The sequence below is a fragment of the Megascapheus bottae genome, chromosome 21 (assembly GCF_031878675.1).
Source record: "Megascapheus bottae isolate mThoBot1 chromosome 21, mThoBot2.hap1, whole genome shotgun sequence".
NCBI lineage: Eukaryota > Metazoa > Chordata > Mammalia > Rodentia > Geomyidae > Megascapheus > Megascapheus bottae.
Genome location: NC_143529.1, coordinates 32,561,298 through 33,138,013, shown reverse-complemented (window position 1 = coordinate 33,138,013; position 576,716 = coordinate 32,561,298). Strand labels below are relative to the sequence as shown.

Genomic DNA, 576,716 nt, shown 5'->3' with positions numbered 1-576,716 from the left:
CCATCTGCATAAAATCAAATACCTAATCAATAATGATTTGTGTTTCCTATCAGGCGCTGGGCACACTTATACATGCCAAAAACAAAAAACAAAAAAACACTACCACTTCTCAAGCTGGACCCGGATGGTTCACAATGATAATCCCAGCTATTGGGAGCAGAAAAGTTCATGGGACTCCCTCACAACCAATAGCTGGGCACAGGGGGTACACCTGTCACCCTACATCTATGAGAGGCTGAATGTAGGAGGACTGCAGTTTCAGACCAGCTGGACAGAAACGCCTGCCATCTTAGTGGAGAGAAAACACATGTGGTACCAGGTACCAGGGTCTCATGCTTTTAATTCTAGCTACTCAGGAGGCTGAGATTTGATGACCCTGGTTTGAAGCCAGCTGTGGTGGGAAAGTCTGTGAGAGTCTCAAATCCAAATAACTACCCAAAAGTCGGAAGTGAAGCTGTGGTTCAAATGGTAGAGTGCTAGCCTGGAGCACAAAAGCTCAGGGACAGTGCCCAGGCCCTGAGTTCAAGCCCTATGAATGGCAACTACAATAACAAGAAGAACAATTGACACAGCTATTTTAAAGCTTGAGGCAGGTGATGCTGTTTTCACAAATGCTTATATTTTCAGGGGGAAGATACAAGATTTATTTCATTTTTATTGGTGGTTAATTGAAGATCAGAGTCTCATGGACTTTCCTACCCTAGCTTCAAATTCTGAGCCTCAGATCTCAGTCTCCCCAGTAGCTAGGATTACAGGCATGAGCTAATACCAGCAGGTGAAAAATTCTTTTGAAGCTGCAGAAAATGTCCTGTGTGGCTGGGTGAGCCCAGAGCAGAAAGAGAGGCCAGAATTCCCATCACAGAGCCCTGAGCGCTGAGTACCACTTCAAAGGAAAGAGCAGCAACGAGTCTGCACCAAATGTAGTCATCTGGGATTTGCCAGACACATGGTATTCTGTCCAATTTGCAAGTCAGTGTGAAGTAGCGTTAATAGTCAAGCTACTTTAACGTTTGTGGCTCGAAGGATCCTCTTGACTCTCACTGGCTCAGTCCTACAAAAAGCAAGGACCTTAACTGTTGAATGATGGAGTCACCTTTTTTTTTTTTTTTTTTTTTTTTGCCAGTCCTAGGCTTGAGCTCAGGGCCTGAGCACTGTCCTTGGACTTTCTCAAGGCTAGAGCTCTACCACTTGAGCCTCAGCACCACTTCTGGCTTTTTTCTATGTATGTGGTACCGAGGAATCGAACCCGGGTCTTCATGCATGCTAGGCAAGCACTTTAACCACTAGGCCAAACTCCCGGCCCCTGGAGTCACCTTTTATCAGGGATCAAAGGACTGATGAGAAACTAATGTGTGCATGTGTGTGTGCCAGTACTGGGTCTTTGAACTCAGGACCTTATACTCTTGTTTGTTTATTTTGTATTTTGTATTTTGAATCTAAAGCTGGTACAGAAACAAACCTGGATCCCTTTACCTCTCCTTTTGAGTAGCTGGGATTACAGGCATGAGCCATTACACCTAGTTTGGTTTTTTTTGTTGTTGTTGTTTGTTTTCTGTCAGTCCTGGGCTTGAACTCCAGGTCTGGGCACTGTCCTTGAACACTTTTTGCTCAAGGCTTAGTGCTCTGTCACTTGAGCCACAGTACCTTTCCAGTTTTTTCTGAGTATGTGGTACTGAAGAATCAAACCCAGGGCTTTATGCGTTCTAGGTGAGCACTCTACCACTAGGCTATACTCCCAGCCCCTACACCTAGTCTTTAGCAGGTATATCTTGCCCTAATTGAGATTCTTGCATGTAGCTTAGTCCTATGAGTTTTCTTATGTGGCCCTCTGGGAACTGTAATAAGAGATTGACTCAGAATTAGTCACTCAAGTAAAAGAAAAGTGTGTCATATTTCCTGAGACACATTTTTTCCCGCATTTTAATACCTCTGGAATTGAAGTGCATTTTATAAAGTCCCAAGAAAACATGGAATTGACAAGGGTCTTTCTTATTGGCATATAAAACTGATGCGTATGAATATGTTGGATTCCAATGTTGAAGTTTTATTTGAGAAGAAGCAATAACTTGGTATATAGTTCCATATCTGGTCATTTAGAATGCATTTTATTTTGCAGGGGAGGGTAGTGAAGGGATTTGCACTTATAATCCAAGTACTGTACCGCTTAAACGGTTTGCTTTTAGTTTATTGTTCAGAAATGTCTCTTGCTTCTGCCTGAATTGGCCTTGAACCTGAGTAGGTGGGGTTATAACTGTGAGCTATGATATCCAGCAAAAGATTTCAAACATTAAACAGGAATAGGCTGATCAGTAGGTTCTAGGTTGGACCAGTAAATTCTGGTATGTAACTTCAGGGTGGGAAGACCATAGGAGTGAGATGCTGTATGTGGGAAAGGGCCAAGAAAGGATCCTGAAAGATTTTACCAGAAAGGACAAAAATATATCTGATTTAAACATTATACAATGTACAAATGTATGGACTATTACAGGGGACTCATGAATACAGTTTTATAACTGTGAATGTAACTATCAAATTTGGAAATTTCAGCTCTTTCTAAAACAGATATTTATGCTCAAATACTTCAAAATGAATAAAATTCAAATGTATTTTTCCAGCCTCTTTGATATATACAGGAAATGTCTTTTAAAAAGTTCTAAGGAGCCAGGTATATTGGCTCACACCTGTAATCCTAGCTACTCAGGAGGCTGAGATCTGAGGATTGAGGTTCAAAGCCAGACCAGGCACTAAAGTCCCTAAGATCTTATCTCCAATTAACTATCAGAAAACCAGAAGTGGCGCTGTGGCTCAAGGGGTAAGGTGGTAGCCTTGAGCTGAAGAGCTGAGGGACAAGGCCCAAGCCCAGAGTTTAAGCCCCACAACTGACAAAAAAAAAAAAAGTTCTAAGGTCCATGTGCTGGTGTCTCATTCCTACATCCTAGCAACAAAGAAGGAAAGAAAGCTGAGATTTGAGGATCAGGGTTCCAAACTAGCCTGGGAAGGAAAGTCTGTGAGACTCTTATCCTAATTAATCACCATAAAGTTCAGAAGTGGTAAAGCACTAGACTTGAGCCCAAAAGCTCAGGGACAGCATCCTGGCCCTCAGTTCAAGCCTCAGGACTCACACACTCACACACTCACTCTCTCTCTCACACACACACACACACACACACACACACACACACACACACACACACACACACATATGTGTGTGTGTGTGTGTGTGTGTGTGTGTGTATGTGAGTTGAGTTGTAAAGGTTTTCCTGTTTATGCCTGTTTAGAAAAAAAAACATGAAGTATTGCCAGGTGCTAGCGGCTCACACCTATGATCCTAACTACTCAGGAGGCTGAGATCTGCCAGCCTGGGCAGCAAAGTCTAAGAGACTCATCGCCAATTAACCAGCAAAAAGCCAAAAGAGCTGTAGCTCCAATAGTAGAGCACCAGTCTTAAGTGGAAAAAGCCAAACAAGAGCATAAAGCACAGAGATCCAGCCTCAGCATCATAAAGAATTAAAGAATAAATCAACAAAGAAAAAAAATAAAAGAAATCTTTGCAAAAACCTATGGAGTAGCAATAAATGACTACTTCATGTTATGGAGTTTGGGCAACTATTTACACTGATTATATTTTCATTTGTTTTGTAGGGTGGATCTACGACATCACTCAAAAATACGATTTTTCCTTCTATATATGTGGTTTGCTTTACATGGTAGGAATACTCTTTTTACTCATCCAACCATGTATTGGAATTATAGAACAATCCAGAAGAAAACACATAGACGACGCACGTGTGTGAGAGTCCATTTGCATTTCCTCTCTGATTTTATTAGCCGCATGCCTGCCTACCTCATCAAGAGCCTGACCATGCAGGGTTGGTTTGTAGGATCGAGCAGGGTCACTTGTAAGGTCACTGTTCGGGCTGCCATTGTAAGTGGCAGTGCCAGGCCACCTATCAGGGACCATGTAAGTTTTAGAGATGATCATGTTTATACCCTGTTACATAACCGATACCGATACCCTCCTGTGAACATTCTCTCTCGTCCTCTACAGGGACTAGGCTAGGAGCTACAAAGACATGGAGAATGGAAGCTTTCTGACCCAACAGGTGAAAGGAACTAAATTGTATGTTTCCACAAAATACAGGAAGAACTGGGTTTCTGAAGTCAATTATTACAGGGAGTTACTGATATTCCATAAAACAAAGGCAGGCCTTAATTTTAAAGACAATCCATTTCACTTCAAGAAACATGGTTTATATTTTTATTTCCAGTTCTGGGGCTTGAACTCAGGGCCTGGGCACTGTCCTGGGGTTTTTTCAAGGTTAGAGCTCTACCACTTGAGCCACAGCACCACTTATGGCTTTTTTTTGTGTTTTTGGTACCAAGGAATCGAACCCAGGGCTTCATGCATGCTAGCCAAGCACTCTACAATTAAACCACACTCCCAGCCTCATGGTTTAAATTTTTTATGAAAGCATTCTGCAACTAGGGGGTATAAATCTTCCTCTTAAGAGACAGCATTGGCTATCGTGTATTTCAATTATCCAGTCGTAAAAGATGACTTCAGCTGGGCGCGGTGGCTCATGCCTGAAATCCTAGCTACTCAGGAGGCTGAGATCTGAGAATCATGATTCAAAGTCAACCCTGGCAAAAATGTCTGTGATACTCTTGCTGTGGCTCGAAGTGCTCAGGGACACCCAAGTTCTGAGTTCAACCCCACAATCAAAATAATAATAATAATAATAATAATAATAATAATAAAAAGATAAATTCTCTGATAAATTCAGTCTTAAGCAGAATTTTCATGAGCTGGGCTTTGGTGGCTCACATCTATAATCCTGGCCATTTATGAGGCTGAGACCTGAGGGTTTTGATTTGAAGCCAGTCCTGACAGATGATTAACCATCAAAATACTGGAAATGGAGGCACGGCTCAAATGGTAGAATGCCAGTCTTGCACACAGAAATCTCAGCGAGAGCATGAGGCCCTGAGTTCAATCCCCAATACTGTCACACATGCACACACACACACACACAACTTCATAAAAGTTAACATGAATCAAGCTGGGCACGGTGGCTCATGCCTGTATTCCTGGCTACTCCGGAGGCTGAGATCTGAGGATCAAGGTTTAAAACTAACCCTGGAACAAAAGGACCTGAGACTCGAATCTGCAGTTAAACTCTAGAAAACGGGAAGTGGGGTGGTAGCCTTGAGTTGGAGAGTTCAGGGACAGCGTCCAGGCCGAGTTCAAGACCGAAGACCCACACACACAAAAAAAAGGTAACATAGGTCATAGCCTTCCCACCTGTATTTTACCCACAACCATTGAATCAAGGGCTATAATTCAAGTACTTCTAGTCATGTCATTGGCCTGTGTCTTTAAATTAGTTCTCCTGCCCCATGAGTATAATAGAAAACTCACTGCTGGCTACATATGACATGTGAAGCTGGTGGCTGTTTTTTTTTTTAAAGGGTGTTGCTAATCCAGTTGTCAGACAACCTGTGAGGGCAGTGAGTGGGAGGCCTTCAGACTGGGTGTCTGCAATTGACACTTGGGTGCTGGTGGCACATGGCCCATCTCGAGTATCTCCTGCTGTATAGATCAGTCAGTTGCCTGAGCTCAGCAAGACTTTAAAATAGTTCTCTTCATTGATTTCCTATGTCTGTGACCTATATATACGTGTCTTTGTCTGAGAAGTCTATTTTTCTAAGCCAAACACTTTTCAGACTGCAGAATATTCTTCCCAGAAGCATTTTGAAATTTCTGGCTGCCTTACTTGTTTATACACATCTTAAAGCTAGGCAAGTTTCTATTTATGGGGTCGGGGCAGAGCTGAGTGGTAAATCTAAGCATGTGCCAAGGCCCTGGGCTCTATCCCCAGCACCAGCAAACAAGAAATCAATATTCCAAATGTGCTTATCACACAAAACAAATCTCTTAGTATCCTGGCAGTGTTAATGGGCCAAATGTATCTAAAATGACTATAGCATATTCTCAGTTATCCTGGTAGTCAGAAGCAGGAATACTCCTAGCAATCAGAATCACAAACCTAGACTGACTACAAGTGTTATTTCAGCCAGCAGTTTAGTTCAACTGTACTAAGTCTGACCTGGATGTTGAAAAAAGGATTCAATGAACAAATTTTCTTTGGCAGCTTCTCTAATACTCTCTAAAGTCTAATGGGGGTGGGAATAATAGAACCCAAATAACAATAAGCAGCAGCTATGAGAACAGAGATGAAAGCACTTCTCATAAATATACTAGAGCTGGATACTAGTGGCTCTCACCTGTAACCATAGCTGCTCAAGAGGCTGAAATCTAAGGAACATTATTCAAAACCATCCCAGGTAGACAAATCTGTGAGCCTCTTAGCTCCAGTTAATCACTGAAAGCCAGAGGTGCACTTGTGGCTCAAGTGGTAAAGCACCAAGCCTTCAGCAGAAAAGCTACTGGACAGTGAACATCTAGGCCCTGAGTTCAAGCTCTAGTACTGGCACACACACACACACACACACACACACACACACACACACACTACACTTGATATTAGCTCCAAAAATGTTGAGAATTGCCTGTGCATTATTACAGAAGAAAAACTACATGCCATACTCCCATCTGGTTTAACCCATGACAAATCTTAAACCCTAAAGCAATGCTGTGTATACATATGATGATGATGGTTGGATGATGCCCTGATGTTTTGTCAACAGTCTGTTTCATTACACTTATTCATCTGACTATACCACATTCATTGTTAAATGTTTTGAGGTGCTCGAGCCAGTTTGCTTGGCTGTTCCCCTCTCATTATGCATCAGACATTCTAAACTTTTGATCTAGTGACCTACCTTTAATTACATCCTTGTTACAGGTGTCCCATTTGTACAACTTTTCTGGCTTCCTGTGTTCGTGGCAGTAATGGCTTTGGACTTGAGGTCCCCATGGGATAAAGATAGACTGTTTGTAGTATTTGTATCACCGTTAGGATAATAATATAAAGGACCACAGGAAAGGTTTCCTGTTTGTGTTCTTGTCCACAGGGCTCTGGACACACTTCCAAAGGGTTAGTTGTGTATTTATATCATGTGCTTTAGAGTTGGTTCTTCCTAGACTCAAGTGATTTTTATTTAAATATAACTAAATAAAATTTGTCCTCTTTAAAGGTGGTCAGTGAGTTTTTATATAGGAAAAATATTTGGAGAAGGACTGTAAAGGGAAAGCTACTAAATGTAGTGATTATAAATTATTTTATCTGCAATCAGATAACTTTTCTTCTTGGTGGTACTGGGTTTGAACTCAGAACCTTCTGATCACTAGGCAAGCACTCTACCACTTAAGTCATACCTCCAACTTCCATACTGTGGGATTTATGAAATTACTTTGAAAAAAGAAAAAGATTAATTCTATATGGCATTAGAACATAGTTTAGATTTTTGCTGGTTTTTTTTTGTTGTTGTTTTTTATTTTGTTTTATCAGTCATGGGGCTTGAACTCTGGGCCTGAAGCAATGTTTCTGAGCACTTCAGCTCAAGGCTACTGCCCTACCCCTTGAGCCACAGCGCCACTTCTGTTTTTCTAGTGGTTAATTGGAGATAACAGTCTCAGGGGCTTTAGTGCCCAGGATGGCTTTGAACCTCAATCCTCAGATCTCAGCCTCCTGAGAAGTTAGGATTACAGATGTGAGCCACTGTGCCCAGCAGAACATAGTTTTTAATATATTATTCTAAAAACGAAAGCATAAGGCCAGGTACCAATGGCTCATGTCTGTAATCCTAGCTGCTCAGGAGGCTGAAATCTGAGATTATGGTTTTAAGCCAATCCAGGCAGAAAAGTCGGTAAGACTCTTATCTCCAGTTACCAAAACACCAGAAGTGACGTGGTGGTCAAGTGGTAGAGTTCTAGCCTGAGCACAAAAGCTCAGGGTGTTTAAGACCCAGGACCAAGATACACACACACACACACACACACACACACACACACACACACACTCACAAATAAGAGCAAAAAGCTGGACTGAAGGCATGGTTTATATGTGAGATCTGTAGCTATGAGTACTGGCAACAGGTAAAATACATTTAATACACATCTGATAGTTTCTGTTATTAATAATACAAGTTTGTACATGATAGAAGATTCCTGAGAAATAACAAGAAAATGAATGATGGTTGGCTCTATAGAAAAATTGATGGATGAGGTGGCTCTTGTTTATATCTTTATGCATACAATTTTACTTAAAATTAATTAAATCAGAATTAATTTATAGAAATAAAAATGTCAATTTAAAAACTGCATTGAAAATTATTTTAATTGTAGCTACCTAGGCCTGTTTAAAGAAATGGAATCTTATAGAATGTAGGACAAATCTGCCTTCTAAATAAGTTTAGCAATTGATTTTTTTTTTTTTTCTGGTTGTAGGGCTTGAACTCAAGGCCTGGGCACTGTCCCTGAGCTCTTTCATTCAAGGCTATCACTTTGAGCTGGTTTTTGAGTGGTTAACTTTGAGTCTCACAAAGACTTTTCTGCCCTGGCTGGCTTTGAATTGTGATCCTCAAATCTCAGCTTCCTGAGCAGCTAGGATATTTTAAATGTGAGCCACTGGCACCTGGCAAGTTTTTTTTTTTTTGTTTATTTTGAGAAACAGTTACACTCTAAACCAGGTTACCCTCAAATTTGATCTTTCTGAGCTGGGATTACAGACATGCATATTCATGCTGGCTCAAGTGATTTGTATATGTACTAACTGGAGATTCCCTCAACATATTCAAGAGCAAAACATTCCAAGCAATTTCAACTGTTCATCCTGCCTCACATTATTTCCTTTCATATAGGACTGTGGTCTGTGATTTACCTATAGAGTGTTCACAGTGTTTCAGATTTAATTCATCTAAATCATTCACCTTGCCTACACTTTTCCAATCAAAGTATGTGAACTGGAGCCTAGGGCAGGCAGGTGGTGCCAGGGTCCCTGACTTCTCCTGTCATGTGTACAGAAGTAAACTAGTGTTATATCAACCAAAGAGTGGCTGTAATAACAAAGCTAAATTTTAGTTGGAAACTATGAAATAAGTGAAACTGTAGCGGATAACACTAAAGACTCAAAAACATTTTTCAACATGACCACCAGAGGTTCATGCCTGTAAGGCTCAGATCTGAGGATCGTGGTTCAAAGCCAACCTGGAAGAAAAGTCTGCAAGACTCCATCTCCAGTTAACTAGCAAAAAGCCATTAAGTGACTATGAGGTATTGAGTTCCTACTGCTTTACAGAATGCAGTATGTTAAAATGCTTACTATGTGTGGCTTTCTAGGCACAGGCAGACAACAGATGGAAGCTGCTCTTAGTATTTCTAAGGTTACTCCAACTCAGAGTATGAACATAAATCTGTGGCTCTAAGAATTTTTGAGTAGGCAGAGCAAATTTTCCAACTAAAAATAACTTTCCCTGGTGGGAAAACCATGTTTTCAAGAACATGATCAGCAGGAAATGAAGTCTCTGTGGCTCCCAACCCCAAAAGCTCCTAGTTGCACCCCAGTATGTGGACACTTGCTTTTCAAGAGAAAATACAGCTGGGTGCTGGTGGCTCACTCCTATAATCTTAGCTACTTAAGAAGCCGGGATTTAAGGATGAAGGTTCAAAGCAAGACTGGGTAGGAAATTCCATGAGAATTTTATTTCCAAGTAACCACCAAAAATCCAGAAGTGCAGTTGTGACTCAAGTAGTAGAGTAGCAGGCCTTGAGTGAAAAAGCTAAAGGACAATGCCTTGGCCCTGAGTTTAAGACTAAGTACTGGAAGAAGAGGGGGGAAGGAGGAAGAGGAGGAGGGGGAGAAGGGAAAGAGATGTGAAGCTGAGGTGCTTCACTTTGTAGAATGACTTCATCACGTTGATAAGCCTGTGACTGAAGGTGAGTGTTGCTGCAGTGTGGTAGCACTTAGTTCCCACTTGACTTGTTTATTGCTAGTCCTGGGGCTTGGACTCAGGATCTGGACACTGTCCCCGAGCCTCTTTGTGCTCAAGGCGAGAGCTCTACCACTGGAGCCAAGCAACACCACTTCCAGCCTTTTCTGTGATTGTGGTACAAGGGAATCAAACCCAGAGCTCCATGCATGCTAGGCAAGCACTCTACCACTAGGTATATCCCGGACCCTGCCCGATATATTTTTTACACCCAACTATTGAAACCAACTCTTCAGAGTTGAAAGGCTGGAGTCATCTAAAGTGGCATACATCTGTAGTCCCAGCTATTTGGAAGATTTTTTTTTTTTTTTTTTTTTGCCAGTCCTGGGTTTGAGCTCAGGGCCTGAGCACTGTCCTTGGACTTTCTCAAGGCTAGGGCTCTACCACTTGAGCCTCAGCACCACTTCTGGCTTTTTTCTATGTATGTGGTACCGAGGAATCGAACCCGGGTCTTCATGCATGCTAGGCAAGCACTTTAACCACTAGGTCAAACTCCCGGCCCCTATTTGGAAGATTTCTTAAGCTACCAGGAAAAACCTTTTAAGTTCAGCAGTTTGAAACCAGCCTGAGTAAATGGTAAGCCCTATCTTTTTTTTTTGCCAGTCCTGGGCCTTTGAACTCAGGGCCTGAGCACTGCCCTTGGGCTTTCTCAAAGCTAGCACTCTATCACTTGAGCCACAGCACCACTTCCAGCTTTTTTCTATGTATATGGTACTGAGGAATTGAACCTGGGTCTTCATGCATGCTAGGCAAGCACTCTACCACTAGGCCAAACTCCCAGCCCCCAAGCTCTATCTTTTGAAAAGAAAAATAGCCAGAATGGAAAAGCTTGGCTTTTTACTTACACTGTATTTTGTTAGTACAAACTGAAGATGAACAACATTAAAACTCAGAATAAAAACTAGTGTGCTTGTTTCATGTTTGTAGATTGTTTTTAGAGGACCAGTGAGCACTGTCTCAAGAAGCTCACCAAACACGTAAAATCTAGGGTACTGTCGGTCCCTGCCCCTTCCAAAAATAATAATTTCAGCCTAACTTCTTGGGCCAACTCAGAAAAATAAGCATTTTGGATTCTATGTTAGGGGGTTAATGCATGTCAGATGTCAACCTTGTCAGGAAAAAAAAAGTAGTGAAAGTTGACACTATGCAAAATAATATTTTTCAGTCTACAAATTATTCACATTTGCTGTTGTCAATATTTTTGGGCTAGGGGCATAGCCCCTGGAGCTATGTAGAGTACTTGCCTAGCATTCATACATGATTTTGATTCCCCCAAAATAAAAATAGTGTAATAAGTCAATTGACCTTACAATATTTGAACCATCAGAAAACTTTGATATTTTATTTTTGACCATTTCAATGGTAAATGGTAACAGGAGAAACACAGCAGACCAAAAGATGAGAAAGGACAAGGTCGTAAAATGCTGTGACATTTCAGAATGAAATGTTACATCCATCATAAACAAGCAGATTTATCCATCCATATGAAAGCTCTCAAGCGGCGGCGTGAGGTCCATGCAGCCTGTGCTGCTGCAGGGATGAGAGGCTAGGAGCACATGGCAAACAAGGTGGCAGAGGTGGCAAAGCCTTTCCACCCCTGCTGCTGCTGCTGACAGACGCAATGTTAGGTCCATGACACTGTTTGAAATTCTGACAAAATAGTAAAGTAGTATAGTACAACAATACACATTACACTGTAGTATCATAGTGTTTTAAAATGCCCTTATTTGTGCTCATACCTACTGAATAACAACTAGTGGTCAGATTAGCATACTCCTGGTATTAACCTATAAAACCACAGCCAACCAGGCCTTGAGTGAAGAGGACACCCAGGGAGGAGAAAAAGGAGGCCTTGCTCAGCACAGGGTGGGCCTGGCCACCCTGCACCAGCTTATCATTCTTCAGGGTACAGGACAAGACCTAGATCTGTCAGCGACTAAGGCTTTGCTCTAGCTGGATGGAAAGCCTCATCTATGAGGAAGCACACGGCACCCCACAGCACCCCTCCACACAGGAGTCACTGGAAACCCGGGCCTGAATTGGACCTCCAATGAGAAGCAGTGAAGGCTAACGGCAGGAACTCAGGTTGGTATATTTTAGAAGGTGATTAAAATTAAAGATTAAAATCTGGTGTGAGCCGCGGCACTGTGCATGCATAACATGTGTGAGGACCTGGGGTTAGCCTCTGCCCACATAAAAATAAAATCTGGTACCATGTCATGAGAAAGGGTATCAATGTTTGTGAAGTTATGCACCTTCTATCTGGTGAAGATAATGTAACCCTTCCATTAATCACAATAAAAATTATAAAATAAATAATAAAATAAAATCTGGTTTGATATTTACTCCTGTAAATATCTAGAAGTTTTAGATCTAGAAGTTTTAGAAAACACCCATTTTCTAAGAGAGTCTAAAGCAGGCACAGCTACTTGAAAGATCAGAAGATCACCTGAGCCAAGTTGGACAAGGTAATGACCCATGGTGTCAGATGTTTCAGAAGGTCTCGAGTGGGAGAAAGACCAAAGCTGCTGGGCAAGCACAAAGGGGCTTTGCTCTTGTGACCTCAAGGAATCATTACTTTATTTGCTGCTTCAGATTCAGTATCTGGGGATGATTAATCATCATGGAAGGGCAGGGAGAAAGAATTTGTACACAGTCTTCCTAGTGAGGTAGAATTTTTGTCCTCATACTGTCTAGTGGTTCATGCCTGTAATCCTTGTTAGTCAGCAGGCTGAGAACAGAGGATCATGTTTCAAAACTAGTGTGGGTAGAAAAATCCATGAGACTTATCTCCAAGAAACCAAGTGGAGCTGTAGTTAAAGTGGCATAGGGCTAGCCTTTAGCACAAAAGCTCAAGAACAGCAGCCACGCCCTGATTTCAAGTCTCAGGACCAGAACAAAACAGCAACAACAACAAATATATTGTTGTGCTGGGCATTGGGGGGCTCACGACTGTAATCCTAGCTACTCAGGAGGATAAGATCTAAGGATCATGGTTCAAAGCCATCCTAGGCTGGAAAGTCCATGAGAGTCTTTTTATTTATTTATTTTTTTGGTGGTCCTGGGTCTTGAATTCTGGGCCTGGGCCTGAGCTCAAGGATACCACCCTAACCCCTGAGCCACAGCGCCACTTCCGGTTTTTTAGTGGTTAATTGGAGATAAGTCTTAGCTGGCTTTGAACCACAATCCTCAGATCTTCAGCCTCCTGAGTAGCTAGGATCACAGGCATGAGCCACTGTGCCCAGCTCACAATAATCTTTTCTCCAGTTAGCCACATACATACACACACAATGGTAGTGCACCATCCTTGAAGGAAAATGCTAAGGGACAGATCCCCTGAACCGAAGCCCCCAAATATCTTTTTATCCTAGCTACTCAGAAAAAGTGAGACTTGGACAATCTCACTTTAAAGCCAATGAAGGCAGAAAAGTCCTTGAGATTCCAACTCCAAATTAACCAGCAAAAAGCTGGATTGGAGATGTATGTAGCTCAAATGGTAGAGTACCAGTTGAGCAAACCAAACAAACAGGCACAAGCAAGCTCTGAGTTTAAACCCTAGTACTGCCAAAAAAAAAAAAAAAAAAATCCCTATTACAAAAGTAATAGCTGTCTCCATTGGGGAAGATATATTAAGCATGAATGCCAGAAGTTACAGCGCCTCCTACCGGCAGGACCCCAGCAATTTCCCAGTGCCCCCTCCCAATGCTTAGATAAAACATGTAATAAAAATCTGCTAAGAATCCTTTATTGCTTGTTTACACATAGTAGAACACTCTTGTGGTTCAAGCATGGCCCTGAGTGGCCAGGTTCTGCTGCGTTCATGTGCAAATCTTCTGTGCTGTCTGAGTGACTCTGGAATCAGCAAACTCCCCGCCTGTAGGAAAACGTGTCCCTAATGGTGTTTCTCCCTTTGGCCTCCCCGTCTCTGTTTCCTTGTACCGAGCTGCGGGTGGAGCTGGAGTTTGTTGGTGAGGAATATGTGTCTCCAGCCCTGGTCCTTGGCCAGGGCTCTCATGTCAGGCGTGATGGAGTCACAGGCTGAGCGGACAATCTTCTCCCACAGCTTGTCCGACATGCACAGCTGCGGGTGGAAAGGGCCAGACCTGGTTAGAGCATGCGTGCTTCAGGAAACGTCACTCAACAGAGTGGCCAGCAAGCTCCCGCCGCCTGCAGGATGGACACTGGGAAAGATCCTGAGTGAAAGACAGGAGTGCCAGCCACAGGAGTTTTTTTTCCCAACACAAATACATACACACATCTCTAGGCAATTTCATTCAGGACATGAGATGAGACAGATGCAGGGAGTATGGTCACCCAGCATGCATTTATCACCCACACAACAGAAGCTGACAACAATCCCCTGGCCCCACAGTGCTGGGGAGGTGACACTGCTAAATTGAGCCACTGTATATCAATTGTGAATTTTGTTTGATTGATATCTGCAGTGCTGTGGATCAAAGCTAGCATCCTACATGTGCAAGGTGAATGCTCCAACACTGAGTTCTTTCTGAATCCTGGGCTTGCGCAGTTGACAGCTTCACACACTAGGAGCTACTAGGGTAAACTACAGCGAAGATTCTACACCCTGGGTCTAGAATATTCCATCTGCAAGTTTTGCTCCAAGTTCTCTACGTGTGGGACATGGCACCAAGCACTAGAGAAGAACAAAGGATTCTTCTGTCTTGTCCAGGAACAGGGAAAAGCATGGTCATGCAGGAATGATGCTCAGTGAAGTGCTTTCTGGGACCAGGGGTGGGGGGGTGGGGGGGCGTTTTCTGCAAGGACCATGAAGATAAGGCTTTTCGAGACCTCTCTAGCCCTAGGTGATTTTGCAAGACAAGATTTGGGCCTCCTTCCATGTTCTAAGCTGCTAAAATTCAGCTTCCATTTATCCACATTACTTTTTAGTTGACAACAGTAATCACATTAGCGATTCTTGTTCATCCTTTGCTATCAAATGGAGACCGCTGGGGGTGGGGCTGCAGCTCAGGGGTAAAGCTCTTATTTAAAGTACTGATTCTGTTTGTTACCTCCAACCTTCATAAGGTAAATGTATGCAAGAATGGGGATATCCGTAGGTGCTAGGGTATTTGGTGTCACTTGCAGCAGCTCCAGGTAATAAAGACAGGTGCTGTTAGAAGGATTCCACGGGGGCCTCAGAGTCGGACAGGGTCCTGGACCCGGCGTCCTGGTGTATTGGAGGAAGTGAATCACCAGCCTCATTTCCCTTACACCTCTTCTATTATATGGTTGTCACATGTAAGAATCCAGAAGTGGAGGGAGAGCCAGGCCAAGTTGGGGACATTAGGTAGCTCACAGTTCCATTGTATTCCTAGTGCAAAGATAGTTCCTCTGTAAGGATGTGCCAGTCACCCAGGGAGCTGTCTTCCCTTACATGCAGGCATGAATAGGTAAATAAGCAAGAAGAGGCTACTCAGAGATTAATAATAGAGGGAAGAAAGATCAGCTAATTAAGGATTAGGGCTTCTATCACTGTTTATGAGGAACAGAGAGAGCCTACTGTATAGACAGAATGAAAATCAGGTTGATCTTGTTTTTATTACTTAAAATTCCTTTTTAGGGGTAATGCTACTACTTAAATATTAGGAGAAGTGAATAGGTCTGATAAAAAAGAAAAACCTTAGATCCCACAATACTGAATCCAATTGTACTCTAGTCAGAGGGGGTGGAGGGAGGGAAGGATGAAGGTTAGGGATTTTAGACCCAAACCTTTAAAGAAACACAAATTGTGACAAAAAGAGAAAAAGGCTAATGTAGGGGGCCGGGAGTTTGGCCTAGTGGTTAAAGTGCTTGCCTAGCATGCATGAAGACCCGGGTTCGATTCCTCGGTACCACATACATAGAAAAAAGCTGGAAGTGGTGCTGAGGCTCAAGTGGTAGAACTTTAGCCTTGAGAAAGTCCAAGGACAGTGCTCAGGCCCTGAGCTCAAGCCCAGGACTGGCAAAAAAAAAAAAAAGAAAAAGAACCAATGTAGACTGGGTGTTGGGAGAATCATGAATTCAAAGCCAGTTCAAGAAACACAGGAAGACCTTGTCTCAAAATAGTGGGCAAAGGGGAGCTGGTGGTGTGGCTTGAGTGGCATGAGAATGCAAGGCCCATCACTCAAAATGCAGTATTGCTATAACAAAAAGGACCACTACAAGTAGAAGGATTGTGTGCAGCATGTGAGGATGGGGAAAGTGGTCAGGCTGTAGACTTTGAAAGATCGCCTGGTTAGTGATTGCATTAGGAGAATCAGGAAAGGAGAGCTAAGGATGAGCTTTGTGGCCTGAACAGCATTACTTATGCTGGTGATGGGAATAATGAGACTTGGAGAAAAAGGCAGGTGAACAGCCCATATATGGGGAAAAAAATCAAGATCTAGTTTTGACATATTAGAAGCTGAGATAGCTTTAACACAGCTGAGTGGACCTACTGACCACACATGGAGATAAAAAGGAAGGAGTGAAAGCAAGCAATCTCTGTCTGGAAACATTATAAAAAAAAATTCAGGGGCTGGAGTTTGGCCTAGTGGTTAAAGTGCTTGCCTAGCATGCATGAAGACCCAGGTTCGATTCCTTGGTACCACATATATAGAAAAAGCCGGAAGTGGTGCTGAGGCTCAAGTGGTAGAGCTCTAGCCTTGAGAAAGTCCAAGGACAGTGCTCAGGCCCTGAGCTCAAGCCCAGGACTGGCAAAAAAAAAAAAAAAAAAATTCAGCGGCGCTTGTAATCCTAGCTACTCAGGAGGCTGACATCTGAGGATCAAGGTTCAAAGCCAGCCATCACAAAAGGACCTGAGACTCTTATCTCCAATTAACCTCTAGAAAATGGGAAGTGGGGCTTGTCTCAAGGGTAGGATGGTAGCCTTGAGCTGAATAGCTCAGGGACAGCACCTAGGCTGAGTTCAAGCTCCAGACCTACAAAACAAACAAACAAAAAACTTCAGCATGGAGCCAAGAGTGTGGCCTAGTGGTAGAGTGCTTGCCTAGCATGCATGAAGCCCTAGGTTTGATTTCTTGGTACCACATATACAGAGAAGGCTGGAAGTGGTGCAGTGGCACAAGTGGTAGAGCAGTAGTAGCCTTGAGTGAGCTCAGGGATAAGCATCCAAGGACAGTGCCAAGGACCTGAGGTCACACCCAGGACTGGCATGCATGCATGGCAAAAGAAAAAAAAAATGGCTCAGGAAAAGGCTCAGGCCCTGAGTTCAAGCCCCAAGATTGGCATGCATGTGCATATGTGCGTACACATACACACACATATACATACAGTCTCTGGAATATATACACTTAATAAACAGGAAATGAGGCTGGGTGCAGAGGCTCAAGCCTATAATCCTAGCTACTCAAAAGGCTGAGATCTGAGGATCACAGTTCAAAGCCAGCCTGGGCCCTAAAATGTCTGTGAGACTCTTATTTCCAATCACCAGAAAACCAGAAGTGGTGCTGTGGCTCAAGGGGTAGAATGGTAGCCTTGAGCTGAAGAGCTCAGGGACAATGCCCAGGCCCAGAGTTCAAGTCCCATGACTGACAATAATAATAAGAACAGGAAATAAGACACTGAACAGCCTGCTCCTCTACATGTTCTATTTACAGGACTAGAAAACAAGACCCTGTAGGCAGTTGGCTACCACATGGACATTCCACTGCTACAATCAGGAGTCTGGGGAGGCTGGAAATGCCAACAGTTCACAGGATGGAAAATTAGAAGTTCATTACACATAAGATTACATCACTGAGCCACATATTTGTGGACAGAGACTAATGTGACTGATTAATGCATGTTCACTGAATTTAACACCAGAGAAAATACTTCCCTTCTATTTATTTAGATGAGTTTAAGAGGGTACAGAACCCACTTGTCTCTCCTTAATCTATCCAAGCAGACATTTCTTTAGAACCTAAATTTTGCCAAGCAAGATAATACTGAAAGAGGGAGATTTGGGGCTGGGGATGTGGCTTAGGGGTAGAGTGCTTGCCTAGCATGCATGAAGCCCTGGGTTCCATTCCTCATAAACAGAAAAAGCCAGAGGTGGTGCTATGGCTCAAGTGGTAGAGTGCTAGCCTTGGGCAAAAGACGCTCAGGGACAGTGCCAGGTCCTGAGTTCAAGCCCCAGGATTGGCAGAGAGAGGGGGGAGGGTAGAGGAAGAGAGAGAGGGGGAAGGGAGAGGAAGAGGGGGAGGTAAAAGGCAGATTCAGAGAGCCAAGTGGCTCATGCTTGTAATCCTAACTGAGGATTACAGTTTGAAGCCAGTCTGGCAGGAAAGCACATGAGATTCTCATCTCCAAAGTGGGGAAAAGAAAGAGCCACAAGTGACACCATGGCTCAGGTGGTAGAACACTAGCCTTAATCACAAAAGCTAAAGGACAGTGCCCAGATCCTAAATTAAAGCCCAAGACTGACAGGGCGGGGAGGGGTGGGGAGGCAGATTCAGTTAAAGAATTACAAATTCTGCTGTGCTAAGGATGGAATGAAACATGATTGAAACAGCTCACATGTCAGCTGAATTCAAAGTCTTGCAGCAATTCTAACTCTGACATCCCTTTCAGAGAAAGGGATCCCTATGATCCCTCCAGATCATAGGCAGCGATGAAAGACAACTGAACTCACCAGTCCATTCCAGATGTTCTAGTGAGACCAGCTCTGGCCAGTGAGTGACCTTGGGAGAGAAGGCCCAGCATTTCAGAGACCATGCTGGCTGGCTGCCCTGGTGCCCATGGAAGCCTCACTGATCTATCCTTAGGGACCCTGCTGTCCTTCCATGCTGTGACCCTCCTTTAGTAACTGTCTGAGGGAGCGCTGAGTATGTCTGCAGCGAGTATGACAGACATCTCATAACTTCTGGCCAGCCTCTCATAACCTAAGTGGCCCCCTATCCCACTCACCAGACATCCCACCCACCAACCCCTGCCACGCCTTCGCTCCATCACAGATGCTGGGAGCTGACTGTGCCAGACACTCTGTTAAACTGTCAGTCTTGAGAGAAAGCTAAGTGAAACCTTGAGTCCCTGAGTCCTTGAGTCTCAGCACCGGTGGGCATGTATGCATGTGTATACATACAAGAAAAATGCTTTGTGGGAGTTTGGCCTAGTGTAGAGAGCATGCCCAGCATGCATGAAGCCCCGGGTTCGATTCCTTGATACCACATACATAGAAAAGCCAGAAGTGGTGCTGTGGCTCAAGTCATAGAGTTCTTAGCCTTGAGAAAGCCCAAGGACAGTGCTCAGACCCTGAGCTGAAAGCCCAGGACTGGCAAAAGAAGAAGAAAAAGAAGAAGGAGGAGGAGGAGGAGAAGGAGAAGGAGGAGGAGGAGGAGGGGGAGGAGGAGGAGGGGGAGGAGGAGGAGGAGGAAGAGGAAGGAGGAGGAGGAGGAGGAAGGAGGAGGAGGAAGAGGAGGAGGAGGAGGAGGAGGAGGAGGAGGAGGAGGAAGAGGAGGAGGAGGAGAAAAAAAAGAAAGAAAAAGAAAAATGCTTTATGTCATCCTTACTTATTTTACCTGGGATTATAAATCAAAGATAACACACTGTGTATAAAACATTGTGCAAACCATTTTCATTTATTTTTATTTATTTATTTATTTGCCAGTCCTGGGCCTTGAACTCAGGGCCTGAGCACTGTCCTTGGACTTTCTCAAGGCTAGAGCTCTACCACTTGAGCCTCAGCACCACTTCCAGCTTTTTCTATGTATGTGGTACCGAGGAATCGAACCCGAGTCTTTGGGCATGCAAGGCAAGCACTCTACCACTAGGCCAAACTCCCAGTGCCTGTGCAAACCATTTTTAGAAGAGAAATTGGGTAAGTGCAAAGTTTTTGTTCAGAGCTGGAGATAGGGTTTCTGGTAAATGTATTTTCCAGGCTCTGCTACAAACTCCTGGCCCCTTCAGAACTTGTTTTGTTTTTTCAAGTTTTTTCCTGGGTTGTTTCCTAGCTATTCTGGAGGCTCAGATCTGAGGATTGCAGTTTGAAGCCAGTTCATCCAGGGAAGTCCATGATACTTCTCTCTCTAATTCTCTACCAAAAAGCCAGAAATGGAGTTGGGGTAGAGTGCTAGCCTTGAGCACAAAAGTGTAGGGACGGTATTGGGTCTTGAGTTCAGTCTCCAGGACTGGTGCTCGTGAGCGCATTCAAACACACACATGGAAGTATGAAGGGGGCCAAGAATGTGGCCTAGTAGTAGAGTGCTTGCCTAGCAGGCACAAAGACCCTGGCTTGATTCCTCGGGACCACATATATAGAAAAAGCCAGAAATGGTGCTGTGGCTCAAGTGGTAGAGCTCTAGCCGTGAGAAAGTCCAAGGACAGTGCTTAGGCTCTGAGCTCATGCCCAGGACTGGCAAAAAAAAAAAAGTATGAAGGATGGATTTGATTTGCAAAAACTAATATATAGAAAGTAGGGCATTGGGGGCTGGGAGTTTGGCCTAGTGGTTAAAGTGCTTGCCTAGCATGCACTAGGACCCGGGTTCGATTCCTTGGTACCACATATATAGAAAAAAGCCAGAAGTGGTGCTAAGGCTCAAGTGGAAGAGCTCTAGCCTTGAGAAAGTCCCAGGACAGTGCTCAGGCCCTGAGCTCAAGCCCAACACTGGCAAAAAAAAAAAAAAAAAAAAAGAAAGTAGGGCAGGTCCAGCACAGTTGCTCACGCCTATAATCCTAGCTACTCAGGAGGCTGAGATCTGAGAAACAAGGTTCAAAGCCAGCCCAGGCACTGAAGTCCATGAGACTCTTATCTGCAATTAACCACCAGAAAACCAGAAGTGGCACTGTGGCTCAAGGAGTAAGGAAGTAGCCTTGAGCTGAAGAGCCAGATCCAGAGTTCAAGTCCCATGACTGACAAAAAAAAAGTGGGGCAGGAGGAATGAAAGAGTGAAAATTTGAACTAAATGCTTCTTAAGCTAGGAGCCTAGCTCAAGGAACTCTGAAGCTGAGCTGTAAGACCAGGAAAAGGTTAAGAGTTTAGAAGGCTGCCTCATCACTACTCAGAAGGCTGACAACTGAACCTTGGGATGGCTGAAACAGATAAAGCAGAATGGATGTCTAAGTTATGTCTAAGTTGTAGGTTTTGCCCCTAAAACAATAAGGGAGTCAATTATTCATTATATACACAAACTTTGTTTCATGTCAATGATTGTAATAATAAAATAGATTGATGTCCTGTTTTCCGCATGTACCCACAGTAACTTCCCTGTACTAAACTAAATAAATAGGCTTGCTTATGGGAATCCAGTGTTCAAGAGCCTGTGAGCCTTGTCCCTGCTGGTCCCCACATGCTCCTCCCCTCTCCCCCACAGACATTCTCATCTCTTTTTCTTTCTTTTTGGGGGGTGGATCATGGGGCCTGGGCATTGTCCCTGAGCTCTTCAGCTCAAGGCTACTGCCCTACCCTTGAGCCAACCCCCATTTCCTGTTTTCTAGAGGTTAATCAGAGATAAGTGTCTCAGGTCCTTTTGTGCCTAGGCTGGCTTTGAATCTTGATCCTCAGATTTCAGCCTCCTGAGTAGCTAGGATAACAGGTGTGAGCCACTATGCCTGGCCACACATTCTCATTTCTTTGGCTCTGGTATACCACTGTACTGTCCTGGGTTGGGGGAAAGCCTCAGCCCCAAGTTCAAACCCCAATATTGTAATTGGCCTAGAATTCTTTGGTCTATAATATGCTTTCAGTTGTATTTTTGTCTGGTTTGGGTATCAATGGAACACTGGGAGAAGTCTGACTTTAGGAGGAAGTTGTGGAATAGTTTCACATCTACTCTAAATTCAAGACAGGATGCTATGAGCAGACATGGGTAAAACATGGAAGACAGGCAACTACTCAGTGTAAGAAGTGAATATCTAGCCAGGAGTTTGGCCTAGCGGTAGAGTGCTTGCCTAGCATTCACGAAGACCTGGGTTTGATTCCTCTGTACCACATACATAGAAATTCTGGAAATGGTGCTGTGGCTTAATTGGTACAGCTCTAGTCTTGAGGAAAGCCCAAGGACAGTGCTCAGGCCCTGAGAGAGGAAGGCGGGGGGATGGGGTTGTAGTTCAAAGTTAACCCAGGTAGGAAAATCCATGAGACTCTTACTTCCAATTAACTACCAAAAAGAGGGAGGAGGAGGGGGAGGAGGAGGGGGGGGAGGAGGAGGGGGGGAGGAGGAGGAGGAGGAGGAGGACAGGGAGAATACATTGCTACTTTGCAGTAACTGAAGGTTCTCTCTTGCTGAAACCTCCCAGCTTCTTTTCAGTAGCAAAACCAGGCCCATCCAGCAACACTTTTTTTTTTTTCTCTTATGGAGCTTGAATCTGGCCCTGAGTGCTGTCCTTAAGATCTTTTTCTCAAGGGTAGTGCTCTACCACTAAGAGCCACAGTACACTTCTGGTGTTTGAGTGGTTCACTGGAGATAAGAGTCTCACAGGCTTTCCTGCCCAGTCTGGCTTTGAACTTTGATCTTCAGATCTCAGCCTCCTGAGAAAATAGGATTACATGTATGAGCCACCCAGACCTGGCTATATCTTTTTTTTTTTTTTTTAAATATCCTGAGAACACACAGGGCAGATTTTATAGACTTAAAAGAATAGACTGTTACCTTTGCAAACCTGTGTGATGTCTGAGAGAGCCTGCCGACATCTTCCAGGTCCAGGTAGGAAATGATACTCAGAAGCAATTTGTCTGAAAGCCGCTCAAGGAAGTCGAATTTACCTCCACACAAATTGGAGACATAGTCCAATATTTTTCCACCAAATATTAAGGCGATTTGGACTGTAAGTCAAAGAAATTAACAAACCAATGGGTTGTTTATCATGCACAGTAACATCAATACTGTAATAACCAGTGCTAGTTCCCTGAGAGTGATGTGAGCTTGCAGTCACTCTTACTGTCACCTAGCTGCTTCTGGAACCAAGGACAGGACCAGTGTTGTTGCTGCTTTTGTGACAGTAGTGGCACCGGAACTTAGGACCTCCAGCTATCCCCTGCTCGTGGCAGGTGCTCTACTATGAGACACACCTCCACTTCTGGCTTTTTACTGATTATTGGGAGATCAGTCCTTCAGATTTGTCTGCTATGGCTGTCTTTGAACTAAGACCCTTAGATCTTAGCCTCCTAAGTAGCTAGGAACATAGATGTGCTTACTGGAACCTGGCAGGTATGACGTTTTAGAGACATTTGTCTCCAATTGATGTTGGATCCAATTTTGGTGACTTGCTATTTATTTGATTGTCAATGACTTGAGAGACCCCTGACTTTACTGGAAATCTGAAGGACCAAGAGATGGGGGAGTCTCCGGACAAAAACTGTCTGCTCGCTGGGCATGGTGGCTCACGCCTGTAATCCTAGCTACTCAGGAGGCTGAGACTTGAGGATTGCAGTTCAAAGGCAGCCTGGGCACTAAAGAACATGAAACTCTTATCTCCAATTAATGACCAGGAAACCAGAAGTGGCACTGTGGCTCAAAGGGCAGGGAGATAGTTTTGAGCTGAAGAGCTTAGGAACAACACTCAGGCTCAGAGTTCAAGTCCCACTACCAACACACACACACACACACACACACACACACACGTCTACTCCACCTCACGCTGGGGGAGGGAAAAGCCATTTTTTGGAAAGCTGAAGATAGTGATCATATCTGTAGATGGGTCTGTCCCGGCACAGGCGGCCAGAAGGCCCATACTTTCCCATGTTCAAGAAATGGAGGTTAGGACCTTTGGGTGGAGAATGACATTCAAATGAGCAGAGTTGCTGGGCACTGCCTGCTCACACCTGTAATCTTAGCTACTCAGGAGGCTGAGATCTGAGAATCTCAGTTCAAAGCCAGCCTGGGTAGGAAAGACCACGAGGCTCTTATCTCTAATTAACCACCAAAAAGCCAGAAGTAGAGCTGTGTCTCAAGTGGTAGAGCACTAGCCTTGAACACAAAAGCTCAGGGACAACACCAAGGTCCTGAGTTCAAACCCCAAGACCAATATCAAGAAAAAAAGGGGAGGGGGCGCATAGTTACTCTGGATCAGAAAAACAGTGCTAAAAGGCCTTGCTCACATAGCAAGATTCTTGAATTCGTACACCTCTAACAACAAAGGTTTACATCTACCTTAATAGATGGCTAGTATGTGCAGGGCAGAGTAAAGGCAAGCCAGGCACTGGTGGTTCATGCTAGTTAATCCTAGCTACTCAGAAGGCTGAGATCTGAGCATCATGGCTCAAAGCCAGACCAGGCAGGAAAGTCCATGAGATGGTTATCTCCAATTAATCTCAGAAAAAGCCATAAATGGTACTGTATGTAGCTCAAGTAATAGAGTACTAGCTTTGAGGAAAAAAAAAAAAAAAAAGGAGCTCAAGGGGTCGGGAGTTTGGCCCAGTGGTAGAGTGCTTGCCTAGCATGCATGAAGACCCAGGTTCAACTCCTTGGTACCACATATACATAGAAAAAGCCAGAAATGGTGCTGTGGCTCAAGTGGTAGAGCTCTACCCTTGAGAAAGCCCAGGACCGCCAAAAAAAAAAAAGGAGCTCAGGAACACTGCCCAAGCCCAGAGTTCAGGGTCTAGAACCAGTAAAAAGGAAAAAACAAAAACCTTATGCTGAGAGAAATGGGGCACTGAAACACAACTAACACAGATACACAGAATTTTTCCATTACAAATCCCTCACTGCTAATTTTTTCTATCCTATAATCCTAGGTGGTAAGAGTAAACAAAGGTATCTGGCTACTTCCTGCTGGTGGCAGGAAGGGAAGGGGAATAGTAGGTGACAACAAGTTCTCTATCTAGTTTGCCTCCCTGGGCTCTGATTACATGGACTTTTCCTTTTTTGTTCCATATCCTTTTCTGTGTTCTCTAATATCCTAGCATTGGCTTTCTGCCTGGCTCTCTCCATGGGTCCTATGCAAATGGTTCCTGCTAAGGACATTAGGAGTTTTGGCAGTTGGGGATTAGCAACTGGATGGGAGTCAGTGTGACTGAGGAGGAAAAGCACCCCAAGTCCCTGCTGATACATAGTCCCCTTTATGGATCATGGCAGCAGCAGTATGAGAGCCACTGTTCAGCAACAGTGCATTTTCCTGCATTGTCTTGTACCAACAACTTGTACTTTCCTACTTTCCTTGGCGCCATGAGCATAAATCACCCCCTTTCTTTCTTATGAAGCCACACACATTCTTGTATATAGGAGCATTTTGCCTGATTTAACAGCCTTCTGACATAGTTTCAGAGGTGGATGGTTTAATAAATTTAAAGACCCATCCAGTGGCCACCTTTCCTCAGCCCCAAATGGATACAATGGCTAAACATGTTACAGTATTTAAGCATTCTCTTCTTGGCCATTGGGAAGAGCACTACTCAGACTACCTTTCCAAAACTTGGTTTCAGCGGTCGTCAGTAGACATTATATGATGTTGCTCTTTCTTTCCCTCCTTCCCTCCCTTTTCTCTCTTTCTTTCCTTTCTCCTTTCTTCCTCTTTCTTTCTTTCCCTCCTTCCCTCCCTTTTCTCTCTTTCTTTCCTTTCTTCTTTCTTTCTTTCTTTCTTTTTTTCTCTCCTTCCTTCCTTCTTTCCTTCTGTTGTATGGGTCCTGGGGCTTGAACTCTGGGCCTGGGCACTATTGCTGGGTTTTCATGCTCAAAGCTAACATTCTACCACTTGAGCTACAGTTCTACTTCCAACTTTTAGGTGATTAATTGGAGATAAGGGTCTTCTGCAGGGACAAAAACATGAGAAGGGTATATCAATGTGTGAGAAGTAATGCACCTACTACCTGACAAATGTAACTGTAACCCCTCTACACATTACCCCAACAATAAAAAAATAAAATTAATTTTAAAAAAGAGTTGCATGGACTTATCTACCCAGGCTGGCTTTGAACTAAAATCCTCAACTCTTAGACTCCTGAGTAGTTAGGATTATAGGTGTGAATCATTGGTGCCTAGCTTGCCTATACATTTTCTAAAAATTTTTATTATTATTATAAAGGTGAAGTATAGAGAAGTTACAGTTACATAAAGGTAAAAAGTACACTTCTTTTTGGACAATATTGCCCTTCCCTTGATCTCTCCCAGTTTTTCCCTCTGATCTCCCCCCACAGGTTATAGAGTTCATTTTCCACGTAGTGTCTAGTGAGTACTACAACTGCATTTATTCATACTCTCTCCTTCCATTTCTATGCCTTCTTTCCCCTCCAAAAGACAGATAAATGAACAAACAGGACAAAGAGAAAAGAAAACAAAAACAGCAATAAAGAAAAACCTTTTGTTTTCATTTCCTGGAGTTCATTTTGATAGGCGTTATTTGATATGATCTGATGTACCCAGGCCTTGTGCCTTTGTGTTCCTCTCCTAACAGTATTCTCCTTTGGTCTTACTGTGGGTGAATGCCTAGAGTCCTGTATAACTGATCACATCCCACCGTATTTTAGCTCTGGCTTCCACATACGAGAGAAAACATGTACTGTTTGTCTCTCTGAGTTTGGCTTACCTCATTTAACATGATATGTTCTAGGTCCATCCATTTCCCTGCAATGACAGAATATTATTCTTTCTAATGGCTGTGTAAAATTCCATTGTGTATAAGTACCACATTGCTTGGATCCACTCATCTATTGTAGGACCACTGGGCTGTTTCTACAACTTGACTATTGTGAACAGTGCAGCAATGAACATGAAAATGCAAGTATCTTTACAGTACCATGGATTGTGATGTTCTTGGTAGATGCCCAGGAGTGGTAGAGCTGGGTTAAAGGGTAGATCTATGTTTTCTGAAGAAACTCCAGACTGCTCTCCAGACTGGTTGTACCAGTTTACATTCCCACCAATCGTGTAGTAGGGTTTCTTCCCCCCACTCACCCCCACATCCCCACCAGCATTTGTTGTTCAAGTTTATGATGTTGGCCAATCTTACTAGGTTGAGATAGAATCTCATAGCTGTTTTTATTTGCATTTTATTTGCCTATACATTCTTAAGGAGAGAGGACAAGAGAATGGAAAGATAGACGCTGGTGAGAAAAACAGGAGAATTAGCATACTCCAGGACTTAGCAACAAATGGGACACACAGCTAACACCAATGTGTCACCAGCCTAGAAGTACCAGACTTAAGGACAGCCAGTTTTCCTGGCCCCACTATGTGTTCCAATGGCAGAAAAGCCTAAATCCAGCTAGGTATGCCTGCGCCATGTGGGCCCAGATACACCAAAGCTATAATAGAAAGTTTGTGTGGGTTTACAAGTTCCAGACTCAGCCTGGACAACTTAGTGAGACCTTGTTTGATAAAGGAAAGAAAGAAGAACCCAACATTCCCTGCCCCCAAGGTTTCACCTACTAGAGGGTACAGATTCAAGGGGTGAGAATTAAGCCCCCCAGCAGTGTTCAGTGCTTTAGTTAACAATAGTGGTAGTAGCAGGTACTTTCACATAAATGTATCCATTTGCTTCAGTATCTTTGTGAAATACATATTGTTGTCTTAATTTCACAAATAAGATTCAGAAGCAATGTGACCTTCTAGTGATCTGTCAGAGCTAAGTCATAAAGTTCAACAACTGGGCCACAATGGCTTACACCTGTAATCCTAACTACTCTGGAGGCTGAGATCTGAGGATTGGTGTTTAAAGCCAGCCAGGGCAGGAAAGTCTGTAAAACTCTTTTTTTTTTTTTTTTTTTTGCCAGTCCTGGGCTTGAGCTCAGGGCCTGAGCACTGTCCTTGGACTTTCTCAAGGCTAGAGCTCTACCACTTGAGCCTCAGCACCACTTCCAGCTTTTTTCTACATATGTGGTACCAAGGAATCGAACCCGGGTCTTCGTGCATGCAAGGCAAGCACTTTAACCACTAGGCCAAACTCCCAGCCCCAGTCTGTAAAACTCTTTTTTTTTTTTTTTTTTTGCCAGTCCTGGGCTTGAGCTCAGGGCCTGAGCAATGTCCTTGGACTTTCTCAAGGCTAGAGCTCTACCACTTGAGCCTCAGCACCACTTCTGGCTTTTTTCTATGTATGTGGTACCAAGGAATCGAACCTGGGTCTTCATGCATGCAAGCACTTTAACCATTAGGCCAAATTCCCAGCCTCTGTAAAACTCTTATCTCCAATTAACCACCAAAAAGCCAGAAGTACAGCAGTGGCTCAAGTGGAGCATTAGTGTTGATAATAAAAGTTCAGGCACAGCACCAGTTCCTGACTACAAACCCAGGACCTCATGTACACACACACACACACACACACACACACACACACACACACACACACACACACACTATTCTATTATATAATATTATTATAGGCAATAGCTTTGCTTGATTGTTTGGTTTTATAGCCCTGTAGATTGATCCCAGAGCCTCACATTCTAGGTAAGTGCTGTATCACTGAGCTACATTCCTCTTTCACATATTAAAAGAGATGAAGCAGGCAAGGTGACACCCCTGTCTCAGTCTCCCGAGTGCACCAATATGTTCACCACCACACTCAGCTCAAGGAAACTCATTTCAAAAATTACATTTACATGCTGGGCACTGGTGGCTTACTCCTATAATCCTCACTACTCAGAAGGCTGAGATCTGAGGATCCTGATTCCAGGGCAGCCCAGGGAGGAAAATACAGAAGTAGACTTGTGGCTCAAGTGATGGGCACCAGCCTTGAGCAAACATACTCAGGGGCAGTGCACAGGCCCTGGCACACACATGCACATGTATACACATACGTACACACACACACACACATATACAATTTATATTTATATGATGTAACTTCATTATAGAATTCACACGTTGCCAAGCTTAGGACTATAATCCTCGCTACTCTGAGACTGGGGATCTCTGAGTTTGTGAGACTCTTATCTCCAGTTAATCAAAGAAAAAGCCAGAAGTGATGCTGTGTCTCAAGTAGTAGAGAGCTAGCTTGAGCAAAAGAGCTCAGGGATAATGCCCAGGCCCAAAGTTCAAGTCCCCTAAAAATTCACATTCCTGTTAACCTGGAATCTTAAAATAAGATTTTTTTTCCAAAAGAAATTTCAGAATATATTAACAATGTTCTGTTTTGTTTTTTGTTTTTTGCCAGTCCTGAACTTGAGCTCAGGGCCTGAGCACTGTCCTTGGACTTTCTCAGGGCTAGAACTCTACCACTTGAGCCACAGCACCACTTCCAGCTTTTGTCTATGTATGTGGTACTGAGAAATCGAACCCGGGTCTTTGTGCATGCTAGGCAAGCACTCTACCACTAGGTCAAACTCCCGGCCCAATATTCTGTTTTTTTTAAGACTCCAACAATCTGTTATATCTAAGATCGAACTATATATCAGTGCCTCCAATGATTACTTTTTTGATACTTTTTGACAAAGAAATATGTCAATGGAGCTGGGGATAGAGTAGTTGGCTAGCATGTATCAAAAATCCTGAGTTTCATACCTAGCACCACAAATAAACCAACCTAAACTATCTTACTTATGAAGACTTTAACATATGTATATGTTCCTATCTCACCTTGAAGATGGGAATTCTCTAGAAAATCTTCATGGGTTTCTTTTGTTTCTCCAGGCTTTGCTGACCGAAACTCACTCCTTAAAGAGATCTTCCACCATCTAAAGATTAACTGGAATTGAAGAGAAGGTGCTAAATGTTAAAACTGATTCCAATCCTGATGGCTGTGTTGTGTTTATGGTTGTTTTTATTTGTGCTTTTGGTTTGTTTTTGTTTTTTAATTGATAGAAGTGTTTTTTTTTGTTTTTTTTTTTTTTTGATTTTGTTTTTTGCCAGTCCTGGGCTTGAGCTCAGGGCCTGAGCACTGTCCTTGGACTTTCTCAAGGCTAGAGCTCTACCACCTGAGCCTCAACACCACTTCTGGCTTTTTTTCTATGTATGTCGTACCAAGGAATTGAACCCGGGTCTTTGTGCATGCTAGGCAAGCACTCTACCACTAGGCCAAACTCCCGGCCAGTTATTTTTATTTATGTAATATACCTTGCTTTATTTTACTTTATCTAAAAACCACCTCCAAACAAGTATGATAAAGTAATTTTTAAATAAATACCATAAGGGAAGTCACCTCTGGAGGCCCCTCGTGGGCTCAACCTGGCAGATCCTGGGGCTACCGCAGCACAGTGCACTGAGGCACGTGGAAATCAAGGAGAGCTTGCCCACCAGAAAAACATGGAAAAAAAAAAAAAACCAAACTAAGGAAATAAGCAAGGGAAAAAAAAGAGGATAGCTTGACTACTTCTCAGAGAAAGCAAAGGAACTCTGAGATCATGCAGCTAAAGCAGAGGCAGCTAATGAGAAGTCAATAAAGACAAGAGAAAAATGATGACTGGCTCGTTGGATGACCTGGGTGTGACTGCCACTGGGGTGCATCATAAGCTCTAAGATCAAGATTTTTAAGTAAACACTCATTATCTGTGTTACAACACTATAAACTTTGCTTCTCAATTTGACTGTGTTATTCATTAAAACCATAAAAAATACACGCTTATTACATCAGTATGAATAAGCACGTTAGGATCCTCTAAAGAACTGGTGAAGTAAATAATGATGCATCGAATAAGGGTTTTCTTTTTATTTATGTATTTATTTATTTATATTGTTGGGATAATGTAGAGGGATTACAGTTATATTCATCAGGTAGTAGGTGTATTACTTCTCTCATGTTTTTGTCCCTGTTTCCCTTCCTTCCCTTCCTTATTTGAAATAACAAATAAATGTATATACAATATATCAGGTAACAGGCTGGGAATTTGGCCTAGTGGTTAAAGTGCTTGCCTCGCATGCACGAAGCCGAAAGTGGTGCTGAGGCTCAAGTGGTAGAGTTCTAGCCTTGAGAAAGTCCAAGGACAGTGCTCAGGCCCTGAGCTCAAGCCCAGGCCTGGCAAAAAAAACAAAAAACAAAAAAAAAAAAAACAACAATATACCAGGTAACAAAGTCAGATACTGTAACAATATGAGATTAATCATAAGGGCAAAAAACAAGAGAAGAGAAATAACATAGCACATTAAGAGCTCTACCACCTGAGCCTCAGCACCACTTCTGGCTTTTTTCTATGTACGTGGTACTGAGGAATTGAACCTGGGTCTTCGTGCATGCTAGGCAAGCACTCTGCCACTAGGCCAAACTCCTGGCCCTGTACATACGTTTTGAGCCATTGTAATCCTCAACTAGGAAAGTCCTAGATGTGTACTGATTATTACAAATGAGGGTTTTCTTTTTTTTTTTTTTTTAAAAAAGATTGTTATTATAAAGATGATGTACAGAAGGTTTATAATTATAGAAGTCAGGTAAGAATTTTTTTTTAATTTTATTGTTGGGGTAGTGTATAGAGGGGTTACAGTTACATTCATCAGGTAGTGGGTATATTACTTCTCAAACACTGGTACCTCTTCTCATGTTTTTGTCCCCCTTTACCTCCCCCCACCCCCTTTTGATAGTGTACTGCTTGAACTCAGGGCCTCATGTTTGCTAGGCAAGCACCTTACTACTGAGTAATACATCCAGTCCTTTCTTGAACTGGTTATTTTGAAATAAGGTCTCACTTTTTGCCTTGGGCTGGTGCCTGGACTGTAATCTGCCTATTTTAGGCTTCCTCTCATAGCTGAGATTGCAGGTATACATCACAACACCCAGATGTCTTCCCTTAAAATAAAAGTCAAACTTTTCTGCCCGGTTGCAAATCTCAGCCTCCCAGATAGCTGTGATGCCAGGCATACGTGAACATGCCCCAGCTATTGGTCAAAATAAGTCTTGCCAAGTCAAGACCTAAGGAACAAAAGGCACATGGTATTCCTAATATGTGGCTATTAAATCCAAAGAGTACAAGAGCGAGGACTCAATAACTGCATACCCAAAGCTATGTACATGGTAATGGAAATATAAACATAACTATATAGACATAAAAACCCATCTATAGACATAATGTTTTATTTTTTAAATTAATATGTTTCTATGACATACAAACCCTTAGCCTAATTTTGATTAAGTTCTAAATACTAAGTCCCAGTGATTGTAAATAGAGATTCCCTCCTTGAACACTTGTTTGTTAAACTTGTCATTTAAAATATGATGTAAAAATCAACAATAAATTCTTAAAAAAAAATAAGTCTTGCATATATGCCTAGACTAACCTTAAACCAAGATCCTCCTGATTTTAGTCTCTCAAAAAGTTAGCCCCCAGGACCTGGCTACTTTGGTTTTTGATTTTGCCAGTACTGGGACTTGGACTCAGGGCCTAGGCACTGTCCTTGAGCTTCTTTTGCTCAAAACTAGCACTCTACTATTCGAGCCACAGCAAAACGTCCAGATTTTTCTGTGTATGCAGAACCAGGGCTTCATGCTTGCTATGCAAACACTTTACCACTAAGCCACATTCCTAGTCCCTAATTGGGGGTTTTGAAAGATGACCGTTGTACACAGTTAGGTTTCCAACATCAATGATAACTTTACAATTAGAACTAACATTTGGGCATCAATGAATTCTTTCCTTTGCGATTAGTGTTTTTAAAAAAGTCATAATTTTACCGGGGACCTGTGGCTCTTATCTGTAATCCTAGCTTCTCAGGAGACTTAGATCTAAGGATCATGGTTTGAAGCCAGCCTAGGCAGAAAAGTCCGTGAGATGCTTATCTCCAATAAACTACTCAAAAAAAGTCAGAAGTAGCACTGTGGCTCGAGTGGTAGAGTGCTAGCCTGGAGGACAGTCAGGCTCAGAGACAAAACAAGGTGCAGGACCTTAGTTCATGACTAGTAAAAAAAGGTACATGACTAGTAAAAAAAAAAAATCATAGTTTTAAGCCAAGCACTGGTGGTTCACATTTATAATCTTAGCTACTGAGGAGGCTGAAATCTGAGGATCATGGTTTGAAGCCAGTCCAGGGAGGCATCTCTGAGACTCTTCTCTAACCACCAAAAAGCCAGAAGTGGAGCTCCAGTTCTTGTAGAGTAATAGTTTTGAGCCCCACAACTCAGGGACAGCACCCAGGCCCTGAGGTCAAGCCCCAGTACTGGTACAACAACAACAATAATGATTAATGATAATAATAATAATAAAGAAGCTGAAAAATCTAACAGCTCATACCAAGCGAGGTGGAACATGCCTGTAATAATTGTTTGGAAGGCTGATTCAGGAGGAACTTTTGAGTCTAGGAGTTCAAAGTCAGGCTAGGCAACATAGCAAGACTCCCAGATAGATGGATGGATGGATGGACTGATAGATAGACAGACAGACAGACCAGGTCATTCAATAGCATTATATAGTATCAAATGTTTAACTGTTTTCTTGAAAATCTCTAAGATTAGAGACCCTACCACTTGGGGAGCCAGTTTCAGAGTAACTGGTTAGCTCTCATCCATCCTTTCCTGTCAACAGGCCGCACAAGATGATAGGTAACTCTCCCAGGAAAAGTATGATTATGCTTAATTTGATGTATGAAAATGGATCTGCAGAGAATATGTTTGCCTACTCAGAGAGTTTTCTTTCCTTTAAAATGAGAATTGCTGCATTAATTTATTAACATTAATTTGTTCCTGAGACTAGGGTGTTTGTGATCTAATCTAATTGGTGGCCTCAGCTGCTAGCACTGCTGCACTGAGAACTGTATTTCCACACAGGACCCAGGTGACACACTCACACTGAAGTGCTCCTCTTACCCAAGACAAACAATAACTGAAATCTTGCAAGAACTTTGGGAACCCAAAAGACACATTTAGATATACGACCACTGACCACATTTTACAATGTTCTTCCACTTTTAGAAATGATTACAGTGAGATGTAGATGTGATAAGACTCAGTTATTATACTCTTCATCTGATGAGGGCTCTCTTTTTGGTGGAACTTTTTTGTTTCTTATTCCTAATAGATGAATCCTCATGTCCATCTGATTCTTGATCAGATTTCTTAAGTGCTCAATTTTTTTTGCCAGTCCTGGGGCTTGAGTTCAGGGCCTGAGCATCGTCGTTGGCTTTCTCAAGGCCAGTGCTCTACCACTTGATCCACAGCACCACTTCCAGCTTTTCTATGTATGTGGTACTGAAGGATCGAACCTGGGTCTTTGTGCATGATAGGCAAGCACTCTACCAAACTCCTGGCCCCTCAATTTCTTTTTTTTTTTTTATATCAACCATGAAATATTTTAATTCTCTTTACATGGGCACAAACTTTCTGCAGCAAGGTTATACCACTACCTTGTGGCTACAAGGTGGTGACAATGACTCAGTACAGGTGGTCCTAGAGTACCAAGACAAGTGCCTATTAGGATTCCCTACTAAGAACCCTAAGTGTGTGGAAATAAGAGCCACTGCTGCCTATTTCAAACTCCCTTCCTGCTGCAGCTTGAAATACATTTGTCCACCTTCAAAAGCCATAAAACAATTATGAGTCTCACCCCCAAACCAGATTTTTATCACACACACACACACACACACACACACACACACACACACACAGCACAATCAATAAATATGCTCATTTTACACCCGAACACAGAGCACACTATGGTGTGCACCTCCCTACCATCATTCCCATGAGAGCAAATGTGGGTTAAACAGATGTACTTGATGTGACAGAGGGGGGAAGGTTGGAACACACCACACTCCAGGCTTATGTGTATGTGGGGGGCAAGGGGGTGTCATGGGGTTTGAACATGGTCTAGGCACTGTCCCTGAGCTCTATAGCTCAAGGCTATCGCCCTACCCTTGAGCCAACTCCCACTTCCCATTTTCTAGAAGTTAATTGGAGATTAGAGTCTTGGGTCCTTTTGTGCCCAGGCTGGTTTTGAACCTTAATCCTCCAATCTCAGTATCCTCAGTAGCTAGGATTACAGGCATGAGCCAACGCACCCCGCACCGCAAACCCCATCATACTCTAGGCTTTTGAATAGGATTCATTCAACACTTAGGAACCTCTTTGTCCAGCTGGTGGCAGGAGTTGTCAGAAACAAGGTCATTTCCTAAAGGCACGGACTCCCAATCCGGAACTGAGTGATGTTAAACATCACACACAGTGAAATATCTGACACACAATCATAGGGCTCTTGAGCCATAGGGCTCATGGGAGTTTTGTTTCTTTAAAGCAAGCCTCATCCTCAAGGTGATGACTTCATAGTGATAGCAACAAGCAAGCCTCATGGGCCTCCTATTGAAATGTATCTAGAAGCCAGGTGCCAGTGGCTCACACCTGTAATCCTAGCTACTCAGGAGGCTGAAATCTGAGGACTGCAGTTCAAAGCCAGCCCAGGCAGAAAGTCCATGAGATTCTTATTATTGCCTGCCTACTGCTTGCTTGCACTCTCTCTCCCTTCCCTCCCTTCTCTTCTTTCCTTCCTTCCTCTTGGTCCCTCCCTCCCTCCATTCCCCACCCCCCCTCGGTCATCAGGCTTGAACATTGAGCTTGGGTACTATCCCTAAGCTTCTTTTTTTTTTTTTTTTTTTTTTTTGCCAGTCCTGGGCTTGGGCTCAGGGCTTGAGCACTGTCTTTGGACTTTCTCAAGGCTAGAGCTCTACCACTTGAGCCTCAGCACCATTTCTGGCTTTTTGCTATGTATGTGGGGTACCGAGGATTCGAACCCGGGTCTTTGTGCATGCTAGGCAAGCACTCTACCACTAGGCCAAACTCCCGGCCCCCCTAAGCTTCTTTTTGCTCAAGGTCAGCACTCGATTCCTTGAGCCACAGTGCCACTTCTGGCTTTTTTGGTTTATGTGGTTCTGAGGAATCCAACTCAAGGTTTTAAGCATGCACTCTACCACTAAGCCACATTGCCATTCCTTTCTTATCTCTAACTAACCACTAAATTGCTAGAAGTGGAGCTGTGCCTAAAGTGGTTGAGTTCAAGCCCCAGGATCAGCACTAAATAAACAAGCAAACAAACAAAACCCATTTGTTGGTCATGGTGCTGGAAGTCAGGGCCTGAGCACGGTGTCTGAGCTCTTTTGCTCAATGCTGTGCTCTACCACTTTGAGTCACAGCATCACTATCATCACAGCACCACTATCAGTTTTCTGATGGTTATTTGGAGATAAGAGTGTTATGGACTTTCTTACCTAGGCTAGCTTCGAACCACAATACTCAGATCTCAGCCTCCTGAGTAGCTAGGATTTCATAAATGAGTCATGGACACCTGGTTTATAGCTTAATCTCTGCACCTTTGGAGTTTTTGTTGTTCTTGTTTTTGCTTGTTATTTGAGATCAGGCTGGCCTTGAATGCACAACCTTCCTGCTTCAGGCTCCTCACCCAATCAGTGGCTTTCTGTCATGCTCACTCCACATGTAATGTTTCCTGCTTTCCTATCTTCCTGTCTATTAAAATGAATGGCAACATTGGTAACTCTCTTTTAGTTAAAATAACCATGAAAGGCCTTATTATGTTTATGAAAATTCAATTACAAGGCTCTGGGTTTGAGCCTATTACTGCCCCCATACAGTTTATTTCTCAATGGGATTTACTTTTTGTGTGAAACTGTGTGCCAATAGCAGGGCTTGAAATTCAAGTCTACTTTTCTGCTCATGGTCGGTGTGCTGTCACTTGAACTGTTATACTCCCTGCCTTTTGGTGGTTAACTGGAGATAAAGTCTCTGAATCCTTTTTGTCCATGCTGGTTTTGATCCTCAATCCTCAGATTTCAGCCTCAGAGTAGCTAGGATTACAGTCATGAGCCAATAGCACCTGGCACTCGGTTTCTCTGATACCACATCCTCTAAACAGATTAAAGGTGCCAACTTCATCAAAATGACAAACAGCCTGAACTTTTACTGTTCATGATAGGAGAAGGAATGATGCCAAAGCATCTATATTTGGCATGTTATCACTGGGTTTTATACTGAACCATGATAGACGTGATTCATCTACTTGAAAGGCCACTGTATTTCATTCATCCCCATTCATAACCACATATAGGCAGACAAAAAGCCCCACCCTCCCAAGGGGAGGTTGGAGAGAGACGGACAGTATATAAAACATATATTTTATAGTGTGATAGATGGTGGTAAATGCTGGAAAGAAAAAAGTAGGGAAAAGTAGGTGTGGGAGCACATGCTTCTAGTCCTTGCATTAAGATGATGAAGGCAGAAAGGTTTTTGACTTAGAGGTCAGCCTGTGTTACATAACGAGACCCCCAACTCAAAACAAAGATCAGAATGAAACAAAATGAAGATAAGAAGTGCTATATAGAGGGGTCTGGAGTGTGGCCTAGTGGTAGAGTGCTTGCCTAGCATGCACAAAGACCTGGGTTTGATTCTTCAGTACCATATACACAGAAAAAAGCCAGAAGTGGTGCTATGGCTCAAGTGGTAGAGTGCTAGCCTTGAGAAAACCCAAGGACAGTGCTCAGGCCCTGAGCCCAAGCCCAGGACTGGAAAAAAAAAAAAAGTGCTATGTAGAGATAAGAATTTTTCTTTTATTAATGCTAGTCCTAGGGCTTAACTCAACCTGAGCACTATCCATGAGCTTTTTTTGCTTAAGACTAACACTTTACCACTTGAGCCACAGCTGTACTTGAGGCTTTTTTGGTACATAATTGAAGATAAGAGGCTGGCTTTGAATCTCAATCTTTAGATTTCGGCCTCCTGAGTAGCTAGGATTTACAGCTGTGAGCTACCAGTACACGGCTGAAATGTTAATTTTCAGTTTTAATTTTGGCCAGTCCTGAGGCTTGGTCAGGGGCTGGGTGCTGTCCCTGAGCCTCTTTGTGCTTAAGGTTAGTGCTTTACCACTTAAGTCACAGCACCACGTCCAGCTTTTCTGTTTAAGGGCTACTAAGGAATCGAACCCAGGGCTTCATGTGTGCTAGGCAAGCATTCTACCACTAAGCCACATTTTCAGCCCCTAATTTTTTTTTTTTGTTGTTGTTGTTGTGGGGCTTGAACTCTGGGCACTGTCCCTGAGCTCTTCAGCTCAAGGCTGCCCCTAGAGTCACAGCACCACCTCCGGTTTTCTAGTGGTTAATTGGAGATAAGAGTCTCATGGACTTTAGTGCTGGGCTGGCTTTGAATCTCGATCCTCAGATCTCAGCCTTCTAAAGTAGCGAGAATACAGGCATAAGCCACTGCACCCAGCCCAAATTTTCATTTTTAATAGGGTTGTAAAGCCACCAAGTTAAGCAGTTCTATTTTTCTTGTGGCTCCTCTGTGTAAGTGTACATACATCTAATTTTGCTCATCTTTTTCAGACCCAGTCAGACTTTTCTGAGAAAGCAAAGTACCCAAAGACCTTGTCTTGGACTATACCACACCCTGATCAACAGGCAATGATTCTTTCCTGCTCAAATATTTCTTCAACCCATAATGCCCTGCATGCCCACTCAACCAATAAAGAGTACAAGGCCCAGAGGAAGAGAGAGATGACGATTCCTGTAGTATATAATCTCCCTTGGAGAGAACTCCTTTGGACTCCTTTTTATGACCCTCTCCTGATGAAGAGCTTTGCTGCTTTCATTCATAACTTTCATTTCCTTTTCCAATAAACTTACTCAGTTTACCTTACTTTCCTACCTTTTCATTCTTTAAATGAATCAGTATTCCTAGATGGTATTAGCATCCAACCATCTGCTAACGGGACCAAAGATCATCTGCTCTCCTCAACCACCTCAGTTCCTATAATCCCTTCTCACATAAAACAAAAAATGAAACAGCTCTTAAAACACTTGCTTGGCTGGGAATGTGACTTTGTGGTAGAGTACTTGCCTCGCATGCACGAAGCCCTGGGTTCAATTCCTTCCTACCACCACATAAACAGAAAAAGCCAGAAAGGCTGTGGCTCAAGTAGTAGTGTTAGCCTTGAGCAAAAGAAGCTCAAGGACAGTGCCTGGGCCCTGAGTTCAAGTCCCAGGGCTGGCAAAAAACAAACAAACAAAAAACTTGCTTGTCTTGTTTTGTGAACCTCTACCTCTGACCCATGCCTCCATCCCAACTTTTTGCTGGTTGTTTTACTGATAAAAAGTCTAAATGAGTTTTCTGCCTTGGCTAGCTTGGAATGATTCTCCTTCACATCTCTTAAATATCTAGGATTGCAGGCATGAGCCACTGGCAGCCAGCCTTTTTTGGTGAATTCTTTCACCTGTCTGAGAACTGGCAGAAGCCCCCAAACATAACAAGTGTGGTTGGGGCTCTTTAGAAGCCAAGTGGTGATGAAGTAGGATAGATCAGGGAAAATAAGGCATGGGAAGCAGCAGCCAGGAAGTCAAAGAAAAACACTGTATTATTAGTAGCATTGTTAAAACCACAGAAGTACTATCTTCTTTGCTTTACGCCTTTCAGTCTCTTAAAGGTGCAACAGGTAAAAAGACAGAATTTTAAAAAAGAGAAATATTTCTCTCTGACCTTGCTTGGTTGCCCAAAATAATGTGCTCTTGACACTAAGCAAGGATATCTTAAAGAATGACACTTATCTTGAAAAAGAAAACACACATTTGGGAAAATAACTCCTTTTGGCATAAAAATATGCTTAAAATACTTATCTCAAAGATAGTCACCTGTTTGGAAAGGAGCATGGGACAGATCCAGCCTTCCTTTGAAGGGATGCCCAAATTTCAAAGTTTAGTGAGCAGGCCAACCCCCAAACCTCTGGCCCCGTTGATAAAACACTTTAATAGCAAGAATGACAAAATGTGCCAGGTATCAAATCCAAATCGAGCCTCTTCCCCTAAGGTGAATTTGAGCAAACCCAACCTATTTCTTTCATCATAAATATCCATGATATTAAATCACTTGTCAGCATCTGTTATCAAATGTGCCCGCATTTATGTTTGGGTTGTGTACTATTTCTCTATCTGTGTTTTGTTTTACTAATAAGCTTGTTTGGTCTCTACCTCAATGTATCCTCAAATTATTTTTCATGACAATATCAAGACCTTGTTACTGAAGACCTCCTCCCCAGAGCATAGCCTGTCACCCATCTGATCACCGTGAGACATGTGGTAAAGTTTTTGTCTGTTCACGCAACATGTCCATTGTAGCTCTTGCAAGAATGCAGGTGATACAGCAAAGCCTCTTTTTAGAATCCAAGCCTAAGGCTAGCTTGCTCACTAGGAAAATATGGTGTTTACAGCATTGGTACCATAACCCCCAGGATTAGCTAGGCACCAGTGGCCTATAGTTCTAGTTACTCAGGAGGCTGAGATTTGAAGATTGCTGTACAAAGCCAGCCAGGCTAAAAAAGAAACTCTGATCTCCAGTTAACCAACAAAGCACCACAAGTGGAGGTGTGGCTCAAGTGGTAGAGGGCTACCCTTGGAGATAGGTAAAGCATAAGACCTAGAGTTCAAACCCCAGTTCAAGAACTATCACCGTCACCACCACCAACAAAAACCCTAGGATTGCTTCTGAAAGGTTTTCCTGCTAAGCTGCAGATTATAAAGAAGAGCAAAGAAACAAGTATGAATCCTCTTCAAATGCTCTATATTCACTAATACACTTCTTTCCATAGCTAGCCTTTTGGACTCTCTGATCTGGAGCCTCTTGAGCAAATAGCCAGGGTATCTTCCAGGTAGAAACTGCCCATAAGTTCAATAAAGATCTGAAGGAGATCCACAGCCTTTCTCTCAGTTGAATTTTGTCCTCTGATCTGCTTAGTCTTTCTGAATCACTTTCTCTTCCCCGTTTGTCTCAAATTTCAGAGGCAGAAAGCCTTGCAGGCTTACACCCTAACACAGAAGCTAAATCGCCCAGCAATGCCCAAGGCAGGGGCACTCATCTGACAAGGGTCTAATTGCTCCCTCAAACATTCCCCATCCGCTGGGCCAGAAGAGCCTGGAAGAAGCAGGCTGTGGTAATGATCAACTAGACCAGTTCCATTCCTCACTTGGCAAAATCCTGCTTGAGTGACTTTTAGCATGATAGTCAGTAAAATTCTTACCACTCAAATGTTCTGCTGGATTAAAAAATGTTCCCTATTCTCTCAGTAAAAACACTTATTAACCTTCAAGAAAAGGTCAATGTCCAAAACAACTTGGATCAAATCTTCAACGGGCTTGCAGTGATGGTCACAATCTTCCATTTACTGAACGAGTTAACACACTGATCAAGCAACAAGGATTCATTGGGTTCCTATGACTTACAACGCAATGAACCAAGGAAGAGAATTATTATTATTATTATTATTATTATATTATTATTATTATTATTATTTTTGGCCAGTTGTGGGAACTGAACTCAGGGCCTGAACACTGTCCTTGGGCTTTCTCTAGGCTAGAACTCTACCACCTGAGCTACACCACTACTTCCAGCTTTTTGCTATGTATGTGGTCTTCGTGCATGCTAGGCAAGCACTCTTACCACTAGGCAAACTCCCAGCCCTGGATTATTTCTCTTAGTGAATGGTTGTTAGACAGGTACTGGTGACTCATGACTGTAATCCTTCTTATTCAAGAGGCTGAGCTCTGAGGATCCCTGGCAGGAAAGTCCCATGAAGCGCTTAGTTTTAACTAACCACCAAAGGCCAGAAGTGGAGGTGTGACTTAAATAGCAGTGTGCTAGCCTTGAGCAAAACAGATCAGGAAGAACACTTAAGCCTTGAGTTCAAGCCACAGAACAGGAATAAAAATAAAAAGAATAATTGGAACATGTAGAGGGAGTGAGTGTGACACAGTAGTAAGTACAATCAAGGCATAGTGTATGCATATACAAACATATCAAAATGAGAAGTCCTCATGTACAGTTAATGGATGCTAATAAAAAATGTTGAGAGGGGAAAATTAGTAACTGGGCTGGGGATATGGCTCAAGTGTGACTACCTAGCAAGCATACAGTCTAGTTCAAACTCCAATATCAAAGGAAAAGAATTACCTTATTATCCATGTTCTGCTGAGGTCTACATGAATCTCAGTTCTTTTCTTTCTTTTTATTTGCCAGTCCTGGAGCTTGAACTCAGAGCCTGGGTGCTGTTCCTGAGCTTCTTTTGTACACGGATAGCACTCTACCTATTTGAGCCGCAGCATCACTGTCAGCTTTGCTGTATGTGGTACTGAAGAATTGAACCCAGAGCTTTCTGCATGCTGGACAAGCACTCTAGCAGTAAGCCACATTCCAAGCCTTGTATATCTCAGTTTTTGAACTGTCTTGAGCAGAGGCAAGAACTGGAGTTGAGCTCTTAACCCCTCAACCCCAGCAAGGTTATGTTTTCTTAGGATAAGGAGTGTCAGATAGCTTAATAAGTGGTAAGTATGCCAATATGTGGAAAGATGCCAATATGTCTCTTACAAGTTGTCTCCCCTCTCCTGCCAGGCCCTGTTAGATCATTCCAATACTGGGTTAGTCCTAGAAATTGTAAATTGTTAAGGTATTGATAAGTGGAAGATTTACTGTGAGGTTGTATTATAAATGGGCTGGGAATGTGGCTTAGTGGTAAGAGGGCTTAGTGATAAGAGTACACCCATGTGTGTATTTATGTGTGCGTGTGTGTGTGAGTGTGAAGTCATAGAAAACAAGCCATGAGTGCAAAGGTTAACAGGAAAAAGCATCTCTCTGAATCCCAACCTGTATCTCCAAACCTGAACCTTATTTCTTTCTCACTCCTTTTCTGAGACTGATCCAAGTTTCTGAGGAGGAGAGATGCCAGCAAGATATGCCTTTGTGTTTTTCCATTATCAGCCACAGAGGTCACAGGTACAGCATCTCCTTCCCATCCCTCTGAGCCACATCACCCCACAGGAGGTGTTCTCAGGGGCTGTCCATCTACAGTCTCCTGCAGCACCAGGCTAAGAGCAGGAAGCACCCAGGGTCTCCCAAATATCCTATTTACCTGTGCAATTGGGGAAGGTATGGTAACCACTGGTCAGCTCCTGGAGATATTAGGGGAGTCTGCTGGCTTAATCTCATGCCCAAACCAACCTGGAAGGAAATAGTCCAGTCAGTTACTTCCCATGGGGGCCAGAGGCATCTCAATTCTCTTCCTCTGCTCTCTGAATCTCTGCCCCTTCCAGCAATTTCAAGGTTTGCTAGGTCAGAATTTGGAGGCTGTTAGCATAGTCCACCCAAAACAGGCTGGGCCCAAAAGTCTCAGGCCTACTCAAGTTTGAGCTTGCTTGCTTTATTTATTATTTATTTTGCCAGTCCTGGGCTTGAGCTCAGGACATGAGCACTGTCCTTGGACTTTCTCAAGGCTAGAGCCTCTACCACTTGAGCCTCAGAACCACTTCTGGCATTTTTCTATGTATGTGGTACCGAGGAATTGAAACTGGGTCTTTGTGCATGCTAGGCAAGCACTCTACCACTAGGCAAAACTCCCAGCCCCCGAGCTTTATTTTTCTTTACATGGTAAAAATAAGTTATTATACAAAGGGGTTTAAATTTCAACATGTCAGTTTTTGAGTGCAATGCGTCTTGAAAGTTTGAGCTTTAAAAGTTTTAAATTCCCCAGCCTCTGTATATCAAAGGTTGTTCTTAGAATTTTAAAAATTCAAATTCTTCAGCCTCTGTATATAAAAGATTGTCTGGAAAAAGTCCCCTAAGGCTATGCCAGGAATGGAGTGAAGAAAGTAAGAATATTCAGGAAATTAAGGACAGCTTCTCAAACCAAAGTTTGTCCAGACTGTAGTCTTGCTGTGATAACATGACATAATAAACTTACAATTTAAAACGAAAAAATGACTGACTAGAAATGCACCAGGTCAAGAGTTCAAGACCTACTACTAGTACACACACACGCACACACACACACACACACAAAGTCTAAAGTATTTGTATATTTATATTAGATATAATCATTCAAGTAATTTATGAAATGTTCTCTTACAGAGAAATAAAGCATCTTTCTCAAAGAAAAAAAAAAAGAAAAAAACCCTTTAATGAAGCTTTAATTAAAAACAAGATACAAGGGCTGGGAGTTTGGCAGAGTGGTAAGAGTGCTTGCCTAGCTTGCATTTTTTTTTTTTTTACCTCAACGCACCTCGTCCCTTTGCTCATCAACTCCCCCATGTGGCTCCTGGTAGCACTGAAGCTGCATGGGGACGTAAAATTTCCTCCAGTTAGTTTCTGTCCAGTATGTCTCTAGTTTTTCCAGGTGTTTTTCAGTGAATCCATGAAAGTGTTATCTCAAGTTTCTCATCTCCAGCTAATTTTTTAGCTTTTTGGTAGTGGGGACTGAAGTCATTGGATTCAGATCTCCTGCTTGCTTGGCAAGTGATGTTACCACTTGAGCCACATTGCCTAGCCTCCAGTCACTTCTCAATTCAATATAGCTGGCTCCACACAGCTTCCTGAATATGGCTTGGCTTATGTTTGCAATGATTAAAATTGGAGTTTTAAACCTATGCTCAAACTCCCAAGAATTTCCTTTGTCAAGTCTAGCCACTTTCTATTTTGTGTAACATAAACATCAGGAAGGGCATTGAAAGGAGATTACGTGACACCAGAGAGCCACAGAAGGACACTTCAGATAACCTTCACATGTCTTCAGGGTACAAACATGAGCTTTAGGTTTATAGACAGAGCTGGAGGCAGTGGGAGAAGTGTATGCAGGATTGTTAAACTGTATACCTCATAGTATGGCTTCAGCCTGTTTGGGGAAGGTCTGTTGTTATGTCTTCACAGCTCAAGATAAGTCTAAATTGCCTGCTGGGTGGTCTTGTCCTGAGGAGGTTCTTTTGTTCCTTTGGGGCTATTCTGGTTCATAGCAATAAAAATGTTGTGGATTAATTCTAATGTTCCCAGATTCCAAAGTTACTGAACACGGAATGGCTTAGAACAGAGACAAATACAAGCTTTTCTTCTGTTTTCAGTTATCCTTAGGCCTAAGTAAAAGGTGTTTTCTTTTATGGAAAGCAGCTTTTTGTTTTTTTTTTTGGCCAGCCCTGGGCTTGAGCTCAGGGTCTGAGTGCTGTCCTTGGACTTTCTCAAGGCTAGAGCTCTACCACTTAAGCCTCAGCACCACTTCTGGCTTTTTTCAATGTATGTGGTGCCGAGGAATCGAACCCGGGTCTTCGTGCATGCTAGGCAGGCACTCTACCACTAGGCCAAACTCCCGGCCCTATGGAAAGCAGCTTTTAAGCATCTCTTATATAATCTCTTCAAAAGTGTGTTGAAGGTTGAGAGTGTGTGTGTGTGTGTCCTGATTAGAGCTTAAACTTGGACTTAAGTTCTCACTTCGTTTTTCTGCTCATGGCTGGCACATACTACCACTTGAGCATACCTCTATTTCTGGCTCTTTGCTGGTTAACTTGAGATATGCCTCTCAATCCTCTTTAAATAAGAATTTGTACAGTCTCTGATTTTTCTGCTCATGTTGGCTCTCAATCTGGGTCTGCAGATCTCAGCCTCTTGAGTAGCTGAGATTATAGGAGTGAGCCACCAATGCCAATCATAATCTCTTCAATAGTTTAATGGACAAATAGTTATTCCTCAAAAAGTATTTAGGAGCTGGATATGATAATACATGCCTACAATTCCAGCAACTGGGAGGCTGAGGTAAGAATACTTTGAGTTACAGACCAACCTGGGCCATACAGTGAGATCCCATCTCAACAAACAAATACAACAAGAATAACAATAACAGTTCCTACCAAATGTCAACCACGTGCCATATTCTGTTATAGGTGACAAAATGTGATGCACAAAATGATTAAAAGTCACTGTCCCAATGGAGCTTACCTTCTAGTTAGATGAAAGACTATAGTGGCTTATTCCTCATTTTTTATTTCATTGATATTCCAATCACCCAAGGCAAAACTCAAGAGACACCTTGCACTTTATTCCTCATCTAACCCGTCACAAAGATACATTCCAATTCCTAAATATTTCTCTAGTCAACTCCTTCTTGTTATATTTACTACTTGCCTTAGGCCAGGATAGAAACATTTATATCACAGGAACTGGTAATGGCTATTTATCAGGAACTTTCCCTTGGAAAGCCAGGGCTAAAGCATTTCCCAGAATAATACTAATTAAGGACCTTAAGTGTCTTCCTCTTACACAACTACAAAGATTTTCTATTCTCTTCACTCCTCTTTTTACCTTCCTGGAAGTCTTTATACAGCTGCTAGGAGGCAATTCACAAATCACCACAAAGTGACTACATATACTTGGGTCTGTCTGCCTCTCCTCTGCACCTGCTCAATGTCTGCTTCTCCACAAGGACTACTTGGCTACTTCTCTATCCCTTCTTCAGATTGTTAATCCCTGGCATTTAAGCTCTCCTTTCAAGATGGAGTTGGTAATGTGCCTTTCCCATGTGCTTTTTGGACACAAATCTGTCATAGAGTGAGCTACTGCAGGAAACTCTTTACTTCTAGTCATATTCACAGCTCCCCTGCCTGGGGCTGTGACCTTTACTGCAATCTTGATGAAGGATTAGAGTTCAAGCTGTGGCCATTTCCTCATCTGTGCCTTAAGCCACATTCAGCTATCTTTGGTGATATTATCCATTCTTTATATGCTACCTGTATGCTCATGACTCAACATCTACATCTTAGCACAGAGGTCTTAGCTTAATGAAGACACATCTACAGAATATGCTACCCTAAAACATTTATAACAGAATTTAGTACCTTCAAGCCCGCCTGGTGGCTCACACCTGTAATCCTAGCTACTCAGGAGGCTGAGATCTGAGGATTAATATTCAAAGTCAGCTCCAGCACAAAAAGACCAGAGACTCTTATCTCCAATTAACCTCTAGAAAATGGGAAGTGGGGTTTGGCTCAGGGGTAGGGAGGTAGCCTTGAGCTGAAGAGCTCAGGGACAGCTCCCAGGCTGAGTTCAAGCCCCATCACCCATTAAAAAAAAAAAAAAATCTTGTGATTTTTCAGGGATGTTTTAGAACTGTCTGAAAGGAATGAATGAATTAGAAGATGCAGCCCCAATTGGTAATAGAAACACATTTAATATCTTCTTCAAATTTCCTCTTCAGAAGTTTGGATGTCAGGAGCTGGGAGTGTAGCCTAGTGGTAGAGTGCTTGCCTAGCATGCATGAAATCCTTGGCTCGATTCCTCAGTATCACATAAACAGAAAAGGCTGGAAGCGGTGCTGTGGCTCAAGTGGTAGAGCTCTAGCCTTTAGAAAGCTCAAGGACAGTGCCCAGGCCCTGATTTCAAGCCCTAGGACTGGCAAAAAAAAAAAAAAAAAAAAAAAAAGACAGCAAATTTTCTAAGTATTAAGAGTTATCAATGTATGAATAGTACCTACACTTCAGAAGATGTATACTTTATATATGTATATTATTTATATTTGTAGATTTATAGTCATACACATTTATACTTGGTGTATTTCTTTTTATTTTATTTTTTGCTATTTGTGGGCTTGAAATCAGGACCTAGGCACTGTCCTTAAGCTTTTTCAAGGCTAGTACTCTATCACTTGAGCCTCAGGACCACTTTCAGCTTTTTCTGTGTAGATGGTACTGAGGAATCAAACCCAAGGCTTCATGCATGCTAGGCAAGCACTCTACCACTAAGCCACATTCCCAGCGCATAGACTTGATGTATTTCTATTTAAACATATATTTGGGCTAGAAAAGCAGGTCAGTGAGAGAGAATTTGCAAGGCATGGGTAAAGTCCTAGGTTTCACTCCCATTTTTCAAAAACAAAACAAAACTTCAAAAGTCTCAAATAAACATATGTATACTTACACTCATTATGTATCTATTTACCTTAAATTTCAGAAAAAATAAATTATAGACACTGAGTGATTTCCAAAGTTGAAAAAAAAAAAAAAAAAAGCTGGGTGTTGGTGGCTCAGGCCTGCAATCCTAGCTACCCAGAAGGCTAAAATCTGAGGATTGTGGTTCAAAGCCAACCCTGGCAGGAAAGTCTGTGAGACTCTTATCTTCAACTAAACACCAGAAATCTGGAAGTGTGGTATAGTGACTCAGAGAGATAGATTGCTATCCTTGAACAAAAGAGCTCAGGGACAGTGCCCAGGCCCTTAGATCAAGCCCCATGGATGACAAAAAAAAAAAAAAAAAAAGGTGGTGTTGCATATATGTCTGATTACAGGCATAGTCTATCTCCAAAAAATAAAAAGAAGAAAAGAAAAAGAACTAAGAAATATTTATTGTTATACAATTACCACTATATCCCTTTTCTTTTGGTAAAGACTACTTCTGAAGTGAAATGTTAGTATTTTAATCACATTACAGCGTTGAATACACTTAAAATTAAAATCATAATAACTCAGCCACATCTGTTTTACAGCAGGCCTGGAGCTCAAATGAGGAGCCCAGTAATCGCTGCCTGCTGCTTTTCTTCCTTTCTGAAATGCTAAGTGAGAGCAAGTGCAGGGAAAGCCTGCCGAGATAAGGAATCCTCCTGCAGTGAGGCCTAAATGGTCATCAGAGAAAGAGATTCAATTCTACAAAAGGGCTAAACAACACTGCAAGCAGAGCCTTGGATTGCTGCTGATCAAACTGGCAGGCAATCCTTCAAACGAAAAAAGAATACTATTTATTGTTATAGAAATGTTTTGTTTGTTTGCAACTTTTTTGTTTGTTTGTCAAGAAGTAAATGCATCCTGTTACAGAATTTTAAAACTGGGAAGTTCTTTTTCTTCCCTTTTTTTTTTTTTTTTTTTTTTTGCCAGTCCTGGGCTTGAACTCAAGGCCTGGGCTTCTGAGGTGCTTTTGCTCAATGTTAGCACTCTACCACTTGGAGCCAGAGCTCTGCTTCTGGCTTTTTCTGTTTATGTGGTACTGAGAAATCAAACCTCTGGCTTTTGACATGGGAGGCAAGCACTCTACCACAGAGCCACATTCCCAGCCCCCAAACTGTGAAATTCTTGAGCAAACAAGTACCCTGACCTAGTTAAGATGTCCTACAATTTGATTTCCATTTAATTGATAAGCATTGTATAAACACATCTCATGTTTTCATAATGTTATTTTTAATAAAAAGAAATTCATGCACAAGGTACTGGTGGTCAAGCCAGAAATCCTAGCCATTCAGGAGGCTGAGATCTTGGGGTCTTAGTTTAAGGCTAGTTGGAGTAGGAAAAGTCTGTGAGACTCTTATGGTCAATTAAGCACCAAAACAGTAAATAGAACTGTGGCTCAAATGGTAAAGGGAGTATAAATTTTGAGCAAAAAAGCTTAGGGACAGTGCCTAGTCCCTGATTTCAAGCTGCAGGAATGGCACAGGTGTTTAAGTTTACGTACACATAAAGAAATGAACGAAATAAAACATTTTAAAAAATGAATGGGGAAGTGGTGCTGTGGCTCAATTAGTAAAGCACTAGCCTTAAGCACAAAGAGGCACAGGAACAACAGCTAGGCCTTTTGAGTTGAAGCCTCAAACACTGCCTCCCCCCCCCCCCAAAAAAAAAATGATAAGCTGGGAACCAGTGACTCATGCCTGAAATCCTATCTACTCAGGAGGCTGAGATCTGAATCTGAGGATTGTGATTTGGAGTCAGCCAGGGCAGGAAGGTTCATGAGAGTGCTTTACATTTGAGTCATAGCACCACTTCTGGCTTTTTCTGTGTATGTGGTACTGAGGAATCAAACCCAGGACTTCATGCATGCTAGGCAAGCCCTCTATTACTAGGCCACATTCCTGGCCCTTGCCCACCTTTCTGGACTGGAGGAACTGCAGAAAAGGAATTCTCTGAGCCCAAAGATGTAGCTCAATGACAGCCTTCTGCTTAGCATAAGCAAGGCTTAGATTCCCTGTACCAAAACCAAAAACAACCTCCACAAAACCCTCTGACCTAACTAGTCTGACAGTAAACCCTAGAACCCTGTGAGAAAGGGCCCCTATCCTATACCCCCAAGGAAGGAATGTTATACAGAAACCAAAAATCTGAACTGACAGGACTTACTACTGTCAAAATTACACTCTTTTCATCCAATTATATTTCTACACAGTTGTCCATGTTTCAATCATGCTTATGAAATAGTCTCTAGAAAAATTCAAAGGACAGGAAGTAGAAAGCCTCTGGATAGATTCTTGAAGACAGAGTGCCCAAAAGGGGGCAAGCAAGCACTACACCCCTTCCTCCTAGTTCCACCCCACACATCTCATTACCTGTATAGCCTTATAATAAAATGATAAATCCTATGAGCTACTCTAGCAAATCAGTGGAATCCAAGGAGTGGGCCATGGGACCTCTGATTTATACTGTTGGGGTAAGAAACATAGACATGACAATCCAGAGCTTGCAACTAACATGGGGTAAGGTAAGAGGCAGTCTTAGGAAGCAAGCCCTCAACACACAGGTTACCTATGAGAAAACTTCAACACAGTGAGTGTCAAAAGTACAAAAAAACTGAGTCTGAGCTTGAATTGTTTTTTATCTATAGCTTCAGAGCCCATCTCTAAAACTCCAAAGTTTCAATGATGTGAATTTTAATTCTGTGTGCATAAATAACTAGATTGCAGGTTTACTAATGATACTAATGGACACCAGTGTAATAAAGAAATAAATACTAGGAGTCTCAAATGAATATCATTTTGAAACAGACTGTCTTTGAACCATGATCCTCAGATCTCAGCCTCCTGTATAGTTACATTATAGGCCAATGGTGCCCAACTTCAATTTATAAATATGCTTAAATCTATAAATGTGCTTAAATATGTTTCTTTACCTTAGTCTCCCAGTTTTGTAAAAAAATAAAATGGAGGAACTGAAAATGAAAAAAAAAACCAAAAAACTGAACATGTTACCCATTAAGGTTAACTGAATTTTAACTGCTTTGTCAATGACAATACATAGAATGCTGGCTAAGACATCTCTACCTTGTATGTACAATGCAAACAAGGTAAGTCAGGTTTTCTGAAGTATACTATTTTCATTTACTTGACTTCTAGCAGCAATGGCTACATTCTTCCTGAGTGGTTTGGTAGCAAAACTCCCCAGATTACTATATTTTCTTAATAATGTTAGCTTTTTATAACAATGATAAAGCTGCTTATAAATAGTTCAGATTATTTTTTATTTCAGATAACTTTTTTTTTTTCCAGTCCTGGGCTTGGGCTCAGGGCTTTAGCACTGTCCTTGGACTTTCTCAAGGCTAGCACTCTACCACTTGAGCCTCAGCACCACTTCTGGCTTTTTGCTATGTATGTGGTACTGAGGAATCGAACCCAGGTCTTCGTGCATGCTAGGCAAGCACTCTACCACTAGGCCAAACTCCTGGCCCTATTTCAGATAACTTTTTAAAAACTGGGGAAAAGGCTGGGTGCAGTGGCTCATGCCTGTAATCCTAGCTACTCAGGAGTCTAAGATCTGAGGATCACAGTTCAAAGCCAGCCGGGGCACTAAAATCCGTGATACTCTAATCTAACCACTAGAAAACTGGAAGTGGCGCTGTGGAAGGGGTAGGGTGGTAGCCTTGAGCTGAAGAGCTCAAGGATAGCGCCCAGGCCCAGAGTTCAAGTCCCATGACCACCAAAAAAAAAAGTTTAAGTCTCACGCTAGTGGTTCATAATTATAATCCTAGTTACTCAGGAGGCTGAGATATAAAGATTGCAGATTTGAAGCCAGCCTGGGATGGAAAAGACTTTTCTTTACAATTAACCAGCAAAAAACTAGAAGTAGAGCTAGCTGTGCACAGTTCCCAGGCCCTGAGTTCAAGCCCTAGGGCTGTACCAAAAGAGAAACAAACAAAAAGCAACAACAAAAGCAGCCAAAAGCTTGGGAGAGGAGCTGGGAATGTGGTTTAAGGGTAGAGTGCTTGCCTAGCATGCACAAAGTCCTGTGTTCAATTCCTCAGCCAGAAGTGGTGCTGTGGCTCAAGTAGTAAACTGCTATCGATTAGCAAAACGAAGCTCAGAGACAGTGCTCAGGCCCTGGGTTTAAGCCCCAGGACTGGAAAAAGATGGGGAGAGGGAGAGGGGGGAGGGGAGGGAGAGGGGGAGAGGGGGAGAGGGAGAGAGGGGGAGAGGGAGAGAGGGGGAGAGGGAGAGAGGGGGAGAGGGAGAGGGAGAGGGACAAAAGCTCAGGAGATGACTGACCAGGAAACTTGTTCCTTTTCTGTTCCAATGGTAAAGCAATAACAACTCTGGAATTCCTGCAAGGACAGACTGAGCCAATAGTCACTCAGGCTACACATGTGACTTTGAGCTGTTTTAACTGTGCAGTCCTTTTGAAGCCATTACTCTAGATTCTCCCTATTTAACCTGTGGCCAGTATTTGTCCCCTTAAAATGGCTGAAGATGTGTACCATGTCATGGAATAAATCTCCTTTCTCTGCTCCCTCATGTCTATTTATGAGGATTAGTAGCTTGACCTAACTTGGGACTCTTAGACTTTAATCCTGGGGTCAAAAAGGCAGTTTCACCATCCTTCCACTGACACCCATCTGGTCATAATTTGGTCATGTGGCTAACATTGAGCTGTGGAAGGATGAGAAATGTACTTTTTCTTTTTTCTTCTTCTTTTTTTTTCTTTTAATAAATGAAGCCTGAATGTTCAGATCAGAGTTGGTAATTTTCACTGGGAAAATAGATACTGGAGACAATAAATGGTTTCTGCCATAAGAATGTGTCAGAGACTGGGAAAGTGGCTTAGTGGTAGAGTGCTTACCTAACATGCATAAAGCCCTAGGTTCTATTCCTAATACTGCATAAACAAAGAAAACCAGAGGTGGCACTATGGCTCAAGTGGTAGAGTGCTAGGCTTGGGCAAAGGGAACTCAGGGACAGTGCCTAGTTTAAGCCCCAGGACTAGGGGGAAAAAAAGTGTTAGAGCAGGGTGCCAGGGTGCTAGTGTCGCATGTGAGTAACCCCAGCTACACAGGATACTGAGATCTAACAATCTTTTTTTTTTTTTTTTTGCCAGTCCTGGGCTTGAGCTCAGGTCCTGAGCACTGTCCTTGGGCTTTCTCAAGGCTAGAGCTCTACCACTTGAGCCTCAGCACCACTTCTGGCTTTTTTCTATGTATGTGGTACCGAGGAATCGAACCCGGGTCTTCATGCATGCTAGGCAAGCACTTTAACCACTAGGCCAAACTCCTGGCCCTAGATCTAACGATCTTAGTTCAAAGCCAGCCCAGGCATAAAGGTCTAGGAGACTAAAAGCCTGAAATGTAGCTGTGGCTGAAATGGTAGAGTAACAGTCTTGAGCAAAATGCTCAGAGATAGCACCTAGGCCCTGAGTTCAATCCCCTGGACTGGCACCAGAAAATAAGAATGAATGCAACGGTTAGGGATTTAGCTCAGTAGCAGAGCATTTGCCTGGGAAGTTCAAGGCCTGAGTTCAGTCCTCAGTTCTGGGGAAAAAGAGAAAATGTCAATTTACGTACCTATGTTTTGTTTTGTTTTGGTGCTGGTAATGTTTGTGTTAGTGCTCTACTTTGGATTTTTTGTGGTTAATTGGAGATAAGAGTTTCTCAGACCCGCATGGTGGTTCACTCCTGTAATCCTAGCTACTTAGGAGGCTGAGATCTGGGGATCAAGGTTTAAAGCCAGCCCAGGCACAAAAGGACCTGAGACTCTCCAGTTAATCTCTAGAGAATGGGAAGTAGAGTTCAAGCCCCATGACCCACCAAAAAAAAAAAAAAAAAGTTTCACAGGCTTTCTTGCCAGGATTGTTTTTGAATGGTGATCCTCAGATCTCAGCCTCCTGAGAAGCTGGGATTACAGGTATGAGCCACGAGTGCCTAACATCTAGATGTAAATGTGTGTGTGTGTGTGTGTGTGTGTGTGTGTGTGTGTGTGTGTGATGGGGCTTGGACTTGGGCATGGGTGCTATTCATTAGCTTTTTTATTCAAAGCTAGCACTTTACCACTTGAGCAACAGCTTCACTTCTGATTTTTTTGGTATCTAATTAGAGATATAACTGAAGATAGAATTCTCAAGGTCTAGGTGCTGGTGGCTCACACCTGTAATCTTAGCTACTCGGGAGGCTGAGATCTGAGGATCGAGGTTCAAAGCCAACCTGGGCAAGAAAATCGGTGAGATTCTTATCTCCAATTAACCACCAGAAAACTGGAAGTGGCACTGTGGCTTAAGTGTGAGCTGGAGAGCTCACAGACAGCACCCAGGCCCAGAGTTCAAGCCCCATGACCTCCCCCCACAATTTTTTTTTTCATGGACTTTATTGCCTGGGCTGCCTTCCAACCAGGATCCTAAGATCTCAGCTTCCTGAGTAGCTGGCACCTGGCACTCCTATGGGCTTCTTATAAGAAAAGAACCTGGATTGAGTAGCTCAGTGGCAAAGTGCTTGCCTAGCAAATACAATATCCTGGGTTCAATCCCCAGTACCAAAGAAAAGATAAAACAAACAAAAAACACCTCTGTGAGCTTAATATCTAGAGTATACAAGGGGCTCCAGAAACTAGCTGCCCCTCAGGCCCCAAATCAATAACTCAGTAAATGGGCCAAGAAGCTAAACAGAGACCTCCCAGAAAAACCAATAGGGGCCAATAAATATGAGGAAATGCTCAACATCCCTGGACATAAAGGAAATGCAAATCAAAACAACATTCAGTTCGCATCTCATCACAGTAAGATGGGGTAGCATCAGGAATATGAAGAAGAAATGCAGGCTGGCAAGGATGCTGAGAGTGGGAATGTAAACTAGTGCAATCGTTTTGGAAGGTGATCTGGAAATTCTTCAGAAAACTAAACATACAACTACCCTAGAATCCAGCAATGCCACTCAGGCAGGTACCCAGAATATGACAAGTCAGGGTATAGTGTAGATACATTCACCTTCATGTTAATTGCTACACCATTTGTGATAGCAAGTTTATGGAAAGATCTCAGATACCCTACAATGCCCTACAGTGAATAAGAAAATGTGGTACATATATACAATGGAACTTTACTCATCTATCAGAAAGAATACTATGTCATTTACAGGGTAATGGACAGATATAGAAAAGCTATGTTAAATGAAGTTAACTCAGGCCCAGAAAGATATAGGGTGCACATTTTCTCTCATATGTGGAAGTTATATAAACATTCACGATGACGTAGACTGGGTCACATACATATACGTACAAATGGACTAGCGAATGGCATTCTTAGAGGAGGAGTTCAATAATGTGACAAGTAGCCAACAGTTGTGGGACCAGCTGGTGGTACCAGCTGAGTCATTCTTGACTCTTATTACTCTGTCATCACAAAACACTGACTCTCCATGACCAAATTCTGTCAGTTTCACTTCCTTTATCTTCATCTCCATGGTACCCTAGAGGATCTGGGCAACATTTCCCAAGAGGCTCCCTGCCTCCCTGCTTGCACACAGATAGCTTAGCCTCAACACAACAGCCTAAAGGTTCTTTCTGAGAGATGAATGGTGGAGGGAAGGGGGGCGGAGCGGGGGGGGGGGGGGGGGACGGAGGTGATTTTGTTTTTGCAACCTCTGGATGCAATGTGAAGCTTAGGCAGTGACCCTGGTTTATTCCTTCTTTAGCACAGTGCCGTTCTAAACACTCATTCTGTCCTACATTTCAACACATCGTCTGCTCTGCCACAACCGCAGTATCACAATTCAGTGACCGACAAAATGGATCCTTCCTGTCACAGGTTCTTTCCCTGGAAAATAACAAGCAATTTTACTTTTGAAAGATTTAGACCCTACATTAACATCTTGAATGTTTCCTGACCCATTTCTTGCTTTGTGCCATTTCTTTACAAACATTACAGCAGAGAGAGAGAGAGAGAGAGAGAGAGAGAGAGAGAGAGAGAGAGAGAGAGAGAGAGAGAGAGAGAGAGAAAGAGAGAGACAGACAGACAGAGAGAGACAGAGAGTGAGACAGAGAGCATGAGAGACAGAGAAATACACACACACACACACACACACACACACACACACACACACACACACACACACACAGAATGAAAAACCCAAGTGATGATACTATAGGAAACCAGACTAGTATTTGTTAACTCTACAACTACCTAGTGAATTCACTCTTTGCTCAGTATTGTGCTGTAGCTACAGTGACAACCATATGCCAGTGGAAGAGACTTTAAGTACATTCCTACAGCCCTTAGCCTATACAGCTTAAAAAAATAATGGCTACTTTCCATTCATCATCTCTTTTGCTATAGAAGATTCTATGCTACCAATTGCACTGAGGCGCTAAGAAACAGAGGTTGCCTGCGGCTGATAATGTGAAAGGTATTTTCCTCAGGGTCTCGTCACCTATTCATAGGTTCATTTAGCTTTGCTTTTAGGTCTCCTAGTTACTGGATTGAGACTCACTGGGTATTTAAGAAGGAAGTATTTGGGATAATCTTTACTGGTCTCATTATTTTCTAAGCTTTCTCTTCAAACAAAGGTCAGGGTCAGGGGCTTCCTGGAAGAGATGAAGACAGACGTGGGCAGAGAATGAGTAACTAAGTAAACCTTGGAAAGAGTTTTCCTAGTAGCGGAGATGACATTCATAAGGGAAAGAACCTTATTTCTTTGTCTTTAAAAAATTATTTTAACGACTATTTTTTCCTTTTATTTTTTGCATATGTGGTACTGAGGAATTGAACCCAGGGCACTTATGCACCCTAGGCAAACACTTGATCACTAAGCCACGTTTCCTGTCCCTCTTATTTTATTTTATTTTTTTTTGGCTGACCTTGGGGCTTGAACTCAGGGGCTGGGCACATTCTGTCTTAAGCCTCTTTCTACTCAAGGCTAGAGCTCTATCATTTGAGCCACGGGTCTACTTCTGGCTTTTGCTGCGATTGATTGGAGATAGTCTCACAGATATTTCTGCCCTGGCTGGCTTTGAACAGTGATCTTCAGATCTCAGCCTCAGCTAACATCACAGGGGTGAGCCACGGGAACCCAATGTTCCCAGCTTCTTCTATTGTTTCTTTTATAAGTATACCCAACTGAAAAATTTCAAGGAGAAAAGTATGTAGCAAAAAATCTCTAAGCACACCAAATTCTGAACAACACAGAGAGAAACCCAGGAGTTAGAGGAGTTATAGTGTATTCCAGGCAAGTCATTAAGGTCTGGGTGTATTGTTCAGGACTGCTGACCTCAAGACACAAAGCTCAACTCCAGAGTTTAAGAAAGTGATCTTTGGGGTTTTGCTGCTTGGCAAGTCTTTGGTGTGGCTGGCCTCTGGCAGGACAGGATCCAGAAATATAGAATGACAGTATCAGATTATCAGCCCTTTCCCTTTTCCTCCCCTCTGTTGGCCTCTTTACTATCAACTGCAAGAGTGTGTTTCTTCATTCAGTAGACAGTCTGGCAAGATTGAAGCCTGGAGGATCCCCAGATGAAATTCAACTGATGGGACTGGGGATAGAACTCAGTGGCAGAGTGCTTGCCTAGCATCTGCAAGAACCTGGGTTTCATTTCTAATACCACAAAACAACTAAGTAAACATATAAAAATAACAAATAAGTTAAAATTGAGGTTGAAAAGTTGGAACAAGCTGGTTGCTAGTAGCTCACGCCAGTAATCCTAGCTACTCAGGAGGCTGAGATATGAGGATTGTGGTCCAAAGCCAGCCTGGGCAGAAAAGTCCCCATGAAATTCTTATCTCCAATTAACCACTCAAAACCTGGAAGTAGAGTGGTAGCTCAAAGTGGTAGAGTGCTAGCCTTCAGCAAAATAGCTCAGGGTTAGCACCCAGGCTCTGAGTTCAAGACCCACAACCAACCAAAACAAAATGTTTGTTTTAAAATAGAATCTGTAACTAAGTATTGAGAGTTTCTCAGTGGGGAGTGCAAGCAGTACACACACACACAGATGGCATACCTCATGAGTAAAATACTATGTTGAAAGTCTATATAGACATGTGTTCAGTTGATTCCCATTATTCATAGTACTTAGGCTCTAGGAAATTATAGTAAATACTTGGATTAGCAACCATGCACCACTGTCATAGGGGAAATAGGTTCCTGAAAGCCTCAGGTTACATTTTCTGTTTATATGCAACCCATCCACAAATCAGCTTGTTTTATATGTTTCAATGTAGACATCTTACTGAATATGTATTGTTGTGCCATTTACATCAAACTCAGTGAGCATGTCTATAACTGAGGCCTGAAGGAAGGTTTATCTAACACATGTTTTCTCCTGAGGTATATCACCACCTGGTTTTACTTAGATAATATAGTACTTTGGGACTACCCTGGGGGCCTTGTTAAACAAAATTAGCAGTAATAAACACACTGATGTGGCACCAAAAGGACACTTGTTTTAGAATCGGTATGGCTCCCTGTTGTGCCTCAGCAAGGATACATGGGTCTGTTTTAGTCCAAAAATAACTAGGAAGACCTGGAAATGTAGATTTGAGATACTTTTTTTTTTTTTCTTGTGGGTCATGGGGCTTGAACTTGGCCTGGGTGTTGGTTGTCCCTGAGCTCTTCAGCTCAAGGCTACTACTACCCTACCCTTGAGCCAAGCCCATTTCCTGTTTACTAGAGGTTAATTGGAGAAAAATCTCAGGTCCTTTTGTGCCCAGGCTGGCTTTGAACCTTGATTCTCGGTTCTCAGCCTCCTGAGTAGCTAGGATTACAGGTGTGAACCACCTGGTACCCAGCTAGATTTGGGATACTTTTAGTAAGCAGGGAATGGTCTGTAATTACATTTGATTGGATTTCCCCTTAACACACAATGGGCACAATGGAGTAGGGTATTGGGTGAGGGAACCTGGGTGGGAATAATCCACAGGACATTTAGCTTGGTGGGGGAGGAAGGACAAACACAAGGGAGGGCAAAGGGGAGGAAAGGAGGAAATGGCACAATCTGTTTCCTGTGCCTGGAATAAAGAAGAACAAAATCTGGAGGGGAATCTGATTTGAAGAACAAGATCAATTCCAAAAATGAGACTTTGTCACTTTCAAACTATATATGTTCTCTACACCAAATTTTTCACTTTTTGTCCCTCCTACATATGCTGTTATTAATATAAATAAGTAATGGATACTGTCCACAAAATCCTTCTGTTTTAATCAAAACCTCATTAGGCCTTGGTGCCTCATACCTGTCTGTAATCCTAGGTATTCAGGAGGCTGAGATCTTAGGATCAAAATTCAAAGTTAGCTGGGAAGTAAAGTTTGTAAGACTTCAATTAACCATCAAAAAGTTGTAAGTGGGGGGCTGGGAATTTGTCCTAATGGTAGAGTGCTTGCCTAGTATGCATGAAGACCCAGGTTTGATTCTTTGGTAAAACATATAAATAGAAAAAGCCAGCAATGGTGCTGTGGCTCAAGTGGTAGAACTCTAGGCTTGAGAAATCCCAAAGACAGTGCTCAGGCCTTGAATTCAGAAAAAAAAAAGGTTGGAAGTGAAACTGGTACTTGCTAGATTTGAGTGGAAAATCTCAGGGACCATACCTGGACCCTGAGTTCAAGCTCCTATACCATGAAAAAACAAAAACCTCATTAGCAGTAATAACATGTACATCATATTGCTTGAGAGTCTTCGTATTTATGAGCTCATTTCTTTTTCAAAGCCCATTTTTCAAGATGAACAACTATAAATACCTGTGTTTCACTACTGTGTATATGGGAGGTCTTGGTTAGGGCTGACTTGCAAACTCTCCTTTATGGTATTTCTGTGGCCTTTCCCCTCCCCACACACACTCACTTTGTAGCCTTGCCAACATGTCTTGCTATTTTTCAAAAAAAAAACAAAAAACAAAAACCAAAAATAAACCACATTCAGGGCTGGAGGTATGGCCAAATGGTAGAGTGCCAAGCCCTGAATTCAAACCCCAGTACTGTCAAAAATCCCAAACCAAATAAAAACCAAAAACTTCATATTCACCTTAATTTCTCTCAACTTTTTTCCAAAAAAAGTAAAACAAACAACTATTTTAGCTGTCTAAACATACTTCAAGCTGTAGCTTACAAATCCTAGACCATTAAAGCTATCTGCCTGCGGCCCCCAGACCTAACTAAAGTCTTCATCTCAATTTATTTGTAGTACTTGGGCTTCACAAATGCTAGGCAAGCACTCTGCTACTGAGTTCTACTCCTAACTACATTATTCATTATTTTATACAAAAAAATGCTTTCGTGGTTCAACTATTAGAAATTTATTTTCCAGGCCAGGCACGGTGGCTCATGCCCATAATCCTAGCTACTCAGGAGGCTGAGATCTGAGGATCAAGGTTCAGAGCCAGCCTGGGCACAAAAGGATCCAAGACTCTTATCTCCAATTAACCTCCAGAAAATGGTAAGTGGGGCTTGGTTTAAGGGTAGGGAGGTAGCCTTGAGATGAAGAGCTCAGGGACAGTGCCCAGGCTGAGTTCAAATCCCATGACCCACAAAAATAAATAAATAAATAAATTTATTTATTTTCCTTCATTTAAAATAGTAATGTAGGGTTTTTTTGTTTTGTTTTGTTTTGTTTTTGGTCTTAAGCTGCCTACCTGATCTCCTTATGTTTAAAGTGGTAATATCATTTATTGAGTTGGAATGCCTCAGCAGCATTTATAAAACTATAAACTTACAATGGAACTTAAATAGGTGTTTTAATGAGAAATGCAATCTTGCTTGATTCATCTACACAAATATGTCTTTTGTTTGCTAGCTTTATTTCCAATTCCATTTCACTTCAATTCTCAAACATGCTGGTGCCTCACTAAATGGAGAATACAGGACAGGTGATCTCTGAGCAAAGGGGGAAGAATTTCACTCAGCAAACACATCATACTCAGTAGCAGAACTCTAATGTCACATACATGATCTCATCTAGTTTTTTGCTTATCTATTTCTTTGGTGCCAGTAGGAGGGCTTGTACTCAGGGCTTTAGGCTGGCTCAGTTGCTTGCTTAGCTGGTACTCTACCACTTGTGCCATGCCTCCAGCTCTATTTTTTTTTTTTTTTTTTTTAGTAAATTGGGGATAGAGTTTTGTGGACTTGTCTACCTGGATCAGCTTTGAACCTTGATCCGTCAGGTCTTATCCTCCTAAGTAGTTATAGGATTACAGGAGTCAGCCACCAACTAACCAGTTTTATAAATGGATCTTGGAAGTGGCCACAGCAGCAATTCCTCTAGGTTCAAATGTCAGTGTGAGCACAGCACTTGGAAATGTTGCCAGTGAACAGAGGTTTCAGAATACCACCCACTTTTTTTTGTTTTTTCGGTTCATTGTTATTTTACAGGTGACATACAATAGAATTGCATTTGCATGTGTCAGGTAATAAGTACATTGCCTTTTGCACATGTCATCTGCTCCCCCATACCACCCAACTTCTTTCTTTCTACTTTTTCCAGTTCTGGGGATTGAACTCAGGGCCTGGACACTGTCCCTGAGCACTTTTGCCTAAAGTTAGCATTTCTATCACTTAAGCCACAGCAGTACTTAAGACTTTTAACATCCTGGCCTTGCAGGATGTTATTTACACTGGAAAGGCTGGACTTTGAACAGCTTACCCAAAAGCCTCCATTGTTAGGACTGATTTTCCTAGTGTCCACAAGCATGGGATTAGAATTTCCACTTGGTCTGGTTGCATCTTCAGGCAGATTGTTTCTTTTTGCCAGTCCTAGGGCTTGAACTCAGGGCCAGGACACAGTCCCTGAGCTTCTTTTGCTCAAGGCTAGCACTCTTACCACTTGAACCACAGTGTCACTTCCTGCTTTTTCTGTGTATTTGGTACTGAGGCATCGAACCCAGGGCTTTATTCATGCCAGGCAAGCACTCTACCACTAAGCCACATTCCCATCCAGGCAATGGTGACAGGAAAACTACAAGCAGCTCTTGACTAACCACTATACAAATCCAGGGAAAGAGGAAAGGCACCATTCTCAACAGGTTCATGATAAGCTGGGAGTGGTGATGTATACCTCTAATCACAGTACTTGGGAAGCCAAAACAGGAGAATCACTAGCTTGAGGTTAACGTGGAATACTTAGGGAGTTCAAGGCAAGCCTGTGCTACTTAGCAAGCTCTTATTTCAAACAAAAAAACCAGCACCCCAACTTACATTCTATGCATCTATCTATCTATCTATCTATCTATCTATCTATCTATCTATCTATCTATCTATCTATCTATCTGATAAGGCTGGAGGAGGGCATAGGTCAAGTAGTAAAGCACTTGCCTAACATGTGTGAGGTTCAAGTTACAATACCACAAGAAAAAAAAAGATAAAGGAAATATGATGGGCATGGTGGCACATGCCTATAATGCTTGTATTAGTGAGGCTGAGACCGGAGGACTTAACTTTCAAATCCACCTTGGATTATAAGAAAAAACAAAACAAAAAGCTCCAACAAAACAACAAAAAAGGGATCTTGGAACATAGTTAGCTTGGGTTGGCAGTGGGTTCATCTCTGAATGACTAGGGTATTGAGAATGCTGGGTGTGGCTACTTGGACAACAGGGAATGAGGTTTTGGAACGCCTGATTTCCCTCTGGAAAATCAGGGCACTGTCACCACAGACTGAAGCTGGGGCAGAAATATCAGCTCCTAACATATGAAGCAGACCACAGGCTTGACTATGGCTCAGGAAGTCCGCTGGGGAAAAACTCCTTCTGCAGGACCTTGTGGCTAAATACAAACCTCAGTTCTTCTCTTCAGAAAAAAAAACTCAACTTGAAGTCCAGAACTGAGCTTCTGGGAGGGGCCACAAAAGCAAGTAGACACCAAGTTCTTCAGGAAGAGAAGCAGATGTAATTGGCCATTCTTGAAGAGAAGTGACAAGCAGGGTTCAACAAACTGATGCTCAGGGAGTCTAGATCCTCTAAGCCCTTCCTACTTGCTGGTCCAGGGGCCTCTGGGAGGAGCCACTCCTCCAGGCCTCTATTTTTCATGAAAAATACCCACCATTAAGGCAGCAGGTACCTGCGGAGTAAAAATCAAAGGTCCAGGCCAACATACTTTTGTAGGACATATATTTTGCACAGACAAAACAGAAATGAAAAGAGAACAAAAAGAATGAAAGAGAAAGGCCGGGAAAAAAAGAAAGCGATACATAGTGGTTTGACCATTAACTACCAACAGTGCAGATACATGGAGAGATTGGGGCTGGACCAGAAGTGCTTGGGTGAAGTTGTCTCTCATTGTTCACTCTTCTGATACTCACTCCTGATTCTATTTCTATGCAGCTTGAAGAAGGAACTCTTTTTTGTGTGTGTGCTCAAGCTTGAACTCAGGGCCTGGCACATTGCAAATAGAAGCTTTACCAGAACAATAGTCCCATTCTCCCCCGCCCCCCCCCCCCCCCCCCAGATTTCCCCTCTTGAAATAGGATATTGCTAAGTTGCCCTGGCTGATCTTAAAAACTCAATCAAGGAAAATCAATTCCTGCCTCAGTTTCCTGAGTGCTGGAATTACAGGAATGGATTGCCACACCCTACAAAACTAGGTTGTTTAAAATATATTCAGATCAATAGTATTTACTTATTATGAAGTTAACAATCTATTCTGATAAGAGAGGAAAAAAAACTCTGAGGGATAAATGAATGGCTCCAGTTCTGGAACACTTGTATAGAGGCATGAATTCAACACCCCCCCGCAACTACTGCCCACTATGTATCTAGGGTATTGGTGGTTCATGTTTATAATCCTCCTCAGGATTTCAATCTGTGGCTCACAGTTCAAAGCCCAGATAGGAAAGTGTGTGAGGTCTTATCAATTAATCACTTAAAAATCAGGAGTGTAACTGAGGCTCCAGTGGTAGCCTTGAGCAAAAATCTAAAGGACAGCACCCAGGTTCTGAGTTCAAGCCCCAGTACTTGGACAAACACACGAAAATAACAAAAGATTTGTTGAATAAATGAGTTGAAATCAATTTTTAAAATTTTTTTCTGAATTTCAACAGGCTGTACATGAGGATTACAATTTATCATGTCCATCTAAGTACCTAGTGCTTTATTATCAGAGCGACATCTTCCATCATGAAATCAATCTTTTTTCAAAATGAATTCTTACTGGAGCCGAGTCTATCGCTCCCTAGGAGAGCTTTTGTCTAGTAATTTTGAGGATCTAGGTTGAAGGCCCAGTGCTGGGAAGGGGAAACAGGGAAGGGAGGTTCATACCAATTCCAAACATTCATAAATGTCAGGAATTCAGATTCAATTATTTTTCCATAGCTTATCTCCTTTTACAAGTATTAAATTTATGATAAAGCCTGTAGACTCAGCATTGAGAGAATAAGGCAAGGGAATGGTGAGTTCAAGGACTGCCAGACCTTTCCATCTAAATTATCAACACCACTTCTAAACTGAGATCAGAAGCATGAAAATTCCTTACAAATTAACAGTCTCTCTAACTTGATTTTCTTTTTTGCCAGTCCTAGGGCTTGAACTCAGGGTTTGAGCACTGGCCTTGAGCTTTCTCAAGGCCAGTGCTCTACCACTTGAGCCTCAGCACCACTTCTGGCTTTTTTCTAGGTATGTGGTACCAAGGAATCGAACCCGGGTCTTCATGCATGCTAGGCAAGCACTTTAACCACTAGGCCAAACTCCCGGCCCCCTGGCTTTTTTGAATATATGGTAGGGAGGAATGAAACCCAGGGCTTTGTGCATGCTAGGCAAGCACTCTACCACTAGGCCATGGTTCCAGGCCCTAACTTGATTTTCTTGTCACAAGGTGGTCCTTGTGTTTTTGTGAACTGTGTTTCAAAGATTTTGTGCTTAACTGGTATGTCTGAAACCTGCATGATTTTAAGGCTTACTCTCTGCTCCAATTATCCCTAATGTGTATAGACATGCATCTACCAGGGCTGGTTAGAGCTCAGCTTTCCCAAACAATGAGATACTTGTAAGAAACTGCTGTATCCAATAGTGGTGACAGATGCTTTCTTCTGTTGCCTACTCCTAAAACATGTTCATCTACAACTTGGAAAAACAAGTTAAGGTGTTAAAATGCGGTACTTAGACTGGAGGTTGGTTGTATGTTAGTTAAAAGTATTTCCAAAGAGGCTGGGAGTTTGGCCTAGTGGTAGAGTGCTTGTCTAGCATGCACAAAGACCCAGATTCGATTCTTTAGTACCACATATATAGAAAAAGTCAGACGTGGTGCTGTTGCTCAAGTACTGTTGCTGTTGCTCTAGCCTTGAGAAAGCCAAAAGACAGTGCTCAAGCCGTGGGTTCAAGGCCCAGCACTGGCAAAAAAAATATATATATATATTTCCAAAGAGCAGGTTTGAATAATACAGCATGTGCTGAAGGTATAGCTTAATGGTAGAACCCTTGCCTAGAAAGTACAAGGCCAGACTAAAATCTCCAGTAAAAAGGCTCTGGAAACCTTAAAAGCACATTTAGTTGCAAAATTAAGGAATGATTTGCAATGTGCTAACTTACCTATTCATATCTAAGTTCTTGATTTACAGACAGCTTGATCTGCAACGTGGCTGCTCCTCTGTGGCTTCCATATTCAACTTTATGCGCTGCAATAATACATTACTTATGGATAGTTAGCTTAGTTGTCAGAATTCCCTGTCCAGACAGTTGCTTTCACCTTTGTTTTCTTGGCTCACATTTCTTCCTAGTGAAGTTCTGCCTGCTGCCTGCTCAAGATTCCCTCCAATACTCTCAGCAGACTTGGTTAAATCACTCTGCTTTAGGGTCTTCCAGCTGGACTGTATACAGAGTGTGTGAGTGCATGCGTGTGTGCGTGCGTACGTGCGTGTGTGTGTGTGTGTGTGTCTGTGTCTGTGTATGCCAGTTCTGAGGCTAGAACTCAGGGCCTGGATATTGTCCTTGAGCTTCTTTGCTTTAGGATAACATTCTACCATTGAGCCACAGCTCTACTTCTAGCTTTTTAGTGGTTAACTGAAGAGTCTTACAGATTTTCTTATCCAAGCTATCTTCAAACAGCAACCATCAGATCTCAGCCTCATGAGCAGCTAGGGTTATAGGCATGAGTCACTGGCACTTGGCTCTGAAGCTTTTTGTTTCCTTCTCAGAGGTACTGAGGTTTAAACTCAGGGCCTTGTGTGTGCCTGACAGGTACTCTACTGCTTAAGTCACATTCCAAGCCTTTTTTTTTTTGGTCCGTCATGGGGCTTGAACTCTGGGCCTGGGCGCTGTCCCTGAGCTCTTCTGCTCAAGGCTACCACCCTACCCCTAGAGCCACAGTGCCACTTCCTGTTTTCTAGTGGTTAATTGGAGATAAGTCTCCTGGACTTAACTTCCCCGGGCTGGCTTTGAACTGTGATCCTCAGATCTCAGCCTCCTGAGTAGCTAGGATTATAGGGGTGAGCCATCAGCGTCTGGCTCTCCAAGCCTTTTGTAAAATCTACTTTTAAGTATGTTCTCTTTTACCTGCAATTTTGTTTCTCACATAGCTGGGGTGTCCAGCACTAGCTAATGAGCCCAGCTTTTGATTGGCTGAGATGGTGGAGTAACTTGCAATTCTTTTTTGCCTAGGCTGGCTGAGGACCATGATCTTCCAATCTGTGCCCCTGAGTAAAAGAATTCAGGTGTGGGCTGCTGTGCCTGGCAGGCTGCAAGATTCTTGAAGGAAGCAGCCTCACTTTGTTCTGTGGTTTAGGACTCGGTAAGAAGCAGAAGAGGTTCTCTTTTATAGCCTTGCCACCCAAGTAGTCTCAACTTCAAATCTTATTTTCTTCTTCCCCCCCTTCCCCTCCCCCACCAGTCCTAGGGCTTGAATCTAGGGCCTGAGCACTGTCCTTAGACTTTCTCAAGGTTAGAGTTATACCACTTGAGCCTCAGCACCACTTCCGGCTTTTTCTATGTATGCGGTATGGAGGAATTGAACCCGGGTCTTTGTGCATGCTAGGCAAGCACTCTACCAATAAGCCAAACTCCTGGCCCTTGGCTCTCTTATCTTAATGATGGGTCATAGCCATTCTTAGCAAACTTGGCTGGCAAAAATTTTAAAATAACAAGGCTAGTCTGAGCTATATAGGGACACTCTGCCTTAAACACAAAAAATGACAACCTCTCTTTCCAAATCCCCAAACAAAACACACAGCAAATATATTTTATGATAAAATATCAAGTGTTATTCATAAGCCCACTAATAAAATAGAATGTATAGTATTAGCATTCCTTTTTGATATTTTAACGGATACCCTTGCCATTGTCATATGGCGAGGATTATTAAGACACAAGGGTTATAAAGCAGGAAGTAATTATTCATAGATGACATGAATGTATCATGAAAAATCTAAAGGAATCTACAGACAAAGCATTACAAGTTTTTAAGTAACTTAACAAGCTCCTGAAGGAAATTTACTAAAAATACAAATAAATTGTGAGGGTTTGGTGTATACCTTGGTGGAAGTGCTTGTCAGTCATTTATAAGACCCTGGCTCCGACCCTCCCCCTCCCCCCCAAGTTCTAAGGCTTGAACTCAGGGCTTGGGCATTGTTCTTAGACACTTTTTGCCCAATGTTAGTGCTCTCCCATTGGAGCTACAGTACTACTTCTGGCTTTTTCTGTGTATGTGGTACTGAGGAATCGAACCCAAAGCTTCATACATGTTAAGCAAGCACTCTACCATTAGGCCACACTCTCAGCTCAAGACTCTGGGTTTTATCCCTAGCAGCCTTCCTGATTTGCTCGCCTAAAATGTGCTTTATTTCCTGCTAGCTACAAAGAAATGGAGGACACAATTTTGAGATGCAATATCATTTATAAGTAGAATTAAAAAATCCTAGAAGTCTAACAGTGTGAGGTGTCTATAAGAGAATAATGAACATATTTATAGTTACAACAAAGTATGAAAAAACGGAAAAAGGACTGAAAAATTAAATATCTAAGATTATTTTTTGAGGGATTTTACTGAGGTTTGAACTCAGGGCCTTGTGCTTGCTTAGTGCTCTACCAATTGAGCTATGCCTCTAGTCCTGCTTTTTGCTTGGTTATTTTGCAGACAGAATCTAGTGAACTTTTCTGCCTCGAATGGAGTTGAAGAATGATCCTCCACATCTCAACCTCTTGAGTAGCTAGGATTATAAGTGTGAACTAGTAGTATATGGCAACCTGAAAAGGAAGATTTTCTATTTTAATACTGGAAACTTAGTATTAATTTAAAATTAGTCAGGGACTAGTGGCTCACACTATAATCCTAGCTGCTCAGGAGACTGAGATCCAGAGAGCCATGGTTTGAGGCTAGCTTGGGTAGAAAAGTAAAATTCACCACTAATTCATCTATATATTCATTGTAATCATAATTACAGGTATTTTTTGTGGAAACAAAAATGGATTAACCAAAGTGAAAGTAAAAGGTGATAGTTATAATTGTTTTCTTATATGATGTGAAGTTTGACTGGCTTGACAGTGGTATTTGTTATTCACTGCTTTGTTGCTATATACCAGGCTACTCATTTTCCACAGAAGTGATTCAGATTCTCAGGCTGCTGAAGAGCCTCAGGATAGAGGCTTCCACTCTCACATCTGAAGGAAAAGCTCTCTTTTGTTATCTCTTCTTGGAGATTCATGATGCATAGTATACTTTTATTTTATTAGCGTACATTACCAGTACAATGTATTACATTTCTTGGTGACTTCAGACCTATAGCTGAATTATATTCCCCCATCATTCTTTTATCCTCCTCCCTTTCTATATCCCTAATAGTTTTCCTTCCATAGTAGGATTTAAAGTTTCCACACAATTCCAGAGAAAAGAGAATCAAAAATAGTTTCACCCAAGATTTTTCCAGTTTTACCTGGTTATGTCTTGCTGAGAAACTATTCTAAAGAAGAAAAAAAAAGCCCAGTGCTTTTTTTTTTCTATATCAAGGACCATTTTATGTGAAATTCTATTTTTTTGGAGATGGGATACATATTAGTGATCTCTTAGACTAGTAACCTAATTTGGTTGATGAGGCAACTAGGGCCCCAGACAAATAAAGTGCTTTGCCCCAGGTCAAGAAGCTTGAACAGCAGCAGGATGAAAGAAAGAACCCATGACTCTGTGACTCCCAATTAAGTGCTCTACTGCCCCACATAATTATGCAGCAAATTTGTGGCAATGCAGGGTGAGACCAAATTAACTGCCCAGATTGAGTAGGTGCTCACAGGCCTATACAGAGTGGAGGTGCTCTACGGGTGGGGGTGGGGGGAGGCCCACCCAGGTATCAGGAACTTTGTTTATTGGGTTATTACAATATGGCAAACACCGACTGCTGTTATTTTCAAGAGCTGAACTGCCTTTCTTGGATCATGCCATGACTATCCTCCTAAAGTGCCACATGTTGCTGAAGAGGTAGTTAAAACTCTGATTAAAAGTGATTTCATAACTCTTAATTAGGTACATCCTGGAGTGTCGTAGGGTTGGGAATCATTTTTTTATAATGTGTCAGACATGAGGAATAGAAGAATAAGGCAGTTTGTTATTCTAAGCACCTGGCCTAACCTGTGGAGTAGGGAAGGGCATGTTTACTGCACTTGTTGCTGTCAGGAAGCGTAGGTAAAGATGTGACCTACAGGAAGGAAAACCAAAACACACCTGCTGTGGGATGGAGCAGCACAGGGTCCTAGGTGCAGTGAAGGGGAAAACTGTCTTTTACAAGGGAAGAAGTAGAATAGACAGAAGGGAGGAAAGCAGGGAAAGTCAAGATACAAACAATGGGAGAGGAAAATAAGTGAATATAACTATTCTGACTTTTAGACATACAACCACCAAACAACTGGGCTGTGACCAGTGGGTGGAATGGACATCGTAGCTTAGAAGGCTGCAGACTCCATCAGTGGGCAATGTTCCCTTAGAGTCAAGGAACCAATAGGTAGAAGTAAAACAAGAATTCCTATCTCTTTCCTCTCCTCTCTGTTCCCTATATTTGGTTCTTGGGGCTTTGATTTTTTTTTTCCCCTCCAGTCATGGGGCTTGAACTCAGGGCCTAGACACTGTTTCTGAGCTTCTGTTTTTGCTTAAGACTCGTGCTCTCCCACTTGAGTCACAATGCTGCTTCCAGCCTTTTCTGTGGAACTGGGAATCAAACTTAGGGCTTCATGCATGCTAGGCAAACACTGTACCACTAAGCCACATTCCCAGCTGAGGGCTTTGACTTTCAATGTGAGGTATGAGTAGGGTATGTGTGAGTGGGAGGAAGTAGGGATTCTAGGGATCCGCTTGGGAAATACTATACTACCGTCAAGTGAACTGTACCTCCATAGCTCCATAGCTCCATAACTCCATAGCTCCCTATATGAGCAATCTAGCACATGCTTAATATGACTTCATTTTAAGAATAGAATTTCTTGGGCTGGGAGTTTGGCCTAGTGGTTAAAGTGCTTGCCTACCATGCATGAAGACCTGGGTTCGATTCCTCGGTACCACATACATAGAAAAAAGTCAGAAATGGTGCTGAGGCTCAAGGGCTAGAGCTCTAGCCTTGAGAAAGTCCAAGGACAGTGCTCAGGCCCTGAGCTCAAGCCCAGGACTGGCAAAAAAAAAAAAAAAAAAGAAGAATAGAATTTCTTTGCCAGTCCTGGCTTGAACTTAGGGCCTGAGCACTATCCTTGGGCTTTCTCAAGGCTAGAGCTCTCTCACTTGAGCCACAGAACCACTTCCAGCTTTTTTTCCCCCTATGTATATGGTACTGAGGAATCAAACTCAGGTCTTTGTGCATGCTAGGCAAGTACTTTACCACTAGGCCAAACTCCTGGCCCTAGAATTAACAGAATTTCCTAAGAAATTCTTTAAGCTTTATTTGTGGCTGTGTCTATTAAATGAACCACCTTTATGTTTTTTTTTGCCCGTCCTGGGGCTTGAACTTAGGGGCTAGATGCTGTCTCTGAGCTTTGTGCTCAAGGCTAGTACTCTTCCACTTTAGCCACCGCACCACTTCTGTGTATGTGATACTGAGGAACTGAACCCAGGGCGTCATGCACGCTAGGCAAGCACTCTGTCACTAAGCCATACTAAGCCATACTTTCTTTTTTTTTTTTTTTTCTTTTTGCCAGTTGTGGGACTGGAAGTCAGGGCTTGGGCACTGCCCTTGGACTTTCTTAAGGCTACAGCTGTACCCCTTTGAGCTACAGTGCCACTTCTGGCTCTTTTTCTGTGTATGTGGTACAGAGGAACTGAATCCAGGGCTTCGTGCATGCCAGGTGAACATTCTACCACTAGGCCATGCTCCTGGCCTCCATATTTTCTTTAAATGGTAGGAAAAGTTTATTAGAAACAAACATAGCTTTAGTGGGCTGAAAGCAGGTCATCTCTAGAGTAAGAATGACTCACAATTTTTTTTTTTTTAAAGCTCACTGAAACTATATCACATTCAACCTGGCAAGAAAGAGCAACCTCTTATTTCCTAAATATAATTATTACCTATATTTTAAAAAAATTATAGGCAAGTGTAGTCACTTAGAGTATGAGGCCAGCCTATGCTACATACATACAAATCCTGTCACTTACAACTTTCTCCAAAAGGGTAAAGTCCAGTTTCGAGACATTGAAACTTCCTTAAAAATTTACGAATGAGCCACGTGCAGTGGCTCAGTCCTGTAATCCTAGTTACTTAGGAGCCTGAGATCTGAGGACTGAAGTTCAAAGCCAGTCCAGGTACTCAAGACGGTGAGACTCTTATCTCCAATTAACCACCAGAAAACTGGAAGTGGTGCTGTAGCTCAACGGGGTAGGGCATACTGTTGAGCTGAAGAGGTCAGGGACAAAGCCCAGGCCCAGAGTTCAAGTCCCACAACCAACAAAAAAATAAAGTAAAATTATCAATGGAGCTCAGTGCCACTGGCTAATGGCTGTAATCCTAGCTCCTTAGAAAGCAGAGATCTGAGGATAAGGGTTTGTGTTATTAGTTGCCAGAAGTTGGGCAGAAAATCTGTGAAACTCTTGTCTCCAATTAACTACCAATAAGCTAAAGTATTACTGTGGCTCAAGTGGTAGAGCACTAGTTTTGAGCACATAAATTCATGGACAGTGCACAATCTGCACAAAAAAATACAAATGGGAGTAAGGAAAATGATAGGACTGAGTCTGATCAAGATGCATCACATACATAAATGGGCATGTTAAATTGGAATTACTTAGAATAACTATTGGAAGTTAACAAAAAGAAAAAATACAAGTAATCTGTAATCCATTTCCAGAACTGAATTGTTTTCCCCCCATAAAACTAGCAGCTTTGATGCTCAAGTGGTAGAACTCTAGCCTTGAGAAAGCCCAAGGACAGTGGACAGGCTCTAAGTTCAAGCCCCAAGCCTGGCAAACACTTGAATATTTTCTTTTTTGGGGGGAGAGGGAGTGAGTTGGGTAACTTTCTGACATTTTCTCCCCCAAATGACATAGTTTCACTGATTTTTTTTTTTTTTTTGGAGTTTCTAGTATAATTTGTAACGGAGATGAAAGAAGACTAATTTACTTGTTCCAGTCTTCTTTCTGATGGAGCAACCATTATACATTGCTGCTGTTTTTGTTGTTGTTGTTGTTGTTACTGGGCTTGGATTCTAGGCCTGGGTATTGTCCCTGAGCTCTTCAGCTCAAGGCTAGTGCTATACCACTTTGAGGCATAAAGCCACTTCCAATTTTCTGGTGGTTAAATGCAGATAAAAATCTCCTATTTTTCTTGCCTGGGCTGGCTTTGAACTGTGATCCTCAGATCTCAGCCTCTTGAGCAGCTAGGATTACAGGGGTGAGCCACCATTGCCCTGCTCACATTGCTGTTCTTGTGATGATCATGTGTGTTAATAGCTGGGAGAAGTCTTTATCTGACAATTCTCATTTTCTCAGCAAATGGTAACTGTGTCTAACACTTAGTATTTGCCACATTTGAATCTAAGTTCCCAGTTTTGGTTACATGAAGCAACACTTACATTTGCAGATGACAAAGAACATAATTTCATTTCACTTCTTTTTTCTTCTCTTTCTTTTTTTTTTCTTGATCCTGGGGACCAAATCCACAGGCCCCGGTGGTAAACATACTACCACAGTTACATACTGAGACCCAAAAAACAGAACTGTAAGAGCAAAGGAGTGGTAAGTGCCTATCTATTATATACAGAATATGAAGTGATTTTTGGCTTCTGCCTGAGTTTAAAGTGTTTATATTGTTCATTAACTTGGGAATTGCTTATGAATATCCTTTGAGGTAAGAAGAACATTATACAATCCAGACATTGGTAGTGCACCCCTTCAATCCCAGAACCTCCAGAGATTGAGGCAGGAGGATTGTGAGTTCAAGGCCAGCCTGGGCTACATACATAGCAAATCCCTATCTCAAAAGAAAAAACAAAAGTTAAATCATGAAAATTTTATATAAAACAAATCCTAATGATATTCTCTCCACTAGGTTATATACTTCACAAGAGGGGCTTGGTTTGGTTCATTGATGTTTTCTGTTTCTACAATAGTACCTAAAATGTGGATGTTCATAAATAGTATTTGGAGATCTGGGAATCATCAAGTGGAAATGTGCCAGTCTTGAGAAAAAGAGCTAAGGGATAGGTTCCATGTCCTGAGTTTAAAAAAATAATAATTAAGATATTTATTCAAGAAAATCTGAGAAGTGGCGCTGTGGCTCAAGTGGTAGAGCACTAGCCTTGAGCTGAACAGCTCCAGGACCATGCCCAGAGTTCAAGCGTTCTAGTCCCATAACTAATACCCCCCACCCCCCGCAAAAAAAAAAAAGAAAATCTGAGATTTTGTAAAATGCTTCATTGAAATATCCCTGGTTTATGTAACATTTAAGATTCTTTCTAGCCCTAACATACTATGGAATCTATTAAAAAAAAATTAGGAGCCAGCATGGTGGCTCACACCTGTAATCCTAACTACTCAGGAGGCTGAAATCTGAGGATCAAGGTTCAAAGCCAGCCTGGGTACAAAAAGACCTGAGACTCTTATCTCCAATTAACCTCTAGAAAATGGGAAGCGGGGCTTGGCTCTAGGGTCGGATGGTAGTATGGAGCTGAAGAGCTCAGGGACAGTGCCAGGCTGAGTTCAAGCACCATGATCAATTAAAAAAAAAAAGATCCATTTTATGATCCTAATATATGCTATTAGTGAAACCAGGTGCTGGCAGTTCGTAGAACCTGGTAGTGCCTGGAAGCCTAATTATTTAGGAGGTTGAGATCAGAGAATGGTGGATCAAATCTATGCCAAGCAGAAAAAATTTCAAGGGGTTGGAGGTGCTAGCCAATGAGCAAAAGAGTTAGGTATGACCAAAAATAAAGAACAGAAAAAAAATCTCAAAAGATTCTATCTACAAAATAACCAACTAAAAGGGAGGCTTGGGGCCTGGCTCCAGTTGTAAAGTGTCACAATCTAAGTGAGAGAGAGCCAGATCCTGAGTTCAGGCCCCAGTACTGGCACACAAAAGACAACAATAAAACCCCAAGAATAAGTGGGTGGATCTTTGAATTACAAAGCAGTGCACATATTTTTCTAAGCCCTGGGATCATTATAAAGATTAGATTTGAAAATTTAGTAATATTGGTCCATGCTATATTCTAGAAGGATTTACTTTTATATAAAACAAACAACAAAAAAACCTCCCAAATCAATGTGGTATCATCTTGTTAATGGTAAATATATCTATAAATATAAAAAAAATCTTTATAAAATGTTACTTGCACAAACAAAAAGGCAAAGGAAATATTTGTGTATAATATTTACATTCTAGACTGTGTAAATGGTGGTATGACATGACTTGCTTTCGAATTCATGTCAAATATATACTTATTCGAATTTAAAGCTAAGAACAACAAAAATGCAGTGGAAAACTGAAATTCAGAATCTTTATGCAGAAAGAGGCTAAATTTGGGGTCTATGTTGGACAGTATACAACATTTTCTTTGGGACAAAGACAGAAAAGAGGGGAGAGAAGTTTATAGGCAACAATTTTCCAGAAAAAAAAAATTCTAGTCTTCTAGTACTTATTTATGTCAAGCCATCTCTTACTGGAAGTTTCCTGTACTGAGACTTAACAGAATTATTTTGTGGTTAGAAAATAGTATATTCTCAAGATAGTAGACTGAAAAGTAGTTTTTAGCGTGCCTTTTTTTTTTTTAAAGCAAATTTTACTTTAAAATTAGGAAGAATTAATTAGGTTTGAGATTAACTTGCTGTAAAACTGAGGTGGCTTTATTCAGCATGTCTGAGGAGAACGGTCTAGTTCTTGGAAAGGATTTTACAGAAAGTCAGGATCTGTTAATAAAAACAAATTTTAAAAAAGTAAGTTAAATGTATTGTGATTCCTTAAACAGTAAAGTAAGGAAGGTACGAGGAGAACAGAGGTAAAGCAATGCCAGATTAAGTTACTGAGATAAAAATGTAAGAGAGTCAACTTGTTGAGGCTTACATCAGAGGGAGTATAGCACACTGTTGCTACCAGAACCTCAAGGAAAAGAAAATGTGCAAAAAGACAACTGCAAAGAGTATGGATGGAAAGAGCAAGGAAAAAGGTATAAGGTAAAAAATGAGAACAAATTTCAGCAAATGAAAATAGGAAATGACAGAATTATAAGATGCTTTAGCTTATTCATGTCAGAAACTTAGAAATTACTAGTCTCACTGATCTTCAAGCCAATTGAAAAATTAAGTATTTCTTCTTATAATGTTAAAAAACAAACAGCAACAGCAATAAACGAGCCAGCACACTTGAAAATTTTAAGAAATCCCAAAGGGCTAGGAGTATAGGTCATGATTGAGCTCCTGCTCACCCTGCCCCAGCCCTGGATTCTATTCCCAATATGGCAAAATAAAACAAAACAACTCCCCCAAATCCAAACAACCAATCAGCGAAAACAATCCTCCCAGTCAAAACCTATAAAAGCTCCTAAGAATAGAGTTTTTTTTTTTTAAAAAACAAACTTTAAAAACAAGTGACAGGTTGATACGACGCTAGTTGATATTTCGAAAGTTTAGATGTTAAAAAGTAAAATGTATACAGACGACTCCTGTACGGAGAGATGCTTGTAAACGTGTCGGAATAAAAAAAAATAAAATTATCCCTTTGTTCGAAGGTTCTGGAAAAACTCATGGGATTAAACGATATTCACACCACACACACACACACACACCCGCCCCAGGTGGTAAATGTCGTTTTATACAATAGTGGAAAAGACGCATGAATTAAACAGCCTGCGCTCGGCCAGGAAACCTGTTCCCAAGCGGAGGCCCCGGGCTCGAGGCAGCTCGTCTCCGGGGCACAATAAGTCATCCCAAAGCCCACCCTTCCTCGGGAAAATAATCCTAAAAACAGGCCAGTCGTTACTTTACCCCAGCCGATAACATAATCCCGGGGCTTATTGTGGAGGAGCAGATGTCATCATGGGTGGGGCTGCCACGCCGAGCAGCTGAAACATGTTCGTACCACCCCTTCCCCCCCCGCACACTTTCGATGGGGACGGACAGGCTCCGAGGAGGTAAGGGGGAGAGCTCTCGGGCGTCCGCTCCCGCCGGGGACCGGGGGGCCGGGGGGCCGGGGGACCCGGGAGGGGCTGGGGTGTGACCGCGGAGCCTCCGCCCGGCGGGCCGCCGCCGTCCGGGCGGCTCGGAATCTTCCCCGGGATTCAGTTCTGCCCCGGGGCCCAGCCCGGCCCTCTTTGCCCTCCCCTGCGGGGCTCCTCCTCGGGACGCTCGGCCCGAGTCGTCTTTCTTTCCCTCCCTCCGACGCCGAGGGGAGGCGACGCGCCGGCGGGGACGCCCGTTTTTTTTTTTTTGTTTTCCCCGTACGCGCGGAGGGAACGCAGCGGGTAGGAAGCCGGCGAGGGCGACGGCGTCGTGGGGGAGGAGGAGCAGGTTTGCCGGGGAGTGGCCCCGGGGGAAGGGGGACGGGACACCGGGGGGCCCCGCCGGGGCCGAGGTGACCGGGGAACCGGCGTCCCTCGCTCGGAGCCGGGACCCGGAGCTTCCGGCGGGGCGCCGCGGTCCTCTGGGCCTAGCGCGGCCCGCCGTGCCGGGCCCGCCGGGACGGGGACGAGCGAGCAGACAGGATAAAGCGCGGCTCGTACTTGCCTCAGAGCGGGTGACCAACAACTGGTAATAGTCTTTGCTTGGAGCCTGGCCTTGTCCTACAATTTCGAACAGAGTCTCCGGCAGCCAGGACGCCATCTTGGGACGCCACCGCCGTCGCTAGGACAACCAGGAAGGGGCGGGGCTTGCCTGGGGTCAGCGGGGTGTGGGGGGGCCAAGAAAAACAACACAAAAAACCTTAGTTTTCAAACCGAACCCCGGCCTTGGGAGACGGCAGATGGTTTCACACTCGGGGCGACCGTTCCCCCCTCCAGGGTCCTGAGGAACCCGGCTCCTGGAAATTTGCACATCCAGGCTGTGGGTGACCCGAGGGGGAATTAGTTCCTGCTTCCACGGAGGGGAGGGGTGACCCGGCGGAGGGATACCGAGCGGCGTCCCGCAGCCTCCTTCCTGGTCCCTCCGAGGATCGGGGAGGAGCTTGGAGGCCGCCGGGAGACGCGAGCCGGGCGCTGGGGTGGGACGGTCGATGTTCCGAGTCTCGCGGCGGCGGGGCCGGCCCCGCGGACGAGCCGGGTAGAGCCGGGCGGAGGGCGGGGGGGGGGAGGGGGGGGGAAGTAGTTCCCGGAGGGTGTTGAACCGCGGGAAGGAGGCGGCGCGGCGGAGGCGCACGCCGGCGCGGTGCTTCGGCTCAGCTGATAATTGAAGGGACCTGAGGAGCCGCCGCCGCCGCCGCCGCTGGGGGGGTGGGGGGGAAGCGACTGGAAGTTGCCGCCGCGCCACCGAGTCCGGACCGGAGACTTTGGGGCACAACTAGGTAATTGGGGGGGCGCCATTGTGAACGGCGAGGGCCGTCCGGGGGGGAGGGGAGGGGGCCGTTCTGAGGGGTGGGAGGGGGGAGGAGCTGGAACAGAAAGTCCCAGGAAGCCCGCTTGTGTCATCGCCGCGGTTCGGCTCCCGCTCGGCCTGCTCCCGGCGGCGGCGGCGGCGGCGGCGCTGGCGGCGGCGCGGAAGGAGCGGCCGGGGGTTGACGGGCGAGGCGCTCGAGGGAGACCGCCGCCTGAGGGATCCGGCCGGCGGGAGTGGGGGGTCGCCAGGTGCCCCGTCGGACCCCCGCGATGAGGAAGGCCCTTCACGGAATCCGGGTAGGACGAGCGGGTCGTGGGGGGGGGAGAGGGAGGGAGGCTGGCGGGGAGCCGGAAGTGGGGGCTTTTGAAGCTTGGAGGGCGTCTAGGAAGAGAGAAAGTGGGGGGCCGGAAGTGCAGGTGGGGAGTGGTGAAGACGGCCAGGGTTCCCCGGAAATGCGACTGGGGGGGGCCCCGGAAACCGGCCGAGAGAGGCTGGGCGCCGGGGAACGGCCCGGAAATGGGCCCTAGGGAGCCTGCTCGAGTGAGCCCCCCGTGGAGGGGAGCGAGGGGCTGGGGGAGCCTGCGGCCGCCGCCGTGCGGGGCCCCGGCCCGCGGGGGACGGTTGGCGGAGGCCGGCCCGGGGCCGCGGCGCGGACTGAGCTGGGAAGTTGAGGCTGGGGGGGGGAAGACGGCCCGGGGGGCGGCCGCGGGCGGAGGCCGAGGAAACTTGGCTGAGGGGAAAACGTGAAGTCATAGGGCGGACACTGGGGGGGAGGTTGTCAGCGGTCGCCCGGGTCGTCGCGTGGTAGGCGAGTCAGGCCATGAATGGATCCGCGTGTGGGTTACATAAAAGCTCTGGAGGACGTTGGGTCGTCTGTTCAAAGCCCGGCCTTCCTGCTCCGGCGCAGCGAGCGGGCCTTTCGCGGGAGGAAGCACACCTTGGGGCGGGCGGGGGGCTGTGAGCCCCTCCGCGCCCAGCTGGGCGGACCTGCATCGTCCCGCGAGGGAGCACGCCTCTGAAAATTAAAAAGACCCGCGAGTCGCGCGCGCGCGTGAGTGTGTGTGTGTGTCTGAGTGTGGCGCGCGCACGCACGCGTGTGTGTGTCTGAGTGGCGCGCGCACGCACGCGCGAGTGTGTGTGTGAGTGTGGCGCGCGCGCGTGCGTGCTGGGAAGATAACTTACAGGTTTGAACTCCGATGGGGGTGACGGAACTGTCTCCCGTGGGGGGCGGCTAGCCGATCCCGGAGAGGAGCTTGTTTGGGGCAGTGCGCTTGGACGTTGGGGGAGGGTGGGTGGGCCGGCGGGGGGAGGGCAGGGAATGTTTGCGTGTGGACTCGTGTGCGTGGAGGGGGGTGGGGGTTGGTCGGTTGGTAGCGCAGTGACTCTGTTCCGAGTGGCCTTCTAACTGCTGTCCTGCTGTCTCCCTTCCTAGTCGGCGCTCCAGATCCTGCCCGTGCTGACCAAACCACCACCCGCTCTCCAGGCTTTCCTCCGTCTGTAGGCCCTTGAGTGGTGTGCTTAACTTGCTATTCCCCTCCACAGCCATACTCGTTTTTTTTTTTTTTGTTTGTTTGTTTTTAAGGCCTACCTTGAAGCTCACAATGGCTTGACTAAAAAAAAAAAGCAAGACCAAAAAATATGTGATAGAAAGTTGAAAAGAGATACTGAGTGTAGTAGTAAGAAACCGAGGCAGGGAACAAAGGTCCTACTTGTTTAGAAAAAAAAGCAAGAGGCCTATATTTGAGGCCTGGTGAGTGGGGGGATGGGGTGGGTGGGTTGAGTGAGTTAACCACAGGTATAGGAAGTAAATTGTAGAGGGCTACATTCAGACTTACTTTCATATATTTCGCATTAAAATATGTTTTAACATGGTTAAGTTGAAGAGTAAACAGTTTTTAACTTACTCCTTGCTCTATGTTTAGCTTCTATAAATACTGGACTAGTGTGGGTTTCTTTCACCTTTGTACAATTGAGAAGTTTAATTTTACCTCAGAGCAGATGAACATGGTAGAAATTTGTGAGGTTTGTATTTGCCTGCCTTTTTAAATGTAAAATTATAAGAATTACAGAATTGTAATTAAGATTATCTTAGTTTCCATCTGCTCCTTCCTTTTACTCAGCTTGAATAGTTATTAAGTCTACTCAGCTGACATTTACTACTTTGTTTGGTCAGACATTTTGTCTTTATTTAAAAGAATTCACTCATTGATGTAATAGTTTTAAAACTTTACATTTAGACTTCTAGAAGGTGCTAGAATAAGATTAGCATATTAGAAAACTGGGTGGTAGAGTAAAAATTGTCATCCATTTCCCTTTTTAGCTTTGAAGGCTATTATATTTGTTGATCTAGTTAAGATTTTATGATCCTAACAAAGACAAATCACTGGCTTGAAGATTCATACATTGCCAGTTGGTAGTTGTGTGATCTTGACCCGAGTTCTTAAACCTAGCTGGTCTCCATTTTATCCTTAAAGTGGATGTGAGTAACTTATTTTCACTGTGTTTTTAAAGTCCAGCAGATAGAATGGCTGTGGGGGGAAAAAGTGCTAAATAAGTATAAGATGCTACTAATTTTAGAAGTCATATTAGTTACTTTGAGCTCATTTAAAACACAGCTTCTCACCAGAGGTGGTGGTCTTAGTAAAGGGGGTTAATGATTAGATGCATCATAGCATTTTATAATTAGAAATAGTAGGGAAGCTTAGTTGGGCCTAAATTTCATCTGTTGAATTGAAAAAAAATGCATCAGATACCTTTTTACATATATTCAAATAGCCGTATTTTTTTAACCTTATTTAGAAAAATTTCAAACATGCTTTACATTTCAAACATTTTTAGTGATTGTGGTTTCTGGCTTTCCTGAAATTGACTATTGGCATTGATTACAATTAAGGAAACAGGTTTGATTCTTGATCTCTGCTTCACAGAGTCAAACTTTTTCTTCCCTTTGTAAGTGAATAAATGGGAATGTTTGAGCAAATGTGATGCCAGTTGTTCCTTTGTTCCTTATTGTAGAGATAATTTGATGGACTCAAGTCAAAATAGTAACCTATTTGTTGATTCTTATCGTCACTCAACCACCTGAGTTATATGCTTTACACTTCTTTAAATCACAACCACCTACTATGTACAGAGTAATCTAGTGGGATGTAAAGAAGAGTTCTCTTCACCCTTTCTGCCCACTTCCTCAAACTGCTTTTTACCTTATGATTTTTTCTCCTTGCACTTCTTAATTATCTGCATATGCTTCATTTTTGGATTATAGTGTTATACTTGATATTTTGTTTGTTTTTCCAGCTGGAGCATAGGCTTCCTGAAGGCAAGGATTACATCAAATGGTGGTATATGCGAAGGTGTTAGTTGGTCTTACCAAATATGCAACCAGTTCTCTGCTTGGAAGGGTTCTTGGCTCCAACAGGTGCTTATGAAACTTGTAGTTTGGTTGTTTTTATCCCCTTACTTCGTATGCTATTCGAGTGGCCTGGGTAGATAAAATCATTGCCTGTGCTGCATTATTTAACCTATGAATTATTTTGTACTGTCTATTTGGTCCCAAAGCAGGGTCTCATTATGTAACCCATATTTTGGGATCCCAGTTCTCTGGCTATTTTTCTATAAGTCAAAAGGCAAACTACAGTTTACAACACTGACCAAGACTAAAGGGAGTTGAGGCCAGACTCTTAATACCTATCTGTAGATTGTTGTATGATCTTAGTGCTTCCTATTAGTACTTGAAATGTGATGGAAACTTCACTTTTCTTTAATTAAATAATTTATTATCATTTACAAATGACGTGTTTAACAGACAAGTATTCAAGAAGGGAATCTAAATACAGTCATTGGCACTTAGATTTTAGAACATAATTAAAATTAGGCTGAGGGTTTGTATGTCACAGATACATATTAATCTGTAATAAAACATGTCTATAGAGTCATACATTTTTTTTTTTTTTTTTTGCCAGTCCTGGGCTTGAGCTCAGGGCCTGAGCACTGTCCTTGGACTTTCTCAAGGCTAGAGCTCTACCACTTGAGCCTCAGCACCACTTCTGGCTTTTTTCTATGTATGTGGTACCGAGGAATCGAACCCGGGTCTTCATGCATGCTAGGCAAGCACTTTAACCACTAGGCCAAACTCCCGGCCCCAGAGTCATACATTTTTATGTCTATTTAATTGTGTTTATATTTCCAATACCATGTTCATAGCATTGGGTACGCAAATATTGTCATTGTTCTTGTACTATTTGGATCTAATAGCCACGTATTAAGGATACCATGCATCTTTTTGTTCCTTATCTCACTCCATATGATTTGCTCATTTGCAGTAGGGCATCTGGATTGTTTCTGGACAGTTCTGGGGCTTGAACTCAGGGCCTGAGCACTGTCCTTGGGCTTTCTCAAGGCTGGAGCTCTACCATTTCTGACTTTTTCTATGTATGTGGTACCGAGGAATCAAACCCAGGACTTGCGTGCTAGGAAAGCACTCTACACCAGGCCATGCTCCTGACCAAGCTTCACATTTTCAACTAATTTACTAAGTTACTCTTAGTTTGTGCTTACTGCTATTGGTGGTATGTAGATGAGTAGTGTCTTGATGCTGGACCAGTCTCTTGGATTATGTTTGTTTAATTTTATTTATTTTGTGCTGATTCTGGGGTGTGCACTCAGCCTAGGTGCTACCCATGAGCTTTTTTTTTCCCCCTCAAGGCTAGCTCTCTACCACTTATGCCATATTGCTACGTCCTGCTTTTTCTGAATAGTTTTTTTTTTTTTTTTTTTTTCCAGTCCTGGGCTTGAGCTCAGGGCCTTATCACTGTCCTTGGACTTTCTCAAGGCTAGATAGAGCTCTACCACTTGAGTCTCAGCACCACTTCCGGCTTTTTTTCTATATGTGGTACCGAGGAATCGAACCCGGGTCTTCATGCATGCTAGGCAAGCACTTTAACCACTAGGCCAAACTCCTGGCCCCTCTGAATAGTTTTTATTGGAGATAATTAAGAGGTTCATGGACTTTGCTGCCCAGGTTGGCTTTGTGCTATACATAATCCTTGAATCTCAGCCTCTTGTGTAGCTGGGATTATAGGCATGAACCACTAGCTCCTGTTTTGTTTTTTTCTTTTTTTAGTGGTAGTTTATTAAAGATAAACATCTCATTGGCTTTCCTACTGGGGCTGGCCTTGAACTATGATCCTTAGATCTCAGGATTACATTTGTGAGCTACCATCAGTGGTTGGCTTTCCTGATTTATAATTTAATATTTTTTCCCACCAAACCAGGACTTGAACTCAGGAGTTTCTTGCTCCAACTATCTATGGCTCATCTATTACTCATACCCCATCTCTAGCCCTACTTCCTGTTGGTTATCTTGGAGTCTCATGGACTTGTCTGCCGTAACTGGCTTTCAGCTGCCATTTTTCTCAGGTCTCAGTATCCTTGAGTTGCTAGGATTATAGTCATGTACTGTATACCCATGATGGCTGAGTTTTGAGTAAAATTTAATTTGGCTAATGGTTTGTTTTAGATAATATGTAGCTCCCTCAAATCTGTAATCTCCATATATTCAGAATATTGGCAAAATGTTTGCTTTCCAGACTGAAATAAGTCTTTTCAGTAGTTTCTCTTTGAGACTTTTTAGGTTTAGATTATTTCTGTGTTTTCGTTCAGTTGAATTAGCTAGAAGAAAAAAATTATACATGCTTATCTATTTAGTTTCTTGTTTGTACCTTATTTAAAAAGTAACCTAGAGCAAAGCTTTTCACTAATAAAAATATCTAATTTGAAGGAAAAAGGCTTGGGTTCCAGTCTTAATTATGCCTCCCCCTCTTTTTTTGGGTCATCCATGGGGCTTGAACTTTTCTGATTTCCTCTGAGCTTTTCAGCTCAAGGCTAGCAGCACTCTACCACTTGAGCCACAGCCCCATCTCCAGTTTTCTAGTAGTTAATTGGAGATGAGTCTCATGGACTTTGCCACCTGGGCCGCCTCTGAACCATAATCCTCAGATCTCAAGCTTCCTGAGTAGCTAGGATTACAGGCTTGAGCCACTGGTGCCTGGCTTGCCCTTTCTATTTTTTTACCTTGGGAAAATCATGTGTTTTTACTTGATATTGTTGGTTGTGGAGCTTGAATTCCCTGCTCTAGCACTCTACTACTTGAAGCAACAGTTCCACTCTGGTTTTCTGGCAGTTAATTGGAGATCTGAGTCTCATGGACTTTTCTGCCTGGGCTGGCTTTGAATTGCTATCCTCAGATCTCAGTCTTCTGAGTAGCTAGGATTACAGGGGTAAGCCATACACGCCTGGTTCGTGTGTCTTAAGTGAACAATGTGGACCTAATTTCCATTTATGTAGTGGATACTAGGATATTCCCGTAGACAGGTGAGTTAGAATGCATGTTCCTAATCCATTTTATTGTAGCATTGGCTGACTCAACACCCTCTATTTCATACCAAAATATTCTCCTTGAAAATAATTGAGAGTAGTGTTTGTTCCTTGATTTGGAGAAGGCCACCTCACTCTGTGAGGTGGCTTAAGGTATACGTCACCATGTTTGACTTAATAAAAAGCTACATTGGTAATGCAAATGTGTTGGGTATGATATAAAGAGATTGATGTTTGCAACCGTTTTGTAATATTGCCCATTTTAGGTAATTCTTTTTATTTTTAGACAGGAATGTATTTCTGTAAGTATATTGTTACTACCCATCCATGGATTTTGTATATGTGTTTGCTTGTCCTGGGTCATGTCCCTGAGCTGTTTGCATAATGACTAATGCTCTGTCACTTAGAAGCTAACAGCTCCGATTTTGGCTTTTTTTTTGGGAGGGGGGAGGTGTTAATTGAATATAAGAGTTTCAGAAGACTTTACTGCCTGGGCTGGCTTTTGAATCTCCATCCTCAGTTTTCAGCCTCCTAAGTAGCTTTGATTACAGATGTGAGCTACCAGCACCTACCTGGCTTTGGCTCCATCCATGGATCAGTTTTTTCCTTTTTTTTTTTTTTTGTTTGTCCGTGGGGCTTGAACTTTGGGCCTTAGTGCTGTTCCTGAGCTTTTCAGCTCAAGGCTAGCACTATACCACCTGAGTCACAGTGCCACTTACAGTTTTCTGGTGTTAATTAGAGATGAGAATCTCATGAACTTCAGTGCCCAGGCTGGCTTTGAATTGTGATGTTCAGATCTCAGCCTCCTGAGTAGCTAGGACTATAGGCTGAGCCACTGGTGCTGACACATGGATTAGTTTTTAGAGGCTATTTATAAATTTAAGTGCCTATTAGCCAGTTTCCAAGTTTGACAATTTTAATGTGTATTTTAATCAACTTGTTGGCTGTGATAACTATTCTACCCATTGGCAGCACACTGAATACATAGATGTACTTTGTGCTGCCTTGTAAAGATCATAGAAACATGAGCACTAGTGTCTCACACCTACAGTTTGTACCTATAAAGGAGGCTGAGATCTGAGGATCCTGGTTCAAAGCTAGCCTGGGTGGGAAAGTCTGTGAGACTTTAAAATTACTCAAAAAAAGCCCAAAGTGGTGCTGTGGCTTAAGTTATTAGTGTTCTAAGCTTGAACAAAAGAAGCACAGGGACAGAGTGCCCCAGGTCCTGATTACAAGTCCCAGAACTTGAGGAAAAAAAAAAAAGCCCGATTGTCTCAAGTAAAAAGTACTTAGGTTGGTAAACATTTGATGCCCTGGAAACTGAAGTGAATTTTTACTGAGAGCCTATCTGTAGTTCACTGTTGAGTTGTAATTTAAGCTGCTTTATTGTCCTTAGAGAGCAGGTTCAGGGAGATTAAAAAATGAAGTGCTTATAGTTGGCTTGTAAAGAGCAAGTATATGGAAATGCTCTGTTCTATGGCCTCAATGTTTTGTAACTTTGTTTCGCATCTTTGTTATTGTCAGGTTGAATTGTTGCCTGAAAACATGAAGGAAATTCTTGGCATTCTTGCTCTTTTAATTGTTATGTCTACCAGTCTGCACTTAAGAGTTTTAATCTGTTTTGTATAATTAATGCCTTAATTAAATCTTTTAGTTTATTTTAAAAGTTTTTTTGGGGGGGAGTTGTATCCTCTGTAGCCCAGGCCAGTCCTTAGCACCCCCAGAGATGGCATTACAGTTGTAAACTACCAACTATATCTTTTGTTTACTTTATTTACTTTTTCTTTTGGTACTGCTCTTGGACCTTGGAACTCAGTTTTGCTCAAGGCTGGTGCTCTACCACTTGAGCCACAGAGCATATTCTGACTTCCCCTGTTTTGTCAATTAGAGGTAAGAGCCACACACACTTTGTGGCCCAAGCTAGCTTTGGGCTGTATGATCCTCAAATCGCAGCCTCCTGGTTTTAGCCAGGATTACAGGCATAAGCCTCCCTCTGGAATCAATCTAATTTATTTTTTTTATTTTTATTTTTTCATCCAGGTGGCTCCTACCTGTATCCTAGCTTTTCAGGAGGCTAAGCTCTGGATGATTGTGGTTTGAGGTCAGTGCAGGCAACAGTTTGCTAGACTTCCATCTCCAAAATAACCAGCAAAATAGTAAGTAGAGCTGGAGATTTGGCTCCAGTGGTAGAGTGCTAAACTAGCAAATTCAAGACCCTAAGTAAGCTCAAATTTCAGTTGTCCCCACTCACTCTCACTGGCATTGAATTCGATTTTTGCATTTGGTATTGTATTATTTTAATGAAATAAAGTTTCCAGTATTGGAGAAGGTGTTACCTTTAGGGCAATTAATAAAATTGAGTAAGGTGAATAAATTTTTTTTTTTCCTCTTTTTTTGGTCTCAGAGCCCTCATTATCTCTGCCTCAGTATTTTCACTCATAGCTCTGCATTTGCCTCCAGTTCTGTTTTTTTGCTGGTTAATTGGAGATGAAAGTCACTTGGATTTGTCTGCCTAATTTCAGCCTCCTGAGTTGCTAAGGTTATAGGTATTGAGTCATTTGGTATTCAGCAAAATTGAATATTTGGTAAATTGTTTCATAACTTTTACATATAGAATTATTAAAATTATATAAATACAGATATGTGTGTGTGTATGTATGTTTGTTTATTTATTTATTTATTTTGGCCAGTACTGGGGGTTGAACTCAGGGCCTAGGCACTCCCCTGAGCTTTTTGATCAAGGGTAGCACTGTACCACCTAAGTCACAGGGCCACTTCCAACTTTTCTGTTTATGTGGTACTGAGGAATTGAACCCAGGGCTTCATGCATGCTAGGCAAGCACCCTACTACTAAGCACATTCCCAGCGCTAGAATTTTAAGTTTTTGAATTACTGTATGTATATATAGTAAGTTTAAATGACTTTTATTTGTGCAGTTATAAAAGTTTAAAAATGAAATAACTAATTTTTAATTTTTTTACTGTTGGGATAATGTATAGAGTGGTTACAGTTACATTCATCAGGTAGTAGGTGCATTACTTCTTGAACATTGATACCCCTTCTCATGTTTTTGTACCCATTTCCCTCCCCTTAATTTTTAAATATCTATGCATTGTGCAGCGCTGTTGCTATGGAGAAACATTGAGATGAGAAGCCACATTATTATTACTATTATTGCCGGTCCCGGGGCTTGAACTCAGGGCTTGAGCACTCTTCTTGGACTTGCTCAAGGCTAAAGCTCTACCACTTGAGCCACAGCACCACTTCTGGCTTTTTCTATGGATGTGGTACCAAGGAATCGAACCTGGGTCTTTGTGCTTGCTAAGCAAACACTCCACTAAGCCAAACTCCCAGCCCGAATCCACATTATTGATCATCACTCCCACATTATTGACACTTTTTTGTTGTTTTGGTTTTGGGCCTTGAACCAAGGGCTTGGGTTCTGTCCCTGAGCTTTTGTGCTCAAAGCTAGCACTCTACCACTTGAACCTTAACTTCTGCTTCCATCTTTTTGTGGTTAATTGGATATAAATATCTCATAGACTTCCCCCTTCTCCGCCTAGGCCTGCTTTGAACTGTGATCCTCAGATCTCAAGCTTCCTGGGTAACTAGGATTACAGGTGTGAGCCACCAGGATTGGCAGTATACCTTTTTGTATGTGTGTTCAAGGCTAGCGCTCTTCCACTTGAGCGACAGCTCCTCCACTTAGGGCTAAGATAATCTAAAAAGCGTCTCATGGGTTTTTGTACTGAAAAAAAGAGAATCAAGGACTTTCCAGCATTGGCTGGCTTCGAAGATCCTTAGTTTCAGCCTGGATTATAGGCATGAATCACTGATGCCCAGTGGCAGCATATTTAATACTCCCTGCATAGTTGATATGTGCCCCCATGCCCAGCTGTGTATATGTCTGTTGGTTTCATGGTTTGAACTTAGTATCATAACTTGGTCAACTTTCTTGCTTAGTTGGTGCTCTACTAAAGCCGTGCTCCAGCCTGACTGCCCAAGCTTTTTATTGGTGAAGATAAAGTGGGCAGTCTTGTGAACTCTGCCTGCCTGGCCTCAACCATGATGACCTCACATTTTCATCTTTGTCTCCTGAGTATCTAGATTTGCAAGGCTGAGTCACTGTGCCTTTTTTTTTTTTTTTTTTTCTTTCTTGAAGGCAGTATGATTGTGAATTCCCAGGTTGCTCTTGGAACAACTGGTCCTTCCTCTATTTCCTGAGTGCTGGGCTAACAGTCAAATGAACAACCAGTTCAGCACAGTTTAGCATTTTCGTGTAAACTTGAATTAAATTGATTTCTCTGTGGAAGTAAACAAGGTAGCTATTAGTGTAATGTCATGTCTCAGGATTGTGGTTCAAAGCTAGCTTGGGCAGGAGAGTCCATGAGACTTATCTCCAGTTAACCACCAAAAAGTCAGAAATGGAGCTGTGGCTGTGATGTTAGAGTGCTATCCTTGAGCACAAAAGCTTAGGCATAGTGCTTAGGCTTTGATCTCAATCCCTAGAACTGGGACCTCCCCCCCCCCCCCCAAATAATACACACATACAGACACACACACACATTTGTTAGGAAGTCTGCAGTTGAATGTTTTCAGAATTTTGTTGGACTTAAGGAAAAAAAACATGTGAAGTTTGTTTTAGTCCTGTAGTAAAGAATGTTTTTTGGCAAAGCAGATATAAAGCTTCATGGTTTTCCTTTGTAAAACACTTGCATTTCTTCTGTCCACATGGGAAAGTGATTAGACTTAGGAAATTTTGCCTCAATCCTTTCCTTATCCATCTCAGATTGATACACATTTGTGTTTTTTCTTCAGTAGACAACGATGATGACATTGACTTTTGAGAAAAACCCAACTTTTTTAGTGCTGTGATTTGAGCTTAGTGCATCATACTTGCTGGGTTCCCTGCTGTACTTTCTGAACCATTAAAAAGATATATGCTGGTATTGGGGCTTTGAACTTGGGACCTTTTCTCCATTCCCCCCCTTTTTTTTGGCTTATGACTGACCTCTTCGTTTTTGTTTGTGGCTGGTCATCTACCACTTGTGGGTGTTTTTCTAGTTAATTGTAGGTAAGAGTCTCAGGGATTTGTTGACCCCCTCCCTGCCCACTGATTCTTAAACCATAGCTTCAGTAGTTACGAGTGAGCCATGGTGCCTGGCTTCCTACAGCCTTTCTTGCTCTGCTTATTTTGGTGATATGCTTTTCATATCTTTGCCTGGACCAACTTGATCTGCAACCTTTCCATTCATTTATTGTTGGTTGTAGGAATTGAACTCTGGGCCTGGGTGCTGTCCCTGAGGTCTTCAGCTCAAGGCTGCCGCCCTACCCCGTAAGCCACAGCCCCACTTCCAGTTTTTGGGTGATTAACTGGAGATAAGAGTCACGTCTTTTTAGTGCCCGGGGTGGTTTTGAACCGTGATCCTCAGATCTCAGCCTCCTGAGTAGCCACTGTGCCAGGCTAACCTTTCTATTTATACTTCCTGGTATGTCTATACACTTCTGCCGTAGTGTGGATGAGAGTCTTGTGAACTTTTTGCTCTGTTAACCTTGAAATTCTCCTGATCTCACTCAGTCTGTGTTGTTGGCGGGGATGGACATGCCATTTTTTTTTTTTGCTTAGGCTGATTGTTCTCAAACCTCATTCTTCCCAATCTCTACCTCTGAGTAAGCTTAATAATACAGGTGTGTGATCAGACGTGCTTGATAATAATTCGCCAGTTGTCATTAGGAATTCATTTTGCTTCAAAATGCTTTTAAGAAAAAATTCCTGGTTTAGGTTTATCATGATTCACCCTGAGGGTTATTAGAATAGTTGTCTTTGTATCCTTTTTTTCTTTGTCTTGTTCATTTGTCTTTGGAGGGTAAAGGGGTGGGAAACAGAAATGGAGGGATAAAGAGTGGACAGATGCAGCAGTGGTACTCACTAGACCCTTGAAAATGAATTGCAACTCGTGGGTGGGGATGGGAGGAAAAAAGGGAAGGGATGATTTTAAAGAAATGTGCTCACTAGCTGACTTACGTAATTGTAGTCCCTCTGCACATCACCTTTATAATAACAATAAAAGACACCTTTTTTTAAAAAAAAAAAAAAGGAAAACTGGTTCAGCTCAATCATGACTTACCCTGAGGGTTACAAGAGTAGCCTATTTCTTTACAGGTGAAGGGATATCCTCTCACCTTCAAAAGTAGTACTTTTAGAAGGCAATGTTGGTGGGGTCTCTCCCTGGGTTCATGGTATCTTCATTACTTGGTCTCTGGAGTAGTTTGGAACACAAGACCTGTGCTGTATTCCTTCATTGTTGCTAAATGAGATAGATAGAATTTGGGTAGTGAACATTGTTTTCTCTCCTTAATTTTTTACATTAGTATTATTTGGTATTATTCTTCCCCTTGTGGGTCTAGAGATTTTGTGGCTATGGTTTTGTTTAGCCATCAAATTTTGAGCCCCATGTTATTTCAGTAAAGATGGAGGAGGATACCAACATGTTGTGATGGCTTGATAACAGGTTTTAATATAATCAGTGCTGCTTGATAAAATAGAGAATGCTGCTTGATAAAATATATAGAGGTTTACAGTACTATGTTACTACTTAAAATGCTGATTTTCACATGTGAAAATACATATGTGCTATATGTATTATACAAATGTTCAAATCTGAATTCGATAAATAGGAGCTATCCTTTTTTTTTAAATTTTATTTTGTTGGGGCGATGTACAGAGGATTGATATCATCAGGTATTAGATATATTACTTCTTGAACGTTGTTACCCCTTCACATGTTGAGTTATCCTTTTAGTCAGTGTATAAGAGACCAGAAGCTCTAGTACAGACAAATTTCCTTTGAATTTTTCTCCCATTGTGTGAGTAATGCTGTTTATTTTTTTTCTTTCCTTTTGGTCAGTACTGGGCTTGCTCAGGGCCTGAGCACTGTCCTTGGGTTTTTCTCAAGGTTAGAACCCTACCATTTGAGCCAGAGCACTACTACCAGCCTTTTCTATGTATGTGGTACTGAGGAATCAAACCCGGGTTTTGATGCATGCTAGGCAAGCACTCTACCACTGGGCCAACTCCCGGCCGGCCCTTTCTCTGTTTTTGTTTTTTTTTTTTATTAAATTTTTTTTTATTATAATACAAGGGTTACATTATATTCACCAGATAGAAGGTGGATTACTTCACAAACATTAATACCCCTTCTCATGTTTTTGTCCCCATTTCCCTCCCCTCAACCCCCCCCCCCCTTTTTTTTTTATGTGAGTGTTGAAGCTTGAATTCAGGCCTGGGCATTGCCCTTGAGCTTTTGTGCTCAAGGCTAGTTTTTTATCACTTGAGTCATACCCCAACTTCCAGCATTTTTTGCTGGTAAACTGGAGATTTACTAACTTGCTGACTAACTTGCTGGGCCTGTAATCCTAGATACTCAGGAGACTGAGATCTGAGAATCACAGTTGAAAGCCAAGCCCGGGCAACTAAAGTCCATGAGACTTATTTCCAATTAACCACCAGAAATGCAAAAGTGGCGCTGTGGCTCCTGGGGTAGTAGAGTGGTAGCCTTGAACTAAAGAGCTCAGGGACAACGCCCAGTCCCAGAGTTCAAGTCCCATAGCTGACCCCCAAAAGTAACTGTTATGCCTGGTCTGTTTTAGGATTACAGTCCCCAGATGACAGGTGTGAGCCAACACTGCCTGGCTAATGCTTGTTTTTGCACTAATCTTGCTGTTGTGTAATTGTGGTCTGAAGTTGTTCCCAGGCAGAAGCACAAAACTATCTGACAAAGCAGAAAGGACTGGGAGTGCAGCTTAAGTGGTAAAGCTCCTGCCTGGTAACAGGTTCAGGGCTCTTGATCTCAGACCCCATTCATTACTTACCTAAACATCCTGCAAAAGAAACAATAGTTTTCTAGGGTTTGTACTTGCTTCTATTTATCTTGGTCATCTTTAGTTTTTCTTGTTCCTGTATCCAGAAGATATTCTTGTCACACTATGCAGAGTGACAAAAACTTCATTTGTAAAAGATAATTTCACTGACATTTATTTCACTGATGGGCTGAAGAAAATATTCTATAGTCTTAAGGCTTCCATTTTTGTTCAGCTTAATGATTGTGTCCATTCGAAGAAGGCTAGTAGCTGTAGTCTTGTTGATGTTGATATGAGCATGACTTCTCCTCAGTTCCTCTCACTGGTGCTAGGGATTGAGTCTAGGATTTAATATGGCTTTTAAGCACACTGTTAGTGAATTATTCCCTTACTGTTTTGAGACTTATCTGAGGAATTTTTGTTTAATGGTAGAAAGCTTGAGAACCATTGGTTCTTATCTAGGGTGTCAAAGATTCTTTGTAATGTGTTATTATTGCCATAAATATCAGCATTAGTATCTCTATCTTCACCTAAAGAAAAGATGGCAGTGGTTGGTTTATTTATTTTTTGGGGGGTCATGGGGCTTGAGCTGGGCCTGGGCTCTTCAGCTCAAGGTTACCCCTGATCCTGGACAGTGTCCCTGAGCTCTTCAGCTCAAGGCTACTGCCCCACCCTTGAGCCAGCCTCACTTCCTGTTTTCTGGAGCCTAATTGGAAATAGGAGTCTCAGGTCCTTTTGTGCCTGGGCTGGCTTTGAACCTTGATCCTCAGATCTCAGCCTCCTGAGTAGTTTAGGATTATAGGCATGAGCCAACATGCCGGCTACAGTGCTTGGATTGTATAAACACATTTGTTAATAGTTTATCTATAGGTGCTTTGCTTTCAGTAGGTATTTTAAAACACAGCTAATTAATACTTCAGAAGATTTAGAAAATGACAAGTATATCTTGGGAAGTTTTGTGTTTCACTGGGGTGGAGTAGCATAATATCTCTACTGCAGGTGATGGCGTTAATTCTACATTCTATCAGGTGATTTGCCTGTCACGTTATCAGAAAATTTGTGCCCAGCTTGTTAAAACAATGTGAAGAAGAATTTTTTTCATACTGGGGGTTCTGAGAAGAGAACTGTGGGAAACATACATAGTGTCACTCCTCAAATGGTAGAGGATAGGATTTTTCTTTTGTATTTTTACCTTTGAAGGGTAACACACTGTTAGAATTGAGTGATAAGAAGTTAAATGATGAATTAATAAAGTATAGATTGACAAAGGGATGGTTTACTTTATATTGATAACCTTGTTCTCCTCTGATAAAAATAAAATCTCTGGACATTTAAAAATAAAACCTCTGGACATTTTACAATTCAAAAAAATGACTTGGACATTTTACAATAAAAAAATGACTAAGAGTGACTTTGAGTCAGAAATGCCAGTAATCACAGATACTTTACTTAGGAGGCTGAGACCTGTAGGATCATAGTTCAAAGCCAACCCAGGTGGAAAAGTCTTCAAAACTCCATCTGTAATTCCATGACAATGTTTTTTTTTCTTTTTTTTTTATTGTAATTAGTAAAAGGGTTACATGATATTTGCCAGATGGAAGGTGCATTAATTCACATACATTGATACCCTTTCACATGTCTTGGTACCCATTACCCTCCCCCTACATGACAATGTTGTGTGGAGGAATTATTCAAGTGGTGGAGTGCCAGCCATGAACAGGAAATCAAGTGAGAGTGAAGTCTTTGGGCCCTGCTACTGGGCCATACACACATAAAGAATGATTCTTTCAAAATAAAGCATATTTTTTTTGGTTATAACATGTTCTAATATTGCTGATTCTTTTGTTTGAATCTGTAGGGTCTTGCTGTTGTTTTGTTACAGGTAGGTCTTAAACTCTCAGTTCTCATGGCTTAGTGCTGAGAGACCTGTGCCACTATCTTCCTTCCTTCCTCCTCTTCCTCTCTCTCATGAAAGATTTCAGATGTAAAAAGGTAATTGTATAATGAGTTTCAGCTTATGTTAGGCCGAACTAAGGCACTATCAACTCATACACCCTTCCCCCTCCCCCCCCCCCGCCCCGGTCCTGGGGCTTAAACTCAGGGTGTGGGCACTGTTCTTGGGCCTTCTCTAGGCTAGTATTCTACCACTTGAGCCACACCACCACTTTCTGAATCATGGTTCTTAGCTTCCTGAATAGATGGGATTATATTCCTGAAGCACCAGAGGTGCCACCCAGCCTTTATAAAAAATAAGCATATGTATGTTCACCATCATTTTCCTCTTCACTCACCTACCAGTCTTTCGTAGTTTCCTAGTTCCATTTCACTTCTACACATTTGAGTCTTAACAACTTTTTGCTTGTAAGACTAGGAACAGTGGAACGGTCAGTAGGGATTTTTTATAGTCTGCATCATAGGCATACTTCCCCCACTCCCCCCATACCCCCCAAGCTATATACTCATTGTCATCCCGCACACCAGTTACTTGTTAGCAAATTTCAGTTGTTAGTCCCAGGACCCCAGTATACATGCACCTTCCACAAATTGAGAAGTATCTTAGTATTTCCTTTCTCCCAGTGTCTGTGCTTTCATTATGATGATCTTTCACTCTCTATGCACTTGCTGATCCTGGAACTTGATTTCAAGGCTTGGTATTGTCCCTGGGCTTTTGTGCATTACCACTTGTGTTAAAATTCACACACAGAGAAAATGGTGGAATATTGTTGACCTATGGTGGCTTTCCAGACTAAAAAAACTCATATGCAAACACAAAGAAGAGTAAATATTTAGGTCATAATACTAGAAAATTCTTAGAAGTGGAGAAGTGATAGCTCAAAGCCTGTAAATCCAGCTACTCAGGAGGCTGAAATCACAGCTTGAAGCCATCCTGGGCAGGAAAGCCCATGAGACTCTTGTCTTCAGTTATAGAAAAGGCCCTCAATGGTGCTGTGACTCAAGTGGTAGACAACTAGCCTTGAGCAAAAGGAGCTCAAGAGCTCAACGGCAGTGCCCAACCCCAGAGTTCAAGCCCCACAGGACTGGCAAAAAAAAAAAAAAAAAAAAAAATCTTAAAATGTTGGATTCTAAAGATATGAGTAGCAGTTTTTAAGTATGGGATATGGCTGTCATATAAAAATTGCAAAGGAATTAATATGATAGGCTTACTTTAAAACAATCATGGAAGCCGTGTTATTCCTCACACCTACCTGATAAGTTGATTTGATAAGTTTTAAGATCATGTCAGGGGGCCGGGAGTTTGGCCTAGTGGTTAAAGTGCTTGCCTAGCATGCATGAAGACCGGGGTTCGATTCCTTGGTACCACATACATAGAAAAAAGCCTGAAGTGGTGCTGAGGCTCAAGTGGTAGAGCTCTAGCCTTGAGAAAGTCCAAGGACAGTGCTCAAGCTCTGAGCTCAAGCCCAGGACTGGCAAAAAAAAAAAAACATGTCAGCTATACCACTGAAGCCTGGCTGACATACATGATCTTAAACCAAAATTTGACATTGCATTCTTCCCCTTTTGGTAATAATATAGTTTGTACCTTTTTTCCAACCTTTAAGTTAATTTATTAGCTTTTTTTCTCCTGCTAGCCTACCTGTAAGCCTAATAGTGTATGTTTGAAGTTGTAATACTGTTGATGACAGGTTACTTACTCATTGTTTGGAAAAGATTGTGTTAATCTGTGAATACTTCAGTACCCTTTTTGGTGAATAGGAAGGCAGTGCTAGGGCTTGAATTGAGGCCTTAAACATGCTAAACAAGCACTCTCACTGAGTCACCAGCCCTGCAGGGAGAAAAAAAACTGTTCAAAAGCAGGCATAGGGTTTTCTTAGATAGTAGCATCTCTGATCTTCTTACAGTAATAGTAGTGTCTCTGATCTTATTATAGTAGCAAGAATATGTGTTGAGAATATTCTGAATATATTGTGAATATATTGGCTCATTTTGTTCTGTATGCTCTAAATGTCATTTACAAAACATGAGCTTGTTTTGTGCATAGGGAATATCTTAGTATATAATCTATCTATATTTTTCTGTGAAGGAAGGAGAGGAATTTATGTCATTCTTCTCTCTCTTAGTATATCTTTTTAATAAATAATAGTATCTCCACTAGGAAGATTTTTTTTTCTTTCCCTTTTTTTTTTTTTGGTTGGTCATGAGCCACAGTGCGACTTAGGGTTTTCTAATTGTTAACTGGAGAGTCTCACAGTCTTTAGTACCCAGGCTGGCTTTGAACCACAATCCTCTAATCTCAGTCTGCTGAGTAACTAGGGTTACAGGCATGATCCTATCTTCTGGCTGTTTTTTTTTTTTTTTTTTTTTGAGGGGGTGGGGATTAGATTGGTCATGAGGCTTCAACTCAGGGCCTGGATGCTATCTTTAATCACTCAAGGTTAATGCTTTGAGCCACAGCTCCACTTGTGGTTTTTCTCCTAGGTAATTGGAGATAGGAGTCGTCTCATGGGCTTACTTCCTTGGTCTGGCTTCAGACCGTGATCCTCAGATCTTAGCATCCTGTGTAGTTAGGATTTACAGCGGTAAGCCAATGGTGCCTGATTCTTGTAGTTTTTACATTTTAAAAATTTAGTTTTGCTTTTTCTGGGTGTTGATAGTTTTCATACTTAGAAGGAGCTGAGATCACATATATACTTCCATACCCAGTTCATTGGTTGAGATGATGGTTGCCCTGGCTGGCCTTGTCAAGGTGAATTAGACAACTGCCGTATTCTTTCAGATTGTTATTTAATCATACTTAACTCATTGATGAAAGCAAATATTACAGCTTAGTGGTAGAATACTTGTTTAGCATGCTTGAGACCTTAGCATTTATTTCTAGTACCACAAAGAAGAAAAAAATTTTTAATTAATGTTAGATGTCATATTTAGGCAGATTCTTTTTTGCATTATCTTTAATATTTAAACCTTACAGTGGATCATATATAGTTTAATGGAGAAACTTAGATGAAGATAAACTTCTTTTTTTTTTTTTTTGCCAGTCCTGGGCTTGAGCTCAGGGACTGAGTGAGCACTGTCCTTGGACTTTCTCAAGGCTAGAGCTCTACCACTTGAGCCTCAGCACACTTTTGGCTTTTTTCTGTGTGTGCAGTGCTAGGCAAGCACTGTACCACTAGGCCAAACTCCCAGCCTGAAGATAGTTATTTTTTTTATTTTTACTTTCAATTTTTGCTGGTCCTGGGGCTTGAACCGAGAGCCTGGGGCACTGTCCCTGAGTGTCTTGGTGCTCATGTGCTCCTTACCACTTGAGCCACAATGCTACTTCCAGCTTTTTTGGGGTAGTTTTTTAGAGGCAAGAGTCTCATGGACTTTTCCTGCCCAGGGTGGCTTTGAACTACTACCATCCTTATTTCTTAGCCTCCTGAGTAGTGTGAGCCACAATACCCAGCAAAAAAGTATTTTATTTATGACTAAAATCTTTTGGATGTAAGAAATTTGTAGGTCTTGATAGGGTTAAGTAGCAGATTGTGCATTGAGTACAGTTGAAAGCAGTAAGAGCTTGTGAGGAAGGATTGTTTTTAACCTTTCTAGGTCGGTACCTTTGAGTTTCTCTATTATAGTAGAAACTTAAAGGTTATTCTTTTAGTCCTTGGCAATTTTATTTAGACAAGAGTGATTTAGGTAGTGTTTTCACATCTATAATCCTAGCTACTCAGGAGACTGAAATCTGAGGATCATGGTTCAAAGCCTGTCCTGGAAGACAAATCTGGGAGATTTGTATCTCTTTTTAAAAAGCTGGAAGTTGAGCTGTGGCTTAAGTAAGTAGAACACTACCTCTGAGCACAAAAGTTTAGGGTCAGCGCACATGCTCCACACAAGTCCTACGAGTGATCCCCAAACTCAAACCCACTCTCTTCTCTTCTCCCACAGTCAAAACTAGATGCATGACTCAGATTAGTGAGTGCTAGCTGTGATCACCTAGGTTCAAGTCTCAGTTTCCTGGGGCTAGATTTGAATTCTGTTGAATTTAATTTATGCTGTCCATTGCGTTTAACTTACATATTTTATCTTGGGACCTGAATGTTGTTTTGGATTAGTGTGTAAAGTTGAGATGTGTAGTACCTGGTATCACTTATTGCTAAAATTGGCATGTCTAGATGAGATTAGCAGCATATAGGCTTGTGACTTTATAACACTTGAGTTTGTCATTTTTAAAATAGGAATAAAGCTTTATAGGACTCAACACATTTCAGTTATACTGGTACAATAAACATGAGTAAAAGTGCTGTACAAATTATTTGTTAATTATATAACTCCAAATTCTTAATCAGAAATGAAGTTGTTTCTTTTGGAACATTACATCCAAATAGAACAGGAAATTGGGGGAAGGTCACACTGAACAAATAAAATTCACCTTAACTGTTGGAAACTCAGGAAGTGGGGCTGTGGCTCAGGGGGTAGGGCCTGTAGCTTGAGTTGAAGAGCTCAAGGACAGCACCCAGGCCCAGAATTCAAGCGCCCATGACCCATTAAAAAAAGAATCCAAAGTTGGAAGCTATGTAACAGTACAGGGGTTACATTAGCTTACTTTTATGCAAAATATTCACTGAACACACACACAACACACACTCACAGCCTGGAATGTGGCCTAGTGGTAGAGTGCCTGGCATGCAGGAAGCCTTGGGTTGGGTTTGTTTCTTAATACCACGTATGCAGAAAAAGCTGGAAATGGTCCTGTGACTCAGTGCTTGGTAGCCTTGCGAAAGCTCAAGGACAGTGCTTCAGCCCTGAGGTCAAGCCCCAGGGCTGTCAGAAAAACAGAAGAAACCCCATAGTTTTCACATGTCAATGTGATATGATACACTCTCAGACATTGAAAATTTGAAAAAAAAATTAATATGGTAGATAACTGTAATTTCAGAGCTGTAGATAGGATTGAAAGTTGTAGGCTGGTCTGGGCTACATAGTAAGCCAATATGGACTTTTTGTCATTGAGATTGGCCTTTATTTAAAAAAATTTTTTTTTTTCTTGTTGCCAGTCCTAGGGCTTGAACTCAGTGTGGACTTTTTTTTTTTCTTCTGAGCTCCTTTTGCTCAAGACTTAGAGCTCTACCACTTGAGCCACAGTGCTTACTTCTGCCTTTTTCTGTGAATGTGGTACTGAGGCATCAAATCCAGGGCTTCATGCTAGACAACCATTCTACCACTAAGCCATATTGCTATCCTAAAAAAAAAAAACAAAAATTTCCCAGACTAGTTGTGTTAGTGCACAACCACCTACATGGAAGGTACTAGAGGATCCCTGGTTCACACTTGAGCCAAAAAAAAAAAAAGTTAGACCCTGTCTGAAAAGGAAAGCCAAAAAGTACTTAAGTGGCACATGGCTCAAGTGGTGTAGCCTCTTAGCAAGTGGAAGGCCCTCAAACTCCTATAACAGCAATTAATTGTGAAAAGTATTGTGAAATGTGCCAGGATTGGCACTAAATTTTTTTTTTCACTACTTTTAAGAATGAAAGCCGTTGTGTTCTATACTTTACCTCTACTTTCTGGGGTTCAGATAAAAATGGCACTCAGGTGATAAAGTAGTAGAAGTAGTGAGATGTCTAAGGTAAACTTTGCAAAGAGTGAGCATTTATTATGATACAATTGTTTTGTAGCACAGTATAAACAAGAGAATTCTTTCAAAATATGTCTTCAATTTCTTACATACACAGAACCAAAAGGTTGAGAATTGGTGACATTCACATTTTAACAAAACTTTTTTTTTTTTTTTGGTGGGTCATGGGGCTTTAACTCTGGGCCTGGGTGCTGTCCTGAACTCTTTAGTTCAAGGCTACCACTCTACCGCTAGGCCTGGGCATTGTTCCTGAGCTCTTCAGTTCAAGGCTACCACCCTACCCCTGGGCCTGGGCATTGTCCCTGAGCTCTCCAGCTCAAGACTACCACCCTATTCCTGAGCCACAGCGCCACTTCCATTTTCTAGTGATTAACTGGAGAGAAGAGTCTCACCATCATTAGCGCCGGGATTGGCTCAGATCTCAGCTTCCTTAGTAGGTAGAATTACAGGCATGAGCCACCGCACCCGGCAAAGCTTTTCTTTTCTTTTCTTTTCTTTTCTTTTTTTCCAAGCCCAGTTCCAGGGCTTGAGCTCAGGGCTTGTGCACTGTCCTTGGGTTTTCTCAAGGCTAATGCTTTACTACTTGAGCTACGGTACCACTTCGCGCTCTCGTGTGTGTGTGTGTGTGTGTGTGTGTGTGTGTGTGTGTGTGTGTGTGTGTGTGTGTGTGTGTGTGTGTGTGTGTGTGTGTGTGTGTGTGTGTGTGTGTGTGTGTGTGTGACTGAGGAATCTTACCCAGGGCTTCATGCATGCTAAGCAAGCACTCTTAACCACTAGGCCAAGCCGCAGGTCACACTATTGGATATTTAGTTTGTTTTTGCTAGCCCTGGGTATTGAACTTAGGGTCTGAAGTCTTGCTCAAGGCTGGAACAATACCACTAGAGTGACACAAATCTCACTTGTGACTTTTTTTGTGGTTAATCAAGAGATAAGAGACTCATGGATTCTTTCATTTGGGTAGCTTTGAACCACCTACCATCCTCAGATTTCAGCCTTCTTAGTAGCTAGGATTACAGGTGTGCGCTATCCCACACCCACTGAAATTTAATCATTCACTTGAAATTATTTTGGTAGTTTTATGAGGTTTTTTTTTGGGGGGGGGGTCAATATGTTGTTTTACCTCAAGTATTGCTCTTTCAAATAAATTTATATAGTAACAGCAATAATAATTTTTATTTTCTTTGGCACCAGTTTCTATAATGTCATAACAAGCATCCTTTTTTTTCTCCTTTAAAAAAGAGAATTTGAAGCCAGGCATGGTGCCTCATGTCTGTAATCCTAGCTACTAAGGAGGTTGAGGTCTAAGGATCGCAGTTCAAAGCCAGCCAGTGCACTAAAGTTGATGAGACTCTTACCTCCAATTAACCACCAGAAAATTGGAAGTGGTTCTGTGGCTCAAGGGGTAGGATGGTAACCTTGAGCTGAAGAGTTCAGGGACAATACCCAGGCACATAGTTGAAGTCTCAAAAACCGACAAAGAATTCTACCTGGAGTTTAGTTTACATGGAGGATTAAAAAAAAAGTTAGGCCTAGTATTGAGATTACAGACATGGAATACAACAGTTTTAAGAGTCCAGGGTCAGGGTGATAGTTACATTGGATCCTAGCCTGGGCTATATAAGTGAGACCTTGTGTCAAAAAAAAATGAATCAACAAAAAGAATAATTATGAAACATTGACTTTATACATACAGTTCATTCTTCATTCTTTCTTCAATAGTGTTCTGATTGACTTTATATAATTCATTCTTTCTCCATTAACTGAAGTAATACCTTGTTCTATTAAACTGATAAAACAATATTTAGAAACTATTTAAAATATTTACATATTTAATTTAATATTTAAAAATATTTATAAGTGGATAGAATTGATACTTAAAGGTGAAAGGAAAGTAGCTAGTGCTGACGGCTCATGACAGATTTTAGGATCATGGTTCAAAGCAGGAAAAGTTCACGAGATTCTTCATCTCCAAGTAAGCACAAAACAGCAAACAGAATTGGAGCTGTGCTTTAAGTGGTAGAGTGCTAATGTTGAGCAAAGAGCTCAGGGACAGCACCCATTCCTCAGGATTAGCACCCAGGCCTGAATTCAAGCCCTGAAACCATTGTCACTAAAAAAATACCTTCAAGAGTCTCTCAATCCCTCCCTCCCTCCCTCCCTCCCTTCCTCCCTTCCTCCCTTCCTTCCTTCCTTCCCTCCTTCCCTCCTTCCCTCCTCCCTTCCTTCCTCCCTCCCTCCCTCCCTCCCTCCCTCCCTCCCTCCCTCCCCCTTACCCCTCTCCCTTCTTCCTCTCTTCCTTTCTCTTCTCCTTCTCCCTCCCATTCCCTCCCCTTCCTCCTTCCCACCCCTCCCTCCCTTCCTCTCTCTGTCCCTCTGTGTGTCGTAGTCTCCTCTCCTCCTCCCCCCCCCCCCCCCCCCCCCCCCCCGGTTTTCCTGAAACCAGGCCTGGGCACTGTCCCTGAGCTCTTAATGTTTAAAGGCTAGTACTCTACCATTTGATCCACAGCTTCTGGCTTTTTCTGTGTATGTGGTACTGAGGAATCGAATTCAGGGCTCCATGCATGCTAGGAAACACTCTACCACTAAGCCACATTCCCAGTGCCTCAATTTCTTATAGAAGGATCATTCATATTAAGAGAATTATTTTGAGGTAAATTGTTACACAATACTTAATTTGATGTTTCTGATAACTTGGTGAGATAGCTAATAGGCTGATTATTTTATAGAAGTAAATGAAATCTAGAAATTCAGTTGTTCAGGTTAAAGCCAGCGGGGCTGGGACAAGTGCTCAGTTTCTTCTGCCTGAGCCCTTTTCTCTCCATTTCCCTAGTAAGATACAGCAATACAATGAAGCAAGCATGGATGTTTTTAACTTTGGTTAAGAATTATGAGACTGACGCTATGGTTTTTACAAAGACGAACTCTAATACTTGGGCTATTCCAAAAGTTGGGCTTAAGTATTTTGACTTCAGGTACAATGTCTACTTTAAAAGAAAATTTCTTACAGTGTTAGAAACGTGGAAAATAAAAACATCTACCTGTACATCGATTTTCTTTAAATTGAAGCTTTCTTGATTATTTGCACAAACCTTAATTTTGCTAGATTTTTGACTACATGACATGAATGTTACACGGATATTATAACACATTACTAAGTCAGTTGCAATGTTAAAAGACAGGGAAGTCTGTCAGATTTAAGTTGTATGCATATATTTCCCTCATTTTGGCACCTCTTATTTTTTTCCTGTATTATATTACATAATCAGTTTGTTTTTTGTCTCTTTTTTTTCTTCAGTGAATGGTAGTGTCTAGAAAGGGTATGTCCCTTCAAGAGAGAGGTGCCAATGTCCAACCGGCCTAATAACAATCCAGGGGGGTCACTGCGACGTTCACAGAGGAACACTGCCGGGGCCCAACCACAAGACGACTCAATAGGAGGAAGGTATGTATTTCATACTATTTTTGAAAAGGAGTTGGAAAAAGAACTTAAACAATAATAAACCTCATTAAGGATGAAAACTTGGTGATTGCAATTGGCTGAATTTTCCTAAAAATGCTAAATTTTCCTAAAACGCTTAAATTTACTAAGAGCCCTAATATTAGGAAGGCTTTTTGAGCCAAGGAACTGAAAGTAATTTAAAGTGTTTGCTAAATCTTTATTTCTTTACACATACAGTACGTTCAATAAGCAGTTTTTAGTTATTGACTTTGTTACTATTTTTTTGTTGTTGTTGAGTCCTAGCTTGAACTCAGGGCCTAGGCACTGTCCTTGGACACTTTTCTCAGGGCTAGCACTCTGCCTTTTGAGTCACAGTGCTACTTCCAGCCTTTTCTGTGTATATAGTACCGGGGTTGAACGCAGGGCTTTGTACATGCTAGGCGAGCAAGCTACCACTAGGCCATGCTCCCAGCCCCACCTTTATCATTTTTGCTCTAGCATTCTGTTACTTGAGCCACTGTTCCACTTGTGGCCTTTTGCTGGTTAACTAGAGAAGAGTCTCATGGACTTTGCTGCCCTGACTGGCTTCAACCAGATTCTCAGATACCAGCCTCTTGAGTAGCTAGGATTATACACATGAGCCAACAGGTGGCTTTTATCAAGATTTGTTAGCATATGGTGTGTAACAGTTGGTTTGATTTCTCTGTCTTACAGTATAACACATCTTTAAGCCTTTTTCTTAGTGATTTTATTGAAATGAAGCCTCATAGGAATATGATATCTTGCTTTTGTTTTAGACTGTACATGGATAATGTCTGAATTGTGAGGAAACTAGCTAACAGTAAATACTTTCTTTGTGGTCTGTTTTTTTTTTTTTTTTCCTGTTTGTATTGGCTTGAACTGAAGTCATTATACTCTTACTTGGCTCTTTCTTTTAGGTCTGGTGCTCTACTACTTGAGCCATAGATGGACTTCCAGCTTTTTAGTAGTTCACTGGAAATGAGAATGTCATGAACTTTTTCTGCCTGTATTGGCTTGAAACTAGGATATTTAGATCTCAGCCTAAGTAGCTAGGATTATAGACATGAATCATTAGCAGCATCTGGCTGTGTTTTTTTTTGGGGGGGTGGGTGGGGTGGGAGGATCAGTTCTAGTCCTTGAACTCGGCCTAGGTGCTATCACTGAGCTCTTTTGCTCAAGGCTACCACCTTGAGCCACAGCTCCACCATCTATTTTTAAGTGGTTAGTTGGCCTAAGAGTCTCACAGTGACCTTTTTGCCTGGTCTAGCTTCAAATCGTGATCCTGAGATCTCAGCTTCCTATGAGTAGCTAGAATTCCAGGTTGTAAGCAAACCAGTATCTGGCATTTACTTTGAGTAGTGTTACCAAAAAATTAGGAATCCACAATCCCTTAATGTGGTTCATTGACACTACCATACTTATGCTCAGTCTTTTTAACTACATATATATTTCTGTATCTGTGACTGTATGTACTTGAGTAATGAAACTTGTACTTTAGTGTGCAAGTATAATAGGCTATCAGTGTTTTGCGTATAAAATTTAGGAAGGTTTTTTTTGGCATCTTTTTTTCCCCCACTAAGTTGTGTACAATTTAGAGTTTTTTTTTTTTATTATTTATGTTAAAAAATGAGCGGTGGCTGGGCATGGTGGCTCACACTTGTAATCCTAGCCACTCACAAGGCTATAAGATCTGAGGATCATGGTTGAAAGCCAGCCCAGGCACTAAAAAGTCCGCGAGACTTTCCTACAATTAACCACCACAAAACTGGAAGTGGCACTGTGGTTGAGCATTGTCCTTGGGCTTTCTCAAGGCCTAGTGCTCTGCCATGAGCCACAGCACCACTTCTGGCTTTTTTCTACATATGTGATACTAAGGAATCGAACCCTGTTTTTCGTACATGCTAGGCAAGCACTCTACCACTAGGTCAAACTCCCTGTCCATGTATCATTCTCGACATTAAAAATTGTTTGAGGGCCGGGAGTTTGGCCTAGTGGTTAAAGTGCTTGCCTAGCATGCATGAAGACCCGGGTTCGATTCCTCGGTACCACATACATAGAAAAAAGCCGGAAGTGGTGCTGAGGCTCAAGTGGTAGAGCTCTAGCCTTGAGAAAGTCCAAGGACAGTGCTCAGGCCCTGAGCTCAAGCCCAGGACTGGCAAAAAAAAAAAAAAAATTGTTTGAAATGGTGATTTTTAAAGTTTATGTTCACCTTTACCGCCATACTGTGATTTAATAGCAATTGTGAATTTATGAATATATATATTTTCTCCCTTTTTTATGTGGGTAGATATAATTATTATCAGGATAAAAAGAGTTACATATTTAGCTGGGTGCTGGTGGCTCATGCCTGTTTGTAATCTTAGCCATTCAGGAGGCTGCCATCTGAGGATGACAGTTTTAAGCCAATCCCCAGCCGGAAAGTCTGAGATTCTTTAACTCCAATTAATTACAGATAAAGGTAGAAGTAGCACTGTGACTCAAGTGCTAACCTTGAGCAAAAGGAACTCAGAGACAGTGTATAAACCCCAGAGTTAGCCCCAGGATATACAAAAAAAAAAAAAAAAAAGCCAGGTACGGTAGCCAGGCCTGTAATCCTAGCTACTGAGGAGGCTCAGATCTAAAGATTTTGGTTCAAAACCAGCCTGGGCACTAAAGTCTGTGAGACTCTTATTTCCAATTAACCACCAGAAAACCAAAAGTGGCACTGTCTTGTGGCTCAAGGAGCAGGGCAGTAGTCTTGAGCTGGAGAGCTCAGGGACACTGCTCAGGCCCAGAGTTCGTCCCATCACTGACAAAAACATAAATAAATAAAAAATAAAATTCAACTTCAAAAACAAACCCTATTGGTTTAAGAATGTTAGAGGGTTGTCTATGTTGACCTTACTTGACTTTTTTTTTTTCCCTGCCAATAGAATCTCAAGGTGGGTAGGGAAGAAACTTAGGTTTTCTCATCAAATCTTAGACTAACTTCTGAAACTATAGTCATTCTATAGCAGCAATTATCTAATCTTAGTTTTTCTAGTAATTTCCTATTTTGGGATGAGGAGATGGGGATTAATCGTGAGAGAGCAATTCTGACTGTATTTTCATTCTCATGGCGCTTGTTGCTCTGATTTTTTTAAGCAAAAACGTTGCTATGTAGCTTTTGCTAACTGGAACCAGTGGGCTTGAATCTGTAAAGGTGTTCATAGAAGTACAGTGATTGAAAACAGTACTAGATGGATGTTTTACTTTTAAAATAATTACTACTTTTTTTTTTTTTTTTTTGGTTGTGGGGTTTGAACTTGAGCCTGGGCACTGTCCTCTAAGCTCTTCAGCTCAAGGCTAGCACTTTCACTTGAGCCATGGTGGCACTTTGTGATTAATTGGAGAGAAGAGTCTCACAGGGACTTTTGTGCCTGGGCTAGCTTTGAATCTGATCTTCAGATCTCAGCTTCCTGAGTAGCTAGGATTACAGGCGTGAGCCACCACACCGGCCTTCTCAGCTCCGTTTTTATTCAAGGCTAGCTCTCTGTTATTTGAGCTACTTCCGGCTTTTCATGGTGGTTAATTGGGGATGAGTCTCATGGCCTTTCCTGCCCTTGCTGTCATCAAAGCTCCATCCTCAGATCTTGGCCTTCTGAGTAACTAGGATTACAGATATGAGCCACTGGCACACAGCATGTTTTTATTTATTTATTTTTAAAGATAGGTCACCCAGGCTGGTCTTGATTTCTAGATATTCTTCTGTCTCTTCAGTGCTGGAATTACTAGCATGTACCCATTACACCTAACTTGGTTACTTACATTTTAAAAGATATTAATTTATATTCATTCCTAAAATAGTAAAGTAGAATCTTTTAATCAAGAAGATTAAAATACACACCAAAGAACGATTCATCCTCAACTGTTCAAAATTGAACTAAACATCTATTCCTCTTCTGTTTCTCTCTTTCCCTTTCCTTTTCATTTTTGGATGGAAGCTGATCTGTTCCTCTCTTTTCTGTTCTTTTTCTTCTTTAGGAAAGCACACCCACTGCTACTCTGTTGGCTTGCTCTCAGGGATACTTCTAGCCTTTTCTTCTTCTAGCACAGGTATTTGTAGGCTACTCCTCCCCCCATGCAGTAGCATTTTCATTATTCTGTATACTTTTATCTGTTTTTCTCAAATGATGGTGGTGGGACTAAGTTCAATTTTACGGCAACTATATTTTAGGATTGCTTTTGTAATTTTTTCATTGATATTACAAAAGCAGTTCATATGAACCACAGAAAATTTGGAAGCTTCAGAAGAATTAAAGAAAATGAGATAATTTTAATCCTAGGGCTCATATAACCAACTATGTTTCATATTTATTTCTATTTCATTCTCTTAACAGTCTTTCCTGTATTAATGCTTCTAACATAAAAATAGGAGTAAATGTCATTCAGTATAGTGCCAGTTGTTCCTAAAGGTACTGTTTGGAATTCTATAGTTTTTCCTTGAGGAATTTTTTTACCCCCCAGTCCTGGGACTTGAACTCAGTGTCTGGGCACTGTCCCTGAGCTTCTTTTGCTCAAAGTTAGCACTCCACCAGTTGAGCCCCATAGCATTTTGTCCATTTTTTTCTGTTTGGGTGGTACTGAGGAATCAAACCCAGGGGGCTTCATACATGCCAGGTTAGTACTCTTATCACTAAGCCACCTTCCCAGGCCCTCCCTGAGGAAATTTTAAATGTGAGAGCTCATGATTACAATTTGGTCTTCTAGTTTTCCTCATTTTTTTTGCTATAAAAAAATAAGGCCATGCCTACCTATTAGACTTCAGTAAGATTCAGATTTTATCAGGTTAAGATCTTAAAAGTAGATTTGTAGGCTCTAAGGTTAGAAATTTTTTGATGATTAGTCAGGTTAATCCTTCTAATATTTTAAGAGGACCATGCCTATTTATTCAAATTCCATGTTAAAAGAAAAATTTACAGAATAAAGGTCTTTTGGCTAAAATGAACATTCTATGATTATTGAAAATCTTGCCATATTTTTCCTAATAGCTAGCATTGCAAGCCATGGGCACAATTTTTTTGAAACCTGTCTTGGACCTTGAACTCAGGGCCTAAGCATTTTCCTTGGGCTTACTCAAGGCTAGCATTCTACCACACTTGAGCCCCAGCACCACTTGGAGCTTTTTTTTATGTATGTGGTACTGAGGAATTGAATTCAGGTCTTCGTGTATGCTAGGTAAGCACTGTACCACAGGGCAAATTCCCAGGCCTCCATTTTTCTTTTTTCTTTTTTCTTTTTTTTGCTAGCTTTGGTCTTGAACTTGGCGTCTGGACACTTATCTTTGAGCTTTCTCAAGGCTAGCATTCTACCACACTTAAGCCCCAGTACCACTTCTAGTCTGTTTTGTGTATGTAGTACAGAGGAATCAAAACTCAGGGCTTCATGAATACTAATGAGCACTCTACCACTAGGCCACATTTCCGGCCCAGTAATTTTTATTTCTCACTTGCATTAGTTATGTAATTGATTCTTAATTTACATTTTAAATGCATTAGAAAGCTATAAAATGTTGTGAGCTCTCTTGAAGTCCTCCTTTACTGAATATTGGCTTTTATTCTGGTAACCATCCATACTCAGATTGCCTCCCTAGAAAGGTTTAGTGTGATTTTTAAAAAATACATAAAGGCTTCTCAGGTAAACTGAATCCTAATGTTTGTGTCACAAATGGAAGACTGTTTTTTTGTAATTCAGAAAGCAAATCAGAAAGGTTGCTTTTTAGAATATATAAAGAAAAAGTCATACATTTTCTTCTATAACATCTTGGCCCTTAAGGTATTTTGATTTCTATATAATTAGGGATAGATAGTGTGGCTAAGAAAATTGTGGCATTTCACTTTGACCGTTGAGCTTGTAGCTTATACTATGTATTTGCATGCCACCTTGTCTTAATTTCCTAGGTCAGCCTCCTAGGAGTATAACCTGTGGTAGAGTGCTAACCTAGCATGCACGAAGACCCAGGTTTGATTCCTTGATACCACATACACAGAAAAAGCCGGAAGTGGTGCGGTGGTTCAAGTGATAGAGTGCTAGCTTTGAGAAAACTCAAAGGATAGTGCCAGATCCTGAGTTCAAGCCCCAAGATTGGCAAAAAAAAAAAAAAAAAAAAAAAAAAAAATCCATCACTGGTTACCTCATTATTTTTCTTTTGTTTCCTAATACGTGGTCAGTTGTAGAGAGTGATACTAACTTGGACTGTAAGATTACAACTTTTTTATGAATATCATTTTTCATTTGTTCTGATTCTGTTGAATCATTCTTTTTTTCTACAAAGACAATGTTATAGTTTAGTACTTCATACTTAGTAATTAGTTGCTTTGTTGTCCTTATTATTTCTGTCCCTGTTAATCTGTTATTGTTAATCATTATTAAGGACCAACTGCAGTCCTTTCTTTTTTTTTTTTTTCTTTTGCCAGTCCTGGGCTTGAGCTCAGGACCTGAGCACTGTCCTTGGACTTTCTCAAGGCTAGAGCTCTACCAGTTGAGCCTCAGCGCCACTTCCGGCTTTTTTCTATGTATGTGGTACCAAGGAATCAAACCCGGGTCTTCATGCATGCTAGGCAAGCACTTTAACCACTAGGCCAAACTCCCGGCCCCTGCAGTCCTTTCATAAAGCAGGTAGAAGCTGTTCTTATCTGGATGTTTCCTGTCCTCTTATCCTTGTTTTCAAATGCATGTCTATGTTTATAGCAACGCATATAATTATCCAGATGGCCATATAAGTTTCATAGTTCCCTCTGGGGTTTGAACTTAGGATTTGGGTCTGGGTACTATTCCTGGGCTTCTTTTGCTCAAAGCTAGTACTACTGCCACTTGAGCCATGTGCTATTTCAGGCCTTTTTTTGTTTACATGAGGAATCTAACCAAGGGCTTCATGCATGGGTCATGCATCCTAGGCAAGCACTTTACCATTGAGCCACATTCCCATCCCTTCTGCTTATATTTCAAATGCTCTTTTTTTTGCAGTTTAAAAACAGTTCTTTTTGGCCAGGCATGAATACTTTGTATCTGTAAGGCCTGTATTCTGTTGAAAACTTTAGTAGATCTTCTGACAGATATTTTGTAGAATACTGGGTAATTTTGTAAGACTATGGCCTCTTTTTAGGACAGACTATGGTAACATATTTTTCTTTTTTTGCCAGTCTTGGGGCTTGAACTCGGGGCCTGGGCACTGCCCTTGGACACTCCTTGCTCCAGGCTAGCACTCAGCCACTTAGTCACAGCATCACTTCCAGCTTTTTCTGTGTATGTGGTTCCAAGGAATCAAATTCAGGGCTTGCTTCATGCATACTAGGTGAACATACTACCGCTAGGCCAAAATCTATCTGTCTATCTAGAAGGTGTTTGCATTCTGTCATGTACATTACAGACAGGGTCTGAGTATGATGTAAATTTTTTTTTTTGGTGGTGGTGGTTCATGAGGCTTGAACTCTGCCTGGGCACTGTCCCTGGGCTCTTCAGCTCAAGAATACCCCCCTACCTGTTCTACCCTTGAGCCAAGCCCCACTTCCTGTTTTTCTAGAGGTTAATTGGAGATAACAGTCTCAGGTCCTTTTGTGCCCAGGCTAGCTTCAAACCTTGATCCACAGATATCAGCCACCTGTGTAGCTAGGATTACAGGCGTAAGCCACTGCACCCAGCTGTAAATGATTTCATTACATGTTCCATTATCATCTTAAGAGAAATAAGAAAAGGTATAAATCATTTGTCTGCATACTAGTTAGAAATGTCAGTCAGTGTCATATACTAGTATTTAAAAAAGGGAGATACTGATGACCAAATATCATTTCAGCAGGTAAATGCTTGGCTATTGTGATGAAAGAAGTCAGGGTTTGGGGGTATTTGCATCTGTATTTGAGTATACTGACTGTGACAGCTACAGTAGACTTAAAGACTATAAATATTTTGTTTTAGACTTTGTGAATATTGCCTGGCTGATCGACAACTGGGGAAAAAAACCCCCAAATATACAGTGCTTCTATTCACATGCAGTTTTGGAAAATTTAATATGTATCAACTCTAAAACATAAGCTAAGAAATTATAAGAATATTTTTCCATCTGTGTCACTGTTTCATGTACAGATGTTTTCACAAGGTGGTGGCTTACATGTTACTTCCAAACCTATTTAAAATGCTTTGGTCAAGGGACAGTTTTCTTTTCCTGAAAAATGAATCCATAGCATTGCTAGGCAAGTGAAGTGCTCAGTCATCACTTAGCCACATACTGATGGCTCTTACATACTGCCTGAAACTTGCTTATAGTTCACACTTAGAAAAAAACCAATGGCACCCTTGTTCCCAGGCATGTGTTCTTTGGGATAACATTGCTGTTGCGAAACTCTGCTTTATTCTAAAATTATGGACAGGTATTATCACAAATATAAACATAGAAATGTGTTCAGACAAATGAAAGATTCTATTGTGAAAAGAGCAATGGTGTATTTTAAAAGTTTCAAGAATGATTGAAAATGAGGTTTTCACTGTGATTATTGAAAATAAATAACTTAAGCATGTATTCTACCCTGTTTTAAAGAAAAATTGAATTTATAGAAGACAAAACTATAATTACTTTTATAAAACACAAAAATTCATGTTGGATGTGCTTGTACACCAGACATTTCTAGAGACGTAATTAAGCTTATGTGTGCGTGCTTGCTTGTGTGTGTGTGCGCGTGCGCACGTGCACGCAGGTGTGCTATACACAACAGTCTCTTAGGATCTAGACTAGTCTTTTTTTTTTATTGTAATTAGTAAAAGGGTTATATGATATTTGCCAGATAGAAGGTGCATTAATTCACATACATTGATACCCTTTCACATGTCTTGGTACCCATTTCCCTCCCCCCCACACACCCCCCCACCCATCTTGGTTTTCCCCCCTTCCCTATCAAATTAGACTAGTCTTGAACTTGAGATCTTCCTGCCAGTTTCCTGAGTGATAGAATCACATTATGTATGTACAGTTATGTCTAGTACAATTTCAATCATTTTAAAGCCTATAAAGTAAGGAATTGTACAGCTAATTTTAATTTGTACATATATAAAATTTTCCTGACATTATGGCTGGGAGTTTGGCCTAGTGGTAGAGTGTTTGCCTAACATGCACAAAGACCTGGGTTCGATTCCTTGGTACCACATACATAGAAAAAAAAGCCGGAAGTGGCGCTGAGGCTCAAGTGGTAGAGCTCTAGCCTTGAGAAAGTCCAAGGACAGTGCTCAGGCCCTGAGCTCAAGCCCAGGACTGCCCCCCCCCCCCCCCCCCCCCCCGCCAAAAAATAATTTCCTGACATTAAAGAATGAATGTGCTGCCTGACGCAGTGTTTTTAAGTCTCTCTTCAAATTCTTCTACGGTAAGGATTTGAGGGGGTGCTATGGGAGAGGAGTTAGGGTTTGAGCTCCTACTTTTGGTAGGTTGGCATTCTGCCTCTGGAACCTGCCTTGAATTTTTTTTTTTTGTAAAAGTGAAATCACAGGGCTTTTTGTATTCCCTTTACTACAAACATCGCTCTCTTCTAAAGATAGGTCTATCCTTTGAACTACCAAAGTGAAATAGTTATATAAGTATAGTCAAGGTTCCATGAATAAAAGTAAACAGGATATACTAGTTCATGATAATACTTAGATCAAATAATCCATAGTTAATGATAGTCTGATTTATGAAAACTATACCTTAGTAACTACAGAAATGATGTATGTATAAAGTAGTAGTTGTCTTTTTTCAGTTTTCTCAACAGTACACGTAGATGAACTGAAATGAGAAAAAATTTCAACTAAAGTGAATGATTTGGTAATGAGGACCTTAATACAATCCTGTAAATCTTACAGCAATGATTTAAACAGAGTAGTTAGTACAAATCATACCTAGTGTAGGGCTCTCACAGATATTTTATTTTTTATTTACTTTTTTATTAACTTTTTTATTGTAATTAGTAAAAGGGCTACATGATATTTGCCAGATAGAAGGTGCATTAATTCACATACATTGATACCCTTTCACATGTCTTGGTACCCATTTCCCTCCCCTCCCACCCCCCACCCGTCTTGGTTTTCCCCCCTTCCCTATCAAATTTCAAATTAGGTATTTTATTTTGTTGGTTGTGGGGCTTGAACTCTGGGCCTGGTGCTATCCCTGAGCTCTTAAGTTCAAGGCTAGTGCTCTACCACTGAGTCACAGTTCCACTTCCAGTTTCTAGTGGTTATTTGGAGATGAGTCTCACAGACTTTCCTGCCGAGGCTGGCTTTGAATTACGATTCTCAGATCTCACATTCCTGATTAGCTAGGATTATTAGGCATGAGCCACCAGCGCCTGGCAATAATCATTTTGTCAAAAACAAGAATCTAGCTCCAGTTTCTTAAAAAAAGAAAGAAAGAAAATCCAAACCCCACCAGAGACTTGTTTTTCTTTTTCTTGAAGCTTGTGAAATTTTTTTTTATGAAAGATATGTTTATTACTAATGAAAATAAAATGATTGTATACATGATAAAAGGAAGTTTTGCATATACATAAACACAATGATTTAGATCTAATTGCTAACATTGAATAAAAATAGTACAGTTACATAAATTTATTTGATCACACTTTGGATAGAATGCCATTATAAACAAAAGTAAGTTTTTCATTAACCATGCTCCATATTAAACATACTATATTATGTACACTTATTGCTTAGGAGTCATAATAGTATGGATGATATAACTACATACCTGTATTCTATGATATTTTCCCATATATATCCTTAATCTGCAAAGAATTAATTAAACATAACAGGGAGAAAATGAAGATGAAAGATCATTCAGTCTAAACTGAAGTTATAAATTTTGTTGAGGAGAGTGTTTTAATCTGTCTCTTATTATCCTGAGGGGAGTGGCTTAATCTGTCTTATAACTTGTAAGAGTAGTGTAGGGTTTTACAAAACACATGACTCAAGGAAATTTCCAGGAAAGTTCTTTACATCATCAGTTACATCATGGTAGCCACCTATCTTTCCACCTCTAGCTAGAATCCTTTGTGGAGCATAATGCAATGGACTTGAGGATTCTGACCTTCACATCAGATGATTTAGGAGAATAATTTTACCCAGGGAAAATATTGGTCAAGCTCCTCCCCACACAAGATGCTTCTAACAATTCCCAGTAGAAATGGGGTGGGGCCACTGTTGTTCATTTATCATCCAGCTTGTAAAATTTTAAAGATATTTTTAGACAAAGAAGTACAAAAATAGGGGCCAGGAGTTTAACCTACTGCTAGAGTGCTTGCCTAGAGTGCTGGAGGTGGTGCTGTGGCTCTAGTGGTAGAGCACTATCCTTGAGAAAGCCAAAGGACAGTGTTCAACCCGCAGGACTGGCAAAAATTAAAAAAGTACAAAAATAAGACCTTAATCTTATTATTTATTTATTTATTTATTTTTTGTCAGTCCTGGGGCTTGAACTCAGGACCTGGGCACTGTCTCTGAGCTTCTTTTGGTCAAGGCTAGCTCTCTACCCCTTGAACCACACCACCATTTCCAGCCTTTCCTGTTTATGTGGTACTGAGGAATCAAACATAAATGCTAGGCAAGCACTCTACCAGTAGATCACATTCCCATCCTGAATTTTTTTTTTTTTTTTGCCAGTCCTGGGCTTGAGCTCAGAGCTTGAGCACTGTCCTTGGACTTTCTCAAGGCTAGAGCTCTACCACTTGAGCCTCAGCACCACTTCTGGCTTTTTTCTATGTATGTGGGGTACTGAGGAATTGAACCCAGGTCTTCATGCATGCTAGGCAAGCACTCTACCACGAGGCCAAACTCCCGGCCCCTGAATTTTACCTCTTACTGTAATGCTTGGGGTCAGATCCAAGTCCTTAAGCATACAATGTCATGTTGTGTTGCTTACATTTTTTTTTATTAAAGAATTTATTAACATTGATTTTTACATATTTCAAATGACATGTTTAACAAATGTTCAAAAAGGGAATCTCTATATACAATCACTGGCATTTAGTTTAAGCTTGAGTGTGTTCACTCCTGTGTGTGTGTGTCTGTGTGCACATGTGGGTGCGTGTGCATGTGCCTGCCCACCTGAGTGTGCCAACCTCTTGGACCTGGGTGCGGTCTCTGAATTCTTCTGCTCAATGCTGGTGCTCTACCATTTCAGCCACAGCTCTGCTTCTGTTTTCGTTTTTGATTTTTTTTTTTAATGGAGATTAGAGTCTTAAGGACTTCATTGCCAAGGCTGGCTTCAGACTGTGATCTTCACCTTAGCCTTCTTAACTAGCTAGAATTATAGACATGAGCCATTGATGTCCAGCTCTGTCCCGTCTTATTTCCATCACTAGCTTTTTTTTTTTTTTTTTTTGCCAGTCTTGGGCTTGAGCTCAGGGTCTGAGCACTGTCCTTGGACTTTCTCAAGGCTAGAACTGTACCACTTGAGCCACAGCACCATTGTAGGCTTTTTTCTATGTATGTGGTACCAAGGAATCGAACCCAGGTCTTCGTGTATGCTAGGTAAGCACTCTACCACTAGCCAAACTCCTGGCCCCATCACTAGCTTTTATTATTTTGGGCAGGTGTTTTGTGTTTGGTGGTGGTAGTTTTCAGGAACATATGTTACAGAAGCTTCCTTCCTTTCCTTCTTTCTCTTTTCTCCTTTCCCTCCCTCCCTCCGTCCTTCTCCCCCCCTCTCTTTTTCTTTCTTTCCTTTGTTTCTTTGTTTCATCATGGGATTTGAACTCTGAGCCTAGGCACTGTCCCTGAGCTCTTCATCTCAAGGATACCACCCTACCTCTGGGCCTGGGTGGTGTCTGTGAGCTCTTCAGATCCATGCTTCCACTCTACCCTTGAGCCAAGCCCAACTTCCCATTTTCTAGAGGTTAATTGGAGATAAGAGTCTCAGGCCCTTTTGTGCCCAGGCTGGATTTGAACTTTGATCCTCAGATCTCAGCCTCCTGAGTAGGATTACAGGCGAGAGCACTGCTCCTGGCTTAGAAGCGTTTCTTTATTGCACATTCATGCTACTCTCATTCTAGTGTTCATCCATTGTAAATTTTATTGTGAAGATACACAAGTTTCATTTCAAGTACATACAAATTTTACTACTTCTCAGGATTCTTCTTTTTTGCCCGTCCTAGGGCTTAAACTCAAGGCCTGAGCCCTGTCCTTGGGCTTTGTGCAGACTAACACTCTACCACCTGAGCCACAGCATCCCTTCCAGCTTTTTCAGTGTATGTGGTATTGAGGAATCAAACTCAGAGCTATGTGCATACTAGGCAAGCACTCTACCTGTAGGCCACACTCCTGGCCCAAGGAGGCTATTGTTATTATTTATTGTTGTATTGACAGTTTTGTGGGTTGAACTCAGGAGCCTGAGCACTGTTCTTGGACTTTCTCAAGGCTAGATCTCTACCACTTGAACCATAGCACTACTTCTGGCTTTTTTTATGTATGTGGTACCGAGGAATTGAACCTGGGTCTTGATGCATGTGATGCAAGCACTTTACACTAGGCCAAGCTTGTGAGCCCCAAGGAGATTCTTCTTTCTTCTTCTTCTTTCTTCTGTTTTACCTGTCCTGGGCTTGAGTTCAGGGCATGCACACTGTCCATAGGTTTTCTCAAAGCTAGAACTCTACCACTTGAATGAACCACAGCACCACCTCAGGCTTTTTCTGTGTATATGGTACTGAGGAGTCAAACTGAGGGCTTCATGCATGCTAGACAAGCGCTTCACTACTAGACCACGCTCCCGATTCTCACTTCTGGTGTTTTCTATGTATGTGGTGCCAAAGAATCCAACCCAGGTCTTCGTACATCCTAGTCAAGCACTCTACCCCTAATCCATACCCCTGGGTCACACTCCTGGCCCAGGGTACTTGTAATTTTAAAATAAATACATCAAGTACTATTTCTGCATTTTTTTTTTTTTGGTGGGTCATGGGGGACTTGAACTCACGCTGTCCCTGAGCTCTTCCATTCAAGGCTACCAACCCACCCTTGAGCCAAGCCTGTTTTTTAAAGGTTAATTAGAGTCTGAGGTCCTCTTGTGCCTGGGCTGGCTTAGAGCCTTAATCCTCATATCTCAGCCTCCTGACAAGCTAGGATAACAGGCGTGAGCCACGGTGTTGGCTGTTACTGCATTTTTTACCCTTCCTTCATTTCTGAGCCTCTCTTGGTCTACTCCAAATATGTTTTCACTTGCTGGTATTTATTTTAATAAGTGGTACATTAATTGTACAGAGGAGTTACACACCTTTGGATTGCTTTTCTGTAGGGATACCATCTTTTAGTCTGTGTTTACTATTTTATGGAGGTTTGTTTTGCAGTATTCTGAGCATAAATAATTTATAAATGAATGTAATAAAATAGAACTCTGCTTTGAGAAATCTCCATGTATCACTTCACAATACCATCTGGTTGTCTGTTCCTTGATAGAAGTCAGGGTTGGAAAACTATAGCCCATGGGCTGAGTTTGGATCAATGCCAGTTTCTGTAAATAAAAAGGCTGTGCACATTTATTTACATATTGTCTGTGCTTGCTTTTGTAATATAGAATTGCCTCCAAAGCTAAATGTTGAGAGTATCCTTCACGGAAGATACACTTAGATCTCATTGCTAAACAAGCAGTAGGGTCTATATAATAATGCAGTTTAAAAGTATCAATTTTAATGACAATATTAAAATAATTTTAGATAGTATCAATATGGTCATGGTTGGGTTTAAGCCAATTTTCTGAGATGATGAAAATAGTTTACTTTTTGTGACTTACTAGGGAAGCTTATCTACTAAATATGTCCCATTCCCCAAGTGGTGGTCTTAAGGTTTGAACTCTAGGCCTGGGTGCTGTTCTTCAGCCTCCTTGTGTTTAAGGCTTAATACTCTTTATCACTTGAGCCATAGCGTCTCTTCTGGCTTTTTCCGATAGTTTATTATAGTAAGAGTCTCACAGACTTTTTCCTTCCTGTGCTGGCTTTGAACTGCCATACTAATGTCTAAGCTTCTTGAGTAGGATTATAGGAATGAGCTATCTAAATTCTTGAATTCACTCAAGGTGTTAGCAAGGTTATAATAAATGTGTAAGTAGGTTTAGGTAAATACAAATTACTGTTCAGTTCATAGATAACTATCTTTGTTTTTTGTTTTTTTTGATGTTTTTTTGGTTGTTTGAGGGACTTGAACTCTGGGCCTAAGCACTGATTCAGCTCAAGGCTACCTCCCTACCCCTGAGCCACAGCACCACTGGTTTTCTAGTAGTTAATTGGAGATAAGTCTCAAGGACTTCAGTGCTTGAGCTGGATTTGAACTGTGATCCTCAAATCTCAGCCTCCTGGGTAGCTAGGATTACAGGCGTGAGCCACCACGCCTGGCTAACTGGCTAATGGTTGTAGAACCATTAGGCTGATGTGGATCAATTTCTGTTGATAAACTTTATTTTTTATAATTTGGGATAGAAACATCATTTTAAAAAGATTACTCCTGAATTTATTTTGGCAGTACTAGGTTTTGAACTTGGGGCATCTCACTTGCAATGCATGCCCCCATTGGGTGTTACACTGTTTTATGGGTAGAGCCCTGTTTTAAGTATGGGTGCTCCACTTTTTTATGCCTTCATCCTAGCTTTTTACCATGGTCAAACTGTGACTCTCCAGATTGTAGCCTTTCAGAATAGTGTAATAGTCGTGAGCCACACTGGTCTCCCAGCAAAATAGTTGTTTTAAATATTGTTCATAAAATTATCTAGCTTTGGGATAGATAACTTCAGCATAACAGACATAAAGATATAAATACTTCTCAATGGCTCTTGAATGAAAACAATACTATAGACAAACAAGAAATATTAACAAGTTAAGCTTTGATACTAGTTTGAGAAAGCCCTAGGGCAGTTCTCAGGCCCTGAGTTCAAGCCCCAGGACTGCCTACTCTCAAAAAAAAAAAAAAAGAAAAAAAGATTTGATACCTGCTGCATCATACCTGTTATCCCAGCTATCCATGAGGCTGAAGTCTGAGAATTACTATTTGAAGGTAGCTCAAGGAACTTATACAAAAACTTCCAATTAGCCAGCATAAAACAGAAGCAGGGGTGTAGCTCATGTGGTGAAATGCCATTCATGAGCAAGAAAGCTGAGCAAGAGCACAAGACCTTGAATTCAAGTGCCAGTCACAAAATAATTTTTAAAAAAATGATGCTATATTAAAAGCAAAACTTTGTATGCTGACTGTATATAATATTGAATGAATGATTCCCCCAGTTAGTTTTTTTTAATTAAAGAATTTATTTATTTATTTATTTTTTTGCCAGTCCTGGGCTTGAGCTCGGGGCCTGAGCACTGTCCTTGGACTTTCTCAAGGCTAGAGCTCAACCACTTGAGCCTCAGCACCACTTCTGGCTTTTTTCTATGTATGTGGTACCGAGGAATCGAACCCGGGTCTTTGTGCATGCTAGGCAAGCACTCTACCACTAGGCCAAACTCCCAGCCTAATTAAAGAATTTATTAACATTGATTTTTACACCATATTTCAAATGTCATATATAACAAATAAGTATTCAAGAAGAGAATCTTATATACAATCACTGGAACATAAATTTTCAAAAATAATTAAAATTAAGCTGAGGGTTTGTATGTCATAGATACATACTAATATATGCAATAAAACATTATGTCTGTAGAGTTTAGCCTAGTGATAGAGTGCTTGCCTAACAGGCACGAAAACCTGGATTTGATTCCTTGGTACCACATACATAGAAAAAGCCAGAATTGGTGCTGTAGCTCAAGTACCAGAGCTCTAGCCTTGAGCAAAAAGTGTCCAAGGACAGTGCCCAGGCCCTGAGTTCAAGACCCAGGACTGGCAAAATTAATAATAATGGTATAATTATGAAAAATTATAAGCCAGGCGTTTAGCCTAGTGGTAGAGTGCTTGCTTAGCAAATATAAAGTGTTTTTTTGTCTCAGCCATGCAAAATTTATTTCTATAGAAGGGTATGCCATCACCCCCAAATCTGGCAAACAAGCAGAGAGAAAAGGCAGGCTGCCCCACTCCTATTTATTTTTTTATTTTATTTTTTTTAGTTTTGTATTTTTTAATATATTTTTTATTGTAATTAATAGAAGGGTTACATGATATTTGCCAGATAAATGGTGCTTTAATTCCCACACATTGATACCCTTTCACATGTCATGGTCCCCGTTTCCCTTCTCCCCTCCTCCACCCTTCATCTAGTTTTCTCCCGTTCCCTATCCAATTTCAGATAACCAAATACAAATATATCCGATATATCAGGATATTAAAAGCAAAACTTACTTTGTATGCTGACTGTATATAATATTGAATGAATGATTCCCCCAGTTACAGTTTTTTTTAAAGTAAATTTCTTTGGAATTAATAAAGGTTTGTTTGGTATTTTCGTATATATTCTGAAGATAAATATCAGTTGTGAATTCACTGCTTGCTTTTATTGTCTCATAACACCAGCCTTCTCTCATATATATATTAAAACATAGTTTTAGTATATGGCCATTGCTTGAGGTTAAAGTAGATGCTTGGCTTGAAAACATAATTTCTTCATGCCTTTTAAACTAATACCTAGTACTAATAACTAGTATTGGCATAAGAGTTTAATTGTATAAAGTAGCTATAGTGTAGCTGTATTAATGAGGGGGAATCTTTTGAATGTGTGTCTGGGACTTTGTGATAACTTCTAAGTATATTGGACTTTTTTGGTTAGTACTTTTCATCTATTTCATGAAAGTTTATTATTAGTACTTCTGATGTTCTGTGTAAAATCCATTTGAGAATTGGTTCATCTTTTGTGTTTCATGTACTTGGAAACGATTATGATATGGCTCATGAATTACCTTTTCTATAAATTTAATTGCAATTACAATCTGCCTATTCAAAATATTGTAATTGAAAATCTAAGTGATACACCACAAATTTGTACAATTTTTATTTGTCTGATGCTTTGATGAACACACACACATATGTAATGTTTAAATCTGGTTAAACATATCTGACTTCTTTATGGCGAACTCAAACATGGTATCTTCAGTCATTCCACTGTGCAGTAGCATACTTCGTCTATTAAAAGTAGCATTTATCTGTAAGTAAATATTTTTTTTAAGAATATATGGTATTTTTAATGTTGAAGAAATTCACTATTGCTTAAGTAAATATTTCATGTAATTAGGACAATTGGTAAGAAATCTTAACCATTGTAAAAAATTGTTGGATAGAATAATAATTTTATGAGTTCTTGGAGGAAGAGTAGGTCATTAATGACAAATTGAGAGACTTCTTTAAAATGTAAAAATATTTCACTTTCAGTATTTTACTTGCATCTCAGTGTCCTGATAGATTTCTGTTTTGATTTTCTGCTGACAGGTCACATTTAGGGCAGGCAAAACATAAGGGATATAGCCCTCCTGAGAGTAGAAAATCTAATTCTAAGGCACCCAAAGTGCAGTCTAATACTACTTCTGAACTGTCAAGGGGACACCTTTCTAAAAGGTAAATTTTCACATTGCTTATACATTTTCAAGGCAAACTTAGTACATTCCAATCATTTCTTAATACTAAAGCTTTCAAGGTTATCTTAGTGCTATATTTTCATTTTCTTAAGTGTACCTTTTAGAATTAATACTTTTGTCATTTTTTCAGTGCAACATGTCCCAAACAATATATGTTTACTTGCTTAGAGATAGTTCTTTGCTTAACAGACCATGATAGGCATCTGAAAATGCTTTCCTTAGTTTTTATTTTCAGAACCATGGTTCAGGTCAGTGCTTCTATTTTTTCCAGATCCATGGTTCCTAAGCTCTGATTGGCAGGTGTTTCTTTGAAAGGAGTATAGCTGAAGATTTCATAGTGTTAATAAGATAATTTCTAAGATAATCTTTTTGGAAATGTGTATGTTAATATTATTTAGCTTTGACAAGCAATTGGCTGTGTGAATAGAGTAGCAATAATCTATTTTTTTGTTTTGTTTTGTCTTTGGTCAGTTGTGTGGCTTGAACTCAAGGCTTGAGGTCTTTTGTTCAAGGCTCATGCTCTATCACAATGACAGCTTTATTTCCCACTTTTTTTGGTGGTTAGTTGGAGGTGTGTCAGAGTCTTATGGACTTTCCTGCCTGGACTGGCTTTGAACTGCAGATCCTCAGATCTCAGCCTTTTTAAGTAACTAGGATTATAGGTGCAACCTACCAGTGTCTTAATTCTTTTTTTTTTTTTTTTTTTTTTTTGGGTCAGTCCTGGGCTTGAGCTCCTGGCCTGAGCATTATCCTTGAGTTTTTTTTCTCAAGGCTGGAGTTCTACCACTTGAGCCACAGCACCACTTCTGCCTTTTTTTTTTCTATGTATGTGATACCGAGGAATTAAACCCGAGTCTTTGTGCTTGCTAGGCAAGTGCTCTACCACTAGACCAAACTCCCTGCCCGTAGTAATCTTAATTCTTAAAAATTTATGATTAGAAGTGTTAGTGTTAGTAATTTTGGGGCTGAAGAGCACCCTTATGTTCCACCAAATATTTGCTGCTCAAAATGCTTTTCCTTAGAAATTTGATCCATTTGAGAACTTGTGTTTGTTTTTTTTTTTTTGTGGGGGTTGGGGAGGATGTGTGGGTGGGTGGCTGGTGGTGGTGGTGCTGATGATGCTGAAGCTGACACTGACACGCCATCAGGTTTGGACTCAGGCCTCATACTAGCTATATAGGTACTTTATGCCACACCCCAACTTTTAAACTACTAGACTTAACTGGCAATATTCCCCTCTTTCCCTTTTTTAAAGTACTTATTCCCAGACATTTAAGAAATGACTATTACATGAAAATTTTACTGGATGACAGGTTGTTGCTAACTCTTTTCTTATCTAACCTCTTAGAAGCTGCAGTTCATCATCTGCTGTCGTAGTTCCACAACCAGAGGATCCAGACAGAGCCAATACTTCAGGAAGGCAAAAAACGGGGCAGGTGCCTAAGAAAGACACTTCTCGAGGAGTGAAACGCAGTGCTAGTCCAGACTACAACAGGACCAATTCTCCTAGCTCTGCGAAAAAACCCAAAGCACTTCAGAACATTGAGTCTCCCTCAGAAACAAATAAGCCACATAGTAAGTCAAAGAAGAGACATTTAGACCAGGAGCAACAACTGAAATCTGCACAATCACCATCAACAAGCAAGGCTCACACTAGAAGGAGTGGGGCCACTGGTAGTTCACGGAGTCAGAAAAGAAAGAGGACAGAGTGTTCTTCTTTAAAGAGTGGTTCTGGGTTTGAATCAACTGGTGCCGAAGAGAGATCTGCAAAACCTACCAAGCTGGCTTCAAAATCCGCCGCCTCAGCCAAAGCTGGGTGTAGCACCATCACTGATTCTTCCTCTGCTGCCTCGACTTCCTCATCATCTTCTGCTGTAGCCTCAGCCTCTTCAACCATACCTCCAGGTGCCAGGGTGAAGCAAGGCAAAGACCAGAACAAGGCCAGACGTTCCCGTTCAGCATCTAGTCCTAGTCCCAGAAGAAGTAGCAGGGAAAAGGAGCAGAGTAAAACTGGTGGCTCTTCAAAATTTGATTGGGCTGCTCGTTTCAGCCCTAAAGTTAGCCTTCCTAAAACAAAACTGTCTCTTCCAGGGTCTTCTAAGTCAGAGACATCAAAACCTGGACCTTCGGGATTACAGGCCAAGTTAGCAAGTAAGTTTATCAAAAGATCTTTTTCTTTAAAGAAAATCTTTGTTATTCAAATTGATTATGTCTTCTAGTTCTGTTTTTTTAATCTGAGCTAGTCTTGAGATTCCTTTCTAAAAACAGACTCTGTATTTAATGGCTTTTGTCCTTTTTTTTTTTTCTGGTCAGTTATAGGGCTTGAATTGAACCCAGGGCTTGAATGCTATTCCTGAGCTCTTCTGTTCAAGGCTAGCACTTTTCCATTTTGAGCCATAGCTCTGGTTTTTGAGTAATTGAAGTTAAGAGTCTCACAGGGACTTTGTTATCAAAAGTTTGTGCTCTACCACTACTACTATGAGCCACGGTGCCATTTCTGGCTTTTTAATAGTCAATTGGGGGTAAGAGTCTCAAGATTTTTCCTGCCTGGCCTGGCTTTGGACCTCACTCCTCAGATCTCAGTTTCCTACTTAGCTAAGATTACAGATATAAGCCACTGACACTCAGCTTTTTATTTTTTTATATTTAAAAAAATCCAAAAAGGAGAAATATAATTTAAACATTTTTGAGAAAGAATTTTTAAAATTTATTTCATTTATTTTGACCAGCCCTGGGGTTTGAATACAGGGCCTGGGCACTGTCCTTGAGTTTTCTCAAAGCTAGCACTCTACCACTTGAACCACAGCACCACTTCTGGCCTTTACCGTGTATGTATTGAACCCAGGGCTTTGTGCATGCTAGGCAAGCACTCTGCTACTATGCCACATTCCCAGCTCCATGCTTTTAATTTTTAAAAACTTAACAGTACTATTTGATCATGAGGCATTTATTTATTTATTTTGGTTGGTCATGGGGCTTGGACTCTGGGACTGGGTACTGTCCCTGAGCTCTTCAGCTCTAGGCTAGTGCTCTACCACTTGAGCCACAGCACCACTTCCAGTTTTCTGGTGGTTAATTGGAAATAGAGTCTCATGGACTTTCGTGTCTGGGCTGGCTTTGAACAGAGATTCTCAGTTCTCAGCCTCCTGAGTAGCTAGGATTATAGGAGTGAGCCCAGCCTCATGAAGACTGTTTGTTTGTTGGCCAGCCCTTCCTTCCTTTCCCATGCATGGTCCAAAAGCTGGCTTCAAATTCTTGCCTCCTCAGTTGTGAGATTATGGCTTGTGCTACCACGCTGGGCTCAGTAAGTTTTTGATCCTAGGTTCCCTTTTTGAACCCTCTTCCAGGTCATAGTTTCACAGATCTACATTTTGATAAGGACAGAACATTTTCTTTGTTATTGGAAAATTTTACATAGTGTCTACTAGCATTCTATTAATAATGAATCAGCCTGACCTAATAATCAGAATGTCTTCTATGTTTAGTGTACTTAGTATTATAATACTTTTGGTTGGTATAGTATTGTTAACCCCTGACAAGAATAATGAAAAGCAGTGTTAAATACCTGTGGGGTTTGTGTGTGCTTGGGTTTTTCTTTTCTTTTTTTTCCTTCTGGTGATTCTGGAGTTTGAACTCAGAGCCTTGTATCTCCTGGGCAGTAACTCACTAACTGAGCAATATTAAATGTGTTCCATAAAGTGATTGTGAAAATAACATCTTTTCACTTCTAGAAATTTGTTCTATTTGGTATGTTAAACAAGAAGTACTTCTCTAAAGTCTGGTATACATAGGTAATGAAATTTTTTGATTGGTATATTGATGTTGTAAAGGAAATGGGCCATCTTAGAAAAGCACAACAAGCTGTGTGGTAGTGGCTCATACCTATAATATTAACTACTTAGGAGAATGAGATACAGAGGATCGCAGTTTGACTCTAACTAGGGAGAAACGTCAGAGAGATTTCATCTGCAGAATAATAAAAAGCAGGGCTGGCGGTATTAAATTCTAGAATGCCAGCTGAGCAAGTGGAAGACCCTGAGTTTAACAGGTACTGTGGGGTAGAGAAGGAAGCACACCCAATCATATTAGTCTTTTTGCCCTACCAAGGTTTCTTGACAATTGGAATTGTTTGTATCAGGTCTTAAACTTTCTCCCTTTCCATTTTAATTTTTTAGCTATGTAATCTGCATAGTCAATTGGATTGAGTTTACATTAAATTTCTGGAATTCATCCCCTCATTTGATCAGCCTCTGTTTGTCATAGCAAAGTGATATAACAGATACTACCTGATATCATGGTTTTGACTCATCTCAGATTAGCTATTTACATAAATTGGCTTTTAAAAGAAAATATTGTCCTTTCCTATGGCTGATTAGTGGGATTTCCTCCGTTGTGAATAAACTCTCAGGAAACTGGAAGAGTTCTGCTACTGAAACATGAACAAAGCAGTCCAGATTTAGTTCTACATCTGATCACAGAATGCAGTAGGCTACTTTGTAGGATATAGATTGGATATATAGTCCTTGAATATCCCACTTTCAAGTTTGAAATGTGCCAATCATTTGGCTATAAGATTCTTCAGGTGAAGGTTAGTAGAAGAATAATGCTGTAGTAAAAGAAATGGAATTATTCTCTGTAATAGTCAAGGATATACAAGGTGTGAATTAATATACAGAAAGCTCTTGGGAAGTTTACAGTCACTTCTGCTAGTGTACTAGTTTATATGTATTTATTTAGGACACTTAAGCAGAAAGACCTTTTCTAGTGTGCTGCTTCAGCAGCTGCCCAAAGCCAGTGAACAGATTACTCATGAGGAAGTAGTGTGGCAGGAGAGATAGTGAAACTATTTTAGTGGTAGACTTCCTGAAGAATTGCTGTTTATCAACTATAGCGCATCAAAAAGACAGGAACAAAACAGAAGTCTTTGTGTATCATTTGGGCTTGAAAAGAGTGTGTTATGTGATAATTTGCCTAATGTACATTGGGCAGTTATTACAGTATCAATGTACTGTTTAACATAACAGACTTTAAAAATACATATTTGACATGAATTTAAAACCATTAATATAATATTAATGACTAGAAAGGTTCTGGGTGCTCTCCGTCTGTGTCTCATTTTTTTTCTTTCACCAGCCCTGGAGCTTGAACTCAGGCCTGGGCACTGTCTTTTGGACACTTTTTCTCAAGGCTAGTGCTCTGCCACAGCGCCACTTCCAGCCTTTTTCTGTGTAGGTGGTAAAAAGGAATCGAACCTAGGGCTTTGTGCATGCTTCGCAATGCATCCTACCTCTCTAATTTTTTTCCCCTGCTGGTCCTGGGTCTTGAACTCAAGAAACCCTGGATCCTATCTCAGAGCTTTTCTGTGCTCAAGGCACAGTACCACTTGAGCCACAGTGTCACTTCTGTTTATGGAGTACTGAGGAATTGAACCCAGAGTTTCATGTATTCTAGTTAGGCAGTAAGCCACATTCTCAGCACTGGGCACTGTCTCTTGAGCTTCATTTTTTACTGTGCGTGCGTGCGTGCGTGTGTGTTTTCACAGTTCCTGGGGTTTGAACTGTGGGCCTGGGTGCTGTCCTGAGCTTCTTTTGCCCAGTTAGCTCTACTAATTGATCCACAACACTGCTTACAGCTTTTTTTGAGTAGTTTATTGGAGATAAGAATCTCAGACTTTCCTGTCTGGGCTGGCTTCTAACAGTGATCCTTAGGTCTCAGTCTTGTGAGTAGCTAAGATTACAGGCCTGAGCCATTGGCTTCTGGCTTTTTGAACTTCATTTTGCTCAAGGGTAGCAGTCTACAACTTGAGCCACAGTTTGTAGCCAAGCCCCGGCAGAAAATTCCCTACTACTTGGCTTCAATAGACTAGTAACAACCAGAAGTAGCAGGGAAAAGGAACAGAGTAAAACCTAGTGGATCTTCAAAATTTGAGTGGTTGTTTTGGTTATTTCCTGCTTGACTTGGCCTCAAATGGTGGTGTTCTAGATATCAATCTCTAAAGTAGATAGGATTAAAGACATTAGTAGCTACCATTGCCCAACACTCATCTTTAAAAAATTTTAGTCCTGTGTTTGATTAGTGGATACATGTTTTTGTTGACTACATTAGTGGAGGGTATTGAGTGTTTTAAATGAGTAACTCTTCTAAGGTTAAGACTGAAAGTGTAATTTGTCAGCTTAGTGAACTAGCTTGTTTTGTTCTGAAACCTCATCTGTTATTTTAGATCATTTTTCTTCAAACTCTTCCTTAAAAGTAAAGGCCTGTCAAAAGTTCTAGGAACCTAACTGAAAGGTTACTATGGAAGGAGAATGGGGTATTAAGGTAGTTATTCTGTGTGTAACTGACATTTCATGCCCATGGTTACCTGTATATTTTTAGTATAGTATATTTTTATTTGTAGCCATGCTTAATTAGTAATTTCTCTTTACTTTCTAGGGAATAATGGCCCTGTATTTTGCTAGATCAGTTCAGAAACAGTTGTCCATTTGTAGTAGTAGGAAAGGGTCTGGGGAATTAGGATTGTTTCAGCAACAGCCTGCCAATCCTCAGTTTTAACTCCAAAGTTTCCCCAGAAATACTTGACATTAGGTCCTGAGCTTTTTTTGGTCATCAAAGCTTCTATCTAGTTGGTACACCTCTGTTTTCTATTTTCAGTGTTACAGTTTTATTAGGTTTTGTGTTTCTTTCACTTTGTAAAACTGTTGCAGTCTTTCCATACTTCCATCTTTATAGATTCCCATGCATGCCTTTCTCTCTGTGCACGCATGTGCACACACAATACAGTTTTTATTTTTTTTTGGTATGGCTGTATGTGTGTACTGGGGCGTGAACTCGACCTAGGAGGTATCTGTTAACATGTTTGCTCAAAGCTGGCACTCTACCATTTGAGGAACAGCTATACTAATGGCTTTTGGGTGGTTAATTGGAGATGAGACTCTTCATTTTGCTGGCCTGGCTTTGAACTATCACCCTCAGATCTCAGCCTCTGGAAAAGTACCTAGTATTACAGGTGTATTTCACTGCTCCTTGGCTCTGGAGGAGGGGACAAAAGAAAGTGCTCATATGTGTTATATTCCAGGTGGATATTTTTATGTTTATGTATGCCTGTATAAAGTGGACATTATTATTATCATTATTATTATTTTGGTCGGTTGAGGAACTTGAACTCTGGGCCTGGGCATTGTCCCTGAGTGCGTAAGCTCTAGGCTACTGCCCTACCCCTTGAGCCACAGTGGCACTTGTGGTTTTCTGGTGATTAATTGGAGAGGAGAGTCTCACGGACCGGGGCTGGCTTTGAACCAGGGGCTAGTTTTGAACCACCTACTCAACCTCCTGAGTAGCTAGGATTACAGATTGTTTTTCAAATTCTTCTTTTGTGGCTGTGTAAGGATTATAGGCGTGAGCCACTGCACCTGGCTTGGACATTGTTTTTCAAATACTTCTTTTGTGGCTGTGTACGACATACATATAATTTCATCTTCACGGTGATAGCATGATATACATGTAAAGACACATGTAAAGAAATAAAAGTGCTTTATCTCCCACAACTTTTCCTGCCCCAAACTGTCAGTTAACATTTATGTGAGTGTGTTTATGGCACTGGAGCTAGAATCTAGGACCATCCAGCAAACACTAGACAGATGGTCTGGTTGAGTTACCCCTGTACCAGCACCCTGCAAAACTATGGCATTTTTAGTGGCTTATCTTACATGATTGTATTTTAGCCTATTCCCTCCTAATCAACATTAACATGGCTCTTGTATATTTTTTTTGCAGTTACATAGAGCATAATGAATTTTTATTTTTTTTGACCAGTCCTGGGGCTTGAATTCAGGGCCTGAGCACTGTCCTTGCGCTTTCTCACAACTAGAGCTCTACTTCTTGAGCCACAGTGTTACTTCCAGCATTTTTTATGTCAAACTTGGCTCTTCATGCATGGTAGGCAAGCACTCTACCACTAGGCCGAAAAGTTCAATGTCTTTATTTCCCTTCTTTGTTCAGGGCTAGCACTCTACCACTTCTTGAGCCACCCCTCCACTTCTTATTACTGACTGATTTGTCTACCTAGGCTGCATTCAAAACATTATCCTCAGATCTCAGCCTCCTTAGTAGCTTTGATTATCGGCACCAATCACTAGTTGCCAGCTAAGATTCATTTTTTAGAGAGGCATGGTTTTATTACATGACCTATATAGGGCAAATGACAAAACATCAATGAAAGAAAGTGAGAAACTGAAGGAAAAAAGAAAGACTCGTGAATTGGTACATTAATATTTTTATACTGTCTTGCTATTCAAAGTAATTCATACATTTATCTTCTGTGTACTTCCAATATCATTCTAGAGGTCATCTTTCAAAGAATTGAGATAATTGAGACAATTTTAAAATATCAGAAATGGCTTCCTGCCATTTTTTTAAATTAAAATACAGCTCTGTGTGTTCTGTAAAACACCATATGCTAAATATTTTAGGCTTTACTGACCAAAGTCACATTTTCCTATTGAAACTTTATAAAAATGTAAAATCTTCTAGCTCTGGTCTGAGATTCAATATTTCAAGCCAGCCAGGCCAGAAAAATTTCTTGAAGTTTAACTTTATATTGTTTACTTGAGAATCCTTTTCTTTGGTACTGGGGATGGAAATTAGGGATTTATGTACTCTGGCAAGTGTTCAACCCCTATGCTGTATCTCTTTTTTTCATGTAGACTTGTTGCTTTAAAGCTCCTTCTTAGAATTATTTTCACTGCAAACAATAAGTTGGCATTTCCATTTTTATTTGTTTTAAGCTATGTTTTAATTATACTTTTAAGTTATATTTTGACTTAGTACTAGTTCAGGAGCATATTGTTTAATTTACATTGTGTTTTTGGTGTTTTTGATTCCAGATTTTATGCATGTATAAAGATATAATGGATAGGATTTTACTTTTAAAGTTATGGTTGCAACACTTGTTTTATGGCCTAATATATAATAAATTCTGGAGAATTTTCAATGAGAAGACTATAGTCAGCTTGTGTTCAGTGATTTTTTTTTCCCATATCTTTCCTTAAATGTCCACTGGACAAGTATTTTCCAGTATTTTCTTAATGCCTCTGTCTTGATGAAATGTCAGGTTTTGAAATCTGCTACTACTATGTTTCTGTAGTTCTCAGATCTGTTAGTATTTTAGGTTACCCACTGTGTTTAAATTACTCGTACTTTCTTGAAAAATTGAATCTTTTTGAAAAAAATTAAAGTACAGATATGTACAGAGAGGAAATGGAACCTTTTATCACTGTGTAATGACTTGATTTTGTCTAATTTTTGTCTTCTGAAATAAGTATTGCCCAACTTTTGTTTACATTTGTGTTATTTTTAGTCATCACAGGAAATAACTTCATAAAATGATGAAAAGATTCTGTCTTAAGATGCTTGTTCAGTGGACGAATACATTTGTTAGACTTGTTGGATATCATATGTAAATTATCAAAATGACATTTATGTGTTGAAAGTTGAAGGGTATGAATAGTGAAAATGTAAATAGCTGAATTGAAAGTATATCATCACTGACAGGTGTGATATTGTGAAGATGGGGGTTTTCCTTCAAGGGCAGCTCAGAAAAATGTAAGACCTGTGCCGTGGTTTAGACATGTAATTCTAACTACTCAAGATACTGAGATACAAAGAAACACAGCTTGAAGTAATCTGAAGGGTAGAAGTGCCAGAGACCAGCAAAAAACCAAATTAGGGCGTAGTTTATTAGTGGCAGCCGTGAGCATGCAAGCCAGGCAATAGTGTGAGGCACTGAATTCAAGCCCCCAGCATGGTAGCACATGTATGTGATCCCAGATATGTTTACAGGTTTAGGAGTAGAATAATTGTGGAGGCCTACTGTTAGAAACTGTCTGAAAGGTAAAGCAAAAATGGTGGCGACATGGCTCAAATGGACCTGCCTAGCAAACTTCAGGCCCTGAATTTAACCATTGAGTTACAAATACTTCAGAATGCATGATTTTGGGTATTTTAATTATTACTACATAGATGTAAATATGTGTTGTTTCCATTCATTGCTGTTTGTGTGAGGATATTTTAGGATTAATGCACTAAAGTGGCATTTGATAATAATAGTAGGGTGTTTGAAGTGATTTATAATGATTGCACTTTGCGTTTTGATGTGATGTGAACCTGCTTCTCCCCTTTTACCCCTACCCTGTGTGTGTGTGTTTGTGTATATGTGTGTGTGTGTGTTGTGTGTTTTCGGGGGTGGGGGCAGGCCTGGGCTTCTGAGCTGCTTTTTTTTTGCTCAAGGTTAGCACTCTTACCACTTGGAGCCACATCTTCACTTTGGCTTTTTCTGTGTGTGTGATACTGAGGAATCAAACCCAGGGCTTTGTGCATGGTAGGCAAATACTGTACCACTAAGCCACATTCCCAGCCCCTAAACAATACACATATTTAAGAGAAAAGTATTTTAACTTTTTTTTTTTTTTTTTTTAACTCTGGGCCTGGGTGCTGTCCCTGAGCTCTTCAGCTCAAGGTTGCCACGCTGCCCCTTGAGCTATAGCACCACTTTGGTTTTGTGGTGGTTAATCGGAGATAAGAATCTCAGGGTCTTTAGTACCCAGGCTGGCTCTGAACCGGGCTGACTTAGAACCGTGATGCTCACATCTCAGCCTCCTGAGTTGCTAGGATTACAGGTGTGAGCCACCATACCCTGCTGTAGGATTACTTTTAAGTGCTTTTAAGTAAGAAAAGTAGTGATACTCATTTTCTGTCTCTCAGGTGACCAGTGTGTGTGGAGGGGCAAAGATTGGATAGAATAGGATATCGGGTATAAATGTGTAATCACACTGAATAATTGTAGTGAAATAGGTTGAAAATCAACCTGGAAAAAAATTAAGAAACTCCTAGTTTGGTCCAAATGATAATGCTGGTCTGATTGTAGATTTCTGTATTTGGAGACTCTTGAATAACCTGAATTTCCCTCAACACTTTTTTTATTATATTTGTTGGCCAGTCTTGGGGCTTGAACTTGGGAACTAGGCACTATCCTTGAACTTGCTCAAGCCTAGCACTCTATCTACAACTTGAAATCATAGCACCACTTCTGGTTTTCTGGTCATAGACTTTGCTGTCAAGACTGGTTTTGAATGGCTATCCTCACATCTCAGCCTTCTGAGTGTATAGGATTACAGGCAGAATATATGGTAGAAATCTCTTGATGTTGGTAAAATAGTGGAGTAGAGTGGAGTAGGCCAAGCAAAAAACTATGGAAATAAATTTAGCAATGCTGCTGGAAAGGCAAGAAAACTTTTTGTGGACTTTAAAAAACAAATGGATTACTGAAAGAATTTGAGTTTTAAATCATGATAACTTCTCCTTATAAAGTTTGATTTTCATAATTCTCACAAATAGGTTTAAGAAAATCTACTAAGAAGCGCAGTGAGTCCCCACCTGCTGAGCTCCCCAGTTTGAGGAGGAGCACACGCCAAAAGACCACGGGCTCCTGTGCTAGTACCAGGTAATTTTCAGCTATGTTTTCATTATTTTTACTATTCTGTTCTTACACATATTTTTGTAAGTTAGTAGGTTTGTTTTGTGACATTGTCTCATTCTGTGGTTCAAGCTAGTTTTACATTCATTGTCCTTTTGCCTCAGCTTCCTGAGTGCTAGTATTACAAGAGTAATACTATATAATACAATTGTATACAATACTTGGCCTAATAATGATTTTAGTAAATACATGTAAAATCACTAGCTCATTTTTGTGAATTCTTCTCTTCCCCCAATAACTAGTTAGGTTTTTAAAGTTGGAATCATGTATTATTTATTCTCATCCATCCATGGGTAGATACTAAGGCTAGTGCTTACTCGTCCGGTGCTCTACTATTTGAGCCATGCCATTCCTCAGCCCACTCATTTTATTTTTGACAATGCTTTTATTCTCTACTTTTCCCTCTCTTACTGCACCATTTTCTAGAATTCTTTGCTAGAAAGAACTTGGACATTTGGTTGTTGCAAAGTTCTAATTTGCCAAATATATCTCTAATGAGCATCTTTGAGTTGTTTTAAAGGTGGCTAAATTTCCCAATGTTATGACTAATGTATCCAAAGGGATGCCTGTTTAATGGCTTTCATATTGTCTAATTAGTTTCTGAATGTGTTGACATGTTACTAAGTTTAATGACTAAGGGTAATAGTTAAGTTTCATTACAACACTTACACATCCAGAAAAACTTAAGCAATGTGTGTTCTCTTACATTTCCAATTTCTATTTCTCTCAGTTGCTGTGGATCTCATTTTCAGAATGTCCCCTACCTTTGGTATGTGGTACAGGGTATGATTCATATACTTTAATGATTAGAAACCTTAGGTTCAACAAAAGTCTTTCTTCTGCAATTTCCTCTCAGAATTTCAGGCTTGAACAGTTTGTCAAGTGTACTTGTGCTGCTAATTATCCAAAAGCCAGATGTGAGTTTGCCTTCTCTTATATGTAGAGTTTCTTTTTTATTCTTTTGTAAAAATTCGCTTACAGTAGTTATATGGAAGGGAATTTCATTGACATATTTGCACACATTTTTCTACACATTTTTTTTGCAGTATGTTCACATCAGTCTCTGTTACCTCTCTGTCTCTTCCCTCCTTCTCCCCATATGTAGTTCTACTAGATACATCAAGTGATGGGATAATCTATCTTTTTTTTTTCTGTTCTAACTTGAATAAGAAGCCTTTAGTATATTTGGTTCTTCAAGACAAGGGGTGTTCTTATTGTTTTAGCAGTGACACAATAATAACCTAAGGAAAGACTATGCATTAATAAGAAATATATCTTTGCCCAACCATAAATCTCTACTTTTCCTTTTCCATGTTTTTTTGTTTTTGTTTTTTGGTTGCTTTTTTGGAGATAAACCTAAGACTTCATGTATGCTAATATGTGCTCCACCACCGAATACCCTTAGCTCCTGCATTTACTTTTCAGTTTTTCAGATTGTTTATGACATCTAGACTAGTATTCTTTTTGTTTTGAGATTTCTAAGCAACCCTTTGATGAAGGACTTCTGAAAATTATTCAGAGATCTAGGCCTATTTTGTGCTGAATTTTGAATCTTACAAAAGGTTTATGGATTGTGATATAAAAACTTGATTCACTGTGGTTGAACTTAACTTCAAAGTCTGCTAAATGTAGTTACAGTCTTCTTTCTCTGTATCCTTCAACACATGACCACTTTATTAGTACATGTAAAACTACTTCCAGCACACATAGACATGCTGTACATAGCTATCTAGTTCTCAAATGTGTTCTTCATCAAAAACCTTCCAGAGGGTAGAAAAAAACCTTTATGGAATTATTTGAGCATTTACTTAAATTGAGTACCTTTGTACTAACACTTTGATGTCAACATCCTTGTGTATCCCATATTCAACCTTCTGTGCAAGTGAGATGTTGGGTGAATTTGAACCTCCCTAATTTGTAATTTGGCAAAATTGAGATGTGAGTAACCTGTTTACTTGGGAATGATTAAATCAACCCCTGTTGAGGGAACAGTCTTTACTATTTATGAAAACAAGGTAATTCAAAACCTTCATTTGTATGTCCTTTATGACCGCTCACTCTTTTATTCTTCATGAGGCAATAGCTAATTTCACTGTTGTTTTTTAGTCATAAAATATTTGATTAGGCTAGGTACTAGTGGGATCCTAGCTGCTCAGGAGACTGAGATCTCTGGATCGTGGTTCAAAGCTAGCCGGGGAGGAAAGTCCATGAGAGACTATTTCCAATTAACTACTCCAAAGTTGGAAATGGAGTTTATAGCTCAAAGTGGTAGAGTGCTAGTCTTGAGAGAAAGAGCCCCGGGACATCACTCAGGTCCAGGTTCAAGCCCCAACACCTACAAAAAACAAAACAACAAATCCCCTTTTATTAGGTTTCTGTTTTGTTGTTGTTTATTGCCAGTCCTGGGGCCTGAACTCAGAGCCTCAGCACTCTTCTTGGGCCTTCTCAAGGCTATCCTCCACCCTTGAGCCATAGCACCAGTTCTGGAATCAAACTCAGCTCTTCGTCCATGCCAGGCAAGCATTCTACCACTAGGCCATGTTCCTGGCCCATGTGTCTGTAATTCTTAAGGTATTTTGGAAAGCTGTTCAAACAGTATCAAGTTATCAGGATAACTTTTTCTGCCTGATTTGCTTATCACCAATGAATTGTTCTTTGCTTCATGAAAACTGAGTGATTATCATGTCTGTGCTTTTGTCCTGAAAGTTTCCAAATGTCATTTGTTCATGAATATTAAGCCATTCTTTTTTAGTTCCCGTCTGTCTTGGGGCTTGAACTCGTGGCCCAAGTGGTAGATTACACCCTAACTAGTATTTGTTTTGACAATTCTCTTTGATGTTCCTCTAGACAGGGTCTACATTCTGATTAAATAAATATTTCAGTAAAATGTTCTCTTTTTTTCCCCCTGGGGGTGGAGTGGGGTTAGTTGTGGGACTTGAACTCTTGGGCCTGGACGCTGTCCCTGAACTCTTCAGCTCAAGGCTACTGCCCTAACCTCGTGAGCCACGGTGCCACTTGCAATTTTCTGGTGATTAACTGGAGATAAGAGTCTCATGACTTCAGTGCCAGGCTGGCTTTGAACCTCGATCCTCAGATTTCAGCCTCCTGAGTAGCTAAGATTACAGACATGATTACATAGTAGCTCAAAATCATATTCAAAACTATCTCTTTCGCTGTCCCGACTTTTTTATTATTGGACACTTATGATCTTATTTCATTAGGCCTAAAAATCATAGTCAGACTAACGTCTACCACTGACATCCAGCCATTTGTCAGATAATTGCTCCACTTCTGGTGTGCATTCGAATTGGAGATAAGAGTTTCGTGGACTTGCTTGTGTGGGCTAGTGTTGAACCATGATCCTTTGATCTAAGCACCCAGCTGGTCCTTAATCCTTTATTTTATATTAATGTGTTATTGTTTATTGTTAGGATAATTATTTGGGGGATAGTTTAGTTATTTGCTAGTCCTAGAGCTTTGAACTCGGGGCCTAGGCACTGTCCTTGGGCTTTCTCAAGGGTAGAGTTCTGCCACTTGAGCCACAGCACCACTTCCGACTTCTTCTATGTATGTGGTAGCAAGGAATTCAACCCAGGTCTTCATGCTTGCTAGGCAAGTACTCTACCACTAGGCCTCAGTTTAGTTATTCTTGAATATGGAGAATGGGCATGCCTGTTTTTGTTATGCCATTGTCAATGTCTGCATATTGACCTTTTTCTCTTCCTCCTCCTCCCCCTTCTCTTTATTTTGCGGGGGTGGGGGGGTGCCTGTCCTAGGACTTGAACCTAAATCTGGACACTGTCTTTGAGCTTGTTTTGCCCAAGGCTAGCACTCTGCCACTTGAGCCACGGCTCCATTCTGGCTTTTTGGTCATTAATTGGAGTTGAGAGTTTGGTAGACTTTCCTGCCTGGGCTGATTTTGCACCAAGATCCTTAGATCTAAGCTTCCTAACTAGCTAGGATTATAGGCACTAGCCATTGGTGCAAGGCTATCGATGCATTAGACCTCAGAGTCATAGTCATTTTTACCATGCAGATGGGGCTCTGTTTTAATTAGCTCAATTTGTTGTTTTCTAATATCTGTAAGGATGACCACTAATATCTTCTAGAAACACAAAAGTATATATTGTGAATGAACTATAACTTGGAAGAATTTTAAATATACAAAGTCTTAGTTGTTCTGCATAGTGATTTTATACAACAATTTTTATTTTAAAAGGAGAAGAAACTGGCTTTGTGCTCTATGAATTTGAGCTTTGTGTCATCTATACATTGCTCCTAATGCCTTGGTAAGGCTGCCTGTTATGACATTTTTCTGTTGCAGTCGGCGAGGCTCTGGCCTGGGCAAGAGAGGAGCAGCTGAGGCTCGTCGGCAGGAGAAAATGGCAGACCCTGAAAGCAACCAGGAGACAGTGAATTCTTCAGCTGCCAGAACAGATGAAGCTCCCCAAGGAGCTGCAGGTAGATTGATATTTCTTAGCCCTAAAACTCATTTCTATGAGAATTGTTGGGATCAGAAATATTCTAGATATTAACCACCAAACAGTTTTGTGGGTTTTTTGCTTGTTTTGTAAATTCTGATCTAATCCAAATTTATGCTAATTACATTCAATGGGATTATAGAAGGGAGTAAATTTCTTTTCACTTAAAACGTAGTTGCCAGTTGATTCTTTAAAAGAATTGAGTTCATAATGAAAGGTAAGGATATGGGATGAGTTATTTTTAAAACCCTAAAATAGTATTTAGTTCAACTAAGATATTTTAATAATGTTTACTTTTTTATGGGTATCTTACATTACTTCTTGCTATTTTAGAGTAACAAGATTTGAGAGGGATTTCTTCCCTTTGGCTTTTGGTATCCTAAATACCATTACAAAAACAATTACTGTGAAACCGAAATTTACTTAACTGTGGCTAGTGAGGTTGAAAATACACTTTGATTTTTATTGTCTTTAATAGTAGATACAAAAGTTGAGATATAAAAATATTTTAAAATTTATTATATGGACACGAGGCTCTGGAATCAGCATAGTTATACATGAGTTTAGATGGTGACTTTTGAACAGAACGTTTTTATATACTGAGGTTTAGTATTTCAGTATGTGCTAGTTTGTCTTAACATTATGATTGGTCATGTCATAGATTGTCAGAGAGGTCTTAGAACTCACTGTGACCACACTGTGTAGCTGTTTAAGGATCTGTATTCTTTACTAGTTCATACAATAAGTTGTATGTTCAATTTAGAGCATCTCTTATATTGGGAGAGAATTTTTCAATCCTATTATGTTTTTTTTCCTAGAATAACTCCATTGAATATTAATTGATAATTACTTGGAAGAGTATAGTCCATTTTGTGTGAAATTCACGTGTCATGATCCACATCTTATCCTTTCCAGTCTATCAATTTCAAAACTAAATGTAGAAGAAAGAACAGTTCCCAAATAGGTGACAGAAAAGGATTTGCTGAATGTTTTACAATAAACTCTACAATTAATAATATCTAACATACACTTTACTGAAAATACAGTACTTGACACATAATTTTAATTTTAAAATTTAAAACAACTGTTAGGGTATGGATCTTGTTGCTATTTTATAAACAGGGATTAACAGACACAATTGGTTAATCTTTTCCAGATCTCTAAGCTGGAATGAATTTGTGACATTCAAATCTAGATCTTAAAAGTCTACATTTATAATACCTATGTTTTCTTAGGGTTATAAGGGTGTTTACTTCAAATGCATATAGTTGGAGGCTAGAATTAAGGGTGTGGGAGCAAGATTGTGTGTGTGTGTGTGTGTGTGTGTGTGTGTGTGTGTGTGTGTGTGTGTGTGTGTGTGTAGGGTGGTGGTGGGTCTTGAACTCTAGGCCAGGGCGCTCTCCCTGAGCTCTTCAGATCAAGGCTATTTATTCCCCTACCCCTAGGACACAGCACCACTTGCCATTTTCTAGTGATGAATTGGAGATAGGAGTCGCATAGTCATCTGAGCCTGGGCTGGCTTTGAACTGCCATCCTCAGATCTCAGTGTCCTGAGTAGCTAGGATTACAGGTATGAGCCACCGCACCCAGCTAGGACCGAGAATTTTTATCAATAGAATAAAATTAAGGGAATTAGTCCAGTCAGATTGCCTTTCTAAACACAAAATAATATAAGTGTTTTTCTTTCTTTCTTTCTTTTTTTTTTTTTTTTTGGTGCCCTTCTTAGGGCTTGAACTTAGGGCCTGGGTGCTCTCCCTGAGTTTTTTTTTTTTTTTTTTTTTTTTTGCCATTCCTGGGCTTGAGCTCAGGGCCTGAGCACTGTCCTTGGACTTTCTCAAGGCTAGAGCTCTTCCGCTTGAGCCTGAGCACCATTTCTGGCTTTTTTTCTATGTATGTGGTACCAAGGAATCGAACCTGGGTTTTCATGCATGCTAGGCAAGCACTTTAACCACTAGGCCAAACTCCTGGCCCCTCTCCCTGAGTTTTTAATGCTCAAGGCTAGTCCTTTACTACTTGAGCTACAGCTCCACTTTTAGATTTTTTTTTTTTTTTTTTGCCAGTCCTAGGCTTGAGCTCAGAGCCTGAGCACTGTCCTTGGACTTTCTCAAGGCTAGCACTCTACCACTTGAGCCTCAGCACCACTTCTGGCTTTTTGCTTATGTATGTGGGGTACCGAGGAATCGAACCCGGGTCTTCGTGCATGCTAGGCAAGCACTCTACCACTAGGCCAAACTCCCGGCCCCCAATATAGGTGTTTTTCTAGTTCATATGTTGTGACTGGTAATTAAAGACATATGTGACTTGTATTAGATAAATACTGAATGTAGTACATTTGTAGGGTGAATGGCTTGTTAGGTATAGGAATTCAACTCGTTTGCTTAAGTATTTATGGAGTCTTAAGTTCGTCGGCATAATGTGCTTTAGTTTATTTGCAAATTAATAAGCGTGTAAATTAGTGTACTGCATAGAGCTTCGACTTGTGGTAGTGACTTTGACAACTTGTACTGAGTAATCTCATTCTCAGTGCTTCTATAGTTGGTAAAATCTCCCTTCAAAATAGTGAACTAAAAAGCCGGGCTTGGTGGCTCATGCCTGACATCCTAGCTACTCAGGAGGCTGAGATCTGAGAATTGTGGTTCAAAGCCCAGCCTTGGCACTAATGAACTCGAGACTCTTACCTCCATTTATCCACTAGAAAATGAGAAGTGGGGCTACCACCTTACCCTTGAGCTGAAGAGCTCAAGGACAGCACCTAGGCCCAGAGTTCAGTCCTCATTACTGACCAAAAAAAAAAAAAAAAGGAACTAGTGACAAAAATAGGTGTTGATCTGACACATTTTACATTGAAAATCTCCAATTTCCCAAGAAATGATCGAGATTAAATCACAGAAAACAACTGTTTTGCAAACACTTCTCTGCTTACTTTGTTTAGTACCATTGTGAATTATATCATGATTATATTAACTAATGATGAAACCCTATAGTAAGAGTTTAATTCTAGTAACTGGGCGTTGACATGAGTTCAAAGTTTTATGATATGTTGAGGAGATAGGGATGGAGGGAAAGTAATCTTCCTATTGCCCCCTGTGCTTTGTATCTAAAAGCTTTTAATTTTCTTGACAGTTAAAATTTTATTTATTCCATAAACTTCTTAGCATTTTATCTTTTATGTAAAAGGGTGTAATGCTCAAAGTATAAAAACTATAGTAAAACTATCATCTTCTGATTTAAATACTGCTTTATCCATTGTAAACAATTGTTCATAGCAATATGACAATAAGCTAAAGCTAGAGAACAGGAGACATACTAGCTTTTAAAAAAAGTGATACTGCTGAAAATCTGGTTTTCTTTTCCCACATTCATATTTTTTATATTTGACAGCAGACAAAAGAATGGTATATGTGCTCAAGGAAATTTGTAGACTTGACTAAGATTGACTGGGAGCTGACTCCTATTGATTGATAATATTTTCTTACTTACAAGAGTTTACAAACAGCCCTCTTTCTACTCTTAAAACTAAGTCATGCCAGTTTGGGATTTGAACTCAGGGCCTGGGTGCTGTCCTTGAGCTCTTTTGCTCAAGTCTAGCAATTCTACTACTTGGAGCCACAGCTCTATTTCCCATTTTTTGAGCAATGGATTGGAGATAGGAGTCTTATAGGCTGACTTTGAACTACAAGTCTCAGCTGAGCCTCCCAAGTACTGCTAGGATTGTAAGCATGAGCCACCAGCTCTTGTTTAGTGCTTTTTAAAAGCCAGTCATTTCGTGCGTTAAAACTTTGGGTTTGCTTTCCACATATCTTGGAAGAACACTTTAAAACATGCTCAGTCATATCCATATCTAACATTAAGTATTCGTTAGCAGGGTTTCTGTATAATGTGAAGAAATCACACTAATTTTATTAAGAAGGACTTTTGACATGGATGTTTAAGGTGTTGATACAGTATAGTTCTTAAGAGTACAATTAGGAATGTGTTGCTGTGGCTCAAAGTGGTGGAAGTCTCAAGTTTAGGGCCTTGAGTAAAACAGGCCGGGACAGTGCCTGGCCCCAAGTTCAAGCCCCCTGACCAACAACAACAACAACAAAAAGTACAGTTGGGTTGGAAGCATGACTCATTGGGCTTTTGCCAATGAACAAGTGTCCACAGATATTAAGTTCAAGTCCTAGTCCTGAACCTAGGAAGAAGAAAAGGGTACAATCAGTGAAGTCAAGACTATCTTGAATACAAACTTTCAGTCCCTTAATAAATCTAGCTTGGGAAAAAATATTCAATTACAAAGCCATAGTTTTTCATATGTGTGTGAATTAACAAATTTTTTTTTCAGTCGTGAAAGGACATGTAGGTGACGCCTACGCATAGAAAACATTTAATAAATGCTGCCTATAAATACCATCAAATAGTGCAGTTTATTGGTTTATCATTTTCTTCAATAGCAGCAGTGTGAGTCTTGTGGTTGAACCTTGATAACCCTTTAATATCAGTAGTATTTTGGGGTAACCTGTGTCTTTACAACATTGAGTAACATGTTCTGTAGAAGGCCATATAATAAATGTTTAGGCTTCATATAGTCTCTTTTGCAATTAATTCAATTTGTGATGATGGCGTGAAAGCAGCCACAGACAGTTTCTAAATAAGTACAACAATGTTGTAATAAATTTGTATTTAACAAGCCAAGTGTAGACTAGATTTGGCCTTTGGCCCACTCTTGCTAATCTTTGTCCTAATCTGTAACCCCTACCCCCCCCAAAAAAAACCCCACTGAATCTTAAAATACTCTATGGAAAACAAAAGTAATAAAAATTCAGAGTTGGTGGCTGGTGCATTGGCATATTTTACTTAATAAACAAGCAAATTGAGCTTTTCTTAAATTCTTTGAGACAGGGGTCTCTATGTAGCCCAGCCTGGCCTTCAACTCAAGATCCTCGTGTTTCATTTTCCCAAGTTCTGGGATTATAGGTGTGGGCCACCACAGCCAGCTCAGAAAAGCTTTAAATTTACATAGTACTTATGAGACTTAGTTTTTAAAAAGTCTTTCTGACTTGAATTATTCTGTTATTTGTCTAGTAAACCATGCTTTAGGAATTGTGAATCATCTGGTCTCAGGTTCATCAGTCTTGCCTTTCTAAAACAATACTTAAAGACCAAAGTACAGCATACTGCTGGTTTTACAGGAGTAGTTTTTGGTTATTTTTGTTTCTGGTTTGTTTGTTTTTGTTTTGTTTTGTTCCCCCTGCCCCCCACCCTGGCTTGGTTTATTTCTTGATGACCTTAACACTGGTTTCGGTTTTGGTTTGGGTTCAGGTCAGCATTGTGTAGTAATGTCCCTCTGAACCTTGTCTCCCCACCCCCAACCCCTCCCCCTCCACCCGCCCCCTGGATCTTTAATTCTTTATCCAGTGCTAGTTTTGACATTTTAGTTTTCTCTTTCATAGTGATGCTTTGAAGTCATCTGGTTCATTGTAATGTTTATCTTCAGTAATTTGTCCCCCAAAATAAGAATATATAATCTGTCTTTTGAAATGAGAGGAAACAGATAAAATAGTGGTTTTAGCAAGTATTGCTTTCATTGACTTTTGGTTCAGGAGTCCAGGGAAAGACTTAATGCACTCTTTCAAAGGGTTTGAGGAGTTTGTCAAAAGCTATGTATGAATGAAATGCAAAAAGGTTGTATTTTTTTTATACTTGTTTAATACTAAGGTAGTTCAGCATTCCTTTTGTTTTAAATACTTGCAGGATGAAGTTTAGAATAGCAGCCAAGTGTGCAGCATGAAGACAAGTTTAATTGCCTTTATTTTTAATAGTCTGTAAAATGTTGGGTTTTTTTTCTTTTTAAGATAAGCCAGACATAATGAATTTAAATGCTCCTCTCCTAACCCTCACCCTCCCTTCCCCCAAAAGCCTCTAGTTCTGTTGCAGGGGCTGTTGGCATGACTACCTCTGGGGAGAGTGAATCGGATGATTCTGAGATGGGACGATTACAAGGTAAAGACAGTCTGAAATGATTACTACAGGCTGCCAGCTACTCCTGTTCTCTGTTGAAATGAATTGTTTTGTTCATTTGAACAACTCGCAGTGCCTGCACTTCTAAAAGGGCTGTTTAGTGGTGATTTGATGCTTTGAGTTCAGAATATGAGCTATCTGCATCTTCATTTTTATTGTTACTTTGATAAGAAAGCCTTAGATAATTTTATACTACTAAAATTTTCTCAGCTGGGCACCGGTGGCTGACTCCTGTAATCCTAGCTACTCTGGAAACTGAGATCTGAGGGATCAAGGTTTGAAGCCAGCCTGGGCAGAATTGTCCTTGAGGCTCCATCTCCAATTAACTACCAAAAAACTGGGCTGGAGGCATGATTCAGGAAGTAGTACAGTGATAGTTGAGTGAGCATGCCCAGCAAAAGCACAAGGCACTGAGTTCAAGTCCCCAAACCAGCCTCCCAAGAATCTTTTATCAAGGTTACAAGCATGTCTGGTTTTAATAATAAATTACAAAATACCTTGAAAAAGGAGTAGCTTAAGTTATTCTCTGGTACCTAATAACATGAATACATCTAGTAAGGTAGGTTTTTCCCCCCTTCCAATGTCCTTTTGCCTTTTTGGTCACCTATTTTAAAATGAAGGGTATAGTGTATATATGTAAATTTCAGATTTTTTAATTATTGTCAGAGCCTTTACAAAAATCAATCTTAAATTTTGTATAAACTTTTTATTTAATAGGTAGATATGTATTTCTGTCTCAGATGGTGGATTAATAGATTAATAGATCCTCAATGTGAGGCCTGTGAGAAACTTAAGCAAATTTCAAATAAAAGTTCTTAAGAGACATGACAACTATGTTTTTAACTATAACTCTTATGAACTCAGTTTTTCTTCTTTTTGAACATAAAATATGATTTTCATAGTGTTTTTTGGAGAGTCTTAACCAATATGTCACTGGGAAACAATGTCAGAGGGGAAATTGGGCAAGGGTATTTAATTACCTACATTGGGTTTTTCTTGAAAAAGTTACAGTTCCTGCTGGCACTGGATTTTAAGTTTTCCATAAAACTTAAGATGTTTGAAGTATAGGCATTTGTATACTTGAATGTATGCTACATTAATAAATGCAGGTGGTCTTGAAAGTTAAATACAATTTCTTTTGAAATTTAGAGTAAAAAGTAACATCTCAATTATGTGAGATGATTCAGTTCCTTGACATTTTAAGAAATGGTCAGTTGCATTGAATAAACTCAACTACTCCCCTTGCCCTTCTTTTTTCTTTAGCTCTGTTAGAGGCCAGGGGTCTTCCTCCTCACCTGTTTGGTCCTCTTGGTCCTCGGATGTCACAACTTTTCCATAGAACAATTGGAAGCGGAGCTAGTAAGTGAATATTTAAAAAAAATTTTTCTCCCTTGAAACCCCTTAATTGTTATTCTTAGTGTTACTGATATTTATGAACTTTTAACCTGTTTTTAAGTAGAATTTGTGTATGTTTTCACCTTATATTCAACATCTATTTTGTACTTTTTATTTTTGATTAATGAACTACGGTTGTTTTTTTTTAAGCTTAGTATTTGTAGCAATTTTTTGTTCTATTTTGATTGAACTATAGAATGGTAAACTATTTACTGGCAGTTAGCTGGTTATATGGTTTCATAGATTTATACCTCAATTCTAGTAACAATTTCTAGTAAACTGTCATTACCAATTTGTTTTTTTTTATCCTAGGGATTTTATATGATTGATACACCAGTATCAATTTTATCTAAAATTAAACTTGATTTCTAACAGGTAATCATTACATTAGCCTCCTAAAAATTTACATTATTTTATTTTTTTTGTGGTGGCCCTAGGGCTTTGAACTCAGTGTCTGGTGTGCAGCCTTGAGGTCCCCCCCAAGGCTACTTCTAGCTTTTTTTTTTTTTTGGTGGCTCATTGGAGATAAGTTTCACAGGCTTTCCTTCCTAGGTTGGTTTTGAACTCAGAGCTTAGCCTTTCTGAGTAGCCAACACTACAGGCCTGAGCCTGTAATAGTAATATTTGGCAAGGAAATAAAAAGATTTGTTTTGTTGATGCTGTCCTAAATAAATCTTAGATAACATGAAAAATCAACTTTTTTTCTTCTCATTTTTTGGTGGTACAGGACATTGAGCTATGCTTCCAGTTCACCTGTTGTTTTTAATCTAATAGTTATATGAGTTGTACAGTTTATCATACGTATATATACGTATTATATATTCAATGAATCTTTAATCAGATGCATTGAATGATGATCTTTTTCTTTCCCCTCCTCAAATCATACCACTTTTTATTTCATTTCTTTTGAGAAAATATCTTACCATGTAGCCTGAGAGCTTACCTTAAACATTGGATCCTCCTTCTTGTCCTTCCTGTGTGTTGTGATTACAGGTGTGTGCCATTACTCCTTGAATTGATTATTTAGTGCCATATACTAGATGTTGGGATTGTACTGAATCACAAATAGGATAAGTAGCAACATAGAGTATTCTATATTAAAATTTAAATTTTACAAGGAAAGGGAAACAAAGTAGAATAAAGGTTGTAAGTTGATTTAAGGTGGGAGACGGATAGACTGGTTTGAGAAATCCTGAGACCTTTAAGATTTTTATAGAGATAAAAAAGTGGGGTTAGGAAACCAGGCATGCATAGAGGTCCCATTGAAAGAATATGTGCCATACCTGAGATGGAAGAAACTGCATGAGAAAGTAAAAGGAAAATGGTAGATGAAACTGAAGAGATGCAGTATTTATCAGACCATGGAGGCTTTGGCAGTTGCATCACACATGTAGGAAATCAGGAGCTATTCCAACTTAAAAAAGAGGAATGAGACTGGTTGTGAAAATATAAGATAAAATTACTTAACAGTTTGATAACCCACACAAACCCACCAACAGTTAATCCATAACAGTTGGTATCTCATTTATATTGTCAACCATTCTCCATACTCTCTTAAGACTTTTTGAGAAGGGTCTCTGGCTTGCAACTGCTGGTTGGCTGCCCCTCCCGCCCCTTCTTTCTTCCCTTCCTCCCTTCTCAGCCTGGTGCTATGCCAGGGCTCCCTCTGCTCAAGGCTAATCCTCCACCACTTGAGCCAAAGTGCTACTTCTAGCTATTTCTGTAATTAATTGGAGATGAGAATCACACAGAGTTGAGTTTGAACCACAATCCGAGCATCTAAGTCTCCTGAGTAGCTATGATTACAGGCATGAGAGACTGGTGACCCTTTTGCTTTAACCTTTGAGTATAGTGTTTGTTTGTTTGTTTTTGCCAGTCCTGGGCTTGAGCTCAGGGCTTGAGCACTGTCCCTGGACTTTCTCAAGGCTAGAGCTCTACCACTTGAGCCTCAGCACCATTTCCAGCTTTTTTTCTATGTATGTGGTACCAAGGAATCAAACCCCCAGGTCTTCATGCATGCTAGGCAAGCACGCTACCACTAGGCCAAACTCCCAGCCCTGAGTATAGTTTTTACAAGTGTGCACCACCACTATTATCAGCTAAAGATTATTTTTAAGCCAATCTAGATACCATTTCAACTTCATATATTTAACTATAAAAATGAAAAGAATGTTTCCTGGTATTAGTTCAATTTATATAGTCCCATGCTTTTAAATCTTTAAGGCTGAGAGTGTAGCGTAGTGGTAGAGTCCTTGCGTAGCATATTCAAAGCCCTGAGTTTGAATCCTCAGTACCACACAACAGAAAAAGCCAGAAGTGATACAGTGGCTCAAGTGGTAGAGCGCTAGCCTTCAGAAACCTCAAGGACAGTGCCCAAAGCCTGAGTTAAAGCCCCATGACCAACCAAAAAAAAAAGAAAACAAAAAAAAGTGATGTACTTCTTCCTTGTATCTGCAACATCCTAGGTTCAACAAATGTCTATTTTATATCTAATAACTTAGAGATTTTTATCCATATCACACCTTTATTGATTTGAAATAAATCCCAGATAAATGTGAACCTTTCACCACGATACTCAAAATGTTTGTGCTGCTTTCGCACGTGCACACGCACACGCACGCACACACACACACACACACACACACAGGCACACACAGGCACAACACACAGTAGTTCCAGTGGGTTTTTTAAAACTTTAATTTGTTGCTTTTTTCCATGGAGAGAAAAGGGAATTCAAAAGTACTCTGTTTTTGCCAGAGTGGTATGGTGGCTCACACCTGTAATCCTAGCTACTCAGGAGGCTGACATCTGAGAATCTTGGTTCAAAGCCAGCCCTGGCACTAAGGTCTGAGAGACTCTTATCTCCAGTTAACCACCAGAAAACCAGAAGTAGTGCTGTGGCTCAAGGGGCAGAGTAGTTGCCTTGAGCCAAAGAGCTCAGGAACAGCGAATAGGCCCAGAGTTCAAGCCCCACAATTGACACCCCCCCTCCCCCCACTCCGAAAAAGTACTTTGTTTTTGTGTTGAGAATGATAAGCTGGGTTCAAGTTGCTCACAACTGTAATCCTAGCTAGTAAGGAGACCAAGGGTCAAGGTTTGAGGTTTTGAAGACATACTGGTTAGAAAGTTTATGAGACTCTCATTTCCAAAATAACCAGCAAAAATCCAAGCTGGAGGTAGGGCTTTAGTAGAGCAAAAGCCAAGCAAGTCTGAAGTCTTGAGTTCACAAACTGGTAGGAGAGGTAGAGATGATGGGGTCAAGGGTGGGGGAGTGATAGTTTCAGTCAACAAACCTGAAACTCAATGTCAAGGTAACAAGGGTTATATTCTCAGCATCCACTTTTTTTTTCTTTTTCTTTTTTTGTGGGTCACAGGGCTTGAGCACTGTCCCTATACGCTTGAGCTCTAGGCTACCGCCCTATCCATGGGCCTGGGTGTTGTCCCTGAGCTCTTCAGCTCAAGGCAACCACTCTACCCTCGAGCCAAGCCCCACTTCTCGTTTTCTAGAGGTTAATTGGAGATAAGGGTCTCATGTTCTTTTTGTGCCCTGGCTGGCTTTGAACCATGGTCCTCAGATCTCAGCCTCCTGAGTAACAAGGATTATAGGCGTGAACCACCATGCCAGGCCTACTGTAAAGTTTTATAGTTCATTTTTTTTACTCTACATTATATATATAATTGTATTTGCTTACTCTTCTTTCCTGTATTTGTTGTCATGTATTCTATTTTTGGAGAAGCCACTTTTTTTTTTTTTTAAATTGGTTGTGGGACTTTAACTGTGGGCCTAGGCTCTCTGTCCCTGAGCTCTTCAGCCCAAGGCTATTGCCCTAGCCCTTGAGCTACAGCGCCACTTTCAAGTATTGTATTTTCTATTAGCCTCTTGTATATATCTTTAAACATCTTTATATATATGTATGCATGTGTATGTATGATGTATGTGTGCATATGTGTGTTCTTGAAAGATTTTAATACGTGTGGTTGATTTATTATTGTCTACCTTAATTCTTTCTCATACCTCAAACTGCAAAGAAATCTTGAAATTGTTTAACTTCTGCCAACTTTTATGTCATTATCTATTGATTTATATATTTAATAACTTAAGCCATTTATATCATTTCATGTTTGCATTTATTTGCCTATTCCATTAATTGTTTACTGAAGTTCTTTAAAGAATTGTTTTTCTGTAGCCTGAAGAACATTTTAATATATTGTAAATAATGCTTTCAATATCAGTCTTACCACTTCCCTTGTCTGAATGAAAGCATAGAGTTATAAGTATTTAACTTTACATTAATTTCTGGCAAAAGGCAGATTCCCTATATGTACTTAGGAAAATCCTGGATTCCTTATTGAAACTGCTTAAAGCTGGGTGCTGGTGGGCTTTTACCTGTAATCCTAACTACTTAGAAGCCCGAAAGCTAAGGATCACCATTCAAAGCTAGCTCAGGCAGCAAAGTCTGTGATACTCCTATCTCCAATTAACCACTAGAAAACCCAGAAGTTGAGCTATGGCTCAAAGTAGTAGAGTTCTAGCCTTAAACAAAATTGCTTGGGAATAGCACCCACACCCTGAGTTCAAGCCCCATGACCAACCAAAAAGCAAACACTAGAAGACCCATAAAGTACTTAAATGTGCCCTGATTTTTCCCTCCCTCCCTCCTTGGAATGTTCCCTCCTTCCCTCCTTCTTGGAGTATTCCTTTCTTGTTAATTTTTCTGTAACTCCCTTAAATTTTCCCTGGGCTAACTTGAACCTACAAAGTGGAGATGGGGCATAATCTTCACTTGAACTATATCTGTTGGTTGAGCTCATTCCTTTGTGCCATGGTGGTAATTGGAATACTTTCTTTTTTTTTGTCCAGTTCTGCCTGGGCTTGTGCTCAGAGCCTGAGCACTATCCTTGGAATTTCTCAATCGAAAGCTCTGTCACTTGAGCCTCAGCATCACTTTGGGTTTTTTCTATGTATGTGGTACTGAGGAATTGAACCCGGGTCTTTGTGCATGCTAGGCAAGCACTCTACCACTAGACCAAATTCCCGGCCCTGGAATACTAATTTTAAAAGCAATATTCTGAGATAATACTGCATGGGCATTTCTTTATTTGTTGCCCAGGAAATCTGGGATTTCAGTTTAGCCTATCAGTTTATTGGTACAGTATATCTTGATCAGTGTTTTCCCTTCCATTATATGTTCAAATGTTCATTCCATCTATCCTCTCTTTATGATTCTGAGAACTTGTTGCTTACTTTAAAATACCCTGCTGATGAGTTTTTGGTTGTTTTATTTAATTCTAGGTATTTGGACATTTTGTAGATTACAGTTTTATTGATATCCCTTTTTTGTCCTTGAAAAATCTTCCGCTTATACTTTTCTATCTGTAATTGTGCAAATAGTTATACATTTAATGTGCTAATCAGCTATGCAGTGCATATGTTAATTCTATAGGAATTGGTCTGTTTTGGTCATCTGTTACTTTCGTTTTCAAAAGCTAATTTTTAACCTTTGTGTATCATATGATAGCTTCTGCCAGTGTTTTCTTCCTTTTCTCTATTTAAACATAAAGGTTCAGTAACAGCTTGAGCTTACCTGACCAGTTTTGAAATTTTGTTGTGACTCATTTCATCTCTGGCTCAACCCTGTCTGGTTCTGTCAGAATTTAGATTGATACTGACTTTTCAAATCTCTCTATTTATCCTTGAGTGATGATGTAGATTTGAAATGTGACAGACATCTTGTGGTCTGGGTACTACCTGTTGTGTATATATTTGAAGCAGACCTTGCCTTTTAAACTGTGTCTACAGGCTACTTAGGCATGGTGGCTCACATCTGTAATTGTAACTACTTTGGAGGCTGAGATCAAGGGGATCACAGTTTAAAGATTGTTAAAGTTTACAAGCCCCTATCACAACCATTGAACACCTGGGCATGTTAACAGACTACTACCCCCCAACTACATAGAATATGGAAATAGGAGGGTCACCAACCAGGACAAGAAACAAGACCCAATCAATAGAAAAAAAAATTAATAAAGGACTTGGAGGTATGACTCAAATTCCTATAAGTTCAAAGCCCTGAGATCAAACCATAATACTACAAACAAGGGGGCAGAATTGCACAGTTCCAGAACACAGCAAGTATCTGGTGGCCAGTTCAGTTCTATTAGCTTCTGTGACAGAAATCAAAACTCAGGGAACAGATCCGACCATTTCCATAGGCACAGTGTAATTTCACTTAAATAAAAATTATCTGTGAACTGAGAGTGACGGTTGCATTTTGGAGTGGATAAAAAATGTTAAAGGTGATATTTTATAAAATAAACTAAATGAAGGTTTTAGTGTCCATAAAATTTCATTACATTATAGTACATTTATATTGTCTATGGCTGCTTTTGACTTCCAGTATCAGTTGACTAGCTGCAGTTAAGAGGTCATATAACAACATTCCAAATAATTACTAGTTCCATTTTGATAGAAAATACTGCTTTCTAGTTTCTAATTGACAATGGTGTTTCTTAAAGTTCAGTTTGTGGCTCTTAAGATCTTTATACAGAAACTCTTAGGAAAACAATAATAGGAGGCCAGGTGCTGGTGGCTCAGATCTGTAATCCTAGCTACTCATGATGCTGAGATCTGAAGATTATGGCACAAAGCAAGCCCAGGAAAGTCTTTTGAGACTCTTACCTCCAGGTAACCTCCAGAAAACTGGAAGTGGGTCTGTGACTCAAAGTGGTGTAGGGCAATAGTCTTGAGCAAAAGAGCTCAAGGACTGTACCCAGGCCTTGAGATCAAGTCTCACAACTGAAAAAATAGTAGCCATGGGAAGCGATGGGGGAGGGAAATGGGGACAAAAACATGAGAAAGGAGTATCAGTGTGTGTAAAGTAATGTACCTTTTATCTGGCAAATATAACTGTAACCCTTCTATTAATTACAATAAAAATATTTTTTAATGGCAAAAAAAATAAAACCTCAAAGTCCAAGAAACGTTAAAAAAAATAGTAGCTATTATTGAGGTACTGCTGGTGCATTAGCAAGAATCAAAGCAGTGACACCAGACTCTTCTAGCAGTCATTGAATTTATCAGTGCTATATTGCATATATTGGCTTAGCTTTTCTTCTAGTAAAAATAATTCAGTTTTGCTTGATAAGACAAATTTTGTAAACTTTGGTTCTCTTAATAATCTTACTCTCAAAATGGGGTTCTTTTTTTGACACACTTTTTCTCAAGTAACATCATAACACTATGGAGAACAGAAGTGAGTACTCAGCTGCACACTGCCCTTCCCCACCCCCTCTTTGGTGCTGTAATTGATCCCAGGGTTGTTTACATGCTAGACAAGTGATTTTAACTAAATAACAGTTTTTCCAAGATGACTTTAATTACATAAAACAGTAAGATTCTTTGTCACCATATGGTTAAATTACTCTAATTTTTTTCTTTGAAAGTAGTCTTTTTTTCCCAAGAAAAACTTTGTGTGTATTAATATGTAATAAGTAAATTGACTTTATTTTCTATTTTAATTTCAAACATTTAAAAATATCAATAGATATAACCCATGTAATGAAAAATGATCTGGGTTTCCTCATGAATTTTTTTTTTTCCTTTCCAGTGCTGGGGATTGAATCCAGGGTCTCGCACATGCTAGGCAAGTGCTGTACCACTGATCTACACCCTTTCCCTGCCATTAATTTTTACAAGTATAAAAAAGGTTCTAAATGTAACATCTACTGATTAAAGACATGGATTTCTTCACATATCAGGGAATACAGTATATTATGATTTTGGCTTTTTCATGTTTTCAAGTGGCAGAAATTATTTTTACGATGTTCCAGAGTATTGGTCGTGATGATTATTTTGTTAGAGAGGTTCATATACTTAGAATTGCCAAGCCTAATATTTATGAATGGTCCACTGCATAGCATATATATTTTTTCTTTTTAGGTGATTGTTCTTTTAAGACATGGTGTGAGCAGTTTAATCCTTTTAAAAGGAATCTAAAGGGAAAAAAAAATTAAGCTCTTTTCTCACTACTCTTCCTCAATATTTATTTTTAAATTGTTTAAATATAAGAATGATATCCTTGGTTGGAAATGGATAAGCCTTAGTTTTTAATTAAATCTGGTATTGAGTTGAATGTGATTTGCACTGTTTTGGGAAAGGTCTTTTAAGTACTCTAAAGGATAAATAGTAACTCATTTTGTGGCTCAAGTGGTAGAGTGTCTGCCTAGCAAGCAAAAAGCCCTGAGTTGAAATCTTAATGCTGCCAAAAAAAAATGTTCAGTGTTTCAAAAGAAAAGGCAGCAGAAATTTTGGAATTCATCAGTTAAGATCTTCACTAATGGAATAGAAGATTTCATCATGGGGGCTGGGACATGGCCTAGGGGTAGAGTGCTTGCCTAGTATTGATGAAGCCCTGGGTTCAATTCCCTGGCACCACATACGTAGACAAAGCCGGAAGTGGTGCTGTGGTTCTAGTGGTAGAACACTACTATTGAGAAAGCCCGACAGTGTTCAGGCCCCCAAGTTCAAGTCCCAGGGCTCCCCACCCCTCAAAAAAAAAAAAAAAGATTTTGTCATGTGTCCTATGGAAGACTATCCTCTTCAGTAGATGAACAAAACTTAATTACAATGAGAAACATGGGTTTTCATATAAATCCTACACTGGCTGAAACTGTTCCCAAACATATATCCAACTGCTATGTATTTTAATACTTAATAATGTAGAACTGGACCAACCAAATATACGAACAGTAATTTGAAAAGATGTAAGAAGAAAAAAGCACTTGAAAGTGATATCTTGTACAGATTTGAATTTGTACATTAATTGAATTGTTTCAAGTAGGAAAGTGAAAAATGGAAACATTTGTAGACTTCATTTATTTGTTTGGAGTGCTGATGAGTGAATTCTGGGTTTCATACATGCTAGGCAAGTTTTTATCAGTAGCCCTACACTTTTGTTTAGTGCTTTCTTCAGTTAATGAGTTCTTTGTGAAGTGGAGTTATCAGTGTTTTATAGTTGTTTGTATAATGGAATTGAATCTTTAGAGTCCCCTGTCTACATTAAATGAAAGGAGATGTAAAAACTATTTACTGTTTTTACAGAATATTTCATTATTTTTACATGTTTTGTTAGATGCATTGTTCCATTTTTATTTCTGCTTTCTAGTACTTCCATCGCATTTATTTTGATGCATATATTTAGAGAAGAGTAACATTTTCTTTGAAGTCATTTAATAAGATCTGTTCTTAACAGAAAGTTTTTAATTCATTATGTACATTCATTAAAAGCATGTACTTCCCTATTAGGCTTATGATTATTTTATGGTTTTGCTGTGAAAAATCAATAAGGTTCTTACCTGAAAAAGTAGAAATAAATGAGAGGAGGTTAAAACAGAGCTGATCCAGCTACTTTGATTTTCCTTTGAATATGTCACTAGCATGTTTTGACTCTAGCATAAACCTACTCTTTGAGTTCTACCTTGTACCATGCAATATTTTTAAAAAAAAAAAATAACTGATTTCTTTCCTCTGAAGGTTCAAAGGCCCAGCAGCTTCTGCAAGGACTGCAAGCCAGTGATGAGAGTCAACAGCTTCAGGCAGTCATTGAGATGTGTCAGCTATTAGTTATGGGAAATGAGGAGACTCTGGGAGGTTTTCCAGTCAAGAGTGTTGTTCCAGCTTTGGTAAATATACAACTTCCTTGTCTTTTGCTGGTCAAGGGCTTGAACTCAGGAGGTAAACACTATCCCTGAGATTTTTTTGACTTTTTCTTTTTTCATGTCTTAACTTTTTGATACTTAATTGGAGATAAGGATATTTTTCTTGAATTTTCAAGCATGATAGAATTAAAAGATGCATGTATACCCAGTGTTCCAACTTCATTTATATCAAAGCATGCTATAAGAGAATTAGAAGTAACAAGACAAGATGAGTGTTTGGGTTGGTGTGTATTTTATGCTTATCAATATTGTGAGTGTTAGTGATTGTAACTGGTAGTAATCACTTTTCTTGTGGCGCTAGATATTTTTAAATATTTTTCTATTGTGTAATATGGCATATAATTCTATTAAGATGCCTATATAGATGATTTTGCTAATACAGGGGAATGGAACCCAGTGACTCATTTCTACCCCTCCCCCCATAGTTCATAAATTTGATATATTTTTCATGTATATTACTTGAATTTTGATACTTATTAATTTTAAATTTTAAGTTGTTAAGCTTATAGTGTTACTTTGGTTTTTACTGTTAACCACCAACCTTTTTTGGTACTAGTGTCAAGAAATTTACTATGAGTTATGTTTATGCATATACAATAATGCTGACAGAAAATGAAATTTCAGTTCATACATGAGATTGTCTTTCAATCTCATCAGCTAATGGAAAGGTGATTTTTGAGGAGAGAGCCAAGCAAAAAGACAACAAATATGAGAGATAATCATCATTTTGTCTGTTCTTGGATTTACTTGGCTCTGGCAGGGGTTTGGTAAAGATCTGTTTTCTGCCATTTCGATCTCTAGATAATAAAGGCCAGTTCTTAAATCTTATCAGTACTATTCTAGTAAATGCTTGTATGTAGCTTTCTGAATTAGTCTTTGTACTATTGTACTTTGCCTATGCTGGTATGCTCAATAGCTGATGTCTACAATCTGAGTTAAAATTTACTTTCATTGATTTTTATTAAAAAGCAATGTTGAAATGCTATTTTATTAAAAGTAGTTAGAAATGTTGACACATAGCTTACTTACTTTTGCTCATTAAATTGAAGTACAGTAACTTTGGTAAGTCAAATTAAAATTTTGGGATGAGGGATAAGGGGAAATCTAAGGCGATCCTTCCCAGATAGGGCTTTAGAAGGTCCATTAAAGCCAGGCACTAGTGGCTTATACCTGGAAATCCTGAGAAACTTTTGAGAGAACTTGAGATTTGAGAATTTCAATTTGAAACCTTCCTGGGCAGCTAAGGTCCATGAGACTCAAGTTATCTCAAGTTGAACAGCAAAGTAGAACTTTGGCCTTTGGCTAGCTGTGGTAGAGCTCTGTCCTGGAGGGGAAAAAGGTAAAGGACAGCAACTAGTACCAGCACGCACACACGCGCGCACGCACCTCTACCTATATATGCACATTCCCCACCAAAAAAAGGGGTTTCATTCAGTCTTTTTATTAGGGACTTTAACTCCTTTTTTGGTAGTGTAACAACTTTAAAATTTAGACTAAATGTTTTTTTTTGTTTTTTTTTTTTCATTATTTTTTTGTGGGTCATGGGGCTGGGCCCTGTCCCTGAGCCTCAGCTCTAGGCTACCACCTTACCCCTGGACCTGGGCATTGTCCCTGAGTTCTTCAGTTCAAGGCTGCACTCCTACCCTTGAGGCCAGCCTCACTTCCCGTTTTTCTAGAGGTTAATTGAAGATGAAGCTCATTTTGTGCCCGGGCTAGCTTTGAACTACGGTCTTCGGATCTCAGCCTCCTAGAATTACAGGCCTGAGCCACTGTACCTGGCTTTAGACTAAATATCTTAAGAGGATTGTTATAGCTAAATTACACTTATTTCTGAGGTAAAGGATGTGTGCTTTATGTTTAAAAAAACATTGTCTCTGTGGAACTTCAATATATGGCATGCCTCAGACCTAAGAAGCATGCCATATCTGCCTAGAATTTCTGATAAGTTTTTATAGTCTGGCATTTAATTGAAAGCTGTTTAACTGTTGAATTTTTCTGTATTTTAAGTTTTTTGGTGAATAACGGTGTATACCATCTTTCCCTAAGGAGAAAATTCAGTCCCTTCAGTAGGGCATAGTATATGCTGCTAGCAGTTTTGCATTCACTCACTTAAATAGCTCTGATGGGCCAGGAGTTTGGCCTAGTGGTAGAGTGCTTGCCTAGCACACACAAAGACCCCGGGTTTGAATCCTCGGTACCATATACATAGAAAAAAGCCAAAAGTAGTGCTGTGGCTCAAGTGGTGGAGCTGTGGCCTTGAGAAAACCCAAGGACAGTGCTCAGGCCCTGAGTTCAAGCCCAGGACTGGCAAAAAAAAAAAAAATAGCTCTGAACTCTACCTAATGCCTTTTCTACACAAAAAGGTAGTATTAAATCAGTATTTAGATTCATTGATTTCATGTTGAAATTTTATATTCAGGTTGAAATTTTGTATTAAGCTGGCTTTTTAATGAATAATTGGCTCTTGATGTGATTGATGTCATGTTACATTACTACATGCTTTGCAGCTTAATTAAATGGTGTTTATAGATTGGGAGCAGGGTATTGTCTATAGGATTGTCACTTATGTTCCTGTTCTATACTGTCAGTTGTTAACTTAGCAAATAATCATATATTACTGGTCCTATACATTTATATGTTGAATATTTGTTAGCACTGGTCAGTCCTCAGTGATAATGCTAATTGATTCTGAGTTGGAGGTTGGGACTACGAAAATGTCTGCTTGTAAGCACTGTGAAGGGTTTCATTTTTGACCTGTGTTATGAGGTGATGATTAATAATCTAACAGTACATATTTCTAAGTAAGAGCTACTTCATATAATGAGTGCTATTCTAATCATTGCTTTTGTATGTTTGCTAGGTTTTATTTTAATGTTAAATTTTGTGCGGTACAAGTCTTCTCTAATATTTTGTACCTCAGTTTGACTGGAAAAAGATTTATAGAACTTTTTACTCAGAGTATACCTTCTAATACTTTATGTTTTTAACAGATAACATTGCTACAAATGGAACATAATTTTGATATTGTAAGTATACACTATATTTCAAAACACTCTAAATTTTTAGCTTGAGCTTTTATTGAGAAAAGTGTCTTTGTTTTCTAGATGAACCATGCTTGCCGAGCCTTAACATATATGATGGAAGCACTTCCTCGATCATCTGCTGTCGTAGTAGATGCTATTCCAGTCTTTTTAGAAAAGGTTGGCTTGCTTTTGCCCCATTCTTTAGAAATACATATGTTCGGTCAAATTTAGAACTTACTGTTTTCCAGTTGTAATTTACCTAACATTTTTTTCAACTCGGGATTTCTGAATTATTTTGCATTCATCAGACCAGTAGGTTAAAGGTGAAGCTAATCATTTATGAAATCTGTTTTTTTTTTTACTGTAATAATATTTCAGAGAACAACTTCAGTTTTTGGTTTAAAAATCTAATTTCTAAGCCAGAGCGGTTGCTCACACCTATTTTCCTAGCTACTCAGGAGGGTGAGTTCTGAGGATCAAGGTTCAAAGCCAGCCCAGCATAAAAGGACCTGAGACTATTATCTCCAATCTACCGCCAGAAAATGGGAAGTGGGGCGTAGCTCAAGGGTAAGTGGTAGACTTGAGCTGAAGTGCACAGGGACAACACCCAGGCCTAAAAAAAAAGTAAATATCAGTGATTATAGCTTATTACTACTTTCAATTACCAGCAGAAAAAGTTGAGACAAAAGTACCTTGATCATTTTTATGGACTGTTTTCCTTTTTAGTGTACTATTATAAAACTATGAACTATTTGATAAATGTGAAATACTATACAGGAGTTAAAACCAAATTTAACATTTTTTTTTATCGGTGGTTCTATATTAAACTTGGAGCCATTGTTCATTCAGTCAGGCATGTACTGCTTAAACCTAGCCCCCAACCTTTTTTGTGGGGTTGGGTCAGTCTTGGGGCTTGAACTCTAGATCTGGGCACTGTCCCTGAGCTCTTAAAGGCTAGCACTCTACCAGTTGATCCACAGTGCCACTTCCAGTTTTCTAGTGGTTAATTGGAGATGTTTCATGGACTTCAGTGCCTGAACTGGCTTTGAACTGTGATCCTCAGATCTCAGCCTCCTGAGTAACTAGGACTACATTGTGCCCAGCTTGAACTTAAATCTTAACCTTTAGTCACCCATTTATATGTTCCTAGCTGCAAGTTATTCAGTGCATTGACGTGGCAGAGCAGGCGTTGACTGCCTTGGAGATGTTGTCACGGAGACACAGCAAAGCTATTCTACAGGCGGTGAGTATTGTTAGTGCAGAACCATATTTACTATTGGATTTCAGATTCACATAGTTTCTTAATTGTAATCTCTCTAAAATTCACATATTTCCAAAGAGATGTGCTATACATACTAGTTTGTGTTTGTCCATCCTACCAACTTGAACTTGAGCCACAGCTCACTTTCAGCTTTTTTGATAGTTGTTTGGAGCTAAGAGTCTCACAACTTTCCTAGGGGGGGTAGTTTTGAGCTGTGATACTCAGATTGCAGTCTGAGGATTTACAGGCATGAGCCACTGGTACCTGGCTTTGTTTTGCCTTTTTTGTATGTGTGCTGGTACTATGTCTTGAACTTCATGCCTCGTTAGTAGCCAAAATTTTATTCATGAACACTAGCACCCTACTCTTAATTTTGGATTATATTATTCATAAAATATTTTCCATCACCGTAATATAAGGTTTTCTGCATTTCAGGGTGGTTTGGCAGACTGCTTGCTATATCTCGAATTCTTCAGCATAAATGCCCAAAGAAACGCATTAGCAATTGCTGCCAATTGTTGCCAGAGTATCACACCAGATGAATTTCATTTTGTAGCAGATTCCCTTCCATTGCTCACTCAAAGGCTAACTCATCAGGTAAAATATGAATCTTTTTTATGTTGTGCAAAGAAGTTTGGGAGTGAGGGGAGAGAAATGTGGACCACGGCATTTGAAAGGATATCAATGTTTGTGAAGTAATACACCTTCTCTCTGGTGAATATAATGTAACCCTTCTATTAATTACAATTACAGTAAAAAATATATGGAAAAGAAGTTTGAATTTCAGCTAGTGTCCATGAAGGTCGTAAATCTAATTGGATGTATATAACTCGGAGTATTTTCTGATTATAATACCATATTAAGTTATTTAAAAATAGTGGCCTAGGTATTAAAAACTTGGATTTGAGCAATTGAACATTAATTTACACTTTTAGTATCCTTACTTTAACATAAAGGATAAATTTGTTACTGTAGCATGGGTTTTTACTCTGTGATTTAGTCAGAATTCCCTTTTGGAATACTTACTCTTCTTGAATGCCATCGGGAAAGTAGACAAGAACAGAAGGATTGGGGTTATAATCAAAAGAGAGATAAGACTCAAATAGAAATGAAAGATACACTGCATTGTCTGTGGCTGGAGGAGAGCAAGAGCAGTTTTGTTAAAGGTAGAATGAACAGACTGTTACTACACTGAATTTGAAAGAAGACAGATTATAGATGAAACTTGAAGGTTACACAGAAAGTAGATTTTCTTTTAGAATAATATCCTATGGTTTTTTTTTTATTGTTAATGCATAGTTTCAGAAATCCTGTTGTTTTGGTTTTTTTTGTTTTTTTTTTTTTTTTTTTTTTTTTTTTTTTTTTTTTTTTTTTTTTTTTTGCCAGTTTTGGGCTTGAGCTCAGGGCTTGAGCATTGTCCTTGGACTTTCTCAAGTCTAGAGCTCTACCACTTGAGCCTCAGCACCACTTCCGGCTTTTTTCTATGTATGTGGTACCAAGGAATCGAACCTGGGTCTTCATGCATGGTAGGCAAACACTTTAACCACTAGGTCAAACTCCCGGCCCAGAAATCCTGGTTTTTAAGGAAAACTTTATACTTAAATTCTTAGAAAAATTAGATAACATAAAATATTAAATAGGGATTTATATAGCTATATATCATCTGGGAGTATTTGCCTCTAAACTGATAAGAGTAGTACTTTTTTTCTTTGTTCCTTAGAAAGTAATTCAATGACATAATTTCTCTTAGGCTAGAAGTTTATTCTCTATCATGAGTTGATACCTTAACTTAGAAATGAGACATACGAGGCAGGAAAATTAAATAATTGATAACTGCTTTGTTTTCTGTATTACAGAGTAGCAAAGGCTGGGGTGTTTTCAACTGAATTCTCTTTTGAGAACTATTTTAAATTTTATATAAGCAATCACTCCTAATTTAGGGAAAACATAAGGTGAGCTAAAAGACAAGTTGAAGCCACTAAAAAGTTCTTTCCTTTATGAAAATCAGTGCAAATGATTTGTTTCTGTAGTGAATAGCAAATTACTTTTTTGTTTTGGTGCAAGTTCTGAGCTTGAACTTGGAGCCTGGGCGCTGTCATTGAGCTTTTATGCTCAAGGCTGACATTCTGCCACTTGAACCACAACTTCACTTCTTGCCTTTTGGTGGTTAATAAGAGATCAGAGTATCATGGGTTTTCCTGCTTTTGCTGTCTTCAAACCTCTATCCTCATATATTAACCTCCTGAGAAGCTAGGATTACAGGTGTGAACCACTGGTCCCCAGCAACAAATTACTTTTTGTGTGTGTATAAATGTGGGCATGTACACTGCTCTTAGGCTTGAACTTAGTCTGGGTACAGTGTCTGAGTTTTTTGTGCTCAAGGCTAGTATTCTACCACTTGAGGCACAGTGTTGCTTCTGGCTTTTTGGTGGTTAATAGGAAATGAGGTATCTCATGGACTTCCTTCCATCTTGGCTGCCTTTGATCTGTGATCCACAGATTTCAGTGTCCTGAGTACTACGATGATTTAGTACAATTACAGATTTGTGGCAGCAAGTTAATTTTATACCAAATCTTTTCTAATTTCAGATTATTTTTATGACGGCTGTATTTATTATATGTACTTATTTTAACAGTAATGCCTGTATCTCTTAGATCTCACAATTTATGGCTACTCGAGTCCTTGTTCACCTGTCTGGTTCACATGCTTAACTGTTCCTACTTTTTTTTGTGGGTCATGGAGCTTGAACTCTGCCTGGCTGCCCTACTCTCGAGCCAAACCCCATTTCCCATTTTCTAGAGGTTAATTGGAGATAAAAGTCTCAGGTCTTTCTGTGCCCTGGCTGGCATTGAACCTTGATCCTCAGATCTCAGCCTCTTGAACTGTTACTACTTTTTAAATATGTAAATATTTAAGCTACTTTTAAAATATATAAATATAAACATTTCTCTGGAATATTGACTTTATTAGCACACATTAATTTACAAGAGGAACTTTCATTGTGATATTTCCACACATGTACAAATGAAAGGGAAAGTAGGATCTTCATATTTTGTTTAGTATAATTTAAGTGTTCTTAAGTATAACTTGATTAATATTCATTTTTTCTTTATATTTGCTTTTTATTAGGACGGTTTGCTTCCAGTATGATTCTCTTGGTTCTGAAATATGTTACTTGATTGTACCATACCTAGATTCAATTTTATTTTCAGAGCTTGTATCTACTAATTAAGGTTGCCTTAAAGAATTTGGGGTTAAGAAAAAAATAATTGTGGTATTTGCTAGTGAAATTGCTTTATATTTAATACATTTCCTCTTTTTTAATTATAGGACAAGAAGTCAGTTGAAAGCACTTGCCTTTGTTTTGCACGTCTAGTCGACAACTTTCAACATGAGGAGGTAAGCATTTTATCTATGATACTGTATAAAAGCTGTTGAATTGTCAAATCACAATATAATGACTTCTTTTTCTTGTATTCACGAAGAACTTACTGCAGCAGGTTGCCTCCAAAGATTTACTTACAAATGTTCAACAACTGTTAGTAGTGACTCCACCGATCTTAAGTTCTGGGATGTTCATAATGGTTGTTCGGATGTTTTCTCTGATGTGTTCCAACTGTCCAACACTAGCTGTTCAACTAATGAAACAAAGTAAGTGCTATTTTACTATTGTAGTTTAAGCAGGAAAAGTGACTTGGTCTTGAGTAGTAAGTCAACCTTTATAAGTAGACGAGATTATTCAGTAACAAGAACAATGTTAGCTTAGGTATGTAGCAGTGTGATAAAGGCTTAACTAACATACACGAGGTCCTGTTTGTGATCCCAACCACTGTGGAAAAATGAGTGTGCAGTGTTGTGTTTGAACAGTTTAATATTCCTAACATGATTCTGTGGCTCATGATACAAGATAATTGATTTCTATACAATATTACGTAATGATTCTCATTGGAGTCACACTAACAGCTACTTCTCTTTGAAGTCTGTCCAATTTCTAGTATGTTTGCTGCTTTTAAAAAGGTTGAGCTTAAATATACTTGTAAATGTTTCTGATACTTGTTAATTTTCAAGCCTTTCTTCAGGTGATAAAAAATTTATTGCAGGGGCTTGGAGTTGGGCACCTAGTAGTAGAGTGCTTGCCTAGCACACGTGAAGACCTAGGTTCAATTTCTGGGTACCACATACATAGAAAAAAGCTGGAAGTAGGTCACATGGTAAAACGCTAACCTTGAGGAAAGCCCAAGGATAGCATTCAGGCCCTGAAATCAAGCCCCAGCACTCCTCCCCCCCACCCCCAAAATTATTGCATTACAGTTGCATTTGAACATTTCTAAGTGTGAAATCTACTTAGGACTATAAATGTGATAAATTTAAGTCATATGACCTTAGAGCTTCAGAAAAGGTCTGTTTTATTTCTAGTAGAGGTGTTAATCATATTCGAAGCAATTATAATTCTGATTAATTTTATACCTATGGTCCTAAAGTTTAAAGAAGTCATAAAGTTAACCAAAGACTGTGCCTTTTTAGGAGATACAAAATTTTTTAATCACTCTGTGAACATGTGTAATTTTAAAAATACACGTATACCACAGGCAGCAAGATTGAGCTTTAGTCTAAAGGGTTGTACAATAGAATGAGGAATCCCGCGGAGACTAGGAGATCCCCCCATTCAGTATCAGTGCATCAGAATTGTTTGCATGAAGATTACTTTATAAATTGATGCCTTTTGTGAATGAACACTTGTTCCAATTAGGTTGACATGTAAACCTAGAAAACGAGTTGCTGTTCAGTGATGCACTGAACCGTTGTCCCTAATTATATATCTTGAATGGAAGACAAGTACATAAATATATTGGAATGACAGCATGTGGAATGTGCTTTTTGTATACTCAAGGAAAGTATTGTAAGATTCTTGAGATCTAATGAGTGAGATCGAAGTGATTATGATTAGGCTTACTGAACAAAGTTCATACTCAGTTGAAGTTATTAGTGAGAAGTCTTAAAATGGACATTAATTTCTCCTTAAGTTTTTGTTTTGTTTTTGCTCTTATTGAGTTGAGCTCCTCATCCTCTTGCTCACTTGCTTGCTTAGTTTAGTCCCTGCCACTTAAAACATACCTTTAATCCTGCACTTTTGCTGGCAATTTTTGCATGTGTGCTGGTTCTGGTACTTGAACTCAGTATCTGGGTGTTTTCCCTAAGCTTTTTTGCTCAAGGCTAGCATTCTACCAATTGAACCACAGCATTACTTCCATCTTTTTGGGTAGTTTATTGAATATAAGAGCCTCACAAACTTTTGTTGCACCAGCTCCCTTCAAACCCTGATTCTTTGATCTCAGCCTCTTTTAAGTTGCTAGGATTATAGGCGTGAGCCATATGCATCTGGCTCTCCTTAGTGGGGTTTTTTTGGTTTGTTTTTGGTCAATCCTGGAGCTTGATCTCAGAGCCTGGGCATGGTTATTGAATACCTTTGCTCTAGGCTAGTGCTCCACCACTGAACCATAGGGCCACTTCTGGCCTTTCCTAGGTATGTGGTACCCAGCAATTGAACTCAGGGCTTCATGCAAGCTAGGCAGACACTGTCACTAGACCATGTTCCTGGTTAATTACTGTTAGTTTGGATATTTACTTTAACTTCCACTTTCTGTTGTCTTGTAAGAGAATAATTTTAATAACTTAATGCTAGGGAACATTTTTCTCTTGAATTATGCACTACAAACTCATAGGCTTTTGGATTTTTTATTGTTGTTGGCTTTACAGACATTGCAGAAACGCTTCACTTTCTTCTGTGTGGTGCCTCCAATGGAAGTTGTCAGGAACAGATTGATCTTGTTCCACGAAGTCCTCAAGAGCTATATGAATTGACATCTCTGATTTGGTAAGAATAATTAACTGGTTTGAAATCACTTCGTTGATTTAATATTTAATGGTCAGAAATTACTTACTAAAAGAATTACACTTTTATTTTCAGTGAACTTATGCCATGTTTACCCAAAGAAGGCATTTTTGCAGTTGATACCATGTTGAAGAAAGGAAATGCACAAAACACAGATGGCGCAATATGGCAGTGGCGTGATGATCGGGGCCTCTGGCATCCCTACAACAGGATTGACAGCCGGATCATTGAGGTAGTAGTTTCATTGTACCACTTAAATATTTTATTTGGATGGAGAGCTATTATAGACAGGGATGGAATGGGGAGGTGGATGTATTTCAGTGTGCTCAATTTTTAAATTAACACAAGATTTTCTCATTTTGTCTCCTGAGAACAAGGTTCTCATTTCTGTTCAGGTCAGAAAACATGATGTTCTAGTCCTGCTTCTGCTGCTAACTACCTGATTGACTTAGAGCAAGTAATTTAAGTTCTTTGTTCTATGGTTTCCTCATTCCCGAAAGGAAACATTAGAGGAATTTGACCTCTTCTTCTAACACATGCCAATCTTAATTTTAGTTGAAAAGAATCTGCCTCTGTCAAAAAGCAGTTTACATACATGTCAGTAAGAGTAAAAACATGAAATCAAGTAATTGTGGGTGAATGATAAAGTTTGATTCATAAATAGGTTTGCTATAATTTAATATATAATAATTATTATTAAAGTTATTATACAGAGAAATTACTGTTTATAAGTTAGGTAATGACTACAATTCTTTATGACAGTCTTACTCCCCTCTTCCTTCACTCCTCCCCTCACCCATAATTTGTTTTTTTATTTTTAAAATGTGATGTACAGAGGGGTTACTGTCTTATAAGTCAGGTAATGAGCAATGTCTTTGTTTTTGAGCAATGCCATCCCTTTTGTCACTTTCACCCAGTTTTCTCTTCCCATCTGACCTACAATTTGTATAGTTTATTTTCTATATCTACAGAGTACCACAGCAGCATTTGTTCACCTTTTGCCCCTTCATTTCTGTGTTTCTCCCTATTCCCCACCAAAGACATAAATAGGGAAAAAAAATGAGCAAAAACAGACAATGCCATCTTTACCTACCTACAACAAGGATAACTTTTTTTTTTTTTTTTTTTTTGCCATTTCTGGGACTTGATCTCAGAGCCTGGCCACTGTCCTTGGGTTTTCTCCAGGCTAGAGCTATACTACTTGAGCCACAGTGCCATTTCCGGCCTTTTCTGTGTACTGAGGAATTGAATCCAGGGCTTCCTGTGTGCTAGGTGCACACTCTACCACACTTCCAGCCACCAGTAGGTGTAAACCTTAAAGCCAAATAAAGACCATTTTGTACAAAAATAGGTTAATCTTTGGGGAATTTGGCAAAATAAAAGAAAAGGTCAGTTATACAAAATGAACAAAGTATTCTCCCTAACTTACAAAGTGTGGAGTTACTTCAGATCCTGTATATCATTTGCAAACATCACCAATGCATAAAAGACCTATAATCTTTTTTTTGTTTGTTTTTTGTTTTTTTTGCCAGTCCTGGGCTTAAGCTCAGGGCCTGAGGACTGTCCTTGGATTTTTCTCAAGGCTAGAACTCTACCACTTGAGCCTCAGCACCACTTCTGGCTTTTTCTAAGTATGTGGTACCAAGGAATCGAACCCGGGTCTTTGTGCATGCTAGGCAAGCACTCTACCACTAGGCCAAACTCCCGGCCCCAAGACTTATAATCTTAAATATATTTTCTAGTTTCATCCTATGATTTTTTTTGCTTGGTATGATCTTTATGTTGTATATATTATTCATAATGGCTTTTCCGCATTTAGATATACGCTGGATGTTTGAATTTTCTTAGAGCATCATATCTTACATTGCTGTTCTCTCCTCCTTCTTCCTCCTGCCTTTTTATTTTTGCCAATCCTGGAACTTGAACTCAGGGCTCAGGGCCCCATGCACTGTCCCTGAGCTTTTGTATTCAAGGCTAGCAGTCTACTACTTGAACCACAGCTCTATTTGTGCTTAGTTGGAAATAAGGAACTTTCCTGATTGAGCTAGCTCCAAACTGAGATCCTCAGATGTCAGCCTCCTGAATAGCTAGCATTACAAGCATGAGCCACCAGTGCCCTGCCATTGTTTAATAAAGTGGTACTAAACTAGTTTGTAAAAGTACATTTGTGTAAAATATTTTTAAACTGACTTGTTAAAATTGAATTATTATGAAGAACTCTTACTTTCAGGACCACCTTGCTTTTATGAGGATGTTAGCATTTGATGTGTGTAGTGTTCGTTGTTAGCCTTAGTATATTAAGTGTGACTATACCCACTAATGGTCTTAATCTCCAACTTTAATTCTATCTGTACTATTAGGTGTGCTTTTGTATTTCCTGAGAGACTCCATTTAGTCTAGGAGGCTCTCAGTGTAAATTGGCTTTTTAACAAAAGTGAGTATTCTCTAGCAAGCATAATCCCCTGAGTTCTAGCCTCAGTTGCTCCCCTCCCCAAAAGAATTATTTTGTAACTTTATTTAAAAAACAAAACACTATCTTATTATGTAGTTACCTTGGAACTTATAATCCTTCTGCCTGGGCTCCTGAGAGCTGTAATTCTTAGACATGCCCTTCCATACCTGCCATATTCTGTGATTTCTCGGGACTCGATAGGGCAGTGTCAGTATAATGCCTACTTTTACACCTTCATGATTAATCTTAGTGTTAGTTTTATTAACTTTAGAGTAGCTAACTTTTGGTATTTTATCTTTGTTTTACTTAAAGATAATTTTACATCTTATTTTGTTTATAAGGGTACCTTGGTGGATGCTAGGAATCTTGTTATTTAAATACTGTTTCTAAGCATTAAAACATTTAAGACTGGCTAACAATTTTTTTCCCTCTCAGCAATATCTTTAAAAGTGCCTTAAGTAAGATAAATGGTGTCTTCATATGTGACTGGGTATTTCATCAGAATTTTAATTGTATTTTTTTTTGAGGGTGCCTGATAGGGTCTTATGTATATAATCTTGTTGAAAATTGTTTCTTGAATTGAGTTTTTGTTGTTGTTGTTGTTGTTTTTGTTTTTGCCAGTCCTGGGGCTTGAACTCAGGGCCTGAGCACTGTCCTTGGGCTTTCTCAAGGCTAGAGCTCTACCACGTGAGCCACAGCACCACTTCCGGCCTTTTCTGTGTATGTGGTACCAAGGATTTGAACCCCGAACTTCATGCATGCTAGGCAAGCACTCTACCACTAGGCCAAACTCCAGCCCTTGAATTGAGTTTGTATGTGAACTATTTATGATAGAATGTGTAGAGGGTCCCCAGTGTGTCTTAAGGTAATGAATTTCTCCCATGTTTATATTCAAGGTTTCTCTCTCTTTGCTCTCAGGCAGCCCATCAGGTCGGTGAGGATGAGATAAGCTTGTCCACTCTGGGACGAGTTTATACTATTGATTTTAATTCTATGCAGCAAATCAATGAGGACACGGGGACAGCACGTGCCATTCAGAGAAAACCTAACCCCTTAGCCAATACTAACACTAGTAAGTATCTTTTGGGTTAAAAACACTCTTGCTGTTCAAATACTTTCTATTTTATTTTCATTATCATAATTTGTTCTTTAGGTATGCTTGGGAAGTTGAAAATAGTTGCATAACAGTAATTTGTGCTTTTTTTTTTAAAGGATCATTTGCATTAATCGATATATATGGATCTATTTACCTATCTATCTATAACTAGTATCTTTCCCAAGATTTACCACCCAAAGTGATGCCCAGTTATATGCCCCTGCTCTATCTTAGATCCATCCACCCACTAGATTTGATTAGTTCTTTCCAACTGTTTCCAGTTCTGTATTTTTGGTGGTATTAGAGTTTGAATGTAGGGCCTTACGCTTTCTCTATCCTTTGACCATATGTTATCCCTGCTGTGATTGGTAATTTTGGACACAGGCTAATAGATTTTTTTGCTTGGGTTGGCTTCGAACTGCAACCTTTCTAATGGACCAGATAGTAATATAGCTTAGAGCATATGTTTCTTTATGTCCCACTGTCACAGTAACTCAGCAAGTAAGCAAATACATATGACTATATTCTAATAATTTATTTAGAAAATGAAGGTGGCAGCTTGGATTGGGTTTGTATACCTTGAGATTGCTAACTCTGTTATAACTCTCATCAGTTACCATTTAGTGTATGTATGTATGTATACACACACACACACACACTAGAGCAAAGTTTATCTGTTTAGCCTACCTTTTAGTAATACTGTCCTCTTCTTGAAATCTGCCTACTTTCATTCATTTATTCAGTTTTATTTCTCAGGTTTAAACTCAGTCTCCCGTATCAGGCAAGCACTTGCCTTTAAGCATCACACTATCTTTTATGCTTTACTTATTTTTCATGTAGGATCTCATGTCCCCACCTTTCCCATTCTCTCTTGTACAGGCCTCTGTGCATCTGTCATTAAAGACCATGCCACCACTTTATTCTTTGAGAGTAGAGTATTATTTTATCTTTAATTTTATTGTCAGGGTGATACATAGATTATAGTTACATTCATAAAGTAGTGAATACTTTATTTCTTGATAGGATACTCTTATTTTTAAATAGTTTATGAAGTCTGTTTTTTTTTTTTCCAGGTGGATATTCAGAGTTAAAGAAGGATGATGCTCGAGCACAGCTTATGAAAGAGGATCCAGAACTGGCTAAGTCTTTTATTAAGACATTGTTTGGTGTTCTTTATGAAGTCTATAGTTCCTCAGCAGGACCTGCGGTCAGACATAAGTGCCTTAGAGCAATTCTTAGGATAATTTATTTTGCGGATGCCGAACTTCTGAAAGATGTTCTGAAAAATCATGCTGTTTCAAGGTATGTTGATAAAAACACTAAAAGCACTATGTAAATTAAAGTTTCTGAAGTTATTTTAGGAATCTACAAAAATTTTTTGGAGTTTTTGTTTCTGGTCTTATTTTTATGAGCAATACAGAAGTTGAGAATTTAAGGAAAAATTTTTGCAAAAAGTACTATGTGCTTTCATTAAACATAATGACCTAATTTAGTGAAAGTTTTATATACAAATAATTTCTTTTTTAGTCACATTGCATCCATGCTATCAAGCCAAGACCTGAAGATAGTAGTTGGAGCACTTCAGATGGCAGAAATCTTAATGCAGAAGTTACCTGACATTTTTAGTGTATACTTCAGAAGAGAAGGTAATGTCATTCATGAAAATAAATTGTTTACTTAGTCAATATGCTACTACAATCCAAAAATTTTTTAAATAAAACAAAAAACTATTTTTCAGTACATTTACATGCCATAACAGCATGTATAGGGCCAGGAATTTGGCCTAGTGGTGTAGAGTGCTTGCCTAGCATGCATGAAGACCCAGTTTCGACTCCTCTGTACCACATACATAGAAAAAAGAGCCAAGAGTAGTGCTGTGGCTCAAGCAGTGAAGCTCTACCCCTGAGAAAGTCCAAGGAAAGGGCTCAGACCTTGAGCCCAAGCGTAGGACTGGCAAAAAAAAAAACAAACAAAAACCAGCGTGTACAGAATTTTTTGTTACTGTTTTTTTTGGGGGGGTGGGGGGTCAATTCAACTCTGGGCCTGGACACTTTCCCTGAGCTCTTCACCTCAAGGATAGAGCTCTACCACTTGGAGCCACAGCACCACATCTGTCTTCTGGTGTTAATTGGAGATAAAAGTCTGACGGACTTTGGTGCTCACACTGGCTTTGAACTGATACTCAGATCTCAGCCTTGAAGTAGCTAGGATTACAGGTGTAAAGCCACTGGTGCCCAGCTGAGAATGTTTTTAAATATATATGAAAATATGTTATTGTGTGAAATTCACTTGTCCACCAGTGAATCCTAGTTAGTGACATTTCTGTATATACTCAATTGCATAATCAATCATACTTTTAAAATACAGGCAATATATGGTCATCTAGAAAGGCTGCCTCAGAAGATGCTACTTTGTTTCCCTCACATATTTATATAGCATATACATTAATGATTGGTGTGAACTCGGTCCTCCTAAAAGTACAGCAATACTGTACTTTTCCCTTTACAAGCATATGACTGTTCATTATAATTTCTTGAAAAAAATGTATCCTCGTAATCAGTAAGTCTCAAGTGATAAGATAGTACGGCATAAAATTAAAACAGTATTTTTGTAATAAATTTTGACTTAAAGGATAATGGTGGTAACTAGACTATTCGCCACATACATCTGAATGTGTGCTCATTCATTCCCATTAATTCACATTGTTTACACAGGCCTTTGTGGACACCACATACTTGGACAATTTTTTCTTTGCAGTCCCGAGGTTTGAACTCAGTACCTGAATATAGTTCCTGAGCTTCTTTTGCTTAATACAATCCCTCTACCACTTGAACCACAGTATCACTTATGGCTTTTTCAGTGTATGTGATACTGAGTAATAGAATCTAGGGCTTCATCCATGCTAAGCAAGCACCCTACCACTAAGCCACATTCCCAGGCGGAATACATACTTAGATATGTACCCTGGCACTGTTTCAGTCCACATAACTATCTCATAAGGTTTTGCTCTATTTATCATTATCATTAGTGCCCTTTAGTAGCTGAAATTTGAGTAGATTTTTACATGATTTGGTTCTGAAGATTATAGTATATTCAGATTTTCTCATATTTTTCTAGTTTTGTCTTCTTACACCTCTATCCCCATTTGGTAGCTTTTTTCAAGCTGTTCTCTTCTTACCAGTGTTTAACATTCAGATATTTAATAATGGTAGTCGTGTCTTCTGATTAATACTGACTCCTTTCATCCTTATAATTATAAAGGTGTAATGCATCAAGTAAAACATTTAGCAGAGTCAGAGTCTTTATTGACGAGTCCACCAAAGGCATGCACAAATGGGTCAGGATCCTTGGGGTCTTCCACATCAGTTAGCAGTGGGACAACTATGGCCGCCACCAATGCTGCAGCTGATCTGGGATCACCTAGCTTACAGCACAGCAGAGATGATTCTCTGGACCTGAGCCCTCAAGGGTGAGTTACACTTCTACTGTAATACTTAAGTTCGTTATATTTAAGTTATTTGCTTTGGTACCCAAGACTCACATTGACTACTGTTGTAAAGTGCAAGAGATAGTGGACATTTTCTGTTTTGGCTTTTTTTTTTTTAAGAGAGCATGGGGGAAAGTCAGTGTTGTTGATTGAACTCAGGCCCTCAATACATTCTAGGCAAGTGCTTCTACCATTGTACTGCCTCCCAGCCCCTGTGTTTTGTTAGATATTCAGTGGAAAAAATGGAAAAAGTAATTTTGTGGAAACCTGTATTCAGTCTTGTTTTCACACTAAAAATAATCTCTTATTACTTTAGATACCTAAGAGAACTCAGAGACATTATTTACTTAGTGTCACATAGCTATTATTTTACTCCATGTTTCTCCTACAAAATTGTGATTATGTATTCAACTACTGTAAATGGTCTCTTATGTTAAAAATTAGGATCCTGTGGCTCCTCCCTGTAATCCCAGCTTCTCACAAGGCTAGGAGGTCGAGTATAGTGGCCTGAGCAGAATGGTTGGCTTGACTATCTCCAGACTAGCAAGAACAGCTAGAGGTGTGACTCAAGTAATAGAGCTCAACCTGAGCAAGTAAAGAACCTAAATTCAACCCCTCCAATACTAACTCCCAAGTCCCCATTGGAAATTTTAAAAAACACGGAAACCTAATTCCATTTACCTTTCACTGTTAAGTGAACACATAAGACACACCTTTTCCTCCTCCTCCTCTTCCTCCTCTTTTGCCAGTCGTAAGCCTGAACTCAACCTGAGCACTATGCTTGGGCCTTCTTAAGGCCAGAGATCTACCACTAGAGCCACAGCACAACTCGTGGCTTTTTCCCCCTCTATGTGTATGGTATTGAGGAATAGAACCCGGGACTTCATGAATATTAGGCAAGCACTTTACCACTAGGCCAAATTCCAGCCTCCGCTTTTTTTCTTTAAGGAAAAATTTATGCTCCCACCTATTAGCTGTTTATCTCTGTTACACTGAATTATATGCTATAAAACCCTGCTGTGTGCTAGCACCTCATACTCATTTGGGAGACAAAGAATATGAGGATTGTGGTTCAATAGTAGCAGGGGTAGAAAAGCTTGTGAGATTCCCTCTGAACCAATATCTAGTCATAACTGGTATGTACATGTTCTTCCCAAGCTAAATGGGGCGCTGAGATAGGAAGATTGAGTCCCAAGACAGAAAGTAAGAATGTATCTGCAATGAGAGAAACTGAATGTTTTATGGATACCTGTCATTCCAGAAATGGTGGGAAGCCTAAAGTAGAGTAATAGATTACAGGAACTTGAGTGCCTTATCCAAACATAACCAGTGAAAAGCAGACTGGCAAGTGTGAGGCCCTGTTCGGTTACATTACTGTTTGAAAGAAAATTAAAACACTGTTGTTGTAATTTTGTTGTTATGGAAGCATTTCACTCTTAAGTGTTACCAAAGTTAGAAGCTTCAATATTGCTATATGAATGCAATGTGATAAACTAGATTTAGTTCTAAAATTTGAAATGTAAGTATAATATTGCATGCTCCCCTTTAGTTTTTTTTTGTTTTTTTGTTTTTGCCAGTCCTGGGCCTTGAACTTAGGGCCTGAGCACTGTCCTTGGGCTTTCTCAAGGCTAGAGCTCTACCACTTGAGCCACAGCACCATTTCTGGCTTTTTTCTATGTATGTGGTACTTAGGAATCGAACCTGGGTCTTTGTGTATGCTAGGCAGGCACTCTACCACTAGGCCAAACTCCCAGCCCCTCCCCTTTAAGTCTTGATACAAATGCGCTGAATAAGTTGAATCCAGAAAGTAGATACAGTGAACTTTAACCTTGGAAAGGGGCTTGCTTAAGAAGACTGCAACTGCCTTTGGGTGGGGGGAGGGAAATGGTGACAAAGACATTAGAAAGGGTATCAATGTGAAGTAAATGCACCTTTTATCTGGTGAAAATAATGTAACCCTTCTATTAATTACAATAAAAATATATGTAAAAAAAGAATACTGCCTGTTTAGAGTCACCTGATAGCAGTTTACTATCCTAGTTTCAATATGATTTTGGCAGTTCCATGACTTGTGCCAAACAAACTAAGACTTCTGGCACATGATTTTTATTTTAGGAGAACTTTTGTGTTTTGGTATTACCTGTTAATATTTGAGGAATCGGGGCTGGGAGAATACTTGTATTTCTGACCTTCCCAGTTCTGAGTTTGCACTTGTCTGCCATGTTCCTGCTTCCTTCCTTCTCATTCCACTTTTGCATATTGGTTGCTCCAGTAACTTTGATTGATAGAAGGGTTTGCTGTATGATGCCAGTGCAGTGCCCATGGAGTAAATATCAGGGCCTCATGATAAAGCTCAGACAAATGCAACATTTCTCAGCTATTTTAAGGAGTTGGAGTTGGTAAGAGTTTTAATGGTTTATGATAGAGGGAAGTGCCTTTCCTTAATATTTTCAGTTTCAAGTCATTCTACATTCTAAGTAATTTACTTTTAAAATAGTAAATTTAAAAATCTTTAAATACCCATATATCCTGATTATCAAACACAATTGATCAATTAAGTATGTTCCTAGAAATGTCAGATGTTGGAAAAATTTTTGCAAAGTCTTTCTTAATTTCCCAATTTTAAATAACCAAACCAGATGTTTTTTGTCTGCTCATCTTAAGTGCTTTCTTTTTTATTGTATTTTATTGTCAGGGGAATGTATAGAGGGGTTACAGTTAAATTAATCAGGTAATGGGTACATCACTTCTCAAAACCAATACCCCTTCTCATGTTTTTGTCTGCCTTTCCCTCCCCCAATTATATTTTTTCCCTTCCCTTCCCTACTTCAAATAAACATGTATATACAGTATACCAGGTAACAAAGTCAGGTATAGTAACAACATAAATCATAAGTGGAAAAAAAGAGAAAAGAAATAACTTTACATAGTACATTAAGAACAACAATCACAAAAATAAACCTCTTGTTTCCATATCCTAACATTCACTTCACTTAATCTCATCCTGTATAGCCATATGTTAACTACTTTTGTTATTGTAAGAACCTACTGTTTGAAGTTATTCAGAGTGCTGAATAGATGTTATTAGCCAATGGTGGTACAATTGAATGTTAAGAACAAAGGCTATAGTAAGATGGGGAGTCACCACATCACCGCAGGAGCAGTGACAGGACACAAGTATGAAGCTAGACTAGGTAGATAGATGTATAGGCATATGATACATCAATAGGTGCTATAGGGAAGTCAAACATAACTTTAATTTTTTGGCCAGTCCTGGTGCTTGAACTCAAGGCCTGCACACTGTCTTTGTATTTTCTCTTTCCCAAGTCTAGAGCTCTACCACTTGAGCGACAGCACCACTTCCTGCTTCTTTTTTTATGTATGTGGTACCAAAGAATTGAACCTGGGTCTTCGTGCATGCTAGGCAAGCACTCTACCACTCCTGGTCCCGTCATGTATAATTCTAATACATAATAGCTTTACTAGTAAATATGTATATATATATGTATATATAAAAGTCAGCTAAACTCTATACATGCATTTGTGATGGTATTGTGCCATGAAAACCTTTCTGTAAGTTAGGCATTTGGCTTGCTTAACATTAAGTGCCGTGTGTATTTTGTAGATAGAACATACTGTTTCTAGTTGGCAGTAACATAGTTCTTGCTACCTTGACTATACTGTGAATTTTAATATACATAGAGTGTCACTGACACAGACATAGCATTAAGTAAAGGTAGTTTTTGTAACTTTAATCTCATTTTTTTTTTCATGTGGTAGTCGATTAAGTGATGTTCTGAAGAGAAAACGACTGCCAAAACGAGGACCACGAAGGCCTAAGTACTCACCTCCAAGAGATGATGACAAAGTAGACAATCAAGGTATGTATGTCCCTTGGGTATGTGGTGGGGATGATGGTATCGTGAGTTGCCAGAACTTGTTTTGTTAATGCTTGCAGTTAAAGTACTTTAAGTTTTAACTTTTTTGTTATTATGAGGCTTGAACTCAGGCCTGGATGCTGTCCCTGAGTTCTGGAGCCCAAGGCTAGCACTACCACTTTTAGCCACAGCACCACTTGCAGTTTTCTAGGGGTTAATTGGCAATAAGAGTCTCACTTTTCATTCCTGGACTAGCTTTGAACTGTGATTCTCCAATCTTAGCCTTCTGTATAGCTATGACTGTAGGCATGAGCCATCAGCACTTGGCTTATTTTTTTTTTTATTAAAGAATTTATTAACACATTGATTTTTGCATCATATTTCAAGTGACCTATTTAACAAACATGTTCAAGAAAGGAATATCTATATACAATCACTGGCTTTCAGTTTTTAGAACAAAGTTAGGCTAAGGGTTTGTATATCATAGATACATATTAATTTATGAAATAAAACATTATGCCTAGATTCATAGGTTTTTATGTCTATGTAGTTATATTTCCAATACCATGTCTATAGCATTGGGTATGCAAATATTGAGTCCTCTCTCTGGATCTAATAGCCACATACTAAGGATACCATGCTCCTTTTATTCCTTTGGTCTTGACTTGTCTCACTCAACATGATTGGCTCTGGATTCATCCACTTCCCTGCAAATGCTATTATTTTATCTTGTCTGTTGGCTATGTAGAATTCCATTGTGTGTGTGTGTGTGTGTGTGTGTGTGTGTGTGTGTGTGTGTGTGTGTATATATATATCACATTTTCTGCATCCATTCATCTGCAGTAGGGCATCTGGATTGTTTCCATTGCCTGGCTATTATAAATAGTTCAGTGATAAACATAGCTGAACAGGTATCCTTATCATATCTTGGGTTATGATGTTCAGTGTAGATGCCCCGAAGTGGTATGGCGGGATGGTAGGGAAGGTCAATTTTCAGTTCTTTAAGAAACCTCCACACTGCTTTCCAGAGTAGCTGAACTAGGTTACAATCCCACCAGCTGTGTAGTAGGGTTCCTTTTTCTCCACAACCCCGCCAGCAACTGTCATTGTCTGAGTTCAAAATCTTGGCCATTCTTGTTGTGGTAAGGTGGTATCTTAGGGTTGTTTTTATTTGCATTTCCTTTATGACCATAGATGATGAACATTTTCTCATATGCTTTTCTGCCATTTTAATCTCTTCTGATAAGTTTCTCTTTAGTTCCCTGGCCCATTTAGTGAATGGCTTGTTGGGTTTGTGGGGAATTAGTTTCTTGAGTTCCCTGTAGGTACTAGATATTAAGCATTTGTTAGATGTATTATTGGTAAATATCTTTTCCCAGTTGATTGGCTGTCTCTCTACTTTTGCAACTATGCTTTTATCTGTGCAGAAACTTTTTATTGGTAGTCCCATTTATCAAAAGGTTAGGGTCAATTTTTAGTTTTCTGCATATGGCTGCCCAGTATTGCCAGCACCAATAATTAAATAGGCTGTGTTTGTTCCACTGTATATCTTTGGCTCCTTTGTCAAAAACAAGTTGACTATAGGTATGTGGTTCAATTTCTGGGTCTTCTATTCTGTTCCACTGATCTCCTGGTCTGTTTTTGTGCCAATATCATGCGGTTTTTGTTATTATGGCTTTGTAGTATATAGTATATAGTGGTATTATAATACCACCTTCTATATAGCTATGATTGTAGGCATGAGCCATCAGCACTTGGATTATTTTTTTTTCTTTTTTAAAAAAAAAAATTCAGTTAGTAGTAAGTCAATTTATTTGTACTAAGCCAGTTTAACTACAGTTCTATTTTCTTTTAACAGCTAAAAGCCCCACCACCACTCAGTCACCAAAATCTTCCTTCCTGGCCAGCTTGAATCCAAAAACATGGGGAAGGTTAAGCGCACAGTCCAATAGCAACAACATTGAGCCAGCACGAACTGCAGGAGTTAGTGGTCTTGCCAGGGCTGCCTCAAAGGATACCTTATCCAATAACAGGTAAACTGGGGGAGAGAAAGGGAGGTGAGGACTTCTCTGTTGCTTCTATCTTGAATCACAAAATCTTATTTTATTCAGCACATTTATTATATGGAAATGATAGATGGAGAAAGAACTTCACAGAAATGACAAAGCTCAAGGATGAGGTAGATTCTCAATTCAGGAATCCTTTGTCCTAAGGTCCAGAATCATTGGAGCTGTTAAAAACCTCTGTGGAAGCTTTCTCAATTGTATTTGGAAAGAGAGAAGTTACCATTTTCTCTGTTTTAGTGGAGATTTTTTTGTTTAGTGTTCGTTTTGGAACTCTTAGCAGCCATAAACTTCATACCAATTTACCGTTATAATATCATTGAAAAAAATGGGGCTATGTAGAATACAACTATAGGTTATCATCTTTGCAAATTTAAAAGAAATTATGATGCACATGCCATTGGGAAAATAATTGTTTTACAAAGTTGGTTGCTGGATTTCTGAATTCTGGTTAAAGCTATCCATGCTTATAATTTAATCATCCAAGTCTCATTTGTGCACCTAAAGAGGTGTGTTTCTGGTCTATAACTTCCATTATCCAAGGACATTACAAAAGCATTTATACTTGAATAATCAGGTACAACTGAATTTGGATGTGAGCACTAGGATTTTTCATTGTAGGATTCTAAGTAATTAGAACATCTTGTTAACTGTTCATGTAATAGCCTGAATGATTCTCAAAGTACATTGTAGCCCATTTTCAAAAATCTTGAATTTTTGAAATCATGAAGTTGAGATTTATTATTTTACAGATTTTTCTTTTCTCTCTCTCCCTCTCTTTCTCTCCCCCCCCCCCCCCCCCCGTTTTCTGCTAGTCCTAGGCCTTGAACTCGGTGCCTAGGCACTGTTTTTGACCTTTCTCAGGGCTAGCACTCTACCATTTGAGTCACAGCACCACTTCCAGCTTTTTTTGTGTGTATTAGTACCAAGGCTTCATGTCTGCCTAGCATGCACTCTACCACTAGGCCATACTTCCTGGCCCCAAGAATTTCCTTTGGATCAAAAGTTACAGTTGAAATCTTTTCTGTGTACACAAAATAAGACTTTAATACCTCTTTTTCTTAAAGAGAAAAAATTAAAGGTTGGATCAAGGAGCAGGCGCACAAATTTGTAGAGCACTATTTTAGTTCTGAGAATATGGATGGAAGCAATCCTGCACTGAATGTCCTTCAGAGACTTTGTGCTGCGACAGAACAACTCAACCTCCAGGTATGGGTCACCTTTCTTTTCCTTTTCAGTCTGACATCTTTTCCAGCTTTCTATGATTTTAGCTAACATAGATAACTTTTTTCTCCTTCATTTGTAACCAGATACTTATCTTTGCTTCCCCCTTGACTGTCATAGTTCATCATTTTATTAAACATACTAGAAATCTCATCTTGAACTTCCTTCTCATCTCATTTTACTCAATGCACAAATGTCTCTTGAACACATTTCTCTTCAAAGTCTTTGTCATATATAGATGAGAGTTGATGATCCTTTTCCTCCTGTACATGTCTGTGTATGTATGCACACGCACACACAGAGTCCCATGATAGGTAATGGCAGAGGATTGAGGTGTTTGTTGTTTTTGTAGGTTTTGGTTTTTTGTTTTGTTTTTTGTTTTTGTGGGTCATGGGGTTTGAACTTTGGGCCTGGATGCTGTCGGAGCCACAGCTTCACTTCTCCATTTCCTAGTGATTAATTGGAGATAAGTCTCATGTTCTTTAGTGCCCGGGCTGGCTTTGAACCGTGATCCTCAGATCTCAGCTTCCTGGGTAGCTAGGATTACAGGCGAGAACCACTGTGCCTGGCATATTGAGGTTTTCATTTAAACTATTAGGGAATTTTTATTTGTTCTGTTTTTTGTTTTTCATTAACTTAAAGTTGTATCATATATTTCTGTTTGATCTTTTCATTCTGATGTCAATCCACTATTCTTTAACTCATAATTTCTCCTCCTCCTGCGTCCCCCCCAAGAAAAAAATGTTAGTTTGAATATTTTCCATCATGAAATATTCATAATTCTCTCTAAGGTACTTTGTACTAAGAATGCATCCTTCCCTCACCTAGCTTGCCATATATATAAGGATTGAGAATGTATTTAATTCCTTTTGAGGAAATATAAATTGTGCATTTGAGTATTGTTTAAGTGGAAACAAATCCTATTCCCATTTATTTTAGGTGGATGGTGGAGCTGAGTGCCTTGTAGAAATCCGTAGCATAGTCTCAGAATCAGATGTTTCATCATTTGAAATTCAGCATAGTGGATTTGTGAAACAGCTGTTGCTGTATTTGACATCTAAAAGTGAAAAAGATGCTGTAAGCAGAGAGATCAGATTAAAGCGATTTCTTCATGTATTTTTTTCTTCTCCTGTAAGTTACCTAATAATTTGTATCTTGATCTAAGAATCAGTGTATTCTCATGCCAGTAATAATTTCTAATACTTGTTAATTAAGATACTGTGTATTGCTTGTCCATATTTTGTGTATATAGCACTGTCTTAATAGTTTTCAAAAGTATTTCATTGCTATTTATAATAGGTATTATAAGCCAACATCAAAAGATAGACTCCTCCCCTTCCTTCATCCTCAGTAAAAAGAACAAGAGAGTAACTGCTCTTAAATACATTGAATTTAATGCACATTTTCTTTTTTGGACTATTTTGGAACTAGCCAGGAAGTTTCTTTGGGTTATGTGCAATAGGCCTAAGAATGACTTTACTACCAATTAGCAAATCTACTTAACCCTGTTCTTGATTGTATTCAAAGGCATTTTTTGAGCACTGCTTATATTCTATTTATTCACTTATAGTGGTATCTAAAACAGTTGATAATCTATTGGAGATTTTAATATATGTGTTATAGTGTTGGATGCAGTTTTATGCCATGTTTAAGATTGTGGTTAGGTCTATAGTCGCTCCTGGGGTTTGATACAGAGAAGAACGTTTGCCTAGAATGTGCAAAAGCTGTGCGGTTCAGTCTCCAGTATGCCAAAGGAAACAAAAAAGCACATTCCCTTGGTGCCCACCCCCCTCCCCCCCAAAAAAAAAAACCAAACAGTTCTGGTTTTTCCCTTTAGGATAAATGGGTTTCTAGAGCTCTGTAGGTAGTACATTAATACATTAATATTTCCATTGGATTCAGAACACCACTTTACTATCATGTGCACTAAATATTTTGCAACAAAACCTGAGTATGACTAAAATCAGATAAGAGCTCCCACCTCATGTTTTGTATGGATCAGACTGTGACAAATAAATTACTCATTGTAGAACTTTCTGGTTTATCTGCATTGAATGCAACAGTTGTGAGCCATACCAAAAAAAAAAAAAAAAAAAAAACAAAAAACCTCTTAATTCAAATAATTTATTTGGAAACCTCATCCCAACCAAACTGGCCATTAAGGATAAAAATGAAGAGATGAATATTTCCCTTCTGTAAAATTGCTTACTAAATTTTCTTGTCAAAATGTTTCATTTTTTAAAAGGCTTAACCTGTTGGTTTACTTATAACTTAGCTTCCAGGAGAAGAGCCTATTGGACGAGTAGAGCCAATGGGTAATGCACCTTTATTGGCATTGGTTCACAAGATGAACAACTGCCTCAGCCAGATGGAACAGTTTCCAGTCAAAGTGCATGATTTCCCAAGTGGAAATGGGACAGGAGGAAGGTAAGGACCATTGCCTGGGTATACCCTTGCCATTGAAATTTAGTATTTACTTAAAGTAAAAAGTGAAAGGTCTGGAAGTCTTTGTCTGAATAGCATTACTCAGGATCATACCATGTGTCTTAAACATGAGGTTTTAAAGTGTTATGTAAACAAGTGATTGTTGACAACTGTGGTTTAATTTCCCTTAAACTGATATGCTGTACTATGTTTTCCCAAGAATTTTGTGGGTATGGACAATAAAATATTTGTATTCTCTGTTGAATATGTGATACTGGCTTTAACCTTGTATTTAGGAGTCCATTTCAAAGTTTCAGTAAAAACTTGTTTGTTCTGTAATGTGATTTTTAGGACCCATAGGGCACTGTGGAAATAATAAAGCTATTATGGGGTATGGAAGTACTCTTACAGACTTCATGGAATATTTCCATTAGAAGTCTGGAAAATGGTAATTAGTTTTGGTTTAAAATCCAAACCCATATTTATATTTATTTTTAAGAATAAAAATAACAGCATCTATTTCTAAGTACATCAAGTTATCATGGCACAGACTTTGAAATTTAATGTTCATTATATATTTTAGATATGTTTTTATTGTTGGTTTGTTTTGCTTTTGGGTATTAGGGAATGAATTATGGGCTACTACTTAAGCCGTATCTTAGTCCTTTAATTTGTCATGCTTGGGGCCACCTCAGAGCCTTTATCCTCCTACTTCTACCTTCCAAGTAGCTGGAATTTCAGGTGTGTACCATCACACTTGACTGGCTTTGATCATAATGGATGACATAACTGGACTTTTTAAACTAATCTTATGAAAACCATGGAACTTTACAGTTTTATCCTTATGTGTATGAAACATGTTGAGTATAAGCAATTGAATTTTTTCCCTGTACCCTTATTTATGTGCTTTTATGGGCTCTAACTAGATAACCCGTTTCAAGCTCTTACAGAGTTTATAGTAAAAATAGAGCTTATGGAAATAAATCTATTAAATACCATTACCAGGTACCAACTGCTATAGTTACTAAACCATTTTTATTCAAAATGAAGCAAAGAACTGGGCATGATCGCTCAAGCCTGTAAAACCTAGCTACTTGGCAGATGGAGAGCCAGGGATAGGTGCAGAAAGAAGGCAAGAGTGTACCATGTGCCTTTTAAGTATGTGGCAAAGTAGATTTAAAGGTTATAGATGAGATGTGAAAACAGAAATGAGGGTGTGTGCACGTACATGCAAACATGCTGATTTGGGGGTTTGAACTCCATGTAGGTACTGTCCCTGAGCTTCCTTTGTTCAGGGCTTTTTTTGCTTCTAGCTTTCTTGGTAGTTAGTACCTGCTGACTTCAAGTTGTGATCCTCACGTCTGCCTCCTGAGTAGCTAGGATTATAGACTTGAGATGCTACCACCTGGGAGGATTTTGGTTTCTAAATAAAATTTTGTAAGAAAGGATAAAATACTGTAGAAGTTATTTAAGTTGTTCATGAAGAATTCCTATTTCAAAGAATTGCCTAATATAGGACATTGGATTAGAGGTTGAATGTTGATTTCATGTGTGTGATTCCACACTTACATTTTACTCATAACTTGTATTAAATAACTTGTAAATGACAATGCTAGTAATTCATGATATGAATTTGAAGTTTGTATTTTCTTGCCGTTTAATGATTGTGATGTATTTTTTTTGCTGTTTAATGATTGTGACAACAATAGACTAACCTTTTTTCACAAATTATCTTGAGCTTTTCTCTCAACAGAGGATCACAGGCTTTAAAGTTTTTCAACACACATCAGTTAAAATGCCAATTACAAAGACATCCCGATTGTGCAAATGTGAAGCAGTGGAAGGGCGGGCCAGTTAAGATCGACCCCTTGGCTTTGGTACAAGCTATCGAGAGATACCTTGTAGTTAGAGGTACTTTGCATGTATACATTTGGGATGAAATTTATATTGAAAAAACATGTGCTATTACCCTAAATAATGGTTTCTGATAAAACCTACATAGTAGGAACTTGTTTTCCTACCACTAATGTATTGACATTGTTGGACTTTCCTACAGACTAACTGGTTATTTGAGTGTTGGAATACAGTAGAAAGAACACTTTTAATAATTTTCTTTAATCTTCATATTCCATGCATTAACATGTAACTTTAAAAAAATATCAGGCTAACCATGTATCCAGTTGCTGTACATTTAATTATCTTTATGTATATTTAGGGTATGGAAGAGTAAGAGAAGATGATGAGGACAGTGATGATGATGGATCAGATGAGGAAATTGATGAATCTTTGGTAAGAAAAAAACCATCATTTTGTAAAGTATGTTAGTCTCTATCTATGCTTAAGCTTTCTACAATTAGGGTTGCCAATCAAGTATTGTCAGAAAATACATGAAAAATCCTACAAAGGACAAATGTGTATCTTGAGTAACATCTATATAATTTTATTGTAGGTTATTGTCCATTTTATTAATAGTAAGTTCTTACTGTGCCTAATTAATTATACTTTAGCTAAGGTTTTTAATCTTGCATGAAGGATAAAATAGTGTGTATGTACACACACACACACACACACACACACACCCCTAGAATTTTCCAGATTCCAAAACTTAGAAATTTCCACATGATATTAGAAGTTTCACACTTGACCTTTTGAAGACAGGTTGCATTAAAAAGCAAGAGCAGGGGCCAGGAGTTTGGTCTGGTGGTAGAGTGCTGGCCTAGCGTGCACTAAGACCAGGATTCGATTCCTCGGTACCACATACATAGGAAAAAGCCGCCAGAAGTGGTGCTGTGGCTCAAGTGGTAGAGCTCTAGCTTTGAGAAAAACCCAAGGACAGTGCTCAGGCCCTGAGCCCAAGCCCAGGACTGGCCAAAGAAAAAAGGCAAGAGCACTAAAAAATATTACCTAAAGTTAATTCAAAGGCTATATGTATAAAGATGTATATGGAACATAAATTGAATTTTCTGTTTAAACTTGGGTCCTACCCTTAAAAAGTACTTCATCATGATTATACAAATAACTCCTTTTGTTGCCAGTCCTGGAATTTGAACTTAGGCCCCTGGGTACTGTCCTTGAGCTTTTTTCCCTCAAGGGCAGCATTTAACTCTCCTGAGTAACTAGGATTACAGGCATGAGCCACAAGCACTACGCTGTGGCAAATTTTGAGGGAGGTCGGGGCAGGCGGGGCAGTGTTGGATCTGAAATACTGGTCTCAAAGCATACCAGATAAGAATTAGTTGTTGTGCATAGCATTTGTTAACTATCTGTGGTTTCAGACATTAACTGGTATTCTTGTACTGTATCTACAGGTGAAGATGAACTATAATATTAGCACCAATATCAGCAACTAAAATAGATTTTGCTTGCTTTGTTTAGGCTGCTCAGTTTTTAAATTCAGGAAATGTGAGACACAGGCTACAGTTTTACATTGGAGAACATTTGCTACCATACAATATGACTGTATATCAGGCAGTGCGACAGTTCAGTGTACAGGCTGAAGATGAAAGAGAATCCACAGATGATGAGAGTAATCCTCTAGGGAGAGCTGGGATTTGGACAAAGACTCACACAATATGGCAAGTTTGAAAATCCTCCCTCTTGAATTCATTCCCATTCCCATTGCTAAATATGCTTATGGACAGTGGTTATAAGTTATATCTGCATTTTAATGTGTTTTAGTCCTTAATTAAAACAAAATTTTTAAATGTTTCAGTTTTTAACTGTTTCAAAATTTTAAAATGTTTGGTGCTTCGGAGTCTGTACAGGCATTTGGCCATAGATTCCTGTGTTTTGTATTCATTTCTCTATTTATACAAGAGAGCCATTCTTCCCAAGCCACTCTTGGAATTTATAACCTTGTTCCTGTTATGATGGTATAGCTAGGTTGTGTACTGTTTTATATGAAGATATGTCATTGGAATTCAAACAGGATAGAGAGGATAGATTTCTTGGTTCTTCTGGGAACTGTGTTCAGTTGATAATGTGGACTTCTGCTTTTGTATAATAAATTACGTGTGTGTGTGTGTGTGTACACGTACAGCATGATGAAACACATTTTGAAAAGTGGGAGGAGAGGGAATCTGGTGGAGGGAGTGTATTTGTTCACAATATACTCTACATGTATGGAAATGATTGCCACAGAGAAACAAATAAAACAATTTCTTTGTATACTGCCTTATCACCTTAGGTACAAACCCGTGAGAGAGGATGAAGAAACTAATAAAGATTGTGTTGGTGGCAAAAGAGGAAGAGCCCAAACAGCTCCAACAAAAACATCCCCCAGAAATGCAAAAAAGCATGATGAGTTATGGCATGGTAAGAAGTTTGGTAGGAAACAAATTGCTGTACTCATGCCCTGGGTCTGGGTGCTGTCCCTGAGCTCTTCAACTCAAGGCTAGCGTTCTACCACTTGAGGCACAACGCCACTTCTGGTTTTCTGGTCGTTAATTGGAGATAAGAGGTTCACAGGCTTTAGTGCCTAGGCTGGGTTTGAACAGTGATCCTCAGATCTCAGCTTCCTGAGTAGCTAGGATTACAGGTATGAGCTACTGGCACCTGGCAAGAATTAATGCTTTTATGAAGAATGAAACATTTCAATAGTAGAGACTTCTAGTTATTGACAAACTGGCTGGCCCTTTTTGACTGTTAAGTCACTATAAGTTATTGGCTGCAGAAGGAATCAAAAAATGAATGAGGATGATATGGAAACTATAGAGTATAATACTCAATTCCAGCTTTTCCTTCTTTCTTTTCCTTTTCCTCAATCTTAATACAGCAGAAAAAACTCCCTAGGAGTTTTTTTGTATATTATAGGATGACCTCCCAGTACAGGAAGTTCTACACAATGCTTTCCTCTTCACAGAAATAAGAGCACTGTAGCAGATTTGCTTTTTGTAAAACTTAAGTTTTATTTAAAAGGCCCCCTCCACTCTGTTTTGTTCTCTTCCTAGAGGCTTGAATTCAGAACCTGGGCACTGTCCCTGAATGTTTTAGAAAAGCTGGCATTTTACCACATCAACCACAGCTCCACTTTTGGCTTTTTGGTGTTTAGAGATTGTGTCTCATAGACACAATCCTCAGATTGTCAGCCTCAAAACAGATAGGATTATAGTCGTGAGCCAACAGTGCCTGGCTAAAAGGCACTGTATATATTTATCTTATCTTTATTAAGTAGATTTACAAAGGGGTTTTGAATCTGGAAATTTAAAAGGCTTTTAATTTTGAGATTGTATTTGTTTTCAGTCTTAAAAAATGTTATTAAAAATAAAGCAATAGTCTTTGATTATTGTTTGTTTTTTCACTTGATGAAAGTAAATGGTACCTGTTTCAGTCCCTTAAGCTTTCAGAAAATGAAAACTTGTTAATGAATCAAAGAATCACAGGTCCTACTTAAAATCTATCATAGTGTGACCACCGGGAGTTTGGCCTAGTGGTAGAGTGTTTGCCTAGTGTGCACAAAGACCTGGGTTCCATTCTTCGGTAACCACACACATAGAAAAAGCCGAAATTGGAGCTGTGGCTAAAGTGGTAGAGCTCTAGCCTTGAGAAAGTCCAAGACAGTGCACAGCCCCTGAGTTCAAGGCCCAGAATTGGCTCCCCCCCCCAAAAAAAAAACAAACAAAAAACCTATCATAATATATTCAGTCCTGAGCCTTATATTATGTAGCGAAACCTTTTAATTGAATTTACAGTTTGAAAGTCTGCCTTAGATGACGTTATGTATAGAAAAATCCAGGCAATTTCTTTTAACAGAGCACTTAAATGGTTTGACTTTATTCGTCTCTTGACTTTTATTACTGCCTGTTTGTGATGCAAATGAAAATGTGAGTTATATACTGGTGGTTCATGCTTGTAGTCCTACTTACTTAGGAGACTGAGATCTGAGGATCACAGTTTGAAGCCAGCTGGGGCAGGAAACTCTTTGAGACTCTTCTCCAGTTAGCAACAAAAGAGTTGGAAGTGGAGCTGTGTGGCTCAGGTGGTGGTAGAACATCACTTTGTGCAAAAAGGGTTAAGGAACAATGTCCAGGCCCTGATTTCCAGCCCCAGTACAGGCGCAGGGCAGGGATATACACACATAACATATAAAGGAACATATTTTGGATTTTTTGTCTTTTGGGGACTTTTTTTTTTTTTTTTTTTTGCCAGTTCTGGGGCTTGAACCCGGGACCTGAGTGCTCTCACACTTTGAGCCAAAGCATCACTTCCCATTTTATGGTAGCAATTGGCAGACTTGCCGTGCGTGGCTTTGAACTTTGACCTTCACATCCTAGCCTCCTGAATAGGTACAATTATACCATTGAACAGCAAGAGTCTGTTTTTGCTTTATGTTTGGGTATTTGAGGAGAAAATGAAATTTTTATGATCATGGGTTTTTCATGTGTAAGATTAAAAAAAAAGTGAAACCATCTCTGTTTGATAAGCTATGAATAAAGCATCAAGAATTAAATACAATTGCTGTTTTATGGATACGATAGCTGGATCTCCTTATTTAGCTGTCATAGTTTTGATAAAAACTTAAAATGTAATCTTCTATATTCTAGATGGAGTGTGCCCATCAGTATCAAATCCTTTAGAAGTTTACCTTATTCCCACACCACCTGAAAATATCACTTTTGAAGACCCATCATTAGATGTGATCCTCCTTTTAAGAGTTTTACATGCTGTCAGTCGATACTGGTATTACTTATATGATGTGAGTTAATGTTGTCTACTTCTGAATTGCCATGCTCTGAATAACTATTTGTGAAAGATTATCTCACAGTTTGTATTTACTGATTAATGTATCTTGTCTTGCACTAGTGATTTCATCTAAATGGAGGTATCTGTGAAAACTTTTCTCCTACATTTTTTTCATGTAATACATCCTTAGATTATTTTCTTGACAGATTTTTTTCATATTTTTTATTGTAATTAATAGAAGAGTTACATTATATTCACCAGATAGAAGATGCATTACTTCACAAACATTGATACCCTTCCTCATGTCTTGGTCCCCCTTTCCCTCCCTCCAACCCCACCCTTCATCTTGTTTAACCCTTTTCCCTATAGTATTTAAACTAACCAAATAACATCTATACAATGTATGAGATAAGAAGGTAAAATACTGTAACAATATGAGATAACCAAGGGATAGCAAAAGAGATGAGAGATGACATAGTATATTATGGACAACAGTCACTCATTTTATGGCTTTTGTTTCTATTTTCTTGACAGATTTATTTATAAACATTCTCTAGCTTTAACCCTATTAAATTAAGCTGCAGATGGAAATTGAGCATAAATTCATCATTGTTAACATTGATTAAGTACATTTAACCAACTGTTCCTTTAGGTTATAATTAACTAAATTTTCATTTATTGAAATTAAGTAAAAAGTGGAGTGAATATTGCATGTTTCCTTTGATATTTAATGTATATAGGTAGATTAAAAAACTAGCCTCTCATGAAACATAACCTGGCACATCAGTAAGATGCAGAGGCAGTATCATTGCTTGTCGAAGCTGGGAGTTTCAATAATATTACATCAGTTGGTTGGGACACAAAATTGAGCGGGTGTGTATTGGGTATTAGAGACGAGAGCAAACTCAGCACCCTGCATAGATTTGGAGGTAAGAAAAAGACTGTAAATATGTTACTGTTTACTAATTTTTTTTTAACATTTTACAGAATGCAATGTGCAAGGAGATTATTCCAACTAGTGAATTTATTAACAGTAAGTTGACAGCCAAAGCAAACAGGCAGCTTCAAGATCCTTTAGTAATCATGACAGGAAACATCCCAACATGGCTTACTGAGCTAGGAAAAACCTGGTAAGACAGTCACTTTCTCTGGCTTTGGTTTTCACAGAAACATCTTTTTTATGCCTGATCATGTGTTTATTATAACAGTGTTAGGTCCAATCACAACTCAACATAGTATTTAGCATGCTTTAGCATTTAGCTTGCTTTGACATGTAAGCAGATTGTATTGAGGCTAGAACTAGTTTTTCTTTTTTTCTTTTTTTTTTTTTTGCCTGTCCTGGGGCTTGAACTCGGGGCCTGAGCATTGTCCTGGGGCTTAAGACTAGAGCTCTACCTCGTGGGCCACAGTGCCACTTCCTGCTTTTCCTGTGTATGTGGTACCCAGGAATGGTATCCAGGGCTTTGTGCATGCTAGGCAAGCACTCTACTACTAGGCAACACTTCTGGCCCAGAACTAGTTTTTCTTTTCTGTATATGTCAAATCATATGTATATATCTTTATGTATATATCATATGACAAATCTTTACGTATGTGTCAGATCATGAATTTGAATTCCAAAGAGATCTTTCCCTCAGAACTATTTGAACCAAAACCTCTAGATCTTCACTGATAAATACAGTGGCCACTGGTCAAGTAGGGTAATTTTTACATTTCATTTATTAATTACAATGAAAGTTTGATATTTTTCTTTGCATTGACTATCCTTGCAAGGCTACTTTTTTAGGCCACTTTTAACAGTGTCAAAATCTATTAGAACCTGAAGAGGCACTAGGCTGCTTCTTTGAAAAGGAGAAGCTGCCTTTGGCAATTTTTGAGTGGCATCAAATGCTAAAATCCCAGAGGGGTAAATTGAAATGAAATAACCTAGTACTTGAGTATATGTAATATGGGGTTTTAGCAACCATAGGCTGGGGTGTTATACTTTCTAAAAACTTTAGAGGGAAGATGCTATTGAGTAGGCTATAAATTGAAGTATAGGGTTTTGGAGTTTAAAATTTAGATTTTATGTGGAAGTACTTACCAGTTTTATTAGCAGTTAGAAATCTTTAAAATTAGTTATGGTAATGATCGTGTTTTGTTTGGTTTTGTTTTTTCCTACTGGCTTTTGATTATCCAGATAACAAGTTTACATTGCATCTTTTTGCAGCCCATTTTTCTTTCCTTTTGATACCCGGCAAATGCTTTTTTATGTAACTGCATTTGATCGAGACCGGGCAATGCAAAGATTACTTGATACCAACCCAGAAATCAACCAGTCTGATTCTCAAGATAGCAGAGTTGCACCTAGATTGGATAGAAAAAAAGTAAGTTTCTCCCAAAATATACTTAAACTGAGCTTTAAAAAACAACAACAACAACAACTATAAATGGTCTGTGCCTAATTATGCCTGTTGGTTTTAGAGGCTGCAAGTCATCACTGTGTGTTTGTCTCTCTTTATCATTTCTGTGTTAATTCTATTTTTCTGGTAATCTCTTGGAACTGGCCTATGATCCTTTTTCTGATCCTCCAGTAACAGTTCACTAGTTTCCAAAAGTTTTCAGTTCTTTCAGTTATAATAAACTTAGGACAAAAATTTTGTCTCTACAGAGATTTTTTTTTTTTCTAACCAGATTATGAACTCAAACTATAGCTTTTTTTTTTTTTTTCCTTTTTGGTTAGTTGTGGGTCTTGAACTCAGCCTGGACATTGTCCCTGAGCTCTTCAGACTAAGGCTACTGCCCTACCCTTAAGCTAAGCCCCACCCACTTCCCATTTTCTAGAAGTTAATTGGAGATAAGAATCTCAGGTCCTTTTTTACCACTGGCTTTGAGCCTTGATCCTCAGATCTCAGCCTCCTGAGTAGCTAGGATTACAGGTGTGAGCCACCTTACCCTGGCTTCTTTTAAATGTGATTCTTAATGTGATTCATTTCTCTCCTTTAACATTTTATTCCCACTTGAAAAGACTGAAAGACACTCAAGACTTTTATATTTCATCGTTTTCCTGTTCTTACTAAGGATTGCTTTAAGCTTCTCTTCCAAACATTATACCTCAGTCTTGTAGGAGTCACTTGTAATTATAAAAAGAAAGGAATTGTCATGAGAAGCAAGACAAAAAATTTTGTACTTAAATATTCATTGTGCAGTTTCTCTTGTGTATGTCCCATGAAGATTCCATAAATAGTAATGTTGCACTGCTTTAGAAATGGCAGCAAGATGTTTATCATCTTCAAGAATTTCATTAGGGCACATCTTCATTAGTGCTTGTAGGATCCTGGCAGCCGAAGAGCCTCTAGGTTTCCAACTCAGCTATCTTACCTACCATCCTCATATCTCTTTCATCATATCTGAAATGTAAATTGCCCAGGGAAATTCCATGAAGATGGTTCTCAATCACATTGATGTTTAATAGAAATAGAGATCTTTTCCTTTGATACCTCGATTTTCTGACTTTGCTATGGGTTCAAGATAAATAAATCTAGCTCTCCATGTATTCAAGGATACTGTTGAGGTTTGTAGCAATGTAGCTACTTACTAACATCAGAGATTAAATTGATGAAATTGCTTAATGCATTTTATTGCACTGAAGGGAATGTCACCTATTAAAGTGAACGTTAAGTAGAGTACTCATGTCTGCACCTTCTTTCTAGCGTACTGTGAACAGAGAGGAGTTGTTGAAGCAAGCTGAATCTGTGATGCAGGACCTTGGCAGCTCACGGGCCATGTTAGAAATCCAGTATGAAAATGAGGTGAGCTTATTAAGTCCTGTGGTGGGTTTAACTTGACTTTTCTCTGGATAAAATGTCATTTAGGAGGCCAAGGGTGTGTGGCCTAGTGGTAATGTTTGCCTAGTATGCATGAAGCCCTGGATTCAATTTCTCTGTAGCACATACAGAAAATGTCATTTAGGTTCCTTGTCACTATGAAATTCTGAAAGACAGTTGGGAAATAATAACTTTAAAAAAAAACTTTTACCAATTAATGGTGTATTTAAGGCTTGGGATTCTACCCCTTGTGCATCAGCTCTACTTCCAACTTTTTGGTAGTTAATTGGAGATAGGAATCTCAGGGCCTTTTCCTGCCTCCATAGGCTTTTGAACCTCAATCCTCAAGTCTCAGATTCCTGAGTAGATAGGATTATAGGATTGAGCCATCAGTACCTGGTTCCATTTTTCTTTTCTTCCTATGCTAAGTTTCAGTCCCACAGTCCTTGAGCATGATAAGTAAGTAAGTGCTCTACCACTGAGCTGCGTCCCAGACTTGGATATTTTTCAATTTTATAAGCTGTTAAAATTTACATTCTTCCCAATTTTCCTCCTCCATTTTTACAGCTTTTTGTTTTGTTGTGGTTCTTCAACTCTGCCTGGGCATTATACCTAAGATTTTTTTGCTTTAGCCCCAGATCCACTTCTGATTTTGGGGTTGTTATTAGAAGTAGGAGTCTCACAGACGTTTTTTTCCCTGGGCTAGCTTCAAACCACAATCTTCAGACCTCATGTATCCTTCCTCCCTTCCCTCTCTTCCCTCCCTTCCCTCCCTTCTCTTCCTTTCCTTCCTTCCTTCTTTCCTTCCCTCCCTCCCTCCCTTCCTCCCTCCCTCAATTCTGAGGCTTAAACTCTGGGCCTGAGCTTTGTCTTTCAGCTCTTCAGCTTGAAGATAGTGTTCTACCACTTGAGCTACAGTGTGATTCTGGGTTTGGGTGGTTATTTGCAGATAAGAAAAATCTCTAGTCTGTGATCCATTTAGTACCAGTACAGATTCAGGTTTAAACTCAAGGTTTCAAGCATACTAATGGGTACTATATTCTACTCCACAGCTTAAGCACTCCCACATCTAGTCTTTTCTGTTGAGATCAGAGTCTCATGAACTTTTTTTTGCCTTTCCTGGCACTATACTTCACCTCTTCTCAGCCTCATGAATAGCAGGATGATAGGCATGAACCATGACTGGTTTTGGTTATAATGGGGTCTTAGGAACTTTTTGCTTGTACTAGCTTCACATTATGATTCTCTTGCTTTCTACTTAGGATTATAAGCATGAGTGAGGTAGGGGTTCAGTTGTTTTTTTTCTTTTTTAATTTGTGGAATTTTGATTGAGACATGCTTGTAGTTTAACTCCTTCATTCTTTTGTTTTCAGTGTCTCCATGTAGCCCAGACTGGCTTTGGAATTTGTCAGCCTAGCTTCCTATTTCAGCTTCCCAAGTGATAGAGGAGCATAGGTACATGATCCTACCATGCCAAATTCTTTTTTCTATTTACTTCCTTTCTTCCTTTTCCTCTTCTTCCTCCTCTTCTTTCCCTCCTCCTTTTTTTCTCCTCCTCCTCTTTCTCCTCCTCCTCTCCTTTTTTCTCCTCCTCCTTCCCTCCTTTCTCCCTTCTCTTTATTCTTTCTCTTCCTCTTCTGTTTTCTTTTCCTCCCTTCTTTGTCTTCCTCTTTTCCTTCTTCTTTCTCATTTTTTCTTCTTCCTTCTCCTTTTTCTTACTCATCTTCCCTCCTTTCTTCCTTCTCTACTTCCCTCGTCTCCCCTCCCCCCCTTTAAAAAAAAAAAAGCACACAGGCAGTAACATCCCCCTCAGCACTTTTATTAAGAATCAAATACTATGACTTTAGGATTTACTCTAAATTTTCCATTTGATCCTATTATTGGAATTCTGCTCTGTGTTAATCACCATAGCTTTATTAGATAACTTTCTTAAGAGTTTCTTTGGTTTGTTTCTGTTAATACTCTCTTGTGAATTTTAGAATCAGTATATCAGTGTAAAGTTTAGTTGGAATTTGGTTAGTCTTTTGTTGGAATTGTGCTCAGTTTGGAAAGAGTTGGCATTTTCCAGTAAAAGAAAATAATGTAGACGTCTACTTTAGGTCTTTGATTTTTCTATGTTGTTTCATAATTTATGTCTAGAAGTCATATGTTAGGTTAAATTTTCTCCAGAATGTATTAATGCCTCATGGTGTTGAAAGTGGTACTATTTCTTGTATTTTCACTTTGTTGTTGGTTTATGGTTTATTTTATATAATCTGCCTCTGTTGTATATAGAATGATCATACACATAAATGAGTATGGCCATGTTCCAAAGAAACTTTATAGTAATTAAGTAATTAAGTCCATGCCATTTTTCACACATCTTGAAAGAACTGGTCAAGATTTTTTTCCAATCATTTAAAAATATAATAGTTATTCTCGGCTTGCAGACATCACAAAAGAAGACATTGAGCTGTAAGTGTAGTTTAGTCAGGGTTAGCTAGCTTGTTGACCTTTGTCATCTGTGAATAAGAATGTTGTACTTTCTAGTCTTTGTCTTCTTTTGAAATGCTTTTCAGTAGGCAGGACAGCATTCCAAATGATTTAAGGAACAATTTTCTGTTCATTTAAAATATAAAGACAAAACTTAGGAGAATCTGACCTTTTTGAAAACCTTCTTACATGGACTTAAATTTAATAGACCTTCCACCATATTTTCTGTCCTTTTTTAAAGGATATGTATTTCTTTTGCCTTTGTTTTTCCCCCCAATGATGAGGATTGAACCCAGTCTCTTGACTAGACAAATGCATTATCACTAAACTTTAAAACAGCTACTTTTCTGTTTTCTTACGTATAAAATGATAATAGTCTTAACTCAAAACTGTGACTGAGTTCATTTATATATATATATTATATATATATATGACTTATCTGTATTATGAGTTAGAGCAATATTTGGCTCAGGATAAATGGTTTATAGATGTAAAGATTTAAGCTAACAATATTTTCTGTTGCTATCCAAGTAGCTTTAATCAATGACTTTCTTAAGCCTTTTCCTTCTTATTTAGGCTTTAGAAAGTAACCAATCACCAAAATTAAAACTGAAAATGATGTGTACTAAACTGCTGGTGATCCAGAGTCTAGCAGAATTCCCACACTGAAAAGATTACAGTTGCTTGAGAGACAGGACCAAAGCACAGAATAGCAAATGAAGGCTATTAGGTAACTAATGAGTGAAGCTTTCAGGCCAGGAGTCATCTTGTCTCTGGTATGTCAGGTAAAGGTGAAGAAGTGAGCTCTTGACTTAAGACCTTAGTAGAAGAAAGGGAATTTTCCAGTAGGCTTAAAGAGTCAGACTTTAGTGATGAACAAAAGTGAGTACTGTTCTGGAAGTGTTGGAAAAGAAGTCCAAATGGAGGCCAAATGGGATCAAGCCCCTTGCCCCATTGGAATAAACTTAGATTTTTTTGGAATCTGCTTGGATCCTTAGCTGTTGTTAATAGGATACAATTATTAAATGTATACTATGATTTCTTCATAAGACTGCAAAACCTGGCTGGTGCAATGACTCGTACTTGTAATCCCAGCTAGTCAGGAGGCAGACTGTGTCATAGTTTGAGTTTGTGCTGGGAATACAACTTAGCAAGACTTCATCTCAGTAAGTAAACCAGCTATGGTGGTGGTATTAACTTAAGTGTTAGTTATGCAGAGGCCATAGGGAGAATTTCTCTTCAGGCCAGCTCCTAGCTAACAAATACAAGGAATGGAGTTCAAACTCTAGTATGAGGGGAGGAAGACCTGTATACTCTTACCTACTTAGTTGACTTAACTTGTTTAAATAAGCTTTCTACTTTTTCTTTTTCTTTTTTTTTTTTAAGCCAGTCCTGGGCTTAAGCTCAGGGACTGAGCAGTGTCCTTGGATTTTTCTCAAGGCTAGAGCTCTACTACTTGAGCCTTAGCACCATTTCCGGCTTTTTCTAAGTATGTGGAATCGAACTCAGGTCTTCATGCATGCTAGGCAAGCTCTCTACCACTAGGCCAAACTCCCGGCCCCTTTCTACTTTTTTATTTCAACATTTTTCTTTTGGGAAATCTCTCTCTCTCTCTCTCTCTCTCTCTCTCTCTCTCTCTCTCTCTCTCTCTCTCTCTCTGTCTCTCTCTCTCTCTCTCTCTCTCTCTCTCTGTCTCTCTCTCTCTCTCTCTCTCTCTCTCTCTCTCTCTCTGTCTCTCTCTCTCTCTCTCTCTGTCTCTCTCTCTCTCTCTCTCTGTCTCTCTGTCTCTCTCTCTGTCTCTCTGTCTCTCTCTCTGTCTCTCTGTCTCTCTCTCTGTCTCTCTCTCTCTGTCTCTGTCTCTGTCTCTCGATAGGGCCTGGGCACTGTTCCTGAGCTCTTCAGCTCCAGACTACTCCACTACCCTTGAGCCAAGCCCCGCTTCCCATTGTCTAGAGGTTAATTGGAGATAAGTCTCAGGTCCTTTTGTACCCAGGCTGGCTGCTGGCTTTGATCCTCAGATCTCAGCTTCCTGAGTAGCTAGGATTACAGGCATGAGCACCCAAGCCCAGTTCAGGAAATATCTTTTTCCCTCTCATCCTTCATGGTTCAAATCAATTGGCAACCTAAGTGAACTCTAAACTAGCTCAGAATGGTTTCTCACCAACCTTTCTGAGGAACCAACTGCTAGTCCTTTGATGGGTCTTACCCACTGACTCTGAAAAAAGATACCAAGACCTTGCTTTTTTATTGGGAAAGGAGGAGATTCCCTAAATTCACAAATACTGGCTATGTAGACGCTACCTAGTGCTTTAGGTTGTAAATCAATTCAGCTGTACAAATCAGCCCAGCCAGTTGCTTTCATGAATAAGCTCTAACTTGTTTTTCTTGAAACAAAGCTAGCCAAATCCCAGGGATTGAGCCCACCAATGACACCCAGGCTCCTTTGACATGATTAAAGTTTAGGAGCACAGACTGGAGCCTGCTTCTACTTACAGGCCATGTGAAGTTCAGAACAGTTAGCCTTGTGCATATCTCAACCCATGCGTATAATTGTATCTACCTCATCATATTATTAGGAAGATTAACCAAATAAAATCTGTCATACACTTAGAACAGTGCCTGACATATAGAAAATGCTAATGTGGAAGTACCAGCTTTGAGGGAAAAAGACTTGGTTTTAAGACAAGTTGCCTACTTCTTGTTGTTTTTCTGTCTTTGTTTCCAGAAAATGCTTTTCATTTGTGAACAGGAATGAAACAAAATATCTATCTTTTTAGTGGAGTGTCTCTGGGAGAAGAAAGCTATAAAGACTCAGGAAATATTTTTACACCTACAATTTAATATTTTAAATAAAATCTTTTATTTTTAGCAATGATATTTTTTGTGCCAAAACTAGGACTTGAAGTCAGGATCTTGCACTCTTGCCTATGTATCATTTCATTCACAACTAGTAGCAGTGACAGTATTTGAATGAAGGAAATATTTGTCAGCTCCTTATTTTGTTAAAGGAAGAAATTTAATTGTTTTAAAGCCCCATCTGGTGGATGCTACACATTACTACAGGCTTTCTTTGCCTCTGTCTACTTCCCTTGTTTCAGATTCAGAGGAGAATAAAACTTACAAAGACCCTAGCATTATAAAGCTTTAAAAAAAAATCAATAATTGAGTCCGGTAATTTGGCCTAGTGGTGGAGTTCTTGTTTAACATGCACTAAAATCCAGGTTTGATTCCTGAGTGCCACATACATAGAAAAAAAGTCAGAAGTGGTTCTGTGTGGCTCAAGTGGTAGAGCTCTAGCCTTGAGAAAAATCCAATAATTGTATTTTATTATCAGGGTGATATATAGAGGGGTTCCAGCTACATTCATCAGGTAGTGGGTACATTACTTTTTTTTTTTGCCAATCCTGGGCTTGGGATCAGGGCCTGAGCAGTGTCCTTGCTGTGGCTCTACCACTTGAGCCACAGCACCACTTCTGGTTTTATTCTATGTATGTGGTACTGAGGAATTGAACCTGGGTCTTCCTGCATGCTAGGCAAACACTCTACTACTAGGCCAAATTCCCCGTCCGGTACATTACTTCTTTTTTTTTTTTTTTTTTTTTTTTTTTTGCCAGTCCTGGGCTTGAGCTCAGGGCCTGAGCCCTGTCTTTGGACTTTCTCAAGGCTAGCACTCTACCACTTGAGCCTCAGCACCATTTCTAGCTTTTGTCTATGTGGTACCAAGGAATCAAACCTGGGTCTTCGTGCATGCTAGGCAAGCACTGTAACCACTAGGCCAAACTCCCGGCCCCGGTACATTACTTCTTAAACATTGATAATCCCTTTCCATGTTTTTTCTCCCGGTTCCCCTTACCTCCTTTTTTAAGGGAGACATGTACACATGTTAGCAAACGCAAATACTAGATGAGCATTGTAAAATAAGGTCAAAGAAGATGAAGACAGGAAGGGTAGGGTAATATAAGATGACATTTGAGCCTAGGGGCAAGTCATTGCCATTTGGAAGAAAAGTTCTAGCAGCATAACCTGATTGTGGTGATTTGAACAAAGTAAAGATAGAGAAAGGTCAGAGAAGCTGGGGAAAAGAGGAGGCATCACAGAATGTGCCAGGCCACAATAAGAACTTGGGCTTTCCTTATTGCTTACCCTCCTGCACCCCTGTAGTTTGTGTTGTGAGGAGAACTGAAGAGAAATGCCGATAATCGGTATGACATTTTGTTTCAAGTGCTCATTGTGAGGTCATCTGCTCATTGATGCCATCTACTGTTGTAAAATTCTTACAAAGATATGGGAACTAATGCAGTGGGATAGGAGTGATGTCACCAGGTCCAAGCCATCATTGTTTTGAATGTCAGAAGTGAATACCCGGTAGGTGATGTCTCATCTTTTAGACTAGTAGAGGTCACTTTTTAAAATGACTATATAATAGTGAAATAGTGCCCTTTGCAAGTAATCTATAAGTAACCCTGGCAGACTAAACTACGATGTGAAGTTGTCATTAGCTGTCTCTCTTATTTTACAATCTGGTGGAATCTTGCTTAGAATATAGAAGAATGGTGAGGCTTTGAACACTACCCCCCGGTTGAGTTCATATCATATACCATAGAATTGAGGGCTTCTAGTTTTATTCCAGATGCTGAAGACTGAAAGTTCAGTCAGTAAATACCTCTCTTGCTTCCTAGCAAACACTTTCTATTTGTTTTCACATTGCTGAGGTCAGGTAAAAAAGTACCATAGTTTTATAAAATTGTTTATTTTTTGTTCATTTTTTAGGTTGGTACAGGTCTTGGGCCTACACTGGAGTTTTATGCACTGGTATCTCAGGAACTGCAGAGAGCTGACTTGGGTCTCTGGAGAGGTGAAGAAGTAACTCTTAGCAATCCAAAAGGTAATTTGAATCTGTGAGTCAGTAAATTAAATGCTATTTAAGGTCAGATCATGGATCTTTACATTAAGGATCATTAAAAACAGTTAATTTCTGTTAGAGGACCATGTTCTTCTAACCCTTTTTTAAAAATCTTGTATATCAAATAGGATAAGGCATTCCAGCTCTACAGGACTTCTATTCTCCAGTTTTGACAATGTTAAATTTCTTACATGTTCTAAGTTACTTGGTTTTGTTCTTGTTTTGGGAAAAACAATCTGAAGTTTGGTGAATTGCTCGTTTTACAGGAAGCCAAGAAGGGACCAAGTATATTCAAAACCTCCAGGGCCTGTTTGCGCTTCCTTTTGGTAGGACAGCTAAGCCAGCTCATATCGCAAAGGTTAAGATGAAGTTTCGCTTCTTAGGAAAATTAATGGCTAAGGCTATCATGGATTTCAGATTGGTAAGTTTAGGATTGTTTGCTTTTCTACAATGTTGGTGTACTATGTTCTGTGAAGGTACTTCAGTCCCCTACACTCAATGCTGTATTTTAGAGCACTACTTCTTAATCTTAAAGGTGTATATGGATCACTTAGGAATTTAAAAAACAGCTCTGTTGCAGTAGGATAGGAGTAAGGGTGTCCTACTGCCCAGCAGAATTTGCAGAGCAGCTGCCAGCCAATGGCTCACTCCTTCAATAGCCAAAGTTCAAAGAAAGCGAGCAATGTTGAGGGTGGCTTTAATTATAATTTTGAAACAATCAGTCATTTCATTATTCAGTAAGAAAGCCTATTAGAGGGCTCTTGTGAAAGTAACCCACATAATGAGTGTTTGTGGAGGTTTGAATATTTCTGGACTTTTCTTCATTTCCTTTTCTCATATTTTCTTAGATACTTTTATCTGTATATATAAGACATTTTCATCTGTTGTCAGATTTATAAACTTTTTTGTTGAGCAGAAGAATGGATTATTGTCAATTATTTTAGAAGTTACATTTTTCTAAGTTTTAAATAAGTTCTCCATTTCAACTTGTTTCAGAATATTTAATAATTCAGACTACAGTGAAATTGAATTTGCATTTGTTTAGTTCAAATAGTTAAACCTCTCTACGCACCTCTTAATGTTTCAGAGACCCTCATGTAAAATGTATCATGAAGAACATGTCTATCATTAAGAAAAAGTTATTCTGTATTAGTGTTTAAATCATTACTATTCTAAATTTATTAGGGTTTTAAATTAAGATTATCAATTTCATAGAGAGCTAGTAATTATTTATAAATAAATACCTTTTGGGGTATTCATTGACTTTTTCACATGATTTTTTAAGTGTCCGTCTGATATTAAGGTAATCTAGAAGCTCATTATGACAGTAATTTGCATGTTGCCATTCAGGTGGACCTTCCCCTTGGCTTACCCTTTTATAAGTGGATGCTACGGCAAGAAACTTCACTGACATCACATGATTTATTTGACATCGACCCTGTTGTAGCCAGATCAGTATATCACCTGGAAGATATTGTCAGACAGAAGAAAAGACTGGAACAAGATAAATCCCAGGTAGGCCTACAGGAAGAAGTTGGACCAGTGAATCAGTTCCTTTTTTGTTATTGTTGAGTGATGAAGCTTGTTATATGATTTATATTAAATACCATTGAAATTTTACATTAGTACTTCATTTCTAAGAAATGATTTAATTATACTAAGCAGGAACTGGACTTTAGGTCATGTAATTCTAATTTAGGAAGCCGAGAATAGAAGAATAGCTTTTGGAGGCTAGCCTACAGTTTTGAGATTCATTTTCATCCTGTAACTTTGTGTAAGGTATAGATTAGTAGGATCACAGTTTCAAGCCAGCCAGTCTAAGCAGAAAAAAGTCTTGAGACACAAGAAGTTTGGTCTACTGGCATGTGCCTGTTATTCCCAAATACAGTGAGAAGCCTTAAATAGTAAATTATGTTCTAGACACACATTTAGGCAGGAAGCCAGACCACAATTCAGAAGTAATTAGCACAGAAAGGCTACTGGAAGGCATGGCTCAGCAGAACCATATGCCTGGTAAGTACCAAGCCATATTCATGCCTTAGTACCACCCTCCCACGGTAGAAACACAAAGTGTCTAATGTATGATTTCACAAAGGACAAGGTCATCAATTAATAACATCAACTAATGAACAAACAGTTTTGATTTTTAAGTTACATTTAATTGAAACCATAAATGTGACCTCTTGTTTATTTAATTTTAGATGCTTAATCTTATTAAATTCCTTCAGCATGTATTTGAACCATTGAAACTATTCTCAGTGCAGTTTTGTTTTCTGAAAATAGGGCTTAATTTTGGAATAGCCCATATTTTTTAATTTTGAGCCTTTCTATCATTATATAAACTTAGTTATAACTTAAAAGTTATATTAGCAGTATCTCAATTTGGTTCAGTCCAAAATTAATAGAAACATTGGTTTTTTAAGAGAGTGGCATATTTGGGAATAGCTTCTGTTTGTGTAGATAACAGCGGTGTTAGGTTAAGCCAACTGAATTACATATAAAGAGGCAAATTGAAATGTTTTGATTCATGAAATATGTCATAGTTTTTCATGAGGTAGAAAGGAATTTATAGGGATGGATAGGTTTTTAGAGTACTTTTTTATATTAGGCAGAAGCTGATTTGTAAGGGGCTTATCTCCCCACTTGGTAATTACAGTGTTTTTGCTTTGTTTTGGTGTCACACCTGGGACTTGGACTCAGGGCCTTGCACTGTCCCTTAGCTTTTTGCTTCAAGGCTAGCATTCTACCAGTTAAGCAACAGCTCCACTTATGGTGTTTTGCTTATTATTTGGAGATTCAAATCTTACGGACTTTCTTGCCTAGGCTGGGCTTTGAACCATGATCCTCAGAGCTCAGCATTTTGAGTAGCTAGGATTATAGATAAGAACCACTGGCACTCAGAGCTTAGCTTAAATAATTGTTAACTGGAAATACATTTAAGAGGAATTAATATTTAAGAGTCTAAGCCCCTTTTTTCTTACAAGATCTGTTACCTTAGGATGTTTTACAATTGTTTAGGTTTAAACTTTACAACTTTTTAGTTTAAAGAGTAGTCTATAAGTAAAAGGAAGAAAAAAGGAAATAAAACTTAACAACACTGTTTTATGTACTTCACAAGTATTAAACTGTGCAACAACTTTGCAAATTTTTAGATACTTGTTACTGTTAAATTTTACAGATGAGAAATTGAAGGCATATAGGTTGTGCAATCTAATATCACACATAGCATGGGGCAGTTGGAATTCAAACTTGGGCTGTATGTTCTTGGAGCCTACATTTCTCCATATTGCTCTTCCACAAATTTCCTTTTGATATTTGTTACTCTGTTCTTTATTTTTCTTAAGTCAAGCATTTAAGATGTATAACAAGATCATACTATAGAAGTTGGTTTACTTTACTGATCGACTTAGACCATTAAAAATTGGCATTCTGTGAAGTAACATACCTATTATTTTATAAAAATTCTCAAAATAGCCAGGCAATGGTGGTTTACACCTGTAATTTATCTACTTAGGAAGTGGAGACCAAAGGATTGTGTTTGAAAGCCAGCCTGTGCAGTGGCTTAAGAGGTAGAGCAATGGCCACGAGCAAAAGAAGCTCAGGGACAGTGCCTAGGCCATAGATGCCTTCTACAGTGCAGTTTTTATTAGCATATGTTACTTACACAGATTTCTATTTCCATGTATGTTTACAATGCAGTTTACCATCTCAATTTTTCTGTGTTCCTTTCTTCCACTGCCCTCTTTCTAAAATGATTTTGAACAGGTTTCATTGGTCTCTTTTTAACACATGCTGCTTCAACCATATTCATCCTCCTATGTCTTAGACATGTTTGTTTGTTTGTTTTAGCCAATTCTGGGGCTTGAACTCAGAGCCTGGGCACTGTCCTTGGGCTTTCTCAAATCTGGCACTCTACTACTTGAGCCACAGTACCACTTCTGGCTTTTTCTTTGTATGTGGTACCGAGGAATTAAACCTAGGGCTTTATGCATGCTAGGCAGGCACTCTACCACTAGGCCATGTTCCCAGCCTCATCTTAGATTTTTTTTTTTTTTTGCCAGTCCTGGGCTTAAGCTCAGGCCCAGAGGACTGTCCTTGGATTTTTCTCAAGGCTAGAACTCTACCACTTGAGCCTCAGCACCACTTCTGGCTTTTTCTAAGTATGTGGTACCAAGGAATCAAACCTGGGTCTTCGTGCACGCTAGGCAAGCACTCTACCACTAGGCCAAACTCCAGGCCCTATCTTAGATGTTTTTAAATTGAGTAGTAAAGCTACTTTTTACCATTAATTATCAGCATATGATCCAGCTTAGGGTTCTCTTTGGAAATTTTTTTCTGTCATAGCATTCCTGTATGAATACCAGTTGCTTGTGCTTTAGACTGGCTGAAGTAGTTTAATGTAGCATCTCTAGAATTCTTTAGATGAACTTTGCCAGTGGGAAAAGTTAGTTAGCATGACTAGACAGTACATTGCCTATATTTACAATTAACTGTCTTACTCGGTTTTTTAGTTTATATCCATATTAGGTTCATTAACATTGGTCTAGAATTAATAAAAAAGCTTGGTTCCGGAGCCCATTGCTTCAGGTTACCTTTATGTTTTGTTTTTAATTTTATTGTCAGGGTGATGTAAAGAGAAGTTACAGTTACATATGTAAGGTAGTGGGTACTTTTCATGTAGAACATAGTTACTCCCTCCCATGTTCTTTCCCCCCCTCCCATGTTGTAAAGTTCATTTCCAACATACTGTCTTGTGAGTATTGCTGTTACATTGGTTTACCCTTTGTTCTTTTGTCTTACCATTTTGTTGATCCCTAATTCAAATTGAACATACACACAGTTCACTAGGTGCAAAAATCAGATATATAAACCATAGTCGGAAAACACACAAGAAAGAAATACCTTCATACTTAGTACATTAAAAACCACAAAGAAAGCCTCTTGTTTCCATATCTTGGAGTTCATTTCCCTTTATATCATATATTCATATGAACATAGCTATTGTGGTATTGTGATCCTCTGTTAGGAAAATCTTTATACTAATTATTACAAATGAGGAAAACCATGGAGTCTGTTTCTTTGGGCTTGGCTTACTTAATATTTTTTCCCAAGTCTCTCCATTTCCTTACAAATGTGGTGATGTCATTCTTTCTGATGGCAACATTGAATTCTATTGTGCATATATACCACATTTTCTTGATCCATTCTTGTACTGAGAGGCATCTGGATTGGTTTCATATCTTAACTATGGTAAATAATGCAATGTGGATGTGCTGGTAGCTTTAATATGGTCATGTTTGTAGACATTTTGGCAAATGCCCCAAAGTGGGATTGCTGAGTCAGAGGAATCTTTTGAGGAATCTCCATACTGCTTTCTGGAGTGGTTGAACAAGCTTTATACTCCCACCATTGTGGGCTTTTTGTAAAATTTGATTTGAATATACCCAAAGTAGCAAACTTCTCAGTGTAGAAGATGTGTCAGTTTTCTCACAGAAATAGATTCTGCAGCACTTGTGATAATTTTTCGTTCATATATAGAGTATGGCCAAAAGTAAATTTTATGAATAAATTAAAAGCAATGGAACTCATCAAGTGTTACTAGGATTCTCTTTTATAAACACAAAGTATATCTGTGGAAGTAAATTCTTTTTTCTCATATTTTTATTGTAATTAATAAAGGGTTACAGTTATATTATCCAGATAGAAGGAGCATTACTTCACACACATTGATACCCCTTGTCATGTTTTTGTCCCCATTTCCTTCCCCCCCACCCCTCCCCTCATCTTGTTTCCCCCCCTTCCCTTTCCTATTTCAAATAAACACATAAATGTATATACAATATACCAGATTACAAGGTAAGAAACTGTAACAATATGAGAATAACCAAGGGACAACAAAAAGAGATGAGAAATAACATACTGTGAATGTAAATTCTTAAAGCCTAACACCTTTCTGTATTTTCTTTCTGAAAGACCAAAGAAAGTCTACAGTATGCATTGGAAACACTTACTATGAATGGCTGCTCAGTTGAAGATCTAGGATTGGATTTCACACTGCCAGGATTTCCCAACATTGAACTGAAGAAAGGAGGGAAAGATATACCAGTCACCATTCACAATTTAGAGGAATACCTAAGAGTATGTAACTATATGTCTTTGTGGGAATGTAGTGATATGGGAGTTTGCCTGTTGTATCCTGTGCAGAAGAGAAGAAAGAGACTTCACTGATCCAGTAGAATACAGGCCCTTCTACATCGTTGGGACCATTCAAGAATGTTGCTTTTTTTTTTTTTTTTTGCAAGCCCTGGGCTTGAGCTCAGAGCCTGAGCACTGTCTTTGGCCTTTCTCAAGGCTAGAACTCTACCACTTGAGCCTCAGCACCACTTCCAGCTTTTTCTATATATGTGGTACCAAGGAATTGAACCCATGCTAGGCAAGCACTTTAACCACTAGGCCAAACTCCCAGCCCCAAGAATGTTGCTTTTTTAAGGCTTTAGCCTAATTTTTTTTTTTTTAGAAAATAAACCAGCTGTTGGTTGATAACCATGGATAGCATACTCAAACCTGAATGCAACATAAAGGCATCTTGTTTTCCTACTTTAAGAAAAAGGATCACCTGCTGCTGGTGGCTTGCACCTATAATTATGGCTACTCAAGAAGCAGAAATATGAGGGTCACAATTCGAAGCCAGCTTGGGCAGGAAAGTTTGTGAGGTTCTTAACTCCAATTAAATAGCCAAAAGCTGGAAATAAAGCTGTCACTTAAGTGGTAGAGCCTTAGTCTGGAGCAAAAAAGAACAAAACACTAAGGGGAAGAGCACTTGAGTTCATGTCCCGGTATCTACACACAATTTTCTTTCATAGGAACTTTGATTTCAGGTGCCTGCATGTACAGTCTTGCCTGTTTATAAGAGGTACACACTGTAGGAAACATGTTTTTTAGAATGTAACAGGACTTAGAACTAAACAGTTGCTAATTTTGAATCTTGATACATTAATTTTCAGTAATACTTTACTATTTGGGGACAGTCTCTTGTTAATGGGTATGGCAATACTGATCCTATAGTAGAGAAGTCGTAAAAGCTGTTCCATCTATTCGTTTGTATACACTTTTTTGTTTGCTTGTTTTGTTTTTGCTTTGTTTTGCTTTTTTTCCAGTCCTGGCACTTGAACTCAAGGCCTGAGCACTGTCCTTAGACACTTTTTGCTCAAGGGCTAGCGGTCTGCCACTACTGCTAGGGCTTGAACTTTCAGCCTGGGCTTTGTCCCTGAGCTGCTTTTGCTGAAGGCTAGTACTCTACTTAAGCCACAGTGCTACATCTGACTTTCTCAGAGTATTTTATTAGAGATGAGAGAAGAGTCTCATGGACTTGGCTAGGAATGTGGATTAGTGATAGCATGCTTGCCTGGCATGCCTTGAGGCCATGGGTTCAATTCCTCAGTACCATATACATAGAAAAAGCTGGAAGTGCTGTTGTGGCTCAAGTGGTAGAGCTCTAGCCTTGAGAGAAAGCCCAAGGATAGTGTTCAAGCCCTGAATTCAAGCCCTAGGAATGGCGTTCCCCTCCACCCCCCCAAAAAAATAATGAAATTAAAAATATTTTTTTAAAGACTCTCATGGACTGTTAGGGCTGGATTTGAACTGCAGTCCTCACATCTCAGCCTCCCAAGCAACTGGTACCAGCTTGTTTTTTGTTTTTGTTGTTTTGGGTTGGTTGGTTTGCTTTTGGTTTTGTCAGTCTTGGGGCTTGAACTCTGGGCCTGAGCTCTTCTTCAGCCCATGGCCAGTGCCCTACCCCTGGAACCACAGTGCCACTTATGGTTTTCTGGTGGTTAGACTTTTGTGCCCAGGCTGGATTTGAACCTCTATCCTCAGATCTCAGCCTCCTGAGTAGCTAGGATTGCAGATGTGAGCCACCTTACCCGGCTCAGCTTATTTTTTTTAAGTGATCCAGAAAGTTATTTTACTGTATAATAGTAATAAAAAATGAAATATTATTTCTGTTTTATTTTTGCAGCTGGTTATATTCTGGGCACTCAATGAAGGTGTTTCTAGGCAATTTGATTCTTTTCGAGATGGATTTGAATCCGTTTTCCCACTTAGTCATCTTCAGTACTTCTACCCAGAGGAAGTAAGTAGTCATTTCTCATGATTTTCAGTTCTGTACCTGTAATTATCTTAGTGGAATATTTTAGTGTTGGAATCAAAGACATCATTTGTTTTCAAAAAAAAACAAAAAAAAAACAAAAAAACGGGTTTAAAGCAAGGAGGAGAATTTAAAGCAAGATAAGGAAATTTCCTGAGCAAGAAGTAATATTAAAATAGGCATCTCCTAGAAAAAAAGTGTGCAGTCTTACTATATGATAGAGTAAAACTTGGCATCCTCTGTCAACTGGAACCCCCTCAAATCCCACCCCACCTGCCCCACAATAATTCTCCATAAGGGATGGGAATTGTGTGCATGGCCTCCTGTCTGCATGTTTCTCCACTGCAGAGGTTTCCTCAGTAGCTTATACTTTCTTAAATGAAACATTTCATCTCCTAGGTTAGTCCTTAAAGTTTTAGGAGGTATAAATTGTCATGTAATGATGAATCTAAGAATGAAACGATTTATCTATTTGTCTCCATTTATACTGAGTTTTGTTGTTGTTGTTGTTGTTGTTATTTGTTGCATGTTTTTTGTTGTTGTTTGTTTGTTTAACCAGTCCTGGGGCTTGAACTCAGGGTCTGAGCACTGTCCTTGGGCATTCCTCAAGGATAGCACTCTACCACTTGAGCCACAGCACCACTTCGGGCTTTTTCTGTGTATGTGGTACCAAGGAGTTGAACCTAGGTCTTTGTGCATTTTAGCAAGCACGCTACTACTAGACCAACACTCTCAGCCCTGTGTACTGAGTATTCTAAGTCATCTTTTTTTCTTTCTTTTTTTTTTTTTTGCCAGTCCTGGGCTTGAGCTCAGGGCCTGAGCCCTGTCCTTGGACTTTCTCAAGGCTAGAGCTCTACTGCTTGAGCCTCAGCACCACTTCCGGCTTTTTTCTATATATGTGGTACCGAGGAATCGAACCCGGGTCTTCGTGCATGCTAGGCAAGCACTTTAACCACTAGGCCAAATTCCCAGCCCCTCATCTTTTTTTCTTTCTTAAATATTTCACCAATATCAATTGGCCATAGAATGGCCATGAATGTATTAAATTCCTCCAATATGGGAAGCTTTTGTTTTTACTCTATCATACTATTTTTAGAGTGTACATGCATTATTGCTTGACTCTGGAACTTTTGAATGACTTAGCATTTTGAGCTTGATTATTTTATATCCACTTTTATTTACTACTTAAGGCACATACTGTACTTGGTATTTGTAGGGAACAGGGACTTTGTATTACTGAAATTGAAAGTAGCAAGGCTTCTAGGACTTAGTCTTGGTTTTCATCATGCTCACTACTTCATACATGACCTTATCCAAGTTACTGTGTTTGATATAGGATACAACAGATCTATAAAACAGCTATTTCATTACATAACGTGGTAGCACCTACAAAGTTAGGTGCCTCATAATAATGCATGTGGTAGGTACTAAACTTTATTTTCCACAAATTGGGTTTTCTTCATACATGCAGCCTTCCACAACAACAATTAGAAGGAGAAATACCTTAATTTAAACTGATGTTATATTTTTCTAAGGACAGAACAGAAAGCCATTTTGTCTCACTTTGTGTAATTCTGGTTGCCCTTGAACTTGTAATCGTCCTGCCTCAGTTTCCTAAATGCTGGGATTATAGTTGTCAGATACAATGTCCAGCAGTATTTCTAATATCCTGAATATCTAAGTTAGTCCCCATGCAAATAGCCATGTGGCATAGACCCTCCCTCCTCCACCCCTCATTATAAATTAAAACCTGCCCCTTTTGCTATATATCAATTTATTTTTTTGTCCACTTGTCCTTTCCACTGTTTTATAATTCTTGGCTTCCATAGTTGTATATACTATGTATACACCTTTTGAAAGCCAGGCTTTATAAACTGCTAGGATTGGAAACAGATTTGCAATTCAAATCCTCTAAAATAATGAGAAAAGGGTTAAAATCAAATCATAATTCAAGTTCTGTATCAGACCCTTGTTATTTGAGGTTAAAGACTTCTCTGAAACACAGTCCCTGAAAATACACCAAAAAAGAGAAACAATGAATTAAACTTGTTAGGTGGAGGCCCTAACAGTATGTTTGGTACTGAATGTTAGGGTTGAATTTATACAAGTAGGCCTTTATTTTCACATAGATGTACAGGATTTTTTTGTTTTTTAAGTAATATTGATCCTTTATCCTCAAAGCTGGATCAGCTCCTATGTGGCAGTAAAGCAGACACTTGGGATGCGAAGACGCTAATGGAGTGCTGCAGGCCTGATCATGGCTACACTCATGACAGGTAACCACTGGTCTTTAGAGGACACATGTGAACAGTGAAAGTTTATTTGAGGAGGAAGGTGCAAGTGGCTCATACAAGCTAAGATCTTAAGATCACAGTTCAAAGCCAGCCTGGGCATGGGGGGGCTTTTTTTGGTGGTGAGGCTTGAACTCTGGGCTTAGGTACTGTCCTTGGGCTCTGTCAAGGCTCATGCCCTATACCTTGAGCCACAGCACCACTTTCAGTTTTCTGCTGATTAATTGAACTCCTAAGAGTCTCAGACTTGTGCCCAGGCTGGCTTTGAACCACGATCCTCAGATTTCACCCTCCTGAGAAGCTAAGGTTACAGGCGTGCAACTAATTTTTTTTTTTTTAAACTATAAAGATCCAAAGGTTTTGTATTCCTAGCTACTCAGGAGGCTGATATCTGAGGATCCCCATTCTAAGCCATCCCAGGCATGAGACTTATCTCCAATTAACCACTAGAAAACCAGAAGTGGCACTGTGGTTCAAGGGATGTGTAGGGTGGTAGCCTTGAGGTGAAGAGCTCAGGGACAGCGCCCAGGCCAGTGCTGAAACCCCACAAACCCCCTTCCCCCAAAAAAACAAAAAACAAAGGTTTTAAATATTTCTGTAAAGTAAAACAGGTTTAGTTTGACTTTATCCATTTAGTGCCAGTGATTTCTGCTATAACAGAAAAGCAATTTTATGGCATATTAGTTGTAATGGGTGTTCACATGTAGCCATATTTAAAACTGACTCTATAGTTATTAATGTAATGTTTCTTCAGATTGGTTAAAGACTGTACCTTACACAGTGGAATAATTTTGATTTACTTCTTTTTGCTATAGTCGGGCGGTGAAGTTCTTGTTTGAGATTCTCAGTAGTTTTGATAATGAGCAGCAGAGGTTATTTCTCCAATTTGTGACTGGTAGTCCACGATTACCTGTAGGAGGTGGGTATAATGTTTGCATTTGTTATATCTATCATTGTGTGTGTGTGTGTGAAACTTCATAACAATGTAGACATTTCTTTGACTTAGAATACCTTTAATCTGTTTTGTCTAGTAGCATCAGTAATACCATAACTGGCAGGAAAACTTCTTTGAGTCTTTAAGTATACTGAAATAGGATTACTAATTCTTATATGGTGCTGCTTCAAAATTGGTTTGTACATTATAGTTGATTTAAATGATTAGCTCCTTTGTTGCCATAAGAATCTATGAGAATGGAGTCTAAACATTAAGTTACAATAATATGCTCCTGCAAAACCAGGAGACAAAGAACTATTGCCTCTTTCCTACCCCGGCCCCTTTTGTTTTCTTTTTTTGGCCAGTCCTGGAGCTTGAACTCAGGGCCTGGGCACTGACATTGGGCTTTCTTAAGGCTATCACTCTACCACTTACTTTTTGTGTGTTTGCTGTACTGAAGAACCCGGGGCTTTGTGCATGCTAGGCAGTGCACTCTACCATTAGGCCACCCTCCCAGCTGTCAGGATTTTCTTTAGTGACTGAAGAGCAGGTTTCATACAGTGTGTTGAAAGTATAGTTGCCAAAAAGTACCCCAGTGTATTTGCATGCGTGTATTGATATTTTATGTCAAAGCAGTATATTATTATCTGAGAAACTTTTAATTTGCCAAGTTTCTTGAGCTTCGTTGTTTTTTTTCCTCATTAGGATTTCGGAGTTTAAATCCACCTTTGACTATTGTCCGGAAGACATTTGAATCAACAGAAAACCCAGATGACTTCTTACCTTCTGTAATGACTTGTGTGAACTATCTTAAGTTGCCGGACTACTCAAGCATTGAAATAATGCGTGACAAACTGTTGATAGCAGCGAGAGAAGGGCAGCAGTCATTCCATCTTTCCTGATCACAACAAGAAATCAGTGTCTGCCTGTTACAGCAAAAGAAAAAAAAATCATGATTTCTTTTCTAAATGTATCACCTGGGTCAAGGAAACATGTTACGCCTTCTTGTTGTAGGAAAAAAAGACTTGCAGATTATAAAAGAGATACTTGGTTGATATTCATTAATGGCCCCATGGACTTAAAGTGATCAGGCCCTAAAATGTTGTTGTGATGAGGTTTCTTTAGCAAGTTCTTGTTTAAATTATCATTTATTTGATGAGTGAAGTTTTTAACTTGCTTTGCTGTGTGAAATTTAAAAGGGATGTTTTTCCAGGCTGAACAATAAATGTCGCTGTGCAGTTTAATTCCGGGCTGTGTGTATCCATCTAGCTAAGTTTGCAGTTTTGTTTTCTCCAAAGACAGCTCATGTACATAAAGTACAGAAATTAAAGCTCACATGTATTTGACAACTGTAGTTCAGTAGATGGGCTCTGTGCTTTTCACTTTCTTCTAATTCACTTTCCCTGACTGACTCATTATTGTCTGTTTTGGGGTGTGTGTGTGTGTGTGTGTGTGTGTGTGTGTGTGTGTGTGTGTGTGTGTGTACATGTATGTACAGCACTCAGTTGTGATGTTTTCATTAGCATGGATTTTTTTTTGTTATCCCATGTTTTCAGATGAAGAAATAATTTAAATTTCATTGAATGGAAATATATTGTCAATATGATTCAGCCTTTGTAACTAAGTAGATTTTTCTTATAGTTTAGTTTTAATATAGTAAATAGTTTATTACTGGCTTTTTGCCAGGTGACACAGTAGGACTGTTTACATGGTGATTCCAGCAGCATCAGCCTCTTGAATTTTGAGGCAGGAAAGCTCACTGATTTGTTTTGTGTAGGTTTCAAAAGTCTCTACGTTGGGCTAGCCAGTATTTATTCTACATTCAGAGCATTTAAAATTGATGTAACTTAAAAAAAAAAAGAAAGAAAAACGCAGTTTTCCTTTCCTGTTGGAATAAGCATTTTTTTCCCCTTGTTCTTGTGTTACATTTGTGTTCCTTTTTTTTCATTCTCAGAACCCTTTTCCCAGTGTTCACTTGAGACAAACAGTTCAACCTGGGTCTCCACACAGACAAAAGCACCTGTAAGCAATGCTGTCCATTTGTTTTATGTGCTGATTTCTCAAATCTGCAATAATCTTATCAGGTTAATGTTTTTACCTGAAAATAAATAAAGTTTGCTTCACCTTTTTGTTTATAGTTCTGTGCTGTATGCATAACATCCAGCTGTGTCGATGAATAGTTACTGTAAGTTAATTACATGTTCATGATTCAGGTTGTGGCTGATTTTGCTATTTAAACAATTTGTTATAGCAACTTGAACATAATAATATGGAAAGAAAATGGGAGGAGATGCCTTTCTTCCTAAGGCTCAAAATTAAGCCTGTGGCATAAATTTGAGTTTTCTAGTATTTAATCTTGAAAATGACTGGTGAATCAATTTGTTATTGAACTATGAGAAATCAAAGTTTTATTAGTTGACATAGAAACCCTTTTCCCCATCCCATCAGAGAAACTTGCTGGCTAGTTTTATTTTGGTTGTTGTCATTTTACACTCCAAGGCCTTACATGGAAAACCTCGCTGTGTTTACCTGGACTATAACCCAATGAATATGAAGGACTTGCTGAAGGAAGGGGGAACAGGAGTCTCGCCCTGTGCTTGTAATGGCTGACAAGTGAGCAACTCCACTCTGAAATCCAAGCTGTGTTTCAGCTAGAGGGAGCTGAACTGCTTCCATAAGTGAAATGGAATATCTTCACAAACATAATAAAGGCTTTTGTGTGACAACAGAATTTTATTCCCTCGCCCCTTGCCCCCAGAGTTTTGTTACAATGTTGACATCTGTATACTAATAATTTCCTATATTAAAAGTAACTTTTATCCATGTTGTGACACTAGCAGATTTGATCTTATTGATTCCACCATTTAATGAATACATAGGGAGATTCTCACTCAAACTTGAGTAATTCGGAGTTAGTAATTGTTTAAAAGCTTTTGGTTTTCAACTTAAGTCTTCAGTACATGGGATTTTTGGATAATTATAGTGCTCTCTGTCTTGGCAAAGATCATAAGATACTGCATCCTTTGCTGTTACTCCAGGTATGCCTTAAATTTGCTTCACAGACATATCTACAAGCACTATTTTCTTAGTGTGTACTCAACACAAGACGGTTGGATACTGAGATTTTATTGCCCTTCAGTTGCTGAGATGGAGGTTTTAGTGTTAACACTAGTGTTATTCAGGCATTGATCTGTTGTGTGCTAGCTTCTACACTTGGGGAATGGAGAGGGAGGGTATACATGTAATTTGTCTCTTGCCTTAGAAGTCAACCAAATTTCTAACTAGTGTAGCCTTGGCCAGGCTGGGCTCAATTCAGTAGAATCCTTCCGACACAATCACTTGACTCAGATGCAAATTCCTGTTTTGTGCTTTAGCTCTGGTTCCCAGTGTTGATCAGAAGCTTGTTCCATACGGGAAGAAGTGATATGCCACTGAAGTTCATTCCTCTGTCTGGTTCTTATGCTTCATGGGTAGTGCAGAAGGTGGTACAGCTGGCATAAGTTGCCCACTTTTGGCCCCAACATGATTTCCCTCAAAGCATCTGGGGCATGAAGAGCAAAAGAGATTAAAAAAAAAAAAAGCACCAGCTTTTTATATTCAGGAAATAGCATTAAACTCTTTGATTTCTACAATAGGAATTTTGTAAGTTTGTAATTTTCCATCTTGTATTGATGTTAGACTCTTAAATTCTGTAAGTAGGTATGAGCTCAGTGAATTGGACATCGCGATTATTCCAAAAGAAAAAACTGATTAAGGACGCTTGCTGGAAGAACACCTAAAGGTATACTCATAAACCAAGTCCCTTTGTAGGGAGGGATCCCGATGTAACTCATTCTCCATTATAAAAAATCACCATCTTTTAATTTATCTCAGGCTTCGTTTCTTTGTCCCATTTTTGCCATTTTGTGAAGAGAATGTTGCTTTAAAATGTGATTCTCTAATTATCTGAGAGATGGTTTGTGTGAGTCTGCATACACAGTAAGTGCTAGCCTAATGAGAAATCATTGAGAGCCCTTGGTGTTAACTTAAAGAAAAAATATCCAGAGAAAACATACCGAGAGAAAACAATTGGCTATTTTCTGAGAACTTTCTAGGCAATAAAAAGTTTAAGTTTTGTTCTACATAAAGGGGGTATTCTTTAATAATGGAAGAGATGGTTTTATTTTTTTCGATAAACCTCATTACCAAACCTATAACCAATTGCCGGTCTCCTGTGTAAAACTTTTTATTTTAAACAGTGATTTATATGAACTGTTGGAATAATGGAACCTTAAACTACAAATGTTTATGTAAAATTGCATAAATGCACTGACTTCCTTCTCCCTAACTATATTTTTAATAAACAACATTATCCTTCATGGTCAGTTTTATTAAATTACACACTAGAGTGTTCTGAGAAGTGATAATTTGCTTCAGTGGGTGGGATTTGGAAAATGTATTAAGATACTTCAGTGTAAGGTCCAGTGGAGAATTATGGATTGAACCCTGTGAAGTCACTGTTCTTGATTATTGTGTACAGATGTTTATGTCAGTCTTGTTTCTGAAACAAAATTAGGAAAGCAAAAGGGTGGATTCCTTTAGAGAGTGGTAGATTTGGGAGAGGGGGGTGGGTATGTGAAACGTTTTGTTTCTGTGTGGTTTATTTTAATTGGGTTGGGCAGCACACAGTTCTTGAACCACACTTCCAACCCCTTTCTGTGTATTTTTTTTTTTTTTTTTTTTTTGCCAGTCCTGGGCTTGAGCTCAGGGCCTGAGCACTGTCCTTGGACTTTCTCAAGGCTAGAGCTCTACCACTTGAGCCTCAGCACCACTTTTCCTATGTATGTGGTACCTAGGAATTGAACCCAGATCTTCGTGCATGCTAGGCAAGCACTCTATCACTAGGCCAAACTCACGGCCCCTCTGTGTAATTTTTTAAGATAAGATTTCACTGTGTGATGAGGTTGACCTGAGCTGCTATCTTCCCACCTGGTCCTCCCTGTGTCAAGATGACACAGGGAAGAGCCACATGCCCAGCCAGCCATTGTGCTTCTACCATAGCCTTTAGAGTAGCAAGGACTGCAAGTTAGAGCCATTGTGTCTAACATTTGCTCTTTTCAAGAGAACAAGCAAAATGGACACTGGCAGCACATGCCTGTAATCCTACTTGGGAGTCTGAGATCTGAGGATCTCAGTTTGGACCTAGCCCAGGCTGGAAAGTTCATGAGACTGACCTCCAATTACAGAAAAAGTGGGGCTGTAGCTCAAGTGGTAGAGCACTATCCTTGAACAAAAGATTAGGGACAATGCCCAGGCCCAGAGTTTAAGACCCAAGACTCCTCCCCCCCTTGCAAAAAAAAGAAAAAGCATATAATACATTTGTATGTGTATAGCTATACACATGTAAATCATGGGGCTGGCCTGGGCACTGTCACTGAGCTCTTCAGCTCTAGGCTACCACCCTACCCTTGAGCCACAGCCCCACTTCCTGTTTTCTAGAGATTACTTGGAGATGAATCCCAGGTCCTTTTGTGCCTGGGCTGACTGAACCTTGATCCTCAGATTTCAGCCTCCTGAGTAGCTAGGATTACAGGCCTGAGCCACAGCGCCCAGTATATTGTTATTTTCTTTTAATGAATTTCTTGGTTTAACAAGTGACAAGTCACAGAGAAAAATGCTGCCAAATACAAGCCTCCCTCAAGATGGGTAGTGATGTGGTTGGTGTTGCAGTGTTGTCTATACTACCAATTCTTCTGGGGTGTCCTGGCATCCTTTGGGTTGATGTCGTTCTATGAGTTGATGTTGCATTTTAATTGGTTTTATGGGTGAATATTTACTGTATCTTTTGGATTTTCAGGGGACAGGGTCTTGGTTCTGCAGTCCAGGCTGGAGAGATGCTCTCAGGGATTGTGATTATAGGCATGAGCTACCATGCCACACCCAGCTCAAATACTTTTACAGACTTTATTTTTCTAGTTTTATTTTTTGCCAGTTGTGGGACTTGAACTCGGGGCAGGAGCACTGTCCTTAGACTTTTTTCAAGGCTAGAGCTCTACCATTTGAACCACAGCACCACTTCCAGCTTTTTTCTATGTATGTGGTACCGAGGAATCGAACTCGGGCCTTTGTGCATGCTAGGCAAGCACTCTACAACTAGGCCAAACTCTCGGCTCCTATTTCTAGTTTTATTTGATACATTTTTAGTGGTTTAGAAAAATTGACTCCAAGCTACTGTTAGGCAGGATGTAGTGGTTTGAGCCTATATCCCCAGCTACACATGAGGAAGAGGAAACTATGTTCAGAGGCCAGTTCAGGCAAAAATAAAAGACCTTACCTGAAAACAAACTGAAGAGCAGAAAAGGCTGGGAGTGTGACTTAGTGATACATTACCTTCATAGCAAGTATGAAATCCTGACATAATTGTTTCGAATTGAGCTTCTGACCAATAAAAAGGGGTTGACATTTTGCTACCTTGTCGTCCAAATACCACATGTGGCTAGTGCTGTGAACAGGATGGACCGGGTGCTTTTCCTAAGATTGTCTCTCGTTGAAACAACAGTTCCACTCCCCTCTTTGTTAGGGTTTGAATCCAAGGCCTCACATAGATCCTAGCTAAGTAAGCACTCTACCAATGAGCTACATTCTCAGCCCACACCCACTTGTTCCCAAGTTTGATAATTAACCTTTCATATTTTCATCTTACAAACTTTTGTTTATAAAATGGAATAATAATGTTTCCTCTTGGAGTTGTGAGAATTCAAGAAAATACTTGTGGCAGGCATTTGGTATTTCTTTTCAAATTTTCGTTTCATGAATCTCTCGCATCTTTAGCTCTTATTTTTTTTTCATTTTATTTTTTATTATAGAGGTAGTGTTTAGAGCGGTTTCAGTTGCATTCACCAGATAGTAGATATATTACTTCTCACATACTGATTACCTCTTCTTATGTTTTTGTCTCCATTTCCCTCCCCTCACCCCCTTTTAGCTCTTATTTTTAATGCTCATTTTGGTCAAAGGACATGGTTCTCTAGTGATAGGTACGCACACCTTGCTAAATGGGGGAGAAATAAGGTGACAAATATAATTATGTGCCCTTGCAGCTTACTGATAGAACTAGCACTTTGTTCCAGGGCAATTGACAGTTTTTCTCAATAATAAGGAGTGCTACCTGGAACATTTGATTTTCCCTCCTTTCCTTCTACTCTTCCCTTCCCATCCCTTCCTTTACTTTTGACATCAAAGTTAGAAAACAAATGGGTTCTATATCTTTCCTCCAGGAAAAAATGAAATAGCTTCATTACAATTTGAGTAAGTGAAAACAACTTTTTGAGTTATTTCGATTTTGTTTTTCTGTTCAGAAGAAGTAAAAGTCAAGGCCTATGTCCAGCTCCTCCACAGAGCCCTGTGTGACAGTCCATGGAGACCTGGCCCACAGCCATGCTTCACCATCCACCGTCTGCTGACTGCATTCAGTCCACGGCCCGGGCAAGAACAGAAGATCACTGCCATCTGTGACCAGCCCCTGTTAAAAGTACCTGGAACTTGGTGGTGAACTCGAACAGATGCAGGCAGCGCCTGGGGAGATAATGACACCAGATAAATATATCACTTCCACTGCCTGTGGGAGATGCTTTAAATATGCAGGGACATGTTTGTGCAGACAGGTGATAAAATGTTCTGTGAATCACTCACAACTTTTTAAGTTATTTGGTTAAGGGGTTTGGTTACCCTTGGAGTTTTAGGTTGGTGTCATTCGTTGGTCGACTAGATCTTATTACCTTTGTGGGTCATATCAATTTTGAATCTGTGTGAAGTATTTTCAAATACACTCTGTTGTAGCCTCATATATTTGCTCCTTTCACATATTTCTATGATCGATAGAATAGCATCTGCTATTCGCTGCATTGGTCCAGTGGTTAAAAAGGCTGTGGTGCCTGAGTAAGTGTGTCTGAATTCTATCCTTTAGAGCTAACAGGGATCTCAGGAATCATGAGATCCAGGTTTCTCATGTTACAGATGAGGAAAAGAGTTGAGAAGAGTTCATACACCTAAGAAGCAGGGCCATGACGAGAACACAAGGCTCAAAGTCCTGGCTTGCTCTACTTTACATGAACACCTGGGGCTCACGAGTGGCTGAAGCTGTTCAGTGCTCAGTCTGTTTTCCAGGCTCTGCCTCTTCCCCTGTTCTTCATTCTTTCAGAGCTCTACTTATTTAAAAGGTCCTTCCCAAGTTTCATCATATCCTTTGATGGAAGAGCATTTTAAAAAAAACCATATATTTTTAAATATATAAGAACAGGGAGGACACCTTGAGATGGGCCAGCCCCCACCTCAGTGCCAAAGCACAAAGCCTGTCCCTTGATTGTGGGGAAAGCAAATACACTGCAGAGGCCTTTATCTTCTATTACCTGCCTCGCCTGTTACTCTACCTAGGTGCCCTTGCAACACTGATACTGTGTGAAAACACAGTACCCCACAGCTCTGGTTCCCACCAAGTCATCCACACCCAAGCACAGTGCCTGTGGGGATGCTTATCTCTTCTCCTAGGTTTGCTTTTTCACAGGTAGATTACATAGAGAAACAATTATTTCCTGTCCAATCTTGGCTGTTTCTTTCCTTCCCCTTACTTTCAGTATCCTTCCCTCCTAGATTTCTGAAAGGAAGAAGGTTAGTTGTTGATTTGAGATCTTATTAAGCACAGATATTATAAAGTACACACCCCATTTCCTAGGAGTATTTCCTTCCGTAACTTCTCACTTGTCTCAGAGCATTTTCTTTTTTGTTCATATTTTTTTATTGTAGTTAATAGAAGGGTTACATTATATTGGCCAGATAGAAGATGCATTACTTCACATACATTGATATCCTTTCTCATGTCTTGGTCCTCATTTTCCTCCCTCCCAACCCAGCCCCTCATCTTGTTTTCCTCCCTTCCTGATCTGACTTCAAGTAACCAAATATGCATATGTCAGATAACCAGGTGAAATACTGTAAAAATATGAGATAACCAAGGGACAGCCAAAGAGATGAGAGATAACATAGCCTATTAAGGACAACAATCACTCATTATATGGCTTTTGTTTCTATATCCTGGAGGTCCTTTCATTTCGCATCATTCTATATGGCCTTATGTATCTAGGTTTTGCTCTATTGTAAATCTCTGCTAGGAGAGCCCAAGGTTTCTACTGATTATGATGAATGAGGGAAACCATTGAGCCTATGTTCCTTTGAGTCTGGCTTACTTCACTTAATATGATTTTTTCTAAATCTATTTCCTTACAAATGGGGCGATGTCGTTCTTTCTGACAACAACATAGAATTCCATTGTGTGTAAATACCACATCTCGATCCATTCATCAAATGAGAGGCATCTGGGTTGGTTCCATATCTTTGCTGTGGTAAATAGTGCTACAATGAACATTGTTGTGCTAGTGGATTTAGTATGTCCTTGTTTCTGGATGGTTGGGTAAATGCCAAGTAGTGGAATTGCTGGGTCATAGGGGAGCTCCATGTTTAGTCTTTTGAGGAACTGCCATACTGCTTTCCATAGTGGTTGAAGGAGTTTCCACTCCCACCAACAGTGTAGTAGTGATCCCTCCAGCATCTGTTATTAGATTTCTCAGAGCATTTTCTAATTTACCTTATAATTTCATTTTTGGTCTCTTGGTTATCCAGAGGTACTTTGTTTAATTACTACATATTTGCAAATATCCTAATTTTTGGTGATTGATTTCTAATTTCACCTAATTGTGGTGATTGAACTTACTTAGATTTCAATCCTTTTAAATTTGTAGTGGTTAGTTTTATGGCCAGCCCAGGGTTTATCTGGGAGAGATTTTTTTGGGTGTCCTTATGCACACTTAAGAAGAATGGATATTTCCATTGTTGTTGTGTGAAGTCAGAGAGAAGAAGACCCTGACAGATTAGTGATGTCTGATGTCGTGAGGAATTCTCATGGGACACACACATGCCGCCGGGCCTGACCAGCACAGGAAAGATGTCTCCCATGCAGTTCTTCTGGATTGGCTCTGATTACAAACCCTGATACTGTCTTACAGACTGAGTCACTGAGAGAACTAAAACAGAAGATGGGAACAAGCCTGGAAGATGTGCGGTGGGTTATTTAGCAGAGGGTAAGATTAGAATGCTGTTTTGATAGCTGGGCGTGGTGGCTCATGCCTGCAATCCTAGCTACTCAAGAGGCTGAGATGTAAGGAAACCTATTTTATTCATTTTCATATTCATATTCTGACAGTTAGCTCACAGTAGATTGCCTCTCTCTTTCTTTTCCTCCCTCTCCCTCTCTCTCAAATTATTTTTGTGATAAAATCTCCCTATATATTCCAAACTGGGTCACTGCTAATACCCCCAACCATTGGCTTTGCTCCTCTCGTCTATTCTCACCTTTTCCACAGACACTCTATTCTGACTTTCCACACTGTATTTTGTTCAGTATTGTGTGACAACCAAATCATGTTGCATAGAGTTGTAGCTTGTTCATTTTCATAAACGTATCATACTGTGATGGATGAATGAACCATAATCCATCCATTCACCTATTGATGGACTGTTGAGTTGTTTCCAGGGTTTGGCTATTCCACATAAGACTGCTATTAACATTTGGCATATATCGTTTGTTTTTTTGGGATCCATATTTCCATGCACTGTCAAATCTTGGAGAAAAATCATGAATTGCAGTGTATGCTTTTATTTGTCTTTGTGTGTGTGTGCATGTGTGTGTGTGTGTGTGAGTTGTGGGGCTTCAACTCTGGGCCTGGGCACTGTCCCTAAGCTCTTCAGCTCAAGGCTACCACCGTACTCCTTGAGCTACAGCACCACTTCTGGTTTTTACGGGGGTTAATTGGAGATAAGAGTCTTTTGGACTTTAGTGCCTGGGCTGGCTTTGAACCATGATCTTCAGATCTCAGCCTCCTGAGTAGCTAGGATTACAGACATGAGCCACCGTGCCTGGCTTGTTTTTTGTTTGTTTGTTTGTTTGTTCTTTTGAGATCACGAAAAACTTATCCAAGATGTCTGTGCTAAAAGATATTTGCACCAACAGTGTAGGTGAGACACTGCTGTTCTGCCTTTTCCTGTCACCACCTGTCATTGTCAGGCTTCTACATTGTAGCCATTTTCATCAATGCATAATATTAATCTGTTCTGTCTTTAAATTGCATTTTCCTAGCCATTTGAACAACCTTTTTATCAAACCTTTTTCTTACTTTTTTTTTTTTTTTGGCCAGTTCTGGGCTTGAGCTCAGGCCTGAGCACTGTCCTTGGACTTTCTCAAGGCTAGAGCTCTACCACTTGAACCTCAGCACCACTTCTGGCTTTTGATTTTTTTTCGTATGTGGTACCGAGGAATCAAACCCGGGTCTTCGTGAATGCTAGGCAAACACTCTACCACTAGGCCAAACTCCCAGCCCACTTATCAGATTTTCTAAGATGAAAAAGTTAGATGAAACTTTGTGACAGAGAGGGAAATGGAGTTCCAGCCACTGTGAACCTGAAACAGGTTTAAAGATAGAAACCTGGCAAAATCTGTTAATATGATAAATTCAGATACCTGTTGTGCAGTGATTTTTTTTTTTTTTTACCAGTCCTGGGACTTCAACTCAGGGCCTGAGCACTGTCCTTGGGTTTTCTCAGGACTAGAGCACTGCCACTTGAGCCACAGCATGGCTTCTGGATTTTTCTATATGTGTGGTATCATGGAACCAAACCCAGGGCTTTGTGCATGCTAAGCAAACACTCTACCACTAGGCCACACTCCTGACCCTATTTATTTTTTCTTGTGAAGTTCAGAATCAATATTTCTAATTTCATATGCTGTTCCACTAGTCCAGTAGGTGATTTTACTTATTATGTTAAATTTATAAACATATTTCATGATGTTAAATCTTATAAACTTATGGGATGCTCTATTCTTCTTCAACTTTTTTAATGTCCTCCAGTAATATTTGAGGTTATTTTCATCAGTGCTCTATTTTCTTTATAGGTTTACTATATCTTTTTCCTAATGCAGATGAGATTCCTTATTCCCGCATCTTTTAAATGTGGGTCATTTGTGTATGCAAAGAATTTGGGTTCAGTATATTTGTTTCTAGACTTCTCATGGAATTCTTAGTTTTATTTTGGCTGGGTTCTCCAGATATGAAATAATATATTTTGCATATAATATGACTGTGTTTCCAATTACATAGCTGTCAATTTCCTTTGGGATACCTGTGTAGGTTAAACCTCAGGATAAATATTAATTGCTAATGATGGTGAACATTTCTTACTTTCAACTTCAATAGGATTACCTCTTATCTCATTAAGTTTCATGCTAACTTTGTGACAGAGATACATGGCTTATATAAGATAACAGAAGTACTTATGGTTTTTACATTTTAAAAAGAGTATTTACCAGGTCATTATATTGAATTTTATCAAAAAACTTAAATTTATGCAGAAGACCAAATGACTTTTCTCCTTAAATCTAATATAGGAGAATTTATTTTTCTGATAGTTAATGGAGCTTTTATTTTGCTTATAAACCCAACATGGCCAGTACATGCCAATTTTAAAATAATTTATTGAGTTACTTTTTGCTGATTTTGAAACTCCATTGTTGATTTTCAGTACTGAGGACTGAACTTCGAGCTTTACATATGCTCGGCAAGAGCTTTATCACTTGAGCCATACTCTAACTTTGTCTTGCTAACTTTGTACAGGCTAGCTTCAAACTGCAATCATTCTGCCTCTATTCCCAAGTAGTTATGATTACAAATGTGTACCATTATACCCCACGAAGCTTTGTGTATATGCCGGTCCTGGGGCACTGTCCCTGATATTTTATTTTATTTTTATTTTTTGCTTATGGCTAGTGCTCTACTGCTTGAGACACAGTTCTACATATGGGTTTTTGGTGGTTAACTGGAGATAAGAGTTACAAGGGTTAGGGGCCGGGAGTTTGGCCTAGTGGTTAAAGTGCTTGCCTAGCATGCATGAAGACCCGGGTTCGATTCCTCGGTACCACATACATAGAAAAAAGCTGGAAGTGGTGCTGAGGCTCAAGTGGTAGAGCTCTAGCCTTGAGAAAGTCCAAGGACAGTGCTCAGGCCCTGAGCTCAAGCCCAGGACTGGCAAAAAAAAAAAAAAGAGTTACAAGGGTTAGGAATGTGGTTTAGCAGTAGAGTGCTTGCCTAGCATGCATGAAGCCCTGGGTTCCTTTCCTCAGTACCACATATATAGAAAAAGCTGGAAATGGTGCTCAAATGGTAGAGTGCTAGCCTTAAGCAAGAAAAGCACAAGGACAGTACCCAAGTCCTGAGTTCAAGCCCCAGGGCACCCATGGCTCACGCCTGTAGTCCTAGCTACTCAGCAGGCTGAGATCTGAAGTCTATGAGACTCCTATCTCCAATTAACCACTAGAAAACTGGAAGTGGCACTGTGGCTCAAGTGGTAGAGTACTAGCCTTGAGCTGAAGAGTTCAGGGACAGCACCCAGACCCAGGCCCAGAGTTCAAGTACCATGACCAACAAAAAAGAAAAAAAAGGGGGGGGCGGTTAAGGATTTTCCTGCCAGGGCTGGGATTTGACTGCAACCCTCAAATCTTAGGCTCCTAAGTAGCTAGGATTACAGCATGTGTCACACAGTGTCCCAGACCTTACCACTTTTTGAAATAAATCAAAAATATTTTAAGTAGCTGTACAAAGCAGTTTCAGTTGTCAGAGTAGGAATACAAGGCTTCTTAATTAATGTCTCCCCTTTTAATGGTTCCCCCAACTTCCTCACTCCCATCCATACCCTTTAGTTATGTGGTTCCATCATCACAAATGAATGTATTTTCCTGCCCTCCCCCTCTCTCTCCATCTTCCCCACCTGCACTCCACGTACTTTGACACCTCCTTTGTGAAAGGATCTTTACAAGTTAGCTTTGTTGAGTGTTGGTGTCAGTTCCATGCATAGTTTATAAATACAACAGGAAGGATATGCCCATCTCTGAAGCCAACCTGTTACCTGGGCAATGCTGGACTAGGTCGTGTGACCTGACGTGTGAGTTGGGGCCAGTTACATCTGCACACATGAACTGAGAGTCCAGTGCAAAAATAAGGCTCATTTAAGGGCTCATTTATTGAAGAAAGAAGGAAGTGGAGGCAAACAACAGCATAGGCAGAGTTGATGATGATCCGGCATGGCTGTTTCAAATATCTGCAGTGGAGGCAGGTGGTTTCTCTCAGTAAGAACCCAGGAGCTCTGATCAGCTCTGCACCCAAAGCCTCTAGATTTCTTTTTATGTAGAAGGAAAAATCCTTAATTCATTTTAGTCACTAATGGAAACACTTCTCTATGAAAATAAAAGCATGATGTAATTTGCATGTCACCAAAGCCAACAATGAAGCTATCGCAGTGGAAAGTCCAAAGGCAAGAGCTTCTTAGCCCTGAAGTTCAAGGTTGCAGAGGGCACTCTGGAGTGCAGGCAGGCCTTGAAGTGATGGAACTTCTGTCTCTGTCAGTCCCTGCTTGAAGTGGATTCCCTGTTGAAATGACTCTGTGTTCCAGGTCGGTACCTTTCTCATAACAAAATGTGGGAACTGGAAAACAGTTATGGAATTTAAAATAATTCTCTTGCTCTCAGGAGTCTCAAAGATACAATTTCCATTTGGTGGTGGTTCAAGTGCTTTATGAAATATTTATATAGGGAAGATAGGCTTCCTTGAAGTCTTTATATTCAAGATTTCTCATTTAAACCTGCCCGAGATCAAATCAATATGAGAGTGATAATGTAAAAGGAATTAAAACTATTTTAAACAGCTGTGAGAACAGTGGTTTAATTCCAATCAGAACAAGTCTAGAGGGAAAAAAGTAAATGTGAACCTATCTGAAATAGCATTTAGGAACTTCTCAGTGATAACTCTGGATAAAATAACTCGATGTATGCTAAGACATTGAAATGACTAATTATAATGATACTCCTGACTATGGGCATAAGATAGTCATCCTGGTGTTTCTGCCTATAATGTGTACAAAAGACACTTTAATTGGCCACAGTGTTTATATTTCTATGGTGCCTTTTGCTTTGATTGGCCATTGGATCAGGAATTGTGGAAATGGAGGAAAGGCGCTAAGAGAAAATGGGAAGAGTTGAAAGTAGTAGCTTTGGTGTCTCATTCTGCTCCAGCGGCTATCCGACCCAGGGTGCTGCTTAACGGAACTCAATGTCTGTCTTCCTCCTTAGAAAGGGCCTTCAGAATCCTGTCCATTCTGATGTCCTCAGAGTGGAATGAGCATTCACCATGTATACAGAAAGCAGGTGAGCAGACAAGCTAAAAACCTAGGAGTGGGGCCCGGAGTTTGGCCTAGTGGTAGAGTGCCTGCCTAGCATGCACAAAGACCCAGGTTCGGTTCCTTGGTACCACATACATAGAAAAAGGCTGGAAGTGGTGCTGTGGCTCAAGTGGTAGAGCTCTAGCCTTGAGAAAAGCCCAATAACAGTGCTCAGGTCCTGAGCTCAAGCCCAGGACTGGCAAAAAAAAAATAAAAACTCAGGAGTGCCTTCCTGGCTCACAAACCAAAACTCATCAGGTGTGGTACAGTATGCCATGTATTCACATGCGCATGCCTGTCACATGTTTACCACACCTGTGTCCCAGATGTCATATGTGCACTGCACATACACATGAGATCCAAACAGCATACACACACATGCAGTCATCTCTTAGCATTGGTGAGAAGTAGGTGCCAGGCCCTCTCCTTGCCAACCACTCTTTCCCCAGATATACAAATCTATATTAAAGTCCCTTAAAGCTGGGTGTAAGTAGCTCACACCTGTAGTCCTAGCTACTCAGGAGGCTGAGATCTGAGGATGGCAGTTCAAAGCCAGCCTGGGCAGGAAAGTCTGTGAGACTCTTATCTCTAACCACCAGAAAACCGGAAGTGGTGCTGTGGCTCAAGTGGTTGAGTGCTAGCCTTGAGCTGAAGAGCTCAGACAGCGTCCACACACAGAGTTCAAGCTCTGCTACTGACCAAAAAAAAAAAAATGTCCTTTAAGTGACATAGTGTTTGTACATAACCACATACATCCTATATTTTAAGTTACTCATGAGATCAGAGATGTAAATAGAACAGAGTATTGCTTAAGAAATAATGAAAAGGGGGCCGGGAGTTTGGCCTAGTGGTAGAGTGCTTGCCTAGCATGCACGAAGACCCGGGTTCAATTCCTCGGTACCCCACATACATAGCAAAAAGCCGGAAGTGGTGCTGAGGCTCAAGTGGTAGAGCTCTAGCCTTGAGAAAGTGCAAGGACAGTGCTCAAGCCCTGAGCCCAAGCCCAGGACTGGCAAAAAAAAATAATAATAATGAAAAGGAAAAATCATAAACACAGATGTAGCTTTTTCTAAATAAAAAATGTTTCCCAAATTTTCCTTGGTCCATTGCTTGGTTGGATCCATGAGTGCTGAACTGGCGGAGAGCTGTGGCCAACCACTTAATGTCCACATCTTGATCCGTACATGTGTGCAGTGCCTCTGTCCTTGGGTCTCTGTCGCTATTAATACAGGGACAGTTTCTTTGGAGCCTGGTACTATAGGCTGCACAGTGTCCCCACATGTGAAGCTCAGCACTGCATCTGTTGCTCGAGTGCCTACTGATGTCATTCCTGTAGGTTGGAGAGTCTCTAGTAGATACAGAGCAGCCAGACCATTAGCCAGCTGGGTGATTTTGGACCTCTTACTTCACCTCACGTCAGTCTTTTTTTTTTTTTTTTCCTGGTACCAGAGCTTGAAGTCAGGCTGTCCTGTTCTCCTTAAGTTTTCTTGCTCATCGGGGAGCTCTCTATACTACTTGAGCCACATTGCCATCCTGGCTGGTTGGAGTTAGACTCTGTTAGGACTTTTTCTGCCCTGTCCAACTTTGAACTTTAATCCTCACATCTCCTTCTCTTGAGTAGCTGGGATTACAGGCATGAGCCACTGGCACCTAGATGACTTTTTTTTTCCTTCATGAAATGCTTGGCAAGTTTTTTTTTTTTTAATGTCAGGGGAAACTAGCCGACTTTTAAAAGAGAGATATTATCTGGAAAATTCAGTAATGAGCATCCAGAAGGCAAATCTACTGTTAATTACCCCTCCCCCATTTCAAAGTGTTAGGAAATTCTCCCACACAAGGATTGCTCAGGTGAAAATATAATAAAAATAAAGTCAAATGTGCTTTTAATTAGCTCATGAACTTCTTTTTCTTTCTGGTTTTGGTCAGTTGTGGGGCTTGAACTCAGGGTCTGGGTGCTGTCCAGGACCCACAACAAAACAAAAACCCACATCCACAACAAACAAAAACTGTGCCTTTTGGCTTCTTTTTGCTTGTCTTGGTGGGAAAGAGCTCGAGGCGCCAGCTACTAGTCTAGGATTCGAAGGAGAGAAGTTAGTTTCGGGACACATGGAGCATGTGTGTGCGTGTGGGGAAGCGAAAGAATCACCTGAATGGTGAGACTCGTGCCAGCAGAGGGTGCTGGAGTGGCACAAAATTAGAATTTCTAAAAAGAGGCTTCGGATAGACAGATGTGAGGGGAAACAAAGTACTGCAACCCGTGCGTGGAGGGCTGACTCCCTGCCGCGCGTGGATTCCTGTGGGTGCCCTTAAGGCCTCCAGACAGGCCCTAAGCAGGAGCGTCTAATGTCAGCTTCTGAGAGGACCAGGACTATGGGTATCCGCTGGAGGACATGGTCCCCCCCTCCCTCTCCCTCGCCCCCCTCCTTTCCTCCTCCCCCCCCTCCCCGGGCTTGAACTCAGGGCCTGGGCACTGTCCCTGGGCTTCTTAGGCTCAAGGCTATCCCTCTACCACTTGAGCCACAGCGCCACTTCTGGCCTTTTTCGTGTATGTGGAAGGGAGGAATCAAACCCAGGGCTTCGTGCATGCTGGGCGAGATGTGGTCCTCCGCAAAGGAAGGTATCGGGGTCTGACAGGCGGTGGAGAGGGCGCGGGCGCGCTCCGCTCTGCGGAGATGGAGCCGGTGGCTGTCGGGCAGCCGCGGCTGGAGGGGGTCTAGGATAGACCGAAGGACAGCACCGCCGAGGCTTCTTTCGAGCGTTCTGACGGTTGCTCTTGCCCCGGAGTCAGGTGAACCCTGGGTTCCGGTCCAACACGTGTGGGCCTCAGTTTCCCTTTCGGTTCAACTCCGATGGCGAGGTCTCCTTCGGGCAGGTTTCTGGCTCCGAGCTGGGGAGGGCGGGTCTGGGGGCGGCTGGTTCAGCATCAGCACCCGGGCCCGGCCGCGCCCTCCCGGCGGGGTGCGCGGGGCGGGGTCGGGGTGGCCAATGCCGTGGGAGGGGCGGAGCGGCCTCCGGGAATGAGGTCAGGTCGGTCCCGGATGCGAGCCCACAGATCCTGCGCCGGGAGGCCGCCGGGTGCAGCCTGAATCCTCCCTCTGGTCGGCGTGGACCTCTCCGTCCTCTTCCCCCCGGGAGCAGCGCTGAGCTCCCCGCCCAGGCCCGCGGCCGCCGCTCGGCCCCGGGACCCTCTTTGGGACACAGTTGAGCTCTGATCTCAGGGCTGGGGGTCCTGTGCGCCTCCCAGCTCAACTCCCTGCTGGACTCGGGCTCCCAGTCCCGAATCCTCCCGCCTGGCGCCCCGCCTCCGCCAGCCCCGCCCCCGGCCAAGGCCCCGCCCACAGCAGCCCAGGCCCCGCCCCCGGCCCCGCCCGCGGTTGCCCGGGGAACCACGGTTCCTGCAGCTGCAGGAGGGTCCGGTCCTGCCGAGCAGCCCCAAGCCGCCGCCGCCGCTGCCACCGCTGCCACCGCTGCCGTCACCACCGCCGCCGCCGCGCCCCAGCTCCGGCTCCCGCGCCGCCCGGCCCGCCATGCCTTCCTGCCGCGCCCGGACTCCGGGCGCACAGCTGCTGCCCGCGCTGGCCCTGCTGTCGCTGCTGCTGGACGCCGGGCTCCACGGCGGCTGCCTGGCCAGCCCGGTGCCCGCCGCGCCCCTGCCGGCTCCCGGAGCTTGCGCCGCGCAGCCCTGTCGGAACGGGGGCGTGTGCAGCCCGCGTTCGGAGCCCGACCGTGAGCGCGCGGGCCCCGCCGCGGGGCCGGGGTACAGCTGCACCTGCCCTGCCGGCGTCTCGGGCACCGACTGCCAGGTGAGTGGCCGCGGCGGGCGTGAGGCCGGGGCGCGGGTCTCCTCCGAGAGCCACAGCTGCTCTCCTCGACGGGGTTTGGCGCCCCTGACTTAGCTTCGGCCGAGCGGGGGCAGGAGGGGCGGCTCCGCTGCCCGCCGTAGCTCGCGGGCTCGGGCGGCTCCGTTGCTCGGGGGAGGGGGGGCGCCAGTCCCCAGGGTCGCAGCAGAGGGGTCCGGTGCCCGTTGTCCCCTGCTCCCCATCCCTCGGGAGCGAGCCTGCGCGTGGCACGGTGCGCGGTGGGCGCGGGCACCGGGCTTCCCTTCCTCCCCGCTTCAGGCTGTGACAAAGCAACCGCAGGCTGAGCGGACAGCTGCCTCCTCGGCCCGCTGCCAGTTCCCTCCGAGCCTAGCGGGGGGCACTGGGCAGCCAGCGGGGGGCACCGGGGCGGACGTCAGGCCCGGACGCTCCTCCGGGGCGCAGCCGGGGCGCGCCAGCGGGACGCCGGGACGCGAGGCTGGGCGAGGGGTGGGAGGTGGCCCGCAGCTGCCCTTGACTTCGAGATTTCCGTGAGGGTTTTAGCAGAAAATCTTCCTTCCTTCCTACCTTTTTAAATGACAAGCGACGTTACGCGCTCCCCGAGACCTCTGAACACTCTTCAGTGGGCTACAGGGTAGTGTGCAGGAGAAAATGCTCAAGTCGGCTCCCGGCGGGGACACCTAGGGAATCGAGATGAAATGCTCAGTCAAACCACGTGAAGGCGAAAGGCATTTGGAGCCACGGGCTTTCATTTCCACCTTCAGGGTGGAAGAGTTTCCTGTAGATTGGAAACAAGGAAGAGTTACTTTGGGGAATGCCCCAGGGGCTCCTCTTTGGATAAAGGGATGCTTTTGAGAACGCATCGTTTTCTTCGTCCTCTTTTTTTAATGATCGGTTTTCATTTTATTTAGACTAGAAGTGAGATTTGGAAAGCGTGACCTTGACAGTCTTTTTCCTTATTTGCCTAAGACTCTTCCTTAGGAGGCAGTTCCTGAATCCTATTTTTTTTTTTTCTTCTTCGTTAATTGGTTTCAATAGGCTTTATGTCCCCCACGGAGGCGGTGATGGTGCTAGGTCCTGTGACCAGTACACCGTGGGGAGGTGTGGAGAGTAACACCCAGGTCAGCCATCCTAACCGAAGGGGTGGGTTTGCGTTTGCAAATTGAGAACTGTGCATTAAAAATCACACAATGGACCGGTAGAGTGCTATGGCTTGCTTGCTTGCCCGCTTTCTTTCTTTCTTTCTTTCTTTCTTTCTTTCTTTCTTTCTTTCTTTCTTTCTTTCTTTCTTTCTTTCTTTCTTTCTTGTGAGCAGTTTCTGTTAGACTGATATTACATTAACATGTCTAGATTTCTTCACGGAAAGACATAGCATACTTGGAACCAGGCTGGATGGGAGTAGGCAGGAGAAGGCAGGTTGTGCAGCCAGGTTAAGGGAACACGCGAAGGTTCACTTTGAATTGGAAAATAACACAACTCAGATTTTCAGGGGGAGGGGGGATGACTCTAAAAACAGGTATAAGAAACCTTTGAAAAAAAATTTAAAAAGGGAAGAGCTCTTCAGTGCTCCTGGAAGATGACTAACAGAGAAGCATTAAGTATTTTGATTTGTTCTCAATAGCGATTGGATCCATAAGGCAATGTATTCAATCCACCACCTAGGGGTTCAGAATGTGTTCGGGTTTCCTGAGTAGCTGGCACTGGGATGGGGGGGGGGGGGAGAAACACACTGCCTACCTGGGAAGAAGCAGCACGGAGGGCTCTGAGAACAGAGATGGAGAGAATGAACAAACTGTAATTGTAACTGGAAAGCTTAGTAAATTTGGAATCTGATCAGACTTGGTTACCCAGAGAACGTACTAGGATGACTCAGAGCCTCATAGCCCATAAAAAATTGATTCCTAATGATTTTAATTTAATCTTTCATGAGTTTGCAGTAAGACTCAGACTCATTATCTGCTCAAACAGAAAACAACCCAGGAAACAGTATCACAAAAGGCCATCTCAACAGAGAAGTTAGAGAGAAAGAGACAACAAAGGACCAAAAACACAGATAAGGGGAAGGAGATTAGCCAATGCAGCACTGCCGAAATAGAACCTAATACTCACTGGACAAATTGAAAATGGAATTTTACCTCAATGGAAAGAGACTTTTAAATAGCATCACTGTCTCCCAACCACACAGCTGTAATGCTAACAATGATAGCATTAGAACAGAGCCCTGAGGTTTTCTTTTGTCTGGAGAAATTTGAGAAATCTGTAAACTACTAATTGGAATTCAAATGGATGGAGGTTGTCTTTAGCTTTTCTTTTTTTTTAATTAAAAATTATCTTTAAATAGTTGTACTACAAAGGGTTTCCAATTCAATATGTCCAATGTGCTTTTTTTTAAAATCAATGTCACCCCTTCAATCCTTCCCATCACTCCCAAATCCCATTCCCTCAATTTCCCTGATTCCATTGAATACATTGAATAGCATGATTCTATCTGCCTACCTATCTTTTTTTCCCCCCTCAGTCCTGGGGCTTGAACTCAGGGCTTGGGTACTGTTCTTAAGCTTCTTTTGCTCAAGGATAGCATTCTACTACTGGAGCCACAGAGCCACTTCTGGCTTTTTCTGTGTATGTGATACTGAGGAATTGAACCCAGGGCTTCATGCATTCTAGGCAAACACTCTATAGCTAAGCCACATTCCCAGGCCCTGCCCACTTAATTTTGATAGCTCCCTTCCAACATGTTTGACCTTGGTGGTTTTCCTTTGGTTAAAATGTAAATTACTTGTTCAAAGGAATGAGGAAATACACCAGTGGAATCTTCCCTTGCATGCACCATGCTAAGTGACTGTATTTGTGCATATGTCTTTGGCTTTGCTGTGGCATGCTTTTGTGTCCCCTGAGTAGCAGGAATTGTGTATGGTTGGAGTCTATCTGCTCCAGTTAAGCCTGCTGTGTCAGGTGACCAGAGCTGACTGGCTCTTAGCCTCCTCATCCTCAGACTACCTGTGATGCTTGATTGCTGACTGCTTTCTTGCCCTCTCCTTGCGCTGCCTCTCTCTTCCCATAGAAGGGGGCAAGCTGATAGGAAAGTCAAGTGTGTCCTTTGTGGTTGGTAGTCTGCTCGCCAGTGGTGTGTCAACTGGGCTAATGACACAGCCCAGTCTCCTTCCCTGCCCTAGGCATGTGGGAAGACACTTTGCTCCAAGGACCAGCAAATGGACACCAAGCTAAAAGATGCAAATACTGCTGATAGGATTGAAACCTCCTGGCTGCTCTGGCTCTTCTAGTTTGGTGTGTGTGGGGGCAGGGGGGCAGATATCAGAGATGACATCTACTGGGCCTACCATTCTGTCCTGCTGAGGACTCCTGGAAATGAACTGATGATTTAAGGCAGGAGCTATTTTAATGTGTGCTAGTTGCTAGTTTTGTTTGTAAGACTTATTTTAATGATAATTCTTGGCTAATCAAGCAGACTGTTTCTTTTCATTGCTTATTCCCTGAGGACCTTATCCTTCAAAGTCATTAAAAAAAAATATGTCAGTGTCTGTGCCTGGATGAAAATAGAGACTTGTGGAAGTGCTTTTTAGTGCTAGTTATTGCAAATCATTGAGCTAACTTCATACTTCTCTCTATTGATTAAATATGCTAACTTGAAACAATTATACTGTTTCAGAGGATTCCATGTCTGTCTTCCCTTCCCTCCTCCCTCCCTCCCTCCTTTCTCTCCTTCCCCCTCCCTCCCCTTCCCCTTTCCCTCCCTCCTTCCCTCCCTTCTCCTCCCCTCTTCCCCTCTCCCCACTCCCTCTCCCTCCCTCCCTCCCTCCCTCCCTCCCTTCCTTCCTTCTCCTCTCTTCCCTCTCTTCCTCCTTTCCTCCCTCCCAACCTTCCTTGTACTCCTGCTTGGCTGTTTTCTCTCAAGGCTAGAATTCTACTACTTGAGCCACATCTCCACTTCCAGCTTTCTTTTTTTTTTTGGCTAATTCATTAGCGGTAAGAGTCTAAGAGTCTCTTGGGATTTTTCTGTACAGACTGGCTTTGAATCTCAGTTCTCAGCTCTCAGCCTTCTGAGTAGCTCCGATCACAGGCAAGAGATTTGCAAAGAATGTACAACAGTGAAGAGTTCTAGTTCTTTGCCTAGTGTCTGTGCCGTGTTCTCTGCTGGACTGTGTACACATATCTCATAGTACAAGCAAAAAGGTCAGGTATCATCTGTAATGCCAAAAGACATTACTTCTCTTGCTTTTCTATTATCTTGAAGTATTTGAACAAAGTTTCAACTGAACATGCTAATGTGTGAGTAGATTGCAGGTTGATCGGTGTCCTCTCATTTGTCATTCTATTAAGTTTTTATGACCTTGAGGAGAAGTCCTTGACCCTCCCTAAACGCCATACTTACTTCTCAAACAGGACACTACTACTCATTTTTGTTAGCAAAATGATGAAACTCAGAAATGAGAATGTCATTTGGTTTTTTTCAATAAGTTTAAAGAACTATGTAAGAATTAATAATTTTTTTGAGACTGGGTCTTATTATATAGTCCTGGAATTTGCTGTTCTCCTGCCTCAGCCGTCTTAATACTAGATTATAGATGTATGCCACCACACTCAATATGAGAATGACTTTTAAAACATTTTGGAAAAGGATGTGAACAGTTACACAAAATTCAAGATATGCAAAAGAAAAAGATCGTATTTTTTCTGTGTAAGATATGAGTGTACCAATCTATCTAGTCTCTGTGGCTGTTTTCCTTCAGTGAGTTCACTGCTTTCCTCTCTACTGTGATGAATGATGCTGTGACAAAAGTTTAACAAATGACTGAAATGAACTGTATTAAACTTTTATTTTTACAGATGCATAGTTCTTCCATGTGAAATAAATGATTGCTCAGAAAAGTTCTCAGTGACTTGACATTTCCTTTCAAATGAAAGAAAAAAAATAGTGTGAAAAGTCTTATAGCAAGTTGAAGAAAAGAAGGCAACCATCGACTCTCCTGATGCTATTAAAGCTACTTTACAAATCTTGTGTCTAGTATTTTTGGCCATTCTTAGGAACACCACCCTCCTCACCCTGGGTGATGACAAAAATGTATTTTCATCTTCAGCCTCTTTATTTCAGTGTCTGGGGTGACATCTTCCATCCAGCATTGTTCAGCTTGTGCCCTCATTTCTCAAGCCTCCAGAGAGGGAGACAGCCTTGTGTGAAGTTGAAGGGCATTTGAGTCACAAAGCAAACACCTCACTGTATTTTTAGATACAACTCAGGAGACAGCCATGCTCATGTTGCTCAATCCAGAGCCGCAGCTGCCGAGGCCCGACTTTCCCTGCCCAATGGACAGCCCCACAACATGACAGCTCTCACACAGAATGTCTTTATTTCTTCCTCCTGGCTTCATCTACACGGAACAAGGCCCTGGATACTTACAAGATTCACCAGAGGATTTATCAGACCTGACTGCTGGGTCCTTGTCTACATTGGTCCAGGCATGGGGCTGAGCCCTGGGAACTTTTAAAGGCTTTCCAAGTGGTTCTATTGAATCACTGGCTTCCTGCCATCTCTCCTCACAGCCTTGTAGCCCGTAGCACCCACAGAGGGAAAGAAGACAGGTACCCCGGCCTCCACACACTCTTGTTCATCACATGGGGTGCATGCCCAATTCCTGAGACCAGAAATTGTTGGATGCTGTTCCCCAGTGGTATAGGTTTTGCGTCTCCAAGTGGACTCTGAGTGGAAGAAATGCAAGCCGTGGCATGGATGTCCTCTAATCAGCAGATCCTTTTGGAGCCAGGTGTGAAGCTGGGGTCCTGATGCCATGCTCCATGTGCTGTGCTTTAGGAAAGTGTCTGCCCCAGGCCTAGGCTCTTAGGGTACAGCCATAAAAGGCATTCCATTACTTCCTCTTCAGTTCCCTGGCAAACAGAGGGTGTGCAGGGACTCTATGTTGTTATGAGCTCACTGGTTATTTAATTTAAACTTGTTTTCCTGCCTCCACCTTACCATTGAAATGAGCATATTTGAGAGGGGTGTTAAGCCATCTCTGTGACTATTTCAAGCTTTTTCTTTTTTGTCAGTTGTGGGGCTTGACCTCTGGGACTGGGCGCTGTCCCTTAGCAATTGAGCTCAAGGCTAGTGCTCTACCACTTTGAATCACAGCACCACTTCCAGTTTTCTGGTAGTTAATAGGAGATAAGAGTCTCACAGACTTTAATGCCTGGGCTGGCTTTGAACTGTGATCCTCAGATCTCAGGCTCTTGAGTAACTAGAATTACAGGTGTGAACAACCAGCACCTGGCAAAATTTTTCTTAAAGAGAATGGAAAGGCACAGGGATCCTGGGAGGTCAGTATAGTTATCTACCTAAGTCCTTGCATCCTGCAAAGAGAATTCAGATAAGGCTTGAGGTATAATGAAGATCGTAGGCAAATTTATTAGGAAAGAAAAATGACAGAGAAAGGTGATTCTCATGTGACATGATGCCATAGGAAGATGACATTTTATTTTCAACCATCTTCAGGGAGCAGATCTGAGCATTTGCTTTAGGTAGAGGAAGAATTAGGGGTAGGGCATAAGATGGCGCTAAGCAAAATGAACTGCAGCATAGGGAAACAAGAGGTTTATTTTTGTGATTATTGTTCTTAATGTACTGTGTGGAATTATTTTTTCTCTTGTTTTTATAATTATACATGTATTTATTTTTATTGAGATTTTTTTCTTTTCTCTTTTTTCTTATGGTTTATCATGTTATTGTGTTTGACGTTGGTACCTGTTATATTGTGTATTTTCTTTGAAGTAGGGAAGGGAAAGGGAAAACAAAGATGATTGGGAGGCATTGAGGGGAAGGAAAGTGGGGAAAAAACATGGGAAGGGAGATCAATGTTCAAGAAGTAATGTACCCATTACCTGATGAATGTAACTGTAACCCCTCTATACAATAAAATACAACAACAACAAAAAAGAATTAAGGCCAAGGGACAAAGGTGTGCACAATTGGTGCGCCCAGTTATAGTGTGGCCCGGCTGGTTGGTATCTCAGCTCTGGTTGTCCTGGGTTCTAGGGAAGTTGTCATCATTTGAGGGGAGCAGTCTGGTCACCAGGAGTTGGTTTCTCCAGCTGCAGGGTGCAGACAGATCATGCGAGGTCACTGTCTCATTTGGAGGTGACCTTCAAGACCCTGCTGTTCTAAGGGGGGTTTCAGCCCTGCGGCACAGAGGTATTGATCAGTTCTGTCTTTCCTGGAACTCGAGGTGATCGCAGAGTGCCTGTGGAGAGACTGGCTTAGAACGATGATGGACACAAAACGGAGGCAGTGCTGTCAGGCTTTTCTCCTGCTTTTAGTTCATTTGTGGCAGCAAAGCCAGTTTGAGCGCTGCTGCAGACACACCTTCAATAGGTGTGTGTCTAGGGGGAGCTCAGCAGTGTTAGCCTTTGGGGCCTGAGGATTTATTGAGATTTATTGAGATGAGGAACTTCTGTCCTTCTGTCCAGTCTCCCGGGCTGAGGTCACCTTGAGCTGGAGACCGAGTGATCTCATCCTCCATTTTAGGTCCCTTTGCCTTTCCCTGTGGCCTTGACTGGCTGCTACTTATCAATGGGGCTTTTGAAAAATGGAGAGAGGATTTGAGACATGAAATCAGTGCCCTTAAAGCTGATTGGAAAGAGAGCTGTCAACTGTGTTTTGCTCACAGCTCCTGAAACCAAGTTCATGTGGTTAGCCTTTAGAATTTGAATGCTAGGACTTCAATCTGGTTGTTGTAGTTCATTCAAAGCAGGATGTGTAGTTACATTTGAGTTTCAATGGAAATAATCCTTGGAAAGGCAAGGTCTGCAGCCCTTCTGTTCAGAATCCAGAAATACAGCCATTGGCCTGATGAGGCTCCATGGAGGTTGTTGGAAGTACAAAGGACTCTTACTTCCCTACAGTATTCCGGTCAGATTTCTAATGGAGTTTGGAGACAAACTCCATTTCCAAGCATGTGTTTGAGTGTATTTGAACAGGAAAAAAAATTCTCAACACATCCAATGCAACGGTAGGAAGGGAAGATTGAACACAGACAGGACGTAAAGAAACCTGAGATCAACTTCCAATTGATCTCCACTGTTATTCCTGAGACAAAAGATTCCCAGACTTTTCTTCTTATTAGGTACAATTTACATAGAGTAAAATCACTGGTTTTAATATTTATTTTAGCAAATTTGACGTACAGTTGAACTACTACTACTAAAAATGTCCTGCTGCCCTTTCGAGTTAACCCTGGCCCAGCCTCAACAGCTTTTGGGTTGATTTCTGTCCCTGTGGTTTTGTCTTTACTTGAATGTCGTCAGTAAGCTTGCACCCATGCTTTTCTGTCTTGTGGACTCTCAGATTTGTCCCTGGGGCCCTGGGTGTCAGTAGTTGATTTCTTCTTATCACCCATTTTTTGGTCGAATCACAACTGGTTCATTCTCTCACTGGCCCATGACATCTGGTTTGTTTTTATGAATAAAGCCTCTGTAATCATATAAGTGTGGGTCTTTAATACTGGACATATGCTTTCATTCCTCTTGAGCAAATACTTGGGATTAACTGGGATTGCTAGGTCATGTGGCCAACACACATTAAAAAATTCTAAGAAGCTTCGAAGAAGCTGTCAGGTTTTTTTTTTTTTTTCCTCAATGAGTTATTTTATTGCATTTCCATCACGAAAAAAAGTGAGAGCTCCAATTCTTTGTGAACTCTTGTGTATTTTTGCTCCTTTAGTTGATGTAGTAAATGTGGTACGTAGTTGTGGATTCGCTTTGCATTCCTATGATGACTTGCAGCGAGTGTTCATCTATTCATGAGCTATTTGCCCATCCAGGCTGCTTTGATGAACTGTCTGTTCAAATGGGGACGAGCGTTTCTTCTCCCTCCCCATACGGTGCATACACATACTCCATAGATAGTTTCCAGTATTTCCTCCCGAAGCGTAGCTTTACATCTTAATGGAGTCTTTCAAAGGGTAGCCTTTTGCTAATTCTGAGGCTTGAACTCAGGGCCTCAAGCTCTTGATTAGTTTGCTTAGGCCTCTAGTCCATCTTTTTGCTGGTTAATTAGAAACAGTCTTTTGGACTTTTCTACTTGTGGTAGTTTTGAACCAAGATCCTCTGGATCATGACCTCCAGGTTGAAGTACGAGCCACCATGGCCCTCTAAGGGCTAGGTCTTTAAAACTAATGAGATGTAATTTACCAAGTTCTCCTTTTGTGGGTTATGCTTTTTTTGTGTGTGACCTTTCTAAGAAATCTTAGCCTAATCTGGGGACAAAATGATTCCCTCCTATTTTCTCATGTTTTAAGCTTATTATCGCTAATTTCTTTTGTTTGTTTGCTTTTTGTTGCCAGTCCTGGGACTTGAACTCAGGGTCAGGGCACTGTCCTTGGGCTTTCCTCAATCCTGGCACTCGATCACTTGAGCCACAGGCACCACTTCCAGCTTTTTCTGTGGATGTGGTACTGAGGACTCAAACCCAGGGTTTTGTGCACACTAGGCAAGCACTCTACCATCAGGCCACACTCCAAGCCCACTAATTTCTTTTTTGAATTACCTTTCGGTAGTTGTACAAATAAGTTGCCATTTAACCAAGCAGTTTATGAATATAATATATGTTGATCAATTTCATCCCTGCAACATTCTTGCCCATCTCTCCCAATCTACCCCCTTGTCTCACTCTGCTTAATTTTGTAGGATATACATTGAATTCTTGTCTGCATTTCTACCCAATTCTCTTCTCCACTTGTCTACCTCTTTCCCTTTGACCCCACCCCACCCCTTTAGTGTCTGCTTTAGACTTTGCATCTAGAACACATTTTCAGATAGTAACTGTGTTGTTTTTTTGTGCATGTTGTTTTGCAGTAGTTTTTCAGTTTTGGCATATGATATGCAGTAGTTCTAGGAACATTTGTTGACTTTCTTCACTAAGTTATTTTATCACCTCTGTACAAAATTGTACAAAATTATCAGATGCACAGGTCTGTCTCTAGAGTATTGTATTTCAGTGAATTTAAATCTCTATTTTTTTTTCCAATTCTACTCTTGAAACTATTGGAAGTCTACAATCAGGTTTCTGTGAGTTCTCTAAATCTGTCCAATTGGATTCAGTAAAGACATTTTCACACCTGTGTTTATTATTGCACTATTCACCATAGCCAAGTTATGCAAATAGACTAGATGCCCTTCAATAGATGAATGGATTGTGAGGATATGGCACATATATATTATATATACATGCATATTGGTATATATACATATGTATATCCATGTACACACGTGTATACACATACATCTACATGTGTGTTTATATTATATATGTGTATATATGTATGCATGTACAATACACACATATATATATAATGGAATTTTATACATGTCAGGAATAATAATATTATGTCATTCGCAAGGATGTGGATGGAACTGGAAAAATTGTTACTAGAATTTGAACTAAGTCAGGTTCAGAGAGACTTGGGCATGTTTTCCTTCATATGCAGAAGTAAGGTCTAAAGAATAAACACATTTACAAATGTGTTTACGTGCATATGCATGTATACACAAACTAATAGATGGGAATGGTGAAACTCCTTTGAACAATTAACTGATAGTTTAGCAATGAATGTGGTGGAGCTGAAATATGTTTTGTTTGAGGCGGGTGGGGCTTAAGGAGGAGAGAGCAGAGAAGTGGAGAGGGAATTGTGGGAACATAGTTGCAATACTTAATATACATGTGTGACAAGGGACTCAGGTACCTCGAGGGAATGGATGGGTCTGGATAGATGGACCTGACCTGAGAATGATAGAAGTGGTGACAAAAAATATAATTCAAGAGAAAAATAAAAGAAAGAATTATTGTACTCACAAATAGAAATGTTGAATTGAATGGAGGAAGGAGAAGCAACTTCAGTATCTGGAGAATTTCTGGGCAAGGGAGTGAGCCAAGTGTCAAGAGGGCTTGGGGCTGGGAAGTTCCTGGGATACAGGGTGCTTGGTTAGGTCTGAATGTCAGATAAATAGTGAACACATATATGAATTTATATCCTAAATAATATACATAATTTGTGTGATGCTCCAATTTAACTAGGAAGCTTAGCTTAATTTGCTAAAGCTGACAACTTTACCCCAAAGGCCAGACTAAATCCAACCCAAGTTCCTGGCTGGTTTCTGAAGGGCAAATCAATGGTGCCTTAAACTCTGGCCAAATAATTATACAAGGCAAATTTTATGAGTTAGCCATTTAAAGTAGGAAATAAATGTGCAGTTTTATGTCTTCATGGAGCATTTTAGAACAACTTTTAAACTGCCAACACATTAAAAACCCATGAAAAACGTGGTGAAAAAGCCCTTAGGGGCCAGGAGTGTTGCCTAGTGGTAGAGTGCTTGCCCAGCATGCACAAAGACCCTGGTTCAATTCCTTGGTACCACATACCTAGCAAAGGCCAGAAGTGGTGCTGTGGATCAAGTGGCAGAATGAGAGGCTTGAGGAAATCCCAAGGACAGTGCCCTGACCCTGAGTTCAAGCCCCAGGACTGGCCCCCCCCCAAAAAAAAGCTCTTTGGTGGAGGATGTACTGTCCCCTCTCAACCTCTTCTGCTAATACCATACCTCTGAACTAGTCACAGTATATATATAAACATATATCAATATTATATAAATACTTCTTTGTTTATACCAATATTTTTATAATAGCAAAACTATCTTATGTACTTATGTTCTGGAATTTTTGAACACTTTTCAATGTCTTTAATCAGAAAGCAATCTTCTGTTATCATCATCATCATCCATCATCATCATCATCATCTTTTTTTTTTTTTTGCCAGTCCTGGGCTTGAGCTCAGGGCCTGAGCACTGTCCTTGGACTTTCTCAAGGCTAGAGCTCTACCACATGAGCCTCAGCACCACTTCCGGCTTTTTTCTATGTATGTGGTACTGAGGAATTGAACCTGGGTCTTTGTGCATGCTAGGCAAGCACTTTAACCACTAGGCCAAACTCCTGGCCCCCATTATTTTGTCTTGGTACTGGGACTTGAATTCAATGTTTCATGTTCTTGCTTAGCATTTTTTTCCCACTCAAATGGAGATAAATTTTTCTGCCCAGATTGGCTTCAAACTGCAATCCTCAAATCTCAGCTTCCTGAGTAGCTGGGATTATAGGTGCCTGGCCAAACTTACTTTTTTTTGATGGGAAGCACTTTATTTTGTATTCCCCAGTAGTTCTGGGGATACAACTCAGGATCCTGTGCCTGCTAAACTTGTGCTCTTCCACTGTGTGAATACTTATGTATTCAGCATTTATTTCTTTATTTATTTTTGCCAGTCCTGGGGCTTAGACCCAGAGTTGAGTACTGTCTTTGGTCTTTCTTCAAGGCTAGCGCTCTACCACTTGAGCCACAGTACCACTTCCAGCTTTTTCTGTGTATGTGGTACTGAGGAATATAATCCAGGGCTTCTTGCATGTTAGGCAAGCACTCTACCACTAGGCCACGCTCCCTGCCCCAAACTCAATCTTTATTGAAGCAGATTTGTTCATGTTGCCTTGACCACACACACACACACACACACACACACACACACACACACACACATAGCATATACACATAGTAGGAAGGTGCAATACATTTTTCTATTGCTGAGTTTCCATGCAGAAAGGTTGGACAATTTTGCATATTTATTAACAGCATATAATAATGCTTGTTTACTCACATTTTTGTTAAAACTGGCATTCCAAATTGTATTATGTGTATGATAACTGATAGGTAGACAGTATCTAATTGGTTTTCTTTGCATTTTTATGTTTAATTTATGCTTGGGTCTTACATAATTTTGGCAAATTCTTTACTGTTAAGCTACATTTCTATCCTTCTATTTGCATTTTTTGAACTGTGAATTACCTTTTCTGATTTTTGCTTAATACCTTTCAAGTTCAGCTTTTTTGCCCCCATTTTCTCTCATTGATTTTCAGTAGCTCTTTGTTCATGAAGGACTATGGCCCATTCTTTTCTGTGGTTCACATCATTTTTCCTTCGCTTTTTTGCTTCTTTTCATTGTTTTGTTTTATACTTATAATTTGGGATTTTTATTTAGCTGAAAAGCATTAATTAAAGCCCTTCTGTTTGATACCAAATACTGAGTATGCTCTGAGTTGAGGCACGCATTTATTTCCTTTTGAAGAATTCCATGTAGGTTAGTGTTGTACTAAGTGGAGACTCTACCAGCCCCTAACAGAACATTACTACGTGCAGCTCCAACTTATACCTGTTATATGAAGACGTTTTAATTTTAATTTCTCTTCTCATTAGGACTGGAATACCATAACAATTTTATTGGAATTCCTTTTTTCGCTCCCTTTCTCTCTAAAGAGTATTCGTGTGAACATTTTTTCTTTAATAATTGGCAAGTTCCTTGCTATTTTGCTAAAATTACCAAGTTAATTTTAATGGCATTATTGGATAATAGAGCATTTCTTAAAAGTCTTTGGTAGTGTAATGGTCTGATTAAAAAAAAAAACAACCCTCAAAAAAGACCCTCATCCAAGCTTGAGCAGAAAAAAGCTGGGCCTGATATTCAGCAAAATGCAAATTTCCCTCAAGGATAATCTCCACATTGTAATTTTTAGCCTTTTCTCCCTTGAGAACCACCTTGTTTCTTTGAACCAGGGATTTTTGTTGTCTTCTATCTTCATTTCTTTTCTTGAAAAATTGGCTGTTGGATTTTCTCCTTTCTTTCATTTGTTCTTTCTTTCCTTCTTTGTGCAAAAGGGAATTTGTTTATTTCTGTGGAAAAGCCTCATTATGAGAGAAATAATAGAGACAGAAAAACGAGAACTAATATTAGCATTTCTATGAGGCCTAAAATAAACTCTCAGCTGGAGAGAAGTAAATTTAATATTACTAGTTTTTTTTCTTGTACAAAGGGAGGGTAAGGGTGGGGAGGGAAAGGACTTGGGAGCTGTGCTGACAGAGACAGAAGTCAGCCTCTGTTTCCCGGAGGAGAAATTGCCATATGTCGACTTGGTTGTCTGGTACTGACACATTTTTAGAAATTACGGGTTGAAAGTGTTCACTGTTTTACTTGCTCCCTTCCTTTCAGAGGACCAGTGGATTTTAAAAGGATTTTTTAAAAGACTTTTTAGGAGGAGACGGTCCTAGGTCTTGAACTCAGTGCTGAAGCTCTTGTGCTCTTCCCTTGAGCCAAGGCTCTGCTTCTTCCATTTTTGGTGATTAATTGGAGATAAGTTTCAGGAACTTTCCTGCCTGGGTTGTTTTCAAGCTATGACCCTCAGATCTCAGTCTTCTGAGAAGCTAGGATTCCAGGCCTAAGCTGCCTGTGCCCCAACAGGAAAGATAGAATTTTGGTTGGTTGTTTGTTTATATTGTTTTGTTTTGTTTTAGGCACTCAGAATTGAGGATAATTCAGTTCTTCCTTCCATCAAATCTTCCCACAGGAAGTATGGTACAACTTCTGGCTTTTTGCAACTTAGAGTTAAGACTCTCACTGTTATCTCTTATTCACAAGCTGGCCTCAAACCATGATCCTCAGATCTCAGTCTCCTGAATAACTAAGGTGATAGTCTTGAGCCAGCACTTTGCTCATACTTACGTTTTTTTTCTTTTACTTTAATTTTTTGGCTTTAAAAAAAATGTTGGGATAATGTATAGAGGGGTTACAGTTATATTCATCAGGTAGTACTTCTCACATATTGATACCCCCGCTCATGTTTTTGGCCACATTTCCCTCTCCCCATCCATCCCAATTATCTTGTTCCCCCCCTTCCCTTCCCTATTTCAAATAAACAAATAAATGTATATACAATATATCAGATAACAAAATCAGATAAGAGATTAACCAAAAGGGCAAAAAAAAAAGAGACAAGAAATAACAGTACATTAAGAACAATAATCACACAAGACAAGGCTCTTGTTTCCATATCCTAGAGTTCCTTTCATTTAGTCACATCCTGTACGACCTTATGTACCTAGGTTTTGAGCTATTGTAATCCTCTGCTAGGAGAGTCCTAGATGTGTACTAATTATTGCAAATGAGGGAAACCATTGAGCCTGTGTTCCTTTGGGTCTGGCTTACTTCACTTAATATGATTTTTTCCCCAAGTCTTTCCATTTCCTTACGAATGGGCCAATGTCATTCTTTCTGATGGCAGCATAGAATTCTACACATTTCTGATGGCAGCATAGAATTCTATCTCATCTACCAAGGGGCATCTGGGTTGGTTCCGTATCTTTGCTGTGGTAATAGTGCTGCAATGAACATCATTGTGCTAGTGGCTTTTAGTATTCCTTGTTTCTGGACATTTGGGTAAATGCCAAGGAGTGGAATTGCTAGGTCATAGGGAAGCTCTATGTTTAGTCTTTTGAGGCACTGCCATACTGCTTCCCGTAGTGGTTGAACAAGTTTACACTCATACCAACAGTGTAGTAGTGATCTCTCCTGGCCACATCCCCTCCAGCATCTGTTGTTATTGAATTTCTTGAAAATGGCCATTCTAACTGGAGTGATGTGGAATCTCAAAGTTGTTTTGATTTGCATTTCTTTTATGGCCAGAGATGTCAAGCATTTCTTCATGTGTCTATAGGCCATTCTTATTTCCTTTTCAGAGAAGTCTCTCTTTAAATCTTTAGTGCTTATATTTTTTTCTCCCACGTATTTGAAATTCTCATTTACACAGGAATTTCTAAATGAATTTTGTCCAGAAGATGGAGACCAGCACGGGATGGCATGAATGGAGGGGCTGGATGGCCAATCTCGTCATCTCACTATTCCCTTTTCCTTCCCGGTGTATCCCTAGAGACTCCCTATTGCTCTAGCCGGGTCTTTTTCTAGAAGGAGGAGTCTGGATTCTTGGCATGGCCTCCTTTGAGGATCTCCAAATGAAGGGCTGCTTCAGAAATGCACACTGATGCAGACATTTCTAGCGTTCTCTTCTCAGGGCTAGGAGCACAGTGCATTAGAATCAGGCTTGACCATGGTTAGGGCACCAGTGGTTGTCACTGTATTATAGTTAGTGCACAGTAAAGAGTCCTAAAGAGTCCTGAGCATTCTTTAATCCTGTATGGCCTATTTTCTATACCACAAACCATTCTAGATATACACATGGCCTCTGTGTTATCTTTTTTTTTTTTTAAATTGAGGTGAGACATCACCTAATATAAATGTAACTTCTTTCTTTTTTTTTAATTGGTCACGGGACTTGAATTCTGGGCCTGCACATGGTCCCTGAGCTCTTCAGTTCAAGGCTTCCATCCAATCCTTTGAGCCACAGCCTCACTTTCAGTTTTCTGGTGGTTAATTGGAGATAAGAGTCTCACCGACTTAAGTGTCCGGACTGACTTTGAACTGCAATCTTCACATCTCAGCCTCCCGAGTAGCTATGATTACAGGTGTGAGCCACTGCTCCGTGTCCTTGAGCTCAAGGTTACTGCCCTACCCTTGATCCAAGCCCCACTTCCCATTTTCTAGAGGTTCATTGGAGGTAAGAGTCTCGGGTCCTTTTGTGCCCAGGCTGGCTTTGAACCTTGATCCTCAGATCTCAGCCTCCTAAGTAGCTTGGGTTACAGATGTGAGCCACCACACCGAGCAAAGTAATTATTTTCAAGTGAATATTCAGGAGCGTTTGACCACAATCTAGAATGAATATATATATATATATGTATATATATATTTCAACTTGCAAGGATTCACTGTATTCATTAAGCAATTGATCCTCATGTTTTCTACTTTTGTCCCAGTCTGTGACAACTGCTGATATGTATTTGGTTCCTACGACCTTACTGGTTTTTCATATTTCATGCAATATGTGACTTTCGAGGTTTAGTTTTTTCAGCTGGCACATAGATATGTGTGTGTGTGTGTGTGTGTGTGTGTGTGTATTTGAGATTCATGCAAATACTTCTTTTTAATTTTTTTCCTCATTGGCTGACACTCTACCACCCGAGCCACACCTCTAACCCCTTCATGTCTTTGTTATGGCTAAATAATATTCAGTTGTACATATATGCCTCATGAATCCACTCATCTGCTGTTGGACATTTGTTTCTACCTTTTAGCTATTGTGAATAGTGCTGCTATGAACATTTCTGCATAGGTATTTGATTCTCTGTTTTCAGTTCTTTTGGGTATATACACAGGAATGGAATAGCTGGGTCTTTGGTCATCTACATTTCTCTTATTTTTTATCTGTCTGAGCCTGGGACTTGAACTTTGGACCTGATGCTTTTGCTTTTTGTCTGAGCCTCCTCTACAACCCCTCTAATTTAGTTTTTTGAACAACTTCCAGGTGGTTTTCTATCTGCATTGCCTCTTTCCTTTTTTTTTTTTTTTTTTTTTGGTGCCAGTCCTGAGCTTGAGCTCAGGGCCTGAGCACTGTCCTTGGACTTTCTCAAGTCTAGAGCTCTACGACTTGAGCCTCAGCACCACTTCCAGCTTTTTTCTATGTATGTGGTACTGAGGAATGGAACTCGGAGTCTCTGTGAGTGCTAGGCAAGCATTCTGCCACTAGGCCAAACTCCCGGCCCCAATTTGCATTGCCTTCTTATACAACCTGCATCCCAGAATCCTTTGTGGATTCCAGGGACATGCCAGACAGGTGTTCTCTTGCTATTTTTCTTGTCTGGATCCATAATGTCCCTGATCTCCATCCTAAATCTGTCTTCAGATCCAGCGCCCAGTGACACTGTGCTATCCAGTCAGTCACTGGCCTCCATGTCCTGTTCACTGGAGGCTCCAGCCTGTCCCTGGTCCCTCCGGACACAGCCTTGGTGTTGGAGAGGTCCATAGCCCAATCTGCCTCCTTCTCATTCCTGTAGCCTGCTGAGACCCTGTGGGAACAATCAAGAGCTCGCTAGAACAATGGAAGTGGACGTAGATGTCATTTGCTCAATTGCCTCATTTTATTGAAGAGGGAAAATTGGACAATGAATATACAACGCCTTCTATGTCATCAGCAATCTGTCCAGGGTTGGAAAAAATCTCTGACAGGCTGTTAGGTAGTCTTCAGAGACCATGTACCATTTCCCCTCCCAGGCCCCAGCATACTCAGTACACCGTGGGGAGAAGCAGAGTCCCGTCAGTGATGGCTGCGGGCTGTAATGCTGCCCCAGTGGCCTTGTTTGTAAAGGAACTAGCTCTCACGTGGGTTGATGCAGAGCTTAGGTTGCTCATTTTTAAAATGAGCTCCGTGTTAATGAGTGGGCTGGGGGTGGCACTACTGTACTTGCTGAAGAACTAAAGCAAGGCGAAAGGGCTGGGGATGCTTAGTTGCTTAGCAACCACTACTGGGGTTCTTGGTCCCTTCTCTCTGACCCTTACGATTATCTTCAGGGATCTGATTTGGGCAGTGAGGTTTGATAATGAAGTCTGGAAAGGAGGGTGAGGGGGTGTGTTCAAGGGGGGCTCAGTTCAAGTCTTTGTACGCAAGCTTTCCTCCTTCCTACAAACAAACAGTTGATAAGCTGTCAGCTCTGCCAACTGCACAATTTGAGGACCAGAGAAGCTCATAGTCTCTGGTCAAGGGTCAGAATGAACCTTGGCTTTCCACCTGGCCCTGGGTTCCCACTCATCATGTCACATGGAAATTTCACCCTTTCCACTGTGGACTTGAGCACCCAGTGCATTGAACTGGAAAGGGTGGCGTATTTGCTTTGGTTATTTCATTTATTTTGTAGAACGTCATGAAGGCCAACTAGATGAATGTGGGAGTCAAGAGCTTTCCTCACAAGTGTTTAAGCTGGGACATTTCCAATCCTAAAGACAGGCTTGAGGGTGAGGATTTCTGTGTTCTTGTGGACAGTCAGACTCAAGTTACATGCTCATTTCTATGCACAAATGGCTGTGAGGTGGATCCCTTTCCTTAGATTATGAGTTTTAATTCTCACCTTTCTTTCATTTAATTGATGAGGAAGCAGAAGTAGACAAGATTCTTGATGACTTGCCTGGAGTCACACAGGAGGTGAGTTGAGATTGGGTCTCCTGTCTACACATGCAAGAATTTCCTCACATAGTATCACAAAGTAGGACAGCAGTCCGCTCTGCTGATCTCTGTAACATTAGAGAAATGATCCATACAGGATCTTGGGCGCAAGCCCAGTACTGGTGGTTCATGCCTGTAATCCAAGTATGGAAGTAGCTGAGGCGTGAGTATCACAGGCAGGAAAGTCCAGGAGACTTTTACTGCCAACCAATCAGCAAAATGCCCGATGTCAAGCTGTTGCTCAAGTGTTAGTGCCAGATGCAAGCAAAAAACACCCCCGAAACTGAAACCCAAGACAAACCAAATGAGAGTATCAGTGTCTGATGTGTGTGTGTGTGTATCTACAGACATACATGTAAAAAGAAAATATGTTAGGCAAGCTCCCAAATACAGTATAAGAATATGAAAAATGAACTTAAATATTAGAATCCAACTGTATTTGTGGAATCATTTTATTTTATTTTTAGATTTAAATAGTTGTATAAAGGAGTTATCATTCAATAAAAGTGGTATGTGAACACAATGAATCACTCCTTTCATCATTCTATCCATCGACTCTTGTTTTTTGAAATGAATATATCTTAGATAGGCATGTCATTATTTTAGGCTAGACTCATAAAATCATTTTCATTTAGATTGGAAGCAATTCTGCAGAGCTGAATGTGTTTCCCTACCAATATTCTCAGAAATAATTGTTAAAAGTATGGTTTTATTTTTTAACTTACAGGACACCCATAAAAATAAATTGAATTAAAAATGATAATTAACTTGCATAATCATGGAGGCAGAAAGTTCAGTAATTTAGTTAACTAGAGCTAAATGCCAATAAATAGACTGATTTTTAAGATGATAGTGCTATGTGCTTTGCAAGAATATGGATAGAGAAGAAATATAATGATGTGCTTAAGTTTTTATTGAGAGAACTATAGTGTTTTAAATGTGAATGCATTGAGCACTCCTTTAAGGAGATGAATAATAAGGTTCATCTAATGTTATCATCCTATACATAAGAAAAATAATGATGCTACATTTTTGAAGACCAGGCCAGGAAAGTTCTTCCACACTTTGTATGTTAGTCATAATTAATGAATTGCAAGTAATGAAAAATGCAATTCAAATAGCAAGAAAATATAGGTTGGAGTTCAAAATTAGAAATCATTTGTAAGCCTGGTGCGGTGGCTCACACCTGTAATCCTAGCTACTCAGGAGGCTGAGATCTGAGGATTGCGGTTCAAAGCCAGTCCTGGCACTAAGGTCCATGAGACTCTTATCTCCAATTAACCACCAGAAAACGAGAAGTGGATCTGTGTCTCAAAGTGGTAGAGTGCTAGCCTTGAGCAAAAAGAGCTCAGGAATGGCAACAAAGCTCCTAGTTCAAGCCCCAAAACTGACTAAAAAGTACCACTAGTCATTGGAGAAATGTAAATTAAAATCACAATGCGGGCTGGGAGTTTGGCCTAGTGGTAGAGTGCTTGCCTAGCATGCACAAAGACCCGGGTTCGATTCCTCGGTACCACATACATTGAAAAAAAGCTGGAGGTGGTGCTGAGGCTCAAGTGGTAGAGTGCTAAGCCTTGAGAAAGTCCAAGGACAGTGCTCAAGCCCTGAGCCCAAGCCCAGGACTGGCAAAAAAAAAATCACAATGAGATAACCATATCATACCCATTAAGATTTTTTCAAGCTAAAATTGAAATAAAATAACAGACATTGTTGGGAATGTGGAGGGATCGAAACTCTTGTCATTGTTCTTGGGGATGTTAATATTAAACACGGAATTACCCCACGATCCAGCAATCCTGCTTCTGGATACTTTGACAAAACAGTGAAAGTAAAGGACTCGTACAGATATTGGTACAATCAGGTTCATGGAAATGTTTTTTGTGAGTGCGTGTCAGTGGATAACTGGGTACACAAATGAGAGTTGTACATACATTAGAATATCATTGAGCTTTGAAAAGGAAGGAATGTCTCAGCCATGCTGCATCCTGGATGAACCCTGAAAACATTACTCCAGCTGGAGAAAGGGACGAATATTATGTAATTCCATACCTATTATGAGTAGGCCAGTCATATCCAGAGGACAGAAAACAGAAGGATGGTGGTCAGCAGAGCCTGGAAAAGGAAATGCAGGCATGGAGTTTAGTGAGTTAGGCGTTCCAGCCGGGGTAGATGCAAAAGGTTTGATGGGGGGGGGGTGTAGGTGTGGATGGTTGCACTGCATTGTTGAATACAGTTAACACCACAGGACTGAACATTAAAAATAGTTACAATGGTAACATTTTCTGTTATATAAGTATTTCTACAATAAAATTTGGTTTCAAAAGTAAAATGGCTAAAAACAGAGAAAAAGTCTGAGGATAAAATATGGAAGAATGGTGTATAAATAATGAAAATTAGCATCAATCTTAGGATCAGATAAAGGGAAATCTATGTAAATATCAAATTGATGCATTTTTAAAATGATATTTGTTCATGTTATAAATATTTCCCAACTGAGTGACATGAATTATGTGTAATTTTAGATGATCCATAGACTCTATAGTGATGGCTCCATTTTGATTTTATTGACTCTACATTTTTATATTTCATTAATTTTGTTCTTATATTATTTTAATATTTTTCAACTTTCATGGAGTTTAATTTTCTGTATCTAAAAATTTCTTGATATGAATGATTAACTGATATATCCTTCCCTCTGGTCTTAGCTAAAGCTGCTACATATGTTTTGTCATGTAGTATTTTCACTGCCACTGATTTGTATTTTCTAATTCATTAATTAGATTTGATTATTTAGGGTTTGTTCATTCCTAAGATTTCCCTACCCTAACAGGTAGTTCGTGTAGGGAAACCTAACCTGAGAACATATCTGATTTTGGTAGTTTGATTGTATATTTGTAGTTATTTTGTTCTATAAAATCTTGCTTTGCATTTTTTTGTGCATAGAAGTTGATGTTCACAATCTTTTCTCATCAATTGGTTGGTTCTCTTGTTATAGCAAAGCATTTCTCTTAAGCTCTAGGTATTTAAAAATTTTCATTTTGTAGTTTGCTTTGTCTAATGTAGACATAGACATATAATTTTTCTAATATGACATTTTACAATTGTTTTACTTTCTGTTTTTCTGTACTCATAGGATCCAGAGGATACAGATCCAGAACTTCACACCGATGCATCAATTTGTTATTTATATAGTCTTCCCTTTATCTGATCTTAGGAGTAGATACTAATTTTCATTATTTATACATCATTCTCCATATGTATATATATTTTTGTGTGGGTCACGGAGCTTGAACTCTACTGAGGCACTGTCTCTGAGCTCTTCAGCTCAAGGCTACCACCCTACCCTTGAGCTAAGCCCCACTTCCCATTTTCTAGAAGTTAATTGCAGGGAAAAGTCTCAGGTCTTTATGTGCCTGGCTAGCTTTGAACCTTGATCCTCAGATCTCAGCCTCCTGAGTAGCTAGGATTACGGGCATGAGCTACCACGCCCAGCCTTCCATATTTTATCCTCAGATTTTTTTCTCTGTTTTTAGCCATTTTACCTTTGAAACCAAGTTCTCTAGCATTAAGAAGCATCTACAGCCTTCTGCATTTATATCTTACAAAGATATATCTCTTATAAAGAGTATGTACTCAGGTTTGGTATTTTATAGTTTAATGATGTTTGTGTTTCAATAATTTCTTTATATTTACTTGCTGATTAATTGGTTTATTTCTGTTTAGTTGCAGCTCAGATCCACTCTCGATTGTAGAGTGTTGCTTTGGTGTGGATTTGTCAGACTTCCCGGCTCTGGAAGGCGCAGAATTCTAATGTTCATCCTCCTAGCTCCATGGAGTTGTCATCAACTTTTGTTCATTTTTCAGCTGGGTTTGCAAAACTCAGATACTCCTGTAAGAAAAAAAAATCTTCATTGTTGGATATGATTCAGGATAATTTAAGCAACATTTGTTCTACTTTTTAATTGTTCTGATCAGCATAGTTGGTTTGAATAGCCAGATTCAACTTTATAGAAAACAAAAGACTAAAATTGATGCTAAACTTTGCTACAATAAAATATGGCATACATCTTTTTTTTTTTTTAATACTACTAGGATTTGACCTAAGTCTGGTACTATGCCACTGAACCGTGCCTCTACTCCTGTCTTTTGCTGGCTGTGTTTATAGTGTCTAGTTTCCTAGGCCTGTACTCTAGTAGCTTTCCACATAAATTGGGATAACAGGCACATTCTTCTCTGTCTGGGGATGGTTTGAGGTCGAGTCTCGAGAGCTTTTCTGTATGGCTGTCATTGAACTGCATTCATTCTATTCTCAACCTCCCAAGTAGTTAGGACTACAGACTTCAGGCACTGCTCCCAGTAAAGAGATTGTAGAGGGTTTTTCTTAGGAGTGGGGGACAGATAGTACTGGGGACTGAACTCAGAACCTCAAGCTTGCTAGGCAACTACCCCACAAACCATGCCTTTAGTCCCTTCATTTTTCTGTTAGTCATCGGGCTTGAACTCTGAGCCTGGGCACTGTCCCTGAGCTCTTCAGTTCAAGGGTAGCACGCTACCACATTGAGCCACAGTGCCATTTCCAGTTTTCTGGTGGTTAATTGGAGATAAGAGTCTCACATATTTTTGTGCCCAATCTGTCTTTGAACCTTGATCCTTAGATCTCAGCCTCGTGAGTAGCTAGGATTACAGGCATGAGCCACTGGTGCCCGGCTAGTCCCTTCATTTTTTTCCCCCTCTGCTTTTTTAAAATTATAATTAATAGAAGGGTTACATTATATTCACTAAATAGAAAGTGCATTACTTCACATACATTGATACCCCTTCTCATGTTTTTGTCCCCATTTCCCTCCCCCCCTCCTCTCATCTTGTTTCCACCCCTTTCCTATCCTATTTCAAATAAACAAACATTGTATATGTATACAGTACCCCAGATAACAAGGTAAGATACTAGTCCCTCCATTTTTTTGGTGTATATTGCTGTTATTGTAGCCTCAATTTTTCTTAAGCTCAAGGCTGGCTCTCTACCACTTGTGCTACAGCTCTACTTCCAGCTTTCGGCTGGTTAATTAGAGGTTAGAGTCTCATAGACCTCTCTGCCTGGGCTGTCTTTGAACTGTAATTCTCAGATCTCAGCCTCTTGAATAGATAGCTTGGGTTACAAGCATGAGCCACTAGCACCTGGACCACTTCCTTCATTTTTAACAAATAGGAATTGGTAAGAATAAACCTGGTCATATCATGAAACATAGCATTGCAATGTGATAAGCAAAATTACAGTAAAAGTCCCAAGATTTACACATACATTCACATGCACATATTCACATATACTACCTTCCTCCTTTTCACTCTCTCTCTACACACACACACACACACACACACACACACACACACACACACACACACACACCAACATGCATACACAGGAAGAATTTATCCTATTATTCTGCTCTGTTTTCCCATAACACTTGTCACCATATACCTGCTTTACAATTCATTCTTTTACTGAGTACACTGTTTATAATCTGTCTCTCCTGCTGTGGGAGAATGGAGATCTTTGTGGTTATCTTTTTTTTTTTTTTTTGCTTTCCTCAGGTACAGTCTGAGCTCCTGGGAAGGTACCTGAGCATAGCAATTAACATCATATGACTATTGTTTATTGAGTGAATGAATAAGTAGACCCAGGGTAGTAGAGCTGGAAGAGAGATTGGGTTCATTCTGGAATCTCAGAGAATTTGAAGATTAAACATCTTGTCAAATGCCAGTTCCATCAGGCCAGCCTCTGAGCACAGCAAGATGGATTAGGCATGAGCTGTGCTTTGCTCTTACTAGGAAGAGGGACAAACAGGCTGAGGAGTGTGCAGCGATTTGCCCAGTGCTATCCAAATTATAGAAGAGCCCAGATTCTCCTCCTCTTTGTGATTCTGCAAAATATGCTTAAGGCAAAAGGGACAAAAATGGTCTTTCTTCCTCTGAATCCTGGTGACATTGAGAATGTCTAGTTTAGCTGTAAAGATGAAAATGCCTGGGCCTTTCTTGGACTGTTTCTGTCACAAATCTTTGGATAGTAACTCTCAAATGATTCTAATGGGAAGGTATAGCTAAAGACCACTGGCTCCAGTTATCTGTGTAGGTCACACATATTTTGTGTTAGTCTTTTCTCTTCCTTGACAAATAAGATCCCATCCCAGTTCTGGAATTCACCACCTTTCTTTGGCTTTCTTGGTTGAAAGCTTAGTTTGGCTGTTTCCACTACTATTGATGTGCCCCAAGAAAAACAAAACTGAAAAATCTGGACTAGCTAGAGCTAGAAGGGATCAAAGTCACGGGGAGAGAGTTCTCCTTCATTCACTGAACTCAAGGATAGGAATGTTGCTACTGTGACCTAGCTCAGGTTTTTCAGAGCTCCGAACCTCAGTCCCCTTATCTTCATATTTGGCCCAATAAAGCCTCTCTCTCCTGGCTGCTGTGAAGGCAACGATAAGGCAGATAAGATACATGGTGGTAATATGCTGTATGAGCCAAATTTCTTTCTCTGGGACAGATGAGAAAAAGCAACTAGAGCCCATGCTCTATTGACTGTATTGCTTGTTTGTTTTTTTTTTTTGTCTGTCCTCGGGCTTGAACTCAAGGCCTGGGTGCTGCTTCTGAGCCTCTTTGAGCCACAGCATTACTTCTAGCTTTTTCTGTGTAGTTGATTGGTGATAAGAGGCTCACAGATTTTCCTGCCTAGGCTGGCTTTGAACTATGATCCTCAGATCTCAGCCTTCTTAGTTGCTAGGATTACAGGCATGGACTACAGGTGCCCACTTGGCTGTATTGTTTTTAACTGTAGTAGTGGATAGCAAAGATGCTGCTCTCATGGTGGCCAGGAAGTTGGGATACAGAGGTGGGGAGGAGGCAGCTATAGAGGTGGGGAGGAAGCAGGGATAGAGATGGTGACGGAAGGAGAGAGAAAGGGAGAGGGAGGAAGGGAGACAGAGAGAACAGAAGGAGGGGGCTAGAATACCAATATCCCTTTGAAAAATCACAGTGACCTAATTTCCTTCCACTAGGCACCACCCCCAAAGATTCCCTTATCTCCCAGTAGCACTCTGGGCTGAGGACCAAACCTTTTGCACATGGATCTTTGGAGGATAATTATGAGCCAGACTATAGCACACATTAGGGCACTTGATGTTGTATAGAATCTTCTTTTTCTTCATCAAGACCTTTCCATATCTGAGAGGAAGAAATTTCCAAAAGACTCCCAAAACTTCTTACCTAGTATCCTAAGTATTCAGGAGGCTGAGATTGCTGCTAGATGCCAACCCAGGCAGAAAAAGTCTAGGATATTCCATTAAAAAAATAATCAAAGCTAGGCTGTAGACATGGCTTACATGGTGAGGTATAAGCTGAGTGAGCAAAGGACATTCTTTCTCAAACTTTGATGCTGGCAAAAAAAAACTCTGTACATTTTGCTCAGGAGATCAATTTAGTTCAGGGAACTATAACTAAAGTACCATAAATGGAGTGGCTTATAAACAACAGAGATTTATCTTTCACAGGTTTGGAGGCTTTATTATATAGGGAGCCCCTCCCCAGAGGTTATAGATTGCTGACTTTGTGTTATATTCTCTAATGGTAGAAGGACAGACAAATGGAATCTTTGGGGTTTCATTTCTAAGGGTACTGAGCTCATTCGTGATGGCTGAAGCCTCATGGCCTCATGACTCTAAAGTACCATCTCCAGCACCCTGGGAGCTCGCTTTGATCTTGGGGCTGGGGGCACAATTCTTAACAGGGATGCCTTCAAATGTTTGTCGAATCACACAGAGTAATGGGATAGAATTATGAAGGAGAGTTGTGGTGTTGCTGCGGCTCTCTGTGCTACACTGCAATGAAAATCACTGTAGTGGAAGGCCACTTGTCTGAAAGCTAATTCCTATGTCTGTGATTTGTGGTTCACTATTCCCACTGATGAGAGTCCTAATGAATCAGGATATGTAATGAAAGCCAGTTTTATGGTACAAATGAAACATTTTGTTAGGCCAATCATGACTTCCAATGATCTCCCTCAAGACCTGAATCCATTACTTTAATGTGCTTCAGTGCTTTAGTTTCTCTTGGTAGAGAGAAAGAAAGCAAGGTATTTCTTAATGTTGCCTGGATCTGGCCAGCTGGGTTTTACTTGGTAATTTCCTTTGTGAGTTTGTGTTTGCCTACAGAACTTGACAAATGCCTAATCAACAGGATACGTGCTTGCCTTGCAAGTGTTTCTGTGGGGGAGATTATTGGAGTTAGTTGACCACCTGATAATCTGCAAGTGGAGGAGCGATCTTGCAATTGGGGTTGATAATTCGGAAGATTTACTCGTAAACATACAAGAGACTACAATGATTTGGTAAAGGGAAATAATCGCAGCTTTCAGAGGTAATTTACTCAGATCACATTTGTGAAAGGTCATTGCAATTAGGAATTCTTAAAAGTTTGAAAGCAAACTTTTTTTTTTTTTTTTGCCAGTCTTGGGCTTGAGCTCAGGGTCTGAACACTATCCTTGGACTTTCTCCAGGCTAGATAGGGTTCTACCGCTTGAGCCTAAGCACCATTTTCAGCTTTTTTCTAAGCATGTGGTACCGAGGAATTGAGCCTGGGTCTTCATGCATCTAGGCAAGCACTCTACCAGTAGGCCAAGGTCCTGGCCCTTGAAAACAAACTTTTAAGCAGTATCAGTCTTGGGTGTTTGAGAGGTATGTTAGAAGAAGTGCTAACTGGGGGCAGCCAGGATCATAATGTGAAAGGACAACCCTGAGCAAATGCCCTGACCTTTTGGAACTTGGTCATGTGTTTGGTGAAAATTGGCTTTTAGTTCTCTGAACTTGGCTTTGAAGGCTACCATCAGAGTGAAGGTAAGGGATTTGAAGTTCTTCATGGAACCAGAAAGGGCCGTTCCAGGTGTCTGCCTCTCGCTGCTTTGCAATGGCCCCTAATTAAACAAATATAAGTGGTTTTATATGTTATTAGATGAAGGAAGTGCCCACAGATTTTCACACTGTAGGTGGTGGCAACTCTTTTTCATTTAATCTGCGTTCAATGGGTCCAACATATTTCCTTCTGACTTGGTGTCCTGCCAGGTTACAACTCCTGTGGATGTTCTCAGTTTGCTTCAGCTTTTCTTTCAAGAGTAGAGTAAATGGTATGCAAAAACACATTTTTTGATGGCTTTAAACTTTGTATAAATTTAAATGAGTTTTTAACAGGAAATAGGTCTAAACCTTTGCATCTTCAGGAAGCCATACCCCTGCCAAAGCCACCAGTGGTTTGGGATAGAAACAAGGTCAACTTCAGCTCACCTCCACATGGGCAAAGACATCTTCAGCCAAAGGCTACAGAGAGGAAGGCCAGGCAGGGTGCAGAGCAGGTCACGGGGGTCTCAGGCTTTTATGATGTGTGGATTCTTTATTTTTTCCCTGCAGGTACTGGGGCTTGAACTAAAGGCCTTGTGCTTTTACTAGATTTTGGCTGGGCTTTTTTTTTTTTCTTGGAAGTTTCCAGTTCCAACTTGCCGCTGGTTGATTGGAAATAAGAGTCTCTTGGCAGGTTTGTCTGCCCTGGGCTGGTTTCAAATTTTGATTCTCAGATCTCAGACTCCTGAGTAGCTAGAATTAGAGGCAGGCATGAGACACTATCTGGATAAACATAGGTCCTTGAGTTTATTTTATTTTTATTGAAGGAAAAGTGAAGATGATAAGAAAAGGTCTTTAGGGGCCTGGAGTTTGGCCGAGTGATAGAGTGCTCACCTAGCATGCATGAAGTCCTGGGTTTGATTTCTCGGTAACCACATATACAGAAAGAGCTGGAAGTGGCGCTGTCGCTCCAGTGGTAGGACACTAGCCTAGAGTATCCAAGGACAGTGGTCAGGCCTTGAGTTCAAGCCCCAGGACTGGCAAAAAATGGGTCTTTTTATGCCTTTTGTTCACAAAACAATGATACATTTGTGGAGCTAGGATGACCTGAAGGAAGCAGGGTTTCAGAGTCGAGGTCAGTTGTGGAAGTTGATTAGGAAACGTGAAAGGGGTAGATAACAGGGAATGGTCGTGTTGGCAATGACCAAGGCCTTGGGGTTCTGCAGAATGAAAGGAGGCTCAATTCCATGTCCTGCCTGGCAGGGAATAAAAGGGCTTCAGTGGCTTGGGGTATAGGAGATAGAGGGCTAGCTGGTTGTCACCCAAGTCTTGGTAAGAACATTGGTCCTGAGACATTCCAGGGTGAACTTGATAATTGTGGTCATCTTGGACCTGATGACAATCGCCAGGTACTTGCTTCTGGTCTAGGTCTGCCAAGCTATGTTTTTCTGCAGGTTCCATGCCATTCTGAGTAGGCATTTTTCTCCATGTGTACTGGTAGTATGACTTGAATTCAGGGCCTGAATGGTGTCCCTGAGCTTTCTTCCCTCAAGGATGGTTCTCTACCACTTGAGCCATAGCTTTACTTCTGGCTTTTTGGTGGTTAACTGGAGATAAGAGTCTCAAGGACTTTACTGCCTAGGCCTATTTTGAACTGTGATCTTCACATCCCAGCCCTCTAAGCTGCTAGCATTACCGTTGTGAGTCATCAGTGGCCAGCTTCCGTTTGTTTCAGATGTGTGCTCAGGTGATGCCTCACAGCGGTCTGTCTCCCAGATTAAATTCTCATCTGTATTATTAAAGGTCACCGTGTGAGAAGAATGGCATTTCATGAAGAATTCATCCATTCTTCTTTAACGATAATGGCTTTGATAACTAATGTTTATTGGGCAGATACTTTAAGCTCTGTATTATCTTTTGTAATTGTATTCTTTCATTTAGTTTTCCCAATAATGTTGGGAGCTCTGAGTAATGACACTTGATCTTGAAAGGATCTTGTTAAACGCCATTGTCATCATACGTTTATTTAAATCATTAAGTTTTGTGTCATTCATTCAGTGAGTGACAATCAACTTCAAATTCAGGGTATGATAGAAATGAAAATGTGCACGATCTAATGAAGTATTCATTTCAATACTTGAATTTAAAACAGAATAGTTTTGAGTAGTGCTAAAATTGAAATAACTATTGAATTGCAAAGAGCATTGTTTTGCCACCAGCCCTTTAACCCTCACTCTCTTCAAAGCTGTAGGTTGCTAAGCAACCAGAGATCAGAGTCCTCTAAACTTGTGTCATTATTATACAACTACGGTCCCGGTGGATAGGAGAAAAAACATCAACAAAGATAAAAACATGCCCCAGAATGATTATACTAATTCAGTGATTATCTAGATTGCATTTTTGAGAACTGCACTTATTTCAAACCATATGCTGGTTCTTTATTTTTACTAGGTCACAAGAACAGCTTTCATCTAAATTATCTGTGGCTACGGATTCTCATTATAATTCTTCAAAAAAAAGGAAATTATTTTAAATTAGTTTCAGTTGGAAGATAGCCCATATTGCTTGGTGATTTGTGTGAACTATAGGCTGTAAATAGGTCATGGTCATGAAGATCAGATGTTTAGAATGTTTTGCCATAGAATATGGCCAAGGAAAAGTGGGTCAGGGGGCCCAGAACTCTTGGGAGGACAGATAGACCTGCACGAGCCTTCTTGTCATTCTCTGGGCTCTTACACTTTCTCAGCCTTAGTGTGCTAGTCTGTAGAATGGAGTTATAGTAGCATCTCACTCATGGGATCAGCTTCTGTAACAGATGTGATCAGAAGGGTGGGCTGTGATCTCTGAGGGAACCTGATATATTGTGGCCAAATGTTTGATTTCATCATAAGGCTACTCCAGAGACATTGCTTTCCCTTCCCAGCAATTACTTCATGTACTTGCTCATGGATCTGTCATTTGGGCATGGCTGAAAGAGGCACCATTGGTATTGGTTGGGCTGGTATGCTGGGCTGGAAGGTTTTTGTTCCAGGATGATGTGACTGGCATGCAAAGCACTTTGGTCCAGGCCATTGGGTTGAAAGTTCAGCCAGGACTATTGGGCAGGACCTCTGCTTTCCTCTGCATGACTCCTCAGTACAGCCAGATCAGACCTCCCAGAATGCTGGTCTCAGGTTGGATGGATTTTCTGCAAGGCGACTGGCTTCTAGTCAAGCAAAAAGGCCTTGGAAGCCTATAGGGCTTCTTAAAGCGTAGGCCCAGACCTGGTGCTGCTTCACCTTTGCTGAATTCTGTAGGTCAAGCCAGCTCGGAGCTCCATATTCCAGAGGAGGTGTGGCTCACAGACTCCCCCGAAGGACCTGACTCCTCCAATGATAGTGTGCTTTACTACAATGCAACCATCTGGCCATTCAACTGCCTGCCATATACCTGCTGACAGAAGTCACACCTACACATTTCAAAATACCTCTGACTGAGAACCTCTGATCAGGTGATTTTGGGGGGCGAGGGATCTGTCTTAGGGTCTCCCACCCCGCCCTGTGCTGGTCCTGAGCGCTGTACCTGAGTTCTTATACTTAAAGCTCGTGGGGTGCCAGTGGTTCACACCTGTGATCCTAACTACTCAAGAGGCTGAGATCTGAGGATCACAGCTCAAAGCCAGCCTGGGTGTGAAAGCCCATGAGATTATTATCTTCAATTAACCACCAGGAAACCAGAAGTGGTGCAGTGGTTCACGTGATAGAGTGCTGGCCTTGAGCATTGAGCTGAAGAGCTCAGGAACTGTGCCTAGGCCCAGAGTTCAAGCCCTACAACTGACCAAAAAAAGAAAAAAAAAAGGCAAGGACATGTGAGAGTGTGTCCAGCAAAGGTGTGGTCAGGAGGAAATAAGACACCCATGGGGAGGAAGCTAGAGGACCAGAGGAAGCAGAGCAGCATGGGGGCCTTGCCCCAGAAGCCTTGAGTACTGTGGTTTCATGGCTAGAAGAAGAATGGGCCATTTGCTAAGTAGGTGTGATGGGAAGATGGTATTCAACAAACTTGAGGGTTTTAGAGGGGGAGTTGGCTGAGGTTGTGAGTCTGGGAGACCAGGTTGGATTAGAAATAAAGAGACAAGCCAGGTGCAGTGGCTCACGCCTGTAATCCTAGCTACTCAGGAGGCTGAGATCTGAGGACCAAGGTTCAAAGCCAGCCCAGGTACAAAGGGACTGAGACTCATTTCCAATTAACCTCTAGAAAATGGGAAGTGGGTCTGTGGCTCAAGGGGTAGGGCGGTAGCCTTGAGCTAAAGAGCTTAGGGACAGTGCCCAGGCTGAGTTCAAGCCCTATGACCCACAAAAAAAAAAAAAAAAAAAAAAGAAAGACGGAAAGGAAAGAAATAAAGAGACAAATAAGGACAAGGTGGTGGGAGTGAGACTTGGGTCTTCAATGGTGTTAAAGAACACGGTGGGAAGGAGTAGTAGAGTAAGAGATAGGAAGGCTTTTCAGAGGCTGTGATCTTGACTTTGTCATTTGAGAAGCAATAATAAGTTATTGGTTTGTGGACAGGAAACTGAGGTCAAGAAACTAAAGAGTGGGATTTGAGGTGGGCCCTCTACAAATGCGGGAGAAACCTCAAATCCTGGAAGAAGAGCAGAGGTCAGGTGGGTGGAGGGAGGAAGCTATGTTTTCTCGGTATGGGGAGCTTTTAGCAGACTGTCATATGGCTGGACTTGTACTTTAGGAAGATGATCATGGCGCTGTATGGATGTGGGAACAGGTGACTGGAGGGGTGAGGGAGCTTGTTAGAGGGTGCAAAGGATGAAGCATTTAGGTGATTGCAGCTGTTAGGGCATTGATTGCTACCAATGGAATGAGGGCAGAAAGGAGTGGGAGGGGTTTCCAGTTTCCAGCCTGAAGCCTGATACATTCCCAGCTTTAGAGGGAACGATGAGAGTTCCATTTGAGATGTATGAAGCCTAGAGGCCCAGCAGATGTTCATATGAGATGATTGGGGCAATGGGGAAGTTCTCCTTGGATCTAGAGATGTGGGCATATCCAGAGAGTCATGAAAACAGAAGGAAAACTGGATCACCCAGCACACAGTAGGTGCTCAGTTAATGGAGTTACTATCACTAGTCTGGATGATATTTTGCGACCTCTTGATCTGCATCTTAGAGCTAAGATGATAAATAATCAGCTAGCTCACAAAAATATAGTTTCCTAGTCTCTACAATTTTACAGCATTCATAACGATTTCTATTCCATGCTGGTTGTTGGCTATCACCACTCCTTTGTTCTTGCTCTAACTTCTTCGTCCTTGTTCATAGATTTGAGACAAAGTGGCCAGCATAATTTTTAAAATGTGCCTTGCTTGCTGGTTATACAAGTAAGAAGTATGAGCAAGCAGGCTTAGTGGAGTCTTTATGAGTATTTTTAAATCCTCAGTGGAATATTTAACTTGAGTTTGATGAGCAAATTCACTAAGCAAATGAAAGTTGCCCCTAGCTATAGTTATTAGTAAATGCTGTTTAAGTGGAAGTTCTTTGGGGGTGAATTAATGCTAATTAAATTTTAATTTAAAATAATATAGTTATACATTATGTATTATACATACTAATATGTATTATACTTGTATAATTATCATAATTATAGGATATGTAATATCAATATGTCTAGATCTAGTTTCCTGAGAATTTTCACTCTATAGTTTCTAAATTTTATACTGGGTTTTGAGGGAGAATGTGGGACAAATCTGTGAACTAGTCATCAAATGTTCTTTTCTGGTCAAGTGTCACTGTGATTCAACAGTGGTGTTCAGGCTTGACATCTTTGGGCCTCTTCTGTCTTCCTTTGAGCTCTGTCCTTTTCTGTCATCTTGCATTCTAGAATGTGTATACAGCATTTGGAGACAGATTGTATCTGTTTCTTTTTAAAATTTAATTGTGCTGACTTCTGACTTCAATCCTTGAATCGTAGCTCCTCGAGTAGTTAAGATTACAGGAGTGAGTCACCAGCATTTGGCTGTTTTTCATTTCTTGAGATGTTGTCAGCAAATAAAATGTCAAATATTTAGTTGTTTAGAAACATTGTATGATGTCTTAGCTGAAGTATAAGATTCCATGACCTATTTAATGCATTCTGCTGAATTTGAATGGGCATTTTGGGGATGGACTCTCAAGGTTGAAAGAACAGATTTCCTAGAGAAATCTCACTAAATCATTTTCATTCTCTTCAAGTTCCCCATTGGATGGTGGTGCATGGCTTCCCCAGGCTTTAGGAAACTGGAAGAATGGACCAAAAAGTAGCGATGGATTCCAGTGTTATCAGTGACCAGGGAGGAATTTATTGTTTAAAGAAACAATATGTTGTGCTTTCAATACACCGCCCCTCTTTAACTTTGGGCAATTTTCTCTAGGCAAATACAGACTTTGTCCTCTTGAACATAACTGAAGGGTGTAGCACTAGGACTGAGGAAGTATGACCCTGACCTGTCATTTTTCCCCTTATCACAATTAGGGTTAAGGCTCTTCTCAGGTTCTTCATTTCTAGATCCATCAGGCCGATTATGCTATATGGTGCCATGACGAGCTATTTAGGATCCATGAACAAATGTTGGAACCTGGGGATGATTTATCATTTCCCAAGCATTCTGTGTTCTTGATCAGTTTCTTCTTGTGTAACTAATGGTCTGGTGTCAGTTTATTCTAGTCGTGTGTCAGCCAACTGCTAAATTTTCAGGAATTGTGTAAGTGACTGGATGCAGTTCTGCTAACTTTACATGCTCATAGAAGTTGGTAGACACTACAAAGTCAAACTACTAGATTGTAGGGTTAATAGTAGATATTCATTGACTGACTATATACACACCTCCTGGGATTGGTTTCTGTTCTCTAACTGGGCATTTTTTGGAAAGAAAGTTCATGTGACAATTACTTTCAGGAGAAATGATGTTGCTGGGAAGGATAAGGGCTGCGGTTTGAACAACTCTTCCAATACTCATATTGAAATTTAATCCACACTATGAAGTACTGAGAGGATGAAAACTTTGCTTGAGCATGGTCTTTAGAAATAGGCGATTTAGAGGGCCGGGAGTTTGGCCTAGTGGTGGAGTGCTTGCCTATCATCCATGAAGATCTGGGTTCGATTCCTAGGTACCACATACATAGAAAAAAGTCAGAAGTGGTGCTGTGGCTCAAGTGGTAGAGCTCTAGCCTTGAGAAAGTCCAAGGACAGTGCTCAGGCCCTGAGTTCAAGCCCAGGACTGTCAACCCCCCCCCCAAAAAAAACAAAAAACAAAAAACAAAAAATTAGACCATTTGGAAAGTAATTAAAATTAAATGAGGTTTTGAATCCCACAGGGCAGTGCTTTTAGAATAGGAGGAGGAAATCCTGAGCTGGGCTGCTCTGCTTGCCACATGATGCCTGGACATCATAGGATGTGACAGACAGTTCCCACCAGCCACAAGACCTCACTGAATGTCACTCCTGAACTTCTAAGACTCCAGAGCTGGAAGCTGAAAGGAAACCTTTCATACATAAGCAGTGATATTTAGTTACAGTAACAGAAAATAAGTAAAACAACAAATGGCAAAAAACCCCAACAGATTTGTCATATAGTTCAAAAGAAATAAGTAGCTCTTTTGATTCTTTCATTTGGTGTCACTAATACATGGGATTTCTGAAAAGACTCTCGCTATCAGGCATTCTAAAGTTGAGACCAAGTTATTAGCCATTGATGTTTTTCCCTTGTGTGACACCTGCTTTTCCAGGAAGGAGGGAGTTTTTAGTGACAACATGAACATTTGGGACTCATGATGCCTTTCTGGTTATTACCAATTTCCAGATGTACCAAGCTCTCTGGTCCATTGGCACTGAAGTTGGTCATGGGAGCCTCAAAGGATGCACCAAACCTTCCTCCTGGATCCGACTTCATGTGTCTCCCAGAATCTATCTGTGACTCAGTGGTGCACTGATGCATCTTTTAACCCCATCTTTGTTCTTACCTGGGATGGTATCTTGACACAAGTTGAGAGGCACGCCATCATTACTTTGTCCTTTTATTATGATGTGTAAAGGTTGTTTTAGGATTTGGCAAGCCCACCTAGAATGACTACTTTCTGATTATGTGGGTGGGGGCCACATGCCCGTCTATATTCTTTGTAGTTGGAGAGACCGCACTCCTCCAGCCCCTTCTCAAGTAAGTCTAGTTGCTTTTACTGGGCATAATTGTTTTGCAGTTGCATACACTGTTCCTCTGGAGTGAATAGACAAGTTACCCTCAGTATTTTTTTTTTTGTGGGTCTTGGGCCTTGAGCTTTGGATCTTCAGCTTCAAGGCCAGTGCTCTACCATTTGAGCCACTGTGCCACTTCTGGTTTTCTGGTGGTTAACTGGTGATAAGAGTCTCACAGACTTTTGTGCCTAGGCTGGCTTTGAACCAGGATCCTCAGATCTCACCCTCCTGAGCAGCTAGAATTACAGGCATGAGCCACGGACACCCCAGCTTCACCCTCTTCTTTTTTTAATTTGTTTTTGTTTTTTCCAGTCCTGGGGTTTGAACTCAGGGCCTGGACACTGTCCTTGGGCAGTTTTTTTAATTTCCCTCAGGACTAGTGCTCTACCATTTGAGCCACAGCACCATTTCTGGCTTTTTCTGTGTATGGGCTAGGTCAGTGCTCTATCACTAGGCTACACTTCTGGACCCTTCATCCTTGTGGGGTTTTTTTGGGGGGGGTTGAACTCAGGGCCTGTGCTCTGTCCTTTTCTCAAGGTTAGAGCTCTACCACTTGAGCTATGGCACCACTTCTAGCTTTTTCTATGTATGTGGTACTGAGACTCGAACCCAGGTCTTCATGCATGCTAGGCAAGCACTCTACTACTAGGCCAAACTCCCGGCCCTTCACCCTTCTTTTTATGTGATAGTTTGTGCTGCCTCCATTTGATGAGATTGGCTTCATGTTTGATGGGAACAGTGTTGGGATAAGCAGGTAACACAGTCATTTGCCAGGTAATTAAATCTGGTTTAGAGGGAATTACAGGCAGGCAGACAGGCAAGCAAATTCAGAAAAGTCCAATGTTAAATGTGAGGACAGAGGAACTGTGAAATTAGCAGATACTGGTTTATCAAATACAGCATCAGGAACATAGAATATGATGAGAGCTTTTCACGAATTTTGACATTTCTGCTGAGATGGGAACTAGATGAGAAGTTACTATTGATAAAGTGCTCATTATAATGTGTTTTTCTCAGGCAGTGCTAGATGTTACAGCAAATGACTGTAATTCTGTTTCTAATCCTAAAAAACAGAGTAGGATAGACTAATAAAGAGATAGGTTTCAGTGTTTGCACAAGAAAAGTTGGAATTAATGTAATTTTTTAATAGTATTTTTCTTATCAGACATGTGTTTAAAACATTCACATCGGGTGCTGGTAGATCATACCTACAGTGCCTGGCTTCTCAGGACACTGAGGTTTAAGGATTGAGATTTGAAAGCCAGCCCGGGCAGAAAAGTCTGAGAGACTCTCATTTCCAGCTAACCAGCAAGCAAATCAGTCAATCAAAATTCAGAAATGGAGTTGTGGCTCAAGGAATAGAATGAAAAAGCCATGTAAGAGAGGAAGCCGCAATACTGAGTTTGCTCTTTCACTTGTGTTTTTCAGGTGAGAATGTGATTGATACTGCTTGCTTTCAAATTATGAAAAGTGAATCTCTTTTTGTTTCACCTGTGTTGAAATTAAGAATTTCTAGCATAATCCCACAAAATGTGATAAATGTAACAGCTAATGTAAATGAAAAAAAATCACTGTGATCACACAACTACTGTGTGTGTGTGTGTGTGTGTGTGTGTGTGTGCCAGATGACATCTATGCAAAGAGTGGTTCTGCTTTTCCAAATTGGTAGCTTCCCAGAGCTATGAGAGAAGGACCTTTATGCCTGAATCATCACCTTCCCTCTTTCAGTTCTGAGGTTTTGGTGTTGAGGAGTCAAGAGCGGGACTAGAACCTTAAAAAAGAACCCACTCTCGAAATCTGTAATGATGGTAGGGTTTGGAGTGGCTTTCTTCGTCTCAGATGATACGCTTGGGAAGATAAGAGTGATATGGGTTACAATGGATAAGGATGCCTGGTGCTATCAACCAGCAGCAGACAGATCTCTGGCCTGGTAGGCCAGAAGGAAATACATCCTAGGCATACACGGCAAAGACAGCAGTGACTCCATCGAAATCATTCCAGAGGGCAGAAGATGGGCAGACGCAGAGGCTGAGCTTTGAAAGAGATGAACAGATGGACAAATAATCTGAAGAGAAGACCATCGTGATCTTTGGTCTTCAAAGAGGAAGCCCAGTGCCACGAGACATGGAGAAAGTGGCACGGGACAAATAGAGCATGCAGTAGGTACTTAAGTGGTCCATCACAGAGAATTCATGGGAAATCTAGGGAAAGTGAGAAGGGTCTCTGTCTTTCTGTGGGCACAGATGCATGGACAGAGAGCAGAGATATGTACAGGAACATGCTACTAAATGCCCCCTCTAGGTCAAAGGATGTGTAGAGATTCCTTTCTACTTCCCACAGCTCTCTGATCCCGCTGGACCTCTTGAGACGAACATAGGAATTCTCCAAGTGGGGGGGGGGGCAAAATATCTGTAGGCCCTGTGCAAAAATGTCTCTGCAACAGTGCTACTTAGAGAGTACTCGGTTGAAGTGGCTAACAGTAGGGACTGGTTATGGAACATGAGCTGAGATCTTCAGGGAAGGCCTTGAGACTCATTCCTTGATAAGGAAACAAGATGGCTTTGAGTGATTAGCCTTCAGGGACACATTGAACCATTGAGACGTCAGGGAGCCGCCCACAGCTTCCTGTTCTTTGTGCTTTGATGACCTCCCAGGCCAGCTGGCCAGTCACAAAATGGAAACATGACAGCTCAGCTAAGACTCCTGTCTGTGGATCTTTTGAACTGGCTACAGTGCTGGCAATTTGTGGGTGTTGAGGTTGGTAGGGTAGAAGCCTCTAAACAGGAGACCCAGGAAGAAGCTCATGCTGATGGTCTCCATAGCAACTCAAAAGTGTGACATTTCCTGTGTCTTGTGAAAGCCAGTCCAGCTCCTGCATGTCCTCAGGGTGGAGAGGTGTCTTTGGTGGCTCAGATCGTGTGTCCTGGCATATGCTTTTCCTCTTTTGTGTACTTCCTGATTATACTGAAGTACCCATGTATGTCTTTCAGAGGGACAACAGTAATAAGCAGATAAATAAGAGAATGGCATATATGGAGAAGTGCTGTGCAGAGGGTAACTGGCTGGTTACTTTGGAGAGAAAGTGGCATTTAACTTTAAAAGTGAATTTTAAGGAGTCAGAGGGAAGGTTCACGGCAGGGGAACTAGCTTAAGCAGCAGGGCTAGAGCAAGCCCAGCAAGTTCAAGAGCCAGGGGCTGGAACCCCATATCCTGACTGCCAGCAGGTCAGCACTGGAGCCTTCAGGGAGCCGTGGATCTTTGAGTACCACCTCTGTTTCCATCTTTGCTAGCTATTGCTTTTTTAATTTCGAGCCAGGGTTTCACTGTGAGATCCAGGCTGTTCCTAAACTCAGAATCCTCCCGCCTCAGTCTCCTGGGCACATACCCTGTCACCAGGAGTTTCATCCATGAGCTCAAGCATCAGCATCATGACTTAGTCAGAAAATCACATACTGGATGTAGGAAGTATGGAAGCTGTCTTGTCTTCCCCTCTTAATATTTTCAGCACTTACTTCCTTGCATTTCTTGATGATAAAATGATCACGTCTGTATTATTTAACAAGGTGAAAGTAGAGGAAAAAGTAGAAGTCAGCGTGGTCGTTCATACTTGCTGTCCTAATTGGACAGGAGGGAGAGATTTAAATTGTGGTTTCATACCACCATGGGCAAAATGTGGAGAGCCCCATCTCAGCCAAGGGGCTGGGTGTGGTGGTTTGTGCCTGTCACCCTAGTTGCACAGAAAGTATAAATAGGAGGACTGCAGTCCAGCTGGTACTGCATAACCTCGAAACTCGAATAAAAAATAAAAATAAAAAACACAGCAAGGGGGCTGGAGCCACTTTACACATCTCCCCAGTCCTTATGGTGCTCGTCATTGGTAGTTGAAATTAATCAGTAGCTCTATGCTGTGGGTTTGGTAGCCACTAGGCACATGCCACTGCTTAAATGAATATTAAGTTAGATATGAACAAGTGAAATTAAACTCTTTGGTCCTTTATGCACCTAGCCATGTTTCAAATGCTCAGAAGCTTGGCTGACTGCCTCGTGGCGAATGGTATGGGAGGGACTCGCCCTCTGTCATGGCGCTTCTAGATGTGATTCTGTGCCGACAGTATCGTTATTCTGAAGTCCCCAGATCTCATCCTCCTGAGTAGGTAGGATCACAGGGAGGAGCCACTGGCACCTGCCTTTATTCAGTATTTCTTTTTAATATCATGGCTGGAGTGCTAGTCCTTGAGCCATGCCTGTTGTTCTAGTTTCCCTGCACGACCCCCGCCCCCCAACTCCCTCTGGTTGATTGGAGGTAAGAGTTTGCCTGAGCTAATTCTGAAACCAATTTCTCATATCTATAGGAGCCACTGGTGCCTGTCTAACTCCAGCATCATCATCACTTTTGCTGGTACCAGAGCTTGAATGCAGGGCCTTATGTTCTTGGTCTTCTTGCTTACTCATAGCAGATGCTCTACCACTTGAACCATGACTCTAGTCTGGCATTTTGCTGGTATTTTGGAGATAGAGTTTCAAGGACTTTTGTGTTATCCTGATTTCTTTTCTTTCTCCTTTCCTTTCCTTCTCTCTTTTTTTCATTCTTTCTTTCCTTCCTTCCATCCTTCCTTCTTTCCTCCTCTGCCCTGTTCCCTTCCTTCTTTCCTCTTGTTCTTTGCCAGTTCTGGGATTTGAACTCAGGACATAGGTACTGTCCTTGAGCTTCTTTTTCTCAAAGCTAGAAATTTACCACTGGAACCACAGAGCCACTCCAGCTTTTTCTGTTTATGTGGTGCTAAGAAATTGAACCCAGGGCTTCATGTATGCTAGGCAAGCACTCTACCACGAAGCCACATTCCCAGCCTGCTGCACTGCTTTCTGTCAACTCTCTTCTAGGTCTCAGTCTCTTGAATTGATAGTAAGGGTAAGACACTGGTATCCAGCCTCCACTCCTACATTTCGGGTCTGAGTGCTGCTTTCTTCGTACGTTATATAGTTGCCACAGCACGGCTCTGTTTATTGTTGTTTACCTTGATATTAGTGGCTGCTGCTGTAACATCATCTTCCTGTTGTATGTTTCCGGTTCCTTGGAGAACCTCTTGGAAAAGTCTATCTCATTCCTCTCCTCAGGCTAGTCTGCTATTTTGTATGACTTGTTCCCTCAAGTTTGCATCCCCAGTTCCTGCCCTGTGCCTTTGTGACAATCCCAGGTGAGGATGGGCAGACTCATGGCATGGGCACAGTGGCCTCCGGTAGCCAGGACTGTGGGCTCACAGGACCCATGAAAAAGCAAGGGCGCCCATCCACCCTGGCCTTGTAGAGGACATACCGAGGGGCCTTCCTCTGAGAGGACCGAAGAGAGAGAGCTGGCCCGTGACCTTCCCAGTGCCATTCACATCCCGTGTCCTACTTAGGACATTTCTGAATAAATGTGGGTCTTTTCTGTCTGGAAACAGTCATGATTTCTTGGCGCCTGGTAGTTTCTTCAACAATAACTTAGGAACCTCAATGATTTCTCAACAGTGTACCCCCCCACTCCTGAGTCCTTCCTTCTTGCCCAGGGTCCAGCCTGGCAGCTTTGCCCTGCAGGGAGGAGTGAGTCTCCTCTGGGCAGTGCCACGAAGGCTGAAGGTGCTTGAGCTGATGACAACTTTTCTGTAATGGACACTTGGTGTTCTTCTATTCCCTTAGTGCACATTCTCCACTTGTGGGCCATTTATGGAGGACAATTCATGAACCTTTTCCGATTTCTTCTTTTTATTTCTCAGCTACTTTTTGTTTTTTAATAAGCATTCTTTTTAAAATTGTGTTTGATTGTCAGGATAATGTGTAGAGGAGTTACAGTTACATTCGCCAGGTAGTGGGTGCATTCTCATGTTTTTGTCCCTTTTCCCTCCCCCTCCCTCAGCTACTTTTAAAATATCTTTTTGCTTTGATTAGCAATGAGTGTTCTTTCTGGACCAAGGTATTAGAAGCTGCTGCTTTGCTGCCTGGGACAGAGCGATGGACGCTGCCTCGCTGACGATCTTTCCTCTCGGGCAGGCACAAAAGGCGAAGACGAGAGAGGTCACCACCTCATGCCACGTGCGGCCTCTCGAGTGGCCTCTAGCGTGGCGGTGGGGACCGCTGAGCAGCAGCACCTCAGCTCTGCAGCCAGGGTCTTCTGGCCCCGAGAACTCCATGGAGCACATAGTCAGGCTCAGTGAGAGGCACTTCCTGGAATGTGTTCGGACTAAAGAAGCAATGCTACTGTAATTCCCAAGTCTCAGGACGACCACCAAGGAGACCACCGAGAGTCAGGCGCTCCGAAATGCAAAAGCAAGGCTTTATCCAGGCAGGCTGCAGCTCGGGCCTCTGTCCTACACCCCACACAGTGGAGCTTAGGAGGAAGCCCCGAGCTGAAATTTTACAGGGCTTTTAAAGGCAAAGACCACAGATTTACAGCAACACAGCACCCAGGTGTTTGAGTGAGACAAAGTGGGGGTCAGGGACATTCCAGGAGCTGACGGGAAGTTCCCACGCCGGTTGAGCCCTGTTCAGCTGTGTGAAGGTACTTTTATGGCTTGGATTTTACGTGAATTCTAATTTTAACGCAGACAGGTCAGTTCCTAGAACTTATGGACACCACAATCCTGTTTCTTTAATTTATGGACGCTCTGGGTCACTCATAGTTTAATGTAAACAACAAGATGGTTGCTGCTTCAGAATGGGGGGTGCTTCTTAGTTCCTCATTCCTTCCTCTGATTTATGGGACCTGAAGCACACCCCTGTGATTCGGTCCCCAAACTAAACTCCAGCAGCTCTCTGTCTGGAAGAGGTATACACCTATTTCGCTGTACCATCAGTTGTATAGTATTCAATCTGTCTTTCATAAATTGTACCAATCTATTTAGAATGCAGGGCCCAAATGTCAGTAACAGAATAATAATCACCAAGGGTCCCAATAGAGTAGATATTAGGGTAGTAAGCCAAGGAGAATAATTGAACCATCTTTCAAACCAGCCTTGTCTTGACTCATACTCTATAGGATTTCTGCATTAAATTTAGTAAGGAATTCTTATTATGGGGTAAATAAGTAGAAATATACTTGGGTGAAGGCTTGGTACCCAGAGTTAGGGTGGGGTTAGGAGAGGGTCCCTGACATCTTGCTGGGATATGACCCAGGGTTGGTTTATCAGTAGGCTTGCTAGTGGGTGGTTTTGGCTTTAATGCTGCGTTGATACCCACAGGCACGTTCGTTATAGGTTTAGCAATAAGCTTGAGAGTAAATGGAACGCCCATGTTTCCCATTGGGATATATCCACCTCTTCCCAAATAACATTGATAAAGCTGGAGACCCCATGTTTTACCCAATCCCCAAGTCTGGTCCTTTTTTTTCTTGATCTGTAAACTTAAGCTTGATCTTTGGTCCAGTCCTGGTTATATCTATTAGGTCTCCCCTTTTGCTTTCCAGTCTGTGGCAAAAATCTCACATCCCCAACAGGCCCAGTAATATTCCTGGGGCCCTCCACAGGTTGAATAGCCACCTGGCTTGGGGCAGACACAGAATGCACAATATGCACATCTAGGGGGAGGGGGTGTTTCCGCTGCCAAGCCCGGAAGTGAATGAGGGTTTGGTGCCCTTTCCTAGCTGGCATAAATCAAAACTTAGGTCAGGGAACCAAGGGATCTGAGGTCCAATAGAGACTGGAGGACCTGTCACCCCCCAATCACTGGATTATCGATTACCCATGCCTAGTTAAAAGGGGCATGGGGGTTGGTATTAACATTAGTCAAGGCAGCAGGAGAAAGAGGTAAAAAGAAAATAATCATAGCAATTATAACATTCAGTCCAACTTTCTCTTCGCAAGACGAATACGAAGCGGCTGGGTTGGATGCTTGGAGACCTCCCATGTTTTGCCATGGTAGTCTTTGTCCAAGGCAAAGGGATCAGCTGGTCTGGCATGGGAGTAATGGACCCAAGAATGTCAAAGTCCATTTCTCTGGGAGTCTGAAAAGTCCAGGATCCTCACATGCTGTCTTCACAGCGTGTGATGAACAGGGGTGATGAACCCAGTAGCTCTTTCCTGCTACCTTCCCCGTGGTTAGAGTGTTGGGATTCACAGTGTAGGTTCACTTAAGTGCCAGGATATTGGAAAGCAGATGATGAACATGTCTTCAGATCAACTTGTAAGGCCGGTAAGGACTGGATTGAATCATGGTTAACAGTGCCAGCTGAGATAACACATGGCTTGAGGGGCCAACAATTGTTATCAGACTCGGGCAGACAGCATTCTTTGGTTTGGATGGGCATATAGCATACCCTCCCAGTTTTGCCCCCAAGAAAGCCCTCACAATTGGGAAGCATGCTCAACAATCCCTCAGGTGGGCACAAAGAATAGTTCCACATCACTGTACCAATCCTGACCCAGCTTGCATCATGACTAACTCAATTGCATACCAATTCTACTCGTAATCTCCATTTTTAAGATAGGCTCATACCATCTACTACATCCAGGAACTCTAGTATTTGTCTTTCTTCCTTTTTGTAGAATAATCATTTAAGACAATTCTTTCCAGATCCTTTCTTTTCCATAAGAAATCATTTTTTTTCAACTCCTCTCCCAAAATCTTTTCTAACTTTCTCTATTTTTCATTTGACTATAGCCCTCATTTTCATTTGCACCTCTCACCTCTAGACTGTTCAGCACTGGATGGAAAATTCCCTTCACCCATCCAGAGTCACCATAATGGCTGCAAAAACCTAGGAGACTTTGAACTTAGCACAGATAGAATGTCCCACCACCAAAGGTTTAGTTCCAATCCTCTCAGGATGCAGCTGCGGGGTGGTGGTGGTCGAATCAGGCAGGGCAGAACGTGTGGCAGCAGCCTCATCTCTCAGCAGCTCCAATGGAATATCACAATCCTGCTGGGTTGCCTGCAAATTTCTGCACAGACTGGTTAAGGAAGCTTAACCTAAGGCCTGACTTTGATGAATTCTCCCAATGATTTCCTGGTTTGCTTTACCTGAGCACACTCATTTTTGCAGGCTGGCACTCCATTGGTTTTTAGGAATAGTATAGTGTTGAGATTCCAAAGTAATACTAGGGTGACAACTTTTGGTAACCAGATTTCCTTTAAACGAGGCTAGGATTTCCTAGACAGGCACAGAAGACTTGAACATGTAGCCATTTCCCACAAATGCAGTCTCCACTCTTGTACATCTGTTACTACTCTTTCCCATGCCTCTAACTTATCCTGTCTTATTTTTCAAAAATGACTCTGGTCCCTTCATCTTAAGTGGGTTGATGGGCGAAGATCCATCTTCTGTAACTTCTTCAAGCTGACTCAGGGACATTGTCTGTACACCTAGCCAGGGACCCTAAAAGCTTACTTAGCCTATTTTACCCAGAGGTTGCCAAGATTACATATCAGGAGCAATATTTTACTCCAAATTGAAGATCATATAAAACTTTTAACAACTGCACAAACCTTTTCTTTGGCTACAACAGTGTAGCTTACTTCGCACCCGTTTGCAAAGGCATTTTCCTGACTGTCTGGGGAGCTTAATCTCTGTGACTCTAACTATGCATCAGTTGCTAGTGTAGGCCTAGACAGATCAATAGGGACACAGCCTCAGATCCACAAACTTTCTTGAATTTGTGGCAATTCAAAATTCGTTCAGTTAGGCCTTTGAGCTAATATGGGGGGTCAGGACTGTAAACTACCCACTATTACAGATGATTGACAAGTTCCTGCCCAGTAGTAAGGCATGCTTACAAACTATTCTATGACCTCCTGGCTCTGATTAATTTTGAATGGCCAAGCACAAGTGACTCTAGGATCCTTTAGGATCTGATACCATCTCTGCCTTCCAAGCAGTGGCTTACTGCATCTGGATGCTTGGAGTGTCTCTTCACACAGGGATAAATGTCCCAGTGGCATTTCACTTGGTTGGTTGCTGGACTTGAACTCAGGATCTGAGCGCTGTCCCTCAGCTCTCCAGTTCAAGGCTAGCACTCTGCCACTTTGAGCTTCAAAGCAACTCTGCCTCACTAGCACTCCGCTGCTAGATTAGACACCACAGTCTCACAGGGACTTTGCTTTGCTGGGCTGGCTCAGAACTGTAGTTTTCAGATCAATGAGTCCTACAAAAGGCCATTTTACTCCAATTAGAAGCAATAAGGTGGTCAACTCAGAAATAGTCTCTAAGCATGATCTTACCTGGAATTTGGTAAGGGCCAAAATTACATCTGAATAAGGATCTGCTGTCCTTCTCCATGGGCCAGCTGAGAATTGCTATAAAGAAACCTGCAAGGGCAAGCTAAAATAGCAATTAAGCAATCATTTTGGTAGTCCTAATTTTCCTTCTTTTCTCTTTCTTGAAACAAACATTTAGGACAACTTCACTTTCAAATTTTGTTCAGAAACCCATTTCTAATTTTCTTTAAAACTTTTACTGATGTTTGCTTAAACACTTAACACTTTAGCCTTTATTTGCATTTGAAAAACCTTTAAGGGCTCAAGGTACTCCCTTTGCCTCCAGGCCTCCTTTTTAGAAGAGGCATTCTTTTTTTTCCTCTGCAGTTTAGGTTACTGCCTAGAACTCCAACAACAGTTTAAACTCAAATAAGTTTTTCCTTAATGCAAGAACTACACATATCATCAGTGCACTAAAAGTCTATACTTAGTTTCCTTCTTTTTCTAAAATACATCCAATTGCGAAGTAGCATCCAAATCATAAGGAGATAAACCTTTAAACATTCATTTTAAAACTCTTTTCCCCAATTTAATAGATTTTAGGGAGCAGTTTAAAGAATACTAATCACATCACCCACATTTTACCATCAGATTTTCAGTGTCAGTGCAAGGAAAAAGATAGGATGAAGATGGCTCACTCTGCCCATCTGACCAAGTTTAGATGAACAGCCTTTGTGTTGACTTAATTTTTTTTTCATCATGTGTGGACCCTCCCTCGGGCCTGTCCCACCATGGAAACCCAGAGCTGCACCTTTGCCAGTTCACCTCTCACCCTCAAAGATGGCCACACAGGACTATCCTAAGTTTTCCCTGTCCTTTCTCTTGGCATTAGATTACCTAAACAGTTTTAAAAGACAGATAGGCAAAGTTTCTGACATTGATAAAGAAATTCACATTTAAATTTCTGATACTTGTCTCTGAACTTTAACTCAAGGTAATAAATTCCAAATTCTCTAATACCTCTGTGCTAAACAGGATACGATGTTTACAATGTAAACAGCTCTATGCATTACAATACCAGATTTTTTTAAATGCAGATTTCGGAATCTTTAGAAAAATCCTATTAACCAGTTCCCCTTTAAAACGTAATAATCCTTTGATACATTGTAAAACATTCAAGCCTAATAATTTTCTTGAAGTTTAGACTTAGATTTACCCAATTGCCTTTGTGTTTCAAGTATGAGCTCATCCATTGTTTTACATAGCATGCTGACAATTTAACCTGAACATGTTCACTCACACCCATTCACACACACTTTCATGCTCACAGATCTTAAAGTGCGCAAAATTAATATCGGCTGTTCATTTTCCGGAAGCTTTAGTGTCAAGAGAGTTTTGCCAATCTTACTCTTGCAGGTGAGAACCAGGTTTAAAACAAAACTTTTTTTTTTTTACAAGACAACTTAACTGGAATTTATTTTTCCAGGACTTGTTACAACTGCAGCCACACAGGAGTGGCCATACCAGGCCCGAGACTCAGAAATGTTCAAATAAATAACAAAGACACACACACACACACACACACACACACACAAATCACAAAGATCCACATTTAGGACTGGTACCAATTTCAAAAACAAAACCAGACAAGAAAAAAAAAACATAACAAAACAAGACAGAAGCAGAGCCCTTTAAGTACCCCCAAATTTTGATGGCATGCCTGGCAGCAGTCAGAGTGAGGAAGACACCTCAGGGCCCTGAAAACTCTCAGGAGGCGCCTCTCCCGTGTAGACTTCCTTTCTTTGGCAGCCAGCCGGCCAAGGCCATCCTATCTGCAAAAACTGCTATCATGGGGGGCAAGAGTGTTTCGTTTCCTTAACCTCCTTCCAGTGAGCTAGAGCCAAGTCTAGGGGGCTGGATGGGACATTGCCCATGGCTATCAGTCTTGTCAGTCGTTCAGTCCACAAAATAACAAGGGGTAAGACAATTCCAACAAAACAAAAAATACAATACACACAGGCCTGAGTCTTAAAGACTCACTAGATGGAGATCTCCCATGTTGGTCAGCTGACTCCTGTGGAGAAACAGAAGGAGCAGACCCAAGAGCAAGTGGGCCAGTTGAGTCTCGGTTAGGAGACCTTCCCGGTCAGTGCCGGTCAAAAACCGGATTGATTTACATCCTACGACTACTCGGAAGGGGTTCCAGGGACCCCTTCTACGAGCGGAGGGTCTGGGACGTCTCCCAGTCCCTCCAGGGTTGCCGTTCAAGTGCGTCTGCTTCAGCAATCCCTTCAAGAAATACGAGTCAGAGCGGCTGTCCTCAAGCGAGAGTGAAACAGACAGACAGACAGATGACAGACAAGACAAATCAACAGTGATGTTTCTTTACCTTCGGGGTCTGGGGTCTGGGGGGGGGTCTCTGGGAGTATCCCGGACGAGCCCCCAACTCTAATGCCCAAGTCTCAGGATGACCACCAAGAGTCAGACGCTCCGAAATGCAAAAGCAAGGCTTTATCCAGGCAGGCTGCAGCTTGGGCCTCTGTCCTACACCCCAACACAGCGACACAGCGGAGCTTAGGAGGAAGCCCCTCGCTGAAATTTTACAGGGCTTTTAAAGGCAAAGACCACAGATTTACAGCAACACAGCACCCAGGTGTTGAGTGAGATAAAGTGGGGGTCAGGGACATTCCAGGAGCTGACGGGAAGTTCCCACGCCGGTTGAGTCCTGTTCAGCTGTCTGAGGGTACTTTTATGGCTTGGATTTTACGTGAATTCTAATTTTAATGCAGACAGGTCAGTTCCTAGAACTTATGGACACCACAATCCTGTTTCTTTAATTTATGGACGCTCTGGGTCACTCATAGTTTATTGTAAACAACAAGATGGTTGCTGCTTCAGAATGGGGGGCGCTTCTTAGCTCCTCACTACGATACATCTCTTTTATAGCTATGGCATGGCCTGGTCACTAATACAACATCTTTAGTGGGTCTGTCCATAGTTGAGAGAACACGTGGATCTGTTCCAAGCATAGGCTGGGAAAGGATCTCTCCTATCTGTCATTGACAGTCCCTTTCCCTCTCCGCCCCTCCCCCATTCCCCGGGCTCCTGGGCAGTTTATGTAACTGTCACAAAGGATGTCTGCTCCCAATACCTTTTTGATTAAAATGCCAGGCTTGGTTTTTCTCTGGAGCACTGACTTGTCAGAAATTCTCTGCAGCCTCATGCCGTGCCCACTTGCTCCACTTTTCTATGTGTCACTTTGCAGAGTGGCCACATCAGGCTACTATTCTGGGCAGATGCATCTTTTATCTGGAGAGTGATGTGCAGGGCTTTGAAACCATTAGCTACCTGGAGGGCATTTTGTTACTACTGAGTCCTGGGGGTGGCTCCAGCTGGGACAGCCCTGCTAACCTCCAAGTTCAGACAGAAACCATTCTCCAGGCCACTCAAGACTGAGGTGCAGGATTGTATGAGGCGTATTCTCCTTGGTGCACATGGCGCAGTGGTATTTCGGAGATGGACTTAGTGTACCTGTCATGCGTTTCATCCCTGTGGGACTTCTCCACAGGTAGGATGACTAAGGGACCCTCTGTCGTGGTGACTCTGGTTTTCCTGTCTAAACATCACCTTTGCTCGTCTCATCTTTGGGGTCCAGAATTTGGTGGGCTCCCTTCAGCCACTGAAGAAGCTTTCATTTTGAACCTGAAAGATGTGTTATTCTAGTCTGAAGTAAGTCTAGTCTAGACACCAGTCGTTCATGAACCCCTGGAATCCTAGCGCTCAGGACACTGAGTTCTTGGGATTATGGTTTAAAGCCAGCCTGGGCAAAGAAGTGTGAAATTTTTTTCTCCGATTAGCCACTAAGAATCCAGAAATGTGGCTCAAGTGGTAAAGCATCATTTTGAGCACAGAAGATAAGGGACACTACCCAGGCCCTGAGTTCAAGCTAAAGTACTAGTGGGAACACATACACACACACACACACACACACACACACACACACACACACACACACACACACACACACGGGGTCCAGGCAGAACAACTGACAGGACTGGGAGCTATGTCTGTACCAAGTCACAGGATCCCGATGCTCTATGTCGTGGATGCTGTATCTTTTCATCTCCCAAAAAAGATTTGCATCAGTTGAATAAGGCTAATATTATGTCCTCAGCTTTTTAAAATTTTCTTACTGAGGATCATGGTAAGAAATAGCTCTATGGGCTTGTACTTTCTGTCATCTTATCTATCATGGTATTAAATGTTCTTAATATGATACCCATGGAAATTTCCTCTGAGTTCAAAGCTGAGGATATTGAATTGCTGCTGATGAATTCATGTGATAAAACTCAGATTAAAAACTCCCATAGTGTGTCAGGTTTCATCTTTTGCCTGGTTGCTGTGAAACTCGGGTAAATTTTGTGCTTAATTGTAGAAATATGTCTAAGGTTAGCTTCAGCAATGTCACCCCCACCCTTACCTTTTGTGTTGTGTCTTGTCTTTGGTTACTAGTAAAACACAGAGATTTAAAAATAATAATCCGTGGGCTGGGAGTTTGGTCTAGTGGTAGAGTGCTTGCCTATCATTGCACGAAGACCCGGTTTGATTCCTCAGGACCACATACATAGAAAAAGCCAGAAGTGGTGCTGTGGTTCAGATGGGAAAGTGTTAGCTTTGAGAAAAAAACCCAAGGACTGTGCTCAGGCCCTGAGTTCAAGCCCAAGGACTGGCACAAACAAATGATAATCCTTATCACATTGATTGGGAAAGGGAGGATGGGAGAGACACCAGTGATTGATTGTAGATTCCCTAGTTATTGTGTTAGGCAGGTCACTGTCTGGGAAAGGGGGGGGAATAAAGGAGAAGAAATTATAAGTGGGGGAAGTGAGGAGGATCTAACATAATACAAGACCATTATGAATGCTGAGGGGGAAGCAGCACTTGAGCAGAAGGTAGTGAGGTGGATAGACAGTCTGGGAACTAATCGGAAATAGGGTAGAACATCTCAGCAGATAGGGTAAAGTTTTGGGTCTTGATTTGAAATATAGCCATTCATTATATGAGCTCTGAGATTTAGTTTTCTGTTCTTGGTATTGAACTTGTGGCCTCATGCTTGATAGACCCACTTGCTCTACTACTTGAACTATGTCTCCAACCTCTTTGTACTTTGGTTATTTTTTTTTAAGCTGGAGGCTGCCATTTATTGAGTCCCTACTATGTACTAGATTTCTGAACAAGTTTGCAAAGTGGACAATGTTTTTACAAATAAAGTTGAAACTCAAAGGAGGAAATTGAAGACACATTCTATTAACAGAACCAAGAGTATATCTGGGTTTTTCACTATGTATCTCAGGCTATCCTTGAATTCATGAACTGGTGATTCCTCTTATCAGACACCTAAATGCTGGATCGGTTGCTAGGTCTGGTTAAATCTAGGTCCAAATAAAATATATGATCAGTGGACAATGTGGTAGCATACCCCTGTAATTCCAGCACTGGAGAAATGGAGGCAGAAAGAGTTTATGAGTTTGAAGCCAGCCTGGGCTATATATTGAGATCTTATCTTAAAAATCAAATACAAATATATTATTTATTAAGCACTTGCCATGTGGTGGACAGAGGGTGAAGTGTTTTATTTTTATTAATTGATGTAAGATTGCCACAAAACCCTGAGGTGAAGATTAATAATAGTCATATGCTGACATCACAGGTGACAATGAGGCACAGATGACTCAGACGACGTCAGCGTCACAATTAGTGCAGCTATTGATTTCTAAGACTGATATATGCATATATATAGTGTTTGATATAGTGTGTGTGTGTGTGTGTGTGTGTGTGTGTGTGTGTTTCTGCATGTGTATGTGTCTGCATGTGTATGTGTCAGTCCTGGACTTGAACTCAGGGCCTTCGCACTGTCCTTGAACTTTTTCACTCAAGGCTAGTGCTTTACCACTTGAGCTACACCTCCACATCTCCACTTCTGTCTTTTTGGTATTTAATGGGAGATAAAAGTCTCAAGGACTTTCCTGCCTGGGATGGCTTAGAACTGTGATCTTCTAGTCTCAGCCTCCTGATTAGGTAGGAGCCTCCAGTGCCCAGTGGAGCCAAGTACCTTTGAAACAGTTTTTTGGACCCAGGTCCTAGTCTAGGAGTTCTATATGTCAGCTCTGCCCACTTGTCCCCTTTATGCCACACAACGAGACCTGGAGAAAGGTTATTACATAACTGCCACGAGAAGGGAGCACTGCAATACATTTTCAGCCATCTTTGGGGTATAGACATGAGCTTTAGCTTTGCATAGACAATTAATTGCGGGGGGGGGGGGAGGAACTAAGAAGTATGCATAATGACTAAATGGCCCTGTTCCTGGCCTGGTTCATCATTATTTTGGTCATTTTTGGAAAGAGTTCTGGCAGAGCTGTTATTGCTGCCATGGCTGGTACATCAGGGTCTCCTGGTGAGCGGTATGTCTGATGATGTTCTATTGTTCCCACGGTCCCTGTCATAAAGTTGTCATCCATTGGTGTCAAGTCCTGTCCCTCCCAGATCTCAAGGGCATTGCAAGGGACTGCAGAGAGAATGGCTTAGAGCAGAGTCCCACTCAAAAGGGACACAGACATTCCAAGCTTTCCTCCTGCTTTCAGTAAATCCATGGCTCCAGAAAAGGCAGCTTTTAAGTTCTCCTCGCACTGTTAGATTGGGAGCAGCTTAAGTCGTGACTGCTTAAGTAACTATTGAACTGCGATAGCCAGGTTTGACACAGGATTGGGGTGGAAGGAGACATTCTGGGAGCACTTCTGATCCCTGGATGCCCAACTGGTGGCAGAAGTGAACCAGCTGAAGGCAATGCTGCCTTTCCTTGCTTGTGTGGGGAACCATGTAGATGATGACAGCATTGAGACCTCCGGGTCTCCCGGGATCGGCGTGCAGGCAGTGCGGCGGCCGCTCGGGTGTACTTTGGTTATTTTTAAAGCAGAGTCTTGTGTTGTGCCCTGACCACCTTGTACTGTGATTCTTCTGTTTGTACTTCCAATGTCCTTGCTGAAAATGACATGTACTCATCGTTGTGTCTAGCTATTGTTTCCCCACATAGTTGAGACAGCAGACATGTGCCACCTTCTCTAGTCATTGGTTGAGATGGGTCTTTTGATTTTCTTTTATGCCCAGGCCATCCTTGAATCACAATACTCTAATCTCTGCCTCCCAGGTAGCTAAGATTACAGGCTTGAATGATGGCACTGGGTAAAATTTGTTTTTTTTTTTTTTGTTTTTTTTTGTTTTTTTTTGAATAGAGGTAGGATAAAGGTAAAGGTACAAGTGTGATATAGAGTTTTTACCTGACATGAACAGTGGAACTGAGTTAAGATTATAATGGAAAGATCAGCTAATAGGTTAAAGAAGCTAATGTGTGTACATATATGATAAATGTCTAGATTTGTGGTCTAGCTTCACAGAGATTAAGGAAAAAATGTTAACTCTGAACTATGATGAGAAGAAATAAAAACCTGCAATTATCTTGACTCTCCACCAATCCTGTGTCAAAAACGATCCCAGCCCACAAAGCATTAGGGGGCTTGAATTCAGGGCCTGGACATTATCCCTGAGCTTTTTCATTCAAGGCTGGCTACCGCTCTGAGCAACAGTGCCAATTCTTGTTTTCTGACATTTAATTGGAGATGAACATCTCACAGGCTTTCTTGCCCAGGCCGGCTTTGAACCAAGATCCTCCGCTCTCAGCCTCCTGAGTAGCATGAACCACTGGTGTCCAGTTAGGAATTTATATTAATTGTTATTTTAGGTTGACTTCAAATCCAATTGAACAACCATTGCTTTAATAGCCTATTTATATTAACCCTGAAGAGGTTGAAAACAATAAATGTGAACATTAGCATTCTTTATTATTGTTTAAATATGGTGCTAGTTATTTGAGGGCAATTACTCAGACTTAAATACTTCAAACACCAACTGTTGAGTATGTATATACTCAGTATAGTGTATTTTAGAGACATGCTTAAAAGTGTTGGTAGTGGTACCAGCCAGACTAGAAGCTCTCCTTTTGGTGGCTTGCCTGTTCCCAGTGGGGTTGGCCAGCTCACCCCTTAACTGGCGTGGGCACTGGTGAAATTGGTGGCTAGCCTTTGGAACCAAGATTAGCTTTCTTGAAATCCCCTGGCACTCTGGTCTTTCTCTGTTGGATTTTTCTTTAGTTAATGTCTTAAGACTGGCAAGATTTGGTTTCTTGTATTTGTTTTTTTCCTTTGGTGACTTTGCTTTGGATCTGGACTTTGGTCATGTGGCCATAGCACTTACTTGCTTTGCACAGACCTTAAAAATCAGAGCTTCTCCTTAGTAAGAGGAAAATCATCCCTAATGAGGCTCATACTATGCAGTAATGTGTGTCCTGATCAATTTGGAGACTAGTTACAATAATAGCTATAGCAGTAGCTAATCTACAAATGGAAGGGCCTGACCTGAAGCTTTGCCTGAATGATTTGACCAAAAGAGGCAGTTTTACTCATGAAAAAGGAGTCTAGAGTTTCCTGGCAGGAATAGTTAAATAAGATATTTATTTATTTTTTGCATGAGGACATTTTTTTTCTTTTTAATTTCTTTGTCTTTTGCATAGAACTCACAAATCAGTATATTATATTGAAGATGAATTACTTGATGAATGTCATTCATATTAAGTCAGAGATTAAAAAATAAACAATCAGAGGCCAGGTGCAGTGGCTCATGCCTGTAATCCTAGCTACTCAGGAGGCTGAGATCTGAGGATCATGGTTCAAAGCTAGCTTTATCTCCAATTAACCACCAGAAAACCTGAAGTGATGCTGTGGTTCAAAGGGTGGGGCAGTAGCCTTGAGCTGAAGGGACAGCACCCAGGCTCAGAGTTAAAGTCCCACAACCAACAACAAAACAAAACTAAACAGAAACCAGTGGCCTGACTTCACCTAGTGTCTTATGACCTTGTGTTTCTGTGGCCTCTGACTGTGTCTATTCCACACATGCAGGAAAACATAATAATGACTGAATCTGCCTTGTGTTGCCTTGGGTGCTATTTTTTGTACGGTTTTATTCTTATTTATTAATTATTGCTATTATTAGTATCTTCAAATAGTTGTCTTCAATTCAGTTTATAAGTACATGTTTCTTGATCAGTGTCACCTATTCCTCTCTTCTCCACCATCTGTCCAAACTCTGCTGGTCCTCTCAAGTTGTCCCAATTCATTTTCACATACATACACAGGATATCATGTCTCTTTTCACCCCCCTTCTATTCCCCACTCATCTCACCTCTCCCTTTGTCCCATCTTCTTTTTTTTTGGTCAGTCCTGTGCTTGGGCTCAGGGCCTGAGCACTGCCCTTGGACTTTCTCAAGGCTAGAGCTCTACCATTTGAGCCACAGCACCACTTCTGGCTTTTTTCTATGTCTGTGGTACCGAGGAATCGAACCCGGGTCCCATCTCTTCTGACAACATGTATTCCAGCTTCCTGGGTCTTGCTTTGCAAGGATAATAGCATGAATAGTTATATTGTGAATTTCAACTCAAAACCTAGTTGCTTCCTTTACCAGTCACTTTATGAAGCATCTCTGTGCCTCAGTTTACCCATCTGAAGTAGAGATGAGCATAACTGATTGGTCACTAGAGACATTTCCCATGGTGCTTCTAGAGCAGAGGCCTACCTGGTGCTGCCAGCTTCAGTTCTTGTCCTTGCTGTCTGAGATGCCTTGTGTGGTACTCCATTCATTCTATCCCTGGTATATCTGGAATGTCTATAAGTAATAGACATTCATGCAAATTTTCTTTAAACATTGAATTTGGGTAAATTAGTGACTTACTGCAAAGACTAGGAGGCAATCTGTGGGAGAAATCACATGCAACGAGTCTTCATAGTTGAAACAGACTCACAGCAGGGTTTTATGAGTTCCCTCAAAGCCAGGGCAAGCCAACTACTGAAATGTGATCACAGATAATGGAACGATTACTTTTCTGTATTGTACTCGTTAACTTCAAGGCCTTTTCTCAATGTCAGATGCACCTTGAGTATACAGATCTGAAATGGAGGTCTCTTCATTTCTGGCCTCGGAATGTTTGTGGAATCACTCTTGATAATTTACTTGGCTGCACAGGTGAAGTTATACTTCAAATGGGTACACTCTGTTGCCAACCACCACCCCCATTGTGCTACAGAATGGATCCACTTTGGAGGTCAGCTGGCAGTGAATGCAAACTAACTCGTGATTTGCTATGAAATGTGGGACACCTACCCTATTCCTAACTCTCAGGAAACCAGCCAAACACTATCTGCCAGTGTACTAACACCCTCCTAAAAATTTTACTCTTCTCTGTAGTGAGTCATGACACACTTTCAGTTGATTGGCTGGATATATTAGTGAAGGAGCTGCATGGAAATACTAAGATGCAAAGACGCAGATCTTGCACAGTAGAAGGATGATTTCTTCTTACTGGTGTTGTTTTTTTTTTAAAGTTTTGCATAAAAATGATATCTGAAAACTAAAATGTTTCTTTAAAAAGGGGGCATTTGATTTTGTATTCATCTTAGGCTGCCCGTGCAGGCTACAAGCATGCCAGTTTATAATTTCTCTGAGAATACAGCACGAAAATCATTTGCAATGAAAGATGCCTTTGGTTTGTGCATGTGCTCAGGAAATGAGTGCCATGGTAGATCCTGGGATTGAATCAAGTTGTGGAGACAAAATTGGCTTTGGAGTGATTTGAATGTGTTTGCTTTCAGCATCATAAAATGGTGGTTTGATTGGGAGGAAGCTTGCATTTTCTATTACATTTCATTTTCTACCACATTTCCTTTTTTGGTTTTGCAAAGATGAACCAGGAATTAAGATGTATTTTCCCCATATGCATTTTTTCTCGATCCAAGTTGAATACCTTGCTAGAGAAAAGAAAACTAATGATTGGTTTTTGTTGTTGGTCATTGGGATTTGAACTCTGGGCCTGGGCATTGTCCCTGAGCTCTTTAGCTCAAGGCTACCATCCTACCCCTTGAGCCAGAGTGCCACTTCCGGTTTTCAAGTGGTTAATTGGAGATAAACGTCTCATGGACTTTAGTGCCTGGCCTGGCTTTGAACTGTGATCCTCAGATCTCAGCCTCTGAGTGACTAGGGTTACAGATGTGAGCCACAGTGCCCAGCTATTGATCCATTTTAATCCAGTTCAATCGTCTGAACCTATTCAGGGACAAAGTCCTGGGAAAACGTGGTCTGGAGAACTAGGGGCAGAATGTTTGAATAGGAAGGAATCTTAGCAATCGTCCACTGCCAAGGCTAGGATAAATAGAATGCACTTATTCCAGCTTGAGTTCAGTTCAGCATTAGCACAGTGGTCTTCTTTACTGTTTTTTCTTTCCTGACAGCTCTTCTGACTTCATGGGTTAAGTAGCTTTCATATCTCATTCAGTCGATGATGGGGGCTTTGTTGCTTGAACATTGGTCTTGTTTTGCTCTGTTGACCCAATGGATGCAGACAACTTGAGGGGATCCGTGTGTCACTCTGACCATCAGGAGTCAGAGAGATCTGCCTGTCTCCCTGGATTTTCATGCATCTGGGCTTGTTCTAGGTAATGGGGAGGCCCAGAAGGCAGAAGAGATGAGGTAGATGGCTGTCCATCCTTGGAGCTCATAAGTGGTTGAGAACGAGCATGGCCTTTGAACCCAGGGCTCCTGGTTCTGTGCCCGAGCTGACATTCGTTGGGTAACCTTGCCCCAAATTATTTTGCCCCTCTCCCCATTTTTGTTCTAGTACTAGGGCTTAAACTCAGGGCCTGTCACTTTCGCTTGGCTTTTTAACTCAAGGCTAGTGCTCTACCACTTGAGCCACCCCTCCACTTCCAACTTTCTGCTGGTTAATTGGAGATTAGAGTCTCATGGATATTTCTGCCTTGGCTGCCTTTGAACCATGATTCTCAGATCTCAGCCTCTTGAGTAGCTGGGATTACAGATGTGAACCCTGAGCATCCAGCTTCTTTTGCTTTTATAATGCTTTAGTTTATTATCTGCAAAATGAGGAGTAACAACATTAACTGGAAATAAAATCCTGAGAGCCATGCCTGGTCAGGTAATGTATTCTCCACTGGATTGTTTCTATTCTCCTTGGTTCTATCTTTTCCTGTTAAAACACACGCCCTCTTCAATAATGCTGCTCAGAGATGCAAAAATCAATGAACCAAGGATAGGCTGTGTCTCCAATGGCCTTGAATGTCTTTGTGGTGCTGAGTCCCAGCGTTCTGTCCTTGTTTCTGTGATGTCATTGTGCTCTGCTCTAACCAGTGGGGTTATTGATTTTCTTTGTCTGCCTGGCCCTTTTTGAGGTTGCACACTCCCGCTAAACAACACATTTAGAGCTAGGAATTACCATCAGTGTATCAATATGATGCTAAATAAAGTACTACTTGACTCAAAATCAAACAAAGTTATCTGATGTCATGGGCTAAAGAAACATTGTCCTCCTGCTAGAGTGTGTGTGTGTGTGTGTGTGTGTGTGTGTGAGTGTGTGTGTCTAGCTATTGGCATCATGAGATGCAGCCATGTCGTTTTATTTCTGTCTTGATTGTGAGTCATGGATTTGAATGCCAATACATCATGTCAGGAAACAACATTTCTCCCACTCTTCACAAAGAGGTCATTGTGAGACGATAGCATCTGAATGTTCCATGTAAATATTTCATTAAAAAGCAGGTTCTACTTCTGCCTGTTAAGGTGCATTTGTTGCTCTCTTATTCTATTGTATTGTGCCAGTACTTGGGCTTAAACTCAGCAGTTCTGCTCTCATTTGGCCTTTTCAATCAAGATTAGTGCTCTACCACTTTATCCACATTTCTACTTGGAGCTTTTTGATTGTTAGTTGGAGATAGGCGTTACACAGATTTGCTCTTGCTTACATCAAACTTGGATCCTTAATTCTCAGCCTCCAGGGTAGCTAGAATTACAGGAATGGTCCATCAGTATCCGGCTTAGTTGCTCTGATTTTAAGGTTTACTTCAGTTAGTCAAATGTATATTGCACTTAATCAAATGTTTGCTTTTTAAACATTTGACTCTTTGTCTTAGTCATCTTTCATAGAGTGTTTTCTCTTTAATTTTTGATCGTTTATGTTTAATGAAGGCCTGTAATTTTAACTCATCTGTCTTCAGCCATCAATAGAGAGACTAATTCCAAATAGTTAAAATTGGATCTCATTTTCTGCTTTTGGAAGTTTGATGACCTTTGGAATATAAAGTTCAGTATTTAATGGCTCCATTTATGCAGTTATAGTGAGCAAGACTGTTTTCTAGACTGGTACGTGGGAATTTAGAGGCTGCAGTTTATCATTTTGTGTCTACTTATCACAGACAACTAAGTATCACGTGTTACTAACTAGCTAGCTACACAGTGATGGCCTCCCATTCAGAGGCACCAAGATAACTCTGGCATGAATGAAGAACTGAGGTTCTTTCTTTCCTCGAGCATTTGTTGGATGAAGCAACGTTCCAAGTGTTTGTGACTCAACAATACATGCAGGAGAAGACATTTCCCTGCACGAGGAGCTGTGGCACACACATGGTATCCCAGCAACACTTGTTAGAAATGTGGCACAGGGAAGCAGCAGGAGGAGGATGCCCAGGCTCCACTGGGCAGAAAGCAAGACCCTCCTCCTAAAGTAACCAATGGGGCTAGCGGCTGGAGCGGTGGCAGAAGAGGCAGAGTGCTACCTCGAAGGTGTGAGGCCCTGAGTTCAATTCTAAGTGCTTCCAATACAACAAAAATGAAAACACAATATCTCCCTTTTCTCTCTCTTTCTTTTTTCTTTTATAGCTGATTTGTTTTGTGGGTCATGGGGCTTGAACTTGGCCTGGGCGCTGTCCCTGAGCTCTTCAGCTCAAGGCTACTGCCCTACCCTTGAGCCAAGCCCCACTTACCACTTTTCTCTCTTTTTTAAAATTAATGTTATTGTTACTATTAATGTGTTATAGCGAGGGGTTATCATTTCATAAGTCAGGCAATGAATACATTTTTGTACCAATTCCTCTTTTCTGATAGAGCTTACATTTGGGCAAAGGGTAGGGATAGGAGATAATTTGAAATGGATGGTGAAGAGCTTGTGAGCCAGAGCAAAGCAGTTTAGGGTTGCTGGAAACATATTCATCTTGGCTTGTCACCCTTTTTCTTTAGCTGGAAGTATTTTCAGTTGATGTCACTTCCAATCTTCAACTCTACAGAAGCAGTTTAAGACCGTCTCTCTCTTTGGGATTGATTTCTGAAATTTTCCATGTAGGAGTTTCCCATGTAGCATTTGCCATGTGGCGTTTAATGGACATTCTGTCCCACCCTCAACTTATTAAGGCATACAGTAACCCTCACTCTTCCAGCTTTATGCTAAGGATGTCAGAGTGTGGCTTCAGCCACGTGCATGTCTGCACTCATGTCAGTGTGACAGTCAGGAAACTCCTGGGGTTATCTCACTAACTGACCCCTCCCCACCAGGCTGAGGGACAGACAGACCCTAAGGATAGTTCATATGAATGAGACAGATCAAATCCTCAGTCATTCAAAGAGCATCTTTATATTCTCTGAAGAATGCCAGCTATGCTAAAAATGGTCACAGCACAGACCCACCACTGTCATGTATATGTACCCAAGAAACATGTCCTAGATATAATTAGTATAATAAGAGCTAGGCGGAACCTAGGAATTGTATTGCATGAACAGAAATAGCAACAAGACATATCATATAATGTAGTAAACTACTATAATAGTGTATATATACTCATATGCATGCTCAGGTATATATATATGTGTATGTATATGTATTTGTATATTCAGGTATAATACAGGTTGTACCTCTGAACAACAGTAAAATTTCAGCTCCAAGGAGATCATGGAGATTCTTTAGGTCTGTTGTATTCACCTGGGGTATGGGATTGCTTCTGAACATCTCCAAGCTGACGTTTCCATAATGCTGGAAGTGGCTTGTGTAAGAGTCACTCATGGGGTCCAGCTCCCAGAGGCAGACAAATCCAGACCTGGGAGGTACTGGCTGCTCAACATCACATGACTTTGCCAGCCCAGATCCAATCTTGTGAACAGACTACAAATTGGAAATATTTTAGATCATGGTGAGGTTAAATTAGGCCAGCCACTTTGTTCTGTGTAAGAAATACTGAATGTTTGTGAATATGGAGAGTTGGAGAAGAACTAGTGAACAGTATGGGGAGTTATTCTTTGTTTCTTCATAGGTTAGGTATCAGAATTGTTTGCAGTTTGTAATAATTTGTCTATAGTAAATATTGAAGGAGATAAGGTTATTCTATTAAAAAATGGTTAGTAGTTTAAAAATCTAGCTCCTCTTGTAGCTCCTATTTCCGGCGCTTACTGAAGTCTAGCTTCAGGTGCCTTGCAAGGACGCCCCACCCTTGTCTCAGGACAGAGCCACTGTGCTGAGCTTGGAGCTGCAGGCCCTCTTGCAGCTGCAGAGTGTCCTTCATCAGCACATGCCAGCTCTCGAGCTGCAGAACTCTGACTGTGAGAGTGGCAGTCCATGTAGGTCACTTCATCCGTCGGGACCAAGTTCAGATTTAGAGAGGTGATCCATTTTCTCAAAAAGTATCACATTTCTTTCAGAAGAAAGCTGGCTAATTTTTGTAACCTCTATTTCTCTAAGATTTATTCTTTCTTATATAAGTTCTTCCCTCCATCACCCCACCCCACCCCCCCTTTTAAACAGGGGCTTGCTATCCAGCCCAGCTGGTCTTGAACTCACTTACATAGCACCCAGGAAAAACTTTCCAGTAAAGGCATACACTTCTATGCTCCTCTTGGCATACTTGTGAGGGCTGGGTTGACCAGATAACGCAGGCACTGTGTCCCTGCCTCTCCGCTGTACTGGACTTTCTAGAATGTGACCTGAGATCGGCTAGATCAGTGTGTTTGACTTCAGCTGCCTTCTGTTGAATTCCAAATGAATCAGTCTTGCTTCTCTTTTTGCTCTCAAATCACTGACTTAGGGAAATCCTAAATGCTTCTAAGCCAATTGGGAAAAAGCGGTTTTGAAAGCATTCCTGTGAACTCCCCCGTGAGATCCGTGGATGGGGATGGCTCCTGAGACCTTCGAGGTCCAGGATGGGTGTGGGTGGCTGCTGGGTATCAGCCGGAATTTTAACTCTTGTTGGTGGAGAAGATCCACTGAAAATCTGGACTCAGTGAGGTTGAAGCAGCTTGTATTTCTACAGATAAGTGTTTGTCAGATCTTACACAGTGACCTTTGGTTGTGTGTGTGTGTGTGTGTGTGTGTGTGTGTGTGTGTGGTGCTAATCCTGAGCCTTGATCACAGGGCTTAGGCTTTCTTGCTCAAGGCTAGCACTCTACCGGTTGAACCATAGCTCTACTTTTGGCATTTTGGTAGTAGATTGAAGTTATGAACCTCACAGAGTTTCCTGCCTTAGTTGGCTTTGAATGGTGACCCTCAGATATTAGCCTCCTGAATAGTTAGGATTACAGGTGTGAGATACTGGTGGTGCATATTTTTACAGTGTTGACAGTAGTGTGGCTACAGAGCAAATATTGGTATGAGTAAAATTGCTGCTTAGCTAATGATACAACATTGAAGGGGTAAATAAATACCTTTAGAAGCATAATGACCCATTTAGAATATAATGTTGAAATATTTTCAATTTTTAATTGTAATTAATATTCACCAGAGAGAAGGAGCATTACTTCACACACATTGATACCCCTTCTCATATTTTTGTCCCCGTTTCCCTCCTCCCACCCCTCCCCTCATCTTGTTTTCCTCCCTTCCCTTTCCTATTTCAAATAAACATATATATATATATATATATATATATTACACAGATAACAAGATGACATACTGTAACAATATGAGAATAACCATGGGACAACAAAAGAGATGAGAGATAACATAGTACATTAAGAACAACAATCACACATATATGGCTCTTGTTTCCATATCCTGGAGGTCCTTTCATTTAGCTTCATTCTGTATGGCCTTATGTATCTAGGCTTTGAGCTATTGTAATCCTCTGCTAGGAGAGACCAAGGTTTGTACTAATTATTACAAATGAGGGAAACCATTGAAAAAAATGTTTTTTTTTTGAGAAGCTTTCATACTAATTATCTGATGCCTCCAGGTTTATTTTAGCATAATTCACAGTAGACATAGATATAATATCTATAATTCATGAAAAGCTATAGAATTCACAAAAGATAATAGGAAAATAATTCCACAAAGATATAGAACCATCCTAAACATTCAGCACTCAGTGAATGAATAAGGAAGAGGTGTGATCTATACACATATACAATGGAATATTATTCCTGCAGACAAACAGAAAAGAAATCCTTCATCTGGCAATACTAGAATTTGAACTCAAGACCTCATATTTTCTAGCAGAAGTTCTAATAGTTGAGCCACTCTCCCTTCCCCTAAAATCTTGCCATTTGAGACAACATAGATAGAATACGTTAAGTTAAACAGGTCAAACACAGAAAGACAATATTCTCACTTACATGTGGTATTTTCGAGTCAATAAAAATAGGGATGGAAGAGGCAGTATAGCTAGGAGGGGCCTGGGGACATGGAATATGTGGACAAATGACACTGCATTTCAGGCACAAGGTGGGGTAAATTCTAGAAGCAGCATGGTGACTATGCTAATAATTCTTTATTATTTTTCTAAAACTTTCCTGGACATCTGAGAGTCAGAGCCATGAGTAGTAGAGGCTGTGTGGTGATGCTGTGTTAATTAACTAGACTTGGTAATCACTTTACACTATGTGTATCTATCAAGTTATCATGTTGTATACCTTGGCTAGGAGCCGTTTTTACTTGTCAAGTATGACTCAATAGAGCTGAAAATAAAGACAGAAAAACCATTGCCTATAAATCTTTCAGAAAGCAAACAAGTTGCATTGTAATTTCATAGCTCCAGGACATCAAAATATCTCCAAAACACATTTGCTGAAATTAAACTCATCTCACAAGAGTTAATGAATAAACACTTAGGTGTGGCCATTGGAATGAAACAAATAATTGGAGGATTATAAATAGAAATGTGGATATCAAGGCACGGTAATTGCTTTAATTATTGACAAGGAAGCGTACTGAGAAAAACTTAAGTGTTAGATACTGGATGGGTCCTTCTGTTTACACTCACTTCCCAGCATGCATCATGGTTGGCAGTGACTCTGAGCCCAGCCCGTGCTTGGTGAAAGGAAGGCAGCTCACCAGGGGTCTTCCGGGGCCATTGTCCTTTAGGGCACGTGCTTATTAATTCTCTGGTAGGGATCCTTTGCCCACCTTCTTTGTAGTGGTGACGTGGAGCCACAGAGAGAGTGAGAAACCTGTGCATGGTTACACTGTCAGTCGAGGCCTTTGAAACCGTAAAGCTTCTGCTTTCAACCATACAGATCCCCATTTTCCAGCCGATTACAGGTGAGACCTAGTAACCGCAGGGGAAGGACAGTTTTACTCAGTGGTTTCATTAATAGAGTACGTTTCTTTCTTAACAGTATAGGTAAAGAGTACATTTCTTTTTTTTAATAGTTACCCCTTCCAGGTTTCTTCCCTCCTGTTCCTACCCACAAGCTGTACAGTTCATTTTCAACATAATGTCTAGTGAGCATCACTGTTGCATTTGTTTACCCTTTGTCCCATCATTATTCCTCTCCCTCTTCCTCCTCCTCCTCCTCATCCCCTCTCCTCCTCCACACCACCTCCCTCTCTCCCTCTCAGACCTTTTCCTCTCCCTCTCTTTTTCCCTCTCCTTTGTGCCACAGTGCCACTTACGGTTTTCTGGTGGTTAATTGGAGATAACAGTCTCATGGGCTTTTCTGCCCTGGCTGGCTTTGAACTGTGATCCTCAGATCTTAGCCTTCAGAGGTGCTAGTGTTACAGTCACCAGCACCTGAATTATTAATTTTTTTGTGAATGCTGTCCCACCATTCCTGTGCCCCCTTTAACCTTGTAAAGACAGATAAATGAACAAACAAGACCAAAAGAAAAGAAAAAACAGCAACCAAGAAAAAAGCGTCTTGTTCCATTTCCTGGAGTTCATATTGATAACTACTGTTTTATATGATCAGATTTTATATGATATGGGCATTGTGCCTTTATGTTCCTCTCCAAGGAATAGCCTCCTTTGTCTCACTCTGCGTGAATGCCTAGAGACCTGTATAATTTATTATGACCCGGTGTACTTTAGAACTAGCTTCTGCATAGGAGAAGAAACATGCACTCTTTCTTTTTCTCTGAACTTGCTTATCTCATTTAACATAAGTTGTTCTAGGTCCATTCATTTCCCTGCAGTGACAGAATATTATTCTTTCTAATGGCTGTGTAAAATTCCATTGTGCATAGGTACCATATTGTTTGGTTCCACTCATCTATTTGGGGCTTCTGGGCTGTTCGAATATCTTGACTATTGTGAATGGTGCAGCAATGAACACAGATGTGCTAGTGCCTTTATCCTGTACTCAAGATGTTCTGTGTACAGGCCCAGGAGTGGTGTGGCTGGGTCTTAGGGAAGATCTGTGTTTAGTTTTGGGGGGAACTTGCAGACTGCTGTCCAGAGTGGTTGTACTAGTTTACATTTCCACCAATAGTGCATCCCACCTCCCACCAACATTTGTTGTTTGAATTCATGATATTGGCCAATCTAACTGGGATGAGATGAAATATCAGTGATGTTTAGGTTTGCATTTCCTTTAGGGCAAGGAGTGATGAGCATTTCCTCACGTGTTTCTTTGCCATTCTTGCCTCTTCTTCTGAGAAGTCTCTCCTTAGCTTCCTTGCCCATTTAGTGATTGGTTTATTAGCTTTGGGAGGAGTTAGTTTCATGAGCTGCTTGTGTATTTTGGATATTAGGCCTTTGTTGGATGTATTGCTGGTAAAGACCCACAAAAAAACCTAAAAGCAAAAGGATTGGGGCACGAGACATGGCTCAGCTGGCACTGTAGTTGCCTAGCGAGGATCACACCTTCACTTTCTTTCTTTCTTTCTTTCTTTCTTTCTTTCTTTCTTTCTTTCTTTCTTCCTCTCCCTCCCTCCCTCCCTCCCTCCCTCCCTCCCTCCCTCCCTCCGTCCCTCCCTCCCTTCCTTCCTTCCTTTCTTCCTTCCTTTGTCAGTTGTTGGGCTTGAACTCTGGGCCTGGGCATTGTCCTTGAGCTTTCAGCTCAAAGCTTCCACCCTACCCCTTGAGCCACAGCACCACTTCCGGTTTTCTGGTGGTTAATTGGAGATAAGAGTCTCAGGGACTACAGCAAAATTTCCAGGATTTGGCAGTATTTTAAAAGATGGGTTCATTTTAAATTAAATCCACTAGAAAGCCCACATCATGAAACCAGAGCAAACCAAATAAGATTAATTCATTTCCATTATCTCAGCTTGGATCTTTGAAAGAGACCCTATAAGTTGCCAGATGCTATTTTAAGGAATATCTTTGGTGTTCTGTAGACTTTTTTTGTGTAGATGTGGAGTTTGAGATGTCTTGGTCAACACTTCCAATTGGGTTACATTAATTTTTTTTGTGCTGATGGAAAAGGGTATTTTTGTTGTTGTTGTTGTTAAGGTGATCTCAGTGTGTTCAGGCTAACCTGCAGGTGGCTTACACAGACATTCTGATTTGACCTCAACAATTTGAGAAGTGTTAATTCACTGGTTGTTCCCTCTGGCAAGACCTACTTAATCTTGTTTCTGTAGAAATGAAAACTTTTCATTCCAACCTCAGATCTTTATATGCCAATGCTGGACAAGTCTGACCCCCAATAGTCTGAGTTCAGTGTCAGGCAGTTGGAATTCAGAACTTTCTTGGAGAGCCTTTGGCATTGGCTAAAACCACAGATAGCAAAGCAGACAAAATATAACCTCCAAGGTGGTTTTCCAAAACAACTGTTTTTTTCTTTAGGTATTATTATTATTATTATTATTATTATTATTACTATTGCTATTATTATTTTGCTTGTCATGGTGTTTGGGTGCTGTCCCTGAGCTCTTTTGCTCAGGGCTAATGCTCTACCACTTTAAGCAGTGGTGATTAATTGGAAGTTCCAGTCTCACAGATTTTCCTACTAGGCTTGCTTTGAACTGTGATCCTTAGATCTCACCTTCCTGAGATCCTGCCACCGGAGCCACAGTGCCGCTTCCAGCTTTTCTTGTGTATGTGGTGCTGAGGAATAGAACCCAGGTCTTCGTGCTTGCTAGGGAAGCACTCTACCACTAGGCTATACTCCAGGCCCTTATAGGAAACTTCTAAATACTTTTTGTTGTTTTTTTTGCAAAGCCTTCTTGTAGATATTTTTTCCCCAGTCTTAGGCCTTGAACTCAAGGCCTGAGCACTGTCCTTGGGCTTTCTCAAGGTTAGAGCTCTACCACTTGAGCCATAGCACCACTTCTGGCTTTTTTTCTGTGTATGTGGTACCGAGGAATGGAACCCGGGTCTTTGTACATGCTAGGCAAGCACTCTACCACTAGGCCAAACTCCCGGCCCACGTAGACATTTTTATACCAAGGAATGTCAACCATTAATTTGTAGTGTTCCTGGTATTCACTGTTTTGTTCCTTCCCCCCCACCTCCCAGTACTCTCTCCTCATCTCCAAGGCCTTATACAAGCAAGAGGAGAGGAGAACAAAAGAGGGGAGGGGAAAGGAGGCTAAGTGCTAGGCAAGTGCTCTTGCTACTGAGCTATACTCTGCCCTTGTTTTACTTTTTTGGAGACAGTGACTTACTATGCAGCCCAGGCTGGCCGATGGCCTTGTTTGAGCTTCTGAGTGATAGGATCATAGGCTTGAGTCACCATACTGACTTTCATATTTCTTCCTCCTCCTCCCTTTCTTTTCCCTCCTCTTCCTCCTCCTCCACTGCTCTTCCTCTGCTCCCCCTCTCCCCCACCCTCACCTCCTCCACTCCTCCTCCTTCATCTTCTTTTGTCTGTCTGTCTGACGGTTATAAACACTGGGCTTTAAACTCACACGTACCAGGCTGGTACTGCTGAAGCATGGCTTCAGCCCTTTTTTTGCTGATTACTCTTAGGACATGGTCTTGCTTCCAGGCTGTTGTATGATCTGCTTGCTTTGGATTTCCCATTGTTGCTGGAATCACAAGCCTATACCACTGCATTCAGTTTTCCCCTTTGGAGATGGAGTCTGCCCAGGTTGTTCTGGAACCAAGATCCTCTCTTTCTCAGCCACCCATGTAGCTTGGATGACAGGCATGTACCATTATATCCAGCTTTTAGTTGAGAAGGGGTCTTGCAAGCTTTTCTGTCTGGGTTGGGCTCAAACTGCAATCCTCTTCTTCTCAGGCTCCTCAGTGGCTGGGATTACAGGAGTGAGCGCCCAGTATTAATCTCCATATGTTTTCTTACGTTGGGTATTTCTTCTGAATAATCAGATAGTGTAGGGCTTATATATCAAAGATAGTAACTTGAAATGCCAAGCTACAACATGAGTAGGGAAAAAAATGACAGTCTTAGGGAACAGGTTAATAAAAGATTAACAGGGTCTCCTGTCTAATTTAATATAAATGAGCCTCAATTAGTATTTGTGTTTGTCATCAACAAGATCTGCTCAGGCATACAGGAAAGGAACAAACAATAATAGTTGTTGGACAGGGAGCTGTTAAAACAGGAGTCAGCTGCAGACATGTGGTGTCTGAGATACAGGCGGAAATGGCTGTTGGTTTTCTTCCTCACATATCCCTCCAGCTTCTACCGTACTGTGTTACACATACAAAGAAAGTTTGAGTTTCCAAGTGCACCAGGAAAGACTACAGCCTGATGGAAGTGGGCACTGCTGTACCCGGAGATGCCGCTCCAAATTAACATGCTGGCACCACAGCCCATAGACCAGAGTTCTGACAAATTCCAGGGAGGAGAAAGATCTTGGGTTAGCAACCTCGAACATTAACATACTGCCCGTGCTTCTGCCTCCCTGAGCTCCCTTCTGTACAAAGTGGAGAGCATTTCACAGCTTCCTCTCCATCTGCTGGAATAAACAATAGCCTTTGCAACCAATGGGAAAAGCAAGTAGCAGCAGGTGAGGTGCTATTTTTAGATCTGCAGAGAGCTCAGAGCTGATTGCTGTGGTTCACCTAACACACCCGAGATACCAGGCTAAAAAACATGGATTCTGGATTTGGGGGGCTCGTTTTTGAGCTTCATGAATATTGACTGTCATTCCCTCCGAGTGTTGTGTATGTCTCGGGTACTGGGCGGGGCATATTGAGAGCTTGGTGCTCACTGGTCTTACATTCTATCTCATTTATTCTGCAGAATCGATACCTGATGTTGTGGTCTTAATTCTTTTTTTTTTTTTTTTTTTACCAGTCCTGGGCTTGAGCTCAGGGCCTGAGCACTGTCCTTGGACTTTCTCAAGGCTAGAGCTCTACCACTTGAGCCTCAGCACCACTTCTGGCTTTTTTCTATGTATGTGGTGCCGAGGAATCGAACCCGGGTCTTCATGCATGCTAGGCAAGCACTTTAACCACTAGGCCAAACTCCCGGCCCCCAGGTCTTAATTCTTTTACAGATGATGAAGGAGAGAATGAGGTCTTGGGAGGTGAGGGCAGAATTTGAATCTGAACCCAGTTTTTGATTCCAGGTCTCACACTTTGCTCCCTCTTGCTGCAGTCTCCCTCGATGGCTCTAATCTCAAACTGTTCTAGACATAACTGGGTGGGGCTCTATTTCCCCATTTCTTCTAGTTCTTTGAATTTATCATTAAGTAAATCTTGGCTTTTTTGGGAAATGCTATAATAATAACGACCGGCAATAGCTAAGATGTCAAATGCCCATCATCTCCATCTTCTAATTGAGACAAATCCATTATGCTTCCAACAGCTCTCTCTCTGACCCACCAGGGTGCCGGATTTAATTGTCTCCATCTTTGCTGCCTGGCTGTCTTGCTGAATCTGGAAATGGTTGTTTTTGGTACTTGGAGCTTTCCATTGGTGCAATGGATTGTGCTAATTTGCACATCTCTTCGGTCCAGCCTCTGAGTGCCAGTTGCTTTCTCATGATCCCTTTTGAAAGTCAAGGACTTATTCTGAGGTGTCACCTACTGAAAGCCCTTGAGGTCTCCTTTGGCTAATACTGTGCTAATTCATTGTTTGGGAATGAAAGAATCCTCCATGTGTATCCTGTCACAGGGAGCTGTCCTTTATCCTCATTTGCTTCACAAGAAGTTGACCTAAGATAAACCCAAGAGAGAAGGATAGAGGGACTGAGCTTAGAATAGACTGAGATCTGGTCGAGGCCATTTCAAGGACTGTTTCTCCTCCCACAGTTCTGCTTTCTCAGGTACAGATGACTTGAAAAGCTGAAGAAAGCTTTTCAAGGATAGGATGGTTCCAGAACTTGCTTCTTCTAAAGCAGAGACACTCCTGTGTCTTCTGAGACCCAGAGGAGGATGTAATAGATTAAGACGACTTTCCTTCTGCCTGCCTTCATGCTAGATGTGTCTAGGCCAGTTACAGGACTCACAGATTTAGGTGATGAAAGGCTTTAAGCAGAAGCCACAGGACAACACATGGAAGTGCCAATCAATGGCTGCTTCCTGGTTTGCTCCAGAAACAATTCCGTCATGGTCATCTGACCATTTGACACATGAATGGCATTAGAGAGAGGCTGAATGACCCAGTGGTGTCATGAGCCACCTTCAGACATGACTGATAGTTCCCCTAATCCCTCCTAAGGGAAATCTTGGTCCTCATTGTAGGGCAAATGGAGGAGGGAGGTTCCCCAGATGTCACCCCTGTAAACAGGTGGACTCCTGATTCTTGAGTTTTATGGAAAGCATATTGCAAGTATCCACATCTATGTGTCCTGGGTTCCTCAGAATGAGCCACGAAGTGGCTGGTCTCTGAATAGGAAGAGACTTAAAGACACTGTCAGGTCAGGCAAGCACCGGCTTGGAAGGGACGATGCACTGGGTAGGTAAATAAAGCATCTTCTGGCAGTGAGAGGTGCCGGGCAATGCGAATAGCCTGAAGGAAAACCATGGAGGGCTGATAGCAGAAACAAGGGGCTGGAGTTTACTATCAAGATTTCCTTTCACCCGGGGGAGAAGGTTTAGTTTTGCAAGTGTGTTTTTCTCCAGGAATATCTGCCCTCACAAACTGGCTGGTGCCAGAGAATCGAAATGAATTCTCACTGTGCAGTCCTTTCTCTTTCTTCCTCCTTCTCTCACCAACGTCCAGGATGTGGCACTTTCTCCTCTTGTTACTTTCAGCATCTGACTCTCATGACCTCTTCAAATGAGGAGGTGAAAGCCATGTAGTGTTAGAATAATTGCATTCTGTTGAAGCACCAGTCTGGTTCAGTCTCCAGTTGGTGCAATTTGTTTGTCAGGATTTGTGAGAGACTAGATTGTAGTAGTTGATTGTGTGTGTGTGTGTGTGTGTGTGTGTGTGTGTGTGTGTGTATTACACTGAATTAAGCCAATAAAGATTTTGATGCCATTCCTTAAAGAGATATGAGAACAGAAGACAAAAAGGGGAAGAGTTAAGAATAATTCTCATCCAATATGTAAGAAACCCAGGTGTTAGAATTTTCTTTTTTGTATAGGTAGCTGGCCCTGAGCTGTTTTTGTTTTGCTCACAGCTAGTGTTTTACCAGATGTTGCTGAAACTGGATATGATGCAAATAGTTATAACATGGTTATTGGAACCCTATAAATCAAGAGCATAACTGGATATCATGCATCTATAATAAATACACAAGGAATTAACATATGTAATATGTATCACTAATATTTTTTTGTCAGTTCTGAACTCAATGCCTGATCACTGTCCTTGGGTTTTCTCAAGGCTAGAGCTCTACCACTTGAACCACAGCACAACTTTGGGCTTTTCTATGTATGTGGTACCCAGGTATTGGACCCGGGTCTTCGTGCATGCTAGGCTAGCGCTCTACCACCAGGCCAAACTCCTGGCCTCTGTATCATTAACTTTTTAAGGCAGAATCAATGAGAATATACATGTACAGTTAAACGTCTAGAAGCTTCTTTTTTAGTCGACCTTCAACATTTACTTTTTGACCTACTTAAGGAAAAAACATAAAGGAAGAAAAATACTGCTTTGCTTTTTGGGGGCATGATAGGAATAAATCCTGAAATGATGGTGGATTAGAATTAGAGTGTTGAGAATGTTATCTAAGATATTTTACTCCTACTGTGGTTGTCTAGCTTTTCCTCATGTCTTCCTCTCCTCCTGGCTCTGTTACTGAATTCCTTTTTTTTTTTTTTTTGCCAGTCCTGGGGACTGAACTCAGGGCCTGAGCACTGTCCCTGGGATTTCCTCAAGGTTAGTGCTCTACCACTTGAGCCACAGCACCAGTTCCAGCTTTTCTATATATGTGGTACTGAGGAATCAAACCCAGGTCTTCGTGCATGCTAGGCAAACACTCTACCACTAGGCCAAACTCCCGGCCCCCAACTGAACTTCTTTTTAAACATTTTATCTTGAGTAAGTAGTTGTTCAAAGGAATTGCTCTTTAATAAAGCAGTTCTTGAGTATAACATATCTTGATCAATGCCTTTTCCCTTTGTCCCCTTTGTACCTCTTTCAAGTACCCACTTACTGGTATTTACTTTCTTGAACTTTGACTTTGCCTTTCTAAGAGGCTATGTTATTTGAGTTCTCTCTTGAATCAAGCATACGGCAGTGAATACATTTGTATACACTTGCATACCACCTAACTTATAAGTTGATATTTGTATATACTTGCATACCAAGCAACTGAGAAGTTGACATAAGTTTGTAAGCTAACTCCAGCTTCTATATATAAGAGAAAACATGGATCCTTTGTCTCTCTGGGCTTGACTTACTTCACTTAGCCTAAATTTTCCAGATCTTTACATTTCTTGACAAATTTTACAGTATCATTCTTCCTAATGGATGAGTAAAATCCCACTGGGTATATACACCACATGGGGATATCTGGGATGATCTCATACTGTGGCTATAGTGATTAGTGCTGCAAAGAACATGGTTGTGCCATTGGCTTTACTGTATTCTGGTGTGTAAGCTTTTAGATAAATGCTCAGGAATAGAATTATTGGATTATAGAGTACTTTTTTTTTGAGGAACCTCCACACTGCTTTCCAGAGTGGTTGAACAAGTTTGCATTCCCACCTACAGTGTAATTCTTTTTTTTTTTTTTTTTTTTTGCCAGTCCTGGGCTTGAACTCAGTGCCTGAGCACTGTCCTTGGGCTTTCTCAAGACTAGAACTCTACCACTTGAGTCTCAGCACCACTTCTGGCTTTTTTCTAGGTATGTGGTACTGAGGAATCAAACCTGGGTCCACGTACATGCTAGGCAGGCACTCTACCACTAAGCCAAACTCCCGGCCCCATACAGTGTAACTCTTACATATCAGCAAGTGGTGCAATGCAATGAGTTCAGGTCAGTGTAGGCTCTATTCAAGGATTTTGGCCACACAACACAGGTTTCGGGAGACTAGTGCTGGTGGGAAGAGGCCTACTTCAATTCCAAGCCCATTTTCATTAGGTGAGGAGTTTGCAAATTAAAAAAAATACTGGAGCAGAGGCTAGAGGCAATGAATTATTCTGGGACAAATGTATGATTCAGAGAAATGTCTATTAACTTTGTAGTTGAGTGAGAGTGAAAGTGTGTGCCAGGTCACAAGTAATCTGAGTGTGTATGAGAAGATATTTACCATTTAAAATCCTCTTGAACTTGCTTTCATTATTACAATGACTATTATGCATATGCTTAGAATTGCCCATGCAAGACTTAAAGGCTTAAGACAAAATAAAAGAGAGAGAGAAATCTTTAGAAAACCAGCTATTCTACATTACCTAAGTCATTTGACATTTCAGAGGTGAAGTAATAAGGGAAGATAGGAAGAAATGGGAGAGCTTCATTCAACTCTTACAAGTAGCATAGCATGCTGATAGCTGCCTCCAGAACTCAAGAGCTCCGCAAAGAGAAAGCCTTTGGTGTTCCAGAATTCAGAGCAACTAAGTGTCCCTCCAGGAACAGTAAGTGCTTTGATTTAGCTCCCATCAAAGACAATTATCTCCACTGACATGATAGATGAATGGTTATAAGTATTAGAACTAATTATTTTGAACTTGTGACTTACATGATTCAGTTAGCTTTTATTGCACATCCGTTGTGGATCTGAGGATACAAAGGTGAGCACAATCTAGTTTCATTTTTTTGTCAGTCGTGGGGCTTGAACTCAGGACCTGTTCCTGAGGTATGTTTCCCACCTCCTCCACCAAGGCTAATGCTCTACCACTTTGAGCCACTATGCCACTTCCTCTTTCTGGTGGTTAACTAGAGATAAGAGTCTCATGGACTTTCCTGCCTGTGCTGGCTTTGAACCTTGATTCTCAGATTTCTGCCTCCTGAGTTGCTAGGATTACAGGTGTGAGCCACAAGTGCCCAGCTAAAATGATATATTTCTATTTCTTTGATTTATCCTTGGAAGTATAGACTATTCCTTTGTGGAATAGTTAGAACCTTTAGTGAAATAAAAGAAAATTCACTTGTAATCTTGGAATTCAGATGGGAGATGAGCACTTTTTGGCATGTTTCCCCTAAAATATTTTTGTTTTGCCTGTCCTGGGCTTGAGCTCAGAGCCTGAGCACTGTTCTTGAACTTTCTCAAGGCTAGAACTCTACCAGTTGAGCCTCAGCACCACTTCTGGCTTTTTTCTATGTATGTGGTACCGAGGAATCGAACCCTGGTCTTCATGCGTGCTAGGCAAGCACTACCACTAGGCTAAACTCCTGGCCCTAAAATATTTTTCATATGAGTATGAAAATGTATAATAGATTTCAAGCAGGGTTCAGCTCTATAATCCTAGCTACTCAGGAGATTGAGAGTTGAGGATCACAGTTTGAAGCCAGACTGGGCAAGAAAGTCTGGGAAACTCTCATTTCCAAATAAGCACCAAAAAATTGCCAGAAGTGGAGGGATGACTCAAGTGGTAGAGTACCAGCCTCGAGCAAAAAAGCTCAGAGACAGCACTCAGGTCCTGAGTTCAAGCCACAGGACTGTCACAAAACAAAAACAAAACAGAAGAAAATTCTTAGGACATAATAGATTTCAAGTTGAAAGCATTTATAATATGACTTTATACTCTTTTTTTCCCCAGTCCTGGGGCTTAAACTCAGGGCCTGGGCACTGACCTTGAGCTTTCTCGAGGCTAGAGCACTACCACTTGAGCCACAGCACCAATTTTGGCCTTTTCTGTGTAGGTGGTATTGAAGAATTGAACCCAGGCCTTTGTGTATGCAAGACAAGCACTCTACCACTAGGCTGCACTCCAACTGTCCCCAACTTTATAGTCTTGATTTCTATATGAAGACTCTCTGAGGCATGGCTGTATGTCATTGTAGATTATCTGTAAACTTAATTTGTGATCATTAGCTGATATTTCAGTCGATGGACCACATGATGATATTGACTGTAGACATGGTGTAGCTCACTGCAGAGTGATTATTTGGTTGAACTCTGATATTCTGTCCAATTTCTTGTATTTGAAGTTGTAGACATTTGATATGAAGGTGCACAAATATATTCACAAATAATTTTTAAAGAAGGATATCAGAATACATCTTTACCATATATTATTAGGAATAGAGTAACTGGATCGATAATTGTTATGATAATTGTGATAATTGTTAACAGCTATTTGGAGATTACATTCCAGAAGTGTTCTCTGGTTTTATTTCCTCCTGCAGTGATTAGAATATTTTTTTTTCGCAAGTTATCCTTTGAATGTAATATATAGAAGTTGGGGAGTAGAATTCTATTACTTTTTCTTTAAGGTATTAGGTTTTACGCAGGTAAGATGTATTTTGCTATTTTTGTGGCTGGACTTGTTCTTTTAGCGTTACGTTTAGTCCTTCCCTTACATCTGAAATTCTTGCACCACTCTCTCTTTTCTCAAGATGAGGTTTTGTTATATTGCCCAGGCTATACTTGAACTCCTGGGCTCAAGTGAATCTTCTTTAGCCTCCCCTGGAGCTGGGATTATAGGCTCACATCACCATGCTCAACCTCATCATTGTCATCTTCCTCTACTTCCCTGCTCCCCTTCTCCTCCCTCCTCTTCCTCTGCCTCCTCCCCCCCCACCTCTTCCCCTCTCCTCCTCCCCCACCTCATCCTCCCCCTTCCTCCTCTTCCTCCTCCTCCTTCCCTTCTCTCCTCCTCCCCTTCCTCCTTCCCCTCTCTCCTCCTCCCCCTTCTTCTACCTTCTTCTTCTTCTTCTTCTTCTTCTTCTTCTTCTTCTTCTTCTTCTTCTTCTTCTTCTTCTTCTTCTTCTTCTTCTTCCTCCTCCTCTTCCTCCTCCTCCTCCTCCTCCCCTTCCTTCCTTCCTTCCTTCCTTCTTTCCTTCCTTCCTTCCTTCCTTCCTTCCTTCGTCCTCCCCCTCCTCCTCCTCCCCCTCCTCCTCCTCCTCTTCTTCCTTCCTTCCTTCCTTCCTTCCTTCCTTCCTTCCTTCCTTCCTTCCTTCCTTTCCTCCTCCTCCTCCTCCTCCTCCTCCTCCTCCTCCTCCTCCTCCTCCTCCTCCTCCTCCTCCTTCTTCTTCTTCGTTTCAAACTCAAAGCCTTGCACTTGCTAGGCAGACATTCTACCACTTGAGCTATGTCTCCAAGCTTACTATTTCTTAACCTGTTTTTATTTTTTTCTTTTACTGCAAGCATTTTATGAGATTCCATCTCCAATTATCCAGCAGAGTATTGGACTAGAAGCGTGGTTCAACTGGTAGAGAATCAACTGTGAGAAAAAAAAAAGTGAGTGGGAGCATGAGGCCCTAAGTTTACACCCAAGCTCTGGTGCAAGCGTGCTTTCCCCTCCCCCGCCACTTGTTTAGTATAGTCTTTATTTTTATATCCTTAATTAAACTTGAGAGGACTATTGTATAACAAGCATCTCTCAGGTGTTTAGTTCATGCTATGAGCAGCTGATAGATGACTGGCTCAGGTTTTGCCACGATAAGTGACATCCAGTGCACAAACTCCTCCATGAACATGAGATACTGTGTTAGCATCAGCAAGACGGGAGTAAAGAGTAATAGTGATTTGACTTCTATATGTTGGTATTTGTAATTCTGAATTAAACCAGTGCAGCCTTATTTATTTCACATTGCAAGCCATCTGTGTTTAAAATGCTTTACTAAATCATATGTCTTTTGGCTATCTTATTATTTATTACAGAATGTTTCTTGGCAATCCTAGCAATAGACTAGTCTGTTTGTTGAATCTTATTTAATCATCAAACTTCTTGTAATATTTTGCCTTAAATTAGAAAGTGAAAATAATCCATATTTGCGGTGTGATTATCTGGTGCCATGTTTATGCACTGCAGCTGGCATAGAAAGGAAAGATGGTGCTAGATGAAGGAGAGGGATGTGGGCATTGGGAGAAGGAGGGGGAGGGAAGGGGGAGAGGAGAGCAGGAGCTGAGGAGGGGGAGGGGAAGAGGGAAAGTGCGGGGGGGGGGGGGGAGAGGGGCAAGAGATGTCAGGCTGTTTAACAACAGAATTTTGCTTCCAGAAATTGGAATCAACATTGCCAAAGGACTGACCCATCTTTGGGGCAAAGAGCCTGGAAAAACAGATTCCTCAGGGGGATTTGTTCCCAGCTGTTTTCCTGCGAGGATGAGTCTCTTTTCCCTCTTTTGGGGTTAGGAGTGGCGGACCTATGCATTTCTGCTCTCCCAGTCCACTGCCCAGGGCCTAGGGCTAGAGCAATTCCTAGAAAAATCTTTGATGGACTAACTGAAAGAGGCCAGCTGAGGTCACTTGTCTACTGGGACTTAATGCAGGCTTGGCCATGCGTCTACATCTGTCCCCCGCTAATTAACGGGACCCTTTTTACTCTGAAGGCATCCTGGTGGAAGACAAATTACATAGTCATCCTATTGACAGATTCCATGAGGCAAATCTGAAATAGCTCAAAGAAGGTGTGATTCAATTTGTGCTAAGTGTGTGGCCTATTTCTAGAGCCGACAAGTGCTTCAATTATCCCAAAAAGACAGGTCGAGAGGCATTATAGTGTCCTTTGGGACAACCTCAATTCTGTTCTTCTATTAACTACAACCTATTGGCAAATGCCCTAGCTCCTTCCTTTCCGACATATAATCCCGTACTCTAAAATCTTTATCCTGCTTAAGAGCACGAACCCCAAACTTCTACTCTGACTCAGTGAGCTAGCGTCACAAGGAGGATCTGGAGTTTGTGTCACAGCAGCAGAGTTAGCATTAATCCTGCCAGTCTTCACCCTGTGTTCCCGACGTCCCTTCCCTTTTTATGGACAGCATGGACAGCCAGCAGAGGAAAGCCTGGAAAGAGCAGGCACAGCACTACAGAGGAGTCAGCAACCTTCAAATCATCACAGCCACAAAGTCAGCACAAATCACTTTATAGTCATTCACTTTTCTTTTTCCCCTCCCTCCCCTCCTTCCTCCCTCCCTTCTGTGCTAGTTCTAAGACTTGAACTCAGGGGCCTGGGTGCTTGTCCCTAAGCTTTTTTTTTTTGCTACAAGGGTAGCACTCTTCCACTTAGAGCTACAGCTCTCCATTTGGCTTTTTGATGCTAAGAGTCCCATGGACTTTTCTGCACAGACTGGCTTCAAACTGCCATTCCCCAGAGGAGCCTCAGCACCGTACTGCATTGTACACTTATTCCCAGCAGCCAGTCTATACCTGTTCACATCACTAAAGCTTTCCCCCATGGTGTCTTTCAGCAGAGGAATTGGGGAACTTTGGCAAATCCTTCATCCAAATGGCTTTCTGATGGTTAGAAAAGAAAAGCATCTCTTTAGGTGGTTGTTTTTAAGTTTAATATGTAATAATTGCTGGAATAGAAAAAAAAACTTTAAGGAAATGTTAGTGAGTTCCATAACAGGCTTTTTTTTTTTGGCCTTAAGATGAAGCCTTATTTCCAACGTGAGGAAGATTCACTTAAAAGATTTTAATATAATGCTATAAGAAGATAAGTAGGGTGGAGGTGTGGGGGGGGGGGGGAAATGGGGACCAAGACATGTGAAACGGTATCAATGTATGGGAATTAATGCACCATCTATCTGGCAAATATCATGTAACCCTTCTGTTAATTACAATAAAAAATATATGAAAAAAAAAGAAGATAAGTGTGATTTTTATAATGGCATCTCCTTTCTCTGTCTCTCTGTCTCTCTGTCTCTCTGTCTCTCTCTTTCTCTCTCTCTCTCTCTCGTCTCTCTCTCTCTCTCTCTCTCTCTCTCTCTCTCTCTCTCTCTCTCTCTCTCTCTCTCTCTCTCTTGCTCGCTCTCTGGCTTTGTTCACAGTCACACCCTGCACACAGCACCATTTCCCATGGCTTTCTTATGCACTGACCTCCTGCCTGTGGGCAGAAAGTGCCAGCACTCTGGAGTGCCATAAAAATAAACAAAGTGTCCGCCAGGGGGAGCTGAGTAGCCAGGAGGAAGCCAATTGGCTTTCTTCAAAGAAGCTCAAGTTGACACCATGCCCAGCTTCCATTTAGAAGAAAATTTAAATGTCCTGGGAGAACCATTTCCATACTTGTTTTTTTGGATGTTTCCTTTCCTGGAGGATTATTTTTGCTTGTTTCCTTTTTCCTAGTATGAAGGGTGCAATATGGATTGGGAGACCATCAACATCGTTTCCCGACTTCCCTTGAAGTTGTTTTTGTTTTTAAAAAAATCCTCTGGGATTCCAGGGAAGGGGCTTGTTACTAACTTGGAGTTTGCCTGTGTGTGCCTGTGCCTGTGTGTGTCTGTGCGCATGCACGTGTGTGCACAAGAAAGACAGAGAGAGAGAGAGAGAGAGAGAGAGAGAGAGAGAGAGAGAGAGAGAGAGAGAGAGAGAGAGAGAGAGAGAGAGAGAGAGAGCGAGCGCGAGCGAGAGCGAGCGCGTGAGAGCGAGCAGGGTACCTTGAGAATATTGCCCATTCACATCTATGTGCAGAATTGAACTCCTTGGAAGATTTTCCTGTGCTTAATCCTTAACCCATCCTTTTATTTTATTTTATTTTTGCCAGTTCTGGGGCTTGAGCTTAGGGCCTGAGCACTACTGTCCTTGGGCTTTCTTAAGGCTAGAGTTCTGCCACTTGAGCCACAGCACCACTTCTGGATTTTTTCTATATATGTGGTACTGAGGAATTGAACCTAGGTCTTTGTGCCTGCTAGGCAAGCACTCTACCACTAGGCCAAACTCCTGGCTCCTTAACCTACTCTTTCATCCACATACCTCTGAATCTCTTTCATGTCTGATTTAGTGTTCTTCTCAGAGTCATAGGCCAAACTCCCAGCTCTCCACTTCCAGTTTTCTAGAGGCTAATTGTAGATAAGAGTCTCAGGTCCTTTTGTGCTGGGGCTAGTTTTGAACCTTGATCCTCAGATTTCAGCCTCCTGAGTAGCTAGGATTACAGGCATGAGCCACTATGCCTGGCTCTCTCTTCTTTTCTCTCCTTCTCTCCCCTCCCCTCCTCTTCTCTCCTTTCCTTTGCAGTCTGGGAATTGAAGCTAGGTCCTTGAGACTGTACTAGGCAAATGTTCTATGATTTGAGCCACGTTTCCATCCATGAAATATATTTTTAAAACTAGAAATGATTACCTGAATTATTTCTTGATTTCAGAGGTTACTGAAGGGCATTTCAATTGTTTGAAATATTCCTACTCTTTGCATAGTCTGAGTAGAGTCGTGTGGTTTCAGCAATCACTTTTCCACAGGATGTATGAAATGCTTGCTTCCCCATGTATCAGCAGATGATAATGTTTTACTTACTATTCATTCATCTATAAATAATTTGGCACATTTCTATATCAACCTTTTCAACAAAGCTCTGATTTGGTGAATGAGAAGGCTTATAGACTGGTCCCGAGTCATGTACATCAAAAACCCGCCACAACAGAATTCAGAGTTGTTCAGCCTTAATTCACAAAAGCACACCTGATCCAAGATTAGCCTTTTATAGCTTTTGCTTTGTTTTATTGTCCAGCTTTTTCAAATAGTCTTCTCAGGGTGTTAGAATCTAAGGGCTGGGCTGAAAGAGCCTTGTTGGAAGCTGTGAAACAAATCAGTGGTTGCATGTGTTTCATTTTTCTTCAAGGGCTCCTTTGTAAATATATGTCAGTAATTAAGATTTACACTGAAGTACAGGACTGTCCCTTGAAGGAGGCAGTCAGGAATGGCAGATCCAGGTATTTTATGTGAGTCTGCAAGCTCTGTGGATTCCCAAATCCCACATGGGACCATCGCCCCTCAGTAGGCAGCTTCAGAGCACTTTGACATGAGAAAGTAGGGTTTGTCCCGGTCACAGCCCATCTGGCTCCATCTCCAGTGGCCACCTGCTTAGTTTTTTTTTGGTGACAATTGTGATTGAAACTCTGGTGTTATTTGAGCTCTGTTTGTATCTACTTTCGAGATGTCAATTCAAATGCTTCCAAACTTAGTTTTTCTCTCCTGTGTGGAGTTAGGGCTAAAATATAGACATATGAAGACACATACAGGGTCATATGTATACATGCACAAACAAGTTGGCTCCATTATGATATATTCAGGGGACGACTCCAGTGGTGTAACTCTTTTGAACAATGAACTTACAGTTTAACAAAATAAATACCAGGAAGCTGAAACATATTTTGTTGGTGGGGAAGAGGGAAGAAGACAAATGGAAAGAGAAAAGGTGGGTGATCGATGCATATGTGTGAAAATGGAACCCACATCCCATGAGGCGTAGGTGGGGTTGGGAAACGTGGGGGAGAGTGGGCAAGAGGCGGCGTCGATCAAGATGTGCTATCATCATAGTGTACTCATCAACAATGTGTTGAATCAAAACCTCTACGCACAACTACTTATGGATCATACAAAAAAGAAAGCATACGAGTTGGTGCTGTCCCCTGACACTTGGGCCATTTCAAAGTTGGATATACCCTTATTTATTATTGAATGTCCTTTAAGTGATACTCAAACAAGGCATTTCCAAATACTTGATACTATCAGAATAATTTGTCATGGTTCTCATTTCCAAAGTGGGCTTCCATAGCCTTATTTTATTTCTCAATGTTTTTCTTTGAGCTCATAAGGTCTGGCTTTAGAGGTATCACCTAAAAATGTGCTAAGAGCTTAAATATGGCCTGGGTATCCACAGCTCTAGGGATTCCCAGGGTACTAAGCTCAGAGAACTCGCAGTGGTCGTGGACTCCTTAAGGAGCCCATTGGAATGGAAAAGATGGAGACCCACTCCTGGGGCTGTTAGCTTCTTTAGATCATTCATCTAATTGCTTTAGAATCTATTTTCTTAATCTGTGAAGGTAGCTGAATTAGATTAGCCTTCCTAGCTTTGTGGATTGTCTCGAGATGACTTACTAGTAAATTGATGGAATTCTTAGTATTTCTGGCCACAGGTTAGTAGTTCTGAGTAGATTCATGAGTCATATAAGCAATCCTTTTCCTTCAATAATTGGAGCAGGAAATACCTCTGCATCCATCTTTTGATCGAAATTAGATTCATCTCACTGGGAAGGCCATGCTACTTAGGCCTCTCTACAGAGAGAGATGATCTACTCTTCACATTGAAAAAGAGAATTGAGGACCAAGGACATATTTCCTATATGGTTAATCACTTTTCCTATAACATTGGATGAAAAATATTTCCCCCAGTAAACTATCTTGACACCTTTGCTGAAAGTAATTTGGTTGCATGCTTCCATCTATTTCTGGATTCTATGGTACTGATGTTTGTGTTTTTGATTGACACCATATTGCCTCAATTACTATGGGCAATCTCTATGAGACTACAGTTTTTAAAAAACTTTTTTTGACAGTCCTGAGGCTTGAACTCAGGGCCTGAGCACTGTCCTTGGCCTTTCTCAAGGCTAGAGCTCTACCTTTTGAGCCACAGCTCCACTTCTGGCTTTTTCTAGGTATGTGGTACAGAGCAATTGAACCCTGGTCTTTCTCCCACTAGGCCAAACTCCAGGCCCTGAGACTGAAGTCTTGAAATCAGATTGAGTCAATCTTGTAACTTTTGTTATTTTTTCAAAATGTATTGATTTTTTAGGTTATTTACATATTTTAATACACATTATTATTAATAATTATTATTTGCAGTACTGGGACTTGAATTTGGGATCATGCCTTTGTTCTGCCAGTGTTATACTATGGAAACATGCCCCCAGCCCTCCATTAGGAGAGCTTTGTAGTTAGTTTTAAAACTTGATTTAAAAAAGTACTCTAGGATTCAGGGTCTATGGATGAGCTGGAGGGAATTGACAGGAACTGTTGTGATTTTTTTTTCCCATCAGGTTGGGTTTGGCTTTAAATAGTTGCTCATTATTTAAAGAAGAGAGCTAGCACCACCAACTCTCAAAAGCTGGCTTTCAACTAGTTCAAAGCCAGCGCAGGCTTAGTTCTAATTAACTAGCTGGAAATGAACCTGTGGCTCAACCTTGAGCAAAAGCAAAAAGCTAAGCAATAACTCAGGAGTTCAAGCCCCAGTACCAACACACACACACACACACACACACACACACACACACACACACACACAATTAAAGGAGAGAAATGCTGTTTAGCAAATAATATACTCTGAATAGAAAGGAATGAATTCAAATTTCTACCAATATGCTTTATGTGGCCTCTGTTCCAATTATTTCCTTGTTAATAGAAACATTAAATTATTTTCCTAAAGTAACAGTGAAGTTTTAAGCATTTTGATTTATTTTTTTCACATTCCTTTTTGGTTTTAATATATTAAAAAGCAACATGGTACAAATACTGTGGTTAATAGTAAAATTTTTCAGAGTTTTTATAAATAGCTTGGCAAGGAAACAGAATCAATACAAAAAGTTTTTGTTAATGAGATTTAAAATTTTCTAAATTAGAAAATGTTAACTTTCTTTCCAGTCAATGTTCACAAAAAAAAAGCAACCTGTACAAGCTCCACAATAAACTGTAACCTTGTGCCCTTATACCCGTGTGCTGAGTACTTTGAAAAGTTAAAAATTTCTGAAGTCTGACTGATAGAGGCAGTAGCACATAAAGGCTTCCAGGAATTTTTCTCAAAAAGAGCATTTTTAGTAAAACATTTTACTATTTTATCTGACTGTGCACTGATATTTTTGTTCAGAAAGAGAATTTACATTAATACTGTAATTTTTAATGCAAAAATATACAAGTAGAGATATTTAGCTTCCTGAGTAGCCCATCTTACACAAAACATGATTTAATCTTTAAAAATCCTAAAATTTGCTGGGCACTGGTAGTTCTAGCCCATAATCCTAGCTACTCAGGAGGCGCTGATATCTGAGAATCATGGTTTGAAGCCAGCCCAGGCAGGCAAATCTGAGAATTTTATCTCCAATAAACTACCAAATAAGCCATAAGTGAAGCTGTGGCTCAAGTGGTAGAACACTAGCCTTGAGCAAAAGCCACTCAGGAATAGTGTCTAGGCCCTGAGTTCAAGCCCAGGACCAGCAAAGAAAAACAAAAAGAAACGTTAAAAGTTTAGAATAAAATAGTATGGGTATCTTCACATTTATGAGTCAAGCAGGGCTAAAACTCAAAAAGACATGTTAAAAAAATTTGCACTAAGGCTATATTTACCCCGAAACATAATATGCTTCCTCAAACAGTGTTCATAAAATGAATCACTGAAAAGTTGTATTTCCTTATTAATACAGCCATTTCAGATGACCAACTGGAATGCTTTCTATTATATCCACAGAGATTAACAAGATAATTCTTACAATATAAAAAGATAACAAATAATTAAAACATTTGCCTTGTGATACAACCAATTTACACAATTCATCCTTTCTAATTGTCTAAAATGATCAGGAACTGTAGCGCTTTTTTTTTTATAAAACCCTGAGGTAAAAGAATATTACTGTAATAAAACTGGAACCAAACACAGCTATGGGTTTTACAACTTTTTATATGTGCAACTTGTACAAAATGTCCAGACCAGCGTAGTCCTAAGGGTCTAAAATGACCCCGTGAGACAATCATTGCACAGTTCCTGGAGTCCAGATGAGTGCCATTTCCCATCCCTACTGTCTCTTCTGTTATGGTAGTCATGGTTCCAGCCATCGGGACTCCTGTCTTTGCAGAGGAAATCCTCTCTGACTCCTCTGTCATGGTAGTCGGGCTGTTGGCTCTGATGTCTATCTGCTCGGTAGGGATGGGAACTCCGTCTGACTTTGCGCTGTAATGAATGTGCATCATGGCTCCACTGGGAGCCTGAAGACGGGTGAAAGTTCTGCCCAGGTGACTGACCTGATGAAAACCCAGACAGATCCATGGGCACAGAACCAAATTTCCCACCATATGACATCTGTCTCAAAACGCTGTTCATCACTGCTCGTCTTTGATCATTTTCTGGAGGTGAACGTGATCTCTGAACTCTCCATGATGATGGAGTCCTGTTATCCACAGTCCTTTCGTATCTGGTAGGAGATGTAGAAGTAGGGCTTGAGTTTACAGCTTGATGCTGGGGATCGGATGAGCTGACATCCTGTGAGGCATGATGTCCTGATCTAAACTGAATTTTGATGGGCCTCCCAAAAAGTGTGATTCCATTCAGGAGGTTCATGGCGTAAGGAACAGATACTTCGTGTTTGAAGTTGACAAATGCAAACTGCTTGGGTGTGCCATCCTTATCTTTTGGAATCTTCACCCTCCCCCCCTGCTCCCCGCACTCCAGCCGGGCTCAGGCTCCCACTCATTTTGATTTATTTTTGAAAGAGTCTTACTATACAGCCCAGGCTGGTCTCAGATTTGCAAATCTTCTTGCCTTGGCTTCCCAGGAGCTGGGATCACATATATGCGCCACTACACACTGTGTTCATGGTTTTTGAAGGAACTAAAGTAAAATGTACAAGCAAAAATGATGTCATTTTCATAGTAACAAATGTCATATTAACCAAATGTCTCCAAATCTGTTGCAAATGATTAAGAAGATTGCGGTCAATTGTGCTTTTTCCTTTAGCATAGCAGTAAATGTTTCACGACTGACTCTGGAAGCAACCATAACAGCAACCCCTTGATTTATGGTCTGCTCATCTCTATGGTGTAAACAGTCCCATGGTAGCAGATTTCAAACTCCCACGGAAGAATCTGATGATGGCTGAGTCAGGAGGAGAACACAATATTTAGTATTTCATGGTATAACTTCAATGCCTATAAGTAACTGCATGAGTAAAGATAATAAAAGAGTAAAATACTTAGGGAAGGAGATAGGTTTTAAGTATTTATTACCTTTGCTTTTAACACAGGTTAATTGTAAGCTTGTTTAAATTTTGATAATGTGTGTACTTGACAATTGGCTCACAAAATTCCTAAAAGTTTCACAATTAGCTGGCTCAAGCAAACCACTGTGGGTCAGAGGAAAGCGAAGGCATGTGAGATATCAAAGCAACCTTCTGCTTTATTACTTTATCGCCTATTAGTTATTGCAATATTATGCAATATAAATGGATTCAACAGTTCTAAATGGATAAAGTTGGTAGACATCATCATCTTAGAAGTGAAATGAGGGCCAGGAGTTCGGCCTAGTGGTAGAGTGCTCGCCTAGTATGCACAAAGACCCGGGATGGGGGAGGGGTTCAATTCCTTGATACCACATACATAGAAAAAAGCCGGAAATGGAAATGGTGCTGTGGCTCAAGTGGTAGAGCTCTAGCTTTGAGAAAGCCCAAGAACAGTGCTCAGGCCTTGAGTTCAATCCCCAGGAATGGCAAAAAAAAAAAAAAAGAAGTGAAATGAGTGTGTGTGTGTGTGTGTGTGTGTGTGTGCGTGTGCACTGAGGGACTGTGTGGGTCAGGGAAGATCAGCCAGGGTGGAAGAGGTGAAGGTGAACTTTGACCCAAATGCATGATTGCTTGGCACTGAAGCTTTCCTCACTTGGTAGTGGTGATGGCTAAGATAAAGGGTGATATTGATGATATTGGTTTCCCTGTTATGTATCGATGTGTTTCATTTATTTGGTCATTCAGAAGCTCTGAGAGTTTATCCCACATCATATGGGATCAGTGAATGGACATCCAGCGCCCAGGGGCACCATGAGAAGTTTGTGTGGCAGGCCTGTGCTCCCTCTTTCTCCTCTTTGGCTACATCTCAGCCATGTGGCCACACCCTCTTGCAAGGGAGTCTGGGAAAAGGAGTCCATCAACTTGATGAGGAGAATATCAGGCATTTTCTTCTTACCTTTTTAGCATGGTTTGGGGAGTGTTCATTTAGAGATCAGGGGAGGCTTGAAATATATCTCTATCTCTATCTATCTATCTATCTATCTATCTATCTATCTATCTATCTATCAATAAAACACTGTTATTGTAAAGGTGATGTACAGAGGAGTTACAGTTATGTAAGTCAGGTGTTGAGTACATTTCTTTTTGAACAGTGCCACCCCTTCCTGTTTTCTCCCAGGTGTCCCCTCCTGATCCCCCTTCCCTACAAGGTGATAGTTCATTTTTAACATAGTGTCTAGTGAGTGCCACTGCTGGAGTTGTACCCCTGTGTCCCTCCACTTCTGTGTTCCTCCTTACCCTCCCCCAAACAAATAAAAGTTAGGTACAGCACAAAAGGTACAGAAATCAGAAACAGTGATAAAGAAGAAGAAAAAATAAACAAAACACCTCTTATTTCCATTTTTTGGAATTCCATTTGTCAAACATCATTGGTTTTTTTTTTTTGGTCCTGGGGCTTCAACTCAGGGCCTGGACACTGTCGTTGGGCTTTCTCAAGGCTAGAGCTCTACCACTTGAGCCACAGCACCACTTCCAGCCTTTTCTGTGTATGTGGCACTGAGGAATTGAGCCTAGGGATTTGTGCCTGCTAGGCAAGCATTCTGCCACCAGTCCATACTTCTAGCCCCTCAGCGAGTATCCTGTGTACACAGTGACTGAGCCTCTGCGATCCTCTCCTAAGAATTTCCTCCCTTGGGGTGGACGTCTATCATTAACTCACTGTGCATTTTTTGCCAAGCTTGGTCTTCACCAGTTAGGTCCACGCATGAGATCTTTCTTAGCTCTCTGCTAATTTATCCCACATTCCCCATTCTCTCATCCTTCCTGTCCCATCATGGGGTGTGAACTCTAGGCCTGGATGCTGTTTCCTGAGCTCTTCAGCTCAAGGCTAGTGCTCTACCTCTTAGAGCCACAGCACCATTTCTGGTTTTCTGGTGGTTAATTGGAGATGAGTCTTACAGCCTTCTGTGCCTGGGCTGGCTTTGAACCTTCTGAGTAGCTAGGGTTAAGTGTGAGCCACCAGTACCTAGCTCATCTATCCTTTCTGTTCATACCTTGGTCCTGAGATGAACCCTGTTTGGCCAGCAGAACACTGTCTTTGTCTTCTGGTGATTTGGGGGGCCTCCCGGTGCACAGCTCAGGGCAGGGAGGAGGGAGGAGGAGCTCGGGGTGTTCTGACTCAGGCTTCTCACGCGGGAGTGAGCTGCTTTTGGGTCTGGGGAAACTATGAGCCCTTGAGAGATCTGGAGGAAGCTGTTCTCATTTCACTTCCGTCAGGAAGACACCAAGTTCAATCTGTGGGAGCAGCTGGCATCTCAGAGCCATTGTGTGCATGGAAGAAGAATGTGGCTTCCACCAGCCAGCCAGCATTCAAAGCCAGGCTCTGCCCTTTCAGAGCTTGAAGCTGTCAGTGCCTCAGTTTCTTCCTTTCTAAATTTTCATCCTTTCTAATGTGTGAACTAAAATAAAATAATTGTAAATGAACATACAGTGCCAATAGCTCTCAAAATGGGGATTAAGGAAGCTGATCACTGCAGTGTGGTGGTGTGGTGCTAGTGGGCTGTAAATGCTATAGAAAGCTTGCGTTTGGGTGTGCTTGTCATGAAATGGTTATTTCACAGCCTGTGTAAGGAAACAGTGCTCTTACGGGCACTGTGAATTGGAATTCAGCCTCATTGCATTAAAGTTTGCAGTTGGTTCAATAGATTGATTGTTCAGTGCATTCTATTCACACACACAAAAAAAGAAAAGAAAAACCCCAAACTGTCCCCATTGTCTTTTTCCTCCCTTCCTTTTCTCTATGATCTTCATCCTCTTCCATCCACTCTTCTTTGTTTTTATTTTCTTTTTAATTTTTCTTCTCTTTTTTTGCCTTGTAATTTGGCTTTTTTTTTGGTGCTCCTAGGGATTGAATTTAAGGCTTTGCTTGCTTGGCTGAGTCTCTACCTTTTGAGTCATGCCTCCAGCTTGGCATTTTGGTGTTTATTTGGAGATAGTCTAGTGGACTTTTCTACTTGGAATGGCCTCCAACCATGACCCTCTGTGCCTCAGCCTCTCAAGTGACTAAGATTGAAGGTGGGAGTGACTATTGCCTGGCAGTTTTCTTCCTTCCTTCCTTCCTTCCTTCCTTCCTTCCTTCCTTCCTTCCTTCCTTCCTTCCTTCCTTCCTTCCTTTTCTTTATTAGCATAAGGTAAGGCCTTGAGAATCACGCCAGGAATAAATGCCATGACAAACACTGCCGAGATACCACCCTGTTGCCAGGACAGCAACAGGTCCGTCTTCTTTGTCTCCTCATACCCTTGACAAGGCATGGCTAATCATTGTGTCAGTCTTTTGATGCGGAACCTCAGAGCCCTTGTAGAAAGAGGCCGTAGTCAATACATTTAATGTCTGGTGATGGACAGATCAGAGCTGAAAGGGGTCTGGACTGGAGATCCCTCATTGTGCCAGGCATCAGGCATCAACCCCTTATTGCTGGGTTTATGGGGAGTCCATTGTTCTCAAGGAAAGAACCCACCTATTCAGGGCAGTGGGGGCCTGGGAGAGGGGAAGCTGGGATGTATAGGACAGGAAGCATTCTAACTTTTGTAGTTACACTTAATATTAATCTTGTCCAGAATAAATTTCAACATGAACACCAGTTGCATTGGAGTGCAAGATGGAACTCAGTTGAGAAAATGTTATAAAATGTGTTGGGGTTTTTAGTCCTCAGTCCCTCCCCAACCCGCAGGAGGGATAGGGAGAACACGCCCCGACCGGGAAAGGAGAGGGCCAACTGACCACCTGCACCCAGCCCTCATTGCTGGAGGACAATCAGACGCGTCAGGGAGACCCGTCAAGGCCCGTCAAGGCAGGAGCTCGTTTATTGAGGAGGTCCATTCAGCTAATGTAGGATGCAGGATCCTATCAGCACAAAGGTGGGCAGGGCAGGGGAGGTCCACGTGTTTACTCTCACTATAGGTCTCAGCAGAGAGTGATGAAGCAATAACACATTCGAACCCAATGGTAATCAAGTCTCAGCAGAAAGTGATCCGCAATACGGATGATATAGCTCAAAGTTAGGCATGGCTTTCGTGCATGACAGCTCATGGGCCAGCCTGACCCTGCATTTGGCTCCCAACACAAATGTAGTTCAAAGATGAGGTCATCATTGTTCTTAAAAGTCATGGAGAATGTGTGGAAGAAGGGACCACATTGGAAAGCAGAGAAAGGCACTTGAGTGTGGGCAGAGGATGAGGGTTGCTGGAGGGAGCCTGGTAGCAGAGGCAGGCCCCACTCCAGCCTCACTGAAGATGCTGCCAGGTTGCCATGACGACAGAAGACTCCATTGGGCCAGCAGCAAGGCAAAGCCACTGGAGCAGAAAAGATAACAGCAATTCCCCAGTTCCCATTTCTGCCTAGACTGGAAAATGGCAGTAAATGCCAGTCTCTTTTCTTCTCAAAAAGCAAAACAACAACAAAAAAAACCTTTCTTCTCTTTGAACTGTACATCCAAACTCCTAAGCAAGAATAACTCACCAAACCTAAATTCCACATGTAATTATATGAGTGTAAAATGAACTGCTTTTTGGGGGTACATAGTCCCGGTATTCAAAAATAAACTTATAGGGCTGAGGTGTGGCTCATGTGATGTACTGCGTGCCTAGGAAGTGTGAAGTCTCAAACTCACACTTCAGTCCCCTGCCCTGGCTCCCCACATAGTACAGCCTTTCCCCACAGCTTCCATAGGCTTTGTTTGTGTGTCATTGTCCCTTAGTAGGACAGTGTCATAGTCTACTGAGTGTTGGTAGTTTTTATTTTTCTGGTTCTGGGACTCATGGCCTTTCTCTCATTTGGCCTGCTCGTGTGACTGGTGCTCTACCACTTGAGCTGTGCCTCAGAGTTCAGGCTTTTGTTGGTTATTTCGAAGATAGAGTCTGGCAGACGTTTGTTTCTGGCTGGTTTTGAACCACTATTCTCTGGGTCTCAGCCTCCTGAGTAGCTAAGATTGTAGGCATGAGTGACTGACCTCCAGCCAGTCCTTCAGCTGGTTTTGCTTGGGTAACTAGCCTGTGAATCCATTTTAAAGGCAGCTGTTAGGCATGTGTGGCTTCAGGGTCTATGCTAGTAGAACAAGTTGGTGTTCCTGGTGTTGTATGACCTGAATCAAGCTCCCCAAGAGGACCCAGAAATGGCTCTGTGCTCACAGGCAGGGCACATCTCTGTTCGGTGTGGCTTCCTCTGCCAGTCTGGGTCTGGAGCTGTCTGCCCTGCCTTCTACCTGCCCAGGGAACAGCTGGTCTGACTGGCGTGTCTGCCCAGGCTTAGAAGGAGCCTGTGATATTCTACACCAGTCTGCCTAACTTTAGATTTCACACTGTGGCTTTGTTTCAGCTGTAATATTTTGAGTTTGTTTTTAAAATCTGCTAAACTTTGAAATTGTTGTTTATATACTTGGGATTATTTTAGCGTTTCTAAGGAAATTTTATTCCACGACTTGTTTAGTTCTTAAAGTGTCTGCCTGCCTGCCTGCCTGCCTGCCTCCCTCCCTCCTTCTCGCCCTCTCTCCCTCTCTCCTCCCTTCCTCCATCTTCCTTTCTTCCCACTCCTTGCCATCTCTTTCATCGCAGAAGCTGTTTAGTACCATTATAGGATGTTTACCAAGCAAGATCCATAACCCCAAAATGTTTTGTTTATTCTCTGTTGAAATTCAAAATGTTTAACAAAGTCCTAAGCATGGCTTAGGATACAAACTAGGTTCTTAACCTGTTTTCTGGCATGTTTTTACTCCTTTTCTAGATCTTTTATTTTGTGAGTCTTTGAATATTCTTTGAATATGTGAGCTTACTAATTTCTTACTGTTTGAGATAAGAAAAAAATTGTTAACACTGCTCTGCAAATACTTTTTCATTTACTATAATGTCTGGGCTGATATTTGTATTTCAGTGATTTGGACTTTCTAAATTAGTACTACAACCTGAATACTACTGCTTCGTAAGTCTTTGAGAACTTTGTGGGTTTCTTCTCCCTTTTCATGAATTTTGTATTGTTTGAAGAGGCACCCTGTTCCCCATATCCTGTATCCCAAATTCCTGCTTGACCATGAATGAAAGCTAAGCATTCACAGTAACCAGAGATATTTGCCTATTAGCTATGACTTTATGAAGGAGACAAACCTCCTATACATTTGCGATACTGAGTCCTGGAGACACTCATTTCATTCATCACAAAGGTTTGCTTTTTGTGAACTGTCAGATTTTGTTTTAGTAGGCAAATGTTATATCATAGCTATTGTTTATTTAGCTCTATATTGGCTGCCTGAGTCTCTTACTCAGTGTTTTGTAATGCATTAATGGAAAACATGAGGAACTTGGAATTATTGTCTTCTTTGGAATTATAGTCTTCTTTAGACCCTTCAGCTTTGTGTGGTAATTATTTTTATCAAATTTAATTATTTTTGTCTTGGGCAGTAGTGAGGTTTGAACTCATGGCCTTGTATTTGGCTCAGCAGGTGCTCTACCATCTGAACCATGCCTCTAACCCTAGTACATTTAATTCTTACAACTCTGTCAAGTAGATTTTTGCAGAGGAAGCTGAGGCAGCAAGAAAGGGCACAATTTCTTCATTCCCTGATAGGTGGAATGAAGCACTTTGTGACTCTCGGGGAAAGACACATTTTCTGGTGTGTAAGTCCAGAGCTGGAAGTGAAATCTTCATATCATTTAGTTAGTGTTCTGACGTTCTTTCTGATGAGAAAAATCTGGAAAACTTTCAGGAATTCTTGAAATATCTGCTTGTAGCTTCCTATTCACATAGGCATATTGCTTCTAGAAGATTCTCCCTTTCCCCACTTGTCTTCTGCCTGGTGATGACTTGCTGTCACTGGTGTCTCGGCCTGGCAGACTGCTCTTCATCAAGTGCCACCTGCTGCTCTTGGGCACCCTAATCAAAACGGCTCTCCTGAAACCATCTTGGTGACTTGATTTTCTTCTTTAATCGGTCTTGTTAATTGGTAGCAAAAAGCCCCCTTGTTTAAAATATTTAAAAGTTGTTTTCTTGCAGGCCTGATACTACACCAAAGAACTAAGATGAAGGAGATTTTCTTAAAATTAGGAAAAGGATTTACTAACAGAAACCTATAGTGTCTGAAATTGTGAGATAGTCCCATTTGATTTTAGGTGAGAGTTTACCAGATTCTGTTTTCCTGCTTTGCAACCCATTGTATGTATAGAGTTTAATGTAGGTGGTTCACACACGTAATCTTAGCTTTTCAGGAAGCTAAGATCTGAGGCTCGAGGTTCAAAGCCAGCCCTAGCAAAATAATTGAAGAGGTACTTGTCTCCAATTAACCAACAAAAAGCTGTAAGTGGAGCTGTGGCTCAAGTACTAGAGCATTAGTTTTGAGGAGAAGAGCAGGAAGAAGCTCCAGTAAAAGCATACATACACATATATAAAACCTCATGATAATACATGCTATTAAATTCTATACTTTCCAGGCACTTACGGTACACAATGAATTAGATGAGTGAAACATGTGGACCCTACACGTCACAGGAGGCAAAGATTGCCCACAGAAATCTTTCTGATGGTGAATTTGAAGGAGAAAATAAGCACAAGCTGAAGTACCTGGCAGATTTACTCTGCACATAAAGGACATTTGGGTGAATTCATTGGGAGAGGGGATTTAGTGGAGAGAAAATGATGTTATCTGCTCTGAGGTTGGGGTGGCTTATTTTACCTCTCCTGACTTCAGTCTTCCAATGTGATTGATAACAAGTTTCGTGTCCATAACCTCTGTAGTTCTCATCAGCTTTAAATAAACTTCCGGGCAGCTGGGTGCCGGTGGCTCATGCCTGTATTCCTAGCTTCTCAGAAGGCTGAGATCTGAGGATTTTTGTTTCAAGCCAGCCTAGGCTAGAAAGTCTGTGAGACTCTTAACTTCAATGAACCCCCAGAAAACTGGAAGTGGTGCTGTGACTCAAAATGGTACAGCTCTGTCCTTGAGCAGAAAGAGCTCAGGGACAGCACCCAGGCAGGCCCTGAGTTCAAGCCCCAGAAAAAAGCACACATATGCCTCAATACTCTCAGGATTTGGGAGGTGATGCATTGGGTGCGTTTGCTTTTATTTCCTCGTGGAGATTGCCTCCTGATCTCTTCTCTATCCAGGTGTAGATGTTGTATGCTCCATACCAAAGGCAGTTTCCAACTTGATTTGCTCAATATTTACTTAAAAGTGCAAACACAGCTTGGAACAAGTCCAGTCTTTAAGAAGAATTGATAAAAACATCACACACCCAGGTCTGCCTGTCTTTTGGCTGAAGGAATTGGCTTATCGATTTTCTTTCCTACCTGGAAAATTGGCATTATTTCCCAAGCAGGTGAACGTGGGCAAGGCAAATGCTGCTTCTTTAGGGTTTCAGCATGATCTGCTTCTCCCAGCAGGCTCTCATGATGAAAGGAACATTGATTCTCGGTAATTGCTTGAGTCTTGGTAACTGCTTTTGTTAATGTGTTTGAATTTTTTATAAGGTCTAAAGCAAAGATCTAACATAATAGTTGTGTTAGCAAGTAGGAGAAACTATAGAGTTTGTGCTCTTTTATCCAGCTCTCTTCTCTAATTAAAAAATCTATACATATTTTGCATAAATTGAAAACTATATAGTAGATTCTGATCATTTTTTCCTAGAGTTGAAGTTATTTGATTAGTGGGATGAAATATTCTGTTACTAAATATTTTCCTTTATCCTTTGGACAGGGAGAAACTTGTGGGCTTATGTTAGCATCAGAGTTACAAAGTAGACTATACTTCTAGCTTTTTTGTCTCCTTATTTTATTTTTTGTGCCACTACTGAGGCTTGAACTCAGAGCTTTATAATTTCTGGGCCTCATATTCTCACTTGGCTTTCTCACTTAAGGCTGGTGCTTTATCACTTAAGCTGTGCCTCTACTTCTAGCCGTTTTCTGGTTAACTGAAGCCACTTGGGTTTGTCTGCCTGAGCTGGCTTTGATCCTCCATCCTCAGATCTCAGCCTCCTGAGTAGCTGGGATTATATGTATGAACCCCTGGCTCCCAGTCTGTAAGTTAAGTTTTTTTTTTTTAAGATGTTCACCAATGCTTTGTATGTTTTTGGAGTATAAACAAACTGAAACTTCTTATTATACCTCAGTGTTGGTTCACATACTCCTGCTTTCACATCTTGGTGAGACTGTTTCCCATATTTATGAACCATTTTCCTGCATGATCCTTTAGGCTGTCGTCTTCATTCAGACTCATTTCTTCAGTAATTTGTATTTCTGAAGAAAAACACGTGATTCACAACCTGGGTGCTTCAGAGAAGATCTGTATTGGTTCTGGAGTTTGAGTACAGTGCAGAACATGGGTTTCCCTCTGCCTTGGTGGCCTCCCATCCTGTGGCATCCCTCAGGCTCTTTGCTGGCTGTACCATGCTTGTGTCCCTGAGCTGGGAAGCGGGCGGGGCTGGCATGGGGAATGGTGGTAAGGACTGGGAAAGTCAGCAGGAGGGGAGCAGAGTGTCTGAATGAAAATGAACAGACGACTAGGAAAGTAAATAAAAGCTGACCTCAGCCATGGATACAACTCCTCATATTCTGTATGTTCTCCTCACTTCTTTCCAACGCTTAGCTCTGAGTTTTCATGAAAATAAAATACAGGAGAAGGACACTGAGGAAGCGGGTTTTCTTTTCCATTTGAAGTGCTGTATGGAATATATATATATATATATATATATATATATATTTGACTTGGCTGAAATGTCATTATCCTATAAAACTTCTCATACAGATGTGTTTATCTTCAACATAACCAAATAGTGTTTTCACCAGTGGTACAGCCCTGGCCTAGCATGCCCGAGGACCCGAGTTCTATTCCCAGCACCACAAACCAACTCAATCCAGCCCAGCCCAAACCAAAACAATCAAACCATATGATTCCATGACTTCCTGCTTTGGTTCCCAGTGGCTGCTTTCCCAGAGGAATAAGTGATGGCTGTCCAGCCTTTAGGCTGGGGACAGGAATAAACATTGCTCGACTCCTTCACACATGCCCTTACCAGAGAAAGCCCTGGAACAACCTTGCTTGGGAGGATGGGGGCCAGGCAAGCAAGCTTTGTGGGGAAAAGGCCTTGCAGGTGGTTAGAGCTTGCTACCGTGAGAGAGGAGTAGAGACTGGCAGAGGGGAGCACTGGTTCTTCACCGTTTAGGGGCCATAGTCTTAGGCCAGAAAGAGACTTGATTTAAAAGATCTGTTGCAGTAAAGAGGAGGGTGGTTGAATGGAAGATCTGCAAGTGTCTTACAGGCAGAAGTATTTTGTTAGGAGAGTCTAGGCTAGAATGACCTGGGTAAGGGAGTAGGGAGGGCAGGCAAATGGCTTTCCTTGTAATAGTTTCCTGGGGTTGCTGCAATCTGGACAGCTCAGCCACAGAAAGGCTTTCTCTTGCAGATTCCAAGGCCAGAAGCTTGCAATGAGGTGTCAGCAGGGCTGTTTCCTTCTGGAGGCTTTGAGCAGTGGTCTGTTTCATGCTCCTTCTCAGTCTCATGGTGCTAACAGTCCTGGGTCCCCTTGGCTCAGGGAAGCATTTTTCTACTCTCTGCTTGCTTCTGCATACGGGTATCATTTCCCCAAACATCTCTGTCCCTTCTTCTCTTAAAAAGATGCCAGTTACAGTGGATTGGGATTCATACTAGTCACCAAGACAGAATCTTAATTATATCTGCTAAGACCCTGTTTGCCAAAGACAGGGTGCATTCTCAGATGCTGGGGATTATGATTTCAATAAGTATCTTTTGGGAGGTCAGATTCAGCTCATTGTATTTGAGGTCAGGCTTTCAAGGAAGTGAATCTTCATTCCACGATGGGCTTGGGCCAAAGGGGAAGTGTCAGAGTTCATAGATCTTCCAAGGAGAAAAAAGTAAAGTTGGTTCAAGTCCCATTAGCTAGGATTGCATCCGGATTCCTCAGCAGGGATAGACAGGTCCACAAATCATTTATGGGAGAAAGTGTATGACTTGGGGGTTGTGAGCCCAGCCCTGTCAGAGGTCCACCAGAGGGTTAGTGGTGAGACCCACTCAAATCATACAGGAAGGGCTGAGTCTTTGAAGGAAATGTTTCCTGGATCACAAATCTGTGGGGGAGTCTGAATCATCAGTTTTCCAGTTTTACTCATGTAAAACTCCACATTTTCAGCCCACAGCCCAAAGTTGGCTGACTACCACTTGAGCCACTTCTTATTTCCAGTTTGGTGGCTGATCGCAGATTTTCCTTCCCAGATTGTCTTCGAAGGCAACAGAAGTCAAGCTGAGAATTACCCAATCTGAAATCATATACTGAAAGGCACAATAAAGCTGGCCACCTAGCAGCTCAGACATATAACCCTAGCTCCTCCAGATGTTGAGATCTGAGGATCACGGTTTACAGCCAGCCTGGGCAGCAAAAGTCCATAGACTCCAAACTAACTGGCAAAGAACAGGAAGTGGAGCTGTGTAGTAACTTTTAGAGTTCAGCCTTGAGTGAAAACGTTAAGCAAAATCTTGAATTTAAACCCCGGTACTGGTACAAGCCGCCCCCTCCCCAAAAAGCACAATAAAAGGTATTTAATGCGGTTCTACTTTTCATAATTATATTTTGGTTATGTGATTTGTCCATAATCTAATGGCTAAGGACTGGGTTTCTGATTGGAGGCCCCTTTCATAGTCAGACATGCTCTTTCTCTGGCTTCTTTATAAGTGGAGAAATAGTGACGGAAAACATTAGGCAAAGTATCAATTCTCTTGTGCTGAAAATTAAAATATAAAGGGTCATAGCTAATGTGTTTGATAGTCTTTAATGTTTTGGAAGGCTGTAAGTTGTTAAGAGCAGTTGGTAGCTGAGCAAAGCTAATTAACAATTATAATTAATTTCCCATTGTCTAACTTATAAGAAACTTATTTGGAATAATAGTCACAGGTGACAAGGTTTGAAATTAAATGGGAAGCAAATCAGTATTTAAAATAGCTCCATATAATTAGGTTGCAATTATCTGACTAAATTGGATCTAAATACTGGAAACTATAACTATGTCATAATCTCTGTGTTAGAATGTAAATTTATTCCTATAAGAGTGAGTTCCTTACTTTCTGATTTGTGCTGGTATCAGGGCCTGAACTCAAGGCCTAGATATGGTCCCTTAGCTTTTTCACTCAAGGCTAGTGTTTATTACCTGAACCTTATCTCCACACTTTGGTTTTTTTTCCTGGTTTACTGAAAATAGGAGGCTCATGGACTTCTCTACCTAAGATGGCTTTATACCTCAATTCTCAAATCTCAGCCTCCTAAGTATCCAGGAATATAGGTATGAGCCCCCATTTCCCAACAGATTACTTCTACAGAATAAAAATTGAGCTAGCCTGCCTCCCTCTCTCCCTCCCTCCCTGCCTCCTTCCCTCTTTCCCTCCTTCCCTTGCTCCCTCCTTCCTATTTTTTCTATCTTGACTATTTTTGTTGAGCTTTGATAAAAATAAGATGGAGAGGGGGATATTTGTTTCAGCTCCTATTTATGGATTTTTTGCATATTTTGAAATTAGCATAAGTTGGAAATGCCTGCTCTTCATTTTTCAGTGCCTTTGTGTGGATGAGCAGTGGTATTCAGTCTCTAGGGAGCAGGGCCGGAGCTCCTTCACAGGCTGCATGTCCTGTGAACGCCATGATTTAAGGCACCTTAGGTAGCCTGTCAGCCCACACCAACCCTTTATCCAGTACCACCCCAGGAAATGAGTGATCAAGAATACTATGGAAGGCAGACCTTCTACAGGCCCTTGACAGGGTCTAGATTCCAGAAGCCTCCTCATTTTATCCATGACCCCTGAAGAGGGGGGGGTAATTTTTAAGAATGTCATATCCATTGTCCTTTTGATTCCTTGACTAGTGTCCTTTCTTCAGCAGTGATTTTAGGGGTCACAGTGAGGGAGGGACCATACACCATTAATGCATGTTCATGTTTCTAAGCTCTGTGAGGTGGCTAGAATAATGTGAAATGCTTATTCCTGTTTTCATGGCCCTTGATCCTATGATTAAGTACGACTCAGACTCAAATCCCGTTGGATTTATCAGAGAGTTGGCTAATGAAGGAAAATGTGGTACTAAGTAAATGATGTGTTTGCTCTAAGCAAATGCCATGGCACCAGTAGATCAAAGGGTTGGGAGGGGCTGGAGGGCAGGAGATGTGGGAACATTCCCTATCACACAGTTCTCCGGGGCCCATGGTGGTTTGGGCAGCTTCTGGTAAACTGTGGCCCACAGTGGCATCAGGAGTGAGCTAAGGCAAGGGAGACTTCAGAGGAGCATGCCCACAGTACTAATTTAAACTTATTAGGCTTATTGTTTTAAAGATGGATTTTTTATTAAAGAATTTATTAACATTGAGTTTTTTAATTAAAGAATTTATTAACATTGATTTTTACATCATATTTCAAATGACATGTTTAACAAATAAGTGTTCAAGAAGGGAAGCTCTATATACAACCACTGGCACTTAGTTTTTAGAACATAATCAAAATTAGGCTAAGGGTTTGTATATCAAAAATACATATTAATCTATGCAATAAAACATTATGTCTATAGAGTCATAGGTTTTTATGTCTATGTAGTTGTGTTTATATTTCCAATACCATGTCCACAGCATTGGGTATGCAAATAATTGAGTCCTTGCTCTTGTACTGTGTGGATCTAATTGCCACATATTAAGGACACCATGTGCCTTTTGTTCCTTTGGTCTTGACTTGTCTCACTCAACAGGATTCACTCTAGATTCATCCACTTCCCTGCAAATGCCATTATTTTATCTTGTCTGTTGGCTATGTAGAATTCCATTGTGTGTGTGTGTGTGTGTGTGTGTGTGTGTGTGTATCTTGAATATTCTGTATCCATTCATCTGCAGTAGGGCATCTGGATTGTTTCCATCGCCTGGCTATTGTGAATAGTGCAGAGATGAACATAGCTGAGCAGGTGTCCTTATCATATCTTGGGTTATGGTGTTCAGGATAGATGACCAGGAGTGGTATGGCAGGATGGTAGGGAAGGTCAATTTTTAGTTCTTTAAGAAACCTCCACACTGCTTTTCAGAGTGGCTGAACTTGCTTACAATCCCACCAGCAGTGCAGTAGGGTTCCTTTTTCTCCACAACCCTCCCAGCATCTGTCATTGTCTGAGTTCAAAATCTTATTGGGCCATTCTTATTGGGGTAAGGTGGTATCTTAGGGTTGTTTTTATTTGCATTTCCTTTATGACCATGGATGGGGAGTATTTTCTCATATGCTTTTCTGCCATTTTTAACCTCTTCTTTTGATAAGTCTCTCTTTAGTTCCCTTGCCCATTTAGTGATTGGTTTGTTGGGCTTGCGGGGGGGAGGGGGATTAGTATTTTTGAGTTCCCTGTAGATACTGGATATTAAGCATTTGTCTGATATATTATTGGTAAATATCTTTTCCCAGTTGATTGGCTGTCTTTCTACTTTAGTGGCTATGCTTTTATCTGTGCAGAAATTTTTTATTTTTAGGTAGTCCCATTTATCGAGTCTCTCTCCAATCTGTTGCGACCCTGGAATTCTGTTCAGGAAGTTTTTGCCTGTGCCTATGAGTTCCAGTTTCAAGGTTTCAAGGTTTCCGGTCTGACATTGAGGTCTTGATCCATTTTGAGTTAATGCTTGTGCATGGTGAAAGGCTAGGGTCAATTTTTAGTTTTCTGCATGTGGCTGCCCAGTTTTGCCAGCACCAATAATTAAATAGGCTGTGTTTGTTCCACTGTATATCTTTGGTTCCTTTGTCAAATACAAGTTGACTATAGGTATGTGGTTCTATTTCTGGATCTTCTATTCTGTTCCATTGATCTTCTGGCCCATTTTTGTGCCAATACCATGCTGTTTTTGTTATTATGGCTCTATAGTAGAGTTTGAAGTCTAATATTGTAATATTGAAACTTTTTTTAACAAATCAATTTTAGTAATAATTTCAATTCAGGTCAGTAGTAGATGCTTGAAAATGTGGTTTTATTTCCCCCAGCAAATACACAAAATGTATTTTCTCTTCCAGTTTGATAAACTATTCCCATGCTAAATGGATGCTCTTATTCAGATTTCCATGTATACCAATGGAATTAAACCTCAGAAGCCAAGACTCTTGAGGGGACTCTCTCTGCCTTACCCATTCTTCTGTAGTTTTTTAGATGGAAATGTTTTTTTTTTATTGGTTGGATGGCGTGAACTCAGAGACTGGGCCTGGGTGCTGTCCCTAAGTTCTCATTGCTTAAGGCTAGTGCTTTACTACTTTGAGCTACAAGTTCACTTCCATTTTTCTGGTGATTAGAGATAAGAATCTCTCAAACTTTCCTACTTGGGCTGACTTTGAACCATGATCCTCAGATCTCGGCCTCCTGAATAACTAAGATTACAGGCACAAGCCACCAGTGTCTGGCTAGGTTGCAATAAGCGGAAAGGGGACCTTTTCTTTGTGATATCATGGAGAAGGAATGGCAGTGAGTTATGCCTAGGCTCTCTGCTCAGGCCATCTCTTCCCTGGCTGCCTGGAGATGGGTGGGAAGTTCTGCTAACTGCCATTCTCTTGATTGTCCTTGTGGGGGATAGCTGTTTAGTACTCCAAGAACAAGACTTTGTGACTCCTGTCACTGATGATCTTAGTAGATAAAGTCTTGGAGATTAGTTTCTAATCTTCATAAATTCTTAAGGTTTGGCTTCAAGTGACTCTGTCTTGGGAAAAGTGAAGTAAATGCAACTTTATAATAATTATATAGAATGATATTGCACTGTACCTTTGAGTCCCCCAGTCAGCCATGAAGAAAATGGAAGTTGTACTCTCTCTCTCTACCTCATTCCCATGGCTGGGGATGGATCCTGGGGCCTTCTGTTCCTTAGGCTGGAGTGTAACAACTGGGCTCAATTTCTAGCCCAGTCCAACATAAACAAACAAAGGTGTGTGTGTGTGTGTGTGTGTGTGTGTGTGTGTGTGTGTGTGTGTGTGTGTGTGTGTGTGTATCTGTCCTGGGGCTTGAACTGAGGGTTTGTGTACTGTGTAGTGTCTCTGAGGTATTTTGCTCAAGGGATTAGTGCTCTACCACTTGACTCTGGTGATGATGATCAGAAGGCCAGGAGTTGTCTGGAGATAGGGCTGCCCACTGGTTTACAGAGGCCAAGAAACTAGCTGCTTAAGAAACTCCAACATTCTTTCTGGTTGAATTTCATATTTTTTTTTCCTGATCTTGAATTTCCAGATACTCATCTTCAGATAGAAAGCCCGAGTTTCTTGAAGCATTGCACATAAAATTATTTTTACTTTCCTCCTAACTTGCTTGATCTGTGCTATAATGTCCTCCAATTAGCATGTAAAATTAGCATGTATAAGTAGCTTGGATAATTAGAAATCTAAAGCTTAGCCACTGTGAAGAGTGGCTGAAACAAAGACTAATGATTCTCAAATGCTTCTATTCTTTTCTTTTTTCTTTTTCTTTTTTTTTCTTTTTTTTTCTTTTGCCAGTGCTGGGGCTAGAATTAAGGGCCTGGCTCTGTCCTGAGCTTTTTTGCTCAAGGGACTAATGCTTTACCACTTGAGTCAGAGCTCTACTTGAGGTTTTTTGATTAGCTTATTAGGGATAAGAATCTCACAGGCTTCCCATCCAGGCTAGCTTTAAACTGTAATCCTGAGATCTCAGCCTCCTGAGAAGCTACAGTTACAGGCATGAGCCACCAGTGCCCAGCCATGATTCTCAAATTTAATAGTAGCTACTTGTCATGGTTATGTGTTCAGAACTACCTCTCTTGGACTGTCTTCTTGGAAAGTGAAGACTTAAAAGGAAAATAAAACAACCATCCCAAACCACAAAGAAACAAACAAACAACAACAAATACAAAACTTAGCATCTCTCTTTTCTTTTGGAAAGGCAGGTTACATTAAAAAGCAATGCTGGTTTAATTGTTCAGGATGCTGTTTAGTGGCACATGTGTGGTATATGATAACTTTGTTTATGTCTTAGACTTCCTACCGCTGAAATGGAATTGTACATCTTTGCCATCCAGTTATTTTTTAGCTTAGAAATGTATCATGACTCTGCTACCATGCTTTCTTCAGTGAATGTGAATTTCTGTCATTGATTTTTATTTTCTACTCAATATAGCAAACCATGTTATAGCTCCTAAATTGAGTTCATGTGACTGCAATTCAGGTGAGTTTTGTGTTCGTATACGGGGATGCTGGATTTTGCTTTGTACAATAGTTTGCACTGATTGCCAAACTGCTCAAAATGCTGCCATAGTGATTGTCAAGACCGTGGATATTACTTCTTTCCTTTACTAACAAAATTGCTGTTTTTAGAAGTGTTATTTATAGAACAAATGTAACTAGTTTGTCTTGTATTCGACAAATTAGATTTTTTAATGGCTCTGTTAGCTGAAAATTTTCCCTGATGTGCTGGAGGCAGCACAGATGCTGATAACTTTATCTCATATTAGACATTTTTCAGGGCAAATATTTTAATGAGGACACAAATGACATTGAATTTTAAATAGAGCCAAATCATTGCTTCATTTTAGCAAGCCACTTAGACGTTTGCTTTACATATGAAAACATGTATGTTGGTCTAAAATAGTTTTGTGTATTGGAGCACATTTTTGTTTAATAATCCTTTCACTATGAGAGGGTGAGATAGGAAGACCATCAGTTCTAAGTCAGCCTGGGTTATAGTGAGATCCTGTCACAATGAAACAAAACAAGATAGCTTATGAATTCCCCTGGTTTTGCCTCCTTATGTATATAGATGGGAAACTAAAATAAATAAAAAGTGCTTAGTAGAATGATTTGCAAGGTTTGGAGGTCCAGATAGAAAACCAGAGATAACCTATATAGAGATCATCATGTCTCATACTGTTCAAGACAGAACTTGGGCTGGATGGCTTGTTGGCATTGACCTCTTGGCCCTTCTAGCCAAGTGTAAAGGACAGGGAGGCTGGAAAGTACTGCTTAACTCTGGGTTCCTAGCTGCTTCCTGGCTCCATGAAAGTCACAGAACTGTGGCCTTCAGCAGGACTTCTTTGTTGGAGGACATGCCTGTGGACATCTGGGCCAGCCCAAGTCCAGCATCAGCTGATGCTCTGTACCATGTTCTCCTTGACCAAGGTGTTTTTGCTGCTGTGGGTGGCCCAACCAGACACCTTCTTCCTTTAGGGTGAACCTCTCCCTAGGATACTGTGTCCTTTGCAGCAGTCAAGATTCCATCCAGGTCCCGAGGTACATAAAAATGGACAGTTCTGGCTGAATTCCAATTGTGGATACAGCTCAGTCTTCCAACCTGATTAGTGTGTATGTATCTGGGGAACCAGGACCCCTAACTGCATGGAGTGGCCTCCGCTATCTGAGGCCTGGTTCTCTCTGCTCATCCTCAGCTGCTCCTCACAGAGAGTGTTATTCCTGTTTCAAGTGTGGGAAGATGGAGGAGGGTAGCATTTCTATAGCGCCTCAGGGTCTAGGAAGGCATGATGTGGCTGGGTTGGCACTTGTTCCTGGTAGTGTCTGAGCTTGTGACCAATACCAGATTTACTTCTCACTAGGAATAATGGTAGGCTACTGGTGTCAGGGCACTTCATACTGTGGTAATGGAACAATACAGAACTTATAAAAAATCAGAAGTGGATTCCTATGGTTCCAGAGACCAGGAAGTTTAGAGTGAAGATGCTGGCTTCTGCTGAGGACTTCTTGTTGTATGGTAGAAGGCAGAAGTCCAAAAGAATAAGAACGAGAAGGTGGGAGAGGGAGGAAAAAAGAGAAGGGGAGCTAGGGAGAGAGGAGGACAGGGAAGGAGAGAAAGAGAAAGACGGAGGGAAGGAAAGAGGAAGGGAGGAAGGGAGAGAGAGGAGGGGGACGAGAAAGAGGAAGAAGAGGAGGAGGAGGAAGAGAGAAAATTAAGAGGAAGAAAGAAGAGATTTAATGACCTCTTGAATCTTATAATAACACACTTTCTGCTCTATAAGCACCAGTGATTCACACATTTATAAGCACAGGGCCGTCCTAAAGCTCCCTCCCCATGGGAATTAAGTATTCAATACACAAATAATGCGGTTTACTTTCAAATCGTAATGGGCTTCCTACTGTATTATACTGTTTTTCACTCTTACAAAAACAACTTCAAGGGAGGAATTATCTATGTTGGTTCACAGGCCCAGAAGATTCATTCCATTGCCCTTGGCTTCATTCGTTCTGGGCCCATGCTGCTGCAGAACGCCATGGTGGGGGAGGCTGTGGCAGGCAGGAAGTAGAGGGAATGTCTGTGCTCTGGAAATTTTCTTTACCCTACTTTTATTCCATTATGGCCCTGGCCATGATTAAGGCGGTCTCTCCACCTTCATCTTCTTCAAAATGTCTCATGAATACACTGAGAGGTTTGCTGTACTAATCGAGGCTCTTTTCAACCCAATCAAACTGAAAATCCAAATTAACCATCATGATGCTTTAATTGAGTGTTGAAGACCTAAGATCAATGTTTGTGTAGACTGCATAACTTTCCACCTGTATTATTTATGAATCCCTGTGCATAGGTGGGATTGGTGGAGACAGGTTTAGGGGACTGGGTTTGAATCGTGCTTAATCATCTATGGAGCCTAAACATTCCTAGGACCTCTGGTTCCTTTCTCCATAAAGCTTGGCTAGGGGTAGAGTGGAAGTAAACCTTCAGACGATGGCTGTGAGGATATTTGAAGTTGGTATCAGTGGCATGCATTCCTGATGTTCTTGTTTTCTGGCTTGTTCTTTTTTTTTGCCAGTCCTGGGCTTGAGCTCAGGGCCTGAGCACTGTCCTTGAACTTTCTCAAGGCTAGAGCTCTACCACTTGAGCCCCAGCAGCACTTCAGGCTTTTTCTATATATGTGGTACCAAGGAATCGAACCCAGGTCTTCGTGCATGCTAGGCAAGCACTTTAACCACTAGGCCAAACTCCCGGCCCCTGGCTTGTTCTTTTTGTGGTTTGTTTCGGTCTTTTGGAAATTCAACTCATTGTCTCTCTTAGAAGGTGAAGACCGTCTGGCAGATGAGCTTCCAGATTGTGGATAGTTCTGTAACTTTAAGTGGCAGAAGATTAGAGATTGTGTGTGTGTGTGCAAATTATATATAAAGGAAGACACTTTGTGAAGAATTGTGAAACGTATTGCTTTACACCAACCATTTGAGGTAAATTAATTTCCAGACTTTCCTGGTTCACAGTGATCTAAGTGTCTTGGTAAAGTTTTTTTTTTTTTCAGTGCCTTAAGCTTAAAGGTATTGATTATGTCTATTGGGTAGTTGGAGTTTAATAATTTATATCTGAACAAGTTTGTAGCTGTTTGAAAATAAAACAATAGCAATTGGGTAGTTTTATTGGGTAGCTATGATTATATACTAATGGAAGGTAATGTATCTCTTGGGTCCTGAGAAAATTCTCAATTGATTACCTTAAATCTTGTTTACATTGACTCTCATAGAGTGATTGGAATATAGTTATAACAGCAATTCCCCCCAAAACTAGCTTTGGAAAGATCCAAGATCATCAGAAAATTATAATGAACTTGAACATTGAAACCATGAGTTAGCTCTGGCTGGTGGTTTGGGAGATATGAGACAGATGCTGGCTCTCCTGTGTGTCCTCTGAAACTGCAGAAAGACACAACCCATAGTATCCCAGTAACTTCAAAATGCCATCACAAGACATGTTGGCTTCTAAATTTGCGTACTGTGGATTGCTATAGCCACTTATTGGATGATTAAAAGGGCTTGGGGGGCTGGGAGTGTGGCCTTAGTGGTAGAGTGCTTGCCTAGCATTCATGAAGACCCGGGTTCGATTCCTCAGTACCACATACATAGAAAAAAGCCAGAAGTGGTGCTGTAGCTCAAGTGGTAGAGCTCTAGCAATGAGAACCCAAGGACAGTGCTCAGGCCCTGAGTCCAAGCCCCAGGACTGGCAGAAGTAAATAATAAAATAAAATTAAATAAAAGGCTTGGTGCTGTCCAAGGTACTGTGAAAGTCCCCCTGTGACAAGGCAGATCTGCTGGTGGCCTTCCAGGAAGCTGGCAATGGCCAAGGAGATAGCATTCATGTGTGAGTTGTCAGATGGAACACGTATGAATACATTTATAGTATTCTCTGTAACCCCCAGGTCAATCTGGAGGTCTCTCTCTGCGTGGTGTATGATACAGAAGCATATGAATACAGATCTAAATTTTGAGCAGGGAACAGGTGTTATTCTGAATATCACTCTTCTAAGTGAACCTATTGCTTGTAAACCATTCTCTCCTTTCATGTCTGTGGACTGGGAACCTTGCTAGAGGGTTGCCTCTGATTTCTGCAGCATGTTCACAGGCACCACAACCTTTGCCTTTTCTGTTATTTGTATTTTTCACTGGTAAGGGGCCACCATGCTTTCAGTCTGTGTTCAGACTTTGGGTTTAGGTTTTGGATTTACTGGGTGTGACTCATTGCAGAACCTGAGAACTTTCAATCATCCAAGCAAATGGTCCCAAGGCCATTTCAGCATTTCACTTTGAACAGAACTGAGTGGGCTAATGACATTTAAAAAAATCATCTTGTACGTATTACCGGAATTGTGAAATTGTAACCCCTCTGTACAACACCTTAATAATAATAAAAGTATATTTAAAAAGAATTATCTATAAAATAATGCAGTGATTTGTAGTTTCATTACATTTTTTTATAGGATGGATTGATTTTTCTTGTGAAATTTCTTACAAGCCAAAATTCTTGTTGTGAATATTTTTAAACCAATGAGTTGGATCAGTGATATAATTCTGGAGAAGATGATCATAAAAACTATTTCTAGACATATTTCTACCTCATCAGGGGAATTCTACAATTATTTAGCTCCTTTTTAAATTGAAGTTGTCCAGAAACAGATTGTGTAATTCATACCAGAAAAATTACTCTTGCTTCTTCAGTATTGAGGTGCCTGAGCTTTCTGTCATTGAACCTAGCATGGGTGGGACTGAGGATGGCAATTGGGCTGGGGGTAGGGGTAGGGATGGGGGTGGGAGGGGGGCTAGTGGATTGTGAGGAGGGAATGCTTTTCCCTATTCCTAGGACCTGGTGCAGCGGTTAGCAGACTTTTCTTCGTGCAGGCACAGACAGTTGATATTTTCAGCTCTCTGTAGTAACTGTTGTACTTCGCTGCATGGTCATGTGAAGGCAGCTAGCCAATGGGCAAAGGATGGGGTAGCTCAGTTCCAATAAACTTTATTGTTTTTAACTTTTTAAAATCATCTTTAAGTAGTTGTACAAGAAGTCAATGTCTTCTTGATCAATGTCTTCTTTTCCATCATTCTCCCAACCCCACTTTACCCCCCCTCAATTTTTCTGGTTCTATTTTCACATATATATGCATTGACTATTATGACTGAAATCACCCACACTTCCTCTTTCCATTTGTTTACCACCTTTCCTTGGCCTTCCCTCCCTCCAAGGTCTAGCTTCCTGCTATTCATTTTCTTAAACTGTAGGTTAGTTGTTCAAAGGGGTTACACCACTGGAATCTTCCCCTGCATAGACACTGGCATTTGAACCGAACTTTCATAGGATATGAAATTTTTAATATTCCTTTGATTTCTTTCAATCTTTAAAAGATGAAAAAGTCATTTTGACCTTGTAGGCATTGTGGTTAGGTGGGCTGCCAGTGGCCAGATTTTGACAATGGCCTAGAGCAGGTACCTAGGTGATAAAGATCATTCTTTAAATTAAAATCTTAACAGCCACCTCGGCTTTGAGATTGAGCCAAGTCTGAAGGCTTGGAGGCCAGACAGCTGTCAGGATATAGGGATTTCTAGGTCACTCAGCCACTGTGTTCTGGTGGAAGATTGCTGCCTGAAGCTGACATCCACAAAAGGGTTTGACTCAGGAAGCCGCTAGCAGTCCCTCCCTGCTGGGCAGAGCAACTTTCACCACTCTGAAGGACACTACAGAAAACAAGGAACTCACCTGGTCCACAAGAGCTCCTTGCAATCATAATGTAGCCCTAGAAAATGAGCTTAGAAAGCAGGAGGCAGCTGTGAAAGGTGGCCAAGGAGAGGGAAGGGCTTAGAAGCAAAATGAGGATTCCAATGGTTGCTATAGAAACAGCATCAAGCCAATGGCTGGCTTAGTGCTCTGCTAGGAGTTATGCGGAGGCTTTAGGTTTACTACTGGCATGGTCTGAGAGCTCTAGGAATGGCACCCAAGGCTCCAGTGGTATTTCTCCAGCCTGAGCCTGCTTTGTGTGGTAAAGATATTCTAGATATGTCACAAGTTTACTACCCCACCGAGAAAAGAAGCATTCATTTTCAAATCATCTTGGAGGTATTTGGTCATTTCATTTCCCACAAGGGTTTTGGATCAATTTGACAAATTAGAAGCAAAGGTGAAATGTGGGATGCCGGATGGAATTATGGTGCTTTGCTTGGTTTCAGATTGTTTTCGCTGTGTTCCCAGCTGAGGAATCACGGTAAGCTACTGTCTCAGTCTCTGCATTTCAGCATGAATGTGCAGATAGTAACTTATCCCAGCGGGTCAGAGTGAGTTAAATGGTGAATGTAGGGAAAATATGGAAAACTATGCTAGGCATAATCATACGCATCAGAAATCTCAGCTCGTATTAGCTATTAATATTCTTTGGTAGTCATCAGGGCAATTAATCAAAGAATTTAAGTGGAAGATCATAAAAGTATAAAAGTTTCCCATCCACTTTAAGCAATGTATTTTGTCTCTGTGTGTGTATGTATGTATGTGTGTGTGTGTGCTAGGGCGGGACTTGAACTCATGACCTAACAATCTGGCTTGATTTTTTTTTTTTTTGCTAAAGGCTGGCACTCTTGGAGATAAGTGACTGACTTTTTTTTCCCTCAGGATGGTTTTGAACCTCAGTCCTCTGACCTCAGTCTCCTGAGTAGCTAGGATTATAAGCATGAGCGTTCAGAGTCTGGAATAGTATATTATTTTAAAATGCATAAATGGAGATTCATGCAAGAGTAGAATAGTTTTTCTTGACCCTTAATTTGCCATTCTACAGGCTGGAATTAGGTAGTATTATACAGTTTCCCTCATGTGACTTGTAATTTTGTACTGTGAGCTCATTATGAGAAGTGTCTCTACTAAGTCTTATACTTGCTAGGCAAGTACTCTATCTTGAGCCTTTTTTTTTTGTTTTCTTTATTTTCTGATAACGTGTTGTGCTTTTTGCTGACCTTCATTATCCCTCCTACCTATGGCTTCTGTGTTGCTGGGGCTAAAAGCATGGAACTCTTTTTTTATTCAGGACCCTGGAGAGAGGTCAGCTTTCCTGCAGCTTTTCAGGACTGCTTGAAGATTTTTCTAGCTCCCCTGGTGGCTTTCTTTCTCAGTTACAACTTCCCTTTTTCTCTGTGTTCAGGGTAGCATTTCTGGCTCATGGCACAACAACCATGTTTTGGACTCAGCTCCCCAGTCTCTGGATCTTATTTCCAGGTCCACAGCTATTGTAGGCTATATAGTTTCCTCCAGCCACACTTCCATTTTTGCCTTTTTGCTGCTAATGGGGACAACAGTCTCTCAGATTTATCTTCTGGGCTGTCTTTGAACCTCAGCCCTCTGATCTCAGCCCTCTCCCCCCCCCCCAGTAGCTAGGATTACAGGTGTGAGTCATAGGCACCCAACAGTAAACATTTTTTAAACCTTGGAGTTGAACCATTTTTAAAAAATGTATCTAATTAAAACTACATTTCTAGCTGGATCATCAGTTCCAGTCTGTTATAACATAAATTCTGAACAATGAAAAATTCCCATCAGTCAAGCTTTGACTTTATGAAGGCTGATGGCATTTGCATAGGTGGGTAAATAAATGATGGTCTCTATAACTGGGCATGCCCATCCATCACATGGTTCTAGCTGGTATGTAATATCTGAGACTGGTTTCATGAACATTCTTAAAGCAATTCAGAAGACACTCTGTGTCTGAAGCCTTTAATTCTATATGGTATGCTTTACTGAAAAATTTTCCAATGGGCTTTTCCAGCCTTCTAATTTCATGGCTTAAATATTTGCATTTTTAAAGAGGTAATTTGGATGAACAGGAATACAGAGTGTTTACAAAGCCCAGAACTTGGCTGCATTGGGCTTTATTCTAAAGACACACTCTTACAGCTGCCAGCCCTAGTGATACATGAACTAGCACGTATGGTATCTCCTAAGACATCACAGAAGGGCAGATAGGATGGTGTCTCTTCTGCTTCCCCATGGGGCTCTTTTGTGTCCACACACAGGGCTCAAAGTCAAGGTGACCCTCCCTGCCCTCCACTCCCTGTCCCAGCTCCTGGACAGTGGAGGCATCTGCCAGTGCCTTATGTTTTTCCTTCCCAATCCAGGACTGTTCCTAGTTGCTTTTATAGGCTACAGCCTTGTGCTTTTATTCTGTTATTTTTTTTTCCTTCATCTGTTTTTCCTGCCAGGTGACGAACTGGTTGACTCAAGTATCTACCTGCAATAGGAGGGATCTTGGCAGCTGGTGGAGGCCTAAGGCCTATTTCCTGGGTGTTTTGACTTGCAGTTATTTGCTTGGGGAAACTGCCTATGTAAAGCCTGTTGCAGTACCTACAACAGACTGAGCGCTAGGGGAATAAGACTGGACATCAGAAAGACTTTAGATATATCCAGAGCCACTTTTTTTTTAATCCAATGCCTGGGAACAGATGGGTATTAAAATTAGAACAGCTGTTCTACTTAAGGTTAGAAAAGCAGAACAGAGAGCAGAGGGAATTTTGTATGCCTGCAAGGACAGAAGAGCTCACATCAAAGCAGCCTGGAGGCTGGCCCTTTATAACTGAAATCAAAGGCCTCCCAGACACCTGGACATGTCTTTCCAGCCTTTCCCTGAGGTTCTTGGCTGCTGAGATGAGCAGGTATGGAAGAACTCTCACTGTGGGAAATGCTCTCAATGAGGGTTCGTCCTAAAGAACACAATGTGAGCTGGCGTACACTTGTAAGCTTAGGCACTCTAGAGGCTGAGATCTAAGGATCCAGGTGGGAGAGACCAATTTGACACACTCCAGCCTCCAATTTACTAGCCAAAAGCTAGAAGTGGAGCTGTGGATCAGGAGGTAGAGCATCAGAAAAAGGTAAGGAATGTGGATCTCTGAGTTTAAGCCCCAGAACTGGCACAGAAAAACAACATGATCTCATCTTCATTTATACACAAACAAATATTTACCAAGTCCCTACTCTCTGCTTAATGTTGCAGCTCCCTGTCTCATTTTTAACAATAAAAAATGAAAAATTTTTATGTTTGGATTCCTGGGGCTTGAACTCAGGTCCTAGAAGCTGTCCCTAAGCTTATTTTGTTCAAGGCCAGCTCTCAACCACTTGAGCCACAGTTCCACTTCTGTTTTTTTTTGTTGGTTAATTGAAGATCAGAGTCCCATGGATTTTTCCCACCCACACTGGCTTTGAACCTTGGTCTTTGGTTCTCAGCCTCCTGAGTGGATAGGATTACAGATGTGAGCCCCTGGTGTCTGGCAAAGGCTATTCCCAACAGACGTGGAATGCTTCCTTTCCTTTCCATAGCGTTGTGGATGGAGGCCAAGCTCCACCGAGGAGTGCGGGGGCCCTGGGGTGGCTCCAGCTGACTCCTTTGTCACTCTGTACAGCCACCATGCTGGGGACATCTCTGTGGACTGTGCAGTAGCAGGAGAGGTCTGGAAGGGGCCTTGCACTTAATCATAAGCAAAGGTAGGGGAGTGGCTTTATTCCTGCCACTTACAGGAAGGGACCCGGGTACTGGGGGTACAGGATGCAGGTAACAAGTTTTGGCCCTCAGGGGCAACAACTCTGTGTGTCAGGTGCTCATTGTCTGTGTAGATGGTAAAGGACAGAGGCATTTTCTAGAACAGTTGAGAGAGAAGAGAGAAGTGAAGTGCTGTTTTTACCTTGCTTGGGGTAAATTTTTGAGGCCGAATTTTTGTAGTTGTTGTTGGTCTTGAACTCTGGGCCTGGGCATTGTCCCTAAGCATTTCAGCTCAAGGCTATCACCCTACCTCTTGGGCCACAGCACCACTTCTGATTTTCTGGTGGTTAATTGGAGGTAAGAGTCTTATGGACTTTAGAGCCTGGGCTGGCCTTGAACCGGATGCTCAGATCTCAACCTCCTGAGTAGCTAGGATTACAGGTGTGAGTCACTGTGTCCAGCTCAGGCTGAATTTTATCAGCTATAGAGAAGATCAGAAAGACTCTTCTTAGGGTGAAAAGATCTCTGCAGCCTCTCTCCTCACCCCTGCACCCCCAGACCCCTTCGTCTTCTGCCCTATGTGCTGTGGCATGCATCCCTGGGCATTCTGCTCTCGGCACCAACTGTGTGCTCATATTATCTTCCTTGGGCTCAAACTTTCCTCAGCTATGTAATGCAGAAAGCTGAGCATTGTGTAGTTTATGAAGTGGCTACTTTCTCCTAGAAAGTAGAAGTCACGATGCCTTGGGACGTACAAGAGAGGAGTTTTTCCCGTTCTCTGGGCTGCCCGTTTAATTTCTGCCCATTGCTCTTCTAGAACCTCTTTATGCCCCCAAGGCTGTCCTGGACTTGACGTCGAACATCCCAACAGAGCCTGGCCTTTTAGCGGAGGGCTTTGTGCTCTTTATCAAGTGGGCTCAGGCATGCGCAGGAGGTGAGTGGTGATTGCTCAGCGTTTGGGATCTTCTTGGCCTGGGGCCTCCCCAGCTGATGAGAGCCAGCTTTCCCCATCCCACTATGTCCCAACTACATGCTCCTCTTCTCCCTGACCTCGGTCCTCTGGAGCCACTCAAACTTGGGGTTCACCCCCTCAGAAGTGTGCTGCTTCGTGTCTGGTGGCAGAGGGCAGTTAGTCATTCTCTCTTTCCAAAACTCACTTCTGATGTCAATGAGCTAACGTTGGAGGGTGTGGAGAAGTAGGGAAAGGAGTAGAATTTGGATCGTTCTATCTTAGGTTCAAATCACAGCTCTGACACCCAGTACTTTGGTCCAATAAAACCTCTCTGAATCTTTGCTCCCCACAGAATGAAGAAAAGACCTATTTCACAGAGTAATGAACTCCGTGCCTCTAAAGTGACCCAGTGCTCTGGTCCCTCACACATCCTCTCTCCTGCCCTCTGCCTCTCCTCCTTTCCTCCTCCAAGATACCTCTTCTGCATCTGTGTTTACAATCTCTTCAGGACATGGCCTGCTTGCTGCGCCTCAGATATCCCCATACCTTCCAGCTCCAAACCAGCTATCCTGGCTTCCTGCCCCAATTCCCAAACTTGCTCTTCCTGCCTCATCCACAACTCTGTTGAGTGGCGCTCCCAGTGAACTGGCTGACCTGGTCAGAACAGGAGTTGCTGTCCACAGCCACCTTCCTTTCTCACCTTCACATCTAGCCAGCTCCCCACCCAGCCCTACTGACTGCCCCATCTATGTGGCCCCAGCCTTGGCATTGAACTCATCCCTTTGCCCTGGGAGACTGCAATAGTTCTGTCTCCCAAGTTTGCCCTTGGAATCATTGTTGCCAGAGAGTGTTTTCCTTAAGGTATGGATCTCATCTGTCCTGTTGGTTTGCCTTCAAGAGTCAAAGTCAGACTCAAGGGCCACATGCTACAAACTGGCCAGGCTATCATCACCCGTAGTGGGTCTGTTTGTGTCTATCTCTCGGTGCTTATTTCCTGGTGTTTGTATTAGGCCTTGGCTGGGTATTCGTGTGTGTGTGTGTGTTCAGCCTTGCTAGCTTATGTCAGAATTTCCCCAAATAGTCTCAGTGGTTCAGCCTCCTTTGAGCTTGGCATTGTCCATCACATTTTTTTTTTTAAGTTTTAGTCCTTCCAGTAAGCAGACACTGGTTTCCGATGGTGATTTTAGTTTGTGTTTCTTTTATTTTCTAATAAAACCAAGAGACTTCCCATAGGTTTGTTGAGCATTTGGATATATTTGTGAGGAACCCCAGCCGACTCTTCTATCGAATTGTCTTCCCCACTTCCACCCTGACTATAGAGTTCTTTATTTGGGAGACAAGCTTTTCTTTTTGAGGGGAAAGCCCGTGTTTGCACACATCCTCATCAACTCTGAGGCTTGTCTTTTTTGCTTCTTTACTGTTACGATTTAATAGAAAAAAAAGAATTATTATATTTTAAATGTGTGTGTGTATGTGTGTGTGTGTGTGCTGGTCCTGGGGCTTGAATTCAGGGGTTATCCTTGAGCCATTTTGCTCAAGAGTATGATGTTCCACTTGAACTTAGCCCCATGTCTAGTTCTTTCAGTGGAGAGGAGTCTTATAGACTTTCCTGCCCAGACTGGCTTTGAAATTCAATCTTCAGATCTCAACCTCCTGAGCACGAAGGGGTCACCAGCACCAGGTCAATAATCATAATTTTGTTGTCATCCAACTCATTAATATTTTTCTTATAATTTTACATTTTTTGTCAAATATTTGTTTAATGTTAGATATATATTCTTTTCTGTTATTTTTTGGAGCTTTTATTTTTTTTGTCCTTTACATTTAGTTCTACAGTCTAATCAAGATTCATTTTTGTTCATGTGCAAAAAGGTTTATTCTCACCTGTCACAATCAAATTATTGAAGCAATCACATGAATTATAATACCCTGCTCCAGGATTAATATTCATATATATATTTATTCTATTTTTACATTTTTTTGTCAGTCCTGGGCTTGAACTCAGGGCCTGAGCACTATCCTTGGACTTTCTCAAGGTTAGAGCTCTACCACTTGAGCCTCAGCACCACTTCTGGCTTTTTTCTATGTATGTGATACCAAGGAATCAAACCCGGGTCTTCATGCATGCGAGGCAAGCACTCTAACCACTAGGCCAAACTCCTGGCCCCTATTTTTATAATTTTTATTGTAAAGATAAAGATTGAACAGAGGGATTATAGTTATAAGAGTCAGGTAATAAGTACATTTCCTTTTGAACAGTGTCCCTCCCTCCCTCATTCTCTCCCAGTTCTTGTTTTTTAAATTTGTGTATTGGTTGATCTTTCAATTATACTGTCACTGGGTTGTGACTACTGTAGCTTTGGATTACTGTATCCTATGGACCATGTTTTCCAGCGTTTTTATTCAAGTGTGTCCAGGCTATTGAGAGCCATTTATATAACAGCAACACAGCAGCAACGGAACTCCGTTGTGATTTTGTTGTAACTGCTTTGAATCTGTTGAACACTTCGGTGGAAGTTAGACTAAAACAAGGAACTGTGATTTCAAGATAGTTTCTAAATGTAGCATGTTTTACAGACACCGTGGGAAAGCAACTAGATGTGGAAGAGTTTATCTGTAAGGGTTTTATCTCCTAGCTACAGTGCGAACTCTGCTTGCAATCTCCTTTTAGCCTACTTACAGATGTGATTCAGCACACATGTGAAATCAGGCTAGACTGCTTTCAAGAAAAATGAACTACAAATTGAGACCAAAAAAATCAACTACCTTGTTTAGTCTTGCAATAATTCCTTGAATAGATGAAGTCCTTAACACAAAAGTAAAAGAATATCCAAACACAGGGATGTGTAAGGTACATAATTCTTGGATCGGCAGAGCAACGAGTATGTTTTATTATATGAATCTGGAAAATTCTTGGATGAATTCTTGGCTGAGTCTACTGCTGGTATCAGTAACATGATTTTTTTTTTTCATGTCTTTTCTCGGAGTGGGGAAGCAGTTGGTGTTGGAATAGTTGAGATTTTTATTGAAGAAAGTGGGAAACATGTCTTTTTTTAAGACAGAAACACTATGACAGTTGGGCCCCAACATGAAGATGACATTTACAACCAATGCAATTCTATTTTCAGCACCGAAATGCAGTAGTAAGAAAGGACAGGCGCCAGTGGCTCAATCCTGAAATCCTCCCTACCCAGGATGCTGAGATACACAGATCAAGATTCTAAGCCAGCCTCAGGCAGACAAATCCTTGACATTCTTAACCCCAATCAGCAGTACAAGGTCAGGACTGAAGACGTGGCTCAAGCAGTAGATTACCAGTCTTGAGCGCAGACACGTGGGGAAATTGGCAGTGGGTACTTTAAAAAGCAAAAAGGTTTCTTCAGCTCACTGTCCATGGGGGCCCTGTGATCGTAGCCCCCAGACCACATCATGGTAGATGACGTCATGGTGAATGTGCACAGAGGGTGACTGGAATCTCATGAGAATGACATCCATTCTTTCCAAGGACGGCAACGCCAGTGACCTAAGAACCTCCCACTTGGCCCCAATTCTTGAAGGGCCCACCACCTCATCACTGCTGCACTGAGGTCCAAACTTGTAACACTTGAGCCCTGGAGGACATTTCACAGCCCACAGGAGCAGCCATGTAATGTATCCTGTGTGCTTGCAAGTTCTCCCAGGTTCTGCTTCCCCTGGACGCCGAAAGGCCAAGGAGGCCTCACTGTGGTCTACCTCATCTCCTCTGGACTGATATGTCCACAGTGGGTGCCAGTGTGTCCAGAGCCCTCCCACATCTGCACAGAACCAGGCTGGTGCCAGGGCTCTGGCTTTTCATCATCTAACTCCATTAGAATCGTCAAGCTACGGCTTCTTGTAAACCCAGAGTAGCTGCGCTGGTTTTGTTAAAAGCTGCCACTGTCGTGCTAGGAAAAGCCCATTCTCAGATCCGTTCATAATCTTTTCGTTTTATCCCCGCAATGATCAAAAGTGTTCTCTCTTTCACCTGGTACAGTATAAGGGGGGACTTGAACCCCCACTAACGATGGCTCTACTGTATAAAAGTGAGGTGTGCTCTGGGCAGCAGCAGCTTGACTGCGTAAGTCCAGGTGGCTGTGAATGACTCTCCATTGACTCTGAACTCGCTTTGGGGCCAGCCTGGGCTGTAGGCACCTCCTGATCCTCTTCTGGGCAGCCTACCTGGACATCACTGAGGCTTGATGCAGGCCACAGGAATTGCTAATCAGCTGTATTGAGTCTTCGGGAAAACACAGAGACAGGCTGGGAGTTTGGCCAAGCGGTAGAGTACTTGCTTAGCGTGCACGAAGACTGGGGTTTAATTCCTCCGTACCACAATGCATAGAAAAAGCTGCAAGTGGTGTGGTGGCTCAAGTGGTAGAGTGGAAGCCTTGAGAGAGCTCAAGGACAGTGCTCAGGCCCTGAGTTCAAGCCCCAGGATTGGCAAAGAAAAAAACCCCACAGAGACAAGGACAGAGCCCCAATTTTCATATAGCATGGTACCACAGGAGTGTTCAGTCCCCGTCTCCAAGCAAGGCAGTTCTTACCTTGGTCTTATATCCACTGACAGCAAGCGAGCCTCCTGTAGATTTCTGTTTGTATGGCATAGGGGTGTGGGGTTTTCCTGGGAAATGGACAGCGCGTGTGTAAGGCAGGAAGACAGGCGTGACTCACATGCCACCCTACAGATCTCCTGGACTCACCAAGCCCAGGTTGGCAACCATCTTTCCCTGGCCCCCTGTCTTACCCTGTGGTAAGGCTCTGTGCATGGGCTTTATGGTTGTATAAATTATTTCGCCCCTGTGCAAAGCGTATAGTGAATGTGAAAAGAGCAATTTCAAGATGAGTTCTGGGCTATGCAAACATGTGGCTTAAGCAGGAGGATATTTCTGATGTCGCAAACATACAGCATTTGATAATGAGGCTCTTGGGCTGCTGTAAGCAGAAAGCCATCGACCCACTTACTCCCCATTTTCTCTTTATCACGATAGCAGGTGCTGTCAGGCCTAACCGTGTCCTCATCAATGAAACTAGAGAATTTACATATAAAATATTACCGGTTAAGTTCTGTGTATTCCCAAAGTGGGGTCTATTAATTACGATATTTCAACCTCATTGTGCATTTTGACAGTCTGGTAATTACCTGCTAATAGTTCAGAGTTAATGGGATTCAAGGATAGTAGTGACCTCTACAATAGAAATTGTCTCCTCTGAGATAAAAATAGATGCGAAAGCAAAGAAACAGAAAAACCTCAAAACAAAAACCCCTCAATAAACGGTATATGGAAAATAGGATTTACAATAAACATGTATGCTGCCTGGATTTTGCTTAGAGGCAGACTGTTGTGTTTTTTTATTAAATAATTTTTTATTGTAATTAATAGAAGGGTTACATTATATTCACCAGATAGAAGGTGCATAACTTCACAAACATTGATCCCCTTGCTCATGACATGGTCCCCATTTCCCTCCCACCCTCCCCCCACTTATCTTGATTTCTCTCCTTCCCTATCCAATTTCAAATAACCAATTAAGCACATAAAAATATATCAGATAACAAGGTAAATATTGTAACAATATGAGATAACCAAGGGGTGGCAAATGAGATGAGAGATAACATAGTACATTAAGGACAACAGTCACTCTAATGAATGACTTTTTGTTTCCTTATCATGGAGGTCCTTACATTTAGCATCATACTATTTGGCCTAATGTCTCTAGATTTTGTTCTATTGCAAATCTCTGCTAGGAGAGCCCAAGGTTTTACTGATTATGACAAATGAGGGAGACTATTGGGCCTATGTTCCTTTGAGTCTGGCTTACTTCACTTAATATGATTTTTTCGAAGTCTTTCCATTTCCTTACAAATGGGGCAATGTCCTTCTTTCTGACAGCAGCATAGCATTCCATTGTGTATAAATACCACATCTTGTTGATCCATTCATCAACTGAGGGACATCTGGGTTAGTTTCATATCTTTGCTATGGTAAATAGTGCTGCAATGAACATCATTGTGCTAGTGGATTTAGTATGCCCTTGTTTCTAGACGATTGGGTAAATGCTGGGTCATAGGGGAGCTCTATGTTTAGTCTTTTGAGACACTACCATGCTGCTTTCCATAGTGGTTGAATGAGTTTGCACTCTCACCAACAGTGTAGTAGTGATCCCTCCTGTTGTATTTTATCTGACATTTGCTTTCATGAATTGAAACATATATTTTCAGTGATATAGTCTGAAAAGTTTGAGAGAATCTGGGTAAACATTGTCATTGTTAATGAAGCAAGAAATATCCCAGCCTGGAAGGAGGCATCAGGATGAAATGACTCTAAAGACAAGAACTAAGCCACCACTAGTGGACCATGTCTGTAATTCTAGCTACTCAGGCTAATCTGTAGGATCAAAGTTCAAAACCAGCCTGGGCATAAAAGCCAGTGAAACTCCATCACCAACTACAAGCAAAAAGCCAGGCTGGAGTCATAGTTCAAGGGGTAAAATACCAGCTGAGCAAGAAAACTGAGCCCTGAGTTCAAATGCCAGGACTTGCAAAAATAAATAAGAGGAATTGATGGCTCTGCAATCAAATTCATCTGTGAGTGTGTGTGTGTGTGTGTGTGTGTGTGTGTACCACACATCACATCGGTTGCTGCTTTGTACACTTCAGTTTTAACATTGTTTCTTGTCCTTCTAGTAGTTGTTTCCCTGACTCTCCACAGCCCTCCCTCCCTCCTTCTTCCCGTCCTCCTTCTCTCCCCCTCGGTTGTCCATTTAGCAGCTTCCATGTACTTAGGCCATAGGTGGAGAACATTTGAGTATACAAAGCAGAAAAAAAGAAATCTGACATCACAAGGCTTTTACGGCAGTGGAGGAGAGATGGAAAGTAGAAAATAAATGTATATTTTTCTTCTTACAGTTAAATGATGATAGGTGTTTTGGAGAAAAAAAAAAGAAGTGGCTGATGAAGAGGCACCCGTGGCAAGGGACTGCTAAACACTTGGGCACTTGGGGCATTTGAGGAGAGTCCTAGAAAGTTGGAAGTAGCCATAAGAAGGAAGGGCATTGTAGGCCAAGGGATGGTCAGTGCAAAGGCCCTGAGACAGGAGTGCTAGCAGAGCTGGGGGATCACTGGGGAGGCCTGAGAGCCTGCAATCTAGCTAGGGAGGGCAGAAGTAGGGATGAGGCCTTACAGGCTGGAGAAGAGCAGAACACACAGGCCCCTAAGACTGTGAAGATGCCTTTTATTAGGAGTGAGTATTTAGTCAGACTCACCAGGCATCAAGTACAATTTTCCCGGCCGTATGAGGATGGACTTTCAGGGAGGCAGGCAGGGTTCCGTGGCTGGAAGGGGTAGTATTTGTTTCAGGGTCTGTCCAGGGTTCTGGGTGTGAGCTCTGTAGGGGCAGAATTCGCAGTGACTCCAGCTGTTTGTGCACAGCTCCTGACACAGGAAGCCTCAGTCCATGGTGACTAAATGCTGTCTCGATGACTCTTTCTTTTGAGAAAAGGATTTGAGGAGATCTTCCTTGGCTTACATTTAATCCCTACTTCTTTTTTGTTGTCTGGGTGATTCTAACCCTTACCCTCTGTCTTCACCACAGGAATTATTTGGTAGGATAAGGATTTTGCTATCAAATATGCGGTGGCTAGTGTGTTAGAGGAAGAGCTCTTGCTGGATGCCAGAAATGACCCTGTCTGACTTTTTGTCATGTTTGGGGGCGGGGTCATCACCACTGACAGGGCCTGCCCACTCACCTCAGGTTTCCAGTTCCTGATTGTTCTAAGGACAATATGGCTGCCATGGGAGAGGAGCCACGTGTCTCATTCCTGATGGGTTTTCCCTCTCGTGTCTGTGGGGTAGTCTTTGGGCTGTTTTGTCAGCTGCTCAATGGAGGCCTGAACTCCAGAATCAATTCTTGTACCCGTCCTTTGTGCTTTTAAAAATGTATTTCTACTTGTTATTGAAGGTAGTAAAATTTCTGTGACTTAGTCAACCTCAGATGTTTTAAAAGTTGAATTCTGAAATGTAGCTTTAATTGCCCCTTTCATCCCATCTAATTTAATTCTTTCTTCTTCCTGTCAGATGTTTTCTGAGATGACACCCATTCCACCAGGCCTTCTTAAATATAACACGGAATCCAGCTAGCTTGGTGACTTAACAAGCAGTTTGTTTGCATTGCTCTCCTATCACATGTTGCTTTCCAAGTATTGATTCACCTATCAACATTTTATTTGAAAGCCCCAGCATATCTACTGTGATCCCTGATATGCTGGGGATAGAAAGCAGGGGGGATGCATTCATGGCTCTCTCATTCATGGGCTTTCATTTTTGTGAGATGAAGCGAAGGCAATATTTCTTTAGATTTCCTAGCTTGGGAAATCTCCTCAAGGGACGCTTGAGGAGCATGTGAAATCAAATGATCTTGAGAGTTGCAAAATCTAAAAGAACAGTCCCGCCGTAGGTGAGCAGGTGCCAAGGCCCAGAGACGGGAATGGACTCAGCAGGAAGGAAGGAGAAAGGTCAAGGGAGAAAGTTCATGCACGGTAGAGAGGGGCCACCAGGCTGTAAGTTTTATTTGAGTTGATAGATTGTAAATATTTTAAATTATTAGCAGCTTCAACACTGTCTTCAGAGGCTAAGCCATCATCTGAGGTTCTGAGAAGGAGTTGTGGAGTGATAACATATAGAATTAATGTAGAATTTTTGGAGCTTTATTTGATTCAATGCCAAATCCCTTCCTATTCCTTAAGGCGTCTGTTGGAAGTTGTTTGATAAGGATAATTAGCAGAAGGAGTAGCTGTTTTACCAAGCAGAATTCTAACCACAAGTGTCTGTGTGACAACTCATTCCAGCAAGAGAATTAAGTCTCATTTGTGTCATTGATTCTGTACTGAATTCCGCTTTTTCAATGAGTTCCGAGAAGCCAGAGCATAGTAACTTGGGATCTAGTGTTCTTTTATCATGCAAACAAATTGTAATTGAATAGTGCCGAGGAGTTGTATGGCCTGCAGAGGTTGGGGGGTCTCCTGTGTTCTTCTGTAGCATGTCCTCATGCACCAATCAGTGACCTTTCAGAGAGCAGCCGTGAAATCCTCAAAGGTGGTGTAGGCCTGATGTGAAGACACATCACTGAATATTGACCTTTCATGTCTAGTGGAGTCACAGTCCTCTGTATCACCCCCTGGAATAAATGAAATAAAAATGTCACAAGATTCAGCTCAAGTCCCCACCACACTCTTTTCCCTAGCTGTGGCCATGCTGGTGGATAATTCGGGAAACCTTTAACTCCATAGCATCAATGTAGGGGGGCTGTTGATCAGATAGGAAATGGGGAGGCGTAGATTCCCCCTTCTGGAAGAGGGCAGATATCAGGCAGGCATTCTCAAGAGGAAACTGGGCAAAGGAAGTTACAGGATGATTTGACTTTGGGCTTTTAATACCATTTGGCATCATCTGACAGAGGTTCAGATTGTTTTTTTTTCCTAATGAGCCTTCTTTTTTTTATTTAAAAAAAAAACAAACAATTTCTGTCTTAGACAATTATTCTAAATAATGCATTCCCAAAACCCATTGAAAGTTTGTAGTGGTGTTATGATTGGGATGACCTGAGAAGTAGAAGTAGAAATTGCTGTGCTCCCTCTCCCTCCCCCACCTCCCTACCCCGGGAGTGGGGAGCTGACCTGGGGGCCTGATTCCCTGGTGATGGCTCCACTTTGCTTAGGAGGGAAAAACTGACCCATTATGGTCTCCTTTCAGATTGTTGCAGATCCTTGTGTCAGCAACCCTTGTCTCCATGGCAACTGTAGCAGCAGTAGCAGCAGCAACAGCAACAATGGCTACCTATGCATTTGCGATGAGGGCTACGAAGGCCTCCTCTGTGAACAGACACTACCCAGTGTCTCAGCCTCTGGATGGACGGAGTCCATGTCACCCAGACAGCTTCCGCCTGTGCCTGCAACCCAGGAGCCCGACGTAATCCTGCCCCACTCTCAGGCAACGGTGACACTACCAACTTGGCAGCCCAAAATGGGGCAGAAAGTTGTAGAAATGAGATGGGATCAAGTGGAGGTAAGAAGACTGTGCAGCATAGGCTTTTACTTAAGGAACCAGAAATGGCCAAATTATGACAATGGTTCTAAAGAGGACCAATAAAATCAAAGTCCTAACAGTTACCCATGGTACAAGGTCACCGGCCGAATGTTTCTTGCTATCTGTACTTGTTTGCTAAGCATCAACAGGGTCAACAAAAGCAGAGGGTAGATTAAATTGTTTTCTGGAATGATCTCTATGTGTATTTCTATGGGAGCACCTGAGGACCTATCAGGGGACAGTACCCTGCCTTGGCTGATGTCATTTTCCTTCCAGCTGGAGATCTTAGTCTGGGCTACTATAATGAAAACACTATAAACTGATTAACAAACAAACATTTATTCCCCAGAGTTCTGGAGACTGGAAAGTCAAGGCAGATATTGCTGTCTTGTGAGAACTGTCCCACCCTCCCCCTTTTCTATTGTTGGGATAATGTATAGAGGGGTTACAGTTAAGTCAGCTAGTAGGTGCATCACTCTCACACATTGATACCCCTCTCATGTTTTTGGCCCCATTTCTCCCAACCTGCTCCCAATCATCTTGTTTTCCCCCCTTCCCTTTCCTATTTCAAATAAATAAATAAACATGTATATACAGTATACCAGGTAACAAAGCCTGATACAGTAACAATATGAGATTAACCAAAGGGCAACAAAAAGAGAAAAGAAATAACATAATACATTAAGAACAACAATCACACAAGATAAAGCTCTTGTTTCCATATCCTAGAGATCCTTTCATTTCGCCTCATCCTATATGACCTTATTTACCTAGGTTTTGAGCTATTATAGTCCTCTGCTAGGAGAGTCCTACATGTGTACTAATTATTATAAATGAGGTAAACCATGGAGTCTATGTTCCTTTGGGTCTGGCTTACTTCACTTAATATGATTTTTTTTCTAAGCCTTTTCATTTCCTTACAAATGGGGCGATATTCTTTCTGGTGGCAGCATAGAATTCCATTGCCACACCCCCTTTTAAATGCCAGAACTGGGGCTTCAGATTTTCACTGTGTGTTCAAGGCTGGCACTTCATCACTGGAGCCACCATCGCCATTTCTGGCCTTTTGATGGTTAATTGGAGGTGAGAGTCTTGCAGATCTGTCTTCCTAGGTTGGATCTGAACCTCAATCCTGAAATCTCAGCCTCCTGTGTAGCTGGAATTACAGGTGTGAGCCACTGGCTCCCTGTGAGAGTTCACTCCTTCACAGATGGCCCCTTCTGGCTGTGACCTTGTTGAAGACATGAGTCTTTTCTCAAGACTCTGGACTCGGAATCAACTTCTAATGGCCCCATCACATAATACTATTACCTTAGGACCAGAAATTCAACATAAGAAATGTGGATTTTTAATTTTTTTCAGGACCAGGGATTGAACATGGGGCCTTGCACATGTTGGAAGAGCGCTCCATCCCAGCTCTTCAACAGAAGTACTTTGAAGGACCAATTGTTTTTGTTATGTTTTTCTTTAAAAAAATCTTTTTGTGTATCTTTCAGTGCTTCTATGGAATTCAGAAAGGAAGCTGTCATGGCTTTTCTCTGTTTGTGGCACTGGAATTTGCAATCTGGGCTTGATGCTTGCCTGTCAGGAATTCTACTTGAGCCACACCCCAGCCCTTGTGGCTTTGGTTCCTCCTCCTCCTTCTCCACCTTCATTATCTTTAGATAGTTGTTCTATTCGTGTGTACAATGCATCTCATCAGTGGCATCCTGTCCATACTTCTTCCTCCCCTTTCCATCGTGGCATTCCACTCCTTCTCCTAAGGTTGCTTAGTTGCATGTTCACTTATGTCCAGTGAGTGTTACTAATGTATTTTCCCCCTTTCCTCTTTCCCTTAATTCCCACCACCTTCAGACAATGCATGATTCAGCTGAGTCCTGTTCTCCTCTCCCAGGCCAGTCTGGACTGCAATCTTATTGCATCTTCTGGACTGCAATCCTCCTTATTATGTCTCCCATGTAGCTGGGATCACAGGCGTGAACTACCATGTCTAATTTATTCTGGAGATGGTGGTCATTTCAGCTAGCTGGGATTGTAGTCAAACCACCATACCGTGCTCGAGCCTGTCAATCACCCACTTTTAAAATATTTTTTTTCTCCAAAGATGTCTTTATTGAGATTAAGTAGCTACATATATTTCACAGTACTGTGGCATATTTAGGCTTAGCTAAAGTCACAAACACATTTTAACTTTCACAATGATAAGCATCATCATTTTAAAGTTTAAAAATGATAAAAATACAGAAACTTCAAGTTTTACATAAGAAAAAATTTTAACTCTTTGAATGTTAACTACAAAACAATTTGAGACCGTATTTGAAAAAAAAATTCACAGTTTTCATTGCAATAGCAAATTGGCTTTGTGAAGTCTTGTCCTACCATGGATTGACCTTTTGTCATGAAGCTGTTCAGCAGTCTCATTCTGAGGGATTTTAAGAAGACCTCTAACATTTGATATACAATACAGTTCTGCAAGCTAGAAGAGTGTGAAACAAATCACATGGAAGGTACAGGGATGCCATGAAGAACTTGATAGAGTATAATTCCCTTCCACAATGTAGACTTTACCCAACAGCCACATAAACCTGCCCTGGAAAGCTTTTACAAGTTGGCTTAAATGGTTTAACTAAACATACACACACACACACACACACACACACACACACAGATTTTTGTGCATCAAGTATTAGAGTCAAGGAACGTGTCCTAAACTTTCCTTATAAAAGAAGTAAGCAGTACCCATTTTCTTGGTTATTAACTAGTTGACCTATTTCTGGGTGCTGACACAATCTATGAAGGCCAGATTCCGGCTTAAGGCGATGTTTTCAGTTTACCTAGAAATCAGGGAAACTTTATCTGATTTTCGACTTTGAAGAAGAGCTTTGAAGTCCTGCTTTGAGTACCTCTTTGCTTCATGACTCATGTCTTGAATGTAAGCATTCTAAGTGTCTCCAGGAAGTGTCCTTTATGGAAAATCTTTTCCATCCAGCCGTGTCAATCTATTTAGTGAAGTCAAACCAGCCTGTACTTGGAAAGTGTGAAAGAGAAATGTCACCTCTTTCCATCATGCTCTTATTTTTTCGGCTCTATGAGAAGCAGGCTAAAGTGTCAGCAGAGAATATGGGAATATATTATGGCTTTTTCCTTACATAATGATGCTTTGGAAACAAAAAAAAACCCCTAAAACAATCACCTGTTGCACAGTGAACAAGGTAGAACATCTGTGGTGGGTTTTAGCCACAGTATGTGATTATAGAGTGGCCTGGAAGATGCATTTCTAAGTGTTGGATCTGGGGCAGAACTGCTGACAATTTTTGTAATGTTTTTCATTCATTCCACAGTCATGAGCATGTTTAATTCTGCCTCACTTTCATGGCTGTGGCGAGGCCGGTCTTCATGGGAGAGGAGTAAATGGGTCACAGGCATCAACAGTGTGCTTTCTGACAATCTCAGTCTAGACAACCGAACTCCTCAGTACACACCCGGTGTAATTTAACAATGTAGGTGTGGCCCACAGGGAGAAGGCGGGGCAGCTTTCCGGTGCCCTCACTTTTGCATGGGTAGCCGGGCACGAGGCCCTCAGCACAGTGGCATCATCTCACAAATGAATGCCCCTCCTCTTGCGGGCAGGGGTGGCGGTGGCTCTCTGGGCCCCTGTCTGTTGCGGCGGTAAAGCTGGCCGCTGTCCTTGAGTGCGAGGCCCCTCCCTCACACTAGGCGCAGAGCTCCAGCCAGCAGCTGACGAATGTCAGGTGAAAGATGCAGTGTGTGAAATCCTGCTTTCTCTTTCCAAATGGCCTATTTATCACTTTTCAAAATTCCAGGTATTGGCAGATCACACTCAAGAATCAAATGGCAAAGCTTTTATTTTCTTTAGCGTCTCATGACTTCTTTCTAGCCAGACTCGCCAGCTCTCTAGCCAGCATCGTTGCTGAATGCCACATGAAGCTTGGAATGTTGTCATATATTATACTGTGAGCATAATGGGTCTTCTTTTTCTTTCTTTCCCCCCCCCCTTCCAGGTGATTCCAGATGTTGCCTGTGGAAATGCCAGTTCTAATAGCTCTGCTGGTGGCCGCCTGGTGTCTTTTGAGGTACCACAGAACGCCTCAGTAAAGTAAGACATTTCCCGGTTTAAGACCTGTTAAGACTGGTGTATCCCTGGGCGTGGAGACACACACTTGTAATCCCAGCCTGGTGTGGTGGAGGCATGAGGCTTTTGGATCTGAAGCAAGCCTGTGCAACGCACTGAAACCCTTTCTCAAGGAAAAGTTGGTGTTGGGTGGGGTCTGACAAGCCCCGAGGCATTAGCAACCAGCCATTATGTGTAGACACGGCTGGTGCCACGGGAGATCTGGCAGTCAAAGGAGCACTTTGGGAGAGCCTGGTCCCTGCCAGGCTGCAGTTTCACACTGGGAAAATGGAAGTCGATGGGTCATGTGAGGCGAGACTGAGGCCTCAGATAAGATTAGCGCCCATGGCTTCATCTCCAGTGTGTGTGTGTGTGTGTGTGTGTGTGTGTGTGTGTGTGTGTGTGTGTGTGTGTGTGTGGTATGAGTGGTGTGTGTGTGCATGCACCTTGTTTTGCAACGGATAGACTATGAGAAAAATCTGGAAGGGAAACTGGATGACATTGGTCTTTGTCCCTATCCCCTGTCATGAGGCTACACTGGCAGGAGAGGGGCAGGAAGGGAAACAGTGAAGTCCTAGGACCTGGACAGATACCCCTGCAAGAAGACAGAGGAGGCTCCCACTCCACCAGCAGGGGGACCCCAGTCCTAAGAGTTTCCCTACTCCTTAGGCAGTCAGGCATCCCCCTCAGTCCAGAGCTGGTTTAGGGCATTGGTCTAAGCAGATAGTGATCTGTTGGTTTTTATGGAAGCCATGCTCCATCCTTTCTCCTCTAAATCACATTATTTTTACCTATCTAACATTTCAAGAGAGGCCTGGGCATCTGCCCAGCATGTAAAGGGTTAAGTACTTTCTAACCTGAAGTGTCAAGGAAGCCAGCATTCCCTGCTCCAGACTCTTCGGCAGCAGGACAGGACAGAAATGACAGAACTGATATAGTGTGGGCCAGATGGCCATGCTGAGTGATACATAGGCACCCCACACTCACAGGCAGGGGTTACTAGCCCCCTACACTTTCATTTGTTCATCAGTCCAGATATTCACCAAGCCTTTATTGCAGTCCCAGCTAAGAGCAGGAGGAATGGCTGAGGCAGAACTGGATGTCCAGGACAGGAGAGGAAGATGCAAAGCAAAGTATGGGAGCTTGGAAAGCAACCGACCAAGAAAAGCCCTTATGTCTGGAGCACTGGGCCTGGGACTTGGAGCTCAGAGAGAGCCTAGTGGGGCTGGTTAGCTTGTGTGTGTGTGTGTGTGTGTGTGTGTGTGTGTGTGTGTGTGTGTGTGTGTCTTGGGGCTTGAAATCAAGGTCTGGGTACTGTCCTTTAGCTTTTCTGTTCAAGACTGATGCTCTATCACATGAGCCATAGCTCTACTTTTGGTGGCTTTTTGGTGGTTCCTTGGAGAGAGGAGTCTTACAGAGTTATCTGTCTAGGCCAACTTTGAACCCCAAGCCTCCTATCTCAGCCTCCTGAGTTGCTAGGGTTACAGGCATGTGCCACTAGCGCCTGGCTGTGACCGGCCTTGCATGGTCTCCTGTTGTCTGTATTTAATCCTGCAAATTTCAAGAAGCCAGGGGAAGACTGGAGAGGGATGACGTGACACAACACAGGAGGCTGGACTGGGCTGTATAATGGATGTAAATAAGCTTCATTACATCGTGAAACTCTAGGAGAATCAGACTGAGCAAGCCCTCTGCGTGCTTTGTACAAATTGTCTTTATTCTTACTTTTGATCGACAAGGTGGCTGTGGATTTTCCTGAGAACTTTGCATTTGTGATTTCTGTGTGCAGAATCCGGCAGGACGCCATGGCTTCCCTGATTTTGCTGTGGAAGGTCACGGCTGCAGGCTTCCGGCAGTGTTCGCTCATAGATGGGCGAAGTGTCACCCCCCTGCAGGCCCCTGGGGGCCTCGTGCTGTTGGAGGAGATGCTGGCCTTGGGACCCAACCACTTCATCGGTGAGTTACCCGCGTGTCCACACCACATCAGATCCAGGACTCCGCCTGGGGTTTAGATGCAGTTGTGAGGGAGTTTTGCTCATAGAATAGGAATTTTAGACAGTCCTGCTCTATGTTTTTACTGGCAGTCAAAATTAGCTTTTACCAAAGCAGTTCCAGGGTGGCTCAAAGTAATCAGAGATTCACAGAGCATTCTAAGCCACCTACTTGGAAGTAACCAAAGGGATTAGAACTCTGAGCCTCACACCTGTGTTCTCTTGTGGATCATTTCTTTCTTTAAAACATTTTTATTAAACAATTTTTTCTTAATTTTTATTATTACAAAAGTGATGTACAGAGGGTTTACAGTTACATATATCAAGTAATGAGTACATTTCTTTTTGAATAATGTCACTTCTTCCCTCCTGTCCCCACCCACAAGTTGTATAGTTCATTTTTTTAGATCATTTTTAACAGTGTCCAGTGAGTACCACTGCTGCAGTTTTTTGTTGTTGTTGTTGTTGTTGTTGTTGTTGGTGGTGGTGGTCATGGAACTTGAATGCAGGACCTGGGTGCTGTTGCTGAGCTCTTTCAAGTAAGGCTTGCACTCTACCATTCTGAGCCCCAGCACCACTTCTGGAGGCTTTTTGGGTGGTCCATTGAAGAAGAGCTCACTATAAAACAAGATCTTCAGATCTTAACTACTTTCCTGAGTAGTTAAGGGGTGAGTCACCAGTCCCCTGTGCTGCAGTTCACCGTTCCATCCTCCATTTCTGTGGGTTTCATTTCTTCCCTTTTCTTTTTTTGCCAGTCCTGAGGCTTACATTCAAGACCTGGAGACTGTCCATGAGCTTTCTCAACGCTAGTACTCTATCACTTGAGCCACAGTGCTCCATGATTTTTCTATGTATGGAATCGAACCTAGGCCTTTGTGCATGCTAGGCAGGCAGTCTACCACTAGGCCACATTCCTGGCCCTGTGTATCATTTCTAACGTATCCTTCTTTATTGAACTTGCCTCTCAGTCTTGTCATTGGTCAGCTTCTACATATCTAGCTGTTTCTTGTCCAGTTCAGTGTCCTGGAGTAGAAATGGCCTTCAGAATACAAGGCCCTCCATGTCCCTGTCCCACTGTCATCGCTTTATCAATACTTATTCTGTTTCATGGAAAGAAAGGTAAGATATGCATCTTACATGATGTGTTGACTCTTCCTCCTATCTCTCCTCTGGGACCCCTTCCCTCCTGTCCCTCCTTTGTCTCACCCCTCCCCTCCTGTCCCCCTCTCACCCTTCCTGTCCCTCCTCTGTCACCCCTCCCCTTTTGTCCCCTCTCTGTCACCCCTCCCCTCCTGCCCCCCCTCTGTCCCCCCTCCCCTCCTGTCCCTCCTCTGTCACCCCTTCCCTCCTGTTCCCTCCTGCGTTGAACTCCTCTCTCTCCTTAATGACCACTTCTGTTTTACCTAAGTATATCTTTTCCAAATATGTAATTTTCTCTGTGCTGTGTTTGGGGTAAATAACGCAGTACTTAGCGCTTGGTGCTGTCTTCTCTGTGGGGAGCGCTAGAGCTGTCCATTAGATCCTGGAGTCATTCATTTGCCTTGCAGTTTATATTTCCACAGTCGGTTCATTGCTCTGGCCATTGTCCTGTGCAGCACACACCGGCTTCCTGGCCTGAAGCAGGATTTGTATTTTAATTTGCACTTGCCTGGAGACCTTGGTGCGATGGACGCTTTCATGGTTGAGGACCAGTCATCTGGGGTGTGGCCCCTCTGTTAGGAAGCTGTTGAAGGATTTTTTTTTGCCATTTCCTGATGAAAGGCCCATAGGTCCCCTTCTGTGGAAGTTCTCCCCTGCTACCTCCTCTCCTAAGGCAGAGACCCCTCACGCCTGCCTGCTGCCCATCCTCTGACCTGACCTACCATGGCCATTCCCTCTGTGCTCAGACCCCAAGTGTGCCTCATCTTCGAGACCTCACCTAGAAAAAGGCTAGCCAGAGATTCTGCTCTGTACAAGTATTCACGTCTCCCTTAACTTGTGTAAATTCTTACAAATACCTGGGATGTTCTCATGGTTAGTTCTTCTTTCAACAGGAAAACTTAAGGACAGGGCACATCAGCTTTATCCACACCTCCTCACACAGAGACACCTGACACCTCTTCCACATGTCTTTCTCTTATGGCATCTACCTCTCTCTCTATCTATCTACCCATCCATCCTACCTATCTATCTATCCATCTTCTCTCTATCATCTTTGTCTACCCATCTACCTTATCAATCCTATCTCTCTCTCTCTTTATCCATCATCTCTCTATCCATCCATCCATCCATCCATCCACCCATCCATCATCTCTGTCTGTTATCTATCTATCTATCTATCTATCTATCTATCTATCTATCTATCTATCTTATCTTTCTCTACCATCTATCTTTGTTATCCATCTATCTTATCTATCCTCTCTCTCTGCATTCATCATCTCTCTCTTCATTCATCATCTCTCTATACCTCCATCATCTCTCTCTGTCTATCCATTTACTCTATCTATCTATCTATCTATCTATCTATCTATCTATCTATCTATCTATCTATCATCTATCCATCCATCTGTCTCATCAATCTATCTGTCAGCTATCTAATTATTATTATTGTTGGTACTGGGGCTTGACCTCAGGACCTCACATTTGCTTGGCTGGCTTGCTAAGCTAGCACTCTCCCACTTGAGCCACATTTCCAGCCCAGCATTTTTAGTGATCATTTTGGAGATGGGGTCCCATGGACATTTCTGCTCTGGCTGATTCCAAACAACTATCTTTCAAGTCTGTACCTCCTGAGTAACTTATATCACAAGGTTGAGACATTAGTGCCTGGTCTTATGGTTTCTATTTGTTGTTGTTTTGTTCTTGCATTTTGTCCCTTTCATCTTTAATTATTTGCATTTTTATTCAGCTCATTTCTTTTTCTTTCTCTTTTCGAATACTGATCTAGTTTCTTCTATTTCTTTTCCTTTCTTTTATTCTTTTGCTTAAAACCAATTATTTTCTATTGTAATTAGGTACCTATTATATCACTCTTTGCTTGCGCGCGTGTGTGTGTGTATGTGTGTGTGTTGGTCATGTAGTCTAGGCTAGCATAGTCTAGGCATGGGTTGGAATTTAAACAGACAAAGAACTGGAGGCGAGGGGAGAGAGAGATGTGTATAATTATAAATAAAGTCAAAGTACAGCCAGTTTGATCATTTTGGAGAGAGTCAAGAGAATTAATCTTGCTGTCATCACTGGTCAGGATAAACCACTGATTGCCACCTAGAGGATGGTCTGCCAGCTCCCTAAGCCCTTTGTGCTTTAGTTTACTTTGCAGATGCCTGGAGGTGGCCTTCGAGTGTGATCCTCCTGCCCCAGCCTCCTGTCTTGCTGGTATAACAGAAGTGCACCACCACAGCTGACTTACCATTGAACTGGCGCAGTCTGGCCTTGGTGATCCTCTTAAATATCTGGTTTCTAGGATTATAGGCATGTCAGTCCTTGTTCAGGAGCTGAATGGAATCAGAGGCGGGCTGGCTTGTCCTCTCCTACCCCTTCCCACTTCCCTGACCTGTTACTGGCTAGATTCTACCTCTTCCCTTGGCTCCTGCCATGGATGCCATGTGGGGCACCCCAAATCCAGCTTCTTGTGGGTTGCTCAGGGTAGCATAGGGGTAGAGGAGGGAGGTGCCAGGTTTGCCCAGGGCAGGTCAGAAGGAAGGATTCTCATGGGCTGGAACATGGGCAGCTTCTGCATTTTCCTCTTGTTGGAAGGGCCATTCAGACATGGAGGGCTGAAGGACAGTTCTCCTCTTGCAGCTATGCTGGTCTCTTCCCCGTACATGCTTACTTCATGTTAAGTCTACCTGACCTTTGATGTCCATTTACATTCACATTTCACTCCTTCCTGGTTTTTTTCAGAAGTCTCTCCAGTCTTAGAAAATGAATTAGGATATAAAGGAATGAGATAGTAGTAGGACCTTCAATTTAAAAATATTCTTTACAATTCCCTAGGACATCTTCGCTAATTGTAATTTTTTTTGCCTATTAATATGTGAGAGGGCATTTTATTTACGGAGCTGATTCTCGGAAGTGTTTTGACTCATGGTTCTCAGCTCCTCTTTCTGTGGCATTGTCCACTGTGTTCTCAGAATCTCCCAGCTGCCTACAGCCTTGGTATCTAAGTCTCCCTGGCAGGCGTGCACTTATCTCAGCACTTCTTATTGGTGCTTATTGGTGGAGGTACTTACTTACCATCCAACCTAGTGTTTCTGAGTGTCCGGCTTTCCTTTCTTTTCTTGATGTCCCTACTTCCTTTCCTGACTGCACCCTGTTTGATCTTGTGGTGGGTACTCCGTGTTCTACCCACAGACTTCATAATACCCTCCCTGATTTTTGTTGTTTATGGTATGTGTGTGGGGGGGTGTTGGGGTGCTGGTCCTGAGGCTTGAACTCAAGGTCTGGGCACTCACTGTTCTTAAGCTTTTTTCCTCAAAGCTAATGCCATTTCACTTGAGCCACAGCTCCACTTTGGTCTTTTTGTTAGTTGACTGGAAATAAGAGTCTTGTGGACATTCTTGTCCAGGCTGTCTTGGTACTTTGATCCTCAGCCTTAGCCTCCTGTGTAGCTAGGATTACGGTGTGAGCCCATAGTGCCAAGTGACTGGTCTCTTTCGGTGCATTGCCAGATCAGTTTGGGGTTGCCTCCGTTCCACCTTCAGTGTGGTGGTTGCTGTGTTGTTCATTCTGATCCCGAAAGTCCTCTGCTTCTATCTCTACACCACAGGCTTTTGTCCCACGTTTACCCTTTTCCCCCGTTTTGATATTTTTATAAAATCTCTGCTTTGCCAATTGTTTGGTTTACTTTCCTTCTGACAGTTGCATTTACAGCCAGCATCACCATACAATTTTCTTTTTAAAACTTTAATTTGAATGAAATTTCTAAAGATAAGGGACAATACCCTAGCTCTTTGTGACCATTGTGAAGCCAAGAGCAGCCACTTAGCTGAGGAAATCTGGCTCATGCATAAGTTATCTGCTCATTTAAATGCTATATAAAGAAAATTCCCAGCTGTAAAATGGCCATCTTAAGAATTCTTTGTAGACTTCTATAGCCTACTTCTGTGACACTTCATATTTCATTACATTAAAAGTACTTTAGAGATTCAAATACAGAAAAAAAATGAAGAAACTTTTCATCGTTCTTTTGGGAAGTCTACATTTTGTCTTTTCAGATATGTTGGTCTGGGGCTCAGGGATAAATGAGCTAAGAAAGTTTGGAGAGGTCATCACCTGTTAGAATCGTTAATATATTCTTTTTATGAAAGTGTAAGATTTAAAAATGAAAATGCAAATATTTTACCTTTCACAGCCATCTTAAATTCACAGTTGAATAAGGTCTATTGAGGTTCTGCAATGAGGGGATTCCCAAACTTCAACACGGTCAAGTACAAAGCAAGAATTAGAAAAGAAGAAAAAGCACAGGAGTTTTAAAGCTGCTTTTGAATGTGTAATTTAGATATAATTCTTTTCTTTTGTTGTTGGTTGTGGGGCTTGAACTCTGGGCTTAGGTGCTATCCCTGAGCTCTTCAGCTTAAGGCTTGTGCTTTACCAATTGAGCCACAGCACCACTTCCTAGATATAATTCTTTTTTTTTTTGTTCTTAGTCTTTCCCTTTGTTTTTTTCATATTTTATTGTAATTAATAGAAGGGTTACATTATATTTACCAGATAGAAGGTGCATTACTTCACAAGCATGGTCCCTTTCTCATGTCTTGGTCCCCATTTCCCTCCCTCCCACCCCCACCTCTCATCTTATTTTCCCCCCTTCCCTATCCAACTTCAAATAACCAAATAAGCATATATATATATAATATATCAGATAACAAGGTAAAATACTGTAACAATATGAGATAATGAAGAGACAGCAAAAGAGATAAGAGATAACGTAGTACATTAAGGACAACAATCACTCATAATATGGCTTTTGTTTCTATATCCTGGAGGTCCTTTCATTTAGTGTCGTACTATATGGCCTTATGTATCTAGGTTTTGCTCTATTGTAAGTCTCTGCTAGGAGAACCCAAGGTTTCTACTGATTATGACAAATGAGGGAAACCATTGAGCCTATGTTCCTTTGAGTCTGGCTTACTTCACTTAATATGATTTTTTTCGAAGTCTTTCTATTTCCTTACAAATGGGGCAATGTCGTTCTTTCTGACAGCAGCATAGAATTCCATTGTGTATAAACACCACATCTTGTTGATCCACTCATCAACTGAGGGGCATCTGAGATGGCTCCATATCTTTGCTATGGTAAATAGTGCTTCAATGAACATCGTTGTGCTAGTGGATTTAGTATGTCCTTGTTTCTGGATGGTTGGGTAAATGCCAAGTAGTGGAATTGCTGGGTTATAGGGGAGCTGTATGTTTAGTCTTCTGAGGAACCACCATACCCTAGATATAATTCTTATAGCACACATTTAGTTACTTGGACTATCTCTATAAAGTTTAAGTTGTTCTTCAGTTAGCAACAATCAGGTTTTAAAAGTTATTAGTATTATTATTTATTATTTTTTTTATTTTGTGGCTCCTGGAGATTGAACCCAGGCTTCAAACATGCTAGCTAGGCAAGCTCTCTAACACTTTGGACCATGTCCCTAGCCCTTTTGGTTTATATTTTGTTTCTGAGAGTCTCACTGACTTTGCCTGGGCTGGTTTTAAAGCCAAGATTCTCATACCTCTGTCTCCTGAGTAGCTGGGATTATAGGCATGTGCCATCAGCCTTGACTAAAATTTTTCTTTGTGTTATTGAGAATTAGAATCGAAAACAAATGAAGTGGACATGAAATTCATGTTCCTAAATGTTGTCTGGGTCCATACCATTTACTTATTGGAATAAACTCAGTAGCAGTGAAAGCATTCCCTGTGGCTACAGGGCTGGCTGAGGTGCCAGGCCCCACTGGAGTGGAAATGGGGCAGGTGGTGAAAAAAGAATGAACTCGTTTTCTTACTAAGGTAGTCCTATGTAGCAGGCTCCATCTGGGTGGATTCTGATCTACCCACAGCATTGGTAACAATGCATGAGATTCTTTTACCTACACAAATTTATGTAAATTCCAGGACCTAATCAAGAAGTGCAGGAAAACTCGCCTCAAATGATGGAGTAACCTCAACCCGAGTTCACGTGTCAGGACAGTAGTGTGAAGGTACCTGTTCACTGATCTTGAGTAATGCCATCTGCCCCGCTTCTCCCAGCTCCTTATGATACAGAGGTGATATACAGAGAGTTAGTTATAGGTTAGGCAGTGAGAACATTTCCTCTTGAACAGTATCACCTCCTCCCTCATTCTCTCTTAGTTTTCCACTCCATCCTTCCCCCTCAAGTTGTAAAGTTAATTTCTAACATAGAATAGTGAGTATCACTGCCGGATTGGCTCACTCTTTGTTTTACTGTTTCTGTGATTCCCTGTCCCCTCCCTACATCAGATAAACATGTATAAGACATAGGGAAAGAAATCAAAAACAGAAAAAAAAAAGAAATCAAAACAGGGGAATCAAAAAAGGGAATAAACCAACTAGTACAATAAAAAAACCGCTTGTTTCCCACTTCTTGGAGTTCATTTCGGTTAGTATCATTTTATATGATCATAGGCATGTAACTCTTTTTTTATTAAAGAATTTATTAACATTGATTTTTACATCATATTTCAAATGACATGTTGAACAAGTAAGTGTTCAAGAAGGGAATCTCTATATACAATCACTGGCACTTAGATTTTAGAACATAATTAAAATTAGGCTGAGGGTTTATATGTCATAGATACATATTAATCTATGTAATAAAACATTATGTCTATAGAGTCATAGATTTTTAAGTCTATGTAGTTGTGTTTATATTTCCATAGCATTGGATACGCAAATATTGAGTCCTTGCTCTTGTACTGTGTGGATCTAATTGCCACATATTAAGGATACCATGCACCTTTTGTTCCTTTGGTCTTGACTTGTCTCACTCAACAGGATTCGCTCTAGATTCATCCACTTCCCTACGAATGCCATTATTTTATCTTGTCTGTTGGCTATGTAGAATTCCATTGTGTGTGTGTGTGTGTGTGTGTGTGTGTGTGTGTGTGTGTGTGTGTATCTTGAATATTCTGTATCCATTCATCTGCAGTAGGGCATCTGGATTGTTTCCATCGCCTGGCTATTGTGAATAGTGCAGAGATGAACATAGCTGAGCAGGTGTCCTTATCATATCTTGGGTTATGATGTTCAGGATAGATGACCAGGAGTGGTATGGCGGGATAGTAGGGAAGGTCAATTTTTAGTTCTTTAAGAAACCTCCATGCTGCTTTCCAGAGTGGCTGAACTTGCTTACAATTCCACCAGCAGTGCAGTAGGGTTCCTTTTTCTCCACAACCCTCCCAGCATCTGTCATTGTCTGAGTTCAAAATCTTGGCCATTCTAAGAGAGTTTGCTTGATGAATTTGGGTGCTCCCGTGTTGGGGGAGTAAATGTTTATGACTGTAATATTCTGGTTATGAATTGTACTCTTTACTACTATGTAGTGGCCATCTTTATGCTTATGTACTGATTTTACGGAGAAGTTAATTTTGTCTGAGATTAGGATTTCATGGTGTGTTGGAGTGGAAAATTCTTTTCCATCCTTTCACTTGGAGTTTGTTTCTGTCTTTGGCAGTGAGGTGGGTCTCTTGGAGGCAACATATGGATGGGTCTTGTTCTTAATCCAGTCTGCTGCTCTGTGTCTTTCGATTGGATTGTTCAGCCTGTTCACATTTAGGGAAATTATGGAGAAGTAGTTAGTTAGTGTCCTTGGTCATTATTTATATTTTCTTCTGAGTTTCTTTCTCTCTCCTTTTTCCCCCTTTGTGTTTTGTGATTTATGGGTGATAGCTTCTTGATGGGAGTTCTTGCTATTCTGCAATTTGTTCTTGATTATTTAATATTCTTTGTAATGCTGGTTTAATGTGCACATATTCGTATAGCTTCTCTTTGGAATGAAATATTCTTGTTTTCCCTCAAATGTAAATGCTAGTTTTGCTGGATATATCAGTCTGGGTTGGCAGTTGTTGGTCTTCAGGGCGTGAATGATATTTTCCCAAGCTTTTCTTGAATTTAGGGTTTGCGTGGAGAGGTCTGCAGTTATTCTATTTTTTTTCATTGTAGTATAGCTCTTTCTTTGTTTTTGCAACATTTAAGATCAGCTCCTTAGTATTCGGGTCTAATGTTTTTACTATGATGTGTCTAGATGAATTCCTTCTAGGATCTTGCCTGCTTGGAGTTCTGAGGCCTTCAATAATGTATTTTCCCTTTCGAAGTCAGGGAAGTTCTCTGCTATGATCTTGGTGAATAAGGGTTGCATTTCCCTATTAAGAAACTCCTCCCCTTCTTCTATTCCTGTTATATGAAGATTAGATTTCTTGGCTGTGTCTGCCAGGTCCTGGAGTTCTCTTTGGTAAATTCTGACCGATTTCTCCAGACTGATGATTCTCTGTTCCAGCTCTTGTGTTTTATCTTCTGTTCCTGATGACCTGTTCTCCATCTCAGTCAATCTGTTGCTTAATACTTCCATTTTTGTTTGCATTGTTGACACTGAGCTGATCATGTCTGCTCAGAGGGTATTAATGTTTTCTTCTAGGGAAGTATAATTTTTTTCTATTTTTCTTTTGAGATCGAGGAGCTCCTTGATGATTTTCTGCTTATGTTCCTGGAATTGTTTTTGGAATTCTGCTTTGATCTCTTTAGTCATGTCCGCAATCATTTCCTTGAACAGAGTCATGTTTCATGTCCCTTCAGGTGTCATTTCTTTGGATGGTGACATCTCTCTTCTCTCTCCTCTCTTCACTCTTGTTTCCTTTTGGGTTTTGTGTGGGACTTTATTTATATATTTCATGATTTGTTGTTGCCATTTCCGCCAAATTGGAGTGGAGACGGTTGTTGTAGGTTCGCCCTGTGGTCAGTAGGTGGCGGTCTTTACTTGGTTTGGGGCTGGTGGTTCTGGGAATCTGTGTGTAGGTGTGGTTCTCAGCCAGTATAGATCCTCTGACTGGGTCAGAGTTTGTAGCTTTTACAGGTGTGTCAGCTCATTCCCAAAGGCTGTGTGCCACTGCACAGCTAGCTCTCAGATAGCACAATACATGGCCTCACTGTGGGCCTGCAGTTTGGGGGCTTCAGCTGTGGGGTGGAGTTGTGGTCTTGGCTAGCCTAGCCCTGTTTGCTGGCCCTGTTCCTGTTCCCAGGGGCGGGGCACTGCAGAGGGAGTAGACTCCTATGCTCTCAGCTAGACCAGGGCCCTGTTCCCAGGGGTGGGGCCCAGCTGGGGACATGGGCTCTGAGGGCGGAGCTTCACCTTTCTGGCTCTGCCAGGGTGAACTCCGGCCCCTGCTGGTTTGCCCTTCAGTTCCCTGCTGTGTTTCAGCCGCTTTGGGTGAGAGTCCTTCTGTGACTTGGTGGGGGGGCCCCTTGGTGCTGTCTTGCTGGAGGCTCCCAGCAGGCTTCAGATGCTGGCAAGCAGACTCCCACACACCCCTGTTGGAAGGCAAGGTCTCAGCGCCCCTCTGTTTCCAGTTTCCGTGGCCTGGGAGAGGAGGCTGTTGGGCAGGTGGGAGCAGGGACACCTCCGCCCCTTTGGTGGGGTGCTGGGTTTTAGCGCCCGCCCGCCTGTCAGTCTCCAGTCAATGGCCTGGGAGAGGGGGCTGTTGAGGGAAGGGACAGGATTCTGAGTTCCTTGCCCCCCTGCACTTGCCAGTCTTTCTCGGGTGGGGTGGAAGGGTCTGGGTTAAGTTCTGTAGCTCGCCACAAGCTCTGCTTTCCCGATGGGTTTGGGGGAACCTCCTGGACTACTTACTGGTTGGGGTTTGGCTGTGAGCTGCTCCACGGTGTTGGAGGGTCATTTGCCTCCCCTCTGGTGTCTGTTGCCTCCTGTGCTGCCCACGCCCGGTCTGTGCAGGTTCCTGCGTCTGGATTCTGCTGCTTGCTGGTGTTGCTGGAGTTTGGGGCTTCCAGGGCCCGGCGCCGGCCACCACCGCTTTTGTGGCTTGGAGCCACTGGGGAGGGGTGAGGGAGGGGTCCTCGCATTTTGGATTATTTGAGAACGTTGACTATGAGCTTTATCTGGATTTCTTTTCTGGTTTGAGTCCTTCTCTGTTGCTTCTTGAATTTGTAGTTGTGGCTTTCTTAAGGTAGTTGGCTCGTGGGATTCCCTGATTCTTTTTGTGGGAGTGAGCTAGGCTGGGTCCTTATTGTTTCGGTGCCATCTTGCTTCGTTGGCCTATAACTCTTGAGCCCTTGAAATATCTTCCTCTGTTCTCACTGTATGAATGTTTAGAGTACTGTTTAATTATGTCCAAGGGTAATTATTTGTCTTTTACTATTCATTATGTTTACTTGTAGATTTATAGGCACATTCTAATCATTACAAATGAGGGAAACCACACAACCTATGTGTCTTTGGGTCTGGCTTAGTTGGCTTAATATAATTTTTTTCCATTTCCTTAAGAATGGGGAAATGCCATTCTTTCTGGTAGAAGCATAGAATTCCATAAGAACGGGACAGAGGATGTTCTGGAAAAGACAAATATTTGGAAAGATTAGTGAGTGCTTCGAGAGGGACATTTGATATTTCTTTAGTTTTTACAAAATCACAGTGGTTATACCTGTTTTTCCAGAAAAGTCTTGGATGTAATACTCAGAACTGTGAGTTCAGGGCTTGAGTAGGGTATGCCAGCAGCAGAAAACCCTCTAGATCCCAGGGAGGAATAGAAACAAGTGGGAATGAATTTTGAAAAAGGCTCTTGGTCTCTCATGAGTAATGTTCCTTCTGACATTTGGGGTTTGAATGCCATGATATTTTTTATTTTCACATGCATTCTTAACAAGTAGTACAGTTATGACCATCCTGTTTTTTTTTTAATTTTTTATTTCTTGCCAATCCTGTCACAGTACCATTTCTGGCTTTTCTATGCATGTGGTATCAAGGGGTTGAACCCGGGTCTTCATGCATGCGAGGCAAGCACTCTACCACTAGATCCTGGCTGGATCTGTGGTCTTCCAAGTCTCAGCCTCCTGTTAGTTGAAATGACAAGAACGCATCAGTCAGCCCAGATTTTGGTTTGGGATGGTTTCTTGAGAACTTTTTTCCTGAGCTAGACTTGAACCTCAACCCTTCTGCTCTTCATCTCACAAAAAGCTAGATTACAGGTATGAGCCACCATCCCTGTGCCCCCACAAACTTTCTGACACCCATTGGTGGTGGAAACAGAGTAGCAAACCAATGAGTGATGTTTTATTGGAGTAATAGACACTAAAATTTTATTATACAAGTGAATAGACAATTAAAACTGACCAACACACTTTGCTATTTGGAAATAAAAATTTGACATAACCTTGAAGTAGGGGAGACCATAGCTTGAAGAACAAGGATTAGGCTTAGTTATTAGCTAGGCAAGGGGGAAACCCTTCTGGGTAGAAAATTGGAGCAGCATGTGCAAAAGCCCTGTGGCTGGCAAGGGCATTTAGTATTATACTATGAGAAGAACTGCAACAACAGGGAGTCGTGGAAGAGCAATGGAGATGTGGATAAGGAAGAGGCTGGGGTGGCCATCAGACAGGTTTACAGATTGTAATGGAAGGGAATGGTCTGCAGAACATGCTTATCTTGGGCTGGGGGCTCTGCTGAAATACATATGGCTTTCAATCTGCAGCAGAGAAATTGTCCAAACCTAGAGCTTCCAGTCCTGGCCTTTGGGTGCAGGAGGGAACTGGTAAACCTAGTTTGGTAGAGTCTACATGACAGTGGTATGAAATAGCTGTATTAATAGCAGTGTATGAAATAACTGTGGGTGTCTGGGCCCTGGTGAGCCGATGGGGGTGGGACTGAGTGTGGGGGGCTTCTCTGTGGAGCCCCAGCAGTGGAGCACACAGGGAAAGCTTCCCAGGGGCCTCAGAGGTCCTCAGTGCTGTGGACTATTCTACCACAGCGACTGCGCGAATGTGAACTGCAAGGACCACAGGCTGCCTCAGAGGCCGATCTCTCCATGCCCCCAGTTTCCCCTCTGGTGGCCTCAGAATGACTGGGTTCCATTGCAATCCACTGCTTGATTCTACTTTTAGTGCAATAAATTCACGCACAGAACAAAAAAAGCTAAGAGTGGAGTGCCAGCGCCTCATGCCTGGCCTGTGATCCTAGTTATTCAGGGCGCCGAGATGTGAGGATCGTGAGTCAAAGCCAGCCCGGGCAGGAAAGGCCATAAGACTGTTATTGCCAATAAACCACCAAAAAGCCAGAAGTAGAGCTGTGGCCCAAGTGGTAGAGCACTAGCCTTGAGCAAAATAGAAGCTCAGGGACAGTACCCAGGCCCTGAGTTCTAGTCCCAGGATCAGTACAAGAAAAAAAAAGGACAAGAAAATTAAGGTAGTAGGCATCAGGCATCATGCAGGAAGTGAATGCATCTCAAATTCTTCTTTTCCATGATCTTGGGGGTACCAGGTACCCTCGCTGGTGCTCACTGATGCTGGGGATTCTGAGTAAAAGCAGGACAATGCATGAGCACAGAGGAAAGGCAGCTGAGAGCACTGGTCATAGGCAGTCACTGCCAATCATAAGCAAGAAGCCAAACCTATCAGCATCCTACACATTGCATGGCTCCCTCTGTGAGCCTGGACCTTCCTCCCTCGTTCCCTCCCTCCTTCCTTCCCTCCCTCCACGTGGGATGTCCATTTCAGCCCAATGAAGTGTACCTTTCCAATCCTCTGTTCTCCTCACACAACACAGAAAAGTGATTAATTATTTTGGCATGCATAATAATGCCATTAATCAGGAAGTCTTCATTGGATATTAATGAGTGGACACGGTAGGCAATTGTATGAGTATTAGCAGTAATTTCACAATTGATTTGCTGGTATTGACAAGTTGAAACCATAGCAGCGGAAGATGAAGTGATGTAATTCCAACTGATTAGGAAAAGGTGATCAAATAGGCATTAAGTAAATGAAGAATTTCAATTGGGCATTCTGAGTGAGCCAACAAAATTTCAAAGAAGGTGCCAATTAAATTTTCATGTTCTAGCCATTGGTATTCAGGAAAAGGCTCTCTCCTTTCTTTTTAATTTTTTAAAAAATTGTTCAATTATGCTTTTTTTCACACACGAGAAGAAAATACTTTTGCTAAATGCAGATTGCCTGATGCCTGAAAGAGGCAGATGGGGAGATTTGACAGGCCTAATTGTCAATTTTGCTTCAGAAAAGGATTTATAATTTGAACATTTTTGTATCATTATGCGTTCTTTTTGTACCAGTCAGTCTTTCTTGAATTGGTGCTTTGGGTATTTAAGAATATCTTTTAGCTGGGTGTTAGTGGTTCATGCTTATGATCCAGCTTGTCAGGAGACTGAGATCTGAAGATCACGATTCTCAGACAGGAAAATCCATGACACTCTTCTCTCCAATTAACCACCAAAAAGCCAATAATAGTACAAGACATTTCCTTGCATTATTGATGCAAGACATACTTTGATTCTGACATTATTATTAAATCTGAGTAATAATTGTAAAAAGTAGGCATCATTTAAGAAATAAATCCCATGTTACAAGTTTGTCTTGGAGACTGAGTAGGAGGCTGAGTGAGTTCATTGCATGGCTGTTTTCTGTGCAAACTCTTTTCTTTCAGCACAAACAATTCCTATGACGGAATCCAGTTCTCAGTAGTGGTCTGGGTCAGGCCTTTGGGAGGTGACTTCCTCCATGAATGTTTTCAGTGTCCATACAAAGAAAACCTCAGAGGGCCCTCTCACCCCACTGTCTTGTGGAGAGATGGCCAATCATGAATCTGGAAGAGGGCTCTTACTAGATCTCTACTTTGCCAGTGCCTCGGACTTCCCAGAGAAGTAACTTGTGTTGCTAAAGCAGCCCAAACAGTAAGACAGGACTTCTTTCAAATAATGCTGGTTGGTGCTGCTGCTGTTGATGATGGTGGTGATGATGGTGATGAGGACGTAGAGCCCATGTCCTGTGTTTGCACTGTGTTAAAGGCTCACCCACATTACAACCTCCTATCGTAGCAACCATCCGGGAGGTGTTACCTTTATTTCTAAAAGAAGGAGCCCAAGGTAGAGAGGTGTTCAGTTCCCTTCCACCAACCCCACTGTGATAGAAAGGGAGCCACTCAGATGCCCAGCCTGGCTCCGTAAACACTAAGGAGGAGTGGGGAGGGGAGTATGGCACAGTTTGTATTTTGTGAGCTTGTGACACTACCTAGCAGCTGAAAGACAGTTCCATTTGATCCCTGGGGCTGATTTGTTTGTAGGCCTATATTGATTAGAGTAGAGGCTGAGCCATTATAATCCAGACAGCTCAAATGCAGTGGCTTAAAGAAATTACAAGTTAATTAATTAGTTCATCACGTTGCAAACTAGAGGTGGTTAGTGCAGCATGCAGACTCCATCCCTAGAGTTACTCTAGCCTCCTGGCTGCCAAGGTCGGTCACAGGGGTGTGCCAGCCAGTTGGGAGGGAGCGAGGGGAGGGATCACAGCCCCACTCAGTTATTCTGAATGATTATTGAAGCAATGGGAAGAAGAAAAGGCTTGTCTGATTTCAGACAAGTAACATGATCTAATATTAATGGCAAAAGGGGAGGGAGACAGGAACGAATTCCTGAAAGGAATTAAGCAGAAAGTGTGGCACTGTAGGAGAGTCACCTCTGCTGTGCAAATACACTGTTGCTTTGTTGTTGTCTAGAATGCCAGCTTTGGAAGGATGCTCTAGTGATGCCATGTGCTATTTTTTCCCCCCTTATAGTATTGAGGATTGAACTTAGGGCCTTGCTCTTGCTAGTCAGGCGCTCTGCCACTTGCACCATGCCTCCACCTCATTTTTGTCTTGGTTATTTTAGAGGTAGGGTCTCACTTTATCCTAGGATGGCCTGAATTATGAGCATCCTGTTTAGGATACCTCGTGTTGCTGGGGTGATAAATACACACGCTTTGGGCTCCCAGGCTTCGGGCTTGTCGTGTCACCACACCCTGGCATTGATTGAGAGGGACACATGTGAACCTTTATGCCTGGGCTGGCCTCGGGAAGTGATCCTCCAACGTCTTCCTCCTAAGTGGAATCACAGGCTTGAGCCACCATACTTATTCTTTCTGTTCATTTTTAAACTTTCAGTTTATACTCATTCATTCATTTGTGCTAGTAAAGGAACTTGAACTCCAGAGCCTTGTGCTCTCACTCAACTTTATTGCTTTACCATTTGAACCTTGGCTCCAGTTCAGCTTTTTTCAGGTTTATTGGAGACAGAGTTTCAGACTTTTCTGCCTGATTTTTTTTTTTGCCAGTCCCGAGCTTAAGCTCAGGGCCTGAGCACTGTCCTTGGTTTTTTCTCAAGACTAGTGCTCTACCACTTGAGCCACAGCACCACTTCTGGATTTTTCTAAGGAATCGAACCCGGGTCTTCGTGCATGCTAGGCAAGCGCTCTACCAGTAGGCCAAACTCCCGGCCCTCTGCCTGAATTTTGTTTGAAAACCTCTCGCCTCAGATCCCAGCCTCTTGTGTACATTAAAGGCAGGAACCACCAGTTCCTGGCTTTCTGTCTTGGAAGTTTTGGAGTTCTTTCATCAGAAGGGTAGATGAATCAATTGGGGATGCAGTCGGGATGTGGACAGGGTAACATGGGAATTGTCAGTGTCTCTGACAGCAACTTTTGCTGAGAATGACTTAATTAATTTTTAGGTAATAGCAGGCTGATTGCTTCCCCCCCTAAAATATCATTGTGTTATCCTTACAATTTTTCCCCCTAAGAGAAAATCACTTCCATGTGATTTTTCAGTCGTTGGTCTAAGGTGTAATCCACCTGCTGAATTGGATGAGTAGCAAAGGTAAGAAAATGGGCAAAAATACCTGCAAGGAGCCATTGTAGCCTCTAATTTTGATAGCATTTCAAGCCATATTTTACTCAGATATTAAGAGAAAATGATTTCTTCTTTTAAGGGCAAATTTCCCCAAATGCATCTCACCCTTTTATGCATCAAAATGTCCAAAACAACTAACCAACCAAGCAACCAAAACCACTGAGTTTCTAATACATAGATGCACATTAGCATAAGTGAGACCAAAGAGGAGACAGGTTCTTAAGATCAGGGTGTCAGTGGGCCTTGTTTTTGTGGCTCCCTCCAATGAGGTCTCCTTCTGCCCTTTCTCTAGCACTGTCAAAGACAAATTTACTTGTCAGGATTTATAATGGCATAGTTTAAAAATATTATTTAATTTTCTTTAAATAATTGCTCAAAGGTGTTTCCATTCAGCATGTCAATCTCTGTGTACAAGGCATCTCAATTATTATAGGACTCTAGGCATTCACATACAGTGAGACCAAAGGAGGCCTCAGGGGAGGAATACAAAGGCTCAGTGCCTCTGATTACATAAAATAATATTTAGTGAAATGAATGTAAAGGGTATTCAGTTCAACATATCAGTCTTCATGTACAAAGCATCTTGATTATTGTCACTGTCACAGATTTTTAGAGCCAGGGTTGGTAAAATAATTTACTTACCCAGAATAGAAGGAGCAAAGGTTTATTAGGAAGTTGTACAAGAGAGACACAGTGGGAAGAGGAGCCTAGTGAGCCTCGATAGAGATGGGAATGGGATTTCTGCCTTAGGTTAGGCTAATTTTCATCGACTCTCTTTTTGTGGATATTAGTAATTGGCTAGCTCTTCTTCAGACCATGGCTGAAATTTCATAGCCAGCACACATCTTGGGAGCTCAGTGTTAAGCCCTTATTCCATCGGGCCCATGTTGCCTGCTCCACCCTTGTCTGCATCCCAGGCAGCTCATTTCACACCCTTGGCTCACTCCTCCCTGGACTTTGGTAGTGTCTGTCCACCATGCCTCCTTCACAAGGGGTCTGCCCACACACACTGTATGTTGGGTCACAGATCTAGTGTGAGACTCGGGTGTTGTGACTTCTCTCCTTCCCAGTACCCATGCCGGTGGAAGAGCCCGGGGCCCGCAGCTGGAGCTGTGATGCAGTCTGGGACCTCTCAAATCCTTCATGCCTAGCTGCTGTCAGTTGTGGGCCTTGCTGGTCTCGGAACAACATTTATAGGTTGTAGGTGTGTGCCAGGGCTCTCCCAGTCTTCATAGGAAACCTTGGCACAGTCTGTTTTCAATAGCTACTGCTTAAGAATTTATGGGCAGGCTTGTAGTTTTTTAATCTTCCACATATACTTTGCCTTGAGCAGGAATGAAAATGGTCTTTAGGCAAACGACTGAAGCGAGATGAGCAAATCCCACTTGCTATTAATCCCAATGAGGTGTTAACTACAGAGTCCATTTAAGACTCTTTAACGTTAATATTAAAAAAGAGAAAAGCAGCAAAGCAAATAGTTAATGGCCTGAAGTCAGCCATCTTGTGTGCTTTAATGGATGCTTGACCACTGCAGTCCACAGATAATGACTGGACCTCTTTCACTCTCTTTGTACCAAGGGAGTGAGTTGGACAAAGTTACTGTTTTTAAACAGCCTGTAATGATTGCTGGGCATGTCGTTACTGTGTTCATTAGCACGGTTTGCCACTGAGGATAAGAGCAGGGGGTGTGGATTTTGTGCTGGAAGGTACGTAGCAGAAGTAGGAAAGGAGACACGAGGGAGTCAAAGAAACCCAGATTTTCTTTGTCACCTCTAACTAGTTAACTTGGGACATGCTCCCAGATGTTACCTTGATAATCCTTGCAAAGACTTCTCCTTTATTACAGGCTTGAAAACATTTAAATTCAGGGAACTCACCCTGTTGTGTAGCAGACAGAAGCGAGTCCGTCAGGCCAGTGCTGTTTTCCTTCCACCTTCTCTTCCCCCTTCCTTTCCCAATATCTGAATATTGAACAAACTGTGGAGTCCTTGCCATATTTTTTTTCTTCCCCTTCATGGACTCATGTGGCCACAAGTCTGACACCATTCAATACTTTATGCTCCTCATGTCCAAGAAATCTCTTTTTTCACCACAGAAAAGAAATCCTATTGACATTTCTACATCATGTCATTTTTCCAGTATGCTTATATTGATACTATATGATGGCAAGTATATTAATAGTCACCTAACTTTGCAATACTCGTCTTACTTGATGAATATTAGACTACAGAACTTGGTTTCAGAGCCCATCCATTCACGTTCCTCTCCGCTCCCTCCCCAGTAGGTTTTCTTTATCTTGTGGTTTTTCAATAGCATCTATATTCGGATGAGTAATCACTTAAGTCTTCAGTCCTGATATTGCTAACTTCCTGTGTCCTTTGTCCAGCTACCACCAGTCTGCCTGTTCCATTTCTGGATCTCAGCAGCATTTCAAATCCACCTCTGTCAAGTCCCATGCATGGTTGCATATGGTTTCTTCTTGTCCCTCATATCCTATGTCTGACAAAGTCGTGGTTCTTCTCTTCTCCCTTCTCTTTCTTTCTCTTCTGTCTTCCTTTCAGAAGTCTCCCCTTTCCCACTTTTAATTTGCACTAGGCTGTAGTTAGCGCTTCCTGTGCAGGGATAGTCTTCAGTCTTTGAGATGGTCACAGAAACCCAGGTGCAGGCAGAGGCCTGAACAAGTCTTTCCGACCAAGTCTTTCTGACTTGGGAACAGCACTGCCCCCTGGATTTTACAGATAGATGAGAAAACTGCTCTCAGAGGCTCACAAGGGCATCTCTCATTCAAAGTAACCGTGACTTTAATTATGATATTAATTAGGTGACTTACATCTATTTTTCTTAAATTTATTTTTTTCTACCAGATCCGTGATTCTTAAGTGGGAAGCTTACAACTGAATTATTTAGGCAACATTTTTTTTTTCTTTTTTTGGTTTGGTGCCAGTACTGGGCCTTGAACTCTGGCCTGAGTGTTGGCCCTGAGCTGCTTTTGCTCAAGGCTAGAGCTCTAATTACTTGAGCCATAGAATTGTTTGCAGCTTTTTTGAATAGTTTATTGGAGATGAGAGTCTCACAGACTTTCCTGGCTTTGAACTGTGGTGTTGGATCTCAGTCTCCTAAAGAGCTGTATTTACAGATGTAAGCTATCAATACCTGCAAATTTGGAGTAGCAGAAACCAATAATGAGTCATCTTTGTGCCTTTGAAATCCAATATGGTACCACATTGGTCGATGTGAGCTTGGTCAATGTTCATTGAGGAATTGGGAGCAAATTGTCTAGAGAAATTTACCTCAGCCTTCAGCTTAAGGCTACTGCCTTACCCCTTGAGCCACAGTGTCAATTCCAATTTTCTGGTTAATTAGAGATAAGAATCTCATGGACTTTAGTGCCTGGGCTGGCTTTGAACCACAATCCTCAGATCTCAGCCTCCTGAGTAGCTAGAATTAGGTGTGAGCCACCGTGCCTGGATACCTTGTATATTTTTAACTATGTGCTCATTTAGGTTATTTACTAGTTAAGTAGAATTTTAGAAATAACATTTGGAAGGAAGTCTCTTTTACATAATTATGGGGCACTGTTGTCCAAACGCTTAATGAGCGGACTTAGAAAGTAATTTAATGTGAATTTAGAGAACAAAGAGGAATTGTAAAAAAATAGTTATAATTACTGGGATCGATGTTATGTCTATTATTTTATGTGTAGAAATGGAATAAGACCTCTTGTAGCACACCCTATGTTACTGGAAGCTGATAAATAACTATATTTTAGTAACCTGGTATTTATGTATTTGCATAAATACCAGTGGATGATAAGAAATTCTGGTACCTTCCCTTAGGGAATTGTCTTTGCTACTCAAGTTGTGTGTGTGTGCCTGTGTCTTGACCTCTTTCAGTGTCTTAGGGGAAGCTCAGGAATGAAGGAGGAAGGGTAAGAAATGCAGCTATTCTAGTCAATGTTCATGATGTAAAAACTGCGCTACGTAACTGAAGGGTAGAGATGGGAGGAAGTGACATTGATCAGGATGCACTGTACTCACAACCTGACTTAGGGAATTGAAACCTCTTTGGACAACTACATAGTAATAATAAAAATGGATGATAATAATAAAAGGGGTTGGAGGCATGGCTAAGTTGGAAGAGCACTAGCCAGTGAGCAAAAACATCAGGTACCAAGTTCGAATCTCAGTCTCAGACCAAAAAATAAAAGGATATTAATGAAAAAGAATTACTGTCACCACAGTAAGTTAGAGTAATCAGGGCCTGGCACACGAGGTTGTACACCTGACGGTGGATACACCTGCTGGAGCAGACGGTGGGCTGCAATATTGAGGAAAAAGCTATAATGAGTGAAACTGGAGCTGCCCCGGTGGTTCTAAGACTGGCTGAAGGGAGAGTCCGTGCGAAGCGGAGCAGTGTGGAAGTTTCTGGAGACCAGATGAGATGAGCAAGATGTTTCCACAGTGTGGGGCTGTGAAATCAGAAGTGGACTGCTGTTCGGAAGAGGATCTCTCTCCTGAGCCCGTTCATTTCCTTCCTTCCTTCCTGAAACCAGTTCACAGAAAGAAAATAGCTATGGACATAAACCACACCAGCATCAGACCTATGGTTCCTGTCCTTTCTGAGGTTCCGTACCATGTGGGGTGACCCTCATCTCGATTCACGGCAAGATGAAGGCTTCAGTAAGCCTTGTTTCAATGTGCAGGACAGATGGGGGTGCAACCCAAAGACTGACTTCCCTCCATTGTTGGAGCCACTCTCAGAGCTGGAAGACCTGTCAGCTTTCCCACCAACCTTTGGTAACACAATTACTGCACCTCAAAAGCCCAGCCCAAGGGCCCTGGAGAAAGCTACAATACTCAGGAGGCTGAGATATGAGGATCATGGTTCAAAGCCAGCCCAGGCAGAAAAGTCTGTGAGACTCTTATTAACTCTAATTACCAACCAGAAAAATAGAAGTAGAGCTGTGGTTCAAAGTGGTAGAGCAATAGTCTTGAGTAAAAAAAGCTCAGGGGCAACGCGTAGGCCCTGAGTTCAAGTTCCAGGGTTGACCAAAAAAAAAAAATAGCAATGTGTGACCACCACCTAATGAGATGATAAAGTTGGCATACAAGCTAGACTGATGTGACTTGTTTTCTCTTTTGTATCCAGATTTTTATGGGTATTTTAAGGCAATGCACTTATGAGAACAATATGTATATATGCATCACAAAAAGGAAATTAGTAAAGCGAGGGAAAAAGGGTGTTAGAAAAATTGAAAAGGTGAACACAAAGTCATTCTGAAACCGTGGATTCAGGTAGCAGGATGCTCTGCTTTTCTTTTTCCTTTATTATTTTGCTGTTGTTAATATATTTTTACATAATATTTTTATTATTTTTAAGTAGCTATGTAAAGGAGTTGCCATTCACCGAAGCAGTTTATGAATCCAACCCACCCCTTTCCTTACTTGCCTTGCGTTTAGGTTACGTATTGATTTATTTTCACCATTTAACACACCGGTTTATGTGCACAGTGCATCTTGATCTGTGTCATGACTTCAACATCCTCACCCTCCACTCCTTTCTCCCAATTCTCCAGTCTGTGGAATATATAATGAATTCTCCACTGCACTCTCTCCCTTCCTCCCTTCATTCTTCTGTCTCTCTCCCCTTGGTCCCACCTCCTGGCACTTATTTTTGTTGGGCTTTGACTTATTCTTTTAAAAGAATTGTACCATTTGTGTTCTCTATAGAGTCTATTATGCTTCAGTTCATTCATTTGTAGCCCCTTCTTATCACCCAGTTGTGTTTACTTATAGGTTTATAACTTCTCACAGCCTGCTTGGAAGTAGTGACAACTGTAACTTTATAAAGAAGCTAAATTAAACATTTATTTGCATAATATTTAAAATAGATATATGACTAAGGAAATGAATATAGGGTTTCTTTATGCACAAGTCTTAAGCCATGTTTTGCACATTTTCTTTCCACTTTTCTTTTGGGGACACGGAGGCTGGAGTTTGGATGTAAGGCCTCACACTTGCTAGACAGATGCCTTCCATATTATCCACGTCCCCTGCCTTGCTGTATATACATTTTTGTGTGTATTTTTGCTCACAGCTGGCTACAGACAGTGATCCTACCTTCAGCTTCCTACCTATCTAGTGTGATAGGTATCTGGCATGATTGATTGGTTGTCATGAAGTATTGCTAACCTTTTTGCCCAGGCCATTCTTGAGCTGTGATCTTTCTGGTCTTTGCCTCAATTACAGGCAAGAGACACCATGCTGATGTACGGTGCACATTTTTAATAAAGAAATAAATGATTACATATTTAGGCACAAACTCCTTTCCTGCCCATCTCTGCTTCCTTTCTTTCTTTCTACTGAGATTGTTTTTTTTCTTTCCATGCATCTCTACATAATTTTTACTGTTTATATATTTACACATAAAAGAGCTTCATGCTGCTCTATATGTTGTAATGTTTATATAAATATAAATAATGTCGAGAGAAAAGCAAGTAGAAGAATATTTTATATATTATGGCAGCTAATCATTTTCAGGTTTTATGCATTATAAATTTTATTTTGAAGCCTGCGTCTGGCCTACCATCTTTGTTTATGGTGCCTAGATATATATATATAATTTAAATGTCTATTTATACAATTTAGGTTTATATAGAGTAAAATTGAGTTATATTTATGATCCATTTTATGTCTCATTTCATACTCTGAGATCAGTGAAACAGCTAACATCTTATGTTTTCTACTTGGAGTTGTAAAGTTTTTTGGCCATCTTAGTTCTTTTTATTTTTATATTTTTGGTCTTAGTCCTAGGGCTTGAACTCAGGGCCAGGGCATGGTCCCTGAGCTTTTTTGCTGCACACTGGTGCTCCATTTCTGGCTTTTTGTGGTTAATTGGAGATAAGAGCCTCATGGATTCTTCTGCCCAGGCTGGCTTTGAACTGCAATCCACAAATCTCAGCCTCCTGAGTAGCTAGGATGACAGGCCTGAGCCATCAGCATCCAGCCTCAGATTTATCATTTTTAAGCCATCTAGATTTAATTTTATGTATAATGGGAAATGGAGATTAGAATATACTTCTTTTCCTGGTAATGGAATTTGTTTCAATTGTTCTATAGCCAATTGTTTTCTCTTTTACATTCCCCCCCACTGATTCCTGGTGCCATGTGGGAATTAAAAGTCTTTTGGCATCCAGGTGCCAGTTGCTCATACCTGTAATCCTAGCTACTCAGGAGGCAGACATACGAGGATTGTGGGTTGAGGCCAGCTCACACAGCAAAGTCCACAAGACTCCCATATCCAATTAACTATAAGAAAAGCTGGAAATAGAGATGTGACTCAAGTGATAGAGCACTAGCCCTGAGCAGAAAAACTCAGTGAGAGCACCCAGACCTGAGTTGAAGCCGCAAGACAAGCACACACACACAAAAAGAGTCTTTTGTCTTAAAACATCTATGCATACTTATAAAAATATCTGTAATACTGAGACTCTTGGACTTGGTTTTATTCTTGAACAACACCTAGGACTAAATATCTTGGCATATTCATGAATTTTGGTAGTATTTTGCTTTGGAATAAAAAGTTACATTTAATAAGAGGATTACATTGTAATAAAAAGGTACTTGTTTACTAAAATATTACTAAAAAGATACTAAGAAATTTATTCTCCATTCCAGCTAGAAGCTGCATTGATTCCTCAATATTCTAAGTATATATATATATGTATATATATGCTTAAATATCTGCATTAACTACTGGCATGAATGGCTGCATTATATACCTAAAGCTCCTTCAGTGATAAATAAGACACTTCAGTGATATCACAATCAATATTCAGCTTAGTGTTTAGCTATGATTAGCCCAATTTTGTTAGCTGAGATTATCCATTTTACTAGATGGATAAAATGGATATCACAAAGTCCAATTGGTGATCCTGGAATTGCTCACTAATAAGACCGACACAAAATGTTCGTACACTGGTGTTGCCTGCCCACCTGCAGGGAAGTCATAGCTGCTGGTTAGACTGCTGGCAGGATGGGAATTTGTAACACTTGGGACTTTCCAAGGCACTCAGGAGGAGAAGGTTTGAGTGACAGGGGAAGAGGGGGGTTCAGAAGCAGAGACTGAATTCCAAGATGGCGCACAGGGATGGGATTGAGAGAGTCCCCAGCAGGAACAAGTGAAGGAGCACAGGTGGTGTCTGGGGTGATGGATGCCCCTTGCTCTTGACCTGTCCAGATGGAGGATCACACTTCACTCCTATGTGCTACATTTTTTTTTTTTTTGGTCAGATTGGAATGCTACCTAAATGAAGCTCAGAGTTGGTAGGGGGTCTGCTGGTGAAGGATTGCTTGACTGTTGGGATTGTTTCATTTTCTTTCAGGTTTTGTGAATGATTCTGTTACTAAGTCTATCGTGGCTTTGCGTTTGACTCTGGTGGTAAAGCCCAGCGTGTGCATGCCCAGAGATGGCCGCCCCAGGGATGTGGAGTGCTCAGGAAGGGGTACCTGCACCACGAAGCCATCGGAGGTAAGGGCTCAACCGGGCAGCCTGTGCACATATATTTGCATAAATAAACACAAGTGTGTGAATGTGTGTGTGTGTATGTAAAACCAGGATAATAGAGCAGAGACCCTGTATATTTGCCGAAGAAGCCTTCCGAGTCTCTGGCTTCAATTATGGATGAGTATACAAAAATCTCCCTATAATTTGTAGTAAGTTTGTGCCCAGATACATCATCCAGCTTTGGAATGAAATAAAGATTGTATCTGGTCACAGAATCAAGAGAAATGGAAGAAGACAAATATAAGTGCAGTCATTTGCTTCTCAGAGTTTGGAACTGTTGTCTGCTAGTGTGATCATTTTCCTCCTAAGTGTTAGTTTCTCTAACAGTGATGCCAGAGGTGCCAATGACAGAGGAGAGCAAGAGAAGGAATGGGGTTGAGGCAGGGGTGAGAGGTGGGCCTGTCAGGTTTGGCCTTGTTGGAGCCAGCGTCATGGACATAGATACCAGCAAAGTTGCTTGGATCCTTTCTTTTCTCCACAAATAATGAGGTGGGAGAAGTTGGAACAGAAGAAAATTCTATTTGAAAATGAGAGTCAGGAGTGAGAGAAGGGGCAGATAGACTCTCGGATACTGGAGTGTTGGTAGAAGCCCCCAGCTGGCACTTCTGTCTGGGAAGGCTGCCATGTACTGCCTGAAGTCCTGTCCCCTGCTTCCCAGGTGATGAAGAGGAGAGGGTAGACTTCTCAAGACAATCTAGCCCAGGGAGGGCCTAGAAATCTGTAGTCCACTTGTGGTGTTTATGGAGCCTCTCTCTGTCTCTGTCTCTATCTCTGTCTCTCTCTCTCTCTCCCCCTCTCTATTTACTTTATGTGTGCACCCATCTGGGGTCTTGAGTACAGAGCCTGGCCACCACCCCTGAGCTTTTCGGCTCAAGGTCTAAACTTTACTACTTGAGCCGCAGCTCAACTCCACTTCTAGCTTTTTATTTTATGTTTAATTGGAGTTAAGAATCTCATGGGGCTGGGAGTTTGGCCTAGTGGTTAAAGTGCTTGTCTAGAATGCATGAAGACCCAGGTTCGATTCCTCGGTACCACATACATAGAAAAAAGCCAGAAGTGGTGCTGAGGCTCAAGTGGTAGAGCTCTAGCCTTGAGAAAGTCCAAGGACAGTGCTCAGAACCTTAGCTCGAGCCCAGAACTGGCAAAAAAAAATAATAAAATAATAATAAAAAAAAGAATCTCATGAAATTTCTTGCCCAGGCTGGCTTTGAATAGTGATCCTCAGATCATAGCCTTGTAAGTGCTAGGGTTATGGCTCACACGGCCAGCAGCTCTCTTGACTGACTGACTATCTATCTATCTATCTATCTATCTATCTATCTATCTATCTATCTATCTATCTATCTCTATCCATCCATCCATCTCAGCCCAAGGTGGGTGCCTGTCCTCTGTGCAGGTCTGCTCTAGGGTGTTTTCTCTACCTGGCCACTCTCTCTGAGTGCAGCTGCCATCATCTCTCCCTGTCTGCTCACATTTTCTCTCTCAAACTCTTACTCAGCACTGTGGAGTCCCTGGGCTCTCCCACATTTGTTTGCAGTCACATAGGGCACGGACCTGAGGGTAAGAGTCTGGTGATCAGTCCCAGAAGGAACTGTAGCAGTGACTGGGACCTTTGTACATGCAGTGTGGTGCTTGTGAGTTTTGCAGGTGGACTCTGGGCCCCACCTGGAACGCCGAGGTCGGGGCACCAGTCCTACTCAGGGTCTGCTCCCTCAGGGACAGGATTCCACTCTCCACTTCCAGCTTCTCTTCTCTAACGTCCTTCTCTTTCTTTTCCCCTCCCCAGTTCCTACATTCTTCCACTCAAGTTAATGTCCAGTGAAAAAGTATGATCTGTCCCAGGCTGACTTTAAGGTTAGCAAGGTTAATTTTCTTGGACAACCCGATGCGTGTTCTAATCGCCATGTAAACTTTGATGAATGAGGGGAGAAATTTGGGGAGAAGTTTTCAAATGCTGCTCACCCTCTTAGAAAGTCATGATTTTCCTGTCTTAAGTATGATCTGGCAGTTGCTTTAAATTATACTTTTTTCCTGTTTGATTTTTCCACTGGGAAAGACAGAAAATTGAAGGGAGGGGTTGAGTTGGGAGGACTGGGGAACATGATGAAAGCGGTGGCAGTGAAGATGCCTCGAATTCATAAACTGATTTGTTGAGTGGTAACTCCTTTGTACAACTCCTTAAAAACAATGAGAACAGGGGCCGGGAGTTTGGCCTAGTGGTTAAAGTGCTTGCCTAGCATGCACGAAGACCCAGGTTCGATTCCTCGGTACCACATACATAGAAAAAAGGCCAGAAGTGGTGCTGAGGCTCAAGTGGTAGAGCTCTAGCCTTGAGAAAGCCAAGGACAATGCTCAGGCCCTGAGCTCAAGCCCAGAACTGGCAAAACAAAACAATGAAAACCTAATTTTAAAAAGGCAGAATGTGGTCAGGAACTCTACAGAGGGAGTGGTGGAAAGAATCATTTCTGCTAAACCTCTGAAAATAGATTCAGAGGTAATGCAAGGGCATGGGGGAGGGAGGATGGAGAGGATACTTGGGGATGGGTCCCCAGACGGTGCCTTCTGCATCTCAGGGTCTTCCATCTATGGCAGTGGGGACCAATCCACTCTCTTTCCTGAGGGAAGCCTCATTGATGAGTGCATTTGGTGGGAAAGAAAAGCAAAAGATGACGAGTTGTCTTCTGTGACAGCCAACGCTGGGGTTGGTAGGGTCATGTATCAGGAAAACAATGAGAAAGCAACAAAGAACCCATTTGATAAAGAGAGGGAGTGAGGGACTGCAGGTCTGCATGGAAGGGCTATGCAGATGGCTGGAGAACTGAGAAAGACAGTGTCAGCCAAAGAGAAGTGTCTCATAGGAGCAGGGGCTGCTTCTGGGACCAGTGACATGTGATCTTAGCACAAGTGTGCTGTGAGCATGTGCTCAGCACATAGGACTCTTCCATGAGAAAGCTGCAGGGGGGTGGGGAGGAAGGCGGGCAGCCTGGAGCTTAAAACCAGCTCTCTGGAAAGGCAGCAGACACATTTAACATCTGGCAGGCCACTTGGCAAACCTTGTGAAACCTGAGAAAAATGATTCAAAGTCTTGGTGAGGAATTTAAGCTGAATTTAACAGACCCACTTCAGAGGAAGCAACTCTTGATTAGGGGTACCAGCTTTTCTCATGAACATCCAGCATCCTTCTTTCTTCCCTGTCACCTCCCAGAAACACTTGATTTAACTCTAGAGTCTCTGCAGCTGTTGTTTCTGCATCAGGTCACTGTGGCCAGTGACCATAATAGCTATTGTAGTTATTTCTGGGTGACTGTTCAGCAAAGGATCAGGCTGGCATTACCATGACCAAGATCCACCACTTTGGGTCATGTTCCTCTTGGAACAAAATGCAAATCAAGCCACCTCTGCTGAAGAAAGCAGGATGGAAAGGTGGTTCATTGGTTTCTGTGTCTACTTGAGTCGTGTGGCTTTTTGTGGTGCTGTCAGGTAGTTACAGTGATTTAGCAGTAGTTTTCCAGCAATAAAAGATCACGACCTTTTCACTGTCTCCTAAAATGAGGTGTTATTTGGTCCAAACTTCTACACTGCGAGAGAATCTACCGTATAGGACAACACATATGGAATCATGTTCGGTGATTTAATTTTATTGTTTCTAATCATTTTTATATTTTCTTATTAAATCATCCATCAAGATAAAAAGCAATTCTGTTATTTCCACACCCCTCTCAATGGGGAATGGAACTCAATTCTCCCCCTGTCAGCTGTACTTTGGCGAGGGGATATTTCTCAATTCTGGGTTGATAAATGGTAATGATAGAACTGGTTATTCGGAGATACTGCACTGTTCGGGGAAGGATTTTTTTTAAAATTTTTACTGTGTTGCCCAGGACCTTCCTTCTTGTTTTCTGAAGGCTGCTTTGTTACAAGAGTTGATTCTGATCTGTCTTTCTTTTGACAAAAATAAGCTGGCTGTTGATCCACTATTTATGTCTTTGAACTTCATCCACAAATTAGTTACCCTACGGGCTCCTGGCTATTTGGTGACTGGTCCCCAGATCATCTTTCCAGTGAGTATCGGGAAATCTGTTTGCTGGCCTGAGTGTTAAGCCTTCTGAGATCCAGATTAGATACAGGTTGTTCATAGTTGTTCAAGATTGTCCAAGGAAATACAACAATCAGACGAGGATTTGAAATAGCCGGTGCCATTGTGATGGAGTCTTGATGCAGCCAGACTCTGATGGTGGAGGCCCATAGATTGGAGAGTGAGGAAAGAATGGTGACCTGTGTCTAAAGGCTGTTGCCCCCCCCCCAGAAGAAGCTGAGGTTGAGGAGGAGTCTGGATGCCATCCACGGGCCAAATTTTCTCTTGCTTTAGCAGTTTGGTTTTTTATTTCATTCAGATCTTCAACTTGATTGAATGAGGCCAACCTCACCTTTCATCCTCTGCTCATCCTTCACATGATGAGGAATGATTTACTTTATTTGAGACCTGATTTAAACATGAAGCCCATCACAAAGTTATCCTCACAGAACATCCACATTAATGTGGCACCAGATATTTACGCCCGGTGGCCCAGCTAAGTTGCTATATAAAAATAAATTGATGACAAGATTTTCTGTATTCTCTAATTTCTCTCTTGCTCTCTTTCTACCCATTCCAATCTTTTGTTCACAAGGCTGAGGGCATTTTGAAAAACCCTTTTTACCGTGAATAAATAGCCTGGGGCCCGTGACAGAAATGTATCTTCCAACCTCCTCCTCATCAACTCTCATGCCTTTTGTTGGACAGGGGTGTGATTCTGATATGCAAGGAAATGGTGGATGATAGTCCTAGAATCAGAGGCCTGGAGAGCATGCTTTCCAGGACTCCATTCTGGCTGTCTTCCTAAAGCGATCAGGCAGCATGTTTTTTACTCACAGATTGCATTGTCAGCCTCTTCAAGACCATTCAGCATGAATAATAAAACGTCAGTGCTGAGATATGCTCGATTCACAAGCATCCCATCATTTTCCTGTACAGCCCTGGTCTGTACTGATGATAAACGAAGTCAGCTCTTCATTGTCAGAAGGTCCCTGGAAGTCTCCTTAGGTCTTGCATGAGGAATCCATCACCTTTAGGGCGCTAGCTAGCGCTGGCCACTGGAAGTCTGTCTCCGGAGACAATGGACCTGGTGTCTTCTGCCTTTCCTTCTAGTGTGGGCCTGGACCTGAGGATGTGCTTCTCTGGGGCTCTTACTTCAGGACACCACCCTACCACCCTCTTGAGTGCTCAGGAGCCTGCTCTTCCAGCCTATGACGGTGCTCTTCCAGGTGGCTTTGACTTAGTAGTAAATGCCTCATTGACCAGAACCAGTGGCTTTATCCACAGCTGACAAAACTTGCTTTCTTCTTTTGTCCACGTGGCCTGGGCAGGAGGCACTGTCCTGTAGATCTGTCTGCCTTAGGTCATCTCCCCTGTGTCATTTCCTATTCCATGGAGAAAGCTGTGCTCTTGGTGAAGCTCCTAGCGAGTCCTTGTGTTGTTGGTTTTTTCATTTCAGGGCACTGGTGGAGCAGAGTGAGGGGTATTCACATGCAGATGCTCAAGTTTCTGAGCCCTCCCTCATCATGGTCCATGCATTCCCCCTGTCTTCATTCAGATCTTAGTGATTTCACCTGCCTGGCTGCTTCACTGTGTCCATCCTGTCCCCCACCCCATCTGACTCTTTGTCCCCTGCTCTCCCACCTCCCAGACTCTATCTCAGGTGTAGGTCAGAATCTCCCTGCTTCTAGACATGACCCCTAATCTTCAGTGCAAAGCAGTGACCTCCTATCAGGTCTGCTAGTATCTTCCGGTTCTTTGGAGATACAAGGTTCTTTGATTTCCACTTAGATTTCTTTCTTTCATTTTCTTTTTTTTTTTGCCAGTCCTGGGGCTTGAACTCAGGGCCTGAGCACTGTTCTTGGGCTTTTCTCAAGGCTAGAGCTCTACCACTTGTGCCACAGCATCACTTCTAGTTTTTTCTATGTATGTGGTACCAAGAAATCGAACCCAGGTCTTCATGCATGCTAGGCAGGCACTCTAGCACTAGGCCAAACTCCCGGGCTGTTTAGATTTCTTTATGTTCACTTCATTGCTGAGGTCTGGAGCGATTTCTGTGGCCCTAGCAGTTCCCTTGGGTCTGAGGAATACATGTATTTTTCTGTCAAGGCAGGGCCAGCCTGCAGGGATATGGAATGTCTCAGGGGCAGCATGCCCACCCGTGGCTCATTCATTAGAGCACAGTGTGATGTGTACTTGGACAAGTACACAGGTGTGCTCCTGGAGCCCAGAAAGATGCTTGTGTCAGATCCACAGTCACGGAAAGCTTCTCCAGGGAGTCTGGGGCAATGGGTTTCTTGCATTAGCATCTCGGGGTGGTCTATTCTGTACTCAGACAGCATGTACCTTCCCATGCAGGGACTACTACAAAAACCTCCATGAAAATCAATAGAAGGAGGAAAACATGGTAAGAAGCAAGTTCTCTGAGCTTTGAGTTAGAAGTTCACTTAGAGCTCCAAATTCGGTAATTGTAGGAACATGAAAAGTATATGGTGAATTCAGTTTTTATAAAGTAATGAATCATAAAATATTTTCTGACCTAAGGCTGTCTCTGAGATGGTGGACCCAGTGCATTGTAATGATCCCTTAGGAACATGTAAGGCAGCGCTGTCAAGCTAGTATTAAAAAAAAAGAAACAGGTCACAATGCTTTGAGCCTATTCAGTCTTTGATGCTGTTCTCTTGCGGCTTCGAAACCACTGGCAAATCTCTGTAGGAAGGCTGTGGAAGGTAGAAGGAAGAATGAGATGGCAGGGACAGATGCATAGTCACACACTCCTCAGAGAGCTGGGTCTCCCACCACATTAGTGTAAATGCAAAGAACAGCATTAGTGTAAATGCAAAGGCCCTCAAGAGGCTTGGAGAGAGAGTCACCGTGACCTGGAAGGGTTGTGAGAGAAAGGCTAGACGAGGAGATGAGGGAACCAATGAAGAATCAGTATATTCACCGAATCATTCAGCATACAAATAGCACGAACATGGAATAGCTCATGCCAGGCATCCCAGCCTTTCAGGAGGTGGAGACAGCAAGGTCCCAGTCGGAGACTGGCCTGGGCAAGAGCATGAGACAACAGGAAAAGGACTGAGTGAATGTGTGTGGGGTAGGGTGTAGTGTTTGCTAACAAGTATAAATCCCTGAGTTCAATTCCTAATACCGCCAGTATCAATAAAAAGCAGTTTCCCTCAAGATACAACACAGTGACTATTAGTGCAGACAGCAGACTGTGGCAGTGTAGTCCACTCTGTGTGTGGTGGGACCAGGGGTCCATGGCTCTGCTAATACGCTGGTGAGTTTTCTCCTGAAAGTGAGGAACAAGACCCAAATAGAGAGGGTACCATGTAAGTGGAATTGTGGATGATTTTAGCTTGATGAAGTGACATTTTGGAGAAAAGAAACTGCCATATTCTAAAACATTATTCTTCTAAGAAAGGAGGAAAAATGCCTCTCTCTTGGCTGACGAAATAGCTTGATGACCATGCTCATTAAACACTTGAGTCTAAGAAGACTCTTCTAACCTAAGACCATGCTGAAGCTGCTTCCAATACTTTTATTTGGAAAGGTGATTTGGAAAGATAGGATTTGTAGAAGCTTTCTTCTGGACCTCAATGAGCAAGTACTTTTATGAATCATAAAAATGCAAGCATTAGAAACACATTAACCACAGAGATCATAAACGTGAGTGAAGCTCTGCTGCCGTGTTTTAAATGGATATAGGAATGTGCTTGAATTATAACTCTTGATGCTATTGTAATTGAAAAGCCAGCTCTTCTTTTTATGTTATGGAACAGAAGGATGATCACTTTGTTGTCCATACAAAAATATGGCAGCATGTTTGAATCATTTATCATAAATTATTTTAAAAGATGATTCTGAAATTACATCCTAAAGGATGGCCATTTTGTCCCATTATTATCAGCCCTCAGCCTTTATTACGAGGGTCAACCCTTCTAAAACACATTGTGGAATGATGATGATGGTCTTGTTATATTAGGCAAGGATTATGTCATAGGTGACAGATTCAGGATCCTAGAATTTTCTCTTTTCTTCAAACTTGCATCACTTCTTCAAACTCTGCTCTAGAGAAAGGAATCCCAGCACTGTGCCAGAGAAGCTCAAGGCCCTCGAGCTTCACCTGCTGTGCTGACCACAATCAGGGGACCAAATGATTAAAAGGCTCTGTTAGCATGACCTCTCATAAGGTTTAAGAAGACTTAGCAACCTTCATCCATGGCTTTCTCTGGCATATATTTCTCTAGCACAGTGCTTGGATTCCTTTCTCTAGAGCAGAGTTTGAAGAAATGATGCAAGTTTGAAGAAAAGAGAAAAATCCCTGCACATGTGGCCTGGAAAGTGCGTGTGTGTGTGTGTGTGTGTGTGTGTGTGTGTGTGTGTGTGTGTGTGTGTTTGATTAGTCCCTGACTTTAGAGAAGATATGCTCATTTCAGAATGTCATTGGAGACAGATCACTGTAATTATTAGATTTCAACTCATGACTTTTCAAATCTGACATGGCTTTTCTGCCCAAGTACAGAGAAGAATCACCATGAAGCTCTCTGGGCTGGCTTTCCTTGTGTTCTGGTGAGGTGCCTTTTCTTGTCAGAAGTTTCACTGCCTGAGTCTCTAGGCTACAAAGGCTGCTGGCAGTGGTGCGGCTGAATAACCATTCAAGGGGACACCCCTCTTCTAGGGACCCCTGATTCTTCTCATTGCAGATGACTAATGGATCTTTGGGCCCCTTCATTCCCGTGTGCTGGAAGCACTAAGAATGCCCTGAGCCCAGAGCCACATCCTCACTGAGCGTCAGCAGCATGCACCCTCCCTACTCCGCAAATCAGAATAGCGAGATTAAAAGTCCTTAAACTGGACCCTTATCTGATGTCCCCAGACATTATCACCTTGTCAGCCTCTAGTTGTCTATCTCACCAGTGTGGCACTTTTGCTAGATTTTGGGAGGAGAATCCACTCTGTCCTTTCCCTTCCATGGTCTTCTGTGCTTGGTGGCCAGCTTTAAATATAAATAGCTTAAGTCTGATGAAATTGAATATTTTCATTTGTTATGATAATTGCTCCATTTTTTTTTTCTGTGATCTTGTCTTCGATTCTGAATACCTTTCTGTGGAATGCTACGTGGTTGTGAGTTACATGTGTCTGTGGATGCCACTTGCAACAGTGAAGGCAGCTTTAATGTCACTGGGGGAGACAGGCACATGGGCTTGCTGTGGGACATGAAGCTTGTTTAACTCAAGTGTCATCATGGAAGCTTGCTATGTCAATGCATACCTTGCAAGCTCAGCACTCAGGAGATGAAGGCAGGGGGATACTAAGTTCAAGACCAGCCTAAACTATATAGGAAGTTCCTGATATAGTGAGACCTTCATAAAACAAAACAAGGGGAAACAAACAAAACATTGTTATATACCATATGACTTGAGCTGAGTGAAAATTCCCTTGAAGATAGGACAGCTAGAGGTTCTGTTAATAGTGCTATTTACCAAGGTGTTTGGCTTCAGAAGGCCAGTGGTTTTCAGATGTGTTGACCTCAAGATTCCTTTCCATTCTCAGAAACAAATGAAGTTTTCAAAGACTTTTTGTGGAGGAATTAAAAATACTGAGTTCATTTAATAACCTTTTGGCACGTTAGGGCAAATAATACCTTGTAAATGAAAAACTGATACATTTTTTTTCAAAATAGTGCAAAGAATGGCATTGTTTTCCATTTTATAAATTTCTTTAATGTGTGGCTTTAAGGGGACAGCTGGAGTTTTACATTTGCTTTTCCATCAATCTGTTGCAATGTGTTGTTTTTGTTGAGGTCTGAAAAGAAAATTCAGTCTCACATAGACATTTTGTTGGAGAAGAGAAAAATGGTTTTAATAGCCTTTTCAGATAATTGTGGATCATCTTAGGACTATTCCCCCAAACCAGACATATGGTAGCTTCTTAAAGGTTCGTGGAAGGTGGGTGAGTCTGAAGCCATACCAGTAGTTTTTGCACACTGTTATGATACAATCTGTTTACTGATCTGTCTTGTATTGGGATCTTTCCTCCCATGCATGAGTTCTGTAACATTTTGCTTCAGTCATATGGAAAATACTAGACCACTGGGTTTTTTAGAGTTTCCAAACGTTGACACATTTCATGATGCAATATAAAAACATCACTTCTGTGATTAAATTCCCCAGAAATCTCATCAGAAGAGGCTTTGTATATTGGGAATCTGTCAAGTTTGTGATGGAAGATAAAACTTTCCCACTAACTCTCATCTATCTTTGACAGCTCAGATTTGATCTCTGACAACAAAAAACCGTTGGCTATTTCCCTCAAGGGACACACTTCTTTGTTCATTTGAGAGAAATGGTCTGCCAAACACCTAAGTTTGGGAAAGTGGAAGTTGATTTTTTAGTCATTATTAAAAGGAAAAATGGTCCTCCATGGAAAGCCGTGGTTAAGAGTGTTCGCTGGACTTGGGTGGTGGTAGAATTGTTCTCAGGTTTGTTAGCAATGTTAGGAATTGCACCCAATCACACATATGCTAACAGTCTGTCCCTTTTTCTCCTTCATCAAGGACATTCTAAGTGGGGCCGACATTTCCTTCTGGAAATGCTGGATGACCATCATCCAAGGACAGTTGCTTCGAATGGCATCCCGTGCTTGTAGAGGGACGGTGGAGTTTCTCACTGGCATACATTTTCCTTTTATCCTTGAGGCTACTGGGCAGTGAACTCAGCGCCGTGAGCTTGATAGAAGTCACGCCTCTAGCCAGCACCACTCTGTTGCCATCTTCGGTGCCCACGTGCATGTTGGAAGAGGCACATGTTTAATACTGTTTTAAAATAGCATTGTCCTCGGCTTCAGGGCCTGGAGGAGTTCTGGGAACTCCAGTTTTGAGAACATCCGTCTTGGTTTGGTTTAGGTCTTTTCCTCTTCACCCATATATTTGCCTTCCCCCTCTTCTAAACTTCCTGCACTTTTAATTCGTTTTTCTAAACATTCCAACTTTATTTTGATATTTCAGTGTTTTCTCTTTGTGATCTTGAAATCCACCTTGTTCCTCCCCCCTCTCTCCCCCCCACTCCTTCTCCTCTGTCTCTCTGTTTGTGATGAGTTGTTGACTTCTTGGCTAGCAATGGCCCTATGTCAATTTGCTAAAAGTGGTGTTCGATACTCTCCCCATCGTTATATCTTAGCCTTTGCTCCCCAGCTTCCTGGTTTCTTCCTGTGCCTCCCACTCCTACCCACTCCAGAGCAGCACCTCTGTCTCCCTGTGACCCGTGGTGGAGTCCTTCACTCACTTGCCAGCAAACGCTCACACCAGAAATGCGTCAGATGCTCCCTAAAAGCCCTGTTGAAGACAGAACATGAAGGCTAGCCACTTAAAATCATGGAAATCAGGACCAGTCACTCACGCCTGAACTAGCTCCTCAGGAAGCTGAGATCTGAGGATTGTGATTGAAGCCAGCACAGGCAGAAATGTCCCAGTGAGACTGTTATCTCCAATTAACCACTCAAAAACTAGAAGTGGCGCTGTGGCTCAAAGTGGATTAAGAAGAGCTGGACAACTTGGCCACTGCCTTTTTGACAAGTTTGGCTTTGAAGGGAAGAACAGAGTGTGACGGCGCCTTGAGTGAAAACTGTGTCAAAAGAAGGTGGTTTTGTTTTGTTTGCTTCTAGAGTAGAGGCTGTTTCATGCCAAGGTAGTTTGGTGGGAAAATAAAAAACCCAACAAAACAAGAACAAACACAAACCTGGCATCTGGGAGATGGAGCTGGGACAGGTGGGGCTAGCGGGGGTGTAAGGAATGGATAGGGGTCATGGAGGAGCAGAATCAAGAAAGGCAAGGAGCTAGTTGCCTCATGCCTGGAATTCCAGCTTGGCAGGACACTGAGATCTGAGCATGGAGGCTTGAAACCAGCCTGAGATGATCACCAACAAACCCCAAGTAGAGCTGTGGCTCAAAGTGGTAGAGCACTGGCCTTGAGTGAAAGAATTCAGAAACAGTGCCCAGGTCCTGAGTTCAAGCTCCACGACCAACAATAAAAAGAGAGTCAAGGAGGGTGGAAACCTCTGAGGACGTGGTTGATGTCAGGCGAAAGGCTGGCTGGAGGTATTTTAAGTTCTTTGAACTTGAGGTGACGTTCTGTAACATCAGATTCTTTTAAGGCAAACAATTCAGTGCCATTACAGACATTCACAATGGGTTCAGCCGCTGCCTCTGTTGAATTTGGAAGCATTTTATCACTTTAACATAAAATCCCACACACATCATGTGTGACTCTACTTTCCTCCCTTCCTCCCGCCTTGGCTTGCACCTGTCTCCATTCTGTCTCCAAGGTTACCTACGAAGTGTTGTCCATAAATGCAGCCACATTTCACCAACCTTTTTGAGGCTGGCTATTATTTCACTCTCTATGTTTCCCTGTCCATCCAGCTTGCAGCGTAGCTTAGTACTGCATTTATTTATGTGGCTGAATTATAGTTAAGTATAGATGGATGGATGTGAAGGTTGAGCAACCCTTATTTGAAATACTTGGAACCTGAAAATAATTTGGAGTGTTTTGGATTTCAGGATATGTTCATTATGATGTTAGGTTGGGGGATGAGACCCAAGTTTAAACAGGAAACTCATTTATGTTTTATTTCCATCATATACACATGGATTGAAGACAATTTCATGCATATTTTAAATGATGTTGTGTGTTTTAACCACTAACCTGTTGCATGGAGTCAGGAGCTAAATTTTCTACACATACCATTGTGTGGCGGCACAAAATGTTATGCATTGGATTAAGCCTGTAATTCTAGCTGTTTGGGAAGCAAATTTTAGGGAATAGTGGTTCAGGCTGAGCCTGGGCATAAAAGTGCACGAGACTCCATCTCAGTCAGTGGCCGGGTGCACTGGGGCACGTCTGTCATTCCCAGCCACAGGGCGAAGCATGAACAGAAGGATTACAGGATGGTTGTAGTGTACACGGAGACGCTACCTCAGAAAGACAAAAGGGGCTAAGAGGCATGGCTCAACTAGTAGAGTGCCTGCCCAGCAAGTGGAAGAGTTTATTTCCTAGTACTGTCTCCCCACACTCACACTCCTGAAAGAAGCTTTGGAATTTGGGGTACTTTTTGGACTTCAAACGTTTAGGGCTGCTCAACCTATACCAAAAGTCATTTGTCCACTTACATTGATGGCCATTCATATTGCTCCACCTTCGGATGCAGCGAATGGTTTTCCTGTAAAGACGCAAGCACAGGCATTGGTTTCAGTCCCTGTTGTCAGCTCTTCAGGGTGACTATCTATGGGGTCAGATGACTGGGTCACATAGGTAATTCTGTGTTTGATCTTTTGATGAATTTCTGGACTGCTTTCCACGATGACCGAGTCACTTTACATTTCCACCAGCCAAGGGATAATTCTTCCATATACTCACCAATAATTATAAAATAATAATTAATATTATCATTTTCATTCTTGATACCTGAGCATGCTTGAACTCAGAACTTGGGCCCTGTCCCTGCTCAAGGTTGGTGCTCTTATCATGTGAGCCACAGCTTCACTTCTGGCTGTTTGGTGGTTAATTGGAGGTAAGAGTCTCATGAACTTTCTTGTCTGGGCTGGCTTTGACTTGCCCTTTGGCGGGTAGCACGGGCACCCTCTGCCAGAGCTACCTGGAATACCCATCTAGTCTAGGGCAGTGTGGGTTTCTGTACAAGCTTGAGATCATCTTTTGCCTGAAAGTCTCTTGGAAGCTTGGTTTGTTTCTAGGAAATGTGAAATTAGGTAGATTCAGGGTAGATGGTACCCAAACATGTCCTGAACCCCAAATTGGCCAGGAACTACCAATAAAGACAGGATAAGCATCATACTTTGTCAGACTGTCCTGAACCATGGTGTGGATTTCCTCCGTTGGGTTGTCTTTCCTTTATCTCACCCAAATAATCTCAAGAAATGTGGCTTAAATCTGCCTGTCTGTGCCTCACTAGTGACTTGAGGATCATGGTTCAATCAACTCTGTTTCCTGTAGTGGGAATTTTGGGGCTAAGATCAGCAGTGTTTGATTGAACTGCAGACACGAGTCTTTCCAAGTTCACAGCAGAGGAGAGTTTCTAGTTAAACCATGATTTTGTGGTTGAACAGGATATGTCTAAGTCAATATGAGCTGGAGAAACTGACTCCAGCTGTGACACAGAAGGCCCTCCCTGGAACACAGCGGCTGCCCAGTAGGATAAACTGAGCCCCCGGGGCACTGGCCAGAATACAATCATCTCTTCACTACAACTGTAGCTGCTCTCCATGCACTTTCTGGGCAGAAGATTTAACTGCACCACATCTCAAACCACAGCCTGAGCTGGCTATGTGATATTTTCAGTGGGATATCATTCAGAGCTTGAATGAGGAGAGAAGGATTATTGCATGATGATTTCCAGGGAGCGCAAGAGGACCCAGCAAATGTGAAATGTTCCAGAACTGTCCAGAATTAGGAGGTCATTAATTCTATAGGACATCACATCTGTCATTTATGTTGTTTTTGTTTTTAGTCACAAGTCTTGGCAAGAAATAGAAAAAATTGAAGCAATTTAAAAAATCTCTGTAGATATTTATATGCTGCAATTTATATATTCCATAAACAATTACACATGTGTATTTAGGTGTGTACCTACAGAAAAATCTCAAAAAGCTTTGCTTCTTGACTCTCCATTCAACTCCATGTTGTAGTTACATGAGCGTTCTTCCTTCTTAGTAGGTTTTTCTTTCCTCTGAATTCTTTTTTTTGTTGTTGTTGGCACAAACTTTCTGTATTACATTTGTCCCTTTTCAATTTGTTTTTCACTTATCGGTAAGTGGTAGTGAGTAGCAGGTGTGAGTAGCACACAAAAAAATCACATAAATTAGGTGAATTGAGCATGGATGTATGGAATAGTAATGTTCGGTAGGGGAAAAACAAGGAATCCCATGTCTGTAGAGGAGCAACTGAAGTACATTGACCCAAAGCAGTCTTCTGGGGGTTGGAACCCATAGTCAGAACCCATAGTTAGCCTGGCTCTGCAGGAGGCTGCAGTCTAGGCCGCCCCCACAGACACTTAGAATTTTGTTGTTGTTGTTGTTGTTGTTGGGGTCGATTGGTCATTTTGCTCCAAACTCAAAACTATTTCCATTGATTCTGTCTTCACTCAAAGCTTATTCCTCTACTGTATGCAGCGTTTCTGCATGCACAGGACTATTTTAAAAAGTAAAAACTAACAAAAGATACATTGTGTGTCTCTAAAACCAGAAACTGATGCCAAATTTGACTTTTGCCTGAAGGGCTTCTTTTTTCCAAGTTGCTAAAATAAGTGAAAATCTGAGAAATGCATGTTTCCATATTTGGCTAAATATAACATTATACGTCCATTTCTTACCATAAGACCAATCCACTTTGCAGTTTAATGAAGGGTGCCTGACTTACATTTCTAGTGTGCTAATGAGCTATCATGTGTGTGTCCTGGCAGGAAGGGTCTTCTACATACAGGCCCTATGACAGGGACATTGTCCTCGCCCACGTTACATGAGGGGACATTAGGACTCCAGTATATGGCTCGATTTCAGTAAGGCTTGGAATGTTAGTATTTCTACGCTTAGGTCCTGACTTCCAGCATTGTTAGGTCAGGGAGAAGCTGGTGCGCGCCTTATCTCTATTGCCTAGTTAGATCCAAAATGCAAGAAGATAGCAAATTTAGGTTCCCACGACATCCACGTGGGTGTTTGTATTTGCAGAGAGCCTTAAGGCTTTATGCCACAGTAGAGGAAAGGAGACTTCAGACTAAGTGGCTAGGGTTCAAGGCCTGACTCCAACACTTTCAGAAATTGTATCACTTAGATGCTGAGAGCCAGTGATGGAAATGATGAAAATGTCCAGGACACAGGGCTGTGACACATGGTGGACCCAAGCTGAAATGAGATCTCCTGGATAGAAGCCTTTTCTATAGGGCTTTGTGGATGCAAGGTGTTACACTGACCACTGAAAATGTCCTCAGGTGCCCCTTCACGTGCTCACCAGCAGGGGCCTGTGGTCCTGGCTTTTTTTTTTTCTCTCCTGGCTCAAGGCTAGCACTCTACCATATGAGCCACAGTACTGCCTCTGGCCTTTCGTGGGTAGTTTCTTGTAAGAGTCTCATGGACTTTTCTTCCTGGGCTGGCTTTGAACTGTGATCCTCAGATCTCAGCCTTCTGAGTAGCTATGATTACAGGTGTGAACCAGTGGTAGGCTCCGCTTTGAACTACCTTGGTGTTCCTGCTCAACACAAAGCACTTATTTGGCTTTAGTGGGAATCATCTTGGGCTAGATTTTGTTTAATTTCCTTTTTCAAGTTTTATTTCTTTTAGAATTTCTTTTAAAGTTATCTTTAAGACATTGCACAAAGTACAATGCCTCTTGATCAACATCTTCCCTTCTTGGCTAGTGACTGGGAGAAAAAGTGGATATGTGAATTATGGAACCCATGTCACAAACCTGTGCACCTTTGGCTGCCTTTTTGTTTTGTTTCTTGGCCACAGGAATGTGCAATTAGCTGTTTGTCTTATGTCTTGCCCATTGCACTGCTCAGATAAGTATATTTTAGTTTTATAGTTAGGAAATTTAAAATTGGTTGACAGATACTAGTTTTAGCCAGAAATACTCTTGAGCTTGTAACTCATTGTACACCAAGAAGAAATCTGATAAGGGCCTTTTAATTAAAAAAATATTATGAAGTCCAAATTCTAGAAATAAATTTTAAAAAAGTTTAAAAAATGTGGCCAGACATTGTGGTTCATGCCTGTAATGCTAGCTAGACAGAGACTAAGCTGTGAGGATCATGGTTCAAAGTCAGCCTGAGCAGAGAAGTCTGTGAGACTCGTACTTTCAATTAACCACCAGAAAACTGGTAGTGCTATGTGGTGCTGTGGCTCAAAGTGGTAGAGTACTAGCCTGTGCAAAAAAGAGCCCAGGGACAGTGTCCAGGCCTCAAGGTCTAGCCATGACCTACAAAAAACTAAAACTAAAAGTAAAAAGTCAAATGACCTTGGTAGGTATTTCTGTTGGTCTAAAGACCCTGGACTCAGTGGGTTCCTTACTGTAAAAATCCCTGTATTTAGACACAGTCCCTCCTTCCTGGCTTTCTTGGGACACCTTCGTGGTGGGGTACTTTGATTCCTGGCTTTCTAGCTTTATTCCTTTGCAATAAGAGCACAAGTTTTGCACTTAAATGCAAATGTCCCTAAAATAGTAACACACTGGGAGCTGTCATTAAAAGACGAATAATTCTGCTGTGCCTGGGGCTGGTTTCAGTCAAAGAGCGTCATGGGTCACTGTGGAAGGCAGGTGTAGCCTGCAAGGGCCTCTGAGAAGGAAGGCCTGACAGGTTTGGGGAGACAAGATTTGACAGACTTGTCAGGAAATCCAAGCCGTACGCTTTGTTCTGATTTCTTCCTGCTTAAGAATGGGGAGGGAAGCAGTGTTTGAGATGTTCTTCAGAGGCAGATGTTATGGTAGATAAACCTAAGGCTTTTATTTTCAGTCACAGAAGCTTCTAGGCTGAAAGGAGTGGTGTTAAGCTTCATTCCACAGCAGAAACCCAGTTATGCAGGTTTCTGTGGGCCATCTCGCATGATTGCTTTGCTTTCCAAGGGGAGCCTCTGCAGATTGTGATTAAAAGGAGGAATTTGAGATTGGCTTCTGCACTGATGACCAAAGTAAACGGCAGTCACACTACAAGGTGCACTGACTGCGACCACAGGGTGGCATGTGAAGGAGGAAGTGAGCTCAAATGTGTCTTCTATCCCCTAAATGAATCTGGCTCTCCCCAAATCTACACAGCCTTGGAACATGGCCATTTTCATTATCCCCATCATTCCATGGAGATAGCAAGGCTTTCAACTGAAGCATGAATTTCCTTCTCTCCAAATAAAGAACCTAAATCTGAGCTTGCCTGTAACTGTAGTGGGTCAGGAGGCTGAAATTTGGAGGATTGTGGTTTGAGGCCAGCTCTACACCCATGCTCGTTAGATGCCATTTGAACCAATAAAATGCTGGAGGTGGTGACGTGAATTTGTCATTCTAGCTATGTAGGAAGGCTGAGATTCGGAGGACTGTTGTTTGTGGCCAGCTCGGCAAAGAGACCCTCAGGAGACCCTATCTGAGTGAATAAAATGCTTCCAGCTAAGTGGGAAGTATGGATAGGAGGATACCAGCACAGGCTTTTTGGACAAAAACCAAGATACAATTAAAAATAACTAAATAAGAAGGATTGGGGGCATGGCTTAAGTGGTATAGTACCTGCCTAACAAGTACAAGGCCCTGAATTTGAATTTCCACACTATCAACAAACCAACAACAAAACCCACCCACCCACCCACCCAACCAACCAACAATCCAACCCAAATAAAAAGAAAAATCTACCCTAAATCTACTATTGTAGACTTAGGGTTATATCTATGAAAAGAAGCTATATGCTCACTCTGGTAAGGAGTGAACTCATGGCCTGGCGCACTGTACTTGAGCTTTCTCAAGTCTACAGCCCTACTGCTTGAGCCACAGCACCACTTCCAGCTTTATTTTTTCTGTGTATGTGGTACTCAGGAATTGATCCCAGGTCTTTGAGCATCCTAGGCAAGCACTCTACCACCGGGCCACGCTCCAGCCCAGCAACATTTTTGAAAGGAACATATGAGCAATGCCATGTTCTTTATAAACACAGGATCTGTAAGAAGACTCTTCAAGACTTTCCTTCTCACCCAGGATTAGAGGATTAGATTGTCATAAGGAAGAAATCACAACATGGGAGCCTTGTAGATTGACTACAATAATTGAAAAGGTAGCGAATTTTAGTTTATGAACTTTTGTTAATTCTTTTCCCACTCCTGAGGAAGATATTTTGATGGTTCTTTGGGAAATTATTAAAAGAATTATTTTTTAATGATCCTGGAGAAATACATATCTTAGACATAACCCATATTTTGCTTAATATTAAAATGATAAAAGTCACAAGTAGCTAATGAGATAAGATTTAATTAAAACAAACAACAGGATCTTCCCCCTTTGCTGATGCCATTTCACTGTGTGTTGATAGATGTAAGAAGTGTGTGGATTAGATTAAGGGCTCTATAGAAATGAAATCTCGGGTACTAAAGCGAAAACATGGTTTTAAATACAGAAGATACATCATCCAGTTCTATAGGAGTTTCATAGACCTCTTAGGATTTAGGCCTTCAGGACAATATTCTGGGTTGAAGTATATGTTCTCTTGTCTCTACAGATTAGTGGAGTGAAACAGGGACTGACATTCAGCCTTCAGAAGACTGCCTCAATCCCTTAAGTTAGCTCTCTGCTATGCTTTTTTATTTGTTCACAGTCTCTCTCTCTCTCTTTCTCTCTCTCTCTCTCTCTCTGTCTCTCTCTCTGTCTGTCTGTCTGTCTTTGACTTGAGGTGATCCACAAGAAAGTACAAAAACTCTAACATTAGCTATCAGGAAGAAAACAGCTGTGAAGCAAAGAAGAGTCAGCTTAAGTCTGGGTGGCACTCACTGCTACTCAGAGGGAGGCCTTCATACCCGCTGAGGATGGGCATGGGCCATGCCCACTGGTGCCACAAGCCCATGGTGCTGTAGACCCCCTCAGGAAAGCGGAGTGGAGGAGATACAGGAGAATGGAGGATGGGCCACAGTGCTGCTCTGTTATCCAGCAGAGGTCATGTAGGCAGTGCTCCTTCAGTTTATCTCCCTATTTCAGAGTTGGCGAAGGTCCTGATATCTGTGACTCATCCCCAAAAGGATAGCAGGTATCCCCCCGAATTGAACCCCGGCCCTGGCCCGTGTGCTGGTTCAGCTCTGGCCTTGTATCTTCATCTGTCCGGGTACTCAATCCTTCCCCATCTCTAAGATTTGTAAAGAGCCAGGGCAGTCTTAGCAAAGCAAAGGTGGGATTTTGGTGACTTTACCCCAGCCTAATTTCTAGTCTCTCCCTACATCCTAGCTCCTGGCTCCTGACTCAGGTAAGACCTGGGAGGGGAGCTAGTCAAGTGTCTGCCAACCCACGTCACTCATATCATAATTATGTTAATGAGAGGCTGCACTGAACTCTTCTGTTATCAGATAAGTGTTCCTCAATATACATGTGTCATTTAAAAATATAGCTATTTTAAAAATAGCTATTTTCTAATTCAAATTATCCATTCCAGTGTATGGTCAGGAGACATGTATCTGCTAACAGCACTGTGCAGCCATCATCACCATCCATTTTATTTTTTTTATTTTATTTTATTTTTTTTGCATTTTTTTATTGTAATTAGTAAAAGGGTTACATGATATTTGCCAGATAGAAGGTGCATTAATTCACATACATTGATACCCTGTCACATGTCTTGGTACCCATTTCCCTCCCCCCCAAACCCCCCACCCGTCTTGGTTTTCCCCCCTTCCCTATCAAATTTCAAATAACCAAATGCAAATAAATTCAATATATCAGATAACAAAGTGAGATACTATACCAATATGAGATAACCAAGGGACAGCAAAGGAGATGAGAGACAACATAGTACATTAAGGACAACAATCATTCGTTATATGGCTTTTGTTTCAATATCCTGGAGGTCCTATCAATTAGCTTCACATTATATGTCCTTATGTATCAAGATTTTGCTCTATTGCAGATCTCTGCTAGTAGAACCCAAGGTTTCTACTGATTATGACGAATGAGGGAAACCATTGAGCCTAAGTTCCTTTGAGTCTGGCTTACTTCACTAAGTCTTTCCATTTGTTAGGAAATGGGGCTATGTCATTCTTTCTGACAGCCGCATAGAATTCCATTGTGTACAAATACCACAACTTGTTGATCCACTCATCAACTGAGGGACATCTAGGTTGGTTCCATATCTTTGCTATGGTGAATAGTGATGCAATGAACATTGTTGTGCTAGTGGATTTAGTATGCCCTTGTTTCTGGATGGTTGGGTAAATGCCAAGTAGTGGAATTGCTGGGTCATAGGGGAGTTCTATGTTTAGCCTTTTGAGGCACTGCCATACTGCTTTCCATAGTGGTTGAATGAGTTTGCAGTCCCACCAACAGTGTAGTAGTGATCCCTCCTGGCCACAACCCCTCCAGCATCTGTTATTATTCATTTTCCTGATCCTGGCCATTCTAAGTGGAGTGAGGTGGAATCTTAGAGTTGTTTTGATTTGCATTTATTTTATGACCAGAGATGTTGAGCATTTCTTCATGTGTCTATAGGCCATTTTTGTTTCTTCTTCAGAGAAGATTCTCTTTAAGTCTTTGGCCCATTTTTTTAATGGGATGGTTGTTACTTTGGAGATTAGTTTGGGAGTCATTCAATTTTTTGAGTTGTTGATATATTTTAGATATGAGGCCTTTGTCTGTTGTTTGGTTGACCACCATCCATTTTAAAGTACTTTTACCACCTAAGAAAGAGCCCATTGCCACTATAAAGGGCTTCCAATCCTCTCACCTGTCTTTTCTGTTCCCCCCATCCAAACCTGAGGCAATCATTTATTTACTTCCTATCTTTGTGCATTTCCTAATTTTCTTTTAATGCCAGCACTTTGGCTTGAACTCAAGCCCTTGCTTATGGCTGTTCCTCTCAGACTTTTCTGGTTGGCTTCATACCGAGATCCTCCGGTTTCCAGCTCTTGAGTAAGTAGCGAGAATGACTGGCTTGGGCCCCTGTTTTTCTACCCATGAACCTTTTCTCCTTCCTATTGATATATCCTTGACCCACATCTCCTCCCACTCCAACCACCTGAACTCCTGGTAACCACTATTTCGCTTAGTCCTAACATGAGAGCAATGATTTAGACACCACCGGTAGGTGAGATCCTCTACTTGCCTTTTGGTGCCTAGCTCATTTCACCAAACATGCTGGTCTCCAGGTTCCTAGAAGTTGTTGAAAATGACAAGATTCCTCTTTTTAATGGCCAGCTAGCACTCTAACACCTCGGTTGATCATAGTGCCTTTATCGATGCATGTCACTGGCACATAGGTTAGGTCCATGGGAAGGCTGCCAGAGTTTCAACCTGCTGAGTTCATTCTTTTCAGTTCTGTACGCAGTAGTGGAGTTGTAGACTCATCTAGAAGTTTTAGTCTTCATCATGTGAGGAACGTCTACATGGCTTTCCACGGTGCCTACATAAATCAACATATTTTTAAAAATACAAGATTGATAATAACATCTTTGCATCGTGGCACATTTTCCTTTATTTTTTGCTGTTACTGAAGTGAAGCCTAGCAGGAAACAAACCAATGAATAAGAGTTTTCTAAGGTCAAAAGGGAAAACAATCAGGACTACGTAGTAAACAGCATAATATTTTCTTTTCTTTTCTTTTCTTTTTTTTAAAGTTTTTTATTGTTTTATTTATGTAGTACCAAGGAATCCAACCCAGGTACTCATGCATGCTAGGCAAGTACTCTGCCACTAAGCTATGTTGCCAGCCAGTTTTTTTTTTTGTCGGTCGTGGGGTTTAAACTTGGCCCGGGCCCTGTCCCTGGGCCTCTTTGTACACTAGGTTAGTGCCCTACCACTTGAGCCACAGTGCCACTTTGTGTTTTCTTCTACTTTTTCTACATTATCACGTTCTCCTAATGGAGGGGGAAAGTCTGCAATCAGAACGCCTGGGTTCAGATTTGCTGCTCTTCAGTTTAGGAGCCAGTGGGCCCGGCAGTGCCCCGGGGGCCTCCATCCCTTCCAACATGAAACTGGAGTAGTTGAGCGTGCTCTCCATGAAAACAGCATGCGGCAAAGCCCTGGGAATAATGCCAGGCTTTGCCTGAATGCTCAGTAACTATTCACGTGAAGATGATGCTGAGGATGGCAAAGACTGAGTTCTCCAGCTCAGCTGAGGTTTCTCCGGGTGGATTTCTGCGTCTTACCTTTCCCTGGGTCTGAGGTCTTCACACAGCTGTTTTCTTGGGCAGAGGAAGCACCATGAGGTTGTGGAGGGCTGAGGGCAGCTGTGGAGGAAGAGTGGCCTGAGAATAGTGAAGAGGACGAAGCATAGTGGGTGGGGCAGTTAGACGTTCACTTACTTCCTGCAGTCTGTAAAATGTTCCTGGTTGTCACACTACCCAGGGGTTTCTTCTCTCATGGGCATCCCTCACAGGTGAACCCCCTTCAAATTTGCAAGGTGACCAAACACCACTCTTACCATGATTCCCAGAGCATTGTTGGAATCCTGCTACTCAACCCCCCATCCACTCACCCACTCATTTTCTCACTCACCCACCCACCCCCCCACCTACTCATTCATTTTCTCTCATCCTTGGATATTGTAAGCCCAAGACTGTGAGTTCCAGCCTCAGGATTGCCCCCGCCCCCCTCAAATTCCTAAAACTTACTTTCTCCTCCCTGAACAATAAAGTAATCTTTGTTGTCCTTTCAAAGGAAAGACTGAGACTCACATTATTCTTACTATTATTTAGAATTTTAACATTTAAGCCAAAGGAATAAATTCTGGGAATTTATGAATGTCAGGTCTTGAATTTAATGTTGACATGATCTTTATGTTTCTACATTTGCTCTTTTTTTTCAAAAAAAAATAAGTTACCACATTTGCAATCAATCTACCCAAATAGAAATACAATGGCATGCCAATAAGTGGGAAAATAAATTATGAGCGACAAGCGAGATGTGTATGTGGTTTGAATTGTATATACAGTGTATACTAGAACAGTCCCAGCCAATAGATGAAAAATTGAAAAATGGAGTTTGTAGTAAGCTTTTCTTTGAGCACTGGTTCCTCTGGAGAGACATCAGTTTGTCTTCATGGCTGAGTTCCAGATGTTCTTGTGTGGCCTGGACTTGGGAAAAGACATTTATAAGCATATTTACATTATAAATGGACGTCTCAGATAGTCCCTTGAATTTTGCATTCAAGCAATCCTTCGTGCCTCCTGAAATACACTGTCTGGATTTAGTAAAAGGCTGAGTTCCATCTTGTCTAGGCTTTCTCATCTAGGATCTACTTTCCAGCCCTTTTTATGTATTTCTCACTTATGCCTGTATGCAGTCATTTCTATTGTATGCCTTATTTGTAGTATTTGTCCACTGGAGTAATTTCACAAGGTCCAAAGTGATCATTTTGGATCCTACTGTGAGTGGGGCTAATCTGTTCTGGAATGAAAATGATCAAGATGAACTTTCTGTGGTCTCATTCTCCACAGATTCGGGTCAGACTCATGCATTTGGAGTGATGGGGGCAGTTCACGCTAGAATCTGCCTGCTGCTGGGCTGTGTGCATTACCTATTTTCCTGCTGAGAGCAGACTAAGCTCTCAGCCAAAAAGGCCAAAGGAAGTCCTTATTCCTGGAATCATCTTCACAGACAGTTGGTCCTGGAGATCCTCCAAACACTAGGAATAAGAAGATTCCAGAGCTATTTCACTGTAGAAGCAGATTGAATTTCTCAGTACTGTTCAGTGTGGAGATGACTGGGGCAGAGAAGTCTGGCATTTTGCTCAGTCTGTGTGAGTAGGAATTCTTCTCTTCCAGCCGGGGTCTGTGCTAAGTGTGCCCCACTGATGACCCCTTGCATGCTGGGGGAGCTGAGCAGTGGCCAAGCCCTTCCTTGGCACAGGAATGGCTCTATAGGCAGCCTGGGCAGCCTGCAGGGAAATGTGCTCTGTGCTGTGATTCATGGCCACAAGGGGAAAACATGTCTGTCCCAGAGGGCAAGCCAAGCTTTTCCTGGCACTTGCATGCATCATAAATCTTTGGACAGGGACTTGGTACAGTGATGTTCTCACAGTGTCCCCCCTGCAAAAGCAGCTTCCTCAGGGAGGAGCTGGACTTAGGATGCTGAAATCAACTCTCCAGTTTTTTTTTTAATCTTTCCTTCCTTGGTCCTTTGCCAGACTCTTAAAATGAACATGATGAGTATTTTTTTTTTATGACGGAAAAGTTCAAGCATCTATAAAAGTACAGAGAGTTATTTGGCAGGCCACTATGTCTGTGTCACCTAGCTCCAACAATTATCAAGTCATTAGGCAAAGTTTTGACCTTGCAGATGTCCAGACAATTAACTATGAATAACCCAGATGTTGTTTGCAATCCTCCTTGGCTCATGGTGGAAATCAAGCTTGGCCTAGACAGTCCTTCAGGTAGGAGTGGCTTGAATCACCACCACTTGTTTTTCACAAGTATAGGGACCTGTAACTGCCTTTTTTGTTTAAGATGAGTCAGATGCTTGTTTCAGTTATTCTCTTTTGTGTGAACATGTGGTCAGGGCATGTAAAAGTGACAATTTTAAACAAACCCCAAGATTATCAGGGACAGGGAAGTAGGAACATGCAGTACTTGCATAGACTTTTCCTGGGAACATCTGCCTAAACTCACCTTCATTCGATGAATACCCTTTGCATAAGAAGAGCAGAGGCTCTAGGCCTCAAGGATCCTCTATTCCAGCAAAGAACCATTCAAAGTCTCCATGACCTTTTTTCACAAGTCTTCAGACTTTACATCTCTGTGCTAAATATCCTGGTAGAAACTGTTCAGAGGAGGAAACCTTTACTGTGGCTCACAGTGCCAGAGGTTTCCACCCTTGGGCGGCTGGCTCTATTGCTTTCCTGCTGTGGCAAGGCAGAAACAGAGTAGTAGAAGGACCTGATCGAAGAAATCTGCTTACCTCAGGGCATTCAAGAGGGAGAGAGAATGAGGCAAGGATGAGTGGCAAGGCACAGTTTTCAAGGGCACACCTTCAGTGTCTTACTTCCTTCAAACAGACCCCTGAATCCTCGTTCACACCATCTCCCAAGAATACCAACCAGTTATGACTCGATCAATGAACTGATGAAGTCAAATCTCTTGCAGACCGTTTACTTTTCATAAGCCCTACCTCTGAACTTCATCTTGGCGACCATACCTTTAACACATTAGCCTTTCCTATAAATTCAAACATAGCAGTCTCCAAAGTCTGTTCAAGAGATTAATATGAGTAAACCAAAAAGAGCAGCCAGTAATATAGAGCTATGAAAAGCAGATGGTCTGTGAAGGAGGATATAGAAAATCCCAAAGGAATCTGGAGCAAAAGCTGCCATTTTTGGAGCTTATTTTAGAGTCCAGGTGAAGGAAGTTTACCAAACCTGAAGCCATCCTGGAAATGGGAAGATGACTGACAGGAATGGAATGGATGAGGATTTGGAATCAGACAATGTAGGTACGAGCTTTGACCTTAAACTTGACCATCCGCCACACCTCAAATGATTAATATTTCTGTGGATGTGTTCTCAATTCTTAAGATAGATCTATTCATGTCCACCTGATATGTGGGGAAAAATAGTGAGATCATTTATAAACAACGAAAGGCAATGTCTACCCAGTTTGGATTTTTATGTTTAAACTAGTATTACTGGGGACATCCAAAGCAAATCACTGTATTTTTCTCTGCAAATCACTGTATTTTCTCATTAAAGGGGAAAATAAATTAAAGTTTCTAAGTTCTGGTCCTTAAAGACAAAAATTTAGTTTCACAGAAAGCTTATCTCAGTGGGTTGAAACACTTTGAGTTTCTCAAGGGGTAAAAGTAATGAAGAATAAGGAAGTAAAGTTAAGCTGGAATCACACTTTCAAGGGTCTTGTGTACATGGTGGTTAAGTTTAGATTTCATATTTATATTTATCTCCATATTTTATAAAACACTCAAAGGAAAGAAAAACCTCAAATGATGTCAGGTTTAGGGAATAAATTAGATGGCAGTCAGTTGCCAAACTACAATAGTTCTAGCGATAGTGCTAGAGGTCTAGATATTAAAGCTAAACTGCAAATACAGTCTGAGCTTTTGGCAATCAATCCAAAGTAAAAATTAAAAAGGGGCATTAACATATTGGCACCATTCATAAGGCCTGTCTCTTGTCAGGACTAGAAAACAGAGACACTTAAATGGGTGAACGCCATCTAGCGCAGAGGACAAGCTGCCGTTAGTGACCATTCCCAAAGTATATGCAGCCACGAGGTGAACCGGAATGCGTCTTACAGGACCCTTCAGTATTCAGTCTATTGCATAATGGGAAATAGCAGTTTAGAGAATGGGATTTCCAGAGGGACCAAAGGGCACATCTTAAATTCAGTTTGAACCCTAGGCATGTACAATTATCAAAAATACTTGTCATCTCTATTAGATAAAAGTCTCCTTACATCATGCCATCAAACCCTATCTCCCTCTATATCTTTGCAGGATTTATCAGTGTGACATGGTATAATGTGGTTTCTCTAAGATGTCATCTTCCATTGAGTGTGTTCATCTCCTTCATGACAATTTAAGCTCCAGAGAGGCACTGTTTCCTTCCATCCTTCACCACTTCTTTAGTACCCTCATCCTTCACCGCATCTGTAGTAGCCCACCACTGGAATACATGCTTGCTCATTTATTGGGGCTAGTTCATGCGTCTCCGAAATCATCATCATCATCATCATCATCATCATCATCATCATCATCTTAGAAATCCATCTCAGAATATCCAGGTTAAGTTACATAAAAGATATTCCTTATGCTTGGGATATGACTTACAATTTCATAATATAAAGACTGAAACAGGTTCAGACTTTCCTGAACCCTGAACAAGTGGCCACACATCTTCTGTTTCGAGAAGGCTGGAAGTTTATTTGTTCTCAGGTTTAGGATATTCATTGAATAAAATAGCATATGAAACAAGATGATATAAACATAAAGCAGAATTTCTGTGTACAGTGTGTTTTGGGGTTCATTTTGCAAAGTAATTCTTTCCCCTCTCTCATTTAATACCATCCTTGAGTCCTGAGCTTGTAAGACCCTCCCTTAAGACTTCTCAATGTTGCCTCTCTCAGCGTTGGAGACTGGATCATCCTTTTTTCAGGGCTGTCCTGAGCCAGGTCAGATGCTTAGCAGCATCCCTGAATTCTGTCCAGTAGCTGCTAGAGGCAAACTCCTGGTTGGGATAACCACGTGGATCTGCAGACATGCCAGGTGTGTCTGTGGGGTAACGTGGCCCCCAGTGGAGAACCATCATGGGACACGACGTCACACTCAATTCATTTGTCTTTGGTCATGATCCACTGTCATTTGCTCTATTCTAGCCTCGGCAGCCTCTAGACCTTTCTGGAGGCCTTTCCTGTTCCTTTTACCAGAACCCTCATCCCTCAGAAGTCCACACTGTGTGAGCTTCCTCATCTCCACGGAGCCTTTGCCAGTTGTCACCATGTCCACACATCCTGCTTTCAACAGCCTACCTTCCCATTGCTGTTCCTCTTCTTTAGCCTCCCCACTGTGCTTATCACCTACGTGGTGATCCCTTACCGACTCCATTTCCTTCTTTCATCTCTCCCCAGCTTTGGAATGTGATCTTCATGAGAGAATCACATCCACTTTCGTGGCCTGATTCCTAGAACTGCTCATAGAATATAGGAGGTACTTCATTAATACTGTTAACTTAATGGGTACCTCCATGAAATAGTCTTTAAATCTGGGACTTTTCAAAGTAAGCTTCTTGCCATTGTCTGTGAAAGTTTCATTAATGTACAAATGGGATATTTGACTTCAAGCTGTTGAAGAAATTGAGAGTCTGTATTGGGTTTTAAAATAATCTCTGAAGGTCACCTTTTATTTTACTTGAAAAATATATTTTACATACCTGTAATTTCTTTTAAAAGGAATTTACTCATTCTGATTCAGTTGAGTAACTATTTTCAAGTATTATCACCTTTTCTTCTAGCATATAGCGCTGTTGGACCTAGATTAATAATATAGGCAGAGACTTAAAGTTCTCAAGGATACTTTACAGCTTTCAGGATAAACAGTTTTCAAAGAATACACCAATATTATCTCCTATAATCAACATTTTCAGTCTCTTATAATAAGACAACCATCTTGCAATTGTCAGAACAATATGTAGGGCTGCTTTTTGTTCTTAGAAAATACACTTATGAGGAATTCTAACTTTATGGACAACATGGTAAAGTATATAGAGAATTATAACCGCAAATTATTTGATCTTGGGGTATACAAATATCTGATAAGCTTTCTCACTCATCATTGAATGTTGAAGAACTCTTTCAGTGTTTTGCTGTGTCAAAACAATTGTCTTAGCAGTTGCTTAAAGCTTTCAAGATTCCTGTTTAAAATAAAGCAAGGCAAAACATGTAGCTTCTGTTTTAGCTTGAAATTCAATCAAAACTCTCTCAATGATACTGGATTTGGGGATTTTTAATAATTTACTTGTACAAGCAGCATATTTTCTATGGCATTCTCTAAATGAATTATATGCAAAATGTACCTTTCAAGCAACTAAAGGAATTCATCCGCAGTATGGAATGTCTGGCGCCAAATCAAGCAGATTTTAGAAGACAGCTGCCAAAACAAATGACAGAGGTGTTTGTTGGGATATGGAGCCTGGCTCACTTCAGAATTGTATGCACTGGGCTTGCGCAGAATTTATGTTTCAAAGGCAGCCACAAATCTTCAATTCACCAAAGGGTCTGGATCTAATGCCTGCAAATAGTAAATGTGTACTATGTTGTGCATTTGAACAAAGATGAGATTTTCCTTAGAAGACAGTTCTAGAAAAAAGGAGTTTCCCTACCCACTTAAAATGATACATTTCTGACAGTCCTTGGTGTGGCTTTCGGTTCCAAAGTGTATGTAAATGTACACAAAAGGAAAGCACTCATCATAGAAAACCAGACAGGTCACCACACATTGCTAGAATGTTATTTCCATTTACGACTAAGAGCTCTGAGAGATGGTAGAAATAAGAGACAGGAAATAAAACTTTCTCTTAGAGGTCTGCTTTTTCTGACTGTTTTCTGAGATACATTCTTAAAGTAAAGGAGACCTGCTTATGAAGATCACAAAGATTCTCCATACTCTCTTAAAAAACATAATCACAGTTAGCTAAAGAAACACACCCGAATAAATCTGGCAGTTTGGCCTAGCTAAAGGTCGTTAATTGGTTTCACTTGGTCTCTTGGTTAGTTGATAGAGGTCAAGGAATAATCAGGTATTCAGCAACTCATTGTGGTATGCCTTTTTTTTTTGCCAGTCCTGGGCTTGAGTTCAGGGCCTAGCTCTCAAGGCTAGAGCTCTACCACTTGAGCTACAACATCACTTCTGGCATTTTTCTGTGTATGTGGTACCGAGGAATCGAACCTGGGTCTTCATGCATGCTAGGCAAGCACTCAACCACTAGGCCGAACTCCTGGCCCCTGTGATAAGCCTTTTTATGGAATAAAAGGTGATCTCAGCTGGGTGCTGGTGGCTCACACTTGTGCTGCCAACTACTCAGGGGGCTGAGATATGAGGATGATGGTTCAAAGCCAGCCTGGGTAGAAAAGTCTGTGAGATTCTTCTCACAAAGTAACCACCAGGATACCAGAAGTGGAGCTGTGGATCAAAGTGGTAGAGCACGAACCTTCAGCAAAAAGCTCAGGGACAGCACCCAGACCCCGAGTTCAAGCCCCATGGCCCCCACCACCACCAAGAAAGAATAAAAAAACCAGAAACAGGATCTTGTGCAAGGGACAATTTAAGTAGAGTCTGTTGGGGAGAGGAGGTGGCAACAGAGGATGTTAGAATTGTAATTACAAACGGAAGCCAGCCACTTTAAAATCATTTCACATAATCCGGAAGTTCATCTCATGCAGTAGGATGCCACAGTGGAAAACAATGGGTCATTTTTACAGAGCCTAAAACAGCACTTGATAACATTCAGCAAATTGCTGTAGCATTACACTTGATTTGGTGGTAGATTCCACAAATACGCTTTGGATTCACAGTTTTTCTTCTGTAGCTGCCAGTGTAACCACATGCCCTGGAGGAGAGGAGGTACCACTGCTGTTGTTGACAGTCAAAGGGATTTTCTTTTGTTTTCTATTGTTTTGGTGTTTTCTCAAAACTCAAAATTCAACCAAAAACTGACCTGTAATGAAATCTCAGTGTACAGTGTGGTAAGGAAAGGCTAGGGCTGTATAAATCTGTAATAATTTCTAAGAAGTGTGGTGGGTATTATGAGAATGGAATTTGGGAACTAGGTAATTGGACTAAAATGTAATTAGATACAAAGAAAACTAAATCTGCTGGAGTAAATTTATGATGAAATATACCAGAACTGTAAAACTTGGTCAAGAGACAAAGTAGATTAAAGAGAACTGTGGAGTTCTTTCTTCTTTCGGGAGGAAGGAAGGTGCCAAGTTGCACTCCTGAGGTACTGGGTGGAGAGCCTCAGTTGACAGTACCTGGAGGAAAGGAGGAAATCTCTCTCTGATGGAGCGGGCTGGATATGGCAACACGCACCTATTATCTATGCAGATAAAGGAAGATCTCAAGTTTGAAGCCAGCCTAGACTAGGTAGTTGAGGCAGTGTCATATTTTTTTTTTTCACCACCTGGGAAGGAGAAGAAATTAAGGATCCAGGGAGAAGAGAAGAGCGTTAGAGACAGTGGCTGTGGGAGAAGTGTTGGAACAATAGATTACAGTCTGGTGTGGGTTTGGGGAGTGACCTGAGAAGTGGGCTTTTATTTGTGAGGATTTCTTTAAGCAACAAGGTTTACTAATATTCTTCTCTTTTGTCTCATTTCCTTTCCTTTTTATAAAGTTTTCCTGTCCTGATCCACATAGTTTCTCATAAGCTTATGTTTCTCAAGTCTGTCTTTTGCTCAGCCCTGACTCTACCTTTAGGCTGGTATTAAGAAGGAAGCAGGAAGGCCCAGTTTCATTTGGAGTTTACAATAATCTCAAATAGAAAGTTTCAAGTCAGATTCATGTCTCTACATCTGATGCTTGTGTTAGGGTGTTTTACTAAGATAATGTTACTATCATAAGCCAAACAAGACAGTTTCCAGAATTATATTTTGTGTATTTTCTCTTGTTCTCAGGGATTTTTTCCCTGCCTATGGATTGAAGTCAATTTATGAAGTGATTAGGTTAGACTCTGGAAGGATGTCTTGGTCTGGTGGCAAGCACAGTCTGTGCTGAAGATTTAGCTGGTTGTGGTGACATCCCACCATAAGCCCACAGTATGCGTGATGTGCTCTAACAAAACTGCCGTTCCCAGGGGTCAGCTGAACGTCATTTTTGCCTTAAAACAAGTTGTTCTTCCCATTTAAAAGAGAATTTTAGGAAGATTAAAAATAGTTGGGATAAATATAAACAGAGAACGATCAAAATAAATGTCTGAAATTAAAACTGCAGAGAAAGATATGCTATTTCTTATAAAGCCGTGGTTTTAACCAGACTACGGCATATGACGTGATCAAGCCACTCTGTGCTGACCTCCTTGGAGAAGTTTCGTGGTGCCTGTGAGTGTGAGATGTGGCAGAAAGCATGTGTTTTAGAGGACTCCCCATCACACACACACACACACACACACACACACACACACACACACACACACACACACACACACACACACACACACATTGTGTTTTTGTGTTTCAGGCAACTTTCTCCTGTACCTGTGAGGACCAGTACATGGGGACTTTCTGTGAAGAATTCGACGCTTGCCAGAAGAAACCTTGCCAGAACCAGGCCAGCTGTCTCGATGCAATTGAAAAACAGGACGGGAGCAATTTCACTTGTGTTTGCCTTCCCGGTAAGGTTTCCATAGTTTGTAGTTATTGTATCTCTCTACAGAGTGTAGGCTAATCAGTCAGGGATGGTTGGACAAGGAGACTACAAGATCTCACGTTTCTACCATGCATAAAAGGAAGGAAATTCACCTCCCTAGTTGTTTTAGGAAAATGACATTCTTGGACAAACAGAGGTCCTGGATGTCTCAGAAACAATTCTTCACCTGTGCACTGGTAGCCTATAATCCTAGCTGTTCAGGAGGCTGAGACTGAGGATCATGTTTCCAAGTCTGCCAAGTCCTGAGACTCTTCGATTTTAACCATCAAAAAGCTAGAAAGGGGGCTGGGAGTTTGGCCTAGTGGTAGAGTGCTTGCCTAGCATGCATGAAGACCGGGGTTGGATTCCTCGATACCGCATATAACGAAAAAGCTGGAAGTGGTGTTATGGCTCAAGTGGTAGAGATCTAGCCTTGAGAAAGTCCAAGGATAGTGCTTAGTCGCTGAGTTCAAGTTGCCTTGGGCTTGAACAACAAAAGAGCCACACGAGAATACAAGATTCTTTTGGATAAATGCCTAGGAGTGGAGTCACTGAATCCTAGAGTAGTTTTATGTTTAACTTTTTGAAGGACCGTCACACTAGCAAACATGCATTTTTCTTTTAGAAGAACTAGTTCAAGCAGATTAACATCTATAAATTGTCCTCTGGACAACAAATAACAAGCGTAGGAACCCACAACAGTGGGAAGTGTGCATCCCTTTATCAGTTTCACCTCACCACGCTCTGATTAGAACAAGTATGATCCTGAAATATTTTCTTGCTTGAGGAATGAATTAATTTAAAGTTGACAGTAGGGAAGATTTGTCCCCAAAGGTTCCTTTGTGAGGGTATTGTCTTTATACAGCCCTTGCTTCTCTTGAGAAGAGAACATTCTTCGGTAAATGAAAATGCAATTTTCAGCAGAGAACAATTAGCTTCATGTTCTTGGCATTTTTGCCATTTTGTCAAAAGTTTACCATATTAAGTGTCAATGATGTTTTTGATTCATAGGTATTCTAGAGATTATAAATGATAGTAGATTAGGCTTTGAATCTATCTAGTAGAAAACTCCTTTAGTTTTTATTTGATTAAACACTGCAGTTTCTTGGAAGCAGGACTCTTGCTCATGTTGGGAGAAGGCATACACATATTTGAACAATATAAAATTAATTATTTTTTCCCAAGTACAACCGATGCTTTTCTTGAAACTATTTTGAACTTCAGTGCTTTTGAAAATGGTAGTATCAGCAATGTCAAATTCTGCAGGAGGTTGCTGAATTTGGAAACAAGCATTTTCTCAATCATTTATGGTCCTCCATAATCTTGACTTACTTCTGGAGCTGGACTTTGCATTTTTTCTGTTTTCTGACGTTGAATGGAAGCATTGACCCTTCTTGGGTCTTGAACCTGCCAGCTTTTGGGCCAGAATTTACATCATTTCTTCTCCATTGTCCTGACTGCTTCGTGGTATACAGATACATGTTACAAAACTCATTTTTTACTTTCTTTTTTTTAACATCAGGATTTATTTTATACAAGTCTTCTAATTTCAAGAATATAATTTTTTCCTTAAAGAAGCCATTTCTTTTTCTGGAAAGAATAGCTATGATACACATTGCAAACCACCACTGCCAAAATATTATTAGCATTTTGCAAAGCATTTTAAAACTTCCAAGTAGTACATTGTTCTGACTAATTGGTGATTTCAGTCTATTTTTAAAAACTCATCATTTCTGAGGCAGGGGGAAGGTAGCACATCTTCCCCGCCGACTTTACCTCGGAAACACTGCCTGACTCTGTGAGCATCAGCGCTTCAGAACTGTGGGCTGGAAACTCTGCTCTTCATTTCCCCCTGGGAAGAAATTCCAGTTAGGATTTGCTGTGAGCTCTCATACAGCTGCCCTCATCTCAAGAAGAAGAGTGTGCTTAGTCAATCATGAAGGCACTTGCCTCTGTGTGGGAAGCCTGATGGCTGAGGGAGATGTCCATTTATGAAGCTCCTGAGAGATCTGGTCTATGCTTCTTTGCTCTGTGTATCCTTGCATCAGACAGGTGGCCTCCCTCCAACCCCACTGCAAAGCATCAGTGGTGTCTCAATTTCCCATCAGTTATGTATAGAGTAGAAGGTGCGGAAAGTTCTGACGGGTGTGCGTATATCTCCTCCGACATCATCTAACCCCTCTCAGGACCACAGGCAGCACCAGTTAGGATGCAGGGAGACAAGGTCAAAATGGTAACATGCGAGCACAGGTTTTCTTGTCTAGCCCCTCTGTGACATTATGTGACCCTCGTAGCGTTTCCTCAATTCCTCCCCCGCTATGTTTTCTCATCTTTAGGATAAAGGGGTGTTGTAAGGATCTCTCACTCATTCTCTCATTTCTCCATTGACTGTGCTAGGCACTTTTTGGGTTCTGGGGATACAACTGTGAAAGAACTGAAGTCTCTGTGCTGCTGGGGATCATGGTGTAGTGAGGGAGGCGGGAAACAGAATGCACTGATGGGTGTGCCTCGGTGTGCACCTGAGTGTAAATGTACACTGGCATGCAGGCGTATACTGCGTGTGTGTAGTCAACATAGATAACCAAGTAGTGGTTGGTGCTATGAAGAAAAAGGAAACAGTAGAGAGACAGAGAAGTGAGTGTGTGTCTGTCCACAGGGTGATGAGGCTGGGACTCAGAACAGGAAGCATTTGTGAACAGAGCAGGAGTCTCCTCAGCAGGAACAGCATGCATGCTATTCCTAGGCTGAAATGGAATCACCAAGGTAATGGTATTAGAAAGTGAGGTAGGGAGCCAGGTACTGGTGGCTCACACAGTCTGTTCAACAGACTGAGATCTGAGGATCAAGGTTCGAAGCCAGCCCAGGTAGGAAAGTTCCAAGGCTCTTATCTCTAATCAACTACCAGAAAAATGGAAGTGGAGCTGTGGCTCAAATTGGTAAAGTACTAGCCTTGAGCACAAAAGCTCAGGGACTGCTCCCAGGCCTGTTCTGGCCCTATGAACAATACATTTGTGATCATCTCCCTTTTGTTCTTACAGGAATCAGATAGCATGGAAGGGAGGTTCCTAGAGGGTTGGGACCCAGAGCACAGAGCTCAAAAGACCCACGGATGAGACATGGAATGGGGATGGAAGCTGGGCCAGTCCACCAGCAGTGGCAAAGATCCTGTCCTGATGGCAGGTGATGGGAGCTCTGGAGGGACAACCTGGGGTAGGCCATCTGATATGCAGGGAATCACCAGGGACCCTGGGGAATAATAAACACAGAGAGGCCACTGGGAAGCCAGCTAGGAGGCTACTGACCAAGCAGGCCAGGGACAATGGAGGCTGGATGCCACTCACGAAGTGGGGAGTTATTGGTAAGGAATGTACTTGAAGGAAGAGCTGAAAGGCTCTGCTGATAAGTTGGGTGTGGGTGTGAGTAGCAATGACAAGTGACCAACCTCCAAGCTTGTGTGTGTGTGTGTGTGTGTGTGTGTGTGTGTGTGTGTGTGTGTGTGTTAAGAAATAGCTTTATTGAGATATAGTCCTCGTACAATGGAAGGATACAACCCAATGTGTTTTTATACAACTCATAGAGTTGTATAAACATCACCCCAATTTTAGAATACTTCATTACCTCACAATAAGCACTTTACCTTGGCATCATCATCGCTCGCTCTACTATCCAACTCCATTTTCCTTCTCAAGTCCAAATGATATTTGTTTGGATGCAGCCTTCTTTGTTCATCCATTCACATACTAATGGAGAGAGATGGTTTCTGTTCTATTGTGAATAATACTGCCTCCATGTTGCCCTGGATATACTGTTGCTTCAGTCCCCCTCCAGAACCTGGCACCCCATCTGTATTCACCCCCTTTCTCTGCAGGATTTCAGGTCTGCCCCAGCTCTTTCCTGCTTCATGCCTTCCAGGATTCCCATGTTGTCTCTAAATCAGCAAGAAGGCAGTGTCATGGAGACTTAGTATATGCTTATCTTTTCTTCCTCTCCTCCCTCTTTTTCTTGCTTCTCTTTCTGTCCTTTTTTTCCCTCTTGGCTGTTTCCTCTCCTTGTTTCCTTTCTCTTCCTCTTGCTTCATTATTGTCCCCCACTGGTTGGTGTCCAATTTGAAATTTCTGCCTCCCTCCCTCTTCAGTGAGTCTCCTCTGCCTCTGGTAGCGATCATTCATTTTGAGCTGTCAGCATGCAGGTGGCTTCCAGACCCTCCTTCCCTGCTGGCCTCTCACCTCCTTTCCAGCACAGTCCTATTGGGCCTGGCACAGATGCATCTGCTCACACCTCAGGTGGTGCCCACAGCCCTCCCCTTCCCTCCAGCCAGGCTTTTCCTACATCTCCAACTTCTATCAACTGGGCACTGGGCCACTGTGGCTGCCTCCCTCCTCTTCTCTATCTCTGGACGCTCACCAAGTTTGTTTATTTATGATGAGTCTCCATCTGTGCCCCGTGCATCCTTTCTACTGGCAATGTCCTGATTCAGGCCCTAAACGATGGCGACAGGCCTCTGTGCCTCCCTCCATTCTGCCCTGCTTCCTTCCAGCTGCCACTTGTAAGGCCACACACAGCCAGGCCCGGGGTGGGGGGGCACTACTCCCCGCTCTCTGCACTACCTTGGGGAAAGTTCTCTGACTTTCCTGGGTTTTGGCCATCTGTCTCTAATATGGGGGATAGTGATGGCATTCAGTGTCCACAGGACCGCTGGCTGCCTCGAAGGTTCCCTGTGACCACACATGGGGTAGGCATGCCTGGAGTGTGCCCAGAGAGGCAGCCCCTGTCCTCAGCAGGCCCTAGGAAGCAAGGAGGCTGCAGCCATGCTCATCCCCGATGGGGAGTCCGGGTCTGTGGAGGGAGCAGCCGGGGACGTCACATCCACAGCTGGTGTGTGTGCCACCTCTCTCCTCAGATGGCTTCACCAACCCCCCACCCCCAGCCCAGACTCTGTTTTCTATAGTGGTTGCACTGGTTTTACAGTCCCTTCAGCAACTAATCCTTGCCAGCATGTGTTGTTGTTGTTTTCTTTGTGTTTGCCCTTTTTTTTTTTTTGCCAGTCCCAGGTCTTGAATTCAGGGCCTGAGCACTGTCCTTGGGCTTTCTCAAGGCTGGAGCTCTAGCAGTAGAGTCACAGAACCATTTCCAGCTTTTTCTATGTATGTGGTACCGAAGACTCAAACCCATGTCTTCCTGCATGCTAGGCAAGCGCTCTACCACTAGGCCAAACTCCCAGTCCCAGTGATTGCCATTAAAAAAAAAAAAAAGTTGTATTTTATTGCTGGGGTAATGTGTGGAGGGGTTACACTTACCTTCATCAGGTAGTGGGTATATTACTTCTTGGACATTGATACCCCTTCCTATGTTTTTCTTCCCCGTTCTCCACCCCCCTCAGTCATCCTCTTTTTCCCTTTCCCTTCTATATTTGAAATAAACAAATAATTGTCTACACAATATACCAGGTCCCAAAGTCAGATACAAAGATAACATGAGCTAAACCATAGGAGAAAGGAAAAAAAGAAGAGAGAAAAGCAACAGAAATAACTTCACATAGTATGTTAAGAACAACAATCACAAAGATAAAGCTCTTGTTTACATATCCTAGAGTTCGTTTCATTTAGTCTCATCCTGTTTGACCTTATATACATAGCTTTTGAGCTATTGTAATCCTCTGCTAGGAGAATCCTAGATGTATACTAATTATTACAAATGAGCGAAGCCATGGAGCCTCTGCTCCTTTGGGTCTGGCTTACTTCACTTAATATGATTTCTTCTGTCTCTCCATTTCCTTACGAATAGGGCGATATCATTCAATGGAATTCCATAGAATTCCATGGTATGTAAGTGCCACATCTTCTTGATGGTGGTTGCCATTTTGATTGGGATGAAATTAAATCTTACTGCAATTTTGGTTTCCATTCACTTTATGGCTAAGTATGTTGAGAACTGTTCAATTCATTTGTCCATGTATTAGACTCTGTGTCCTTTTGCTGTTTAGTTTTTTGGTTTTTTTTGGTCAGTTGTGGGCCTTCAAGTCTGGGCCTGGGCATTGTCCCTGAGCTCTTTAGCTCAAGGCTACCCCCCTACCCCTTGAGCCACAGCACCACTTCCAGTTTCCTAGTGATTACTTGGAGATAAGAGACTCAGGGACGTTTGTGCCCTGGCTGGTTTTGAACCAAGATCCTCAGATCTCAACCTCCTGAGTAGCTAGGATTACAGGCATGAGCCACCAGTGCCAGCTTGCTATTTAGTTTTTAACTCTTAGCGTATTCAGGATACTAATCCTTTGTCTGTTGAATAGCTGGCAAAGATTTTCTTCCATTCTTTGGATTGCCTCTTGACTCCAGTAATTGCTTCTTTTGATGTGCAGAAACCTTTTAATTTGTTGCAGGCAGATTTGTCCATTGTTTCTCTTATTCTCTGGGTAAGTAGAGTCCTGCTCAGCAAATGAGCTGTCCCCTAGCAGTTTCTACGTTTCAGGGCTGATTTCAAGGTCTTTGATCCATTTGCTGTTGACTTTTGTACACAGTGAGAAAGAGGGGCCTAATTGCACTCTTCTGCATGGAGTAACTAGTTTTGTCAGCACCATTTGTTGAAGAGATCTTTTCTTTAGTGGGCATGTTTAGCTCAAAGATCAGATGGCTGTACCTGAGTGGTTTTATTTCTGGGTTCTCGTACACTGTTCCTTTGGTCTTCGTGTGTTTTTGTGCCGGTACTTCTTGTTACTATAGTTCTATAGTATAATTTGAAGTCCAGAATTGTGACACAGTGCCATGATACTTTCTTTTTTCTTAGGATTAAGAGCATGGGATTTACTGAATCATTCATCAAGTGTACTTAGGTTCTCTGAGCCCAAGTTTTCTTTGAAATGATATAGTAGTATTGATCCTGTAAGAATATACAAACATACAAACACTATAAACATACCTATGTAAATGCATATGTAACACACATACATATATATGCATATAACACACATGTGTGCTCAATATGTATAGATATGAGAAAAGATACACACATGAACACACACATGTATTTTTTGGTAAATTCATACATAATTACCATATTAAAAGATACAAGTTTCATATGTAAATCTTGTCAATATGAGCATTGCAATTTATTTCATTCCATTCCAGTAGAATTAAACAGATGGTTTAAAAAAATAATCCATACCAGATACTGGGCGGCTCACATTTGTAATTCTAACTACCAAAGACACTAAGGCCTGGAGGATATAACAGTCTGAAACAAGCCATACCAGAAAAGTTTGTGAAAATTCATCTTTAGTTAACCAGCAAAAAGTGGGCTGGAAGTGTGGCTCAAATGGTAAAGCATCTGTGGTGGACAAATAAGCAGAGAAAGCATGTTAGTCCTGAGTTCAAGCCCCAGAACTGGCTAAATAATCAGCAGAAAACAGACCTGGAGTCATAGCTCTAGTGACAGAGCCCTCGCCTAATAAGAGCAAGACCCTGAGTTCAAACTCCAGTATGAACAAAAATCGTGTTTCATGGTACTTATGAGTGTCTACCTTCCTCCATAAGGAGTGCCTGTCGTGTTTCTGGTTTAGCAATTGAGTCAACCTGCCATGTAGAACTCGTAGTAAATACAATAACAGGTGTAGCAATGGAGCCTTAAGGGCTCAATTTGTGGAGAGAAGAAAATATGCCAGCAACACCGCCACTCATGACTTTTAGATGTCATGCAATATTGGGCACTCTCCCATGAACCTCTGACCTTTCCCTCTAGAATCTGAATTAGGTGAAAAAGAATAATCCCGCTAGATATTACGATTGCTTGCTGCTTGCTTTCCTGGTTAGACTTGCTTTAGAATTACTTGGATGCTTTGTTAAGGCCGAAATTGCATTCACATCACTAGAATGATGCCGGTCAGTGTGCATTTATAACAAGTGACAAGTGACCAGGGGTGGAGGGGCGGGGCACGGCTTTAAAGGTGACCGTTCTAAAATGCCTCATTTAAAGCAGAGAGATCAAACAATATTGTCATATTGCTTTTTAGGTTCAAATATAATCCATAAATTCTGCATTCATTCAAAAACTTCTCTTACCTCTGAAATGTACAGTGGATGCCTCAGCGTGGAGCTGATCTATTCAGCTGGGAACCGGCTGCCTCTACCTCATTTCACCCAGGGAATGAGGGGAAAGTCAGTCTGTGGATGAGCTGAGTGTTGAATTGCCTTCTGGGAACTTTCTCTCCCGCAGGCTGCTGTCCTGTGTGCTTCTTGCACATGGTCACTCACTAGAGATGCTTAGTTTCTAACCTTGAGATTCATTTCTATAATTCAGCTGAATATCAGCTTTCGCTCATGCTTCGCTGTGTATCACACAGCTCAATTTTAATTATATTTTATCAACTGCTTCTTGTAATGGGCCACATATACCACTGCTCCATTTCCTGTGTTTTTTTCTTTGTTGTTGTTGCTTTATTTTTTTGGTCATGGGGCTTGGGCTCTGGACCTGGGCACTGTCCATGCACTCTTCAGCTTAAGGCTACCATTCTGCCCTTTGAGCCTCTGGGCCATTTCCAGTTTTCTAGTGGTTATTTGGAGATAAAAATCTCACAGACTTTGTGTCCTGGCTGGCTTTGAACTGAGATCCTCAGATCTCAGCCTCCTGAGTAGTTAGGATTATAGGCGTGAACCATCATGCCTGGTTGCCTTTGGGTTTTTAAGCCATTTTTTTGTGGGTCATGGGGCTTGGACTCTGGGCCTGGGTGCTGCCGCAGTCCCTGAGCTCTTCCTCTCAAGGCTACCACCCTACCCTGGAGCCAAGTCCCACTTCCCTTTTTCTAGAGGTTAATTGAAGATAAGAGTTTCAGGTCCTTTTGTGTCTGAGGTGGCTTTGAACCTTGATCCTCAGATTTTAGCCTCTGAGTAGCTAGGATTACAGGTGTGAGCCACCACGTGCTGGCTTAAGCCATGTTTTTATCTGATCAGACGTATGTTTTTTTTCTCCTGTCTAAGTGGATCTTACTCTTTGTTTTGTTTTCTGTGCAGTAATTTGTTTCCCAACATTGAAATTCCATGTCACTGGGATGAGTTATCTTTTTTCTCTACAGTACTGGGTTTGAACTCAGTCTCTGGGTACTATTAGGTTTTTTTTGTTCAAGGCTGGTACTCTACCACTTGAGTCACAACTCCATGTCCAGTTTTCTGGTGGTTTATTGGAGATAAGGGTCTCATGGATTTTCTTGCCTGGGCTGGCTCTGTACTGTAATTCTCAGATCTCAGATTCCTGAGTAGCTGGGATGACAGCGTGTGAGTCGGTGACTCCCAGCCACAACTGCAGTTCTTTAAATATAAAATTTTTCAGCTAGGTGTGGTGGCTCATGCCTGTAATCCTAGCAGTGCAGATGGCTAAGATCTGAGGGTCAGGTTAAAAGCCAGCCCATCGGGCACTAAAGAACATGAGATTCTTATCTCCAATTAACCTCTAAAAAATAGGAAGTGGAGCCGTGGCTCAAGGGGTAGGGTGGAAGAGCTCAGGCCGAGAGTTCAAGATCCAGGACAGACAAAAAAATAAATAAATAAAATAAAACTTTGCTATCAGTACATGCGACTTAGAGTGCTTAATTAGGTTTATAAATGAGAATCAAACATTAGTTAAAAGTGATCTTTAAAAAAAAAATCTCCTTTTTGGAGAAATGCATATTCAAATACAGGTGAAATGAAAGTTGTTTTAAGATTCCTTTTAGAGAAAACATGAACACATGTTAATTTATTTAAATTTTAATTTAAATATTTGATTTAAATTAAATTATTTTATGCATAAAATGATGCATAAAAATGGTGGTAATGGTTGAAATTTGTTGGTAGATATGTGAGGCTTTCATATATGAGTTCTGTTTGTTTAAGTTTGTCTAAAAATGTCCAAATTAAAAGGTCAAAGAAAGTGGTTGTCAAATTTTTCTTCAAAGGACTTGGAAGTTTACAAAATCCTTTATTCTTCTTTTGTTCTTTTTGTCTGACTGTCATTTTTGGCTTTATGGGACTCAGTGGTTATGGTTCTAAGATCTTCCCGGTGACAGGATTCACGAGGCCATTTGGGTCCTGGAAGGCACGGGACCTCTGAAAGGCACACTGGAGGCAGAGATTAACAAATGACTCTTGCCAAGGCCAGTGGAAGTACAGCCACATACAGGCTGTTGGAAGGAGCTCAATGGCTTTTTCTTGATTCCTCTCTCTGTTTCTAGATGTATTTCGCTGTGTTATTTTGTTATTTTTTTCCTCCTGTTTCTAGATAGGTGTTTATTGTTTCCTCTGTGTTATTTTGTTATTTTTTATTGATGGTGGTCCCCTGCTCTTGGCATAATGTTGTCTTTAAGGGCTTGGTTGCAGGTGCTTGACTCTCTGGTGACGTGTGCAAATGGCTCTCCCTTCCCTATCCTGTGTCCTTGAGTGATGGCATTGCACTGACCTGATAGAGTTTCAGTGAGGATGAATTTAAAAAAAACGGATTAAAGAATAAGCTGTATTGTAAATGCTAGCTATTGGTTTTGTCTAACACCCCGCTTACAAACAATTCACTCTCCTTACACTTTGAAACTAAACTTCCGCTTGGAAACATAGTCTTAGTTTAATATTATTATACTGAAATATTTTCTCCTGGCATTTTGAAGTCTTCATCAGTCCTGCTGTGGGAATGTTTAGTTTGCAGGCTTGAAGCTAAAATCTAGAATGAGCTAGAATCTCCTAGACTGCTTTGAAGCACGGAAGTATGATAGGCCAGAAAATGATTGCCTTCGCATTTGCAATCTGTGATTTCTATTAGTTTGTCAGGTAATTGAAGTTCAGGCCAATTATCTTTCATCTAGTATCGCTGATTTATTTTTGCAAATATCAGGTGCAAGAGTTAATGACAGTCTTTCAAAATAATAATTTAGAAAGACAAGTTTCAAGGTAATGAAACCATCCTAGAAATATGTTACAGTATAATTATAATTGTGTTGAAAATATCTGTGTCAAAATTTGCTAAGAATTAGATTAGCTCCAGAAGCTGGGTGTTGGTAGCTCACACTTGTAATCCTAGCTGCTATAACGAAGGGTACTTTCTTTTTCTCTTTTTATACTGCCTTGCATTTTCAAATATTCATTTCATATGTATTGCTCATTTTAAGAACAGTAACATATTTTTATTTTTTAACTCTAGAGAAGAATTTGTTGTCAAAATTAATACAAACCCTGAGATTTACTGAAAACTTACGGCTCCTCAGGCATTCCAAAAGATTTGCACCCCAATTTTCCTGTCAGCTCCTTGTGCTTATGTTACTATCTAGAGATGGAGTACCAAACCTCATACCTGTCATTTTAGCTATTCATGAAGCTGAGATCTGAGGACTGCAGTTTTAAGCCAGCTTAGTCAGGAAAGTCTGTGTGATTCTTAGCTCCCATTATCTTCTAAGGGCTGGAAGTAGAGGTGTGTCTCAAGTGGTAGATTGCAAACCTTGAACAAAAATGCTAAGGGACGGCACCCAGGTCCTGAGTTCAAGTCCTAGCATTGACACATACATAGTCACAGCCACACACACACACACACACACACACACACACACACACACACACACACACTACCGCCAGAGGCTGGCTTCACAGAGAATGTAAAGTTGGATTTTATGACTCAAGAAAACATTACAAATATTGAATGCACTTAACATTATGTGTACCTTGATCTCTTTGTCTTTTAGAATACAGAAATAAGGCACAGAATTAACACAGATGGATTCTCATGGCTCTAAGTATTATACACAAAAACAATGTCAACACCAAGGCATTTCCCAGTGCTTTTCCTGTGGGCATTGTTATGGTTTGGAGAAAACGACTATCACCTCAGTGAGGTCTAGTCCAACAAGGAAAGTTCTGTGTCAGAAGGCAGCTGTGAGTGACGCTCAGCTTGCAGCTTCTGGAGGTCCTGGCACATAAACACAGCCCCAGTTTGAAGGAAAAGGCTTCTGCAAAGCAGATGCATTTTCTTTTTTTATTAAAACCAGGATCCTTAAGTGGTAGTGTTGTTTCTGCTGTAAGTCTGTACGGGATTGAGGGGGCAGTGGAGACCATGCTGCTACCTTGGGCGGGCTCCCATTGAGTCCATTCATTGCTGGCGAGGCCCATGGTGGTCTGGGAATGGCACATCTTATACAATGTCTGACTTGTACTTCGCAGGTTACACTGGAGAACTTTGCCAGTCCAAGATCGATTACTGTGTTCTAGATCCCTGCCGAAATGGAGCAACGTGCACCTCCAGTCTCAGTGGATTCTCCTGCGAGTGTCCAGAAGGTGAGCCGGAAGTCATTTCCCAGTGTGGTTTTTCATTCCCACTGCAATAGCAAATACTCGATGCATCAACTCTTAACTTTCAATGCCTGAAAACCCGGCACAAGAAGACGTTGCTTCACTTATAAAGGAAAAGTCGAAGAGGATCTCATTATTGAAAGCTCCATAACTAGACTAGCTTGAAAGTTGTTTGACCATTACATATAATCTGGCAATTTTGGTATAGTGATGAAGACTGAATTTCTACAATGAAATAGTTTCTTCCTAAAGATGAAATTTTCCTTTTTCAAGTTCCTGTTTTATTTAGTTTTGCTCTCAGTTCATATTAAAAATTCAACATAAGGTTCATCTGCTTTGGTTTTCCGTGTGTGTGTGTGTGTGTATGCTGGTACTAGGTACTAGGGTTTGAACTCAGGGCCTGGTTGCTGTTCTTAGCTTTTTCACTCAAGGCTCTACCCCTTGAGCCACAGCTCTACTTCTTGCTTTTTTGGTGGCTAATTGGAGAAAAGAGTGTCATGGAGTTTCCTGCTCCAGATAGCTTTGAACAGTTTTCAGATCTCAGTCTCCTGAGTAGCTGGGAGTACAGGTGAGAGCCACTAACATCTGACCTCTGGGTTTTTTTTTTTTTTTGTTGTTGTTATAGTTTTCTTTTTTTTAATTTTTCCAGTCCTGGGGAATGAACTTAGGGCCTGAGCATTGTCCTTGGACTTTCCTCAAGGCTAGTGCTCTACCACTCAAACAACAGCACCACTTTCAGCTTTTCTATGTGTGTGGTACCAAGGAATCAAACCCAGGTTTTTTGTGAATATTAGGCAAACACTCTACCACTAGGCCAAACTCCTGTCTCCCCCACCCCAACACTTTTTTTTTAATATCAGCTTTATAATGTCTTATAATAAAACTTCTGGAGCATCACATCCTTTTTTTTTTTTTTGTTCATGAAAATTGAACTCTGGACTGGGTGCTGTCTCTGAGCTCTTTAGCTCGAGACTACCGCCCTACCCATTGAGCCAGAGCACCACTTCCAGTTTTCTAATTGGAGATAAGAGTCTCGTGGACTTTTCTGCCTGGGCTGTCTTTGAACCTCGATCCTTCGATTTCAGCCTCCTGAGTAGCTAGGATTACAGGCGTGAGCCACTGCACCTGACTTGCATCGTGTCTTTAGAGCTTTTGTTTTAGAAAGGTTTCACTGTTCAAGTAATTTTTACAAAATAAGCAAGGCATTCACAGAACGATTTTGTACTTTGCAGAACTTTGGTTCCTGTGTAAGCTTGGAGGGATGCTGTGAAGGGGATTACTTTAAACCTTTAATGTTGTAAGAATAATATGGTATTAGGGGTTTCTCCCCCCTAAAATCATCCTGTAAGCTCTTGATTCACAGCAGTGACATTGACAACTACATAAAGTTGAGTCCCTTCCTCTGTAGAGATTACATGCAGAGCCCCAGTTATCTCAGGAGCCATGTCTGCACATGCAGAGAGCCTGGAGCAGGCCAGTGATGTTGGCTTCCAGTCTTCCCAGGTCACCTGAGGATCTAGCATCCCTGTGGATTGCACCTGTGATGGGGAGAGCCACCTCCTCCTCCTAGCTCGGGAGAAGCGAACTCCAGACAACGGAGGGTGGATTCTGGTGTCTGCTGCTTCTCACCTGCACAGCCGCTGAATAGGATCCATTTCTTTGGATCAGATATTCCCATGGCCAGATGTGGAAACTGGGTGTCTTCCTCTGCTTGGAGGTCAGGGGACCCAAGTCTGGGCCTGGCAATAAGGTAGTGAGTAGAGAGGCGTTGACTGTGGGCTTCGGTCACCGGTTGGACTGGAAGTCTAGACCTAGCTCTTCTAGACTCTTCCTGTTCCGGGGCTCATTTATTTTCTCCTTTGAAGATGAGAGTGATTCAGTGGACCTTATCCCTGGTGAACAGACAATCCCTCAGCAACGTGGGAATACATGACATATTCTAGCCTTCCGTTCCTGGTTATAAAATAGTGAGATTAGATGGCTGTCCTTAAGGAATTTTATTCCTAAAATGTTTTTTTTGCCTCAAACATATGAGGTTTAAAGATTCTTGCTCAGTTCAAACATTTATCTTGTTTCCAGTAAATATTTATAGAGAAAAGTTCCCTAACCTCTAAGCACGTGTGTAGTAGGCGAACCCTCTATCGGTTGGCCATTCTCTTTGCCTAACCTTACAACTATAAGAGAAAAAAAAATGAAAGAAAAAGAAAAAGACAAGCCAAGAACTAGAGGCCTAGGGTCAAGCCCTTGTACTGGCACTTACCTGTGATTCCATTTCCCCAATTTGCTTCACCTTGTCCCAGGCCCCAGGATGTGGCAGCTGCTGGTTTTTTTATGTTTTCTTGGTTACTGTTATCTTTCTCTTCATTTTTTCAAAGTCTAGCACCTCTTTTGTATTTCTTAATGCTCTTTCTTTATCTTTCCAGAGTATAGTCATGCTTTTGTTATACTGACTACTCATTCACGGAGCTGAACATATATGACTGTGATTTATAATTTTAAATATTCTACAAAAAAGAAAAAGAAAAGATCTCTTGGACCATGTGAGCCCATATGTATTTACAGGAGAAGCACATCCCAGGTTCCATAAACTTACCAAGCCTGATGGAAATGTGAGTGCTTTGTTGCAGTCTGACAGCAGTCCTAAATCACCACTCCACTTAGGAGCCAAAGCTGCTTGTGTTATGAGTGGATAGACTTTCACCTTTTGGCAATCAGGACAGTACTGAGACTAAGTAAAAGTTTGGTGCATGCTGATTAATTTTTGTTTTTATAACTGAGCTCCCCACCCACCTTCAAATATAGCACAGCTTCTCTGAGATTTCTTGAACAGAAATATTGCAAAATTTCTTCTTGGTTTCTTTTCTCTACTAGCAGTAGGGACTGAGCTGTGTGAATAGCTAGTAAGCACTCCAACCCTTGATGTAACTCTAGTTTCTGACAGAAACCATTCTGAGCATCATCCCAGAGCTGGCATGGTAGTCAGAACTCGCCATCTGATAAGTGAATGATTGAACGAGGAAGTCTTTATTTCTAAGAAAAGATAGGCTGTATTAAGAGATAAATACAAGTTTTGATTCTTTTTTTTTTTTTTACCAGTCCTGGGGCTTGAACTCAGGGCCTGAGCACTGTCCTTGGGCTTTCTCAAGGCTGGAGTTCTACCACTTGATTCACAGCACCATTTCTGGAATTTTCTATGTATGTGGTACCAAGGAATCGAACCCAGGTCTTTGTGCATGCTAGGTGAGCATTCTTACCACTAGGCCAAACTCATGGCCCACAAATTTTGGTTCCAAAGGTGTTTATTCATTTCTGTACATGGGACTTACGGATCATTCTTATAACATTTTAACTTTCAAAATTCAAATTTGTGACTGAACTTCAACTCTCCCTCCCCCCAACCCCTGTCTCTCTCTCTTTCTCTCCTTTCATTTCACCCTGACAATAGTGGCAGTAACAATACAGGCAATACCTGCTGTTTGTAAAACACCTACTGTGTGTTATACACAACTTGTCCTTTGAGGTTACTAGTCAACCGTGATGTGGTGGTGGACAGTCTAGGTTCAAGTAGACATTGCTGATGGGGTTTGCATCTGTGCTTGTTCACTTCCTGCCTGGGGATCTTGAGCAAGTAACTTAAACCTAAATTCTCATGACCTCATTTCCTGCCATTTTTACAGCACAGATAATACTAGTTCTTACTTAATGAGGTTGTCCTAAAGATGAAGTGAGCTCTGGGTTTATAGTGCTTAGAAGAATGTCTGACAAAGAGCAAAGGATGAATAGATGCTGGTATTTGGTTCCTGCAACATCTGTACAAAGTGGATACTCTTGGATTAGTTTACGGAGGAACCTCAGCTCTCTGTAGTGTAGGGTAACCAGGAATACAAGCCCTGGCTTGGCTCTGAAGTCCTTGTTTTTCCCTCACCCTGATTTCTTTCTGTTAAGAGAGCTGTTTGAATGCATAGCTGTTCTCTCTGTCTTCTTTTCTGTCTGCCTCTTTTTGTCTGTCTGTCTGTCTCTCTGTCTGTCTCAGTGTCTCTCTGCATGTGTGTACAGAAAGGGTCACAGCACATCTAGGCAGGCTTAATTATGTGGAATGCTCGGGCTCCCCTTCTCTGGCTGTTCTTCTTAGGTCTGCCCCTCCTTCCTCATGCTGTGTCTGTCCTAAGCTCTGTCCTCGTGTCTTTCGTGTCAGCACCTCTACCTCCCTGGCCGCTGTGGTCACCTTTGGAGTGCAGCCCTCCAAACGTGACCACTAGAATGGTCCCCCATGCTGGCTGTAGCTTGTGCTGACTGCCCCACAAGCCCTGCCTGCTTTGCTTTGCTTTCCAGGATGCTGAGCAGGTTGTCTTGTGCATTGCCTGGAGTTTCAGCTTTGACTTGTGGGAAAGGATGTTTGTTAGAAGCTAATACTTCTCTGTACCGGAAGTACAACTGTCATTTCATTGTTCTTGCCTGCACCAAGTATTCTTTGCCCTAGAAATTGTAAATATGCCAGAAGCACGTAAAGTTTTTGTTTTTCATTGTAGAAGAATTTATCTCCTTACATATAATCTTCTTTAGAGCACAACAATGGTGGCTAGAGTGATTTTCTTTTTAAAGAAACCAGCATGGAGGAATATAATATAATTTAAAATATATTGACAAAAATAACTTCTTTAAATGTTTTATTAGCATACATTAATTGTACAAAGGCTTCCTTTGCGATATTTCCATACAAATCTAAATGGAACAGTGGAAAAATATTTAATAGTGCGAAATGCCTGACTCAAAAAATAGCTGATGAGATGCATAAGTATCTGCCAATACGATATTATATCATAGGAGAAGATTATTTTTGGAGATAGGGTCTCATTTTTTGCCTAGGCTAGTCTGGATTCTGATCTTCCTATTTATGCTGTCTGTTATAGCTGGAATGACAGACATATGCTACCATGTCCAGACCTTTCTGTTAAGATGACAGCTCTTGTGAGCTTTTGCTCTTGGGCTATCCTTACACTACTATTTTCCTGATCGTGGGCTCTATTGTAGCTGGGCTGACACATGCATACTACCACACTCAGCTATTGCTTGAGATAGGATCACAAAAACTTTCTGCTTGAGTTGGCCTTGAACTTTTGATTGCCCCAAAACTCTGTCTCCTGACTATCAGGAATTAAAGGCATGGACTACTGAGGCTGGTCTTTCTATGTGTGTGTGTGTGTGTTTTTAAGGGTAGCTCCAACCCCCTACCAAGTCAACTAGACATAAAGCTGTGTAAAGTAAAATAATGTCCTGTTGAATATCATGTTTTAGTTTGGGTTAAATAAATGTTTCATGTCCTAGGATTTAATGTCATGTTGTCAGATATTTATACTCACTTTAACCTATTTTTCCAGGCAGGCATTTTCCAGTATTAATTTTTTTTTTACTATTCCAATTTTATTTGGTTGGAATTCATATGAGGGATTTGTCATTTTTTAAGGTCTCTTCCTCATTTCAAATCCTGCGCTGGCTGATGCCTGTGGTCACTGTGACCTAGCTGTCCAGATGAGATTATTTACTAGCCATGGGCCATTTTCACTGCCTTTGGCCATGGTCTGCTTTTCTGTGATAACATAGCATGTTATAAAATACTTTAAATAATTTCTAGCATTTCTCTGCAATTACCAAAGAAATCTATGTTCAAATGAGCTCAGAGAAAATGATTCTATAATTCTAACCTTAAGAGAGAAGAATTTTAGACTCTCTTAAGGGACTTTGAAGTCCTCCCTTTTAATGTCCTTTTTAGAAAAACTAAAATTCTTTAATTGAACAAAACATTCCAACCTTCCTCTATAGTGTTATGTTGTTTCCCCCCCCTGAAAAATGGTTATTAATGACTGTCCTTTATTTCATGATATGAATGTACCATAATGTCTTTAATAGAACACTTATCCATTCACATATGACTGAATGGTCACCTGCTTTGCCACCATCACAAGGCAGAGGCAGTGCTGAACTAGTGGGTCTTGGTGAGCAGGGGCCACAGCAACATGTGGCTATAAGATCACCAAACTGGACCGGATACCTCTAGGGGATCAGGTATCTTACCCACCCTGGGAGCTGGGGCAGGCCCCCAGAGAGGATTCTAAGGGAAACCATGTCCAAAGAGACCTGTAAAATAGAACACAGCCAAGTAAATAAGTTAGGGCCACAGACAGAGCAGCGATTGCCAGTAGCAGAGAATAAGCAACACGTATGACAGCCAGGGGCAGAGGGGGAGGAACAAGGTGAGGCTGGGCAGAGCATCATGTGGTGAGTGATGGAGGAAGCATGTGAGAGGGGAGTAAGTGACAGCTCCGGCAGACCCAGGCTTGCCACTGAGGCTGGACTTCACCCACGCCTGGAGGAGGGCTGCATGCACGGGGCTGGCAGGGGAAATAAAGAAGTTTTAGTACTTGGGAGAAATCACCATGGACTGAAGAAGGGTAAGAGTAGGACAAGCTGATAGGGACCTGGCATGGTGATTTAGGTGAGCTGTGTGAGGAATGAACGAGGGTGGGGGCAATAAAAAAATGGCTATACGTGGCAAGTGAGAAGACTGTGGGCAGACAAGGCGATTTGGGGCAAATTTCAGTCAACCTGACAGATGGGTGTGGCCACTGAGAGGTGAGTGAGTTCGGGAGTGGACAGTGAGAAACAGACAGCTGTCTAAAAAGGTAGAGAAAACATATTCATTTTTCCATCTCTTTTTCTTTGTGGATCATGGGGCTTGAACTCTGCTTGGGGCACTGGCCCTGAGCTTTTCAGCTCTATGCTGCCACCCTACCCCTGGGCCTGGGCACTGGCCCTGAGCTCTTCAGCTTTGAGCCAAGCCCCACTTCCCATTTTCTAGAGATTAATTGGAGATAAGAGTCTCAGGTCCTTTCCGTGCCCTGGCTGGCTTTTAACCTTGATCCTCCGATCTCAACCTCCTGAGTAGCTAGGATTATAGGTGTGAGCCGCCACGCCTGGCATTTTTCCATCTTATAAAACAAGTGGGTTTTTTTGGTAATAGGTACCATGGCCCAGGGCGATCACCTATGTGGCCATCTTTCCCTCGTCAGTTTTTGGCCCCTTCCCCTCTCCCCTCCAGTCTCCAGACACTGGTTAATGATGCTCCTTCAAACACATGCAGGGCCAGGAAATTGTCCTCTAGGGAGTGCCTCCATCATAGGGGCCAATGCTAGTTGGGGCATTTCCACCCCATGCCCTCAATTCTGTAATCTAAGACCTTCCTTCCTATGTCTCTGCTGCTCAGGACTTCCCCAGCCTCTACATTCCCATTCCCAACAGAAGACCGTTATTGTGTATGTAGTTGTACACCTTGAGAAATGAAGAAAGATGTTCACCTGGATGAGATTGACAGGAGAGGGTGTGCCTAGTTCATATTTCATCCAAGAATGAAAATAGAAGGAGCTGACAGGTAAGCAGATAGGGACCAGGACCTTCCAGGCAGGGAAACGGGCATGGAACAGGGCCCTGGGAATGACTTGGTGAGAACTGAGAACTGAATGGAAGCCGCTGGGGCCAATTGCTAGAGAGTGAGGGGTCAGGCTGACCAGCGAGGGCCAAAGCACATGTCACTGGTTGCCCATCGAAGGGGAATGAAAGCTGGACAAGTCTTACGTTCTAAGAACATTATTCTCATTACCATTTGGAGCAGAGAATGTAAGCTTCTGCCAGATCCGAGATCTCAGCTGGAAACCATCGGATTAGGGAGAAGCACTGGAGTTCCAGGCAGATTTTAGAGATAGCATCTATCCGATGCATAGGCTGATTGGCTGGCTGTGCAGGCTATTTGTCAAGGAAGCGGAATTCTAAGTTCTACATGCCTCAGCACTAGTTTCTCCCTTGTAACTTGTCTCTGCACTATCAGGAAAATTACCAGTGTCATCTGATTCCATATTTCCCCTTATTAATATTATATAAGTTTCTGACATTTTAGCTAGTGCTCTGACAATACATAGAGTGACTTCGTTGTCTTGCAATTTAAAACCTTCTGGAAACATTTTCCTTTTGGAGTGAAATATCTGATTTCCATAATGTGTCGATCTCAACTATGTTTTCTTTTTATTTCCCTAATAAATATTCAGCAAGCGTAGTCATATCAACACTGGTTCAAATACAAAATATGAAGGAACCGTCAGCCAGCTAAGTTGTAAATTCTAGCAATGTCTCCTCCTTCAGTAGCTTTTTTTTAGTAGTTCTATTTTATTTTCCATCTTCATACTTGAACATCTCATCCTTTCCTCAATTCTACTCTTGCTACAATTGATTGTTTTAAATCTCTTTGTGGATGACATTACTGCCATGTTTGACTTGGTGTTTGTCTTTGGAGTTACTGAGCTTTCCTCCCTCCTTCCCTCCCTTCCTTCCTTCCTCCCTCCCTCCCTCTCTCCCTCCCTCCCTCTCTTTCTTCCTTCCTTCCTTCCTTCCTTCCTTCCTTCCTTCCTTCCTTCCCTTCCTCCCTCCCTCCCTCCCTCCCTCCCTCCCTCCCTCCCTCCTTCCTTCCTTCCTTCCTTCCTTCCTTCCTTCCTTCCTTCCTTCCTTCCTTCCTTCCTTCCTTCCTTCCTTTCTCTCTTTTTCTTTTTTTCTCTTTCTCTCCTTTATTATTATGTGATATGTCTCTCATTGGGAGTCTGTATAGCCTGGAATAAATGGTTCCAATCAAAGCATGCTGCCATGCTCATGGTTATACACTTCTGATTAAGATTATCAGATAGTTTTCATTTTCTAATCTCCAAGAAAAATTGCCAATTCAAATATATTTGCTCATTATCTTCCAGTTACAGTTATTTCTTCTTCTTCTCTCATAGGCCACAAGTCTCCAGCCATTTCAGAAACCTTGTTATCCTTTTGATTACTCAGGTGGCATCATTCTGCAAAGTTCTCTTCTATTTGTTCTCATGTTTTGAAGTTTGAATGCAGACATGGATATGCTTCAACCCAACCATATTACAGTTGTTCTTGGTTTTGCTACAGTCACTAATGTGCTTTCTGTAAAGAAGTTTCCTGAAACACTTATCTATAGAAGTTGGACTGGCCAGTCAGAAACTCTTAAAGAATTGTGACAACAAAAAGAGAAACCATGCAAAAGGCCATCTAAAGTATGTTTAATTTTTTTATTGTAATGTATAGAAGAGTTACAGTTACATTCGCCAGATAGTAGGTGCATTGCTTCTCACATTGATACGCCTTCTCATGTTTTTTCCCCATTTCTCTTCCCCCACCCACTCCTGTTTTTCTTTTTATTTATTTATTTTTATTCACTTATTTTTTTTTGCCAGTCCTGGGCTTGAGCTCAAGGCCTGAGCCCTGTCCTTGGGCTTTCTCAAGGCTAGAGCTCTACCACATGAGCCTCAGCAGTGCTTCAAGCTTTTTTCTATGTATGTGGTGCTGAAGAATCGAACCCAGGTCTTCGTGCATGCTGGGCAAGCACTCTACCACTAGGCCAAACTCCCCCGCTCCTGTTTTTAAAAGTTTTGTGATACTGGAGTTTGAACTCAGAGCCTTGGGCATTTGGGGGTAGGAATTCTAGTCCTGACTCTTGCCTCTAGCTCTACATTTTTGGTGAGGGTTTCTTTTTGTTGTTGTTTTGTTGGTTTTTTTTGAGTTAGGGTCTCCCTTCTGGCCCAGGCTGGCTTTGGACCATGATCTGCCTATTTTGAACTTCTGTTTGTTGCTGGGATGGTGGGTGAATGCCACCACTTATGATTTCCTCTGTTGAGATGGAGTCTCAAGAACTTTTCTGCCTGGGATGGCCTAGAACTGCAGTCCTCCCCATCTTGGCCTCCCTAATAGATAACAGGTATGCACTAGTACCTCCAGCTATAAGTTGAGAAACTTTGGGACTGGCCTCCAGCTATGATCCTCCCATGCCTGGCCTCTCACATAGTTGGGGTTGTAGGTATGAGTAGTACCTGAGTATGTAACTTAATTTCTAGAGTTCTTTTATATAGGCAAAAGACAGTACAAGGCATTTCTAGCATTTAATATGTGTCTGTGTACATATGTTACAAAGGAAAATGAGAAAGAAGTAGGAAAAGAAGAAAACACAGCACAGTGATCAAGAATCTTGTGTGCTAAGCTGGGCACAGTGGCTCCCGCCTGTAATCCTAGCTACTCATGAAGCTGAGATCTGAAGATTGTGGTTCAAAGCCAGCTGGGGCACTAAAGAACCCGAATCTCTTATCTCCCGTTAATCACTAGAAAAAATGAAGTTGGGCTGTGACTCTTGGGGTTGGGCGGTAGCCTTGAGCTGAAGAGATCAGGGACAGTGCCCAGGCCCAGAGTTTAAGCCCCATGATCCACAAAAAACAGAAAAAACAAGAACCTTGTCTGCTAATACTCATTCTTGAAATCTACTTTTTCTCTCTTTTTTCTCTCCTTCTCCTTTTCTTTTTCTTTTTCCTTTTTGACAGTCCTGGGGCTTGAACTCAGGGCCTGGGCACTGTCCTTGGACACTTTTTGCTCAAGGCTAGCCCTCTGCCACTTGAGCTACAGTGCTGCTTCTGGATTTTTTCTGTGTATGTGATATCCAGGAATCGAATTCAGGGCTCTATCCAGGCTAGGCGAGCACTTTCCTACTAGGCCATGCTCCCAGCACCCTCTTTTTCTTTCTTTCTTTTATTTTTAAAGGCAAAGTCTTGCTATGTATCTCAGGCTGGACTTCCTTGTACACACTAGCTTTCTTGGCCCTGTTTCCTCATTCTTTTTTTCTCTTTAGTTTTCATATATTTTAATATTCACTGGTTTATTTTAGGGACCATCACCATTCTGTGCAGATAGGTGAAGAGAAGTCCTATGCCTGTGAGATTTTAGGACATAGGCACAGGGACCAAGAGCAGCTTCTGTGACACAGGGCCAGAAGATGAAAGCATCTATCTCCTCATTCTGGACTTTTCTTATTTACCCTCAATACTGAATATTACAGCAGAGGGAAGACTGGAGAGCCAGAGTTCAAATCCAACCCTCTGCCTTTTACTGACCAGGCAGTCTTCGGTACGTTACTTGATCATTCCTCATTTGAAAAGGAAGAAATAACAGTACTGTGTTCCCAGAGGCTTGATCTGAGTGCAGAATGAGTTGCTGTTGTTAAACACTTGGCCCAGGGCCTAGGACACAAAGTGTTTGCCATCACTACACACAATTTCACCAGACTGCCCTTCTGAACTCGAGTTCCTATCTGCCCTCCCGTGACATTTGTCCCTCTGCCTTTCCCAGCTTCATAGCCCAATAATTGTAATTGTGTGTGTGTGTGTGTGCGCGTGTGTGTGTGCGTGTGTGTTTAAAGAGCAGTGTGTGAACACCTCTTGATTCCAGAAAGCACCCTTTTGGACACTGCCAAGGACCTGACCCCAAGGGATGCATGCAATTATGAAATTTAATTCTGTTCCAGAGTTTGACTCACAGGCCAGCTTCCTTCCAGTTTTTCTAATTGACAAATTAAAATTTCCCAGCATCTCCACGTGTAGGAGGGAGGATCCAACATCAATTGAACACCATGTGCTAACTTGTTCAGTTCCACAGTGCAACATCCCCAAGCCAGCCATGGCTGAGTGCCCTTCTCAAGGTCCTGTAGCTGGGAGGAGGTTCAGATGTTGAGTCTAGGGCTTTGTGTTCTTGTCTTATGAGAACTCTTTACAGAGTTCTCCTGTAAAGATGAAGATGATGGTGAAAGTATGACTCCATCAGGGGGAGAGAATAAGTGAGGGGATAGAAGGAAAGACGGGAAAGGGAATGTACCAGTGAAAAAGGTTGTGCTGCAAAACTGACTTTGCTTTCTCTTCTTTTACTTCCTGGTGTTCCTAAATGGTCATTTCAGAGATCTGGCCTCAAACTTGTCTGTTCACTTAGCCCAACTGGTAGATTCTATCTGGAGGAAGTAAATGCATATCACATCACTCCCGAGACCATGCCTCTGTCCTGAGAACAGTTCTAGATTCCCTGGTCACTATTGCACAGCCACACACACCTCCGTGTGGTCATTGCTGGACCTTCCCCTCGGATTCTCCTCTTGCATTGTCTATTGCCATTGGTGACACCACCCCCACGTGGTCCCCATTCCAGAACCTCAAGAGACACATGGAAATGATAGTGCTTACTGTTGAACACTTACTTTTGGAATGTCATGGTGCCAAGGGCTTTCCATTGAAGCATCATAGGATGTATGAGTTGTAGAGTGTACGAAATTTCCATTCCACTGATACCAAAGCAGGCAGGGTGATTTCATATTAGCCCTAGGTACAGAGGTGGTAGTTAAAGGCAATGCTTAGCTTTCCTCTTCAAGTCTGGCGCTTTACCACGTGAGCTAAGCCTCCACTCGCACCTCTGTTTGCTTCAGTTGTAGATAATAGTCTCTTGAATATTTCTGCCTGGGCTGGCTTCAGACCAGGATCTTCAGATCTCAGTTTCTTGTGTACCCTAGGATCACAGATATGAGCCATCAGCTCCCAACAACTATTTTATTTATTTTTTAAAACTCTCATCAATTTTACATAATTATAGGGTTTGGTGTGATATTTTAACATATGGTCTGTTTGGTGTGCACTGACAAATCAGTGTAATAAGCAGTTTCCTTTCCTTAATATTTCTTATCATCTGGAACATATGCTAAGATAACATGTTTATTGTTGGTAAGGTTTTTGAGTTCTTTCTATATTTTGAAGGTTATCTTTTTGTCAGGTGAGTAGCTGTGTGTTATCCCTCTGTTTTGTTGATTCTTCTGTGAGGCAGGAGTTTTTTCAGTTTGTCTGTGTTTGCTCTTGTTTCCTTTTGTGGCCTTTGGAATCATGTAAAAATCATTGCTTATATTGGTGTCTTGGAGTATTTCCTCTGTGATTTCTTGGAGTAGTTTTATAGTTCTGGTCATTACATTTGGGCCTTTGATGCATTTTGAGGCAAATGTTGACAGGATTGGAGATAAGCAGTCATGCTTGGGGCTTCTACTTGTGAATGTCTATTTTTCCCAGTACAGTTTGTTGAAGAGGCTGGTTTTCCCCGGAACTGTGTGTTTGATACCTTTATGGAGAGTCAGCTGGCTATGGATTTTTCCTTATTCAGTTTTGGGGACCTCTTGTCTGTTCTTTATTCCATTGGACAACATGCCTATTTCTATCAAGTGCCTTGCTGTTCTGGGTTTTCTGGTTCTGTGGCGTGTCTTGAAATCAAGTATTGTGATACATCCATTTTTTTTTCTTCAGGTTCAAGGTTGCTTTGGCTCTCTGGGGTTGTTGCATGTTCATGCGTATTTTAAAACATTTCTGGGAAGAATATCCTTGACCTTTTTATGAGTATTGCGGAAACCCTGTACTGACTTTGAGTAGCATGAATATTTTTTTAACAGTTAGTGATCACAATATTAGCTCTTCTCATTCATGAACATCAGAAATTCTTCCATATTTTGTACTTGTATTTAGTTTCTCTCATCAATGTTTTGTATTTTTCAAAGTAGAAATCTTTCACTGCCTCATTTAAATGTATTCCTGGGTATATGGTATTTTTAGTAGCTAGTGTGAATGGGATTGCTTTCATGATTTATTATTTTATGTTTTATTATTTTAAAAAAAAAAGAAAAACTATATTGCTACTCATAGGCTAGACTTGGTGGCATACACCTGTAATCCCAGCAGTTGTCAGGAAGATACAGGACAGAGTTTGAAACAAATCTGGGCTCCACAGTGAGACTGTTCACTGCCTTAACTGATTTCTGCATGTTGCTTTCATATCTTGAACCTTTACTAAATCAGTCTGTTGATTCTAATAGTCCTCTGGTATGTAATTTCCCTTACTTCCTTTTTCTTAAGCCACAGTATAAAGCCTCAAGCTTCTATCCAAGGGGATTTGCATTGTAGACTGACCTGGTCAGCTTCATTCCCCAAGCACATTTCTTTAGAGTAAGAAAAAGGAAAATTTAATTACTTTTATTGGCATACTCAGTGAGCAAATTGGATCTTTCATACATTAATGGCCATACTGTATTTTCTAGGCACAGACATTTTATTTTGTTCCACTATTAAGGGATTTGAGATCGTCAATCTTATATCAAAGAACATGCTTAATACTGATAACATACAGCTCTGTCATATGTTAATAAGTGTGTAAAAATGTTCTTTCAGTCAGAATAAATGGAATGTGAAAGATGGAACTGTCTTCCACTCTGGGCTGCCAAAGGGCTCTTTCAAGAATTCAAATATTATTGTAATAGATTATATGATACATTTTAGTATAATTTCTAAATTTTTTAAGAGCTACAAGGAAGTTTATAAAATGTTGAATAATGCTGGATTTTTTTCTATTTCTAGTCAGAGAAATTTCAAGTTGATTATGCCTATTATGAATGGTGCTTCACACAATTAAATCTGAGGACCATTTTCATTTTATATATTCACTGTATCTGTAACAATAACTGTAAAACTATCAGTAAATTGCTAGGGAGTTCTATGTGATGAGTAAATATAAACTTAAATATTGGTAAAAGGTCGGGTAGGATATTATGTACATAATGATGTAAATGTAATTATGTATATATAATGTAAATGAAAATCAGTGTAATTATTGAACTTTATTTCTATATTTAAATAATATGTAATAATGAAATTACTTTTAAAGCAATAAAACACATATAGATTTTGTCCAAAAAATTGTTAAGTACATATACCTCTGTGGATGCACAGACGTATAGGGACGTGTGTGTGCGTACTCACACACACATTTTCTGAATTATGGACATAGGAAACAGAGCAAAATTCACCTACACAATCACCACCTATGCAGTTTCAAAATTTAGCATCTTCAGATAATTCTACATGTTACAGAATTCATGTTCAGTATCCAGTTTCCACATGGTAAACATCACTCTTTTGAAGTAAAAAAACCATTTTAATGGAACCTATAACTTTGGGTAACCATCACCACAGGTCCAGTATTAGAACACTTCCTTCAATCCCAGCAGACCCTTCCTCTTGTTGTAGTAACACACCCTTTGTGCCCAGCCTAGCGCCCCTTCTCCATTCTCTGCAGCTGCAGATTTCCTTTCCCTGGATATTTCTTCCAAGGGAATTCTCCAAAGTGTTCTGGATGTGGCTTCTTTAGAATAGCACACGGTTGATTTGTATTGTTTCAGCCCTGGTGTAAAAAAATGTTTTGGGCCTCAATATTAGCCTTTATTTACGATTTATCTTCCCCGATGGCATTTATTTCCAAATGTTGTTTAGAAATCGACAGTACCAAATTTGTTGATTCCTCTCAATAATCAACTTTTCAAAACTACTCACTCCAGAAAACCAATAGAGGACAAAGGGATAAAGGTGGGAGATATTCTTTTTTGTTACTTAGCATACTTTTAGCATTTGGGATGTAGAATTACCAGGCACCGATGGCTCATGCCTGCAATCCTAACTACTCAGGAGACTGAGATCTGAGGATCGTGATTCAAAGCAGCCTGGATACGAAAGCCCAATCTCCAATTAATCCTCAGAAAACAGAAGTGGTGCTATGGCTCAAGTAGTAGAGTGCTAGCCTTGAGCTGAAGAGCTCAGGGACAGTGCCCAGACTTAGAGTTCAAGCCCTATGACCGACAAAAAAAAATTAGGATTGTTATCTACTGAAGCAAAGTAATGAATGTACCCTAAACGGGTTTGAAGTCTCCCTGCTGATCACCGCCCACTGATCAGGAGCATCTTTCGGGACTGTGGATACACATGTCCACACACATGACACACACGTGCATACCTCCACATGCATTTTATATTTCAGCAACAATGGACTCACTCGTGTGTGTGTGTGTGTGTGTATGTGTGTGTGTGTGTGTGTGTGTGTGTGTGTGTGTGTGTACACCTGTGTGTCAATACTGAGGCTTGTCAAGGCCTGGATACTGTTCTTGAGCTTTTCTGCCATTTGAGCTACACCTCCATTTCCAACTTTTCGATGGTTTAGTGGAGATAGGCGTCTCGCAGACTTTCCTGCCCATGTAATATTTTAAAACCTCTCTCTCTCTCTCCCTCTCTTCCCCCCCCCCCCCTCTCTCTCTCTCTCTCTCTCTCTCTCTCTCTCTCTCTCTCTCTCTCTCTCTCTCTCTCTCAGGCTACTTCGGCTCTGCCTGTGAAGAAAAGATAGATCCCTGTGGTTCCTCTCCATGCCAGAACAACGGCACCTGCTACCTGGATGGGCTGCACTTCACCTGCAGCTGCAGTGCTGGCTTCACCGGGCCCACCTGTGCCCAGCTGGTGGACTTCTGTGCCCTCAGCCCTTGTGCCCACGGCACATGCCACAGCGTGGGCACCAGCTACAAGTGCCTCTGCGACCCAGGTTGGTGCTGTCTGCCTGCTTGCAGAGAGCAAATCATTTCTTTTCCCCATCTCACAAGACTTAACTTTTAGTTTGCATCTGAGCAAATGCCAACCCACAGGGTGGGGAATGCATGCAAGCAGAAGCATATTCTACTCACTGGTGAGACCTTTATCTTTTGACTTGCTCTGGGCAGAGATTTAGAAACATCTTTCCTCACATTATAGGCATCGTAGAAACACCAGAAGACACAGAAAGCAAAAGAAAGTTCAAATGTGTTTAATCTTTTTTTTATAATTTAAAAAATTTTAATAGTTATTGTCATTTTTATTATTGTATGTTAATGGCAGGGTGATGTATAGAGGTGTTACAGTTACATTGGCAGGTAGTAGGCACATAACTTCTTGAACATTGATACCCCTTCTCATGTTTTTCTCCCACTTTCCTTCCCCCAGAATCTCTGTTATGCTGGTGTTTTTCATTTGATGTGCAGGCAAAGCCTTGTGCAGTCCATTCAGAATTGAGCCAGCTATTAAAATTCTTACCCTGTGCCCACGAGGCCACACCTCTGCCTGGCTATGTCCACATCCCAAATCCCCAACCTTTCTTTCCCAAACATTTCTCCATGTGCAATACTGATTTTTTTTTAATGGTAGAAGTTTTGTTATCCAGAAGTCAGGGTGATGACCGCCTCCACTTCGTGCCTTCCCAGCTCTATGCTTGGTCTGACAGGAATGGGTGCACGCTCCTTTCTGTTTTGTCATTTCTATTCTGCATACGTCCTCCTCGGTGCATGCACTTCTCTTTAGAATGCTTCTCAGAGCAAGTCCTCACTCATGGCCCTGACCAGGCAATGTGGTGACCAGGGCCAGGCTTCACTTGTCCTGGGGCTCTGCCGTCTATCTGCCATAGTTTTTTACATCATACAGTCATGTGTCAGACCACGTATACAGTGATGGTCCTTATAGGACCAATGTCTCAGCATCTTAGCTTGAGCAAGAATGTTCTGCAATATTTGCACAGTGGTGGAGTCTGCCAGCAGTGCATCCCTTATCCTTAGGATCTCTCTCTGCTCTCAAGTGACATGGGACACGCTGATTCTGCTATATGTCTCACTTTCACTCCTCAAGGGGTGGAAGGAACTGTAAGTGTGTATGTATGGTGTTTCTGTTTTTGTGCTGTTCCTGGAGCTTGAACCCTAGAGCTGCTGGATGTTTAAGCTACACTCTTCCACTTGAGCCACAGCTGTACTTCAGAATTTTTTTGTGCCTAATTGGAGAGAAGAGTCTCACAGACTTTCAGGTTTTCCTGCCTGGAATTGCTTTGAATCTTGGCCATCCTCATATCTCAGTCTCCTGAATAGGTGCAAAGCACTGGCAGTGTGTGTGTGTGTGTGTGTGTGTGTGTGTGTGTGTGTGTGTGTGTGTGCATGTGCACATGCATGCGTGTACATGCGTGTGTGTGCATGTATGTGTCTTTTTTCTGGGTTTGAGATTTAAAAAATTATCTTTAAGTAGTTGTTCAATGGAGATGAGATTTAACAAAGCAGTCCATGACTACAATGCATCTTGGTTTTTTTTTTTTTTGCCAGTCCTGGCCTTGAACTCAGGGCCTGGGCACAGTCCTTGGGCTTTCTCAAGGCTAGCACTTTACCACTTGAGCCACAATACTACTTCCAACCTTTTCTTCATATGCGGTACCAAGCGATCAAACCCAGAGCTTCATGCATGCTAGGCACTAGGCCACACATCTTGACCTATGTCATTTCCTTCAACAGTCTTATCCCCCTACGTGTCCTTTTGTCATATAGCCTTTATATGAACAACAGTAGCCCCAAACCACCCTTAAAGGAGCAGTCATCCTTCTAGGCTTCCAGCTTGGTTCGTGGCATCTCTGGTTCTTTGGGGGAACATGTCTGCACTGAAGCTGGAAATGCCTCTGCAAGTCCCTCATTGCCTAGGGCCTGGCACACAGCCGGGGGCCAAGTTCAGGTTCCAACCCTGATGCCTCTGTTTCAGTGACTTCCCATGACTGGCCTGTAACCTCCAGAGGTCTCCCAATGCTGCTCACGAAGTGAGTGGCATTGAAAAGCCCTTTTCACATAGCTGCTTAATGCAACGGATACTTTGCCAAGTTCCTCTTTTCCTCTCTGCTCCAAAACACAGAGGAGGGGCTGTTTAATCTGCTTGGGAACAGTGTTAAGATTCTCCAGAGAAACAGGAGGGAGGGAGGCGGAGGGAGGGAGAGTGAGATTTATTTTAAGTAACTGGCTCCTGCAATTGTGGGGACTGGCGAGTCCAAAATCTGTAGGGGAAGCTGGCAGTCTTCTATGTTGCGCCAGGAGAGGTTTCCGTGTTGTGATTTAAGGCTGAATTTCTGGTTTCTGAATTTCTGAGACACCCCAGTCTTAGCTCAGGCCATTTTTTTCTGAGACAGTGGCTCCCTATGTAGTCCAGGTTGGGCTTGAAGTCAGGTGTTTCCTTTCTCACCTCTCAAGTCCATACAGGCATGGGTTTCTCTGCCTGGCAGATTAGTATTTAAGAGAGTATCTGGGCACCTAGCCTCATCAAGTTGATATAGGAAATTAGCTACCACAGGAACATTATGAGTTCTCATCAAGCCTTGGGGCAAGAATGTGTTTTTGAGTGTGTGTATGACATGAGTTTTCTTTTTTTCTTTTTTTTTCTGGGTGGGCACCAACCTTCTCTTGCCAGAGCTTTGGTAGTGGGTGACAAGGCATATATCTGTGTCCCTGGGGGCTGTGTGGCCTGGGTGCCAAGGAAGGAGGCAGTGTAGGGTGGCACCCTTCCTTCTGCACTGGAAGCACAACTGCCTGGGGCAGCTTAGGGTTAGCACGAGGGAATGAGCTGCAGTGGTACTGGGAAATCTCACCCATGGTAAGGGCCAGTGCCATACTTAATGGTGCTGAAACTTGTCGGCCAGTTTCCCTCAGCACCAACAGAAGAGAGGTGCTCAGGTCCAGATCTTTCTCCAGAAGTTCTGCTTCCCATTGGAAAGAAGCCCCACTAAGATGCATCAAATAGGACAAGAACCAAAAACAACTTCATTGCCCTTCTCACTCCCTTTTTTAACAATATTAGAGTTTCTCCGTAGTTGGTTGATTAATTTATTAATTATTGTTACTATTTTGGTGCTGGTACTGGGTCTTAAACTCGGGGCTTTTGTTGTCCCTTAGCTTTGGTTATTCAAGGATGGAACTCTACCACTTGAGCCACAGTGTCACATCTGGTTTCTTGGAAAATAATTGTAGGTACGAGTCTCATGGTTGTTCCTGAGTGGGCGAATTTGAACCATAATCCTTAGTTCTCAGCCTCTTGAGCAGCTAGAATTACAGGCCACTAACTGCTGGCAGTTGGTTTATTTAAAAAAATTAGGTCAAGTGCAATTATTTAAGAAAAATGATGTGTCTTAATTAATACCTTGAAGAGTTTTCAATACCAAGCTAAGTAGATGCATAGGTTGATTGATTAGTAGCTGACATCTCCATTTATTGACTCTGACTGTAGGGCGTTTATAAGGCATCTCTGGGCCTGTTTCCCCGTCTTAGAAGCCAGAGGAGAGTCCTGTTTGAGAACATCCAATGACAGCCATGCAGACCTTTTATTGACAGGAGCAGTCAAAGCTATTCAACCTCCTTTCCTTCTACCCACAGTGATCCCAATAACCCCTCCTCAAGTAGAGCGTGGAAGTAGCCACTATTTAAGTTCCACTTTTCCCTTCTCTGTTCTCCCTAAAACTTCATCCATATGCATTCGGGCCATGGAGCTTGTGAATGGCCAGTGATCCAGCAACCAGCCCTGAGCAGCTCTGTGAAGTCTGAACAAATGTGTCCTGCTCTTTTTTTTTTTCCCCACACATTTATTTGTTAGGCTCTAGAGGAGCCTTGAGGTTCTGTCTGGAGGCCTCACTCATTAAGCCTGGGAGATAAAGTCACTTCCTGTGAGGATGATTTAGGTGACTTTGTGTGAAATATATTCACTTCTGGCAAAAAGGTACAATTTAAGAAGTGAACACAACACGTCTGTGAATGTACCATTTTTTTTTTGGTCTTCATCTTTTGGAGCATGTAATTGCTTTACTACTGGTTAGCATAATAGAAAAATCTCAGGAGAATGGCTGAAATGGGATGTTGAGCTGTGGAGGAAGGCTGATCACTCTGGTGGAGATACACAGATTCCATTTTACAAGTGGCAGTAGATTGAAATCATATCAGGTTGATAATGAGTTCCCATCTGCATGTAACAAAATAGACATTTTGGTCAGCATACATCAGATTTGTCAGGCACTCGATTTCCAAGCATCAGTTTCAGTTTTACAGATCTAGCATTTCTGATAGGGTTATAATATTAAATAATAAAATGTCATCTCAAAATAATCATGGAGGGGCCGGGAGTTTGGCCTAGTGGTTAAAGTGCTTGCCTAGCATGCATGAAGACCCGGGTTCGATTCCTCGGTACATACATAGAAAAAAGCCGGAAGTGGTGCTGAGGCTCAAGTGGTCGAGCTCTAGCCTTGAGAAAGTCCAAGGACAGTGCTCAGGCCCTGAGCTCAAGCCCAGGACTGGCAAAAAAAAAAATGAGTTTCAAAATAATCATGGAAATGTTATCTCCCACTGACAGTGCTAAGTGATAGGCCACCCATTGTATAACATAATGATAATTAATAATAATAATAATAATAATAATAATAATAATAATAATTCCAAGCCAAAGTCTCCAAAAAAGGAGAGAAAGTTAGAGCAGTTAGGGCAGTTGCAGGCATTACGAGTGGAACTACCCAGGGTCCTCTGGGGTCCTTGCAGGAGGTGTGGGGCATCTCACGTGTCCTCGGGAGAATGTGGCACCTGGGAATTGCCATTTGAGAGATTGCAGATCACCCCCACAGGGGTGGAGTCTTGTGGTGGGGGGCCACGGGCCACCAGAGGTGACTGGAATCATTCCTGCTTGCTCAAAAGGTATGATAGGTAAGGCCATTGTCAGGGATTTCAGTAAGGTATTTGACATGGAAATACATGCATCAATATTAAATCGTTACCAGTAGGGAGAGAGTCTGTGATTCCTTCTGCTCCCAGACTGGACCCTGGGCCATTGCTAGACACATCTCTCTGGAAATTCGTCTGCACAAAATGGCTGGGAATTAAGTTATATCATATATATATATATATATATAAAACATTAAACTTTAAAATAGAGGAAATATAGGCTTTTCCCTAATGATATGCTTTTTTCTTAAATAATTTTTATTGTGATTAATAGAAGGGTTACATTATATTCACCAGATAGAAGGTGCATAAGTTCACAAACATTGATATCCTTTCTCATGACATGGTCCCCGTTTGCTTTTTTTCTTTTCTAATTTTTTATTCCTAAGGGAAGCTATATGCCCTATTTCTTTTCTATGCTCTATACTTACTTGCCTTAGGTGCAGATTGCGTTCCTTTTCTCTGTGGCCCATAGATAGGCACCTCTGGTGTTGTGTCCTACGATTATATTCAGACTTAGCACTAAACAGTGCTCTGATAGCATCTGGGGGAAACAGAACTACCTATGAGACTCATTGGTCAGGATCAACGTCTCCTCAGGAAGGACTGCGATAATAAGTACCCATGCCACAGGTGTGGCCTTGACCTATTTATGCACATCCCTTCCATCGTGTATCTAGTTCTTTTCTTTTTTTTAATCTTTTATCTTTTTTTTTTGCCAGTCCTGGCTTGAACTCAGGGCTTAAGCACTGTCCTTGGGCTGTCTCAAGGCTAGAGCTCTATCACTTGAGCCACAGCATCACTTCTGTCCTTTTTTTCTATGTGTATGGTGCCGAGGAATTGAACCGGGGTCTTCGTGCATACTAGGCAAGCACTCTACCACTAGGCTAAACTCCTGTCCTTTGTATCTAATTCTTTATATATTTAAACCTACTGATTATGTCTTTCCCCCAAAAAAATGGCTAAAAATGAACTGAAGTGCTATCTTCCCTTGGCATACTTGTGCCATGCAATAAATAAGCCTTTCTCAGTCCTTTGGAGACAATGAAGACTTAATGACTAAGACTTCAATAGAACTCTAAAATCAATAAATTAGTACAAAAAGATGTAGTGTTTAGCTCATTGATGAGTGCTTTGGGGACATTTACATACTGAGATAAATGAAATTGGACAAGTTCCATCTTTTGTGGCTTTTTCTTTTTTTGGTGTCTGTCATGGAGCTTGATCTCAGAACCTGAGTATTGTCTCTAAGCTTATTTACCCAAGGCTAATACTCTATGACTTGGGCTACAACTGTACTTCAGGATTTTTTTCTGGGTAATTGCAGAAGAATCTTACTGGAGTTCCAGCTGAAATGAACTGGCTTTGACTGTGATCTTCAGCTCTCAGCCTCTAGAGTAGTTAGAATTATGAGTATGAGCCACCAGTGCACAGAAACAGAGACCCTTACCTGAATCACCAGAACAATCCCGTATTTAACAGGGTTTAGCGATTCCTGATGTACATATGTATGCATTTTATCATTCCCAAGAGTGATACATTATATGGGATATATTACCTTCTTTTGTCAGATTTTACCCCTCTTCCCTTACTTTTTCACAGTCCAGCTCCCCTTTGTCCCCTCCCCCCCAAACTGCTCTGTCTTAATCCTTAAAGGAACTCCTCTTTTTCTAGCTGACATGTACCAAGGGAGGTTTGCCTCCCTCTTCATAGACTATATAAGGAAATACGAATCTCTATGTGGACATGGTGACAACACTAAGAACTGAGAAAGAGAAGAATAGCCACAGATGCTGGGAGCTTGTTTGGCATTCCTTGCATTTGTTGTTAGGATCTTCCCTGATGCTCACAGTTGGTCACGGTGTCTCCTGTTGTACACAGAACATAGACCATCATAGGATCAAGATATTAGATATGACCATTTTAGGGGCCATGACCAAATGGTACATAACAAGACTACTTCATAAGTCTGACTAAGACCAAGAAAGATCAGCGTGTATCTGACATGATACTATGCATATTCTCTGTTTCCTTGGTATCAGCTCAATAGACAGCTCTTTCTTGACTGGCTACACCTTTAACTTTGCCCTGCCTTGTCTCCTTAATAGACAGAACTTTCTCAGATGCCCATGGAATCAGGCCTGCTTCTCGAGCAGCCCTTCACTCTCAAGATTTGGGATCCTCCCCCATCACCTACCAACATCCCACAATCAACCCAATCCAAGACGTAATCCTTCCTGAGAATCTCTGGGATTCGCCCTGGAGTGCATTCTCCCATGATGCCAGAGTCATAAACCCTAGGTGTGTCTACAGTAGCTTTTGGTTGGAAAGCTCAGAAAAATCCTCATTAATAGTACTGCTGAAAATATTGCAATTTTCACCTGCTTGATTTTTCTTTTTTTTCTTTTTTATTGGACGTGGAGCTTGAACTTTGGGCTTAGGCACTGTCGCACTGTCCCTAAACTCTTTAGCTCAAGGCCAAGCTACCACTCTACCACTTGATACACAGCACCATTCTGGTTTTCTGGCGATTAGTTGGAATGAGAGTCTCATGGACTTCAATGCCTGGGCTGGCTTTGAATCGCATTCCTCAGATCTCAGCCTCCTGAGTAGGTAGGATTACAGGCGTGAGCCAACAGCACCCACCTTCCTTAATTTTTCATATTAACAAATGTTTCATTTAGAAATTCTAATGCAGGGCTGGGAGTTTGGCCTAGAGGTATAGTGCTTGCCTAGCATGCATGAAGACCCAGGTTCGATTCCTTGGTCACACATACATAGAAAAAAGCCAGAAATGGTGCTGAGGCTCAAGTGGTAGAGCTCTAGCCTTGAGAAAGCCCAAGGACAGTGCTCAGGCCTTGAGTTCAAGGGACTTGAACTCAAAGGAAATTCTAATGCATTAGACACTGAGACATTGTTAGCTTCAGGAAAAGCAGCACAGGATCCAGTAAAGGGTTGTGAGGATGAACATGCTCATTACAGCAGATTGAGAAAGATCATAATAGATTAACAGATGCTCAGGAGTTTGGCAATGAAGATTTGGGAGTGTTTGTTTTATTAGAAGGTGTAGGTGAACCGATGTGTGTCAGATAGACCCTTCAAGCTTTTGGTCTATGGCACAGTCAAGAAGAGATTAGAAGACTGGGTTGTCTGGCAAGTGGAGGTGAGAGCTTGTGCAGCGGGAATGGTGGGAGGGGACATTCATTGGAGATGAGGAATCATCACAGTTTCAGTTCAGTGTGGGAACTCTGAATGTAGGGATGTAGTCAATTGAATGTAGGGGACAAAACTGAGACAGAGGCAAGAGATGGCGACAGCATACATACAGGCAATGTAGAGCGAAACGAGAAGGTGGACAAGGCACCTCCTTTACACTGTTGGTGAGAGTGGGCCAAGTGAGCAGGATGTTCCACTACCTAGGACTTGAGGCCGAGAGACCAAGGACAGTCGTATGGAGTTTCTGTTGTGTGTGCTCAAAAAAGTCCTGGAAAGCCATTAAAATAGGAAAGTGGGAGAAAATACAAGAAATAGGGAAAAATGAGAGTGTTGAGGTGGGAGATCGAAACACCAGGCAAAGATGGGAGATGAGCCATCCGTGAGCTGAGTGTCTCTGGAGGGGGCAGGATCTGGCATTGGTGGGAGAGAGGAGAGAGGGATGTGAGGGCTGAGGAGAGAGAAGCTGAGCCAGCCTCTTCTTGCCCATTTGAGGCAGTCCTTATCCTAAGGATGCCTCTGTGGCTTGGGCTTTGTGATATTTGTCTTCTTCGGGCCACTGACTTGAGGGATTCATCTGAGGGGAGGAAGGACAGTGGTAATGCTGCAGGGCAATCGCTTGGTGGAACACATGGGAATTTTATAACATTCCCCATGTTCATAATCTATGCACCAGGCTGCTTTTGTAACCTCACTAATGGCTGATCCATATGTATGGAAGTGTTAATGAACTGGTTTTTATAACGGGATCTCTGTCCTTACCACTCCCCAGCCTCTCCTCAAAATTCAAATCATTCTGACTTGCACTTGGCTGAACTGATATTGAACAGGCATGAGATTTGCCTACCCCACATGGAGTTGAGATGGATTGTGGGAACAGAAGAAAGCCATTCCTTCATCTTACCAAGAATGAAAGCTGGGACAGGCAGCTGGTGACACTGCAGGGTGACACCACTAACCAAGAAGCTCCTCCTGAAGTGCTGTCAGCAAATTATCTCAGGAAGTGAGCTTGTGGCCCTGGAGATCAGAGGGAGAAGACTCATTTAAAACTATTGTGTAACGAAGCAATCAACTCTTATTCTGTGTTTGGAAGCTACAGTGACCCACTCACTGGGAGTTTTGGCAGTTGAGAATGGTCTGACAAAATGGAAATTAGAGCTAAAATCTTGCTTAGTTATGAACAGGGTGCTGGACTTATAGTTGAGAAAAACCAAACTGAAGTTTCAGCTTTGCGGTGCAGTGAGCTCCTGTGAGAGAATTTATTCCTTGGTTATTGGCAGTGGGCAGAGCCTGTTCACATTACAGACCTTCTGGCTGCTAGAATTTCAGCTCTGTAGCAGGCAATGCCTGCTTGCTGTTGCACCTCAGCAGCAGACAGCACCTGCCGGTGTTGCAACTCTACTGCCAGCACTGTTGCTGTAGCTTTCTCTTGTTCTTGTCTCAGGAATTCAACCACTGAAGTGCAATACAATGGAGGATTGTAAAAGAGCATTCACTGCTTCAGCTGCTCTGTGCATGTGGTCTCCCTGCTGGCTCTCTGTCTCTATCTGGTTGAGTCTAGGGGTTTTAAAATATCCTGGGCTCTGTTCTTATTAGACACTTCAGCTGGGGAAATGGACCAATCAGGGAAGACCTGATTCAGTCTGGATCTGCAGAAATGAAACTGTAGTTCTAAGTTAAGTATGTCTCCTGCATCACCCCACCCACCCTCCCAGATAAGACCATCTATTGTCTGTAGCTGGGAGTTGTGAAACACTGCACTTTCCATATCAGGTCTCACACTACTAAGCCAATAAGTCCTTCCACTGCAGGATGTTCTTCAGGGGCACAGACTCTGCTGAACTTTGAAACCACATTTACCCTTTAATTGGGGTTACTTTCCTCTTCTGCAAAAAAAGGGGTAAAGATAAAGTGGTAAACTCAAATACCACGTTCTCTTCCCCCCCCCACACACACTCTGACACCTATAAAATAATGAGGCTCTAGGGCAAATGTCAGATGTGCCTTTCCTGAGGACATTAACTCAGATTATCTTCACGTGAGGTAGAGATGGTTGTGGTCGGAGTGGCCATACCTGAATCACGGGTACCCGGCCAGTGCTTTAGAGACGAAGGGATTGCTTGCTATCTTGACCATATCGCCTGGTGACTGTAGTGCTGAATAGAATGGCTGGGTGTCACGTTTGGGACAAAGCTCTATAACTGGGATGTTTTCTAGAATCTCCGTGGCCTTCTGAGGTAGACCTGGGTGGTTACCATTTCTTCTTACCAAGCTGTTGATTTGGAGCCAGGATTTGAACCCATGCATGAGGATCCAGAACCTCTGTTGCCTCAGAATAGGTAGAAAATAATGTCAGATTATAACCTTTACTCTCCAAACACAGTAAATGACTGAAAAATGAAGCATTTCACCAAATTCTCTAGGTGATAACTGTCTTATCTACTTCAAATCAACAAGCAGATTACATGGCCATGTTTCTTTTTTCTTTCTTTTGGTAGTACTGTGGTTTCAACTCAGGGCCCCTGGCTTGCTGGACATGCACTGTGTGACTTGAGCCAGGCCTCCAGCTTAGGTCGGGGATTCCTCAGACACATTGTCAGCTATGTCAACCCAGAGAATGTGGCCTTAGCCAGGAGGGTTGTGCCTTGAGAAGCTTCCATTTCTGAAAAGTTAATGCACCTAGACATCATTACCTGATGTATTTTCTCTTGCTTACTCCTAGCCTATAATATTTCTATTATTTAAGGATAAGGAAACACGAGACACTGCAAGTCAAAACAGTGGAATCGAGGTGACAGCATCCTCTCTCCCTCCTTTCCTCTCTCCCCTCTCCTCTCTCTCTCCCTCCCTACCCCCTCTCTCTCCCTCCCTCCCCTCTCTTTCTCCTTCCTTCCTCACTCCCTCCCTACTTTCTATCTCCTTCCTTTCTTTCTCTTTCTCTTTCCCTTCCTCCCTCCTCTCTCTATCTCCTTCCTTCCTTCTCTCTTTCTTTTTCTCTTTCCCTCCCTCCCTCCCCCTCCCCCTCCCTCCTCCTCCTCCTCCTCCTCCTCTTCCTCCTCCTCCTCTGCTTCCTCTCCTCTCCTCACCTCTCCTCTCCTCTCCTCTCCTCTCCTCACCTCTCCTCTCCTCTCCTCTCCTCTCCTCTCCTCTCCTCTCCTCTCTCCTCTCCTCTCCTCTCTGTGTCTGGTGCTGCTCCTCCATCTTGAACTCAGTGAGGCCTGAGCATTGTACCTGAGCTTTGTTACTCAAGGTGAGCACTCTACCACTTAGGTTACAGCTCCCACTTCCAGCTTTTTGGTGTTTAATTGGAGATAAGCATCTCACAGACATTTCTGCTGAGACTGGGTTTGAATCATGACCCTCATGCCACAGCCTCATGAATAACTGGGATTACAAGAAGGCCTCACTTTCATTCAGCCATAGTCTTTCTTTCAACTTACATTTGCTAATATTAAAGAGCCCCTGCTCTGGACCAGTAGACTAGACCTCTTGAAACCCGTGCTGTGGTCCCAGTGAGTGAATCCATACATGTGGCCCTGGCTGTCACCTCTGATTGAACTATCATAAAAACAAGTGGGCAGAGTCTCTTGTCTCAGCACAGCTGCTGAGCCCAGCCCCACGCCAGTCCTGATGGTGACCTGAACTATGATTTCCAGTGTGAGTAACTCCTGACCAATGGGCACTTCCTCCTTCCAAGCACAGAGAGGTAGGACTCCAGTGCTGGTGAGAATTGACCGCTGGTGAGTCAGTAACCACCTTCTTGCACCATTGCTTCACTTTGAAGACCCAGCATTCCTCAGCTACTGAAGTGGACGGGAGCTTGTGACTTCATTTGACTGCTGGCTCTACCCAATTAGAGGAATGTCTCTCCCTCTCTCTCAAAGGGGAAATGCAGTTGTAGCCCCTGATAAAAGTGCTGCCCTTCAGCCTCAATAGCTTTCTCTCCCCTTTCAAGGCCCTGACTACCCGAATCCCCGAAAGCCTCCTGCATTGATTACTGTACTGCGGATTCCACTGGTTTGGAAATGCTCTCTTCTCTTCACTGCTGACGTCTGTTAGTTTTAGTTCTCTGCTTTGAGATATTTTCCATGTCCCCCACCTTTCAGCAGCCTCCTTTCCACAGGAGGAGCGTAAGAGAGACGATTGCCACTGATGCCAATAACGCCCTTCACGGTGAGCCTTAGGTGATGTCCGAGCCCCTGGGCAACTGATAGCCCCTGTTACTTGAGAAATGAGTAAATCCCTGCTCAATGCAACTCATGTTCTCTTTCTTTCTTTCTTTCTTTCTTTCTTTCTTTCTTTCTTTCTTCCTTCCTTCCTTCCTTCCTTCCTTTCTCCTTTTTTTTCTTCCTTTCTTTATCTCTCTTTCTCTCTTTTCCTTCTTTTCTCTCCTCTCCTTTCCTTTTCTTTACCTTCCTTTCTTTCCTTTTCCTTTTTTTTTTTTGCCAGTCCTGGGCTTGAGCTCAGGGCCTGAGCACTGTCCTTGGACTTTCTCAAGGCTAGAGCTCTACCACTTGAGCCTCAGTACCACTTCCAGCTTTTTCTTTTTTTTATGTATGTGGTACCGAGGAGTCGAACCCAGGTATTTGTGCATGCTAGGCAAGCTACCACTAGGCCAAACTCCTGGCCAAATTTTTTTTTTTTTGCCTCCTCAATCCCCGTTACACACCCGTGAGATGTGTCTGCAGGTCTTATTTTTCTCTGACTTCCTGCCCTTCAGTGTACTTTGAAATTTTGGAGTCAGATGGTGGTGGCTCATGCCTGTAATCCTAGCTACTCTGGATGCTGAGGACTGAGGTTCAAAGCCAGCCTGGGCAGGAAAGTTATCTTAGGCAAAAAGCCTAAAGTGGAGTTGTGGCTCAATTGCTACAGCCTTGAGTGAAAAAATTAAAGTAGTGCCCTGATTATATGTTTGAGCCACAATACCAGCACACACACACACACACACACACACACACACACACACACACACACACACACACACACAGAGAGAGACTTCAGTGCCTGGGATTTTGGATTTGGACAAAAACAGAGGGCAAAGCCCTGTGTTTCTGCCAATCCTGTTCATTTTCAGTTTGAAGGCACTCTCTGGAAGTTGCTGCATTCACTGAGTGCTTGGAAATGGATTCAACATTTACATTTTTCAGATTGTCTTTGAGTAGTTGTAAAAAGGAAGTGCCATATAACAAAGCAGTTCATGACTACAGTGCTTCTTGATCAACCAGGGTCTCCCCTCCCACTCTCTCACTCCCCTTCCTCCATCTTGATCAGCCAGGGTCTCCCCTCCCACTCTCTCACTCCCCTTCCTCCCACCCCTTCCTTTGTTTTTCTCAATTTGTGTACATATCCTGAATTTGTGACTACATTTCCCCTTCTTTCATCGATCTCTCTCCCTGTGGTCCCACCACCTCACCTTGCGTGTATCCATTTCCTGGTGTCGATTTTGTTGGGCCTTGACTTAGTCTTCCTTTTTGAGCTCTCAGTAGACTGCATTTTATTTCAGTCTCAGTTTTAATGAAGATTCGCGCTTGTCCAAAGCCCACTGATGCTTGATCTCTTATTGTAGTCATAGCACATTGGTAGCTCAAAGCAGGGACTTACTTTACAGAACACCCAGACTTCTCGACCTTACTCAATGTCTTCTTAAACAGTGCCACGTTCCTCTGTGTAAAGGCCCATTTGGCTCTATGGGATTTAGCGCACACGTCCTTGGCGGTTGGGCCTCAGTCTTAATGCTGTGCTGATGACAAACAGGATTGTGTTTGTTTTACTCTTCCTATCCATGATCATGGCACAGCAGCAGTCCCAGGTCCTGCAGGTCAGATTAGCAACACTGAGAGTAGTTGGAAAATAAAGAGCTTGCAGTGATTGTGGTCTTGTTTTAGGAAAATTCTCTTTTATTTATTACTCCCTAGAAATGTCTTTCCTAGCAGTTTTCTAACATCTAAAAGTTCATCTGTGTGGCTGTGTACTGTCTGTCTGTCTGTCTGTCTGTCTGTCTCTCTCTCTCTCTCTCTCTCTCTTTCTCTCTCTTGCCAGTCCTGGGCTTGATCTCAGGGTCTGAACACTGTCCTTGGGCTTTCTCTCTCAAGGTTAACACTTTACCACGTGAGCCACAGCACCACTTCTGGCTTTTCTGTGTATGTGGTACCAAGGAATTGAACCCCGGTCTTCGTGCATGCTAGGCAAGCACACTACCACTAGGCTACACTCCTGGGCCTTGGCTCTATTCTCTTAAGCTAAGCATTATTCTTGGTAACTAGGCTTTTGCATTAGTTATTGCTGCATTAAAAAATCCTGCAAAACTTGGGGGCATAAAACAATCATTGGTTGTTTGAATGCCATGGCTCATACCTGTAATTCTGGTTTCTAGGGAGGCAGAAATTGGGAGGATCACAGTGTGAGGCCAGCCAATTCAAAATGTTAGTGAGACTTGTTAACAAATAAACTGGACATGGTCTCTTAAAGTCTGGAATCCCAGGTAGGCGGGGATCATAGATCTTAGAATTCTAGTCCCAGGCTGATCTGGACAAAATGTAAGACCCTATCCAAAAAAAGTGTTCTAAAAGATAAAAAGGACCTGGAGGCATGGCTCAAGAGGAAGAGAACTTCCCCTGCCAGCGCAGGGCTCTGAGTTCAAACCCTGGTGCTGGTAAGGAAACCAAACCCACATGTAAGGTGGCCCAAGGCTGTGGTGCTCTCTCACTCCCTCTGCTGGATGGTGGGGCCACGAGCCACAGGCCCCTCACCTTCCCCAAGGTCAGTCCCAGCTTCTTCACCTGACAGCTCATTTCCAAAGTCACAGGGACCAAATCTGATACCTCAGAGCCCCTTCTGTTGTTTCAGTCTTCCATCGGTCCGAGCAAGTCTCAGACATGGTTTCTTCATGAGGCATATGTACATCCGCATATGCAGACACACACATTTACATGAATATACATGCACACACCTACATACGTAAACACACATATACATGAATACAACAGATACATGAACACACATATCCAACATGCATACATGCAGACTCATACAATATACATACACACATTTATATGCATGCCTATAATATACATACATACAATACAGACAAATAGCACCTGTGGAGCTGTGGGTTTTTTTTTTTTTTTTGGTTGGTTGGTTGTGGGGCTTGAACTCTGGGCCTGGGTGCTGTCCCTGAGCTCGGGTGCTGTCCCTGAGCTCTTCAGCTCAAGGCTAGCTCTCTATCATCTGGAGCCGCAGAGCCACTTCTGCACGTGTGTAGTTGTAACATAAAGGCTTATCCCCCTCCCCCATCAGCTGTCTAGTTCATTTTCAGCATCATGTGCAATGAGCACCATTGTTGCATCTGCTCACCCTTTGTCCCTCCATTTCAGATGAGGGTTCAAGGCGATCTTTCCTTTCTTGAATCATTCCGTGGTCCTCCTTATCTCAACCATTAACCAAGCCACAGCCCAGTCATTTGTACAATCAAATTGTCATTCTCTAATTTTGATGCTTTAAGCATAGAATTATAAACACTTTCACATAAAAGTAATTTTCCTAGAGAGTCCATGGGAAAAATATGGATAACTTCAACTGTGGTATCATATATTAGAGGATTTGTTTATAACCTGTATATGTTTATAAGCTGTAAAGGAATATTTAACTGTTAAGCTTTTCTTTTTCTAACTATGATTTGGTAGCTTGATTTGTATATTCCTATTCATATAGGATATCTTTATTTGATTTGCTGTGTGTATGTGTGTGTGTGTGTGTGTGTGTGTGTGTGTACATGCGCTGCTCTGGGGTGTGGATGCCGTCATTGAGCACTCTTAGCCCTTTTTGGTCGTTATTTAGAGATAAGAGTTTCATGGACTTTCCTGCCTGGGATAGTTTGAACTGTCGTCCTCAGATCTTTGCTTCCAGAGTAGCTAGGATTACAGGCATGAGCTACTGGCTCCTGCTCCCCCCTTTTTGCTTTAGTTTAATTTTTTTTAGCACCACAGAGATTGTGAAATCAGAGCCTTATACTTGCTAGGGTGACATTCTACCACTTGAGCCATGTCTCCAGACCTGCTTTTTTGCTGGTTATTTTGGAGATGGAGTTTAGTAAACTTATCTGTGTGTATTGGCCTCAAAACATCATCCCCCACATTTCAGTGTCCTCTGGAGCATGGGTCATATGTATACCACCTGCACTCTAGTTACATTTTTTATTTTTCTCTTTTAGCTGATACAAATCATAGGTAGAATCCACCCTCTAGTGGCCAAAAGCAACATGGGAAAAAGAAGTCATAAGGCTAAAAACATTACAGAGATAGATTTTTATGTGCCTTGTTTGCAACTTAGTTCTGGAGGCAACCTAAGAGAAGACTTCACAGAAATGTGTACATAAATATGGTGAGAAAATTCTCAAGATGATAGTAAAGGTTAAGGTTAAACCGCTTTACATACACAAGGGCTTGCATTCAAGCAGCTTCCCTCAGGAGGTCATTTCACTCCCAGTTCCCTTCCTGAGCACAGCCACAGTTCTACTGTCCTACCAGCAACGGATTCTTTCCATTTTTCCTTAAGTGTTTCCTGAAGAGGAATGTAATATGTAAGAAGTCGGCTATAGACAAATCACCATTTTCTATGGTGTATTTAGGACTTTTTTCCCTTTCAAACAGGAAGTAGCCCTAATTTATCCTCTTAATAGATCTAGACAGATTTTTGGACTTTTCACACTGACAAAGATTTTTCTATTTATATACTAAAAGACGTAGTTTTTCTTTTACAGAGCACCGTGTTTAGGGGCAGTGCAATTCATTATGCTAGCTGTTCCTTAGAACACTAAAGATCTTCTCCAAGGAGACTTTCCTTTCTCAACCAGGGAGGCCTTCATCTCATCCTGGATGAAAAACGTTTATCATAAAGTCAGGGTTTCTGTTATTACCTGTTCTCTTTCTTTCCAACCAGGTGTTAGGCATAGGACACAGTTGTTATTTCTCTTATCATTGGTGACATGATTTGGAATTATAAATAATAATTATTATATAAAATGTATTTCAATTGTGTAACATTTAACACACTAATGTCTATGTGTGCATAGGTGTGTGTGTGTGTGTGTGTGTGTGTGTGTGTGTGTGCTGGAACCCAGGGTGTGGGGGTTGTCCTTGAGCTTTCATTTGCAAGGCTGTTGTTCAACCACTTGAGCCACAGCTTTACTAATGGCTTTTTTTCTTTTTTTTCTTTTGGTAGTTTATTTGAGATAAGAATCTAATGGATTTTCCTGCCTAGGCTGGCTTTGAGTCTTGATCCTCAGATCTCAGCCTCCTGAGTGCCTGGCACAATGTCTCTCTCTCTCTCTCTCTCTCTCTCTCTCTCTCTCTCTCTCTCTCTCTCTCTCTCTCTCTCTCTCTCTCTTTCTCTGTATATAAATCAATCCCTTAGCAACACTGATGACCATTTTAGAAAATGTTTTCTCAGGCAATTTTATGGATATTTGTGGGAAGAAGACACCATAAGGCAAAATGCTCTGCACATACAGATATAAGCCTTGTTCTACCTGTGACTTCATTTTCTTAGCATATCCAGTTCACTCAGTGTGATGGAGCTTCGTCCATGCGTGTGCTGCTGAAGTGAGACACGAGAATCTGCCGCTGTGAAGAACAAAAGGCTCAGCTTACTGAGCTTATTCCTGCCCTAAGCAGGAAACCAAATGCAGCCCAGGTTTATCTCAGGGGGTGAGGACTATGGGAAAGAAAAAGGGCAGGTTTTAAGAAAGCCAAAGAGAAGCAGAATGTGTCCTACTGTAAAAGCTCAGGTCTCTCAGCTCCTGGCTGGTGAAAATGGGGTGGAACAGCCGGTGCAGAGAGCCAGTGGTGTTTACAGCTGATGTGATGTGATGTGATTCTGCGACTGTGGTTTCTGGGTCTGACCTTGTGATGATGCTCAGTCAGTGCCTGTGTGTGAGGCCAGCCCTCACTCAACAGTATCACATATGATTGTTTTAATTGTGTTTGCGTTGCAGCCCCTCTGCACCACTGTGCAATGCGAAGTGCTGTCTTCTTCTGCTTCTCAGTGTCCCTTATTGTAGCAGGAGCCTGTGGAGTGCCTTGATGGCAATGTCACTCGCTGACCCTGAGCCCACAGTCACATACCTGGGTGATGTGGTGCCTTCTACCTGCATTCTCAATACTAGTTGCAGAAAGCTTTTAAAGAAGAGAAGAGGGTGTCAAATGCATTTAACTTTAATAAAGAGTAACTCAGGAAGTAAGAATCCTACAGTGACCCAGAATCTCTCAAATGCTAAAATTCCACGTTTTCTCTCCTTCCCATCTTGGTGATTCTTCAAGGTCATTGCTCCAGGTGGTGACATGGCTCCCTGGGGACTCAGGACATTGGTGGCAGAGACCCTGCTCTCTACTGGGGATGATTTCACCACACTCTGCACCAGCTTTGCTGCAGTCCTCACACTGGGGAATTCTCTTTCTGTGTCTTTGTTGTTGCATCCTGTCTCCCTCTCTTCCTCTGCTATTTGACACTTTTCTGTCTCTGTTTTTTCTCTTCTTCTGCCCACCCTCCCATCCCTGGCTTCTTTTTCTTCTTACACAGGACTTCCCTTTTAAGCTACAGAATGGCCATGTCGTTCGTCTCTACAGCAGGGATGGGCTACCTAGTCAGAACTCCATGAACACTCATGAAAATAAACTCATGTATTTTGTTTTCAAATTGCCCTTGTTTCTCTTTCACTTGCTTAACATTTATGAATTTTGTTTTCCATTCCAGCCCCTCTTTAGCCCCTTCCCACTAGTGGGGCTCTGTCCCAGGGATGGGGACTCAACAAATGCCCATGACCCCATTCCTCAGGACACAATGACAGCATCTGTGACCCACACAAGTCAGGAGCCGCGGTGGACGCCAGCCTCTCCTTTCTCACTCTCCTCTCCTGTTCATCATTGGATATTTCTGTTGGACTTTTTAAATGACCTTTGACATTTATTGCGTTCTTGCCCCTGCCCCCATCACCTCATCTCAGCGATGGCTTACATTGTACTAGCCTGTAACTGTTTCTTCACACTGATTCTTGCAGGTCTTACTTTATTCTCCAAGAGATAACTGGATCCCTCTTTTTGAAATGCTTATGTGATTTTCTCTCCTTTTTGGGGGGGGGGTCAGTCATGGGACTTGAACTCTGGGCCTGGGCACTGTCCCTAAGCTTTTCAGTCAAGGCTGCCACCCTGCCCCTTGAGCTATAGCACCAATTCTGGCTTTCTGGTGATTAATTGGAGGTAAGGGTCTCATGGACTGTTTAATGCCTGGGCTGGCTTTGAACCTTGATCCTCAGATCTCAGTCTCCTGAGTAGCTAGGATTACAGGCATGAGCCACTGTGCCTGACATTTCCCTTTTTCTTAAAGATGTCACTAGGCCTGGCACCTGCCTGCCTTTCATTTCTCAGCGCCTTGCTCCTCCAGGGTCTCAGTATTCTCCTGTTGGAGTCACCTGTAGTGTGGCCTCCTGGGACTTTGAGACATGCTGCTTGTCCTGCCTTGTGCAGCCTCACTCTTCACCATTCTTCCATCAGGGACATTTTTTCTAGGGCACAGCCAGCTTACATCCCTGTCCCCACTTCTTCCCACTTGCCTCAAATGACTTTCACTGCTTTGCAATTATTTTATATTTCTTTGGCTGGTTGATGAGTATTTATTCCTAAATGCCCAGTAGAGGGTCTATGTCTGTTTTTACCTACCATGCAACCCAGCCACGCTGCCAGGCACAAAGCAGGCATTTAATAACTACTGTTGAATTCAAGCCTGAATTGATGGAGGAGGACAAGCCAAGGCATAGGTAATCATCAGCTTTTGCTACCTGGCTATTCCAGGAAGAAAGTCTTTGAGGTGAGGGAGCCTAGATAGGCATAAAATGAGCCAATGGACTGTGTTTGGAGCTAACTCTGTGATTCTTCTTTCAGAAAGTCCAGGGAAGGAATTAGGGGTTTGTAGATGGCTCCATAGCAGAAATAACAGTGTGTGTGTGGGGGGGGTGTGTGTGTGTGGGGGGGTGTCACAATCTAACATGTCAAAGCTGATCTTTAATCCTTCTAGTTTGATGTTTCTAAGAACCATGGTGAGTGGAAATGTTGACTGACCTAACCTGGATCTTATTCAATCTGTTTTTTTTTCTTCTTCTGGTGCCATGTGTGATAAATGAAAAGGTGAAACAAGTGGGAAGGAAAAGGAAGAAGCAATCTAATTGCCACTGTCTCCCCTCCCCCACCAGCTGGCACTCAGTTCTTACCTCTCTGACTTCCCACATGCCCATACATGTTTCCTTGCTTGCTGGCTGAGGCTGGGGTATCATTACTCAGCCAGTGTCTGGGTATCCATTCATGTCAGCAGGTCTGCTCAGAACAGAGCCTCCAACGCTTTTTAGGATTAAGCAAGCAGCACTTCTTGCCTGTGTATTGTTCTGTTCTGAAGTAGATTTCTCCTGTATCTCTGCCAGGAAGGAGACATTAGAGAGGGAGACAGACAGACAGACACCATCTCCCCTACCCCCAAGTTATCCTTGGAATAAAAACTGTACTGACAGACAAGGGAATGCCTGACACTCACAGTGCTGTGGGGCTGTGTGTTTCATCTATGAGCTTCTCCAGAATTCAAAAGCTCGTGGAGGATCATAGCCACATAATAAGATTATGTTCTCAGTGCCTCCATCTTTAAGTCCTCTGGTCAAGGTGAAGTATACTATCTCTCAGAACTGGCCTTGACTTGAACAAGGAAGTTATCTGGGATTTTTCACATTTCTCCACTCATCCTGAAAGGTGCAGAGACAAACCTCTGAGTTCTGAGACCATTCCTACTCCTCCAACACTTACTTCAGCTTTGTCAAAGCAAAGATACACAGTACCCCCAGCCCCCCAACATATGAGCTCTGCTCTGACCTTAAATTCAGTCTGCAGTGGGACTTGAGCACATGGCTGGGCCTGTGCAAATGGCCACTGTGCTTGGAAAGTCCTGCTAGGCATCTTTCTCTGATGCAGTAGGAAACACAAACCACCCTCCAGAGGTGACACAAACAGGATGAGTTGCCAGAATTTGTCACCCAATGTGTGAACGCCATCTGGCTACAACCAGAGTTTTATAATTGTAGATTTTTTTTTCAGTGTGATGATGTATGTGATGGGTGCTGGTGAGGAAGAGAGCTCAGGAGTAAACACAGTGAGGGTGGAGGCAGTCTCATTTAGATGCATGCCTTTGTGGTGTGCACACAATGCTGGGAGAAGATGAACTGGCCCAAATCGCCATGAACTCAAGTCCCCTGTAAAATCATATGGCAGGTGACTATTTTGTTGACAGTGCTGGGCTTGGAACTCAGGGCCTCCTGCACCCTCAGATGGTTTGTCTGCTTGCTTGCTCATAGTTGGTGTACTGTGGCTTGAGCCACACTTTCTAGCGCAATTGGAGTTAGAGTCTTGAAGCCTTTTCTGCCTGAACTGGCCTGGGACTCAGTCCTTGGGGTCTCAGTCTCCTGAGTAGCTAGGATTACAAATGTAATCTACTCCTGTAGATTTAAACCATCTGTATATGGCTTCCAATTCCCCATATAAGGTAAATGCTATCTGAATAGTTGTTTTACTGTGTTGTCTAGGGAATATGGAGAAAAAAACCAAGTCTGTCTAGGTTCAATGAAGCACAACATTTCTTTCCTAGCAAGGGGAACAATGAAGGGTGGGCTGCAGTACAGTCTGGATAGAGAAGGGCATCACTGAAATGAATCATGTCTCAGGTGAGTGGAGAGAGATGGTGTGAGATTGTATCATTCAACTCAAAAGGGCATGCAGTTTACAATGTAGAAACTGTTTCTCCCTGGAGTTGTCCATTCTGTGTTTGCTGGCTGGGTCTTGGGGTTGTGGGAGATTGAAAATTACAGGAAGTAAAATTGCAGATAAGGTGGGGAAGGGGGAACAACTCTAAGATCACAATCAAGAGGCATTTGTGTATTGAAGCTCTAATCTCTAGGGTGACTGTCTTTGGAGACAGGGCTTTTAAAGCCATCGTTAAAGCTCAAAGAGTATTGAATTGAAACCCCTTTGTACAACTACTTAAAGATCATTTAAAACTCAGCAAGGGCATAAGGATGGGGCTCTTATACAATACCACCCATGTCCTTAAAAGACAACCATGTCCTTTAAGGAGATATTCCAGGCGTGTCTGCATACAGAGGAAAGCTCCCACAAGAACACAGTGAGAAGGTGGACTTCCCCAAGCCCAGGACAAAGGCCTCAAGGCAAAAGAAACCCACTGACACCTTGGCTGTCCAACACCCCAAACGATAAGAATTCCATCAGTGGTGGGGGCCGGGGGGGGTCCGTTATGGATTCCCTAGTGATCTAACATACACTTGAGTGATAGATGGGGAAACAGGAGGAACGTACCAGGTGGAGTCCGAGGCCCTGGGCCAAATTCCTTACCTCACTGCAGTATTCCTGGTCATGGATGGAGCCAGTCACGCCATGCCTTTGGGTTTTCATGAAGATGAATGAACACATGTGAAGTGACCCCACTGGCCGCTGCTCTGTGAGTTCCCTATCCTGAGCTTTGGGCCCAAGACTCTTGGGGCACCTTGCCTGTGCTGTCAGTGGCATTTGTTCTGAACTTATCCATACGAGAGGCTGTGGTCATCAAGCTTACGTTGTCGTGGAGGAAGAGATAGGGATAATATGTTGAGAACTTCATGAAGCATGATTTTAGGCAGTGCCAGGTTCTGTGGTGGAGGTCAACTGAAGGAATGATGGGTGCGGGAGCAACCTCACAAAAGCATTGTCAGTGGATGTGATTTCCTTTTTCTTTTCTTTTTTCCTTTTATATCTTTCACTAGTGTTGTTTTTAGAAGGATCTGGCGCACAGGTGAAACATTACAATTTTCAAAAAAGTGGGATTTTAACTTAGACATAATGGCTAAAACCTCCTGGCTAATTAAGGCAGAAGCTATCAATTATTTACTTGCTATGGATATGATTTTCTGGTTTTGGTCTTTAATGATATAGTAAAGTTTTGTTGTGTTTAGTTTTTGGTACTGGAACTGGGGTAGAGCATGGCTTCTAACCCTTAACTTTTTTGCTTGTGAAAGGCACTCTACCATTTGATCCATAGATCTACTGCCAGCTTTTTGGTGATTAATTGGAAATAGACATCTTATAGATTTTTCTTCCCCAGTAGACTTTAAACCATAATCCTCAGATCTCAGCTCCCTAGCTAGGATTACAGATGTGAGACACCAGCGCCCAGCCCGGTGTTGTTTTTTTAGCAACTTAAATTCCAACAGAGCTACTGTTCATACTAAGTTCTTTCCCCATGATGAGCAAGGTTTGGTATCATCCTTTCTTAATTACCCAGGAATACATTCTGGGACAGTTTGTTTTATCTCATAACTGTGCACGGTTTAGTTCTAGTCTTGGAAAGTTATTCTTGGATTTCCACCCTCATGTCTGTGATCAGCGTACATGTATAAGATATTAGAATATTGTATGCTGGATAAGAATATACTGGACATGGCAGAATGTGAAGAACTTTTCTCGTGTCTATCTGCTAAGTCCTAGAGCCCTCTGAACACACTCACAGTTTCCAAAGCACCCTATGAGGGGAAGTAGAGCCCCAAATTAGAACTTCAGTGTTGAGAATGTCCAGTCACTTCCTGTCCTGCAAATCCAGCTGCTACATTCCATGCTTCTTCATGTTAATTTGCCCTCCTTGACTTCCATCTTCCTGACTTCCAGGACAGTTCGTACCATGGATTCCTTTCCTCTCTTTTGCCCAATGCCTGTCCAGTGTGATGATCCAGCTCTTTGTGCTCCACCTGACCATATGCATTGATTCCCTCCTCTGTTTCCCTCTTACACTCTCTCCTTTGAAGGTGGGATTGAATCTGTGATGCTGTCTGGGGAAATGGATTTGTTTCTCTGCCCATTAAAAATTATAAGGCAGAAATTTGAGACGAAAGCCATGAAAGAAGGTAGCTCTCCATCCTTGGAAGAGACCAAAGAATAGACCAATGGGGTCCTCTTGCAGGAGGCTTTTATAGCATGAGGCTTCCTCCTCATCTCTTCCCCTGGGATTTGTGCTGATTGCATCATGACTTGTGCAAGTGCCACTTGGTTTTTTTCCCATTGATTAAGCTGGCTCCCAGAGCATTATGGGCGCAAGTGTTTGATCAGAAGTCTGAGGCCCAAGAAACACCATGGGAACAAGAACTACTGTGATTATCTGCCACCTTATAGGTTATCTCCATCTGCCTTTCTCATGTTCTCCCCACAGGGCCTCCACCATGCTCCCATGAAAGTGCTTCACTGCTCAATCCATACTGCTTGCCTCTCATTCTTTTCTTGATGAAATGTTTAATTCCATGTTCAGATAATGAGACCCCAAGTACTATTTCCATCCCCTTTGTACCTTCTCTAACCACCACCAGGACTTTTCCTAGCGATCCTAAATATAGCCTGTCTGAAGTTACACTGGTCTTCAAAGCCTGTTTTCCTGTGTGTCTGTAAACATGGCAGCTTTCTCCACCATTGCTCTTTCCAAAATTTGGATGGGCTGGTGGAAACGTGACTGTGTCCTCTCAAGCCTAGCGAAGTGATTGGAGTGGAATATTCCTGAGAAAATCATGCAAGCATGGATTGGCAGCGAGGAAACACAGCACCCTGAAGAAGCCACCATGGTCCGACCCTTCTGGTCTTTTGTTTTTTAAAAAATTCCCTTGACTAGCCTAACTTTTCAGACCCTGGGCATACTGCCCTGGGCTAATTTGTTTGCCTGAATTAATTATCAGCAGGAGGTGGCCAGTTCATTTTCACAGAACCCTTCTTTTTGGCAAGGAATGCTTTTTTATTTTTATTTATTCAGGCAGTCCATCTTAATGCTGTTTGGCACCCAGGGTAAGGGGAGCCTTGGTTTTTCCATAGAGGCATTCAAAGGTTACCATCTCAAAATAGTTTGAGAATATGAAGCTTCTCTTCTGTGTTCCCCACCCCTTTTCCAAGAAGAAAAATACCATCACCAGCTTTATTATCTCTGCAGTTACTTTTTCATGTAACATCCAAAATATGAAACCATTATGGCTGATTTCCTGGCAGTTGATTTTGATTTTTGTCTGTGTAAATAAAACTGCAATTCAGAGGTCAAAGATGTGAAGAGGGCTATATAGTATCCTTCCAAATTGATAAAAGACCTGCAGGCAACATAAATGCTGTTAAACAGATCCTTCTCGGGACTATTCTGAGAACCAAAAGGTTATTATGATTAGGGAAAGGAGCCCACAGACATTTAACTCGATATGTACCATGATAGGAATATAACATGAAATCTGCCCCTAACTCTCGTGTGTGTGTGTGTGCACGAGAGTGCGTGTCTCGTGCTGAAACTGGGGCTTGAATGAGGGTCAGCGTGCAGTCCCTTGGATTTTTTTGTTCTTGTTGTTCAGATTGGTACTCCACACTTGATCCTTGCCTCCATTTGCAGCTTTATGCTGATGAATTGGAGTTATGAGTCTCATCGATTTTCCTGCCTGGGCTGGGTTTGAATTAGATCCTATCTCAAACTCCTGAGTAGTCAACGCATTTTTCAATATACATTGCAGAATCCTTTACCCTGTGCTGTGGAGCACATTTTCAGATATTATTCACCTTGGATTATAGAAACTCTTTACATTTTGAACAGTAAGCTGCTCTCTAATTCCCCTCCTCCTAACCCTGGCAGGCACTGCCTACTTCTTGCTTTGTTTGATCTGTCTAGCAGCGTCATGAGCATTTGTCCTTGTGTGGCTGGCTTATTTCATCTTGAGTGATGTCCTGAAAGTTTATCTTGGTTGGAGACTACAACTCAATTGACTTCTTTTTAAAGAGTGAACAATAGTTGGTTGTGTGCACAAACCACAGCTCCTTTATTTATTATTCACCTTCTGATGGACATGTAGGTTGAATAATGTTGTCATGAATATCGTAGTACTAATATGTCTGTGAGATCTTGTTTTCCATTCTTTTCATTAAACAATCCAGAACTGGGATTGCCGATCACACGGGAGTTTTATTTTCAATGGTTCTGAAGGCCCTTCATAATGTTTTCCAGAGCAAATTGTGCACCATTTTATGTTCCCACCAATATTGCACCAGTTCGTTTTCCCACATCCACAACACTTGTTATTTCTTTGACTTATTTGTTGGCCATTTATATTATCTTATGCCACACACAAAAGTCAAGTGAAAGTGTGTGATCTAAACTAAAACTATAAAACTCCTGAGGGAGGGAGGGAGGAGCATTAGTTTTAGCAATGATTTCTTATATATGTCTGCAAAAGCATGGGCAACCAATGCAAAAATCTACAAGCCTTCTGCACAGCAAAGGAAAGAGTTGACAGAGTAAAAGAGACAAGATGTGGAATTGAGGGAAATATTTATAAACAATATATTTGAGAAGTTTCTAGAAAGAGAAAGAAGCTCCTTCTGATTCTAGTTCAGGACTAGTTCAGCAAACCTGTTCTGGCTCTCAACTCATGTGAGTTCTGTTCCAACTAACTACTCAGCCTGCTGTTGCAGTGTAATCCCAGCCGCAGACAGTGGATGGATGTGGCACGTCTCAATAAAGCTTTATCTGTATAAACAGACTGGGATGGATTTGGCTTGTGGGCTCTGCATTGCTGAACCCTGACCTTAGAATGGGGGTTCTCCACCAGCTATATTTACTTGTTTCACTGGAGAGCCTTCTGACGTGACAGCTTTCCCATGCATTGTGGTTGGTGAGTGGCAACGTTGGCTTTCCCCAAGCAAAGTGTCAGTAACAGCCCTTTCCCTCATTCCCAGGTATGATAACCAAAAAGATCTCCAAACTTTGTGAATGCACTTTGGGGAAAGGGGTGGGAGGTGTGGTAAGAGCAAAATTACTGCTAGTTGGGAACTTCTTATCTAGATTATTGGGACACCCCAATAAAGAAAAATAAGAAATACATGTCCAAATTTACAAAAAGTAGCGTCTTGAAGAACGAGAACCTGAAACCCGTGATGTATCTGTCTTAGGAAGGTCAGGATTTCAGGGGCCATTATCGTTGCCTAAATTTGGAAAGCAGTTCCAAAGCAATTGGAATAGCAACACCTTTGAGAAATGCTCTAGTACTAATGGAAATTTGAGCTTACAGTAATTTTGTGGTAGGCACAAGAAGCTGAACGTTCAGCACAGACCCATTAGCACATCTTAATGGACTTTCTGAGTTTGAGGGTCTGCAAAGTGTTGGAAAAGCTGGGAAAAATCTAGCAGTTCTAATTCCCACTTGTGTAAGGGGTTATTTATTTTTTTCTGCTTATCTGGATTCAGAACTAACACAGTCAGGGTGACTTTTGAAAGCACTCACATGTTTCTTGTTGTTTGGACAGGGCCAGGAAAAAAATGGCTTAGTTTCACTGAGAATTGGCAATAACAAATGTTTTTGAAAGTTGAAAACAGAATAACTTTTGAGTGAATCTCAAAGAATGTTGTCTTCTGACCTTTTAGAATAAACACCTGTTTGGAAATAGGAGAACAAAAGCTGACTTTGTTATGGAATTGTTGATTTCTTGGTCTGCATTTCTATTTATTTAGTAATTAAAAAATTTGACACAATTTGAAGTATTGTCATTTATATAATTATATTTTTAAACAAAAACAAAAAAATCTCTTGTATTTCAATAGTAATATTTTTTTGCCAGTCCTGGGCTTGAGCTCAGGGCCTGAGCACTGTCCTTGGACTTTCTCAAGGCTAGAACTCTACCACTTGAGCCTCAGCACCACTTCTGGCTTTTTCTATATATTTGGTACCAAGGAATCGAACCCAGGTCTTCGTGCATGCTAGGCAAGCACTTTAACCACTAGGCCAAATTCCCAGCCTTCAACAGTAATTTTAATTAAGGTCTTTAAGCTAATTTTCTCTTTAAACTTGAGAAACAAAGGAAAGATATCACTCTTTTGTTTTGTTTTGTTTTTAATTTATTTTTGTGCTGGCACTGGGGTGTGAACTCAGGGCCTTGTAGCTGTCTCTTAGCTGTTTTGCTAAAGGCTAGCATATTACCATTTGAGCCACAGTGCCACTTCTGGCTCTTTCAGAGTACTTAATTGAAGATAAGTCTCAGGGACTCTTTTTTGCCCTGGCTGGCTTCAAATGTCAATCTTCAGATCTCATCCTCCAGTGTAGCTAGGATTACAGGCGTGAGCCACCAACATCCAGCTGCAGTTTCTATATTTGGGCTCTTGGGAAAGTGTGATAAGAATGGCTTACACTTGAGTTGGAGGCGTGGCTTGTGTGGTAGGTTGCTAACACGTGAGTGAAAGCAAGCATCAGATAGCAAATTTGAGTCCTGATCTTAGATAAAACATGGAAGAAGGAAAGAAAGAGAAAGAAAGAAAGAAAGAAAGAAAGAGAGAAAGAGAGAAAGAATGGGAGAGAGGAAGGAAGGATGGAATGAATGAAGGAAGAGCCTAGATGCTTTACAGTAGATGAATAGATCTGAAAAATGTGGTACTTATCATACACAATGACCTTATGCCATTTGCATAAAAATGGATGGACCTGGAAAAAATCATTAAATGAGGTAAGCCAACTCAGAGAGACAAATGGCACATGTTTTCTCTCATATGTGGAAGCTAATAGACGATACCAGGACATGATAAATTATACAGGCCTCTAGGCATTCACACACAATGAAACTAAAGAAAAGTACAATGCCCATATGCATTTGATCATATAAAAGAATACTTATGGAAATGAACTCCAGGTCATAAAAACAAGAGTTGTTTTTTTTTTTTTTGCTTGCTTGATGTCTTTGTTTTTGTCTTTTCTTTTTTGTTCTGTTTGTTCATTTGTCTCTCTGTGGAAGGGTGAGGGTGTCACAGACAGGGAGGGACAAAGACTGAATAAATGCAGCAGTGGTACTCACTGGACATTATGTGGAAAATGAGCTAGACAACTTACGAGGGGAAAACTGGAAGAGAGCGAGGGAAGGGTTAACTTTGCCCCCAAAGAAATAACCTGACTTATGTAACTGTAATCCTTCTGCCCATCACCATTATAATAATCACAAAGAAATAAAATTAAAAAAAACCATACAACCGATACATCTTGAAGTATTTTTTTTAAAAAAAAGAAAAGAAAAAGAACCAACCATTAAAAAAAATGTTTTCTTTTCTTCATCTACTTTGCACAAATTCACATTTGAATGCTATTTCTAGAAACCCAGCTACTTAAATCCTGCCTGTCGGCTCTGTTCTTTCTGATGCCTCCCCTGCTATCTTCCTTGCTCCCGGCCTGGGTGGCTTTTCATGAGACCGGCTGATGGTGGGCCTTTCTCTCTGTTCCCAGGTTACCATGGCCTCTACTGCGAGGAGGAGTACAACGAGTGTCTGTCTGCACCCTGCCTGAACGCGGCCACCTGCAGGGACCTGGTCAATGGCTATGAGTGCGTGTGCCTGGCGGAATACAAAGGTGAGCAGCACCGAGTGACCTCATGGATTTCTCACCCTTCATGCATAAACTTCTGTCTCACTGGAGCCTGGATCTGGTTAGAATCAAAACCAAATACTGAGGTTAGGATGTCGGATGGGTCCAGAGAAGGCTCAGATTTCTTCCATATCAACTACAGAACTACTCTCCTGTGTTTCTAGCTTCTCAGACCTCAGCTTTCCTTTCTTTTGGATACATAAAAAGCTGTCACAGATGGGTTGGCCGACACAGGTCACAGGTCAAGGATCTGGGCACTGTGACAGACAAAAGCATGCTTTTGGGCACCAAGGAGACACAGGTAGAATCTTACGTGTTGGCAAATCTACACATCCCCGTTAAACAAGTCACTTGGGAGGGAAATGGGCATTTCTTTGTGTAGGTGCTTGTCAGTGCCACTCTGGAAAGACAGCTCTCCTCAATGGGGCATTTATAGTGTGTGGACCACATTCTATGTCTTGCATGAATTAACTCATTCAGTCCCCCCCCCCACCAACAAAGCCCCACAAGGTTGATGGCAACATCTACCAGCCAGCCTGGTTCCTGACCCCTTCCTCCTCCCCTTGACCTTGGCCTCTGGCCATAGTGCATGGACTGTGTGACTTCCCTAAGCTCTGGCACCCTTAGGTTGGTGCTGTGCTAAGAGGGCTGCTTATTAGTGGTGGCACTCAGTTCTCTAACCACAAGGCCAGAGAGGGCTGTCATTCTTTTGTGGCCTTGTTTATCGATGTTTTCCTCACCCCACCCTGCTCCCTACCCCCCTGAGACTTATCATTGTCTACTTCATAATCAGACCTTACTTTGTGACATGGCTGCTTCTTTTTGTATGGACTCCCCTCTATTTAATGATCTTTCTAGAAAGACTAAGGACTCATCCACCACACTGAAGAATTTGTTGAAGTCTGGAGAAGGGCCCAAACTGGGTCCGTGCCTTCCAATTCTGCAGATCTGATGCTGCTTTGAGAATATGATACTAATTGAAAACTCAATTCTACTAGCTTCATCAAAGGTGGAAGAGCTTTATTCTCATAGCTATTCAGTTAGAGCTCTGTCAGAATGTTAAGAAATAGACTTTGTTGAACTCTGGAAGGAAAAGTAAGAGAAAAATAAATCAGGAAACCCATCCTGATCATGGGACTTACTGTAGAGCCTGGACGAGTCTCTTACATTAATCAATCTTGATTTTTTTTTCTGCATGTAAAATAAGGACAATAACACTTACAGAGATGTTTCTGAGATGCTTCAGTAACAGATTTGGTACAGTGAGTGTACTTCATAAAAATGAAAACTGCTATACTTATGTAGTTTATGAGAGAATTTTACAAAGTAGCTTTCTTTATAAGTAACAAACTGACTCAAAGTATTTCATATACGTCCCTTACTTCCTTATCTCTAAGCTTTTGCTAACACTCACATTACTAAATAACAAAAGATACTTGGCTGTATCTCCACTGTCTCTGCAAATCCATAGTCTCTGATTGTGGCCTTTTTCATTTTCTCCATGGTTGTTCTAGACTTAGGATAGTCTCTCCAAGAGTACATTCACCATCTCACTCCTGTCCTATCTACTTGTTCATTTTATCCAGTTTTTCACACTATACTAATGGTTCTCAAAGCTTGACATTTCTAACATATTGGGTCTAGTATGTAGCCCAAGAAATTGAACTTTGGGTTCTTTTCTTAGGTGATGTGGATGAAGAATTCTTGCTCGACAAATGTACCTGCTAACTGAAATGTTTTTCTGCTCCGTGTTAGCTGATCACGTGCTCCCCATCTTGCTTAAAGTTAAACCTTCCTCGTATGTCCTGAGTCCTGCCCTTTCTGAAAACCTCCATTCTGTACATCTTGAGCTACGAGCTCTATCCACTCTCCTTTCCTTTATCCTATAAATATGTTCATGTATCTCTTAGTCTATAGTATTGACGACTCAAAGAAGATGGCAGCTTGAGTTTATATTCATTATCCCCGATCCCACCTGACTTGGCTAGAAGTAAGTCAATAAGGTAGAATTTACTGGGAGACTCTTCATCATTGGAGTGACCAGATGGCCACTCCTCTGGTATTGGAAGAGACGTCTCCAGGTTAACCTGTCTTTCAGAGGTGTTTACTCTCCAGTCCAGCCAGAATGATGAGCTGGTTCCAGAAACTTAAGCAGGCTGAAGAATCTTGAGAAGTAAAAACAAAATTGATACTCTAAACATTCAAGAGAGGAAGTGAAAAAAATCTTATGTCTACTTCTTCAAATTGAATTTGGGGATGTTCAAAAGAGGGAAGTACTTCATGATAAAGACAAGAAAAAAAGAGGAAATGAAAACCTTGGTGAAATGATAGGAAATGTGGAGGGAGGAGCCAGGAGATCTGACCCTATCTGAGGCATGCATGTGCCAAAAGGAGAAGTGACACAAGAAACAATGAGATGCGTCTCATCGTGGGGTCCTTCTGGGATGTTTGGGAGGGGGGGGTGAAGTGGCAATGGAGCCCACAAATAATCCCGTGAACACAGACTCTGGAGACCAAGGTGCAGATCTAACTTTATTAAAAAACGTGGTCACTTAAATACAGCACATCATCCAATGGCAGCCACCTCATACCAGCAGCAAATAGGGACCTTCCTGTTACAACGGTCAGCCAGTGGTGTCTTGAGACACACGCCCTTACTGGGAGTTTCTGGGAGCTCCTGCTCACAGCGGAAGTGCCCTCAGGTTCCAGACTGCCCACCTCACTGGGCGTTCCCAGGGGTGTACGTGCCTGATGACACAGAGTCACCGAAGCACAGAGAGCAGTCTAGGTTTCTATGCCACCAGCTAGGAGGCCCCACAGATGAGTATGATGGAGCAAGACACCCGAGAGCCAGAGAAACCTTGTTTGCAGACATGATGGGCTAGGAACATAGTTTAACAACATGGGGCGTGTTGGGTGCTGGTTGCTCACGCCTGGAATCCTAGCAAATCGGGAGGCTGAGATCTGAGGATGGAGGTTCAAAGCCAGCCCAAACAGTAAAGTTCATGAGACTCATATAACTAACCACCAAAAAAAAAAAAGCAGGAAATGGGGCTGTGGCTCTGGTGGTAGAGCCACACTCAACAGAGCTCAGGTGCTCAGGGTGCCATGGTCTCTGTTTTGTGTCCCAGGACTGGCACCAAGGAGCAAAAACACAAACAGACACCAACTGGAAAGAACATATGGGGGTGCATTTTGAGAATTCCTGGTGAAATTTTAAATCCTAGTAAGGAGAAAGATTTGTAAAGTTCTACGTGAGACAGACAGATGGCTTACGGAAGAAAGAGTTGAAGCAGCATTGAACGTCGATCTGAAGAAGAGGAACAGCAGTAGGACCATGCTTTTAAGTGAAAGGACTGGGAGTCAGAGGACCATTTCTACTTGAAGGTCAAAGAAAGAAATGCTACACTCTCAAGAATTTAGCAACTCTTTTAGGAAATGTTGTAAGGAATATCCTCACAACATAGGAACTAAGCCAGAGCTGAGACATTCAGCTAGGGGAACAATGAAGACTCTGGATGCCATGGGAGGGAATTACCCAGGGCACAGTCATCAGAGGGCACCAAAGGATGTCTGCTCTACATGCTCTCAACTGAGGAGAATTAAATAACTGAAGTTGCAGGTTATGTTGACCAGAACCATGGCTTGAAGCAGGTGGGGGGATAAGAGGACTGAAAGCATGTGGGTGTGTTCACTAATCAAGATATGGAATCAGCCTGAAGGTCCCTCAGTGGATCAATGGATCAAGAGAATGTAGAATATATGTACAAGGGGATTCCACCCATCTAATAGAAAGAATGATACTGTCCTATCCATAAAGAAAGAGAAGAAACTTATATTAAGTGTAGTAGGCCAAACACAGAGAAAGAAAGGTTGCATGGTTTCTTTCATTTGTGGTTGATTGAATGTACTTCCTAAATCTGTAAGTAAACACATTGGGGGTATGCAAGTGGTTAGAAATAAATTAACTCTTAAGTTAGTAGACTACATGGAAAACTCAAATAGTATAATCTTTTAGAAAGACTAGGTCAAAGCCCAATCAAACCAACACCAGAAAATGGGTACATGTAGAGTAGAGATGAAGTCAAGAGGAAAAAAGTGGATGAGTGAAAGAGTAAAGTGAGGGAAAATGCAGCCAGCGACTCACTGTAGAAGCCAGGCATGGTGGCTCACGTCTGTAATGCTAGCTACTCAGGAGCCTGAGATCTGAGGATCGTGGTTCAAAGCTAGCCCAGGCATTAAAGTCTGTGAGACTCTTATCTCACATGAACCACCAGAGACTGGAAGTGGCACTGTGGCTCAAGGGTAGGGTGGTATCCTTGAGTTGAAAAACTCAGTGACAACATCCAGGCCCAGAGTCTAAGTCCCACGAACAACAACAAAAGAATTCACTCTATAGAGCTGAGAATGTATGTGGCTTTGTGGTAGAGTGCTTGCCTAGTATTCATGAAGTCCTGGGTTCAATTCTTCAGCATCACATAAACAGAGGAAGTTGGAAGTGGCACTGTGGCTCAGGTGGCAGAGGGCTAACCTTGAGCAAAGAGAAGCTCAGGGAGAGTTCCCAGGCCCTGAGTTCAAGCCTCACAACTGGAAAAAAATAACTGTTTAAATCATAAAATTAAGACAAATAAGAGAAGGAGTGAGTCAAAGAAGATCAAGATGCATTCTGTCCATAAACTGCATTGCTATGTGGCACTTCCTTTTTACAACTACTTAAAGATAACGACAACAAAAAAGCCAGGCAATGATGGCTCATGCCTATAAATCCATGAGATTCTTATCTTCATTCAATAAACTACTTAGAAAAAGCCAGGAGTAGCACGGTGGATCAAGTGGTAGAATGCTAGCCTTGAGCAAATCGAAGCTCAGGAGCAGTGCTCAGGCCAAGTTCAAGTTCCAAGACTGCCAAAAAAAGAAAAGAAAAGCTTGAAAAAAGGATCTCATTAATGGGCATTGTTTAACTTTGCTATATTTATGGAGACATTTAGGCTTAAGTGTAAATAAGTCTTGTGAACATAAGGAGGTACCATAAACCCTCACATTGTAGCCATGTGGTAGAACTTTTAGAAGAAATCAGTATAAGAACAATAGGAGAAGGGGAAGGCAAAATGGAAAGAATTAGAGACCAAAGGGGCAGATGGCACTGTCTGGTCCAGAGCGAGAAAAAGGAGAGAAGAGAGTCCACAAGATCCTGAGCTGTTCTCTCCTGCGAGGACGGATGGTCCACATTTTCCTTTTGGGAAGCATTTCTGCCAACATGTGTCTTCTTATAGTCTGCCACAGGGACTCAGAAAACGCAGACAAAGCAATACCAACACTAATTATTGCTTATTTACAGTTAGAACTCCGGTAGACAGTAAGTAGGGGTTAGGTTTAAGCTCCCCCCCCACCTCTCTCTCTGTCTCTCTCTCTCCCTTCCTCATCCCCCTATGTCTCTCTCCCTTCCCCCCCCCTTGGTTGTGGAGCTTGAACTCAGGGCCTGAACTCTTTTGCTCAAGGCTTGTGCTCTACCTCTCTGAGTCACAGTGCCACTTCCGGTTTTCTGATGTTAATTGGAGACAAGAGTCTTAGGTTTTTACTGGCTGGCTGGTTTTGAATTTTGAGTCTCAGATCTCGGCCTCCTGAGTAGCAGATTACAGGCATGAGCCACCAGTGCCTGGCTAATCTTCCTTCTTTGATTTTTTTTTTACTGCCAGGTGTTTTAAAAGTTCAAATAAATGTGGAACTTTCTTTTTTTATTTAATTTTTTGTATTTTATTGTTGGGGTGATGTATAGAGGGGTTACAGTTATAGTCATCAGGTAGTGGATGCAGTACGTCTTGAACACTGATACCACTTCTCATGATGTTGCCCCCCTTTCCTTCCCCCACAGCCTATCAATCATCTTGTTTTCCCTTTTCCATTCCCTATTTCAAATAAATAAACATATATACAATCCACCAGGTAACAAAGTCAGATACGGTTACAACATGAGATTAAACATAAGGGGAAAAAATAAAAGAAATAACTGCACATAGTACATTGAGAACAATAAACAAAAAGATAAACCTTTTGTTTTCATGTCCTAGAGTTCATTTTATTTAGTCTCATCCTATATGTCCATATGTACACAGCTTTTGAACTACTGTGATCCTCTGCTGGGAGAGTCCTGGATGTGTACTAATTATTACAAATGAGCAAAGCCATGGAGCCTATGTTCCTTTGGGTCTGGCTTATTTCACTTAATATAATTTTTTCCATGTCTTTCCATTTCCTTACAAATGGGGCAGTGTCATTCTTTCTTATGACAGCATAGAATTCCACTGTGTATAAGTAACACATCTCCTTGATCCATTCATGTAATGAGGGACATCTGGATTGGTTCCATATCTTAGCTATGATAAATAATGCTGCAGGGAACACTGTTGTGCCAGTAAGTTCAGTATGGCTTTGTTTCTGGACATTTGGGTAAATGCCAAGGAGTGGGATTTCTGGGTCATAGGGGAGCTCTATGTTTAGTCTTCTGAAAAATTGCCATACTGCTTTCTAGAATGGTTGAATGAGTTTACACTCCCACCAACAGTGTAGAATCGTGCTCTTCTGGCCACATCCCTGCCAGCATCTGTTGATTTCTTGATCATGGACATTCTAACTAGAGTGAGATGGAATCTCAAAGTTGTTTTGATTTGCATTTCTTTTATGGCCAGAGATGTTGAGCATTTCTTCATGTGTGTATAGGGCATTTTTATTTCCTTTTCAGAGAAGTCTCTCTTTAAGTCTTTATTAGCCCACCTTTTAATGGGATAGTTGTTTCTTTGAGGATTTGTTTTTGAGTCATTCAAGTTTTTTTAGCTGCAGGTATATTTTAAATATGAGGTCCTTGCTTGTGGTATGGCTAGTGAAGGTCATCTCTCATTCTGTGGGCTTTCTGTTTAGCTTGCTAGCTATATCCTTTGCCATACAGAATGTCTGTAATTTAATGCAGTCCCATTTATCCAAACTTTTTTTAATTTGTTGTGTTTCTGGGTCTTTATCAAGAAATTTTTGGCCTGTGCCAAGGAGACCTAGGGTATCTCCTATTTCTTCTTGTAAAGTTTTCAGGGTATCTCTTTTAACTTGAGGTCTTTGATCCATTTGGAATTAATCCTGGTGCAGGGTGACATAGAAGGATCCAACTTTAGTTTTTTCCAGGTGCTTAACCAATTCTGCCAGTACCCCTTGTTGAAGAAGCTGTCTTTCTCTTTTCCTTTTTTCTTTCCTTCCTTCTTTCCTTCCTTCCTTCCTTCCTTCCTTCCTTCCTTTCTTCCTTTTTTTTTTTTTTTTGGTCCTGGGGCTTGAACTCTGGGCCTGGGTGCTGTCCCTGAGCTCTTCAGCTCAAGCTTACTGCCCTATTCCTGGAGCCATAGCACCACTTCTGGTTTTGTAGTGGTTAATTGGAGACAAAAATATCACGGCTTTTAGTGCCCCAGCTAGCCTTGAACAGTGATCCTCAGATCTCAGCCTCCTGAGTAGCTAGGATTATAGGCATGAGTCACCATGCCCACAACAAACTGTCTTTCTTTCATCCTAGTTTTGGGACTTTCTTAAAACCAGGAAATTAGGCAAGTATAGGTCAGAACATTTGAGAAAGAGAGACTTCTGTTATTGCTACATTCATGCCAGTGGTGCAAGAATAAACAGATTCCCCAAATGAAATTGTGACCATAACTCATAATTCTAAAGAGGAATTGGTGTGAACGAGAAGAGAATGCTTTTGAAGTGAGTGGTGCTAGAAAAGTTGTGTGGCCAAAGAGGAAGCACGGTGTTTTCACACAGCCGAATGTATTCCAAATGGACAAGAGGAATGGAGAGACCCTTACGCTGCCTTCTTTTCCTTTCTGTTTGCAAGCCCCTTCTCCCCTTTTGCTTTTGTGTGTGTGCATGTGTGCCTGTTTGGGGGCTTGAACTCATGACCTCGTGCTCTTGCTTAGCTTTTTCATCCATGATTGGTGATCTATTACTTAAGACAGGCCTCTGTTTCTAGCATTTTGCTGATTCACTAGAGATAAGAGCCTCTTGTATTTTTCTGCCTGGGCTGACTTTGAGCCTTGAACTTCAGTTACGTTTCCTGAGTAGCTAGGATTACAGGTGTGTGCCACCTGTGCTGGCTTCTCCTTTTACTTTTCCTGCTAGTGCTCCTGAGTGTTGGTGTAGGTAGCGCCTCTGTTTGTTTGTCTTATCTTCTTTGCTAAACCCTTTTCATATGGCTTGAGTCTACACCATTCCATTTCAGGGAACTCCATGGGGACAAATTTGGATTGCTCTGTATTATGCACAGCCTCTTCTTCTCTTTCCTGACTCAGTATACTCCACATCCCCATTGATTGTTGGTTCCCTCTGGCATCCCTCCTGCCCTGTCTTCTGCACCTCTGGGTCCACCCTGTCCTTATCCTCTATTCCAGCACATTCCTCCTCCTCCCTTTTGCTCGTGCAGTTAAGATCATCTCTGTCTATCATTTGGAGTCAATTCCCAAGCACGTGATCTGACTTCCTCCCAGATCTTCTTTCTGTTTGCTGTGACAATTACTGTTAGCTGTGCATTCTGTTCTTTTTGGCTTCTGACTTTATTTTCGTCTGTGTTATCGAGTAACCAGTGAAGACAATGACTTTCTCTTTTGAAATCTTCTGAAACTCTTAGCATGGTGGTTTATACAAAATGAGCCCTCAATAGCTCTATTCACTTGAATTAGAAGTACTGTGTTAAACAGTAATTAAATAAAGGAAGCTGACACAAATGTTTTTCTAAGTTGCAAATTTTTAACACACACATACACAAAAGCAAAATGCATGGAGTCCAAGCACATACACACACACACACACAGCATTTCTTTCCAAAACCCAAATACCCACTATTACTTTAAAATTAGTTTAAAGCTAGCTCATGATGAGAATAATGCAACTTTTAGTTAGTGTTCTCAACCTCAGAGTATCAAAGTCAACATACAGCATATCTCAGATTGCTTTTCCTTTCCAGCAGAATACATGAAATGATCAACCGTATTCTCATTTGGAATTTTGGGTGACATGAGGGAAAAAAAACAAACGCTGCCAATGTAAATTATAGCACACTAGCTGAGCTCAGTGGCTCATGCTTGCATCCCTTATCACTTTAGAGGTAGAGATGTGGAGGCTCATGGTGCAAGGTTTCCCTTAGCGGAAAGTTCATGAGACTCAGTCTCAAAAAAAAAAACAACAAAAAAAAAACCAGAACAAAACACAAAGCCGAGTGGACATACATCTGTAATCCCAGCTACACTGGAAGCATAAGAAGGAGGACCACAGTCTCTCATGAATGTGATACTCCACTTGAAAAGCAACAAAAATATAAAGGGCTCTAGGAAGGGTGGCTTAAGTGGTAGAGCACTTGCTTGGAGAACAAAGACTTCAGTTCAAGCCCCAGCACTACCAAAAACAAAAAAAGAGAAGGAAAAGTAAGTAAAGAAAAAGGAAGAAAGAAAAATAAACCAATATTTCAGAAACAACTTGTTTTTTGTATTTTATTGTTGGGATAATGTATCGAGGCATTACAGTTACATTCAGCAGATGTAAGGTGGTACCTTACATCTCAAACCTTGATGCTCCTTCTCTTTAGAAACAAAGTTTTTAATCAGAAAATTTTAAGTTGTTCAGAGTTGTGCACCTTAACTGAGGGCACGTTCAGCATAATTGCAGTTTGTCCACAGCGTTATACTGGGCCCGCATTTGATATGGGACTGTGTTTGACTGAGAGTGTGCTGGGAAGTCATGTTCCCTCTCTTCTCAATGGCTGTGTAAAACGCCCCTATGGGCATTTCCGCATCTCCTTGATAAGCAGATCTTGTGATTGTTCACTGAGCTGGCCATGCAGCTCTGATACACAGTTCTATGGTGGGTATCTTTACTCATGTTGTTTTCGTGCTCTGGTTTGGTTTGGAGGGAATTCCATCTCCAAAATGAGATCATCTGGTTAAAGTTTTGATTGCGTGTACTTTGTTCCTTTTTAGAACTATACAAATACAGAGTTGAAAGGCTGAGAACTCTTTGTTGGATGAAATTATTCCCCTTGCTACATCCTCCTTACTAATAAGCAAGCATTCCTGGATGTTTTCATGTGCCTGGCTCTTCTCCAGCACTGTCATAGATTCAAGAGCAAAGAAGTTAGCACTTCCTCCTCTTTGTCTTTCCTGAAGGAACAGAATAAGGCTGATTCCTGCAAGGAACAACAAGGCCAAGGTTGAGATGTGACCATTGTCAACTGTGAAACATCCGGAAAATGTTCAGACCTATGGCAGCTGGGAAAGTTTTCATGGAGAAATTTGAATAAAATCAGATGGCTGTCAAAGCAGATCTTAAAAGGACAAAGAATACCTCCAGCAGCTAATTTTCTATAGCTAGCTTTATTTTTCTTGAAGCCAAAATAATAGCACTTTTTCAGTTTTCAAATGCTAACTGTGACTATATTTTTGGTGACAACGAAAGTTTATAATTGGTACACGGTTCTTTGAATTCTTATTCATTTTAATTCTAAATTTACTTCTATCAAGAATCTTGTTGGAACAGAAACCTTTTGAGAAACATTGCTCTGCCACCTCAATATGAAAAGTATGAGTTTTTATTAATTTTGACTGAATTACAGTTTATTTTTGTCTGAGACTAAACATAAGTTTTGTAATAGTGCATTCTATGTCTTTGCCAATGGCTGATGCCATGTGTCATTCTACAGACTTGGTCTGAGTGTGGACCTGGTTTTTCCCTGACAAAATCGGGTGTTTTTGAGGCCCATTTGGAATTTGGAAAGGCTTCGACTTCTCTGGCAAGCTCACCTGTATGTCAGCCAAAGTACACTGGCTGTCTGTCATTCCTTTGAAAAGACGAGGATTCCAGGGTTACAGCCATCATTTCTTCCACGCATGAAGATACAGCCTGTGTGCTGGAGGTCCTCAGAGACTGTGGAGGAATCAGACAGGGCAAAAGAGAAGTTTGACTTGGCATAGGAAGTCCTCTAACAGTGGGAATCCCAGAGAGCTGTCAGTGCACCACAGCAGAATGGTGGTGCAGGAAAGAGCAGAGTTCCTGTTTCCAGGAGGGGACGTTTGCAGTGTCACTCCACAGCTGAGTTCCCATGTGCCAGCTGAGGTCTCGGCTGGGGGACAGTGTGCAGAATGGCATGCTTGTCTGTACAAACAGAAGGCCCAGGACAGTACTGGACAAGTGCCTGGGTCCCACAGGACACAGTGAGGAGCCCAGGAAAGAGACATGATGGGCCTGAAAGAGGCTGGTGTGAGAGGCAGCTCCTGAGCATAGCAGACAACCCAAGGCTGTCTGTTCTCTGTAAGAAAAGTTTCTGCCTCACAGTTCCCTTCCAATGACCAGAAGAATGACATGACAAACATCTGTTCCCTTGTATGGGGATTCCACAGCTTAGTATATAGAATTGAGTGTAACTCCTGTTCCCGCGGGGTTTGTGAGGCCACGGGATTCATAATAATCATGGTTTTGTAAAGATTTCCTTCATCTGGTCAGGTGCCAGAAAACATCAATGGATGCTCAAGAGACTGAATATTTTATCTTAAAAAAGGGGAAATTACAAGGGATATTATTATTGCCAAAAATAAAAAATAAAAATAAAAGCCCAAACATACTGACAAATTGTGTATTATCTGGGATGTTTATTGAATCTGTTTTGTTGACAATGTTCAAGTCTCAGTTCTCAACTATTTGGCCTAAAATTTTACTTCTCAGCCTTATTTGTCCTGAATTGTATTAAATTACTCTGAATTGGCTAGGGTATTACTAGACATTCAGTGATCATCTGACTGCTGTGTGTGTGTGTGTGTGTGTGTCCGTCCTGGGGCTTGAAGTCAGGGCCTGAGCACTATCTCTGGCATTCTTTTGCTCAAGGCTAGCACTCTATCACTTGAGTCCCAGCTCTGCTTCTTTCTTTTTTTGGTAGTTTAATGGAGATGAACATTTCACTGACTTTCTTGCCCAGACTAACCTCAAACTTTGATCGTCAGATCTCAACAGCCTGAGTAGCTAGGATTATAGGTGTGAGCCACCATTTCCCAGCCTGACTGCTTGTTTAAGGTTTCAAGTTATGAACTTTGGTGGTGGCATAAGTACCATTACTCTTCATGTCACTTGATTCCTATTGATTAGCTTCGGGGGAACCTACAAAAAAAATGTGACAATTTGACAACTTGTTTTGAGGTAAATATGGCTTATCAGTGTATTGTTCTTGTTCTTCTTCTTGTTCTTCTTGTTCTTCTTTTTTTTTTTTTTTTTTTTTTTTTGGTCATGGGGCTTGAACTAGGCCTGGGTGCTGTCCCTGAGCTCTTCATCTCAAGGCTACTACCACCCTACCCCTGGGCCTGGACGCCGTCCCTGAGCTCTTTAGCTCGAAGCTACTGCCCTACCCTTGAGCCACAGTCCCACTTCCCATTTTCTAGAGGTCAATTGGAGATAAGAGTCTCAGGTCCTTTTGTGCCCTGGCTGGCTTTGAACCTTGATCCTCAGATCTCAGCCTCCTGAGTAGCTAGGATTACAGGCATGTGCCACTGCACCTGGCCTCAGTGTGTTATTCTTTTAGCTGTGTTCATGTTATTTGGCAATCAAGGCGAAAATAAAAACCAAGATCTCTGGGAGAAGAGGCCCTGTGCACCCAAATGAATAATGGCCAGATATGTACTACTCTTTCAGTTTGATCTTTGGTATTACAAATTCAAGAAAGTTTCTTCCAAATCCCTGGAGCCAGAGTTTGGAAACTAAGATGCAGTACATTCCACCTGGCCCATGGCGGTGAGAGGTGGCTGGTATGAAGAAAGGCAATGCAAAGATGTGAAAAGGCACCTGAGATAAATATCTGGCAGAATATTGCTGATGATTGGAGATGATCTAGCATTAAAGCCTACCCATTCTGAAATGCTTGCCTCAAGTAAGTCCTTAGAGTTAGGGAGTTCTGTTGCTCTTCTTTTGATTTCTCTCCCTTGGTCTCAAGGCATTGGTGAAGGAACAAGAAGACAGTCCAACAAGGATAATTCCAGTGCCTGCCTGTGAGTCACTGGGTGTGGCGCCCATTTGCACAGTTTGTGCTAAGTAATGAAGTGGAGAGAAAAAGAAGTAAATACCATTTGGATAGTATTTGCTTCATGCTTCTTTTTCGTGAGGCTGTTGGGAAAGACAAGCACAGCATTATTTACATTCTTATCTGGGTCAGAATGCAGTTTGTCATCCTCTCCCGAGACTGGGGGCTGTGAGGAGAAGCAGACACTCATTTCTTCATATATCTCTCACCACAGCCTTACACCAGCTGCTAGCCCATCTCTCCAAAACATTAGATTTTTAATCAACACAATAAGCGTGTACATGTTCATTGTACATGTTCATTGTAAAAAGGCAACAAAGTACAAGACTGAGGTGAAACTCAAAGTAAGCTATTCTGCAAGTAATCCAATCTACTGGTGGCATTTTCCATCCACATGTGAATACATATAAATTATTTCCTCCTGTCCCTTTTTATCCCCTTCCCCACTTTCCTTTCATCCTTTTGTACCCTTACTGGGACTTGATATCAGGTCCTCAAGCTCTCACTTGCTTTTTTATTCATGCTTTACCACTTGAACCATGTCTCCAGTTATGGCTTTTTGTTGGCTAATTGGAGATAAAAGTCTCTTGGCTTTGTCTGACTGGGCTGGCTTCAAGCCAAGTTCCTCAGATCTTTTTAGCTAGTATTACAGGCTGGTAATCCAAGACATACCAGCAGTTTCCTTTTCTTTGTTAAATATAATTTTACTGTTATTATTAAGATGTAGCAGATTTTTTTCATAATAGGAAGCTTTCTGTTACTGTTCTGCAGAGTTTTATATAGGCTGCTCTTTGTTAAATAGCTGCTGAGCTCTATAGAAAGTTTTGCATTTCCTTGGCCAGTCTGAGGCAAACCATTTCTTAAGAAGAGCCTCTGGATGTGGCTAACTAGTGAGTCTGAATTCCAGTGCTTCCTTTCTCTGACCTTGTGGTTTTAACTTCCTTCCTCAGTTTCCTATTTGTAAAATGGGGGAATAAAGGAATCTTTCATAGTATCGCAAGGACGAAATTCAACATAAAGTACTGTGGGTATGTGAATCATGTCACGCGAAGCATGGTACATGCACAGTGTGTGGATTTTAGTGTGCTCAGCAGATTTGGTTTTGACATGTTGTCCAGGCGTCTTCTCTCCCCAAGTAGAGCACTCTGAAGCAATGGCCTCTGCATCTTCATCTTTACCAATCCCTTCTCAAGTGTGTTGACATTTATTCCATCTGCCTAGCTACATTTTTTCTGTTTCTTTGGGAGACTTAGAAAACATTTACTATCAAAACTTTTTAAACGGTCAGTAGAGTTAGCTTTGTGTGTCCTCACAGTTGGTAAAAAGCCAGATCAGAGATTTAAAGTAGGGCTAAAGGGCAGGGTGGAATTTGTTATTTTCTCATTAGGTGTGGTAGATTTATATCAGTCTCAGGTCATTCATGAATGGCAGGTGCATACATGTACTGATGAATGCACACACACACACACACACACACACACACACACACACACACACCAGGACAGTCCCTTTCATACTGTCCTTTGCTGGTGATACACTTCACTTTCAGAAAGAGTCTGGAGTGGCCTGGTCAAGTCACACTTACTTTCTGTCGATTTCTCCCCCTGCAGGACCACACTGTGAGCTGTTCAAGGACCCCTGCGCCAACGTCAGCTGTCTGAATGGAGGCACCTGTGACAGCGAAGGTCTGAATGGCACATGCGTCTGTGCCCCCGGCTTTGCAGGTGAGGCATCTCCTAGCTGAGATCTTCCTGCCGTCACCTCGGCGAGCACCCCAGCCCCCTGCACACAGATGATCGCAGCGTGCGGATCCCGCTGCAACAGGAGAGCAGGCGTGGCTCACGGGCAGAATTTTCAGACAGTCCACTGTGTTGTCATTCAGAGAGGCTCTGCAGAAATCAGCATTCAGTGCTTAGGTCTGCGAAGCTGTAGCTTTATTATTTTATTTATGTATATTTGGGGGAATAGTTTTATTATCCTCAAGTAGTTCTACGAAGGAGTTTTCATTGCCCAAAACAGTTTGTGAATGCAGTGTATCTTGATCAGTATCACCCCTTTCCAGTCTCGTCCACTCCACCTCTTCTTACCCACTCCGCCCCTTCTCTCTCACCCCACTCCTTTCTCACGTTTCTTTCAGCACTTTGTGTCCCACTGCATCTTGATTCGTGTCATCCCTTTGACATCTTCACCTCTTCCCCCTCCCTCTACCTACGCCTTCCTTTATTCTTCTCAATTCTGTGGTATATACAAGGCATTCCTGCCTGCCTTCTCTCCCCCATTTCATTCTTCTCTCCTCTCCTTGCCGCACCCTCCCACTCCACTTGTAGATCTCGGGCTTTAAAACATGAGGAACGATTTGTGATGAGCTCTAGGCATAATACGATAATGCACCTCGAGAGTGGGCACCTGTGTCTTGTTTTCAGAGTCAGATATGTCTTGTGTTCAGCTACCACGTTTACTTTTATTGAACCACGTACAAGTGACAGAATTTTGCAAATGGAAGGCGACTGGTGGCGGTGGTGGGAAGGAAGGGGAGCGTGCAGGAGCCACTGCCAACACTGGAAGTTGACTCCAGGGCAGGGAGGGAGGAAAGGGATGGGAGAAGGCTGGGGCCTGGAGGCTGCCTGTCCACTGCCCATGGTGAGGGTCATTCTGGAGTGCGGGTCATCCTAGTATGGGTTCTTATTTTTGCCCTTTTCGTTTTGTGCCAGCATCAGAACATGATTTCAGGATGTGGGCATGGTCCCCTAGAGTTTTCTGCTCATGGCTGGTGCCTCACACTTGAGCCACAGCTCCACTTCCAGGCTGAAGGGGTGATAAAAGTCTCACACACTTTTCTGCCTGGGACTGACTGCACATTGATGAGCTCCTCTGATGGCCTCCTCTTGAGTACCTGTGATTAGAGGTGTGAGCCACAAGGGGCCTGCTGGGCTCATTCTTCTAAATCCTCATCTCTAGCAGCTCCAGGGAGCTAGTCAGTCTCTCAAAGAAATGTGAAATGTGTTTGAATGGAGCAAAGTTTCTTCACCTTTTCAAAGAAAGTCAGAACCACCAGAGCACAAAACAATCCAATCTTCATGTTTTCTACAGAATCTCAAGTCCCCGACATCTAGGATGTAGGACAAAGTCTAGATTTTCAAAGTTTTCTTAGCCAACAAAGGCCTGAGGGTCTGAGTAGTCTGAGATTGGGAAGGTAGGCATGTCGGGATCTCCTAGAAGAGGTGGACGCATAAGCTACCGGGGGACACAATGTGCTGTGGTTTGTTGGGGAGCACTTGGCTGTGAGTACCGTGGTCTCTTTTGCTATACGTACATTGCCCCCTCCACACCCCAGGCTTCCACAATCCATTCCAGATCAGCCTCACCTCCCACCGCCTAGAGATGGCAAAAAATGGAAAATACAAGGCTACAGAAAACACTCATCACTTAAAGTTGCACGACTAAAAAGTATTAACACTTACATATATTTTGATATTCAGGAATTTTCCTGATGATTTCTGTGTATATTAACCAATACTTGAATGTAAAAGGAATCATATTAACTACACCGTTTTGGAACTTGATTTTTACTTCAATATACACATATCATTAAAATGTTTCCACATCAAGAAACATGCCTCTGTTCTATCATTTATGCTGGCTGTTGTCTAGTCTATTATATTATATCATGTAGTCTATTATATCATTTTTTATTTGTCTTTTATATTATATAATGATATTTTTTATCAGTCCATTTCCAATTTGGCATTTGAACCGTGGAGAACTTTGCCTTTTTATAAACAAAATGAAAAGAGATCCCCTACCCCACCCTCACCCCCACACACATTTATTTACCAGTACTGTAGGGCCTAATACTCTAGTTTGGCTTTTTTGCTTACAGCTGGTACCCTACGGTTTGAACCCCACCTCAAGTCTAGCATTCTACTGGTTAACTGGATATAGACTCTTGTGGACTTTCTTTTAGAGAATCTTTGGGTTGGGATAACCCAGGTGTTAACCTCCTGAATAGCTAGAATTACAGGCATGAGGTACCAGCACTTGGCAAAAAGAATATTCTTGCACAAACATCTTTGTATACTTATATTTTGGTACAAATTTCCTAGGAATAGAATCTCAGGATCTAAAAGAAATATATACATATATATTTTTTTCCTTATTCTCTGAGGAAAAATAAATGCCAGTGCAACAGCTTTCACTTCTTCCAAGTACCTCCTCATCCCTATCTGTTACCTCAGTAGGCTATTTCGGTGTTGTAGGTTCCTAGAGAACTTCAATTTTTTTTTATACATGAAGTTTATTTCAAAACAGTATCAAAAGACATACTGGAAACTAGAACATCTTTTTGTCTAAGCAAGAACTTCAAATTTTAACCATTTATTTCTTGTCATTTGTGTTTCTTCTGGGATATACTCTCCACTCCCACTTTTTATCTATTTTTCTCTTAGTGCATTCAGGCCAGCCTGCATATGATATAGCTCTAGTATTAAGTGTATCATACCTTATCTGACAAGGTAATAAGTACTTTTCCTTCCTCATTTGACTTTCAAATGTATACAAAGTGTTTCATATATCATACTTTAATTTTACGTAATTAAACCTTCATGTTTTCTTTTGATTTATTTTCTTGTTTCATGAAAGATTTTTCTCATCAAGACTTTATTCTCGCCTATATCATTATTATCATGTGAGACTTCATTTGTGCATTTAACTCTTTAATCCATTTTAAATTTGCTCTGCTATGTCATCAGAGAGAAAAATGTAATCTTTCCTCCCAAAGACTTCATGAATCTCCACCTGCCTACTCTTTGATGAGTCCCAGTGGCACCTAAAACTCAGATTCCTTTCAGTTTTTTCTTTAAAGATTTCCCAGCTCTTCCAAAGGTACTGCCACACTCCCAAGTCGTGCTTCCCAGAATCCAGGGAATCGTTTTCATACCATTTGCTTCTTCCTGCTTTCCCTCATCCACCTCCCCCAAGACCTCTGAACCCTTTTCAGATCCTCTTGCTCTTCAGAACCATCACCAGCCTAAAGTAGTTATTCCCCCATTGAGGGCTGCCCTTACTCACCTCCCCTTGCCTTAATCCATTTTCCAACAGCAGGGACCAGATCATGATGGGAATCTAACCTTGCCATCCCTTACCTAAAATCACCCACTGGCATTTTGTTTTCCTTAAGAAAACTTTCCAAGTCTTAAATCTAACATCAAGAATCCATGGGGTCTGATCCTATCCCGCTTCCAGCTTGTCCTAGCACCTCTGCCTGAATATCCGCCATCAGGCTCTTCCCAGAATGCACTACACTCCTGTTTCCTACCTGTACACTCAGCCAGTGTCAGCCCTATGCATCTCTTCGTGTTGCCCATGTGAGCAACGGGGAGACATAAAGTTCATAATAGGTTTAAATACCAGCTGGCAATAATTATGTCTGCATTTAATGCTGATAGGTTTTCAACATCACTTCCAGAAGAGCACAGTTGAAGTTGTTGGGGGGATTGTGCTACTCATATGCTTCTCCATAGGAAAAGAGTTCTGTGGCCAGACACACTGGGACTTAGGGATTCATGAAGGATCTTCCCTTATGTGAAGGCCTTGAGAGGTCTTGCAGCAGAGAATCCTATTTGCCTTTATTTCTCAAATATATTTGCTCATGGAACCATTTGTGCTTCCTGTAAACAGAACCTTTTGAACCCTGAGAACTTGTGCTTCATGAGAGAGCTTGATAAAATATTAACTCCTGCTATCTGAGTAGGATGAAGTCACTGTTCTCTGAGGCTGAGGCCTTGAAATCACCTTCTCTGTCATTGTGCATGGGGTTTAGCAAAGCCTTCATTTGGCCAACTGATTGAGAGTTCCCTGACCAAGTGGCAGGAACCAGGCAAGTCCACGAATCCAGTGTCACACTTACCTTACGTGCTCCTTCCATGCCTCTGAACGTAGAGACCCTCTGGGTCATTCACACACCAAGCCTGGGCTCATTGTCTTAGGGCCCACACATTCTTCATAGCTTTGTGTTCATCTAACCCACTGAGGCTTTCCCATTCTGACAGGTATGTAGTTCATTATGAGATTAATTTTCAATTTTTCTCTATATAGTATTTCATATATATATACATAAATGAAATATATCTGGAATAAAATATATGAATTTTAAGGGATAATATTTATTATAACATAAAATGTACATATATTCCCATTTGTAACAGTTTTTCCTCTATTAATCTGATATCTGTGTATGTTCTTAGTGAAGGGTCTCTTCACTTGAAGGGTCTACACTTGTTTTGTCCATTTTTTAATTCTATCTCCTCATGTCAAATGTGCATGCTAGCAGCATGCCTTAGGATCATTGATGTTGCTCCTGCTCACATATGTCAGTTTTTCTCATGGAATGTTACTGTTTCCCCTCCTTCTTCTGCTTCTCTCCATGGTAGGAAGTCTCTTCCTTCATAAGTGGTAGCTTCTGCTGGGCCTCTTTGAAGGTAGAGAGACTTGGGTTACTGTAATGTTTGTTTGTTTTTAGCAGTTACCTCTTTTCTGGAATGCTCTAGTCTCATTTGTGTATTTCCTGTCCTGGTCCTAGAACTACCCAGTTCTCCAACATCTCTGGATCCCCAGTGTAGAATGAGGTTAGAAATAAAGGACCTACGTACCAACTATGCTTGCATTGCTAGATTCCCTTAGTTGACAGAACAAGGAAGTGTAGGAGTCTAATAACTCACACATAAAATAGACATACACATATCTATAAATACCATACTGTACAGCTAGTGCTCTGTCCACCAAGGTGAATATGAATTCTTCATGACATCACAGGGGTCACCACAGTCCTTCTCCCTTGGTTTATTTATAAACTCTCATACCAGTAGCAACCCACAGCATGCATTTACGTAACTGTCCAGCCTCATATACATGCAGGGCGCGATCAATATTGTTAACTGATGTCCTTGTGGGAGATAGCTTTAGCAACCAGGCATAATGGTACCTGCTGCTCTCTTCATTTTGTCCAGCCAGTGTCACTCACTCACAAAGTTCCTTACATCAGCCCCGCTTCACACACCAAGTTTTCCTTCGTGTTGGTATTTCGGTTTGAACTCAGTACTCTTGTTAGCTAGTTTGCTCAAGGCTGGTCCTTACCACTTTAGCTACACCTTTGCTTTTAGCTTTTAATTGGCTAACTAGCGATGAGAGTCTAGTTCTAGCTGGCTTTGAACCACATTCTAACAATATTAACCCGAGTAGGTAGAATTACAAGTGTGAGGGGATTGGACTTAAACAGACTGCGTTGTTCAAACTACAGATTCAGTTCTCTCTTCTCTTTCCCTCCCTTCTCTATTCTTCCTCCTTCTCACATTTTCATTCTTTCTTATGTAGAGAAGCATCATTTCGTTTCTTAAGCACCATTCCTTGAAAAGGTTATGAATCTTTCCTTCACTGATGAGCTTTTAAACGTTCATAAATCAGTTGGTTATATGTGTGGAGTCTGGAGTTTCCTGTTGTTTTTCATGACTTTGTGTCTGTTTCTCTGCCAGTACAACTCAGTCTTTTTTTTTTTTTAAATCAGTTATGGGGCTTGAACTCTGGGCCTGGGCGTTGTCTCTGAGCTCTTCAGCTCAAGGCTACCATCCTACCCCTTAACCCAGTTAATTGGAGATAAGAATCTCATGGTCTTTAGTGCCTGGGCTGGCTTTGAACCTTGATCCTCAGATCTCAGCCTCCTCAGTAGCTAGGATTATAGGCGTGAACCACTGCGCCTGGCAACCCATTCTTAATTCATACAAATCATTGCAGCCATATAACTATTGAAATTGGGTAGAAGCATTCCTGTCACGTTACTCTTTTTTTTTTTTTTCAAAATTGTTTGGAAGCTAGTCCTTGTGAGTTAAGGAGTTTGGTGGCTTGATTTGACTGTCTCTTTTTGATCACTGGCCTTTCTTTGTGGCAGATAGGTCACTTGTCAGCCTGATGGTGCTTTGTAAACTTGGCTTGATGTTCTGGGGAGGTGAGTCTAGAGTAGACTCTATTCTAGAAGATGGCTGTACCTTATTGCTAATGGTAGGTGGCTTCGCTGACAGTACTGAGTGGTCAATGAAATCCCTGCACCCTGGTGGGTAGGCACTTGCAGTCCTCTGTGAACTTAGGACACTGTTTCTCTTGTACTTTGTTTGCCAGTTTCTGAACATTTCAACTTATACACGGTATTCAACAACAGGCCCCAGGGAACAGACTGTTTCTGGTGCATTTCTTTTTCTTCTTTCTTTTGGTGGCTGTGTCTTCCCTACAAATTACCTTGGCTTCCACACATTCCAACCTTTGTCTCCTCAATTTAGTGAAACCATGGTGTTCCAAATTGGTTAGAGGCAGAAGCCAAGGATGATTGTGGGCTCAGCTGCTTCATTTCCTTTCTTGTAGAAATCACAGTCATAAGCTGGCTAGGGTCTAAATCTTAAAAGTGCATGTGTATGGGTGTGTGGGTTTAAAAAACATTTCATCCAGTTGTCTAGCTGTTTATTGTGAGAAGCTAAGACAGTGATTCCAGCATTATAGAAAAAAAAATCTCAAATGCTTATTAAGACCTGTAGCTAAATCTTGATGTGTAACTAAAACATTTTACCCAGAGCCTGGCACATGGAAGACACACTAAAATCACAAGGATTGCCATTCGGGCTTTCAGTGTGAACTCTATTAACCCAAGGATATCCTAACAATGATCTTATTAGTTGGGTTATTTTTCATTCATTTTTTTCTGATTTATTCAAAGAAAACCTACATAATGAATCAGTATACTTGTATGAATAAGTGCTGCTAATATACATGTAGTGCCCCTTAGAAAACAATATTGAGAAGACATTGTGAAATATTTAAAGTTCGGAATGAGGCTCCTTGCCAGATTATTCAACTAAAAATTTATTCTGTATTCCTCGTACATGTTGTTATTCAAGAATAACAATGACAAAAGACCAATTGATTTTCTTGTTAGATGGAGAAAATAGAAAGTTAGCTAAAAGACAACTGGCTTAAGCCAAGTAAAGCATATAAACTCTTGCACCAAACTCAGCTAAAGTGAATATTGATTGGTGCCAGAACATCAGAATGCTGAAATGCATGAGAACACACCATGCTATCTATTGATGTAGAGAATCATAAATGAAGCCAAATTTGTTCCCAATAATGTATAATACATTTTGACTTTGTGAAGAAATCATGATCATCACAAGGCAGAGAATAGCAGTCATCCTTGAGCATCCTCTGGTTGAAATTCCCTTGAAAGCTCCATCACTGAAGTCTTCCTGTATCTTTTGAGCATTGTGGCACGCAAGAATGGCCTTCAATTGAGAGCTGTAAGGAGTGTCAATCGGTAAATTAGGCCGTTACAGTCCATGTAGAAAGGTCTGGAACTCTGCATCACTCCAGGGTAATTAGGCATAATTAGACCCCTGAATGGCTTCATTTAACCCTCAAGACAACTCTGAAGGACTCCATGTTGTACAATCCATAATGGCAACAGGACAGCATTCTCTGTGGGTCCCAGCTCTTATGATCATGTATCATATGTAGTTAGCAGCTGGCTACAGAAAGAGTTCTTTTACATTTTTCCTGCTACTTTTATTCCCATCTTCCAATCTATCGCATCCCCACAACAGGAAGTTGTAGAGATCTGAAGCTTCTGACCCCTTGAGAGTTGTTTAATGATCTCAGATCTAATATATGCGCTGGATTGCTCTGATCCTGACTCGGGTTTTCAACACCTTGAGGAGCTATAGGCCGAGCAGGTTGGTGGACAACACAGACAGCTCTGGGACTACACCGTACTGACTTTAGGAAATTAGAAGAGTGAGATGTTGACATGGCACTTCATGGAGCAGGGTGGGGCTTTTGGGTTTGCCGACTGTCAGAGACAAGGGGGAGTCTGGCCATTTTGTGTAGGCAACAGGTCATTCCATTCCAGAATTTGCAGTGTTCTGATCGCTAGCTAAAGCAAGCTTATTTAGTAAATACTTCCATCATCTAGGTCTTCCGAAAGGATTAGGAAGTAATACTGGCGTGTGAACCTGGCAAAGCCTTCCATTTTTACCTTCACTGCTTCTCAGCCGAGTTCTGATTGAGATGTCTCTCTAACTAGTCTATTGTTTGTTAGCTATTATTTGTTGTACTGTCATCTATCCTCTTTTCCACTCTGAGTGATTATGTCATCAATACCAAGACAACCACAAGAATAGGCTTCTAAGAATAATCCATTTCAGGTCCTTTTTGTTGATGTAAACAACTATTTCAAGAAGCAAATTCACTTAGATACTACTGCATTGAAATCAACCAAGTATGATGTGGATGCGGTCAATATTCCACTTGATAGACTTCACTCTCAAATGAAATTCCCAGATGCAAGCTATCTAAAGAAAGTGAAATGGACCAGATTTCAAAGATTAGTATGTCATTCCTCCTCCATGGCAGTCGGTGAGTGACCAGTGGTAGTTTTAGAAACACAAGGTAAACCAGTAATAAATAGGAAAGTGTTTTAATGCAAAGTAGTCCTTGAAGTAATTCCTTGAATGTGCTGAAATAGTATCTTTTGAAAAATGGGAACAGCATATTTTATTTTGCTCCTATACTGTCTATGATTAGAGCAATGGTAGCAGTTTTAGTTTTCCCTGCCTTGTTGATATATCTAGGCAAATAAAGGCTTATTTTGAAAATTTCTCTTTCTCAGTGCAGAACATTTTCATTTCCAGAGAGAACGTCTCAATTTGAAGTATCCTTTTCAACTTTGATGAGAAGCTTATCCGTTTTATATAAACTCATTGTGATGACTGGGAGCTCACTCGGAGATGGTTTTGTTCCTATAACATTTGATAACAAGTTATTTTCTGCAAGTTGCTGTTTGTTTTGGATGGGATGTGTTCTGGTTTGTAATTTTATACCAGGTTCTCAGAGGCAGGTAGGGATGCCTGAGCTGGTCTCAGCAGGGTCACGAACTCAAGGTTGCATTCCTTATCGTAGAAGGAGACATACTGGAACATGAACACCCCCTGGGTCACACTGCAAGGGAAGACTGTCAGATTTGCACTAACCCTGAGCTTTTCCATCTTCCCGAATGTCAGGCTCCAAATATATCTGTGGATTTGGAAAGGGAAGCACATGTTCATAATCAGGCTAAGTGCACAACCATATCCAGAAAAGAGATAACATCCAGTTTGGCACACCCCAATAATCATAAATGATGAGTTTTCCACTTTCTGGAGTTTCAGAGAGATAAATAACACCATTCAGCTGATGCAATCCAAAGTCACACAGACTTTAGTACAACTAGGAACCAAAGTTTGCTTTCAGATCAGCCCCAGAAGTTTTCTTCAGGCATGGTTCACTGTTGATGGAGAAAAGAAGAGATTTGTCTGACCAATGCAGTTTTTACCTCTAAAGATCCCTGCTCTGGAGTTTTCTGAGCTTTGTACCAGGAGCAGATTGGATTAGCAGAGCAAGGCCAGGGCTGTAACTGTAGCTATCTCACTGTTGCCCTTCCTTTTGTCCCCTAGGGGAAGAGTGTGACATTGACATCAATGAATGCGACAGTAACCCTTGCCACCATGCCGGAACCTGCTTGGACCAGCCCAATGGTTATACCTGCCACTGTCCTCATGGCTGGGTGGGTGCCAACTGTGAAATCCGTAAGTATCTCACCATCTCTTATGAAGTACTGTATTTTCCTTCAGCAAGAAGAGAATATCCACTGTAATCAGAAAACTCCCTGTCACTGATCACAAAGCAGGAGGTGCAGGATGATCACTTGAATAGCCCCTGGGGCCACCAGTCCCAGTGGAGTCCCTCTGTTTCTGCACGCTGCCTCCCCCATGCTTTTTGTGGGTTGCATCCAGCCTTTCCATGGGGTGAGCATCCTCAGATGTCATCCAGAGTTCACTGATGCTCAGGCAGCCAACGATATGCTTTCCAGAGAAAGCATTAGAATCGTATAAACACACACACACACACACACACACACACACACACACACACACACACACACACACAAAACAAGTCTCTGTGCTGAAATTTTTCAGAAGCAACTCGGGATAGAAATTCACTTTGCATTTATATCTTCAAACATATTTAGGTTCTCTCAATTGCCTGGAGAAAAGATCAGCCAGGATGAGTTTGAAAGAAACACTGAAAAACATTTTGAGCTGCTTCAAAGCTAAACGTTGTGCTAGGGGTGAATTTACGGATTATTTTTTTTTCTTTTAAAATTTGTCAGGATCATAGGTGAAGATGCATCTTCCAGGAGGGAGGTGAAAATGAGAACAGGGAATGGTAGTTTCTGTTGCTGGGAAACAGCTAAGATGTCAGTGGTGAAAGGTATTTTTTCAGGGGCCACTTTCTTCTCATGATAGAGGACATGTAAGCAGGCTGGTTAGGAGAGAATCCTTCTTCCCCATTCCAGACCTGTCTCCCTGCAGGAATGTTGTTCCAAAGGTTTTCCTTACCCTCTCCTACCCTCCTCTGATAATGGTGTGAACTCATTAATGGTGTGAGTTTGGAAAGAGGCAGACAAACATATGCAGCTCTGTCTGTCTCTGTCTATCCGGCTGTCTGTCTTCTTGAGTTAGCCTTTCCTTCCATCACTTACAATCCAGCTCTGCTCGGGGCAGGGTAGGGTTCTCTCCAGACTGTGTCTGAGGTAGGGAGGGCCAATATTAGGATATTTTCTTCAAGAAGCAGTGCATTCTCAGCCATCATTTCAACATCTTATCTTTTCACTCTCTGTCCTCTTGGTTCATGACATGAGAAAGAATATGGTAAGTATTTTTAGGCCTTCCTGACAGCCTTCCCAAATGATCTTTTGTAGAATAGTCTTAGGATCACCACTCTTTCCAAAAAAAATTGAGAAATGCTCCCTTGTTGTAGAGAAATGGGATGAAAAAGAGTTCCAGTAATTTTTAATAAAAGACTAAGGGCTATGAACTGGATTAAGATGTTAGTGTTAGTGTTGGCTAGTGGGATCTTTGGAGGAAAAGATTTCAATTTTGACCCATGAGACTTTGGTTCTCGCACTTATCATGGTGCTGGGTGACTGAATTTAGACATATAGAACCTTAATCTTATCCATAAACTGGTGATTATCTTTCATTCTAAAGTTTAGCAGTTCCCTAAAATGACAGGTTTTGTGTATTGGGGTAGAATGTTGTCTATTCGTCTCACGAAAAAAGAATATTTGTGGAAGTAAATATAATAGTAGGGTTCAGATAAGAAAATTCAGGCATTTAGAAATTTAGGATGTCTTTCATACTTTATGGAGGCAATGCTATGGTACAGAATTGTACCATATCTGTCTCTCTGTACACATGACAGAGTAATGAGATTCTCTTCCAATTCTAGTCCATCATTGCATAGCTATGTGACCTGGGCAGACAAACTGGCCCCATTGAGCCTAGTCTTCCTCACCCGTGATGACTTTTGACCATTCCAAACAACAAGAATAATCTCCACACGGGAATGTCTCCAATCTCATCAAGCAGCAAACTCCCTTTTGCCATTCACTGATAAGGAAGTAGGATGTGGCATCTTTGGAAGACTGTTTTGTTTGGACCTGGTCGTCTATGGGTCACAGTATTGTTCTAATCATTATGATGAGTATTTGTATAAATAGGACTTACAGTGACGGAAGGTGAGGATGTTATGAATAAACTGAAGTTGCCACAAAGGCCACAGTGTGTGTCCCAGGCTTGAGTCTCCTGCCAACAACTCTACCTGATGTGAGGAGGGTCAGGTCACCTCTCAGAGAGCTCCCTCTCTCTCTCACAGGGCCTTGATGAGTGTTCCTGCTCCTATCTCTGGTATTAAAGGTTTCACCCTCAAAAGAATGCCAGGGTTTGTCAGGACGTAAATTATAAGGCAGACTTTCTGTACCTTTTCCTTTACAAAACACAGAATGTTTGCTACTGATCATCAATATAGCCCATGTGAACTGTGCACAGGAAGCTCACAAATGTAGCAAGTATTATACTGAAAAGTGGGTCCAGTCCGTGAGAGACTGGGGGATAATGTGCAAATGGATGGACTTTCTCACCAGCATTCCCTGGGCTTCCCCAGCCTCTGATTTATATGCAGAGCAGGGCCATTGGAGCTGTTCCCAGTACCTGTGCCCATAATTATCCCAACCATGAGTATTTCCAAAGCAGAGATCAGACGACACAGATCAGAATCGTCAAGCAAAGGGACTTATGGAAGACATAATGTAATTTAAAATCCTTCCTTGCCTTGATTCTAGGAAGTAGATGGCCTCAAAAAAGGATTGTGCTGTGCTGGGAATGTGGCTTAGTGGTAAAGTGCTTGCCTGGCATTGTATGAAGCCGTGGTTCCATTATTAAGGACCACATACACAGAAAAATCTGGAAGTGTAGCTGTGCCTCAAGTGGTAGAATGCTAGCCTTGAGCAAAAGAAACACAGGGACAACTCCCAGGCCCAGAGGTCAAGCCCCAGGACTGGCAAAAAGAAATTGAGCTAGTGATATCACAACATACTCATACTGTGTGTGTGTGTGTGTGTGTGTGTGTGTGTGTGTGTGTGTGTGCCAGTACTGAGGCATGAATTCAGGACCTCACACTCTCACTTGCCCTCTTCACTCAAGGCTAGTGCTCTATCACTTGAGCCACACCTCCACTTCTGGATTTTTGGCTGTTAATTGGAAATGAAGTAGTCTCGTGGACTTTCTGCCCAGGCTGGCTTTGAACCGTGATTGTTAGGCCTCCTGAGTAGGATTATAGACGTGAGCCACCCCCATTTGATCTTCCTTCTCCTTTGAAATGATGTAGGTGAACAAATGAGCTCCTCCTTCTGCGTTCACTATGATAAACTTATAAAAAAAACTAGATATGGGAAACAAGGTCTTTGGAAAGAAATGATGCCGGCTAATTGAAGTCCAGTTCTGGTGGTTGTGGTTTGATTCTCAGCTTGTCCCTGGAAATCTATTTCTCCTTCAGCACCTGCTGCACATCCAGCTCCTCAGCCAAGCTCCAGGTGCTTCCTTTGAGCCATCCAACATGCCCAAAGCAAAAGCGCTTTTGAAAAACTAAAACTGAAATAAACTGGGTAGGCATGACAATGCAAATGGTCCCCAAGACTCAAAGGGGGCCATTGGTGATAGTTTTTCTTTCACAAACAGCTCTTGCACATGCGCTCCTGGTGATGCACCTGCTGGGCCGTGAGCTTGTCCTACACAGCACATTCCGCTTCAGGATTCTTCCCAGGGCTGGGCATCGGCCAGCACAGATAACGACTCGTGTGATGGGACTACCAGGCAGCAGTGAGGCAGTGAATTATGAGGATGGCGCCTGGCCTGGGAGATGGCATTGTCAGCCGCCTGGTGCTGATACAATTACTGCTGCTCAGACACAAGTGCTAGGTTCATTCAAATGCAGCCTGGCTACTAAACCAGTCCTCCTGCCTGCCAAGTAGTCTTCTTCAACTTCTATTAGGCACACTGTAGATGACAGTGAAGAACCTAGCTCTGAAGAAGAGAGCCAGGGAGGAAGGAAAGCACAGGATTTAAAAGATATCAATAAACTCAAATCCAGACAGCTTTGAACACTGATATCTGAAAAATGGAACCGATACTGAGAAATGCAAGTAGTGGAATCTGTTGGCAGACCTGGGACAGAGAACACTGTTGTTGCTTCACAGTGGTGGCTATGTGATTGTGGATTCACAGCTTAAACACTATCAGCTGGATGGGACAGGATTTACATACGGGGTGCATGTAAGAACCTGGGCCCCCCTCAGGAACTAGGGAGGTCCTGCCTTGTGCTCAGATCTGTGTGCTCTCCACCAAGCTGGAGCAGAGACAACAACTGGCCGCCCTCATGGTGACACTCAATGGATGTTATAGCATTCTCTGCTGAGCTCTGGACTCCAGCCTACATTTTTTAAGGGACTGTTATAATAGTTGGAAATCAAGTGAATCATGCTTACTTTTTCAGGCTGAAAAATGAGTTGTCTCTCTCAGCATGCAGCAGGTATTGCCAAATGAAATGGCTGCTAGTCTGAGGATGGAGCCTGGGTGCAGCTTTCACAAATCACCTCCCTTCCATCGAGACTATTTACTTGCAGTGATTTATGCGACTGTGCCTGTCTGTGTGATTTGGCTCAGATGGAGCAGCGAGGCCACGGATGCTAAGTTAGTCTTACTAAGCCCCTGGAGCTGCCATAAAGAGGCTGGACGGGCAGAAGTGAATGGCAAAAGCAGACTGCACAAGTCTCTGTAAAAGATTCAGGAATCAGAGGATCTGATTACAGTCTTGGAAGTGACTTCATTTGTCCTATTTTCGTGGGTTCTCAGGAATCACCCAGGCCAGGCACAGGGGTTCTTTTCCTGGTGGGCTTCTAGGAAATATATCTGGAGGCCTGACCTCTGGTTAGGGCATCTACCTTGTTTTTCAGTTTCTAACTTTTCAAGGTCAAATATAGCTAAGTCTGAGACTCCCTGAAGATGTAGCTAAGATAAAAGTGTTGAGGATACAAATACCACAAATAATTGTGGACCTAAAATAGAACAGCAAGAAGAGTCCTGAGGATTTCGGGGGAAGACAGGCTTGTTCCTATTTCCACCCCTCTCTGCATCCTGTATTCAGACACCATGGAAGTGACAGCCTGAAGAGCGGCACTGGGGGTGAGTGTGAATCAAGGAGAGAAGGCCTCTTTTCCCCACATGAGCTCAGCTTCTTTTCAGTCTTCCATGGCTCTTATATGGTTTCCTTTTAGATCCTCTTCCCCTGTCCAGTTGTGTGTAAGTCTGTGAACAGGATGTAATTTGACAGGACTCTTCAATGCCAGCCACAGAGATTGCAGCTTGTCCTTTCATTTCCCCTCCTAGTACAGGCTGGAGCTTTTAGGAAGATCACACCCCTCAACTCTGAGCAGCTTGTTCATCCTCTCCTGAGGTTCTTCCCCCTCCAGTACCTCAGCTACTCCTCCTATGAGTCACCTGTGATGTGCATTTTCAGTTATTTCTGCCTTAAATGTGTTCTCACTTGCTCTCATAGTAAGTCATGGTTCTTGCAAATGAACAAGCAGGTCAGGAACTCGATGAAAGTCAGGAGGCAAGGTTGGTGTGATCCCAAAGCTCACCCTCTTCCCACGGCTGGGCTGTGTGTCTACCAATAGCCTCTTCTGCTTGCTGGTCAAGTGTCCCCCACGTGCGTCATGCCCTCAGTCCTTTTGCTTTTAGATTATTTTTCAGATAGAATCTTATGATTTTCCCCGTCCTGCCTTGGGCCTTCCGAGCTGCGGGGATTGTAGGTCTCTGCTGCCATGCCAGGTCTTTGAGAGAGGCTTCGCACATCACATCCGCCCCCTCCACCAGTTCCAGTGGTCCTGCCTCTGACTCCTGAATGGCCGGCTTTCCAAGTGTGTGCCGCCCTCCCTGGCTGAGGGATTTCATTCCAAAAAGCACTTGTGAAGCCAGGCACTTGTATTTCCTTGATGACTCGCTCTTCGCATCCCTGGTCGGGTTTGTCCGGGTGGTGCTCGGCGGGGGGGGGGCGGGGGGGTCCCGTGCGCATGGGCGCAGGGGCGCAGGGGCGCAGGGGCGCAGGGGCGCAGGGCGCAGGGGCGCAGGGGCGCAGGGCGCAGGGCCCTTGGCTCAGCCCGCCGCGCTCCGCTTGCTCTCCCCGCAGGCCTGCAGTGGAAGTCGGGGCACATGGCCGAGAGCCTGAGCAACATGCCCCGCCACTCGCTGTACGTGATCATCGGCGCGCTCTGCGTGGCCTTCGTGCTCATGCTCATCATCCTCATCGTGGGCATCTGCCGCATCAGCCGCATCGAGTACCAGGGCTCCGCGCGCCCTGCCTACGAGGACTTCTACCACTGCCGCAGCATCGACGGCGAGTTCAGCCACGCCATCGCCTCCATCCGGCACGCCAGGTGGGTGCTGGGAGGGAGGGGAGGCCGGGGGAGAGGAGGGGAGGGTGGGAAGAGAGGTCAGGGGAGACAGGGAGGAGGAAGGACAGCAGAAGGGAGGTGAGGGGACCGGAGAAGACAAGACGAAGAGGGGAGGAGAGGGGAGAGGAGGGGAAGTGGGAAGCAGAGGACAAGAAAGGAGGCAAGGAAAGGGAGGGGATAGCCAGAGAGAACCAGGAAGGAAGAATGGGAGAAAGGAGGGGAGGGGAAGGGAGGAGAAGTAGGAAGAAGAGGGGGCAGGGAAAGGGATGGCCGGAGAGAAGAAAGAATAGGGGAGGAGAAAGGATGGGGAGGGAGGGCAGGAGGGTGGAAAAAGTGAGAAGTGAGGATGAGGAGAGATCAGGAACAAGAAAGGGCCAGGAGGGAGGGAAGGGAGGGGAAGCTGGGGAGGGGTGGGAGGACAGGGCAGGGGAAGGGAGAGCAGGAGCCTGGGGGCAGGAGAGGAGGCGAAACCTGCTCCCTGCACACCAGGTGTCACAGCAGTCCTTTCTACAAAAGGTCTTTCAAGATTTAAAATATAATAAGCTCATCACAGTGTTTCAGGCCAGAGTGAAAGGACACTTTGTGAGCACCCGCCCCTCCTAACTTTCTGCTAAACAGCTTGTTTTGTTCTGCTTACCCTGAATACATCCACCCATGTAATTTGTATTGATCAGTGACTATAAATACCTGATTCTTGATGTCTGAGGTTGGGGCAATTTTTGATGTTCTTTTTGGGGGGAACATTTTTTTTCTTTCATATATTTTTTTATTGTAATTAATAGAAGGGTTACCTGATATTTGCCAGATAGATGGTGCATTAATTCCCATACATTGGTACTCTTTCACATGTCTTGGTCCCCATTTCCCTCCCCTCCACCCCACCCCTCATCTTGTTTTCTGGGGGGAATATTTTAACCCTTGCTCTTCAAGTAGCCAACATGACCATATGAATAATGCTGGAAAGCTGTCACCCCATGCTGGAGTTCACATTCTAGAATGTAGGCCCTCATTCTGGAGGGAGGAGGGGCTGGTGGTGGTGGGGGGCACTGGAATGGCAAGCAGTCTTCACAGACCACTTAACCTTTCTCTTTCCCCTGAAGAAAAGCGTAACTCTTCCTCAGAGAGCTGAGGCCAGCTTATTGAATTACAAATATTCAAGAATAGTATAAATAGGTAATCTACATTTATCCACATCTACTATGATGGCTATAATATCAACCGATGTTTGATGAACAGTATTGTTTGTTGAAGTGTGCCATCTTTTTTATTAATTGGAAAAAACAGCCAGCAAAGCACACAGTTCTGAAAGCCAGTGTGCTGTAGTGAAGAGTGAGCCAAGTTGGGTGTCTTAAAAGTGGGGTGGGGGAGCTGGAGACTATATGCTCTTTGTTAGGGTATCATATGTTCCCACTGATAAATACACAGACAGACCCAAATTCTGAGTGAATGGATATAGAAACTAAGAGGCTCAGAGTTTGTCTTCTCTAAAAGAATGCTCCCAAGTCCAAATCTCAAACCTTCTGGTGATTTGGAAAAAAAATCATAGTGAGTAATAATCTTATATATAATATTACATATATGTATAATATATAATATACATGACACATATAGTGCATAGAGCATATTACCTATATATTCATAAGCCATCACAAATTAAATGGATGCATGTATCCATTGTAAATAAACAAAATGAAAAGCAAAAGGGAGTCCAGGGTCTTGGAGAAGCCGGCTGCACTTTCAGAGAACCTGGGTGTGAGCAGCATTGAGAGCGGTAGTCTGACTCGCTCAGGCCACAGTAAGGAAGAAGAGAGAGAATTCTTCCATCTCATCCCTCCCCTTCCCGCTCTGTTCATTTGACTTGCTCACTCTCAGTGTCAGCTGTGGTCTTCCAGGAAGTCCTAGACCAACCCCTGCTGTCCCCTCCTTGGCTGTTTATTTGAGTCTTTCCTTTTCTTTCTGTCTCCAGTGGATCCTGGCACACAGTGAACTTTGTTAAAATCTGAGGTCTGAAATGAATAGATGATCTTAGCTAGGGTTGGCGTTGGCTGTCTCCCTTTGTTTGGGAGGCCGATTCATCCCAGGGCACCAGTTCAGTATCTGGCACCAGCCTAGGGAAGGATCTGCAGTACCCTAAATCACTGGACTGAGGCAGAGAATACCAAAAGGGGTGGAGATCTGACAGCTTGTACACTCTATGTCATTCCTCCTTTGTGCTCTTAGGGGCTTAGTTCACCATCAAGGAGAAGCATTCACAGCCATAGACTTTGATGTACTGGGAGACCCAGGAAACCAGACTACCTCCACCCAAGAGTCACCCAGAGCTAAGAGCCTTCAGGGCCCAAGGAGGGGGTTTTAGGTTAGCCCCAGAAGAGTTTAAGATGGGTTCTCTGGCGTCTCGTCACCCATACAGCTAGTCTCAATTCCTTAACTGAATTCTCTTTCAGAAAAGAACATGCATTTGCATACCTGGTTCTTAGTTGGTAACCTATTTTTATAAAACAATATTGACTTGCATAATTTCTAGGCAGCAAGCTCCTGTGCATAAGTGATTGCAGAGAAATCCAACAGAGACACGCACTGGCAAAACTCAGTCCTTTTGATGTTCCCATTAGTGGCCTCTAGTGTACGCACATTTCACAACCTGCCTCCCATCGTTCATACTGGGGTTGGAGATGGGACTGGCCACAGCATCCACCAGAGACTGAGGACATACCTGGTGCTGCTGATGTGGCAGTAAGTCAGTGGGTACTGCTCTGCTTTGAGTAGGAGTCTCTCTGTCTCTCTGTCTTTGTCTCTCTCTCTCTTTTTTTTCTGTCTCTCACATACACATTCTCACATACTCTTTCACATACACATGCACTCTCTCACACATACACTTTTACACACACACACACACAAGTATGCATGTGTGCATACACTTAAGTCTTCATCTCAAGCCCTGTCTTGTCACCCAGGTGCTTTGCTTCCAGGTAGAAGGAACTAGTCATAGTCACAGCCACCTGACATTTTACTCTGTATTGTTTTAGCTGTGGTCTCTGGGCAAGAACAACAAACACTGTGATCTTCCCATAATTGGCAGAGTATCACTTTCCTTGAGAGAACTAGGCACACAAGAGTAGTCACCAAGCATATATAGACAGCTGGTGCCAAGAACTTCTGTCAGTGACCCCAGAATGACCAGCATTTACTGAATGCTTCCTTAGGGCCAGGGAGCATGTCAAATCTTCCCTAGTAACCCACTTGCAACCTAAGTACCCTAGCACATATGTGTGATGACTTCCATATTATACATGGAAAGAATTTGGGCTTTATAAGAGAATGTGATTTACACTGAGTTTTTGAGTCAGGGAGGAAAACAGGATGGAATCAGTTGATGTCTTTTAATGTTCTCAGTGATATCTTTAGGCTGTCATCATGAACAGCAAGGAGAAGCATGGTACCTGGGCTCTCCACATGAAGGAAGGCTGCACTGTAGCTCTCAGAGCCCAGGCCCAGAAGCCAGAGAGCTCTGACTCCCATGAAGGCTGTAACCTGGGATAGTTATCCGTAGTCCTCCATTTCCTCATCTGTAGATTAGGTAGCTGTGAGCTGAGCTGAGATGCTCATTGAAAAATGAGACAATGGAGTGAGGTGCTGAATGAGTGTTCAGGTCTTTCTCACTGCAGGATGCTTTGGGACCAGGAGAAAGGTGAGGGGAGAGATACCAGATCGGGGCCTTTGGACTGCTTTCCTAGGGGAGAGGGGGCTGTGTCCATTCATCCCTATCTGGCTTCCTGGAAGATACTCAGCAGACATCTCTCTGATATCATGATGTGTGGTCAGCGCATGGAACTGGGCCACTGCTGGTGGAATGGGACTTACCAGCCAGCCCTGCCCAGCACAACAGAAACACTTCTCCTATCATTTTTGTTCAAAACATCTATAATTCATTTTATCTAGATTAGATTGCTTTTGGAATAAAAGATCACACAGGGTGCTGAGTGAAAGATTCAGTTACAGTGTAAAGTGTTCTTTCTTTTGTCAAAATATTGAACAGAAGTTACAGAGTAGACCCTTGGTGTCTGAGAATGCCTGGTTCCAGGGAGACCAGTACTGAGGAGAAGCTAAATGCTCAGTATCCAGAAAGTTCAACACTGTGCTGTGGATGTTTGATTCTTTTTCCCATAATACCATCCAACTTCCGCTAACAGACATGCTTCCTTTTAAAACACCCCAGATTTTCATTTCAGTGAAGCAACTCTTTTACTTTATAAGGATTACTATGACTTACCTTGTGTGTGTGTGTGTGTGTGTGTGTGTGTGTGTGTGTGTGTGTGTGTGTGTGTGTGGTGTGTTGGTGGTACTGTGGCTGGAACTTAGGGCCTTGAGCTTTTGCTCAAGGCTAACAAGCTAACACTTGAGCCATCTCCTCCACTTCTGGCTTTTGCTGGTTCATTGGAGATAAGAATCTCTCAGACTTTTCTGCCCAGTTGATATTGAACAAGGATCCTTAGAGATCAGCTTCCTAAGTAACCAATATTGCAGGCATAAGCCTACCATTTGCTTTGTGTGAGGCATATTTTTACAAAATAAAAAACAGGTGAACACCCAACAGATTACATGATTAAGACACAACTGAAAATAACTTAGGGCTATAACTTCACTATGATCTCAGCTGCGTTATACATGCATGAGAATTAAGTTTTATTTTTGAGATTTTTATCTCTCTCTTGTTATAATCTGCAAATGAAAGGAGTCTCAGTTTAACATATCCATTTTTATAGAAATGCCTCTTCATCCAAGTTACCCTTTCCATCACTCTCTGTCTTTTGATTTTTAAAAAATTTATCTTTTTTGACTATACTTAGTCCAAACCATGTACAGTTAATTTGTAAATAAAGTTGATTTTGACTATATTTAATGCTTTTCAGAGATGTTAAATACATACTTGCCAAGTGAGTTAAAAGAGCACGAAGTCAAGGCATATGTAGACAAGAGAACACTGCACAAATATTCACATGTGGTCCTGTGGCGAGTGGGACTAACCATGCTTTCCTAGTTTCCATGGGCCTTCCTAAGAGCTCAGGCTTTACAGGCAACCAGCATGGTTTTTGCAGATTGCAACTGCTCTGTTCTAGCCTTGTAATGGAAAGGCAGCCAAAGACTGTATTCATCAGCTTGGTTTTGTTTCAATAAAGCTTTATTAATAAACTCAGACATCACACTAGACTTGGCTTACAGCCTTAGTCTGCATTTTAATTTTTGCTAGCTTCTAATCATTTACTTTCATAATGAAAACATACTATCCCCCAAACAAAAAAAGTGTATTTTTAAAGAAAAGTCCCCTAAGACATCCTAGAATAAAATAAGCAACCTCTGAAATGAACAGAGTTTAACTTTGTTAACTCTAAACTTGGTAAGGATATTAGTGTCTGTGTGTGTTAGATTTACTAACATACACCCCATTCTGAGATCAAAGCAGCTGCAAGAGGCAGATCAAATTTTTAGTGTAGATGTGACTCCTCATTTATTGAACACCAACTGTGAGCCTGCCACTTGCGAGAAGACCTACAGAAAGTCTTGTCTCAGTGTGCTGGATGTCTAAAAACCACAGTATTGCTACAAGTCCAGCTCTTCCAGCTGTCATCTGGTAGATGTGTACTTTGTAATGAGTTCTGTTGGGCATGAGAGTGGTAAAAAAAATACAAGTGGTAAGGAAAAAAGGAGGACTGATGGTGGATTTGTGTAGAAGAGTATATAAACCATGTTTCGCTCCAAAGGCTTTAGGGCAGGTGAGGTCTTGAACCAGAGGAGGCCACCCAGAAGTTGAATTGGCTTTCATTTAATAATTACCATTTGAAGATTGGTTTGGCAGAAAGTCCTGGATTTTGACTCCTCTGCTTCTTGGATGTCTGTCAGTCCTGCTGTGGAGTGAATTTTGATATCTACAAATGAGTTGGAATGTTGACTTTGTGCTTGGAGGGGTTGGGTGGGTAACGAACCACCATGAATGTCAGGCAGGGTCAGGGGACAGACAATTGCAGGACTTTAGGTTACTTCCTCTCTCTACTGTTCTTGTGTTGAGATCTCAGATGACCTCAGGGCCTTCAAAACGTATTTCCAAAATCTCCCATGAGAGAAGCCATCTGTCTGCCACCAAGGGACAGGCAACTCAATTTCTGTATTCCAGGCACTGGAATTGATGTAAGAGAAACCTGCTTCCCCAAATATTTCTGAGCTTTGCCTGACTGTGTGGCCAAGATCAACCTAGGGGCTTCATCATTAATTTGGATTGCATAGTTTGTGAAGTTCATATATATATATGCTTTTCTCTTAAACCAAAGACTAATATTTATTCTCATTCAGTATTAATATCAATTAATATCAGGATGTCTAGGATGTTTTAACTTTTTGTACTTGCCCCAGACAAGAGTATTTTCATAGGTTCATTTGGTTCTTGAATCTGAGTCGTTCTCTACACTAGCCTGTGGTAGAACATGGGGTCTTACGTTCATCTAACCAGCATCCTGTCTATGATTTCAGGTTTGGAAAGAAACCCCGGCCGGCGATGTATGACGTCACACCCATCGCCTATGAGGATTACAGCCCTGATGACAAGCCTTTGGTCACACTGATTAAAACAAAAGATTTGTAATCCTCCTCCTCCTTCTTTTTTCTTTGGATTATTTTTCAAAAAAAAAAAAAGATGAGAAACCACGATCATTTAAAATATTTTTAAGAAAATTTAAAAGCTTAAGAAATTTAAAATGTTAGCTGCTCAAAGAGTTTTCATTAGACTACCGAAGAACTAATTTTCTGCAGCTCTTAGTTTGAAAAGATATTTTAAAAAAAAACAGAATTTGTGAAGCCCATAGACTACGTTTTAATGTACATTTTAGCTGTCTTACACTGTATGCTCCGACTAGTGTGTGCTATTTTCATGGTAGACCTCAGATTAATCCACGTGGTTGTTGCAGGACAAGTCAAATGGAGAAGTTTCCTTTGATGTATAAGTGCTGGCTTTCTGAGTAGAGTTAGGAAAACCGTAGAGTATGATGCATAATACTTGTTCCTTAAAAAGAAGTCTGAAATGTTTGTTTTGTGAAAAAAAGAAACTAGTTTCAATTTATTATTCCTAACCTGAATGGAATTAGCCTTTGCCTTATTCTGTGCATGGGTAAGTAACTTCTTTCTGCACTGTTCGGTTGAACTCTGTAGAAACATTTCTTTTGATTCAGTTTGTTTTTGTTGTTTTTGTAATGGTCGTTGAATTTGGCCTTGAAAATATAGATAACAAAAGGGCCTATTGAGGTGTATTATGAATGATTTCAATCTGTAGGATTTTGTTTTGTTTTGTTTTGTTTTTAGCAGTCAGGGTTTTTAGATTGTGAGTGAATTACATTTAAGTTCAAGTTGTTTGTTGGTAAGAGGTAGTTAACGTAAGAGAGTACCGGTTCCTTCAGTAATAATTCTCACAGTGCATCTTTATTTATATACAAGACGTTTTTTTGTGGCTGTATTTGATTGATATGTGCTTTCTTCTGATTCTTGCTAATTTCAAAGAATATTGAATAAATGTTAGCAAGTCAAGGATGTCCTTGTCTCTTTCATTCTTTTAAAAGGATTTAAAATGTTTGGGATTTTATATTGACTGTCAGATAATAATTTATAACATCCTGAGTATTCCAAAGCACACGTATGCCATGGCTTGGATATTGTTTGGACGTGGCTCCTGAAGATTCATGTTTTGGAAACTTGATCCCCAAAATAGTGATGTGGAAGGTATGTCATTGGGGAGCTCTCTGGATGAACAAAACATTTTCTATAAAAGAGAGCCTACCCCTTGGTCTCTCTGTGGCTTCCTTCTCTATTTCCTCTTTTGAAGTGCTGTGACTATTGACTTCCACATACCCTGTCACCATTGTGACCCTGTCCCCTCAGCAAAGGAGTGATCACCTAATCTTAGACTTTGAAACTTCAGAACTGTGAGGGGAATAAACTCCTTTCCTCTATCAAGTTAGCCTACACTGGGTATTTAGTTACAGTAAAGTCAAGTGGATTCTATAACATCGATAGCTGCTGGGCCAGAGCTCTTTCCTGCCCTTCTGGAAGTCTTCTTTGCCTCTGATGGCCCGTGATCCCCATCTAAACAAGTGCCTCTGAATTTGACAAGTGCAGATTTTGTCAATATTGAAGTGCAGGACACTGAGAGGGATGAGGTGAAGCCATCTGGGGCCTTGTACATCACCTTCTCTGCTACTTTCCTTTGAAAGTACAATGAAATGGCCTTAGTAAAACGGCTCCTTGTCTTTAAAACTGTTAGTAGCTTGTTGCCATCTGTATCCAGTTTCTCATTGTCCCCCAAATGCTACACTGAAATCCCAGAGTCACTTTGAAATAATACAGATTTTGCTTCACATGGAACCATTTGGTAAGACCAAGAGACATCCTGAAATCAGGTGCGAGGGAGGGTTTAAAGCCAAGAGAATGATTTAAGACACTTTTCTCCCTGTCTACCTGCAGAACATCTGTCCCTCATCTTACAAATGACATAGCTTTACCCCCACACTGTGATTAGTAAATGATACTGTACAGTATGCTAATATTTTTAGTTTGTTTGTTTGGAAGTAAAGAGCTAAACTTTAACTCTATCAGTCAGGCAGTCGAGTACTACACAGCTCTTGTTTACTATTGATACACCTCTCTCCACCTGCCCCATATATAGCTGGATGCATGCTAGGACCAGCCTGGTAACTCCGGGGCAAGTAGTGTTTCATTTCCCCCTCTGTGCTCCCCAGCCCAACATCCTCTCCACTATGGCATCTCCTTTGTTTCCTCCCCATTCAGAAGTTGCTCTCAAATAATTTTCAGTCCCCCAAATGCTTAAGTTTGTTTCCACGATGCCTATTAAAGAGGCCTCGTCTTTGAAAAACTATGTGCCCTTTTAGCAGTCCCCATTGGTCATTCTAAATAAAAGTGTAGGGCTAGCTAATTCCAACTTGAGGAGGAGCCTTGGGACGCTGAGCCTGTGGAGAAATACATGCTCATTTATTTGCACACTTGGTATTAGCATTTGTCTCACTGAGCTCTTGTTCTGTGCCAGGCAGATGACGAACAACAAAAAGCCACACAAGAGGATTCTAGCTCCTGAGACTGAAGCTTTCTTTGAAACAGACGTTCATCCATTAGGCAAATAAATATGAAATAATCTTTCAAAGAGCATTGTGAAGGGAAGGTGAACTCAGCACTTAACTATAGCAGAGTGGATCTGAACCTTGCCATAACCGTTTTCTTGATGATGACTGTAGGTAGAGCCCGGGCCTAAGCTTCCTAATTTGGAAAGCAAGGATAATGAGGACCTTCCTGAGAGGGACACAGTGAGAACCAAACAGTGGAGCAAATATAGATCACAGAGGTCACCTCCACTGGACATCACCACATCAGCACTCAGCACGTGCTCACTTCTGTCACTATCATTGCTTTTGTTCTTATGTTGGATGCCAGTATCGTCACAAAGTAGGTTCATGGCTTGTTTTGATGGTAAGCGCCTGGCTATGGTTTGGGAAGAGTGCTTGTGGGATGTTCGCAGTCACCCTACGGCACACGGCCCCTTCTCTGAGTGCTGCAGCAAGCACTCAATGGTCTTGCCGAAACTGTCATTCAACACTGTGAATCAGATCCTGGGAAGCAGGAGGAAACTGCTGCTTGGGTCCATTTGAGCTGGTGATGGGCATGTGATCTAGTGGAGCTGAATGAGCCCTGTCCTCATAGATGGACTGTCACCAGACAGGGCAGCGGTGTGAGGACAGGGTCGCTGGCATCTAGATGGGATGAAACAAAGTCTCTAGCTAACCGGGGAGTTTTTCTAAGCTCTTCCTGCAAGGAAACAGTGAGTATAGCCAAGTTACTCGCAAGGGCCTTAACGTGTATCAAAGTCTCCTCTCACAGTCAAGGGTGGACCTAACTTCATGCCACCAGCCTTGAAATTATCAATGGCTTCTGACTGATTTCATGAAACTATCATTTTTTAATTCCTGGTTTGGTTATGGTTTTCTTCAGGAATGGTAGGTTGTTTAGGAGAATGATTTGCTTTTTTTCTGTTGTAAGTCAAGTCAAGAAAACACACACACACACACACACACACACACACACACACACACGCCAAAACACTGAACAAAACACAAATTCCCCAAACTTCAGGTATAAATAAACTTAAAAAATGATTATAGAGTATTTTTTAAGATGATATTTATGTAGTGGAGCTATAAACTTTGGAAAGAAGACTTAAGGGATAAAATACATTTTCACCACATCAACTATGAACTAATTCATCTGGGTTACCAGCTGAGGTTTTATTTGTTGGGCTTCCACCATATTTCTGTTTCTCCCTCTCTCTGTATTGTGCTCTTCTTTCAAAAGAAGTCCCTATGAATTGACCCACTCATAAGAATGGGAAGTTAGGCCCCACCTCAATAAGGGTCCATATTTACATTATTTATTGGTTGTTCTACATGGATGATTTGTCTATTCTGTCACATTTATTTAATTTCTTATTTATACCACTATAGATTCATGGATATGTATTTCAGCCTTTGGCATATAAATCTGACAATATTGCACCTTAATTTATTGCTCAAAAATTTCTACCTTGGCCATCACGATGTCAGTTAACTGCTGTGTCACTTTGAAATGTCTTCATCATGGTGTGTATGTGTGTGTGTATAGTATGTATATATGTATGCATGTGTGCATAGTGCTTATATGTGTGTATGTAATGTGTGCACTAGGACTGAAATACACTAAGTGTCCTAAAAGATAATTTTCTGTATTATGGCAATAGTTCCTTGATTTTTTTTGTAGTGGAGATTTTACGCAGGCATTTAAAATTTCCTCGAGGTATTTTAAGTTGTCTAGTCTTCAGATTCAAATTTCCCCTCTTTCCAAAACATTTTCTGGTTGTTGTGTGGCAGGAGAGGCCAACAGGCAATCCATTATTGTCATTTATCTGTCAGCTTCTTTTGACAGCTCCGAAGTGTTAAAGAGAATGATGTTCACAATATTGAAATCCTTTTATTATGAAAGTAGTCTATGTAGAAAATACTCCATGGGCAAATTATCCGTTAATAAGGTGATTTCCTGCTTTTCCAACCCGAAAGGCCTCTTAACAATTTGAAATTCAAATATTGTGATTCCCTTATGTTGAAGCTAGGCTTCTCTCAGTCTTTCCCAAATATGACTTCCACAAGGAATTTCAATTTAATTCCTTGAGGTATAGTCATTCTTATTGTGAAGCTGCCTGTAAACCTTATGATAGAGAATAATAACCACATAAAGTGGTCTTTAGATCAAGGAAACTTTTAGGCAAACTTAGCATTCATTCACACAAAAAAACACACACAGCATTACAGAGAGAGACAGGCAGATGGTCAGAAAAACAGGTGCCCTTGCATAGGAGTGAAGTTTTCAAGCCTTCATCAAAACCATGGTTTCTCAAGGGCTTCACTGTTGGCTTCTTGGATTGGACACTTTTTCACTGGGGAAGCATCTTGTGCATTACAGAATGGTTCATGGACTTTGGGCCTATACCCATCAGACATGAGAAGTACTTCTTTGTTACGACAGCCGACATCACCTGACCTGTCAAAGTCCCCTGGGATACAAAGTCATCCTGTATGAGAAGTGATGACCTGATGAAGCCAGCCTTTCTAGGATTTACCCTTAGTCCATGCACTCATTCACTCACCTATTCAGTTCACTCTGGGAGTTCACAGGGCAGCTTGCTGGTGTCCAGCGCCTCCTCATCACTGGTCTAGGGGCATGATAGAGGTGTGCTTCTTACTCTGAATGTATTGAGCCATGTAAACACATTTATGCTTTTATGATTTAGAGTAACTCAAGGTTTTGTGGTGACTTGCACTCAAAGTTCCAATAAATGTTCTTAATATTTCTTCTGTGGTGTGTGTGTGTGTGTGTCTGTGCATGTGAGTGTCAGGATTTGTACTCAATGCCTGGAGCTTGCTTTGCTAGTTTATTTAGCTTGTCCTACCACCTGAGCCATGACTCCAAACCAACTTTTTGCTGGCTGTTTTTAAAATGGAGTCTCATGAACTTTTCTGCCTATTGGCTTCCAACCTCAATCTTCTAGATCTCGGCCTCCTGAATAGCTAGGATTACAGGCAAGAGCCATTGATACCTGGCTAGGGTCCATCCGTTGTTTCTTTAATACTGGTCAAAACACTGAGCAATTCATGCAAATTCTTTCGTCACAATCCACATTGAAGGATAATTTTTTTTTATTATCACCTTTCTTAAGATGGAGGAACTGAGTAGAAAGTTCAAACTGCTCTCTGAGGCCTCATAGTTTTATAGACATGGACCAAGTTTTAAGACAGAATGAGAGCCTTGCTCATAATCACCATCTTCTCACCCACCCACACATCTGCTTGGACCTTCCTTCATGTATCCTGTCAGCAAATATTTGTTACAGGTGCCAGTCACAGTCCTGGACCTCAGGACTTCTTCCAGGATTCATGTGTGCTAAGCTGAATGACAATGGGGACAAAGATGCCCCGTGGAGTCTCAGATCAGATGTGTGTATGATGAGGGTCCTTTCAGAGACAGACCCCAGCTGCTCATAATGACCCCATGATTCCTGTCATGGAGTTGAGAGGGATGTTTGGAATTATTTTCTTCAACCCTCACTTCCTTAATGAGTCAGTTGCAGCTCAGGAGGACAGGAAGACATCTTTTTCAAGATGGATGAAACAGAAGAAATTTTCTGTTAAGTGATAGTTGGATCCAGGCATGGTAGTGTCTGCCTGTAATCTCAGCATTCAGGAAGCTGAGGCAGGAGGATTAAGAGTTTGTGGGCAGCCTGGGCTACAGAGAAAGACCTCGTCTCACAAACCATCAAACCACACAGGCAGACCAAAATGGGCTAGGTAGGTTGATGAGCTGGAAGGACTAAGAGCATGTTTGTGACACATTGTCTATGTCCCATCATTCCTCCTCCTGGTCTGGAGTCTTCCCTGGCTGCAAAGAAGAAGCTGGCAGTGAGACACAAGAGGGTCTGGGTCTTTGGAGAGATTGAATGGCTGCTGTTAGTACAACTTGTCATGCTTCAGCTCTGAACCCAGGGTAGGAAGATTCTAGCCCAGGATGTCATTCGAGCACCAAGTCTTCCTTCCTCAAATCACGTAGCTAGGGACATGACTTGTGGGCTCTTTTCTCCACATGAAATTCCAGGTGTGCCACAAATACATTGGCTTGAACCTGCAAACAGTCCCACGTGCTGCTGAAGAGAAACTCAATGCTTCCAGTGTGGAACTGGCCATTTCGGATGTGCTGGTTACCCTTGAGGGATTCGGGAAAGTGGGAGATGGAGGTGCACATCGGTTGATACCTTCCAATACCTGGTTTTTAGGGTCCACATGAGGCAAGTTTTCTTGGAAGGAGATGATGGGTCCCTCCCTAACGATGGGGGGTGTCCACGTCATTCTGCATGATTCTTCCCTGTAGCATGAAGAGAACCAATTGCCAGCTGTTTCCTTCCCTGGAGAACCCTTTTCCAGACACCCCTGGTTCCCAAGGCACAAGCAAGGTGTGCATTTCATTTAGGTACATTGTCTATTCTCTCTGAATGGAGATTCTACCTCAGCCCTGTTCTCTCCCCTGAGAAAGGGGGGGATTTGTACAGTGACTTTTCTTTATATTCTCTTCCCGCCCCATCACCCATGCAAGTTGGGGAAGTGTAAGTGATCTCTTCCTCACTCTTCCTCTCCCTTTTGCTCCATTTCTTTATTGTTTTTGTTTCACATAAAGAATGATACATGTACTGAGCGTTTTCCAAAATTACCTGGTTATGGGACTTACTGGGCATGCTTGTGAACAGAACAAGGGTTTTCTAGTGAGATTTTCCTTACCAGACACTGATTCTACAAACACCATCTCTGAACCTCCTTTGTTGTAAGCTTTGAACCATACACACTTTCACAATATAGGGACCATGTGGACTCAGCTGGACTGCTTCTAAAGAACCTGTGTGGAGGAGAGCAAGGAAGGTTCTGGGTGCCTGCAGGTAGTGGAGAGACAGAAGATGGAATGCAAATCAGCAACTCATGTCCTGTGCCCTGTGCTGAGTTAACTCGATGAGCAGGGACTTTGTGACAGCTCCAAGTTGAAAGAGAGCAAGGCAGAAGTGATTGCCAGTTGTCTGCTCTGATCAACGATTGTCCACGAAATCAACTCAATACATTAGCTGCTGTGAAACTACTGACCAAAGAATCTCCAGTGAGCTCTGTGACCTCAGGGCCAGGGACTCTTACTGCATTTCCCAAGGTTTTTCTCTTTCTTACAAATCTACAAGTCCTTATGTCTAGGCTCAATAAAATGAATTATTTTTCTTGCACAGCTAGACATGAAAATCAAAGTTACACAATTACAGTTGCAATAGAAATTAGCCCCAAACTCTCAATTCCTGAGGAACTTCAAATTTTAATCTCCAAATTGTATTTTTAATTTACGATTCTGTCTGTCACAGCATCCATAGTGTGAAAGAGGTCATTTATAACCTTTGATGTGAAGGAAATGACCTGACCAGAAGGGAAGCTTATGGCTTAGGTGGGTTAGATGACACCTCAGACTTTTGGGGTGCCTCTGGGGGTGGTGGTAATCTGAACTTTACAGTTGAAATTTAATCATATATTCATAGTTGGGCATCCAAGGTACTCCCACTTCTCCATATTATCAGTAAACTCCCAAATCACCTCTAGCTCCATCGAATGTGAACCAGATGAGTGGCTAATGACTTTGTCAGGAGGGTGCAGGAAAGCTCTGCAGATGGCAGAGCCTTTCCTTCTTCTCACCTCCAGATCCTCCCACCTTTTAGATCTCTCACCAGTTATCACAGCATCCTTGTGTCTCAGTGCACATGGGCCTGCTCTGTCTCCTCACACCTTACTTTAAGTGTGTGTACTGGGAGTTTGAAAGAGGGCAGAGGTTGGCTTCCTCAGCGGGTGCTCACATTGTTTGCTGTGGGGCTCAGACTACTAGCATGCCTTAGGAGCACAAGGAAAGCTTGGCGGATGACACAGCTGCATAGCTAGGAGAGCACGAGGAGCACATGTGCCTCTGGAGACTCAGCCCCTGTCCCATCCACCCCCTGGGTGGCCTGGCACCATGACACTGCGCCTGGTGAGCAGATGGTGTCCTCACCCGCAGGGCCTAGTGGACGACTGCCACATGAGTCACTGCGGCCATAGAGAACCGCCAGTGAGTGCAGGCAGCCTGATGAGCTGGGCTTTTGGGTCTGGAAAGGGTTTTTGTGGCTTCTTCCAAGGTTCAGAGGTGACTTCAGTGAAGAAATGGGATTTCATAGTCTCAAACCTCAGAGTGACACAGGCCTCCAAGAGTTTTCTCGGCTAGGAGTGCTCCTTCATCCGTCTGTATCACCAGAACGGAGGGGGGCAAGGGCTAACTGGTCGTGTGTGTGTGTGTGTGTGTGTGTGTGTGTGTGTGTGTGTGTGTGTGTGTGTGTGTGGTGGGAGGCTGAAATCTACCCTATTGATGGAGAACAGGGGTGGTGAGGCAGCTGGTAGCTTTCTGGGCTGAGAGCCTGGCACACCCGGCCTTGCTCCCCACTTCCTTCCCCTGTGCTCTTGCGAAAGTCTCAGGGCCGTCCTCTTCTTCCCGCCCACACGTTGCTTATCTTGGATTCGAGGTCTATTGGAATGAGAGCTGCTCTGGGTTGAATGGCACAGAGCAGAGCTCACCTTGGTTTTCCACAGGCACCATTTCTATCAGGGGTTGAACTCCATAAAGAAACCGGAGCTGCAGGGGAAATGTATTCTGGAAAGGACACTTTGTTTATGGAGGGTGAGACTGGGTTACAGGTACATTTCAAAAACAGGGCAGCTTGCAGACATCCTTCCTGGTAGGAAGTACAGCCTTTGAAAAGCACAGATAAGTCTAAAACCCTTTCACTCTGTACGGTAAGGCTGTGGAATAATTCCTTTAGCATGACCATGGTTGCATTCAAATTACCAGCTGGGAACTCCTTGCCTTGCGAAATGCCATGTGCTGGCACATGGGCCTTTCTGTGCCAGTGCAACTTGGGCTTTAGATCTGCCTTATCTTCTTTTTGTCTTTCCTCTTTCCTTTCCTTTTCTTTCCTTCCTTTCCATTCCCTTTTCTTCCTTCCCCTTCCCTTTCTTTTTTGGTCATTTCCTTTTTTGCTGCTCTGAAAAAAATAGACGTCTTTAGTTTTTTTTTTTGTTTCTAATCCTGAGCAACCTTAGCAGAAATAGACAGAAGCTTTCTCAGTGGCATGGAGACAAGGTGTGGAAGGCAAGATGTTGGTTAGAAGAGTGGGGGTTGCAGCATGTACAAGGTCACTTACAGAAGATGCCAAGCTGCTGTGGCTACAAACCGGTATTTCTGAGAATTCCCGCTGGGAACAGTTAAGACTTCATCAGAGTCTGGTTGCAGGACTCAACTATTTTCTGTATGTACCCAGTTGAGTGAAAGAGTTATTGGTTCAACTGTAAGCTAGGTGCAATGGAGCTTGAAGAATCACCAATATTTACTACCTGCTTCACAAAGCTTTTAAATAAATAATAAATAATTCCCTGTTTCTGTCCTTAGAGAAGCTGTTAGTGTTGTGTCTGGGCCCAGTTGAACCAGAAAAAGACACCTGCTTGTTTTCTATTTCCTGTCTCAGATCTGATATCTTTTGACCTTGAATGATTGTCTTGATCATCCAGTGCCCTCTGGGAGCTCTTATGGTCAGATTTTCCTTGAAGCCTGAAACTATTTCTCATGAATTGCTCCTCAAATTCCATGTGAATTTTGTCTTTTCCTTTCTATATGTGTGTGTATTCATATAGAGTTATGAATCAGTATTCTTCTACAATAATCGAGTAGAATTGACAACAAAAGAAAATGAACTCTGTTTATCCCAGGATGTGACAGGTGTCCTGGTAAATCAGTGAAATATCTGGCAGGAAGCACACGTTGGCAGAAGAACCACAGAAGCAATGCTTCTACAGAGGTTGGTGGGGTGAGGGGCCGGAGTGTGGGGGGGAATCAATGATTTCCTTCTGTAGCATACTATACTGATTTTTCCCACTTGGAGAAGTTCAGAGCCAGGTGTGAGGCCCTGACGAGATGGTTAATTACTTAGGTGTCTTTTGGGCTCAGAGAAAGGAGATGGCTATGAGAGAATTACTTAGAATTACCCTGATTCTGGTATTCTACACATGATATTTTAGACATAGAATCTAGGCATATAGTGAAAAAGAACGAGTTAGGTTTCTGGTGTTAATCTCCAAGGCTTCTCATTTTCTATAGTGCATGAAGAAAGCAGATTATGAAACAGTATCACAAGAAAGGTAGCGTTGGGTGTGAGTGGGTTGGGGATGGATGAAGACTATTATTTTTTTTTCTAAACCCAACCCTACTAGAGTTAGTGTAGCAGCATGTGAACCATGGGGAACTGGGTATTAATGCAGATCCCTGGGGACTCACCAGAGCTTTCTGGTTAGAATCGTTCATATAACAAGATTCTTGGGTGTTTGGGATACATATCACATGTTGAAAAGCACTATTCTTGATGACCCTGGATTGGGTGAAACCTTTGTGATCCCTGTGAATTACAATACGTGAATGGATTTTTTTAATGGCCTGAAAATATAGGTATTTACACAGTGGAATTCTATGCCACCATTCGAAAGAATGACATTGCCCATTTGTAAGGAAATGGAAAGACTTGGAAAAAAATCATATTAAGTGAATGAAGTAAGCCAGACCCAAAGGAACATAGATAGGCTCAATGGTTTGCCTCATTTGTAACAATTAGTACAAACGTAGGACTCTCTTAGCAGAGGATTACAATAGCTCAAAACTTAGATACATAGGCCATATGGGATGAGGCTAAATGAAAGGACCTCCAGGATGTGGAAAGAAGAGCTTTGTATTATGTGATTGTTGTTCTTAATGTACTATGTTATTTCTCTTCTCTTTTGTTGCCCTTTGGTTAACCTCATATTGTTACAGTATCTGGCTTTGTTACCTGGTATATTGTATATATGTTTATTTGAAATAGGAAGTGGAGGAAACAAGATGATTGGGAGGGGTAGTGGAGAGGGAAGTGACAAAAACATGAGAAGGGGTATCAATGTGTGAGAAATGATGTACCCTCTGCCTGGTGAATGTAACTGTGACCCCTCTATACATTACAATAAAAATATAGATATTTATAAAGAGCAAGGATTGACATTCTTTTTGTTACTGTGGACCTTGAGTCTAGGCATGGATTTTGACCTATGGCCTGGGGTATGTCTGCAGACAAACGGGAAGCAGACTGGACCCGCATTGTATCTGCTGCGCGCTTGTCTTGCCCAAGCAGTGTCTCTGACCCATGTCAGATCCAACTCTGGTGTCATGCTGTGTCTGTATGCCCCTCCTTGTTGGTCCTCACAGAATGAGAATGGGGTGCAATTGCCAGCTGTGTGCACGTCACTTGAGACTCTAGTAAGCTGTGTAGTGGGACTCAGATGCTGGCCTCCAGGACCACTAGTCTTTGTGTAAGCGACCATATTTGCTGATCCATAGAAAAGCTCTGCTGAGTTTGGTCTGGTCCATTAGGAAACTAGCTAGCCCAGGGAAATGCTGTGGCTTACTGAATTGTAAATAACATTAAACCGCCCCTTTTCTAGTAGTTTCCCAAACAGTCTGATAGAGCCTGCTCAACGTCCTCGGGGAAATCTCAGAGGAAGGCAGAGCAAGGTTCTATTGGCTTTGCTCATAAGATAGAGTCATCATCTACTCAAAAGTCACCAGTCCCACTGAACCTCTTCCTGGACTTTCCAACACCTGAAAAATCATTCTGTAGAAGAGAATAAAGAGAGGGTACTGTGGATAGGACCACAGAGGGGTCAGAGGGTCTGGAAGCTATACTTTTAAGTGGGAGCCACACCTTTGAAGAGACAAGAAGATGACATTTTACAAAAGGAAGCTTGGGCTGCATCATTTGAACTCCCCTGGGACACACACACACACACACACACACACACACACACATGCAGAGCTCAGCCCCCTGGCTGGACCATTACCTGATCCCAGCAAGAAACAGACTAAAGGGAGAAGCTGGGACATGCTGAAGTGCTGCTACCTTCGCGGCTAATGCACATCGCTGTCTCATTAGCAGAATGAAGGATGATATCTTTGTGTCCACTGGAAAGGAAAAGTGACCCTGGGTGACCTCGCCTGGGCTGTTGCTACTGCTCGGCTGACAAAGATGAATGGAAAGGAGGAAAATTCCTGCTTCTGATGAGACCCAATGAGGTGATGTCTGCATTTACTCAAGGTCATGAGCAAACACTTTGCCCTTGCCAGAAAGCCAGTATGTAAACACAACCACAGAGGACACACAGATCCTAGCAGTGACCAGTGTATCGACTCTCGACGATCCAAAGGACCAGACATGGGAAACCACAGTGCCTTGGATGCTGCAGGGGTTATTTTTGACCGCTGTTTTCTGATCTGAATGTTGTTCGAGTAAAATCAATTGCTCTTTTCATTTCAGTCACCAGAGTGACTGTCACGCTCTGGTGTATAGGCTGGGAATGAGCCCCACCCTCTGCGGGTAGGTAAATGCACGGAGCTCTTGTCCTGCCTGTGTGTCTGATGGGGTTTGGTTAGGATATTGAGCCTCTGAGATAAATCTAGAAGAGATGAAAAATGAAAACAGTTGTCTTTATTTATTATTGAAGAATTTGCCAACAGTAAGCCCTCCTTGTGCCTGTGACTGAGCTGTTCCTTTCCCTGGGATATGTAGCTTCCACCCGTGTCACCTTTTCTCTAATCTGGCCAACGCCTTGCTAATCTCATAATACTTGAACCTCACCCCCCAATACTTGTCTCAACAAAGTCTCACATTAAAAAAGAAACCCACCAAACATATCCTTTCATACTCACCAGCTGGCGTGAAGAATGAAAACCTCTTTGCACAACTACTTCAAGATAATTAAAAAATAAAGTAGTGGAAAAGCACACCCAATGATAAGAAGCAAGTTAAATATTTACTATAGACTGTTGAGAAAACATCTAAAGCTGGTATACCTTGGGAGTCAAGGAAAAGATATAGCAATGTTTGCTTAAACTCTAATATTGATACCTTGTCCCTCTCAGAATGTTTCACTTCATTTTCATCTCCTTTCCCTCACAGTCAGCTTTCAGTGAAAACATCGCCCAAATGAAATGTGATGATGCATTTCTTGAGTCTAGGCAGGCTGAATAGCAGTCTGCCCAGGATCCACTCCTCAGTCTCTCGTTTCAGTGCTGTTCCTGGATATATTACTTAATCTCCCCACCCCCACAGCTATAAAATAGATGTAAAGTACTTAGCCCATATCTACCATGCGGTAGGCACCACATATGTGCTTCTTGGCCTCCCCTTGGTCTGCTAATAGGGTTTCCCCTTTCAGTCTATCTTCTGTGTGCTGCTTCCTCAATAAAAGTAGAGTTGGAAGAGATGCTATGGAGTCTCCTTAGCGATACTTTTTCTCTAGGTCCTCTGCATGACCCTATGTTCCAGGGGGCTGCCTTTTCCAGGTGACCCCTTTGTGTTCTCCAGAGAAAGCAGAGCCTCTGCTCCTTCTTCCCTTTCCTGAGCTGTCCCTGCACAGCTTCCACTATCACACACCTCACCTTACATCAACACGAGCTTCTTGTCTTCCCACCTTTGCTGTTTTGCTGTACACTCCTTTGAGGTGGGAGAACTATCAATCTTTCTAGCACAAGCATGAGACTTGAGACAAAGAGAGAGCTCCCTAAAATAAGTTAAGTGGAAGTAAACAGAGCCCTTTACTGCTTAGGGAGAAGGCAGAGTGGGGTGTGAATATTTGGAGGCTATAGAGGATGGGGTTCAAGAAGGACTTGGGATTGCCTGGCCTCCCCGAGGAAATGATATGGAGTTCTTTGGCACCTGGCATGGGGGGTGTTTCAAACTACAGCAATTTACCCCAAAGGGCTACTCTCCCTGCACATGACATTAATGAGTGATATTGACAGTAAATATGATAATTATCTAATGATATTCAGAAGTGTGTGAAATTCTTGGCATGGTGCCTGTGATATCTTGGGAGCTATTTTGCATTTATATCTAGAAATGAATCTTACTCATTTAAAAATGACAAACCAATTGAGCAATGAAAACCATCAATTGGATTAGCGTTTTGTCTTCCCCCATTGTCCCTCTGAGATTGTGTGTGGAAGTTTCCAATCTTGTCTACAGGCCAAAGCTTCCCATCCAGACTGAATTTTCCTTTTAAGGACACTGAAGCTAGAGGGAAAGGGAAGCATCTTTCAAACTTCAGTTGTCAGCAAGCAAAGTCTTTAATTAAAATGTAACTAGGTGCAAACTGTCTAGAAGCAATCTCTACTTGTAGGAGGGCTTGGCTTATGCCACTTAATCCCCCCTCACTCCTGCTGGGATGAGGCAGCTATGGGGTGGATGAACGGAAGGATGTGTAAACAAGGTAACAATCCCCAATGGCAGAGGAAGGAGTGGACCAGTTTTTCCATGTCAGGGTCCAGGAAGACAGAAGTGCTTCAGGTGATGGAATGGTCCCCTGCTACCATAAAGAACACATCAAACCCATCAAGAGTAGCTAAGGAGTGTGGTAGATAGACTTTGGTGTGAAACCTACAAGCTTTTCTTTTCAAAATCCAGATACCAACAAGCACATGTGTTTTTCTGAACCAAACTGAGTCTGATTTAGTTTGCCATCTTCTCCTATAATGTACCAAAAAAATCAGAATCTGACCTGTGAGGGAGGGAGAGTCTGGGGTCTCTGGTGGCTAGGGAGCTACTCAGGAGACAAAGCAGCAAAGTCTATGGGAAGAGAGGGGAGATGGGGAGATGAGTGTTTTGCCCAAAGCATCACAGAAGATGAGAAACAGGGTCAAGAGTATCACAGGTCCTCCTAATCCAGACCCTTCACCCCTTCTCCTCCCTTTTGGGCCAGATCCAGTTCACAGGATAGTGGCCCTGAGCAAAAGCTCAGTAGAGAGGTTGCCAAGTCTTTGCACAGCAACCATACTGAGGCAGCATCCGTCCCGTCAGCCTTAGTAGAGCTGTGAAAGCTGAAGTGCAAGGGCGCTTCGTCTTCAAATCTTGTGCTCAGAGAATTCAGAAACCAAACAGGAAGTGAAAGCACGGGACCATCTGTGATGGAACAAATAAAGAAATGGGGAAGCCTAGAGGAGGAAGGGTGGAAGTGGCACCTTGCCCAGATACTGATGACAGATCTATGGGGCTGGGACTTCCTAAAAGATCAATAGTCTTAGCTCTAGGAAGAACCCAAAAGTTATTTCATCCAGCTTTTTGGGAATGAGTCCTCTGTGCCATGTCTTACGGTGGGTGCTGGGGATAGAAAGATTAATTCAAGCTTTGGTTCCCTTCTCAGTGAATCGATAGACATTGAGAAGCAGTGGATTTGAACCAGGCACAGTCTCATCAGGTAGAAAGTGATTTTGTAGCTTCTAGGGTCAGTTGGAGTGCAGTAGTGTCAGTTGTCCTTTGAAACACAGTCAACATGGACTCTCACCCTCTAGCCTGTGATGAGGCGACAGCCACTGCCCTCATCGCGAGAATTCCCTACTGGCTGCCTTCCTCCATGTAGCTTGACCATCTTTTCCCTCATGTCATTCATGATCCACGTGAATACAACATGATTTACATGCAACAGAGGCATGTGACAGTGCAGTTTGAGTCTGAGCAAAGCAGCAGCTATCTAGCCAGCACAATAAGAACGTACATAATCTTGACCTCAAAAGTGTTTCCCATAATGCCATAACCCTCACCTCTGTCTCCAGGAAATCACTAACCTGTTTCACGCCACATGGCTTAGATGTGACCTATTTTATAATGATGGAATAAAACCACTTGTGTGGATACGAATCGATTCCAGAGCTAATGCTATGCTATAGATTGTACAATTTGTTCCTTTTTATTATTTGTAGTTATCTATGGAGCAAATATAATACATTTTGGTTGTCCTCTTTCCCTGTTTTGACTACTATATACTATATTATGAACACATACGTACAAACTTTTAATACTTATGCAAGTTATTATTTCTCTTTAGAAAATACCTAAAGGTGAAAATACTAAGTATTTAACTGTGTATGAAAAATTACCAAACTGCTTTCCACAGAGTTGGCACCATTTTCTTCTATTAATATAAAAAATGCACAGGAGTTCCAGTTAGTTTAGCGTCTTCATCAAAATGTAATATTTTCTCTTTTTAAAAATTGCTGTGGATTATCAATGTATGTGAATTAATGCACCTTCTACCTGACAAATATCATGTAACCCTTTTATTAATTACAATAAAAATATTTTAAAAAAAGAAAAAAATATTACTGTGGCTCATGTTGTAATCATAGCCACTCAGGAGGCTGAGATCTGAGGATTACTGTTCAAAGCTGGTTAAGGAAAGTCTGTGAGACACTCATCTCCAACTAACTATCAAAAATCTGTAATTAGAGCTATGACTCAAGTCTTAAGGAAAGAGCTCAGGGACAGTATCTAAGACCAGAGTTCAAACTCCTCCCACAGCCCCAACAATAAAATCTTGCCTATCTGGGTATACAAGTATGGCATCTTATTATTTGTTAAAAATGTTAGACATCTTTTCCTGTGTTTTGGGGCCATTTGTGAAATGTCTTTGCCCGAGTTTAAAAAAATTTTTTTTTTGCTTTCAATTATAGGATTTGTTTGTATGTTTACAACGTTAGTCTTTTGTCATTTTCTTGATTGCGATCATTTTTCTTATCTATGGCTTACCTTTTAATTTCCTTGACCCATACATTTTTTTATTTTCCATGCAGTCCAAACTATAATGTTTTTCTTTTATGATTTCTTGAGGCATTTTCCTCTTCTCTAACAAGTCTCTGATTTTTACCAAATCATGAAGTTTTTTTCTCTGCTTCCTCTTAGATGTTCTTATGGCTTAGCTTTGACAGTTAGGTCTGGAAAACATGCAAATAGAATGCAATTAGAGCTCAGAATCATTTTTGTCCCAAATGAATATACGGTACTGTTTGCTGGAAAGAAAATGCTTTTGAAAAACCTTAATATTGTTAAACGCTCACCGATGCTACATGACAGGGCTCTGTTCTTTTAGTTGTTGTTCAAAATAATCATCTTTATACCAGCGCCCCTCTGATTTTATCACAGTATTTGTTTTAAAATCAGTTTGTAGGAGAAACCCTACAGCTGTTTTAAAATCAGTTGTAAAAGAAACCCTACAACTGTCATTTTTTTCTAGTATTGTTTTTGCAGATTTATGGCCTTTTATTTCCATATACACTGTAGAATTGGCCTGAATATTTCCTTCCTTCCTTCCTTCCTTCCTTCCTTCCTTCCTTCCTTCCTTCCTTCCTTCCTTCCTTCTTCCTTCCTTTGTGGGTCATGGGGCTTGAACTTGGCCTGGGCTCTGTCCCCAAGCTCTTCAGCTCAAGGCTACTGCCCTACTCCGGAGCCTGGGCGTTGTCCCTGAGTTCTACAGCTCAAGGCTACCTCCCTACCCTTGAGCCAAGCCCACTTCCCATTTTCTAGAGGTTAATTGGATATGAGTCTCAGGTCCTTTTGTGCCCGGGCTCGCTTTGAACCTTGATCCTCAGATGTCAGCCTCCTTAGTAGCTAGGATTACAGGCATGAGCCACCACACCCAGCTAGTCCTGCACATTTCTAAAAAACAAAATCATGCAGGAGTTTGTTTGGGTTTGCCTTATGTATATAAAATAAATTTGAGTAGAATCTGACCACCACTGAGTCTTCAAATCTAATTCAAAAAGATCTTGTAATTTATTCTAGCAATATTATATAGTTTTCAAAGTTTGTGGGGCTTCCACAAGTTTTATTAAATTTGTTGGTAATTATGTCATGTTTTGATGCTTCTATAAAAGTTAATGTTGTCTGAAATTTCAATGTCAAAGTCTTTGTGGTGATTATTCAGAAAGACAATTGATTTTTATATTAACTTTTTATGCTTCATCTTGCTAGGTTTGTTTATTATTCTAGTAGCTTTTGTGAACCATTGTAAGAAATTTTTATAACTATAGTAGTGCTGTCAGCAAGACAGTTTTATGTTCCATCCTGTCTGCCTTTTATTTTCTAGAACCCCCAAGACAATATTGCATAGATGTAGTGCTTACCTCATTGCCCTATTGCTGCTTATAGAGGGAACATTTGTAGAATTAGTTGTAGTTGTGTACATGTTTAATCCCAGCAGTTAGGGAGATGAGACAGGAGGGTCAGGAGTTCAAGGCCAGTCTGGGGTCCATAGCAAGTTCCATGCCAGTATCAGCTACATAGTGAGACACTGAAGACACAAATGAAACCAAATCCAAATAAAACTAAATCCAAACTCAGTTTCATCTTATAATTGCACATAAGATTAACCATACACTTGCCATGGATGTCTTTTTCTAAACCAGAGTTTAAAAGTTCCCTTCTATTGATAGCTTGTGAGAAATTTCGCCTAATGTGCTTTAATGTTGTCAAAAGCCTTTTCTCAAATATGGTGCTGATTATTTGATATCATCTTTATTTTCTCATAAGGTTGAATTTTCACCTATTGATTTTTCTAGGGTTAAACTAATCATCAATTCCAAAGATAAGCCATACTCAGTCATAAACATTTTTTTTTGGTCATTCATGGGGCTTGAATTCTGGGCCTGGGCACTGTCCCTGAGTTCTTCTGCACAAGGCTACCTTCCTACCCCTTGAGCCACAGTGCCACTTCCAGTTTTCTAGAGGTTAATTGGAGATAAAAGACTCACGGACTTTAGTGCCTGGGCTGGCTTTGAACTTTGATCCTCAGATCTCAGTCTTCCAAGATTACAGGCATGAGTCATTGCACCTGGCAAAGGTTTATAGGCTAACTTTTCTTTCTTCTTTTGCCAGTCCTGGGGTTTGAAGTCAGGCTCTGGGCACTGTCCCTGAGCTTCGTTTTGCTCAATGCTAGCATTCCAGCACCCTTGAGCCACAGTGCCACTTCTGGTTTTTTTCTATTTATGTGGTAACCAAAGAATCAAACCCAGGTCTTCGTGCATGCTAGGCAAGCCAATCTCTCGGCCTCATAAACATATTTTTCCCATATGGCTGGAGGTGTTTTACTTATATACTAAAACAACTTTTGGGTTCTCACAGAATAGTTGTTGTCAGTTTGAAGTGTCTTTCTGGATCTAGTATCAGAGTAGCAACAGTCTCACACAAGCAAATGGGAAGGTTTTCCTCCTTTATTTTTGAAAGAATTCTTTTGGTTTGGTGTATTTTCTTCATTATGTAAATGATAAAAACCATTTAGGCCTTAAGTTTTTCTTTGTGGAGAGTGTTGAAACTATAAATTCAATTTTTTAAAAGGCTATTTATTATAGGCTATTTGGATTTTCTATTTCTTCTTATGTTTTTTACATCTGTAATTTGAAGGATTTGGTCAATGTCGTATAAAATGTGAGTAATATAAAATTATTCATGATGTTTATTACCCTTGTATGATCTCTTATCTTCTACCACTTGAGTCATAGCTCTATTTCTGATTTTGTGGTGATTAATTTGAGATGAGAGTCTCATGACTTTCCTCCCCAGGCTGGCTTCAAACCAGGATCCTCAGGTCTCAGATTCCTGATTTGCTAAGATTGCAGGTGTGAGCCACCAGTCAAATAAATAAATAAATAAGAAAACAGGAAGCATAAGAGAAGCACAAGGGGGTCCTTGAACTGTTCTGATAGCACAAGAAATTGAAGGTTCTGTGAGAAACTCTCTGGATATACGTGAGTGGTTGGATGCTCCTGGAAACTTCTTGTTCCTAGGACAGGCTCACTGCTGGGGGCTCAGATTGGTCTCAAGAGGGAAAACCCACCTTTGTAAAGGGCTGTTAATGACATTTGGGAGAAATGGCAAAGTGTGTCATAAAATGAGCATCAGCCATTTTATTTAGGGCACTTAAACTATGTCGGATTTAGACTGTAAAATGTTTGTGAGCTCCCAAACCAGAACAGTTCGCAAAGACTGAGGCACACATGGTTAGAGGCAGGAAAAGGCCCTGCAAAGGCAGGCTGCCTGGGACCTGCTGCAGACAGCCAGGGAAGATGCCAAAGGGCTCTGGGGTCACCACTCAGGCTCCTCCAGTGGGACACAGATGCCCTCAGTCCTCCTCCTTCAGGACAGGCCTGGGCCAGGCGCACAATGAAGGTGTTGGCCACACGTCTGCATTTATAAACCCGGCTTTCAGCTTAGGGGTTTAAGAGAGGAAATTGGGGTCAGAATAGCAGAAGGCCAAGTCTAGTGTAGCCAGAGTCACTTAGCAAAAGGAAACAGCTCCCTTATCCAACCACCTGGGTGGCTGCAGACTCAGCCAACAAAAGCACAGTGTAACTCTACCTTCAGAATGATGGGGAATCACTTCCAATACAATTCCACCAAGAGAAACTGGGGGAAGCATGTGGTAAACAGTCTTGGAAGGCAGGAGGAGAGAGGGGGGCAGGGGGACACAGAGAGAGACACTGAGAGAGAAAGAGAAACAGAGACAGAGTGAGAGAGAGAGACCAAGAAAGGCAGAGAGACAGAGAGTCAGACAGAGAGACAGAGTGCAAGAATAACAGTAGAATGAATGTATGTGGGCAGACCTTTTAACAAGGCTTTGCCAGGTACAGGACACCTTTTTGAAAACTTAAAACAAGATAATTTCTGTAACCGTAGGGATAATCTGGTTCAAAAGCAATGGATCCCCAGGTTTTCTAAGGATTTAAGCTGTTTTTCTTCACAACATTGCCTTTAAAAATTCATTCTAGAAGGAGATTGGGGAAAGACAAATGAAATAAATTTAACTCATTAGAGAAGGATTTTACAATGTATTATCACCCCCAATACCTGATGTGGTGACATGTAAATGCCTGTATGAACAAATATTTGACTGGAAGTTATCTCAGCTGTTTAATTCAGGGAAACATGATAATGTTTTAACTGATGTTGTTTTTGTTTTAAAAAATAATCTTTTGGAGAATGTAGAATTGAAAATTTAAGGCAGGCATGGTGGCACAAGCCTGTAATCCTAGTTATTTGGGAAGCAGAGTTTGAGGGATCATGATTCAAGGCCAGATTAGGAAAGAAAAAATGTTTGAGAGATTCCATCTACATCAGTGGCTGGCTCTGGTGGTGTTCACACATCACTGGAAGTCATGGGGAAAACACAAATATAAGCATTGAAGTCCAAGGCAGCTCAGGCATACAGTAAGAATCTATATATATATATATTTTGCATTTTTTATTGTAATTAGTAAAAGGGTTACATGATATTTGCCAGATAGAAGGTGCATTAATTCACACACATTGATACCCTTTCACATGTCTTGGTACCCATTTCCCTCCCCCATCCCACACCCCAAGAATCTATATTGAATAAAGTTATCACTAAAAAAGGGTGAGACGTCTTGCTGAAATGGTGAAGCTCCTGCCTAGCAACCATGAGACCCTGAGTTCAAATCCCAGTACTGACAAAAAGGAAAACAAAAACCTTAAAAGTATGTTTGTCCAGTTTCCTAAATGAAAATGGCTCAGGTCCGTAGAATAATCAGCATAAGAATTCAGTACCTAACAAGTCTGAGTTTAGTCAAAACTCAGCAGGTTAAATTGTATGTACTTTTGAAACTCCATTCTGAATTTGAACAGACTGGTACAAGATGATTGGGAGGAAGTGGAAGAGGGGAAGTGGGAGGAAAACATGGGAAGGGGTATCAATGTTCAAAAAGTAATGTACCCACAACCTGATGAATCTAAGTATAACCCTCTCTACATTACCCTTAAAATAAAATACAATGAAACATATACAGACTCAAGTGGTGTCTGTTCCTGCACAAATCACAAAGTTGGCATGAGTGTACAGGATCAAAAGCATGTCAGATCCTGCTCTGCCTCAGCCAGCCCAGCTTTTATAACCTGCTGACAACAAGCACAGACTTGCTCAGGCTGAACCTTGGAAAGGTAGTAGGGTACGTTTAGGGAGAGTGCCAGTCTCTGATCGTGTGTCACCAGCTTCCTTCCTGTCCCAGCTCACTTCTCCCACCCTGCTGCAGTTGGGGGGTCATTACACCCCAGCTCTGAACTTATTCTTAAATTGCTTCAAGTCAGTGAGCCTACCTGCCTGCCGTCTTTCCTTCTTCCTTCCTTCCTTTTTTTCTTTCTCCTTATTTTCCTTTTCCTTTCTAAAATCAGAGCTTTGCTCTCACTAGGCAAACATTCCAGCACATGATCCACACCTCCACCCCTTTCTCCTCTGGTTATTTTCTTCAAGGTAAGGTCTTGCTACGTCTGTGGGTTGGCCTGAATCACCATCTTCCTATTTATGCTTCCCACCGTAGCTGGGGTGGTAGCCAGCTTTTGCTGTTGAAGATGGAGTCTCACAAACTTTTTTTTTTTTTTTGGTGGGGGGAAGGCTGGCTTTCTTGGGACCACAATCTCAGCCTCCCAGATAGCTACAATGGCAGATGCACGTCACCACATCCAGGTATCGGTTGAGATGAGTCCTCACAAACATTTCTGAGATCTCATTTCTGAGATCTTTCACACTCTACACCCCAAATAGGTAGGATTATAAGAAGGAGCTGCAGATGGCCTGACCTGTGAGAACTTTCTAATGAGCAGACTCAATAGGGCCTCTGAACCTGACTTTTATGAGTTCTCCCGACTTGGACTCAGAAATGCCTGGTTGGAACCATTATTCCTTACACTTGCTCCCTCGGTGCATGATGACCCAGCTTACGTCGATTGCTCTTCTCTTGAGAACATGTTCCAGATCCTTCCCTCATGTTAGTAATTCATAGCATGTCACCTAGCAGTATAATTTTGCTTCACCTTCTGATTGAATATTAGACTTTTTCTGATTCTTCAGAAATTAAGAATTTTTCTAAAACCAATGGAAAATAATTCTTTTTACCAAGAACAGTTATCTAGAACAATTGCTAAATCAAACTCTGTACTGGTCAGGTTTCTCTAGAGGAAAAGAAATCAATCAGTAGGAGATCTGTGGACACACGCTCAAAGTATGCATAAACAGATCAAGAGAGTTCTGGAGGAACCCTACTGATAGACTAGATAAAATCTACTCATTTTCCAGCATGCAGGAGTTAGGCTTGCAGGAAGAATATGCAGAGGCAACTGTTTACAATCAGATATCAATTTTTTTTTAAAAAAAGGTTATTTAAAGGAAGGACATTCTAGAAAATACATTCTCATAGATCTTCTAATTTGGTTGAAATTTACATGAAAGGCAGTATTGTAGAAAAGTTTTCCATACTGAAAGTATATATATAATAAACATTTAAGGCATAAGATTAGGTTAATAAATCTCAATTGAGCTGATGTAGTGGCTTCTACCTTTAATCTCCGCACTTAGGAGGCTGAGGCAAGTGACCAATTTACTTACATAGTGAGACCTTGTCTTAAAAAAACAAACCCCAATGACATAAAAAAGCTGAAGTGATATGTTTATATAACCCCTAAGGTATTCTGTCAATTATTTTAGGAGATAGCTAATTAACTATTTTAATCAAGTATATATATTTGGTATTACATATATAATCTTAAGTAGAAAATATGTGGTTAGTGAGGTAAATGGGGATGCAGATTGGATGGAGAAAGATCGTGTCAAGATTCTCTTCTCTGATGGGTATGTTTGAGAGGTATGAAACAAAATGATGGAAGGAATGACACTGATTAAAATGTATTGTTCTCATTAACTGATGTGTTGACTTGCAACCCTTTGTACAACTACTTAAATATAATTTTAAAAAACTTAAAAAATCTATTCTCTTAACATCACAACATACAAGTGAGCCAAGAACTTAGTTTGAGTCAGAACAAGTGGGTAGATCTCTCAATTAAATAATAGCCTTTGCCAGAGACATTTCTTTTTGTCCTAGGAATAGTATTATTCTCTTCTTATGCTAGTGGTTTACCATGCACAGATCTACCTGCTGATATAGTATGCAACAACTAGGGCAAAATTCTGCAAGTTTCCCTTTTGGAGATGGGGTTTGGGTGAAAATTTGGAAGAAGTTGGTAACAAGACCACAGGTTGAAATAAGAGAAACATTCTTGCCTATCAAAGAAGAGGACATGATATGTGATTTCCTTATCTTGTCACACTCCTGTGCAAATAAACCTAGCAGATTCCTTCCCTGTCTGGCACTGCCTATGAGTGGCACAACACCTAAGAGGATTAAGAAAGCTATGCTAAGTATTAGGTCTGTAATGCAGCACTGTTTAAGGGAGGGAGAGATCTTTAAAGAGGGATTTGTAGCATTCAGAGGAGATGGAGACCATGGATTGTTGTGGCTACTTGGGGAGACTTGGTATGAAATCAGAGTTAAAAATGGAGCAACCCACAAACATGAAACAGGAGGCTAAAGTTTAGAATGAGATGATATGGGTAAACGCATAAGGATAGAGGATGTATGTGTCGTGTCCACAGCCAGTGGATCGCAGATTGTCCAATTGATTGGGACAGATGAGGAGATCCTACACATGACAGAGGACATGTTTGCTTTTATTGTTTCCCTGTTGAAGAACAGCAACAAAGCTGCTTGCTCTCTATTTCCACCATTGGGTGGAAAGAAAAGATGAATTCCTTATAGTATGGAACTCTTAAGATACTGCTCTGGTGTAGAATTATTAAGGAATTTCTATTGTGTGGGCCTTTTCAGACCTTGCTCCAGTGTAGAACTATGAAGAACATATAGGAGTGCCAGAGGACCTCAGTTTGTACGAGGTAAAGAGAATTAAGGTCTCTGTGAGTTCAGAGTCCCTTTCAGGAATCTTTAGCTCACATGACTCTGGAGAAAAGAAAGCAGAGCCAGGAGATTAGTGACAAGGAAATGCTTTTCTCGTTTTGAAAAGAGGATTTCTGCAAACGACACGTTGGCAAAACAGATTTCAGGCCAGGGAAAGCTTCTAAAATAGAATATTAAGCAGATGGCTTGTGTGTACCAAGAGAGGAAGCAATGACTCATGAGAAAAAGTTGGGCAGGCCTCATAATCATTCTCCTCTTTTTTTTTTATTACATTCTCAAATTGGTAGAACAGGAAAGATGTAGAAGAAAATCTTCAGAAAATCTTGCCTTGATTTCAGCAGGCCTTTGCTAAAGACAGAGAATAGGCTTGGTAGACATGATCATGAAATGTTAGCTGGGTTTTGAGAAGACCAGGTGACACTGTGGTTGGTTGAACAATCACTTCCAAAGAAGTGCTGATGGGAACTGGAGGAAATGGGGAAGAACAGCTTTGTGTGACTGTGTATCTGGCTGTCTCCAAAGTTGTATTGATTGCTTGGCTAAGGACCGTGGAAAGCCACATTAAGACTCGCAGAGGAGCTGAGCAGTTAGAAGAGCTCATGTGACAGAGGCAAGAATTGGGATGCAAAATGACTTGACTTGGGCATCCAGAACGCCAGGTAGAAACCAACAAGGTAAAATTTAATGAGGGCAAATGTAACATTCTATACTTAGAACTCCAGAGAAGCAGAATATTAATGACCTGCCCAAATTTCTGACCTCTCAACCTCTTAGCTATGGCTACAGATTTCCGCTCCTTAGCAGCACTGGTATGCTCTTCCAATTTCCCTGGATTTAAATAGGAATCTTTAAAATTAATCTTTAATCAGCATTTGCCATCAGGATCCTAGACAAGTAATGAAGCTATTCCTTCACTCCTTATATTCAGATGTCCACAATAGCTGAGTCTCTTCTCCCTACCTTGGATTCCTTGACCCTGGGTTCTTGTCTCTTTGGGGCTATGATCTGGATTCTTCTGCCGTTACAACATTAGGCGCTGCATATTGGGTGTTGTCCATGAACCTTCTGTGCCTGCACATGATCAACAAGTGACTGTGATTTGGTTCTGTTTGAGCCTTTGTTTTAGAGTAGGTCACTTGGAAATTGGAAATAGTAGTTGAACATACCTCCAGCTCTTTTCTGTCATAGATTGTCTGTAATGGGAGATTAGGTGTCTGGATATCAAGGCATCCAGCTAGTTTGAGGTTGACACCACCGCACAGAAGTGGATGTAATGTAAATGAAGAGAGGTACTGACCGACGGAATGATGTTGGCAAATGCATCTTTGAGGAGGGTAAAGAAAGTAATCGCCTAATTTCTAAAGATCAAGAGGGAAGAAGTTTAAGAAGGGAGGGGGTGGGACCACATTTGAGCCCGTCGAGGGAGAAGTAGAGTCATGTGGAAAACATGCTTTTTGATGGAAGGCAGTCCTTACGCATCCCCGCCTCCCCGTCCTTCACTTCCTGCTCTTCAGCTCCTTTTCTTACTCCACAAAGCCTCCCTCTTTCCATCTCTTTCCTTTTAGAGTCAGAGCTCATACTGGATATTTTTTATTTGCCTATGTCATGTTTATTTCATGACTCTGTGAAAAACTTTTTTTATTGTAATATATAGAGGGGTCACATTGACATTCACCAGACAGAGGGTACGTCACTTCTCACATTTTGACACCCCCTCTCATGTTTTTTCCCCATTTCCCTCCTCCACCCCACCACAATCATCTTGTTTTCCTCCCTTCCCTTTTCGATATTTTCTTTTCTTTTTTTCATATATTTTTTATTGTAATTAATAGAAGGGTTACATGATATTTGCCAGATAGATGGTGCATTAATTCCCATACATTGACACACTTTCACATGTCTTGGTCCCCATTTCCCTCACCACACCCCTACCCCTCATCTTGTTTTCCCCCATTCCCTATCCAATTTCAAATAACCAAATACAAATATATCCGATATATCAGGTAACAAAGTGAGATACTGTAACAATATGAGATAACCAAGGGACAGCAAAAGAGATGAGAGATAACATAGTACCTTAAGAAGAACAATCATTCTTTATATGGCTTATGTTTCTATATCCTAGAGATCCTTTCATTCAGCATCCTACTATATGGTCTTTTGTATCAAGGTTTTGCTCTATTGCAAATCTCTGCTAGGAGAGCCCAAGGTTTCTACTGATTACAACAAATGAGGGAAACCATTGAGCCTAAGTTCCTTTGAGTCTGGCTTACTTCACTTAATATGATTTTTTCTAAGTCTTTCCATTTCCTAACAAATGGGGCGATGTCATTCTTTCTGACAGCAGCATAGAATTCCATTGTGTACAAATACCACATCTTGTTGATCCACTCATCAACTGAGGGACATCTAGGTTGGTTCCATATCTTTGCTATGGTAAATAGTGCTGCAATGAACATTGTTGTGCTAGTGGATTTAGTATGTCCTTGTTTCTGGACATTTGGGTAAATGCCAAGTAGTGGAATTGCTGGGTCATAGGGGAGTTCTATGTTTAGTCTTTTGAGGAACTGCCATACTGCTTTCCATAGTGGTTGAAAGAGTTTGCACTCCCACCAACAGTGTAGTAGTGATCCCTCCTGGCCACATCCCCTCCAGCAGCTGTTGTTATTAGTTTTCTTGATCCTGGCCATTCTAACTGGAGTGAGGTGGAATCTTAGAGTTGTTTTGATTTGCATTTCTTTTATGACCAGAGATGTTGAGTATTTCTTCATGTGTCTATAGGCCATTTTTGTTTCTTCTTCAGAGAAGACTTTCTTTAAGTCTTTGGCCCATCTTTTAATGGGATGGTTGTTACTTTAGAGATTAGTTTTGGATTGATTCAATTTTTTGAGCTGTTGATATATTTTAGATATGAGGCCCTTGTCTGTTGTATGGTTGGTGAAAATCTTCTCCCATTCTGTAGGCTTCCTAATTAGTTTACTAGCTATGTCCTTTGCTATACAAAAGCTCTGCAGTTTAATGCAGTCCCACTTATCCAGCCTTTCTCTGATTTGTTGTGATTCTTGATCCTTATTAAGAAAGTTTCGACCTGTGCCAAGGAGGTCTAGTGTATCTCCTATTCCTTCTTGTAAAGTTTTCAGAGTGTCGGCTTTTACCTCCAGGTCTTTGATCCATTTGGAGTTAACTCTAGTACAGGGTGACAAAGAAGGATCCAACTTTAGTTTTCTGCAGGTGCTTAACCAGTTCTGCCAGCACCACTTGTTGAAGAGGCTGTCTTTCTTCCATTCTATTTTTTTTTTGGCTCCCTTGTCAAAGATTAGGTGGTCTGTGGTTTAATATCTGGGTCTTCTATTCCATTGGTCTTCAGGCCTGTTCTTATGCCAGTACCAAGCTGTTTTGATAATTATAGCTCTGTAATAGAGTCTAAAGTTTGGTATTGAAATTCCTCCTGCGCTGTTCCTTCTGCTAAGAAGTGTTTTTGCTATAAAGGGTCTTTTATTATTCCATATGAAATTTTGAATTGCCTCTTCTATTTCTTTAAAGAATGACACTGGGATATTGATGGGTATTGCGTTGAATTTGTAGATAGCCCTTGGCAAGATTGTCATTTTCACGATATTGATTCTTGCAATCCAGGAGCATGGGAGGTTTTTCCATTTCCTCAGTTCTGCTTTAATTTCCTTTTTTCAGGGTTTTAATGTTTTCATCAAAAAGGTCCTTTACATTCTTAGTTAAGCTAATTCCTAGGTACTTTATTTTCTTTGAGGCTATTGCGAAAGGAGTCGCTTTCCTGATTGTTGCCTCATTCCTTTCACTGTTGCCGTAGAGGGAGGCTGTTGATTTTTGAGGGTTAATTTTATACCCTGCTACCCTTCCAAAGTTTTGAATCAGCTCAAGGAGCTTGGGAGTAGAGTCTATAGGATTCTTTAAATACAGGATCATGTCATCTGCAAAGAGGGAAAGTTTTACTTCCTCTTTCCTTCTTTGGATCCCCTTTATGCTTGCTTCTTGCCTTATTGCTCTGGCTAGGAATTCTAGTACTATGTTAAAGAGTAGTGGAGAGAGTGGGCATCCTTGTCTCGTTCCTGATTTTAGAGGGAATGGCTTTAGGTTTTCACCATTAAGTGTAATACTAGCAGTGGGTTTCTCATACACAGCCTTTATTATATTGAGGAATGTTCCATGGATTCCTAGTTTCTCCAGAGCTTTTAACATAAAGGGGTGTTGGATCTTGTAAAATCCCTTTTCTGCATCTATTGAGACAATCATGTGATTTTTGTCCCTGCTCCTGTTGATGTGTTGAATTATATTAATTGATTTGCGTATGTTGAACCAGCTTTGCCTCCCTGTGATGAAACCTCTGTGATCATAGTGTATAATTTTTTTGATGAGTTGTTGTAGTCGGTTGGCCAGTATTTTGTTGAGAAGTTTTGCATCGATGTTCATCAAAGAAATAGGTCTATAGTTCTCTTTCTTTGATGAATCTCTGTCTGGTTTGGGGATGAGGGTTATACTGGCTTCATAGAATGAGTTTGGTAAAGAACCTTCCTTTAAAATTTTGTTGAAGAGCTAGAGGAGTATTGGTGTGAGCTCTGCTTTGAAGACCTTATAGAATTCAGCTGTGAATCCACCTGGCCCTGGATTTTCTTAGGTGGAAGTTCTCTAATTGCCATTTCTATTTCAGTGCTTGAAATAGGCCTGTTGAGTTGGGTTAGTTCTTCTTGGTTCAGTGTGGGTATGTTAATATTGGCTAGGAATTTATCCATTTCATCTAGCTTCTCAAATTTGTTGGCGTAAAGGTTTGAGAAGTATTCCCTCATGATATTCTGGATCTTGGTAATTTCTGTCGTGATATTACCATTTTCATCTGCGATTTTGTTTATTTTGATATGCTCTCTTCTTTTTTTGGTATGATTTGCTAAGGGTTTGTCAATTTTGTTAATTCTTTCAAAGAACCAACTCCTTGTTTTGTTGATTCTTTCTATAGTTTTTTTGGATTCCAATTCATTTAATTCTGCTTTGATTTTTAATAATTTGCTTCCTTCTAGTGGTATTGGGTTTGGTTTGTTGCTCTTTTTCCAGGAGCTGAAGGTGACACATTACATTGTTGGTTTGTGATTTTTCCAATTTGTTATTGTAGGCACTCAGAGCTATAAATTTTCCTCTGAGTACTGCCTTTGCTGTGTCCCAAAGGAGCTGGTATTTTGTGTGCTCCTTACTGTTAAATTTCATAAACTGTTGGATTTCTGTTCTGAGCTCTCCGATGACCCATTGGTGATTCAACAATATGTTGTTCAATCTCCATATGTTACAGGGTTTTCTGATGCCCTTGTGGTCTGAGAGAGTGCAGGGAATAATTTCGGTGTTTCTGAATCTGTCCAGGTTTGTTTTATGGCCTAAGATGTGGTCTATTTTGGAAAATGTTCCATGTGCTGCTGAGAACAACGTATTTGTGTTGTTGCTGGGTGGAATAATCTGCAGATGTCTGTTAGATCTAGTTGGTCTATATAGTTGTTCAGTTCTAAGGTTTCTCTGTTGAGTTTTTGCCTTGTTGATCTGTCCAAAGGTGAGAGTGGTGTGTTAAAGTCACCAACAATCACTGTGTTTCCATCTATGTATGGTTTCAGTGAAAGTAATGTTTGTTTGATGAAGTTCGGTGCTCTGGGATTGGGTGTGTAAATATTTAGGATCGTTATGTCTTCCTGGAGGAAAGATCCCTTTAGTAGTATGTAGTAACCTTCTTTGTCTTTTCTCACTAATTTTAGTTTGAAGTCTATTTTATCTGATATGAGGATGGCAACTCCAGCCTGTTTATGGGGGCTGTTAGCTTGATAGAGTTTATTCCAACCTCTCATTTTCAAAAGGTGTTTGTTTTTTGGGTAAGATGTGTCTCTTAAAGACAGCCCAATGATGGATCTTGTTTTTTGATCTAACTAGATAATCTATGCCATTTAATTGGAGAGTTAAGTCCATTGATATTGAGAGTTATTAGTTCCTGCCATTTTTACAAGCTTTCATTAGGGCCTGTGTCTTCATAGTTTTTGTGGTACTTAGATGTTATGAGTTTTAGGTGCCTTGTTTTTCTCTGTATTACATTTGTGTTGCTTTTCCATGTGTAGAACGTCTTTGAGAATTTTCTGTAATGTTGGTTTTGTTGCTACGTAATGTTGAAGCTTTTCCTTGGAATGGAAAGTTTTTATTCTTCCCTCAGTTATGAATGAGAGCTTAGCTGGGTACAGTATTCTTGGTTGGTAGTTATTTGACTTCAGGGCAAGGTATATATTGTTCCAATCTCTTCTTACTTGCATGGTCTCTGCTGAGAAATCTGGGGTTATTCTGATTGGTTTGCCTTTATAGGTGATTGTTCTCTTCTCCCAGACTGCTTTTATGATCCTATCTTTGGCCTCTATTGATCCAGTTTGGATTATAATGTGGCGGTGGGATGTCCTTTTCTGGTCAGGTCTGTTTGGGGTTCTAAAAGCTTCTTGCATCTGGATGGGCCTGCCCTTCTGGATATTTGGGAAGTTCTTTGAGATGATTCCCTGGCAGGTCTGTGCACGGCCGGGTGTCGGCTCTGGGCTCATGTAGCTCTGTGTGGCTCTGTCTGCAGCCGGCGGGTCTGCGCTGCTATGGAGACAGCGCTGTCTCTGCTCTGATTCAGAAGAGCCTTTGTCTCCTGGCCACTCCACGGTGGAGCTCCACGCTCTCTTTTTGCGCTTGTATTCTTCCTTTTTTTCCTGTCTGCCTGAGTTCTCTGTGGTCCCAAAGCTTACTTAGGATCAATTTCTAGTAGAGGACTGTCTCCTGCACTGCCAGTACATGAATCTTGGCAGGAGCTCAGTATGTCTCACCCTGAACCGCCACCATCTTCCACCGATCCCTTGATATTTTCTTATATGGACGCCATGACCATTATCTTCTGTTGCTGGACTCTTCTCAGCGATGCCTGGAGTGATATTTGAGCTGATGCTAAGGAAGGACTCTGCGAAGGAGATACTAGAAACAGAACTAGAGTGACTTTGTCACTCTGTTCTATAGAAGACACAAGTAGAAGTACTCTAAGATAAGAGCTAGTGGCTAGTACCAGTAGCTCAGGAAGGCAAAACTTAGGAGCTCAGGACTGGAGGCTAGCATGAGTAAAACGTTTTCAATGCTCTCATTCAGCCAAGAGCTGGGCCTGAGGTAGGTGCTTGTCATCCTAGCTACATGAAGGGCTGAAATTGGAGGATCAAAGTTCCAGGTCAGCCCAGGCACAAAAAGTTTACAAGAGTTATATTGGAAACCACAAATGTTGCAGAATTGGCCTGCTATCCAGGTCAACCTGATCAAGAAAATGAGACTCTATCTCAAAAATAACCCGAACACAAAGGACTAGAAATATGGCTCAAGGAGCAGAGTGCTTGCCAATCAGATCAAAGCCCTGAGTTCAAATCATGAAACAACAACAGCATTACAACAACAACGAAACCCCCAAACCCACAGAATACGAGTGATCGATTTACAGCAACTCAGTCAGTCACTGTGTTCTGTAGAAGAGACATATTATCTAGGGTTCACCCTGAGGCAGAAATAATGTCCATCTAAACAGGTCTTCTGGAAAGCAGGTGACAGACAGAAATTTGTAAGGGTTTCAGAGGAGCTGCATAATTTGGGGAAAGAAATCCTACTAGACTAAGGGAGGAAGGCAGATTAGACTTGGGGAGAGGAGATGCATGTTACACCTGACTGAGTTTAGTTTGATGAGCATGTTAATTCTCTGAGTTGCTGGTTCTCTGTTTCTGGAAGCAGGAGTCGTGTGTCCTGCCATCAGGGAGGAAAGGGCTCCTAACAGTGTCGCTATGGCTTCAAGTTCTTGAGCGAAATTTTTCAGAGCAAGAGGTAATAATGCTCCTGCTGGATGGACTTTGCCAACTGTCTATCCAGGGGCACTCAGAAAATGGAATGAAGTGATATCTAGGCCTCAGTCACATGTTCCATTCCTAGCTGGACCCAAACCACCACAGGGAACCAAATTAAGCCAGGTAACTTCAGGCAAGGCTGAAGGAAGAAGGGGATTTTGGATAGATGATCACATAATGCAGTCTGCAGCAGAAGTCTCTGGGGGTATTTTCCTAATAAAGACACACTCATGCTGAATGCTCAAAAGGCGGAATCACACCATATCAGCCTTCCAATACCTTTAATATTTAAAGCATAGCATTTGAAAACTGAAAACCCTTTGTTTCCCCTCTGAACACTGAATTTCTCTCTCTACATTTCTTTTCTTTCTGTTTGCTTTCTACTCTTTGCAGTTCATCTTATCTTTCTTCCCTCTGAGAACTCCAACCACATGTAGAATGAGGTAGAAGAGTGCTTCTATAGCTAGGTCATAGACATACTCTCCTTTTCTTCTAGGTTGGGCACAGCAGTTCTTATTAGAAAGAAATAAGGTATTTTTGAGTATGGCTCTTTGAAACCTGTGCCTGATTTTATAGTTCATATGGGTGATATTTGATCATTTTATTAGAAGAGTAACTAGTCTGTCACTCAATGATCCATTGTAATTTTGCTTCACTCATTCAACAAATTCCTGTTAAGTCTTTGCTTTATGCTATGGCATCTTCCATGGAAAAGACATCCATGGCTCATATGGAGTCTTGCATGAGGAAGGTAGAGCGGGCTAGGCTTTGGGCTTGGCTTGCATCAAGCCATTTCAAAATATGCACCAGGAAGAGAACTAGACATGGTTTCATTGATCCTTGATGACATAAATGACAGGAGAAAGGATTCATGAACTTTTACCTTCAGACTTCTTGCTCATTCTACGTATCTGCCTTATAGTACAGTCGACCAAGGATCTCTCTCTATTCTCATCATTGAAGGTGTCTGTTGGCTCAGCCTGGAGAAGCACCTGGCCTCTCTCATTATTGCGTCCTCTCAGTTCTAAACTCCAGGGCCTCTTCCCAGTAACAATGAACTCTAGGATAAATGATTTGAAGGCAAAGAAGAGCCTGACTGCACATATGAGCAATCTATTTCTCTTTTTGGTAAGTGAAGGAATCTAGTTCTCTGCTTTGCCTCCCCAGGTGAAATTCATAGCTCTGCTGTCCTCATGATCTTCGGGGGTAACTGTTGTAAAAACATTTGAAGTCCTGCAAATTTTTGTGCTTGAAGGAATTTCCTTCTATGTATGTATGTATGTATGTATGTATGTATGTATGTATGTATGTATTTTTGTTCAGTGAAGGACTTTGGCAAAACTCACTGCTACTGGGCTAGGTCCCACAAAGAGGAATCATAAAATGAAGTGTAATATCTGTGCATTGATGGTTCCTCTTATGTGCCTTTTTCATATATATTTCTCTTTGCTGGATTTGTCAGGCTTCCCCTTCATCTCATAAATGGATCCAGAACCATCTTGACCATCTTCTAATTTTGCCAGGACACACTACAGCATCATTACCAGAAGTTCCCCAAGAATCAGTTTATTGACATCCATTTTAGCCGTAGCTAAGACTTTAGTCGAAGTCTCAGATGGGAGTTCCAGGTGTGTGTGGTTCTGGCCTGACTCTGAAGAGGTGTCCTCAGCAGGGACTCTCATTTTGCCCTTCAAACTTTGAAAGCTCATGTTAGCATACAAAAAAAGACTTAATGTCTGTGTTTCCATCATTTTCAAACTTCCAAGAGGGTTTCTTAGCAGGGTACAGCAGCTTCAGCATTAAAAGACAATGAGCAGCTATTTCTATATCTAACTGAAGACATGCTGTGGGCCTTGTAGTGGCTAAGTTACATTTAACTAAAAACCAGAAGATAGGTCACTGCATTCTTAATAACTTATCCTAAGAAGTAAAACCTTATGAGTTCTGTTGCCTCTGCCCCTCATACACTCCATTTCCTGACCATCTGTTTATGCTTATGAACATTTGTGTACAGAGGCAAACAGTGAGACTTGCCTAAGTGCAGGAAAGTTGATGAGCATTGGAAAGCTATAGAACTGAGGCACGGTCGCCATTCCCTGTCCTCTGAGCTTCCTTCTAGAAAGCTATTCATGAGTTACCAAAAGACAAAATTATGGTATATAAATCATTATAATTACATGTGCTTGGGAGTCTGAAGCTCTCTCTCTCTCTCTCTCTCTCTCTCTTTCTCTCTCTCTCTCTCTCTCTCTCTCTCTCTCTCTCTCTCTCTCTCTCTCTCTCTCTCTCTCTCTCTCTCCCCCGCCCTCTGTCTCTCTCTCTCCCTTTCTCCCCCCACTATGACTATGAGTACACTTTCACTTGTAAAATTTAGAGATTTGTCACAAATTTGGTGACATCTTGTATATGTGGGGGGGTCCCTCAATTTAGAGACATTCTCAAACTGTAAGCATTGGTTATTATTTGTTTCTTTATTATTGCTTTGTGTGCTAAGTTGACTAATATTACTAAAAATGGACTCGAGTCAACTTCATAGATTGTAGTTTCAAGAGCTGATATATTACACTGTCTGCAATATAGGTAATGTGAGTTCTTCATTTTATTTCTAACAGTTAATGTTGCTTCCTTGGTGCTCTTAAGTGCTGTCTTAGAATGGGTAAATTACTGACCCTTGCACCCAGGCCTGATTAGCTTGACAGCTTCTCTCCCTGCCTCTGCCTGGCCTCCTTCTAGCTCTGGTTTCCATTTCCTAGGGGATCCTTCTGCCTATTTCCTGTTTTATTAAGGAAATTGAGCTGTTTGCTTATGGAATTTTTCTATCTTTTAGTTCAGGTCTGTCCTAGGACATTCCTTTAGGCCTGATTCTACAAGGTAAAATCTGTGAGGGGATGGGAAGACGGTGACTTTAAAGAGCCTCTACTCTGTGACTTCCTTAATGCAGAGCCACCACTGCCAGACAGTGATGGGTATTAAAATAATATGGTTATTGTTTCTCTTAAACTAAATAGAAGAAATTCCATCCAAATGGGAACTAACTCAAACACATTTTTCTTTGAGTATTCAAAATAGGGATTACAAAGCCTGAATGCCTTACCCATGTATTTCAAAGATTGTGATCCAACATGCTTAGTTCAAGACAGAGAGGGATTTATATACACAGAGCTCTCTACGCTTTCCGAAAAAAATCAGTTCTTATTTAATTTTATTTCTGTACCGACGAAATATTCTCTGGACTCTGGCAGAAGCCAGTTGCTTAGTCAGCGACTGATGACAAGGTCCACAGAATGTCTCCTGGGAATCTCTGGATCTGTGGCTCACAATCAAAGAAGCCATTGAAGTGTACGGCCAGCAACTATTTAGGAAACTCATGAATTATAGTATTATTTAAACTTCAGACACAATAAACTAATTTTAGCTGAGGGCGATGGACTTGACTAACCTATGAATGATAATTCAATTATTTCCTTTTCTTGTGGTGGGGGAGCAAGTAATGGGGCCTTGAACATTTGGCTAAATTTCAGTGTCTTTGATTTTCCTTTACTACAGTAAACCCTTCAAGAAACTCTCTCATATGGAGTTATGGACTGAATTATGTCCCTTCTAGAATTCATAAAGTTGCAATGCCTTATACTTCTTTTTATTTGTTTATTTATTTTTGTTCCCCCCTCCCCACCTTATACTTCTTAATATGATCTTATTTGAAGGTACAGTCATTGCTAAGGGGAGTATTTAAGATGAGGTCATATTGGGGTATGAGCACAGATACGCAATGAAATCCCCTATGGGGAAGATGGTGAGCCAGAAGTCAGGGAAAGTCTGTCACAGAGCTTTCTCTTAGGGGAGCGTGACTGGGTAGCTTCTACGCTTTTTTTCTTTTTCTTTTTTTTGCAACCATATAACAACACATTTCCATTGCTCTTCTTCACTCAGTTTGTGATTATTTATTACAGCAGCCACAGATATCAGATATAAATAGCAACATGGCAAAATGGAAGGAGTTCCATTAGGCGGTAATGGGCTTGATTAGAGAAATCACATTATTTTCTAATCCTTCTATGCTAGCTTCTGTGGATTAAATTGTCTTGAAATTCAGAGTCGGGTGATATTTTTAGGGTTTTATAAATATAATATCATGCAGTCTATGAACAGATATACTTCAACTGCCTCTGACGTGGACTTCCTTTCTTGTTCGTGCTTAATTATCACGGGCAGTCATAATGGACTAGAATTTCCAGTATACAGACTTGCCGGGGCCAGCCGGCAGCAAACCAGGGTTCGCAGATTGGGGTTCCTGAAATAGGGGGCAAGGACTAGGAAGAAAAAGAAGAGAGACAGACACACCGGGTCCGGGATGTCCGCAGTCCAGGTAAAGACTGCCACGTTTATTTTCCACTCCCGCTTCTTCCCTCCTTGAGACCCAGGGAACTTCTAGGTGTTACATTCATATGGTAAATCTCAGGTCATTTAAACAGAATAAGGCCAGAAAACAATAAGACAATAAAGCCATTGTCTGATGCAAATCAAGGTACAGTTTGATTCCACTCTGGCTCCCAACACAGACTGTGTTGAATGGAAGAAGCACTCTGAGGGTCCTTGTTTTGTCCCACATATTAGCAAAGGCTTTCACATTTTCACCATGGACTATGATGTCAATAACTTCTCCCACTAACCAGTGCTGTGAGGATGAGATTCAGGTCCTTGAGCATGCAAGGAAGGTTACTCTGAGTTACCTCTTTAGCCTTTTGTGGGTTTTTAATATACAGGCTTAATTATATTGAGGTAAGTTCCTCCATTGCTTATTCTACTATATACATATATGTGTGTGTGTATTTAATGAAAGGATATTGAGTCTCTCAAACATTTTTCCTATATCTGCTGAAATGATTATGGGATTGTTACCCTTCATTTTTCTATATGCTATATCATATTGATTGCCTACATTGAACCTTCCTTGCATTCCAGAGTTAAATCCTACTTGTTTAAGGTGTATGATTATTCTTTCTTTTTTCTTTTTTGTTGGTCATGGAGCTTGAACTATGGGCCTGGGCGATGTCCCTAAGCTGTTCAGATAAAAGCTTGAGGTCTACCACTTTGATCCACAGCACCACTTCTGGTTTTCTGGTGGTTAATTGGAGATAAGATTCTCATGGACATTTGTGTCCCATCTAGCTCTGAACAGTGATCCTCAGATCTCAGCCTCCTGAGTAGATAGGATTATAGATGTGAGCCAACAGCATCCAGCTTTTCTAATATTTTGTTGAGTATTTTTACATACATCTTTCTGGAGCATACTGACTTTAGTTATCTTTTTCTTGTAATGCTTTGTTGTCTTTGTCTTGTTGGCATCAGTATGGTGCTTAATTCTTTAAAAATATAAGAAGTTTTTCTTCTTTTTCTATCTTGGAAAGATCAATATTAATTATTCCTAAATTTATGTAGAATTTATCTTAAAAATCATTTATCCTTTATTTTAAATGGGTTTCTAGCCACTGACTTAATCTCCTTATTTTTTGTTGGTGGAAATATAAATTAGTGCAACTATTATGGGAAACAGTATGGAAATTCCTCAGAAAAACTAAAAATATAGAACAACCATATGATCTAGGAATTCCACTTTTGAATATCTAGCCAAAGGATTTAAAATTGGGATCTTAATGAGATATTGATTACTATAGCATACTCCAAAGTAGCCAAGACAAAGAAGTAATCTGAATGCTTATTAACAGAATTTTTAAAATGTGGCATCTATATGCAACATAATCCTGCCATTTGAGACAATATCAATTAATCTGTAGCAAATTGTTTTGAATTAAAAGAACCATTTACACAATAAATCTAAAGTCATCAGTTATCGAATGGAGTATAAAGGTGTTAACCCTTGGCTGGGGGTATGTAGAAGGATAAAATGGGGAGACTCTGTGTGTGTGTGTGTGTGTGTGTGTGTGTGTGTGTGTGTGTGCTGGGACTAGGGCTTGTATTCTACCACAACTCTACCATGTTTGATTATTTTGCTGGTTAACTGGAGAGAAGAATGTCACGAACTTTCCTATCTGGGCTGGCTTTAAACATTGATCCTAAATCTCAGACTCCTGATATTTATTGTACAACAATGTGCTGAAACTTAAAAGTCTACTTTATACTGAAAGTTTTGTTGAGAACTTACAGCTTATATTGTATTCTTCTCACAAAAATACTTATCACAGATAAGAGAATAAGAGAAAGTCTTGCGAGGCAATAGGCTTATGTCATAGATTATGACATAAACTCATTCAATTGTATATTAGTTATAAATTTTGTCAATAGATTTTTTTTGAAAAGTCAGAAATAATGATAGGTAAAGAAGTGAAAGATGGATGCAATGAAATATCTCCTGAGTGTTTGAAAATATTTTCAAAATATTAGGTAGAGTTTTTGATGCAAGCAGCCAATCTGAACTCTGGCTAAACAGAACACACACACACAATGACAGGGAAGATATGGGAGTTCACAAGGTGAAACAATAATAAAGAAAAAATGAAACAAAGCTACAGCAATAACAACACCACAAGCAGACAAGGAAAGGAGGAGGAATGAGCAGTTCCGAAGAGCTGATCTGTGAACTAACCGAATATTGAAAGGTTTGTTTCTGAAAACCATCAGCTTCAGCTAGCTTACATCTTTGTTATTCCCAGATGATTCTAGTCCTAGGAAGAGACTTGTCGATTGAACTGGGGGTGGATTGCTGTCCACCCCAAGGACAAGATGCTCTGAGTCACCATGTCCATCCGTCGTCACTGAAGTTGATCTCATTCCCCAAAGGAAATTCAGAATGTAATTTGTGGAGGTGGTGGAGAGAGAACTTTTTAACCAAAGAGTGAAAGTCACCTGGAGCTTCTTTTTTTATGGAAGAGCTGCATTTGGGCATCACTGTTTTTGTTTTGCATCCTTTAATTAGTGTGCATCCTCTTTAGTATTCCTCTCCAGCTTGATGCTGGCCCATTCACACTGTCTTAAAGACAGAAACTATCCCTCCTGCCCTGCTTTCTCTACCACGTATGAGTTGGCAGCTCATAGAAACCATTCTGGATCAATCCACTCTGGTGTATTTGGCCCTGGATCAGTGGAAGATGGCTCTGAAGCACTTAGAGATCATTTGGCACATTGAAGGGCTTGTTCGTGTAAATATTATTATTAATAATCATTATCAGAAACAGGGAACATCTTGATAGCATAAAAAAGAGGCACCAGCATTGCTTGGGTGCCAAGTGCAGCAGCTGTGTGGAACAGACATGGAGTGCTGAATTCCAGACATTATGGAGAGCTGCTCTTCACTGTTTGGGTTTTAGGAGAATTTCCCAGCAGATGAAATGGCAGACCTGCTGGGAGGTAGGAGAGGCTGAGGCATGGCTGCATGTGTTCCAAAATAAGGCAAGCTATTGGGTTAGAATGAAGAAACCCTTCTGTCGTGGTTAATCTTGATAGACAACTTGATTGGATTGAGCACTGGGGAGTACCTCTGTCTATGTGAGAATATTTCCAGAGAGGGTTAACTAAAAGGGTGAAAACTCACACTGGATGCAGCTGGTACCCTATCACAGGCTATGAGCCCATGTAGAATAAAAGGAAAGCAGTAAGAAAGTTTGCTGGTACAGGCAATTTTCTGTTTCCTGGCCACCATGAGGTGAGCTACTCTTCTCCGCCATGTCAACACCATGATGCACAGAAACTTCTGAGACGGTAAACCAAAAATCAGTCTTTGCTTTCTTGCTTAGGTATTTTGTCACAGAGATGAAGAACAAACATTCTCCTACAGAGAGTGGGGGCCATAGTCTGTCTTCCTGAAGTCTGCAGATGAGACTATCTGCTCCTATGAGAATATCTGAGGCTACTTTGGGTCTGGGGGAAGGGCTCATTTGACTCATCCTTCAGGTAACTCCAATATGTAGAGGGTTGAAGTCCAAATAGAAAGTGGTTTAACAGGTAATAAAAGTCATACAAAACCACAGCAAAGAGACTATTCCTATAAATCCGATCAATTGAGATAAAAAAACCTCATCATTCTTCAGTGTGCTGCTGCTCCATGTTCAAAGGCACTGATACCCAAAGAAGAAATACAATTACATGATGTACGCCACAGCATTCACAATCTTCTGTTTTCTAGAGGAAGTTGCAAGGGGACACAGCTCATCGCTCTATTCTGAATATGAATGTATTTATATCTTGAAGTTTCATGTGGAATTGTTTCAATAAGCTGCAAGGGTTAGAAAATTAGAGCAGATATCCAGGAGAGAAAGTAACGAGATGCCACTAAATAAACCGTCCTCTTCTCTGATCGACATATGGCTCCGTGACCAGCACACCATGGGGAATGGATTGAAGTCTGAGGACGGTGGTGCGGGTGTACCCGGGAGAATCTAGTGAACTGCAAAGTACAGAGCAGTTTGGGCAAAGCTGGAAAGACCTGGCTGTTGGTCCTGGAAGTGGTGCCCATGTGTTCAGGAGCTGAATTTGAGGAAATGAAACTCCCCGTCATTCTCTGATACTGATCCCAGATGTTACTGAATTACCAAAAGTATCCAGTGAAGTTTTAAATAAAATCTGATGAAGTTTTTAAATCTAAGTAAATCTGATGCCTCTTCTTTTTAAATCCCGGAAATGTGGAGAAAAAGAGAATTTCCTTAGAAGGGCAGTATCACTCTCTACTTTCTATATAGTTGTGACTTTTGTCAAGTGAAAGTTTACTAAGGGAGAGCAGCCCTTGCTTCAACCTCCTCACACCTTAGAACAATAGCAAAGGGTTATGGTTATATAATGCATAGAATCTCATGTGATTTGTATGAGATCATGGACCCCAACCTACATAATTGTTTTTCCTCTTAACTAGGAAGGACTGGAACTCAAACCAACAAAGTAGATTTTATCTAAGGTGTAGGGAAGGGGCAGTGGAGAGACGCATAACGAAACTTGGAGAGGAAATGTTCAGAGGAAGCACAGAAGTGCTTAATGGAGATTTGCACTCCATTCTGTTTCTAAATATCCTTCCTCAGCTCTTTGAGACATTTTCAATAGCATCCAAATGGCCTACCAGTATAGTTTGTCATTGGTTCTCTTTGTAAGATGGGGCAATGGACTGTTGATCTACTGAAGGTATAAGTGTTCATATTCATGAAGTGTCGGAGGGAGTGGCAGGGAAGCAAGAAACACTAGAAGTGAGAAATACAGCACATTGGATTTCATCAGTAATCCACATCTCTCTATGCTTGATGCTAAGTGGAATTCTAGATATTTGTTCAATCCACATGACAATCCATCAAGGCAGGGTTGTGAGTTTTCTGTTTCATAGCTTTTTGTGGCTGTTTTGAAATGTTTCAGACAAGATAAGTATCTTTTGTTTTACTATTTTAATATATCTATTGTCTGGGTCAGAATCTGGCCCATGAGAAGGAAAGTACTCATGAATGTTTTTTTGAACTGAACTGAGAAAGAAACATAGTTGCAAACGAAGAGGAAAGCTAGACTGTAGAGCCTTGATTGGCAGATCTGGTCTGGATCTCATTTAAATGAGGTAGCTGGTGATGAAATAGTGTAGAAAGGTGAAATAGGCATTGAAAGTTTCTGGCCTAAGAAGTACATTCTTGTTGTAATGGCTTGTAACTTCAGTAGGTAAAATTATAACTTACCACCCAGGGTGAATGGAACTCAGCTCTATGTCTTATATTAATATACTCTTCACACCTTTCCTTCCTTCCTTCCTTCCTTCCTTCCTTCCTTCCTTCCTTCCTTCCTTCCTTCCTTCCTTCCTTTCTTCCCTTCCTCTCTCCCTCCCTCCCTCCCTCCCTTCCTCCTTCCCTCCCTCCATTTTTTCCCTTCCTTCTTTCCTTCTTTCTTTCTCCTTCTCTTCCTCATTTCTCCTAACTTCTATCCTCCTTCCCTTCCCCTCCCTTTCTTTTCCCACTCCCCACCGCCCCCTATGTTTCTTTCTTTTTCCTTGTCACTATTGGAGTATAAACTTAGGGCTTCATGTTTGATAAGCAGGTACTCTTACCACTGAACCATGCCTCCAGCCCTGATTCTATCTTATTATTTTTGAGATGAGGTTTTGCTTTCTGCCTGGATATGTGACTGTATATGAGTCTGTGATTGAACATGAGCCACTTATATTAAAGTTTCTGTTATCCTAGTATAACAGGCATATGTCACCAAATCCAATTCTTTGTTGAGAAGGGGTGTCATAAACTATATGTGGGCTGACCTAAAACCATAATGTAAAAAGTTTTCTCAGCCTCCCAACTTCATTACTCTTTTATTATCCCTACTTCTACCACTCTTTTTAAAGAGTTTTGACTGGGTTTATATTTGCTGTTTTCATATGTATGTATATATATATGTACATATGTATCTACTTCGATTATATATATCATCACCCTCTCCTATATCTCTGTTACAGTCCCCTTTACGATTATGTCATATCATTATATTAGGTCTAGATTCTGCATATGAGTAATAAAATGTGGTATTTGTCTTTCTGAGTTTGGCTTATCTCAACTTGATCTCCAGTTCAGTGATTTCACATTTCCTTATTGTTGACTGTGACATCAAGGATTAGGGAAAGATATGATTCTAGAAGCTGAAGTTCTTCTCTAAATTGTTATTTGGCTTATAAAAGAAGATGGATGAATCTCTGAAGCAAATTGGTATTGAAATTCATACAAAACCATAGACAAGTTATGAATTGATAATAAATAATGAAGATTATCATTCTGTCCACTTGAAAGGGGATGGTATAACATTGCTTTTACAACCATTCTCTACTGTGATGCTTTGATTCAAGTCTTCATTTATTTGCTTACTTGTTCAGTTTGACAAGGACTGAAGAATCATAGAATTTCAAAAGTCATCAAGGAGGAAGATGTCCTATAATTTCACAACCTGACCAGACAGCAATCTATAGGATACCATGAGCTAATTGCAGTTTTCTAAAACTTAACAGCAACAGTACCATTCTCCTATGATAAGACAAATACATTCTAATCAAAATAAGCTTATTGCCATTGACAAGTACTTTATTAGCTTAATGTTTTTATTTACTTATTTATTTAGCCAGTTCTGGAGCTTGAACTCAGGGCCTACGCTCTATCCTTGGGCTTTCTCAGGGCTAGAGCTCTACCACTTGAGGCACAGCACCACTTCTGGCTATTTCTATATATGTATAGTATCGAGGAATCGAACCCAGGTCTTTGTGCATGCTAGGCAAGCAATCTATCACTAGGCCAAACTCCTGGCCTTTAGTGTTTTAATCCTGTTCATTTCCTGCTGATTGGAGACCTTCATTTGCAGAGCCGTTATATAACTGCTCTGAATAGGACAAGAGAAAACAAAAATTGTAAACAATGCTTTGGGTGGCAAACTATTTTCAAACAATGATTCTCAAGCAACATACATAACAAAAATGACATTTGGAGAAAACTTTTGGGAAGAAATTTTATACATCCCTTTATTTGTATTGCTAGGGAACCAGTTGCGAGGTCTCTCTCTCTGTCAAACTTGGCTAACCCTTCTCAATGCTGCTCCCTCTTTTTTGAGGCAGTTGAAAATATGTCTCCCCTTATAATTTTAACATGAGGAATGTGCTTCAGCTTCTATCCCTGGGTCTGCCTTTTCCAGTTTGCCTATTTGAGTCAAAGCATATTGCAGCCCTTTTATTTTCAACACAACAGGACAGGGGATTGAAGCATCACTGGTTGTGTAGACCTGTGATCATATGGCAGAGGTGACAGTGGAAGGAAGCCATAATATTGGCTATAAACTTAACAGGATGTTCTCTTTGAAAGACTCACCACTGTGACTTTCTTTGAATAACTTTCCAAAGCTTGTCTCCATGTTACTTGGACTTGCTTGTCATGGCTCTTAGTGGGTGAATGCCACCGCTTCCTTAGGTAGACTCAGGATCATTAAATATGGACAAGACTCAGCAGAGAAATCAGAGTCTGTTTGCCTGGGCAAAAGTAGCCTCAAATCCATTTTCCACATTCCTTTAACCAAGATCTCTTCCTGTAGTGAAAGAAAACATTGAAAAGGAAAAATATTCTTATTAAGGGGAGCAAATTGCTGTTACTTGAATCAAAGGAAATAACACAGACAGCCTGCATTTCAGCAAGAAGAGAGCTCATGTAAACTTCAGCTCAATCCGGCAAATGGAATGCAGTAGACCTGTGTGTTCGACAGTAACACATGTAAAACACTGACCTTTTGAACAAAGACACAGAAGAAGCAAAAATAGAATGGAGAATTTGTTTTTGAAGTAATTTGCTTCTCTTTTGGTTGAAATAAGCTTCAAAGTCCATAACATGAAATGAAGAATGTAAAATATGAAAATGTAAAAATTAGAAAAAGCATCACCTCCAGGACCCACAGGACAGAATTTTGTAAAAGCAGCAGCATGCAAAACTATTTACCAAGGGAGGATATCTTTTTAGCTCCTGTCCTCTGTGTGTGTGTGCTAGTCCTAGTCGTGGAGCTTGAACTTGGGGCCTAAGCACTGTCCTTGAGGTTTTTTTTGCTCAAAGCTAGTGTTCTACCTACTTGAGCCACTTCCATCTTTTTGTTGCTAGTTGGAGATGAGTGTCTCATGGACTTTTTTGCCTGGGGTAGCTTTCAGCAGTGATGCTGCAGTCACCCAGCTAAAGTCACATTTCAGCCTTGTTTGTTTTGGTCAGGGTGGAGCTTTACATTTTGTTGTTGTTGTTTTTAAATCAAGAGAGGAAATTCACTTTTTACTATAATTATGGTATGCAATTTAGGAAAGTTGAGGTCAGCCAACTTCATCTGTTCATTGACAAACCAATGGAGATTTTTTTTAAGAGGCAGAGGAAAAATACTTTGTTTATTTATGATAGAATAAATCAGTGTTTCTCCCTAGCACATATTCTCTAGAAGGTTTTTGGACAATGAATGCACAGAGTCAGCCTATCTTTCTCTATCTCTAGATGCCTCAGAAATGGTCTTTGGCATATGATCAAGTTAGAGATCACTAGTTTTTTTTCTATATTAACCAGGTTATATTGTGCACAACATTTAAAAGCCATGGACATCCGTTGTTTATTTGTTTCACTAAAAAATGTACATGTGATGTAAGTTGATGGGAGTGTTTGTAGGAGCCCTTTCCCAGCTCCTTGATTTGAATACTATATTTTGAATGTTCATGTTGTGAGCATTCTGAAGTGAAGTAGAAAGACCTTCTGTGCCCCTGCTCCTAGAATCCAAAAATTCATGCAGATCCACAAAAGCTCCTAAATTGAAAAAGCAATCCTAGAAAGTCAGAAGTAGTTTTGGAGGTATAATAGTTCCAAACTTCAAATTGTCCTACAGAGCTACATAATGAAAAAAAGCTTGGTACTGGCACCAAAACAAGTCTGGGGACCAATGGAACAGAATAGAAGGCCCAGAAATCAACCGTTCAAACGTACAACCATATAAAATTTGATGAATGAGACAAAAACAAGGGCTGGAAGGAGAACGGCCTCTTTAACAAATGGTGTTGAAAACTGGATATCCACATGCAGAAAACTGAAATTGGATCCCCATCAATCACCTTGCACCAGCATTGATGCAAAATAGATCACAGACCTCAATGTAAGACCCAAAATTATGGAACTATTATAGGAAGGAGTGGGAGGAACATTATGACTGCTTGGCATAAACAAGAACCTTCTGAGTACAGATCCAGAATCACAGTAAATCAAGGCAGAATTGATAAACGTGATTACATCAAATCATTCTGTTTAAATTATGCTATGCAGTATGATTGGAGGAGCAAAGGCTATTTTTTTTCTGAGAACTATTTATTTCAACTCTGTAAGATGCCGTTTGTAAACAAATCACATCTCTCAGGGTTCCATTTAGTTTAGCACACTTTTATTTCATAACAAGACTCAATAACAAGTTTCAATAAAGGAAACAAGGCAGTGATTTGCATTTCCACGTATGCTTCTTAAAAGGGTAAAAACCAGATCTTCACATCTACCTAGTTTAGGTTCAGTTTCTTTCTGTGAGATTAAAAAAATCCTTTATTCCGGAACTGTCCTGTAGTGGAAAATTATATTTTTATCACATATATTTTCTCACAGTTTCTGTGATTAAACTGACAATGTATTTCACATTTATCCTGATATACTGGGAAAAGCATAAGTTTAGTTTTATCTTAAATTCTTTTTTTTCATATAGCTATTTAATTATCTCAATACTACTTTAAAAAAAAGTCTACTATTTACTATCCTATTCCAAACCTCAATGTATATTTAGGTCTGTTTCTGAATTTTATGTTTTATTCTATTGCTGTTTTTGTCTACTTAGTGAGTTGCTACTATGAGGCTTTAGTATGTTTTGGTGTTTGCTAAGGCGGGGCTTCTCTCCCTGCTTTGTATTGCCTAGACTTTTCCACATTAGTCTTATTTTTTGGTCAACTGTCATTTTACTGTCTAATAAATACCAAGCTGAAAAGTATAACTCTAAACACTAAATTTATAGTTTATCACAAATGGAATAAAATTATAATTCTTTAACGTGAGATAAATACAAGTTCCAAGCATACCATAAGGTTTTACATAATTCTAAGTAGAGGCTATATCTACCTACCCATCCGTCCATCCGTCTGTCCGTCTGTCTGTCTGTCTGTCTACCTATTGTTCGGTAGGTATGTATATTTTAAGTCAAGTTGTTATAGTTTGACTACAAAATGTCCCCATAATCTTATGCATTGGACATTTGGTCCACTTGTAGCTTGAGGCATTTTAGGAGATTCTGGGAACTTCAGGAGATGGGGCCTAGTTGGAGGAGATAAGTCCCTGGGGTGTGCTGTTGGAAGTTATACCTGGTCCTTCATTCCCCATCACTGTCTCTCCTCTCTGTAGTGTGGCAGCCCTTGCCTTCATCCATGTGACGCCGATGTGGCAGGCATGTAGAGTGCAAAAGTTGTGGCAGCTTCCACCCAGAATTCATAGGAATACCTGAGAGGCCAGGCAATGTGCTGCAGGGTAGAGTTCTCGTGGTGAGCCATTGAGAGAACATTGTGTGCAGCCATGAGGGTGAATTCTAAGTGATAATGGAGACCCTGGAATGTTGGAGAACCCAGGGCTGCAGAATATTTGTATGTATCCATTGTTGAGCTGGATTTAAATTCTGAGTTCAGAACTGTATAGGATCTTGCTGTGCTACCATATCCTTTCATGAGGTAGAGAAAAGTAGAAGTAGCAGTAGAGTGCCTGGAGTTGTCGAGGAGTGTGTAGCTCAGTGCCTGCCTGGTATGTTCTGCTGCTCCGTAAACTTTGCTTCTTATTTGTTCAAACGCATAGAGGTCTGACCCTGGGAGATCACAAGCTAGCCACGTAATTTTGGACACATCAGTTAATCTTTCAGATTGGGCTGGATTAGATTGTGTCTTCTATCAGTAATCTAAGCTGAAAGCTGTCTAGAAGGATTGTTTAGTGCCTATGCTCTTTTATTTATTTATCTTTTTGCCAGTCCTGGGCTTGGGCTCAGTGCCTGGGCACTGTCCCTGGATTTTCTCAAGGCTAGGGCTCTACCACTTGAGCCACAGCACCACTTCTGGCTTTTTGCTACATATTTGGTACCGAGGAATCAAACCCCAGTCTTCGTGCATGCTAGGCAAGCACTCTACCACTAGGCCAAACACCCGGCCCAAGTGCCTATGCTCTTAATACCTAGGAATTTAAACTGTTAGTCAGGCATACCCAATTACATCTTATGTCCCTGTTTTTCTGATAATGTGATCTAGCAAATATTATTTAACATTTCTGTGCTCCCATTTCTTCATTTATAAAGTGAGTGTCCTTTGTAAGGATTCCAGGAGATGTTAGACAGAAGATACTCAGGCAAAGGTAATGACTCTGGACAAGGTAGCCATTGCTACTGGGATCTGAACACAAAGTCACACTGTCACCATTTTCTTCAGTATTTCAGCGGATGTTAGATATAGTCTCACGGTCCTCATTTCAAATAGTCTATTCATAGTGCACATAATGAATAACATTGTGGTCATTTAAATATTTTGTAGTAAAATACCTTGCCATGAGGTTGGGCTAGAATTCTGAATAATCCTTGTATAATTTTTTTGGCTTAAAAATAACGTTATTCATTGTTACTGTTGTTGTTGATGCTGATCCTCAAGGCCTGGGGCGTTGTCCCAAAACGTTTTTGCTCGAGATTGGTACCCTTATCACTTGAGCTATAAGCTCCATCTCCATTGTTTTGGTGGTTACTTGAAAAGAAGCGTTTAATAGATTTTCTTCCCTGGCTGGCTTTGAACTAAGATCCTGAGATCTTAGCCTCCTGTGGAATTAGCACTACAGGAATGAGCTACTGGAGCCAACCGTAAGGTGACTGTTTCTGGATACCATTCTTTACTCATTTCACACATAGCTGATAGAGAAAGAGATGGATGTTGGGTTGCAATGATGGTAAAGGGGATAAAATTAAATCATTCATGAAAATTACCAGATAAATTGTGTTAAAGTTGAGATCATTTAGATCCCATTGTTGTTCAGTTCGGTTGTCGAGTAATTTACTGAAGGGGATACTCCAGCATCCATGTACCCACGACCTTAGCAACTGAAGAGTTGTCGCGTGTAGACATTTCCTGTTTCAGTCTCTCATCTGCTTCACGCCAACATGGTAGATATAAGTGATGGCACACCAAAATATTAGGATATAAAATGTTTTCTTTTTGTTGGCATTCTTAGAGGATGAGAAATTTGTCCTCTTTTTAAACATTTTTCTTTATTTTTTAAACTTTTAAAAATTAATATCTTTAAGAAGTTTTATAGAGGAGCTTTCCTGTAGCAAGGCAGTTTATGAATATAATATGTATCAATCAATGTCACCCTATTCAGCATTCTCACTTATCCCTCTCTTATACACCCCTTCACTCACTTCTTAATTTTTAGGACATATTTTATTCTTATATGCATTTTCCTTCTCATCTTCATTCCTCTACCCTTTTCCCCCTGACCTATCCCACCCCTTTCAAGTACATGCTTCCTAGTGTTTTATTTTGCTTAACTTTGAGTTTGGCTTTCTAAAAAATTACACTATTTGAGATCTCCCTTGAATCTAACATATTACAGTTAGTACATTTGTGTGTATTTTCATAGCACTTAATATATTTACTTAAGAGTTTGTAAGTTAAATCTAGCTTCCACATATAAGGGAAAACATGGATCCTTCATCTGGGCCTGACTTAGTTCTATTAACATAATGTTTTTCTATGTCTTCCCATTTTTTTTTCAAATGGTACACTATCATTCTTTCTCATGGACAAGTAAAATCCCATTGTGTGTGTGTGTGTGTATATATATATATGCATATATCATGTTTTCTCCATTTTTTTCTGGCTTTTACTTATTACTCTCAATGTCAGATATTCTCAAAGGTCAAATCATGCAGCAGCTACTCCTGTTCTAAAAATAGCCCTAAGAGATGATGAAATACTAGAAACTCATAGGTCTTAAATAATTCCATTAGTGTTATTGATGTACCACATTATATACGTATAATAGGATCATTAGCCAATGGATAGAATAATAAAAATGTTAAGTTAGAAGAAAGCTTAGAGGTAAACTAATCGAAACCATTTATTTCAATGCGGAAATTGACAACAAGAGAGCTGGAGTGACTTTCTCTAAGTCAGTAAGTGAGTGCAGGCTTGGGGCCTGTACCCAATCCTGGACTCGACCCACTGTGGTCTTAGTGAGTATTAAAATCCCTAAGCTTTTAGATTTACATTTACAAATGGTAAAGACATTTAGGAAGCCTATGAATTCAGATGAAATAGATTGTAGGGGAAAAGCAAGATAACAATACATCCTTGCCATTATTAATAAACCTTCGGGTTATGGTAATGATAGAGATTTCAGAAATTATAAAAATGATTAATATCAGCTCTAAAGTTTAATATTTAACAGTTGAATAACTCACCAGAGAGTAAAACCATTGGCACACTGCCACCATGCCTTTAAACTCAGCATAAGGTTGCTGTCCTATAATCTGAGTTTTAGTTGCATTTGAAAACATATCAAAGGGGGAGTGAGGGGTGGTGGAATGCAGTCAGTATTTCCATGTATATCCTATAAAATTAAGAAAAGCGAGGGAAGGTGTGGGTAAGGAGAAGTGGGGAGAGGGTTGAAAGGATCAAGTTGCCCAAATGTTTTTGTTAAATGGGAACCTCTTTGTAAAACTATGGAAAGATAATAAAATAAATTGTGTTTAAGAGAGAGAAGAAAACGTTGACTCTTTGTTGTGATAGCATCAGGGGTCAGGATTTCTCCAGAACATTCCATGCTGGGAGTGAGATGGGTACCTATAGAAGCACCGCCTGTCCAGACCAGGAGAAAGATGGCTCAGGAGAAGCAAGAGCTACTCTGGTTTCTGATGGCCCCAGTTTGATGGGGCCAAGGTTTCATGTGTTGTCAGTGGAAGAGGTGATTTTTTTTGTGGTGGGGGTCATTTTGCCTGGAACTCAGGGCCTGCTGCTGTCCCTGAGCTCATTTTGCTTAGCGCTCGTGCTCTACCACTTTGAACCACAGCTCTACTTCTAAAAATGTATTCTTACACAAAAAATGTTCACACTTTTAAAGAAGCATAGAATGTTGTGTTTATTTACAGACATTACAAGACTGAGTCGGCAGCCGTAGTTTCTGGTGAGCTTGGGGAATGCTAATTGAGTCTAAGTCTGTCTGGCTTTGGTGTCTGAGTGTTCCCTTCTATGAAAGTGTGGTCATTGCAGGAATGAAGGGCACGATTAAGAAAACACCTACAGCACATCATTGAGAGAAAAGTCAATAACGTTTCATTTTAGAATTAATTTTTATATCTTTTCCTGTCTGTAGACTTAATCCCCACATAGTAATAAAAAAGCATAGATAGAAGGAAGCCAGGATATATAAGTAAGTGATGGTGGAGATGATGATGGTGATGGTGCTGGCAGAGTGTGTGTGTGTGTGTGTGTGTGTGTGTGTGTGTGTGTGTGTGTGTGTGTGTGTGTATGTAGCAGGGAATTTGGGGACAGATTATGGGGATATTTGATAGCCGAAACAGTTTTTCAAAGTGGTTTTTTCATCAGTAGTGTGTACTATAGTGGAAAGGATGTTGGAGAAGGTTTTATAAAAAAAAGAGTAAGAATACAAGCATAACATAGTGTACACACACACACACACGCACACTCAGAGCCAAAACATGTTGATAATCATTATTCACTTTTACTATGTGAAGCATACTTTTTAATTTTTACTTCTTTTTCTCTCTGATTTAATAATTTTACTTTATACCAACAATGATTGTGACTCACTAAACCGATTTTTACAACACATAATAAAGGGTTGGGATCCTTGAATTAGGGGAAGTAGAGAAATCTGAGAGGTCTCAAGGAAGAAGAGAGTTTGTAGTGCACCCTTTCATTTTGCATGTCTATTTACTTATGAACAGCGCAAACTCTGCCCTAAACCTTCCAACAACCACAGCCAAACTATGCTTCTGGGCCCAGTTGAAGCTGAGTCCCTCTCTCTGGCCCTCTTTCCCTTCCTTCTTTTCTTTTTTCCTTCCTTCCTTCTTTTGTGTCTTTCCTTCCTTCCTTCCCTCTCTTCCTCCTTCCTGGCCTCCTCCCTCTCTCCTCTCTTCTCTCTTCCCTTCCTCTTTCCCTCCCTCCTTTCTTTTATTTCACATAGGATCTGAATTTAGTTTTAGAAATAAAAATGGAAATGTTTTGTAAAAGACAGGCAGGAAGAAAAAAAATAAAGGTATCTTTAGAAGTTAAAATAGCAGAACCATGTTTGTCCATGGACTAATAATGTCCAGACATAAACTGATGTCCAGAGCAGAACCTTCAGGTGAGATCTGTGGACCTCCTACCCACTCAGTACCACTGGCACTTCACAGAAAAGTGTTCACACATGCAGATCGTATTGCAATAAGAGAAAAAGGTGGGCTAGAATAGAATGTGCAGCATGCAGCACACAATGAAGTGTGGTCAGTAAGAGTGCATATAACATAGTGACTCCCATAAGAGTAAATGGGCAAATGACAGTTGTGTTGTCATATGTAATTCATTATTTCTGTGCTTGTGGTGAAGCAGATGTAAATCCACTGAACTGATAGTCATGTAAAAGTATGGCATGTATAATTACTCATAGTTTATGACAATAATAATAATAGCAGTAATAAATGATTGCTAGTAGTTCATATAGATCTACCATAGTACACTTTTAATTATTTTAGAGTGGACTACTATAAAAGAATGCTCATTGTAAATTAGTATGCTGTGCTAAGCTGACTGTAAATTTACATCCCTAGTTATTTGATTGAATCAAGAGCCATTTGAACTGATTGACCTCAAGAGTCTGCATTCCATGGCAGAACCAGCTAACAATGCACTTCTCACAACGCACTCTTGTCTTTAAGCAATGCATGATTGCTTAAAATAATGTAAACTATATTTATATCTGAATTATTTTTCTGTGTGTTTACCCAAATACTTTGAGGGATGCATAGCAAGATGCTAAGAATGATTTTCTTTGCCTGTCCAGAAACATGTATTGTCTTCTTGATCACACTCTATTGTTTAATTTTTGAAATTCAACCTGTGTCACAGAGAGAGACCCTTGTATCCTCATTAAATGGGGATGGAGCTGGGGATGGGGATTCACTTGTGACCTGAAAGGGGCCCCAAACTGTGGCTAACAGAGCATGGCACAGTCTCTGTGTGACCTACTGTGTACTGCAGTGGACCCTTGGCCAGCTCAGACTGACTTCCTTCGTATTTCCAGTTCACTATGGAGAATGATGCCCTTGAGTTTCCTAAATAAGCTCACCAGAGGAAGGTTCTTGGGGCCAAGTGCACTTCCATCCAGGTGGCTGGAGTCAAGATCAACCCATGCTTACCATCTTCTGTCTTTACTGCCTGGACTGGATTCCATTCAGCCTTGGTGGGAGATGTGGGTACTCCTAGCGGTTCACTTGTTCAGATGACCCAATTTGCTTATCCCAGGAGAGAGTTCACTGTGTTCTTCTTCCACCATGGTTACTGCAGTCACCTATTAATTTTGTTCATCTATTTGCTTTGAAAGCTGGGTGTGGGAGTTTTAATAGACAGCACAGCGCAGCACCTGGAGGTTGGAATGTCTTCTTACCTCCCACAGATGCACCTTCTGGATGGCATAGGTCAGTGGGCAGGCATCTCTGGGGGTATTGTTGGCTCTCCTTGACTGGAAACTGGGCAGAGACATCACTTCCATTGTTTAAAAGGCTCTAAGAAACCAAACTTACCTCAGGTCTGATTTGCATAGAGTTAAGTGCAAGTGACTCAAGAGTGCAGTTTGATGGGGTTTGACTCATTACTGCCTGAAGCAAGCAACAGGGCTCCTTCTCATACCCCGAAGGCGTCCTCATATCAAAGTATATTCAATTACCTTGTGCTCCACCTTGCACTCAACCCTATGAAACAGCCAGGCATCTTTCATTCACTACAGGTCTTTACCTTTTAACAGGGTTGACTATGAATGGTTATATAATTCATGAGTTTTCCTATTGCATGGATATTTGCTCAATATTAATATTGTAAAGCCTCATCCATGTGGTTGCCTACAATCTGCTAGTAGCTGCAATAGACTCTGGTATAAGAACATATCAAGATATGGCTAGCCATTTGCCTCTGATTCATCCTGGGGGGTCTCCAAGTCAGCCTGTGATTAATAAAATGTCTATAAATACCCATGCTTGAGGGCGGACCTATGTTCTCAATTTTCTTGGGTAAATATCAATGTGTGGGTTTGGTGGGTCGTATGATAAACATATGTTCTACTAGGCAAGAAATGGACAAACTATTTTCTAAACTGGTTGTGACAATTCTTATGCAAGGCAGCAATATTGGAGAGTCACAGACTGCCCACTCTTCCCCCCCCTTAGATTCTTAAGGGAGAAGCTTAGATCATTGATTCTAAACATTTTTTTCTTTTCAAAATATGTTACATCCCCTGGTTTGTTGGCGTTTTGATCAGTTGGTGTTTGTTGTTATTTAAAGAAGATATTCAAAATTTTCCTTTGTGTTTTTTTGCCCCTCACCCCTGATATGTAGGTTATTTAACTGTGTGTTCTTTAATTTCCACCAATTAGTGGATTTTTCCCAAGGTATGGCTCTCTTACTGGTCTCTCTTGTGAGTTAATTCTGTGGTACTTAGAGAACATATTCAGTATGACTTTGTTCCCTTAAAGTTGCTGAGAGCTGGCTTCTGCAGCAGTAGAACTGGTCTGTATCAGTCAAGGTCCATGTGGTCTAATGAAGAAAGTCTATTTGGCTTTTGTTGTATGCAATGTTGTATAAAGTTCAGTGGTGTCAAAGCTGTTATTTTGCAAGAAGAATTTGATGCATTTTTTTCTGAGTGAGGAGAATAGCATTTCTTTTGGGAGAAAGATGGGCAACTCATTTATTTATTTATTTTTACTGATCGTGGACCTTGAACTCTGGGCCTGGGCACTGTCCCTGAGCTCTTCAGCTCAAGGCTATTACTCTACTCTGTGAGCCACAGCACCACTTCTGGCAGCTTAAAGGACTTTCGTGCCCTTTCTGACTTTGAACCATGATCCTCAGATTTCAGCCTCAGATTTAGCTAGGATTACAGGTGTGAGCCACTGGTGCCGAGCAAAGATGAACAGCTCTTTTGGAGTCAGCATATTCTGGCAAAATAGAAGCTGTAGATGTTCAAGGGTTTTGATTGTGTCTCCAGGCCCTCGGGTCTCAGCCCTTCCATCTGAGGATCTTTAACTCCACGCAGAACTTTCTGGAGTGGTAAACTCTGGCTTCTCTGGAGCTCTACTCTTTGGGATGAGTTCTTGGGCCTAATCTCTGCTTTGTGAGTCATTTAAATGCAGGAAGGGGAGTCTCCGAAGGCTTAGCTGTTTATTTTTGTGTATATTTTTTATGATTTCAAAGGTGATGTACACAGGGGTTACAATTTCATAAGTCAGGTTAATGAGTACATTCCTTTTTGCTCTTTCCCAGTTTTCCCCCTCCCCTCCAACAAGTTGTATAGTTCATTTTCAATTAGTGTCGAGTGAATTACACTGCTGTGTTTCTTCACTCCGTGTCTCTCCATTTCTGCGTCTCTCCCCGCAAAGATAGATAAGCAAATGTGCAAGAAAGAAATCCCCAAGAAACAAGCAAACAACATCAAAAACAATTTTTTTGAGACAAGGTTTCACTCTGTGTCTCAAGCTGGCTTCAGATTCACTGCATAGCCTAGGGTGGCCCTGAACTCCTCCAGCTTCCACCATCCTGCCTCAATCTCCTCTGGCGGTACCATTAAAGTTATGCACCATTACATGAAGCGACCTGTGCTTTAAAGGATCACCCTGGCTTTCACGCATCATCTTAACCATCACCAGTATTCCTCTGCCTCTCTCCAGTGAATTCATAGCTCTCTCAGTAGCTACCTGATTCCACAATCCATATGAGTACTATGTCACCTGAGTCATCTCCTGCCTGAGATATGGCACCCATCAGTACCTCTCTTCCATTCATATTCTGTTTTATTCAATACAAGCGAAAGTTTTAACACTCACCCTGCTACCGCCTTGCAGAGAAGATCAGCATTTTTGCTTCATGCCATCCAGTGGATGGTCTGGCACCCAAATCCTGGGAGAGTCTGTCAGCAAGTGAAGGAAGCAGGTTTGGAAAAGAAAAGCTGAAGTGCAAGGCAGATCCACAGAGCTTTGCTTGATCCAATAGAAGGCTATAGCATGCATCCCATTCCATTTTCCCTTGGAGGCCTTTGCACCCCCACATGTTGCTAGTGAGATGCACCAAGGGAGGGAACAGAACCATAGGCTCCTCTGGGAAGATGGCAGTGTGGTAGGAGGGACTGGGCACTGAAAGAAAGGCTTGGATGTAAGACATGGATCCACATGAGCTCAGAACTCATGCCCTGGGAAAATGAACTCCTGTGTTGTCCTAGAAAGCTCTGGGTGGCACATGGCAGTGTTTTGTGTACTGTTATTCACATGGCCTGAATGTTACTCACCGTTCTTGAGGTCCCTGGTGATTCCTTTTGCCATTTCTCTACCATTTACTATCTGACTTGTAGATATAGAGGCTGGAATATACAACTGCAGTTTCTGCAAGTCTCTCCTTGCACATTACAGACGAGGGTGTTGAATATAAAGATTCTGTGTTCTCTTTACTTCCCTCTCAAGTATTATCCATAAGTCCACCTTTCCCCCTGATTTCTTTGTTGGAGTAGCCCAGTGGAAGGAGAGAGAAGTGTGATCCGGGCAGGCTCCCATGTTCAGCAGCAGTGCATGATTTGATCTGTACAACCCTACAGGGAGGTTCTCAGTTCAAAAGACCGACAGAGATTGGGAAGGGTTTTTCTTATCATGGGGATGTTTCCCTAGACAATCTAGTTTCTGCACATGATGCCAAACATTTCCTTTTTTGTTGTTTTTACTTTAGAAAACACATATATTTTACCTTGTCCTTATTTTTACTTTATCATTTATTAATTGTGTTTTTAAAATTTCATCCTAAAGATGATATTCAGAGGGCTCACTGTTACATGAATTAGATAATGAGTATATTTCCTTTGGATCAATGTTATCCCCACCCTCATTCTTGCCCAGTTTTCCCCTCCTGACTTCTGTTTAGTTCATTTTGAACACAGTGTTTAGTGACTTTCACTGCTGAGTTAGTTCATCCTTTGTCCCATCATTTCTGTGCTTCTCCTTCCCCTCCCCAAATCAGATAAACTTATATACAAAACAAAGGGTACAGAGATCATAAATAGCGAAAGAAGGGAATAAACTAAAGAAAAAAGGCAAGGAGAAAAAGAAATAAAAAAGAACTGAAACAGTACGATAAAAAAAACCTCTTGCTTCTACATCTTGGAGTTATTTCAATAAACATCATTTTATAGGATCACCTATACATAGCTATTGAGATCCTCTCCTAAGGATATCTTCCATAACAGAAGCTGGCAACAATGTGGCCAGATGGGAATACTATTACAGTGTGGTATGGAGGTTCTTCAAAAGACTAAACACAGAGCTTCCCTATGATCTAGCATTAGTATTTCTGGGCTGCAAACCAGACTACATTAAAGCCACCAGCACAACCATATTCACTGCAGCATTGTTTACAATAGACAAGATATAGAATCAACCCAGATGCCCCTCAATGGATGAATGAATCAAGAAAATGTGGAATATATACACAGTATAATTCTATACTTATATCAGAAAGAATGGCATTGCCTCATTCATAAGGAAATGGAAAGACTTAGAAAAAATTATACTAAATGAAGTTAGCCAGACCCAAAGAAACATAGGCTGCATGGTTTCCTTCATTTGTAATTAGAATGTGCCTATAAATCTACAAGTAATCCTAATAGATAGTAAAAGACATATAATTACACCTGGAAATGATTAATTTACTTATTATTATCAAGGTGATATAAAGAGGGCTTACAGTTACGTGAGATAAAGAATACATCTTTTTGAACAATGTCACTCCTTCTCTCACTCTCTCCCAGTTTTTTCCTCCGATCCCCACCCACAAGAAGTAGTATAATTCATTTTCAACCTAGTGTCTAGTGAGCATCACTGCTGCATCTGTTCATCCTTTGTCCCTCTATTTCTGTGCTCCTCCTTACCCTCTCATGGACAGATAAACAGACAAGACAAATGGAAAGGAAAATAAAAATAGCAACAAAGAAAATAAAGTTGATTTTTCCTGTTTCCTGGCCTGCCTTCCTTCCTTCCTTCCTTCCTTCCTTCCTTCCTTCCTTCCTTCCTTCCTTCCTTCCTTCCTTCCTTTCTTCCTTCCTTCCTTTCTTTCTTTTTCTTTCTTTCTTTCTTTCTTTCTTTCTTTCTTTCTTTCTTTCTTTCTTTCTTTCTTTCTTTCTTTCTTTCTTTCTCTTTCTCTCTCTTTTTCTTTCTCTTTCCTTCCTTCTCTTTCTCTTTTTCTTTCTGTTTCTTTCCTTCTTTCTCTCTCTTTTTCTTTCTCTCTTTCTTTCCTTCTTTCTTTTCTTCCTTCTTTCTTTCTTTCCTTCCTTCTTTCCTTCTTTCTCTTTTTCTTTTTGCCAGTCCTGGGGCTTGCACTCAGGGCCTGGGTACTGTTTTTGAGTTTTCTCAAGGCTAGTGCTCTACCACTTGAGCCACAGCACCATTTGTGGCTTTTTTGGGTAGTTTATTGGAGATAGGAGTTTCATGGACTTTCCTTCCCAGGCTGGCTTTGAACCTCAATCCTCAGATCTCAGCCTCCTGAGAAGCTAGCATTACAGGCATGAGCCACCGTACCCAGTATGACTTTTTTTTTATATTGCTAATTTATATGTGTTTTAGTGATTTTTGACATAAGGTTAATGGTACTACCAGAAGGGCTTTCTAATGCTCACTTTGCTAAATTCAAACTAATATTTTTTCCCCTTGGCCATCTGCTTAACGTAGAATCCTGACAACTATATTATTTTATACATTAATGCAGCCTGTCACTTTTACTTAAGAAATTAAGTCAAATCATTGAAACCTACAAATATTTTCAGTGGAAATTAGTTAACCCCAGGAAGTACTGACTACTCTGTGATACCTTGATTATTTCAATAATGAAAAAGGAAGAGAAATCTAATTAGATAAAAATAATGCTTTGTAATATATCTGAGCACAAAGCAGATTGCCTAATGAATTCATTTGCTTCTCTATAAAATAATTTGATATCATTACTACCTTATTTACAGATGAACTATCAGAGCTACAAAAAGCCAGGACTCTAAGTCTTTCCAGTATTTTATTGCCCTTCTGATATCCACTGAGATTTATACATAGTTTATAACGGTATTAAAATCATTTATATTTTGACCCATTTAAAAAACTATAATAATATAGGCATTTTCAACTACAACTTCATAATCACTCCTTCTAATATTTTCTTATATTTTTATTTAATCTTTTAACATTTCTGTTACATTGGATCATAATTTAATTCACAGTTACCCTAATTTGATGGGGCTCAAAACCATAAATTAGCTTAGCTCTAGCTTAACAAAACTTTTGGGGTGGTCCTAATTATTTCTCTAGGTTTAATATTGTGTTTCAAACTTATCTGAGGCTTGCCATTCTTTCTTTTTTTTTTCCTTTTGTTATTTTCCTTGTGGCATTTATTTGCAAGATGAGACTTGCTTAGATAATTATAGGAGTAAGTACACGAGAGCCGGCACGTACTCATGGCACCAGACACCTTTCCAGCCTATTCCAAGAATGGTTCCTTGTTCGGAATAAACCTGTTTACCCCTTCCAGTGACATTTTCAGCATTTCCAGGGAGAACTTTCCATTGTGGCAGAGCAGAGCTCGGAGAGATCCAGATGCAGGCACCAACTCCAGCCAGTAGATGGCTCTGTTTCACTCACCCTCTCCTGCAGGGTCTTCTAAATTTGGGAGCAGCACCCAGGGGTGGGTTTGGGGACAGCCTCCATCTGCGTTCTGTCCCTTCCGTCCACCTGCTTTCCGGATTCCTGCCCTAAAGGTGGTGGCTGGGCCAGGAGTGCGGTATGAGGTTAAACACCTTCTCCGCTTTGCCAAGTCGGTTTGCAAAGTGGGAATGGTTAACTGAAAGCAATCTCCCCAGGGCCCCAGCTCTGTGCTCTTTAAATAGCCCCACATTACTGAGTCATAACAATTCATTACATCGGAGATGAGGAGGCAGGATTGAATGCTCGAATGCGATTTGGAACTTAGGCCGCTATCGCGGCCCGCTGTTATTTAAAACAAAATCACTTTTCTCTTCTGCAGCTAAGGATGGTTTGCAAGCTCATCTGAAGACGACCCTGGGGCCTCAGCCTCCTGGTTCAGCTGCCTGAGGGGCTGCACGATGCGGGCTTCTCTCTGTGCGTGTCTGGTGGAGAAGCGCATCTCTTTGTATTTGACAGGACCTGTGCCTGTGTACGCGTGTGTACGTGAGCGTGCCTGTGTGCACGTGTGTGCGTATGTGAGCGTGCGCGTGTGTGCGTGAGTGTGCATGTGTGCGAGTGTGCACGAGTATGCGCGCGTGTGCGTGTGCACGTGTGCATGTGCGTGTGTGCGTGCACATGTGTGTGCGTGCATGTGCGTGTGCGCGCGCGTGTGTGGGAAAGTGCATGTGTGCATGCATGCACATATGTGTGTGTGCATGTGTGTGCGTGCACATGTGTGTTCACACACGCGTGTGTGCGTGCACATGTGTGTGCATGTGTGCGTGCACATGTGGGTGTGAGTGCACATGTGTGTGCATGCACGTGTGTGTGCGCGCGTGTGCGCGAGTGTGGTGGGGTCCTGGGAAGGCCCTCAATCAGGAATGTCCTCCCTGTGGGAACTGAACAGGGCGCGCTAACCCAGAGCAGGCAGACTGTGCACCAGCGAGGCCCAAGAGCCCGCAGGTGGTCAGGTGGCGCCGCTGGCTGGACCTCCACAGGATTCAGGCATGGAGCTGGGGGAGGACCTGCCACGGACGGGAGGAGCGGAGGAGAAGGCCCGGCCCTAGAGTAGATTCTGGCCCTTCCCTGACAGCCCTGGGACAGCTGGGCCCATGGAGAGGGCTCTGCTGGAGCGCTGGGGCTGCACAGCAGAGGAGAGGAGAGGAGGGGAAAGGGGAGGGGAGAGGAAAGGAGAGGAGAGGAGGGGAAAGGGGAGGGGGAGGGGAGGGGAGGAGGGGAGGGGACAGGAGAGGACAGGAGGGAGGAGGGGAGGGGAGGAGAAAGGAGAAGAGAAGAGAGGAAAGGAGGGAAGAGGGGAGGAGGGGAGAGGAGAGGAGAGGCGGGAGGGGAGAGGAGGGGAGAGGAGGGGAGGGGAGAGGAGTGGAGGAGAGGCGGGAGGGGAGAGGAGAGGGGCTGATGGCTGGCTCCCTGGAAATCACCGGAGCCCGTGGGATGTGGGGAGTGGAGTGGGCGATGCTCCCCTCGGGGTGGGGTGCTTCGGCGGTCTGGACAGGACCCCAGAGCCCAGCGCGCCCCCGCCCCGCCAGCCCTGGGACCCCTGGGCTGTTCAGGCTGACAGGCTGCTCTGTCCCAGCCCCCTCCTCGCTCTCTTCTCCATTCCCTTGGCCTGGCCTTGAAGTTCTTCCTACCACTTACCCCTCCCACACGTCTCAGCAGGACCCCAGACCCCCTGTGGGGCTCCCCTGGACCCAACCCCGGATGGCCGCTCGTCCCAGCCTGTGCCCTGGGTCTCCTACCCCGACCAGTGACCCCCACTTCAGGATCATTTGTCTCATCCACCGAGACAGCCGTCTAGGGCAGGGGCGGCTGGGCTGGACTTCAGGCCTGGGCAGCTGCCATGGATTCTCAGCGCCTCTCAGGGGACCGGCAGAGCCGGGGATGGGTGCCCACGGGGGATCTGGGCTAGAGCAAGGCACACGGGCCCTCCCCACGCGAAGGACGCGAAGGCGTCCCCCACGGCCCCCGGGGCAGTGGCTGGCTCGTGTTAGTCTGCATCCTCCCTCTCATCCTTCATTGTGTGCCACTGTACCCCGGGACCCAGTCGAGGGGCTGGAGCAGAACAGACGCCCAGTGAACTGCATGGGGGGAGGGGGGTGAAAGTCTCTCCCCGCACCCTGCCCGGGCTGGAGCGTCACCGGCTCCCCAGAGATCCCTGCCAAATGGAGACGGGGTCCCCCAGGCCGCGCTTTCTTTAATTCTCCAGGAATTAAAGGGTCGCCCCGGCCTCCCCAGCCGGTCTGCCGCTCCTCCTCTGTGGCCAGGCGCGCCGGCCTCCG

At 41.6% G+C, this 576,716-nt stretch overlaps 4 protein-coding genes and 1 pseudogene across 37 annotated transcripts in view; 3 read left to right on the top strand and 2 right to left on the bottom strand.

The window, feature by feature from the left end:
- Nucleotides 1-5,186, top strand: part of Slc16a14 (solute carrier family 16 member 14) — a 31,348-nt gene extending 26,162 nt beyond the window's left edge. For both annotated transcript variants that reach the window (XM_090354992.1, XM_090354991.1), the window contains one exon: nt 3,643-5,186. In XM_090354992.1, the coding sequence (XP_090211118.1) occupies nt 3,643-3,794 (152 nt within the window). In that variant the 3' untranslated portion in view covers nt 3,795-5,186. The remainder of the gene's footprint in view (nt 1-3,642) is intronic.
- Nucleotides 5,187-13,678: 8,492 nt separating this feature from the next.
- On the bottom strand, nt 13,679-76,946 carry Fbxo36 (F-box protein 36). 3 transcript variants are annotated; one of them, XM_090354994.1, is made up of 5 exons: nt 76,546-76,946; nt 29,382-29,490; nt 22,521-22,693; nt 18,566-18,614; nt 13,895-14,032 (listed from the first exon to the last, which is right to left on the bottom strand). In XM_090354994.1, the coding sequence occupies exons 1-5, from the start codon at nt 76,639-76,641 to the stop codon at nt 13,983-13,985; spliced, it is 477 nt and encodes a 158-aa protein (XP_090211120.1). In that variant the 5' UTR covers nt 76,642-76,946; the 3' UTR covers nt 13,895-13,982. The 3 variants fall into 3 exon arrangements, with proteins under 3 accessions (XP_090211119.1, XP_090211121.1, XP_090211120.1); XM_090354993.1 differs by lacking the exon at nt 18,566-18,614 and having other exon boundaries at nt 13,679-14,032; nt 76,546-76,929; XM_090354995.1 differs by lacking the exons at nt 18,566-18,614; nt 76,546-76,946 and adding an exon at nt 29,929-30,039 and having other exon boundaries at nt 13,679-14,032.
- Nucleotides 75,879-211,534, top strand: Trip12 (thyroid hormone receptor interactor 12). Of its 31 annotated transcripts, none has more exons than XM_090354986.1 (45): nt 77,408-77,645; nt 102,453-102,599; nt 120,984-121,109; nt 122,478-123,034; nt 123,221-123,280; nt 132,521-132,626; nt 133,390-133,428; nt 136,984-137,120; nt 143,042-143,125; nt 144,407-144,502; nt 152,146-152,181; nt 154,071-154,219; nt 157,246-157,281; nt 157,360-157,455; nt 158,429-158,521; nt 158,975-159,136; nt 161,871-161,939; nt 162,026-162,191; nt 164,298-164,415; nt 164,509-164,668; nt 167,804-167,957; nt 169,055-169,283; nt 169,509-169,627; nt 171,243-171,450; nt 175,249-175,349; nt 177,205-177,379; nt 178,477-178,618; nt 179,573-179,764; nt 180,909-181,060; nt 182,796-182,968; nt 183,273-183,346; nt 184,433-184,632; nt 185,244-185,371; nt 187,600-187,751; nt 188,726-188,868; nt 189,948-190,104; nt 191,431-191,529; nt 198,787-198,901; nt 199,186-199,340; nt 200,270-200,434; nt 204,893-205,057; nt 206,937-207,050; nt 209,247-209,341; nt 210,172-210,275; nt 210,996-211,534. In XM_090354986.1, exons 2-45 carry the CDS (start codon nt 102,502-102,504, stop codon nt 211,190-211,192), a joined length of 6,096 nt encoding a protein of 2,031 aa, XP_090211112.1. In that variant the 5' UTR covers nt 77,408-77,645; nt 102,453-102,501; the 3' UTR covers nt 211,193-211,534. The 31 variants fall into 31 exon arrangements, with proteins under 31 accessions (XP_090211089.1, XP_090211092.1, XP_090211091.1 ...); XM_090354961.1 differs by lacking the exon at nt 77,408-77,645 and adding exons at nt 78,903-79,099; nt 80,647-80,767 and having other exon boundaries at nt 122,478-123,280; XM_090354963.1 differs by lacking the exon at nt 77,408-77,645 and adding an exon at nt 75,879-75,953 and having other exon boundaries at nt 122,478-123,280.
- A 17,508-nt stretch (nt 211,535-229,042) lies between these two features.
- Dner (delta/notch like EGF repeat containing) lies at nt 229,043-514,777 on the top strand. Its single transcript, XM_090354957.1, has 13 exons — nt 229,043-229,387; nt 353,356-353,667; nt 357,711-357,805; nt 359,610-359,776; nt 385,083-385,228; nt 417,758-417,911; nt 430,087-430,200; nt 446,302-446,526; nt 476,064-476,186; nt 490,893-491,006; nt 500,808-500,939; nt 506,941-507,187; nt 513,728-514,777. Exons 1-13 carry the CDS (start codon nt 229,112-229,114, stop codon nt 513,837-513,839), a joined length of 2,217 nt encoding a protein of 738 aa, XP_090211083.1. The 5' UTR covers nt 229,043-229,111; the 3' UTR covers nt 513,840-514,777.
- On the bottom strand, nt 314,634-315,320 carry LOC150048885 (RNA-binding protein 7 pseudogene; annotated as a pseudogene).
- Nucleotides 514,778-576,716: the final 61,939 nt, after the last annotated feature.

What these genes read in the sequence shown, in the direction of transcription:
- Fbxo36 (XM_090354993.1), bottom strand. Translation starts at nt 76,641, where the DNA reads ATGGCGTCCTGGCTGCCGGAGACTCTGTTCGAAATTGTAGGACAAGGC. An exon ending in AGAGAATTCCCATCTTCAAG is followed by an intron (nt 22,694 to 29,381) that starts GTGAGATAGGAA and finishes TTTGACTTACAG; the next exon opens with TCCAAATCGCCTTAATATTT. An exon ending in CATCACACAGGTTTGCAAAG is followed by an intron (nt 14,033 to 22,520) that starts GTAACAGTCTAT and finishes TTCCACCCGCAG; the next exon opens with CTGTGCATGTCGGACAAGCT.
- Trip12 (XM_090354963.1), top strand. Translation starts at nt 102,502, where the DNA reads ATGTCCAACCGGCCTAATAACAATCCAGGGGGGTCACTGCGACGTTCA. An exon ending in CAGGGTCTCGCACATGCTAG is followed by an intron (nt 152,182 to 154,070) that starts GCAAGTGCTGTA and finishes TTTCCTCTGAAG; the next exon opens with GTTCAAAGGCCCAGCAGCTT. An exon ending in ACAGCCGGATCATTGAGGTA is followed by an intron (nt 164,669 to 167,803) that starts GTAGTTTCATTG and finishes CTTTGCTCTCAG; the next exon opens with GCAGCCCATCAGGTCGGTGA.
- Dner (XM_090354957.1), top strand. Translation starts at nt 229,112, where the DNA reads ATGCCTTCCTGCCGCGCCCGGACTCCGGGCGCACAGCTGCTGCCCGCG. An exon ending in CACTTGTGTTTGCCTTCCCG is followed by an intron (nt 417,912 to 430,086) that starts GTAAGGTTTCCA and finishes TGTACTTCGCAG; the next exon opens with GTTACACTGGAGAACTTTGC. An exon ending in GTGCCTGGCGGAATACAAAG is followed by an intron (nt 476,187 to 490,892) that starts GTGAGCAGCACC and finishes CTCCCCCTGCAG; the next exon opens with GACCACACTGTGAGCTGTTC.